Source organism: Scyliorhinus canicula, chromosome 5 (assembly GCF_902713615.1).
Source record: "Scyliorhinus canicula chromosome 5, sScyCan1.1, whole genome shotgun sequence".
NCBI lineage: Eukaryota > Metazoa > Chordata > Chondrichthyes > Carcharhiniformes > Scyliorhinidae > Scyliorhinus > Scyliorhinus canicula.
In genome coordinates, this window is record NC_052150.1 from 80613715 (window position 1) to 81190430 (window position 576716).

The following is a 576716-nucleotide window of genomic DNA, read 5'->3' on the forward strand; positions in this document are numbered from 1 at the left end:
CGCAGCACTCTACAGACGCTCCCTTCGCTGGCCAGTCAATCGCCCCACCAGCGCCATCTGGAGGTCGGGATGCCCCCTCCCCAGGTCAGGCACCCTCACCTGCGCCATCTAGGGGTGTTGAAGCCGCTACGGGGAATGGATCCATGCTCCCAGAGTCACAGACGTCTGCACCTCCACCGACGTCTCCGACGAAGCTCCGACGATCGCAAAGAACAACCAAGGCCCCCGACTGTCTGATTGTGTCGCTATGAGCTGTATATAGACCTTTTAATGTGACATGTACATGGCAAATTGTGTAATTGCAAAACTGTATTATGTCTTTGTAAGTAGTTATGGGCCAGTGGGCAGACGTAGTACGAAGGTAACGCAGTACCTCAATAGTCATACTACCAGTATGCAATTCAATCCAGGCAGATCACTAGTTATGGTTGGGCGACCAAGTCGCCACCACCCCCCGCCGGATTCTTTTTCAACAGGGGATGAATGTGGTAGTATGACTGGAGGTATTACGGTAACTAGCAATGCTGAGAGACCATTGGTGGAGAAGGCTCGCTGCTCATTGGCCCAATGGTATGTAACACTAGTCACCCATTGGTTAGAGCTGTAAGGTAGCTCCGCCCTGTAAGGCGGGGTATAAGAGTCCGTGTGTTCCCCACAGCTTCCTTTCTGTACCTGAGCTGCTGGGGAAACATCTTGTCTATTAAAGCCTTCAGTTTCGACCTACAACTTTGCTTCTGTGGTCAATTGATAGTGCATCAGATTGCTTCTGTTGGGTTAGTTTGAGAGGAGAGCCACCTGATGTGCGTCCGCTCAGCACATTGCTGCCACGGAAGCCTCTATTACTGGTTTTAAATCTGTTTGGTGCCCATCCCTTGAGCCCCAAAGATATTTTTTTAAAATCCTCTCTGTGCTCTTTAAGCCCTCCAATTTTAAATTTGTTTCTTTCTTCTCTTAGTGGCCAGCCTGACACCTATTCAGCATCTCTGTGCCGTGGGGGACTTAAACAAACAAAACTATTTATAGGTCCTGAATGCCAGTTGAAAGTAAAAAAAAGATAACAAAGGTAACTATCCCCAATGAGAGCTCCTCCGTGTGCAGCCGCCCCGCTGAACACACCGGGACCAATTTCAAATCTTTCTTTCTCCCTTCCCCCTCAATCTTCTCCCTCCCTCAAAATAAAACAGAGAAAGGGAAAAGCAGGAGCAGAGAACAACAAAGGGATCAAACTCCGATGATTTTCCTTTTCCCCCACTCCAGGGTTAAAGAGTACGGAACCAACCTCCAGCAGATTTTCTCTTTTATGAACGAAAGTCGAAGAATGTCTCCGATTTTTTTTCTTTCTTTCCCCCCAAAGAAAGAGCGAAAATCAAAATCTTCAAAGGTACCAATCGCCAATGAATTTTGGTCAAAAAAGAGGGAAAAGTGAAAATTCAAGAATGTTTTTTTAAAATAAATTTAGAGTACCGAATTCATTTTTTCGGTATGATTGGTCGGATGAAAGATTTGAGGGGGGTAAGGTGGTCACTGAGTCGGGGGAGGTAAACAAGGTATTTGAGGCCTTTTACCACAGACTGTACCGCTTGGAGCCTCCAGTATGGGATAAAGACATGAGGTGGTTTTTGGATGGGCTGGATTTCCTGGTGATCGAGGGGGGGCGGGGGGGCAGGGGTGAGGGGGTTGGAGGGGCTGAGCGCCCCAGTCGGACTGGGGGATGGAATGGAGTGCGTTGGTTCAATGCAGTCCGGGAAGAACCGGAAGGTGGGGTCCTGGCAGAATTTTATAAAAACTTTGGCACGGAATTGGGACCCCTGCTGGTGGAGATATATAATGGAGTGGTCAGTAAGGGGCAGCTCCAACCCACATTATCTCAGGTTTCAATTTTGCTTATTTTAAAAAAGGATAAGGACCCAGAGGAATGTGGATCATAACCGTCTGATAACACTGCGGATATAAAGCAGTTGGCGAAGGTGCTGGCAATTCGTATAGAGGACTGTGTGATTGTGTGATAGGCAAGGACCAAACATGGTTCATGAAAGGCAGATATCGGCAAACATTGGAAGGCTGTGATCATAATGACCCCGGGTGGCCAGGAAACGGAGGTGATAGTGTCTGTGGATGCAGAGAAAGTGTTTGACCTGGTTGAGTGAGTGTGTTTGTTTGACGTGTGGGACAGTTTGGGTTTGGGCAGGGGTTTTTAGATTGGGTTAGGTTGTTGTATAGGGCCCCCACGGCGAGTTTCCGTACGAACAATGTTAGTTAGGGGTATTTTTGTCCGCACTGGGAAATGAGGCAGGGTTGTCCGCTGTTTCTGCTGCTTTTCACTTGGAAGGGTGGAGGGGTATTGTGAGAGGAGGATGGAGCATCAGGTCTCCCTGTACATAGATGACCTCCTGTTGTATATTACAAACTGGTGGAGAGCTTTGATAGGATTATGGGATACTGGTGGAGTTTGTTCGTTCTCAGGGTATAAGCTCAATACGGGGAAGAGCGAGGTATTCCCGGTCAATGCATGGGTGCAGGGGAAGGGCTTGGAGATGTTGCCGTTTCGGCTGGTTGGAGCGAGGATCCGATCTTTGGGGATATGAATGGCACATAGTTGGGCCCAGTTGTACAAGCTGAATTGGGCGAATCTGGTGAGGGGGTGAAGGAGGATTTGCCGCTGTCGTTGACTGGGAGGGCCGAGACAGTTAAAACGACGGTGCTGCCGAAGTTTCTGTTCATCTTCCAAAATCTCCTGATTTTCGTCTCCAATCATTTTTTAGCAGAGTCAATAGGTGGATCTCAGAGTTTATATGGGCGGGTAAGGTACCCCGGATTAGGAGGGCGTTTTTGGAGACAGACGGAGAGGGGGGGGGGGGGGGGGGGGGTTAGCACTGCCGAGCCTGCTGAATTATTACTGGGCAGCAAATGTTGAGAAGGCCAGGAAGTGGGCAGTGGGGGACAGGTCTGTGTGGGGACGGATGGAGGAAGCCTCATATAGAGGGATGGGTTTGAGGGCACTGCTATTGGTACCTCTCCCATTCTCGCCAGCCAAGTACTCCACGAGCCCGGTAATGGTATCAGTGGTAAAGGTATGGAATTAATACCTGCAGCATTTTAAGATAGAAAGTAAGACACTCTGGGCACCGATCTGTGGCAACCACAGGTTTTGTCCTGCAGGCCTGGATTCCACGTTTAGGGTGTGGGCATGGTCGGGGATAGAGCGTTTCAAGGACCTGTTTGTGGGGGGAATGTGGGTGGAGTTGGGAGAACTAGAGGCAGAGTTCCAGCTACCAAGGGGAAATGGGTTTCAGAATCTGCAAGTCAGACACTTTGTTAGGAAGGAGCTGGCTACATTCCCAAAATCACCCCCCCCCCCCCCCCCCCCCCCCCCCCCCCCCCCCCCCCCGGCGTTGCATGGTAAGATTTTGTCCGAGGATGAGATAGGGGAGAGGCGGATCTCGGAAATACTTGGAGTGTTAATGGAGAGAGAGAGGTTTTCGGAGGAGGAAATAAAATGGAAATGGGAAAAGGACCCGGGCGGGGGCCTTAGGAGTCGGGCTATGAAGTGAGACCCTGCGAAGGGTAAACTCATCCTCCTCATCTGGGAGGCTGAGTCTCAACCAGTTCAAAGTGGTGCATAGGGCAAACATGGTGGTGTCAAGGATGAGTCGGTTCTTTCCAGGAGTACAGGATACATGCAGATGCTGCAGGAGGCAGGTTGGGCCATTCTGAGAAGCTGTGGAGCATGTCCCAGTCTCATTTTGGCATTGCCGTGGCACTCCAGAGCATGCACGGCAGCACGGTAGCATTGTGGATAGCACAATCGCTTCACAGCTCCAGGGTCCCAGGTTCGATTCCGGCTTGGGTCACTGTCTGTGCGGAGTCTGCACATCCTCCCAGGGTGTGCGTGGGTTTCCTCCGGGTGCTCCGGTTTCCTCCCACAGTCCAAAGATGTGCGGGTTAGGTGGATTGGCCATGATAAATTGCCCTTAGTGTCCAAAATTGCCCTTAGTGTTGGGTGGGGTTACTGAGTTATGGGGATAGGGTGGAGGTGTTGACCTTGGGTAGAGGGTAGGGTGCTCTTTCCAAGAGCCGGTGCAGACTCGATGGGCCAAATGGCCTCCTTCTGCACTGTAAATTCTACGTAAATTCTATGTTTAGCACTACGCCTCACAGCTCCAGGAACACGGGTTCAATTCCAACCTTAATTGACTATCTATGTGGAGTTTGCACGTTCTTCCTGTGTCTGCGTGGGTTTTCTCTGGGTGCTCCGGTTTCCTCCCACAGTCCAAAGATGTGCAGGTTAGGTGGATTGGCTATGCTAAATTGCCCCTTGGTTTCTGAAAAAAGTTAGGTTGGGACACGAGGATAGGGTGGAGGCGTGGGCGTAAGTAGGGTGCTCTTTCCAAGGACTGGTGGATTGGCCATGCTAAACTGCCCCTTAAGTGTCCAAAAGGTTAGTTGGGGTTATGGGGTTGCAGGGATAGGGAGGGGGTGTGGGCCTAGGTAGGGTGCTTTTTCAGCGGGTCGGTGCAGACTTGATGGGCCAAATGGCCTCCGACTGCACTGTATTTGTTACCTGCCTGTGTATTACCCAAATTTGGGTATCTGGCATCAAATCAACCAGGCCAACTAGGTATATTGTCAAATCAACATCTCTGAGCATGTGTAGGAGACACACCTGCCCAGTTGGTAGCACTCTCATGTCACTAGTTTGCAGATTCAAGCTTCACTCCAGGAGTTGAGCAAGAAGCATAAAAGCTGACACTCCAGTGCAGTGCTACACTGCCAAAGGTGTAGATGTTAAACATGGCCCATCTACCCTCACAAGCCAATATTTAACCTTCAGTTAATTCTCACAGGCCAATATTTAACCCTCAGTTAACTTCACAAAAACAGATTATCTGGTCGTGATGACATTGTTATTTCTGGGAGCTCACTGTACACAGATTGGCTGCTGCATTTCGTACATTGCAATGGTAACCCCAGCCCCCTGCCTGGAGGAGTTAAAAATTATCTAATGATTTTAGCTGAAAATATTTTGTGAGAATGTAGAGTTAGTCTGCTGGCATTCACTGTCTTGACTCAAGCGTAAGGGTCACTATGTGCATTGCTGGAGAGTGGCAGCATCTGTGAAATTCTACTCCCGAGTGTGGTATCGACTTCAGGAAAGGAAGGAAAGGAATTGAACAAATCCTGATGAGAGGCAGGCATGAATTATGTTTTTAATGAAGTGTTTTTGCTTTGAAATAGAGAGACAATAAGGGATATCAGGAGAGTTTCTGTGTCACGTAATGTTTACCCAATTAACAGTGGCTCATGTATAAAGCGTTAGAAATTCTACATTCCTTGCTCCTTTTTTCAATTATGGTCATACATTTACAGAATACCATATGATAACAAAGCATAATGATGCTAGTGACAGAAGTGTTTTTGTGCCTGCATTGCGAATTGTCACAAATCTGTAAATTATTTATAACTTCAGTATCACAGGGTATTTCCCGTGCCAGGAAACAGTAACTAGATGTTATGGAGATGTGAGTGCTGATGAAAACAAAAATGTCCAAACTTTAGGTATCGTGATTTTATTTGAAAGTATGTTTACAAGCGATTGGACTCTCAGCTACTTACTGGGAATATTTATTGCTTTATACTGCTTATTAAAACACCCTGGGTTCAAACTGCAATGTTTATGGTAACAAAAATGGGAACTATTGCTAAAAGAATAACATTAGCAGATGAATTGACCAATTAAACTTCAAAGACAATAAAAGTGATCATTACTGGTAGCAAGCTGTCTAGCTGGTGACATGAAGACCAATTGATTTCTATTAAAAAGAGATAGACAGACAGCTGAGATTGATTTCCAGGGAACAGTCTGATCATGGATTTGAGATGATGGCATAAATCATAAGAGAGTTTGAACAGTTTATGCTGTCTGAATTCCATCAGGAGATTATGACCTTGAAATTGCCTCCTCTGGAGTACTTGTTACCTTCTAATGTTTCATGGAGGAGGTATGGGCAGCAGGGTAGCACAAGTGGATAGCACTGTGACTTCACAGCGCCAGGGTCCCAGGTTCAATTCCCCGCTGGGTCACTGGCTGTGCGGAGTCTGCACGTTCTCCCCGTGTCTGCGTGGGTTTCCTCCGGGTGCTCCGGTTTCCACCCACAGTCCAAAGACGTGCGGGTTAGGTGGATTAGCTATGATAAATTGCCCATAGTGACTAAAAAGGTTAGATGGGGTTATTGGGTTACGGGGATAGGGTGGAAGTGAGGGCTTAAGTGGGTCGGTGCAGACTTGATGGACCGAATGACCTCCTTCTGCACTGTATGTTCTATGTTCTATGAGGTCTGCCCTTTCACCTGGATGTGAAAAATCCAATGTCACCTTTCAAAAAACAGCAGAGGCATTCTACCCGATGGTTTGAACAACATTTATAACTCGACCACCATCGCCACAACAGATTAATGTAGCACGCAGCTCCTTGCTGTTTGTGGCCTCTTGCTCTGCATACAATATGCACGAGCTGTCCCTACTTTACAACAGCGACTGCATTTCAAAAATATTTCATGGCTGCAAAGCACAATGGACATCCTGAGGTCATGAAAGCTGCTACCTAAATGCAGGTCCTTTCTTTTGTATATTTAGCAAATTTCCTATGGTATTCTTTGCAGGACAAGCAAAAGAGACAGAGTGGAAAAAGAATGGAAATGAATGGTTGTTAAGGCGAGAAGGAAAGCAGGGCTTCCAGACAAGTAAGTGAAGGAAGTAAAGGAAGTGAGGGGAAGGTAAGGTCAGGCAAGAGTTTGGGAGGCTTAGGAATGAAAAACAGCAAGGACAAGGAACAAGGAGCAAGAAAGGACTGAAGCAGTGCTTGTGGTGGTGACATTGAGAGCTGCTGGGAATTTCTTGGAGGTGAGTTACAATTTGCCTCTTTCTTTTCACAGATTTGCTGGGCTGACTGGGCAGCTGGAAAGGTGAAATTCCCTCGGAAATTGAAAGAAAGGTGACTTTTTTTTCTGAATTACAGAACAATCTGGCTGATTGTTTCTCACAATAAAAATACTGAACTAGCTTGAAGTCCAGATATGAGTGCACACTAAGCTAATTGGGATGTTCAAAAATAGGCCCGGATTTTTATTCTTGTGTTGGGTGTGCAGAGACGGGGGAATTCCCGGCTCCCCAAATCCCACCTTTAAAAATGGCAGCCTAGGCACTGGACTTTCAGTCCAGGGGTACAGAGGGGATTAGAAATTGGGGCAGGGGACCCCGGAACAGAGAGGGCTGCCAGGAGCGGAGGCGGCTGGGTGGAAGGCTTGCCTCAGGGGTCTGGCATTGAGTCCAAAGTTTAAAAATAAAAAACGATGAAACTTCTCTCCAGCCTTCACCACCCCCACACTCTCATGCCCCATCCATGCCAACCCATGCCTCCCCTCCAAAACCCAAAACCCCTCCATGAGAACCCGTACACCTTCACCCACCTCCCATGGCCTTCATATCCTCCATGCATCATCAGCTTCCCACCCATCGTCCCATGCCCCTCATACTCTCCATTACAATCTATGCCCATCCATCAATCCCCCTGGTCCTTTATAACCCACATGCCAACTTAGTGCCAACCCATGCCTCGCACCCACCACCCACTATCGTTGCACCTACCATGTCAACTCACCCAGTATCTACCATGGGCAGACCTCAGGATTCATGCAGAGATGAGATAAAATTAAGTTCTGTAAAATGATGTTCTATGGGATGGATATTCCCTTCCACGCACAATGTGCGATGGCAGACATGAAAAGTGATGCTTTGTGGTGGAAATCCCTGTGTTACCCCCAAGTCAATTGAGGTGGATGTGCCTATGGCCGATCTGGACCTTCCCACTACCTACCTTGAGGCCTATTGCACAGTGAAATATAGGGTAGGTTTTTAAGGATGGCGAGTGATCGGTACTCACCATTCTGAGAGTAGGTGTATAATATGCTAACGCTGACTCTCAAAATCCCACTGCCATTTAGAGCTACCTTGAACATTGATTAGCAGTGGGCAGGACTTTCATCCACTCTTGGAAGGAGATCTTGCCTTTGAGAGCTGTTGGCCAGAAATTATATTGCAGCACTCTGCCTGCAGCAAGTCCCCAAACCATTGGAAAGGTACATCCCGGGCCAGGAAAGTAGGGGACGCCCTGGGAGGGGGGTGATCACGACATTGGGAGGTAGGCCCGGAAAGGGGTGCGGGAGGGCGTGTCCCAGAGCTTCAAGCTCCTCGAGTGGAGGGAGCTCTAACTCTAGGAAGCTTTCACAATGAAGAAAACCCCATCCCCCCCTTCCAACCCAAGATGGGGAAAGGTTTTCTTGTCAGTTTCCCACCCAACCAGTAGCCGCTCCCGCCAGCCTACAAATTGAGGCTTGATGGGAAAAGGCCCTTAAATGGCCATTAAGGGCCTTAACGGGTGAAAGGATGGGTAGCACAGTGGTTGGCTCTGTTTCTTTACAGCACCAGGGTCCCGGGTTCGATTCCCAGCTTGGGTCGCTGTCTGTGTGGTGTCTGCACGTTCTCCCCGTGTCTGGGACATTCTCCCTCAGTGTACCCGAAGAGGCGCCGTAGTATGGCAACTAGGGCATTTTCACAGTAACTTCATTGTTGATGTAAGCCTACTTGGGATGCTAATAAAGATTATTATTATTATTCTCGCCCATGAGACCCTGCCTGTACAAGTGTAAAATTGCATCTGGGTTTGGGTGGGTAGGTACCCAGGGGAAATCCCATCCATTTAATTTTAAGCTCCTCCTCCGCCTCACAACCTGCATTGCGGAGTGTAAAATTCTGTCCATGGAGAATCCCCACCATCAGACCTTTGAGTGCCCCTACACAACCATACCCATCTGTAGGCTGCAGAAGCCCCACTTCTGACAGTGAGTGTGCCAACTGCGGCGCAGTATTATGCTAGAAAATCCCCAGACCAATGCACCTGATGTTATAACCATTCGCTCTTCATAACATACTGAGCATGATTAACACTGGACTGGCATGCCCTCCCCCCCACACCCTGTGCAGTTTCCATCTCCCCCAATCAAGCCCTTTCCTTGCAGCACATTACAAGCCACCTTGCCCGTGATTTCCCCCTTGAAAGTGATGTGGTGCTGCCTGCGAAGCCTGCCGGCTAGTCCGAGGTGCTGGGAGCGCGGTTCAATACATTGATGGTGGAGAAATCTCAAAGTCTGAAGTGAACTGCAGGCACCAGGTGCATGTTGCTTATATATGGCTTTGCAACATATTAGTCTATTTGGACGCTTACATGTGTTAAGTAATGGGTAAGAGACATTCCAATTCGTTGTCTCATTTATGTTAAGTATCTAATAATTGACACTGAAATGTAAAGGGGCTTCAGGTGGCCTTTGTGTCAGGTGATGTAAAGATAGAGTTTTGTGCAGAGTCTGTTAAAGTGAAATAAAGGTGTTGGTGAAAAGGAGCAGTCCCTTTGACTCTTTATACAACAGCAGCTAAACATCTAACAAATGGTAGCAGAGGATGGTTGCTGTGCAAATGTGAAGGGTTGAACAATATAACTTTTCCAGACCAAATCAAGGAGTGAGTCAGAAGAAAAAACACAAAGATATATGGGTGAACCTAGGATAAAGATGGTCGGCTATGACTGTCCCCCCCCCCCCCCTTATTTTCGGAAAGGGGATCGTACGACCAATGGAGAAGTGCAGTAGTTATGTGGACAAAGGTAACTGTCTTGGGAAAGAGAAATCAAGGTATGGCATTGGCTCTTTCTCTACCCTATGACAGTAAAATCCGGAGCCAAGTGTTTTCTGAGCTGGAATTGGAAGAGTTAGACTCAGAAGATTGATAAGAAGAATGACTTGTTAAGTGCACATGAAGCATGGTCAGATTTTGATAGGTTCTGGAAAATAAAGGATTTCTCCATTGAAGAATATATCAATGGAATTTGGCAGACTATATAAAAGGCTGCAGAAACACAACCTGGAATTTCCACAGTCTGTGTTGGCCTTTAAATTACATCTCCACCTCATTTAAATTACTTGACTGTGCTAGAGTGAGCAACATGGATAGGCTCCTGGTTTTGACAGGCATTCCGTTTGCGGATAAGGATACCTTATGCGATCAGATGACAGAAGCTTTAAAGAAGTTTCTGGGGAAGTATTCGATTCCAATGGCTCTGATGGCCCAAATAGGTCAGCCTGCAATAAAGCAGAATATGGAAGATACACTACTAACAGGATGGCAAAATTGTACGGTTACGAGCTGGTTCCATGACTATGGAAGGAGATGGAGACCCAGAAATTATGAAGACAGAAACCCAGTTAGAACCTACAATAGGAAGATGAATCTCAGAAATGCACTGGGCATGATAAATCAATGTTTCCGATGTGACTCTCAATACCATTATACTTTCAACTTTCCAACACGTTATAATAGAGTGTGTGAAGTTATACATGATACAGAAGAGGAAAAAGATAGTGACCAGAAAGAAGGCATTGTCCTATTGACAAGCAGTTTTACGCCGGTAATGAGGGTGTTTGTTGCAGAATCCTTCAATTGTGCTGTATCGGACAGTGGCTGCACATCTACTGTGTGTGGAATTGACTAGTTTAAAATGTTACCTGGACTCCTTGAATGCTGAAAATCGTAACAAGGTTAAGGAATTTAAAAGTTCCACAAGTTTCAGGGGCTGGATTCTCCGACCCCCCGCCGGGTTGGAGAATCGCCGGGGGACGGCGTGAATCCCGCCCCCGCCGGCCACCAAATTCTCCGGCACCAGATATTCGGCTGGGGCGGGAATTGCGCCGCGCCTGTAAGCGGGCCCACCCCGGCGATTCTCTGGCCCGCGATGGGCCGAAGTCCCGCTGTTGTTATGCCGGTCCCGCCGGCGCGAATTAAACAAGGTATTTACCAATGGGACCAGGCGGCGCAGGCAGGCTCTGGGGTCTGGGGGGGGGGGGGGGGCACAGGGCGATCTGGCCCTGGGGGGTGGCACCACGGTGGCCTGGCCGGGATCGGGGCCCACTGATCCGCGGGCATGCCTGTGCCGTGGGGGCACTCTTTTCATCGCGGAAGCTGATGCCGGACGCGGAGGTGACCCCCCCTCCCCCTGCGCATGCGCGGGGATGACTGCAAAGTTTAATTGGGCAACTGTATTGGTTAGGTAGACAGACTAGATCGGACGTGAGTTTAGATGTCTTAGAGCTGAGTACAAAAATTAATGATCCCAAAGTGGAAGACATAATCAGAGCAAATGAAGCATTGGTCAAACTAAAAATGTAGGAGTGTGTTTTGAGGTTCCCGGTTTTAGGTGACCTTAGGCACTTGAAACTCATAGTTTATAGTGATGCGTCCTATGCAAATTTATGTGATGGGGTTTCAAGCGCAGGAGGTTTTATAATTTTCCTTTTGGGTAACAATGGTAAATGTTGCCCTCTTATGTGGGAAACAAAGAAAATAAGGAGAGTGGTCAAAAGCACTTTGGCTGCTGAGACGTTAAGCCTTGTAGAGGCAGTGGATATGGCCTTTTTATATCTCAGATATTGACAGAAATTTGGGCATTAGGGGATTTGGGTAATATACCCATTGAATGTCACGTTGACAATAAACCCCTGTGGAAAAGTGTGCAGTCTACAAAAAGTGTCAATGAAAAAAGGTTAAGGATAGACATCGCAAGTTTGAAGCAGATGTTGGACAGAGGCGAAATAGCAAAAATTAAATGGGTCGACAGTAGGTATCAATTGTCAGACGGCTTTACAAAAAGAGGGGCTAGCTCACAGAAACTTTTGGATATTGTTCATGAAGGACACCTGTTTCTGTGACTTTTTTTCTTCCAAAAAAAATGAAAAGGGGGGAAATTGCGTGTGTGTTTTTGAGTTTCTTGTAATTTTGTTTTTACCTAATTATTTTTTTTTCTCCAAGGAAGGGGAGAGTGTTAAATAATGGGTTAAGAGACATTCCAATTAGTTGTCTCACTGATGTTAAGTATCCAATAATTGACACTGATATGTAAAGGGGCTTCAGGTGCCTTTATGTCAGGTGATGTGATGTTAGAGTTTTGTGCAGAGTCTGTTGAAGTGAAATAAAGGTTTGGTGAAAAGGAGCAGAACTTTTGACTCTTTATACAACAGCAGCTAAACGTCTAGCAACAATGCCTGTTGATCCAGTGTGAAGAGGTGATTCCAGCGAGCAGCCATTATAATGTGTAAGCATGATATCCAAATGTATTAAAATGGTGTTGTCAATGAGGTGCGGTGGGAAACATGTGCCACCATTGATGCCAGGAGCAGATGATCGTAATCTGTTTTCCTATCGATGTGAAACTGTTTTTTTTTGCTCTTGCGATGTTTTCCTCTCCAGGCTGCTATGACAACAATCACAGATGGCAATTGAAAATCGTGCCTAAGTGTTTATTGCCAGCTTTACTACATCAAAATAAATACTCTCATTCCTAAGAACCCATTTAAGATTTTTACATTCCTTCAACCGAATAAACATTATTTAACTAGTCAACTAAATAAACTAAATAAATAAACATTGCAGTCAAGTGCACAATCTCTTATAACAACAGGATTTTAAATCATTATCTCACATCAAAGGGTCTATAACCACTTGTTGCTATCAATCAAACTGTGAAATGGCAAGTACCCCACTGTGATAATAGATGGTTATGAAATCACACAGTACTAATTCAAAAATGGGAATCTTTAGGCTTATGCCAACAGGTGAATGAAAGAGCAAGAATTTCTTTTACCATTCCAGACATTCTTTTCATAATTTGAAGGGCAGGAATTTTAATTGCTTGAAAAGCTTGAAAGCTCCCTTTCACGGTATAGTTTGACACTTTTGACAACTCCCTTTGACAGATCCTCTTTACAGTTTTGACAGTTGATTTGACAGGTCTGTTGACAGTTCCAATGAGCTTGACAGTAATGAGTTTATGTACTTTCTGTGCATATTCATGCCGACCTTGACAATTCGAAAGGGCACCTTATCTCCCTAAAGAGCACCTGACCTAATCTAAAGGGAATTTACTGCCACCAAAGAACAGCTGGCGTAGCTCAGGAGATGGTTCATTCGCACACATCTGAGTTGATCGTCTCTGGTGGGTTATCCCTAGCCAGCCTGACTCCATTCTAATAGCTTTGGAATTGCTACTCAAATGTTTGACCTTCTAAGGAGCTACTGTTTGTTATTTAAAATGCAGATGCTCAGAGTTTTTAATTTTATAGTGTGTATTCGTTTTTAAAATCAGGATATTGTTTCGGTGGCACGATGTTGTAGATTAGCGTTCGTTGCCCTTAGTGATGATTGACACTTTGCGCATGTAACGTTGTATGTGTTGTCCCTGATGTTGCAGGAGTCATGCTGGCTGTTGCTAATGTTGTGTCATTTGCTGGTGATGTTGTTAATGGCGGCCCCCTGGATTTTGATATTTCCAGTGTTTCTCCTGGTCTTTTCTATTTTTCCAGCTCTAGTGTAGGTTGAATATCGACTTTGTTTCTCATCATTTGCTTACCGGTTTAGGCCTCAATTATGTATGGCCTTGTCGTCTCAGTTTCAGCAGTAACTTTAGCTGGGCTCCATATATTCTTCATTGGACCTTGTACATGTAAGGCTTCCTTTTATGTGCACCTGTTGGATATTTTTCTGACGTGGGGCACATACAATAGTGTAGGTACCCACCTTACCACTTCCCACCCACCCCCAAACTCAGCCCCATAATTCAGGCTATGGGAAGTGCCAACATTGGCAGCCTGTCCAGCATATTTAAGTAGGTAATCTAGGGCCATTCAGGCTTGTTACCAAACCAACAGACCCTGATAATACACTGCTCACGTAGTAAAATGTTTGGCATGGACAGTCACGTGGGAGTGGGCAGTCTTACCTTTCTAAAGGGAGCCTTCAAATGATGGGAATGAAGGAGGGGTTCTATCATCGAGGGCTGCCCTTTGTGAATCGGGGCAGCCCCGCTAATATCAAAACCTTTCCTACTTGCTAATATTCCCAACCTTAAACCCAATTGCCTCAGCCCCCGGATTGAACTGATTATGTACACATCACTTAGTCTCCAGTGCAGCTAGGAAATATATGGTCCCAGGAACACTTGCACATAACACATTAGTTCCTTGCTAGATATTTAAAGATAATACAACAATATATAGCAGAGATCGTCAAAATAAATCCACCACAGCTTAAGAGCAGACATACCGCAATGTGAGAAATAATCTAGCAGAAACCCAGGCATAGATGTGGTTAGAACAGAGATGAAATAACTGAGTTTGAATGTCACCATATTTTTCCTACTTTATCAAGGTTGGCATGTTCATGAGCTGACATGAGTACGACTGTGGGAAGTTGGCAATGTTAAGACTCTGGTTTGACCTGAGGTGCGGAGATAGATACATGACATATTTTCCAATTGGGCTGTTCTAAAAACAGTGAGATATTCATTGGTCTAGATGTGTATCCATTTGCTTTGCTGTGTAAAGACTATAAGAAGTTATTCCTTGAGCAGAGAGAACAGAGGTATTTGGCCAGAGGAAATTTGGGATCATTGCAGAAGAGCAGAATGGTGGAAGGACCACATGTGCACGACTGGCCAGGGTGACATGGGCATGGCCATTTTATGTTACCACATGGAGATCACCCTTCTATCCAAAGGAAGATGTCTTACAACCAGGTTAAAGTCCAACAGGTTTGTTTGGAAACACTAGCTTTCGGAGCACTGCTCCTTCCTCAGAGTCACTCACCTGATGAAGGAGCTGCATTCTGAAAGCTAGTGATTCCAAAGAAACCTGTTGGACTTTAACCTGGTGTTGTAAGACTTCTTACTGTGCCCACCGCAGTCCAATGCCGGCATTTCCACATCATGTATATCCAGAGTGTAATGATAATATCGCCTTCTTTAATGCTAGACATTAACTTCTATCAAGTCTTACTTGTACAGAATGAAATATAACCACTATTGCCAATAAGAGTTATCACTTTGAATCAATTCAGAACTTGAGAGTGAGATGTGCATTGACACGACACCCCGAATTCCAAAAACCCTTAAGTTACAGCAAATCGCAGAATTCCATGCTTGCTTTGCTTTCGCCATTTTTCTATGAACACAAGCATGTATGTATAACTTATGGGTTGCAACAGAATTGATGTAATAAAAGAATAAAAACATTTGTATTGACAGCACTTTATCACATTCACTAGAAATGCACGTGTCATAACGATACATAATATCAAACAAAAACAACCAAGGCAAAATGAAAATTCCAAAAGAGAGATAGACCAAAGAGAAAAGCAAAACACAAATAAACGAGCATCACTATAAGTATTTAGGTCTACATGGACCCCATTTGGCTGTTCTGCCATGTCTGGTGTTGGCCCCAGTGTGCATTTCTCTGTGTTTTGCTGCTCCCTCTGGTTCTCTGCTTGCCCTTGGGTCTGTCACCTGCAGGTATGTCCCTTGTGCCTCAGTCTTATTTACAGGCTTTTGTCCCCCCTTCCCGCCACCTCCCTTTCCTTCGCAATCTGTGGCTCCCCCCCCACCTTCCCCCTCCCTCTCCGCTCTATTGGTTGTTGGCTACGACCAAGTCATGGAACAAGTTGGTGAACCCTCTGCCGACCCACGTATGCCGAATTTTATCTTCTCCAGTTAGAGAAATTCCGACAGGTCAAACAATCAGTCTGAACTTTGGGTGGTGTTGCTGATCGCCAGCCGAGCAAGATTCTTCGATGAGCGATTAGGGAGGCAAAGGCCAATACTTCGCCCCCCCCCATAAAGAGTTTTGGTTGATCAGAAAACCTGAAGACAGCCAATTATGGGCATGGCTCCACCCTCACTCCCATAACCTTGGACGTTGCCTCAAAGAAGATCATCCAGAACTCAACAAGTCTGGTGCAGGCCCAGAACATGTGGGTGTGGCTGCTAGGCCACTCTAGGACCGTTCACATTTGTCTTCCACCTCCCGGACGAAGCTGCTCATTTGGGTTCTGGTTAGGTGTGCTCTGTGCACCACCTTTAACTGCATTAGGCTCAGACCTGTTCGTGTGGTGGCGGAGTTCACCCTGTGTAGTGCGTCGATCCCGAACCCCCCTTCCACCTGCCCCCCCCCCCACTTCTGTGCCCAGCTCTTCCTTCCATTTTTCCTTTGTCTCATCGAGGAGGGAACATACCTCTTCCAACTGTCGTCCATACAGATCCCTAAAGCTCCCCTTTCCAAGGTCGCCTGCGTCCAGCAGTTCCCGAACTAGCGAGTTTCCTGGTGTCTGGGAGTTCATCGTTGTTTCCCTACGGAGGAAGTTCTTGACCTGTATACCTCTTTTCATTCGCTTTAGGTAGTTGGAACCTCTCTGTAAGTTCCTCCAAGGGCACTAGTCTGCCGTCTGTTTATATGTCTCTAACCATTAGTGTCCCTTCGTCCTGTCTCCACCTTTTGAAGGTGGTGCCAACTGTGGCCGACGTGAACCTATGGTTGTTAGAGATGGGGACCAGAGTGGACATTTTGGTTAGCTGTAGTGCTGTCTCACTTGATACCACGTTCGGAGCGTGGCCACTACCACTGGGCTTCTTGAGTGTTTGGCAAGGGGGGATGTGAATGCGGTTGTGCCTCGGGCTCGGAGGGACGTCCCTGTGTGGGAACTCTCCTCCATCAGTACCCATTCCATTCCCAGTTCCTTCACCCATCCCCTCGCTCTTTCTGCTGTAGCCGCCCAGTGGTAAAGCTGTAAGTTTGGGAGGGCCAGGCCTCCCATACTTCTTTTCCTTTGTAGAACTCTTTTTTTGGATCCTCAGATTCTTCGTGCCCCCACCCCCACACAAATGCTATGATTAATTTTTCTACTGTGTTGAAGATGGTCTTGGGTTGTCGATTGGTAGGGATATGAACAGGAAGCGGAACCTGGGCAGCACATTAATTTTGATCGTCTGCGCCCTCCCTGCCAGCAAGATCCCCGGGCACTATTATCAAACCCCGAATGAAACACCTGACCCACCCGGCCCTTCCATAACCTTTCCTGATCCCTAACTCGCAATTGGGTCTCCTGCAACAACGCCACATCAGTTTTCAAAGTCTTAAGGTGCGTAAACACCCTTAATCTCTTTACTGGGCCACTTAACCCCCATACATTCCATGTAACCAGTCGGATGGGGGTCATCTACCTACCAGCCCCCTCTTACTAGAGTCAACCATTCCTGCCTCGCGAGGCAGTCGGCAACCCTCCAAGAAGGACCTACACCAAGCCCATCCAAGAGGGCCATCAGATCCCCCGATGCAACCAGACAAAGAAAAGTCCCAGCCACCATCAGGAAACTAACCCTTCCCCCTCTCCACCAGCCCCCAGCACCACACCCAAATAACTAAGTAAACCAAAACAAGATTCATAAGGGTGCCCTACCCTTCTGAGTTGGGGTGTGAGGGGCTCCAGGACCCCATTGTGGGTGAGTTGGGCTATTGAGGGAGTTTGGAGGCCACAGTCATGGGTCTCGGGATCGGGATGCCATTTGAGACTGGCACCCCCATCTCTTCCTGCACTGGTAAGCGGAGCTTGTTAGTGCAGGAAATGAGACTGAGTGCAGCCTCGGCAGGGTGCTCCTCCCCAAGGCCCTGAAATGATGCAAAGTCCTGTTCGCTAGCATGGTCTTTCTTAGTGCTGTGAGCGCCACCGGCTCGACATGGGACTCTCTTTCATTTCTGTTATGTCACGACAATCATCTGCAATCTGTTAATTTGTCCTGGGATCAAATTCGTCACGACACTAATTTTCTATCTGATGTTTAATCCCAGGAATTCAATAAATTGCAAATATTTAAAATAAATTATCATCTGGCGCAGCACGGTAGCACAGTGGGTAGCACTGTTGCTTCACAACTCCAGGGTCCTAGGTTCGATTCCCGGCTTGGGTCACTGTCTGTGTGGAGTCTGCACGTTCTCCCCGTTACTGTGCGAGTTTCCTCTGGGTGCTCCGGTTTTCCCTACAAGTCCCGAAAGACGAGCTGTTAGGTAATTTGGACATTCTGAATTCTCCCTCTGTGTACCCGAACAGGCGCCGGAATGTGGCGACCAGGAGTTTTTCACAGTAACTTAATTGCAGTGTTCATTGTAGCCTACTTGTGATAATAAAGATTATTATTATTACATAATGGCTGCATTTCACAACTGAAAAAGAATGCACAATTGCAATATATCTTTATAGAAGTTCACTCCTATTCAGTGGCGGGCTGGCCAGGGTGTCAGCTTGCCTGATCGCAAGTGGGCCCCTGATGAAGTGGGCCCCCTATATCAAATAAAAATGCAATAAAGAAACAAACACAGACAACTGTTTTAGTAATAAAAAGGAATAAGAAAAAAAAGAGAACAGGACACAAGTAAGCAGTGCATGAAAAGGAACAAAGCAGGGGAGGTATTGGAAGGATGTGGAATAGGGGGGTCCGGGTCGGGCATAATTAAGGAAATTCCATGTTTTCAGCAAGAGTGTGTGAATTTAAAGATATACAGTAGTCCCCCGTTATACCGCGCTCCGCAATACCGCGGTTCGCGATATACCGCGGGGAGGCTTATGGACCCCAACTGTCAGTTGTGTCAATTTCAGCGGCCGGCTCACTTTGATCCAGAGAGGGAAGCTGCTCTCTCACTGAAACAATCAGCCGGCCGCTGAAATTGACACTGCCGGCTGCTCTCTCCCTCCAATCCAACTTTTAAGTTTTAATGTTTCTGATTGGAGGGAGAGAGCAGCCGGCAGTGTCAATTTCAGCGGCCGGCTCACTGTGATCCGGAGAGGGAAGCTGCTCTCTCACTGAAGCAATCAGCCGGCCGCTGAAATTGACACTGCCGGCTGCTCTATCCCTCCAATCAGAAACATTAAAACTTAAAAGTTGGATTGGAGGGAGAGAGCAGCCGGCAGTGTCAATTTCAGCGGCCGGCTGATTGTTTCAGTGAGAGAGCAGCTTCCCTCTCCGGCCACTGAAATTGACACTGTTTTAATTAGATCCACGATGGGGGTTTTAAATTTATTTAAAAATCTATGCTAGCGCTTCCCATTGTGAGTCTACGGGGGTCTGACCTCTCCCCCCGCCCCCCGTAGACTCTCAATGGGAAGCGCTAGCATAGATTTTTAAATAAGTTTAAAACCCCCATCGTGGATATCCGCGGCTCGGATGCAACACGGGTGGCTGTCTTGGACCCCAACACCCGTGTTATAAAGGGGGACTACTGTAGTTACAATTCGTGATTTGAGATGGTCGGCAACTTCAAAGGATATCAAGCAGTAGTCTTGGTTCAGCCGGTACATCGGTCCGGGGCCCGGAGAGCCAAGAAGGGGCCCGTGAATCTCTGAAGGGCCCTTAAAAATTATAATTAATTAGATAAATAAATCTCCAACTTCTTTCCTGAGATCTAACTTAGTAAAATATAATTGTTTTTAAAAAGAGCAATACCAAATAAAAATGCAATAAAGAAACAAACAAATAATCACTCAGTGTATGAAGGAACAAAACAGTGTTAAACGGATGTGAAAAGGAGTTGGGGGGGGGGGGGGGGGGGCTGATTCACCCGGGTCGGACATAGTTGGAAATCCACGTTTTCAGCAAGAGTGTGTGAATTTAAAGATAAAGTTACAGTTCGTGATTTGAGATGGTCGGCAACTTGAAAGGATATCAAGCAGTACATAGGGTCGTGAGGTCACCGAAAAGGAGAAGCGGTACCTTTGACCGTGAATCATGAGGTCAAAGATATTGAAGTGATAAGCCATGATCGGTAAACTCAAAGAGTTGCGACTTGTAACACTACACTGGTATCAAACTGGACATGTTAACTTTGGCCGTGGGACCATTCTTAATGTCTTACTATAGTCGGACCAAACTTCTAAGTTTCAACAGTTGTCTCAGTTGCTTGCTGGTGTGAACACTGGACAGTGGATTGTCTCCTCTTCTGAAGCTGCATAGGCCACAGTAGTATTGACTAATGAACATAGCCTATTGAAGTGTAAGTAAGTTATTTTATATTTTTTATCAAGTAGGGGTTTATCTGGCGTTCCTTCAAGTTATTCTTGCAATCATCAATATTCATTTTTCCCAATGTGGGCTATTTTTAATTAAGTTTTTATTTCAGGAATATTACCCCTACCAGCATGGAAAAGAAAAAGCATAAATCTGGGTCACTAAAACGCAAAGAACAAAAAGAAGCAGAAAGGAAGGAATCAGCCAAGCGATGCAGGCCTATTACAGAGTTTATAATACCACAAGCACAATCCACATCAATATCCAGTTCTGCAACAAATAATCAAGAAGCAAGAAACAATGCTCATGGTGATGATGCAATGACATGCAAGTTACAAGAACAGAGAAGAGCTACTTTGAATGTAGAGACAAATACAAGTGCATCCATTACTAATCAACCCAGGCCCAATATTTCTTCTGGCTTCCTTGTTCCGGTATCTTTACTGCCTGTAGTTACAACATCTGAACACATAGCTTCAACTAGTGACAGGGAATCAGATATTCCTTCAAGCATAAATGACTTGGTTTCTGAAACACATCCTGTAAATGAACCTACGCAAGAAAATGAAAGATCAATTACTGGAATTTTCCAATATCCATCACGAGCAAAGCTAAAACAGTTTTTTGCTGAACATCCACTTCAGCCACTTGATGATCTGCCATTTGATGCTCGTTTGTAAGAGAGGAAAATTATGAATGTCTCAGTCCCAAGAAAATGGCTAACATATAACAAAGAAAATAGATGCTTATATTGTTCATACTGCTTAGCCTTTGAATTTCCCAACATTTGTAATCCATCACCCTTGTTACGTGGCTTTAGTGACTACAGGTGTATTAGCCAGAGCTTGACTTTACATGAATCGACAACAACACATGTCAGAAATGCTCATCAATATATCGGTGTGGTTAATGATGGCACCTTAGATAAATTTGTTGCAGTATCACTAATTAAAAGGAAAGAAGTATTGAAGCAGAGAAGTATTGTCATGAGGATCATAGACATCATAAAGATGTTAGGCAAGCAAGCACTTCCTTTTCGAGGTCACAGAAATGAATCGGCCTACACTCTAGATAATGAGGTTCTGAATCATGGCAATTTTTTAGCTACAGTGCAGTTGATGGCAAATATGACCCCATTATGGCAGCTCACGTTTCTGTAGTGCAAAACAAGTCTAAACAAAGAATCAAACGATTAGAGCAACAAGGACAGGCTCAAAGTAAAGGCCTTGGTGGACTTGTTACATACCTGAGTAAAACAACTATAAACATGTTAATCAAAATTATGAAGAATATGATACAAGAAAGAATTAGTCATGAAGTTTCTCAAGCAAAATATTATTCTATTAAGGTTGATTCAACACAAGATAATTCATCCATCGATCAGTTTAGCATTATTATTCGGTATGTGCTTAAAGGTATTATCTGTGAGCGACTACTTTTAGTTGTGTCACGTAATGATGGTGCAGGACAGGGACTTTTTGATCTATTGATTGAAACATTACAGCATCTTAAAATTGAGCCCCAAAAATGTTTATCTGATAGCACAGATGGCGCTGCAAGCTACCATGGCCAGTATAATGGTTTACAAAGTAAAATTGCTGATGTGGCTGATCAACATGTTCATATATGGTGCTATGCCCATGTCTTGAATTTGGTGATAACTGAAACAACAAAATGTTGTGTGCCTGTAGTTTATTTTTTCAATTTGCTCCAGAATATAGCAACTTTTGTGAAAGCATCATACAAGAGAATGGCTGTAGGATAGAAGTTGTTGGAAAACATCTAGGACAAAAAAAATGAAACGATTAAAGCTAATTGGTGAGACCAGATGGTCAGGAAAATCCAAAGCAGCAACAACTATATTTGGATGTTTTGATGATGCCGCTGCCAGTACTTTCGTAAATCTATTGACATGCTTATCAATGATACATGATTCAGAAAAGTTTGATGCAAAAACAAAACATGAAGCAAATGTTTTACTTCAAAGTCTTCTAAAGTTTGAAACCATATTGACAGAATTTACTTACTTGTATATATTTGAAACTACAGCCCCGTTATCAAGTTATCTACAGACAAGTGGTTTAGATATGTTTACTGCATGGAGTTTGGTAGATTCAGCTACAACAAAGTTGAAGGAACAGACAAGAACATTTGATAACATTCACAGCAAGGCTTTGGAATTTGTAAATAAATGTAATGACAGGATTTCACAGATGAATATGGATGAAAATCAAACATTGGAAATTGATGCGTTGGAAACAGCATTGCCAGTTAAGAGGCAGAGGAAAAAGAAAAGAATGGCAGATGAGCTTATTGATGATGAAAGAAATTCCTCAGATTCTCTAGCTGATTTTCGAGTAAATGTGTTTAACCTAATAATGGATCGCATTGTCCAGTCACTAGAATCACTCTTTGTACAACACAAACAGTTGTATAAAGATTTGTCCTGCTTGGACCCAGCAAAGTTTAAAACTATTGAAGAGAAGGGCCTTGAAGATGAAGCATGGGAAGATATTATTAAGCTGTTTCCACAAATTAGCAAAGATCAAGTAATATTGGAATTGTTCTCTTTTGCTTCAAACTTTGATGTATTAAAGCTATTGCTTAATGATGGTGAGAATATGGATTCCAGATGTAACAATTGTAAAATTTGCAGCACTTGCCCATCGTGTCTACTAAAAATTCTGGCATCCAACAGACTTCATGACAAGGCATATGATAACCTTTATGAACTTTATAAAGTCATCTGCACACTATCAGTTACTCAAGTCCAATGTGAGAGGACATTTTCAAAGCTAAAGATCATAAAGACAAGGTTGAGAAATTCGCTGTCTGAGGAGAATTTGGAATCATACATGTTGCTATCCATTGAAAAGGAATTGTTAGATGAATTGGATGCAGAAGCAATTATTGGCAGATTTGCACAATCATCTAGTGAACACAAACGATTGCTCTTAATAAAGTGGACTGCATGCAATGCTCTATTGTGCTTTTGAACTATCTGTTAATGTGGAAATTGTGCAGTAAACTATTTAAACATATCAACCAATTACTTAAAATGTAAAAAAATAAATAAATAATTCAATTATAACATTCTGTATTTACATTTGGTATCTACTGCCAGTAATATGTACAGTACATGTACACTGTAATTACTAAGAAATACACATTTTTTCCACAAAAATTTTAATTGTACCCTTTTTTCCATATGTATTTTTTGAAAATGTTATTTATTCGTTATGAAAATTAAATGATAGCATTGTAGTTGTGGGTGGGCCCCCTTTGTCTCCTGGCAATATTTTTAGACCCAGTCCGCCACTGCTCCTATTCTCTCCAAATTTGTTTTGTGCTGTAGCAACTACCATGGTTACATTTGCCAGCTATCACTTACAGTTGCATTTGTGGTTCGCTGTACCTGTTGCTGTGCCATTTAATATTTCAATCCAAAATCTACTTGCCCTCAGCATGAAACATCTTAAAGATGCTGCTTCTGCCAGCAAAAAATATTGGTGTATTTAAAATGGCTGATGCAGTCAGCTACAGAAAAAATGTATTTCATATATAACACAAGGATTATCTATTTAATCCTTTCCAGGTAACAGGTCATTTTATTCCATATTGATATTTTCTTCACAAAAGTGCACATATCAGATTTATAATCAGATGTCATACTCAAATAACTATCAGTACACTTCGGTGTCACGTGAAGCTATTAAAGTGATAAATTGAAGCTGTGTAGTCATGCTCTACAAGCTGGGTTGACTGGATAAATCATTAGTGGGAAAGTCATGAGTGACTTATGTTCCACATCACCAGCAGAAGTAAAATCGTACTTCACTGCTTGACTCGTATTTATGGCATTCATCTGGCTTTGCAAAATTTCTAGCTTGCCATTTCCAGAAAGAGAATGAATCTACTTATTTGCCTTTGAATTTGGAGCCACAACGTAAGAATTATACAGGGCTACACGCATTGCAAAGGCCATTTTATAACCCTGTACCAGTGCTGCTCCCAATGGCATCCCCAGTGTCCATGCAATGTTTTAAGATAAATGAGGTGGTGTGATAGGATTGCAGTTTTATGATCACTCCAATTAATTGTGGCTTCCAAGCAACTGTCCATGCACAGGATTCAATACGCACGGTTACTTATCTGTTGCTCAAGCACTATGGAATCTGTTTTACAATATAAACAATGTAAGTGACATGCTAATTGAGTTAGTTAAGTTTACAGTTGTAGCGTAGATATTGGTGAGGCTCACTGGCAAGCGTCTCGTAAGGAGAGGTAACACCTATTGCAGGTTCAGGTTTTATTGGAAGACTTGCATTTAATTGTAACTGATTAAATCTTCAGGACATTGCAAAATGTTTCACAACCATTAAATTACATTTGAAATGCAGATAAGGTTATTATCATGGAGGCAAATACAGCAATTAAAAAGTGCACAACGAAGTTTCACAAACAGCTAATTTTTATTTGGTGGTGGAATCGTGGACAGTTTTGTATCCACATCAACAGACAGGTAGAACCTGGGTTTAATAACAGCAGGTTGGGGGTGGATTTTAACTTTTTTGTCTTGTCAGACTGGAAGCTGAATAGCATACGGGAAACCATTAAGTCAGGGCTTCCCTGCATATTGTGGCGTTTTAACTCCACGGTATCAGTGATATGTCACTGATAGATTACCCATCCGGCAGTCTGTCTGCCTGCTTGACAGGCTCGGCTTCCAGTTGACCAGGCAATTCTGGAGAAGTAGTTGGAGGGTCAGGCAAGTCTAAGCCCGATCAATGGGCGGTGCAGGGGGGTTCTAATCCTGGGTTATGTGGGGGATGTCCTATCGCAGGAGATTTGTCAGACAGGGGGCTCATTTCAAGCATTAAGTGTCATTAAATACGGGCTGTAATCTCAACAATGTGGCCGTCGAAAAACACCCTGCCAATCACACCCAAACACTTAAAATTTTCCTGTTAAATTGCGTCTGTGATGATCGGTATTTACCTTTAATACCTTGCCCCTTTAAGAGGCTTGGAATCCTGGGGGACTCCGCCTCTGGCTACGCCCCAGGAAACAGTATATAAGATAAGACCCCATGTTGTGAGCACACTTCTCTCAAATGCAGTCCTGCTCTCTGTATATTAAAGCCTTTAATTACTGACCTCGCTCTCGCGTTGTAATTGAGAGTGCCTCAATTTAATCTACAGACACATCAAGATGGACAGCGCTCTAAAACCAGAGAAGCTCAACCTGGACGCCAGGTCGCCGGAAGCCCCGGAAATTTTTAAACGTTGGCTCCGGTGTTTCGAGGACTATCTGGACTCCTCAATGACTGATGTCGACAGCACTCGCAAGCTGCGTTTACTACATGGCTGGGTGGGTCACCGACTCTCCGCCGTGATCGAAACCACTACGACCTATGAGGCGGCAGTCGAAATATTGAAGAAACGCTTCATAAAACCTATTAACGAGGTACACGCCAGACATTTGCTCTCAACCTGCAGCCAGCGTTCCGGGGAAACGCTGGGCGAGTTCGTGGAAAGACTCACTGTGCTCGCGAGGAACTGCGACCACAAAGCAGTGACGGCAGAAGAACACAGGAACTTACATATCCGCGACGCCCTTGTGTCTGGTAACAGGTCCTCGTACATCTGGCAGCGGCTCCTAGAGGACACGGTAACGCTCGCCTCTTCTCTCGAAACGGCCCACCGTAACCTCCGTACGTACTCCGCGGATCTTGCGAACCCCTCTCGATCCACTCCAGACTCAGCCACGCTACAGGCCTGTGCCACGCGACGATCCCCTCACTCCGGGGGTTCCCCATGCTATTTCTATGGGCAAGGCCAGCACCCACGTCAGCGTTGCCCGGCCCGATCCGCGATCTGCAACGACTGCGGGAAGAAAGGGCACTTCGCGAAAGTCTGCCTGGCTGGGCCCAAAGGCCACAAACAAAACCCTCACCAGGCCCAGAAATCAAACTCCCGGTCTCACAGACCCCGCAACGCGGCCGCGCTGTGGCCGGGCACGCCCACTTCCGACGCGTTATCGACCTCGTGCGAGTCATGGGAGCGGCCATCTTGGCGGCAGCCATCTTCGAAACCTGACACTGAAGTTCGGCGGACCCCTGCCCCCAGTCACAGTATGCAGCCTGGCGACACTCAAAGTTGCGCCACCCCGCCTCTTCGCGAACCTCACTCCCGACTGTAAGCCCATCGCCACCAAGAGTCGCCGGTACAGTACCCAAGACATGACTTTTATCAAGTCAGAGGTTCAGCGGCTACTAAAAGAGGGGGTCATAGAAGCCAGCAACAGCCCTTGGAGGGCTCAAGTATTGGTAGTTTGCTCCGGGGAAAAGCAACGAATGGTAGTGGATTATAGCCAGACCATAAACCGCTTCACACAACTCGATGCTTACCCACTTCCCCGCATAACAGAAATGGTGACTCAAATCGCCCAGTATCGGGTATTCTCCACGGTTGACCTCAAATCGGCCTATCATCCCTATCCGCTCAGAGGACCGCCCCTACACGGCTTTTGAAGCAGCCGGCCGGCTGTTTCACTTCCTCAGGGTCCCCTTTGGTGTTACAAAAGGAGTCTCCGTTTTCCAGAGGGCGATGGATCAAATGGTGGACCAGTACGGCTTACAGGCGACCTTCCCGTACTTGGACAATGTCACCATCTGCGGCCATGACCAGCAGGACCATGACGCAAACCTGAGGAAGTTCCTCCAGACTGCCCGGGCCCTCAACCTCACGTACAACAAAGAGAAATGCGTGTTCCACACAACCCGGCTAGCCATCCTCGGCTATGTCATGGAAAACGGGGTCCTAGGCCCGGACCCCGACCGCATGCGTCCCCTTAAGGCACTCCCCCTCCCCCGTAGCCTCAAGGCACTCAAACGGTACTTGGGGCTTTTCTCCTATTACGCCCAGTGGGTCCCCAGATATGCGGACAAAGCCCGGCCACTTATTAAGGCCACGGTTTTTCCCCTGACGGATAAGGCCCAGTCGGCTTTCGACCGTATCAAGGCCGGCATCATCAAGGCTGCCATGCACGGGTGGACGAAGCCATTCCTTCCAAGTAGAAAGCGATGCATCAGACGTCGCCCTGGCTGCTACCCTCAACCAAGCGGGCAGACCGGTAGCGTTCTCCTCCCGAACCCTCAACGCCTCGGAAATTCGGCACTCTGCAGTCGAGAAGGAGGCACAAGCCATAGTGGAGGCTGTGCGACACTGGAGGCACTACCTAGCCGGTAGGAGGTTCACCCTCGTCACCGACCAACGGTCGGTCACCTTTATGTTCGATAACGCACAACGGGGCAAAATAAAGAACGACAAAATTCTGAGGTGGAGAATAGAGCTCTCCACCTATACGTACGATATTAAATATCGCCCGGGGTAGGATCCCTGTCTCGCGGCACGTGCGCCAACGTGCAATTGGACCGCCAGAGATCCATCCACGATGACCTCTGCCACCCGGGGGTCACCCGGCTTGCCCACTTCAACAACCTACCCTACTCCACAGGAGAGGTCAAGGCCATGACTAAGGCATGCCAGATCTGTGCGGAATGCAAACTGCAATTCTATCGACCAGACAAGGCCCGCCTGATAAAGGCCTCTGGGCCCTTTGAGCGACTAAGCGTGGACTTCAAAGGGCCCCTCCCGTCCACCAACCTCAACATCTATTTCGTCACCGTCATCGACGAATTCTCCCGCTTCCCTTTTGCTGTCCCCTGCCCCGATACGACCTCGGCCTCCGTGATCAAGGCACTGCACAGCATCTTCACACTGTTTGGTTTCCCCGCTTATATTCACAGCGACCGGGGTACATCGTTCATCGTTCATGAGCGATGAGCTGCGTCGGTACCTGCTCAGCAAGGGCATCGCCTCGAACAGGACGACGAGCTATAACCCGCGGGGAAACGGGCAAGTGGAGAGGGAGAACACGACAGTTTGGAAGGCTGTCCTCCTAGCCCTACGGTCAAGGAGTCTCCCTATCGCCCGCTGGCAGGAGGTCCTACCCGATGCCCTGCACTCCATTAGGTCGCTCCTCTGTACGGCCACGAACGAGACCCCTCACAATCGTTTGTTTGTCTTCCCCAGGAAGTCCACCTCTGGGGTCTCGCTTCCACTCTGGCTGACGACTCCGGGTCCAGTCCTACTCCGGAGGCACGTGAGGAGCCATAAAACGGATCCAATAGTCGAGAGGGTCCACCTCAATATGCCTACGTCGAGCACCCCGACGGCAGGCAGGACACTGTCTCCCTGCGAGACCTGGCATCCGCTGGCTCTCCCACCAACCCCACCGGCTCTCCCACCGACCCCGACGTTTTCCCCACCGACCCCCCCCCTCTACCGACGCTCCCCACCCCGCACCGACCGCCGACTCCGACAGCGCCTCCCCCATAGTGCCCCCTGCCCCACAGCCGGCGCCGGCACCGACCACCCTAATCACCCCTGATACCCACCCCCTCTCCAAGGTGGGCAAAGGCTCAGTCAACAGTGCTCCCGGATATACCACCATCAGAACCGACCGCATCCACGGCGCCACCACCAGAGCAGCAAAAGTCAGCACGGACGGTCAGACCACCACAAAGACTGAACTTATAATTTAAAACACTTCACCCCCGACGGACTATGTGTTTTTTTAAACAGGGGGTGAATGTGATGATCGGTATTTACCTTTAATACCTTGCCCCTTTAAGAGGCTTGGAACCCTGGGGGACTCCGCCTCTGGCTACGCCCCCAGGAAACAGTATATAGGATAAGACCCCTTGTTGTGAGCACACTTCTCTCGAATGCAGTCCTGTTCTCTGTATATTAAAGCATTTGATTACTGACCTCGCTCTCGCATCGTAATTGAGAGTGCCTCAGCATCCATAGAATCTGCGAAGATAGATGAAAGCAGCTATAGCCAAAGAAATTGAAAGATGAGGGGCGAGATTCTCCGCAAATGCGGAGAATCGTAAAGGCTGCCGTGGGACAGGCCGTGACCCGCGGCAGCCTTCACGGCCACTTCCGGGGCCGATTCTCCCCCGTGGGCGGGGTTAGGAGCGCGGCCCCGTGCGTCATGGCTGCACGTCAAGCGTCACGCCGGCTGATGTGCCGATGACGTCGAACGCGCATGCGCAGGGTGGACAATGCCAACCCGCGCATGCGCAGTTGGCGTCTTTTCCCTCAGCCGCCCCGCAAGACATGGCGGCTTTATATTGCGGGGCGGCGGAGGGAAAAGAGTGCGTCCGTTATGGACGTGGTACTGCCGTGCCAATCGGGCCCCCAGATGCCCCAAACGGGCATCTGGCGCCTGTTTCACGACGGCAGCAAGCAGGTGTGTTTGCTGCCGTGTTGAAACGGGCGTGAAGGCCCGGCCGCTCGGCACATCGGCCTCGGAGAATCGCCGATTCGTAGTGTGGGTCAGGTGGGGGGGGGGGGGTATAATAGAGGGAGGGCGTGAAAAATGTCGGGAGGCCCTCCCTCTATTCTCCCACCCAGCGTGGGGGGCGGAGAATCGCACCCGAGGAGAGGCATCTCATAGAATTATAAAATCTTACAGCACATAAAGAGGCCATTCAGCACATATTGTTTATGCAAACTCTGTAAGAATGACTGATGTAGGTCCACTCCCCACCTTTCTCCCCTTACCTTGCAAATAGCTCATTATATATGTCCAGTTGCCTTCTGAAAGTGACTGATTTTTTTCACATTTTCAGGTAGTTTATTCCAGGTTTGAGGAACCCCCTGTGTGAAGCAATTTCCAGTTTCTTTCTCGGTTGGGACTATTCATAATTTTGAATGCCTCTACTATGACCCTTAAACTTAAAACAAATGCAAAATTTGGCAGACGATGGAAATCTGAAATAAAAAAAGGAAATTATATAAATGCTCAGCATATTTGGCAGTATGCTACCAGCATTTCCAACATTTTCTGAATTTACTCTCTGCTCTAAGAAAAACAATTCCAGTTTCTCTGATTTTGCCACATAACTGAATTCCCTCATCATGGTAGCCTGGCAAACCCCCTCCGTAGCCTCTCCAGGGCCTCAGCATAATTCCTCAAGTGTGTGCTGCAATTTTACAGCCTCTACAGGGTGGGATGACAGGAGGAGGAGGCTGTGAAATTGGGCATCATGGTAGTGGCGTCATGCCTAACGCCCACCCAAGCCCTGCTGAAATTATACCAGAGGTTGGGATGTATCGGGTAATCCGTTCACCCCTGGGCTAAGTGGGGCCCCCAAGTTGCCACCACTGTGATTTTACTGCAATGGGAGGGGCTAGCCCCAATTGTCCAGCGCTTCAGATTAAGGTATGCCCACCTCCCCACCATATTTCTTCTCCTCCCACGTACCCCCCCACCCCATCCAGCCCCCCCCCCCCCCTCTGCCCAATCACCTCTGCTGTGAGAGAGAGTTGAGGGGAGCTTCTGGCGGCGGCCATGGAGTGAGTGGTCGCACATTTGGTGGCTCCTGTTCAAGGTGGATTTTCATTGTCTTTCCCCGCCCAAAGGGCAAAGTATTTGAGGCCAAAGATACAGGAGTATCTGGGGCAGGTAGTACTCCTCTGGTGTGGCTGGTGGATGGATTCTCGGACAAGGAATGGTGCAAGAAAGATTAGCGGGATCAGGAGAGTCTTTGTGGTGTGCCACAGGAAAAGATAGTGGAGGACAAGGACAGCGTGCTGCCTGCCCAGTGGCCAGTGGGGCAGTTGGTAGAGTTGCTGAATAATAAGTTTCGACAACAGAGGAAAGAGGCTCTGGAAGACCTAGCCAAGGTGGTGGAACAATTGAGATCTGAAATCGAGTGAGTGGAGCAGAGACCGGAGTCCCAGGGCCTGGCGATCCAGAAACAGTTGGCCTCGTTGGTGGCGGAGCTGGGAGTGATGCTGGAGAGCCAGAAGAGGCTGAGGGAGAAGGTGGAGGATCTGGAGAATCACTCCAGGAGGCAAAACCTCAATGCCTGAAGGCATTGAAGGTGTGGCAAGGATGCGGGAGGAATTGATTGGGGGGGGGGGGGGGGGGGCTTTGATTGGCCTCTGGAGGTGGACTGAGCACACAGGATGCTGATGAGGAGGTCGCAGGCGGGCAAGCTGGCGAGGGCGATGGTGGTCCAGTTACACTGACTTCTGGACAAGGAAATATACCTGGGAAGGGAGCGAGCTGCGGATGTACCAGGACTTAGGTGTGGAGCTGGCCAAGAAGAGGGCTGGGTTTAATCAGGGGGTGAGGTTTGGGGCATTGTATCCGGCCCGCCTGTGGGTGACTTTCCAGAAGCGAGAGCTTTATTTCAACATGCCAGAGGAGGCGATGGAATTTATGAGCGACAATGAACTGCGAGGAGTATGAGAACGTTGAACTTTTGAGGTGTTGTGTGTGTTTTTTAAAGTGTTTGGTGGAGGGATTTCCGGGGCAGGTTCTCACAAGGGAGCAATGATGGTGAGTGATTTTATTACTCTTTAGGGGTTGGCGGTTCGGTTGGTCAGCTGGAGGGGAATTGGAGGGAGGAAGGGTGGTTGGAGGCCTTGGACGGGGACTACCGTGCTAGTTGAGTGGGCTAGTTTTTTTTTTAAAATAATTTTTATTAAGATTTTTACAAAATATAAACATCACAACAATATTAACAGAAACAACTGCAAAAATAAAAATTAAAAAAACACCCAAACAACAAAAGGGAAAGAGATAACACCCGCCCCATCCCACAAACCCATGTACACAGTTCTCCCTCCCACTGAACCAAACCCCCCCCCCCGGGTTGCTGCTGCTGCCGGCCTATTTCCCTACCGTTCCGCCAGGAAGTCCAGGAAAGGCTGCCACCGCCTAAAGAACCCTTGTACTGATCCCCTCAGGGCAAATTTCACCTTCTCCAATTTAATGAACCCCGCCATATCATTGATCCAGGTCTCCACGCTTGGGGGCCTCGCATCCTTCCATTGGAGCAAGATCCTCCGCTGGGCTACTAGGGACGCAAAGGCCAGAACACCGGCCTCTTTCGCCTCCTGCACTGCCGGCTCCACTGCAACCCCAAAAATTGCGAGTCCCCAGCCTGGCTTGACCCTGGATCCCACCACCCTCGACACCGTCCTTGCTACCCCCTTCCAAAACTCCCCCAGCGCTGGACATGCCCAAAACATATGGGCGTGATTCGCTGGGCTCCCCGAGCACCTAGCACACCTGTCCTCGCCCCCGAAAAACCTACTCATCCTCGTCCCAGTCATGTGGGCCCTATGCAGCACCTTGAACTGTATGAGGCTAAGCCTCGCACAGGAAGAGGAGGAATTCACTCTCTCCAGGGCATCCGCCCACGTCCCCTCCCCAATCCCCTCACCCAGCTCCTCTTCCCATTTACCCTTCAGTTCCTCCACCGAGGCCTCGTCTACCTCCTGCATTACCCGGTATGTGTCCGAAATCCTCCCTCCTCCAACCCACACCGCAGAGAGCACCCTGTCCCACGCCCCACATGGGGGCAGCAAGGGGAACCCCGCCACCTGCCGCCCGGCAAACGCCCTCACCTGCATGTACCTAAACATGTTCCCCGCGGGGAGCCCAAACTTCCCCTCTAACTCACCCAAGCTCGCAAACCTCCCCTCCACAAACAGTCCCTCAACCTCCTAACCCCTACCCTGTGCCAGCCCAGAAATCCGCCATCAATGCTCCCTGGGACAAACCGATGGTTCCCCCGTATCGGGGCCTCCATCGAGCCCCCTACTTCTCCCCTATGCCGTCTCCATTGCCCCCACAGTTTGAGGGTAGCCGCCACCACAGGGCTCGTGGTATACCTCGTTGGAGGGAGCGGCAATGGCGCCGTTACCAGCGCCTCCAGGCTTGTGCCCACACAGGACGCCACCTCCATCCTCTTCCATGCTGCCCCTTCCTCATCCATTACCCACATACGCACCATCGCTGCATTGGCAGCCCAATAGTACCCGCAGAGGTTGGGCAACGCCAGCCCCCCCCTATCCCTGCCCCGTTCCAGGAACACTCTTCTCACACTCGGAGTCCCATGCGCCCACACAAATCCCGTAATACTCCTGTTGATCGTCCTAAAAAAGGCCTTTGGGATAAGGATGGGGAGGCACTGGAACAGGAACAAAAACCTCGGGAGCACCGTCATCTTAACGGACTGCACCCTCCCCGCCAGTGACAGCGGTAACATATCCCACCTTTTGAACTCCTCCTCCATCTGCTCCACCAATCTTGTGAGGTTGAGCTTGTGCAGGGCCCCCCAGCTCCCAGCCACCTGGACTCCTAGGTACCTGAAGCTCTTCCCTGCCTGCTTCAGTGGGAGCCTACCAATCCCCTCCTCCTGATCCCCCGGGTGCACCATGAACAACTCGTTCTTGCCCAGGTTCAGCTTATACTGGGTGGGCTAGTTAACGGGAGAGAAGAGCGGGGTTGCCAAGAGGAAGGGGAAGGATGGAGTTAGGTTTTTTTGGGGGGATGGGGCGGGTTGGAGGTGATTTGCTGGCATGGGTGTGGTTGGTGTGATGCATTTGGGAAGGGATCAATGACAGTGGACATCTGAGGGTTGGCCTGGAGGGCCGTTTGACGTGGGCCGGGGGGCTGGCTCAAAAAGGGATATGGCTGATCGGCAAGGGAAGTGGCCGACTAAATGGTCCCGTTTGTTCACGCATCTGAGGAGTCTGAAGGCGGATGTTGCATTTTTGGAGAAGCACATTTTTGGGAGGAAACGGGATCACCTGGTGGAAACCCACGCAGACACTGGGAGCATGTGCAAACCCCACACAGTCACCCAAAGCTGGAATCAAACCTGGGTTCCTGGCACTGAGGCAGCAGTGCTAATCACTATGTCACTGTACTGCTCTTCCAGACAGAACATAGAATTTACAGTGCAGGAGGCCATTAAGACAATCGAGTCTGCACCGGACCTTGGAAAGAGCACCCCATTTAAACCCCACACCTCCGCCCTATCCCCGTAACCCAGTAACCCCTCCTAACATTTTTGGACACCAAGGGTAATTTATCTTGGCCAATCCACCAAAGCTGCACGTCTTTGGACTGTGGAAGGAAACCGGATGAAACCAATGCAGACATGGGGAGAACGTGCAGACTCCGCACAGACAGTGACCCAAGCCAGGAATCGAACCTGGCACCCTGGTGCTGTGAAGCAACCATGCTAACAACTGTGCAACTGTGAAGCACAGTACTCAGCTATTGAGCAGCAGAGAGCCAATCCTACTGGCTTGATTTTTTATTTCACAATTGGCAAATGGCATGAAGGCAATTATACAATTTTGAATAATATTTTGATATTATCATTTCAATTCCACTAGTGTCATGTACTACTGCAAATTATTTACATCTAAAGTTAGAATACTAAATAGTTACATAATGCAGTACTTCCCATCTTTCACAATGGCTTGATTGGTGGTTGTCGGAATCTTACTTACTTTCCAAGCTTTTTGTTTCCTGTCAAAACATGTTTGAGTGACATAAGCGAACTTGGCCCGAGTAAGTAAATATGGTAATTTAATTAGACAGGCAGATTTCATCCTGAAAATATTACAATAGGAAAAAAGAATCTACTTTGTTCCATGGCAATACACATGAGACTGAAAACCTGAACAAAGGTTCACAGCGGGTCTGCTGAGCAGCAAAGATATGAAATAGTATTTCAATCATTTTGATATAAATATTGGCATCGCACGGGCCAATGACTTGAATCAGCTAGAACCTGGCACAATTTCTCTCAGCAGAAATTCATTCAGTGCTTTAATTGTGGAAAATATTGATTGTCAGGTATCAACAAGGATGAGGGTTATTCTTTAATGTGGAGGCAATCTCTAAGGAGCTGAAATGGTGTCTGAAGAGAGTAGAACCAAAGTATTTTCAAGAAACATTATTTGTTATATTTACCATTTTTGACTTGTCTAACTTTAAAGGGGAATTGTTGTCAAAAATGTGAGGGCTGATTAGTGCATCAGATTTTGTTTAGTGGTGCTGATATAGAAACAATATTTATAATAGAACATTGTTTGAACGGGGTGTTAAATAAGCAAAACATTTAAAACATTAATTAATGATTGTCACATGGTCTGGCAAGTGAAAACTGAAAATTATATTTCCACAGTTGTGATAACATCCCCAGGGTCAAAGAGATATTTTGGAAACCAGTTAACTTGCAATGATGAGATCATATGTCTTCAATTGATGGTTGAAAATCATTTGTATGCTCCTGCAGTAATAATAGTGGCTGCTGGGGAAAGTCATGTGGCTGTCACTGCTTGGTGCTTGCATGAATTCATAGATGCAGCCCATACAACAATCTATTACAGCTGCATCTCTTTAGTGTGAGTTAAATTGAGTTCTCATGCCGCAACTTTTTTTTGTCAGTTTAAGGTGTTTTATATGTTGTTGATGTAAGAAAGCCAATTCTACACATGGCTGGCTTTGACCCAAGCTTAAATAACATCATCGACAACAGACAGAAATGTGCCAATAATAGTAAGTATGTTGAAATAACTATGGGCACCATTTGAGGAGCTGAAATGGATCTAAATTTAATTAACGCACATAGCCTGTGATATAAAATATTGTTACAATCCCCACGGAGACCAGTCATTTTAAAAAAGAGATGAATTTTCCAACAACTGACAGAAATAACCAAAGAGACAAGTTTTTAGATTTTGAGACTTTTACTGTAACAAATTAGAATCAACATAAATCAGACATCACTTAGCAGGCAATTTATACATTGAATTGAAGAAAATATATTTTCACAGAAATCAACTGATGCAATCACAGTGTGTCTTACAATTCATTTTGCTGTACATCACAACCCTGGCAGATAGATGCAAGGTCCGGTCTCAAGAGGCTCCCAGCTTTCCAGCAGGCCCACTTCTCCATGCTGTGTCAGGCATCCTTTAACAAAAATCGTCCCATTCTGCCTGAATAAAATGACCGGCTCGGTAACTCTTAGTTCCTTCAATCTCAAAATGTCCTGTCTGTATAATTCTCTTCTTTTCGAACAGAGAAGCAGCTTTTACCAACATCCCCATAGGCTGCCAACACAAAAACAGTCTTTTCCTGCTTTTCACAGCAGCTGCATTGCCTCTGTATCCAAAAGGCACCTGCTCCTTTTCTGTGCCAAGGTGTGAAAACTTTCACTTAATTTTCAATAGATTTTGGTTTGGGTTTTCTTCTCCTATAACAACGAGATCGGATGGGCTTGTCTCTGTTTTATTCCAATCACCATACACGCTATCCAAAATATTCTATTTCACCTTACAGTAAAGGAGATATTTTGAAACACAACCATATTGTAAGGGCCTACAGTTGTAACAATATACTGCTCTAGGCATGTGTTTTCATTTTGAAGGCTGGCTTTCAGGAATTTTTTGTATTTTATAATTTTGAAGCCAAAAAGAATTACTGCGAAAATTGTGGCAGATTCATACCGTCTGTCTATAAATGCCCTCCCTTTAAATTATCCCTTGTTAATAAAACTTACAAGCAATAAATACTTGGTATATATCCCTGTTGATAATTTACGAAAGTCACTGCCTGTGCGGAGTCATCACCTTCTCCCTGTGTCTGCGTGGGCTTCCTCCTGGTTCGCTGAGTCAAACTGAAATTGCTCTACAGTAAATGTATTTTATATGTGATTTGTTTTCCTAGGAATTAATCGTGCAAGATATAGAATAGAATTTACAATGCAGAAGGAGGCCATTCGGCCCATCAAGTCGGCACCGGCCCTTGAAAAGAGCACCCTGCCCAAGCCCATACCTCCACCCAAATCCCGTAATCCAGTAACACTACCTCACCTTTTGGACACTAAGGGAAATATAGCATGGCCAATCCACCTAACCTGCACATCTTTGGCCTGTGGGAGGAAACCGGAGCACCTGGAGGAAACCCACGCAGACACGAGGAGAACGTGTAGACTCTGCATAGACAGTGACCCAAGCCAGGAATCGAACCTGGGACCCTGGAGCTGTGAAGTAACTATGCTAACCATTATGCTACCGTGCTGCCCCTATATAGTTCCTCATCATTGATTTTACCAAATATTGTAAAGAACAACGATACAGAACTATAGAATAAATATTTAAATCATGTACATGATTAGTAAGTTTTGATTTTGTTGCAAAATATAATTCAGTCTTCAATGTGTTAAGTGCATCATACTTAACATGGACCAGGTGTTGTTAAGAAAATGATGCCGAATGTGGGTCATACAGACCCATATCTCTGCTGAATGCAGACGCCAAAATACTGGCCAAAATCCTAGCCAAGAGGCTAGAAGACTGTGTACCTGAGGTGGTCACAGAGGACCAGACGGGCTTTGTCAAAGGTAGACAGCTTACCGCGAACATCAGGCGCCTGCTGAACGTGATAATGACCCCCTCCGGGGAGAGAACACAAGAGGTGATCGTCTCCCTGGACGCAGAAAAGGCCTTCGACAGAGTCGAGTGGAAATACCTCATAGAGGTACTGGAGCGGTTCGGGCTTGGAACAGGGTTCACCGCTTGGGTAAAGCTCCTGTACAACGCACCCATGGCGAGTGTACAGACCAACAATACCAACTCCCAATACTTCCAGCTGCACAGGGGCACCAGACAAGGATGCCCACTGTCCCCGCTGCTGTTCGCACTAGCAATTGAACCGCTAGCAATCGCGCTCAGGGCAGCAAAAAATTGGAGGGGGATCCGAAGGGGAGGTAGAGAGCACAGAGTCTCACTCTATGCGGATGATCTGCTCCTCTATATCTCGGACCCACAAAGCAGCATGGACGGAATCATCGCGCTCCTGAAAGAGTTTGGAGCCTTCTCGGGCTACAAACTCAACATGAGCAAAAGTGAGATCTTCCCAGTACACCCGCAAGGGGGGGGGGGGGCAGCACTAAAGGGGCTGCCGTTCAATCAAGCCCGACATAAATTCCGCTACCTGGGGATCCAAATAGCCCATGACTGGAAAGGGATCCACAAATGGAACCTCACCAGCCTGACGGAGGAAGTTAAAAAGGACCTGCAAAGATGGAACACACTCCCGCTCTCCCTCGCGGGGAGAGTTCAGACGATCAAAATGAACGTACTGCCCAGGTTCCTCTTCCTGTTTAGATCCATTCCGATCTACATCCCCAAGGCCTTTTTCAAAGCGCTGGACAAACTCATCATGGCGTTCGTATGGGGGGGTAAAAATGCTAGGATCCCAAAGAAGGTCTTACAAAAAACAAAAACCAGGGGAGGGCTAGCCCTCCCGAATCTACAATTCTACCACTGGGCAGCAACAGCCGAGCGAGTAAGGGGATGGATCCAGGAGCCAGAGGCTGAGTGGGTGCGTGCGGAGGAGGCCTCCTGCATGGGAACCTCCCTCCGGGCCCTCGCCACGGCAGCACTCCCATCCCCACCCAAAAAACACTCCAGCAGCCCAGTGGTGACAGCCACCCTCCAATCCTGGAACCAACTGCGGCAGCAATTTGGCCTGACCAAAATGTCGAACAGGGCTCCCATCTGCAACAACCATAGGTTCACACCAGCACTGACTGACGCCACCTTCAAAAGGTGGAGGCAGGACGGGGGGACACTGACAGTCAGGGACCTATACACGGACGACAGGATCGCAACACTGGACGAACTGACAGAGAAGTTTCAGCTAGCTGGGGGGAACGAGCTACGGTACCTGCAGCTCAAAAACTTCCTACGAAAGGAGACAAGGACGTACCCACAACCGCCACGACAGACACTACTGGAAGACCTACTGGACGCAAGTATCCTAGAGAAAGGGAACTGTAGTGACATGTATGACCGACTGGTAGATAGGGACGACACCGTACTGGACGCAACAAGAAGGAAATGGGAGGACGACCTGGGGATGGAGATAGGGTGGGGACTCTGGAGCGAAGCACTGCATAGGGTCAACTCCACCTCCACGTGCGCAAGGCTCAGCCTGACGCAACTAAAAGTGGTACATAGAGCCCACTTAACAAGAACCCGTATGAGTAGGTTCTTCCCGGAGGTGGAAGACAGATGTGAACGGTGCCAAAGAGGCCCGGCCAACCACGCCCACATGTTCTGGTCTTGCCCCAGACTCGTGGAGTACTGGACAGCCTTCTTCGAGGTTATGTCCAAAGTGGTGGGAGTGAGGGTGGAGCCATGCCCGATAGTGGCGGTCTTCGGGGTTTCAGAACAGCCAGATCTATTCCTGGGGAGGAGGGCGGACGCCCTTGCCTTTGCCTCCCTGATCGCCCGCCGTAGAATCCTGTTTGGCTGGCGGTCAGCAGCACCGCCCAGAGCTGCGGATTGGCTGTCCGACCTCTCGGAATCTCTCCAAATGGAGAAAATCAAATTTGCCATCCGAGGGTCGGACGACGGCTTCCACAGAACGTGGGAGCCATTCATGCAACTGTTCCGGGACCTATTTGTGGCCAATGTACAAGAGGAAGAATAGTCGGGGGAAGGTAGCGGGAGGGGCTACAGGTTCGGTACGGGGGTTCGATGGCTAGCTAAGGCCCAAAACCAAACTAAATAAACATGTTGGGGGGGGGGGGGGGGCGGGCGCAGTTACTACTACGAAGATGCTTACCTGTAAATATGTATGTTAATTTTTGCGTGTTTGTTTGTTGTTTTTTTTCTTTTTTTTTTTTTTTTTTTTGTTCTTTTTCTCTCCTAACAATTTGTAATTTGTTCAATATAAAATATGAAAACTGAATAAAAACATTTATAAAAAAAAAAAAGAAAATGATGCCAGGTTATAGGCAGGAAAGCTCTCGAGTTGCAGATCCACATACTGGCACAGATCCATGAATATGCATCTGGCAGAGGAAAAAGATTCCTTTCATTTTTCCTTGAAATTGCATGAGAAAAAAAATTCAGAGTTTGTATTGATATGATAGACATATAGTTGAAGACTGTCTCCTTTGCATTTTTATTTAATAGCTTTGGGTTGGATTTATATTACTATTTTTTTGGTAAGTTTTATTTTCCCTTGACATTCCCTTTGACTATGCTGCTCCTTTTGTTTTCGGTGATAACTGGACCTTGATGAGTTTAATGTGGTGTCCAGCACCCTATAGGTTGTACCTGAATCAGACTTATTGCCAGTGTAAATCATGGGCTCGATTGTTGTTTCACGCCTTTTTGTCAGGTTGGTTATGACTGAATGAATGTAGTGCTGTGATCAATTTTCTCGATTGAACTAGCAGCATTTTACATTTTTTGTCAAAATAAAAATAATATTTTTACATAATTCACAATAAGTTGATAAAATTATCCATTGCATTGTATTTTGCATCTTTTAATAGCTTCATTAAAGCTTTTATTTGAAAGCCTCAGTCTTGAGAACTTGGGCATGGATTTGGTAATTTTGCCAAGAGCTGTGATTCTGTTGGAAGGAGGCAGGTCCTGCAGTCCAAGTATGTGTATTATGCAACATTCCTCTGGATGTAGACCAGCAAATGTCTGAAATCTTTCTATTTAGCTTTAGCAGTTTCTGTATTGCTGCTTTTTAAGACCCTCATCTTTGTTCTGCCAAGACTCCAGAAATTCTTCTCTATTATTAAAGAGCTGGATTCCTTTATTAAAAAACTCAGGATTGCAGCCATATGCCATAAGTACCTCATCCACACTCCTTATTGAGAAATATCTGGGTCTAAATTTCCTTATAGGGCATCCTGCTGCTGGAAGTGTGCTTCTGCCCAGCTGAGGCCACACTGCTGACTACGGTAAATTGCCTTGGTCAGCTCATCAATATGTAATTTGGTGGTTTTTTGCTGGAGATCCATAGAAAATTGACATGTTCATGGCTAAAATGTTCACTGCCAATCATCTCTGTATTCAGTCATGAGGAAGATCCAGAGCTGTCAAAGGCTGGCTTACAAGCCCTCGCTTTAAATGAAGATGCTGATAACAGACACTACGAACTGTGGTATATTTAAAGGATAGGCTTGCAGACCATGAAGATACAAATAAACAAGAGCTTTATTGGAAAGGTGTTCACTCTACAGGTGCTAGGCTAGACTGCCCATTTGCCCACACAAATGGCTGATGATGTCATCAATATGTCACGTGATTGGACTCTTAAAGTGACCTTGTTCTAACTAGGAACAAACGTGAATATACAACATTTGCCTCCCCCTTTACATTAGATGTTCCTGTAATGAAACACAATATAATGATCAAAATTTTTGATATGAACAATTAATAAACACAACAGTCAATAGGTTAGATGTTTCAGAGGACATCAATTTCTATGTGGTTATTAGCAAATCTCAGGCATCTTTTTTTGATGTTGGCTGCAACCTCTGGTGTTTCTGGTTTAGTTTGGACATCAGCCATAGTTTTCTCAACCAGAGGCAACATCGTGTTCTGCGGTTGACTCGGTGTTGATGTGCCCCAACTGGGGTACTATCTTCCACAGTTGTTTCCAGTATTGTCAAGTTCTTAGGAGTGTTTCAGTCTTCATTTGGCACAGTTTGTTGTGGACTCTCAGTTGACTCTATCTTTGGCAAACTAGTCCTAGTTGTTAAAAGTTGATCAGCATGTCTCCTCCACACTACATCATTCTGAGTTTGAACGGTGGAGGAGATCAGTCCTGTCTGTGCTAAGACGATGGCAGGTATCCACTTCTCACTTGTGGTCCAGTTCCTTGCCAATAGTTCCTGACCTTTCTCAAAAACACGGCGTTTAGCCATATTTTCACATTGCACACCTGACTTTGCTGTTTCCTCAACAAGTTCTCTTGCCTTTGGTGGCTTCAGTGAATCAGATGCTGTGCGTAACTGAGGTGCTATGATGAGTAATGCATGAGAACTTTGGGTTGTTGAAAATGTTGTATTCCTGAATATCATCAGGATTTGGCTTATTCGATTAGACAATGATCCTTACTCATGAGTTACTTTCTATGAGTGCTTTATTGTCTGAACAAACCTTTTAACCAGCTAATTTGTGGCAGGATGGTAAGGAGCAGAACAGATGTGTTGGATTCCGTTCTCCTTCAGATCATTTGGGAAGTCTTGCAAAATGAACTGTGTCCCATTGTCGCAAAAAAATTGTTCAGGGTAACTGAATCTTGCAAAATTCTCACCAAGACAGTCATTCTATCATTGTCTTTGAGGGCGGAGCCTTCATAATGGCGACTTCAGGCCATTTTGAGTATGTGACTAGAACAATGAAAAGCATTTGTCCTTCGAATTGTCCAGCATAATCTGTATGAACTCTTTCTTTTGGCCCTTCCCATGGGTGTAATGGCGCTAATGGCAGCAGGTTTTGAATCTTTACACAAGCCAAAACGCATGTCCGCCTTCTGCTCGATTTTGCGGTTGAGCTCTGGCCACCAAAATAGCTTCTGGTTATCTCGTTCATCCTTACTATCTCACAATGACCTTCATGAAGTTAGTTTAGGGCACATTTCTTAAATAATGGTGAAATGGTGACCCTCATTCCCCAGAGGAGACAAACAGCCTGTAGGGATAGTTTGAGTTTTCGGCCAGCGGGCCTGTGGCGTGGGGGCACTCTTTTTCTTCCGCCTTCGCCATGGTCTTCACCATGGTGGAGGCGGAAGAGACCCCTCCCCTGCGCATTCGCCGGGATGACATCAGCAGCCGCTGATTCTCCAGCACATGCGTGAGCTTACACCGGCCGGCGAAGTCCTTTCGGCCCCGGCTGGCGTGGCGCCAAAGGCCATTCACACCAGCCGGTGGAGCGGGAACCACTCCAGCCCCTCAATGTGAGGGCTTGGCCCCTAAAGGTGCGGAGACTTCCGCACCTTTGGGGCGGCCCGACGCCGGAGTGGTTCACGCCACTCGAACACGCCGGAACCCCCCGCCCCGCCGGGTAGGAGAGAATCCCGGCCATTGTCTAAGTAGCACTGGACTCCTTGTGGTCCACATTAAATTTGATTCATGGTACGTTGGAACAATGCAGGTGTGGACATGATGCAAATGGAAGTGTTTTATATCTGAACAGCCCTTGTGTGTCATCATTGCCAAATATTGTTGTGAATCTGTATCCACATTTATGTGGAGATAAGCGCGACTAAGGTCAACTTTACTGAAATACTGGCTTCGAGCCAACACAGCAAATAAGTAAGCAATTATTAAGACAGTATAGTATTTGTTTCTTGGGGGTTGGTTTGCAGGATTGAAGGAGCTGGGAGTGAAGAATGGGTTGGAGCAGGGGGAAATATTTAGATACATGCAGCTTCGAGATTTTGCCAGGAAGGAGATAGAGCTTCCTGGTGGAGCCGGCCTGCACATTGCCGGAGGAGGTGCTGACGACAGGGGGACTGGAGAAGGGGGTAGTATCGGCAGTTTACGGGGCTATTTTGGAAGAGGAGAAGTCATCACTGGGAGAACAACAAAGAAAATTACAGCACAGGAACAGGCCCTTCGGCCCTCCCAGCCTGTGCCGATCCAGATCCTTTATCTAAACCTGTCTCCTATTTTCCAAGGTCTACTTCCCTCTGTTCCCGCCCGTTCATATACCTGTCTAGATGCCTCTTAAATGATGCTATCGTGCCCGCCTCTACCACCTCCGCTGGTAAAGCGTTCCAGGCACCCACCACCCTCTGCATAAAAAACTTTCCCCCTATCACCTTGAAATCGGAAGGGATCAAAGCAAAATTGGAGGAAGAGATGGGAGAGGGTATGGAGGAGGGGTTCTGGTGTGAGGTGCTCCGGCGAGTGAATGCCTTCACCTCATGCACGAGGTTGGGGCTGATACAGGTGAAGGTGGTATATAGAGCACACCTCACAAGGGCAAGGATGAGCTGACTATTTGAGGGGGTAGAAGATGTGTGTAAACGTTGAGGTGGAGGGGGGGAGCAAACCACGTTCATGTGTTTTGGTCCTGTCCAAAGCTGGAGGATTACTGGAAGGAGGTGATTAGGATAATCTCTAAAGTGGTGCATGTGAAACTGGAGCCGAGCCCTTGGGAGGCCATATTTGGGGTGTCAGACCAGCCGGGGTTAGAAACGGGTGTGGAGGCAGATGTTGTAGCCTTCGCCTCATTGATCACCTGAAGGTGGATCCTGCTGGAATGGAGAGCAGCCTCTCCATCCTGTGCTCTGGCGTGGCGGGAGACCTGCTGGAATTCTTGACTCTTGAGAAGGTTAAGTTTGAACTGAGGTGAAGGATGGGAGGGTTCTACAATTCATGGGTGATATTCATTATGCACTTTCAAGAATTGGATAACATTGAACATTAGTGGGGGGGGGGGGGGGGGGGGGGGGAGGGGGACTGTATGTGTTAATGTTGACTATGGGTGATTTCTGATTCCTTTTTATTATTTGTTTGTGTTAACATGCGGGCAGTTGTTTGGGGGTTGGTGGGAGGATGGAATTGTTGTTGTTGATATGGGGATTGATATTATATTCATTACTGCTTATTGTTTCTTGTTGGTGGGTATAAATTTGGGAAAAAATGTGAAAAGGGGAATAAAAATATTTTTTTAAAAAATAAGTATTCAATTAAAGGGAGAGGGTAAATAAACTCGGAACACAGTACCGGATTGATAGTGACTTTAAAATCACCGACCAAACCATCTTCCTTCGTCACAGGCACCATCAGCGTGGCCCAATCAAATACATTAATGGATTCAGGACCGTCATCTTGGCCAGTTTCTCTAATTCCGTCTTGACTTGGGCTTGATGGTGTACGGCACTGACCTAACCTTTAAGTATTTTGCTTGGTTTTTGTCCTTAATCGTTAACTTGACTGAGATCTCTTTCATGTTTCCCAGCTCTCCTTTAAAGATCATGACATGTTTATTTAAAATCTTCGGTAGATCTGCTTTGGACTCTGACATGATAGTCACGTCAGCCAAGTTTAGCTTGATTCAGTCAGGTTCTCCCCATTAGAGATGGACAGTTACCTTTCACAACATGCACGGTCAAGTCTGCGGTCTGTCCACTTAGTTACACATTTACACCTCTACGGCCCCTCAATGGAACCATATCCCCAGTATAAGTTTTTGGAGTCATCTTTGAGGGTTTTAAGGTGGTACGATGTAGCTTTGCTCAGTAAACAGTTTCTGGTACCAATGAAACTGCTGTTCCAGTGTCCGCCTCCATTTTCACCGGTTGTCCGTCCAGTAGTGACCCAGTAACTGTTTGTTGCGCCCACAATGGTCAGTACAATCAATGACAGTTCATCATTGGTCTGTGACTCTGGACCTTTTTTGCACCCTTTTTATATCACATGGATCCTCTTCCCTGTATTTCATTTTCCAATTGATGCACTGGTTTTTTGCTTTCTATAGTTCTTGTTTGGAACTTGTTATTTCGTTCCCCAACACGCATGTTCAAAATGTCCCTTTTTAACCACAATACCTGCATTTTTCTTTGCACCAGCAGTCTGCTGCTGCAGGCCATGTCTTTCCACATCTGTGGCAATTTCAAACCTGTTCCTGTATTCAAGCTGACATTACATGGATTCTTGTACTCAAACTTAATTGTTGGACTTCCTTAGCTGCTAATTCAATGGAGATTGTGACTTCTAAAACCTTCTTTAGGATTAAGTTGCTTTCTCTTAACAGCCTTTTTTGGATAGCTTCTCTTCTTATCCCACACACCAGCCTGTTTAAGGCGTATCCAAATTCACAAATTAGATTGGATTTGGGTTTATTGTCACATGTACCAAGGTACCATGAAAAGTATTGTTCTGCGTACAGTCCAGAGCCTGCCATATATGAAAAACATAGGACATATGATAGATAGATACACAGTGTAAATACATAGACAGAGACATTGGGTGAAGCATAGGGAGTGTAGTACTACTCAGTAGAGAAGATGCATGGAGAGACCAGTTCAGTCCATAAGAGGGTCATTCAGGAGTCTGGTAACAGTGGGGAAGAAGCTCTTTTTGAATCTGTTGGTGAGTGTTCTCAGACTTTTGTATCTCTTGCCTGATGGAAGAGGTTGGAAGAGAGGTTGGAGGGGGTCTTTGATTACGCTACCCGTTTACCCAAGGCAGTGGGAGGTGCAGAGTCAATGGATGGGAGGCAGGTTTGTGTGATGCACTGAGCTGTGTTCACAACTCTCTGTAGTTTCTTACAGTCATGGGCTGAGCAGTTGCCATACCAGGCTGTGATGCAGCCAGATAGAGTGGTTTCTATGGTGCATGTTTAAAAATTGGTATGGGTCAATGTGGACATTCTTAATTTCCTTAGTTTCCTGAGGACGTATAGGTGTTGTGATTTCTTGGTCATAGCGTCGGCGTGGGTGGACCAGGACAGATTGTTGGTGATGTGTACCCCGAGAAATTTGAACTTGTCAACCATTTCCACCTTGGCACCATTGATGCAGACAGGGGTGTGTACGATACTTTGCTTCCTGAAGTAAATGACCAGCTCCTTAGTTTTGCTGATGTAGAGGGAGAGACTGTTGTCGTTACACCACGCCACTAGGTTCTCTATATCCCTCCTGTACTCTGACTCATCGTTGTTCAAGATCTGACCCACTATGATCTTGTCATCAGCAAACTTGTAGATGGAGTTGGAGCCAAAATTTTCCCCGCAGTCGTTTGTGTACAGGAAGTATAGTAGGGGGCTAAGTACGCAGCCTTGTGGGGACCCAGTATTGGGAACTATTGTGGAGAAGGTGTTGTTTATCCTTACTGATTGGGGTTTATGGGTCAGGAAGTTGAGGATCCAGTTGCAACTAATTCCAGCCAATTTCTTCAAAGTAGTTACAAACTGTATGATTGATTCACCTTCTTGTTGGTTATGTTTATGGAACCTGAACCTATCGACAATGACCAACAGTTTAGGTGAGTAATGGCTCTGAATTATCTCGACAATCTCATCATAGGTTTTTGAGCCAGGTTTTTCTGGCTACACCAGAATTCACAGGGGATTGAATGTCATTGTCTGTGCGGAGTCTGCACGTTCTCCCCGTGTATGCGTGTGTTTCCTCCAGGACCTCCCATTTCCTCCCACAAATCTTGAAAGATGTGCTTGTAGGTGAATTGTATATTCTGAATTCTCCCTCTGTGTACCCGAACAGGCACCGGAGTGTGGCAACTAGGGGCTTTTCACAGTAACGTCATTGCAGTGTTAATGTAAGCCTACTTGTGGCAATAAAGATTATTATTATTATGTTTCCCCCCCCCCCATCGTACTCAGGAAAGTTGGGACTGCAATAGCTGCCACAATTTTATTCTTTTGGACAAACTAATTGAATCTTGCAGTATATGAGCTCCACCGCTTGGGTTTCTCATCAAATGGTCCCATGGCCATGTGGAAAGGGCTTGCGTAAGCACGATGTGCCATGAAACATTTATACCGCTACCTCGCTTTGTCTTTCAAACAAGGTACCCCTAAGCTCAGCCTGCTTCCTTCTGAGTTTTGGAACACCCCCAGCACTAAATTATTGTCGCAGGGTGCTTGCTACGCATAGTGTTCCCTGTACTGTTCCAGGGGCAGGATTCTCCCCTACCCGGCGGGGCGCGGGGTCCCGGCGGGATGGAGCGGCGTGAACCACTCCGGCGTCGGGCCGCCCCAAAGGTCGGACGTCTCCGCACCTTTACGGGCCAAGGCCTTGAGGGGCTAGGCCCGCGCCAGAATGGTTAGCGCCCTGCCGTCCGGCGGGAACGGCCTTTGGCGCCACGCCAGCCGGAGCCAAAGGGCCAAGCCCCCGTGGGGGCACACCCCGGGGCCATATTGGCCCATATCGCCCCATGCCCCCCCCCACAGGACCCCGGAGCCCGCTCGCGCCGCTTGGTCCCGCCGGTAAGGTAGGTAGTTTGATTCACGCCGGCGGACCGGCATGGCAGTGGCGGGACTTCGGCTCACTGTGGGCCGGAGAATCGCCGGGGGGGGGGGCGCCGACAGGCGCGGCATGATTCCCGCCCCCGCCAAATCGCTGGTGCCGGAGGTATTGGGAGGCGGCGGGGGCGGGATTCACGCCGGCCCCCGGCGATTCTCCGACCCGGCGGGGCATCGGAGAATCCCGCCCCAGATCTTTATAAGCAGAGCACGTGGCAAACGTTTGAAAAAATGCTGTTTTCTCTGAAATCTATGTTTAAATTTTGATTCATTTGATGGCTACTACCGATATTTGGCACCCCTCCATTGCCAGTTTTAGTGTAGTGAAGATTTTTGCTTCTTAATCCTTTTCCGATGTCTGCACATAATTCAATATTTTTCTATATTTTATTTACTTCGCCAGGAAACTGCCAGCGTAGTGCTGACCTCCTTGTTGCCAATTTTCTTTGTGGTATTCTTCAAGGATAAGCTTGCAGAACACAAAGGTACAAAACAAGCAAGAGCTTCATTGGAAAGTTGTTTACTCCATAGGCTGTTCGAATAGACTGCCCGTTTAAACGACAGACAATGTCATCAATGTGTCACATGATCGACTCTTAAAGTGTTCCAATTAGGAACAAACATGAATACACAACATGGACTATCTCTCAGAATGAACTATACCAACTGGTCAACTGGAAGAATTGATTGCTAATGACAATAACTTGCAACGATATCACACCTTAATGTTGTGAAAAGGTCCAAAGGTACTTTAAATTAGCATTATCAAATAAAATTTGACTTTGAACCACATAAAGAGATGGGACAGGTGATCAAAAGCTTTGTCAAAGAGGCAGGTTTTATGGAGTGTTCTAAAAGAGGAGAGAGCGATAGGTAGGGAGACAGAGGTTGTGTGAGGGAATTCTAGACAGAGAACTTTCCGATGGCATCAGCCCTCACACTGTTGGAAGAGGTACTGACGATAGGGGGAAATGGAGAAAGGGGCGACGTCGGTGATTTATGGGGTGATTCTGAGGGAAGATAATGTATCGTTGGAAGGATTAAGGCAAAGTGGGAGGAAAAGTTGGGGGAAGGTATGGAGGAGGGGTTGTAGTGTGAGGTGCTCCGGAGGGTGAATACCTCAACTTCATGCGTGAGTGTGGGGCTGATACATTTGAAGGTGGTGTATCGGGTGCACCTCACAAGGGTGAGGATGAGCCGACTCTTTGGGGGGTGGAAGATGTTTGTGAACGCAAATCACGTTCATATGTTTTAGTCTTGTCCAAAATTGGAGGGAGGTCTTCAGGGTAATCTCGAAGGTGGTGCATGTGAGACTCGAACCAGGTCCCCTAGAAGCCATATCTGGGGTGTCGGATCAGCTGGGGTTAGAAGCAGGTGCGGAGGCAGATGTCTTAGCCTTTGCCTCACTGATAGCTTGAAGGTGGGTCCTGTTGTGGTGGAGGTCAGCTTCTCCACACTGTGCCTCGGCATGGCGGGGGGACAAGCTGGAATTCTTAACATTCGAGAAAGTGAAGTTTGAGTTGAGGGGAAGGATGGAAGGGTTCTACAACTCCTGGACTTTGTTTAATCATGCATTTTCAAGAATTGGATGACATCGAACATTGGGTGGGGTTGGAAGGTATAAGTTATTGGTGATTATGTATGGGTTGATGGTGGATTTCTGATTCTTTTTCTTTGGTGTTTTGTATTTAAAAGGTTGGGGGTTGTTTGGAAGTGGGTGGGATAAAGGGATTGCTGGCCAGGGGGTTGCCATTGTCTTTGTTTTTGTTGATTATTTGTTGGTGGGTGTAAATTTAATGAAAATATGAAAAAGGAGATTTTTTAAAAAAACTTAATGAAGCAGCTGAAGATGTTTGGGACTCAGACACTACCCTGCGGAATTCCTTCAGCAAAGCCCTGAGGTGAAATGATTGGCCTCCAACAATCAAAAGCATCTTCCAGTGTGGGAAGTATGACTCCAACCAGTGGGCGTCCCAGGGGCACACGAGCAAATGGTTCCAAACATATTTACCGACCCTCCCTGTTCCTGTATCTAATCATTCACTTCTTCATCTCCGTCCAAACTACACTTTGCTGTTGATAAGAGTTTCTGTTCAAAGATGTGCAGGGTAGGTGGATTGGCCATGCTAAATTACCTCTTAGTGTCCAAAAGGTTAGGTTGGATTATTAGGTTAACGGGATAGGTTGGAGGCGTGGACTTACGTAGGGTGCTCTTTCGAAGGACCGGTATAGACTCAATGGGTCGAATGGCATCCTTCTGCACTGTAAATTCTATGATTCTATGAACTGAAGGAGCATGTAAACCATCGAGTTATAGAGTCATAGATTTTTATAGCACAGAAAAGAGGCCCTTCAATCCATCGTGCTTCACGGGCAATCAAGCATCTATCTATTCTAATCCCATTTTCCAGTACTTGATCCATAGCCTTGCATGCTATGGTGTTTCAAGTGCTCATATAAACGCTTCTGAAATGTTGTAAGGGTTCTCACCTCTACCACCATTTCAGGTAGTGTGTTCCAGATTCCCACCACTTTTGTGTGAAAGGGTTTTTCCTCAAATTCCCTCTAACTCTCTTGCCCTTTACCTTAAATCTATGGTTATTGGCCCCTCTATTAAGGGGAAAGGTTTCTTCCTATCTATCTACGTCCCTCATAATTTTGTACATCTCAATCAAGTCTCCCTCCTCAGACTTCTCCGCTCGAAAGAAAATAACCCCAGCCTAGCATGCCTCTCTTCATAGCTGAAACACTCTAGCCCAGGCAACATCCTGGTGAATCTCTTCTGCACCCTTTTTAGTGCAATCACACCCTTCCAAAGGGTGGCAACCAGAACTGCACACAAAACTCTAGCTGTGGCCTAACGAGCGTTTTATACAACTCCATCATAACCTCCCAGCTCTTATATTCTGTGCCTTGGCTAATAACGGCAAGTATCTCTTGTGCCTTCGTAACCACCTGGGACGCAATTCTCCCAAAGGGAGACAAACAGCAGACGCCGGAGTGAAACCCGGAGCGTTTCACTCCGGCGTCGGAGGCCGCTCCTCGCCCCTTATTCCCCCCCCCCCCCCCCCCCCCCCCGGGGCGGCTAGGAGCGGCGGTGCGTGAATTTCACGCGCCGGGCCTTGATGCTTGCGTCAAAGCGGTGTGCTGGGGATGACGCGGCCGGCGGCGCCTAAGTGACATCAGCTGCGCATGCGCAGGTTGGCCGGCGCCAACCCGTGCATGCGCGGTAGCTGTCTTCCCCTCCGCTGCCCCGCAAGACATGGCGGCTTGATCTTGTGGGGCGGCGGAGGGAAAAGAGTGCGTCTTTTACACCTCCTGAGCACGCCCGTGGTGCTTGATCCTCCCTCCACCCCCACAGGCCGCACACACAGCGGTTGCGCGCTGTTCACGCCGGCAGCGACTAGGTGTGGTTGGCGCCGGTGTGAACCGGTCGGGTTCGGCAGGCCGCTCGGCCCATCTGGGCCGGAGAATCGCCTGTCTGCGTTCTAAACGGCGAGCGGCGATTCTCCAAGCGGCCTGTCGCAAAACGCGACGCGCCATTTTGGGGGGGGGGGGATGGGAGAATCACGGGGGGTGCCAGGATGGCGTGGCGTGATTCGCCCGGCCCTCCCACGATTCTCCCACCGGCATGGGGGTCGGAGAATCGCGCCCCTTATCTACCTGTCCTGCTGCCTTCAGGAATCTTTGGCTATGCAACCACAGGGCCCTCTGGTCCTCTGTACTTCCTGTCGTCCTACTAGGATTGTGTAGTTCCTTGCAAGTCCTCTCAAGATGCAGCATCTCACAATTTTCTGAGTTAAGTTCCATTTGCCACTGTTCAGCCCATCTGACCAGCCCGTCAATATTCTCCAGAAATTTAAGGCTTTCCTCCTCGTTATTTACCACACAACCAATTTTCATGTCATCTGCAAACTTATTGATCATATCTCCCACATTCACATCTAAGTCATTAATGTACACTACAAACAGCAAAGGATCCAGCACCAATTCCTGCACTGCACCATGGGATCAGGCTTCCAGTCACAAAAACATCTTTCGACCATCACCCTCCGTTTCCTGCCACTAAGTTTCTCCTCACTGTGAATTCCCTTGAGAGAGTAACACTCAAGGAAAATATGTGAAGGTCAGCTCCATGTGTAATACCTCCATAGCAATGCCTGTTTGTTTTTTAAAAAAATATATTTTATTCAGGCATTTTCATAAAAACAAACCAAAGCAGAAGAAAAATCATACAACTTTATTAATAACCAGCACTCGTTGTCCCCCCCCCCCCCCCACCGTCGCTCCTCTCCACCATCGCCCCCTTCTCCATCCTGCCTTCCCTATTTCTCAAATATCACTGCTTCTGGACTCACTGCTACATTCACCCCCAGCACCTCGGACATTACTTCCGCAAACCCCTGCCAGAACCCCTTTTATCATAGATCATAGAATTTACAGTGCAGAAGAAGGCCATTCGGCCCATCGAGTCTGCACCGGCACTTGGAAAGAGCACCCTACCCAAGGTCAACATCTCCACCCTATCCCCATAACCCAGTAACCCCACCCAACACTAAGGGCAATTTTGGACACTATGGGCAATTTATCATGGCCGATCCACCTAACCTGCACATCTTTGGACTGAGGGAGGAAAACGGTGCATCCGGAGGAAACCCACGCACACACGGGGAGGATGTGCAGACTCCACACAGACAGTGACCCATAAGACCATAAGACATAGGAGCGGAAGTAAGGCCATTCGGCCCATCGAGTCCACTCCACCATTCAATCATGGTTGATTTCAACTCCATTTACCCGCTCTCTCCCCATAGCCCTTAATTCCTCGAGAAATCAAGAATTTATCAATTTCTGTCTTAAAGACACTCAATGTCCCGGCCTCCACCGCCCTCTGTGGCAATGAATTCCACAGACCTACCACTCTCTGGCTGAAGAAATTTCTCCTCATCTCTGTTCTAAAGTGACTCCCTTTTATTCTAAGGCTGTGCCCCGCGTCCTAGTTTCCCCTGCTAATGGAAACAACTTTCCTACGTCCATCCTATCCAAGCCATTCATTATCTTGTAAGTTTCTATTAGATCTCCCAAGCCGGAATCGAACCTGGGACCCTGGAGCTGTGAAGTAATTGTGCTATCCACAATGCTACCGTGCTTACCACAATGCTACCGTGCTTACCAATTTTGCTTCGGACATGTCCAAAACATGTGGATGTGATTCACGGGCCTCCCCGCACACTGCCCACACCTATCCTCTACCCAATTAAAAAACCTACTCATCTGTGCTACTGTCATATGAGCTCTATGAACTACCTTAAACTGAATGAGGCTTAACCTCGCACACGACGAGGAAGCAGTCACCCTCCGCAGGGCCTCAGCCCACATACATGGCTCCACCTCCCCTCCCAGCTCATCCTCCCACTTCTGCTTTATATCCCCCACCAGGGCCCCCTCCCAATCCATCAGCTCCTTGTAGACCTCGATTGAACACCCTCCCCTCCCCAATCTCCTCCTTCGACTGTACCTTATCCCGCAACCCCAAGGTGGTATCCCAGGAAAAGGAGCACCTCTCGCCTCAGGAAATCCTGAACCTGCAGGTACCCAAAACCATTCCTCCTGGGCAACTCATGCTCTTCCTCCAGGTCCTCCAACTTTGCGAATCTGCTGCTATAAACTGGTCGCCAAATCATTCCATCCCTGCCTGGCGCCCCCCCCCCGGAACCTCGCAAGCAGAAACCCGGTGCCTCATATCCCAAACTCACCCGGTTTGTCCGTACATTTGCGACCGGTGCCTTGTACAGCAACCGGACCTCGTTCACAAACCCCTACCTGAACCCAAACCAGCCCAGCACCTCCCATAGATATTCCTACTCCATCCAGTCAAAAGCTTTTTCCGAGTCCATCTCTACCACCAGCTCTACCTGTTGCCCCTCCGGAAACATCATAATTGCATTGTGTAACCTCCTCACATTCGCCGACAGCTGCCTCCCTTTCATGAAACCCGTTTAATCTTCGCCTATCACCCCCGGATGCAGTTCTCAATTCGCAATGCCAGCACCTTCACCAACAACGCCTTTAAGCTTGTTTACTCTACAACAAGCCACCTTCATCCGCCCCCATGCCGACCCCTCCCCCATTACATTCATTGACCTTAGCAATGTTCGCCGCCCAGCAGTAGTTCATCATATTCAACAACGTCCCCCCCCCCCCCCCCCCCCTTTCCCCTCGCTCCTGCTCCAAAAAAGCCCTCCTGACCCTGCCCACATAAACACTCAGTTTGGGCTCCTAAAGGGTCACTCAGACCTCATTACAGCCTTAGTTCAAACATGGACAAAAGAGCTGAATACCAGAGGTGAGGTGAGAGTGACTGCCCTTGTCATCAAGGCAGCATTTGACTGAGTATTGCATCAAGGAGCCTTAGCTAAACTGGAGTCAAAGGGAATCAGGGGGGAAAACTCTGCTGATTGGAGTCATACCTGGCACAAAGGAAGATGGTTGTGATGGTTGGAGGTCAATCATCTCAGCTCCAGGACATCACTGCTGAAGTTCCTCAGGGTAGTGTCCTAGACACAACCATATTCAGCTGTTTCATCAATGACCTCCCTTCCATAATAAGGTCAGAAGTGAGGATGTTTGCGGGTGACTGCACAATGTTCAGCACCATTCGCAACTCCTCAGATAATGAAGCATTCCATGTCCAAATGCAGCAAGACCTGGACAATATCCAGGCTTGGGCTGACAAGTGGAAAGTCACATTCACGCAACACAAGTGTCAGACATGACCATCTCCTAAACAGAGGATATAACCATTGCCCCTTGCCATTCAATGGCACGACCATCATGAATCCCCCACAATACATCATGGGGGTTATCATTGATCAGAAACTGAACTGGACTAGCCATATTAATACTGTGGCTACCAGGGCAGGTCAAAGGCTCGGAATCCTGTGGCAAGTAACTCACCTCCTGACCCCCCCCAAAGTCTGTCCACCATCTACAAGGCACAAGTCAGGAGTGAAGGGGGGATTCAGCGATGATACCTCTTAAAACTGAATTGGAATAGCCGATTCATTGAAGGAATAAAAGATATGTGTGAACGTTGCGCCGGGGAGGGGGGGGGGGGGGGGGGGGGGGTTGCCTTCCTGAACCGCTGCAGTCCTCGAGCTATAGGTAGGCCCACTGTGCTGTTAGAGAGGGAGTTCCAGGATCTTGCCCCAGCGACAGCGAAGGAACGGCGAAATATTTCCACGTCAGGTCCTGTCCAAAGCTAGAGGATTACTGGAAGGAGATTTTTAGGGTTATTTCTAAAGTGGTGCACATGAAACTGGAACCAGGCCCCTGGGAGGCCATATTTGGGGTGTCGGACCAGCCAGGGTTGGACACGGGTGCGGAGGCAGATCTTGTAGCCTTCGCCTCGTTTATCGCCCAAAGGCGGATCCTAATGGGTTGGAAACCAACCTCTCCACTCTATGCCCTGGCGTGGCGGGGGGACCTGTTGGAATTCTTGACACTTGAGAAGGTTAAGTTTGAACTGAGGTGAAGGATGGAGGGGTTCTACAATTCATGGGTATTATTCATTATCCACTTTCAAGAACTGGATTACATCGAACATTAGTTGGGGGGGTGGTGGGGTGGGGTGGGGTGGTCTTGGGTTTGGAAGGTGCTGTCTGAGGAACCTTGATGAGTTACTGCAGTACATCTTGTAGATGGTACACACGGTTGCCACTGTTTGTCAGTGGTAGAGGGTTTGAATGTTTATGGAAGAGGGAGTATTCAAGCAGGCTGCTTGTCCTGGATGGTGTTGAGCTCCTTGATTATTTTGAAGCTGCACTCATCCAGGCAAATGGAGAGTATTCCGATTCAGCTTTTAAAAATATTTTTTATTCTCCTTTTTCACATTTTCTCCCAAATTTACACCCAACAACAATAAACAATAATCAGTATCAAATATGTCAATCCCCATATCAATAACAACGATCCCATCCTCCCACCAAACCCCAAACATTAGCCCACATGTTCACATAAGCAAATGACAAAAAGGAATCGGGAATCACCCATAGTCACCATTAACACACACAGCCCTCCTCCCCACAACACTAATCCAAACTCCATCTGGAGCCTCTGCCTCCCCTTCAACAGCCCTGACTCCATGGTTTTTGAATGCCTTCTATGCACATTCAGGATCCCATCTATCAGCCTTGCCACCTTTGCCAGTTCCGCCTTCTCCCTATGTGCCCAAATTGAGATAAACTCCTCCCTGACCACCGCCTCGAGTGCCTCCCACAGCGTGGCAGCCGTGACCTCTCCCCCAAGATTTAGCTCCATATACCCCCAGATGGCAACCCTTACCCGCTCGCACCCCTCCTCATCCGCCAACAACCACACATCTAGCCTCCACAGCAGGCGCTTCCCCCCCTCGCAAATCCAACCAATGCGACACGTGGTTCGAGACTGCACTCGCTGAATACTCCGAATCGGCACTCCCGCCAGCAACGCCTTATTCAGCACGAAAAAGTTAATTCGGGAGTACACCCGGCGTACATGGGAGAAATATGAGAATTCCTTTGCCCTGCGCCTCCCAAACCTCTCCAGGTCCACCTCCTCCCCATATGCTCCATAAACCCCTTCAATTCCTTCACCACTGCCGACACCTTCACCGACCTTGGGCTCGACCGGTCCAAACTCGGTGCAATAACCATGTTAAAATGCAACACCACCCCCCCCCCCCTCCCCCCCCACCTGCCTCCATGATCAACAGGTGCAAGTCACTGACCTGTACCTCAGTTTTGGATGTTCCGAGTCCCTCCATGCCAATAAGATCCGTCTCCGGGCTACCAGGGAGGCAAAGGCCAACACATCAGCGTCTCTCAGCCCCTGAACTCCTGGGTCTTCCGACACATCAAAAATCGCCACCTCTGGACATGGGGCCACCCGTACCTTCAATACCGTGGATATGACATCAGCAAATCCTTGCCAGAATCCCCAAGCTTCGGACATGCCCAAATCATGTGGACATAATTTGGGGGCCCTCCCACACACCTTGTGGACCATCTTGAATTGTATCAGGATAAGCCTGGCACACGACAAGGATGCATTAACTCCATTCAGAGCATCCTCCCACAATCCCACCTTTTTTTTCTTGCTCAACTCTTCCTCCAATTTTCGCTTTGCCTCCCCCATCGGGGTTCCCTCCCATTCCATGAGATCTTTATAAATTTCTGAGGCCTTCCCCTCCCCCACTTCCGTTTTTGACACTACCTTGTCCTGCAACCCCTGTGGGCGGTAGGTGCAGAAAGGTCGAGACCTGCCTCCGCACAAAGTCCCTCACCTGCAGGTAGCGGAACCCATACCCCCGGACAGCTCAAACTCCTCCTCCAAGTCCTTCAAGCACGGAAAGCAGTCGTCAATAAATAGGTCCCCAAACCACTCGATCTCTGCTTGTTGCCACCTCCGAACCGCCCCCCCCCCCCCCCCCCCCCCCCCCCCCCCCCCCCCCCCCCCCCCCCCCCGGTGCCAACCGGTGGTTGCCACATATAGGTGTCCATACCGACACCCACTCCCATGTGCTTCAATCACTGTCCCCACACCCTCAAGGCTGCCATTACCACCGGACTTGTGGAGTATCAAGCCGGCGAGAACAGCAGAGGCACCTCCTCGCGCTCCCACACCGACACCTCCCTCCACTACCCACTTCCTGACCAGTGCTATGTTTGCCGTCCAGAAGTAGTTTGTGAAATTCGGTAGGGCCAGCCCCCACTCTCCTCGACCCCGCTCCAGCAGCACCTTCATTACCAGTGGGGTTTTACCCGCCCACAAATCCAGAAATCACCTCTTAAAGAAAGACTTTGGGATTAAAAATAGGCAGGCACTGAAATACGAACAAAAACCTCGGGGGAACCATCATCTTTTCTGTCTGCACCCTCTCTGCCAGTGACAATGGGAGCATATCCCATCTTCTAAAGACCCCCTTCATCTGCTCCACTTACTGAGCCAAATTCAACTTGTGTAGCTGCTCCCACTTCCACACCACCTGGATACCCAAATACCAAAAGCTCCCTCCTACCACCTTGAAAGGCATCTGCCCCCAGTCTATTGATTCTTTTCCAACTGCGCCACATCAACCATACCCTTGGCAGCAACCCCATCCCTCTCCCTTGCGCCTAATTCCTGACAATCCCCCACTGCTCACATTAACTAGCCCACCCAGCTAGCATAGTGGCCCCCACACAAAGCATCCAACCTCCCTAAACCCCCCCAATTTCCCCTCCCCCATCCACACTCCCCCAAAAAGCAGCAAAAGGTGAAATTAAAAATGAAATTAAAGGGTGCACTCACCCTTGATGTTCCCACATGAAAGGCCTGCCCTCCAAAAACGCCACCATTAAAACAAAAGAAACACTTCCAAGGAAAAACATTTTCAGAGAACAGACAACAGAACACTCACACAAACTCCTGCAAAATTCAATGTCCTCCCTCTTCTGCTGGTCCATTGTCCCTCACGAACTCCATCGCCTCATCTGACATGCCAAAATAGTACTCACGCTTCTGAAAAGTCACACAGAGGGAACTAGGTATAGATCCTGAACTCACCCTCTTCTTGAAGAGGGCAGCCTTGATCCGGCTAAACATGGCCCTCCTCTTTGCCAGTTCTGCACCCAAGTCCTGATACATCTGCAGCTTGTTCCCTTCACAGATGCATTTCCTTGTCTGCCTTGCCCACCAAAGGATCTTCTCCATATCCAGAAAGAGGTGTAACCGCATCATCACCATCACCCTTGGCGGCTCGCCCACTTGCGGCCTCCTGATCAGCGCCCTGTGCGCTCGGTCAATCTCCAGGGGCTGATCAAAGGCCCTCTCCCATTCAACTGCTCCATCATTTTGACGACATACCTGACGGCCTCCGCACCCTTGATGCTTTTGGGCATCTCCACAATCCTCAGATTTTGCCGTCTGGAGCGATTCTTTAGATCCTCCACCTTCTCCTTCAGCCTCTTCAGGGTCTCCCACATCGCTCCTACCTCGGTCTCCAATGAGGGCAGTTGCTCCTCGTCCTCCCCACTGCCTTCTCCACTTTCTGGATCGCCTAGCCTAGGCCTCCAGCCACTGTTTTGCATTCAGGAGCTCCACTATCTGCTCCGTTGACCACTGGGCAGGCAGAACAAGCCCTTTGCTCTTCGTCATCTTATCCTGTGGTGCACCACGGATACATTCCTGTTCCAGCAGCTCTTTTGTTCTTGTCTCACTCCTAGTTTGTGGATCCATCCACCAGCCATACCTTCTACAAGGGCTGGTTTAGCACAGTGGGCTAAACAGCTGGCTTGTAATGCAGAACAATGCCAGCAGCATGGGTTCAATTCCCATACCAGCCTCCCCGAACAGACGCCGGAATGTGGCGACTAGGGGCTTTTTGCAGTAACTTCATTGAAGCCTACTTGTGACAATAAGTGATTATTATTATTATTACATGCACTCCTGCACCTCTTGCCATCAAAAACCTCACCTTTCGGATGGGGGAAAAGACCACAAAAATACTGCCTTAAGGGGGAGCCCCCAAATATGTGATAGCTTACTCTGTGGCCACCACTGGACGTCGGCAATGCCTGTTTCTTTTTTTAAAATAAATTTAAAGCATCCAATTATTTTTTCCAATTAAGGGGCAATTTGGCGTGGCCAATTCACCTTCCCTGCACATGCTTTTTGGGTTGTGGGGGTGAGACCAACGCAGACACGGGGAGAATGTGCAAACTCCACAAGGACAGAGACTCGGAGCCGGGATCGAACCCTGGTCCTTGGCACCGTGAGGCAACAGTGAAGACCACTTCACCATTGTGCCACCCTAGCAATGCCTGTTTCTTAAGAGAAAGTAAACACAGTTGATTTGGAGGTCTTAGATGCCCATATTGAGAGAGGTTTGGCATTTCTAATTGCGATCATTCAGTCTGCCTTCTCACCAAACTGGTCCATCAGGGAATGTGACCAGCATATGTGGTCTGCCAGGAGGGTCTGCTCAAGATGTCCCATTTTCTCTTTCGTGTCTCTCAGTGACTTTAACCATAACCTGTTGCTTTGCAGAAGCATAACAAGATTTCCCCCAACATCTGGTTTGGATTTGCGATCTGCACTTGTCCTTCTCAGGATAGTGAATTCAGTGAAAATACCCACCTTAGTCTCATGAACTAATTGGGATGATACACAGTTGGCCAGCCATCTATTCTAGATATTCAGATGATACAACCAATAAATTATTCATGGTTAGTGATAAGTACTAAACATTTAGATGAACAATTGGGAAGTAGACTGATTGATTATGAATGGGCATGGAATATCATTGGACTTGGATATCTAGATAATCATGGTGGATGGCATGAAGCAAGCTGCCTTGCATAGGTTCTTTCATCACACTGAAAGTAGATGCTCATCATATGAGGAAACGATGAAATGTGACATTGCAGCCCCCCAAGTGCACTATCTCAACAAGTGTTTACATATTCAGTGCGAGTGCCCACCATGATTCCATAATGTAAAGGGGCACGGCCACTGCCAACTATTACAATACCATTTGCTGAGTGTCCCATGTTATGATCATAACGATTCCAATTAATGTATGTACTTGTGCGATTTGCTTGCTGTTCATCCTGTCAGCAACTGCTGTTCACCAAGCATGAATTCAAAACTTTGCATTCTGCCTGCCCAGTTAGTCACTCCAGTTGTTTAAGGAGTGGAAGTAAACAAGATCTATTTCATTCCAAGTTGATAATTCTGGCTATGAAAGTTCGAACCAAGTCAAATTTCTGTAGCAGTCTTGGGAATCTGATACCTCAACCAGTACTTTCTTTGAACTTCAGAATTAGTTTTGTGTACACTGGAATCTCTATTGCCATAGATTGCTTAAGTTTATTGACTTAACATTGTGCGCAGACCGCATTGACTAAACAAACGTTCTGCATGTTGATTTTTAATTTGGTTTGATCTAAATAAAAATATGATGTTGCGTTTCCTTGCCAAAGATGCCTTACCGTTGCGGAATGAGGGACAAACCCACCGTCTCAGAAGCGGAGATGGGTTAAATTGATATATATTTTTTACATGTTGAAGGAGTCACGCCGAACATTGGCTGAAGTGCACGCGGATGATATCAGGAAAGGCATGAGGCATTTAAGAAATGACTTTGCAGGGATTTACTGCACGTACAACAAATAAACTCGAGGAAAGAAAATAGCTCCAATCAGCTCCGAGCAGCTGCAAGAGCTGAGCTGGGGGATGGTGGGCAGTGACGGGAGTTGTAGTCCGCCGCTGCGCTCCCTCCCTCAGCCGCCAATCAACCGCCAGGACCAGGGGTACTACATGTCCCAGGAGGCACGGCGGGCGGGCAGAATGTCCAGCCGACTCCGCCGTCTGCAGCCTCCGGTCGGGCAGGCGACAATGTTTCTCTGCTTTGCCTTTTGCACATGGTAACGTGTGGCCACAATACTGTGCAATTGTGTTGGAAATGGCGTAGCGATCTGTTGCAACGTTCGCATTAAAAAAAACCCTCCTTATATCTGTGAGAAGTGGCTCGGCTCCCTTTGCTGTGCGCCTCCCCCCCCCGTCCTTTTTCTTTGCTAGAGTGGTTCTCATAGTCTGTGCTGGGTATGAAGCGCCTTGTCACAGTTTTTAATCAGCGTTTAAACAGGCGAACAGCTCTGACACGGTGATCACAGCACTCCCTGCTTTCCGATACCGAGCATCGAGTTGGAAACGTTGTATCTAGCGCAGCCTCTCTTCCCGGCTGGAGACGTTGTATCGCAGCGTCCGTCCACGACTTGCACAGGAGGGTCTGCCCCAAGAGGGGGAGTTTGAAGAAAAACGCGTCCAGGCAACGCACTTCGCATTTGACAGTTCAGGAAGTGGTTTGAAATGGGTAATACCGCCACAACACGCAGAATCTGGCTGCCGACCTGTCAGCATTAAATTCTATGAAAATTAAAGAGGACATCCAGGATGGCATCAAGTAACTCGAGTTTATCTGGCTCGTCGGTTTCGTCAGGTAAGGGAGCGGAGAGCAAAACGACAGGTTAAGATATGAAAAGCATGTTCAAGCAGCTGACGTGCAAATTGAATGCTTTAGAAACGCATTGGCTGTGCTGCTAGGTGAGCGTGTTGTCTGACATTTTTGTTTAAAGATCTAATCCATGGCAACATGCAATTGCCTGGAATGTTCTTCAGCTATAATGAAAAATATCTGTCATTTGAGAGAAATCTTGAGCAATATCAGCTTTTTGACCTAGTTTACTTTGTTTGGATCATATATTTTAAAAGTCACTGATAAATTGCTGCATTCTTATGTCTAATCTCCCTTTCAATAAAATATAACTACCCTTACTGTAGCTACAATTATGACTCGTAGCAATTTTATTTATATGTATTTAATAGTGCAGCAACGAGAAATGATTATTTCAAGGATCATTCCGGTGTGTACGCAGATGCCATTCTTCATTTAAATCTCTCACACTACAATCAAGTGAATATCAAATGCGTAACCAGATTTGTATTTAATAATGGGCCCATTACAATTACAACTAATTTCTATAGCATTAGACCCTTTAAGAAAAATGTTCTGACAATTGAGACATATTTTAAAAGATTCGAAATATTTTGCTTTCTTAAAGCAAAGTGTTACTTGAGTAATAGTCACATTTTTAATTGATTTATCAATGCAATGTGATTGAAATTACATCTAGGTATGGATAAATTAATAGCTTATGAAGATTGAGGTTCTTCTGGGGCTGTTTAGCACAGGGCTAAATCGCTGGCTTTGAAAGCAGACCAAGCAGGCCAGGAGCATGGTTCGATTCCCGTAACAGCCTTCCCGAACAGGCGCCGGAATGTGGCGACTAGGGACTTTTCACAGTAACTTCATTGAAGCCTACTCGTGACAATAAGCGATTTTCATTCATTTCATTTCCTTTCCTTTGCTGATAAATGCTAAGTACCACTTAAGATGCTTGGTCTCCATTTCACATCTGAGAAATGGTGTGCAAATAAAATGGAAATTTTGAAAATTTATTAGGAGTTGGAAATGTTACAAAAAAACTGTTGAAACTGTTATAATAATAAATTGCAAGACAATAAAAATCTTTTGGATATTTGAGGCTGCTGAATTTTTAAAATGTGCAAAAATAGTTGAAGCAGAGAGTAGTTGAGCTGATTTTAATTAAGATGGTGAAATTTGACTGAGGTGAATCACTATCTACTCATTCTTAAAGAGATTTATCAGAAAATAATGACGATTAATGGTAGTGGTGTCATTTATAGAGCTATTCCTGTTTTAAATAGATGTGACAGAATTGTCCTGTTTTATTTGAAAGTAATGTAAGTGGCATAGTCCAGTTGTATCCACACATAATATTGAATAACATTCTATAATAGGAAATAACTTCACAGTGGGAATTTACTAATGGCATTAATATGGCTTTAAAACCCTTCACAATTGCAATGCACTTTTTTTCATACTTATGCTCTAATGCTGCTCTATTTCTATTAATGGGCACGAGTAAATTGTCGCCCAAGAATGATTAGCTGTATAAAATATTACCTTCTTGTTTGAAAAAAGAAAAATGTCTCAATCTGATCTTGCAAATTTTGGAGAAACGTTTATATGTTTCTCAGGAAATAATTTTGTGAGATTGTGAAACCTTCTTGACTCACTCACGTATTGAGCATTTCTGAAGCTTACCTGCTTTTGTAGCTTTTAGGAAGTAAAAGTCTGGCGTCTTGCCATGGTAACACAGCATGAATTGGCAACTTGATGTGTTAAGTGTGTGTCGCTGCTGCTACCCTATATTTAGGATTCATTCTAAAAATATAAAGAAACATAGCATGGAGTTTCTTTTATGTTGACCAAGTAATTTGTATATGCTCATGCATGCCTTAAAAACATCTACACTCTGCAGTCAGGTTCACAAGATGTTTGTACTAAAATCTGAACTGTGTCTACAGTGCAGTTTTTTTTTGCATTAAGAAAATGCAATTATACTGCTATTTCTAGAAGCAGGACATTGAAAGCTTGACACTAAGCTTTGTGGGGGGTGGGGGGTGGGGTGGGGTGGGGGGGGGGGGGGGAAACCCTTTCTTCCAACTGTGACCTTTTAATAATAAATAAACAGATTGCAAAACTTTACTTTGCAGTCTGACATCACAGTGACTCAGTTGGGAGTGTATTTTGGCACATTGAAAGGAACTGTACTGTTGCTCCCATTTATATATTTAAAAAAGTTGGACTTCAGGTGACATTATGTAGGAGCAAGACGTACGAAAAGTGGCTCCTGGCTGGGTCTTTGTTTTTGATCCCTTTACTCGGCGTTTCGGGGGGTTGGGGGTTTTGATGTCCAAATGCCCGTTGTAGATTTAGGAATTGTTCCGCAACAGAGTCGTATGAAAAATGTCGACAAAGAAGCTCACCTTGAAGAAAGCTCAGGGGGATAGCCAGCCGAGGGAAGATAGCTGCTGCGCCCATTACTTTAGACATGTCGGCGGTAGTGATGGCTAGGAGCTGGAAAGGTTTGGCAAGCAAATGGATTGGCAGTTCGAGTGGAAGGGCAAGGAGATTAAATAATCCTGTAAACCCACTATTGAGGAAGCTTAGGGCCCAATTCAGGTGCAGTTGGTGAAGACTTTGAACGTGGCCAAAGCGCAGGGTGAGATGGTGAATGGGGTGGAGGAGGCCCTTTTGCAGCATGTCGATCGGCATGCCTTTTTGCAGGTGGAGTTACTGTTGGTGGTGGATAACAACAAACGTCTGAGTCTGAAGGTGGACAATCTGGAGGACAGGAGAAGGTGGTTTAACCTCAGGTTTGGGGGGCTGTTAGAGGATTTTGAGGCCTCTAAGCTGACCCAGTACTTTTTGGGGATGTTTTTTCAGTTGGTGGGGGGAGATGTGTTTCCCCATCCGGAATTGGACGGAGCCTACCGGGCAATCAGGCAAAAGCCAGGGCCAAATAAACCACCTGATTTTATAATTTCCAATGGAAGAAGAAGGTCTAGGAGTGGGCGAAGAGGATTTGGAATATCGACTGGGATGGGCACAGTGAGGATATATTAAGACACTGGGACTGAGCTGACGAAGAGGCATGCAGCCTTCAACAGGGTGAAACATCAAGGGCATGCGATTTGGGGTGGTGTACCCGGCGAGCTTGTGGGTCGCCAGGGACTTGAAAGATCACTCTTTTGATATGCAGGAGCAAGCCAAGGCCTTTGTCAGAGAGAAGAAGTTGGGGCCGCTATGAGGAGGCTTGTCTAGGACTCTGTGTATGAAGGGGGGATGTTTGTATACTGTACTATGCCTTTGTGCTTTTGGGACTTGTGTGTTTTGGCTTTGTTGGTGGGGGGAGGGGGCGCACGGCCTTTCATAAAAATATAGGGCTCATTCTCCCGTGTCTGTGTGGGTCTCAAGCCCACAACCCAAAGATGTGCATGACTGGTGAATTAGCCATGCTAAATTCCCCCTTAAATGGAAAAAAAATAATTGGTACTCTAAATTTATAAGAAAAAAATATATGGGATTGTTCTGGAGGGGGAAGAGGTTTGGATGATGGTGGGGTTTGGGCTTGTTGGTGAGGAGTAAGGGCCAGAACATTTGGGGGTGGTCGTTGATTTTGAAGGGCAGTTGGAGTAGGGCCTTGGCTGGGGGCCACTCTGCTAGCAATGAGGAGAGAGGTTAGCGAATGGGAGTGGGGGGTGGGGAGAGGCTGTAGTCTGTTAGGCCTATTTGGGTGGGCTGCAATGGGCCGAGCTGGTTGTTCATGGGATGGGGACGTTGTTGCCTTGGCAGTCATCTGTGGGCCTGGTTGGGGGGAGGGGGGATGTTTGAGGAGGGGAGTGATAAGTGTCCAGGGATTTTTCTTTGTTCCACCTTAGCCACCAGCCTCACCCCTATCTTGGGTGAGCTTGAGATCCAGGAACATTAAGTCATGGTGTTGATGGCTGATTTGAGGGGGGGTGGGAGTGCATGTGTATGAGAGACCCCCAAATGTGTTGACCACCTGGAACATGCACGGCTTGTGGAGGGAAGGGGTGAAGAGGGCAAAGCTTTTTCCTATTTGAAGGTTTGGGGGCCAATGTGGTGTTCCTGTCGGGGAGACACCTGCGGGTGCCGGACCAGATCAGGTTGCAGAAGGCTTTGATGAACCAGGTTTTTCATTCGGGGTTTGATAGTGGAGCAAGTGGAGTGGCAATTTTGGTTAGCAAGTGGGTTTGTTTTAAGGCAACTTATCAGGGGGGTCATTATGTGATGGTTACAGGTATACTGGAAGGGAAGGCAGTGGTGTTAGTAAACGTGTACGCCCTGAATTGGGATGATAAGTTGACTGCCATTCTGGAGTTGCATGTGCACCAACTGATTTTAGGAGGGGATTTTAACTGTGTTTTTGGATCCAAAGTTAGATCGCTCCAGGCCAATGTCACTGTCTCTCTTGGGGATGGCGATGGTATTGGCGACATTTATGGATGAGACAGGAAGGATGGCTCCGTGGGGGTTTGTAAACCCGGGGGATAAGAAGTTTTCCTTTTTGTTCACCAGTGCACAAGGTATACTCAAGGACTGACATCTTTGTTGTGGGTAAGATGTTGCTCCCTTTGGTAAAAAGTGCAGTACATTTGGCAGTGGTTATTTTGGTCTATGCGCCACATTGGGTGGATTTGAAGCTGGAGGTGGGTCGGGTAAAGCATGGGGTTTGGGGGTTGGATGTGGGTCTGTTGGTTGACCTTGGATTTTGTGCTAAGATTTCCAGGGCCATAAGGGATTATGTGGCATGGGATAAGAATGGGACGGTCTCCCGTTCTACGTTATGAGAGGCATTAAAGGCGGTGATCAGCGGTGAGGTCATTTCGTACAAGGCTCACCTGGATAGGGAGGCTAGGCAGGAGTGTCAGGAGTTGGTGTATGAGATTCTAGTTGTGGATAGGGAGTATGCAAGTGATCCCACGCCAGAGCTTTGGGCATGCAGGGAGAAGCTGCGGATGCAGTTTGACCTGTTGTCCACGGGCCGGACGGTGTGTCAGCTGCGGTGGATAAAGGGGGCGGTGTACGAATGTGGGGAGATAGCTGCCTTCTTGCCCATCAGTTAAGGCGGCAAGAAGGTATTAGAGATATTTGGCCGGCGCGGGAGCCGGGGGGGGGGGGGGGGGGGGAAGGGGGTGGATTGGTGTCTGCCCAAGAAAAGATCCTTCTATGAGGGGCTTGGTAAGTCAGTGCCATCAGAGAGTGAGCAGGGGATGTTAGAGCTTTTAGAAGGGTTGGAGTTTCCCCCGGTAGATCAGGGGGCGTGGACTGTTTGGAGGAGGTGCACGTGGCTTTGGAGAAGATGCAAGCTGGGAAGGTGTAGGTTGAATTCTATCAGAAGTTTGTGGATCAGTTGGCCCCAGTGGTGTTGGGGATGTTTTAATGATTTATTGGCACGGGGTTCCATTCCGGAGATCTTGGGGCGGCTTCCATTTCCCTCCTCCTATAGAAGGACAAGAACCCCACAGTGTGTGGGCTGTACTGGCTGCTCACTCTGCTTTATGTAGATGCAAAACTTCTCTCCAAGGTGTTAGTGTAAGTTTGGAGCTGTGTCTCCCAGAGATTATGGGGGAGGATCAGATGGGCTTTGTGAAAGGTAGGAAGTTCCGCCAGCATTTTAAGCTGGGGGAGGTGTCAAGGTGGTCCCCTATCTGCAGGAATCATTTGTTCCAACTGGGGAAACTTGATGTCACTTTCTGGGGGTAGAAAGGTAAGGGACAGGAGAGGGTAAATTACCTAATTTTGGAGGGTTGGTTTGCTGACTGGGAGAAGCTGAGAGAGAAAGCAGGCCTTGGCAGGGTGGATAAGTTTAGGTACTTTCAGGTGTGTGGCTGGCGAGCTTTTTCGATGTTCCCGGGGGTGCCGCCATCCACCTTGCCGGGACAGGTTATTTCCTGTGGGGTGGGGGGGGTCGGGGGAGGGGGGGGGGGGGGTGGGTGGGTGGGGGGGGGGGGGGGGGGGTCGGAGGAGGGTGGTACGTCCAGGTTATATGGTCAGCTATGTATGAGGGAAGAGCAGGTTTCAGTGGAGGAGATGAAGGCTGGGTGGGAGGAGGAGCTGGGTCCCATTTTGGAGGAGGAGGAAGTGTGGTGTGAATCTCTTTGTAGGTTGAATGCCAAGTCATCCTGCGTGATGCTAAGTGTGATACAGCTCAAGGTGGTGTTCAGGGCACATCTCACCAAGGCCAGAATGAGTCGGTATTTTTGAAGGGGTTGAGTTTGGGTGCGAATGGCGGTCGAGAGGGCCTGCAAATCACGCGCAGATGTTCTAGTCCTGCCCCAAATTGGTGGGATTTTGGGGATCTTTTTCGAACACCGCGTCATCAATTTCAAATGTGGATTTGGAGCCTTGCCCATTAGTAGCGATATTTGGGGTGTCAGACCAACTGAATTGAAGGCTGGAATGATGGTGGATGCTTGGACCGTTGCCTTATTGTTGGCTTGGCAGCGGATTCAGTTAAGCTGGAGACAGGCAACTTCTCCTAGCATGGCTGGGTGGCTTGATGGAGTTCTTGCACCTTGAGAAGGCCAAGTTCACGGTTCACGATGAGGGAAGCGATTGATGGGTTCTATCGTAGATGGTGACCGTTTATATTGCAGTACAAGAATTTGGTTGTTGGATGTTAGGCAGTGGGGGGAGGGGTTGGTTGTGTATTGTGGTGGGGGGGGGGAGAGTTATAATTGTTGGCAGGAATTTAAAAATATGTTTATTGTGTTATTGTTTGATGTATAAAATGTTGCAAATTTAATTAAAATATTTCCCCAAAATTGTAAATGCAGTATATTTAGTTTTCTTAATTCGTGAACATTATACTTATCCTGAACCATCTGCTAGAACAAAAGTAAATTGCAGCAGTGATGGAATGAAAATAGAAAATGCTGAATGTACTCAATAAGTCAGTCAGCATCTATGCAGAGAGAAACAGAACAAATATTCAGTGGTTGAGCTTTCATCTGAACTGGAAAAAGTAATAGCAAGGTACTTGATTTTAAGCATGTACAGAGGCAGGGATGATAAAGATGTGATGATCAAGTTGTTGAACTCGGGAGTCGAGTCCAGGTGGCTGTGCGATTTCCGGCTTGTGTGCTGTCACCCCTTCCCCTCCCTCCCACAAGGATTCTCTTTGTCCTCATCTTCCAACCACAAGCCTCCATAATCAATGACTGCTTCTTCAGCATTTCTGCCACGATGACACAGCCAAACACATCTTTCCCACCTCTCTCCTTTTAGCATCCTCAAAGGATTGCAGTGCAATCTGTGGAGATGTAGGATATCTTTGATAGGAACTTCTGGATTTCTCAGTTTAACCATACACATAGGGCTCCAGAGGTTTCTGTCATATTTACCACATTGTAAGAGCTCTGATAACCTTGCCACTTAGTTTCATTACCACTTAGTAGCTCCAGACCTTTCTGCTTGGACTTTTTTGGATTCTTATTTAATGGAATATGTGGCATTATTTATTCTTCTTGCCAAAATGTATGATCTCGCGAGTATCTACAATCAAGTTAATTTTCTACTTGAATGCCCATTCTACAAATTTGCCTCAGTCTTCCTCTATTAATAGAACCCCCCCATTTGGTATTGTCTGTAAATTTTGGAACTGTGCTTCTGATTCCCAAATCTAAAGTGTTCATATAAATGGTGAACAATAATTGCCTCAGTACCACACCGGGGGAAGTTGACTCTTGTTTGAAGGTCAAAGACAGCAGTGTTTCTTAGTGTCTCAGTATGAGGTATTTATTGAACTTGTAAAATGGCAGTTTCCAGAGGGAGTGCCTCATGGCAGAGGTCACATGTCTACAGCAAGCCAGATAGGACATGTAATAGTTTTGAACTTCAATGTTTAATCATCCCCCGTTTCCTAACAAACCAAAGACAAATTTGCAATCCGGATCATGTGTAACTGTGAGTTACCCACTCTACACCAATTGTTCTCTTACATCAACAACTATTTGTTCTACTCGGCGGTCTCTGCATCTGAATAGAATACATGAATCATGGAGGTCTCTTTATGATGTGTATTGGCTGTTCGTCTGGATGATGTTCTTTGTCCAGGGAATGTCGTTCCTGTAACACTTGTTGCCATTGTAACTGTCGTTCTAATGCTGTTTGTGGGAACCCATGGACTTCTGTACAGCTGGTGCGATCTCTTCTTCCTAACTGGCCGGGCTGTGACCAAACAGCTTTGCTAGTTGTTTGTATGTGCCTGCAGTTGCACTGGTACATGTGGTTGTTTACTTCCACCGTGTATGATCAAGGTGACACGCTCTCCACACATATCCCAAGTTGACACATGGACTGACTCTTGTTGAGAGCATTTGAAGGTGTGCACCCTGACTGGTTCTCCAATGCTCTGTTCTGGCAATGGTTTATGTGTCTTGTCAAAATGAAATTTGGATCTGCCATTTCACCTTGATTTTTTTCACTAATGCCTGTTACTATTTCTGTTACCAGTAGCTTTTTTTGCTGTTGGATGTGTGGATTTTGTGTGATACTCGTTACAACCACCACTCTGGCCAATGTGGTCTTTAAACTCATTGCTCATGTTTGGCTAACAGAGCACTTCTCTTGCCTTTCTCAGACTTGATTCAATTCCTTGACGGCATGTGTCAGATCTCTGCTCTCACAGTGGGTAGGACTGTTGTCTCACAGCTCCAGGGTCCCTGGTTTGATTTCTGGCTTGGGTCACTGTCTGTGTGGAGTTTTCACGTTTTCCCCTGTGTCTGAGTGGGTTTCCTCCGGGTGCTCCGGTTTTCTCCACAAATCCCGAAAGACGTGCTGTTAGGTAATTTGGACATACTGAATTCTCCCTCTGTGTACCCAAACAGGTGCCGGAATGCAGCAACTAGGGGCTTTTCACAGTAACTTTATTGCAGTGTAATGTAAGCCTACTTGTGAAAATAAAGATTTATTATTATTATTATCTCCTTAGGGATGACTACTCTAATGTTTTTGTACAAGATGTCTTCTTGGGCTGACATTTCAATATGACCAATGTGCTGTTGTGACCAGAGGTATGCCCTAGATGATGTCAGGCCATCCTTTCATCACCGCTTTTTGTAGCAGTTAAAGTAGCATTGTGTTGGGTAGTTTGCTTAATTTGAGCAAGATGCTTGTTTGTTGGATTCAGTGTCTTTGCTGGTTTGAACTCTTTCTCGATCTGAACATAGTGTCGTTCAGTTTGCGTTCATGTCCTGAATGCAAATGTGACTGGTCGTCCTTGCTGCTTTGGAGTTGCTCCAAGATTTGTCTTGCTTGAGTCATACTTCATCACTGATGTCATATTACTTCAGCACTGGCATTGCCATCACTAGTTGTTTGATTTGAGTTGCCAGTCCAAGTTTAGACTTGCTCCAGCTAATATGCGTGGCTGTTGACACAGCTCATGATGTGAAAGCATGATGTTGCATGACAGACCGTGTCTTTCTAACACTTCTTCCTTGCTTGATACTCTCCTGTGGTCATCATTGTAACAGTCACAAAACAATTTATCATCAATAGACTTGATGGAACCAGCCTGTTGTACTGTGTATAGTGCTTCATCAGACCATTCTGTGGCTATCACTCAGTGGCCATCTATATAGGCTTACATTGCTTCTTTCTAGCCAAACACTTGCATGTGAAATGATTCAGCTTTGTGCAGTTAAAGCACTGCTTTCCTCATATTGGTTAATCCTTTATTTTCTTTGTATGATGTCCACTACAGTATCTGCATCCTGTCCTTTGCGATTTTTCTGCTCTTTTGGCCTTGAATGTCTCTCAGCATAATGCATCTCCTGGTCTGCTCTGCTGTACATGTGCTTCAGCTGACATTTCATAAACTCTGCATTTTACACACATCTATTGCTTTCTTAAGTGTAGGTTTTCTCCTTGCAGTAATTCTATCTTTAATGAGATAATCTTTTAATTGCCTGTATTCATGATTCTGCATGCTTTGTTACTACAGTCACACATTGATCAATGCACCTGTTTTCATTTTGAACTCTAGTGCTGAATACATAGTGTTCATAAGTTATACTCAAAGAGTGTGTTCGAGGCTTTCAAAATCTCTGCGATTTGTGTTCTTTGTTTGTCAGTTAGATTTGGGGTGAAATAGAATTTATATCAGTCCCTGCCCAGCAGTTTTAGAAGTGTGGCTACTCCTATCGGCTCTGCCTTGTTAATTAGATTTGTTGCAATCTCGTAGTTTTTCCATTTTCGGTTTTGGTTTGAGTTTGCTTTTTTTTGGTCCTTTTTCAGCAGCTTTTAGCAGATTTTAATATTTGTGTGTATTTCTGAACTACTGCTTCTTTCAGGGTTCCAAGGTTTCAAAAGTTTATTTTTGTCCCACTTCTGATCACCATGTTTCAAGTGCAAAGACAGCAGTTTTTCTTGGTGTCTTTCTCAGTATGAGATCTTTATTGAACTCATGTAAAATGGCACCTTACAGAGTGCCTCGTGGCATGGGTCACATGCCTACAACAAGCCGGATCAGACATGTAATTCTGTTACAATTCAAAACCTAAACAGCTTCCACCTTTACCAGTCTGAGTAAGTACCCTTTAACCTTAAGCCTGTTTTCTGTTCTGCAGACAGCTACCACTATTCTACTACTTGTGCTCTGGCTCCACATGATCTGATTGCAGTTATTAATGTATTTTGCTGCGGTATTTTGTGGAAGACCTTGTGAAAAACCAAATATATTACATCTCTTACATTACTCTTATCTTTCTGTTTGCTAGATAGGTATATTTTGTAAGCTGTCCAGATGTCATTACTATTTTGGGGTTCTAAACAGTAATGATTATGAATTATTTCTTTTTGGCTCTCATGAATGAGGTTTGGGGAACATTTTACGCACATAGTGCATCCAGTATTCCTATGTCAGTTTTGTGCAGTGATTTGCGAACTAAATCTCCTACTATTTGACCATAATTTGTCTTGATACCGGTATTGAAAGATTGCCATCTCCAGCCTCGCTAACTGAAATTACTTCTTGGTGATAAATTGTGAATAGTGAATCTTTTTCACTCTGTTTGGGATATTCTCAGTGTGAATTGGGTTGGAATTGGCCAAAGTTTTATCACATAGCATCTATATGGGAAGCAAAAAGAGAGGATAATTTCTGAAAAGTTAGCCCGGCCTAGATTTGAATTGGGTCCATTATTAATAACCAAATAAGTAGCGTATGTTTTTAAGTTAATAATTGGTGATATGTGCAGTAGTTACATTTGACATGTTTTGGTTTAATAATTGTGTTTTTAAAAAGCTTTAGATAATCAATATTTAAGAATTGTTGTTAGGTGGAAAACATTTTTCAATAAATAATAATCACAAAGAATTATATCAAGATCTTTTATGTTCTGTTTTGGGTTGATTTTTTTTAATGTTAGGAAGGCAATAATGGGAAGGTTGGGGGAGTGCTTAATGCGCTGCTCATACAAGAAGCCAGTATTCACATTGGAGGCAGTGTAGTCATTAGTCCAAGAGTTAATTCAGCTCATTTTGTAAAGTCAGACTTGTTGCTACAAGGTGAGGTCAATAACTTGATTCATGCTTCAGCACTCATCTTCAAACAAAACCAGATCAGCTGTGATATTACTAATATTTGTGCAAGACTTGGCTGTTTCCCTGGGAATGTAAAATAATCTTAGTTGTGCTCCGGCCGAATTTAAAATGAAGGTGAAAAGAATACAAATAATTATTAATAACTTAAAAGGCAACAAGATAGGAAAAAATAAGACAAACATACCAAAAGGCTGTGCAAATTATTATGCATCTGCAGAAAATCGAGTTTCAGGCAATCGAGGTGCAATCGAGTCCAATTGATTTGCATGGATAAAAATCATGCCTCAGGCAGATAGGCCTCTGATGACGAACAGCAGTTTTGGAATGTGAAATACCAGGTAGAAAGTGGACATATTCCGTGATTTCAGAGATAATTATTAATTGCTTTTTAATTGCTGTAAGTACTAAATCCATGATTGAATGTAAAAACACGAGTTGGAACCACTTTAGGAAATAAAATAAACTCTATTGCTTTTCTGGTGATCTGTATTTCAGTGAGTTCTGGTGCTTCTTTGAGAATAAGAAAAATATGGTGCTTCCATATCTTCTGCTATAGATAGGATTAACGTGGTACTTTATGGATTGAATATCTGACTCACTGAGCAGAATTGTTAATTATAATGAAAGGCAACTAATTATCATGACAAAAGGGAAATACATTTAAACTTAATCCATGGAATAGAATTTCAAAAGGGCACCCTTTTTTCGGAGATTTGTTGCATAAAATGTAACCCAAATTTAAATTTGGGTAGTTTTGAACTTTATCAGATCTGTCTCTTTTTGTTAGTCTATTTGAATAATTGTCTTGGACATATAAGGTGAAAGCCATTTATGATACAAAATCAGTTAGATAGTGAGGACAGTAATGTATTTAAGACCCTAGTTTACTTGAAAATTAAAAGAAATATTCTGCCCCGGTACTTCCTAATAAAGGCCGCTGTATTTTGGCTCTATTTTCATGCCGTAACCATATATCTACGTGTCTATTTAGCTATGACTTGATCTTGAGAGTGAAAATAAAATTCTGTTTTTGGATATGCCTTGGATTTGAGGACCAACCTATCCAATCTAACTATTTTTCGTGAATATTCTGTCTTGCAGCAGAGTGATACTATTTCTGTTTTTTTTTTGTATACTTCTGAACCTTTTCACATAACCAATAGAAACCTGAAATATTCTCCCTCAAAAGCCTTGGATGCATAGAAGGAGGCCATTTGGCCCATCGGGTCTGCACCAAACCTCCAAAAGAGCACTTTACCTAGGCCGATTCCCGTAACCCTGTGCATTGATGATGGCTAATCTACCTAACACACACATCTTTGAAATGTGGGAGGAAACCGGACACCCAGAGGAAACCACACAGACTTGGGGAGAACGTGCAAACTGCACACACCCACGGTCACCCAAGGAGGGAATCGAACCTAGGTCCCTGGTGCTGTGAGGCAGCAGTGTTAACCAATGTGCTGCTGACATTTTAGCACTCCCCTAGAAAGTCAAGGAAAGGTTGCCACCGCCGGGAGAACCCCAGCAAGGACCCTCTCGAGATAAATTTTATTCGCTCCAGGCTGAGAAACCCAGCCATGTCACTAATCCAGGTCTCCACACTCAGGGGTTTCGAGTCTCTCCACATTAACAAGATCCGTCTCCAGGCTACCAGGGGGGCAAAGGCCAAAACCTCGGCCTCTTTCGCTTCCTGGTCTCCCGGATCCTCCGGCACCCCAAAGATCGCTATTATTGGACTCTGCTTCACCTGCCTGTCCAAAATCTTGGACCTAGCCCTCGCAAAGACCTGCCATAATTCTTTAAACGGCGGGCATGCCCAGAACATATGGACATGGTTTGCCGGGCTCCTTGAACACCTTGCACACCTGTCCTCCACCCCAAAGAACTTGATAATTCTAGCCGTTGCCATGTGAGCCCGGTGTACCACCGGAAACTGAATTAAGCTGAGCCTGGCACATGATGAGGAGGAATTCACCCTGCCCAGAGCATCAGCCCACAGGCCCTCATCTAGCTCCTCACCCAGCTCCTGCTCCCACTTGCCCTTCAGTTCCTCCACTGAGGCTTCCTCCGCCTCCTGCAGCTCTTGGTAGATGTCCGACACCTTCCCCTCTCCTACCCAGATGCCAGACACCACCCTGTCCTGTATCCTTCGAGGGGGTAGCAACGGAGATGCCCCCACCTGTTTTTTGAGAAAGTCGCGGAATTGGAGGTATCTGAAGGCACCTCCCGGGGGCAGGCTGAATTTCTCCTCCAGCGCCTTCAAGCTAGGGAAAGTCCCATCTATAAACTGGTCTCCCATCCTTCTAATGCCTGCCCTATGCCAGCCTTGAAACCTCCCATCTCTCTTGCCTGGAGCAAATCTATGGTTGTTCTGTATCGGGGTCCAAACTGAGGCCTCTTCCTCCTTCCTATGCCTTCTCCACTGACCCCAGACCTTCAGTCCCGCAGTCACCACCGGGCCTGTGGTGTATTGTTCCAGCAAGAACGGCTGCGGTTCCGTTACTAGTGCCCCTAGGCTGGTACCTTTGCATGACGCCACCCCCTCCATTACCCATTTCCTAATCATGGCCACATTAGCCGCCCGCCCAATAGTAGCTACAGAAGTTCGGAAGCGCCAAACCTCCACCCCTCGACTGCGCTCCAAAAACAGTCTTTTAACTCGCGGGGTCTTGTTTCCCCACAAATTCCATGATAATCCTGTTTATCCGCTTGAAGAAGGATTTGGGGATGAAGATGGGAAGGCACTGGAAAATGAACAGGAATCTGGGGAGGACTGTCATTTTCACTGTCTGCACCCTTCCTGCCAGTGAAAGCGGGAGCATGTCTCACCTTTTAAAGTCTCCCTCCATCTGCTCTACAAGCCAAAATTGATTGAGCCTGTCTAGGGCATCCCAGTTCCTAGCCACCTGTATACCTAGGTAACGAAAGCTTCTCTCCACCATCTTGAGCGAGAGCTCCTCGAGTCTCTCCTCCTGACCCCTAGCGTGGATTACAAACAGCTCACTTTTTTCCCCACGTTCACAATTGCCAGGGCAAATAGCGGGGATAGAGGGCACCCCTGCCTCGTCCCTCGGTGCAGCCTAAAATACTCCAACCTCAGCTGGTTCGTGGATACACTTGCTACGGGGGCCTGATACAGTAGCTTGACCCACCCTATGAATCCCTCACCCAATCCAAACCTACCTAACACTTCCACATTCCACCCTGTCAAAGGCTTTCTCTGCATTCATTGCAGCCACTACCTCTGCATCCCCTCCTTCTGAGGGCATCATAATAATATTCAGGAGCCTCCTCACATTTGTGTTCAGTTGCCTGCCCTTGACAAAACCCATCTGATCCTCATCAATCACTCCCGGGACGCAATCCTCTATTCTGGTAGCCAAAACTTTAGCCAGCAGTTTGGCATCCACATACAGGAGCGATATCGGCTTGTAGGACCCACAATGAAACGGATCCTCCTCCCTCTTAAAAATGAGCGAGATCAATGCCTGCAACATTGTCGGGGGGAGGGTTCCTCTCTCCTTTGCCTTATTAAAGGTTCTTCGCAGGAGTGGTCTTAGTAGCTCCGAGAATTTCTTATAAAATTCTACAGGGAAGCCGTCCGGACCCTGGGGCCTTGCCCGACTGCATACTTGCTAGTCCCCTTAACTATCTCCTCCAACTTAATCGGGGCTCCCAGTCCCTCCACCAGATCTTTATCCACCCTTGGGAACCTCAATTGATCCATAAATTGCTTCATCCCTTCCCCTCCCCTCGGGGGCTGTGACACGTACAGTTTACAATAAAACTCTTTGAAGACTTTGTTGATCTTCTCTGGGCCCAAGACCGTATTACCTTCCTTATCCCTCACTCCCCCGATCTCCCTGGCTGCCTCTCTTGCGAAGTTGGTGTGCTGGCATCCTACTTGCTTTCTCCCCATACTCGTAGACTGCCTCTTTCACCTTCCTCAGCTGTGCCTCTGCCTTCCTCGTGGTCAACAAATCAAACTCCGCCTGCAATCTCCGGTGCTCCTTTAGTAGCCCCTCCTTGGGGGGCCTCCGCGTACTTCCTGTCTACCCTAAGTATCTCTCTCAACAGCCTCTCCCTCTCCGTCCTCTCCCTCTTCTCCCTGTGAGACATAATAGAAATTAACTCCCCTCTAATAACCACCTTCATAGCCTCCCAGACCGTTGTTACTGTTACCTCCCCTGTGTCATTTGTTGTCACATAGTTTTGGATGCTCCTCCTTATCTGCCCACACACCTCCTCATCTGCTACCAGTCCCACATCCAGTCACCAGAGAGGGTGCTGCCCTCACTCCGCCCCCAGTCGTAAGTCCACCCAGTGCGGGGCATGGTCCGAGACAACAATGGCCGAATACTCGACCCCCTCCACCCTCTGGATTAATGCCCTACTCAACACAAAAAAGTAAATCCACGAGTGGACTTTGTGAACGTGGGAGAAAAAGGAGAACTCCTTCGCCCTTGGTCACGCGAATCTCCATGGGTCCACGCCCCCCATCTGATCCATGAGCTCCCACAGGGCCCTGGCCACTGCTGGTTTCTTTCCCGACCTGGACTTAGACCGGTCCAATGCCGGATCCAGGACTGTGTTCAATTCCGCACCCCCCACCCCCCCTGCCAACTAGCCATCTCCCTTTTTCGGCCCCCGCTTGATCCAGCCCTCCCACCGGAGGCCCCCCAACCCGACTCTCTGTTCGTCCCCACCAGTTGGCTCCCCTTCAGTCAGCAATGCAGCGCCCCATCGTCCCATCCCCCCAACCCAACCCCCCCCGTGCCGAGCACCCGCTTAGCACTGATTTCCCCCCATTACGCTTCCGTAAGTCAGCTGAACTTGACCAATCCCACCTCTATCTCCAATCTTATTATTGCCTCCACCTTCGGACCCCCCCCCCCCCCCCCCCCCCCCCCCCCCCGCCCCCCCCACAGGGTAAGAGGGTGAGAGCCATCCATATTCTTCCCATGCAATGAGAAACACAACCCGGGCGTCACCCCGCCCCCTGAGAGAAACAAAGAAAAAAAAAACAGAAAAAGAAAAACGAACAACTTAAATTCTACTACCAGTCTTACATCAGGCCAACACCCGGTTACACATCCCCACCAGAGCGTTTCACCCACATGCAGCTGCCCCTTAGTTCGAGACCAGCTTTTCATGCTTAATAAATGTCCACGCCTCGTCCGGCGTATCGAAGTAATGGTGCCTGTCCTGGTACGTTACCCAAAGTCTCGCCGGATGCAGGAGCCCGAACTTCACCCCTTTGCTGTGGAGGACCGCCTTAGCCCGGTTGAATCCCGCACGCCTCTTCACCAGTTCAGCTTCCAGGTCCTGGTGTATGCGCATCTCGCAGTTCTCCCACGTACTGCTCCGCTCCTTCTTTGCCCAACGCAAGACACGCTCCCTGTCTGTGAAGAGGTGGAACCTTATCACCATTCCCCGTGGTGATTCATTTGCCCTAGGCTTCCTCGCGAGGACTCTTTGCGCCCCGTCCAGTTCCAAGGGCCGCTGGAAGGCCCCCGCGCCCATCAGCGTCCCCAGCATTGTAGTCACATACGTGCTCGAGTCCGTCCCCTCCTCTACTCTGACCGCCAGGCCCAGTATCTCATCCTCATTGTCAGATACCTTCCTCTCCACCTCTTTAATTACCTTCTTCTGCACCTTCTGAGTCTCCACCATCTTTTCCATGATGGCCTTAATAGGGGCCAGCATCTCCATCTTCAGCTCTGCGAAGCAGCTTCTCAGAAACTCTCTTGCTGCTCTCTCAAACACTGGGCCTACGCTGCTTGGTCCCCGCCGGCCGCCATTTTGTCTCCCTGGACCCGCTCTGCTCGCTTCCCCGCAATCGCTCTTTTAACGGCCCCGCTCCTGGTTCCCTCCATGCAGCAAGAGGGGAACCTCTCCAGCATCCTTTGTCACGCCGGGAATCACTGCCAAAGTGCCGCTACCGCTCCGTTAAAGGGCCTGAAACTCCGATCTCGGCGGGAGCTGCCGTGTGCGCGACCTATTCGGACATGTCCGCTACCTGAAGTCCCCCATAAAAATACCTTTTGCTTTAATTTTATAGCTTGCTTGATTATTTGAAGTCATGTTAATCTCTTTGAAGTCATAAAAATAAATGCTTTCTTCATCCACCGAAGCATTATAAGCTTTTAATAGTGGCAAGCACCAATATTAAAAATAAACAAAATGCTTTCTAATATGGGAAGAACAGAAAAATCCAGTTTTGTATTGGAAATTAAAAGCCATTTTGTTCAGCTTGTGGAAAGGACCTCAGAGGGCGTGGGCTTCCAACTACTTTGCATTGATCAGCAGAAGCTGTGTTGTAGTAACCGGCGATAATCCTCTCACAATACAGCAGAGATTTGGAATTTGGTGAAGTTTCAATTGTAGCTGTGAACACGTGTTTCGTCTTTTGGGCTGACATGTATCGTTGCTTCCAACTTGCTATTTTCCCAATGATTGTTAATTTTTGAGTATCTGTTTTGTTCATTCTGCAGCACCAATACAAGGAATTTTTTTTTGGTTCACCATTAAGGACTCTTAATAAGCTGCAGTACCACTTTCTGCTCGAACGACACTCTTATTTCCAGTTCCACCACATTCATCATTGTCGCCTCATTGCCAATTCGACACTAATCAATAACAAATAAATATACCTAGAGTGCTGTGCAGTCACCATTGATAGTGGATGTGGGCTTGAGACTGCCGAAACTTACTTTATTTTTGATCTTTGCATCTTGCTGGACCAGATTTTTTTAATGTTCAGACAAGACTCAAATTAAAGTACCCTCAAGTTGCAAGGTTATAATTCTGATCCATTGCTACTTATTCTTCACTTGTCACTGAAAACAATATTGGGGGGGGGATTTTCCAGCAGTCCTTGCCAGTGGGATCTTTCGGTTCTGCTGACGGCGAACCCCCGCTGTTGGTTTTCCAGCGGAGGGGGGTGGTGTCAATGGAAAATCCCATTGACAGTGGCAGGACTAGAAGAACACCCTGCCGCCGTCCAACGGAGAGCTAATGTAAATATTGTATTTTCTTGTTTTTGAGATTCTGCATTGATTGGGAAAAGGTGGAATGCCACTTTAATGATTTTTTCTTCTTAAAAATTTAGAATACCCAATTCATTTTTTTCCGATTTAGGGGCAATTTAGCGTGGCTAATCCACCTAATGTGCACATCTTTTGGGTTGTGGGGGTGAACCCACGTAGACACAGGGAGAATGTGCAAACACAGCACAATGCGGGGTCAGGTTCGAACCTGGGATCTCGGCACCATGAGGCAGCAATGCCACTTTAATGATAGCCATTCATTCTCCTCATTCACCTGAGGAAGGAGCAGTGCTCCAAAAGCTAGTGTTTGAAACAAACATGTTGGACTTTAACCTGGTGTTGTAAGACTTCTTACTTTAATGATGAATAACTCTTTTGTGGTGGAAGATGAAAATAGCAATAATGAAAATGAAATAATCCTCATCTTATTTATTTCTTCATAACCTGTAATTATAATTGCCTAATTTCACTTGTTTGTCCAGAGCTAGTATGAGACAATTATGAAAATAATTTGTATGTATAGGTGAAATGCATTGATCTGTTGTGCAGAGTATAAGTTAAAATGGCGAGACTATAAAACCACTGCTGTTGTTTGTGTACTGCGTTTTCTTAGCAACTACATTGGTATTTATTTTCATAGAATCATACAATCTATACAATGCCGGAAGGCCATTTGGCCCATCAGGTCTGCACTGACCCTTCAAAAGACTATACAACCTCGGCCCAATCCCCCACTCTATCCCTCCACCTAGCCTTTGGAAACTTGGGGGCGATTTAGCATGGCTAATCCACTTAACCTGCACATCTTTGAACTGTGGAGGAAACCAGAGGACCCAGAGGAAACCCACGCAGACACTGGGAGAATGTGCAAATTCCACACATTGGCCTTTATGTATATTCCTGTAGTGAAAGCATTTTATTTGCTGTTTGAAGTATAGATTCTATTGTAGGTGTTGATATAATTGCAGTCATGATGTTTTATTTCTTTCAATAGAAAATAAATATGCCAATATAGCAGTTTATAGTATTGAAGCCAAAGGAAACAATGTCAACACAATACCACACTTACTGTTAAGTTACATTCAGTTACAATCCAAAGATCAAAATCTACCAAAATTTTTCTAGGAAATATGAGGGGCAATATATAATGGGCAATAATGTGTGCGTTAAATTGCCATACTTGGGTGGCTGAAATATTTAAGCACGCAAAAGCATAATAGAAATAATTGCAGGTTATTTGGCATCCAGATAACACAATATGATTGATTGCACTTGATCTGTCAGTGCCTGGAAGGGAAATGCAAATGGTCAAAAGTTACTTGTCCTTTGCTTGAATCTGTTTAAAATGTGCTTTTTTAAAAAAATTCCAAATGCAGAGGTTGAAACCTTGTACAGATTTGAAGTACCTGACTTCTGCTTTGAGGGAATATGTGCATTGAATCAAATTGTTTACTCATTGCTGATAATACTGGGCTAAATCCCCAAAACTACGACTTCTTGAATGCATATCTCATAAGATTAAACTTCCTGGGCACAAATCCAAGTCCGGTACAGTGCAAAGGGTGTATTTTGTTAGGATACTTTATCCGTGATGCTCATGAGGTTCCAGAGCACTATTTCTTTCCTTTGACAGCTCTGAACACTTTAGGTCATTTTTGTCTGTTACAAGGTGTTTATTGTTTTACTCCCCATTCCTTTCTGTGAATGTCAGGCACTATTTCTGACACTGAAGGCAACTGACCAGCGAAAACTGCTCCTCGGTCAGCTATCAGGAAGCTTTTTAAGAATGACCCTTGCAATGTTAGGTCGGCAACTATGCACCTAAAATGGTTAGAAAGGAATAGCTTAATGGTGAAAAGCTCGAAGGAAAGGAGGTCCAAAGAGATAATGATAGAAAAATACTGCAGATGCTGGAAATTCGAAATAAAAGCAGAAAATGCTGGGAATATTCAGCTGGTCTGGCAGCATGTGTGAAGAGAGAAATAGAATATTTTAGATCTGTGACCTTTCACCAGCACTGGGAAATGTTGGAATGTAAGAGATTCTGAGTGAATGAAAGGCAGGAGAGTGGGAAAATGAGCAAATTGAAAGTTGTTGACAGGGTGGAAGGAGAAATTAAACAACAAATCAAGTCAAAAAGAGTGGTAATGGGAAAAGTAAAGAAACTAAAGGCATGATTCCACACTCTGTCCACAAGATCCTTCCTTATATGTGACAAAGGTGAACTAGCTCAGCTCATCTCAACCATTCAGTGACCTACAAACGTATGTAATAGTAGCAGAAGTAAGCTATTCGTCCCCTTAAGCCTGCTTCACCATTTGATAACATCTCTTACATTATTTCAGTGACTATAACTCAAAAATATTTAATTGGCTAGAAAATAATTTGAGGCATCATGAAAAGAGCTGTGCAAAATGTAAATTTTGCCTTTCATTACACCTGCAAGCAGTAGACAGAGTGACTGTAGCAATGGTGAACTTGGAGGCCCATTGCTGATTCTCAAAGGATGATTAATCACAGAGCAATCAACTGATGTTAGGAAAGTGGCTACAAAGAAATCACTACATTTACAAAACAATTCAACTCTGTGGCTATTACAACCATACCATTCTGGCGTCTCTGGCTCAAACCCACAATATATCATAAAGGGAATCTGCCTATTTTATGCTACTAATACTATTCCAGGATTTGGAAATAGACACCTACTAGCAGCTTAAGAAAAATGTAGATTTAATTGTTGATCTGACTTTTCAGAGAAGAATGATATATGTTGCATAAATTCAGCATTCTTTAACTCGAGGATCAAATTATTTTCCCCTTCCCCCAGAAGCTGTGTTATACACTCTAAATTTATGGTCCAAAATAGAAAAATGTAATAAGTAAGAAACTCTTAACATCAATACCGGAGTGACACCCCACCCATAAGACTAAAAGCTGCACACGTTCATATTCAGGGACCTGCCCTATGCAGGGAAAAGCAACATGTTCAAGTATGAACCTTTTTTTAATTAACTAAAAACACGGGGAACAATAGTTCCCCAGTACATTACCCATGGCAATGCCTTGACCAATCGGAGTTGACCTGTCAACCAATTATCTCCCTTTTTCTCATGCGGTATAAACTGTTACTGCCGTTGAAATTTGGCATTCTTGCATCTGTCCTGATGTGTGCAAGATGAAAAGCTTTGACAGCATGTTTGTTTTCAGCAATACTGACATTCTGTACTACTAAATGACTATTTATAGCTATATTAATTACTGCCCTTCAATGCTTTAGTTTAAGATGCATTTTACTCATTTATCCCTACATTAATGAACTTGTTTTGTAATTCATTAGTTAATAAACTTGTCTGCTGTGCTTACAGCTGATATTATGGTTGAAGAGAATTTGGTTGTTAGTGTAGTCAAAGCCATGCAAAACAGTATTCAATCTAGATTCTGTACCATATTTATACAAAAAAGTTTGTTTTATATAGCAGATATAAAAGAAATTATGGCAACTAAATTGATATTGTGCTCTTGTGGAGCAATATTTGCATGATTTACAAGGTTAGTCAAGAGTGCACAACAGGAGCAAATAAATCAAAAGGACATGGGAGATTGCATTTGTGGGAGCTGATAGCATGTTGACCCAATAGACTTTTAAGAAGCTTTTGAAGAAATGCTTTGGCAAAGCAAATTGTTTTATGAGACAGCCAATGGTTCGTAAGTCCCCTTCCAGCGATTTGAACGTACAGCCTAGGCTCCTTAGATAGAAATAAAATATCCCATGGTGCGATTTGAAGAGCAAGGAAGTTGCCTTTGTGTCTTCGGCAACATTTATCCTTAAACCAGCATCACTAAAACAGATTCATTGTCAAATTAGCTCGTTGCTGTTTGTGGGACAGTGCTATGCACAAATTTGCTAATTATGTTTCCCTGCCATATGTGCGGCACGGTGGAACAGTGGTTAGCACTGCTGCCTCGTGGCAGTGAGATCCCAGATTCAATCCTGGCCCTGGGTCACTGTCCGTGTGGAGTTTGCACATTCTTCCCGTGTCTGCGTGGGTATCACCCCCACAACTCAAAAGATGTGCAGGGTAGGTGGATTGGCCACACTAAATTGTCCTTAATTGGAAAAACAAAAATATTTGGATACACTAAATTTTAAAAAAATGTTTCCCTGCCAAACAGCAACTGTACTTCAATGATATTTCATAGGACCCAAAACAGTTTAAAAGATCTTGGGGCATGAAAGTAATGATATAAATGCAAGTTCTTTTACATTTCATTCTAAGATTATGGCATTATTTCACGATCCAGTTTGTATTAAATTAAATCTCGACAATGCACCATTGTGAAGCTTGTTGATGTAGGATTCTTGCCAATCAATGTATTGTGTAATACTGCGAATTAAAGTAGATACTGAATTGGAGACACCCATGTGTTAAATTGTGTACCGTTGGTGTGCAGAGATGAAGAATGGAGGAAAATCTGCAAGGAACTGTTCAAGATAAAAATCAAGAAGGGTGTTGGATGGTTTACAAAGTGATGTGCTTAATTGGCTGAGCAAATGAGGCACCTCCATTATTGCTGTTTGACTTGCAATATTCAGGGTCTACTGGTTGCATGCCGATAGATGCATTATTTGCTCTGATTTCCAAAATTAAGAGCGGCACTGTCTGTAAATCCATTGGCTTGTATGTAGCTCTTAATGCAACATTATGTCTGAGTACAGATATCTCTAAAAGCCAAAGCAACAACTCTGAACTGTATAATCTGATTGCACATCATGGGTAGGTGAAGGTCAGTTTGAGTGCATCGTTAGCACATTGCATTCTCAATCTACAGATAATACACGAGATACCATCATACATTTTCACACGGTTGGACCATGGATGGGTATCGGGCACATTGTACATAAACTGGACTTTCTTCTCTAAGATCTGAAAGGGGTTTTGTTTGTGCTCCATAATTCTGATACTTTGTTTTTAATTTCTTTTCCTAATTAAGTGGCAATTTAGCATGGCAATCCACCCTGCACAAGTTTGTGTTGTGGGGCTGAGACTCATGCAAACATGGGGAAAATGTGCAAATCTGTGTCCTTGGCGCCGTGAGGCAGAAGTGCTAACCACTGCACCATCATCCATTTGTGACTTCTTAAACTCTAGTACACCAGTCACTGCATTGAAGATGAAACAATTTGGTTGAAAGAAAAAGCTGCGAGTAGATTTTCTTAATGGCAGAAATTGAACTGAACTAAACTATCTTCCTTAACAATATTAAACATTACATCATGAGAAATTTTAAAGTACATTGGGCTAAAAACGTTTCTTTCCATTTTTGCAGTAAACTCACAGCTGACCTCATTGAGGCAGATTGCAAGCAAACATCTTGCATTATTCTGGGCCTACTGTTTGCACACTGATGTCTGTGTAAATCTATTGGCTTGTATGAAGCTCATACTGCAACATCGTGTCTGAGTACACATAATAACTCGTTGAGTTTCACAGAAAGCCTCATCATTTGACTGATTGTAGTTTTCAGCAGAGCACGTTGTGTGCTGTCGGCTGGCTGAATCCTAAAATAGGGTTCTCAGCAGCATGCATGGTGAGCACATATTCCAGCTGGCCTGCAGCTATTAAAACCACCCTGGCCCTTTTAAATAAGAGCTGGACTGAGTAGGAGGAAGCTGCTTCTGACTGCCAATTCTGCAATTGGCTGCAAAGAGAAGTTGAATATAAAGAGAAACAGGGAAGGAATTCCCAGGTTTACAGATGGGACACTGGAAGCCTTGGTTTTGGAGTTTGACAGGAGAAGAGTGTGGTGAATGTATAACCTAGAAATCCACACTGTATATTACTGTGTCCCTGGGAGCTCCATCTGTGAGCCGTTGTGCGGCTCTGCCCACAGGGGGAGATGAGCATGTACAGGGCTCTGCCCTTGGCTGCACCCCCAGCAGGAAGTACAGTAGTCCCCTGTTATAACGCGGGTGTTGGGGTCCAAGACAGCCACACGCGTTACATCCGAGCCGCGGATCATTTTATCATTCAAAACTCATACAAACAGTCATTTGGAATTTTAAACTATATAAACTTAAACTAAACGCATATAAACGTATCATCAGCAACAACACAGGGTAGAAGTGTGGAGGCAGGAATTCTGTAATTTGAGAAACAGGATTTGGACATCACCCATTTTGAAGGAGTACTGAGAAAAAGCCTCGCAACACTGCGCCCGGAGGCGTACAGACTGTTCGAAGCGGAGCAGAGACCACAGGGCAAGTGACTGCAGATGTCAACATCCAAGCTTTAAAACTGAGCCCACTCCCCAATGCCCGCGAGTAAGGGTTCCCCTTCCTGAATGCAGCCCATCACTCTCGCTGCTGTCAGCAGGCTTGTTTGCTAAAAATAATCTGTCCCCGACTAGAAACCTGAAGTTGCCCCAGCTCCGTCCCAGTGCAAGTAAGTTGGGGTCCACAAGCCCACTCGCCGTATATCGCGAACCGCGGTATTGCGGAGCGCGGTATAACGGGGGACTACTGTATAAAGTGCTGCGGTCTTACGAGCCCACCTTCAGTTCTAAAGCCACAGTTTACTTCACTCGTGTCTTTGAATGAATTGATGGTCACATCAAAGAGAAGCCATGATTCCATGTGGGGGCCAAGAGGTGTTCAAGGAATGGCCACCGAAGGAAAGGGAAGCAGAAAGTAGAACAATTCCACAAGTGTAGTCCTGAGGGTGTAGCAGCATGTTGCAAGAAGCCCAAGACCCTCATGATCTTCCAAAAAATTCCTCTTGAAAATTCATATAGAATCATAGAATTTACAGTGCAGAAGGACATTTGCCTTTCAACTCAAGCATGGTAGCATTCAGCTGGGTGTCAACTGTGTGTGTGTGTGTGTGTGTGTGTGTGTGTGTGTGTGTGTGTGTGTGTGTGTGTGTGTGTGTGTGTGTGTGTGTGTGTGTGTGTGTGGTGTGTGTGTGTGTGTGTATGAGATGATCTTGACCAAACAGCAGTGCCGTATTCTGCTACTGAGACTGAGTGTGCAAGTGCTGAGGTTTGGGGGTGGTGGTAGCAGCACCCCACGTTGAACCAACTAGTTTGGCAATCAAGTTCATTACTGGAACACTACGTTCAATCCCACTTTCTTGGCTGCCTGTCCTGGCAAACATCATTCCTTCACATATTCACCAACTTGCAACAACCCACAAAATGGTACAAAATGTTCACAATGACCCCACCTGCCACTTCATGCTGATCCAAACAATGTATGACTGCCATCAAGAAGGCAGAACTGGAAAACCCTCCCACACAGGACTTCAACGCAAATTCCACCTGGACAAGTGAATGGGAAATATTGGACATGACAAACAAGTACCTAATCACAAACCAGCCCAACAGCCGCCTGGTTTCAACCTTCCAAGGGAAGAATGGTTCGCCCATAACAGGTTAAGGACCTGCCATGGCCCCTGCCTGGCCAACCACCACATGATGGGTTATGTGGGCCAGCTCCCTATGTGAGATAGCGAACTATGCACCACATTATAGAAGTATATCCAATCCACAGACTCAGCCGAGGCCTATCCACACCCAACATAGCAGGACAGGAAGAAACTGCTTGCCTTGGGAACTTTGCATTCACTAAATAATTATTAAATATGAAGGTGGTCAAAATCAGTGAAAGCATCTTCATAAAATATATCATATCACATCTACTGCACCATCAGCATGTTATGCTGCTTAATGCACCACAGCCCCATTCAATTACTCAGTCGCTGCCCATGACATTCTTGATTCACGCTGAACCTTTTTGATGGAGTACCTCATTCTCACAACTTGCAGGCTTCACAGCCACCTCTCAGAGCATCTACATGCCTCCAGTTATTCAATTATGGTAGGCATATCATCCAAGCATAGTGAAACAACTTACTGACATTCTTGCATCATTGAAGGATATGGCTTCATACAATTGCAGACAATCAAGCAGGAGTGGCGGAATCCGGGCATGACTGGATCATCCAGGTGCTATAAAACAGATGGAGTCTGAAGGCTGACATGGTGTTTCTGCAGGAGACGCACCTGAAGTTTGGGGATCAGGCTAGGCTGAGGAAGGAATGGGTGGGGCAGATGTTCCACTCTGGACTGGATATGAAGACGAGGGGGTGTGGTACTGTTGGTCAATAAGAGAGTGGCATTTGAGCTGGGGTGCATTGTGGCCATTCCAGGGGGTAGGTATGTGGTGTTTAGTGCGAAGCTGCAGAGAATGCCGGGGGTCCTGGTTAATGTGTATGTCCTGAATTGAGATGATGTGTATTTTATGAGGTGGGTATTGGGGAGGATTTTTGCCAGAAGCTTTTTTTGTTGCAATCATCAGGACAATTGCAAGAATACCAAGGTCAGAGGAAAGGACTGTATGAGAAGAAGGTGCTGATTTATCAGCTCTGTTCAAGACCTCCTCATGGATAATGCATCCATTGATGGTGATTGACAGTTAACTACCAAGCGTTATTTAAAATCTAAACTGAGTAGCTTGACTCTGATTGGTCAAGGCATTGTCCTATGGCATTGACCTGTGGAACGAGCCAGCAAATGGCTATCACTTACTCTGTTTAGCTGAAAAAGGTGCAAGGTGTGTATGTGTTCTTTCTGTCTGCCCTGTGTATTAATATATGTAGTTTCCAGTACATGCAAATCCGCCTTACAGCGAGTCCAAATTACAACCTTAAATTGGTTGTCAGCATAATTTTTAACTCACAGGATTATTAGCAACAGTTGTCCAATCATGAAATCTCATTTATTGTTGAGCATTGCATCCGCCCAAAGACCTGCCTCTATCTGCCCCCCCCCCCCCACCCCCCCAGCTCGTCTTTCCATTTACGCTTTAGCTCCCCTGTTTGTGTTTCCTCCAACTCCATGAGTTATTTATAAATATCCAAAACCTTCCCCTCTCCCACCCCCATTCTGGAAGCTACCCTGTCCTGTATCCCCCTGTGGCGATAGGAGCAAATAGGTCGAAATCTGCCTTTGCAAAAAATCCCGTACCTGCAGATATCTGAACCCATTCCCTGCTGGCAATTCAAATTTCTCCTCAAACCTTCAAACAGGGGAAGCTCCCATCTATAAATAGATTTCCCATCCTCTCAATCCCTGCTCTCTGCCATCTCTGAAACCCCCCCTCCCCCCTAATCCATCCAGCATTCCCAGTACAAACCTCACGGTAGCATGGTGGTTAGCATCAATGCTTCACAGCTCCTGGGTCCCAGGTTCGATTCCCGGCTGGGTCACTGTCTGTGTGGAGTCTGCACATCCTCCCCGTGTGTGCGTGGGTTTCCTCCGGGTGCTCCGGTTTCCTCCCACAGTCCAAAGATGTGCGAGTTAGGTGGATTGGCCATACTAAATTGCCCGTAGTGTAAGGTTAATGGGGGGATTGTTGGGTTACGGGTATACGGGTTACGTGGGTTTAAGTAGGGTGATCATTGCTCGGCACAACATCGAGGGCCGAAGGGCCTGTTCTGTGCTGTACTGTTCTATGTTCTATGTTCTAAACCGATGGTTATTGCCAATTGGAGCCCAGACCGATGCTTCCTCCACTCTCGTATGCTTCCTCCACTGCCCCCAGACTCTCTGGGCCGCCACTATCACTGGGCTTGTGGAGTATCGGGCCGGCGAGAACGGCAGAGGTGCAGTTACCAGTACCCCCAAACTTGTGCCCCCCCCTCACTACCCACTTCCTAATAATTACTATATTTGCCACCCAGTAATAGTTGCTAAAGTTCTGCAGCGCCAACCCACCCGTCCCCCGGCCACACTCCAGCAACACTTTCTTCACTCGCGGGTTTTGCCCGCCCACACAAAATCCGAAATCATCTTGTTTACCCATTTAAAAAAGGTCCTTGGGATAAAGATGGAGAGGCACTGAAAAACAAACAGAAACCTCGGGAGGACAGCCATTTTCATGGTCTGTACCCTCCCTGCCAGTGACAGCGGGAGCATGTCCCACCGTCAAAAGTCCTCCTTCATCTGTTCTACTAGCCGGGTCAAATTTAGTTTATGTAACAGCTCCCAGCCCTGTGCCATCTGGATTCCCAAATAACGGAAGCTTTCTCCCGCCACTCTGAACCACAACTGTCACAATCTCCTCCCCTGCCCCCTTGCCTGGATCGCAAACATCTCACTTTTCTCCATATTCAATTTGTACACCGAAAACCGGCCAAATTCCCCGAAGATCCTCATAATCTCTCCCATCCTCCCTAAGGGGTCGGAAATATACAGGAGCAGGTCGTCTGCGTATTGCGAGACCCTGTGTTTCCCCCCCCCCCCCCCCCCCCCCCCCCCCCTTCGGACGACACTGTTCCAGTGCCTTGAAGCTCTCAGCAGACATTGCCAGTGGCTCTATGGCCGAAGAGAACAGCAATGGGGAGAGCGGGCATCCCTGCTTAGTCCCCCGGTGCAATTTAAAATAGTCCAACATCGACCGATTCATTCGGACACTCCCCACCAATGCCTGGTACAACAACCAGACCCAATCAATAAAGCCCCACCCCAACCCGAACCGCCCCAACACCTCCCACAAATAGCTCCATTCCACCCGGTCGAAGGCCTTTTCTGCATCCATCACGACCACTACTTCCATCTCCCTCCCCTCTGGGGGCATCATGATCATGTTTAAGAGCCTTCTAACGTTTGCCGTTAGCCACCTGCCCTTAACAAACCCCGTCTGGTCCTCCCCATCACCTCCGGGACACAATCTTCTATCCTTGAGGCCAAGATTTTAACCAACAGTTTGGCATCAACATTGAATAGGGCGATTGACTTGTCTGGCCCGCACAGTTCAGGGTCCTTCTCCGCTTCAGGATCAGTGAGATCGAGGCCTGTGACATTGTGGGGGATGAACACCCTGCTCCCTTGCCTCATTAAATGTCCTCACCAGCAGCGGGCCCAGCATATCAGCGAACTCCTTGTAAAATTCCATTGGGTAGCCGTCCGGCCCCGGGGCCTTACCAGACTGCATGGCCTCTAGCCCCTCTGCTATTTCTTCAATCCCGTTCGGGTCAGCCAGCCCATCCACCAACCCTTCCTCCACCCTCGGAAACTCCATCCTTCCCAAAAACTGCCTCATCCCTTCCACCCCAGCTGGGGGTTCCGACTCATGTAGCCGGCTGTAAAACTCCTTAAATGCCCCGTTCACCCCTGCTGGGTCCAAGACCGTGTTCCCAGCTCTGACCTTCGCTCCACTTATCTCCCTGGCGGCCTCCCTTTTCCTTAGCTGGTGTGCAAGCATTCTGCTGGCCTTCTCTCCGTACTTGTATATCGCCCCCCGTCGCCTTCCTCAACTGCCTTCCACCGCCTTCCCCGTAGATAATAGATCAAACTCCATCTGTGGCCTCCGCCGCTACTTCAATAACCGGGCCTCCATGTATCTTCTGTCTACCTGGAGTATTTCTCCAACCAACCTATCTATCTCTGCTCTCTCCACCTTCCTCCTGTGGGCCTGTATCAATATTAGCTCCCCTCTAACCACTGCCTTCAGCGCTTCCCAAATCATTGCTGCCGAGACTTCCCCTGTGTCGTTTATTTCCAGGTCATTCTGGATGGACTCCCTCACACGCCCGCACACCCTCTCGTCCGCCAACAGTCCTACGTCCAATCTCCATTGTGGTCGCTGGCTCCCTTCCTTACATGCCTGTAAATCCAACCGATGTGGGGCATGGTCCGACACAGCAATCGCCGAATACTGGGTATCTATCACCCTCGCCAATAGAGCCCTGTTCAGGATTTAAAAATCGATCCGGGAGTATACTTTATGTACATGCAAAAAGAAAGAACACTCCTTCGCTCTTGGCCGACCAAACCTCCATGGGTCTACCCCACCTATCTGCTCCATGAACCCCTTCAGTTCCTTTGCCATTGCTGGCCCCCTCCCTGTCTTTGTGCTCGACCGGTCCAACCTTGGATCAATGACCGTATTAAAGTCCACCCCAATGATCAGCTTGTGTGAGTCCAGGTCCAGGATCTTCCTAACACCCGTCTTATAAACTCCACACTATCCCAGTTTGGTGCGTAGACATTCATGAGCAACACACGTGTCCCCTCAAACTTCCCGCTGACCATGATATACCTGACCCCCCATATCCGCAACTACTTTCCCCCGCCTCAAATTACACCCGTTTATTAATCAGGATCTCGACCCCCCTAGTCTTTGAGTCCAACCCCGAGTGAAATACATACCTGACCCACCCCTTCCTCAATCTCATCTGGTTTGTTACCCTCGGGTGTGTCTCCTGTGGCATTGCCACGTCCGCCTTCAATCCCCTCAAATGCACGAACACGCGAGCCCTCTTAACCGGCCCATTCAGCCCTCTAACATTCCATGTGATCAGCCTAACCGAGAGGCATCTCGTCCCCCCCCCCCCCCCCCCCCCCCCCCCCCCCGCCCCGCCGATCAACCATCACACTTCTTAGGCAGCCTCAAGCATATCGCCCTGCAGGCCCGCCCTTGGCACCCCCCTGTCAGCAGAACAATCCCCCCCTCCCCCCATTAACAGCACAACTTATCAGCTGCTCACCCCCCACTGCTCTTCTGTGAACTAGCCCGCACAGCTAGCCTGGTAGACCCCCGCCATGGCGCCAAACTTCCTACTCAGTATTGTCGTCGTCCACCCCCCCTGCTCGGACATACATATTCATAAAGCACAGTTCCAACCAAACACAAAGAAGATCCATCCACCCTTCCCCCACCAGCACCAGGTTAACTTACAAAACTGAGTAACAGCCCAAGAATCAATATGAAAAAACACTTCACATACAGTTCAAAAATGAGAATAACTTTACCAAAATCGATACAACATTCCCCATTCCTAGAGTTCAGTGTCCTCCGTCACCTGCGGCCCTTTACTTTTAATAAAGTCCATCGGCTCATCCGGCGACTTGAAATCGAGTTCCTGATCTTCAAAAGTGACCCATAAACTAGCTGGATATAGCAGCCCAAACTTTACATTCTTTTTGAAAAGGGCCGATTTTACGCGATTGAATCCCACTCTTCTTTTGGCCAGGCCCGCACTCAGGTGCTGGCGCAGCATGCTGTTCTCCCACTTGCAGCTCAGTGTCTGCTTGGCCCACCGCAAAATCTGTTCCTTATCCAGGAACCGGTGCATTCGTACCACCATCGCCCTCGGTGGCTCGTTCACACGGGGTCTCCTCGCAAGCGTTCTGTGGGCTCTCTCCACTTCCAAGGGTCGAGCAAACACCCCATCACCCATTAACTTCTTGGGCACATTCGCCACATAGGCCCTTGTGTCCGATACCTCGCAGCCCTCTGGGAGGCCGACGATCCTCAAGTCTGTCGACGGGACTTGTCCTCCACCTTCTCCTGAAGCCTTTCCTGCTAATCCCTCATCAGTCCTGTCATAATATATACACAAGTATATGATGGTGCACAGACAGGCATTGATTGACACACAGGATGACCAATGAAAACACAGAACACAGCAGCCAATCACCAGACAGGACACGACCACTATAAAGCCAGAGGGCATTAGTTTTCCCGCTCTTTTGGGATCCAGCCTCTGAGACAGAGTCCCTGAGCAACAACTAGAACATACACCAGGTTAGCCTCGGATCTCCAGTCAACTCAGCATAGTGTTAACCCACAGTTAAAGTATGTTTAATAGTTAAGAGTTCAATAAAATAGAGTTGCGTTTCTTCAAGTGTTGGAAGCCTGTCTCTCTCACTGCTGCAGTAAACGCAGTCCTCGCAGACCCAGCATACCCAACACATCAAGCCCCACCTGTAACTCCAACTCAGTTAGTGTTCCTCGTGCTCAACCACCTTCTCCTCAACCTTCAGGATCGCCCGACCTTGGGCTTCCAGACCCTGCTCCACCTGGTCAATTGATACCTTGACCGGGTCTAGACCTTTTGCTTGTCGAAACCCTCCTGAATAAATTTCACCAGCTGCTCCGTTGACCACTGGGCCGCTGAGCCAGTACCCTGCACCTCCACCATATTTTTCTGTGCTGTGGGTTTTACACATGCCTTCTATGCTCGATTTTTCCTTATATGACCACTTCTGGTCCACGTCTCCATATACCAGCATGGGATTCCTCCTCACTGTCCCATCCACTCCCGAAAAAAGTCGGGGAAAAAGGTCCAGAAGGTCCGTCACGAGCGGGAGCTACCAAATGTTGACCTCATACTCTATGGTTGCCACCGGAAGTCCCCCCATATCATTCTAAGCCAATGAGTACAGACCCAGGGTCCTCAACCGCCCGGCATATGAAAAACTTTTAATTCCAGGGATCATTCTTGTGAAACTCCTCTGGACCCTTTCCAAGGCCAACACATCCTTCCTTAGATACGGGGCCAAAACTGCTCACAATACTCCAAATTGAATTTTCGCACCGTAGAGCAGTGTCTGTCTTGTTCTCAAAAAGCAGCTGGCCCAGGTGTGAAAACAACGTTTCTGTTTAAGTTTCTTTCTCCATAGCAACCAGATAACTTGGGCCTGCCTACCTTCGAACAGGTGTTCAGTGTGAACATTTTCCGTAACATTCTGTTCCACTGCAAGTTAAAGGAGACATTTGAAAACATAACTGTCCGACATTTGTAAACACAGGGAAAGAAAACTATGCCACATTTCTGAAACTGGCCTCTTTGGGGATGTCTTAAAAACTCTAGTCATGCCACTAGACTGAAACTGAGGGAGGTTTCCCGATGCTTCTTAATCTTTTATAATTTTGAATGGATTAAGAATTTATTGTGAGAATTCGCCTAAACCTAACATTTGCAGCCATATATATTAGTGGTAGATTTTCTTTCTTCCCTCGATGTAGTTAATAAAGAGTGGATTGAAAATTTTCTTTACACCAAATACACTAAGGAAATCACTTAAATCCTGCACACACATTCCTCCCCAACCAAAGGAGGGACAAAAACTGTAACGTATCTGGACAGGCATACATAATGTAAATATATATATTTGCAATATTTCTAATTAAAACAATGCAAATTTTCATTTAAAATAGCCATTAAAATACTTTTAGGCTGCAGCAGATACAGTAAAGTCTCAAAGGAGATGTACATTTTTAAAACTTCTGTCCTAAGGGAATTAACAATTGCTCTGCCATGCATATCTTACTAGGTAGGAGGTCACAGGCGACAGGCATATGGCAATAGTTGACATTCTAAAATTCCAAGTGATATTTAAAAGAAAAATCAGTAAGCACAGATTCCCAGGGGATAAAATTAACAAACTCCATTGCTTTGGTTACATTCCCTGCTTAATGAAATGATGCAACTTTCTAGAATAACACAGTTCTTTTGTGTATCTATCCTGTTCATAGTTGATCTGGGCTATTCTCCAAAAATCTTGACTTGCGGTAAAAAGAAAGTGTTTCTGTGCTCAGTAACAATATACTGATATAATAGACCAGTTGGATAGAATGTCCCAGTTTCTGCGCTGTGGGCTGTTGTATAACTATCTTAAATGCATTGCATGCATTTATAGACTCTCCTAACTTGCTTTTGTGCCTTCTATTTAAATAAAAACTTTTGCACTGAGATAAACCATTATAATCCCTGTAGGGATCAGATATACAATGGACATGTGCATTGTTACATTATATCTCTCTGAATTGTATTTCAAAAAAATCTGCACATTCACACATATTTTTCTTTGTACAGTTCTGAGAGAGGGAAGCAAAGTGAGGTTTCCCCGACAGTGCTATGTGTAAATTAGTTTAGCATTTATTTTTTTTAAATTGGAGAATTTAACACTTGTAAAGCAATCCGCATATTAAGTGTTTGAATGAGATGCTTTTCAAAAGCACTGCTTATTAAAAGTGAATCAAAGCCCAATATTGATATTTCTGTTGCATTTAATTTCGTTCTATAAATGTTAATCATTGAGATTGCCACCTTTTACTTTTGGTTAGTATAGTCTATTGTTACTTTTATTTAATAAGTGCCCTATATCAATGTTCCTTTTGTACTTGCACTGCACATGCCTCCTGGTGATAAGTAGTGAGGAGGTGCCAAATACCCAAAGCCTTATCGCAGCAATTCAGCCCTCGGAATACTGACGATTCTAACTCATTCACACTTTTATTTCATATTTACCAGTTGGTAATTATTTTCTGTGTAATATAAATGTTCTGTTAGAATTGGACTCATTAATAACAGTTATTATTGGAATGAAATATTCTGGTAAGCAACTGTGTAAACGAAAGGCAGACAAAACTAATTTCTTCAATTTAAAAAAAAAAAATGTGATCACAGTTTTCATTGTGCACATTTGGAGTGTTGTAGATTGCATTAGTTATACTCCCTGTAAATGTATTCATACACTGTAGTGGGAAGTGGCAACTAAGCATAGATCTCATTAATGAAGTTTAATGTAAAGATTATAAAGAAAGGAAAATTACTGCTCGGTGGATTACATTGGAAGTATTTTTTGAATTGAGGGGAGTTGCATTGTGTTTGGATGTGTTCATAATGGAAAAATGTCTATTGATTGCTGTGTAATCTTTGAAAGCCCCACCGACACTATTTGAGTGAAATACTAGGAACTGGTAGTGTTTTCTATTTGTGATTTCCCGTGTAAATGACTGGCTTCATGGGTAGGTCAAACTTTTGGCAGTTTCTAAGCTTGATGCCTGTTACTATGCATGGGAGTTGGGGGGGGGGGGGGGGGGGACTTATACCTTTTAAATAGAATGCTGTAAATTAATGCTTCTGCAGATTATAATAGAAATGTTCTAAAACACATCTGATTAAAATGTTAATGAATAACTTCAGTAGGTCTAGTTTTTGAGGCTGCAAAGGTTTGAAAACATCTAAACAAAACTAGTAACAAGTGGAAATGCCCTTTGTTGTACAGGAAATAACGTATTTTCTTTTCATGTACTAAATGAGCTGTTTGAGCTGCACGCAGAAAAATACTTTCACTGTACCTCGGTACGCGTGACAATAAACAAATCCAATCCAATAAATACTATAATTTCCTAAGATTAAACTCTGGATGTTCTGAAATAAAAACAAAAATTGCTGAACATACTCTGGTCAGGGCTCAACTGTGGGGAAGAAACAGAATGAACCTGTCAGATCAGTGACCTTTCATCAGAACATTCTGATGCAACCACAGTGACCTGCAACGTTACTTCTGCTTCTTGCCACATTAGCTACCTGACCTGAGTATTTCCAGAAATTTGTGTTTTTATTTCAGATTTCTAGCACAAGGGTTTCTTTTGTAACATTTCATCGATACTCTGAGCTCTGTCCCAGTCAGACATGATCCAGTTTATTTTTGTCTCGGGCAGCTTGAATCAGGAGCAACTCTGGAAAGCAAAAATCAAAGATGTTACATTTTTCTGCACACAACATTTGGGGGACGAAATTGATCAGCACCAGTAGCCTCAAAAAGGTAATGGTGAATCAGCTGCCATTTCACACCGTCTAATTTTCTTTTCTGGTTAACTAAATGATTTTGAAAGTCTGTTCATTTGCACTCAGCTCTGCTTTATGACCAGCCCTGCTTTATGACACTGCATTGACCAATTTCACTCTTAGACTTAACAAAAACGAAATTGCGTCTGACAAAATTGAGCTCTTCATTTTAAATAAGTGAACAGGAACCAGTTGCCTCCCAATTGAAAGAGAAGACCTATACATTGGTCTGATTTTACTTATTTTGTTTTAAAGAATAACAATATATTTGGTATACGGAAAATACATTGCATGTTCATGTATCCTTCCAATATCCCAAACCCCCACATCCACAACACTTTGCAGGTGTGAGGCTTTAATTTAACCTTGTGAATAATGGAGCACAGTGATGGTTGAAACTTGACTGAAACAGTTGAACCTAGTGATTTTACTCGTATGTAAGTATGTTGACAAAAATTGGACACTCTCCAAAAATTAGTGCGGGGATTACAATGAGTAATTAACCCATGCACGTTGTTTCCGACACAGTTATTTTCCAAAGTTTGCACTTTGCCTACTCATTTAAATGAAAGTATTGTGCTGCCTTTGCTAAGCACGATGATGAGTGGCTGCATGCCTGAGCAAGGGTGTGCAGAATTGAGAGACTGGCACGGGTTCAAGTTAGCCTGCACTACTTAAAGCCAACTTGTGCCTCCATAAAGGGAAAATATAGTCTGGTGGGATCACATGTTGGAAGTAATTGTAAAAGTGACTTTGACCTGGGGAAAAAAATACAAGAATGGCACAACATAAGAGCCTAGGAGCAGGAGATGGAGAACAGGGCAGATACCATTTAGCCATAGGAGGCTCTTCCGAACAAACCTTTGGGAAGGCATTGCGATCAGATTGCTGATCACTGCCAGGAATCCAGCTCTGGTGCCTGGATGCAGTGTTGTAAAGTTCAATGACCTCAAAAGAATGGGCAAGGCCAGATACCATGTTCCAGCAACTGAATCACTAGCCTCAAACATAGTTCAGTGCATCACACCTGATTGATACAGATTGTTGATCAGGAAGTAATCAGGACTCTTATCCAACACTCATAGCTTCACTTCCCTCCACGAAATGAAGCAGTACCGCAGGTTTCACACCCACCCCTCAAAGCTGGCATGGCGCAAGTTAGTCAACTAAGACAACCATACCACCCAACACATTGCACCGCACTCGCTGATACTCACTTCCTTCTTGCTAGACATGCTGTGGGACAGCCATGTTTTTATGTTCTAACTCCATGGAGGCGATGGAATTACTCTTCACATTCAACTTCCCCATCGTTTGTGCCCCCCTCCATTGTGTAATTTAGAGGATAGTAGCTTAGATGTGGATTTTAGCGAGACACTGGGCACAATTTACCTGCAGTCAGGGAAGAAGGAAAGGAAAGTGTAGGTGTCCGCTTGCTGGGGTTGAGATTGTGAAGCTATGCTATGAGAAATCAGATGAGGCTGTCTCTGAGGTGCTGTACAAAAGAAGGTTTACAGGTATGGAAAATGAAATGGTTGGTCCATTGGCAGATTTGCCAAAAAGCCTGCAGCCAGTGTCAAGGTGGTGGCCAATTCCATGAGAATACTTGCGGACACATGATGCAGTATCTGACATGTCAATTTCCAGCACAGCAGAAGCCAACTCAATATTTATGTGCTTCAGTGGAGCTCAAACAGAAGCCGTGCAAACTTAGCTTGCTGTCACAAAAACTCAGCCTGCTGTCATGTACACACAGCTTGCTGCACACAGGCTTTGATTATTGCCATCATGCTATTGTTCAACAAGCCTAGCAGTGTGTGTTACAGCAGTCCAGCAATCTGCCCAACAAATAGCTGGAATTTCTGAGGGGAAGTGGCTCTGTGAATCTATTACTCTGCCTCTCAGAATACCAACATTCATGACCCCACCACTGTCACTCAGTTAGTGTCCGTCCCTTTTGCTTGCAAGCCTAGATTGCTGCCACCCATGCTGAGGTGGGGAAGCTTAAAGCCAGGACCTCAATACTCCCAACTGCTCAAACCTTGCAAGGCCATTGGCAGTCTTCCCCACTGAACATCAGCCTTTCACCTCCAATGCTGTGCCAACTGTGGTGACACCATGTAGGAGCACTTGGACATGAAAAGGCAGGTACTAAGGGAATGCACAAGGGGGATTAGTTATCATCTGTATGTGATATTTTAAAGCTTGATTTATAATCTTAGCTTGGAAGGTTTATTTTGTATTGCCTATATTTTCATTATGGCGACATGGACATTGTGATTTCGAGAGCAGAGGGAAAGGTGAACGGTGGGATTTTTATTAAATTGCAAGTATGTTTTCCTGGTATTGCAGTTGGAGGAGGCAAGCATTACTCAGCCAGGAAGTGGGGATGTTGGTTAACAGGCACCGTTCCTCCTCCTTAGCTGGTCACCATAGAGGTGTTGGCAAGGGCTGTGCCTTAATAATGGTGAGGTTGTGCAGCAGACAGCCATGAATCTTGACACATTTGCTGATGCTGCATCCCCAAAGTAGTCCGGAAAGGCAGGATGGTAGCACAATGGTTACCACTGTTGCTTTGCAGCACCAGGGACCTGGGTTCAATTCCTGGCTTAGGTCACTGTCTGTGCGGAGTCTCCACATTCTCCCCGTGTCTGCGTGGGTTTCCTCCAGGTGCTCCGGTTTCCTCCCACAAGTCCTGAAAGACGTGCTTGTTAGGTGAATTGGGCATTCTGTCAACGATAGGGTACTGGGACAGTAGCAGCAGCAACCCGAGGGTGGGGGGGGGGGGGGAGGGGGGGGGGGCGTTTATTATGTTGGCTTATTTTATTTAAATTTGATTTATTTAATTTAAATTTATGGTTAATTTCTCTTGTTGGGGGGGGGGGCGGTGATACATGTGATGTTACGGTATGGGGGGAATTGTGGGTGTTATGGGGCTGTTAGTTGCATATTACTGCTTGTTGCTATACTTGTTGTTATATTTTTATATTTTCTGTAAAAAATTCCAATAAAAATTATTTAAAAAAAAAGAATTGGGCATTCTGAATTCTCCCTCTGTGTACCCGAATGTGGCAACTAGAGGATTTTCACAGTAACTTCATTGCAGTGTTAATGTTAAGCCTACTTGTGACACTAATAAAGATTATTATTATTATTACTTTGAAATCACCCCAGTAGTTTATCACATTTGTTACAATCAGGTGAGGAAGGTTCAAATGGCTCACCTCTGTGCCCTCTCCAGGTTTTTCTGAAGCATTCTTCTTTTTCAAATGGATATACTTGCCAACTTATCATAGAATTTACAGTGCAGAAGGAGGCCATTCGGCCCATCGAGTCTGCACCGGCTCCTGGAAAGAGCACCCTACCCAAGGTCAACACCTCCACCCTATCCCCATAGCCCAGTAACCCCACCCAACACTAAGGGCAATTTTGGACACCAAGGGCAATTTATCATGGCCAATCCACCTAACCTGCACATCTTTGGACTGTGGGAGGAAACCGGAGCACCCGGAGGAAACCCACGCACACACGGGGAGGATGTGCAGACTCCGCACAGACAGTGACCCAAGCCGGAATTGAACCTGGGACCCTGGAGCTGTGAAGCAATTGTGCTATCCACAATGCTACCGTGCTGCCCTTGTAAACTTAACTGCTTACACGCTATGATCATATAAGAACTAATAAGGTAAAATAGTGTACAGTCCATATCTTGGTGACCTGACTTTGAGCGTGAAGGTTGGTTAAAACTGCAGGTAGATGAATTTGTTCTCTGGAAACAGCTGAGGAGTTGAGTTCTTTCTTTAAAATCTCTGCCTGTTGCACATGGAGAGAGACAACAATATCTGGCAGGGCCCAAAACGTGCACGTTGTGCAGAGAGAAGCAGGAAGGACCTTCCTCTGCTCAGCTGCTTGTTCAGTCCTGCAGAGAAAGTGTGGCTTAAACACACACGAGGAATAGGCTTGCCATCTGACAGCACCTGCCAACTGCCAATGATCCAAACATAATTGAATATTCCAATTGTAAGTTGATTTGCTCATGTCTGAAAAGCTATCTTACACCAGGGTCCCATTGACCAAGCAATTGGCCTTTAATGGCCCCTTTCCCAACTGTTGAATACCTCCGGTGATTTACCTTGTTAATGAGACAGAAGAAGAGAGTGCTCCACATTCCCCTGGGGTTTATTATCCACGAAAGGTTTCTGTAGACACGCCATCTTTATTTCAAACAAGGTTGGATTGTGGAATGTACAGTAATGCAAATTAGTTATCCATCATGGCTGTGGGTTCAAGGCACTTTTAGTTTGTGTTTTCTTTTTGCAAAGTCTGGTTTAAAAAAAAGTTTACTATATGTTTCCAGTCAGTGGGTTAAAAATCATTGTTTGGCATAAAGTACACCTTCATGCTGTACACATTACATGTGGCAGCATGGTTTTGTAATATGTGTTGCCTATGCATGTGTGTGTGGGTCGCACACTGGGGTCGGGCACCATGTCATCCAGGGTATTGTTATCCAGTAGCCATGCTCTTTGTCATGGTAGCTCAAATCCAGGTAACACCGTGTGTCGATTGCTGCAGAATGAAGGCATTGCAACTGCTTCCCGGATACATGACCTGCATGATAAACTGAATGTGCCTGCGCACCAGCTTGACTTTTCAGAAGCTAGCGCTTTTCCAGGAGACAAGCTAGCGCTTTTCCAGGAGAGAAGCTAGCGCTTTTCCAGGAGACACATCCGGAGTGAGACTCATCTCGAGTGGGATTGCAACTTGGTAATTTGGTGCAGTGAGGTAAATCAGGAAAGGTAAGTGGAAAATCTAATTCTGCTGTTTTTCAGTTAAAAGTGCAGTGTGTAGCTTAGTGTCTGATTGGTTGAAGCTGCCCCCACACTAATTGCTGAGAGACAGTTATCTGTCAATCACCTGAGGCCTGTTAAGGGGCACATTGTATTCTTCTCTTTGAAGTTTAGGTATTTTTTGAGTCATCGATTAGCTGAGGTCTGTATAAAAGACAGACCGAGAGCGCACTCAGTAAGTTAGCGATTTTCCAGGAGACACATCCGGAGTGAGACTCATCTAGAGTGGGATTGCAATTTGGTAATTTGGTGCAGTGAGGTAATTCGGTGCAGAGTGAGAGAAGGTGCTTTTTAACCCTGGTAAGTGACTGGTCAGTAGTTTTTCTTTTCATTCTTTTCATTGTCTATTTATTTTTATTTTGAAATTGTTGTTGTATAAGTTTACCTAAGGTTTAAGACATGGCAGGAGATCCCAGACCCGTGTCATGCTCCTCGTGTGCGATGTGGGAGCTCAGGGACACGTTCATTGTCCCTGGCTCTTTCACGTGCAAGAAGTGTGTTCAGTTGCAGCTCTTGTTAGACCGCTTGACGGCTCTGGAGCTGCGGATGGACTCACTTTGGAGCATCCGCGATGCTGAGAAGGTCGTGGATAGCACGTTTAGCGAGTTGGTCACACCGCAGGTGAAAATTAATGAGGGAGATAGAAAATGGGTGACCAAAAGAAAGAGCAAGAGTAGGAAGGCAGTGCAGGTGTCCCCTGCAGTCATCTCCCTGCAAAACAGATATACCGCTTTGGATACTGTTGAGGGAGATGGCTCACCAGGGGAAGGCAGCAGAGGCCAGGTTCATGGCACCGTGGCTGGCTCTGCTGCACAGCAGGGCAGGAAGAAAAATGGCAGGGCTATAGTGATGGGGGACTCGATCGTAAGGGGAATAGACAGGCGGTTCTGTGGACGCAATCGAGACTCCAGGGTGGTATGTTGCCTCCCTGGTGCAAGGGTCAAGGATGTCTCGGAGCGGCTGCAGGACATTATGGGGGGGGAGGGTGAACAGGGGGGGGGGGGGAAGGGTGAAGGGGGGGGGGGTGGGGAGGGTGAACAGCCAGCTGTCGTGGTGCACATAGGCACCAACGATATAGGTAAAAAACGAGATGAGGTCCTACAAGCGGAATTCAGGGAGTTAGGAGTTAAACTAAAAAGTAGGACCTCAAAGGTAGTAATCTCAGGATTGCTACCAGTGCCACGAGCTAGTCAGAGTAGGAATGTCAGGATAGATAGGATGAATGCGTGGCTCGAGAGATGGTGCAAGAGGGAGGGATTCAAATTCCTGGGGCATTGGGACTGGTTCTGGGGGAGGTGGGACCAGTACAAACCGGACGGTCTGCACCGGGGCAGGACTGGAACCGATGTCCTAGGGGGGGGTGTTTTCTAGAGCTGTTGGGGAGGGTTTAAACTAATGTGGCAGGGGGATGGGAACAAATGCAGGAAGTTGGAAGGTAGAAAAACAGGGACAGAAGCAAAAGGAAGTAAGGGGAAAAGTGCAAGGCAGAGAAGACATAGTCAAAAATCTAAAAGGGCAACAGTACAAGGTACAGTGACTGAGGGGAGCTCAGTGAATAGGCCCAGTAATAACAAAAGGAATAAAACTGGAGATGTTGAGATTCAAAACAGAGGTATAAAAACCAACATAAGTATACTTTACCTGAATGCTCATAGTATTTGGAATAAAGTAAATGAGTTGATGGCGCAAATCATCGTAAATGACTATGATTTAGTGGCCATTACTGAAACATGGTTAAAGGATGGTCACGACTGGGAGTTAAATATCCGAGGGTATCAAACTATTCGGAAGGACAGAGTGGATGGTAAGGGAGGTGGTGTTGCTCTGTTATTTAAGGATGACATCCGGGCAATAGTAAGGGATGAAATCGGTGCTATGGAGGATAAGGTTGAATCCATTTGGGTGGAAATCAGGAATAGTAAGGCGAAAAAGTCACTGATAGGAGTAGTCTATCGGCCACCAAATAGTAACGTTATGGTGGGGCAGGCAATAAACAAAGAAATAACTGATGCATGTAGAAATGGTACAGCAGTTATCATGGGGGATTTTAATCTACATGTCGATTGGTTTAACCAGGTCGGTCAAGGCAACCTTGATAAATAGAATGTATCCGCGATAGTTTTCTAGAACAGTATGTAATGGAACCTACGAGGGAACAAGCGGTCCTAGATCTTGTCCTGTGTAATAAGACAGGATTGATTCATGATCTCATAGTTAGGGATCCTCTCGGAAGGAGCGATCACAATATGGTGGAATTTAAAATACAGATGGAGGGTGAGAAAGTAAAATCAAATAGTAGTGTTTTGTGTTTAAACAAAGGAGATTACAAGGGGATGAGAGAAGAACTAGCTAAGGTAGACTGGGAGCTAAGAGTTTATGGTGGAACAGTTGAGGAACAGTGGAGAACCTTCCAAGCGATTTTTCACAGTGCTCAGCAAAGGTTTATACCAACAAAAAGGAAGGACGGTAGAAAGAGGGAAAATCGACCGTGGATATCTAAGGAAATAAGGGAGAGTATCAAATTGAAGGAAAACGCATATAAAGTGGCAAAGATTGCTGGGAGATTAGAGGACTGGGAAATCTTTAGGGGGCAACAGAAAGCTACAAAAAAGCTATAAAGAAGAGTAAGATAGAGTATGAGAGTAAACTTGCTCAGAATATAAAAACAGACAGTAAAAGTATTTACAAATATATAAAACAGAAAAGAGTGGCTAAGGTAAATATTGGTCCTTTAGAGGATGAGAAGGGAGTATTAATAATGGGAAATGAGGAAATGGCTGAGGAACTGAACAGGTTTGTTGGGTCGGTCTTCACAGTAGAAGACACAAATAACATGCCAGCGACTGATAGAAATGAGGCTATGACAGGTGAGGACCTTGAGAGCATTGTTATCACTGAGGAGGTAGTGATGGGCAAGCTAATGGGGCTAAAGGTAGACAAGTCTCCTGGCCCTGATGGAATGCATCCCAGAGTGCTAAAAGAGATGGCCAGGGAAATTGCAGATGCACTAGTGATAATTTACCGAAATTCACTAGACTCTGGGGTGGTCCCGGTGGATTGGAAATTAGCAAACGTGACACCACTGTTTAAAAAAGGAGGTAGGCAGAAAGCAGGAAATTATAGGCCAGTGAGCTTAACTTCGGTAGTAGGGAAGATGCTGGAATCTATCATCAAGGAAGAAATAGCGAGGCATCTGGATAGAAATTGTCCCATTGGGCAGACGCAGCATGGGTTCATAAAGGGCAGGTCATGCCTAACTAATTTAGTGGAATTTTTTGAGGACATTACCAGTGCAGTAGATAACGGGGAGCCGATGGATGTGGTATATCTGGATTTCCAGAAAGCCTTTGACAAGGTGCCACACAAAAGGTTGCTGCATAAGATGAAGATGCATGGCATTAAGGGTAATGTAGTAGCATGGATAGAGGATTGGTTAATTAATAGAAAGCAAAGAGTGGGGATTAATGGGTGTTTCTCTGGTTGGCAATCAGTAGCTAGTGGTGTCCCTCAGGGATCCGTGTTGGGCCCACAATTGTTCACAATTTACATAGATGATTTGGAGTTGGGGACCAAGGGCAATGTGTCCAGGTTTGCAGCTGACACTAAGATGAGTGGTAAAGCGAAAAGTGCAGGGGATACTGGAAGTCTGCAGAGGGATTTGGATAGGTTAAGTGAATGGGCTAGGGTCTGGCAGATGGAATACAATGTTGACAAATGTGAGGTTATCCATTTTGGTAGGAATAACAGCAAACGGGATTATTATTTAAACAATAAAATATGAAAGCATGCCGCTATGCAGAGAGACTTGGGTGTGCTAGTGCATGAGTCACAGAAGGTTGGTTTACAGGTGCAACAGGTGATTAAGAAGGCAAATTGAATTTTGCCCTTCATTGCTAGAGGGATGGAGTTTAAGACTAGGGAGGTTATGTTGCAATTGTATAAGGTGTTAGTGTGGCCACACCTGGAGTATTGTGTTCAGTTTTGGTCTCCTTACTTGAGAAAGGACGTACTGGCACTGGAGGGTGTGCAGAGGAGATTCACTAGGTTAATCCCAGAGCTGAAGGGGTTGGATTATGAGGAGAGGTTGAGTAGACCGGGACTGTACTCATTGCAATTTAGAAGGATGAGGGGGGATCTTATAGAAACATTTAAAATTATGAAGGGAATAGATAGGTTAGATGCGGGCAGGTTGTTTCCACTGGCGGGTGAAAGCAGAACTAGGGGACATAGCCTCAAAATAAGGGGAAGTAGATTTAGGACTGAGTTTAGGAGGAACTTCTTCACCAAAGGGTTGTGAATCTATGGAATTCCTTGCCCAGTGAAGCAGTTGAGGCTCCTTGATTACATGTTTTTAAGGTAAAGATAGATAGTTTTTTGAAGAATAAAGGGATTAAGGGTTATGGTGTTTGGGCCGGAAAGTGGAGCTGAGTCCACAAAAGATCAGCCATGATCTCATTGAATGGTGGAGCAGGCTCGAGGGGCCAGATGGCCTACTCCTGCTCCTAGTTCTTATGTTCTTATGTTGTTATGTTGATTGATTTATTTTCACATGTACTGAAGTACAGTAAAAAGTATTTTTCTGTGGTCAAGAGGACGCACACAGTAGACAAAAAGAATATCAACAAAGTACATCGACAAAATAAGTAATTGGTTACAGTGCGGAACAAGGGCTAAGCAAAGCAAAGACGACCTGAGCACGAGCAGCATAGCACACAGTGAATAGTGTCTTACAGGGAACAGGTGAGTCTGAGGGAGAGTTGTTGAGGAGTCTAGTAGTTGTGGGAAGAAGCTGTTCCTATGTCTGTATCTTCTGCTTGATGGAAGGATCTGGAACAGGGCAAAGCCTGGGCCGAGGGTTCTCTGACAATGCTGTCTGCCTTCCTGAGGCAGCGGAGATATAGACCTAATCAATGGAAGGTTGGCAAGCTTGTGTGATGCGTTGGGTTGAGTTCACCACACTGCAGTTTCCTGCGATCTAGAACCGAGCAGTAGCCATATGAAGCTGCGATGAAGCCGGATAGGATGCTCTCTATGGCACATCTGTAGAAGTTTGTGAGAGTCGATGCAGACATGCTGAATTTCTTTAGCTTCCATAGGAAATAGAGAAGTTGTTGGGCTTTCTTGACTGTTGTATCAACGTGAGTGGACCAGGACAAACTGTTGGTGATGGTGACCCCCAGGAACCTAAAGCTATCGACCATCCCCACTTCGGAGCCATTGATGTAGACTGGGGCTTGTGTCGTGCTATGCTTCCTGAAGTTGATGATCAGTTCCTTGGTTTTGCTGACATTTAGAGAGAGGTTGTTTTCGGTACACCATGCAACCAAGTGACCTATATCCTTTCTGTAGTCTGATTCGTCATTGTTTGAGATATGACTCACGAGTTGCATCATCCGCAAACTTGTAGATTGAATTGGAGTTGAATCTTGCCACACAGACATGTGTGTACAGGAGTACAGTAGACGACTGGACGCATCCTTGCAGGGCCCTGACATTGAGGGAGTAGAAAGCCTTTTAGTTGTATTGCACCTTAAGAGTTCACATACAGAGCCCACAATGTAGTGTGTCTGCAGCCAATGGCACCCTGCACCATGGGGAAGTCTGTAATCCTTGCAAAGCCACTTGCTTTCTCTGCCCGATTCTCTCTATCAAGACAGAATGAAAAAAATATTCTTGAACTATAGACCCTCCAAAACCTTCAGATCCTGCACAACAGATCATGGCCACAGTTACCTTCACAGCCATTGAAATTATATCCTCGCCATACTCTATAGCTGCAGCATGTTGCAGATTTCAATGAGGGCATCCTTAGTGAAGCAGTCACGTCTCTCACACACCTGTTTCTCATTGGCATCCAGGTAGAGGAATTGCTTTCTAAACATCTTGGATGGATGTAGTCTCTTTCTTGGAGTCTTTCTCCCTCGCCACCCTCTTCCAGCAGCTTTCTTTTCTTTGTGTATTCTCTGCCTATTCTCCTTCTCCTGCCGTACGGCAAGAAGGATGCATACTACAGAACCGATGTCTGGGAGAAAATGCAGAATCCAGTAGAAATCGGGACAAGGTCTGTCAACAAGTGCTACACCACTTCCTTTGGACATCAGCAAGATTCCCCAGCTGCTGAAACTTTGAACACAAAATAAACTTTTAACTTTTACCTACTTTGAACCTGTCAGCTGTGCACTAATGTTGACTATATTCAAAGTAACACTACTTTACGAATGGATGAAAATAGTCTTACTTTAAACATCTTGCTGAGTTTAATGTTTTCGTCTTTATAGATTTAGATTCTCCAATTTCACCTGTTCAGTTTGACCTTGGTACTTGGCTAACTAGAGTGGGTCCAGCAACAGCCAGAAGTATTAAGAACAATTCCTGCTGAGAAGCACATTTGTTGGTTCAGCTGGTACAAGTATATTTGTTGCCAGGAGCCTCCAATCTGCATGGAAATGCATTTTACCTGGGAAAAACTAGTACAATAAAACTAATCACTTGTTTTCTGATTTACAGAGGTGTGCAGTACTTCTGGTTTTGTTTCAGGATTGCTACCTCTGCATTTATCCTAAACTGGGAAAAGAAAATGCAGCAGGGACAGCAGTTGTATTAACATTCAGTATTTTGTGCACAATATGCTGTTTTTACATTTGGCATACATTCTAAAGTAGTTAGAGTTTTAGGAAAGGTAATGGAAGCAGGAAGAATGACACATCGAAGCATATCATTGATTTGAGTAATGCTGCTGGAACCGCAATATAAATTATAATTGCTAGCAGATGGATTTTCAAAGGAGCAATCCAACTGGCTGAGAAATTGAATAAACTGGAATTGTATGTCACTGGAATAATTTTAATTGCCACAGCTCCGATTTCTCATCAGAATAACATTTTATCAATGGTTAAAACAATGTATGTTATGGCGATAGTCAGCCTCGATATGAAAATATTACGTCTTGATCCCTTTCTGAAATTGAAATAAATGCTTTGCACATTAGCATCATATCCATTCAAAGGAAAAGAGCATCAAGCACTTTGGCTAAATATCACAGTAACTGTTCCGAATAATTTTAGAACTGAAAGAGAATTTGATGCCCAACAGAAACCGATTTCTTCTATAAATGTATTCTTACAAAACAGAAATAGTCTGTAGTGCCAAATTAATTGTGAAAAATGGAGTGATTTACAAAAGCAGAATAAAATGCTATTAGGACAGAAATTATGTATTTTGAATTAAAAATCACTTTCAGTGCTACAAATGCCGGGGAAGATTTCTGACATCTAGAACAGCCATTTCCCAAAATGCACTATTCATCTTTACCCGGGGGCCCAAATCTTCTGGTCTCCGGATCGTTGAAGGCAATTACTCCATTGATGTCCTGACTTGCGAACTTATGTCGGAATTGCCTCGAGTGGTTACGCTTCAGATGGCAAATTCCCCTGCTCCCCAGGATATTCCACGAAAGCCTCTTCAATAGTTTTCATTCTGTGGATATTCATTTTTTTTATAGGTGTTCGATTTTCCCTTGGGATTCAGGACCCCCATCCTGAGGACGCACTTACTTACTATTCCTAGAGGTGGCCTCCTGATTGGCTGCCTCAACATTCATCTTCCTACTAAGAGCAACGGACAGTTCCTTTGCTGTAACCTCAATCAGAGGGTTGTCAGCTCCTCTGGGAAAAGTGAGCACTGCTGGGGCAGGTTAGGGACCATTAGAGTGCCTCAATATGGAGGCGCTTGCAAAGAAGTGGATGAGAAAAATCCCTCTCCAGTTAAATTATTTGTGATGCAAATGTGGCCTCTTGCCCCTGACTGCATCAGGCTGTGTTGACCCTCAACACCCCCCCCCCCCCCCCCACCTCAGCCCACCACAGGGAGTCGACCTCTGTTCAGTTTGGAGCCACTGCATGCGGTGAAGGGCTTCTCTGCCATCAGCAAAATGTCAACGAGGCTGTGAAATTTTCTCCAATTGGGGCGTCAATGATTATTAGTTTTCCATTTTCATGGAGTGGGCAGATGATCCTAATCCCAGCCTGCACTTGGCAGGAATATTGTGGTGATCTGTTGTTTTTGATATTAAATAACTTTGTTGTAAAGCGTTGAAACATTTTTATGTAAATCACACTTTCTCATTGTTGAAATTATTGTCATTCGGTTGAAAAATTGTTTGCTATTGGGGAGATGCACCTGCTAGCAAGAATTTTAGCAGTGAATATTTTGAGGACTTTTTCTCATAACTGTTGGGTGCCTTGGTGTAAAAAAAGAACATTTACCATATTATATTTTTATTAACCATTCATAATTATGAAATACAAGACTGAGCTAGAAAACAAGTTGATTCTAAACACGCTTGCTGGTTATTATGCTCCAGTGCTATATTTCCGAGCTGACCTGTGCCCCGAGTGCCACTAGACCGTTGGAGGTTGTTCGTTTCCCGACACAGATCTGAATGTTTTGAAAGATGTTTCTTGCTTGATTTGTATCCAGGCAGCAAGACAAATTGTATATTTTTAAAGGCTTATTCATGTAATTAGACTTTGCAGAAAAATAAATCTGAAGGTTACTAATGTAGACATTTTGCAACAAAATTTGTAAAAATCACAGCTTATCAAATTACACTTTGCAACTGAGGTTATTCACTTTGGTTGTAAGTATAGAAAGGTAGAATTTAAAAAAAAAAGGGCATGCAACCTTCAGACGTTGGGTTCAGAGAGATTTAGGTATACTTGTATGTAGTAGCTGAAGGAAGAGCGTTCATGGAACAACGGTAGGCTGGATAAGAACAAGGTTTATTTACACTATACACAAACACACCCTCTCTGACCCCAGGCTGGGGTTTATATATTGTGATGTTCCTCCCAGTCAGGGGGAGGCTCTGCCCCCACAACTATCAGGGGAGTTCATATAACATGGTGTAGGAGGGGAATCGGACCCCTGAAAGGGTCATAACATTGTACAAAGTATACAGAAAGATTAGCATATAGGTACAGCAAGCAATTGGGAAGGCAAATGGCAAGCTAGTTTCTATTGCGACGGAATTGGAGTGCAGGAATAAAGAAGTCTTGCTACAGAAGGGATTTAATGACACCAGACCTGCAATTATGTGTGCAGATTTGTCTCCATATTTAAGGAAGGATATATTTGCTTTGGAGGCAGTACAAGTGAAGGTCCACTAGTTTGGATCCTGGGATGAGAGGCTAGGTAAATCGGGCCAATACTCTCAGCTGGTTATATGAATGAGAGGTGATCTCATTGAAACATCTAAGTTTCTGAAGGGGCTTGAGAGGCGAGACATCGAGGTTGTTTTCCTTGGCTGGTGAAATCTAGAATGTGGAGCCATAGTTTCAGGATAAGGTGTCAATCATTTAGGACTGAGATGAGAAATGTCTTCACTAAAAGTCTGTGACTATTTGGAATTCTCTATCCCAGGATGTTGTGGATGTTCCATCATTGAGTATATACAGGACAGAGATGGACAGGTTTTGGCCTCTCTGGGAATTGTGGGATATACAGAGCAGAGAGGATAGTGGAGTTGAGGCAGAAGATTAATCAAGATTGTATCGAATGGCAAAGCAACTGACCAACTGTCCCGAATTTTCCAGATTGTCACAAAATCTGGCTTCCCATCCCACCTGCATTTTCTGGAGTGCCGTTCATCCTGGATTCTCCCTGCAGTGAGTGAGGAAACTGTTAAGAGTGTCTGTCCAGAGCCAACACAGTGTGCACGCAGAGACCCTCTGCCACAATTGTTAGGAAAACAAAGGTAGTTTTAAGGTATTTATATTTGTGCTGGCAAACATGAGAAACAAGGTATAGTTTTAAGTGGGTTTAATTTAGTGCTTCTCTGTCTGGAACGGTAAATCTTGTAGTTAGATTCATGCTGGACATTAGGGTTTGGTTAAGTTCCAACTGTGTTTCTATTGTGCTTCAAGAGGGCTGTGGCTTGAAGCATAAATAGTAATAGCAACAGGAGACCACCTTCCTTTGTTTGTTTTAACTGGAAGCCAGAGCAGTTATAGTCAGCTCACTAAAGAATGAACAGCTTTCAACACTGCCAAGAGAAACTGGACAGGCCAAGGGACTTGCAAAGATGCGGGCTCCCTAAGGAACAAGATATAGTTTGGATAACCAGGGAATTGGGACAGAAAGACTGTTTAAGAAAGTCTGGAGTTAAGTGAACAGTGACCAAGAATTCAGGAGAATTCAAGGAAGAGTAAATAAAGTTTTCTGAGTTGGAGACCATTGCAGTAACTAGATTTAGAAGTGCGACAGCAGGCTTCAGAGGATGATGAAACGTTTGTCATTTTTTAATTTTTTTTTATCAATTTAGATTAGCCAATTATTTTTTCCAATTAAGGGGCAATTTTAGCGTGGCCAATCCACCTACTCTGCACATTTTTTGGGTTGTAGGGGCGAAACCCACGCAGACAAGGGGAGAACGTGCAAACTCCACACGGACAGTGACCCAGAGCCGGGATCGAACCTGGGACCTCAGCGCCGTGAGGCGGTTGTGCTAACCACTAGGCCACCGTGCTGCCCCCGTTTGTCATTTTAATACAGTCCGGGAATTGAAAGTTAAAGAAACGTGAGCAGTTTGCACAGCAGCCAAATCCAAGAAATCCTAAAGATGTTGGTGTGAAATCTTGGACTGGATTTGCTGGTAAAAGTGGAGTGGAATCTTTGTTTGAAAGTGTAATTTGTGAAACTAGGAAAGGAGTTCAGAATGCAAACCGTCATAGCATTATTATGAAAGAAGATTTTAAAGCGTGTTTTTGGGAGGGGAGTTTGGAATCTCTCGTGACAATCATCCAAGGGGATTCCGAGGAGAAATCCATAGACACTAACTGAGTTCAGAGTATTTGACCACAGCCATCTTTTTGTGTTAATGAGACCACTGTAGCTTAATATGTACTTTGTAATCCATGTTAACCTTTAAATCTATTTATTAAGTTAATGGGAGAGTAAAGGAGTATTATCCAATTTTTTTTCATGTTTCACCAATGTTTTTTCCTTGTTAAAATTAATTTGTGGTCCTGTGTCTTGTTCCTTCACGTTTTACAAAAATAAAATTTATTGTCTTTTGCGCCAAGGTTCCATTCTGGGATCTTCCCGTCCAGTTACAACATGTGAACGTAACTCGAGGAGAAGGAACCTTAGCACTGGTTGGCGCACTCCTCCCTGAATGTGTTCGGCTTTGGAAGTTAGGGATTGTGGAAGTCTGAGTGGAGGGGGTGGTCCAGCAGTGGTTGGGTGGCGGTGTTGGGACGAGTGCATGGTCTGGTCTGTGTTGGGTCAGGTCAGGGGAGTGACAGGCCCAACTATTTCCTACGTAAAATATAGAGTAATTTGATAAGGGCGAAGGCAAATATTTTAAGTTATAATTTCTTGCACTGCGTTACATAGAACATAGAACGATACAACGCAGTACAGGCCCTTCGGCCCACGATGTTGCACCAACATGGGAAGTCAAAAACTAAAGGCCATCTAACCTACACTATGCCATTATCATCCATATGCTTATCCAATAAACTTTTAAATGCCCTCAATGTTGGCGAGTTCACTACTGTTGCAGGTAGGGCATTCCACGGACTCACCACTCTTTGCGTAAAAAAACCTACCTCTGACCTCTGTCCTATATCTATTACCCCTCAATTTAAGGCTATGTCCCCTCGTGCTAGCCACCTCCATCCTCGGGAGAAGGCTCTCACTGTCCACCCTATCTAACCCTCTGATCATTTTGTATGCCTCTATTAAGTCACCTCTTAACCACCTTCTCTCTAACGAAAACAACCTCAAGTCCAGCAGCCTTTCCTCATAAGATTTTCCCTCCATACCAGGCAACATCCTGGTAAATCTCCTCTGCACCCGTTCCAAAGCTTCCACGTCCTTCCTATAATGAGGCGACCAGAACTGTACGCAATACTCCAAATGCGGCCGTACCAGAGTTTTGACCAGCTGCAACATGACCTCATGGCTCCGGAACTCAATCCCTCTACCAATAAAGGCCAACACACCATAGGCCTTCTTCACAACCGTATCAACCTGGATGGCAACTTTCAGGGATCTATGTACATGGACACCGAGATCCCTCTGCTCATCCACACTACCAAGAATTTTACCATTAGCCAAATATTCCGCATTCCTGTTATTCTTTCCAAAGTGAATCACCTCACACTTCTCTACATTAAACTCCATTTGCCACCTCTCAGCCAAGCTCTGCAGCTTATCTATGTCCCTCTGTAACCTGCAACATCCTTCCACACTGTCTACAACTTCACCGACTTTAGTGTCGTCTGCAAATTTACTCACCCAACCTTCTGCGCCCTCCTGTAGGTCATTTATAAAAATGACAAACAGCAACGGCCCCAGAACAGATCCTTGTGGTACGCCACTCGTAACTGAACTCCATTCTGAACATTTGCCATCAACCACCACCCTCTGTCTTCTTTCAACTAGCCAATTTCTGATCCACATCTCTAAATCACCCTCAATCCCCAGCCTCCGTATTTTCTGCAATAGCCGACCATGGGGAACCTTATCAAACGCTTTACTGAAATCCATATACACCACATCAACTGTTCTACCCTCGTCTTCCTGTTCAGTCACCTTCTCAAAGAACTTGATAAGGTTTGTGAGGCATGACCTACCCTTCACAAAACCATGCTGATTATCCCTAATCATATTATTCCTATCTAGATGATTATAAATCGTATCTCTTATAATCCTCTCCAAGACTTTACCCACAACAGATGTGAGGCTCACCGGCCTATAGTTACCGGGGTTATCTCTACTCCCCTTCTTGAACAAAGGGACCACATTTGCTATCCTCCAGTCCTCTGGCACTATTCCTGTAGCCAATGATGACATAAAAATCAAAGCCAAAGGCTCAGCAATCTCTTCCCTGGCTTCCCAGAGAATCCCAGAGAATCCCAGAGAATGGCTTTTCTGGCTACAGAAAAAAATGTAGTTCATTCTGGCCTTCTGTACAATGTTTAAACTTTCACTGAGATTCCGAGGCAACTTCGTGAAAAGTTTCTTCCAACCTTTTGGCTGAATTTAATATCAAATGTTACGCGGTGTCAGAATTGGAAGTTGCCTCGGAATCTCCGTGAAAGTTTAAACATTGTACAGAAGGCCAGAATGAACTACATTTTTTTTCTGTAGCCAGAAAAGCCAGCTTCTTCCTTGATGGAAAAAGAGGATAGTTAACACTCCACCATTACAACAGGGAATGGCCAACACAACCATGGCAGAAAATACACATCGATTATTTTTTTTAAAAATTGTTTTTATTAAAGCTTTCTTCAACCAAAATTTTTACATAACAAAGAAACTAAACAAAAAATATTTAACAGAACAAGGTGGCTGTTATCATTATACAAAACAAAAATACACATTATATGAACAGTCCCCCCCCCCCCCCCAGTTGCTGCGGCTGACATTTTACCGCTCCCCTAGAAAGTCAAGGAAAGGTTGCAACCGCCGGGAGAACCCCATCAAGGACCCTCTCAAGGCAAACTCTATTTGCTCCAGGCTGAGGAACCCAGCCATATCACTGACCCAGGTCTCCACGCTCGGGGGTTTCGAGTCCCTCCACATTAACAAGATCCATCTCCAGGCTACTAGGGAGGCAAACGCCAACACCTCGGCCTCTTGCCCTTCCTGCTCTCCCGGATCCTCCGACACCCCAGAGATCGCTATTGTTGGACTCGGCTCCACCAGCACGTCCAAAAACTTGGAAATAGCACTCGCAAAGCCCTGCCAGAAATCTTTAAGCGCTGGGCATGCCAAAACATATGGACATGGTTCGTCGGACTCCCTGCACATCTCGCGCGCCTGTCCTCTGCCCCAAAAAACTTGCTCATTCTCTTTGTCGTCATGTGAGCCCGGTGCACTACATTAAACTGAATTAAACTGAGCCTGGCACATGATGCGGACGAATTCACGCTGCCCAGGGCATCAGCCCACAGGCTCTCCTCTCGCACCTTGCCTAGCTCCTCCTCCCACTTGCCCTTCAACTCCTCCACTGAGGCGTCCTCCGCCTCCTGCAGCTCCTGATATATGTCCGACACCTTCCCCTCTCCTACCCAGGTGCCAGACACCACCCTGTCCTGTATCCTTTGAGGTGGTAGCAGCGGAAATGTCCCCACCTGTTTTTTGAGAAAGTCCCGAACCTGGAAGTATCTGAAAGCATTTCCCGGGAGCAGGCCGAACTTCTGCTCCACCGCCTGCACACTGGGGAAAGTCCCATTTATAAACGGGTTCCCCCATCCTTCTAATGCCTGCCCTATACCAGCCTTGGAACCCCCCATCTATCTTGCCCGGAGTAAATCTATGGTTGTTCAGTATCGGGATCCAAACTGAGGCCCCCTCCTCCTTCCTGTGTCTTCTCCACTGACCTCATACCTTCAGTGCCGCCGCCACCACTGGGCTTGTGGTGTATCGTGTCGGCGAGAACGGCAGCGGTGCCTTAACTAGTGCCCTGAGACTGGTGCCTTTGCATAACACCACCTCTAGCCGACCCCTCCTTCATTACCCATTTCCTAATCATGGCCACATTAGCCGCCCAATAGTAGCTACAGAAGTTCGGCAGTGCTAACCTCACACCCCCCACCCCCCACCCCCCTGGCTGCGCTCCAAGAATTGTCTTTTGACTCGCGGGGTTTTATTTGCCGACACAAACCCGTGGTAATCCTGTTCACCCGCTTGAAAAAGGATTTGGGGATGAAAATGGGGAAGCACTGAAAGACAAACCGGAATCTGGGAAGAACCGTCATCTTCACAGTCTGCACTCTTCCCACCAGGGAAAGCGGGAGCATGTCCCACCTTTTAATGTCTCCCTCCATCTGCTCTACAAGCCGAGATAAATTGAGCCGGTGTAGGGCATCCCAGTTCTTAGCCACCTGTATACCTAAATATCGAAAGCTCCTCTCCACTATCATGAGCGGGAGCTCCCCAAGTCTCTCCTCCTGGCCCCCAGTATGGATTACAAACAGCTCACTTTTCCCCACGTTCAACTTGTACCCCGAGAAGCTCCCAAAGTCTCCCATGATCCGCATGACCTCCCCCATCCCCTCTAGCGGGTCCGAAATACACAACAGGGTCGACGGAAACCGGTGCTCCCCCCCCCCCCCCCCACTCCAACCAGCCCCTTCCAGTTCCTTGCAGTCTTAAGCACTATGGCCAATGGCTCAATTGCCAGGGCAAATAATAACGGGGACATGGGGCACCCCTGCCTCGTCCCTCGGTGCAATGGCCGAATACTCAAGCCCCTCCACCCTCGGGATTAACACCCTGCTCAACACACAAGTCAATTCGCGAGTAGACTTTATGGACGTGGGAGAAAAAGGAGAACTACTTCGCCCTAGATCGCACGAATCTCCATGGGTCCACGCCCCCCCCATCTGATCCATGAACTCCCACAGAGCCCTGGTCCAACGCTGACCCCGGCCGCTCCCGCCTCTATCTCCAAACGTACTAACGTCTCCTCCTTCGGGCCCCCAACCCCCACAGGGTAAGAGGGCAAGTGCCATCCGGATCCTTCCCGTGCACCGGACAACACAACCTGGGCATTGCCCCGCCCCCTGAAACAAAAAACAGGAAAAGAAGAGCAAACCAATTTAAATTCTACAAACAATCTTACACCAGGCCAACCCCCGATTACACATCCCCGCCAGTGCATTTCACCCACGTGCAGCTGCCCCTTAGTTCAAGTCCAGCTTTTCGTGCCTAATGAATGTTGACGCCTGGTCCGGCGTATCAAAATAATAGTGCCTGTTCTTGTACGTTACCCAAAGTCTCGCCGGATGCAGGAGCCCGAACTTCACCCCTTTGCTGTGGAGGACCGCCTTTGCCCGGTTGAAACCCGCACGTCTCCTCGCCAGTTCAGCTCCCAAGTCCTGGTATATGCGAATCTCGCCGTTCTCCCACTTACTGCTCCGCTCCTTCTTTGCCCAATGCAGGACACGCTCCCTGTCTGTAAAGCGGTGGAACCTTATCACCACCGCCCTTGGTGGTTTGTTCGCCCACGGCTTCCTGGCAAGGACCCTATGCGCTCCGTCCAATTCCTGGGGGCTGGTTTAGCACACTGGGCTAAATCGCTGGCTTTTAAAGCAGGCCAGCAGCACTGTTTGATTCCCGTACCAGCCTCCCTGAACAGGCGCCGGAATGTGGTGACTAGGGGCTTTTCACAGTAACTTCATTGAAGCCTACTCGTGACAATAAGCGATTTTCATTTCATTTTCATTTCATTTCAATTTCAAGGGCCGCGGGAAGGCCCCCGCGCCCATCAGCGTCCCCAGCATTGCAGTTACATACGTGCTCGCGTCCGCCCCCTCTGCGCCTTCAGGGAGGCCCAGGATCCGCAGGTTGTGACTCTGAGACCTATATTCGAGGTCATCCAGCCTCTCCTGCCATCTCTTGTGTAGGGCCTCGTGCGCCTCCACCCTGACCGCCAGGCCCAGGATCTCGTCCTCATTCTCAGATACCTTCCACTCCACCTCCTTGATCGCCTTCTCCTGTACAATCTGAACCTCCACCATCTTTTCCATGGAGGCCTTCATAGGGGCCAGCATCTCTGTTTTTAGTTCTGCGCATCAGCTCCTCAAAAAGTCCTGTTGCTCTCTGGCCCACTGGGCCCACGCTTCTCGATCTGAGCCGGCTGCCATTTTGTCCTCCCAGACCCGCTCTACCTTCTTCCCGGCAATTACTCGTTTGAGGGCCCGGCTCCTGGTTCCCTCCATATAGCACCGGAGGGAACCTCTCCAGCGTCCGTTCCCATGCCGGTATTCGCTCTTCAAGTGCCGCCGCCGCCCCGTTTAATGGCCCGAAACCCTGATCCCGGTGGGAGCTGCCGTGTAGGCGACCTAGCTGGTCATGGCCGCTACCTGAAGTTGAATACACATCGATTATGCTGTTCCACTGGAGGGTCACATGTTCTTAGTGATTGTGGATGCACACTCTTAAATGGCTGGAAATCGCTATAAGGCAGTCGAGGATCACTGAACAGACCATTGAGAAGCTAGACAAAATATTCGCAAGGTTTGGAACACTGGAGAAGATTGTAAGTGACAATGGTACTCCATTCACTTCGAAGGAGTTTGACGACGACTTGAAGGGAATCGATGTACACCAGTCAGCTTCGTACCATCCTGGAACAAATGGATCGGTCGAACATTTTGTTCAATCTTTCAAACATTCCATCAAAACGTTGAAGGACTAGGGGATATTGGCAAGAAGAATGAGCAAATTCCGAATGTCTTACCAGAACACTGCACACGCAACAACATGTTCTCCAGCAATGCTGTTGTTCAAAAGGAAACTAAAAACATAGTTTAATTTGTTAACTCCACCTAATACTTCAGAGATTGTCAAATGACAACAACAAATGTAAATTGCTAGGAGGGAGCAAAACCCTAAAAAGTGAGTATTCAACCAGGGAGAGTGCTAGCTAGAAGCTATACCGCCAGCGAGAATGGGGCATCTGCTATGATCCTAGCAAAGACGGGTCCAATTTCCTACACTGTACAGACATGGTGAAAGAGTTTGACAACGTCCTATGATCAGCCACTAACTTCACTAAGTGAAATCGCTGAGACATTTTCAGAAGTTCTACCGTTGGAAATTTTAGAAAACAATACTTTAGAACAGTGACTAAATACAGAAACAAGTTCAGATCCTGTTGCTGAGGGCTTTCCTATACCTATACTGACAGACACTGGAGTAACTTAGCAGGAAGTACCACCTACTGAGGGAAATGAGGACACTTCCAAGGTCTCAAGCAGCCAGGTTTCAGAATGCCAAATTTAACCCAAACTGAATAGATGTCTACCCGAGGACTGTCTTATTGAACTGGATATATGTGTACAAAGATAATGCATAAGTGGATCTGTTGTATAAATGTTAAATCGTTGCCATTGCATTAATGAAGTGAAGGGGTATTATGTATCAGAGAATACATCTCTGCTGATAAAATGTTGTGTTATGTGTAGTGACATCAACAGAGTTTTGTGCAGGCTTTGCAGTTCTCCATCTTAGATTGTATGAGCAGCACCTCTTAATAAGCCTTTCATCGTGTTTGAAAGAATCCAGAGTGTGGCACCTCTGTACTTTTTCTCTTTGAGGCTAACAAACAAAGATAATAATGTGGGTACAACGCTTTTTGGGTGAAAAAGATTGAGGACATAAAAGCTGATCTGGCCTTGTTCTCAAGAACACCTAAAGGTAAACAAAGTTGATCTGTGGAAGAGAGACAGATGCAGAATGAATCACATCTGTAAATGTCTCTATCTAATCCACAAGGAATAATATGTGTTAACACTAGGAGGTCATTACAAATCCCTAGGCAGCATAAGAAGGGAGACAGCTTGCCCTGTGAGGAGCCATTCGGAAAAGTGCACAGGGAAATTGCTTTTATGGGAGACTTTGATTGGGCAAATATAAACTGGGAAAGCTCAATTATTTCGAGTCAACGTTGATGAATAATGTGTGACACTTTGATGATCTAGTGCATCAAGGAAGAGCCACAGCTTAACTAAATTTGATATTTTCACAATATTCCAAAAACGTACAGGAAATTTAGGTCATAGCATCATGAGTAACTGTGAACACTCAGGGATGAAATTCAACAAGATATGGGGAATACCAGAAATACATGAGCCCGTGAGTCAGGTTTATAACTGTAAAAAAGACTGAAAGGAAACAATTTGGCAAATACATTGAGTTTGATTGTCAATATTTCAATTAAAGAAAAGTGGAACAAGATAATATGCTGATAAGGCAATATAAACACATAAAATCAATAAGCTCAGAATAAACAAGTGTGACCCATAAATGGATTGTTGGACAAGTTAAAACTGATATAACTAGGATAAAAACTTCTCAACAAAATCTGCAGCAAAAAGGATAAAGGATGAATATAAAGAAAATGCACAAATTAGCTTAAGAAGGTGATCATCAGGTAAGGAGAAACCTAGAAAGGGGAAAATGTAACCGCAGAGGTCACATCCTATGTTTTTATCTTCTACTGCGCTTAAGAATATTATTTTCCATTTGACAATGCACTATGTTCCTGTGGTTCTCACTAGTCCATGAAAACCTCAAGTTTATTTACTGACAGACACTGTAGACCTTCTGCAGGACCATCCATGTATCGACCAGTCTGCTGAAGCAAGCCTGCTAGAGTAAACCGAACCTGGACCTCTTGATGGCCACTTTGATCAAGGTCCATGAGGACATCATTGAACATCCAGCCACATCCTGTCACTCCATGGCCAAATATTAGGAGCAGAGGACTAAAATACAATGGAAAATTGAGGAACCGCCCTTTCAAATAGTGAACGTGAACTGCAACCTCTCAAATACCATGCAACTGATTTTAAAAAGCCCTGCTAATTTCAGGCAGAATTCGGTATTTAAGCAGTTGTTTGCCTTTGGTTAAAGTGTGATTACATTAGTGATCAGATTCTTGACAGCTGCTAATAATTAGTGCAGGCAGGCACTATGTGGAGATTGGAAAACAGTTTGATAAAAGAAAGGTCTTTGACCTGAAACATGAACACTTTTCTCTCACAGTTGCTACCAGACCTGCTGTGTATTTCCAGCATTTTTGTTTTTATTTGAGTCCCAGCATTCGCTGTATTTTTCTTCGTGAAAAAAAATATTGGTTTTACCATCCACTGTGTGTAGTAAGTAAGTTGTGTAAACGCCAGTACAGTTTGAAATCACACGAGCAAAATTACATAGTTCTTATTAGCATCACAATTGCTTGAGAATTAGCACTTGGTAAAGTGGTTTTCACAGCTAAACTAAATCACATGGCACCTTGATTGATTGTTAAAAATGCATTAGTCCAGCATCCAATGAGCCGAAAGAGAGTTTGAAACATCAATTTATTGATAACTAGGGAAAATAAAGTAATATAAAGAGCATAATGCAATGCAAAATCAGAATTGATTGATTTCGGCAGTAATTTAAATGTTTAATTGTTTAACATGGGCAGTTATCATTAATAGGAATGGAATTTGTGCATAAATATCTTATTTTTTTAATTCTTGTTCACTCTTTAAATGGGATTCACTATTAAAGCAACGGTCTGGATTGTTGTCAATCAATGGGAGTTGCGAATCAGGTCGCGAATTGCTGAACTACGTTGTTTTTTGCTTAAAAATTATTTTCCACTGCTTTACCAACCCTACACCATTTTTGTGTGACCTCTTTGTTGGTCAGGAAGGCCGTTGGATGCAAAACGCACAAGTATTTCTTCCGAGTCTGGCGTTCCTGTGAAAACCACAGGAAAATTGCATTTCCTCTTGTACACAATTTTCATGTGCTGGAGTGGGTTTTGGTTGCCCTAAAAAGAAAACCCCCGACCTCCTTGAGAGTTTGTGACCACAGTGGGAGGCCTGCTGAGGAATTTGGAAAGATAAATGTCCAATGTTTTTGACAGCTCAGATGTCACTATTTGAAGCTGTACTGTAATGTAGATGTATTTTTAATATGGTGATACATCACGGGCTCTGTCCTGTAAAAGTAATTTGAATATTGCATTGACCACCATTGTTTGTGTTGTCATGCATTATAGTACTTGGAGAAAGTGCCATTACGCTTTTTTTTAAATGTAGAAATGTCCGGCCAGACTCTGCTGTTGTGTTCTGTGCTGTGATTTAAATTGACTGACAGCTTTGGCTGTTAAAAATAAGCCTTCTGAAAGTTGAAAAAAGTTGCTGCACCTGCTCCTCTACATTGATTGACACACACTCTGAAATGGAAATAGCACACCATTCTGTTTAGTCAGTTTTGGACAATGTTGCAAGAAACTTAGGTCAGCTGTAGCATTTCTGAATGCTTGGTGTGGTTTCAAGAGCTGAAATTGTTCTTGGCTCAGCATGTGGCCCATTGATCCACGAACAATTGAAATTGTTAAGATGTTATGATAGAATATGCCTTTGATGTGGCTTCTTATTTGTTTACAATCCCAATGGCAATTAAAGGATTACAATCGTGACTAACGGTGGTGGCCATGGAGTGAGAGGTCGCTTATTTGGTAGCTCTCGCTCATGGAGGACTTTTGGGATCTTTTTCCCCCGATTTATCGGGGATTTGACCAGTAAAATTGGAGACTGGTGAGGTGGAGAAGAGGAATCCCCCACCAGTTTATGGAATCGTGGACCAGAAGTGGTCTGCAAAGGAGAGATTGCTGGGCAAAGAAGAGAGTGGAGCCTGCAGCACAGGAAAATATGGCGAGGTTCAGGAGCTGGGATTGCTGGCCCGGTGGTCAACGGAGCAGCTGGTGAAATTCCAACCAGGAGAGTTTCGCCAAGCAAAGAAAGGAGTACCTGGACCCGATTAAGACAGGGATTGATCAGGTGGAGCAAATGTTGGAAGCCCAGGAACTGCGATCCAGAAGGTGGAAGAGAAGATGGCTCAGCACGAGGACCAGCTAACCGTGATGGCAGTGGAGGTGGATCTGATGAGGGACCATCAGAAAAGGCTGTGGGAGAAGGTGGAGGATCTGGAGAACAGGTCGTGCAGGCAGAATTTGAGGATCGTTGGCCTCCCGGAAGGCATTGAGGGATCGGACACAGGGGCATACGTGGCACGTATGTTTGAGAAGCTGCTTGGCGAAGATGCATTTGTTCAACCCCTGGAAATGGACAGGGCGCATAGAGCACTTGCGAGGAAGCCACGGGTGAATCAGCCGCCAAGGGAGATTGTGGTGCGAATGCACCGGTTCCTGGATAAGGAACAGATGGTGAGGTGGGCCAGGCAGATGAGGAGCTGCAAATTGGAAGACAACGAGCTGTGCATTTACCAGGACTTGGGTACGGAACCGGCCGAAAGAAGATTGAGCTTTAACAAGGTTAAATCGGCCCTCTTCAAGAAGGGGGTAAAGTTTGGCATGTTGTACCCAGCCCGTTTGTGGGTCACTTACGAGGGCTAAGAACTTTATTTCGGATCACTGGATGAGGCAATGAACTTTGTCAATGACCGGAGACTGGCAGGTGATTGAGGACATTGAACTTGGGGGCCAGTAATTCTGTGCTGCTAAATTTATTTTCTTTTTGGGCTGTGTATGTAGTGTTTTTGTACCAATGTTTTGGTCAGTTGCTCAGTTTTGTGTGCGGGTTGACTTTGTTCTTGTTTGGGGGGGGGGGGGAGGAGATGGTGGGTGGAATTTTCTTCTTTTGTGTTTGTTAGGGATTATGATGTTTTGCATATGTATGTTCGAGCGGGGGGGGGGGGAGGGAGAACATTAGGGGGTAGGTTGCTGGCGCCATGAGCGGGGGCTACCAGGCTAGTTGGGCAGGCTAGCTCTTGGAAGTGCAGTGGGGGGGGGCAAGCAGGTAACTAGTTTGATATGGGGGGTTGGGATTGTTTTGTTCTGCTGACGGGAGGGACTGGCGTTGAGAGACAAATTGGAGGTCGAGGACGGTGGGCTCCCGAGGACGGGCCTGAGGAGACGCAGGACGTGAGCTGGAAGCTGGCCTAAGAAGGGTGATGGTTGATTGGGGAGGGGGGGGGGGGGGGTGTGGTGGTGGTGGTGGTGGTGTCCCCTGACCAGGCTGTTCGCATGGAACGTGAGAGGGCTGAATGGGCTTGCATGTTCGCGCATTTGAGGAAGTTGAAGATGGACATGGCAATGTTACAAGAGGCACACCTGAGGGTAGTAGATCAGACCAGAGTGAGGAAGGGGTGGGTCGGGCAGGTATTTCACTTGGGGCTGGACTCGAAAACATAGGGGAGTTGCGATCCAGATTAATAGTGTGTTGCGATTCTGATATAGTGGCGGACTCGGGGGTTGAGCAAAGATGGGGGGGGGGTCAGCACCCGTAATGGAGATTGGATGTAGGACTGTTAGCAGATGAGGGGGTGTGCGGGCAGGTGAGGGAGGCCATCCAGAATTATTTGGAGATAAATGATATGGGGTACGTTTTGGCACCAACGGTATTGGAAGCGTTGAAGGCAGTGATTAGGGGGGGTGCTAATTTTGAAAAGGGCCCATAGGGAGAAGGTGGAGTGGGCAGAGATTGATCGGCTGGTGAGGCAAATACTCCAGGTGGATAGAAGGTATCCTGAAGCCCTAGAGACGGGTTATTGAAGGAGTGGCAGAAGCTGCAGATGGAGTTTGGTCTGCTATCCACATGAAAGGTGGTGGGACAGTTGAAGAAGGCGAGAGGGACATATATGAGTACGGTGAGAAGGCCAGTAGGATGCTAGCACACCAGCTAAGGAAGAGGGAGGCGGCCAGGGAGATAGGAAGAATGAAGGACAGAGGGGGGATCATGGTCTTGGACCCAGCAGGGGTGAATGGGATGTTTAAGGAGTTTTACAGTTGGCTGTATGAGTCGGAACCCCCAGCTGGGTTGGAGGGGATGAGGCAGTTTTTGGAAGGGTTTGAGTTTCCAAAAGTGGATGAAGGGTTCGTGGAGGGGTTGAAGCCCCGATCGGGATTGTAGAAGTTGTAGAGGGATTTGAGGCCATGCAGTCGGGCAAGGCCCCGGGACCGGACGGCTACCATGTGGAATTCTACAAGATGTATACACTAAGCACGAGTATCTGGCAGATAATACTCTGGATGATTACTTCCTAAGTGCTCGCAAAGAAAGATACAAGCAACAATATCCTCCTGAAATAAATTTAATCAATATTAAAATAATTACTTCCCTATGAATGAGATTGTAAAATCAGAATTTGACAGATTATTCTGCCTATTGTGCCAGTGCCATTCTTTGAAAGAACTATCCAATTATTGCCACTTGCCGACTTTTTCCTGCAGCTTTTTCCTTTTACAATTAATTATCCAATTTCCCTCTGGAAGTTATGACTGAATCTACTTCCACTACCTTTTTAGGCAGTGCATTCTTGCTGTGTATTTATTTTCGTTCATGAAGTCTCTGGCTCCTTTGCCATTCGCATTAAGTTTGTGTCAAACCATTCTGCAGTTTGAAATACTTCCTTCTCAGCTATTAAAGCATTTTTTGATTTTGATCACCTCTATTAAATCACTCCTTGACCTGCTCTGCTCTACGGGCAGCATGTTGACACAGTGTTTAGCACTGCTGCCTCACGGCCCCGAGGAACCCAGGTTCGATGTCGTACCTGGATCACTGTCTGTGAGGAGCTTTCACATTCTCCCCATGTCTGTATGGGTCTCACCCCCACAACCCAAAGATTTCCAGGGTAGGTGGATTGGCCACATTAAATTGCCCCATAATTGGAAAATTAAAAAAAAAACCTGCTCTGCTCCAAGCAGAACAATGCCAGTCTGTCTTATCTTTCCAGGTAACTGAAGTTTTTCACCCATCATACCATTCGAGAAATCTCTCTACATCTTTCAACGGACTTTACATCCTTCCTAAGTGTGGTTTCCAGAATTGGCCACCATACTCCAGACTGGGACTACACAGCTTGGTAGATGTTTAGGGGTGCTCCTTCCTTTTGAAGTCCAATTCTCTGTTTGTAAGACCCAAGGGCCCCTGTGTCTGTTCAACTTCTCAACTGGTTCTGTCACCTTTAAAAACCTGTTGACATTGTCCCCTTTGAATTATACTGCTCAGTTTATATTGTCTCTTATTCTTCGGACCAAAATAAATGACTTCACATTTTTAAAAAAATTTAGAGTACCCAATTCAGTTTTTCCAATTAAGGGGCAATTTAGTGTGGCCAATCCTCCTAACCTGCACATCTTTGGGTTGTGGGGGCGAAACCTATGCAACATGGGGAGAATGTGCAAGTACCACACAGACAGTGACCCAGAGCCAGGATCGAACCTGGGACCTCGGTGACATGAGGCAGCAATGCTATCCACTGCACCATCGTGCTGTCCTACATTTGGAAGTCTTAACGGGTTGAGTGAGCTCAAAACAAATATTAATTTGGGGTATATGATATTTATCCCGGAATTCTGGAGAAGACTAGAAAAAAGTACACTGCTAACTATTCTGAGGGAATTACTGAACAGTGGGGACATGCAGGTAGATAATAACGGCTTTCCCGTCTCCTCCATCTTCACCTCCTCAAAGAGTGCAAGAAACTCATGAACTTCTTTGTCAAAAAGATTGAGACCATCTGATCAACTGCCTTTGCCACGTCTTTCCCTTCCCCTGCCCCACTGGGGCAAATATCCTACATGGATTCCCCTCCCCTATAGCAGCCTGAACGTGCAGCTTTCTGCAGTCCCCTGCCCCCCCTCTCTCCGTCATGCCTTTCCCAAACTCATCAGGGGCTGGTTTAGCATAGGGCTAAAGAGCTGGCTTTTAAAGCAGACCAAGGCAGGCCAGCAGTACGGTTCAATTCCTGCACCAGCCTCCCCGAACAGGCGCCGGAATGTGGTGACTAGGGGCTTTTCACAGTAACTTAATTTGAAGCCTACTCGTGACAATAAGCAATTTTCATTTTCATTTCATGCCCATGGGATCCACATTCTGTTTCCTCAGTCTGTTCCCACTATACAGGTGATCACCCGGCTTCCAAGTTAGCTGATATTCTTAATGGTTTTATTGCCTCAAGTACTGTCCCTCACTCTTTCAAGTCTTTCGTCATCACCACTGTCCTCAACCATGGGCCTTGTAAACCATCTCCCCATCACTAACCTCCCTTTCTCCTTTTATATCGCTGAGCATGTTGTTGACTCCCAAATCTGTGCCCACTTTCCTTGGAATTCCATGTTTGAATCCTTCCAATCAGGTTTCTGTCCTGTCACAGTACCAAATTGCTCTTATCAAAAGTCATAAAAAGGACATTTAGTGTGACAGTAACAAAGGTAAACTATTCCTCCCCATCATTCTTGACCCGTCTGCAGCCTTTAATGCAGCTGAGAAAACACCATCTTCCTCTTCCCCTCCATTCTAATCCAACTGGGTAAATCTACATCACCTGGTTCCATTCTTCTTATAAATGTTCACCACCATTCGCAACTGGATGTACGTAGAACATACAGTGCTGAAGGAGGCCATTTGCCCATCGAGTCTGCACCGACCCACTTAAGCCCTCACTTCCACCCTATCTCTGTAACCCAATAACCCCTCATAACCTTTTTTGGTCATGAAGGGCAATTTATCATGGCCAATCCACCTAACCTGCATGTCTTTGGACTGTGTGAGGAAACTGGAGCACCCGAAGGAAACCCACGCAGACACGGGGAGAACGTGCAAACTCCACACAGACAGTGACCCAGCGGGGAATCGAGCCTGGGACCCTGGCGCTGTGAAGCCAAGTGCTAGCCACTTGTGCTACTGTGCTGCCCACGTAGCAGGACTACAGAGCATTGATTTTATCTGTGGGATGGTTTAGCTCGGTATGTCGCATGTTGCTTCTGCTCAGTAGCCTACATCTAATCCTGTGTTGTAGTTTCACCAGGTTGGACCCTCATTTTTAGGTATGACTGGTGCTATTCCTGTCCTGCCTTTCTATAGTCCTCTTGAACCATTTTTGATCCCCTGGCATTCTGATAAAGGTAGAGTGAGAGACATGTCAGATCATATGAAGTTGAATACATTTCTGCCCATGCTGGTGACGTCTCGTGAATATCCAGTTTTGAGCTGCTATTTCTGTTCTGAATCTAACCCATTTAGCACGGTGGTATTGCCGCACAACACTGTGTAGGGTATTCTCAGTGCAACAACAGGACTTTGTCACCGTGAGATCTGTGCAGTGATTACTCCCGTCGATATTGTCATGAAAAGATGCATCTATGATAGATAGATTGGCGAAGAGAAAGCAAGTAGATATTTCCCTTCTGTCTGTGTTCTCACCATCTGCCACGGCCACGTCTGGCAGATATATTGCTCAGGATTCAGCTGGGACAGTAGTGATGCTACCGAGAGCCCTAATGAACATTGAAGTCCCTCACCTAGAGTATATTATGTGTCCTTACTACCCTCAGTGCTTCTTTTAATGGTGCTCAACATGGAGGAGTACTAATTCCTTGTTGAGTGACAAGTTGGGTTGTGCAAGTTGAGTGAGCACCACTAATTGTGTTTGGCTTTTTGTGATGAATGTAGAAAATGTTATATTATATATTATATTTTATATCTGTTGCAGTAATGTTATTAAAAGCCAGGGTTAAGGTACATATGTTGCAGTAATATTAAAGAACCTAGTTTAAGGTATCTAGACTCTGCCTGCTAAAGTTCTAATTAAGAGGATGGTGGTGCAGTCATTAGCACTGCTGCCTCACGGCGCCAAGGTCCCAGGTTCGATCTCGGCTCTGGGTCACAGTCTGTGTGGAGTTTGCACATTCTCCCCATGTTTGCGTGGGTTTCACCCCCACAACCCAAACATATGCAGGGTAGGTGGATTGGCTACATTAAATTGCCCCTTAATTGGAACAAATGAATTGGGTACTCTAAATTTTTTTTTTATAAAGTTATAACTTAAGGTGTCATAAAATGTGATGTAATTATTGATTTTAACCACTTACTTGGTTACAGATAAAGGCTAATGGAATTGATTGCTAGAGATTCCCTGGAATGTTGACAGTTTATGAGGGAGTGGTGTATAGTCTTAGCCAAGCAGGGCACGGTAGCACAATGGGTAGCACTGTTGCTTCACAGCACCAGGGTCCCAGGTTCGATTCCCGACTTGGGTCAGTGTCTGTGTGGCGTCTGCAGCTTCTCCCCGTGTCTGCGTGGGTTTCCTCTGGGTGCTCTGGTTTCCTCCCACAAGTCCCGAAAGACGTGCTGTTAGCTAATTTGGACATTCTGAGTTCCCCTCTGTGAACCCGAACAGGCGCCGGAATGTGGCAACATGGGGCTTTTCACCGTAACTTCATTGCGGTGTTAATGTAAGCCTACTTGTGACTATAAAGATTATTATTATTATAATGGAACATAGTGGGATGCAGATGATGTAATTTATTGGAGGAGCCAGGTCTGATGTAATTTTGTAGTCTGTTACCTGCACTAGTGTAACTGGCAGTACCCCTGGGACAAGGAATCATTCAACATGCCCAATATCACTGGGATAAACTGCAAATTTAAAAAAAAACTCTATTTGGGAATCCATCCGGGCCTGGGGATTTACCTGAGTGCATTAAACCAATACGTTTCATAATCGCCTTGGGATCAGCGGGGACTCCCAACTTCTCCCACTCCACCACTGGGAAGGACAACCCCTCCAAAAACTGCATCATTGGGCGACCTCTCCTCCGGGGGGATCTGATCTATAAAGGCTTTGATTAGAGGCTTCAAAGGTAGCATTAACCTTTGGGGCGGAAACCAACGTGCCACTCGAGTCCTTTACCTGCACAATCTGCCTGGAAGCTGCCTGCTGCCTCAGCTGGTGCACTAGAAGGCGACTGGCTTTCTCATGTTCATAGAATTTTCCCCTGGAGCGCCGTAGCTGGTTCACCGCCTTCCCGTTGAGAGTCGCTCAAATTGCCATAGCCTTGTTGAACGCCGTCCGCGTTTTAGCCAGCTCCATGATTACATCGTGATAGAGCCTGATTACGTGGCCATGTATTTGTTGTTCTGATGATCCTTCACCCACTCTGGACTCGTTCCTTCTCCCGAAAGCTGTGGAAACTCATGATGATTGCCCATGGTTGTTTGCAAGAACAGGGCTTCTGCCTAAGTGACCGGTGCTTTCAATCCAGCTCGAGAGGGGATGTAAATCCATCCTCCCCCACCATTTTCCCGAACATTTCACGATCGATTCTGAGGTTCTGTCCCCTGCAGCGATTCTCCAGATCATCCACCTGGGCCCTCAGTGCTTTATTATCACTGGCCAGTAGTGCCATCTCTGCTTCCAAGGAGACAATCTGATCGCTCTGCCTTGATGGAGTCACCTCTACAATCTGTAACACTGCGCCATGCGTCTTTACAGTCTCATCAGTCTTTGCCAACGGCGATCGAATGGGAGCAAGGGCTTCTTTTGTTGATTTTGTGGATGTCCTCTGAGCTTGCCTCTGTTTATGAAATTCCGTTGCCAAAATGCTTGTAAGCCGTCAATGAAGTGGCTAGAGTCCAGGTAGCAGTCTCCGCCACCATTCTCTTTGCAGACAAGCCTTGAGAAGTCGGAGTCATTTGACTATTCTTTATTTGCTGGCTTCCTTGACCTGGACTTTCCGGGTATGTCTCTTGTGTGGGAATTGTATCCCATTGACATAGCGAAGTTGTAACCCCAACACCCCGCAAAAACTGGGCAAAAATGGTTAAAAATAAAGTACCCTGGCGGGAACCACCTCGTGGGCAACTACTCCCTTCATACCACCTTCAGAACTCCCTATTATTCTGCTCTTTTTTGTCCATGATTGGACCAATGTTGTAATGAGGTCTGGAGCTTCCTGATAGAATTCAAACGGAACTCTGTTGGTTAGAATTCAAACGGAACTATGTTGGTGAGTTAAGTGCAACTTGATATGCTGATGAAACACATTCCATTACTTTGCTGATGATTGAATGAGGACGACAAGGGGGGCATTATTAAATGGCTTAATTGAATGTCATAAAGTCATTTATGGCAGACAAGGAGGCCATTTGGTTCATTCTGCTTTATAAGATGTGATACATCTGGGCAATTTTCCATTTTGGAGGACAAATGGGTTTCGTAGTTTGGCCAGAGGTTCCTCTTCACGTAGAAAGTGATCAGCACTTAGAGTGGACTCTGGTCAAATCAATGAAGGCCAAATCTCTGGATACATTGAAGAAACAACTAAAAGCAGTAATGGAGAAACTGAAGGATACTTTGAAAGGATAACGGTCTTCCCCACCCAGAATGATTCTAAGGTCAGTTGAGGCAAAGAAAATAATTTCTTTATCAGATCTAAGATACTTTGACCTCATTTAAAGAAAAAGATGGTGCATTTTATGTTCTCAAGTTTCACATCTGCTTTACAGCTAAAATATTACTTGATAAATTAAAGCAGTTCGTTTTTTTCCAGACGAACATGGCGGCTAATTTGTGAACGATAAGATGCAGAACAACTTTGAGCTGAATGATAAGTTGATCTGTTTTGGTGGTTGAGGAATGAGTGTGAGACTGAAATCTGAGCAAACTCTTCAAACATGTACCATGGAGATTGTACATTTTCATATCATATAATTTACAGTGCAGAAGGAGGCCATTCGGCCCATCGAGTCTGCACTGGCCCTTGGAGAGAGCATCCTACTTACGGCCACACCTTGACCCAATCCCAGTAACCCCACACAACCTTTTTAGACACAAAAGGCAATTTAGCATAGCCAATCTACCTAATTTGTACATCTTTGGACTGTGGGAGGAATCCAGAGCACCCGGAGGAAACCCACGCAGACACGGGGAGAATGTGCAGACTCTGCACAAACAGTGACCCAAGCTGGGAATCAAACCTGGGACCCTGGAGCTGTGAAGCAACAGTGCTAACCACTGTGCTACCATGCTGCACTTCTTCAATGTCTTGTCTGAAAAACAATACATCTTACCAATGCAGCACTCTGCATTGTGGTGTCCACCTAGATTATTTGTGCTAGTGCTACAGATCGATTTGCGTGTTCTGACCCAGATGAAATTGCTACCAATTAATCAGACTAACTACAAGGTTCTCTTCAATGCAGTAAATCTTAAAAAAAGACTGGGATCATATCTCCTGAGAGAAGGTTTCTGACTAAAATAATTATATGCTGATCAAAAATAACTTTCAGTCATTATTTTTCTTTCGGGGATATTTTTTTCAATAAATTTAGATTACCCAATTCATTTTTCCAATTGAGGGGCAATTTAGCGTGGCCAATCCACCTACCCTGCACATCTTTGGGTTGTGGGGGCGAAACCCACGCAACCACGGAGAGAATTTGCAAACTCCACACGGATAGTGACCCAGGGCCGGGATCGAACCTGGGACCGTGGCGCCGTGAGGTCTTTTGGGGATGTTTGAATGGTTACCTTTCTCGAAAAAGGATTACTGAAAATTAGCCAAATAAATCTCCTTGAAGTTGTTTTGGAAAAAGCTAGTTAATGCACACAAAAGGCTGTAAAATAATGATGTATTGTTAAGAATAAAAACTTGACCTTGTCAATAAGAGATGCTACCTGAAGACATGCTAAGTTGAGCATAGTTGCCTTGTTTAATTACCAAGGTTGACAATAAATAAATCATATAAATGAACAAAGGCTTGAAAATGGAAAAAGAGATTGGAAACTGCAATGTTTGCCCCTATTTGAAGATAGAATAAATAGGGTTCGGCATTTTATTGTATTACATATAGATCTGAACTTTGTTGAGAGTGATAATTGCTAATGGATGACCTGATTCAAAATCGCAATATAATTATAGATGAGAATGACCGTTTAGAATTCCCTTGAAGGGGTGAATTAGCATTGCCAGCAACCCTATCCACCCACTGCCCCATTTAACATCTTTTGCCTTAACTGATGCATCCATTGAAGGTGGAAACGTTACATTTCTGCTGTCCTTCAGTGCATGTTATTTATTTTTCTGTCAGTGTCATCTCATTAGCGCTAAATAAATATTCAAAATCTAATTTTAATGGAATTAACTAGTTCCACAAATGCAGTGATCATCTTTTGTACACCACAGCAGTGGTTCGCCTAATTTGACATAAAGGAGGTGCATGGAATGGCTGCATCAGCTAATTTAGTACTTTAGCCCCTTTCCGTCTCATTGGCTTGCCAAGTAAAAATTAACAGTGATACATGTTTGAAAAATAACCGAAAATAACATCACAATGACAAAAATGAGATCTGTTCACTGTTGTAAAAAGGCAAAATAAAGATAGAAAATGAGATTGTACAAAGTTTGAAAAACATTTGGAGGTAATGAAAGATTAGCTCAATGGCAAGAACAATTCAGATGGTAATGTGTTCATGGCAGTAATGGCAGGGAATTTAATGCTTGGGTGCATGCAGTTTGCCAAGTGTTTGCATATTAAATTCAATTTGCTTGTTAACTACCTTGCTCATCCTGGAAATATTTGTGTTTCATTCTGTTATCCATCATTGTGCTTTTAATGGAGCCTCTTGTATTTTATTAAACTGACTGCTTAGACTAAATGGCATGAACCTGCCTTTAACACTTTTGAAAAGCCATATGTCAAAGCTACTATTTTATGAGCATTCGTTTAGTTTGGAGTCCAGGAAATCAGTGCCTGGAACTAGCTTACTGTTTTTATAGTTCAAGAGCTAGCACTTGACATTAGTGCAAAGGCCTGAAAGGCAAAAAAAAAATTTGAGACTATGAATCTGCTGGCGGGTAAGAGACTGGAATTTAATGGTGTGATGCAGGGACTTGTGAATTATAGTCTGCTGGTAATCCAAGCTAAATCAGCTACAATACAAAATCAGCCATGTGGTCATTTAAATCATAGACTCTTGTAGCACAGAGAGGAACCATTTGGCCCACCTGGCACTTTGAGAGTGCTACCCAAACAGTTCCACGAGTTCTGATGAGACAATATCGACCTGAAACGTTAACTCTGATTTATGCCTCCATAGCTGCTGCCTGACCATGTGCGTTTTCCTGGCATTTTCTATTTTTGTTTCATATTCCCAGCATTTGCAGTATTTTGCTTTTGCTTTAGGTCCACTGTCCAGCTCTTTCACCATTGTCTGCGATTTGTTCAGTTCTGTATACTCGGTTTCTTTTTGAAAGTTACCACTGAATCTGTTTCCACCACCCTTTCAGGCTACATATTCCACATCATAATCACTAGCCTAAGTTTTTATAAATCTCCTCCCATTTTTATTAAAGTTATTTTCTTTGCCACGGAATGTTGGTAGAGGTAATTGTTTTGCCTTTGTTAACCTGTTTGTCCGTAAACAATACATCTGAGAACAATGGGCTGGTTTCATGAAAACATGGTACACTGCTGGGATATAGCCCAAGGAAGAACTGGTTAGGTTTTGGTGAAGATCCAGATCCAGATCTGGATCCTAGAATTTTGTGACCATAAGACTTAGGAGCAGAATTAGGCCAATCCACCCATTAAGTCTGCTGTGCCATTCGATCATGGCTGTGTTCCTCATCCCATTCTCCCCATAACTCCTGACCCCCTTATTAATCAGAAAACCTCCATATTAATCAAGAACACCAGATGTGTGCTTGAGGTGTTGTTACCTACAGGGCTACAGACCAAGAGCTGAGAGGTGGAATTAGGCAGAATAGTTCTTTCTCCGAACATAAGAACTAGGAACAGGAGCAGGCAATTTAGCCTCTCAAGCCAGCTCCATCATTCAATAAGATCATGGCTGATCTCACCAGGGCCTCATCTCCACCGTCCAGCCCGTTCTCCATAACCCTTCAACCCATTAGAGGTAAAGAATCCATTAGCATTGGGAAATGGGGCAAAATGACCTTTTTCTCAATGCTATGGTGAGTTTTATTTAGAATTTTGTAGTCTGTTTTAGAATGCATGAGATTGCCCCAGTTGCTGTGGTGGAACTTGTTACAGCTGTCAAAATTTGAGCAGAGGCTTCTGTTACAGGGAAAAGTACAGCTATTCGACTTTAGTGTACTTCATTCTCCCATTCACAAGAAACCAGATGAAGACTCTTGGGAGTTATAAACTAGGCCTTTATTAAAGTGCCTTAGCATGGGCAATGGCATTCAAAGTTGGAACGCCAGAGAGCTCCAATTCAAGGATTATACAGACAGTTATACTTCAGATTCGGTATCAGATTGGCATATACCAATTATCTGTTACTACTCCAAGCATGATTATTGATTAAGTTACATCATGCATAGTATATGGAAGGACTAACCAATTATTACTGATGCATGCCTATTTAATGATATCTAATCAGTACAAAGACATGTCCATGCTGTCTCCTAATATTTATCACTGGTTCGCCATTATCTAGAATGTAGCCATCAATCACCTATCCTGTCTGAGCAGGATGTTTTTCTCAAGGTAAACATCCAACTGCAATTACAATTCTGGATGGCTATGTCTTTTCCTAAGACAAATTGACACCACTACAAAAATTGTGAAAAGATCCTATATTGTTCCTTGTAATTCTTGAGAAAGGCATCTACCGCCTATCTTGTCCCTGAGCTCCATCATCAGCAAGATGTGACCTTGGGCATGCTTCCTGTAGTTAACAACTTAAGCTAAACAGCTTGTGTGTCTAATACAGATCAATACAGAAGAGTTTTAACCCCTTCATTCATTGGATAACTGAACTTTTAAAAAATAATTTTAATATAAAGTCTAAAAACTACACCCCTTCATTTCAGAGCAGATTGTTGAAGGTGGCCTGAAGCCTCTTCAGTGAGATGTAAGTTCATAATTAAATAATATATTTTCAAGCTTGGTAGTCAACTAGATTGGAAGGGCTATGCAATTGAATTAATACAGTATGACAGTATGACATAAGTACGTTCGCTTCACTTGTTCTATGCTTCTTGCCGTCTGGTATTGCCCAATCTTCCCATGTTTGCAGTTTCTCCTATTTACTCTGAGACCCCTACATTTTGAACACCTCAGTTAAATTGGCCCTTAACCTCTCTGCTAAAGGAGAAGAATCCCAATTAGATTTTTTGTTCTCTTTTTACCACAAATAAACACCCTCGCAATCTACCTTTGATTTCCCTGGTGATTCCATTGTAACTATATTCCTCCCTGTAAATCTACGATTTTCAGATATCTTTGGGGATATTTGGGCATTTTCGCTGCAATTATCATTCCCATAAACCTTCATTTTAATTTCCAATAGGCAGTTACACATAAGAAAACTGTTCTAGAAAACATGACTTGGGATACAGCAAGAAAATAATGCACTATGAATTTGATGGAAATTAGCTGCTTTTGTATCAGGTCAAGGGTGCTCAAGGAAGTGTGTCCCAATGCATGATCTTGTACAGTTGGCAGCAACCTCAAATGATGCTTGCCAGTTATATTAAGGCCAACTGCAAAGGGAAACAGTTTTTACTGGGTCGTCTTGGTTGCTGAACACATCAGCTCGAGCATGTTTACTTTGAACTTGAGTGGAGGATAGGATTTGCACATCAGAAACTGGCAATGCTCAAACCCTACTAAGCGGGGTGTAAAATCAGCTATGGAAAAATATGCAAATTTGATGGCAGACTAATCTGTCGGGATCCATTCACTGATTTCAATTTGAAATACCTGTCATAAAGCAACCAAAGATATTCTTTTTTGTGAGGTGCACTCTGTAAAGATAAGGTATTGCTGATGAATTTAAATAACAGCAATTATCAAAAATGGAAAGAAGCTTTGATGTACAGTATACGTTGACTTCAATATCACTGTTTTATTTTATATGTGTAACTATTTGAATGAACACATTTAAAGTTGAAATGATCATTTTCCCTTGCTTTCTTTGATTTAACACATTTATGGCTGAAATGAAAGCATTTTCCAATGATCTTCAATTTTTGAAAGAAAAGCAATCCTTTGTTTCCAAAATGACCAATCCACCTACCCTGCACATTTTTGGGTTGTGGGGATAAGACACACGCAGACATGGGGAGAATGTGTAAACTCCACACGGACACTGATCCGGGGCTGGGATCGAACCTGGGTCCTCGGTGCCAGTGAGGCAGTAGAACTAACCATTGTGCTGCCCAGTAAAACAAGCCTTCAATAATTCAGCAGTTCATAGAGAGCACATGTTTTGTTAGTGTTAGCTTGATTTAATGATTGTATATTATGCTAAATGTTCCTCAATCATTCTGGACACGTAAATGCCAGCTCTGGGTATGTGAACATTTCATCTTTTGAAAGAAAAGCTTTCAGTAGATGAACAAATTGCTACTCTTTCAATGTGGGAAGCTAAGTGTCTGGGAAATTGGGCTAAAAAAGGGGAATTTGCTTTTTTGCACTATATACCAAATGATGGCTGTTTTAACCGCTTCCTTGCAGATTAGATAAGTATGCAGAATAGTTAGAAATGGTCACTTTTCATAAATATACAAAAGACGACTGCAGTAACGGAAGTTGCAGGATATATCATTTCTCTGTTGCACAATATTCCGTCATCGTTATGATCTAAGATGCAGCACTAAAATTATTGTTCCCTCGTTAATAGGAGTGTTCTTATTGTAATGCTGTATTTTCTTCTGATACCTAATTTTAATGAGGCTACTAAAAACAGCACAATAAAAAGGGTCTGCTAGTTGAAAATCTTTTCTTGTCACATTTCATTCTGTTCAAGGTGACCCTGTAAACCAGGAATGGTAAATGTTATAAGACCAATGGAACAAATGCAGCGCATGTTTTTTTTCATCATTGTACAATCTCACATGTATTTGATTTTTTAAGCTGATTAATTTACTTTATCCTGAAGATGCTGATTCTATCAGTGCACATTTTGTGGGTGCCAACAGCTCTCGAATATCTTGTATGAGAAGCTGGAGGTTATTTTACCATTGTAATACGTACGGCTTCTTCTTTCAGCCTTCAGGCAAGTAGGTGACAGAGACTTGAGAGAAAACAAAAACACATAAAATAGTTGATATATAAAACAAACAAAAAATATTTGGAAAATGGTTAACAGCCTCCTAATGTTGCCAGTGAAAATCGGTTAGCTAAAAGAGGGTTTTGTGTTGCTTTCAATGTTTTTGTTGGTAAGATGACTTGCATGCCAATGCAAGTTTCTCCCCTCCCCCTGACCCCATGGCCTCCTATAGTTCCCTTGCCAACTTAATACCAGCTCATGTTAACCTATCCTCCACCATTTTCCCGTACACCATGCCAACTCACCCAGTACCCATTATGGATATACCTCCGGAGCCATGTTGAGATAAAATAAATAAAATAAAGGTCTGAATACCGATTTCCTACAGTTAAAAACAATAATTCATGAAACATTCCCCAAAATACTTAATCTGTTATTAAAAACAAAGATTTATATTCATATTGCACATCAAAGACAGATAATTCTTTAAATAGCCTCTCGTTACCATCAATCAAACCAGGAACTTGAGATACCATACTGAAATAACTATAGGTGGAAAGCAGCAACATATTAATAATGACCTAATAGGTGGAATTTTCCTAAAAAATGGCAGTGTCAGGTTCTGACTGAAAACCAGCATGTTTCTCCCAGAAACAGCCAGGTTTTGGCTCCATATCTACTGGCACATTGTGTTTTAAAAAAAAAAAGCAGGGGGAGGGGTGTTGTGTCAAAATAAAGCAGTGTTTTGCGGTGCCACTCTGGCAGGGGCCTCAGAGCCGGGGCACCCCAATCTCAATGTGCAGCTCCCTTCTCTACAAACATCGGCACTCCCAACATAGAGGGGGAACGGTCCCCAGCCTTCGAACACAGAGGGTTAAACCCCCGCAACCACACAGGCATCGGGGTACTCCCCACCACCATGCAGGCACAGCCCAGCCCTCCACCATCACAACCCCCAGGGCCCTGCTGGCCACATCTCTCTCCATGCAGGGCTATACTCATCTCTGATGAGTATGGTCATCAGAGAGGTGACCATCAGGTATAGTCATCATGATTGGTTTCCAAGAAAGTGATTCCTGCCGGCATTACGTATAATTTAATGCTTAACTGCTGTTGTTTTAATCTGATCTTCTGAGAGGATGTAATTCAAGATTATATTTTACATATAAAGCAAATATCACAATTGTGACATTGAAGTGTAAGGTGAAATGCAGTACAAATCTAATTTAGTTTCCTCTACAGGGAGAAACGTCTTGGTCTTAAATTCTGCTTCAGAATGGCTGACATGATTACTGTGGTTCGCGTCTTTTTACATTGCAACAGTTAATATATCGTTGTATTTGCTGAAGCATAGTACTTGTTACAAGATATTGTATAACTTTCATTGACTGTCACATTATGTGAGCAGATTGAGAAGTATAATGCAAACCACTAATTGAAAGGACAGTCAGCACACATGACAGTGGCTAGGATGAGCAAGTTTTTAGGGGTAGCGGATAGGTGTGCGAGGTGCACGGGAAGCCCAGCAAATCATGTCCACATGTTTTGGGCATGCCTGAAGCTTCGAGGGTTTTGGCAGGGTTTTGCGAAGGAAATGTCCATGGTGCTAAAATGATGGGTGGTGCTGAGTCCAGAGGTAGCAATCTTTAGAGTGTCGGAAGATCCGGGAGTTCAGGGGGGGCGAAAGAGGCCGACATCCTTGCCTTTACCTCCCCAGTAGCCCGGAGACTGATCTTGTTAATGTGGAGGGACCCGAAGCCCCTGAGTGTAGAGACCTGGGTTAGTGACATGGCTGGGTTTCTCAGTCTTGAGAAAATAAAGTTTGCCTTAAGAGGGTCAATGTTCGTCGACTTTCTCGGGGAAAATTAAAAATGTCAGCAGATGCAGTATTCCGGGGGCGGGGGGGGGGGGGGGGGGGGGGGGGGGGGGGAGTTTGTTGTTGTATGGTTGAGGTGTGTGAAGATTGGGCTGGGGGGGGAAATCTTTATTTTACCATGTTGATGTCATTGTTTTTGTTACTGTTATAAAATTTTTTCAAATACCTTAATAAAATATTATTTAAAAAAAAGAAAGGACAGTCACAGAAATTATGTTGATTAAAACTTATTTTCTATACCTTTGTTACAATAAGTTGGAAAAAGGGCATGTTTTCTTGTTAGGCAGCAGGTACCATTCCAAAGCAACTGCAAGCATTTTTAGTTTGAATTCCAGTTCAGAATTTTGCAAACTTGTCCTTGGCTTTTTCCTTTCTGTTCATTTCAATAATTGACTTGAGGTCATTCTGTATCAGAGTGCAGAAATGCAGTTTGTCAGCATAGAAACATGCACAGGTTGCCAGTTTTCTTTACAGCTGTGCATTAGCTTGAAGCAAGATTGTTACAAATTGTACACTATAAATCACATTTTCTATATGTCTGTCTGCTTGCCTCAGTTGCTAGCATTTATATCAGAGTCAAAGATTAAGGGAGCGATTCTCCAATATGGAGCCTAAGTGTTCACGCCGTCGTGAACGCCGACGCGTTTCACGACGGCGCGAACTGGGCCCGGGTATGACACATTCTGGCCCCCAGCCTCCTTTCGCGTCGCCAAATGGGCGCTCCGCCAACCCGCGAAGGCGTCGTTGGGCCGCGCCAACCTGTGCATGCGCAGGACACTTCTTTAGTGCGCCGGCCCCGACTCAACATGGGGTCGGTGTTCAGCGGCCAGCTGCGCCAGAAAGTGGGCCCTTGGCGGGGGGAGAGTGAAAGAGGTCGGCCCGCCGATCGGATGGACCATCGGAGCCCCCCGCCCTCCCCCACCCCCACCCCCGACCGTTCCTGCAATGTTCCTACCGGCAGCGACCAGGGGTGAAAGGTGCCGGTGGGACTCTGTCGTATCGGCTCGGCCCATCCGGGCCGGAGAATCGTCGACCCCGCTGATTCCAGACATGCTGGTGCAAACGTGCTGGTGCAAATGGCGCCGATTCTCCGCATCCCAGAGAATCATGCGCCGGCATCGTGGCGCAGTTGCGGTGATTGTCCGGCGCGGGGCTCGGAGAATCGCCCCCTAAGGCACATTCTAGAACCCGAGTCTTGGTTGTTAGGATACTGGTCTAGACCCCAACTTTTATCCGGATACCGAAAGAGGACTGCAAACAATTCTTTTTAATTTGTAAAACTATGAGGAGTGATAACTCTGACCAATAGGTAAATTTTATGTGAAAATAACCATTAATTTAAAACAGAATTATCATCAAAAGAAATAGCTTTACAATCATCAGTTAGACAGTTCTTAAAATGAAAATCTTTGAACTCACTATCTACACCTGTTAATTCCAATTAAGCAACCCAATGTAGTTCAAATGCCACTTTAAAGTTAACAAAACTGATTACTTGCTTATCTGTGTAGATACTTTTAGAGAGAGATCCTTTCGAGACCAGATCCAGTACATATCTGTTCAACCTAACAGCATTTGGCAAAACTGCTGTTCCACTTAAATTCCTGTCACAGACTGCAAAACTACGCTCAGACCTGGCTCCTCCCATTAATTACATTATCTGTATCCCACTAAGTTCAATAACCAGCTCAGCTAACAATAAACACGTGTTCCCTCATAAATTTTCTACACTCTGTTTTGATTGCTGGAGTTTCCCCAATGACCCATGAATAACTACCTCACCTTTTACGACACGGCAGGCACACTACCCCATTGTAAACCAGGGTTTTCAATTACATAACTGCCACAAATAAGAAATAGAATATATAACAGTTCCTACATTCACCACATGGTGCAGTTGTGAAATTATACTTAGATGTCATTCCCAGGTGAAACTTTGAATCAAACTCTTGTCTCAAGTGAAGATTAAATTGTTGGCAGAAGAACATAGAATTTTTCCCATATTATAGTTAACTTTCCTCCCTCAACCATTGATCAAAAGAAAACGGATTAACTGGTCATTCACTTTAATGAACTTAAATGACTTTGCTGAGCACAGAATTGCTGCTGTGTTTAACTGCGTCAGCAATTTTACTTCACAGTAATAAATTGCTTACAAAGCCAGCTTGAGATATGTCTGAGATACTTGGCTTCTTACTTACACCAAGAGATGTTCCTAAAATCTGTTCCCACAACTCACCTGTTCATCCTGTACCTCAAATCGACCAGTAACAGGAAGCACTGAATAACATAAGCTAATTTTTTGTATAACTTAAACTGTCTGTGAAACTTGGCAGATATATTTTTCATTTGTGCATTACTGTAAATAGATGTCTACTGTGTGACACTTCAGAAGTGACAGCATAGTTTCCGAATTGGGTCCCCAACTGATCCAAAATGCGTTCATACTTCAAAGATTGAAATGATTTAATTTCATGTTTTCAAAGTTGGGCCCTCCTGCCTCAATACATTCAATATTTATTGCTGAGTGTGGTACTCGACATGGATTTGCGATTCAAACAGAGTTGCTCAGAACACTCATGGCACTCCGAGTATGACTCACAGCCAGAAGCAGCAGCAGTCAAACATTGATATTTCTTACTGAAAGTTTTACTGTGTAGTTTTGTTTCAGATTGTTGGCAGAGTATAACTACCGTCTTAATCGTTCGAGTGTTGAACAAAATTTCTATATAGTGGGAGTGAATGGCCTATGGTTTGGTGTATTTGACTTGAACATGAATTTGAATTCTGCTTTGAATAATTATGTAATTTGTCCTTAATAAATTGTGGTTAATCTTCAAATGTTCAATGAAATGAAAGTATTCAATAATTTAAATTATTATTCGTGTCTGTGCACAAACATGACTCATGAAAGTTAGGTGACTATTATACACTGCATTGTACCTGATATGGATGCGTCATATAGATGTGAAAAGTCAGATGTGACTTGTCCTGATATGTCAGTTCTTATCCGGATCATTAGACCCATCCAAGCACTGGCAGCATAACCACCTTGAAGACCTCTAGGTTGTGGCACATGTGATGCCCCTTAATGGACTATAGATTATTTTTCTCCACTCACGAACTAGCTATGAGGATCACCTTCAGTAGATTTGTTTACAACCATTGAGAAATGATAAGAGCAGATGTGAAAGTTCAGAAAAATATACATCTGAATGAAAATTGAATATAAAAAATGAGAAACTTATTGAAATGCTCTGTCAACATCTGAAAGAGAAAATTAGTTTAAAGGAAGTTATGCGATGCACATTTTCAGAAGACATTAATTAACATGCAAATCCAAACTTTGTACCTGCCTGCCTTGTCCATCGTGTACAGTAGTACACTGTACAGTAGCAGCCACTTGCATGGTATGCATAAGAATAATGATGAGTGTTCTTTCTTTGACCCCTGGGCTTGCTATGTTAACTTTGGTTATTGGACAAGTAAAGGCATGTTCAAGATTTTAGAGAACAAAGGTCACATACGAGAGTATTCTGTGACTAATAAGTGTTTGTTTGGTTGTTTTAGTACAAGATAGGGAATCAAGCCATTCAATTACCATAAGTTAGGCGATGGCTTTGAAACACAGTGTAAGTGTTCAGTGGGTGAACACTGCTTTGAAACCCTTTAGCCCTTGGAATTCAAGACTTGGGTCAATTCTAAGAGGAAAGCAATTGAGTTCTTATGGGCAGCATTTGACATGCAGCACCAGGGTCTGTCTAATGCAGACTTATATTTGTAACCATTTGCCTATCTCGGGACACATTTTGAAACTTGTACATAACGGTTTGCCAGAGACTTCTGCTGAAACACCATAAATTTAGCAAAGGACCTTCTAAACTAGTTTACCTTGGGAGTTTGTTCAGGAGAAACATTGTTAGTTCTGTCATCCAAAGAGCACCAGTAAATTCTGTACTTGTAAGCTACTGCTTTATTTAATCTATTATTTAATTACTATTTAATAAATCTGCTTTGTAGCTTCTAGCCCAAGCTAAGGACTGATAGAATGTTTGTTCTTCTGCATTAATGGAGGCAAGAAAAGCATATGGTGGCACTTGATGAATCTACTTATTGCTTAAATGTAGTAATGAAGGTTCTCTTAATCTTTGAGCTTGCTGTATTTGCCTAGTATTAGACAAGTAAAGGTATATTTCTGTTTTAGTGGGCAAAACATCACTTACAGAAGTGATGTGTCACTCTGAAGCACAGAAAAATATCTAGTGGAATCCCAAAAATATAATAGCTGGAAACATAAAATCATTCAAAGTTATGACCATGTGAGGGTGTGTTCCAGCATGAATCATTGCCATGTCTTTTACTGGCCACTCTCTCCAGCCCTCCGTGTTTTAGGTTGAAATAGTGTTTGCATTTCTATATTCCGATTATTACCTTGATTTAATTTGCTTATGAATAGTGTATTATGATCCTGGACCAGACCCCCAAATTTCTAGGATACTGGACAGAAACCCTAATATTTAATTTAATTTGTAACTGTGAGGAAAGGATACTTCGCTCCAGGAGTGATTCCATGCACAAATAGGGATACGGTAAATTAAAACAATCTTTATTACAAGCACATTATTATTAACTTTAAACTCAAAGAAAAATAGCTTGCAAATACCAGTTAACCAATGTTTAACAATAACATGAAACACTAACTCCATACTGATCTTTTTTTATCCTCACTCAAGCAAATCCCATCTCAGGTCAAAATCCACTATTAAATACAGTCAGCAGACCCTCAAATACCTGCCATGTCTTGGATACACTGTTTTGAGAAAGAGATCCTTCAGGAAACCACTTGCAAAGTCTTGCCTGTGAAAACTACTGTTTAACCTGCCAGTCTTTTCAGTAACTGCTGTTGTGTTCACAGGCAACATTTTTTTTTTTATTAAACTGATTTGAGAAACACTGCTGGTCTGTACATGGTCAAATACTTAAATAACTGTTTCTTCAGAAACTGCTAGTCTGCTCAGAGACAGGTCTAAAATGAACTCAAAAAACCAACACCTGCCTGCTTCAGCCAGAGGTTCCTCCCATTAACTAGATGATCGGACTAAAACTAAACACTGTCTCTAATTATATACCCCTCAGGGAACTACCTTCATATAAACAAAACTCTATTCGCCCAAACTTTTAGAATGCTTCAATTATTCCTTGTAGCCAAAGTATCTGTAAAAAAGATTACTGCAACAGTCATACTGACACTAACCCAAACTTTTAACCCTCATTGTACCTAATACACTTAATACAATGTATCTGAAATTCCTACATTCATCACAACTGAACTATACAACTGTACTACACGGGTATTGATTTTATTTAGCACTGATTTTAAGAACGTGGTGCATGTCATTGAAATCTATTTCAAAAGTGTATTATATTGGCCTAAAACACTTCTAATTCAAGAACAGTACTTTTGTTTCATTTTTGTCATCTTTTTCTATCCTCCCACCTAAGTGTTTCTCAAACATTTTTTCTGGGGACCCATTTTTACCAACCGGCCAACTGTCGCGACCCACGCTGCCCGACCTTCGCGACCCACGCTGCCCGACCTTCGCGACCCACGCCGCCCGACCTTCGCGACCCACGCCGCCCGACCTTCGCGACCCACGCCGCCCGACCTTCGCGACCCACGCCGCTCGACCTTCGCGGCCCACGCTGCCCGACCGTTGCGGCCCATGCTGCCCGACCTGTGTGGGTTTCCTCCGGGTGCTCCGGTTTCCTCCCACAGTCCAAAGATGCGCAGGTTAGGTGGATTGGCCATGATAAATTGCCCTTAGTGTCCAAAATTGCCCTTAGTGTTTGGTGGGGTTACTGGGTTATGGGGATAGGGTGGGGTTGTGGGCTTGGGTAGGGTGCTCTTTCCAAGAGCCGGTGCAGACCCGATGAGCCGAATGGCCTCCTTCTGCACTGTAAATTCTATGATAATCTATGATGACCTTTGCAGCCCACGCTGCCCGACCTTTGCGGTCCACGCTGCCCGACCTGCGCGATCCACCATTTTCTCTTACCTTGTTTGCTGCTGACAAAAATGGAGGAAATGGTTTTGGGTCCCTTTGGCCTCGTACACGCTCCTCCAATGGAACATGTTGGATGAAGGTGAAACCTTCCTGTGTCGGAAAGTATGGAGTCTCCATCTGTCCAAAGTTCTGAATTTTTTAACTGTAAAATTTTATCAAATAAACCCCCCCTAACTTGCAGAAAAAAAAATAAAATGAGTAAAATAAATGAATAAACCTTACCGAACTTATTTTAAAAAAAAGGCTGCGACCGTATAAAAAAATGCGGCATCACTGCACATGCGTGCCCGATCGAGAACCTATGTGCAGTGTGGCTGCATTTTATTTACATATTCACGGCCATTTTGAAGGCTTCTTGCAGCTGCCGTTTTAAAATCCCGGCTGCTGCAGCTGTTGCGTGCGGATTTGCGTGATGGGGAGCTCCGCGACGGACAGCTTCGCGATCCTCCCGACACCGGCCAGCGACCCACCCGCGGGTCACGCCCCGGACTTTGACAATGCCTGTGATAGAATATGACCTACCTTAGCTGTGATTATGGGTGACAAATGATACTTGTTTAAAAAATAAGACAACCCTGCAAATTCTCCAGTAACATTTGACATTAGTGTGCTGAGACAGTTAGCCCTCCCTAGGCAAGGAACCAGAACTGCGAGCTTTCTGACTGTTCAATTCATTGCCATCTTTAGCAATGTATTTTCCTACTGAGTCTTTGGAGGTTCATCTTTTAAGTTATAGCTTAATATTTGCCAGTCGAATCTAGGGAGGAGAGTAATGGATGCAGGCAGGCAATTCACTATTCTTTTGTGCTCTTTACAACACCAATCATAATATCACTCTTGCATAACAGTCAAGCTGTGGAAAGAAAAGCTTTCAAAATGAAATGTACACTACTATGTATTTAATCTTGGATCTTTAGTTTGTGTGGAGTGCACATACTAGTTTGCTTGTTTGTTTTTTAGTTGCTAGTGCCGTTTATGATGAAATAACAAGTGTACATGATAAATAAGAACATAAGAACTAGGAGCAGGAGTAGACCATCTGGCCCCTCGAGCCTGCTCCGCCATTCAATGAGATCATGGCTGATCTTTTGTGGACTCAGCTCCACTTTCCGGCCCGAACACCATAACCCTTAATCCCTTTTTTCTTCAAAAAACTATCTATCTTTATCTTAAAAACATTTAATGAAGGAGCCTCAACTGCCTCACTGGGCAAGGAATTCCATAGATTCACAACCCTTTGGGTGAAGAAGTTCCTCCTAAACTCAGTCCTAAATCTACTTCCCCTTATTTTGAGGCTATGCCCCCTAGTTCTGCTTTCATCCGCCAGTGGAAACAACCTGCCCGCATCTATCCTATCTATTCCCTTCATAATTTTAAATGTTTCGATAAGATCCCCTCTCATCCTTCTAAATTCCAATGAGTACAGTCCCAGTCTACTCAACCTCTCCTCATAATCCAACCCCTTCAGCTCTGGGGTTAACCTCGTGAATCTCCTCTGCACACCCTCCAGTGCCAGTACGTCCTTTCTCAAGTAAGGAGACCAAAACTGAGCACAATACTCCAGGTGTGGCCTCACTAACACCTTATACAATTGCAGCATAACCTCCCGAGTCTTAAACTCCATCCCTCTAGCAATGAAGGACAAAATTCCATTTGCCTTCTTAATCACCTGTTGCACCTGTAAACCAACTTTCTGTGATTCATGCACTAGCACCCCCAGGTCTCTCTGCACAGCAGCATGCTTTAATATTTTATTGTTTAAATAATAATCCTGTTTGCTGTTATTCCTACCAAAATGGATAACCTCACATATATCAACATTGTATTCCATTTGCCAGACCCTAGCCCATTCACTTAACCTATCCAAATCCCTCTACAGACTTCCGGTATCCTCTGCACTTTTCGCTTTACCACTCATCTTAGTGTCATCTGCAAACTTGGACACATTGCCCTTGGTCCCCAACTCCAAATCATCTATGTAAATTGTGAACAATTGTGGGCCCAACACGGATCCCTGAGGGACACCACTAGCTACTGATTGCCAACCAGAGAAACACCCATTAATCCCCACTCTTTGCTTTCTATTAATTAACCAATCCTCTATCCATGCTACTACTTTACCCTTAATGCCATGCATCTTTATCTAATGCAGCAGCCTTTTGTGTGGCACCTTGTCAAAAGCTTTCTGGAAATCCAGATATACCACATCCATTGGCTCCCCGTTATCCACTGCACTGGTAATGTCCTCAAAAAAGTCCACTAAATTAGTTAGGCACGACCTGCTCTTTATGAACCCATGCTGCGTCTGCCCAATGGGACAATTTCTATCCAGATGCCTCGCTATTTCTTCCTTGATAGATTCCAGCATCTTCCCTACTACCGACGTTAAGCTCACTGGCCTATAATTTCCTCCTCTCTGCCTACCTCCTTTTTTAAACAGTGGTGTCACGTTTGCTAATTTCCAATCCACCGGGACCATCCCAGAGTCTAGTGAATTTTGGTAAATCACCACTAGTGCATCTGCAATTTCCCTAGCCATCTCTTTTAGCACTCTGGGCTGCGTTCCATCAGGGCCAGGAGACTTGTCTACCTTTAGCCCCATTTGCTTGCCCATCACTAACTCCTTAGTGATAACAATCCTCTCAAGGTCATCACCTGTCATAACCACATTTCTATCAGTCACTGGCATGTTATTTGTGTCTTCCACAATGAAGACCGACCCAAAAAACCTGTTCAGTTCCTCAGCCATTTCCTCATCTCCCATTATTAAAACTCCCTTCTCATTCTCTAAAGGACCAATATTTACCTTAGCCACTCTTTTTTGCTTTATATATTTGTAAAAACTTTTGATGTCTACTTTTATATTCTGAGCAAGTTTACACTCATACTCTATCTTACTCTTCTTTATAGCTTTTTTAATAGCTTTCTGTTGCCCCTTAAATATTTCCCAGTCCTCTAGTCTCCCACCAATCTTTGCCACTTTGTATGCTCTTTCCTTTAATTTGATACTCTCCCTTATTTCTTTAGATATCCACGGTCGATTTTCACTCTTTCTACCGTCCTTTCTTTTTGTGGGTATAAACCTTTGCTGAGCACTGTGAAAAATCGCTTGGAAGGTTCTCCACTGTTCCTCAACTGTTCCACCATAAAGTCTTTGTTCCTAGTCTACCGTAGCTAGTTCTTCTCTCATCCCATTGTAATCTCCTTTGTTTAAACACAAAACACTAGTATTTGATTTTACCTTCTCACCCTCCATCCTGTATTTTAAATTCCACCGTATTGTGATCGCTCCTTCGGAGAGGATCCCTAACTATGAGATCATGAATCAATTCTGTCTCATTACACAGGACAAGATCTAGGACCGCTTGTTCCCTCGTAGGTTCCATTACATACTGTTCTAGGAAACTATCGCGGATACATTCTATAAACTCCTCCTCGAGGTTGCCTTGACCGACCTGGTTAAACCAATCGACATGTAGATCAAAACCCCCCATGATAACTGCTGTACCATTTTTACATGCATCAGTTATCTCTTTGTTTATTGCCTGCCCCACCATAACGTTACTATTTGGTGGCCGATAGACTACTCCTATCAGTGAATTGTTCGCCTTACTATTCCTGATTTCCACCCAAATGGATTCAACCTTATCCTCCATAGCACCGATATCATCCCTAACTATTGCCCGGATGTCATCCTTAAATAACAGAGCTACACCACCTCCCTTACCATCCACTCTGTCCTTCCGAATAGTTTGATACCCTCGGATATTTAACTCCCAGTCGTGACCATCCTTTAACCATGTTTCAGTAATGGCCACTAAATCATAGTCATTCACGATGATTTGCGCCATCAACTCATTTACTTTATTCCGAATACTATGAGCATTCAGGTAAAGTACACTTATGTTGGTTTTTTTTACCTCTGTTTTGAATCTTAACATCTCCAGTTTTACTCCTTTTAGTATTACTGGGCCTATTCACTGAGCTCCCCTCAGTCACTGTACCTTGTACTGTCGCCCTTTTTGATTTTTGACTATGTCTTCTCTGTCTTGCACTCTGTCTTGCACTTTCCCCCTTACTTCCTTTTGCTTCTGTCCCTGTTTTACTACCTTCCAACTTCCTGCATCGGTTCCCATCCCCCTGCCACATTAGTTTAAACCCTCCCCAACAGCTCTAGCAAACACGGTTCCTGTCCTGCCCAGGTGCAGACCGTCCGGTTTGTACTGGTGTCACCTCCCCCAGAACCGGTCCCAATGCCCCAGGAATTTGAATCACTCCGTCTTGCAACATCTCTCGAGCCACGCATTCATCCTATCTATCCTGACATTCCTACTCTGACTAGCTCGTGACACTGGTAGTAATCCTGAGATTACTATCTTTTGAGGTCCTACTTTTTAGTTTAACTCCTAACTCCCTGAATTCAGTTTGTAGGACCTCATCCTGTTTTTTACCATGACAGCTGGCTGTTCCCCCCCCCCAGAATGTCCTGCAGCCGCTCCGAGACATCCTTGACCCTTGCACCAGGGAGGCAACATACCACCCTGGAGTCTCGATTGCGTCCACAGAACCGCCTGTCTATTCCCCTTACGATCGAGTCCCCTATCACTATAGCCCTGCCATTTTTCTTCCTGCCCTGCTGCGCAGCAGAGCCAGCCACGGTGCCATGAACCTGGCTTCTGCTGTCTTCCCCTGGTGAGCCATCTCCCTCAACAGTATCCAAAGTGGTATATCTGTTTTGCAGGGAGATGACCGCAGGGGACACCTGCACTGCCTTCCTACTCTTGCTCTTTCTTTTGGTCACCCATTTTCTATCTCCCTCAGTAACCTTCACCTGCGGTGTGACCAACTCGCTAAACGTGCTATCCACGACCACCTCAGCATTGCGGATGCTCCAAAGTGAGTCCATCCGCAGCTCCAGAGCCGTCAAGCGGTCTAACAGGAGCTGCAACTGAACACACTTCTTGCATGTGAAAGAGCCAGGGACAGTGGACGTGTCCCTGAGCTCCCACATCGCACACGAGGAGCATGATACGGGTCTGGGATCTCCTGCCATGTCTTAAACCTTAGATAAACTTATACAACAACAATTTCAAAATAAAAATAAATAAATTAGACAATGAAAAGAAAAACTACTTTCCAGGGTTAAAAAGCACCTCCAAAAAAGCACCTTCTCTCACTCTGCACCGAATTACCTCACTGCACCAAATTCCAAGTTGCAATTCCCACTCTGAAGAGACTTTAAATAACTTATTCATTTTGATGTTATGCAGTCTATGATGCTGAGTAACATACAAGGTGATAACAGTAGTTAGAAGATCATCCTACGTAGAATGGGGGAATTAAAGTGACAGTTTTGAAAGCACAATGATTTTCCTCTGAATAAGAGGTTCCAAAGAAAACTGCATCAAATGCTACATGCTGTTCTGCATTGTAATAAATTCCTGAAAGTTGCACCAGGCAGTTGTTATACATGAATGCTCAGTGCAATAGATGTCACTACGTATTGTCAAATAAATGCTTCATGGAAAATTCAAGTCAAGGGAATCACTGGAGATAATGGCATAAGGAATGCTGATATGGCATACTTTCTGGCCTTGTACCAATTGGTGTATATTGTACTGTAAAAAGGAGACATTTTTGTCATATATTTGAATCCTGGTTAAGTAGGAACTAATTTATCAATAGTGTTATGCTGAGAAAGAAATTCTGGTTTTGATCATTACTTCTAAAATTTCTAAAGGGAGCCAATTGAAAGAGTTTGCATTCTGTTGTATCTAGTTCACAATTCATATACTTTTGAATATAACATTTTGTTTTAGGAATTGAAGTGATAAATGTAAGATAAATGAAAAATCCTGATTGAGAAATGGTAATAATGATGCAAGTGCAATTCCAACAAGCTTGGAGTTAATTATACTTAAAAGGTAATTTATATTTATCTCTAAGTTCAGGGTTAACCATAAACAATAGGGGGTATTCTATCTTGGCATTGTAGCCATCTGGGATGGCCACTTCCAGAATGCAAAATCGATGATCGCAATGATTGTAGGGAAATATGGACAATGTTAGGAAAGCAAGCAGGCACAGAGCCTGTATGCGTATTGAGAAGGCATCTCCCAGACGAGACTGAAACTGTAGGTCAATTAACATATTGATGGCCCATCTCCGGGAACAAAGGAAAGACACTCGAGCAACAGACAATCTAGCTCCAGACACCCAGGCGCTAGTTCCCCAAACCAAAAGCATAAATAAAGCAAGGCCAACGGCCACCTAGGACATGCCCAGCCATCAGGGCACCCACCCCTTTATTGGTCAAGATCAATACGAGTGATCAAGATACAGCCCAATTAATCGGGGCCAAGTTGAAGGCCTGCCCAAAAGTGCGCGAAGCCCCTTTGGGTATAAGAAGAAGCCCCCGAGAGAGAATCGCTCTCTTGGACTCGGCTCTCGAAGCGGAGAGACCCGTCCACCAGCTGCACCAAAAGCAAGTAAGTCCATGGTCAACGCTCGCTATCAGACAGATGGCCTTGGCTGTTCTCCTGTCACCTCTTCAAACCCAACAGCCTCAGATCCGAACAACGGCCATTGTTCCTCTGACTGAGTGGGCACCCGAAGTTAAGTATAGGCGTTAGCGTTAGAGATAGTTTAGTGTGTGGTATTTTGGGCATGATTAGATATTACTGTTTGTGTAAATAAATAGTATTGACTTTGAACTAAATAACTGGTGCATTGGTTCTTTGATCAGTATTCGGGTTTGAACCTTGTGGCGGTATCGAAAGAGAGCTGGCGACTCTAGAGCAAACATAATTAGGATTAAGGAAGGCGACCATATTGACCGCTGTATTTATAACCAGATAAATATAGCAACAGCATAATACAAGCAAAAGGTCTACAATGAAAGATTTAAATTATGTACATAGTTTTCAGATGGAAGGAAAGTCGTCTGGAGAAAGGGTCCTAGTACTCCATAAACAATATCAATTATTCATATGGATTACAGATTCAAAGGTTGGCATGAAAGGTAAAATAATTTGTTTATGGTTTTTGTGTGCGACCATCACAAAGCATGCCACGTTGTCATGGAGATGGCCTGTGGGGCTGGAAGTTTCTTTTGTTTAAGATATCTGGGTGTTTGCTGATGAGAGCAGGCAGTTTCAGCATTGATTTAGTATGAAATGAAATGAAAATCGCTTATTGTCACAAGTAGGCTTCAAATGAAGTTACTGTGAAAAGACCCTAGTCGCCACATTCCGGCACCTGTTCGGGGAGGCTGGTACGGGAATTGAACCGTGCTGCTGGCCTGCCTTGGTCTGCTTTAAAAGCCAGCTAATTAGCCCTGTGCTAAATTAGCCCACTGCATCTCACTGAATTGAGAGAGGCAAAAGGAGATGATAGTTGGTTAGGCCTGTACTTCAAGCAGAAAAAATACTAAATTCATCATTGACTATGTGTAATGCCCCACATCTGTTCTTTCTAAGAAGCACTTGAGAACAAAGAGATAGCTTCATTAAAAAAAACTGTGGTTAGAAAACCACGAACTACCTGAGTTAATGATATATATATAAAATATATTTATTTATTTTTATATATATATATATATATATATATATATATATATATACAATCTGAATACCCCATTGAAATTGCTTCGACCTGTCAAGCAAAACATTTTTAAGGAGCCAATGGTGCATGAAATTTAATGTAAACAATGTAGTTCAGAGCTTTTAGCCTTCTAAGCATACAAACGGGTTCCAAAGTGCAATGAAATTGACTGTGATGAAACCGATTTAAAGGTTTCCATTACATGAAAGGGTTTACTTTTAACTTAAACTCACAGATCCATAGAACCTATATACATAGAATCCCTACAATGCAGAAGGAGGCCATTCAACCCATTTAATCTGTACCGACACTTGGAAAGAGTACCCTCCGTAGACCCACTCCCCTGCTCTATCCCGGTAATCCCACCTAACCTGTACATCTTTGGACTGTGGGAGGAAACTGGAGCAGCCAGAGGAAACCCACGCAGACACGGCGAGAGCGTGCACACTCCACACAGCCAGATACCTAAGACAGTAATTGAACCCAGGTCCCTGACGCATTGGGCCTTGGTGCTAACCACTGTGGTACCATGCCACCCATTGAACTTGGCATACTGGAGTTCAGTGAATCAAGGTTTTGTTCAGAAGAATTCAAAAGGAAGAGTGAACATCGTTCTGAGAAAGACAATTTCAATAACCAGATTTAAAATGGGATAGCAGCCTTCAAAGTTAAAACAAATGTCCGATTCATTTTAGTACAGTCTTGGAATCGAGAGTTAAAGTAATTGTGAGCTGTTTGCACAGCAGAGTAAAAAAGAAGCCCTAAATGGTTTGGTGTAGAATCCTGGATTGGATTCACTGTTAAAAATGGAACAGAAGCTTTAATTAAAAGTGTCATTAGGAAAACCTGGTCTAGATTTCAGAATGCACACTGCTAAGAGAAAGCAGAATTTTGAGAGAATATTTTAGTGTGTTTTTGGGAGTGGAGTTTGGAAACTGTCATGTGATGATCACCTCAAGGGGGATTCTGATGTGACATCCGAAAACATTCATTTGAGTTTCAGAGTGGAGAATGTATTTATCCACAGCCGCCTTTGTGTGCTTGAAGAGACTTTGGAGACCACTGTAGATTAATATGTAGGGCGCAATTCTCTTGCTGCATGGCGCTCGAGAGCGCACGGGCCTCCTCGCAGCCTCCACGTCTCGCAGGATTCACCCAAGTCCCGCCAGGCATCGGAGTCAGAGCGCTGCCCAAAAGGTACGGGACCAAACTGCACTCCCGGAAGTAGGTCTTAAATCTACTTAAGATCCACTCACCCTGGATACACTGGCCTCCCTCGATTCTCCGGCTCCCTCAGGGAGGCTGCATCCGGGCACCGATCAGTGCTGCTCCACACAAACGTGGACCCGGCACACCCGGGGTGGGGGGGGGGGTCTCCTGGGCCATCAGAGACTCCTAGGTGGTCATTGGCAGTGCAAGGTGGCTTCCTGGCTCTCTCCCTGAAAAATGGGCATGTTGGCATTGCCCAACTGACACCTTGGCATTGCCATTCTGTCACTGCCAAGCTGGCTGGAGCACTACCTGGGTGCAACGATCCCTAGGTGCCAAGGTGGCATTTTCAAGGATCAGGGCCCGAGGGGGGCCATGCCCATGAAAGGAGGGTGGAAGGGGGTTTGAAGGGTGTGGGTGTGCAGGGCAGGTAAGTAGGGGCCTCCGGGAGGTTGGGGGAGGAGACAAGTGGGTGTCCTGGAAGGGAGGGGTTGCTGTAAGGGGCCTGGGGGTCCTAAAGAGGGGGACCCTCAAGGACCCCAGAACGGAGTGTCCTCACTTGGAAGGTGTGAGGTTGTGCCCATGTGTGTGGGGGGTGACATTGCCTATTAGTGGGATGTGTGAGGGACCCATAAGCTCACCTAGAGATCGAGACACACTTTCAAAATTGTGGCCCGATCTCGGAGTACAGTTCCTCAGTGCTTAAATAAAATTCTAAGTGTGGGCTAAACCGGTGAGAAACTCCCCAGGGCCTAAGAAAGTGACTAAGTGTCATTGAATAGCGGTGGGGAACTCACTGGCAGAGCCGGCTGGAAACTCCCTCAAAAACCCACTACAAATGAATTTAGAAATCTTTTGGGAGAATTTGTAATCCGTGTTCATCTTAAAACCTGTGGGTAATTGTTAAGCTAAGGTGGGGGGGTTTGTGGGGGGGGGGGGGGGGGGGGGGGGGGGGGGGGGGGGGGGGGAGGGGTGGAAGGAGAGTTGTATCCTATCATCCAATTTTTTCATGTTTAATGTTTCTTCTCCTGTTGAAACTAATTAGCGGTCCTGTGACTCTGTGCCTCCATGCTTTTAAAAATAAAAGTAAAAGTTAGGATCTTTTGAGCCAGGGTTGCATTCTGGGATATTCCTGTTTGGTTATAACATCAACTGGGATTGTAACAATTATCTTTGGTCCGTGTTACAAACTTCTTTCCCAGCTACTGACTCCATCACTCTCCCTAGAAACAGACGGAGGGTGAACCAGACTTGGTGTCCATACTGTCGTGTTAGGCACACTGAGATAACACGGGCTGCAACTGGATGCAGCTTTAGCTGAAAGAAACTCCAGACCTTGAAGTTAGTTCAATCTGATTTATTGAACCTGTCACACAAGTTAGCACAGTTCTCTGTGAGTTCGACTCTCTGCTAACCTAAGTGTGATTACTCTGACTGAACCAGACTAGCTCTTAGCCACGTGTTGGAGGTGTTATGTGATATATACACCCTGACTCACTCTGCAGATGTCCCCAGTGGAAAGAGGAGGAGTGTGAGTGCCTCGTGCCTTTTATTGTAGAAAACCACTCCCAAGTGTTCAGCCTGCTGATTGGGTATGTCCTGTTCTCTGTGTTCATTAGCTGCATGTCTGTATCTCATTATGTGCATATCTGCATATCATGACACATGCTTGACTCTGATGAATGCTTAACAATGAATATGTATATCATCACTTGAGATCTCCTGTTTTCACTGCCATAACAGTCCCTGACTTTAACCCGCCTCTGCTCCTCTGCTGTTCAAACACTCATGCATGACATTGCTACCTCCTAGACTTGACTGTTCCAACACTCCTGGATGACCGCCTATATTCTACCCTCCATAAATCGTGATGTAATCAAAAATTAAATTGTGTTTCCTTCCTCGCCCTAATTGCTGATCACCCATCACCACTGTGCTTTTAGACTTGAAGTGAGTCCTCTTTGATTTGAAAATTCTCTTCCTTTTTCCGTATCCCTCCATATCCTCACTCTTCACCATGTCTGTCACCTCCTTCAACCCTGCAAGGTATCTGTACTTGTCCAATTCTGACTCCTTAAGCATTACTACTTTTAATTGTTCCACCATCAGCTTCCTAGACCCTAAGATCTGGAACTCCGTCCCTATATCATTCCCCACTCTAGTTTTCTGTCCTTAAAACCTACCTTTTTGATCAAACGTTTGGCCATTTGCCCTGATATTGCGGTCTGTGACTTGGCATCAAATCTTATCTTTTAAAATATCTACGAGGTGCTTTGGGATGTTTTATCACATAAAAGATGCTCTATAAATACAGGTGGTTGTTGTTGTTGTTCTGATGGATCCATAGGTATTTTGCAGTTTCTTATCCAAAACTTGTGTGATTGTGAAGCAGGAAACTTCTTTGCGCGACTACTTCTGGTGATCATTACATTTTAGCTGAATTTGTTTTATTTCAATGACGTAGGATATTTTTTTTACAGTATTTATTTGAAGCAATTACATCGCTTAATGTTGTCACAAAGGAGCAAATCTTTAAAAATTGTAAGATGATTATTGGCCTTATGGAGGAATGGAGCCCATCTTTCACATATGGGTGAAAATGGATGACTCCCTTGCAAAGTATCAACATTGCTTGGCTTGGAGTGTCCCCCTTGGAAAGTACCAACATTGGAAAGTATATGAATATTGTATTTAGTACAGAAGGAAAGTTTTTCATAAGCTGTCCGCCTCTCTGGAGTTTTAGCCTAATCACTGCATTTGATTCGGAGCAATAATAATTATCTTTATTAGTGTCAGAAGTAGCCTTACAGTACACTACAAAGAAGTTACTGTGAAATTATCCTAGTCGCCACATTATGGCGCCTGTTCGGGTACACAGAGGGAGAATTCAGAATGTCCAATCCACCTAACCTGCACATCTTTGGATTGTGGGAGGAAACCGGAGCACCCGGAGGAAAACCACGCAGACACGGGGAGAATGTGCAGACCGTGACCCAAGCCGGGAATCGAACCCAGGTCCCTGATGCTATGAAGCAAGTCGCTAACCACTGTGCTACCGTGCCGCCATGCTCTAAGAATCAAGGGACAGATAAGAGGAAAGGCTCTATAGCTGGATCAACCTTTAAAATTGGTTATATATTAGACAGGTGCTCTTGGGTCAGGTGCCAGAACTGCCAGCTGTCTGTACGTAGGTCTCTTATTACTTGTAGCATCCCAAAGTAAGATCACAGTCTTTGCTTCTGACACAGATTTCTGAAAGGAACTTAAGATAGGCGTAACAATTATGTAAATGATTATATCTGCTTTTCAAAGCTCCCGGGATTTACCCGACAGCCACGCCTCACGAGATTTAACGCAATCTCTCAAGATGTCGCGGTGAAGCCCACCCATTGTGGGCAGGATCACTTTTTGGCAAATCTACCTATTCGAGCAAGACAACTAATATCACTCTAATATTCAGTTCCCTGAGGTAACCAAGGCATTGGGATCTGTCCCCTTCACTTTGGAGACCTCAGGTGAGTGCTGTTCAGTACTGGTCTCCCTGAACGGTGACCAGATGGAACAGCACTCGTGGGGGGTCTCCCAAGGGATCGGAAGTTCCCAGATGCTTGTCCACTGGTCAGGGTGGCACCCTGGCACTGATGGTGCCAGCCTGATAGTACCAGCCTGTCACCTTGGCAGTGCCACCTTATAGGAGAATTGAGACTTTGGGGGGGGTTTGGGGCTCCCGTCTGGGGTCGAGAGATTGGGGTGGCATTTAAAAATGGCGTTCCGACCTCTCCCTGCACGGAGGTGGAAATAACTGTATGATTTGAGAGGTAGAAGGAGTGACTACTATCACTGCAACTACAAAATCTATATACTAATACCCTGATTTAATTGGTTAAAGCTGAAAGCAGCTGATTACTTGGGACTGCAATGATGGCCAGTTTGTTCCCTGGCCTGTGCTGTGCTAGCCAGATAGGTGGGGCAGGTTCAACTACTGATGTGATCTTCCAAAACATTCCACCTTTCATCACCATGACCTCTATGGTACATGTGCATATGTTCAGGTGAGGGTGTCATTGGATTAAACTGTTTTTGAGTATCCTGCAGGTACTCCCCTGTGCCGGCTTATACCTTACAGAGCTGAAGGAAGCAATTCTGCCCATCATGCTTTTTGCACATTTGAAAAAGCAACTCGACTCACTCTCCTCTTTCCCATAGCCCTGCAAATATTTTTTCTCATAAGTGAAAATGGAGACTTGCCAACCAAACAGCACCCTTTTCTCCTGTAGTATAAGCTATTGTGAATGTTTGAAATCTGGCATTCTTGTATTTATCCTGTCGTTTGAAATCTGGCATTCTTGTATTTATCCTGTCTCTCTTCAACAATAATTAAGTTCTCTCCTGCCAAGCAACCTTACCTCTTGTCTCCCCCCCCCCCCCCCCCCCCCCCCCCCCACCATCCCCACTTTTCCTGTCTCTATTAATTTAAAACCGTTGCACCCAAATTGTTTACAGGTCTGACAATAGTTTTTCAACCTAAAATACTCATCTGTTGAGTGCTTCCAGTGTGTTCTGTTTTTCTTTGAGGTTTTCAGCATCTGCAGTATTTTGCTTTCGTAGCTGTCTGAACTAAAACAATAGAAATGTTACAACACTGCCTACATTTCATAAGTACTGCACCCACTGCAATATGCTTTGGGTTGTCCTGAGGATATGAAAAGCACTACATAAATGCCTGACTGCCTTTTTGTGCTAATTAGTCACAGCAAAGACACATTCCGGCGCAAGTCTTGAGAAAGATTCTAGAAGACGAATGCACCATCCATGGCTAACTAAGGCAGTTAAAGATAATATCAAATTATAAAAAGCATGCAGTTCGACAAAATTTGTGTTGGGTCAGAAGATTGGACAGAATTAAAAAAATTAAGGAGAGAGGCAGTGATGTAGTGGTAATGCCACCGGACTACTAACCCAGAGACCCGGGCTAATGCGCATGGGAACCATGGCAGCTGGTGGAACTTTAAATTGAGTTAATAAATATGGAATTAAAAAGTTAGTATTAGTAATGGTGACCATTTCCTCTCCATCATTGCCCATCTAAGACAGGCAGTGTCTTAAGTGATCAACACGGAAGGGTAGATTATTTTCTTGCCCGAACCCAATGCAACTGGACTGTCAGTGCTTTGGATCCTGTTGTGAGATACAACTATATTCTGAATCAAATGTAATTGTCTTGAAAAGAAGAATCACTGTTCAAACTATGTGCAAAGTTCACTGCAACAAACTGATTGTGTTTCGGGTGCTTGCCATCAGACTTTGCAAAGTACCTGGTCTCCTCTATTGGTTTGACATCAGTTTCGTATTATGGTGTCCATAGTATTATTACAGGCCAGCACTGCTTCTGAAGAAGGTACTTTCATAGCTGCAAATGCGTGAAATGAGCTGTATTCTAAAATACTATGCAGGGCACAGCCAAACGTAAATGCAATAGAATTTTGCCAGAGCAAGTTGTTCTCTTCTCTTCCCCCCCCCCCCCCCCCCCCCCCCGGAACACGTTGCTAGGCTGTCACCAGAGGCTTATCACTTGAGGGGGTGCCACTCCACACCACGCCAAGCGTGGCTGAGCAGGGGTGTCTCTTGCTCTTGCCGTCTGCAGTTGATGAGTTGGGGAAAGATTTTACAGGTTGATTGGCTGTGTAATCCCTCTAGCAATGAAGGTCAAAATTCCATTTGCCGCCTTAATCACCTGTTGCACTTGGAAACCAACTTTTTGCGACTCATGCACTAGGACACCCAGGTCCCTCTGCACAGCAGCATGTTTTGATATTTTATCACTTAAATAATAATCCCTTTTTCTGTTATTCCTACCAAAATGGATAACCTCACATTTATCAACATTGTATTCCATCTCCTAGCCCATTCACCTAACCTATCCAAATCCCTCTGCAGGCTTCCAGTATACTCTGCACTTTTTGCTTTACCACTCATCTTCGTGTTGTCTGCAAACTTGGACACATTGTACTTGGACCCCAACTCCAAATTATCTTGGTAAATTGTGAACAATTGTGGGCCCAACACTGATCCCTGAGGGACACTATGAGCTACTGATTGCCAACCAGAGAAACATCCATTTATTCCCCAGTACAATGAGATTAGAGAACAAGGGAACTTGCCCGGCATATTTAAGGGGGAAAGTGACTTTATTTTTAATAGTGCCTATTCCACCTGCCCCACTGTTCCCCGTTGATTTTACATGGAATAAGCCAGTTGTGCAGTATTTATCAGATTTAAAATTAACACCAATTAAATGGCTGTTATACTCCAGTTACGAATCAAGAATATGCTCCTCAAGGCATCTCAACTCTTCTTTATCAGATTGCCTAATACATTGCATACTGCAATTGTCCTTGATCTTATTAAGGAATGCTTTTGGATTTACAACCCACCATATCATTTGACTCCGTACTTTCTGAGCATTTTTGTCTATGGACAGATAGCTATTTCCCCATTTTAATGTACTCTGTGGTGCTGTTTCTATAAAATTGTAATTGTACTTTGCACAGGAGACTGGTAAATCACAGTGGGCTCTGTTTTTCAATTTTCTCTTTTTTAATAAAAAGTATGTTGCAAATTCGGGTGCAGTATTTTAGTTGCCCTTCTCTAACCCAATTGTTTATTAAATATATTGCCAGGTTTTTACCGACTTTGCCTGTCCTTTTGTTCTTCTTCTTCTTTAATGCTCCAGGCCATCGTGTAGAATAAGTGTAAAACAACAATATTTTCTCGGCTGTAGGAAAATGTAAAAGATCATAAATTGGTGGATTTATTTGTATTCCATTCTGGAATAATCATATAACAATGATTTTGTCAAATAGTGAATAAGTGCGTTCATGCCTCAGTCTATTATGAGTTTTGTCATTGCTTTGCAGTGTAGGAGTGCATGCCAAAAGTTTCTCAATTCTAGTTTACTTCTGTATCGGCCTCCTGCCTGCAAGGTATTTTCTTTGATGCACAATGGTATTCTTATTTTAGAAAACAATTACATTTTGTCCCTTTGTTACTTTCTGTTTTGTAATTTGTCTTATATAGTGCCTTTAAATATCTCGCATTCTTTTTTGTGCCTGGAGGGATTCTTTTGGTGTAGGTTTCACTTGCTTGTGTATACTTAAGAGGCTGTGGTTGGTATTTATGTGACGTGAGAGGAAAGTCCCACGGAGTAAGTTTTCAGTTGCTCTGCTTGTGGAAAGAATTGGTAAGGTGTGGATTTCGCACTCAATGCACAACTAGTTTGATAATTTGAAGGACAACACCCCAGTGGTGGTGAATGCAACCTGTAAACTGATTAAGCCAATTGTGTAATCAAGAACCAAGTCATACACTGCATAAAGCAGTGAACTCTAAAAGGGGTGTTTTCAAATTCAAACTATTAAAAAAAAAATACACCGACCAAAATTTGCTTGATACTTCAAAACAACTTCTGTGGCTCAAAGTTTACAGTATAAACACGAAGAGAAAGAAAAACATACATTTATGTAGTGCTTTTCATGGCTACCAGATGGCTTGTGTGTGTTTCAGCCAGTGAAATACTTCTGACGTATTTTTGTAATGTAGGAAATTTGGTAACCAATATATGCACAGCAAACTCTCACAATCAGCAATGTGATAATGAGTAGATAATCTGTTTCTGTGTTGTTGATTGAAGGATAAATATTGGCCAGGTCACCAGGTATAGTTCCCACCTCCTCTTCAAAATAGTGCCATGGCATTTATCAGATCACCTGCGCAGGCAGATGGTTCAGTGTCACAACCGGAAGACGGCAGCTTCAACATTCACAGAATCTCACGACCAGCATCGCAGAGAATACACTGCAGAAGAGGCCCTTCGGCCTATCGAGTCTGCACCGACACATGAAAGATACCTGACCTACCTAACTAATTCCATTTGCCAGCACTTGTCCCATAGCCTTGAATGTTATGATGTGCCACTGCTCATCAGATACTTTTTAAAGGATGTGAGGCAATCCGCCTCTACCACAATCTAGGCAATGCATTCCAGATTGTCCGCATCCTCTGGGTAAAACATTTTTCTGCAAATCCTCCCTAAATATCCTGCCACTTACTTCAAATTGTGTCTCCTCATAACTGAGCCTTCAACTAAGGGAAACAAATCCCTATCTACCCTGTCCATGCCCCTCGTCATCTTATACACCTCAATCAGTCATCACTCAATCTTCTCTGCTTCATCAAAACAACCCAAGCCTATCCAACCTCTCTTCTTAACCTAAATGTTCCATCCCAGGCAACATGCTGGTGAATCCCCTCTGTACCCCCTCCAGTTTAATCACATCTTTCCTATAATGCAGCGACCAGAATTTCACACAGTATTCCAGCTGTGGCCCCACAAAGCTTCTATATAACGGCAATATGACCTCCCTGCTTTAATAATGGATATCTCAATTGATAAAAGCAAGTGTCCTGTATGCTTTTTTTCGCACCCTATTAACCTGCTCTCCCGCCTTCAGAGATCTATGGACAATCACGCCAAGGTCCCTTTGTTCCTCGGAACTTGCCAATATCATGCCGTTCACTGAATATTTCCTTGTCAAATCACTCCTTCCAAGTGTATTACCTCACACCTTTCTAGGTTGAATTCTATATGCCATTTATCTGCCCATTTGACCGTCCCACTGATATCTTCCAGTAACCCAAGACACTCGACTCCCTGTAAACCACTGGGCAATCTGTGTCATCCACAAATCTACTGATCCTACCCCCCACATAGTCACCTATGTCATTTAATAGGGGGCCGGAGATTTGGCGGGGGTGGAAATCATGCCACGCCGGTCAGGGGCCGTCGGCAGCACCCCCCCCCCCCCCCCCCGATGTTCCAGCCCAAAATGTGAGTGGCCGCCTGTTTTCAGCCAGTCCCGCCAGCGTATGTTACGACAGGTACATACAGACGGGACCTGGCTCCGCGGATGGCCTTGGGGGAAGGGGGGGTGGTGGTGGTGCGCGCGGGGATCTGACCCCGGGAGGTGCCCCATGGTGGCCTGGCCCACGATTGGAGCCCACCGATCCGCGGGCGGCCCTGTGTCGTGGGGGCACTCTGCTGGGGCCGATGTAACGGTCTGCGATGGCCGGTGCGGAGATGAACCCCTCCCGCCCCTGCGCATGCGCTGGGATGACGCCAGCACATGCTGCCGCTCCCGTGCATGCGGCAGCTCGCGTCGGCCGGCGGAGGCCCTTCGGCACCGGTTGGCGGGGCGCCAAGCCCCTTCGATGCCGGCTGGCGTGGCACAAACCACTCCGGTGCCGGCCTAGCCCCTGAAGGTGGGGAGGATTCCCCACCTTCGGGGCGGCTCGATGCCGGAGTGGTTCACGCCACTCCTTCACGCCGGAGTTGCCTACCCTGCCGGTTTCCGAAGAATCCTGCCTAGAGAGTCAGCACAATTATCAATTCCTGCATAGACTGAACCAGCCAAATTGTTTAAAATATTTTTTTGAGATCCTTTTGAGCACCATCTAGGTGGTTCTTAATATTCCACTCCAACTGTTAAATAGATTAGTTGCATTATAGAAGATAGAAATAAGGAATAGACCATACAGCTGCTTAAGCTTGCTCTGTCATTCAATATAATCATGTATAAAGTTAAGCCTCAACTTGACTTTTCCACCCACTCTCACCATGTCTCAATAATTTCATTATTTCACAGCTACTTTCTAAACTGGCAGTGACTCACAAAACATTTGTGGTGCAAATATGATCTGTATTGCAACAGTACGTACTTAAAACCACATCCCACTTTATTCCATCCTTCCCATTTCATTCCTTGTAAGCCATACCCATCCCATTCTATTCATTCCTCTCATATAATTTCCAGCCCTTTCTCCTCTCAAGCCATCCCATCCACATCCATATATTACACACTGCCCCAGCCTCCTTCCATGCTGCTGCCTCAGTACTGACTGACACTGCCAAGCTGCATACCCCTTCCGTGCCGTCTGCTTCCCCCTCGCGTGCCGTCTGCCTCATCCTCGCGTACCTTCTAACTTTACACCCACGCCATCTTTGCCCTCTATGCTATTTTCTCCCTTTCATGCCATGCGGTGATTTCCCACTCCACTTCTGAAATTGTCTCCCCCTCCCCATCTCACGCCATCCCTCCATGCTGCTCTTTTCCTCACATGTCAACTCCCATCCCAAACCAGATGATTGTCAGAAACTAGTAACTGATACCATCGAGGGACCAAGTGCTCAGACTAGTAAGCAAGACTGGGGAGTTTTGGGGGCCAGTAACCGGAGCACTGGGCAACAATAACAGGTTCGGGGAGTGGCAAGAGCTGGATCAGTGCCTAGTAAATGAGGCCAAAGTTGCAAGCTCTCCTTCTATCAAATAAAATTGAGACTCGCTTTGGGTTTCGCTTACATAGAACATAGAACATAGAACGATACAGCGCAGTACAGGCCCTTCGGCCCTCGATGTTGCACCGACATGGAAAAAAAAACTAAAGGCCATCTAACCTACACTATGCCCTTATCATCCATATGCTTATCCAATAAATTTTTAAATGCCCTCAATGTTGGCGAGTTCACTACTGTTGCAGGTAGGGCATTCCACGGCCTCACCACTCTTTGCGTAAAAAACCCACCTCTGACCTCTGTCCTATATCTATTACCCCTCAATTTAAGGCTATGTCCCCTCGTGCTAGCCACCTCCATCCGCGGGAGAAGGCTCTCGCTGTCCACCCTATCTAACCCTCTGATCATTTTGTATGCCTCTATTAAGTCACCTCTTAACCTTCTTCTCTCTAACGAAAACAACCTCAAGTCCATTAGCCTTTCCTCATAAGATTTTCCCTCCATACCAGGCAACATCCTGGTAAATCTCCTCTGCACCCGTTCCAAAGCTTCCACGTCCTTCCTATAATGAGGCGACCAGAACTGTACGCAATACTCCAAATGCGGCCGTACCAGAGTTTGGTACAGCTGCATCATGACCTCATGGTTCCGGAACTCAATCCCTCTACCAATAAAGGCCAACACACCATAGGCCTTCTTCACAACCCTATCAACCTGGGTGGCAACTTTCAGGGATCTATGTACATGGACACCGAGATCCCTCTGCTCATCCACACTACCAAGAATTTTACCATTAGCCAAATATTCCGCATTCCTGTTATTCTTTCCAAAGTGAATCACCTCACACTTCTCCACATTAAACTCCATTTGCCACCTCTCAGCCCAGCTCTGCAGCTTATCTATGTCCCTCTGTAACCTGCAACATCCTTCCGCACTGTCTACAACTCCACCGACTTTAGTGTCGTCTGCAAATTTACTCACCCATCCTTCTGCGCCCTCCTCTAGGTCATTTATAAAAATGACAAACAGCAACGGCCCCAGAACAGATCCTTGTGGTACGCCACTCGTAACTGAACTCCATTCTGAACATTTCCCATCAACTACCACTCTCTGTCTTCTTTCAACTAGCCAATTTCTGATCCACATCTCTAAATCACCCTCAATCCCCAGCCTCCGTATTTTCTGCAATAGCCGACCGTGGGGAACCTTATCAAACGCTTTACTGAAATCCATATACACCACATCAACTGCTCTACCCTCGTCTACCTGTTCAGTCACCTTCTCAAAGAACTCGATAAGGTTTGTGAGGCATGACCTACCCTTCACAAAACCATGCTGACTATCCCTAATCATATTATTCCTATCTAGATGATTATAAATTGTATCTTTTATAATCCTCTCCAAGACTTTACCCACCACAGACGTTAGGCTCACCGGCCTATAGTTACCGGGGTTATCTCTACTCCCCTTCTTGAACAAAGGGACCACATTTGCTATCCTCCAGTCCTCTGGCACTATCCCTGTAGCCAATGATGACCTAAAAATCAAAGCCAAAGGCTCAGCAATCTCTTCCCTGGCTTCCCAGAGAATCCTAGGATAAATCCCATCCGGCCCCGGGGACTTATCTATTTTCACCTTGTCCAGAATTGCCAACACTTCTTCCCTACGCACCTCAATGCCATCTATTCTAATAGCCTGGGTCTCAGCATTCTCCTCCACAATATTATCTTTTTCTTGAGTGAATACTGACGAAAAGTATTCATTTAGTATCTCGCTTATCTCCTCAGCCTCCACACACAACTTCCCACCACTGTCCTTGACTGGCCCTACTCTTACCCTAGTCATTCTTTTATTCCTGACATACCTATAGAAAGCTTTTGGGTTTTCCTTGATCCTACCTGCCAAAGACTTCTCATGTCCCCTCCTTGCTCGTCTCAGCTCTCTCTTTAGATCCTTCCTCGCTTCCTTGTAACTATCAAGCGCCCCAACTGAAACTTCACGCCTCATCTTCACATAGGCCTCCTTCTTCCTCTTAACAAGAGATTCCACTTCTTTGGTAAACCACGGTTCCCTCGCTCGACCCCTTCCTCCCTGCCTGACTGGTACGTACTTATCAAGAACATGCAATAGCTGTTCCTTGAACAAGCTCCACATATCCAGTGTGCCCAACCCTTGCAGCCTACTTCTCCAACCAACACATCCTAAGTCATGTCTAATGGCATCATAATTGCCCTTCCCCCAGCTATAACTCTTGCTCTGCGGGGTATACTTATCCCTTTCCATAACTAACGTAAAGTAGATGTTGTCTTGTAAAGTACCTATTTCACTTCATATTATAAATGCTTCCTGAGGTTCACTCCTTCACCTTTCCTCATTGGGTATTAGCCCAGCAGCTGAATATGCACCAGGCTTTGCTCACCAAATCAAACCACCAACCAATCAGAAAATGTGGACAGACAAAACTACTATTGTTATAAATATGCAAGAAAATTGTGCTTCTTAAAAAATACTGTTTGAGTTGAGAATGGCTCCGACAATATTTTTCAATGTGCTCTCTGCCGCGGTGACTACATGCAAATTCTCAAACTCATTCTCCGTATTAGTTGCAGGCTGCAGCATACTGTCATAGCCTGTATTTAGAATAAGACTAGGCCTTGACAGTGTTTGAGAATACAGTTTGTCTGAATAGTCTTTCAATGAGAAAATATTTCTTGGGAAACCAATTCTGGAGAACATGAACAAGTGTGTTTTCTCCATTCAATTGCTTGGTTAACTTTGAAAGCAAGTTAGCAGAGATGTTGTCTTGTAAATACTGTCAGAAGCATACAGTGAGCAAGCATTTGAGAAAGAGACATCACTAATGAAAACATATTCTTAACTTTGATAACATAACTATACAATATGTAACTCCGATGGAGAGATTGTCGACAACTGTATTCATTTAGTTCATATGTCAGATGTATGAAAACTCTGCCATCAGTGATGAGTTAAGGTAAAGAGCCAATATATGAAAGGAACTATCTTTACGGGTGTATTAATTTCCTATCCTCCAACAAGTGAGTTAGATTATAGCAAATCCAGAGATGTAGTCTTGTTCCCTTCTTGCGGAAATACTCAGCTTTGTTGAAGAGGCTGGTAATCTTTCAGTTGTGGGGCCCTAGAATCACTTTCGTTCTAAAAATGAAAATGAAAGACTGAAAAGTTCATCCAATATTGCTCTTGCCCATATTCAATGCCAACTATTAAAAAAATTCTGGGAAAGCATTCATTTCCAGCTGTTTTAATGGCACAAATGTGCTCTTTAGCAGTGACACCAAAGATGGAGGATACCGTGCTCGCCGCATTTCAAGACCTTTCAAACATACCAAACGTCTGTTCAAAAGAACAACTGAAAACAAAAAGTAGAAGGACTAGAGACCCTTTTGGGAGCTATAACAGGTGGCGAGAGTTGGACACTAATGGGAAGAGGATGAGCCCCAGCAACAATGGAGGGTTGGTCAACAATGCGACTCTTAAGTATCATAGTGTTGAATTGCCCAAAACTGAAGTAAAACAGTTTTTGAGACATCACATGACATGAAAGGTACAGACGTTAAGGAGGACAACACTGACCAATGAGAAGGAATCTTATTCGCCACAAGAAGCTTCAGAACGGTAACAGATTTGTTTAGTTGTGCACTTCTAGGTAGTGGGTGTACATCCACGGTTTGTGGAGTGGACTGGCTAAAATGTTTCATGGATTCTTTAAGTAAGGAACATCGAAGTAAAGTCAAAGACTATGACAGTTCTACTTGTTTCAGGTTCAGTGATGGTAACACATGGATTTATGTAAAATAGCAAGGGTAATTCACTTTACCAGTACTAATGTGGTATTGAGAGAAATATCTTTGCTGTTAAGTGAGCCTTCAATGAAAAAGGTTCACATGAAGCTGGACATGGTGCACAATAGAACAATTGTCTTTTGGGATCTGTAGACTTGTAATTACACAGTTGGGACATCTAGACAAAATGTTACAGGTATTATTGGCTGCTGGGGTTTAGGGATTTAATAACAAAGAAGCAAATTATTACAAAGCTACATCAACAATTTGCACATTGCTCTGGCCGTAGTTTGGAGATTTTGTAAAAGGATATGAGGTACTGGATGAGGAATTCACTAGACCCGTTGAGGATATTAGTGAAAAATATGATATTTATAAAAAGTACAGGAGAACCTTATTGCGACTAGTAGTAAGTCTCCCATTGGTGTGGGACATTTAAGAACATTAAAAAAATTTTTTTATAGTTCATAATTAATTTTTTTCCAATTAAGGGGCAATTTAGAATGGCCAGTCCACCTACTCTTTGGGTTGTGGGGTGAGACCCCCGCAGATTAGGGGAGTATATGGGTGAGAAACTTTAATGAACCCCTAGTGATGGACCTCAAAGTATGGGATAAAGAAAAATCATGGGCGCAATTCTCCCATCGGGAGACTAAGTCCCGACACCCGAGTGAAAACCGGAGTGTTTCACTCTGGCGTCGGAGGCCGCTCCCAGCCCCCTATTCTCCCACCCCCGGGGGGCTAGGAGCGGCGGCGCCCGGCGTTGGGGGGGGGGGGATTCCACCCAAAGTTTTCTTTTTACATTTTGTCGATGTAACGACTAGATTTAGTCTGACAACAGTAATTTATTGTAAAGACAAAAAAGTAATTATTGATAAGGTAATTAAGGTAATGAATAGATTGATAAGAACAGGAAGCACCAGCTAAATTATTAACGGGCAATGGAGGAGAATTTGCCATTGATGAATTCAGGGGTGTGTGTGAAAATTTGAATATTGTGGCAATGCATACAGCAGCATAAAGTCCATATTAGCAATGAGATACGTGAGTGAAATCATGCTGTGGTCGACCAAAATGCCCAGCTGACTAACCGAATTGTAAATTGGCCACTGCTGTAGCGTGGACAGCACATTCAAAAACTGATGGTTGGGGGCGACAGCCCTTATCAATTAGTTTATGGTAGGACTCTGAAGATAACTTCAATGATGTGGGAGTATCCCCTATCACTAGAAGTAACTACTATTGGTTCCATTTTTGCAGAACATTTGATTGCTATGCATGTAGGGAGGAGTGCATGTATTAACCCAAGAGGTTTCAGGAAGAAATCAGGAGAGCTTTCAGGTACTGAATCAGGTTGCCAGAAATGAATTTTAAGCCTGCAGACATGGCATGTTATTAAAGAGAAGACAGAAAGAATGGAAAAGTCCAGGACCAGCTATAGTTATTGATGGCAAAACAATAATCTTGCAACAGGGTGATCAAACTACGAATGCATTCCATATGGCTTAGTGGCACTGATTATACATTAATGGAACCTTTACAGAAGTTCAAAACTGAAGCTGCACCATGCACTTTGCACATGTATATACTGGACCTGTACAAACAACAGATTGTGGCAGATATCTGGCTAACTGAAAGTAGATCAAGTGATAGTGAAGATCAGGATAGACCATTTATCACAAAGATCAATAACCCAAAGTTGGAACTAGTGTGGCATTTATTCCAGAAGAGGTTAGTGAGTCGAGGAAACCACCATAGTTGGAAGGGCACGAAAGGCCGCAGGGAAATATAACATTTGACTTAATGCATTAGGCAAGGGATAGAATACCAGATCCATGGACTGACCGAAGGAAATGAAGATGTGGAAAGCCAAGAAATGAAATGTACGTGCAGACAGTGGGCCTAACGGTAATCACAGCCCAAGGAAAAGATGAAGAACTTGTGAAATGGAAACTTGTCAAAGGAAGGACAGGCTGGGTATTCTAGTCTAGATTGGGACAGGAGATCTAGTAGGGGGCATAGTTTGACAAGAGCAAGGACCAAAGAACTGGTGACGAGTGACAGACAAAGAAGGAGCCCATATGATAGAAAAGCTCTAATGGTTGCTAACAAGTTAGATGGTACATTGGTAATGGAGGCAAAACAAAAAGAACTTGACAATTGTAGAGAGTTTGGCATATGCATGGAGGTGCCAGACAAAGGACAGCCAGTGTTGTCCCATAGATATTTATATATATATATATATATATACACACAGAGAAAGTACTTCCCGATGGAACATATAAAGCAAAGCCAGACTTGTAGCTTAGGGATTTGGGGAACAATTGGGTGACCAGGAAAGAGTAGGCTGTCCAACAGCAAGAATAGTAGGTTTGAGGATATTCCAAACGCTTTTTAGGAAATGTAAATCTGTTGATGTCAAAACAGCATTTTTTCAAGGGAAACAATTTCAAGGAGAAGTATTCTTAAAGCTGCTAAAAGAAGCTGGAGATATAGAGGGGGAATTATGCATTCTGAACAATTGTGTTTATGAGCTAAATAATGCATCCAGGGTCTGATATTTTTTAGTTAGGTCTCTCCTACTAAAAGCTGGTTGCCATCGGGTAAAAGTAGATCCAGCAATGTTTGATTGGAACTATGAAGATAAACTAGCAGGCATTTTCTTAATGCCATGCAGATGGTTTCCTGGTGGGGGAGTGGGAGGATCTGCAACATTTCAGAAATTTGTGATAGATAAGATTATAAAGGAATTCAAAATTTAAAGTTGGGCTTCAAGAGCTTTTAAGTATATACGATTGAACTAAATTGGGAATAACCGTAACTTAACAGTCCTACCTGCAGAATGTTAATAAGATCCCGATAAATCGGGCCAGAATCTCTCACAAGGAAGACTCTGCAACCAAGGAAGAAACAGATCAAGTAAGAAGCTAAATAGGGCAAACTTGCAGGTTATGTACAAGCACCAGAGGGGATGCATGCTATGATGCATCAGAATTGAGCACCTTGCTGAAATATGATACTGTTGGGGAAATACTAAAAGAAAATACAGTATTGAAGAAATTAAGTTTAGAAAACAGTGCACCTGGATTTTCAGATCTGTGTGACTTAGAAGGGATGAAGTTAGTTATTTTTGGGGACAGCTCACGCGCTAACCGTCCCGAGGGTTGTTCAAGTAAAGCACGATTCTTTATATTTTTGGTGAGATGAAACGATAAATGCTGTCTGTTAGCATGGGAGTCAAAGAAAATAGAGAATAGTGAAATGAAATGAAAATCGCTTATTGTCACGAGTAGGCTTCAATGAAGTTACTGTGAAAAGCCCCTAGTCGCCACATTCCGGCGCCTGTCCAGGGAGGCTGGTACGGGAATCGAACCGTGCTGCTGGCCTGCCTTGGTCTGCTTTAAAAGCCAGCGATTTAGCCTTGTGAGCTAAACCAGCCCCTAGTTAATAGTTAAAGCACCTTGGCTGTAGAGACACGTGCACTTGTAGAAGCGACGGATATGGCTATGTATTTATCTGGTATTCCAATGGAACCAAGGGGAAACTGAGGAAAAATGTGCCTATAGAAATCGCTGAGCACGATTTTATGGCCGCGCTAAAAGCTGATAAAAGCCGGAAGCCACCTGGCTGTCAGCCTGGCACTGCCAAGGTGCCACACTGGCATTTTCTGTGCACTGGCAATCGGGCTGTGGGTGCCTTGTGCGGTGTTGGGAGGGCTGTGGGGATGGGGATGGGCAGGGACCCTCCCATGGTTCATTGTGGCTGGGGGGGCGGAGGGGGCGGGGGAGCGACATTGTCGGTGGCCTCGGAGTCTCACATCACTGAGGAGTTCTGGCAAGTGGAGCTCCTCCGTGCACAAGGCGGGGCTGTGTGTGGCCTCGGCCGCGCCTTCTCCACTGAAGCTCCTTATCTCAGGTGAGTGACGTTTTGTAGCCATATGATTCTCGGCACTGCGAGTGCCGGCAAACATGTGGCTAGATGTGCTCGCTATGGGACTTTGTTCCCTTTTAGTAAAATCGCGCCCTTAATAGGTAACCATGTAGATAACTTTGCTCTGGGGCGATGTCCATTCGACAAAGAATATCGCAGAAAAGAGGTCAAGGATTCATTGCGCGCGTACAAATGGGATGTTGGAAAGGAAGGAGGTTTCTAAAATAAAATGGGTCGATGCAAGTCACCAGTTGTCAGATTATTCCACAAAACAAATTGCTTGTCTGAAGAAATTATTGGATATCTTTGAAACGAGACGTCTTGTGTTATGTTGGATTATTTGAAAACGTGGAAATTTTCTTGTTGTACGCGTGTTAATTTCCTTATGTTTTAAAGACGGGGTTTGGGAATATGGAGTATGTTAAAGATTAATTATGGAATAAGATCATCTGTATTGTCATTAATAAGATCACCTGTATTGTCAATTGTTATATTTTCTTATGAATAATTTTGTTTGCATATCAGCTTAATGTAAGGGAAAGAGAGGAATCTGTTTGTATCTAATAGGTCCTGTTGATGAATTTTTCAATGCCAAGTAGTTTAAGTTAATAAGGTGTGCATTGATTTGTTAATTAGACTCAGATGTGTCTATGAGGGAGAGTTAGCCAGCACTGGGGAGATTGTGTCAGAATGGAGGAGTAAACTCTGCAACAAACTGTTTTGACCAAAGCATCCTCGTCTCTGTTTTCTTCAATATTAATGTCTGTCTGGTATTTTCCTATCTTGCTTGTGAGTTACCAGCAGGTCGTGACCCCAATGGCCAGTTCACCAAAAAGAATGTCTGTTAGTATACATGGTCATCCGTCTGATGAGCATGGTTGAGCTAGGACAGACATTGTTGGTTTAGTAACGAGTGCATGTTGATGGAACTTCTGGGTTGGTGACCTCGTCCTGCCAAGAGATGCCAACGATACGTTTGAGGCAGCGAAGGTTAAATCTATTTAATCTTTTCTCATGACTAGCAAATGTTGTCCATGTGTCACTGCTATGAGGGGTGTGCTGAGGACTCGGGCTTGGTAGACTCAGCTCGGTCTTGTTAGTCAGGCTGCTATTGTTCCAGAGAGTTAAAGTTTCAGGCCAATGATTCTGTATCAGAACACCTCTTGTAGCTTCGCTAGGTTAGCACCTTGTTTCCTTTGGTGTGCTGGTGCTGCTTCTGTCATGCACTCCTACACTCATGTAAACAAAATTCATCTCCTGGCTTGATGGCATTGGAAGAGTGAGGCATATATCTGGCCATGAGGTTCTCGATAGTGGTGAAATACAATTCTCCTGCAGTTGGCCTGCAGAGCCTCCTGGATGAATCTGTTCCATTTCACAAGTTAGTACTACTATACAACATGGAGTGTGCTCAGTGTAAAGATGGGATTTTGCCTTCATAAGAATTGTGCACCCCTACAACAGATAGATTGCTGAGGACAAAATCAGGTAGGTTTTTCCCTTGTGTTTATTCACAACCTCCTGCTGGTCCAAGCTGGCTTCAGTACTCGCCAGATTAGTCAGTAGTGGTGCTATTGAACCACCCTTATTGATGGATGTTGAAGTCCCCCAGATTACATTCTGTTCTTACTACCCTCAGTGTTTCTTTCAAGTGCTTTTCAACATGGAGGAGGACTGGTTTAGCAGTTGAAAGAGATTGATAGGTGGTATTCAGCTGGATGGTTCCTTGCCAATTTTTGACCTGTTGCTATGAGACTGCCTTTGAACCCTGTGAAATGTTAAGGACTCCCAGTGCCACTTCCCTTCCAACTGTATGCTACTGTGTATCCACATCTGGTGGTTCTCTTGGTGAGACAGGTCATAGACGAGATGGTGATGGCAGAGCCTGGACATTTGGCTGAAACGTATGTCTCTGTGTATGACTATATCAGGCTGTTTGACTAGGGAATGGGAGAACTCCGAATTTTCATTCTGTTCTGCCAGTGTTTGTGAGGATGACTTTGCATGGTCCACTGGCCTGGAAGTTCCATTCAGTTTTAATTTTCTTCCTGTTTTGCATGGAGGACTGATGCAACTGAGTGGCTTGCTTAGGCCACTTTAGAGGATTTAAGAGTCAACCACACTGCTGTGGGTCTGGAGTCGCATCTAAGCAGGTAGATTTTCTTTCATAAAGATTGTTAATGAACCGGATGGGTTTTTATGACAATCTGGTAGTCTCATTGCCGCCATTACTCATAGCTATTTATTCCAGTTTGATTTCATGAATTGAATGTAAATGCCCAAACTGCCACAGTGACAATTGAACTTGTGTTACCGAATCAATAGTGCAGGCTCTGGACAGAACCACTGTGTTGCTGTACCATGTGTTGGAGGATGACTTCAATCTCTTTTTAAAAAATACATTTAGAGTACCTAATTATTTTTTCCAATTAAGGGGCAATTTAGCGTGGCCAATCCACCTATCCTACACATCTTTGGGTTGTGGGGGTGAAACCCACGCGGACATGGGGAGAATGTGCAAACTCCTCACGGACAGTGACCCAGGGCCGGGATTCGAACCCGGGCCCTCAGCGCCGTAGGCAGCAATGCTAACCACTGTGCCACCGTGCTGCCCCGACTTCAATCTCTTAGCAGCCAGTCTCTTTCTGAATTCTATTTTGAATTATAACTCTGAAAATATAGTTTGGCATGCCTTTGTTATCAACAGCTTGCATTACATTTACAAGTTTTAAACCATCATGAAATCATGTAAGCATACAGTATTTTTCAGTTTTATAGCTATCCTCATCAACTGATTTAGATGCAAATTGATCTGTATGGACACAGTCTGTGGTTCTTAGGTCTGCAACCAGCAGAAATTGCATTCATTCACAGCATTACAATACCTTATAAGGAATATACCTTGTTACTTTCACAGCAGCCCGAGCCTTGTTACTCTGCAGCAACCCACTGATAATTTAATTCTCTAGCATCTGCCATTTTCTTCTTAAATGTTTGCAGTAAATGAATCCAATGCATAAACTACTTGTCTCCATGGATACAGCATTGCCTACCCTAGTAATTGCACCGAAGCACAGAGAAATGGTTCATTGTATGACTAATCAGGGGAGCTTGCTTCTTCTTTTCTTGACCATTTTTAACTACAGTTTACAGCTACTTCTGTTTGGAAAAATTATAGATGGATGTGGCAAGGCTCCTGATGGTGACTGTAGTGTGGAATGTTGCTGCTTGCTGATGGCTGTCTCTTCGTACTCTCTCATTTTGCTATCGCTCTCCAGACTCACCCTCGCTCCTTTCTTACACCATTCTCTATCTTATAGCTATAATTAATCTCGTATTTGACTCCAAAATGTGGTTTCCATGAAATGGTTTTGGGTAACTTAGGTGATTCATTTTCAGAATAATTTTGCACGTGAGCAATACAGATGTCTGTCCTGAATCACTCAGTAGGTGTTTTGCCCATTGAAGGGTTGTTTTGTGCTGTGCACATTCAGATTAAAAAATAAATACGTTTAATAAATACCCACCAATGCCATGGTTCTTTTGCTTATCTGGCATCTGCTCCCAAGCTACTTTCCTGTCCGACAGGCAGTCAGCCAGTAGCTGCCTGTTGGGCGGGAAACGTGCTCCAAAGATTTAAACAATGCCCTGCAGTTAATTTCTGCAGGATATCTGGGAAACCCTTACTTCCGGGTTTTCTGTCTGGAAATCCTGCTCCTCCCATTTCTTTTTTCCAGGTCCTGAGTAAATCTTAAGTCCAGTATGTATAATTGCACATGAATAATCATAGAATTTACAGTGCAGCAGGAGGCCATTCGGCTGTTTGGGGTAAGGTATCCGAAGATGCCCAGCCCTCATTAACGTGAGACTAGCTGACTCGCTTTAATATACAGATTTGCTAAAAAGTGATCTCGCCCACGCAACGTCTCGTGATACAATGGTAGTCCCTGGGCTTCTATTGACCGTGCTGCACCGTGCAGTGAGCTGCTTTTCGGGCGCATGTGGCCATTAAATCGCACCCAAGTGTTATGTTTGCAGTGTCGCTAAACATTGGTAGTCAGTCATACTCAAAATTTACACTGCCTGCCTAACTCTGTTCACGTAATGCATTTGAGACAGAATGCCGGGTGGTCAATGCCACTTCCCCACAATGCCTGTATACCTGTACACTGAAGGACCTGTTGTTATCTGTAAATACATCCACAACAAAAAAAAAATGTAATCTTACACCTTTGTTAATTTACTATTCCCTCTCCCCATGTCTGCGTGGGTTTCACCCCCCACAACCCAAAGATGTGCTGGTTAGGTGGATTGGCCACCCTAAGTTGCCCCTTAATTGGAAAAGAAAAATAATTGGCTACTCTAAATTTATTTAAAAAAAATAAAAATGTATTATTCCCTGCATTATTCTTAACATTACAGATGAATGAATTGGTGGCTGGAGAAAGCATGCACAAAATATGAAGCTAAAATATAAGCAACAAAAAGTAAGGGATGTATCCGTGTATAAGCTGTCATGTACTATTTGTATATTTAGTTTAATAACCTATGATTGGACAGGAACAGAACTGACTTCAGGCTCTTTAAGTAGATATGGACAAGGAATATTTCACAATAGTTGGCTGGCACTGTTTGGTTGCCTTTGGGTGTTCAAGATATTTTCAACTGCAAAATTGACTGTGCAGCAACCACAGGAGGCAGAAATAGAAAGAGACGCTGCTTGACATTTTTTAATGTGCATATGGTAGTAGGAAATTATTATAAAACCTTTTATAAACTCCATTCAAAATCTTTGCGCAAATTGATAATGGACTTGATTGAGTGAAGAAAATTGAGTTTTTGAATTATTCTCAGTTTCTACAGAGTTGAATCTGAGATGAGACCAGAAGTTCAAATGACATGGACAGTATTTTGCACTACAGTTTCATGCATGGTGCTGAAACAATAAATAACATATTAGAAACAGACATCCTAATGCATGTTTCAGGGTCTAGACTTCATTTTGATTTTAGTCCCTGCTAAGTCCAATATTTGATCAGTAATTTGATGTGGTACTAATTGCATTATTCACCAGAATGAATGAGATTCGCATAGAATCCTGACAGGTTGAAAGAGGTTGACAAACAATCAAGGGTAGCCAAATTATACATGTAGTCACATGTTGGCTACATTGAGAAAGAGTGAACCAGTTGAGTCATGTTGAAAAGCAGAATACTGCGGATGCTGGAAACCTGAAATAAAATTAGAAAAAAAACCTGCTGAGTTTTTTCCAGCATTTTCTGCTTTTATTTCAGATGAGTCTTGACGACAGACTCGGATTTTTTTTTTGTGGTAATTTTTCTGGTGCATTACCAGATTTACTGAATTTAATTTCACAAGTGGGGTTTGAGAGCTCTAGGCTGTGTGGTGATATGCATCACTGTAAATAAACATGGGGTTAATGTAGATACACTGTAAACACTAGAGGGAGCACCAGAGACATCATGACATGCAGACATAGAGCTAATGAACACATAGAATAGGACACGACCAAGGGGCAGTCAAGACACCCAGAGGTGACACTACCACAAGGGGGCAACCCATATAATAGAACAGGGCACATATGCTCTTTCGCTTTCCACAGGCGACACAGGGGCAGATCGGAACCATCACATCCACCGCATGGCTTAGAGAAGACTGGTTAGTTAGATTGTGTTACTATAGTAAGATTATCAGGAAAGTCGAACTCAAGTAGGAGAATTGTTAACTGTTCAATAAATGTGTGAAACCTATCTCCAAGTCTGAACCTTCCTTTGTCTGATCCTTTGCTACCATCAAGGAAGCAGCTTATGCTACATGAAGAAGCATTAGACAACAGTCTGATGGTACACTAGCATAATTATCAGAAGAAGAGCACAAAAGTGTGCTGCAGATGATGAAAATCTCAAAGAAAAACAAAGATTTTTGGAAACACGGAACAGGTCAGACAGTATTTATGGAGAGAACAGAGGAATTCATATTTTTAGGTGTGAACCCTTTCTCACAAATTGATGATGATTTTTGTTGCATGACATTAATTTGCAGCACTGATGAAAACTCAAAAATTGAGTTTTTGAATTATTCTCAGTTTCTACAGAGTTGAATCTGAGATGAGACCAGAAGTTCAAATGACATGGACAGCATTTTGCACTACAGTTTCATGCATGGTGCTGCAACATATTAGAAACAGACATCCTAACGCATGTTTGAGGGTCTAGCAAACAGATAGCACACATTTTGGAATATTCCACCTTGTGTTGACCAGACAGACGGGTAGGTGGCTGTGTCGATCTTTTCTAGTAACTTGAAGTTCTGGGAGGAATTTTAGTCGTAATGGGAATCCAACAGCAGTGCTGCCTAGAATCTGTCAAGACAACAATGTTAGTTAACCTCCAACCTTTTCTCTTTGCGTGCGCTGCTTGGGTTTACCCCTGTGGCATCAAGTGACATTCCAGAGGACTATGTGCATCAATGTCTTAGCAAATGCTTTTTTCACTGACTTGTCAGCTGCTTAGAATTTTTTTTTTGCAATGTTGGAGAATTGCATAAGGAAACTTTGTGATCTACAATGAAATAATAAAGCCATGGATGAAGTCAAACAAATGGTAAATTGTTGCAGTGCTGTATATGCATGTGTATGCGCCACCATCATTATTTTACATCTGTACACAGAAATATAATTTTGTAACTACTTGCATCTAGATTTTAATGTTGTTTTGTTTAATTTTAGTTTACTTAGAAGAGTAATCTGGTCCCATCACATGTTTTTCATGAATTTGGTGAACATCTATTGAAATTAGTTGACCGCTAAATTATTTGGTCTCTGGTGTATTTACATCAACCAAGTCAAAGTTGAGATTGTACAAAGGATTACAACACAGTTCAGCTTCTGATGAAAAGTCACCGACCTGAAATGTTGCTTCTGATGAAAGAAAGGTCACCGACGTGAAATAACTCTGATGGTATCAGTAGAGTAACAGACCTGCTGAGTGTTTCTAGCATTTTCGTGTTTATTTTTCAGATTTTCAGCATCCACAGTATTTTGTTTTTGTTGTAATGTTATTTGTTGCAGTATATCAATCTTACTGGACCAAAATTACCGAAAAATTATAAGCATGTCTGGGAGGTGTCATAGAGTTTTGCAGTACAGAAAGAGGCCCTTCAACTCTTCCTGTCTCCACCAGCCATCCAGCACCCATCTATGATAATCCCATTTTCCAGCATTTAGTCCGTAGCCTTGTATGCTATGGCATTTCAAGTGCTCATCTAAATGCTCCAGATTGCCACCACCCACTGGATGACAACACTTAGGGGCTTTTCACAGTAACTTAATTGAAACCTACTTGTGACAATAGGCTATTATTATTATTATTGCTATTATTGTCCCCAAATCTCCTCTAAATCTCCTGCCCCTTGCCTTAAATCTATGCCCCCTAGTTATTGAACCCTCTACTAAGTGGAAATGTTTCTATCTACTTTTTCTGTGACCCTCAGACTTATTTGTCCTGCCAGTCTTCATCATCGCTCGTCATAATGACGCGCAGGCGCTTCTGACCATACTTCTTCGTTGGTGATGTTGCCTCTCCATGTGATGCCCAGGATTTTACAGAGGCTGTGCTGGTGAAAGATGTCCAACTTATATGACACCGTTGTTGTTCTCTTCCATGTCTGCCTGGCATAAATTGAAGTTGGTGCTACTTTGGACATGTAGAGTTGCAGCTCTATGGCAATGTTGATGGTGTTGGATGCCCAGACCATGTGGAGCCACTGGAAGATCAATTCTTGTGTGGATATCGATTTCAACATCACCCTCCCTGAAGCTGGGTAAGGGATGTGGTTAACATCTTCTGTTAAAGTCTGCACCCATTTGTGTCTTGCTGATGGTGAAATCAATAATTAAGAGGAAATGGATGGGAAGAGAATGCATCCTTGCCGTGCTCGTGTGATGATGTTGAAGGAGGCCTCGGTGCTCATGCTGGCCTTGACACAGAAGTTGAAATCACAATTTAAGGTTTTGAAGATCTTAATATACCACTGCAGGATGCTGTATTATCTTGCAATGTAACACATGACGGCTGATGAATGCTATTGAAAGCCTTCTTTAAATCAATAAAACTTTATAAGATATAGGGAGTGATTTAACTAAACTGGAATGAAGTTCCATAGCGAGCGTGTTTAGATGCCTGTTTCCTGGCACTCGCAGCGCTGAGAAACACACGTTATCAAATGACAGTCTGGTTAAATAGGAGGCCTCAGTGAGGAACATGCGGCTGAGGCTGCGCATAGCCCCGTTTTCTGTACTGCGGAACTCTGCTCGCTGGAACACCTCAGTGTAGCGAGCAATCCCTGGAGGCCCCGACACAGCCCGCGACCCCCCCAAACCCCAATACCCACGTAGGGCACCCCTGGCACAATCGTCACCGTGCAAAAAAAGCCAGCGTGGCACCTTGGCAGTGCCCCTGCCAGCTCAGTGTCACCTTGGCAGTGCCAAGCTGCCACCCAGGTGGCACTGCCATGGTGCCAGGCTGGCACTGCCATGGTGCTCAGGTGGTACCAGCAGTGCCAGGGTACCACCTTTTCCAAAGGGCATGCACTAGGGGGCCTTTGATTCCCTGGGAGACCTCTACGAGTGCTGTTCCATCTGGTCCCCGTTTGTGGAGACCAGCACTGAACAGTGCTCGCCTGAGGTCTCCGAGGTGAAGGGAATAGATCCCAACCTTGGGAAACAGCATGTTGGATTGAGGCCAAATGTTTTGCTTTGATATGCAGATTTGCCAGAAGGTCAGCCTGCCCGCAATGGGTGAGATCACGTTAGATCTCGCGAGGCGTTGCGAGCTGGGTAGATCCCGGAAGCATAGTATCCCAACTTCTATCGGCCATGTTGCATTGCAGCGCGCTGCTTTTCAGGCGCAGTGTGACCTTTCGATCGCGCCCATGGCTTATGATACTCTAGATCCTGCTCAATAATGTTCTGGAGCGTAAAGATCTGCTACCCCAGAAACCAACCTGATCTTGGTGAAGGTTACCGTCTACTTCTGCTTTCAATCTGTTAGGGTTTAAGCAGTGCTTTAAAAAATGACCTAAGGTGCTTCACACACAGGTGAAGCAAGGAAAGGAAAAGCTAGGATAGGTGAAAAAGCAAAGTGGTTCATTAGAATTCCAGAAAATAGGAGCCATGGCCGTTAAAGGTTGTGCCAGCAATATTAGAGTGAAGGGAGCACAGTGCATAAGAGGCCCGAAACAAAGGAGTAGGGTGCTCAGGAGGAAGTTGTGAAACTTGAGGAGGGGGGTGGGGGGGACATGGAGAGATTTAAAGATGAGGGCAAGATTTTAATTTGAACCACTGCGGTCTATGAGCCAACGTAGATCAACAAAAACAGAAACTGATGGACAATGTCAGCAGGTCTGACAGAGCCTGTGGGGAGAGAAGGGAGCTGATGTTTTGTCAAAGCTAGATTACCTGCCAAACTTAATTACCTACAAATGCTCGCATTCTAAGCATTGTCTGGCATCTTTGACTTTGTCTATATATATGTTTCTGGAACATACCTCTTCATTCACCTGAGGAAGGAGCAGTGCTCCGAAAGCTAGTGTTGGAAACAAACCTGTTGGACTTTAACCTGGTGTTGTAAGACTTCTTACAAAGCTAGAGAGAACTAAAATAGGATGAGATATAAACTGTTGGGGGATTGATGGTGGTGGGGGGGAACATGTGGGGCAGGATCGAGAGTCCACGATAGGTGGAGATTGACAAAGATGTCATGAACAAAAAGACAAAGGGAATGTAAATGGCGGTGATAGTGACTAAGAAGGGTGCTGATAGTGACACATTAAGGGATCGGAATGTGTTAATGGCAGAACAAAGGTGAGCAGTGTGTCAATAGACAATTTGGAACAGGAAACAGGTGGGGGGAGGGGGTACATTGGTGAGGGTAAACTGATCTATGGAAGAAATGAAACTAAATTGATAGAAATAAAAATGGGGTGAAGGTGGAGGAGAGAGTTCAAAGTCTGAAGTTGTCGAACTCAAATGTTAAGTCAGAAGGCTGTAATGTGCCGAATGGAAGATAAGGTGCTGTTCCTCCAATTTACGCTGGGCTTCACTGGAGCATTGCAGCAGACCAAGGATGGGCATGTGGACATGAGAACAACAACGAGTTAGACTACAGAAGGGAGATAATCACTTGGTTGCAAGGTGTACCGAAAACATCCTTTCTCTCAATGTAGGAAAGACCAAGGAACTGACCATGGACTTCAGGAAGCGTAGCATGACCCTCCACCCCACCCCTTCCACATCAATTGCTCCGAAGTGAAGATAGAACAAAGAACAAAGAAAATTACAGCACAAGAACAACCCTTCGGCCCTCCCAGCCTGCGCCGATCCAGACCCTTTATCTAAACCTGTTACCTGGTTGGTCGCTTTAAGTTCCTGGGAGGTCACCATCACCAACAGTCTGTCCTGGTCCACTCACGTTGATGCAACAGTCAAGAAAGCCCAACAACGTCTCTACTTCCTATGGAAACTAAAGAAATTCGGAATGTCTGTATCGACTTTCACAAACTTTTACAGATATGCCATAGAGAACATCCTGTCTGGCTGCACCACAGCTTGGTATGGCAACTGCTCGGCCCTAGATCGCAGGAAACTGCAGAGTGTGGTGAACTCAGCACAACGCATCACACAAGCTTGCCACCCTCCCACCCTTCGCTGTCTCAGGAAGGCAGACAGCATTGTCAGAGACCCCTCACACCCAGGCTTTGCCCTGTTCCAGATCCTTCCATCAGGCAGAAGATACAGAAGTCTACAGACCCCCATGTCCAGACATAGGAACAGCTTCTTCCCCACAGCTACTAGACTCCTCAAGGACTCTCCCTCGGACTGAACATCCCTGTAGGAACATTATTTACAACGCTCTATGCTGCTCTTGCTCATGTATTGCTTGTTTGGCCCTTGTTCCGCACTGTAACCAATCACTATTTGTTGATGTACCATTTGTCAATGTACTCTGGTGATGATTCTTTTGTCTAGTGTGTACGTTCCCTTGGCTGCAGAAAAGTACTGTTCACTGTACTTCGGTACATGTGACAATAAATATCAATCAATCAATGAGAGCAGATTAGTGAGTTGTAATGGCAAGTGATAGGAAGGTCTTTGCATTTTTGTGCAAGAATAACAGCTCTTGTTTCCCCAATATTGGGCTAAATCTCTGTTTTTGAAATGTCCAATTTTTAACTTTAGCTCAAGTACTCCTCAAGTATTTGACAAAGGCATGAGATATTTTGAGGTTTAAGAGAAAAGTGGTGGGTAAAGTGTGCACTGCACCAACCTGGCTGAACTTTCATTGACATTCAGCACACTTGAGTTGTTTGCAAGAAGTCTCTTTGGCAATGGCAGCGTGTAGCTCCAAAAGGTGGAACATAAATAAGGTTGGAAGAGCTTGTGGGTTTAAAGGGAGAAGGGTGAAAGCCCCTGGAAGTGAAAATAAACATGAATTTTGAACGATCGGCAAAACCATTAAAATAGCTATAGCAGAAAGAATATTAATTGTGAATTAATCTCAAAACTCACAATTGACCATCTGGCATAAAACATTGTGCCACATTTACATCCAACTTCCCCAACTTCAGCTGAGGATCCAGTAAACTGTCACTAAAAATGGCTGTCACCTAACTTCGACCAGCTTATAATAATTTAGTGGACATGGGCAGAAATATATTGGGGTTATAACCATGTTATCTGACGCTGATTAACATCACCTCTTTCAGCTAGGAGTTCCAGCCAAAATGCGTAACAATCAGGATAGATCATGCTTTAACTAGTCACATCTTTTTGTCCTGTTTTGAAGTACATAACAATTGCTGGTAGGTGGTCAAAGTACATAAAAAACCCTCTGTTGAGGCGGCAATGTTGTGTCAATATGGTTGCACAGGGATATGTTGAAAAGCATCTTGTGTTTGGTGACAGTGGTCCTTTATTATACTAGTATAACTTGTTTTTTTTACATCTTCTTAAGTCCCCAGTTATAAACCTCAAGTCTCACATACTGCTTTTTTTATGCGCGTATTTTAGACTCAGATTTTCTTTTTTATTTAGCTGGGCAGTCTTAAGTGAAGTTTTCTACGAATTGTTTATAACAGGAAGTTCCCTCCCTCAAGAGACATTTGGGTTCCCACATAAGCATGCAGTCCCATAGCAATGTAAATACATGCGGCAACGATGCATATGTGGTTTTCTCGTCTTGCAATCAACTCTGATATTGAGGTAACGAAAAAGCCTGTTCTATTAATAAGCAACCTTGCAAAGTTTTTTTTGTGTCAGCCTGAAACTACATTTGCGGTAATGAATAAGGATAAACTTTATTTGTTAGATTTGGGTCACTATCTAATGAGAAGGGGTGATAGGCATAACCTAGTAGTTGCAGAGCTAGAGAGATACATTTTGTATAATGTCAAATGTGAGCTGATTTGAATGTAACTCCTCTTGTCACTAAGCAAGGTGAATTTATAAAAGGCAGTGATGTTTTTTTTATTCCCACCAGTTTTGAGATTGTGCTGTTGTAATTGCCAAGTTACAGATAACTTTAAGAAACCCCCTTCAAAATTGATTATGCTAGTGGGGTGAAGGCACGCTATGTTTTCTGCTGTTTTACGTTTTTTGTCTCACTCATGGTGGAACTGATTTACAGATTTGATGGGAACAATTATTACAGTAAGTGATTCATTGTGCCATCTGGTCCTTGTTGATTTCACCACATTGAAGAGAGGTAAGTGTAGTGAAACCACACAATTGAGTGATTGGAATGCACTTAGTGCTTAGAAGGCACTTAGCTCTCTTTGGTCTGGCCAATGTTTACAAACATTGGTGTTTCACCACTTAGACCACTGAATGGTGGAGGGAGGTGAATGAATCAAAGCTCCACATGTTCTGTAGAAGCTGTCAATCACAGGGCTCCACTAGAAAGCTATGGCTTGCAGCTAATGGACCTGTGGGAAGCAGGCACATGTCACAGCTGCTCTCCTTCCAGGAATGGAAACGTGGAGCTGCAAGTTAAGTATTACAGCTCTCTAGGGTCTCTTCTCGGGGAGGGTTCTATTAGGGTTCCCTTTAGACTGGGGGTCCCTGTGGGGGGACCCTTTGGTCAGGGTTCCTGGGGGCCCCACATAAGCCCTGGGGTGTCTCACTATTACAGGGGACAGGGGTCCCTGTGTTGGACGGGGTCTCCCTATTACAGGGGTCCCTGGCGGGAGGAGGTCTCTCTAATACAGGGGTCCGAGGTGGGATGGGATGGTCAGGTCACTTCCCCTTTTGATGGAAGGAGGGATACCCAGGCAATACAAGGGTAGGGAGCTGATTTGCAGTTGAGGGCTGATTTGGGGGGTTTGGGGGGGGGGGGGTGTACGGGACTTCGATATCATTCCACCCACGTAAAATGGTGACCCGACAGTAGGATTTTACAGTAGAAATTTGCATCACAAGAGAAACGGAATTGCATCCTGCTTTGAGAACCCATAGGGATCATAAAACTAGTGCAATTCAGCTTGGCGAGAGAATATAGTCTCCCATATGGAGAATCCTGCTCATTGACTTTTGCTTTCACTTATGTTTTCTTTCCAATGTTCTACCTTTGTGATATTTCTATTTCCTTTATCCTTGCTCTTTGGAATTTATTTTTGCCTTATGCCTCGCAAAATGCTCTTCAGTATTATTCAGTACATGGGAATGCTGTGACAATTTTAATTGGCCTCTTCAGACACTCTGACTTATGGTCACTTTCCAGTATAACTGCATACACTCAGCTTAGAAATCAATTTGAATCTAATTTGCTTTGTGATTGCAACGCTTTCCTACGGGGGCAGGGATGGTGGGAGGAAGGAAGGAAGAGTTTGACTAATCTCAGTCAAGTTTCTCAGCAGAGCATGGAAATCAAATTCCAGCCGTTATAGCAGGTCGAAAACCTCTTGAATAAAATGTGGTCATATTTGTTGCCAATGACTAATGTCCTGGGCAATAGCACAAGTTGCCTGTGCAAAGTGGATGACTGTGCTTTGCGATTTGTAATACATTTTGTTCCAAGATATTAGTTATGTACCAAAATGTAAGGTTCTTTATCATAGACATGTGTTGCACACACAGAACATATGGAAAAACAGCAAGTTCAAAGCTCTATAAAAGGAAAAAAACATCATTTAAAATAAGTTTGCAAGTCTTGATCCAATATTCCCCTTCATTTCTCGAGTTGGGTGTGTTTCAAATTTCTGTTCAAGGAAATAATTTCATACATCCAAAGGCTACATTTCCTGAGTCAGAAGAGTGTTCAGCATAATAGGACCTCTGCCAAACAAACATTTCGTATTACAGCAATTTATGAGATTTGAGTTACGGGAAGTTACTGAGCATAAGCTGAACAAAGAGATGTCAACCTACCCATAAAACATGTTGGATGAGTCCTCAGGACAGGAGAAGGCAATTTACCCTGTTAAATTTACCTAATTACCTTGTATTGTGGTAGCCTTAACATTGTGATCACATCTCACTGCCCTTTCTCTGTATCCCTCAACTTTGGTGGCATGAGTCAGATACAGCAGAATTGCACCTAGTTGTAAAACATACAGTAAATTATTGTATAAGAATGTTGCAAGAAGATATTCTCCACCTCCCAAGTGGTTCTAATTCTGATCTTTATTACTGTCATAAGTAGGCTTACATTAACACTGCAATGAAGTTCCCCAAGGCCTTTTTCAAAGCGCTGGACAAACTCATCATGGCGTTCGTATGGGGGGGTAAAAATGCTAGGATCCCAAAGAAGGTCTTACAAAAAACAAAAACCAGGGGAGGGTTAGCCCTCCCGAATCTACAATTCTACCACTGGGCAGCAACAGCCGAGCGAGTAAGGGGATGGATCCAGGAGCCAGAAGCTGAGTGGGTGCGTGCGGAGGAGGCCTCCTGCATGGGAACCTCCCTTCGGGCCCTCGCCACGGCAGCACTCCCATCCCCACCCAAAAAACACTCCAGCAGCCCAGTGGTGACAGCCACCCTCCAATCCTGGAACCAACTGCGGCAGCAACTTGGCCTGACCAAAATGTCGAACAGGGCTCCCATCTGCAACAACCATAGGTTCAAACCAGCACTGACCGACGCCACCTTCAAAAGGTGGAGGCAGGACGGGGGGACACTGACAGTCAGGGACCTATACACGGACGACAGGATCGCAACACTGGACGAACTGACAGAGAAATTTCAGCTAGCTGGGGGGAACGAGCTACGGTACCTGCAGCTCAAAAACTTCCTACGAAAGGAGACAAGGACGTACCCACAACCGCCACGACAGACACTACTGGAAGACCTACTGGACGCAAGTATCCTAGAGAAAGGGAACTGTAGTGACATGTATGACCGACTGGTAGATAGGGACGACACCGTACTGGACGCAACAAGGAGGAAATGGGAGGACGACCTGGGGATGGAGATCGGGTGGGGACTCTGGAGCGAAGCACTGCATAGGGTCAACTCCACCTCCATGTGCGCAAGGCTCAGCCTGACGCAACTAAAAGTGGTACATAGAGCCCACTTAACAAGAACCCGTATGAGTAGGTTCTTACCGGAGGTGGAAGACAGATGTGAACGGTGCCAAAGAGGCCCGGCCAACCACGCCCACATGTTCTGGTCTTGCCCCAGACTCGTGGAGTACTGGACAGCCTTCTTCGAGGTTATGTCCAAAGTGGTGGGAGTGAGGGTGGAGCCATGCCCGATAGTGGCGGTCTTCGGGGTTTCAGAACAGCCAGATCTATTCCTGGGGAGGAGGGCAGACGCCCTTGCCTTTGCCTCCCTGATCGCCCGCCGTAGAATCCTGTTTGGCTGGCGGTCAGCAGCACCGCCCAGAGCTGCGGACTGGCTGTCCGACCTCTCGGAATCTCTCCAAATGGAGAAAATCAAATTTGCCATCCGAGGGTCGGACGACGGCTTCCACAGAACGTGGGAGCCATTCATGCAACTGTTCCGGGACCTATTTGTGGCCAATGTACAAGAGGAAGAATAGTCGGGGGAAGGTAGCGGGAGGGGGGGGGGGCTACAGGTTCGTTACGGGGGTTCGATGGCTAGCTAAGGCCCAAAACCAAACTAAATAAACATGTTGAGGGGGGGGGGGGGGGGGGGGGCGCAGTTACTACTACGAAGATGCTTACCTGTAAATATGTATGTTAATTTTTGCGTGTTTGTTTTTTTTTCTTTTTTCTTTCTCCTAACAATTTGTAATTTGTTCAATATAAAATATGAAAACTGAATAAAAACATTTATAAAAAAAAAACACTGCAATGAAGTTACTGTGAAAATCCCCTAGTTGCCAAACTCCGGCACCTGTTTGGCTACACTGAGGGAGAATTCAGAATGTCCAAATTACCTCACAAGCACGTCTTTCAAGACTTGTGGAAGGAAACTGGAGCACCTGGAGGAAACCCATGCAGACACTGGGAGAACGTGCAGACTCCGCACAGACAGTGACCCAAGCAGGAATCGAACTCGTGACCCTGGCACAGTGAAGCAACAATAGTTAACTACTATGCTACCGTGTAAGCAAATGACATGCACCATTCACGAGCTGCTTTACCAGAAAACTATTGTACCTTCTTTAAGCTTGTAGAAAAGAGAAGTAAGTTATTTCCATGTACAGTCAGAAAGGGGTGAACTTATAGATAATTGGTTTGGCGGTAACTTCCACTAGAATTCAAAGTCCTATCTGCTTCCTCAAAAATACCATTTGTATTGGCTGGGCTGTAGTTTCATGAACATTTTTAGTCCACTTCTCAGGGGTTCTTCCACGAGGATTCTTCAGACGCATTGCCACTAGGTATTACGACACCTTGTTCTGTGTGCTTGTCAACTGGGGGGGTCGGTTAGAAACTCCAGTTACTCTATCGTTGGACGAGTGGAAGAGAAATTGTCGCCACACCAATTGAATGGGCTCTACACCTGAGTGTTCACTGATCAGCAGGTGGTCAGTCCTGATATATTAATTAAATCTGTCAAGAGTGGATAGATGCAGGTGTTTACATGGTATGTCATCTCTTGCTTCAAGTGGTGCTCTGATGTGTCAAATCCTTCTTGGATATTAGCACTGAAAGCGGCATTGAGAGCTCCTCTCAGAGGTTGTTCAGTGCCATGTGCAAATCCTTCTGAGCCCAGAGATCTGAGTCGAGAGACTTTTGTGCCAGGGTCCAAATTGTTCAGAACCTTGATGCATTGGATTTAGAGGGAAAATCAACCAGAATTCTTGTGCTTATCACTGTCCAGTGATCCTTGCTGGGATTCTATGTTTGTAACTGTTAGGCGATGAATGAGATTGCATTACATTATGATCTCCCTTCAATATGAAAGCCAATACAATTGAATAGTATTTGCTAATACTTGTTAAGGCTAAGAAGAAGAATGACATAGAACGTAAAGCACAGAACCAGACCATATGGTATAGTTGGCCTGTGCCAGTGTTTATGCTGCACACAAGCCTCCTACCATCACCCTTAATTTAATCTCCAAATTTGCAGATGATACAAAGTTGGGTGGGAGGGTGAGCTGAGGAGGATGCAGAGATGATTCAGTGGGATTTGGACAGGTTGAGTCAGTGGGCACATGCATGGCAGCTGCAGTATAATGTGGATAAGTGTGAGGTTATCCGCTTCGGTAGCAAAAATAGAAAGGCAGATTAATATTTGAATGGGTGTAAATTGAGAGAGATGGATACTCAGCGTGACCTTGTGTCCTCGTGTATCAGTCGCTGAAAGTAAGCGCACGGGCAGCAGGCAGTAAAGAAAGCAAATGGTATGTTGGCCTTCATGGCGAGAGGATAAGTATAGGAATAGAGATGTTTTGCTGTCCTTATCTGAGAAAGCATGTTCATGCTATGGAGGGAATGCAGCAAATGTTTACCAGCCTGATTCCTGGGATGGCGGGATTGTCATATGAGAAGAGACTACATTGGTTAGGATTATATTCATTGAAGTTAAGAGTGAGAGGGATCTCAGAAAAACTTATAAAATTCTAACAGGATTAGACAGAGTCGAATCAGAAAGAATGTTCCTGATGGTGGGGGGGTCTAGAACTAGGGATCATGGTTTGAGGATAAGGGGTAAACCTTTTAGGACTGAGGTGAGGAGAAATTCCTTCACCTAGAGAGTGGTAAATCTGAGATATTCACTACCATAGAAAGTAGTTGAGGCCAAACCGTTTCTATGTAATCCTAGTAGCACAACCCTCTATTTCCCTCGCTTTCATGTTTGTAACGAACTCTCCTTTAAATGCATCTGCAGTTTTCCACAACTACCCTATGTGATGGGAATTTATAACCATTGCCTGGGTAAAGAAGATGCTCCTGAATTTCCTATTGGATTTATTGGTGTGTATTGTATATTTATGGACCCTAGTTTTGGATTCTCCTGCAATTGGAAATATTTTTTCTGCATCCAACTTGACAAACCTGTCGACAGTATTAAAGACTTGAAAAGGGAACATACTGCAGGGATGTTTATGGAACCTACCTTTGAAGATAGTTACTGCCTTCTGGACAAGAGGAGGGAAGAAAATTGGAGGATGAAAAGACAAAATAGTAACTTAATTTACTAACTCTGATTACATGGTGGCCTAAACAATGAACTTCCCACTTTATAGAGCTGCAGAAGCTGCCTATTAAAGGCCATTTTATGTACCTACTGGCATTTATTTAATAAGAAACACCTTGGGACATTTTCCTTTCAGTCACTAATTAATTCCCACCATATATAATTCAGGATTATGTTTGGCTCGAAGGGATAATTGAGGATCGAGGGGCTGGTTTAGCTCACTGGGCTAAATCGCTGGCTTTTAAAGCAGACCAAGCAGGTCAGCAGCACGGTTCGATTCCCGCATCAGCCTCCCCGGACAGGCGCCGGAATGTGGCGACTAGGGGCTTTTCACAGTAACTTCATTGAAGCCTACTCGTGACAATAAACGATTTTCTATTTCTATTTCTATTTCTAATCCAGTAGATGCAACAACTACTAAATTTTGACTATCTAAATTAAGTGTGTTTTAACTCTAGCTGTAATTGAATGAAAATAATATGTGCTCAATAAACGTTATAAATGAACTGCTTGTCAGTCATGCATTGATTTTTTAAAAATAACTATATCCCAAAGGGACCATGTAGCCTTGTTAAAAGATAATTAAACTTGAAGCATACTTGTAGATCAGCTGAAATGTTTTTACGGTCATTTTTTTTACTGACACTAGAACCAACCCGGATCTTTTGCGAACAGCATCGCTGATATTGAGAGGGATAGGCTGCATAAGGAGCCATGGTGGGAAGGTGGAATTTCGGACCTGTTTTCGGTGCGCTGTGAGGGTTTAACTCCAGTGTGTTATGTTTTTTCCCATGATTAGTTCCTTATCCAGAAGTCAGCTTGATTGGCAGGCTTGGCTTCTAGTTTGGTGGAATGGGCTCTGAAGCAGATCGCATTACAATAGTATCCACGCTGCTGCTTTACCGCAGTACAGGAATGGCCTGATCCTAGATTCCAAGGGAGGCAATTGTTTGATCCCCAATTCCGGGGAGACAGGTGGGGATTTTCAGCCTTGGCTTAGTCAATATCACACTTGCCTCCAAATCCAATGTTTGTGGGTTCAAGACCCACTCCAGGACATAAGACAAAGAATCAAGACTGACAGTCCAGTGCTGCACTGTCAGAGGTGCATTCTTTCAGATGAGACATACATCCACCTGAGGTGGTTTAAAGAGACTCTACAGCACCATTTCAAAGAAGAGTGGGATCTTGCTGTACCTGCTGTGTTTTCAAATTTACAACTCGGTCCATGCATCAAGTACTTCATTAGTTTTGAAGTGCTTTGGGACATCGCTGATCATGAAAGGTACTATATAAAATGCAAGTCTTTTTCTTTCTTGGGAGAGATGTCTGATAGGTGGTGGGGAGAGACACTGTGAGGAAACTCCCCTGCTCCTCATGACCCACAGGTAGTGTTGTAAAGCTGCCCTCGTTTTCCTTCAGCTGCCAGGTTTCACTAGGACAAGGAAAATTGGCTAACTGCAGTTAAACCTGCTAAACAAATTAAATCAGAGGCTGCTCACCTCATTAAAATAACTTAATTTGACTGGGAGTGGGTTGGTTCCCCATCTCATATCTTGCCTCTGTTAATCTAGAAGTGGATTTGATTGAATTTTTAAAATTCTGACTAAAATAAAATTCACTTCATTAAAGTTTTATTGATGGGAAGAGTCAACTGTGCTCGGTAACATTGCTGCGGAAGAAAGCAGATCGAAATCTTCAAAAATTTTGCATTCTTATTTTGAAAAGTATTATCATAGTTGTCTGACCATTAATTGACTGATAAAGCCAATGTATAGTGGAGCTCACTGCTCCTTTCAAAGGATTGGACCCAGTGGGCTAATGGAGAAGATAAAGCAGCCAAGGTTTCTCCAGGGATTTGACGATACTTTTCTGCTTGAAGTGCAAATAAATATCAGTGAGTTCCTGATGTGTCTGAGCTGTGGTACTTTTCTGTGGTCAGGTAGGTTGCTGACACTGTACTGTTGAATCACATTTTTGGAAATTTGATGAGGTGTTGGTGGGCAGCTGGCATAGAGAAACTCTCCATTCTGGAGACTAAATGCTCCTGCCAGCAGAGACCTGTGACCGGCCTCCATGAGGAGCAGGGCCTAGGCGCAATTCCCCCTCCTTTTCCATGCAAATATATGCATGGAGGAGAGCTTGGGGGATTCTGATGGAATCCTGGTATCGGGCTGCTATTTTTTTTTATAAACTTAGTGTACCCAATTAATTTTTTTTTCCAATTAAGGGGCAATTTAGTGCGCTCAATCCACCTACCTTGCTCATCTTTGGGTTGTGGGGGCGAAACCCACGCAAACACGGGGAGAATGTGCAAACTCCACACAGACAGTGACCCAGAGCTGGGATCAAACCTGGGACCTCAGCGCCATGAGGCAGCAGGGCTAACCCACTGTCTCGGGCTGCTATTTTGAGCAGAGTGCTCGATACCGAGGTCGGGCGGCGCCCACCCCCCTCACAATGCTAATCCTGCCCCCCCCCCTCCCCTGACACGTCGGGACATCCAACCCCCACCACAGAAATAACAGGTCACCTCCCCACAGCAAGCACACATGAGGATGACCTGAACTCCAGCTTCCCTATCAGAGACTCCAATCAGTCACTCCTCTCTGAAAACTGGAGAGCAGTCCAGGCAATGGACTGAAAAATTACTGCATTTTCACATACCCTTTCCTAACACCAGCCTTGGACAAAAGTGTTCAGAGCAGCAGCTGTTACAATTGTCAGGGGCTTACTCTAAAGCCAAGTACACTTCAAAGGGCTTCAAATCGCTTGATCAACTGTGAAATACAAATCTTCCATTCAATTTCATACAGTAATGCATTGCATTGACCAGTGATTGGCAGTTTTTTTTACTCCAGAGACTTTTCTTAGTGGATGGTTGATCTGTCTTGCCCTTCTCGCTTGAATACATCTCTATCACCGTGCTTGGACGTTAAGCACGATGTTTATGAACACACTTGCTATGGTTGACCGTTCCTAGTCACATGAAAAGCAGCTAAGTGCTTTCACTTCCTCTTTTCACAGCAGAATGCATTTAACTCGAGGGGTGGGATTCTCCGGTATCTGGCGGGCGGGCTGTACCGGCGCCGAAGAGTGGTGTGAACCACTCCGGTGTCGGGCCGCCCGGATGGTGCGGAATCATCTGCATCTTCGGGGGCTTGGCGGACACTGGAGTGATTGGCGCTGCGCCAACCAGCGCCGAAGGGCCTCCTCCGGTTGGCGCGAGTTGGCGCATGTGCAGGAGCGCCAGCATGTTCCCAGAACCACGAGCGTGATTCCTGTGCATGCGCAGTGGGTTTCTTCTCCGCGCCAGCCATGGTGGAGCTTTACAGCGTTTCTTCTCCGCTCCGGCCGCTGTAAAGCTCTGCCATGCCCGGTGCGGAGGGAAAGAGTGCCCCACGGCACAGGCCCGCCCATAGATCGGTGGGCCCCAATCGCGGGCCAGGCCACCGTGCGGGCCCCCCCCCTGGGGTCAGAACACCCCGCCCCCACCCCCCTCCCCCCGAGGACTCCGCAGGCCACTCGCAGAGCCAGGTCCGCCGGTACAAACCTCGTGTAATTTACGCCGGTGAGACAGGCCGAAAACGGGCGGCTGCTCGGCCCATGGCGGAACGGAGAATTGCCGAGGGAGCCGCTGCCAACGGCACCTGACCGCCGTGACACGATTCCCGCTCCCGCCAAAAAACCATCGGCGGAGAATTCGGCAGCCGGCACCGGGATGGCAGGGCGGGATTCACGCCGTTCCGCGGCGATTCTCCGGCACGGCGGGGGTTCGGAGAATCCCGCCCAAGATTCCACCAAGCAGTTGTCTCTGGAGTAATAAAACAGCCAACCATTGTGGGGGGCCTTTTGATGCATTTTGGGGGCCATCTCCGTTCTGCACTTGACCCCCCCCCCCCCCCCCCCCCCCCCCCCTTACTGTGGGCGGGGTCCACTGCATCAGTGTCACGCTTATAAATTCTTGCACCAATCCAGCTGAGAGAGCTGGGTGGGCGGTAGCTCACCGGCCTTCCAGCCCTTAATCAAATGCAAATAGGTGCAAATGACCGATTTGCTGCATCCTGCTGGAAGTGGAGAATCCAGCCCTATATGTTACTCCTTTCAAGAAAGGAAGCATGAATGTTAAGAGGAGAGGGCATGGCTTTGAGTATCTTCCATTTCTAGCATATTAACTAAACTTTGTGCTTTTAAACATTATACTGCTTGGGAACAAAGAACCATAGCAGCTAGAGAGCTCCTGCAGTGTAGAAGGAGGTTATTTGGCTCATCACGCCTGCGCCAACCCTCTGAAAGAGCTCTTTATCTCCGGCAGAAGGAAGCCTTTTGGCTCACTGAGGTTGAGCTGACCCTCTACCTAGGCCCCTTCCCCCACCCTATCCCCGTAGATACACGTGTTGATCATGGTCAATCCACCTAATGTGCATGTTTTGCGATTGTGGGAGAAAACCAGAGCTTCTGGAGGAAGCCCATGCAGACACTGGGAGAATATGCAAACTCCATACAGTCACCCAAGGCAAAATCGAACCCGGGTCCTTGAGGTAATTTGAGAATCGGTAATCCCATTTCAGTCTGATTGCTTTAACCTACCTCTTGGATCATAATTAAAGTGCCATTAATGTGACTTTCTGTTTGACGTCCTGACCTTTAATATATATTGTTCTGACTGAAATAGTAACCGAAGTATTGAGATTTTAATAATTTATGTAACCAAGATTTCAAAACCAAAGAAACCAACTTAATTCAATATTAATTTTAGATGCCAACCGCTTTAACCATAGTTCTCAACAGCTGACAATGTGGTTCACTCAAATTGAGCCAGATTTTGAGATTCCCTTACATTTTGGTTTCATTTAAAATTTTAATTTGTAAGATAAAAACTTACAAAGAAGGAACAAAGAGTTGCAATTATGTAAGTGCTTTCCGTGACCTCAAAATTTTCCAAAGTTCTTTACAACCATTTTATTTGGAAAATTGTATTCTGTTTTTAACATTTTATGAGACAAAAACAATAAACATAACAATAAACATAAGACAAAACAATAAACCCACCCACCCACTCCACTCCACCAACCAATAACTCAAAGATATTCATCTTTATCGCCTGTACCAGGCCTGCCAATGATAGGTGAAGGCTGTCTTATCTCAACAAATCTGCCATGACCCTCCCCACCAGGCTTGCAAAATTTAATTTACGGAGCCGGGCCCAGTCTCGAGCCACCTACACCTCCAAATACCTAAAGTGAGTAATCACCACACAAACGGCAATCCCCCCAAACTAGTTCCCGCCCCTGGTGAAGAAACCAAAAAGCACTTACTCTTTTCCAAATTCCGTTTGTATCCTGAAGAAGTCCCAAACCTCTTGAGGATCTCCGTTATATCCTCCACCATGGGACCCGGGTTAGAAATTTGCAACAAAAGGTTATCGACAAACAGTGACATCTTATGCACTCCCCACTATCCCCCTCCACTTATCCGAGCAACTCGGTGCAATGGCCAAGGGCTCTATCGCCAGTGCAAACAAGGGAAATAGGGACATGGGATACCCCTGCCTTGTTTCCCTATGTAGCTAAAAATATCCCAATTTCACCACATTTGTATGCATACACGTTTTTGGTTGCTTATAAAATAATTTGACCCACACCACAAACTTAGGCCCAATTCCAAACCCCATCAACACTGCAAACAAGTAACTCCTCTCTACCCAATAAAACACCTTCTCCGCATCCAGCGCCACCCCACCTCCAGCTCTCCCCAACCCCCCCCCCCCCCCCAATCTTCTGAGAGCACCACATTTAACAAGCGCCACACATTTGAGGACAACTGCCTACCCTTTACAAACCCTATCTGATCCTGCCCAATCTCCTGTGGAAGGAACTCCTCCAACCTAAGTACCAACACTGTGGCAAGAATCTTGGCATCCAAATTTAACAGGGATATTGGCTGATACGACCCACACTCCACCAGGTCCTTATCCTTTTTTAACAACAGCGAAATAGATGCCTGTCCCATCGTCTCCGGGAGCGTCCCCTAAGCCACTGCATCCTCAAACATCTCCAACAGCAGCAGCAGCAACCTCCCGAAACTTCTTATAGAATTACACTGGGAACCTATCTGGCCCCAGTATTTTACCCAGTTGCATCTTCCCTATCACCGTCCGAACCTCCTCAATCCCCACTGACACTTCCAGCCCTGCCCTCTCCTCCTCCTATTTTAGGACATGCCAGCCCCCCCCCCCCCCCCCCCCCCCCCCAAGAAGTCCGTCATATCCGGCCCATCATCCGGGGTCTCCTCAATTGCACTGTTCACCTGCTCTGGCGCACCACCAAGCCCCTTGCCCCACCCTGGACTTGAACAATCTCTTGCGAGGCTGTCTACCGCTGGAGCTGTCCTGCCAACAACTAGCCTTCTCCCTTTATTTGTACACTATCCCCTTCACCCGCCTCAACTGATGTACCACTTTCCAGTAAACAAAAGGTCAAACCATGCTTGCAGTTTCTTTCTACTGACCAAAAGCTCCGGAGTGGGATCCTCCGGCAAATGCGGAGCATGTTCTGAAATGACAATTGTTGAGTATTCTGCTTTCCTCACCCCCGACAGCAACGCTCTCCCTCCAATAAAGACGTTAATCCTTGAATACACATTATGAACCAGCGAAAAAAAGGAATACTGTCTATCCCCTGGATGCAAAGCTCCCCCCATCTCCTTCATAAAAGCTGCCAACACCTTAGTCTCCCCCTCCCCCCTCCCAAGGGGTCAATGATCTGCCGCCCCGAAGGGGTCAAGGAGCGCAGCTTAGATCGATCCATCTTCGGATGCAACACTGTATCTAAATCTCCACCTAAAATCAATTGATGCGTGTCCAGACTAGGTATGGCAGCCAACATCCTCTTCATCTTTACAGCCATTTTAAAGTACTTTTTGAAGTGTAGTTATTTTTGGAACACAGAAAGCATGTTAATTGGTTGATGGATAAATATTGGGCAGGACATGAGAGAGAACTCCCATTCAAACTTTCAAATGAGTGCCTTGAGATCATCTTTTTCCACCTGAGAGTAGACAAGGCCTCAGTTTAATGTTTTACTGGAGAGACGACAATGAGATAGTACAGTGTTATCTCAATATTGCACTGAAGTATCAATCTGTCATAATTCAATTAAATGCAAATTGCTGTAGATGCAGGAAATATGAAGTGTAGTCAAAGTGCTGGAAAAGGTCAACAGGTCTGGCAATTTCTGTGGGGGGAGAAACAGTTCACTTTTCAAGTTGAAAATGATTTTTCTTTACAACTAAAGGAGAAGGAGGGTAGCATTGTGATGGGATTTATGCTTTTGAAAAGGGGAGGAATTTGAAGAGAGGGGAAACTCTGGGATAGGTTAGTGGGCAGTAGAGATTAAATAACAAAGATGTCATGAAACAAAAGGCAAATGGTTTAGTAAAGAAACAAAACATTGGTTCAATGTGAGTGTTAATGGCAGGATAATGAACAACTCTGAAAACAAAAACATGAAAACAGATTGGGGTTTGGGGGGTGGGGGGAAAGGGGGACGAATGGGGGAAATGAATCAAAAGAGGACAGAGTTCATGGTCTGAAGCTGTTGAACTCCATGTTGAGCCTAGAGGCTGGAATGTACCCAATTGGAAGATGAGTGTTGTTACTCAAGCTTGTATTAAACTTCACTGGTACGGTGTAGCAGGGCAAGAATAAAAATATAAGCATGAAAGAGGGTGGTGAATGAAAAACAAAAGCAAAATGGAAGGTGGAGCCATGCTTGTTGATGAAACGGAGATGTTCCAGTCTGCATTCCAGTCTCCAGCATGGAGGAGACTGCATTATGAGCAACAAAAATTGTACATTAAATCCCCACTTAATGTTGACGTACTTAACGTTGTTCCATTTTAACATGGTTAATATATCTATTTAATGTTGCAAATTTCACTTTAACAGAAATGTCCACAGACTACTACTTCCACACATGACCCCTAGTATTCATGCCCTCAGACCCTCTTCTCCACTGGCTCTGTTCCCACTCTCCACTCATACTTTTAAAGACCCTGATGTCCATTGCCACCACTGGGGACTTCTTTAGCTGGGTCACTACTCCCTCTCCCAGCCTCCCCACTGGCCTCACTCCCATTCTCATCTGTGCCTTCCCCTCCGCCCCCTAGTTTTGTTCCTGCTCTCTTCTTTCTGCCCTCTTGTTCTCACCTTTAAAATGTCCAGTGTTGGGTGCCACCACTAGGGACATCTTCAGCTGCTCCTCTTCTGTCTCGTGTTCCTACTCTGAACTCGCACTGAAGTTTTGAGCTCCACCTGGCAGCAGAGGTTGGTCTGTGCAGGCAATAGCTGCTACCTGCTTAGACCACCTCCTGTCACTAGATGGAACCTGATCGACTTAAATCTAGGTGAGTGTAATTTTTTATTTTGTTGCTTCTAAGGAAGGTCTTAATGTATCAACTATACAGTATTTATTTTTTGTAATTTCTTATTGTAAATTATTTCAATGAGGAATGCATAATATTGTACATGTATAGTATAGTATTTCGACTTCTTTTTTCTGGACAAGTTATGTAAGAATGAACCAAACTCCATTTTTAACATGGATTCCTTTGGAAATCTATGATTCACTTAAAGTTGCTTTACCTAAAGGTGTGATTTTTAGCAATTCACCCATAACTTTAGGTGAGTAATAACTGTATACTAAATTGGAAGATGTACAAGTAAATTGCTTCTTCACCTGGAAGCAGTGTTTCAGGTCTTGTGTTTTTATAATTCTATAAATGCATCAATACTCTTGACAGATCGGCAAAACAGTTTTTGTATTCATTTATTTTGAGTATTTATACAAAGGTAAACATCTTTAAAGTATCAACAACAGAACTGTGTGTGTTGTACTCTGCTCACAGGTGAAGGTGAAATTGAGACTGGATCACATGAATCACTTCCCTTCTAGTGCTGCCATGCTGATATCCCTTAAAGGTGTATTACAATGTACCCCTTTTTAAAATATACTTTCACCCTTCCAATGAAGTATAACGAGTGACAGTTTAGTTACCATTATTTAAGTGTATAGAACTTTTGAATCTGAAGGGTAGAGATAATGTTCTGGCATAACCAGATCTTGTAATGATAACCTTGTCTGGTGGTTTATTTAATTGCTCACAGTGATCTGTGGGATTGTCATTTTTGGATGTTGTTCCTGGTTGTGTTTGCGATCTTGTCCCAAAAGGATGTACAGTGGTTGAGGATCTGGAATGGATCTGATTTGACCTTGGTTATGCCTCACAGTTGCGCCATTGTGTGTAATGACTTATAGGATCTTGGTTCCGAACAAATCCTGACCATCTCGGCTGATTGTCACGTACCTTCTGGATATGCATCTTCTGTGGGATCCTGGATGCAAACCTGTTGTCCTAACTGTAAACCTGGCAGTTCTGTACCCTTATTTTTATTGTGCACGTTGGCCATCTTCTCTTGCAGTTTTAAAAGTTGCTGTCTAGTTTCTGGGAGCGTAGATTGGATAAGAGTAAGCAAATTACTATGCATTGGTCTGCCAAACATGTGGTTATTGCCAGTGGTGGAGTAGTTGCACTTAATGGTGCAATTGGATATGGCAAAAATGGCAGAGGGTGATTCTTTGAATATGGAGGCTGGTGGGGTGGAAAGTGAGGACAGTGCTTTTCGCAGTCTGGGCGACAGGGAAGGGGTGAGAGAAGATGTACAGGAAATGGTTGGGGGCCCTGTCAACCAAAGTAGGATGGAATGCTCAGTTGAGGAAAAAGGAAGATATGTCAGAAGTCCCATTGTGGAAGGTAGAGTTGTCAGAATGGATGCAACAAAAACAAAGACTTCTTAAAAACAATAAACCATTTTAGTTAAGCAAAGTATTCCAGATGCTGGAAATCCAAAATCAAAACAGGAAACATTGGAAATATTTAAGAGGTCTAGCAGCAACTGGGAGAGAGGAATTAGTTAACATGTCAAATCAAGGTTTTTGACTCTACAGATGCAACAAGACCTGTTGTGTCTGTTCAGCATCTACTGTTTTCATGTACTATTTTCATTTTGTAGGTTTATAACCATAATTCAAACTAATAAAATCACCGAACTGAAAAGAACAGTAACCATTCTGCATGAATATCTGAAGCTCCAAATTTGCTACTGTGCTACAGAAAAATAACCATAGGTTTCTGCTGTCAGGTAAGGTAGCTAAATGTGGAATAATTCTGTGGAAGACATGGCGTTAATTGAAAGTGAATTGGTTCAAACCTTTCCTTATACCTGCTTATAATGGAGGAAAAACAACTTGACTCTGATAACCTGTTTAGAGGAGTGGTGTAGGTTTCCGAGTTGTTTTGAGCACTTATTCATCAGGAGGATTTTGACACTCATGGGGCCATCCAATACTCCCTTCAGAACAACATGAAGTTGCTAAACAGAGTCGAACTCCACTTTGGCGAAGGGAATGCCAATGGGACAGCTTCTTTCCATCATCTTAATTCTCTCACATTTCTGGCTTGTTCAAACAGATAAATGGATATGCATCTTCTGTTACTACCACCCTGCACCTGGGGATATGTTTCAGTGTTAACAATTTGTACACCTTTAATATTTTCAGTTTCACTTAGCATGTTGACTGAACTGCTTCTTTCTACCAGATTGCTTCTTTTCTTCAGAAGACAAGCTTTTAATCAATAAACTCAAAGGTTCTGAGACTTCCGTGGCTGGATGTTAACATGCCTTTGTATTTGTACTCGCCCCCAAGTCGTCAGACCTTGGAATTATAATAAATATTCAGATATTTCTCTCTGATGTTTTAATGGACTCCTTAGCTGATTTAAAACAAATGAATTAACACCTCTCCTGAAATGGCAGAGTGTACCATTTCAGATGCGCAAACTAAGTGTTCATATTCATTGTCTACTGTGTAATTTGAAGGCATGGGTTGTGTCTAAGAGGCATTCCAGTTTTTGATAGTATTTAGATGTATCCACAAGGCTAAATCTTATTTTGCGTGCACAACTAATTTATTGGCAACTTAATCTCAGTAATTTTTAGCATGCCAGATTAATTCCTTATTTTAATATGTTATTTCTGGTCTATTTGTGGCGGAACAGGATATCTGAGCCATATGGGAAACCATGTGGGTAAGGATATTTTCATTTATATAACGAGCAAAATTGTAGCAAGAGAACATTTAAGGCAGCAAACATAATCTAGATGAATGGATAGGTGATTGTATTTGAATATAGTTTGTGTGGTAGTTCGCCTCATTCTTGTTGCTGTTTCAGATGGTCCAAAATCGTGACTTTCTAAATTGCGTTTAACATTAAACCCAAGTAGAAAAGTAACATGTGGCCAGATACAACCAGCTTTCAGTGCTCAAGGATAATAAATGGTATATCAATAAGAGCAGCAAAGTTTTAAACTAAATACGCCATTGATATTCTCACTGTATCTACTTTTGTAAGTTTGCCATGTGTAAAGTTTTGCATTATGACTCTAGCCCACTCTTCAGGGTGCGCACATGTAGAGCAACTGGCTTTGGTAATTAAACCTATTCCTTCTCATTCCAGATTCCTTTTCTGGTCTTTCCCTCTGTTCACTTCTGTTTCCCACTGTTTCCCACCCTCCATGTACACTTTTGCCTTTTCTTTAGCCTTGTGTGTTTATAGGGTGGGGAAGAAAGAGTTAGCAGAAACAGATCGAACATCAATGGGAATGGAAATTGGGATGCTTCTGACGTGGGCAGAATCACCTATCCAGTAGTCTAGATCAGTGCATCTCAAACTATCTGATGTGGCGGACCGGCAGTTTTTTTTTCAATGTGCCAGGGACCGGCAAGCGAAACAAGCCAATCCAGGATTACTGTCTCTCTCTTTTCTGGACACACTCCAAGTACCGGCAGACTATGGCCGGTACGCGTACCACACTTTGAGAAGCACTGGTCTAGATTGTGGTTGATGCCTTGAAAATGTTCTCTTGCTACAATTTTACTTGTTATATAAATGGAAATATCCTCACCCACTGCTTTCCCATATGGCTCAGATATCCTGCCAATTTACCAAGCGACGAAGATGAAAATTACCTTCTTTTTTAAGTGAATGGCTGTCTGTGTGAGAGATCATTGAGTCGGCATGTAAATATGTATTTCTGTCCTGGAGGCAGAAGAAACATTAGAGAAAAAAAGCGATAAATAAAATTACAGATAAGCAGGAATAATGAATGCTGGCAAAGAATAATGTAAACAAAATAACGCAATAGAATCAAATATAAATCCACCAATTTCCTTCTGTTCCCTCTTCCCTTCCCTGACTCCTGACGGGTTATAATTCCACATGTGTCCTCTTATACCTTGCCAAAGTGGTCCTTTCTCATTTGTGAACCTTAATAATGACGATTTGGTGGTGGACGTGGGCCATCGGAATTGAGCCCAGTATCGACATGCTGACATTTACAGCTGGAATGCTGACTCATGATCAGGAGTAGATGCAATTTCTTTCCTCTTCTCTAATCTTGATGCATTAAAGTCGGTCACATTTTTAAAATTGCTACCCTGGTAGCGATCATTCACCAATAATTCTGATATTGAACCTGGGATCATCCTAATCATAATGTTATAACCTTAACCGTCAACCACCTTGGGAAACTCCATAGCTGCAGATTTATTTAGTATTGTAAAATGTAAATACTGAGCAAATTACTTTTGCACATGTGATTGTTCTATATAATGTCAATATCTCTGCAAAATTATTTCTTGCAAATATCTGCTATTCGGTTGTATCAATTTTTATTTTCATATTGCGCTTCTCCTTTAGGGGCAACTGCATCAGCTGTATTGTAATTTTTGGAAGTCTGTGAGGTTTTGAAGTATGTACAAGTTTATACTAAACCTTTAGACAGTACCTTCCAAATCCACGACCACTACCATCCAGAAGGACAAGAACAGCAGATAACTGGGAAGCCCATCTCCTGGATGCTCCCCTCCAAGTCACTCCCCTCCCTGACTTGGAAATATATAGCCATTCCTTCACTGTCGTCGGAGCAACTTCCTGAACTCCCTCCCTAACAGCGCAATCGGTGTACCTACACCTCACCAACTGCAGAGGTTCAAGAAGGCAACTCACCACCACCTTCTGAGGGCCAACTAGGGATGGGCAGTAAATGCTGGCCTAACCAGCGATGCCCACATCCCGTAAATGAATTTTTTAAAAACATTGTAAATTGAGAATAAAGGTTCCTATTTAAATTACTTAAACTATTCAGAATTTCTAATAATGAGAATTGTCACTGAAGCTGTGCGAAAGGATTGATGATAAATGGAAAATAATGCATAGTGCTGCATAGTTTCTCAGTTCATCCTTGCTGGAAGATCGCAATTGAAGTTCAGATGGCAAATTCAGACGTTATTTGCTGATCAAATATGAATGTATGATCAGCATTACTTAAAATTATTTTTCTGATACATGCACATGCAAGGCTGCATTTACTGCTTTACCAAGATATGTAGTGGGCTTCTTCTTGAATTACTACATTTCTTGTGTTATTGTCGTCGTTGGTAGGGAATTTCAGAAATTTGCCTTTGCAATGATCAGGGAACATATGTCCAAATCAGGATGGAGACAGTGGTGTTACCAAAACATGGCTGCTCTTCATCCTCTGGGTAGTGTAAGCCGCAGGGCAGAGCGATACTGTCAAGATGAAGTTTGAACGTTTGTTGGGAAATCACAGATTTGTTACAGCACATAAGGAGGTAATTTTGCCTATCGCACGCGTGTGTGTGTCACTGCTGGGGTGAGGGAAGGCAGAGGTAAACTTGGTCAGTGGATATTAGCTGTCTATCTTGTTGTTTTGGTTGCTTTGAGGTAACTGTGAAGTGTCTGAGTGGAATATATGGGGATTTTGATCTGCCCAAGAGTCAGAACCCCCTCTTGACCTTGCTGGTGGGGTCCGAAGGTGTGCAGACACGACGTGCGACATCAGTCTGGCTGCCGGAGCTGCCGGAACATGGCAAAAATGATGAATGACTGTCTTGCGGGGCTCCACTCCGGATTTTCTATTGGGGTTTAAACTTTTAGCCATAGTCCCTCCTGAGGTGCCCACATGGTCCCTGACTGATACTGTCAGCCGGAGCCAACTGAGCCCAGGCCATGCAGAGGCAGGGTCAACATTCCCTGAAATAGCTCCACTTCACAGACGCTGCCTGTTGCCAGGTTGATGCCACTGCCCACTGAAGATGAGGGTTCTCACGCAATCAAGGGCAGAAATTCCACAGGCAAAATAAAGGGTGTCTGTAGAATTCTAATTGTTATCTTGCTTGAAAGCAGCTGACTTAGAGAGTTGTCATGTGCAGTAAAGCCATATCGTATAACTTCAAACATAGACTACATTCAGTATATACTTTATGAAACTGCCTTTTCTTTTAAAAAAAAACATTAAAAGGTAGCTAAAATAGTTGCCAAGTATCGGGTGAAATTCCGCACACACTCAGAAGTATTTCCTGGAAGTTCCTAATTGGATGTCTATGGGTGGAGTGCACCCCCTTTGAGTGGACATACTACGATAAAAGCACTTGTGAAATTCACATCTTGATTATCTGTGGACTCGCCCAAAGCTCAAGTCAGTCTCCAATTCGAAACTTAACAAAGAGAGCCGAGAATCCAGTCAGATCATACATAGGTGTGAATTGCCACCATCCATACTCCATCATCTAGCAATGTCTTCTAACTTTAAATTATTCTGGGTGGAAAATAGAAGGTATTGATCATGTGATCAAATCTTCAGATAACAAGTACCAGGGCAAAAACAGATTAGTCTGGAAACTAACAGGAAAATAGCGACCATTTCTCCAGCCAGGAGAACAGAACCCTGCCTAATAAGCAGAAAGGTTAGACAGTGCGAGGGGGACCACTTTGTTGTCACATGAAAAGATTTGCCTCCACAGAACATTGTTCATGACCTAGTCTGGAAATCCAGAGACTTCCAACTTCCATTCATTTCCAAAAAACTAGCAGAGAGAACCCATCCAGGCCTGCACCATGTACACCTTAAATGACTATCTGAACGTGATTGCTTCTTGTGTTCTATCAATTAATATGAGGGTGTGAATAAATAAGTTATTTTTCTTTCGTTCTTATTTTAAAAAAAATACTTTATTCATTAAATATCTGAAAGAACATTACAAACATTTCAAAATGGTCATCACACAAAGGGCAGTAATATTCACGTTCTCTACATATATCATGTATTCTTGAGGTGCTTCAAAAAAGTCAAAGAAACTTTACAGGCATTTCAAAGTGGTCATTACAAATGTTGCAATGATATTTAAGTTGTCTACCTAGATCAAGTTGCACTGTTAGGTGCTTCAAGACAATTATGATATATGTACCACTGTATACTTTCATTGTGATTCATTCAGCTTGAGAGAATTCTGTACAATTCACAGCCACTCCGATCACTTTGGCTGAATGGCCTTAGACAGTCACTGTTCCTCAGCGACGGCTACCCCAAGCTTTAGCGCATCCCTCAAGCATGTAGTCCTGGGCTTCAGAATGTAACGGTCTGCAACACTCAATCAGGGACAACTCTTTGCGCTGGAAGACCTAACAAGTTTCGGGCAGACCAAAGAGTGTCTTTCACCGAGCTGATAATCCTCCAGCAGCAGCTGATGTTTGTCTCGGTGTGTCTCCCCTGGGAACAGCACATTGAGCAGAGTCTTGTGTCGAGGAGCTGCTTGTGATGAACCTTGACAAAAACACCTTATTCCTCTCCAAACCATTTTTTGAAAAGGCACATTCCCCAAGGAGGTGAACAACAGTTTCTTCCCCACCACAGTCACCTCAAGGGCAGCGTGCAGATGGAGGAGACTCCTGGCTTGTAGGATGAATCTGTTTGGGCGGGCCTTTCTCACCACCAGCCAAGCTAGGTCTTGGTGCTTATTGGAAAGTTCTAGTGATGAGGCATTCTGCCAAATGACCTTTACAGTCTACTCGGGCCCTCCTCTGAGAGGGTCCACCATTTCCTTTTCCAGAAGGGTCTCTAGGAGGTTATGTGACGACCACTGTGATGGACTTGTGGTTGAAGGTGGTTCCTCCCATGCATTTTTCCATGAGGCACATGGCGTCTGGCATGGGCTAACTACTAGAGTGTTCTGCAGCCACATGGCCAGATCTATTGTTTGCAACATTGGGGCAAGTAGAACCTGAGCACATAGTGACACTTGGGGCGAGATTCTCTAATCCCACGGCAGAGTGTCCACGCTTTCGTAAACACCGTCGCGTTTTATGACGACATGAACAGGCCGCTGCCAGGACTAATTCTGGCCCCTACAGGGGGCCAGCACGACGTTGGAACGGTTCGCGCCGCTCCAGCTGCCAATCCCGGCATGAACTGTGCGGCGAGGGATCCGCACATGTGCAGTGGCGCCGGCGCCATCACGCGCATGTGCAGTGGCCTCCTTCAATGTGCCGGTACCCTACGCAACATGGCGCAGGGCTTCAGGAGCCGGCACGTACGAAAGTAGGCCCCCAGCTAGAGAGGCCGGCCCGCCGATCGGTGGGCCCTGAACGCGGGCCAGGCCACAACGGAGGCCCCCCCGGGGGTTGGAGCCCCCCCCCCCCCCCCCCCCACCCCCACCCCCCACAGGCCGCCACCCGACCCTTCCATGCCGAGGTCCCGCCTGCCGGCTCAGAGCAGGTTAGAACTACACGGCAGGACTCTTCTTTTCACGGCCGCTCGGCCCATCCAGGCCAGAGAATCGCGGGAGGGGAGCGCATGGAGTAGCCTGCAACCAGCGTCGTGTCAACCATGCTGGCGCCGATTCTCCAAATCGCGGGACAGTGTGGCCCAGTCGCAGGGATTCTCCGGCCTGACCCAGGGCTGGGAGAATCCCGCCCTTGGCCTTTGCATACTGAGGATCTATGCATAGTTTGATGCAGCTGCACAGAAAGGTGGCCATGAGGATTCGGCCTGTGTTGGGCATATTTTTTCCCCCTTATCACAAGGTTTGTACAGCGCATCTCTTCAAACGTGGTTCATTTTTGACCCCCAGATGAAGCAGAAAATTGCTTGGGTAATCGCCACAGCGCAGGAGTAGGGAATGGGCCAGACCTGTGCCGTGTACAGCGACACAGGGAGTGCCTTGCATCTGATGACCAGGTCCTTATCTGTGATGGAGAGGAAGCATCGCTCCCACATACACAGTTTTTCTCTTTTCTTCTGATGTAAAGTTACTTAAAAGCCTGCTTTGCATCTCCAAAAAGTCACAACACTCCCTCTAAACACACATCTTGTTGTGGACACCTGAGAGACCAAGAAAAAGGGGAAAATTCATACCACCATCTCTCTCCTCGTCCATGACAGCCGAGAGATTAACCTAGCCTGAGGCTTTCCAGGACAGTGCGGCCTAAATGTTTTAATTTGCTATTGAGTTGTAAAAAAAGTAATTTATACTCTATTTATGCCTCATCGGGTAAAACACCCAAAATATAAAGTTTTGGTTCAAAGGTTGAAAACAGCCCTTGTCCCAGCTGTATTCTGAACATGTTGGTACATGCCTGCATTCCAGTTACACAGGCATTATAACTCTGTTATGCAATGTTCATTAAATTTGTGATGAAGTACGAGATGCTTTATGTTGTTGTTAACTCTGCAGTGTGATTGCTTTGTGACTGTTCAAGTTGTCAGATGAGCTTAAGATGAGTGCAATCTATTGGGTGTCAGATAAATTACCAATCTAACTATTGTGTTTTTTTGCTCAAGCATATTTTTAAAGGAGTGACGGTGACACAGTAGTTGGGTGCTAAACAGTTTTAAAAATCCTTTTCGCAAATATGATGGGATAGTGGTTATCACTGTACAGCGGTGGGACCAGAAGATCCCGCCATTGACCAACGGTGACCTCCCTCCCGCCGATGAGAAACAGGCCATGAGGTGGATGGGACATTCTCCCCCCCCCCCCCCCCCCCCAAAAGTTGTTCCATCTGTTCATTGTTTTGTCATGGAATTTGGTGTTTTAAAAAGTACCTGTCATGGGATTGTAGAATCCATACACTGTAGGAGACCATCCGGCCCATCGAGTCTGCACCAACTGCAGAATTCACATATCCTTATAATGTACTGTAGCACTGATTAAGGAAATAGTTGCTGGTTTTTACTCCTTATAAAAAAAAAAATTAGAGTACCTAATTAATTAAGGTAGAATTTCGTCTGGCTAATCCACTTAACTGGCACATAGCTGGGTTGGGTTGTGGGGGGGGAAACCCACGCAGACACGGGGAGAATGTGCAAGCTCCACACGGACAGTGACTCAGGGCTGCGATCAAACCTGGGTCCTCAGTGCCGCAGGCAGCAGTGCTAACCACTGTGCCACCTACCCAACTCATGTTATGGTGATGTCTGTTCAGATGTTTTTGGACAAATTTGTTTTGAAACAATTGGATAATACATACTGATTCCAATACTTTGAATGTTCACTATTTGTTTTGTGTCAGGATCTGCGCTTTTTGCAAACTCTATGCTGGTCTTCGTGGTTCTCTGCTGAGCAATGGAATACTTCTGTCACTATGGGCAAATATTGATCACTGCATAACCAAGTCTCTGTGTGTTGCAGGGAGAAGTGCAGCTATTTAACGTTACTGTACTTCACTCTCACTCTCATGGGAAACTAGCCGAAGACTCGTGGAATTGTAAACTAGGCCTTTTTTTAAAACATTGCTATAGCATGGGCTAGTGGCATTCCAAGTCAGGACACCAGAGATTTCAGGTTCAAGAATCCTACAGACAGTTATGCTTCAGATTCAGTTACAAGGAATGAGCATATATCAATCATTTGTTATTAGCTATCTATATCCAATCATGACTATCGATTTAAGCTTACATCATGCATAGTATATGAGAACAACTAACCAATTATCACTGGTGCATGCTCACAATAATTATAAGATCCAATCATTATAAAGATATGTACATTCTGTCTTCTAATATTTATCACTGGCTCCCCATTATCACGAATGTGGCTATCAGTCACCTATCTTGTCTGGGAATAGTGGTGTTCCCAAGGTAAACCACACGCTGCATTAACAATTCTGGATAGTTATGTCATCTCCTCCAACAACTTGGCACCACTGACATTGTTTCTTTTTATTGATAAAGACCATCTGCAGCTTATCTTTTTCTTGGGCCCCATCACCAGTGAGATGTGTTCTTTGGCATGCTTCCTGCAGCTACAACGTCAGCTGACCAGCTTGTGTTTGTATTACAGATCGATTATCGAAGTGTTTGACCACTTTAGCACTTATTGGATAACTAACACTTTTAAAACTAATTTCAATGTAAGATCTAAAATGACACCCTTTTACTGTGCTTCAACTTTGGTAACACACCTTTCAGTGCAACAATATTCTTCCGCCTAGCATTGTGCCCTGAGATTGTCAATCTGAGCAATTTGTGTTTTGTATGACCCTATTTCACATGACATGGGTTAGGACAGGTGAGGCTCATTTTATGTAGAGCTTTCTGTGCAACAAATGCTGAGATTTTCCATATAGTCCAAGTCAGATTTGACCTATAATCCAGAGGTGAAAGAAAAGGATTAGTATTTGCTGTGCCATCCATTTCCCTTCAGACTTCTTGTTTACAGATAAGTATTTTAGAATAAATAACACCTTCATGTTGTTTTACTTTGCATTAGAAATCCATGCAAACTGTTTGCTAATCATATCCAAATTTTAAAAGGTCATATACCTTTAAAACAACCACTAGGTGGTTCATATACAATAGTGAGAATTTTAATAGTGAAAAGCATATGGGTTTGGGTGCAGGAGGGTTGTTCAAATTGACAGAAGTATCAAGGCATCTGGAAACCAGGTTAAATGTGCGAGTTCTGGGAATGGTTTATGTGCTTTACGATGGTGTGAATAACCCTCTATTCTATTTGATCAATGTATAGCTAGCTGGTGTGCAACCGCAAGAATTGTTTCATGCAGATGTGCACCACATTCCTGTGTGCTGCAATGATGCTTTCATCTTGCAGTGGTCCACGTTCCAATATCTTTTGGACTTACAAGCAAACTTAGAGGATGGCTGCTGTGTTACAGTTTCTTGTGGAACTACAAATCCTTTACTCTTTTCCTGTTGCACCTACATGATACACTTTTTGGGACCTCAGTTGATGTAGTCTTGGGTGACAACCTTTGTCTGTTGGAACCTGCAAGGGCTTTGGAAAAGGCAGCTTCACTTGCACCTGTGCAAGAGCATACTTGGCCATTGGGAGAGGAGGCAGTATGTTGGCAGTTGGCTTTGTCGGGGGCAGGTGTTGCAATAGGTGAGAAGTGAGTGTGCTTGAATTGAGTTTCCACTTTAATATTCCCTTTCATCATCTTTCCTTTCATGGGCCACCCCAATTTTAGTCTTGCCTCTCTTATGACGAGCAGCTTGATCATCATACATAATATACACAATATACATAAATGATCTGGAAGAATGAACTGAAGGCACTGTTGCTAAGTTTGCAGATGATACAAAGATCTGTAGAGGAACAGCTAGTATTGAGGAAGCAAGGGGCTGCAGAAGGATTTGGACAAGCTGGGAGAGTGGGCAATGAAGTGGCAAATGAAATACAATGTGGAAATGTGTGAGGTTATACACTCTGGAAGGAAGAATTTAGGCATAGATTATTTTCTAAATGGGGAAATGCTTAGGAAATCAGAAGCACAAAGGGGCTTGGGACTCCTTGTTCACGATTCTCTTAACGTTAATGTGGAGGTTCAGCCGGCAGTTAATGAGGCAAATGCAATGTTAGCATTCATGTCAAGAGGGCTAGAATGCAAGACCAGGGATGTACTTCTGAGGCTGTAAAAGGATCCGGTCAGACCCCATTTGGAGTATTGTGAGCAGTTTTGGGCCCCGTGTCTAAGGAAGGATGGGCTGGCCTTGGAAAGGGTCCAGAGGAGGTTCACAAGAATGATCCCTGGAATGAAGAACTTGTCATATGAGGAACGGTTGAGGATTCTGGGTCTGTACTGGTTGGAGTTAGAAGGATGAGGGGGGATCTTAGTGAAACTTATAGGGTACTGCGAGGCCTGGATAGAGTGGATGTGGAGAGGATGTTTCCACTTGTAGGAAAAACTAGAACCAGAGGACACCATCTCAGACTAAAGGGATCGAATATTTAAAACTGAGATGAGGAGGAATTTCTTCAGCCAAAGAGTGATGAATCTGTGGAACTCTTTACCGCAAAAGGCGGTGGAGGCCAAATCATTGAGTGTCTTTAAGGCAGAGATAGATAGGTTCGTGATTCATTTCTTATAAATGTTTTTAAGATAAAGATAGATAGTTTTTTGAGGAATAAAGGGATTAAGGGTTATGGTGTTCGGGCCGGAAAGTGGAGCTGAGTCCACAAAAGATCTCATTGAATGGCGGAGCAGGCTCGAGGGGCCAGATGGCCTACTCCTGCTCCTAGTTCTTATGTTCTTATTGATGAATAAGGTGATCAGGGGTTATGGGGAGAAGGCAGGAGAATGGGGATGAGAAAATATCAGCCGTGTCTCTAGTTCTCCAGTTAAAGTTCACCTGCCCTATCTGGCTCCCTCTCTTCTGTTCTGAATCTAATAAACAAACACGCTTAACCTTCTGAACTGCCATTTTCTTTTAGGCATTCTGGTGATCTCTAATGCCAGCATTCTAGTTACCCTGCCTTCACAATAACAATCCTCCCAGAATTAAACATTGCCTCTAAAATATTAACATAAACCATGCATTACATATTAGTCACAATCTTGCAATGGTATCACCCACGCTGATACATATTGGAGAGCAATAGAGATCAAAGTAGTCTCTAACTTACCTAAAACCCCTCCTCAAGAGTGAACTTAATTTTATCCATTTGCAAGAACTCGGCCATATCATCCAAACACGCCGACACCCTTGGTGACACCGAGCCTCGCGAACCCCCCACCTGCCGTCCTCTCTGTTAAAGAAAAAAAGAAGCCTCTGAATCCTGAGAGACTTGCCTGCTCATACAAAGTCTGATATTAACGTGTCTACCCTGCGAAAGAAGGCCTTTGGAAAGGACTACTGGGGAGACAGAAAGATGAATAAAAACCTGAGATGAATGTTTATTTTTATGGCCTGCACCCTCCCTGCCATCGACAGCAGTAGGGAATCCCACCTCTTTAGATCCCTTTTTACCCCCTCTACTAAATTCCACTTGTGCATTGTGGAAATACCAGCTTGTCGAAAAAGTGGCCCATGTCTGCTTCCTGCCACTGGGGCTCGGACCTATGCAACCCCCAATCAAAAACTTTAAATAATTCATTAAGTTTCCCCAGCGCTTTCACCTACTCTCCCCCCCCCCCCCCCCCCCCCAAACCATCCCTCGCCTGCGCTATCTCCCTTGTGACTGCTTGTCACCTCAACTGATGGGCTAACAGGCAGCTGGCCTTCTGCCCATATACATAGATCACTCTCCTGAGCGATGAAGCTGACCCACTACCTTCCCTGTCATTAGATCAAGCCACCCTTGTAACTTTCTCCTTTCTGCTGACTTCTCTCTGTTCAGTGATGGGTGAGACCTCCCTGTTTTGTTTGAGATGCATAAACCTTTATCACGGAGGCCATCTTCTCGCAGAACTGAATTGAACCTCCACAAGGGTCTTTGAGCTTGGCCCATTTTGAAATTCATGTCCACATAATATGGCGCTTGATCTGAAATGACAATTGCTGCATATTCCACTCTCACAATCTCCAGAAGTATTGATTTCCCCACAACAAAAAAATCTATTCGTGAATATGAACAGCTTCTTCCCCACTGTCACCAGACTCCTAAATGACCCTCTTATTGACTGACCTCATTAACACTACACCCTGTATACTTCATCTGATGCCAATGCTTATGTAGTTACATTGTATGTCTTGTGTTGCCATATTATGTATTTTCTTGTATTTTCTTGAATTTTGTTTAATTCCCTTTTCTTCCATGTACTGAATGATCTGTTGAGCTGCTTGCAGAAAAATACATTTCACTGTATCTCGGTACACGTGACAATAAACAAATCCAATCCAATCCAACCCGATCTACGTGGGAGAAGAAGGAAAACTCCCTCCCTTCTGGATGCATAAACCTACACTGGTTCTTCCCCCCCCCCCCCTTCTGATACACGAACACCCCCAGCTCCTTTGCTTGACCTATCCATTCTGGGATCTAACACATTGTTACAACCCCCCCTCCCCCGCATTATTCAGTGGGCACCGATCGCGGGCCAGACCCCTCCTGAGCACCCCCCTGGTGCTCAATCCTTCACCCCCCCTCCACAGGCCGCACAATCAGCGTTCGCGCGCTCTTCACGCCGCAGCGACCAGGTGTGGTTGGCGCTGGCGTGAACCGGTCGGATTGGGCAGGCCGCTCGGCCCATCTGGGCCGGAGAATCGCCGCTCGACCGTTAGAACCTGTCGTAAAACTCGGCACGCCGTTTTGTGGGGGTGGGAGAATCGGGTGCCAGGGTGGCGTGGCGGGAATCGACCAGCACTCCAGTGATTCTCCCACCCGGCGTGGGGGTCGGAGAATCGCGTCCCATATCTCTCGTCACCACAAATGCCACCATTTTACGAAATAAAATCATGACCCCTCGCAACTTTGAATCAAACTCCAAGTGGAACGTCTGCCCCAACACTTATTTAACCTCGTTTGGTCCTTTACCCGCAGATGCACCTCCTGTAGAAAAACCACATCCTCCGTTAAACTTTTCACGTGTGCAAACAACCGGGATCATTTAACCGGGCTATTTAGCCTCCGCACATTCACATGTCCATACCAACCTAACACAAAACTCTCCCTACTTCCAGTCCCCTCTATTGGCCGGGACCACACAAAATGGCTGCCCCCACAATTCTCTCCCACAAACTGCCACAAAGCCACCTTTATCATCAACACATTTCCCTCCCAGCTCCCCCTCCCCTAATCCCCTCCTTCCTGTCCCCTTTGAACCTGCCCTCATTCCTCCCCTCCCCTCCCATCCAACTGCTCCCTCCCACCCTCTCTGGCTACCCACTGCAGCCTCCTGCCCCATGCTGCTTCCATTCTCCCCCCACCCACTGCGCCTGCCTCACCTCTGCCCTTCGGAAAGCCCCTATGATTAACAGCTCTTGACCACATCAAAAGCGTGAACTTAGATGCCGCCGCCAGCGTTGGACTGGAGCATCGGAAACGGATCCATTTTTTGATGACACTGGATTCTCCACCTGATCTCAGACCTCTCTGGCAGAGTCGGAAAGTGGAGAATCCAGCCCCCAATCTTCTATACATGTGAATATATTGCCCCTAATACAATGAGCCCTTATCATTGTAATAACATTTCATCTCGCACTTTGTTGAATATTTAATTGTTGTAATGGCCATTTAATGCCCTCCTCGTTTACTACTACTGTCCCATCTTGCCTATCCTATGCAAAACTGAGTGATTGTTAAATATCTCTGCCATTCCTTCATTATCGATTGCAAGATGTCCCTCTTCACCTCGAACTAGTCTTAACTCTTATGTGCTTATAAAAGCCCTTGTCTTTTGCAATACTATGTATTTCTTACAGATTATGTTCCTGTATCACAGAATCCCTACAGCGCAGAAGGAGGACATTGAGCCCATCGGGTTTGCACCGACCCTCTAAAGGGCACCCTACCTAGACCCAACCCCCCGCTCTATTCCTGTAACCCCACCTAACCTGCACATCTTTGGACTGTGGGAGAAATCGGGAGCACCCGGAGAAAACCCACAGACAGTTGGAGAACATACAGACTCCACACAGACACTCACCCAAGTCTGGAATTGAACCGGGTCCCTGGTGCTGTGAGGCAGCTGTGCTAACCACTATGCCACCTATCATTATGCCATGTGTTTTTATTATGTACCTTTTTTAACCCTCCTCCCTCTTGCTACAGTCTTCTATTTATCTGAGGATCCCCAGTCTTTAAAGCATTCCTTTTAGTCCAAGTAATATACTCCATGATTACAATATCCATCTCATTTAAATATCTTCCAAATCTGGCCTGCTGAGCTGCAACTTTTCTCAACCAACTAATCTTCATTCTACTAAAATATAAGTAGTTGCAGTTCCAGCATTTTAAATCCTGGTCTTTTATTTTTAAATGTGAATTTAATTAGATTGTTAACTATTTCCCAAGTGTTACACTGCCTTCAGCTTGCCTTGGTTTATTACTCAGAGCCGTATTCATCTTTACATACCTTAGATATGCAGCATACAGGCAGGGAAGAAAAGAAAAAGTAATGGTATAGAGAATGGGTGTAAAATTGAAAGGAGGGATGTTGAACAAGTTGAATTTATTTGTTTAGATTTAAGAAACAGGATGAAATGGTTCCTCTATTGGGAACTCATTATAGTGCTAAATAGTGGAAAGAGGCTAGAGGACTCTGAAAAATATAGATGAACTGAGTTGGCACATTTTGGTAGGAAGAATAAGGAGGCCATTACTCCTTGGAAAGTAAGAGCCTAAATAGGTTGGGGAGAAAAGGGATCCAGAACTATTGATTCACAAATCATTAAATGTTAACAAGACCATAAAAATGCAGAGTTCATATCTAGAGGAATAGAATTGAAAAGGAGAGGAGTTATTTTAAACCTATATTGAACCTTGATGCACATATTGCAAAATCAGATAGCGGCAGAAGCGATGATAGCAAAAAGATGCACAAGGGTGATGCCAGAAATTACAGCTTGTGACTTTCAGCTAAGACTTCAACTCTGTAGGGAAGATGTTTCCACTTATGGAAGCTGCATATGTATGTGTGAAAAAAGGAAATAGACTGATACACGGATTGGTTTAGATGAAGTAGGTTGCAAATGGTATGTTAGATCTTATTGCAAGAGATTTGGAATATAGGTATAAGGAAGTGAGGCCACATCTGGAAACTCTACAGATTTGGACTACTTACCTAAGGTAGGATTATACATGTCTTGGAGAGGCTGAAAAAGAAATTCCACCAACATATTCCATGGCATGAGGTTCTAAAAATTGGTTTTACATTGGTGTGACTCTACAGTGGGATCTTCCACTGGTGCCTGCCATGGAAAGCCTGCTGGAAGTCAGTGTGAAACCTATTTGCATCCTGCTGATGGGATTTAGATGAAGGCCTGACCATCCACTTCTGATTCTCATTGGCACCAGTGGGAAAAGGTGCCGGTGCGAAACTCATCTGGAACGGTGTGGCGTTCCGATGTTTGGACTAATGTGAACAATGTATGGGCCTGCCTCCGGAGTTCATGATTGAGGCCACTGGAGGCCTTGAAACACCATAGCAGTAGGTCGGTGGAGCACCTATAGGTGGACCTTCCTAATTTGGTGTCCTGAAGGGGGTGTTCCATCCTCAATGTTCCTGGTGTCCCATCTTATTTCTCAGAAGGCCCACCTTCTGGTCTCTACTGACAGATCCATCTTCATTCTCAGGAGGTCCACCTTCTTTCTTCACTAGTGGGTCAGTGATATTGGGTGCCTTTTCAATATGACACCCAGAGAGGACAATGGATTGTGTACCATCCAGGCCAGCCCCGCTGTGGAATATGATGGACAACATCTGGTTGCATATATATTTTTTTAATAAACATTTTATTGAGGTATTTATGGTTTCACAACAAGAACAAAATAAACAATGTACATGAATTTATAAACATAGTGCAAAAGCCGTCTTCCTCCCTTACATGTCCCACCTTTACTAACCCCCTACTCTAAACTAATCTAACCCCCAGCATCCCCTTCTGCTGACGGTTAATTTTCCGCAAAAAAGTCGACGAACAGCTGCCACCTCCGGACGAACTCTAACAGTGACCCTCTCAAGGCGAACTTGATTTTCTCCAGACAGAGAAAGCTAGCCATGTCCGATAGCCAGGTCTACGACTTTGGGGGCTTTGGGTCCCTCCAAGCTAATAGTATCCATCTCCGGGCTACCAGGGAAGCAAAGGCCAGAACGTCTGCCTCTTCCTCCTCTTGGATTCCCGGTCTTCCGACACTCCAAAAATCGCCACCTCTGGACTCGGTGCCACCCTTGTTTTTAACACCTTGGACATGACCTCCGTAAACCCCTGCCAGAATCCCCTGAGCTTTGGGCACGTCCAGAACATGTGGACATGGTTCACGGACCCTCCCGCACACTTTGCGCACGTATCTTCTACCCCAAAGAACCTGCTCATCTGGGCCACTGTCATGTGGGCACGGTGAACGATCTAAAATTGTATCAGACTGAGCCTGGCACATGTGGGCGCGTTGACTCTATCAAAGCGTCCGCCCAGAGACCATCCTTATCTCTCCTCCTAACACCTCTTTCCACTTGCATTTCAACTCCTCGGTCTGCGTCTCCTCTGCCCCCATGAGTTCCTTGCAAATGTCAGAAACCCTCCCTTCTCCCACCCACACTCTAGAAACTACCCTGCCCTGTATCCCCCTTGGTGGTAGGAGCGGGAATGTTGAGACCTGCCTGCGTAGGAAGTCGTGCACCTGCAGGTCCTAAATTCATTTCCCCATGCCAATCCAAATTTCTTGTCCAGCTCCCTCAGGCTAGAAAAGCTCCCCTCCATAAGCATATCCCCCATCCTCTCGATCCCTGTTCTCTGCCATCTCTAGAAATCTAAAGGTTTCTAAGTTTCTACTGGTAGTGGGAATGAGTCCAGAGGTCAATATATGGAATAAAATTATTACTTGCTTAGAAAAAACATAGTTTAAATAAAGTCAACCAGTATTGATTTATAAAAGGCACATCCCGTTTGACTAGTTTGCATTGGAAAAAAAAGAGTGTATCCATGACGAGGTTACAATGGATGTTTTGCTTTTGAATTTGGAAAAGGTGTTTGATAAAGCGTTGCTTATTGATTGGAGGCTTATTGATTAAAGTTAAGGTGCGCCATTTTAGAGGGTATGTGGCAGCAAGGATAGGAATTTAATTGGCTATAAGGGCAGAAAGCAAATAATGATGGTTATTAAATGCTTTTTCGGATTCAAAGTTATAAACCTAGGGGTCAATTAGACGAGTATTTATTTTCTCTTGTATATACATGATTTGGACTTGGGTTTAGAGTCACAATACAGTATCAAAGTGTACAAATGATATAATGGGAAATATGATGAACAATGAAGAGAACTATGGAGCATAGGAATAGGAGTTCATTGTTTTGGAGATGGTCATTGCCTGGCACTTGTGTGGAACGAATGTAACTTGCCACTTGTCAGCCCAAGCCTAAATATTGCACAGGTCCTTGCATTTGGATATTGACTGCTTCAGGACCTATGAGTTGAGAATGGTGCTGAACATTGTGCAATCATCATCCCACTTCTGACCTTATCATGGAAGGAAAGTCATTGATGAAGCACCTGAAGATGGTTGTGCCTAGGATACTCCCTGAGGAACTCCGGCAACAATGTCCTGGAGCTGAGATGACTGACCTCCAAACACAACAATCATCTTCCTTTGTGCTAGGTGACTCCAACCAGTGTAGCTTTCCACTCTGATTCCCATTGACTCCAGTTTTGCTAGAGTGCCTCGATGCCACAATTAGTCAAATGTAGCCTTGATATCAAGGGCAGGTCATCAGTGAGTAAACTGGATGATTTTAAGTATCTACCAACCTGGTTTCTCTATTGTACAATGGAGGCTTGTGGAATTTTAAAATGGTCACCAATTGGTCATTAGATCATTTCTGTGCTCACATTGTCCTGCATTGATTGTAGCGCACGTGTGGACTGAAAAGCTGTACTTTATTTCAAAACCAGCTCTTTTCAATCTAGTAACATTTTGCCTTCCATCATATAGTGAACACGTTAAGCCAAACCAAAACAATATCAGGCCCCTGTTGCAATTGTTGAATAATCTGCAGATATGTAGCCCTCAATTCTACACACTGAATTGAGTGACCATTGCTTAAAATTCGTCCTCTCTGCAAATCGATGCATCTTTCAGTACAGTAAACCTGCTTCCGAAGAATAATATTTCATCTGAAACTTTTCAATACTGGGAACATGTATGTGTGATAGTGCACAAACTAGTTATGTTAAGACCAAACCATTTAACGTACTGCTTTGAGGATAGACTTGTGTTCAAAATTATTTAGGTGGACTATTTTTCAGAATGTCTGTTGTGAAATTCTGTTTCCTATTCACTTAGCATTTTGTACATTTTCAAGAGTATATAAAACTATTTAGAACCAGTACAGATTTTTTCATATATGATTGAAAACTCTGAAAATCTTTTGTTAATAATAATTCCAAAAGTAGGCATAAACAGAGTGCAATTGTATAGGCATAGACTTTTGCCAAGTGGGAACAACTCAGAAGTCTTTTTGAAATGATGCATGGGACCTAATTTCAAGATTTCTGCCCCATTCCCGGTTATTTTTGCTGGTGTATGTTGCTTTCCTGCCTACAGCACACCTTCCTTTTTTTTTAAAGTCCTTGTGGCCGTGGGCAGTTTAATTCTCTGACCTGCAATTTCCATGGAGTCAGGTCCCTTCAGTAAGTAAACATAGTTCATAGCCTCTCGGAGGAGACAGGAACCACGGGTGAGTCCCAGTTGTTGAGGGGAACCAAAAAAAACACAGACATCTGCTCTGGGAATTATTTCATGGACAGGTTTTGAAGTACAAGTAAAGATGTTCTTTCAGTTTGAGTTGTTCGATGCTGTATAGCAAGTTAAATGCGTTTTACTGCAGCGATCAGAATCTCAGATTAATCTGAAGTAATTTAAATGTCTAGAATGCTATCAAAGGCTGGGGTCACAATTATTTACAAAATATATTTACAGACTTGGGGACGAGGGAAGTGAATGTACAAGTGTTCGGGTTTGTAGATGAGACAAAAATAGGTGGGAAGGCAAGCAGTGAGGATGTGCCTGAGTCTACAGAATGATGTAGATAGGTGAAGTGAGTGGGCAAAAACTTGGCAGATGGAATATAATGTAAGAAAATGTGAAGTTAGGCAGTTTGGTGAGAAGAATTAAGGAGCTAAATATTATCTAAATTGAGAAAGCTGCAGCTCAGAGGGATTTGGGGATTCTCATGCTTAAATCACAAAAAGCTAGCATGCAAGTTAGCAGGTAATAAGGAAGGCAAATGGATTGTTGGCCTTTGTTTCAAAGAGAATGGAGCATAACAATAGGGAAGTCTTGTTAAATAGAGGTTGAGTAGGTTGGGCCTGTACTTATTGGAATTTAGAAGAATGAGAGGCAACCTTATTGAGACGTATACGATTCTCAGGGGACTTAACAGGGCAGATGCTGAGAAGTTGGCCGAGATTCTCCGTTATCCGGCGGGGCGGGCCGTACCGACGCCGAGGAGTGGCATGAACCATTCCGGGGTCGGGCTGCCCGGAAGGTGTGGAATCCACCACACCTTCAGGGGCTAGGCCGGCGCTGGCGGGGTTGGTGCCGTGCCAACTGGCGCCGAAGGTCCTCCGCCGGCTGGCACGGGTTGGCGCATGCGCGGAAGCGCCAGAGTGTTCTGGCATGATCCCAGTGCATGCGCAGGGGGGGGTTCTTCTCCGCGCCAGCCATGGCGGACCGTTATCGCAGCCAGCGTGGAGTAAAAGAGTGCCCCCACGGCACAGGCCTGCCCGCAGATTGGTGGGCCCCAATCGCGGACCGGGCCACCGTGAGGACCCCCCCGGGGCCAGATCCCTCGCGACCCCCCCGAGGACACCGCAGGCCGCCCGCAGAATCAGGTCCCACCAGTAAGGATCTTGTTTGATTTACGCCGGCGGGACTGGCCGAAAACGAGCCGGCGCTTGGCCCATCGCGGAGCGAAGAATCGCCGGGGGGAAGGGGCCACTGCCAATGGCCCCTGAGTGGCACAACGTAATTCCCGCCCCCACTGAAAAACCGACGCCGGAGAATCTGGCAGCCGGCATCAGGGCGGCGGGACGTGATTCACGCCACCTCCCAGCGATTATTTGGCCTTGCGGGGGGTCGGAGAATCCTGCCCGTTGCTTCTGCTTGTGGGAGGGTCTAGGATCGGAGGACGTCATTTGAGAGTGAGGGGTTGCTCATGTAAGATCGAGAAGAGGAGGAATTTCTTCTTTGAGGGTAATGAATTCGTGGAATTCTTTACCGCCGCCGGCTGCAGAGGCTGGGTCATTAAGTATGTTCAAGGCTGAGATAGACATGTTTTTAAGCGGTTGGGGAATTGAGGGCTCTGGGGATAAGTTTGAAAAGTGGAGTTGAGGATTATCTTATCAGATCAATCATGATTTCATTGAATGGTGGAGCAGATTTGATGGGCCAAATGGCTACCATTTTCTCCTAAGTCTTTTGGCCTTTTGGTCTAAAATGAAAAAAAAAAACCTTCAGTAACGTAGAGAAAAAAGCGACCACTTGCTCTTGGGCTGCTTTGACTGACGGCATCTGGTGTAGATTTTTTAAAAACAGGTTTCAGTTTCAATAGACTCAATAGGATACATGCTGGGTGCATGGAAGAGATATGGTCAATAGGTTTGCTAACAAGCCTAATTGAACTTTAATTAATTACTTACATATGTCACACGAGCAACGATTTTGGCACCTGCCCACATAGCATATGGGGCCCAGCTCAGGGATAGGTGGGAAGGGGGTGGGCTGGGCCCCTGTCACTTTGATCCCCTGCCTAACTGAAAATATGATCGATGGAGGCATGTAAAAATCAGCACATTCTGTCTTGAACTGTACAATATTTTTCTGCTCAATAAAGGTATTTTTAAAAAATATTTAAGATTGTGATTCCATTAATACTTGAATTTCCATGTTTTGTTTCTTTCCTTCTCCCTACCTCGCCCTTATTATTGGAAGATTAGCTGTAATACGCAGGATATACATTGCTGTATTTGTGTCCTTGTTTAGCCTACGCTGTGGCAAATATAACGTGGCAGAACAAGTTTTCATCGATTTAGAGAGATAAATTACTTATCGTACATCACTAGAGTACTGGGACTGTGAATTTCTTTCTGAAAGGGTCTCATGCTAGCAGTGATCATTACCTTCCATATTAAGCTTACTAGTTTTGAGACATCTGGGAAAAAGGGAATATTGGCCTCAGTGAGGCCGAGCTTGTAATTACCACCTGCATTACTAATGCACGTTGAACAACTAAATTGTATTTACAAGTTGCAATATGGATGCAGGGAAATCGGGATCAGGGGAATGATTATAAAACAAAAGATTGAAGGCATTAATGTATCACATTCTGCATGATTGTGAGTTATTACTTGTCGACATAAGAAGGGAAATGATACTGTTTTAAAAAGATTTGAAGAGAAGACTTTTTAAGTAACTATTCACAGTGAACTTGTACAAATTAGTAGCTACTAATTCTTATTGAAGTGTAGCGGGTGTGACAGAGCAGTACAAGCAGATTAGGTGGAAAATTAGAATTGATCAAATCCAGAAGCACTGACATTTCTCAATTAATTATTCTGCTGGGATAGTAAAGACATAGTTAATTATTATCAGCCCATGATGAGATGGAGGTCATGCCGCCAGCAATATCAAGTAGAACATCATCAGCATATAAATGGATTTTTATCAGTGAAGATGGAAAAAGATGAATGTTGAGAGGATTTGATAAGTGCATTGGTGCTGTGTTGAGGATGGATTGAAAACAAAATGAGAGCCAGATCCTTCCTCAAATATGACACCATATATGGTACAGTGAACAGAGTTTCTTTGAGCAAATATTGCTTTGAATCAGGAATCTATGCTTTGTAACCCACATTTGTGTGATTTCACCTTTACTGTCCCTTTCTTTACAAAAAATTGATGCAGATAAATTAACTAAGAATATTATAATAAAAGATATCGACTGAAAACATGAGCTCTTGCCTCCCTCCAAAGATGCTGTCTAACCTACTGACTATTTCCTGCATTTTGTTATTATTACTGTATTAGGTAATACTTTTCTCATTTCTGGATGTAGCTTTTTTTAAATCATTTATTTCAATCTCTCAGTCTTTAAATCACAGGATTAGAATCACAGAATTATTATGGTGCAGAAGGAGACCATATTATGGCCCAATGTGTCTGCACCAGCTCTCCAAGCGAGCATCATGACTTAGTGCCATTCACCTGTCTTTGCCCTCTATCCCAGCATATTGTTTCTATTCAAATAATCATCTCATACCCCTTGAATGCCTTGATTGAACCTGCAGCCACTACACTTGCAGGCAGTGCACTCCAGACCTGAGGCACTCTTTGTGAGAAAACGTTTTTTCTCACATTACATTTCTCCTTTTGCAAATTATTTTAAATCTGTGCCCTCTCATTCTTGATCCTTTACGAGCGGGAACAGTTCTTGCAAACCTGAGACCACCAAGAGGTATTCCATAATTGACTTGTTTGAAACAAAGAAGGTGATCGTCGTAACTTCCCTTATGGATGTGTGTTAAAACAATAACCCAGGATACATAGAACATACATACAGTGCAGAAGGATGCCATTTGGCCCATCGAGTCTGCACCGACCCACTTAAGCCCTCACTTCCATCCTATCTCCGTAATCCAATAACCCCTCCTAACCTTTTTTGGTCACTAAGGGCAGTTTATCATGGCCAATCCACCTAACCTGCACGTCTTTGGACTGTGGGAGGACACTGAGCACCTGGAGAAAACCCATGCAGTCACGGGGAGAACGTGCAGACTCCGCACAGACAGTGACCCAGAAGGGAATCGAACCTGGGACCCTGGCGCTGTGAAGCCACAGTGCTAATCACTTGTGCTACCGTGCTGCCCTAATAATGTGGCTAATAAACTTGACCGCCATATTTGGAAGAGGAACTGCCACTGTGAAGAGTCATACGATAATGCAGCCATGTTTGTCCCTTTATAATATTTAAAATACTGGCTGCAGAAAGTAAGACACGGCAGCAGCAGAAAGGGCAATAACATCTATGCCCTGAAAGGTCTCCAAGCCTGCTCCTTTTCAGGTCCACCAATACAGCAAACTGACCTCTTCATAATGAGACTAGAGACTATAAACAACTAACTTTATGACCTGCAGAAAGTCCATGACTTCAAGAAAACCCTGAAATGACTTTGGCATTTAAAAAAAAAATAAAAATATTCTTTTCTTTTTTTAATGAATTTAGAGTACCCAATTGTTTTTTTTCCAATTAAGGGACAATTTAGCGTATTCAATCCACCTACCCTGCACATCTTTGGTTTGGGGAGAGCGAAATCCACACAAACACAGGGAGAATGTGCAAACTCCACACGGACAGTGACCCAGAGCCGGGATCGAACCTGGGACCTTGGCACCATGAGATTGCAGTGCTACCACTGCGCCACCATGCTGCCCACGACTTTGGCATTTGACTTTGGCTACTGAATTCACTTAAATTACCCATCAGGTGTGAAGATGTATTCTTCATCAGACCTGCAACATGTGTTTCCCAGAAGGACAATTTGTGTATTATGAATTATCCGTTTTCTCATTACTTGTAAAAGTACACTATTTCCTTCAACCATACTTTCAATGACTGTGTTTGTGTGTGCGAATGGCACAGTACTACATTTCTAGGTGAGTGCGCGCATAAACAATCATCTTTAGTTAAACCCACGAAAAGCTTGCTGATAAATTATCTATTCTGGGGTTAAAAAATATGCACATCTTCCTTTCAAAAGCTCACTGATTGCAGACACATGGGAAGGAACAGGGATTTCAGCAGTTCTCCCTTGCCCTGTCCACAGCAAGTGTTAAACAATTGCTGCCCATTTCTGGTCTCAAGTTTAGAAGTTAGTACAAACTGAAGGCAAACTGGGTTTATTTGCATCTGATGAATTATTACTTTTTCTTTCTATTTAAATTTCATGCTAATGTATACTAGTGAGTAAAGTCACCATAGCCCAGGATGACCATAGGCTGCTTTCCCCTTTGAGAGGGAGAGCTGACTGGTGTTTTGATATAACCTGAGGATCACTACACCTCAGGTGAGGGGCAAGGTTGAGAAGGCGGGGCCTTCATGAATAACCTCAGCCGATATAGGGATTGCCCTTGCTCTGCATCACAAATCAGCTGTCCAGCCAACTGAGCTAAATCAGTAATATGTCTTTGCAACACATTGGTAATGTATGCATACCTTAAGTGGCTATTGTTAGCGGAAGATATAATACAGCCTCTCAAAGTAAGACACCGCTGCTCTCATGGTACAGTAATGAGATGAGAAGTGTAATTGGTTGATATCTAACTCATGTAATTTACACATGAGTTTTTGACTGTTCTAGGCTCTTTTGGACAATTGCACTCAAACCTAAAACAACTGGGAATTCTAGACTTTCAGATGTTGAAGTCATTTCCGAGAGGTTTTTAAATAAACTAAAATGCAAGTGGGGATTATGGGAATAAAATTGGTAGTTTGTGCATGCAGAACACCTGAAAGCAAATATTAGGACAATAGATTGATCAGCACCAGCAAGCAAAACCAGGCAAATGTGTCTGGTGTAACTATTCAGGCTATTAAATATTCATTTGTTTTTTTTTTGATAATGACAAACCTGCCGGCACATTTTTTGCATTTATATTCTTACCTCTGAATTGTCAATAATGTAATCAAATGTAAATTCTGTCTGCTTTCCACTGCTACACTAGTCACATGAGACTAGGTAATATTGATGGAAGTAAACAGTCTACTTAGCAGATACTGAGGAGAAATTAAGGATTCATAGGCTGTGAATAACTCATCCGTGATCAAGTTTTTCTGCTCAGTCAACACATTTATTCTATTCTACAGTACTGAATAAAAGTCATTCACTCACTAAATTCTAGTTTAGATGGTATTTTGACTTTACTATATGGAATTCATATTTCTTAAACTTCTTCTGTTGACATTTTGCAGCAACAACAATCTTGCAATAAAAACTCTTGACTTTTTGAGCAATAACGAAGCTGGTAATTATCAATCCAAGATTGATGATTCTTTATATGGAGTATGGCACGGTAGCACAGTGGTTAGCACTGTTGCTTCACAGCGCCAGGGTCCCAGGTTCGATTGCCGGCTTGGAATATTGTCTGTGCAGAGTCTGCACGTTCTCCCTGTGTCTGCGTAGGATTCCTCCCACAAGTCCCGAAAGATGGGGCATTCTGAATTTTCCTTCTGTGTAACTGAACAGGCGATGGATTGTAGCAACTAGTGGATTTCACAGTAACTTCATTGCAGTGTTAATCTAAGCCTACTTGTGACAATAAAGATTATTATTATTATTCATAACCCCTAAAGTTTGCTTGTTTGATTGCCGGTCTGTGGGGTAGGAGAAGGAAGTAGTGGAATCACTGTTTAAAGAGCCAGGACAGATATGATGGGCCAGTTGGCCTCCTTCTACGATTCTACGTTGTACGATTCTATGATTTTTGTGGGAGTTGGATGACATGACTCTTCTGAATTACTTCTGGCTTCAATTGTCGGCCTTTTCTCCTCTCTTTTCCCCAGCCTGCATAGATTTCCCAGTCTTTGATTGACAGCAGCAGGTTGCTCATGTTGGAATTTTCAAAACTGTAGCATTACATTCCCATGAATCTCCATACAGATGTTTCATAGTCCTCAGCTAATTAGACGGTTCCAGGCTACTCCAGAAATATGGGGATGCCTTAGTCTGCGGATCCCAGCTTTCCTGTAGAGCCATTTTTTGGCTGCTGGATAACCAAGTATTTTTCTCTATTTTAAATCTGCCAAGGCTATTTGTCATGCAAGGTAGTAATCTGATGAGATGATTGTGCAAGGTGCAGACAATTTTTAGTCGAACATATGAAAGCCTTGTGTGATTTTGGCTAAAGGGGCAAGATCCTAGTTGGCACCACAGTATTTTCGTTAAACACTATTTTGCTGCATTTCAAGGTGCAATATCAGTGTAAGTTGATCTTCAGTCGTGGCATAACATAACTAAACTAATTAGGTTTGTTAGAAATTGGAAATCAGGGAACTGATTTCCACTACTGGATAACACACTGACTTCTTGGACTTCTTTTCTCAGACTTGAGACTGGCTGTACAAAAACTGATCAAGTAAAAATATTCATTTTCGGGTGGCACGGTGGTGCAGTGGTTAGCACTACTGCGTATGACGCTGAGGACCCGGGTTCGATCCTCGCCCTGGATCACTGTCTGAGTAGTGTTTGCACATTCTCCCTGTGTCTGTGTGGATTTAACCCCCCAAAACACAAAGATGTGTAGGGTAGGTGGATAGGCCACACTAAATTGCCCCTTAATTGGAAAAAAATAATTGGGTACTCTAAATTTATTTTTAAAATATTAATTTTCTGGTATATCACAAAGAGTGAAATACATTTGGAGAGCTTTAACTGCTCACAAATACTTTCATCCCGTGAAAGGATGAATCAAATCGAAACCCCAGATTGATGGTGGCGGATTTTCATCTGAAGTTTGTTGAAATAGATTGGGGAAAGTTTTTTCTGATGTACTAGGTGTTGTAAATTCATGAGCATTTTTGGAGAGATTAAATCTATGCTTTTGATATATCTATTTTTAAAAATAAATTTACAGTACTCAATTATCTTTTTCCAATAAAGTGGCATTTAGTTTGCCCGATCCACCTAACCTGCACATCTTTGGGTTGTGGAGGTGAAACCCAGGCAGACACTGGTGCAAACTCCATATGGACTGTGGTCCAGGGCCGGGACCGAGCTTCTGCTATATCTAAGGCATTGAAAAATAACTTTATCTATTGTCCAGTGTTGGAACGGTAAAGAGGAGCTGATCTCTACATTTAATCTATGATGTATGAGCATTTGGTGCTAAAGCTGCATATAAAATTAGAAAATATGTTCCATCCTTTATACCTTTGCCTTTTGATCAAAGCATACATCGGAAGAAAGTAAGTTCCTCTTCTATCTGTTGGTTACCATAAAATAGCCAGCATTTTTTCCACGCATAGTGTGGATCAATTGCATTGGTTCATTTACCTGTTTTGACTTTTGCTGCATTTTAATTTCCATCTTAAATCTGTAGGAGAGTCCCATTAGACATTCATAGAAGCCACCTGATCTGAATTTCCTACTTCATATCTCTAAACAGAGCTAAGGGGAGGGGCAAATTGCTCTACCTATGCCACTGGAATGAAAATAAAATCTCCCCAGCCGTTTATATGTTCCCTTAGTTGTTGGAAAAGTATTGCAATTTGCATACGCGACAAATAGAAAATTCTTACAAATGGAGAGTGAGAAATTCTCTTCCCTGATATAATGGACAGCTGTTGTTGGGGGCAAAAATTATTGGAAGGTAAGAATGGAGTTACATACTTTCCTACAGATACTCTCCTTCACTATTTTCTGATTCTTAAAATGTGTTTTCATAAATATTAGGATGGTTTAAACTTAGTTCAACATTTATGCCAGTATTCTGTCTTAGTAACAAAAATAAAGATCATTTTCATTTTTAGAAGAGACTATTGAATTGATAGCTGATTTCATGGTGATTTTAAGCATAGTCTGTTATGAAGGAAGCATGAATTAATGGTAAACAGGTAGTTTTGGTTAGGCTTGATAATTATGAAAGCCAGAAGCAGCTTTGTGCAGATACAGATGTAAATATAATAGTATTAAGTTAATTAATTTTAAAATTATATTTGAAGAGCCATTGCATTTAGTGCAGCAGTAGGTATGCAGATTCTGATCTGTAGTAGGAGTAAAGGAGTTAAATCATCATTGCTGAGTCCTACTTGGGTACAGTACACGAAGCACAGCAAGCAGTGATGCAGCATAAGAATTTGTCTCACAGGGTATGCATGAGTGTTAATAAGTCCATTTCATTCATATGTAAAACATAGATATCCTTTCCAATCCTTTTAGAGCTCTGCCTTACCCTATCTCAGCATCTAACCTCTGCCTCACTCCAACCTCTCCCATGTCATTTGTCCTCTTTAATTTTTGCCATCTTGTGGACCAGTCCTCTACTTGCCGTGATCTCCCGACTGTAGTGTCAGAGCTGCTTTGCCTTTAATTTCTGTTGTGTTTGGTCCCTTGTACTTTATGAAGTAACGCATCAAACACTTCGAGTCCAAACCAGGATCTTTTTATTGTGTCTTGTGAGGTAAGATGGCAATCTGATACAGAGCATGTTATAATGAAGTCTTGCTTCTCCTCTGGAACTTGAACCTAGCACTGACCAATTAAATGTATGCTTTATTACCCTCTCAATCTTCTTCTGAGGATTACCTGATGTGTCTCCCTTTATATCTGGACCCAGGTCACATGGCCTTGGTCGGGAGACTGCATGGTGTGTCTGTACTGCCACCTGCTGGTTGGAGGTCGCACACCATCCAACAATGATACAGCCCATGGGCGTATCACCACACTCTCTATTACACATTAACCCTCTTGCAATTGATTAAAAACACCTAACTTTAGAACCAAATTTCAAATCCACCTTGGGCTGGATTTAGGATCTGGAGTTGGGACCCTGTTGTTGGCCGCAGTTTTGTATTCCCGCATTGTGCAGTGTCTGAGTACCAATATGGTTTTTGACTAGCTGGCCAATTATTGGCTAGAGTATGTGCCTGGTGTCCAATTAAGGACAGTAAGTGGACTTCTGAGGCTGACCTGCCGCTGGGACGCCATTCCCATTGATTGGCCAATATTGAACCTCAGTTGGATGTCCGACTTTAGATTGGATGAATCCAGTCAGTGTCTCCAATGTGCCATTAATAGGCCCTTTATTGTCTTTAATTGTCTAACCGAAATTTGCGGACAGGTAGCCACACCCTCCTTACCTGGCCTCAAATCATCCGCTTTTGAAATGGCCAGACGCAGGAATATACCAAAAAAACAACATGCTGGTTGGTGCTGGAAAATTGCAGACCCAACCACCTCCAGTCCCCACAGCTGTTCAAAAATGTGGCTGCATATCTCAGTCCTATTATGTATTCTTCATTTCCCCTCCAATCCCGGCTAAGTGCTGTTTCATGAGATGCATTATATAAATGCTACATCTTGGTGGTGACTGTGATATTGTTGAACTCTGATATTTAAGCACTGGCAAATTATACAGATGCATCAGTTTAGTATCTGATGTGGACTTCATTCCAATGTTAAATTTTAATGCAAAATCATGTAAGTGAATTTCAATTTATTTTGGTACCACTAATGTTGCAATGTGACTAGTGCTATACAGGAGTCAGATTTGACGTTTTTGCATTTCTTCAGGCTGAATGTGATGAACAGAATGATGGTTCTGTTACGTGGTTCATTGATAGCACAGACTGCTTGCTGTATCATTGTGGGAAAGATACAATAATATTACTGTTACTATCACCAAAGTAGTAACTGGCTTCAGCCTATTATCTTGGTATGGGTTTAAGTTTTAGATATGATAAATTTAATTCTACGTTATGTATTGAATAGCTTTGTAGCTCACAGCGAGGGGGGGGGGGGGGTGGGGTGGGGGGGGGGGGGGGGGGGAGATGATTGCAATCACCTCAAGGCATGGAAATGTGGATTGGTGGTGGGGAGGGAGGGTGCGGTGCAAATGGGGTTTAAGTTGAGACATTTGTGAAAGCCAACTAACTCGCAGTCGCAGTGAACATGCCTGCTTCCATTTTAACTGTGTCGAGTTTTGGACATCTGGAGACGCGGCTCTGTAATTATATTGTGTAACTGCATTGGACTCTGACATTTCAGTAGTAATTTGAATCTGATGTCTTGTGTACGGATTTCTCAGATTTCAGGAAACTTGGATGCCAAGAGGAGGTGGCAGCAACTGGATTCAGCCTTTTAAAATACAACATCTGGGCCAAGAGCTCGGTCCTGGTCCCTCAAGCAAATCTTCTGCTGCATTGGCCTTCATCCCTCACCACCTCACCAAGGGCAGCACGGTAGCATTGTGGATAGCACAATCGCTTCACAGCTCCAGGGTCCCAGGTTCGATTCCGGCTTGGGTCACTGTCTGTGCGGAGTCTGCACATCCTCCCCGTGTGTGCGTGGGTTTCCTCCGGGTGCTCCGGTTTCCTCCCACAGTCACAAAGATGTGCAGGTTAGGTGGATTGGCCATGATAAATTGCCCTTAGTGTCCAAAATTGCCCTTAGTGTTGGGTTGGGTTATGGGGATAGGGTGGAGGTGTTGACCTTGGGTAGGGTGCTCTTTGCAAGAGCCGGTGCAGACTCGATGGGCCGAATGGCCTCCTGCACTGTAAATTCTATGATAATCTATGATAACAACCTCTCCTCATTGTAAATTTAAAAAATTTTGGTGTACCCAATTCATTTTTTCCAATTACGGGGCAATTTAGTGTGGCCAATTCACCTACATTACACATCTTTGGGTTGTGGGGGCAAAACCCACGCAAACACGGGGAGAATGTGCAAACTTCACACCGACAGTGACCCAGAGCAGGGATCGAGCCTGGGTCCTCGGCTCCGTGAGGCAACAGGGCTAACCCACTGTGCCACCGTGCTGCCCTAATTTAAAAAAGGAATGACCTGTACTTGCAGCAATCTCCCACTGACGGCGATGTGCTAATGGTCAGATAATTTGCTTTTGTGACATTCATTGAAGGATAAATAGTAATAATATTGGTCTGGGATAACTCCCCTGCTCTTCTTCAAAATAATGCCTTGGGAGTTTTGGATATCCATCTGAGGGGGCAGACAGGCTGCACTTTAACATCTCATTCTCAAAATAGTGCAGCACCCCCACAGTCTTGCACTGGAGATTCAATCTTGATTTTGCTGCTCAAGCCCTATGGGAACATTTGAACCCAGAACCTTGTGACTCAGAGGTGAGAGTGCGACCAACTGAACCATGACTGATGGGATCTCTGTTTTTAGAATTTCTGGGTTCCCCGTTCCCTCCCTTTGCAACCATGCTCTCCTACTCTCTGCTCATCTCCTTGTAAATATTGTGGCCTTTGGGGAAAGAAAGGAAGATAGCCAGAAATTACAAAATGACCAATACTAAATACTTGTATAAGCAATAAATGGTAAATTGAACTTTATGCGGACAAGAATGAAATGCTGCACTGTGAATAGTGCTGAAATAGTTCCAGATAATGTCGAAAGAGGCAGGCTGTGTACACTGACTAGGGCAGCATTTATTGCCCATTGCTCTCCAGAAGGTTGTGGTGAGCCACATTCTTGACCTGCTGCACTCCATCCAGTGACGGTACACCACAGTGATGTACGGGAGGAATTGCCAGGATTTCAAAATCGGGATAGTGGGTACAACTTGGATGGGAACTTGGGAGGTGGTTGTGCTCCCATGCACCTGCTGCCCTTTCCCTTCCAAGTGGCAAAAGTCACCGATATGAGGGACGCTGTTTTTAAAAAAAAAAAGCCTTGATGAGTTGCTGCAGTGCACCTTGTGCTTGGACACACTGCTGCCACTGCTGGCTCTGGAGGGAGTGAATGTTTTAGCTGGTGAATGGGTTGTTAATCATATGGGTTACTCTGTCCAGGATGGTGTCTAACTGCATTCCCAGGGAAGGGGTGGGTGCCGATCAGCGGGTTATCGCGATCTGGGGGGACCTATCTTGCTCCGCGCAGGCCCGTTGAATGGCCCCGCCATGTCGGCGGCGCCTGCGCCGAGGTGGGCCGCCGCGCACATGCAGTCTGGACAGCAAGGCCCCTCACCAGCCAGAGCTGCAGGACGCACGCCAGGGCCCTGCTAGCCCCCTGGAAAACGGAGAATCACCCCGGATGTTCGAGGAAAATTTCTCCCCAAAAGGGAGAATCCCGGCTAATGTCTTTGAATGTAACGGGGTGGTGGTTAGAATTTTTTCCTGTTGGCAATAGTCATTACTTGGCACTTGTGTGGCAGGAATGGTACTTGCCACATATCTGCCCAAGCTTGAAAGTTGTCTAGGTCTTGCTGCATGAGGGCACGGACTGCTTCATTATCTGAAGAGCTGCTAATAGTGAACAAGGTTCTATCATCAGCAAAAATTCCCCTTCTCATTTTATGATGGAGAGAAAAAAATCATTGGTGAAGCAGCTGAAGATGGTTGGACCTAGGATCCCTGACAAACTCTTGTAGCATTGTCCTGGGGCTGATACGTTTGGCTTCTCACAACCACAACCATCTTCTTTTTGTGCTAGTTATTTCTCCAGCCACTGGAGAGCTTCCCTCTGTTTTCAATTTTACTAGGATTCCTGAATATTAATAATCTTTATTGTCACAAGTAGGTTTACATTAACACTGCAATGAAGTTACTGTGAAAAGTCCATAGTCGCCACATTCCGGTACCTATTCTGGTGCACAGAGGGAGAATTCAGAATATCCAATTCACCTAACAAGCACGTCTTTCGGGACGTTTGGGAGGAAACCGGAGCACCCAGAGGAAACCCACGCAGACACCGAGAACGTGTTCAGTATATCCAAATAATGCAGAGCAGCAGTCTACAAAGCGAACATATTTTTAGACTATTACACACTAGAAGTTATGTTCAAATTGTGGAATGCTTTGGTCAGAATTAACCTTGAATACATCTAGATCTGGTCAGCCAGAAATAATAGATCATCAAGACCTTCAAATTGTGCACGAAAGAACCCTGAAGTTGATCCCTCGTGTCAGGTGTTAAAATTATTTTTTTTTAAAAGACAATAACTGGCATTTGTATATCACCTGTCAGGGTCTCTAGATGTTCCAAGCATTTTGCAGCCAATTAAGTATTTTTGAATTGCAATCACCTATGTAATGTTAGAAGTATAACGGTCATTAAATATGAGGCCTCGCAAATAGCAATATGCTAAGGAGCAAGTGATCTATTTTTAATCCCCATGCTCTCTCCTTTGGAATAGTGCCATGTGATCTTTTGTGCCTGCCCAAGGAGAGCAGACAGAGTCTTGATTTAATGTCTCACCCGAAAGATGGCACCTCCAAAAGTGCAGTCGTCCCTCAGCACTGCAGAGGAGGGTCAGTCTATGTTTTGCATCTCAATGTTCTGGTGTGGGAGTTCAACCCACAGCCGGCTTGTATTATGATCCCAGACGAGGCCCAACAGTGGCTCAGATACTGGACCAAAACCCCAATATTTTAGTTTATTTTGTAAGACTGCAGAAAGAATACTTTGCCCCAAGAGTGAATGCACAAAGAAATGGGGCTTTGGTATTTTAAAACAAAACTTTATTGTTAACACAATATTAAACTCTTCAACTTCACACCCCAAAATAACTTCCAATTGCGCCTTAATTACTATCTCTAATCGCAATGAGATAACAGGAAAGAAAAAACATACAGCTGTTGATTCATCCTACATCTCAATGACACACCTAACCTGCTTTCCAGAATAGATTTGGCTCTTTTTAGAACCACTGAAGACTCTGGCTTTGTGTTTTCAATAAGCTGTTTCAACAGATTTGTTTCAGCTTCCCCATGTCCTCTGCCAAGTCTACACTGCTTTAAATACTATTAATTAAAAAAAAAACTATCCTACTATGAGAGCAAAATACTAAAGGATAGCCAGTTCAGAACTCAACTCGAAAGCTTTTTCAAAATGTCTGAATACCTTAGCTCCACCCAGAAATTACATAATCTCTTCAAGCTGAAAGCTCCCCAGGAACTCCCCCTAGTCAAACAGTGCATTAGCCCAGGCTTTTTGCTCTGGTCAATCTCACCTCTGGCTCTCAAAATCTTTTTAGTCTTGCAAAACAAGAATATTTTTAAACGCATGACTGCTACAATCAAACACACACCAACCCAGGCTTTCAACCCTTAAATTGCCACATGTTTATAACCCAATATATCTAACATCCTGCATTTGTCACACTTTGAGCTCATTGTGCTATCAACTGAGCCAAGGCTGGCACGTTAAAGAATGACTCCAGTATCTTGCACTTTTCAGCTAGGAAAGGAGTTGGCTGGGAGGTGTTCCTGTCAAGATTTATAAGATAGTAGGTATGGAATGTAAAAAGATGACCCCAATATGTTTTATATTCAAAACTTGACAAAGGGGGCACAGATTTAAATGCATAGAAATTAACTTGAGTATTGATATCATGAAATTACTCCTCATGCCAAATAATCAATACATAGATTTGCCTTAACTTTAATATTGATATCAGGAAATGACGCCTCGTGCCAAATGATCAACACTTTGATTTGCCTTCTGGGCAGTATTGTGAAGGGGAAAACCTGTAATCATTTCAGAACTCAATGTTCAACAATTGGGAGAGCATAGGGTTAGCCTGGTTGGGACAAATTTCAATCCACACTTGTAAGTATCTTGTAAAATGTATTGTAGAAATAGTTGAGGGATTCACCCCAATTGATTTACAAAAAGATGAGCACAATATGAATCTTCCTAAAGTGTACCTTTTGTTAAATATCTATCTATGGGAAGTAAGTCATCATGTTACACTGGGTTGAATTAAGTAAGCATTCCCCAGGCTTGCAGGAAATGCACAGTAAGGCCCAGGTATTGAAACTTCAAAATACATACAAATATATTTTTATTGCAAAGCAAGTAGAGCTACTTTGTCTGGAAATTTATACACAAAGATAAATGTTTTTTGTTTAAAAAAAAAGTACTTTATTCATAAAATATTTCAGAATGACCATCACAGTGTAATAATATTCTGGTTTTCTGCATAGATAATGTTGCGTTCTTTGATGCTTCACTGCAATCTAAAGAACATTGCAGACATTTCAAAACGGTCATTACAGAAAATGCAAAGGTATTTATGTGGGCTACATAGATCATAATGCTTGGACCTGAAATGGACAATTACCTTTACTCTTGCAGAAGTTCAGGAAATTTTAACATCAAGTTGATCTTTTTCATCTTGTGTTTTTGTGTATCTTAAGTTTTAAGAGTACAAGAGGTATACGCAGACCTGCAAGCAAACTCTGTATTTTAAATTCTGCTGATGGTTGGTAGCTTGAACGGCGGCTGGTAGCACAGTGGTTAGCACTGTTGCTTCACAGCGCCAGGGACCTGGGTTCGATTCCCAGCTTGGGTCACTGACTGTGCGGAGTCTGCAATTTCTCCCCGTGTCTGCGAAGGTTTCCTACGGGCGCTCAGGTTTCCTCCCTCAGTCCAATAATGTTCAGCTTAGGTGGATTGGCCATTCTAAATTGCCCTTAGTGTCCAAAAGAGGTTGGGTGGGGTTATTGGGTTACGGGGATAGGGAAGAGGTGTGGACTTAAGGTGCTCTTTTCAAGGGCTGATGCGAAGTCGATGGGCTGAATGGCCTCCTACTGCACTGTAAATTCTATGATTCTATGATGCAGTCAATAGAGGGAAATATTTGTTCCGTACCAAATTTCAAATTTTATCGTTCACCTAGTAACTCGATTCATAAGGTTTGTGAATTAATTGGCTCTCCTGGCCTAGAGTGACCCAATCCTGTGCAGAGCTGCTTGTCTATTGGATAACTGGAATATTGCTGTTGATTACAGCAGAGACTTTGATTTCTGGAAAACAAACAATTATATTACAAACATTGTTATTCTAATTTCGTGAGACATTGGATTAGATCCACTGGTGGTGCAGTGGTTAGCACTGCAGTTTCACAGCGCCAGGCACCTGGGTTCAATTCTGACCTTGGGTGACTGTACATTCTCCTTTTCTGCATGAGCTTCCTCTGGATGCCCTGTCGAAAAATAAGAAGATTAGGTAGATTGGCCATGCTAAACTGCCCCTTAGTATCCAAATGTTAGGTGGCGTAATGGGGATAGGGCAGGGGAGTGGGCCTGGTTAGGCTGTTCTTTCAGAGGGTCGGTGCAGATTCAGTGGGCTGAATGGCCTCCTGCAATGTAGGCATTCTAAGATTATCTTGTAATGTGGTTGAAATCCCTTGTGGTACTCAACATAGATCATCCGTTAGATTCTGTACTGATGTAACAATTATACCTCTAGTGTTTGTGGTCATAAAGAAGTGACGACTGTTCTTGTGGCGGAACAAGCACTGAACAGTGGCTGTTCATATGTTAGGGTAAATATTGTTTCCATATTTCGCGAAAGTTTTACCATACTTCCACAAACAAATTTTGTAACCAAATTTGTAAGTGGTATATGTTCTACTAAATAATTTTTGTCTAAACTGGATTAAATAGACTAAATAGTCACAGTTAAAACTTTTCATTAAAGCATAGAAGCATCTATAAATTGCGCACTTAATCAATTTGCGTCAGCCTTGGTGAAAAATCATTTAAAATAAATGATTATTAGCCCAAAGATGTTGGGGGTATGTGGAATGGGCAGGGAGTGGGCCTTGGTCAGGTGCTCTTTCAGAGAGTCGGTGCAAACTCGATGGGCCGAATTTGCCGCCTCCTGCACTATAGGTATTCTATTCTATGATTGCTTTTATTTCACTATGATCTCCATATTTGTCTCCAAGTTTATAGTCTGTACTGATGCTTTCCCCACTCAGGTTTGTGAATCATTGGGTATATATAATCTATATTTATGGCAAAGAGATTTTTGGTATCTCAGGGAATTAAGGAACATGGGGAAGTGGTGGGAAAGTGGAATTTCAGCCGCAGATCAGTCACAATCATATTGAATGGCTGAGCAGGCTCGACATATCGTATGACTTACTCCTCCTATTTCTTGTGTTCTTCGAGTGAAGAGTAGCTGACATCCTTGGGTTACTTTTTGCCAGACTCTGGAGATTTGGTCAAGTTTCTACCTTGCTCAAGCATTTTGAGGATTCTAAATTGGGGCGAGACTTGATATTTGTACAAATTCCCCAGAGAGCTATTTTCCTCATGCAGTTTTCTTTCCACTTAATTTGCCAAACATTTGCCAATAATAATCTGCAATTGTTCCAACCGTAAGTGAATCAAAATTGAGAGTTGGAAATATCAAATGTATGTGCACTGATGTATTGCACATCTCATATCCTCTTGCAAGTGGAAAATATAATTCAGCATTCAGTTGGTAAAACTCAATGGACCTTTTTAGATGGATCTGATGGACTTCTGCCCAAGTCTATTAACATTCTGAATGCTGTAGATGAGTTAATACATCCAGGCCTCCTGGGCTGGAGGGCACATGTTCAATTGTTGGGAACCTTCATGACCGATTAGTCTTTTTACATGTCACTGAACTGCTGTCAAGTCAGTTTGCAGGGGATGGGAACGTGAGCTGGAAGACACAAGAGAAAGAAAAATGAAAGACCGAAAAGTAGAAAGCAGATGGCAGAGAAAACAAGGGCAAGGAGCAAATATTGTACAAAAAAAATGAGCAAAAGTGTTAAAAAGGCAAGTCTTCCAAAGGCTAAATGCATGGAGCATTTGCAATGATGTAGATTAATTAATAGCGCGAATTAGTAGATCCCAGTACGATTGATTGCGATTACGGAGAAGTACTGCAGAGTGACCAAAGTTAGGAACTGAATATCCAAGAGTATTTGATACATATGAAGTTGATAAAAGGGGAAATAGGTGGGGTGGTGTTGTTGGTTAAGGATTAAATCAGTACAGTAGTGAGAGAGGATATTGGCTCAAAGTCTAGGTGTAGGATCAGTCTTGGTGGAGCTAAGAAGCAGCAAGGGGCAGAAAACATTACCGGGAGTTGTCAGTAGGCTTCTATACAGTAGTGGTAAATTAAGCAGTGACATTAACCAGAAATTTGAGATGCACGTGACAAAGATGCTACAATAATCATTGGTGACTTTAATCTATGTTGACCAAATCAAATTGGCACCAATACTGTGGCAGGTGAATTCCTGGAGTGTGTACGAGGTGGTTTTTTAGATCAAGATGTTGCGGAACCACCTAGGGAACATGCTATCATAGATTTGATATTATGCAATGAGAAGGGGTTAATTAATAATCTTGTTGTGCATGATCCTTTACGGAACAGTGACCATAACATGATAGAATTCTTCATAAGGGGATGAAAGTTAAGAAATTGGATCTGTAACTAGGGTCTTAAATTGAAACAAAGGAAATTATGAAGGTATGAGGTGAATTGGCTGAGATAGATTGGGGAACTTCATTAAAAGGCATGGTGGTGGATAGACAATGACTAATATTTAAGCAACGAATATATGCATTGCAACGGTTATACGTTCCTTTCTGGAGCAAAAACAGAGCAAGAAAAGTTCTAACCATGGCTAACAAAATACATTAAGGATATTGTTCGATACAAGGGAGTAACATAAGGTTGCAAGAAAAAATAGTAAGCCTGAGGATTGAGAGAGATTCCGTATTCAGCAAAGGAGGACAATGAGATTGATTAAGAAGGGAAAAATAGAGTATGAGCGTAAACTTGTAAGTAACAACTTGCAAGCGGACTGTGAAAACCTCTATCAGTATATATTAAAAAAAAGATTAGTGAAGATAAATATGGATCCCTTACAGTCTGAAACGGGAGAATTTATAATTGAGAACCAGCAAATGGCTCTGCAGTCAAACAACTACTTCAGTTCTGTCTCCGGGAGGAAGACACAAATAACTTAACCGAAATGGGAAGGTATCAAGGGTCCAGTGAGAAGGAGGGACTGAGGTGGCCCCGAGCCCGTAGGTAGCGATATTTTGGGTATTGGATGACCCGGGAGTACAGGAGGGGAGACAGGCTGATGTTTTGACCTTTGCATCCCTGATAGCCTGGAGGAGGATTTTTCTAGGGTGGCAAGACCCGGAGCAGTCGATGGCGATGGGGTGGGTGGATAACACTTCTGATGGAGAAACTGAATGGCAGAGTAATATTTAAATGGTGATAGATTAGTAAATGTTGATGTGCAAAGGGACCTAGGTGGCCTAGTACACCAGTCACTGAAAGAAAGCATGCAGCTACAGCAAGTAGTTAGGCAGGCAAATGCTATGTGGTCTTCATTGCAGGAGGACTTCAGGAGCAAAGATGTCTTATGGCAGCTGTACAGCGCCTTGGTGAGACAAAAGAGTATTGTGTTCAGTTAAAAAAAAATTTTTTAGAGTACCCAATTATTTTTTCCAATTAAGGGGCAATTTAGCGTGGCCAATTCACCTACCCTGCACATCTTTGGGTTGTGGGGTGAAACCCACGCAGACACGGGGAGAATGTGCAAACTCCACACGGACAGTGACCCAGGGCCGGGATTCGAACCCAGGTCCTCAGCGCCGTAGGCAGCAATGCTAACCACTGTGCTACCGTGCTGCCTTGTGTTCAGTTTTGGTTGTCTCATTGAAGAGAGGATATACGTGCCTTGGAGGGAGTGCAGCGAAGGTTCACCAGACTGATTACTGAGATGGCAGGATTATCATATGATGAATGATTAGATTGACTGGGCCTGTAGTCACTGGTTTAGAAAAATAAGAGGGGATCTCACTGAAGCGGAAACATTTTGACAGGGCTGGACTGGCTGGATGCAGGGATAATTTTCCTGTGGCTGGGCGGAGTCTAGAACAAGAGGTCACAGTTTCAGGATATGGGGCAGGCCATTTAGGTGGTGAACCTGTGGAATTCTCCACAGAAGTCTGTGGAGTCCAAATCACTGAATATATTTAAGAGGATAAATTTTGCAGCAGGGATCTAACCAAATTGTAAAAGTGCCCGTGATGAGCGAGCCGGATGTTTCCAGGCGCTCGCAGCGCTGAGAAACACCACTCTATCTATTGAGAGTTTGTTACAAATCGGGGCCTGAGCGGGATTGGCCCGTCGAGGCCATACTTGGTCCCATTTCCTGCAATGAAAAGCTCTGCTCGACAGAACTCCTCAGTGCAGGAAGCAATTGGCGTCCCAATTCTTGACACACCCTACCCCCAACGGAACCCCCAAAGCCCCAACACACCTATAAGGGGGTCCTCGGGTGGGGGGGCCCGCACACCACCTCACAGGCAGGGCACCCCGGGTCCGATCTCCGACACAGGAACAATGCAAATATGGAACCCTGGCAGTGCCTCTGCCAGCCTGGCAGTTCCACCAGGGCACATTGATAGTGTCAGGCTGGCACCCAGGTGGAAGTGCCAGGGTGCCTGGATGACTGTCCTAAGGTACTTGCGTGGCACCAGCAATGCTGGGGTGACACCCTTCCAAGAGGGAAACCACTTGAGGGCCTCTGATTCACTGGAAGAACCCCCCTCCCCCAAGTGTCATTCTGTCTGATGCTCATTTGTGGGGACCTGCCCAAGGTCTCTGAGGCGAGGGGTTAGATCCCAGGGCCTCAGTAGATCAGGCGAACTGATATTAGAGCATAATATGCATATTTGCCAGATAGTGATGCTGCCCGCAATGGTCGGGATTCAAATCGCGACGTCTCACGAGATCAGCATGGCGATTCGGGTACATCTGGAAGAGGGAATCTCCCGGCATCAATCAGCCGCGGCAGCAATCGTGTGCAATCCGGCTGGTAGATCATGCTCCTGGACTCTAAAGGCCTCCAGGGATATGTGGAGGTGGATGATCAGTCATAATCATGTTGAATGGCAGAGCACCTGAAGGGCCAAATGGCCTACTCCTATTTTCTAAGCCGAGTCGATGTTCTTGGTTGGCTGAAAAATCAGCCTTTGAAGCCATCTGGGTGCCAGCCTGACACTGTCAATGTGCCCTGGTGGAACTGCCAGGCTGGCAGAGGCACGGTCAGGGTGCCATATTTGCATTGTTCCTGTGTCGGAGATTAGAGATCTTTCCAGCACTGATCATTTTCTTTTAAAGCATCTTTCTCCCAAACTTCAAAGTGCAGGGATAGAGCAGATTAATAAAATGGACGAGTTAGTGATTTGACATTTTTAAGGGAGTAGAAGTTAGAAAAGATAGATGAAGTAGAGAAGAAAAATGGAAAATAAAGTTTTTGAAATGTTTAAGATTGAACACTACAGAATGGAAAAGAAGTGAAGACAAAATTGATGACTAGAAGAGCACTGGAATAAATGTCAGTTAGAGTTGCCTTAATACTTTCCGTGATCGTTGGCAGATTTAATATTAATTTTTAGCTTCACAGTTATCTAACTGCAATATACAACTGCAGCACAGGCTGGGCAGAAATTCCTTTGCACATTCTGTCAGTCTAAAGGATAATGCAAGTTTACAATTTAAATGGGAAATTACGAGAATTACATTTTCTGTGTGGTATGTCTGGTTGGTTCAATCATTATTAAGGTTGGAAAATAAAATGGACGGGAGAATTTCAAAAATTGAACCTACATTAATCTCTGTAGATAGACTTGAGTGACTAGAAGAAACGTGTTCTCTTCTGTTTGTTAAGATACATATTTTAAATGTTTCAGATATTTCATAGTGCATTGGCTGGTTGGATTATTAGATTTTAAAATGTGCATCAAATTGAAAAGGCATTGATTTGAAAACCAGGAATTTCGGGGAGTCTTTAGATGAAGCCAGAGTAGAGGGTGGGGAATACATGTAGCACGGTGTACAAACATAGTTCCATCCCCATTTTAAGGTAGTAAGGTTTGTGCCTTTCCTCTTATTGTTTATAATTAAATAGCAAAACTTGTGACAATTTTACATGCAGTATGGACATAGGAATTGATAATGGAGAAAAATGTACAGATGCAAAATATGCAATGATTTATTTTTAAAATGCATGGGCACCAAAAGCAGAATAAAGGTGATGCACAAAATATCTTGGGCATATTGCCTACTTGCAGTGCTTCTTAACATGATACTTCTCATGTGTAGTGGCAATGAAAATTGATTCCGCGATTTATTTCACATTGAGAGAAGTGTGTGAAAATTAAAGTCTCTCCTTTCATCTGTTAGTTCTATCTCATTTTACCAGTTTTCTTTATTTGTGCTCTATTAAGTGCTGTGAAAGATTCATAGAATTTGTGTACCATCTATTTGGAACACTAAATACTGAACTCAACAACTTCACCAGAAACCTGACTCAGCCTACATCCACCATATGATTCGGGATGTGGCCATCGCTGGTTAGGCCAGCATTTATTGTCCATCCCTAGTTGCCTTTCAGAAGGTGATGGTGAGTTGCTTTCTTGAACCGCTGCAGTCATTGAGGTGTAGGCATACCCACTGTGCTGTTAGGGAGGAAATTCCAGGATGTTGCCCCAGCGACGGTGAAGAAACGGCGATATATTTCCAAGTCAGGGTGGTGAGTGACCTGGAGGGGAACCTCCAGGTGGTGGGGTTCCCAGGTATTTGCTGCACTTGTCCTTCTAGATGGTAGGGTGGTCGTGGGTTTGGAAGGTGCTGCCTAAGGAACCTTGGTGGGTTACTACTGTGCATCCTGTAGATGGTACAGATGGCTGCCACTGTTTGTCGATGCTGGAGAGTTTGAATGTTTGTGGAAGGGGGAGCATTCAAGTGGGCTGCTTTGTCCTGGAAGGTGTTGAACTTCTTGAGTATTGTTGGAGCTGCACTCATCCAGGCAAGTGGAGAGTATTCCATTACACTCTTGTGCCGTGCAGATAGTGGACAGGCTTTGCAGGGGTTAGGAGGTGATTTTCTCGGCGTAGAATTCCTAGCCTTTGACCTGTGATGGTAGCCACAGTATGAATATGACTAGTCAAGTTCAGTTTCTGATCAATGGTAACCCCCATGATGTTGATTGTGGCGGATTCAGCAATGGTAATGCCATTGAATGTCAAGGGGTGGTGGGTAGATCCTCTCTTGTAGAAGATGGTCATTGCTTGGCACTTGTGTGGCACAAATGTAACTTGCCACTTGTCAGCCCAAACCTGGATATTGTCCAGGTCCTGCTGCATTTGGACATGGACAGCTTCATTATCTGAGGAGTCACGAATAGTGCTGAACATTGTGCAGTCATCTGCAAACATCCCACTTCTGACCTTATGCTGGAAGGGAGGTTGTTGATGAAGCAGCTGAAGATGGTTGGGCCTAGGACACTACCCTGAGGAACTTCTGCAGTGATGTCCTGGAGCTCAGATGATTGACCTCCAACCACCACAATTATCTTCCTTTGTGCCACGTATGACTCCAACCAGCGGAGAGTTTTCCCCTGATTCCCATTGACTCCAGTTTAGCTAGGGCTCCTTGATGCCAAAATCAGTCAAATACTGCCTTGATGTTAAGGGCAGTCACTCTCACTTCACCTCTGGCATTCAGCTCTTTTGTCCATGTTTAAACCAAGGCTTTAATGAGGTCAGGAGCTGAGTGACACTGGCTGAACCCAAACTGAGCATCCATGAGCAGGTTATTGCTGAGTAAGATAGCACTGTTGATGACTTCTTCCATCACTTTTCTAATGATGGAGAGTAGACTGATAGGGCAGTAATTGGCTGGGTTGGATTTGTCCTGTTTCTTACAGAACACCTGGGCAATTTTCCACATTGCTGGGTAGATGCCAGTGTTGTAGCTGTACTGAACAGCTAGGCTAGGGCGGAAAGCTCTGGAACAGAAGTCTTCAGCACTATTGCCGTGATATTGTCAGGGGCCATAGCCTTTGCAGTATCCAGTGCCTTCAGCCGCTTCTTGATATCATGTGGAGTGAATCGTATTGGCTGAAGACTGATATTTGTGAACTGGGGAACTCCGGTAGAGACCAAGATGGATCATCCACTCAGCACTTCTGGCTGAAGATTCTTGCGAATGCCCCAGCCTTCTCTTTTGCATATATGTGCTGGGCTCATCCATCGTTGAGTTTGGGGATATTTGTGGAGCTTCCTCATCCAGTGAGTGTTTAATTTTCCACCACCATTCACGGATGGATGTGACAGGACTACAGAGCTTAGATTTGATTTGTTTGTTGTGCAATCTCTTCGCTCTGCCTACTACTTGCTACTTATGCTGTTTGTCACACAAGTAGTTCTGTGTTGTCGCTTCACCGGGTTGACATCCCACTTTTCGGTGTGCCTGATGTTGCTCCTGGCATGCCCTCCTGCACTCTTTATTGAATCAGGGTTAATCCCCTGGCTTGGTGGTAATGGTAGAGTGGGGGATATACCAGGACATGAGGTTGCAGATTGTGGTTGAATATAATTCTGCTGCTGCTAATGGCCCACAGCACCTCATGGATGCCCAGTCATGAAGTGCTACATGTTTGAAGTCTATCCCATTTAGCACAGTGGTAGTGCCACACAACATGATGGAGGGTATCCTCATTGTGAAGATGGGACTTTGCCTCCACAAGGACTGTGCAGTTGTCACTTCACCGTATTACAGTCGTATCGTCATGTGTAATGCTTTCAGTTTGGAGCACATTGAAGTCTTGTAATTGAGCATTAATGTCTAAACTCTGAATTGGAAATTCCTAGAGAGATTGTCTTCCTTCGTTGCACTAGTTGTCTCAAAGCGTACTTGCACCTCTGGTTCCAGCCTACTTTTACATGGTGTATTTTTTAGTTCCTTGCCTCAACTGTTGTATGATGTTTCCTGAATCATGGAAATTTTAACCAACCAATATAAAATGTCAGGGAGAGAGAGTGAAAGAGAAGAAGCGATGGAGTTTTTACAATGTATACAAAATTCCTTTCTGATCTCATTTGTAACAGGCTCAACAAGGAAATAGGGACTATTAAGCAAGGGCGGGGGGGGGGGGGGGGGGGGGGGGGGGGAGAACTGTGCAGATAGGCAAAGTAAATGTACGGATTGGTGGTCACAATATAGAACTGTTTAAGGTAATGATTGAGAGAGATTTTGATTGTATACCTTTGGTAAAAAGTTATTAATTGAAAAAAAAAACAAATTTACGCTAAGGAAGGTTAACTGGAGAAAAGTATTGACACAGGAGTCACACACCAGTGACCACTAGTAAAGGTGGTTCTGGTAAAATATTTTCACATCACTCATTGATGAAAAGGTGGGAATAAAATTGAATCTTAAAAAGTGTAAAATACATAAACAATGGAGGAATAAATGACAAAGGAGAACACAAACTTTGGAAAAAGATTAAAAAGATAACTAGGACGGCAATGAGGAAGTATCAAATGATATCCCAGGTATATGAAACGAAGGAAGGCATAGTGGTGCAGTGGTTAGCACTACTGCGTCAAGGCGCCGAAGACCCGGGTTCGGTCCTGGCAGCAGGTCACTGTCTGTGTGGGGTTTGCACATTCTACCTCTGTCTGCGTGGCGCTCACCCCTACAACCCAAAAGGATGTGCAGGGCATAGGTAGATCGGCCACCCAAATTGTCCCTTAATTGGAAAAGAAAATTGGGTTCTCAAATTTATGAAAAAAATGTATATGAAACAAATGTAAATAATTCTACAGACACAGTAACCAAAGGAGAGTTAAGTTGGCACTGTAAAGGCACAATGTTGAATAGATACAGCATCAGTTTTCACCGAAAAGGTCATCAAAGAGGAAATGACAGTAGGAGAGGTCAAGAATGATAGTACATCAGTCAATAAACAAAGGACATATTAGATAAACCATTCAAACATGAGGAGATTACCAAAAACACTGGTGTGGAGCTTGGAATTGGCACTAATATCCATATATTAAATTTCAATAGAAAAATGAATACTGCCAGAAGACTGGTGGGGAGGAAATATAATTTCTAATCCTGGAATCATCAGACCAATTATCTTGGCATCAGTGTAGTAAAGATACTAGTTTCTTTGTTGAAAGATCAGATAATAAAACATCCCAAATCAGAATTATGGAGATTTATATGCTTTAGTCTAAAATTCTACACGAGCTCTGTAAAAAAAAAACCTAGTTGCTATAGAAGCTGACAAATTCTCAAATAGATTTGTGCTACATTTATATTATTGTGAACTGAGAATATATACATTATGGGCAAGAGAAACAGATAAACAGCTTGAAGACAGCACATTCTGAGCCAGTGAAAGAATAGAAATGATTTAGATTATGATAAAATGCATATTTCACTTTTCTTCTCAACCTAAATAAAATACTCCCATATCCACAATTGCTGGAGAGGATGTGAGACAAAGGTGCAGCTTTGTACGTGCTCTTGCACATGATCCAAAATGAACTCCAATTTGGACAAACTGTGCAAACACAATATGCTTTAGGTTCCACTACAAGGAGATACTTGTTGTTCTCCCAAAAGACTGCATAAACCTTAATTATAGTTTGTTCGTTTTAACCAGAAAATGGATACTACTTGGAGCAAACTTAAAACCCTGCCATGTATTAACTTATGATTGTGTGTTTGTGTGCAAGATGAAGGAATTAATGGTTTAAGTTTTAAATACAATTTGTCAAATAGAGGGTGCAGTCAAAATGATACTTAAATTCGGTTTGCAAAAATATTGTCAATCCAAGTATGCATGCAAAGTATGTTGTTAAGAGACTTATTACTTCCAATCATGGTATAACGTACTTAGATGTGTATTATTTACAAATGTGATTTTATTACTTATAATTCTGATTTTATTTTTAGAATCATTTTGATTGTACTGTAAAATCAATAATATTTAGAAGAAATTACTAAGCCACGTGTCTGTATGTTTTCATATATTTCAGTGATTTTATGGAGGGTCTTTCTTTGTGTTGGCGTGTACATGAAATATATATAAATCTCATTTCTCAAAAATGTGCAGGTTATACATAATGAAAGAATCATTGAATGTTGAAAAAATATGGTTTAATCTTTTTGACACGTACATTTCTACTTTATTTTCTAGATGCTGAAGAGTATCAACCACCAATATGGAAATCCTACTGTAAGTTTAAAATCTGACTGTGAAATATATGGTGATGTATATGGTTTTTACACAAAAGTAAACTATAACAATGCATTCAATGTTAACATTGCATCAGCAGTATGATTATTTGCATCTCCATTTTAATGTCAAATTAGCAATATAGGCTCTAATTTTATTTTTAATTAAGTCCTTCAGGACAAGTTAGCAGATGTACTTAACAGTAAAAGAGAACATTCATTTGTCTAAAATGGTGTTTAGTAGAGTAATGTCCCATTTTCGCTGCACAACAGAAGGCCCTGCCGCTGCTGCTCTGAATTCATTTCATTTACATTAGTGGGCAACTTTAGAGCTCTGGCAACAGCATTCAAGCAATTAAAATTAGCAACTGCCTTGAATTTTATTTAATTAATCCTTTCTCTTCTCTACCCGCTCATATCACTGCAACAATTTGTGGTCTCTTTGGCCTCATGACCAAAGATGTGCAGGTTAGGTGCATGGTAAATTGTCCCTTAGTGTCCAAAAGGTTAGGTGGGGTTACAGGGCTATGGGTTGGGGTGGAGACATGGACTTAAGTGGGGTGCTCTTTCCAAGGGCTGGTGCAGTCTCGATGGGCAAAATGACCTCCTTCTGCACTGTAAATTCTATGAACTATGACAATGTTGCTGGTGAGATGGGTGAAGCAACACATTTCAACAACTGCATGTTAATTTGTCAAAATAACTTTCTGTCCCAAAGCAAGATCATATGCACAGTGTTTCAAAAATTATAATTAAGGCTTCAATTTCAGACCAGTAGAACATCTTCTATTTGTACAGGGAGCAATGTGAAAACCAGTGAAAGACTTGAATCTATCCACAGTGAGGAAAAATTGGTGGCCAATGACAGCCAATACTGTGGCTATTACGATTTACCACCAAAAGCAATTTGTCATTTGAACTCCCTTGAAAATCACCTCACGAGGTAGTTGCCACTGCCCTTGGAGACTTTGCACTAACTTGTTAAGGTTAGAATTGTGGTTTCGTGCTAAGTTCCCATGTAATTTTTCATAAAATCCACAATCTCAGATGCTTCCATATTGTTTCACCTCGTCTCTGTAGTTCCCTCCAGCTTCATGATCTAATGCGCACCATACATAGTTCTGACGCACTCCACTATTTGTGACAGAGCCATCTGCCACCGCTTGGGCTCCATCATAGCTACCTAATTCCTATCCCGTTATTCATCTACAAATTCTCTCTACTTCCTGCATGGTGCTCTCAAACCCACAGTAAATTGCTTTGGGACATTTGTTGAATTAAACTTTGTAAATGCAAGTTATTTTTATAATTCGGGTTCAAAATTCAGTGGCTATTAATCATTTGTAAAATTACAGTTTCATGGCACAGGGAACCAGGTGGAGTAGATACGTTCCTTTCATCTCTTGACCCGGTTTATTTCCAACCAACATGGTATGAAAGTCTTCTCTGTCTGCTAGCTGTAAGGGTTCCATGGAAGAGATTTTGGAAATAGTCAATTCAGTCCCTGAGGTTCAAAACCATTCCTAATTTGGTATTAATTGGAAATTTTGGTTCCATGCTGGATATTTTCCTGGGTTCAAATTATTCAGCACTCTCATAACTAAAGCTTTGCTGTTTCCTTTGACAGCCACTCTTTAGTCATGCTCTGTAATGACCCAGAGACTATGACAACAAAATGCACCAGATCCTTTCTCCCCTCAAGCATTATCTGTCTTTTGGAAAATGTACTGGACAATACGATCAAGGTGAGGCCAATTGATTTCATTTCCAATACTGGACTGAACACAATATAACTTCTATTAAAATTTAGTCTGTGTTATAATTTTTGTGACAGTGTTAGCCAAGGCCCATTTGGTAGCATTCTTGTTCCTGAGCCAGAACTTGTATTTTCAAACCCCTCTCCAGAGACTGAAGTACAGTCTGACACTCTGGTGAAGTAGTGAGGAAGTATTGCACTGCCAGAGTTGCTGTCTTTCAGATGAAATGTTAAAATGGCACCTCAACTAATCTCTGATAAAAATGTAAAAGATCCCATGACACTATTTCGAAGATGAGCAGCAATGTTTATTTGCAGCACAAATGGGTTTCCCATATTTCTGATTTGTCTCCTTGGAGGTGACATTCAACAGTTTAATTGGGATGTACACTTTGACCCTTTCTACGTTGGGTAATTCAGAGTCTCCGCAATGTGTCATTTGGTCCAGTCGTTGTCAGGCAGGCTCCAAAGTTCACGATGCTAACACTATTTTTTTCCAAAGACCAACTCATCACTCCCAGTTTAGGAGCACTCCCATTTTCAGATAGGAAGGGGTGAGGTGAGGAAGGATTTCAAAATGAGACGGGGAATTTTAAAATTGAGATGTTGCTGGACCTGGAAATAATGTAGGTCAGTGAGCAAGGGGATGATGGGTGAATGGGCCTTGCTGTGGGTTAGGATTTGGGCAACAGAGTTTTAGACAAGTTCAGATTTATTGAGGATTGAAGATGAGAGCTTGGCCATGATACCAGATAAATGTTATGTAATGCATGTTGGTCGGAACAGAGTCACACATTCTCCCCCCCCCCCCCCCCCCCCCACTTCCCCGCAGAGAGTACAACCCCTATTCCCCTCTCCATGTAACTACATCCTAATTTAACAACTTCTATATATCCTCTGCACCCGTTCTAAGGCCTTGCCATCCTTACCAAAATGTGTATGTCCTGAATTTGGAATGATTTCTTACAAGGCAAATCAGCTGTCCTTCTCTACGTGGTCATTTTTATGGGGCTGAGTCTAAATTTTGACACGCCCTCGCTAATCAATTCCTGCCCACCACCCAATCCCACCAGAGCCTCGTATGGACTGCACATTTGTGGCTACATATGTGCCTAGTCACAGGAGCCTGTGGCCTGGAACTTGGGTTGAAAGATGGAGAAAGAAGAGGCTCAGGTGATGTAAGTCTTTTTCTCTTTTGTTATGAATATAAGAAATGGTCATAATTCATAGTTTGTATTTTCACAGTAATGTTATTAAAACCTAGGTTTGAATGCTTACAAGACAATATGTCTGCCAGAGCTGTGATTAAAAGTGAGGTAATCTGTGATTTTTCCAGAGGAAGTGGTTTGCTAATAGGTTGAGAAAGCCATTTATCTGTTTGAAGATAGAGAGCTAACGTAATGTCGTGACAGTTTGAGCCTGGCTAAACACATCAAGGCACATCTTGTAACAAGTGGCACAAAATGCTGTGTGGGTTTTGAGTGCAGCTGGTGTGGCTAATAGGAGGGGCCAGGTCTGCCTTGGCGAAGGAGTTAAGGACCCTAAACTGAGCAGAAGGTTTTCAGCTTGGTACTAAAAGAAGGTTTCACTCTGCAAGGACTCTGCACCAAGATAAGCAAGTAAAATCTGATAACTTTATACATAGAAAGTAGGAGCAGGCGGAGGCCATTTGGCTCTTCAAACCTGCTCCAAACTTCATTATGATCATGGTTGATCAGCCATGGAATATATGGGTTACTTAATTGGAATGTAGAGGCAGGTTTCGGGAAGCATGGAATATATGGGTTTCTTAATTGGAATGCAGAGACAGGTTTCAGGAAGCAAGTTAAGATGTTTTGCGTGTTAACTGTAAAGCTATTGCTTTGTTGATGTATTTAATTATGTGTTCAAATTAAAGTTTGTTTTAATATAAAAGATGTCTGCTGGTCATTGTTATCACTCCTGTGGCGCAGTAACAGTTCTTCACAGTTTTACCAAATGGAAATAATTCTGTTGTAATCTGGGATCTTAACTAAATTAGGGGTACTGGTCCAGACCCATGACACTTTTAATTTCCTATTCTATACAATGGAAATGCTCATTGCTGGTGATGGGTGCTTTAAATGAAAGATGTTTCATGTTCAACACTTTAATAAGTGACAAACTTTAAAAGGAAAAAAATAATTGAGGTTTAGTCAAAAACTGATTTTGTGACAGTTTAAGATATTTCCAGTGTATGGAGAAACATAATGATTGATGCAGTTGATACCTGAAATGCCTAATTGAATTATTTTATCAGGAAATTGCTTCAATTATTAGAATGTTTCAAATGTTTTTCACTAAAAGCAATATCAATTGTGCTTAATTTTAATTCATTATTTCCATTTCACCATCACAATTTAATTACAATCTTTTCAGTCTCTTCCTGGATGGGTCTGATTAAGTACTCCTATTTTGAATTGCTATGAAATACATTCTACCCTATGCACTTTGCCTGCCTGCAGAATATTGCTAGTGCTGCATTTGTAGCATATATTTGGACCTGCTGTGAAGACTGCACTTGTCTGGCCAATTTTTCATTCTCCCCCTCGGTTGCATTATATTTGATTCAGTGATTTAACTGAGAAATAAGCAACCTGCTTCCCCTCACTGGAAAACCGAAGCATCTGTCGAAACTAGTAATTTAGCTTAAATTGCTCCTTTGAGCTGGGAATCCATTGCTGTTCATCTGCAGTAACCAAGCTATTCCTTAACAGCTGTTTCGATTATTTAATTGAAGGGGCATTTGCTAGGGCACAACAGTAGTTGATGAACCATTTTACATCCACACACTTTCTATGAACAGGGGGGGAATTCTTACTTCCAAAAATAGATGAGTATTGTTGGCTGGAATAAAATCTGTCAAAAATTCGAAACTTGACTTCAACCGACCCACTTCTGGTTTTATTAAAGGTGTAATGAAGGGAGGGTAGACAACCAAACCGCTCCCAGGAGGCAGGTTTGTCATTTAAATATTGTAATGGTGCAGTACACCTCAGAATTTACCACAATTAAAATGGCAAAATTGACAGCATGTTGGGAAGGCAGCTCCAACCCACTAACTTCCGTATTTAACTGTGATGCATTCGGCAGAGTGTGAGCAAACCTCTTGGGAGAGGTGGGATGTCAATTTCAATATATTATAAGCCTATTAAGAATGATATGACATGAGTTTTGGGATTTAACTGCGGATGCAATGGTTTTCAGGGCTTTTTGGAATTCACAAGTGAAAGCAATGCAAGAGCATAGTGGTGATTTGAAGGGGTTGAAGAAATGCTAGGCAATTATTCCAATAAATATTGAAACCTTACAGCTACTTTGTTACTTAATTGTGCGAAGGGCTTTTGCTCATTGTACTTGTACTGAGAAGTTACTTCTCTACATTGGAGGTTTGTGCATCTGATCTCTACTTTGTAGCTGCGAGCTATCACATCAGTGTGATTACATATAAACATACTTACGAGCAAGAAGCAGGAGTCAGCCATTCAGTCCCTTGTGCTTCCGCCACCATTTTCTAAGATTATGGCTGATCAGATAGTAAACTCAAATCTGCATCCTGCCTACCCCCATAATTTATCATCCCTTTGCTTGCCAAGAATCGATCCAACTCTGCCTTAAATAATCAAAGTCGCAACTTCCACCAAATTTTCAGGAAGTGTTCCAAAGACTCTCAACCCCCTTGAGTGAAAGAATTTTGCCTAATCTCTATTTCAAATGGGTGACCTCTTATTTTTAAACTGTAATCCCCTTGGATTACATTCTCCCAAAAGAGGAAGCATCCTCTCCACATCCACCTTGTCAAGACTCCTCAGGATCTTGTATGTTTTAATCAAGTCATCTCTTGCTCTTCTAAACTCCAGCGGTACAAGCCTAACCCTGTCCAATCTTTCCTAATACAACAACCCATCCATTCCACGTATTAGTCTGGGAAACTTTCTCTGAACTTCTTCCAATGCATTTACATTCTTCTGTAAATAGGGTGACCAATACTATACACTGTACTTCAAATGTGGTCTCACTAGTGCCCTGTGCATCTGAAGCATAACCTCCTCACTTGTGTATTTTGTTCCCCTCGCAATAAATTATAACATTCTATTAGCTTTCCTAATTATTTGCTGTACCTAGAACAAAGAACATTGCAGCACAGGAACAGGCCATTTGGCTACCAAGCCTGCGCCGATTCAGGTTCCTTATTTAGACCTCCTACTTATTGCCCAAATGATCTATATCCCTCCATTCCCCGCCCGTTCAGGTGTCCATCAAGATGCAGCTTCAAAACTGCTATCATGTCTGCCTCCACCACCCCCACTGGCAATACGTTCCAGGCACCAACCACCCTCTGCGTGAAAATCTTTCCCCCATACCTCCCCTAAACTTTCCCCCCTCTCACCTTAAGCCTGTGGCCCCTTGTAATTGAGTCTTCCGACTTGGGAAAAAGCTTCTGACTATTCACCCTGTCTCTACCTCTTCTACTTTTGTAGACCTCAATCAGGTCTCACCTCAACCTCCGTCTTTCCAACAAAAACAATGAAAGTTTATTCAACCTCTCCTCATAGCTAACACCCTCCAGACCAGGCAACATCCTTGTAAACCTTCTTTGCACTCTTGTCAAAGCATCCACGTCCTTCTGGTAGTGTGGTGATCAGAACTGCACGTAATATTCCAAATGTGGCCCAACTAAAGTTTTATACAACTGTAATATGACCTGCCAACTCTTGTACTCAATGCCCCGGCCGATGAAGGCAAGCATGCTGTATGCTTTCTTGACCACCATGTGCACCTGCATTACCACTTTCATTGAACTATGGACCTGAATGCCCAGATCCCACCTGTATGCCAATGCTGCTAAGGGTTCTGCCATTTATTGTATAATTCATACCTGAATTTGATCTTCCAAAATGCAACACTTCGCATTTATCCAGATTGAACTCCATCTGCGATTTCTCTGTCCAACTCTCCAATCTATATATATATTCTGCTGTATTCTCTGACAGTCCCCTTCACTCACTGCAACTCCACCTATCTTAGTGTAATCTGCAAACTTGCTAATCAGACCATCTACATTTTCCTGCAGATCATTTAATTTTTTATTACAAACAACAATGGTCCCAGCACTGATCCTGTGGAACACCACTAGTTACAGATCTCCATTCTGAAAAACTCCATTCCACTGTTACTCTGTCTTCGGTTACCAAGCCAGTTGTTTATCCATCTAGCCAGCACACCTCGAATCCCATACGACTTTACATTTTGTACCAGTCTGCCATGAGGGACCTTGTCAAATGCCTTACTAAAGTCCATGTAGATGACATCTACAGCCTTTCCCTCATCAATTAATTTTGTCACCACCTCAAAAAACTATCAAGATGGTAAGACATGACCTTCCCCACACAAAACCATGTTGCCTATTACTAATAAGTCCATTCGCTTCTAAATGTGAATAAATCCTGTCCCTCAGTATCTTCTCCAACAGCTTTCCCACCACTGACATTAGGCTCACCAGCCTATAATTAACTGGATTATTCCTCCTTCCCTTCTTAAACAAAGAGGCAACATTGACTATTCTCCAGTACTCTGGAACCTTGCCTGTGGTCAAAGATGGTGCAAAGATATCCGTTAAGGCCCCAGTTATTTCCTCTCTTGCCTGCCACAGTAACCTGGGGTATATCCCATCCAGCCCAGGGCACGTGTCTACCTTAATGCATTTTAAGATATCCAACAGTTCCTCCTTCATTATGTTGACACGTCCTAGAGTATTCACACACCCATTCCTAACCTCAACATCCGTCACACCCCTGTCCTTGGTCAATACTGATGCAAAGTACTCATTAAGGATCTCACCCACTTCCTCTGACACCACGCATAACTTCTCTCCTTTGACCTTGAGTGGGCCTACTCTTTTTCGAGCTACCCTCTTTCTCCTAATATATGTATAAAAGGCCGTGGGATTTTCCTTGGCCGTGCTTGCCAATGACATTTCATGGCCTCGTTTAACCCTCCTAACTGTCTGTTTGAGTTTGTTCTTATTTTCCCTATATTCTTCAAAATCTTTGTCTGTTTTTAATTGCCCAGAGCTCATGTATGCTTCTTTTTTCTTTTAGAATGGTCTTACAATTTCCCCTGTCATCCATGGTTCCCTAAATCCTGCCATTTCTGTCCTTCATTTCCGTAGGGACATGCCTGTTATGCGCTTTAATCAACTAGTCTTTAAAAAACTCCCGCTTATCAAATGTGGATTTACCCTCAAATAGCCACTCCCAATCTACATTCTGCAGCTCTTGCCGAATTCTGTTGTAATTAGCTTTCCCCCAATTTAGCACCCTTACACTTGTCCTCATCCATGAATATGCAAAAACTTTTGGAATTTTGAATCACTATTCCCAAAATGTACTGCCACTGAAACTTTGGTCACCTGGCCAGACTCATTCCCCAATACGTGGTCCAGTAAGGCCCCCTCCCTGGTTGGATTATCAACATGCTGTTTTAAAAAAACCCTTGGACACACCTAACAAATTGCTCTCCATCCGAACCTCTGGCACGAAGGGAGTCCCAATCAATATGGGGGAAATTAAAATCACCCACCAAAGCAACCCTGCTATTTTCACATCTTTCCAGAATCTGACCACATATCTGTTCCACTGTATCCCGCTGGCTGTTGGGAGGCCTATAGTACAACCCCAACATTGTGATTGCACCCTTCCGATTCGTGAGCTCTACCCATGATGCCTCACTGCAAGATCCCTCAAATATATCCTCCCTCATCACAGCTGTGATATGTTTCCTAACCAGCAACTCCCCCACCCTTTCTGCTACCCCCTCTGTCTCATCTAAAACATCGATATCCTGGAACATTAAGCTGCCAGTCTTGTCCCTCCTTTAACCATGTCTCTGTAATAGCAACAATATCATAATTCCCCACATTATTCCAAGTTCTAAGTTATCCATCTTACTGTTATCCTTTTTACCTTGAAGCAAACACACTCCAGACCTCCAAACCCACTGAGATCCGTGAATTCCCTCTGCCTGCTCTCCCTCTTAACTATATTTATCTTTGTCTCAAGCTCTTCCCTAGTCTGTACAATTGCTGGCCTGATTCTCTGGTTCCCAACCCCTTGCCATAGTAGTTTAACCCTCCCAAATCACATTAGCAAATCTCCTGGCTAGGATATTGGTCCCCCTCCAGTTTAGGTGCAACCCGTCTTGCTTGTATAGGTCCCACCATCCTTGGAAGACATTCCAATGATCCACATATCTGAAGCTTTCCCCCCCCCCCCCCCCCCTTCCCCTACACTAGCTCTTTAGCCACGTGTTCAACTGTAGTATCATTATGTTCCTAACCCCACTAGCATATGGCATGGGAAATAATCCTGAAATGACTACCCTAGAGGTCCTGCTTTTTAGCTTACTACCTGACTCCCTGTAATGTCTGCATGGCCTTGCTGCTCTTCCTGCCTATGTCGTTTGTACCAATGTGGACAATGACATCTGCTTGTTTGCCCTCCCGTTTTTGCATACTAACCTTTTTGTGATTCATACACCAGGTCACCCAGATCCCTCTGCGCCTCAATTCTGCAAACTCTCACCATTTTGATGATATGCTTTTTTAATCTTCCTGCCAAAATGGTCAATTTCACATTTTTCCACATTATACTCTATTTGCCAGATTTTCCTACTCACTTAACCTATCTATATCTTTTTGTAGCCTTCTTATGTCCTTTTCACAACCTACTTCACACCTCTCTTTGTCAACAGCAAGTTTGATAGCTGGAATAGGAGGTGATAGCTGGATTCAAAGGGTTACGGGCAGAGTTTGGCCTTTCTGGCCACATCAGAGTTGCAGTATCTGAGGAAGTTCAGGATCTCGGATCAGATAGTGGCAGACATTTGCAACCTGCTGCAAGGAGTCATGTTGTCAAGTGGACCAGGCGCCCAAACCTTTCCAATGCCTTCGAATTCTTTATCCTTGGCTCCTACAAGGCTCTGCTGGAGACATTTGCAGGATCTAGCAGTTGATGGCCTATAGGACAGGTGACTGAAATTATGCACACTTTGCCATTCATAATGCCAGCCAGAATAAGCAGATTTTTGCTTGCGTGCCTTTGATTGCATGTTCGACTGCATGCATGTTACCTGCAGCAATGTGCAGTTGGTGTGCAACCACTGAAAGACGTTTATGCAGGTGTGTGCATACAATTCCCAGACAACTGTTATGATGCTTTCATCCTACGGCAATTCACCATCTATGATCACTTTGCACCTTGAAGTAGACTTTCCAGCTGGTTGCTTGGAGACTGGGTATTTCCACTTAAAAGTAACAGATTACATCAGTGAGGAATTCAGCCATTGATGCCCAGGAGCAATACTTTGAAATCCATACAATAACCAAATGTGACACAGAACCAGGCGCCACAAAGGATCTGCAGGACCCTTCAATACCTAGCAGCCAAGAACCCCATGGTCCTCTGGCACCCCAAATATTGCTACCTCTGGAACTGGGGCCACCTCCACCCCCAACACCTAGGACATTACGTCCACGAACCCCTGCCAGAACCCACACAGCCCAAACATTGCCAAAACATGTAGACGTGCTTCGCGGGCCACCCCCGCGCACCGGCCACGTCCATCTCTACCCACTCAAAAAACCTATTCATCCACGCTACCATCATACGTGCCCTATCATACTACTTTAAACTGAATAAGGCTTGACCTTTCACACGACGAGGGTGCAGCCACCCTCTGCAGGGCTATAGCTCACAACCTGGCCTCCATTCTCCTCCCAGCTCTTCCTCCCACTTGTGCTTTGTCTCCCACCAGGGCCCCTCCCAGTCCATCAACTCCTTGTGGACCTCGGACACCTCCCATATCTCATCCTTCGACAGTACCTTATCCTGCAACCCCAGGGATGGCAGCCCATGAAAGGACGGCGCCCCTCTCTTTACAAAATCACGGACCTGCAAGTACTTGATACTGTTCTCCCTGGGCAACTCGTGCAGGATGTCAAATCGCTCAATCCCCAACTGCCGCCATCCCCAAAACCTTGCATCCAAATAGCTCGGTGCAAACCTATGGTTGTCGCAGATCGGTGCCCACACCAAGGCACCCTCCAGTCAGAAATGCTGCCTCCACTGCCCCCACACTCTTAAAGCCCATACCAGCACTAGGCTCACGGATTGCCTGACCGATGAGAACGGCAGATGCGCTGACAACAAAGCCCTTAAACTCGTTCCCCTACACAATGCCACCTCTATCCGACCCCACGCCGACCCCTCACCCACGACCCATTTCCTAACCATGACGATGTTCGCCACCCAGTAGTTCATTATGTTCAGCAATGCCAACCCCCCCCCCCCCCCCCTCCACTCCAGGAAAAAGCCCTCCTGACCCACGGGGTCTTCCCGGCCACACAAACCCAGAGATCAGTGCATTCACTTTTTCGAATAATGACTTCAGGACGAACATGGGAGGTTCTGAAACGTGAAGAGACAATTTGGTAGCACCGTCATTTTTATTGCCTGCACCCACTTCGCCAGCGACAGCACATCCCACTTCTTAAACCCCTTCAGCTCATTTGCCACTGCTGCCACCTTCACCGACCTTTGGCTCGACCGGTCCAAATTTGGCTCTATAACTGTATTCAAATCTCTCTTCCCCCCCCCCCCCCCCCCCCCCCCCCCCACCGCATGACCAACCGGTGAGAGACCAAGTTGGGAATCATACCCAGCACCCGCCTCATGATATCTACATCATCCCAATTTGGGGTTTACTAGGACCACCGGCAACCCCTCCAGCTTCCCACTCACTGTCAATAACCCCCCCCCCCCCAATTCTGCCACAATGCTCCCCACCTCGAACGTCACCCACTTATTCACCAACACTATCACCCTCCTCGTCTTAATATCCAGTCCCGAGTGGAACACCTGCCCCACCCATCCCTTTCTCAACCTTGCACGTGACCAGCCTGGTCAGGGGTCTCCCCGCCCACATCCTCTCTGACCAGGCATATCACTTTTTGGGCCAGCCCCCGGCCCATGTCATGCGACTCTCCAGGCCCATCCCCAGATATCCGTCATTGATCACTTTCCAATTGCGCCACATCAACCATACCCTTGTCAGCAAACCTCCCTCTACCCTTAAGCAAAACATCAGCCTCGCAGTTACCTCCTGACAACCCCCCACTTCACCCCGGTTAACTAGCTTGCCCAGCTAGCATAGTGGCCCCGCCCAAGGCCTCCAACTTCCCTTCCACCCCCTATTCCCCCCGTTCATACCCCCCCTAAAGAGCAACAAAAGGTACACTCACCCTCGATGTTCCACCATGAAAAGCCTGCCCCCCAGAAACCCCACCATCATGAACTCTTCAAGAAAAAAAAACTTCTGAAAAAAACAAACACATGCACAAACTCTTCAAGTTCAGTGCCCGCAATCCTCCCAGTCCATTGTCCCTCATTAACTCCATCGCCTCTTCTGGCATATCAAAATAGTGCTCAAGCTTCTGGAAAATCACCCTGAGGCGGGCCAGATACAGCTCTCCGAACTTCACCCCCTTTTTAAAGAGTGCAGCCTTGACCCGGTTAAACCCAGCCCTCCTCTTTCCAGTTCTGCCCCTTGGTCCTGGCTCACAGCTCATTCCCTTCCTAGTTCACTTCCCCATCTGCCTCACTCATCAGAGGATCATCTCCTTATCCAGAAAGCAGTGCAACTGCACCACCATTGCACTTGATGTCTCGCACACCTGCGGCCTCCTCATCAGCACCCTGTGTGCTCGGACGACCTCTAGGGACCAGTCAAAGGCCCCCTCATCCATCAGCTTCTCCAGCATTTTGGCCACGTACGTGCCAGCACGTTCGATGCCTTCGGGCATCCCCACCATCCTCCGGTTTTGTCTTCTGTTGCGTTTCTCCAGATTCTCCACCTTCCCCTTCAGGCCCTTTTGCGTCTCCTGCATCACCTCCACCTCGGCCAACAACGAGGCCAAATGTTCCTCATGCTCCCCCACCGCCTCCAGCTTCTGGATCACCCGGCCCTGGGACTCCAGCCTCTGCTCCACTCTCTCAATCCCCTACTTAATCGATTCCACCATCTTGGCCAAGTCTTCCAGGGCCTCCTTCCCCTGCTGACAGAACTTTGCATTTAGGAATTCTATTAGCTGCTCTGTTGGCACCTCCCTTGCCCGCCACCATCTTTTCCTGTAGCGCACCATGAAGACTCTCCTCTTCCAAGAGCTTTTTTCTTCTTGACCCACTTCTACTTTGTGGATCCATCCACCAGCAACACCAGAGGAGTAAAACCTTCCACAGGCACCCCTGCACCTCTTGCCTTCAAATACCTCACCCTTTGGGTGGGGAAAAGACCACAAAATACCATCTTGAGCGGGAGCCACCAAATGTGTGACCACTCGCTCTGTGGCCGCCACCCAAAGTCCCATTAAATCTTGTCTTAACATTCATCGCAAGTAGGAAGGACACAGGATAGGCAGCAACCAAGAATGGGCAAAATGGGAATGAGGTATGAATGGATTTTTCATGTGGCTAAAAAAATCAAACCAAAACTTATCAGTTTAATATTATGTACCGTTGTGAAGTGTAGCAATTGGCTGGAAAAGGCAGAATGAAGGTTTGCTGTGATACAAATGGCAGGATGTAGTTGAATGTGCCACTGCACTCTCCTTTTCTGCCAAACTTGGAATAGTAAACCACTTTCAGCATTAAATCCAAGAGTACAGCACTTCAATCCTGCTGCTCATCTCCAAAACATCTCCAGCCACATCTTTTTGTTTTCACTGACAGGCATCTTCATTCTGTCAGTAGGGAGCAGAATCTCCCTGTGGGCCTTTGCAGCCTAAAGCGAGGCACAGACCTGGGACTTGGTTTGAACAGATGCTTCTTTTGAGCTACCACTTCGAGAATACATCAATGATCATCTTTGCAGTCTCCCTTTAAATATCAGAATTGAAATCCATTCATGAGGATCATCTTTACACCTATTCAACCTCATTGACTGGGAAATCTGGACGTCTGATACAAATGCAAATAGCTGTGTTTAAAAAGCACTAACAAATGTTTTGAACTTACTTCCAGGTTCCCCCCCCATGCTATCAAACATGTGCCCACTAAAACAGATACAAAACATTTCCTTTAACTGCATTTTGTTCTTCGACTTGTTGACAAGCTTCATCATATACATGTTGCAATGTCCTCATGTCAATGAGGTCCCAATCTCAATCTAGAGTTTCAAGCTAGTGCAAAATATTTCCCTGAGGCTGAGATGGAACAGTCAGTGGGTTAGACAATTTATTGTTGTTACAGAGCACAATTGGCAGGCATTTGGGATGAAATTGTTCATCTGCACTTAATGCTGTAGAATTTGATTGGTGACGGTGGATGAATTGGTGGAACAAAGAGAAAACAAAATTGGAAGTATTTTATCTATTTATTTTCATCTCATTATTTTAGTGAATTGTGAACAATTTCAGTCAAATTAAACAAATATCTATTAAAACCAGTTAACTAGCTCTAATATTTTTCTAGTTGTGAATCCTCATTGGGGTCAGCTATTCAATTAAAAAAATATTGTCATTATGTCTACCCATCTCCATTCACTCATAAGATCTGACTGGAGCTTGCTGAAATCTGAGTGCTGCACAACATTCTCTCTCTTCCCACTTTTGTGTGTAGTGTTTCATTTTAAAATATCTCCAGTTAAAATATGATGTAGTTGCCAAGCTTAGCTGATTTTATCTTCATTATTTGAATAAAATTGTTCTTTATACATAACCAACGACTAGAGTGTATGGATGTTTATTTGTCAGTATTTATTTATGTGATATTTACTTGCTTCCTCTATAGAATAGAACAGTACAGCACAGAACAGGCCCTTCGGCCCTCAATGTTGTGCCGAGCCATGATCACCCTACTCAAACTCGCGTATCCACCCTATACCCGTAACCCAACAAACCCCCTTAACCTTACTTTTATTAGGACACTACGGGCAATTTAGCATGGCCAATCCACCTAACCCACACATCTTTGGACTGTGGGAGGAAACCGGAGCACCCGGAGGAAACCCACGCACACAGGGGGAGGACGTGCAGACTCCACACAGACAGTGACCCAGCCGGGAATCGAACCTGGGACCCTGGAGCTGTGAAGCATTTATGCTAACCACCATGCTACCCTGCTGCCCTCCTACTGTTTGGGGGAAAAATAGCTAGGCTTTGCTTATACGTTCATAGTGGTTGGGGATCGCCATGGTCAGTTACTTAGCGGACTTCACCTTGTAATAAGTGAACATACTGTGCAACAGTTCATCTGAAAATATTAATGTCCTTTGTTGATGATTATTTTCACCATCGAACTAAAAACTTTAATCTAGCTTTTTTCTTTCCGATGTTACTGGCCTGTTCTGCATTTTAAATGTTTTTAGTATTTAGAAACATAAGCATAGAAAATAGGAGCAGGAGGAGGACATTCGAGCCTGCTGCACCACTCATTATGATTATGGCTGATCATCCAACTCAGTAGCCTAATCCTGCTTTCCCCCTTTATCCTTTGATCCTCTTTGCACTAGGTGCTATATCTGCTTGCTTCTTGAAAATATACAACCTTTTGGCCTCAACTACTTCCTGTAATAACTAGTTCCATAGGTCGATCGCTCTCTGGGTAAAGACATTTCTCCTTATCTCTGTCCTAAATGGTCTACCCCGTATCCTCAGACTGTGACTCCTTGTTCTGGACACACCCACCATCGGGAACATCCTGCATCTACCCTGGCGAGTCCTGTTAGAATTTTATAGGTTTCTATGAGATCCCCCTCATTCTTCTGAACTCCAGCGAAGAATTTCTTTTGAATTTCCTCAATTCCAATCTTTTTGTATACAAATGTCACACTTTGCCTGCTTAGCTTGAAAGGTACATCCAAACACCTTATATAAAGCATGCAGTCATTGCTATTTGTTGGATGAAAGGATTATGAGCTACTGATTTGAAAATGTCCACTCATGTACTCAAACAGAAAAAAACTGGAGTAATAAACAAGTTTTCACTCCATTATACAATCTCAGTGATGCATACCCATTGTATTTCATGACAATGCTTTTTAATAAGTTTTTTCCCCGTCTCTGTAACCTCCTGCAACCTCACACTGGGCTAAATTGCTGGCTTTGAAAGCAGGCCAGCAGCACGGTTCGATTCCCGTAACAGCCTCCCCGAACAGGTGCCAGAATGTGGCGACTAGGAGCTTTTCGCAGTAACTTCATTTGAAGCCTACTCGTGACAATAAGCGATTTTCACGTCACTTTTTTTTTTGCACTCCTCAATTATCTGTGTTCCTCTAATTCTGGCCTCTTGTGCATTCCCAATTATAATTGTCCCACCATTGGTGGTCGTTCCTTTAGTTGCCTTGGCTCCAACTCTGAAATTCCGTCCTTGCAACACTCTGTCTCTCTACCTCACTTTCCTCCTTTAAACTAATCCTCAAAACCTACCTCTTTGACCAAGTTTTTGGTGATATTTTGTACTTTTTTTTAAAGTGTGCCTGTGACGTTGTTTCAGTATGATAAAGGCACTTTATAAATAAACATTGTTGTTGTTTAGTACTATTATTTCTTGCTGTAGCAGCTTTCATAAGAGGATATTGAACTGGATTCACTTGTGTAAGTGATCCCAGCTTAGTATAAATTTGAAAATGTAATAATCTGAATTGACTGATAACAACAGAGTGAAAGGGGGGGAGGGGGTTACTTACCACTTTTAGTCTAGGAAGGTTCAAAATGAATATGCCATATAATACCTCTTCGAACTTAACACTGTAAAGATTAAAATCTGCGTAATTACGGAATAAAAACATGTAGATCAGCAATGTGGGATTCAGGTATATAACTCTAATGATGTGTTGGATACTCTGTATCATTGATATATTTGACGTGCTAACATTACTTTGTTCTGTTTTTGGACAGTGTATCAGTTACAGCAGGAAGCCCCACGTCCGAAGAGAATTATTTGCCCTCGAGAGGTCAGTTGGAAACTAGACTGGCATAAAGTGACAACACAGTTTTGAACTTTGTTTAGCACAGAATGTTTTGATTATTACCATTTGATGGCATATTGTGTGCCCCCAACGTGTTGAAATGACAAGCCATTTCGGCAATTTGCCAAGTTCCTAACCGAAGGAATCTACAGGATCAACGCTGCAGTGAATTTGTTATTGTAAACCAATAAGTATCTGTGATTTAAGCATTTCACTGTTCATCCGTGAGGTATATAATAGTGTGAAAGAATTTCATAATTAATTTCCCCAAGAGCACATTTTACACAGTATGATTCTCATTAGCCTGACTGTCTTTTGGTTATTTTGATATTGGTAAAGACAGATACTTACAATGTAACACTTGCTGTTTTGGAATAATTTTCATCCTAAATGAAATGAGTCAGCATTTCATTAGATATTTGTGGACTCGTGCTAATAATTTAAATCACTCTTCTATTTTCTATTCTTCAGTTATTTAGTTTGTTAGCTATGCATCAGTTCAAATGTTGTGATAATTGCACTGGTTTGCATCCACATCCCTTCAAGAGTATGATTATGTCGCTGCTGTGTGCAGGAGTATTTCATTAACATTGAGTGGTTTAGTGTGAAAAGTGTAAATTGCAAAAGAACAGATTAAAATATTGAAAGATTTTCGGAGCGAATCCTCTCTGTTTTAAGACTTTTAACAAGGTCCTATCCATCTGTCTATCTTTGCCATCTAGACATTCAATTGAACCAAGTTTGACTGCATAGCTTCAGATTTACAAGCCCTTGTGGTGACAGTGCTTGAGAACGTAGATAGCTAGGTTTGTGCAGCCAATTGCAGTGTAGAGTTTTTTTTTGCCAAAGACAAGTGTGTTACGAGAATTACCAAAACTTTATAAATTGACCCCACATCTGATTTTGCGTTTTCTCAGTAGTCTTCTTGCCCCTTGATTCATACCGTACCTCAAAAATTAACTTGTGGTTATTGCACTTTGAAATAAATATTATGAATGAGTTGTTGCTACAGGCTTCCAAAAGATGACTTTCACTTGAAAAAATGTTCTAAGATTCAGTCTTTCGTGCTTGAGCGCTTTTGTTGGATTCTGCTAATTGTGTTGTTTTGTTGCGGGTTGACTTCAGCTTGCCAATAGTTCATTTGTTTGCAGCAAAGTGCTGAGGATGGAAGTTATTTTTTGAGGTTCCAATAGAAATTCCAGCAGGGTGCTCAGGTTTTCTCCCATAAATCCAGAAAGACGTGCTATTAGGTAATTTGGACATTCTGAATTCTCCCTTCGTGTACCTGAACAGGTGCCGGAATGCGGCGACTAGGGGCTTTTCACAGTAACTTGGTTGCAGCGTTAATGCGGGCCTACTTGTGACACTAAAGATTATTATTACAACCCGGTGACCTGCATTTCTGTCGTTTGCCCAACATATCCTGCCTCGTTTAGCTACATTGGGCTCCTAATCACACAAAATTTTAAACCCTCAATCTTATTTAGAAATCCCTTTGTATCTCATCCCCTAATCACATTAAATTTAGAATCCTTATTCTTGTTTATAAATCCCTTTGTAGTCTCATCCCTCAGTAGTCTTTAGCCACCTTATCTCTGCATTCTCCTCTTTTTGTTAAACTCCAGTGTCCTTTGGTACACAACTCAAGCTTCTTCAGCCATCACTTGATGTTCTGTATTATTTCTATCAATATTTTTCCATTTCTCTCTATCCCCTCCTCCAGTTCCCACTGTAAAGCTTTTTTGTGGATATTTTCTACATTAAAGGTGCCATACACATCAAGTTGCTGTGAGTAACAGCAACAAAAAGAAATGTCTTCACAATGTATCGGATTAGAAGCACATATCCTTTAGGATTGTTATTCAAATCGTGCCAAGTATAATCATTTTGATATCCAGTTTTTACTGTTACAACTATAGTTGTCTCCTCGACCATTAATAATCTGAATTCTTTTGATAGAAATTTCTGTGGCAGTTGCCATCTGCTGGATTCCCCACAACATTACACTTGGACTTTCTAATACAGTAAATTCAGAGAACACTTTACAATTGTTGTGCTAACATATAATTGCATTTCTAATTTCAATATTTGTAAGTGAAATGTGGGAGCTGAACGGGAAATATATGCTAAGATTGCTTTATTTTTGTAGGAGAGATTAACTAACAGTTTAGAAATCCATTAAACCACGGGGTAACCTTTTATTTATCCAATTTTGAATGATCTTGAATGTAAAAGTTAATTGTTTATTCGCCCAACTTTGTGAAGTTATTTAGTAATACCAACTGTCAAACCACACTAGTATCTTCTGACACATTCAAATCTCCTTTCTAGCATAATGAAAATGGCTCCTTTCTCTTCTGGATTTTTCTTCATGGGGTGTGGGTGTTGCTAGTGAGGCCAACATTTACTGCCCATCTATATTTGTCCTTGAGAAGGTGGTGATATCCTGTCTACTTGAACCACTTCAGTCCATGTGGTGCAGGTACATCCACAGTGCTGTTAGAAAGGCAATTCCAGGATTTTGGCCCAGCGACAGTGAAGGAATGGCGATATATTTCCAAGTCAGGATGGTGAACGGCTTAGAGGGGAACTTGCAGGCACTAGTGTTTCCATGCATCTGCTGCCCTTGTTGTTCTAGATGGTAGAGCTCGAGGGTTTGGAAGGTACCATCAAAGGGGCCTTGGTGAATTGTTGCAGTGCATCTTGTAGATAGTGCACACTGCTGCAACTGTGAGTCAATGGTGGAGTAAGTGAATGTTTAAGGTGATGGAAGGGGTGTCAGTCAAGTGGGCTTCTTTGCCCTGAATAGTGTAAAACCTCTTGAGTTTTGGAGCTGCACTCCTTCTGGCAAATGGAGAGTATGTGACACCTCTAGGATTACCATTGCTATTTGTTTGCCACCTTTATTTCTCCCCAAACATTGCTCTTTTTTCTGTGCTTACTACAACCACCAACTTGCTATTTGTTAGGTTTTTCTGAGCAAAAATTGTATACATTTACACACAACACTTCAAATTATTTAGCCAGGATGAACCATTTGGGACATCCTGGACAACATGTTAAAGTGCTCTATAAATGCAAATCATTTCTAATTTTTAGAGTCCAGCTATTGGAAAAAATATAGTTGGTGATAAAATTCATAATTCTGTAAGTGATGTTTGAGGTGAATGAGCACTAATTAATTTGGCAAAACATTTTTAACCCAGAGCCATTTAATAGAAATGCCATCTAGCTATGCAAGTCCAGTGCGCATGGCACAAACAACAGCTTGCAGTTATATAGTGCCTTTAATGCCCTAAACTGTCATAAGGTCCGTCACAGGGCCACAGCAAAACAAAAACTAACACCCAGCTGAAGGAGGAAATATTGGGGCATGTGACTAAAAGGTTGGTCATAGGGGTAAGTTTTGAAGAGCATCGTAAATGAGGAGAGGTGAAGCCTAAAGAAGGAATTCCAAAGGTTATGGCCGAGATCACTTTCTACATTGCAAAGATGTAAAATTTGCCATATAACGCCATATAATAATTTCTAGCATAGTTCATTATAATTATGACTCCAGGGCAGAGTATAACTATAGTGGAGTATTAAATTTAGCTTGAAGAGAAATTGTACCTCCCAGCATTTTTCTAGCACTTGACTTTTATTTCTCCCCACACCATTGCACAAGGGGCAGCACGTTAACACAGTGTTTAGCACAGTTTCTTCACAGCTCCAGGGTCCCAGGTTTGATTCCCGGCTTGGGTCACTGTCTGTGCAGAGTCTGCACGTTCTGCCCTTGTCTGCGTGGGTTTCCTCCGGGTGCTCCGGTTTCCTCCCACAGTCCAAAGATGTGCAGGTTAGGTAGATTGGCTATGCTAAATTGGTCTTCATGTCCAGAAAAAAGGTTACAGGGATAGGGTGGACGTTTAGGGAAAGGGTGGGGGCTTAGGTAGGGTGCTCTTTCCAAGGACCAGTGCAGACTCGATTGGCTGAATGGCCTCCTTCTGTAAATTCTATGAATCTATGACTTATGCTCAAAGTGTATAATGTGCAATATCTTGTATCAGAAATAAATACATGCAGCAAGGTAGTCTTAATATTAATTGAAATAAGTATTTTCAAAGTTGCTACTGCCATTTGTTATGCAGTTACAAGATGTACACAGTATTTTATTTTTGGGTGGCTTTGTTGTAAACATAGCTCATATAAAGTTCTGAGAACATTTGAATCTTCAATATTTAAAATTTTAATTTAGCAACGCATATGCTAATGTGATCACTTCGGTAGTAGTTGGACAGCTTCCTTATTTATCTTTTAGATCCATTTCTCTGCAAGCTGTTAATAGTTTTCTTTGCTTTACAGGTTGAAAACAGGCCAAAGTACTATGGAAGAGAGTACGTAAGCTATTTTCCTTTTTTGCTCATATCTTTCTCTTTGTTTTTCAAATAACTTTTAAAAAGAAGGAAATACTTTTTGGCAAGAATAGGAGCTAAACTGCAGATTGGATTGATGTTGGAAAAGTAGCTATGCAGTAGAGTGATACATTTAGATAGTTTATGCAGAATTGTGCTTTATTTTTGATGTAGTGGTGCCATGATGTGAAGTCTGCATTCTTTACTGACATTGAGTTACAAAAATTTTACACCATGCCAATCCAGAAATAATTGTCATACCGCATTGCATCAGAGCGCTTTTCTGTATCATCACGTAATAAATATTAGTTTTGCCATTGATGCCATAAACAAATTATATATTTTTTAAATGAATAAATCTGATTGTTCCACTTAAGTTACTTTACACAAATGTTAGGGGGGAGATTTTTTGGGCTCCCCACGATGTGGGATCTTCTGGTCCCACGGCTGCCAATGAGATTTCTCATTGAATCCACCCCATGTTGCTGGGAAACCCGCAGTGGTGGTACGCTGTTAGCAGCACTAGACGATCCCACTGGCGTGAACAGCTGGAAGATCTCACTACATCTCTCGGGCATCAGTTAATCGATTTAAGGAGCATTTGTAGAGCTGTTTTAAAAGTCAGCACAGAAGAATTCTCAAAAGTTTTGCATTCTGTAGAAAACCATGTTTGTCAGTTTCTTTGTATTACCAAATTACTTACAAAAACACAAAAGAAATGTTGAAGCCTTCGCTTTAATTAATGCCTTCTCCTTTTGGCTTTTCCCATTTTACTTGGAGTCACGACAATGCTGATTGATCACCCTTCTCCATCTCCTCCTGTCAGTCAACCATTCCTCTTCCAATGCTTCTCTGTTTAAGCTTCTCACTACTGCATCTTTCAATATAGTTTTAGGCCTACCTCTTCTCCTTTTCTGGCTGTCCCATCTCGCTTAACTACCTTTCCTCTCTCTCTCTTTGCAACAGATGATATACCATTTCAATCTCTTCGAGGCTATGTTTTGCAATGCTTCAACAATATTCACTAACCCCCCATGTCTTGGTTCCTGATTTTGTCCTTGTAGATTCTTCCTTTCACTTTAAGTAATACTTTTCTATCACGTGACACTTCATTACACTTCTTCCAATTACTCCAATCAGAGCAGATCCAGTGTTTAATTTCCATTTCTCTACTTCTATCTTCTGCTGACTCCAGGTATTTGAAGCTACTCCCTTTTGCCAAGTCATCAACCATAACCTTTACACCTTCACGCTGATCCTGTTTCTGAGACTCAAACTGTTAGTTAATATATTGGATTTTTGGACCACTGATCTTCATAGAAACATCGAAACATAGAAGATAGGAGCAGGAAGAGGTCATTCGACCCTTCGAGCCTGCTCTGCCATTTTCACTTCTCGTTTTGCTTGCTCAATGAGAACATCCCTGACGGGAAGAAAATTATCTCAGCGCTGATCCCTGTAACCTAGCTTTAGCTTTGAAACTCCCACTTAGCCCCACATTGCTTCTTACTTCTTGTCCTGTAATAGCCATATGTACTTCTCAGGGACTCCAAAAGTTCGAGTACATCTCCAGATATCATACTCGCATGTCCCGAACATAAGGCACTCAGTCATAAGCTTCTCCAGATCGATGAAAAGGTTCCGCATGTTGCGTTGGCTTTCCCAATATTTCTCCATCACTTTTCTCAAAGCAAAATGGCATCAGTGCCGCTTCTTTCGGGCATGAAACCAAACTGACGTACGTGGATTTAAGCTATTTTTCTTTGTCTGTGGTCGATGACTTTTTCCCATATTTTGAAGGTTGTGGTAAGCATTTAATTCCTCGGATGGTTTTGCAATCTTTTCTTTGAATATTGGTGCCAAATGCTTTGCCTCCATGGGATTTTCTCTCTCAGCATAACACAATGTGAGTAGCTTGTTCAGGAGCTAGACCCCACATTCACCTCCAAACTTCCACTGGTATCTTTTCTGGTCCTACTGCTTTGTCATTTTTTATTCCTTTAATTGTATTCTGATCTCTTCCAGATTGATGCAAGTTGTCATTCGTTGATTTGCAGCTACCTCTTCTGTATTTGGCCTCGGGTTTTCTTCACTCGTAAGGCAGTTAAAATATTTCCTCACCTCTCTTTGATTTAATCTTCTTTAACTACGGTTACTCCAACTGCATCCTTGATTGTGCATATATTTCCCACATCTTTCGTTAACCTATCTCTAGCAGCTAAAGAGAACCCTTTGGTATTCAGACTTTGATATATTTCTTCTATGGCCAATCACTTTCTTTGTATGTTTTTTGTACTGTTCTTTATGTTCTTTGATCCCTAACTGCTTCCACTTCTTTACCGGTTCCTTGGGAGATCTTGTGACACAATGGTTGTGTCCCTACCCCTGGGTCAGAAACTCTGGGTTCAAGTGCTAGTTCAGGATTTGATGATGTGGAGATGCTGGCGTTGGACTGGGGTGGGCACCGTAAGAAGTCTTCGAACACCAGGTTAAAGTCCAATGGGTTTGTTTCGAATCACTAGCTTTCGGAGCACTGCTCCTGGATTTGATGGCCATGGAAGGTGTGTTCATAACATGATCAAACAGGTTGATTATCAGCCTGTAAAGCCATCAAATATGCCTGAGGTTGGTGATAAGAGGAGGAGAGTTTCCACTATCCTGCAGAAGATAATGGCATGCTCCTGCAGCACTTTGTCAAGCATAATCATGGATCATAGAATCATAGAATTTACAATGTAGAAGAAGGCCATTTGGCCCATTGAGTGTGCACTGGACCTTGGAAAGAGCACCCTATCTAAGGTCATACCTCCACCCTATCCCCTTAACCCCACCTAACGTTTTTTTGGACATTTAAGGGCAATTTAGCAGAGCCAATCCACCCAACCTACACGTCTTTGGACTGTGGGCAGAAACCGGAGCACCCGAAGGAAACCCACGCAGACACTGGGAGGATGTGCAGACTCCACACAGACAGTGACCCAGCGGGGAATTGAACCTGGAACCCTGGAGCTGTGAAGCAACTGTCCTTACCACTTGTGCTACCTTGCTGCCCAATCCAATGGAAGTCCATGGACTCCAATACCCTATTAGGGCATGGTACTGGAAGGAGGAACAGTTTCTTTCTTTATTTTACTGCAGATTGTATTTTCATTCAAATGCTAAGTTTCTTTTCCAGCCGTTCTCCTCCCTAATGACCTTTCACATACTTCTTCACCAGATTTCTAAATCAGTACTGTGCTGTAACCGTTCTTTGACTCCGTGATTCTATATGCCTGCCACTCTCTTCCACCAGTCTTCCATGGCATCTGTCATAATTAATTCTGTTTCTCATAGTGTTCTCTCAATCTAGTCTCAGAATTCACCCTTCAAATGCACACTGTTGAGCTTCCACCACCTGTGTGTTTTATTCTCTTCACAATCACCTCCGCCATCAGCACTCCTAATGTATAACTGCTTTAATTTGACTAGATTAACATATTTAACGTACAAGTGAAGTGAATTTGTTGCCACAGCATGATGTCCAGTGGCGAATGGCGATTTATTACAGCATAACATTTAAATTGGAATGATTATTAAATTAAAATAAATCCCAGAAGAATTATGTTTGTTGTCAGTAACTGTCTATTGTAAAGACCTGTGTAAGCACCAGCTAACCAGAGTTACATAAGACCTTGCGAATTCGGAGTAGGAGGATGCTACTCAATAAGATCATGCAGAACTAGTGGGCATAGCCTCAAAATAAGGGGAAGTAGATTTAGGACTGAGTTTAGGAGGAACTTCTTCACCCAAAGGGTTGTGAATCTATGGAATTCCTTGCCCTGTGAAGCAGTAGAGGCTCCTTCATTGAATGTTTTTAAGATAAAGATATATAGTTTTTTGAAGAGTAAAGGGATTAAGGGTTATGGTGTTTGGGCCGGAAAGTGGAGCTGAGTCCACAAAAGATCAGCCATGATCTTATTGAATGATGGAGCAGGCTTGAGGGGCCAGATGGCCTACTCCTGCTCCTAGTTCTTATGTTCTTATGTCTGATCTGATTTTAACCTCAACTGCACATTCCTGCCTACCCCCCAATAGCCTTTCAAACTTCCTACCTCTCCCTTAAAAAATATTCTAGGACTCTGCTTCCACTGCCTTTTGAGGAAGGTAGTTCTAAAGACGCAGAAAAGATTTCTCCTCATCTCTGTCCTAAATTAGTGACCCCTTACTTTTAAATAGTGACCCCAGTACAAGATTTTCTAACATGAGGAAAAATCCTCTCTATGTCAACCCTGTCAAGACCCTTCAGGATCCTATATCTTTGAAAGTGAAACTTCTTTCAGATGAAGTTACAAAGACAGTTAGCTTTGCAAAGTAGGATGTAATAACCAGTATCACTGATGTGAGTTTGAGACTCCTTTTCCTTTCCTTTTCTTTTTTTAAAGTCATTCTGTTTCTATTCTTCTCATTGAAACCCTCTGTGCTTTAAGCACCCAACCTCTGTAGAGCTAGGAAGAGCCACAACTTTAGCTTTCCACGGATCAGGCACTCATTACGATATGCATATCACAGCTTTATTTTCAGCCGAGTAATAGGTTTGCATAATTTAATTTGTGTTGGTGCCACAAATTAATTGAAAGTACTGTTACTGTTCTTTTCAGTGAAACCATTTGTTTTTCTATAAATTTAGAATGAATGCTGCAACTTTGCTAACTCCACACTCGAGTGGATTTATAGGAACAAATGCGGTGTATCTGTATTTTACAAATATTCACATGGCCCACTCTGCATTGTGATTTGGAATTACACAGTGTGTACTATTATAGAACCATTGAAAGGTTACAGTGCAGAAAGTGGCCATGCAGCCCATCCTGTTTGTGCCATCCGAAAAAAAGAAAAAATAAACTACCTGCTTGTTTTAATCCCACTTTCCAGCACCTGGACTATAGATTTGTGGGTGACAGCACCTCCAATGGAGGTCCAGAGTCCTTTTAAATGAGTTGAGAATTTCAGCCTCAAACACCGACTTAGTCAGTGAATTCAAGCTGCCACCACCCTTTTGGTGAAAAAGATTTTCCTCGTGTCCCGTCTAACAATCACCTTAAATCTGTGCTGCCTGGTGTTTGGCCCTTCAGCTAAGGGAAACCAGTCTTTCCTGTCTGCAGTATCTAGGCCCCTCATAATTTTGTACACTTCAAATAGGTGACCCTTGAGCCACTTCTAGAACCTTAGTCTATCCAATCTCTCCTCATAGCTGCAATTTTCAAGTCCTGGCAACATTCTTGTAAATCTCCACTGCATTCTCTCCAGAGTAATTATGTCCTTCCTGTAATGTGGTGACCAGAACTATACACAAAATTCCAGCTGTGGCCTAACCAGCAGCGTATACAGTTACATCCTGCTTTTGTATTTAATACCTCGCCCAATAAAGGAAAGCCTACCATATGCTTTCTCGATCACTTTGTTCACCTGTCTTGCCACCTTCAAAGGCTGATGGATATGCAATCCAATATCTCATACTTCTCCCCCCCCCCCCTCAATATATTCACATTTATTGAGTAACCCGTTACTTTGTCTGCCCTTCCCAAATGCATTACCTCACTTTTGTAAATTGAATTCCATTTGTCACTACTCTGCCCACTCAACCAAACCGTTGATGTTGTTCTGGAGTTGCCAGCTATCCTTTTCACCATCAACTACATGGTCAATTTTGTGTCACCTACAAATTTCTGAATCTTATCTCTCATATTTAAGTCTCGCAGAATCACAGAAAATACATTGTATAAGAGGTCGTTCGGTCTATCGAGTGCAAGAATACATGAAAAACACCTGACCTACCTACCTACCTAATCCCATTTTCCAGCATTTGGCCCGTAGCCTTGAATGTTATGATGTGCCAAGTGCTCATCCAGGCACTTCTTAAAGGTTGTGATGCAACCTGTTTTTACCACTCTCCCAGGTAGTGAATTCCAGACCGTCACCACCCTCTCGGTAAAAATGTTTTTCCTCCCAGCCCCCCCAAGCTTCCTGCCCCTCACCTTCAACTTATGTCCCCTCACGACTGACCCTTCAACTAAGGGGAACAGCTGCTCCCTATCCACCATGTCCATGCCCCTCATAATCTTGTACACCCAATCAGGTTGCCATTTAGTCTTCTACCAACCCAACAACCCAAGCCTATCCAACCTCTCTTCATAACTTAAATATTCCATCCCAGGCATCATCCTCGTGAATCTCCTCTGCACCCCCCCCAAAGCAATCTCGTCCTTCCTATAATGTGGCGACCAGAATTGCACACAATATTCCAGCTGTAGCCTCACCAAAGTTCTATACAACTCCAACATGACATCCCTGCTTTTGTAATATATGCATCGATTGGTAAAGACAAGTGTCCCATATGCTTTTTTACCCATCCTATTAACCTGCCCTCCCACCTTCAGAGATCTATGGACAAACACACCATTGTCCCTTTGTTCCCTGGGACTTCCCAGTGTCATGCCATTCATTGAATAGTTTCTTGTCATATTCACCTTCCAATGTGCATCATCCCACATGTTTCAAGGTTAAATTCCATCTGCCACTTGTCTGCCTATTTGACCATCCCATCTATATCTTCCTGTAAACCAAGACACTCAACCTCACTGTTAACCACCCAAACAATCTTTGTGTCATCCACAAACTTTATAAGTCTCCCATGTGGAACCTTGTCAAAGGCTTTGCTAAAATCCATATAAACTACATCAACTCCACTACCCTCCACCTGGTCAGCTCAAAAAAATTCAATCAAATTTGTTAGGCATGACCTCCCCCTGACAAAGCTATGTCTTCTATCATTGGTCAAACCTTGCCTCTCAAAGTGGAGATGGATTTTCTCCTTCAGAATTTTCTCCAATAGTTTCCCTACCACTGACGTGAGACTGACTGGTCTATAGTACCTTGCTTATCTCTACAACCCTCATTAAATTGTGGAACCACATGGGCTGTTCTCAGTGCTGTGGCACCTCCCGAGAGGAATTAAATATTTATGTCAAAGTCCCTTCAATCCCTTCCCCTGCCTCCTGCACTTTTAAGCCTGCTCACTCACTCGTCACTCGCCCCCACACGTGCACCCCCCGCCACACGTGCCCCCCCGCCACACGTGCCCCCCCGCCACACGTGCCCCCCCGCCACACGTGCCCCCCCGCCACACGTGCCCCCCCCGCCACACGTGCCCCCCCCGCCACACGTGGACCCCTCCCACACGTGGACCCCTCCCACACGTGGACCCCCCCACACGTGCGACCCCCCCCACACGTGCGCCCCCCCACACGTGCACCCCCCCCACACGCGCACCCCCCACACATGCGCACCCCCCCCACACGCGCACCCCCCCCCACACGCGCACCCCCCCCACACGCGCACCCCCCCCACACGCGCACCCCCCCCACACGCGCACCCCCCCCACACGCGCACCCCCCACACGCGCACCCCCCCACACGCGCACCCCCCCACACGCGCACCCCCCCACACGCGCACCCCCCCACGCGCACCCCCACACACGCGCACCCCCACTGACTATTATCCTTTGTATTGCTGTCACTGAGCTCATTTTGGATCCAACCTGCCTCCTTCCCCTGTATCCAATGAGATCTCACTTCACTGACCAGTCTACCAAGTGGGACCTTGTCAAATACCTTGCCGAAATACATGCAGGCAACATACACTGCGCTACCCTAATCAATCCTCCATGTGACTTCCTCAAAAAATTCTATTATGTTAGTAAAACACAATATTCTCCTAACAGAACTATGTTGGCTGTCTGATCAATCTGTGCCTTTCTAAATGACAATTTTTCCTGATTCTCAGAACTGTTTCCAATAATTTGCCCACCACCAAAATCAGACTGACCGGCCTGTAGTTTTCTGGCCTATCCCTTGCACCCTTTTAAAATAATGTTAAAACATTTGCAGTCCTCAAATCCTCTGGGACCTCGCCTGTATCTACTGAGGATTGAATAATGATCCTTCAGAGCATCTGATATTTCCACCCTGGCAAATCAACCCACAACTTACAATGCATATCTCCGTGCGGTCCTTCCTTTTCCTTAGTTATTTTCTTGCTCTTAATGTATTGGTAAAACATCCTAGATTTTTCTTTGACTTTATCTGCCAATGTTTTTTCGCAGCCATTGTTTGCTTTCCTAACTTCCATTTTTACTTCATCCCTGTACTTTCTAGACTCCTTGGCTTTCTGCGGTATTGTCTTTTGTGACTGTCATAAGCTTTCTTTTTCAGCTGTTTCTTGGCCTGTTTACATCTGGATAACCAGGGCGCTTTCAGATTTGGCAGTACAACCCTTTTTCTTTGTGGGGACATATCTACATTGCGCCTGTGGACATTCACCTTTGAATGCCTCTTACTGATTTGACATAATCATTCCTTCTAATAGCTGTATCCAGCTCACGCTTGCCAGCTCATCTCTCAGCTTTGTAAAATTTGTCTTCTCCCAATTTAGAACATTTAACCCTGTTCCATCTTTGTCCTTTTCCGTAGTGATGCTAAGTCTAACAAATTATGGCCACTGTCTCCAAAATGGTCTCCCACTGCTACTTCATCTACTTGCCCAGCTTCATTTCCTAAGACTGTGATTCCAAATTCCCTAGAATTGTGCATGCTGGCTAAGAAACTTCTCTTGAATGCAATTCAAGAATTTTGCGCCGCCTTGTGTCCTTGACACTCTTCGTGTCCCAGTTGATATTAGGGTAATTGAAGTCCCAATGATTACTGCCCTAATGTTTTGCATTCAGAAATCTGCGAACGTCTTTGCTCTTCTAACTCCCTTCCACTATTTGAGGGTCTATTGTACAGGCCTAGCAGTGTGGCTACCACTTTTTATTTTTGAACTCCACCCATATGGCATAACTTGATGCTTTATTTTGTATATCATCCCTCCTCGAAGCTATAATTGATTCTTCAACCAATAATCTACACCCCCACCTTTTAAACCGCCTCCCGATCCTGCCTGAAAATGCTATACCCGGGAATATTGAGCTGCTGTATGTGCCCCTCCTTATGCCAAGTTTTCATTATGGCAATGATGTAATGCTGCTATGTGTTTATCTGTGCCCTCAGCTCATTGGCTTTATTTACTATACTCCTTGCATTAACATAAATACCGTTTAACACTGCTAAATTCCGGTACTGTACATTTTTAAACCTGCACTGTGTGTGTCTTTCAGTCACTAATTCTGTCACGTTCCTGCTCTGAATTTGCCAATCTAGTTTACCCACCCTGCCCTACAACACTCACAAATCCTCTTGAGAGGACATTCATTACAGTCTTATTCAGGTGCACACCACCAACTAATGCCTTCACTGGCATCCAAAGCAGAAAACATATTGGTAAGTGGGATTCCAGGGGACTCCTGCGCTACCTGCCTAGTTTTCTTAGGCTGCCTGGAAGTCACCTATTCCCTTTCCGCCTCCAGGCTCCTAAACTGCGGTGTGACCACCTGTCTGAATGTGCTATCCACGTAGCTCTCAGCCTTGTGGATGCAGCATAGTGTCTCTAGCCATATTTTGAGCTCCGAAACCCAGAGCTCAAAGTTCTGCAGTTGGTGACGCTTCCTGCACATGTGGTCATCTAGGACATCAGGAGGGTCCACAGCTTCCCACATATTACAAGACACACATTCCACATGACTGGGCTGTCCTGCAACAGCTTCAATTTACTTGCCTTATACTTTATTTTACTTTGCTTTACTCTTACCTGGGCTCAACTTAACTTTATTTCCCTTTTGTTTGTGCTTCTTGCTTAAATATAAGTAGCCCTTTTAAAATTGTCAGCTATTTGACGATCCTCCCTGGTAGCAGCTTTTTACCAACCAATAAACATTTTTTCTCATGTGATGTTAGGTGCTGATGGCCTGGCTTGGTGTTCACCTCTTACACTCTCCTCTAGGTGCTGCTGACTGCCTGTCCCAGAGTCCTCCGCTCACACTCTCATAGAATCATAGAATTTACAGTGCAGAAGTAGGCCATTCGGCCAATTGAGTCTGTACTGGCCCTTGGAAAGAACACCCTACTTAAGCCCATGCCTCCACCCTATCCCTTTGGACACTTGGGGGCAATTTAGCATGGCCAGTCCACCTAACCTAGACACTTGGGGGCAATTTAGCATGGCCAATCCACCTAACCTGCAAATCTTTGGACTGTGGGAGGAAATCGGAGCCCCTGAAGAAACCCACACAGACGAGGGAGAAAAGTGCAAATTCCACGCAGTCACCCGAGGCCAGAATTGAACCCGGCCCCTGGAGCTGTGAGGCAGCAGTGCTAACTACTGCCACCATGCTGCCCCTATCTATTTCGCTTTAGTATTTCACATAACCATCACTGAGGCTAGTAATTAGTTGACAATAAACCAAGTTTGAAGAATACCTTGTCGATTGTGCCTACTTACACAACAATCTTTGGTATAAATATGAGCAGTTATAGGCAGGGACTGTTGTAATTCGCTAACTATTTAAGAATTCTAAACAATTCTATATTTAGTTAATTACAGAAGAAGAGGTATCCTATCAATATGGTCCAAGATATAGATTATAGATCAATTATTTTTGTTGACAATGCTTTGCTGCGCTCTCTTTCGCCTGTTGGAAAATCAATAAAATTACAATCTGCAAAATTGATCTACATGGACTGAACAGCTACTTCCAAGTATACACAACTTTGTCATTTGTAGACGTGCTATGAAAATTTAATAAAGTTTAGTTTGTACTTATTGTAATAGTAGCCTTCGAAAAAAATCTCGAGGACAATTGTCTTCATGGAGAACTATTCAGCAATGTTCCTTCTAATTTTGCAAACATAATCACAAAGTGAATTGACTTGTATAATTACCAAGTTACCTGTGTCACCTTGACCTCATTACAAGGCAACCATTGGTTTATTGGTTTTGGTGACTTGGTTAACCCACTCAATTTGGAGATTTTATTGGCAAAGATTTTTGTGCACGCAGCATTGATCCAGCTACAAGAAACAGAATTTTGTATCAGCCTGCTTGGCTGTACCTCAACTTCTTTGCCATTTCTCTGAATTTTAAGAGTAAATTTGACATTTTTGTTTGAAGTAACCGTGATTTTATCATCAAAGTACTGTCGTTATACTGCCTGCCCGAGATCAACTTTAAATGTTGCTTGTTGTTTTTTGATTCTGATTTGAATTATATGTGCCCCTGGCCAAAAGCGCTTTTATAATAATCCTGTCACATTAAGGGGCAGGAGATAAATTGGAACTGTATATAATTTGGCTACAACACAGTCCTGCAGTCTGTAATGAAATCTTGACGGTAATCTTGCCAATAGTTTTTTTTAACTACCGTATGTGTATTCTCCTCTCAGGTTCCATGGGATGATATCTCGTGAGCAGGCTGATGACCTACTTGGTGGAGTTGAGGGAGCGTATCTCATCAGGGAGAGCCAACGTCAGCCTGGTAGCAACACATTGGCTCTGAGGTCAGCATGTGTTCCTTATGTCAATGAACTGAACAAATTATGTTGAACTTTCCTATTTTCTTAGAACAAAATTACAAATATTGTTTGTTATATTTTTGGGATTTTGTCATCTACAGTTTTAAAAAAAAACCCCAGAAAAATATTTATATGTTGGACTACTCCTCGAGGATGGGCTATAGCTCCCATAAATGCCAACTGTCTGTCTCGGTTTTGTGTGTTTTATCCCCTACCTGTCCTGTTCACATTTGCACATGTTTCGAAGGACACCTCTTGTACCACCATGACATGTGTCTTGTGGGAAAATCCAGACAGTAAATCCCATTAGAGGCACAAGATCACATGAAAATGAAAATGAAAATCGCTTATTGTCACGAGTAGGCTTCAATGAAGTTACTGTGAAAAGCCCCTAGTCGCCACATTCCGGCGCCTGTCCGGGGAGGCTGGTACGGGAATCGAACCGTGCTGCTGGCCTGCTTGGTCTGCTTTAAAAGCCAGCGATTTAGCCTTGTGAGCTAAACCAGCCCCTGTGGGGCTAAACCAACCAAACATGTGGACTGTGCACACAAAGTGTGTCATGCTTCTGCAATTTAAACTGAATTGCAGAATGCACAAACTTGTCAATCTATATCTTGATCAGTTTGAGGTCTCAAAGTCTTGTTCACCTTGTATAATTGAAGGTCGTGCAAAAACATGATAGACCTTTGACATTGACCCAATTTTGAGCAATTCCAAATCGATTAATAAGCTTAGGATTGTGCACCAAGGCTATAAAACATTCAACATGTGCTCATCTTGTGCTATTATTCCAGCTTGGATTTGTTGGCACTTGTATTCATTCCATTCACCTTGGTTATGCCAGTGTCTGACTGTTGTAACCTGCCTGCTTACCATTACCTGGGACTAATGGCAATCCCACAATCCTTTGGGAGTATGAGCTTCCCCAATGAGGGAGGCGGAGAAATCATTAGCAGATTCCCTGCACAAATAAAATTGGAACCGGCTAGAGAAGAGTGAGCAGCAAAGGAGTTGTTGCTGCTGTGTGTGTGTGTATATATATATATATATATATATATATATATATGAGATATAGACATAGATATCGATATGTTATTGTAAATAAATGTTATTCCTTTCTATGCTTCAACTCTTGCTGCATTCTTTGTGGCCCTCACAAAACTGGCGACGAGGGCTCAAGTGAATAGTTGTCTGCACTGCTGAAGCCACCTCCCTGGATTTTTGTTGGATACAGATTGGAAGTTGTTTTCTATTACACCATGCCTCTGTATGGACATTTGGATGTTTTTGACGCTGCGCTGGAAAGCTGGAACCAGTACGCACAACGGATGCGTTACTATTTCAGGGCAACCAACATCACCAAAAACGGGTTGAATGGCCTCCTTCTGCACTGTAAATTCTATGATTCCATGATAAGCCAATATCGCCCATTGCTTCTGCACGGATCCAGCGCTGGGCTTTGTTGCTCGCTGCCTACGAGTATTCTCTGGAGCACAAACCAGGAACCCAGATAGCGAATGCCGACTCACTCAATGGATCCTCTTGTGGGAACGCATGTGATTGTCCCGGAAAAATGTCAGGAGCTGATACTAAGAGACTTGTACAATGGGCATCCGGGTGTGACCAAAATTAAAATGTTGGCCTGGAGTTATGTCTGGTGGCCAGGCCTTGACACCGACATTGACAAGGTGGCCCAAAACTGTTCCATTTTCCAGGAGCATCATAAGTTTCCGCCGGCTGCGCCCCTACATCACTGGGAATGACCAGGGCGGCCTTGGGCGCGCTTGCATGCAGATTTCGCCGGCCCTTTTCAAGGATCCATGTTCCTTCTATTAATCGATGCCCAGTCTAAATGGTTAGAGGTGCATAAGATGGTAGGCACAACGTCCTGCGCAACAATCGAGAAGATGTGTTTGTCTTTCAGTACGCATGGCCTCCCCGAGGTGCTGGTCATGGACAATGGCACTCCGTTCACAAGTGGGGAGTTTGCGTGGTTCATGAAGATGAACAGCATTCGCCATATCCGCACCGCCCCATACCACCCGGCTTCAAATGGGTTGGTGGAGCGCACAGTGCAGACATTCAAACGAGGCCTAAAGAAGCAGTCTTCCAGATCGATGGACACAAGGCTGGCTCGGTTTTTTGTATTCATATCAGACCACCCCACATGCGGTGACTGGGGTAGCTTCCGCGGAACTTCGCACCCACCTTAGTATGGTTTTCCCGGACATTGGCGCAAACGTACGCCGCACACAAGAACAGCAGGGACATGGTTTTTCTCGGTATCGGCCGATTCGGCAGTTTGCGCCCGGTGACCCAGTGTTCATTTGGAATTTTGCTGGTGGTGCACAGTGGGTCCCTGGCGTTTATCGTTCACAAAACGGGCCCTATTTCTTAACAGGTGCAAGCCCAGGGTCGTCTCCAGTGCAAGCATGTAGACCACGCTCGGTCCAGAAGACTATCCCTTCCAAAGATTCCCTGCCCCCGGAGCTCACTTCTACAGCCACAGAGACTAGACACAGTGGAAAGTATTCCTCATAAACTTCCTCTGGTGCCGCACTTGAAGTCTGCGCAGGTCGTTGCAGAACCGCGTGGAGATAGAGACGCCAAGATGACGGAGGCAGCGGACTCCGACTCCGAGATGGAGACACAGGACGCCTCAGAGGGGGATTACTCGGGCCCACAGGCCGTGGATGTACAACCGTTACGCCGTTCATCACGGAAGCGCCATTCTCCGTCTCGTTACACACCGCCCGATCCAGCACCTCATACAAATGGTGTCCGGCCTGCGGCAAAACAAGTCCGACGCCCTCCTTCGCCAGGGTCTTAAGTGGATTCCTTGGACTTTGGGAGGGGGGAAGGGATGTTATAACCTGCCTGCTTACCACTGGCTGGGGACTAATGGCAATCCCACAATCCTTTGGGAGTATGAGCTTCCTCAATGAGGGTGGCGGAGAAATCATTAGAAGATTCCATGCATAAATAAAGCTGACCAGTTTGGAACCAGCTAGAGGAGAGTGAGCAGCAAAGTAGTTGTTGCTGCTGTTGTGTATATATATGTTATTGTAAATAAATGTTATTTCTTTCTATCCTTCAACTCGTGCTGGATTCTTTGTGGCCCTCACAAAACTGACATAAGGAAATAAACTAATAAATGTATTGGCCGTATTACTGGACAGGTATTGCAACATTCATATGTACAAATCGAACAATGCAAAGTTGTGAATTAAATTTGGTAAATTTGGCAGCATTTGACATCGCATCAATGATGGCGTTTTCATCAATGTTTCCATTTTATTGTAAACATCTAACTAGTTCAGTAGTATCTCTGCAGACTATTGTCCAAGCTGGGAGAGCTTTCCCATCAGACCATAAGGCGGTGCTCCTTCTTCTGGCATACAAGCAGAAACTCAAGTGGGAGAATCCAGCTAAGAAGGTCATGCAGTGCTGGTCCAAGGAAACAGAAGAGCTCTTATATCACTGCTTAGAGACAGTGGACTGATCCATATTTAAGAACTCCGCGACCAACTTAAATGAGTATGCCACCACCGTCACAGACTTGATTAGCAAATGTGTGGACGACTGCGTGACAAAGAAAGTAGTACGTACGTTCCCCAACCGGAAACCGTGGCTCAATCGCGAGATTGACTCCCTACTGAAGGACAGGTCTGAGGCGTTCAAGTCTAGACGACCCTGACCTATACAAGAAATCCAGGTACGACCTCCGCAAAACCATCCGAGATGCCAAGAGAAAATATCAAACCAAGCTAGAGTCGCAGACAGACTTTCTGCGATTGTGGCAAGGACTAAACAACATAACGGGCTACAAAGCGAAGCCGAGCAGTATATCCGGCAGCAGCGCACCCCTCCCCGATGAACCCAATGCATTCTATGCTCGGTTCGAGCAGGTAACCAACAATCCACTGTAGAGTACCCCAGCAGTCCATAACTCACCCATACCCACCATCTCAGCTTCCGAAGTCAGATCGGCCTTTCTGAAAGTGAACCCTCGGAAGGCTGCGGGCCCAGACAGGATCCCTGGTTGTGCACTCGGAGTCTGCGCAGACCAGCTGGCAGAGGTATTCGCGGACATCTTTAACCTGTCCTGACTCCGCTTCGAGGTCCCCACCTGCTTCAAGAAGACCACCATTATACGGGTGCCAAAGAAGAACCAGGCAACGTGCCTCAATGACTACTGTCCGGTGGCCCTGACTTCAGTCGTAATGAAGTGCTTCGAGAGGTTGATCATGAAGCGCATACTCCCAGAACACCTTGATCCACTGCAATTTGCATACCGTCGCAACCGGTCCACAGCAGACGCCATTTCCTGGCCCTACACTCATCCCTAGAGCATCTCGACAACTAGGACTCCGACATCAGACTCCTATTTATTGACTACAGCTCCGCCTTCAATACCATAATCCCAGTCAAGCTCATATCAAAGCTCCAAAGCCTAGGACTTGGCTCCCCATTCTGCAACTGGATCCTCGATTTTCTGATCCACAGACCACAATCAGTAAGAATGAACAACAACACCTCCTCCACAATAGTCCTCAATACCGGGGCCCTGTAAGGCTGCGTACTTAGCCCCCTACTCTACTTCCTGTACACACACGACTGCGTGGCAGAATTTGGTTCCAACTCCATCTACAAGTTTGCTGACGATACGACCACAGCGGGCCGGATCTTGAATAACAATGAGTCAGAATACAGCAGGGAGATAGAGAACCTAGTGGAGTGGTGTAACGACAACAATCACTCCCTCAATGCCAGCAAAACTAAAGAGCTGGTCATTGACTTCAGGACACAAGGTACTGTACACACCCTATCAGCATCAACGGGGGCGAGGTGGAGATGGTTAGCTGTTTCAAATTCCTAGTGGTGCACATCTCCAAAAATCTGTCCTGGTCCACCACGTCGACGCTACCATCAAGAAAGCACAACAGCGCCTATACTTCCTCAGGAAACAAAGGAAATTCGGCATGTCCACATTAACCCTTAGCAACCTTTACAGATGCACCATAGAAAGCATCCTATCTGGCTGCATCAGATGGTATGGCAACTGCTCGGCCCAGGACCGCAAGAAACTTCAGAGAGTCGTGAACACCGCCCAGTCCATCACACGAACCTGCCTCCCATCCATTGACTCCATTTACACCTCCCGCTGCCTGGGGAAAGCGGGCAGCATAATCAAAGACCCCTCCCACCCGGCTTACTCACTCTTCCAACTTCTTCCATTAGGCAGGAGATACAGAAGTCTGAGAACACGCACAAACGGACTCAAAAACAGCTTCTTCCCCGCTGTTACTAGACTCCTAAATGACCCTCTTGTGAACTGACCTCATTAACACTACACCCTGTATGCTTCATCCAATGCCGGTGTTTATATAGTTACATTGTATACCTTGTGTTGCCCTATTATGTATTTTCTTTTATTCCCTTTTCTTCCCATGTACTTATGGGATCTGTTGAGCTGCTCGCAGAAAAATACTTTTCACTGTACCTCGGTACACTTTACAATAAACAAATCCAATCCAATCCAATGACTACACCAGCAATAGTTTGACATAGTTGTATTCAAATGCCTGATTTCTCCATGACTGCTCCTTGATATGTCCTATCCAGGATGCGCTCATCAGCAGTGGAGGCACAGTGTTATATTATATAATAACCAAGACCGTGGAAATATACAGCCTTGACCTTTTGGACCCCAAGGAGCCTCCTGACTTCAAGTGAAACAAGGCCAAAGGACGCAACTGTTAATTACCAGCTACCATTCCCTGTCAACTGCAAAATCAGTACTCACCCATATTTAACACCACCTTATAATACTGGAGGAAATATTTTTTTTTCTTATATTTGTTCGTGGGATTTGGCTGTTACAGGGAAGGCCAGCGTAGATTGTGTCAGGAATCTGTATAGAGACAACAATAGACAGCATTCAAAAGGCCTCAATTGGTATGCGTCTCTCCCGATAACAAGGTTAGAACGGCAGTTTAGATAATAATCAAGTGTGAATGGTTTATGGAGGAGAAACATAAGAACTAGGAGCAGGAGTAGGCCATCTGGCCCCTCGAGCCTGCTCCACCATTCAATGAGATCATGGCTGATCTTTTGTGGACTAAGCTCCACTTTCCGGCCCGAACCCCATAACCCTTAATCCATTTATTCTTCAAAAAACTATCTATCTTTATCTTAAAAACATTCAATGAAGGAGCCTCTACTACTTCACAGGGCAAGGAATTCCATAGATTCACAACCCTTTGGGTGACGAAGTTCCTCCTAAACTCAGTCCTAAATCTACTTCCCTTATTTTGAGGCTATGCCCCCTAGTTCTGCTTTCACCTGCCAGTGGAAACAACCTGCCCGCATCTATCCTATCTATTCCCTTCATCATTTTATATGTTTCTATAAGATCCCCCCTCATCCTTCTAAATTCCAACGAGTACAGTCCCAGTCTACTCAACCTCTCCTCGTAATCCAACCCCTTCAGCTCTGGGATTAACCTAGTGAATCTCCGCTACACACCCTCCAGTGCCAGTACGTCCTTTCTCAAGTAAGGAGACCAAAACTGAACACAATACTCCAGGTGTGGCCTCACTAACACCTTATACAATTGCAGCATAACCTCCCGAGTCTTAAACTCCATCCCTCTAGCAATGAAGGACAAAATTCCATTTGCCTTCTTAATCACCTGTTGCACCTGTAAACCAACTTTCTGTGACTCATGCACTAGCACACATAGGTCTCTCTGCGCAGCAGCATGTTTTAATATTTTATCATTTAAATAGTAATCCCGTTTGCTGTTGTTCCTACCAAAATGGATAACCTCACATTTGTCAACATTGTATTCCATCTGCCGGACCTTAGCCCATTCACTTAACCTATCCAAATCCCTCTGCAGACTTCCAGTATCCTCTGCACTTTTCGCTTTACCACTCATCTTAGTGTCATCTGCAAACTTGGACACATTGCCCTTGGTCCCCAACTCCAAATCATCTATGTAGATTGTGAACAATTGTGGGCCCAACACGGATCCCTGAGGGACACCACTAGCTACTGATTGCCAACCAGAGAAACACCCATTAATCCCCACTCTTTGCTTTCTATTAATTAACCAATCCTCTATCCATGCTACTACTTTACCCTTAAGGCCATGCATCTTTATCTTATGCAGCAACCTTTTGTGTGGCACCTTGTCAAAGGCTTTCTGGAAATCCAGATATACCACATCCATTGGCTCCCCATTATCTACTGCACTGGTAATGTCCTCAAACAATTCCACTAAATTAGTTAGGCATGACCTGCCCTTTATGAACCCATGCTGCGTCTGCCCAATGGGACAATTTCTATCCAGATGCCTTGCTATTTCTTCCTTGATGATAGATTCCAGCATCTTCCCTGCTACCGAAGTTAAGCTCACACTAGGAAACTATTGCGGATACATTCTATAAACTCCTCAAGGTTGCCTTGACCGACCTGGTTAAACCAATCGACATGTAGATTATAATCCCCCATGATAACTGCTGTACCATTTCTACATGCATCAGTTATTTCTTTGTTTATTGCCTGCCCCACCATAACGTTACTATTTGGTGGCCGATAGACAACTCCTATCAGTGACTTTTTCGCCTTACTATTCCTGATTTCCAACAAATGGATTCAACCTTATCCTCCATAGCACCGATGTCATCCCTTACTATTGCCCGGATGTTATCCTTAAATAACAGAGCTACACCACCTCCCTTACCATCCACTCTGTCCTTCCGAATAGTTTGATACCCTTGGATATTTAACTCCCAGTCGTGACCATCCTTTAACCATGTTTCAGTAATAGCCACTAAATCATAGTCATTCACGATGATTTGTGCCATCAACTCGTTTACTTTATTCCGAATACTACGAGTATTCAGGTAAAGTACACTTATGTTGGGTTTTTTTTACCTCTGTTTTGAATCTTAACATCTCCAGTTTTATTCCTTTTACTGTTACTGGGCCTATTCACTGAGCTCCCCTCAGTCACTGTACCTTGTACTGTCGCCCTTTTTGATTTTTGACTATGGCTTCTCTGCCTTACACTTTCCCCTTACTTCCTTTTGCTTCTGTCCCTGTTTTACTACCTTCCAACCTTGTGCATCGGTTCCCATCCCCCTGCCACATTAGTTTAAACCCTCCCCAACAGCTCTAGCAAACACCCCACCTAGGACATCGGTTTCAGTCCTGCCCAGGTGCAGACCGTCTGGTTTGTACTGGTCCCATCTCCCCCAGAACCGGTCCCAATGCCCCAGGAATTTGAATCCCTCCCTCTTGCACCATCTCTCAAGCCACACATTCATCCTATCTATCCTGACATTCCTACTCTGACTAGCTCGTGCTACTGGTAGCAATCCTGAGATTACTACCTTTTGAGGTCCTACTTTTTAGTTTAACTCCCAACTCCCTGAATTCAGCTTGTAGGACCTCATTCCCGTGTTTTACCTATATTATTGTTGCCTATGTGCACCACGACAGCTGGCTGTTCACCCCCTCCCCCCCCCAGAATGTCCTGCAGACACTCCGAGACATCCTTGACCCTTGCACCAGGGAGGCAACATACCATCCTGGAGTCTTGATTGCGTCCACAGAACCGCCTGTCTATTCCCCTTACGATCGAGTCCCCTATCACTATAGCCCTGCCACTTTTCTTCCTACCCTGCTGTGCAGCAGAGCCAGCCACGGTGCCATGAACCTGGCTGCTGCTGCCTTCCCCTGGTGAGCCATCTCCCTCAACAGTATCCAAAGCGGTATATCTGTTTTGCAGGGAGATGACCACAGGGGACACCTGCATTGCCTTCCTACTCTTGCTCTGTCTTTTGGTCACCCATTTTCTATCTCCCTCAGTAACTTTCACCTGCGGTGTGACCAACTCGCTAAACGTGCTATCCACAATGTCCTCAGCATCGCAGATGCTCCAAAGTGAGTCCATCTGCAGCTCCAGAGCCGTCAAGCGGTCTAACATGAGCTGCAACTGAACACACTACTTGCACGTGAAAGAGCCAGGGAAAGTGGACGTGTCCCTGAGCTCCCACATCGCACACGAGGAGCATGACATGGGTCTGGGATCTCCTGCCATGTCTTGAACCTTAGGTACAACTACAATTTCAAAAAACGAAAGAAAAATAAATAATTAGACAATGAAAAGAAAAACTACCTACCAGTCACTTACCAGGGTTAGAAGCACCTCCTCCCCACTCAGCTTCGAATTCCTACCTAGCTTCAAATTCCCAAACTCACTCTTGGTTGTGCCTCACTCTGGCTGTGTCTTCTCTGGCTCACTGGGAGAATTCACCCAGGATCTCAGATGCTCCCTGGTTCTCTCCCTGCAGATTAAAAGTTACAGGCCAGAAGAAAGAGAGAGAACAAAACAGTAGAGCAAAAGCACCTTCTCCCACTCTGCACCGAATTACCTCACTGCACCAAATTACCAAGTTCCAAGTTCCCACTCTGGATGTGCGTCACTCCGACTGTGTCTTCTCGACTTGCACAAACCTTATAACAGATTATATATTATTGGGAAGGTCCATGAGATAGACATATGTTAATATATAGTCAAGGAAGTTGATGAGAGCAGACACCCGAATACACAGAAGGCATCATCAAAGAACAACAAAGGGATAATTGTCGAGACCCGCTGGGTCACTGTCTGTGTGGAGTCTGCACGTCCTCCCCGTGACTGCATGGGTTTCCTCCGGGTGCTCCGGTTTCCTCCCACAGTCCAAACACATGCAGGTTAGGTGGATTGGCCATGATAAATTGCCCTTAGTGACTAAAAAGGTTGGATGGGGTTATTGGGTTACGGGGATAGGGTGAAGGCTTAAGTGGGTCGGTGCAGACTCGATGGGCTGAATGGCCTCCTTCTGCACTGTATGTTCAATGTTCTTTGAGACTGTGAGAAGCCAGGCGAGGCAGTTACCATCTAGCAATCTCAGTGAGCGGACAGTCCAGTTTCCAGCCACCAAACCTGAAGACCAAGTTTTTAACAAACAAGCTTCTAAGTCTTAGAGCCAAGGCAGTGCAGAAAACATTCGTCACAGCAGTTTTAAAATATCTTCACTGGACTAGGAAAAGACAGTTCCCAGATTTGAGTATCATCCCTGTGTTGTGTGGTAACTATAGCTGGTTATTCAATTTGGATGCTGTTTGGGAAATTGGAAAGTCTTTAAAGATTTAGGGGGCGTAGAGATATTTTGTAACATGGGGTACGTTCTAAAGAAACGGTGTGTGTTCGGTAATTCATAACTTTTAATTGGGTGAGAGTAGAGTAGTCCTGGTTGTGTGTATTTGTCTTTCCTTTAGTTTAATAAATAGTCTTTAATAATTGTTACATGATGACTAGGCTATTTATTCTCACTGAGGTTATACTTGTCTCCACATACCAAAACAAAAATAAAACCATACATCCCCACGAACCGATGTTCCAAGTTGGGATACTCTCGCAGACAACATCAGTGTGCTTCGTGACAATTGGCTATCCCCAATTGATCTGGGGAAGGTAGCGGTGATTTGTCTTCTTGAACTGTTGCCGTCCATTGACAATGGAGATGATGAGGAACTTACAGATGATGGCGTTTCTGTGGTCCTTGTTATTCGAGGTGGTAGAGATCATGGGTTTGAAAGGTGCTTTTGAAGAAACTTTTGGGCATGTGGTTGCAGTGCATTTTGTAAATAGTGCATGTTGCTGCCACGGTGAGCTCATAGAGAAGGGAGTGAATATTTAAGATGCTGCATGGGGTGCCAGGCAAGTGGGATACTTAATTTTGGATAGTAAAAGGCGAAAGATTTATATGATCTGAAGAGAAACCAGAGTGTACTTTAATTTTGGATAGTGTTGAGCTTGTTTAGTGTTGCCTGGATGAGTACAGCTCCAACAAGTGGAGAATATTCCATAACACTCCTGACTTATGCTTTGCAGAATGGGGAAAGCTTTAGAGAGTCCGAAGGTGTGTTATTCACTGCAGAATATCCAGCTCCAAGCTTTTTCTCGTAGCCACAATATTTGAATGGCAGGTTCAGTTAAGTTTCTGGTCAATGGTGGCTCTCACAATGTTGATGATATATTCAGTGATAGTAATGCTGTTGAATGTCTAGAGGAGATGCTGAGACTCTCTACTGGAGACGGACATTACCTGGCACTTGTTTATCTCAAATGTTACTTGTCACTTATCAGTCTGGCCTGAACATTTTTGATAATTTTCTTTCTTTAAAAAAAAAATTTAGAGTAACCAATTAATTTTTTCTAACTAAGGGGAAATTTAGCGTGGCCAATTCACCTAGCCTGCACATCTTTGAGTTGCGGGGGCGAAGCCCACGCAAACAGGGGGAGAATGTGCAAACTCCACACTGACAGTGACACAGTACCGGGATTGAACCTGGGACCTCGGCGCCGTGAGGCAGCAGGGCTAACCCACTGCGCCACCGTGCTGCCCTCTCAACATTTTTGATAATTACATAACAATAAAATCGTTAAACAAATAAAAGCAACAGTACCCACAGCCCCCATAAACCCATTCCCCCTCCCTAACAGCTGACGGTGACCAGCTCTTTAAAGTACAAAATAAATAGCTGCCATCTTTTGTAGAACCCTTCAATAACTCTTCTCATGGTGTACTTGACTTTCTTGAGATGTAAACCCCCTTCTCGAGATGTAACCCCCTCCAGCGATGCTACATCCTCTGCCAGAATCCTCCCATAAATCCCCAAAGAACTCCCCTCCTCCATCCCCGCAAGTGACAACACCCTCTTCAACAATGATGATGGACACAATACCAGGAATGTGGGGAAAATCTTCCACGTGAAATTACGAACCTAAAGGTTTCTGACTGCGAAAACTCAAATTTCTCTGACAACTCCTCCAAACTTGCGAATCGCCCCTCCAAAACCAAATCACACAACCCTTCCACCGCCTTGTTCTTCCACCCTCTAAATTTGGCATCTAACCTCGCCGGCTCAAACACATAGTTCGCACAAATCAGCACCAACTTCGAGACTACCCCTAATTTCAAGTGCTGCCGAAATTGTCTTTGCCTGGTTACCTGAATACTTGCCTGGGGAGAAAGGAAGTGAGGCCGTCACCAATACCCACAGCCCTGACCCCCTACACAAACCTGATTCCATCTGCACACAAACTATCTCCTGATCCCCACACCAGGCCAACACATTCACCACCCAATAATAATCTATTAAATAGGCGGCGCCTGACTGCCGGACCCCCTGGAGAACAATTTTCCAAACCCTTGCCATCTTGCCCGCCCGGATGAAGGACGAAATCAATCTCTCTACACCCACAAAAAATGCTATTCGTAGGATAACCGGCAAACACTGGAATAGGAACAGACACCTCAGTAAAATATTCATCTTCACCGAACGAACGCGACTCGTCAAAGATAGAGGGAGGCTATCCTGCCTGTGTAAGTCGGCCTTAACCCAACTCACCTGGCTCGTAAAGTTCAACTTACGAAGCCAAACCCAATCCCGAGCTACTGGCACGCCTAAATACCAAAAATGAGCGTCCATTAAGCGAAACGGCAACACCCCCAGATTAGCTCCCTTGCCCAGCGGAGTGGTCAGAAAACACTCATTTTTCTCCAATTCAGTGTATATCCTGAAAACGCTCCAAACCGTTTCAACAGCACCTTTATGTCCCTCATTGTGGGGACCGGGTCCATGACATACAGAAGAAGACCATCAGCATACAGGCAGACCCCGTGCTCTACGCCCTCGCCCCCACCCCTGCTTCACTATCCCCCTCCACTTTTTCCGAGTTCCTCAAAGCGATGGCCAGAGGCTCAGTGGCCATTGTAAAAAGAAGGGGGACATAGGGCACTCTCTCATTCCCCTGTGTAGCTGAAAATGTCTCAAACTCGGGTTCATGTGCACACTAGCCCTAGGCGCCTTATATAGTAACTGGACCCATGCCACAAATGTGGGCCCTATCGCAAACCGTTCCAACACCGCAAACAAGTAGTCCCACTCTACCCTATCAAAAGCCTTATCTGCATCCAAAGCTACAATAACATTCTGTTCCCCCCCCCTTCCGAAGGGGATAGTGCCACATTTAGCAGCTGCCACACATTAGAGGACAAATGTCTACCTATTACGAACCCTGTCTCATCTTCCCCAACAACCTGAGGGAGACACTCCTCCAACCTCAGCACCAGTAATGAAATGAAAAAATGAAAATCGCTTATTGTCACGAGTAGGCTTCAATGAAGTTACTGTGAAAAGCCCCTAGTCGCCACATTCCGGCGCCTGTCCGGGGAGGCTGGTACGGGAATTGAACCGTGCTGCTGGCCTGCTTGGTCTGCTTTAAAAGCCAGCGATTTAGCTGAGTGAGCTAAACCAAGTACAACTTGAATAGAAGCAAAATGGATGCCTGCATCTTCGTCTCCAGAGCAGACCCCCGCGCTACTGAATCCTCAAACATTTCCACCAGCAATGGTATCAGCCGGTCAGCAAAGGTTTTATAAAATTCCAGCGGGAACCCATCCGGCCTCAGCGCCTAAACAGTCTGCATTTTTCCTATAGCTGTCTGAACCTCCTCCAGCCCTTCCTGATCCTCCTCCTCCAATGTAGGACACTCCAATCCCTCCAGAAATTCCACTGTATCCGACTCATCCTCAGGTGGCTCCAATTTATACAATTATGCCTCAAAGGCCCCAGTCACTTTGTCCAGCACAGACACTAATCCACCTCCTCTATCAGAAACATGAACGATTTCTCTGGAGGCAACTAGCTAGATCAGTTGGCCAGCCAAAAGACGATTGGCCTTCTCCCCATATTCATACATGACCCCCTTTGAGCGCCTTATCAGTGGACAACAAGTTTCTTCCTGCTGGCCATGAGCTCAGGGGAGGGATCCTCTGAATATTTGCCATCTACCCTCAAAATCCCATCCACCACGGTTGGCGTTCCAACGCACCTCCCGATGTACCTGTGCCTAATGCGAGATTATCTCTCCTCTCACCACCACCTTCAAGACCTCCCACAACCTCCCCATTCTTGTTAAACCCCACAAATTCGTCAATCACCCTAACCATCTTCACACAGGATTCCACATCCGCCAACAGCCCGACATCCAAACTCCATGCCAGCTGTTGAGCTGGCCCCTCTCCAACACCACATCCACTAAGTGTGGAGCATGATCCGAGATAACAATCGTGGAATATTCCACTTCCCTCAACAAAGACCTCCCATTATAAAGAAATCAATCCGCGAGTATAAATTATCCACCGGTGAAAAAAATTGAGAACTCCCTGCCCCCACCCCCCCGTATGTAAAAGCTGCCACAGATCTGCCATCCCCACATCCCTCATGAATACCGCCAGCATCTTTGCTTCCCCCGAAGGGATCAGCGACTTTGGCTTCGACTAATTCGAGACTTCCTCACCCAAAGATCAGTAGGTGCATGTTCGTGTCCCAAATGGCTGTCACCATCCTCTTCATGAGCATGACATCGTCCCAATTTGGAGTGTATACATTCGTTAAAACAAGTCAGCTATTTCCACCTCGAGGGATTTTAACCCCCCTCCCCCAAACTCCGGAACCCGGGGCGCACTCAAGGTGGCACCCATCCCATCCAATGGATGAGACATAGAACAACCCCAAATCACCGTCAGCAATCTATTCCTTCCCCCCCCCCATCCCAAACCCAACCACCCCCGCAACTTCCTTTTGAAACAACTCCTCTCTCCACTATCCCCATCCCCCCACCATTCAGACCATCAAACATCCCTCTCACATTCACTCCCGTTCACTAGCCAACTTTAGTTTACAAGCGAGGAAGCCCCCTCCCACAGGCGAACAACAAAGATATTACAAAACTCCCCCACACCCAAACAGTCCACATCGAGTACCAAAACGCCCCTGCCCCTCACTCCAACCCAGAAACCGCTAATCTCCCTTCCCCTCCCCGCCATCTATATATTCTCACCAACCCCTCAAAACACAATAGAAGAAGAGAAGAAAAAGAAAAAAACAAAATCCGCCAAACAACAATTTCAGTTAACAAATGTTAACATACAAAAAAAGTAAGGGGCACATGATAATTAAACAACAAAAACACAGAACCTATTACAGCAAAGTCCCCAAACAAACCCATCCCAACAAAAAAGTCCCTCTTCCACCATTCTTCGTTCACTCACAATCCTTGAGCTTTCACGAATGCCTCCACTTCCTCTGCCGCCTCGAAGAGGTGATCTCTGGAGTTATGCGTAACCCTCGGCCTCCCCCGTACACCACACCGAAACGCACTCCACTCTTGAACAACACTGACTTCGCCCTTTTGAAGGTTGCTGACCTCCTTGCCAGCTTTGCCGTGGCATCTACTATATACGAATACCACTTCCTTCTCACCTCACCCCCCCCCCCCCCCCCTCCCCCGATTCTACTTGGCCCATCTCCTTCATCTGATAGCTGTAAAAATTACTGCTCTTGGTGGCTCATTCGCCCGTGGTTTCGCCCACAGGGACCAGTGGGCCCTACCAACTCGAAGAGGGGACAATATCTTCCTCCCCCAACAACTTTGCGAACATTGTCGCAAAATACTCAGTTGGCCTCGGGCCCTCCACCCCCTCGCCCCATGATCCTGAGATTTTACCTCTCTGGCGTATTCTGCAGGTCCTCAACTTTGGCCCTCAGGCCCTTCTTACGATCCACCACCTACAGGACCTCTGCTTCTAATGAGGCCAACTGGTCACTCTGCCTGTGACAGTGCCTCCTCCACTCCCTTCAGCACTTCACCATGCTCCCGCATTGTCCGTGATGTTTTTCCAAAAGCCTCCCTTTTTTCCGGGCCAGTGCAGCCTCCACCGACTGCTTGAGGGTCTCCAGTATCTCCCTCCCTTGTCGTTGAGTTTATTGAACCGCCTTTCGAATTCAGCCACTATCACCTCCACCAGCTTATCCACCGTAATAGGCGTGGTCCACCCAACGAGCCTGCCTCTGCCCCCCCCCCCCCCGGACTCCACACCTTGTTTGACTCTGCAGGAGGACTATCGTTCACACCCTTCTTCCCAATATTCCATCTTGAGTATTTTAACATCCTTTTGCAAACAGCTCTCCACCGGGACGAGTCTGTACATAAATGATCGCCGGAAACTGTGTAAAAAGGGCCAAAAAGCGAGGACTCTAGCGGGAGCTTCCTTGTGTGCCGCCTCCTCCTATATGTCGACACCGGGAGTCCCTTCCATCACTTTGTTGTTGATTGTGAGTAGATTGATGGGGCGGTAATTGGCTGGGCTGGATTTGTCCTGCTTTTGTGGACAGGACATGCATTTCCACATTGCTGGATATGCCCGTGTTGTAGCTATGCTGGAACAACTTTTCTAAGGGCACAGCTAGTTCTGGAGCACAAGTCTTCAGTACCATTGCTGGAATAGGAGGGGTTATTGGGTTACGGGAATAGGGTGGAAGTGAGGGCTTAAATGGGTCGGTGCAGACTCGATGGGCCGAATGGCCTCCTTTTGCACTGTATGTTCTAATAGTGTCAGGGCCCACAGCTGTTGCAGTATTCAGTGCCTTCAGTATTCAGTAGTTAATTGATCTCACGTGCAGTAAATTGAGTTAGCTAGAGACTGACATGTGAGGCTGGGGACCTCAGGAGGAGATCAGGATGGATCATCCACTTGCTGAACAATGTTGCAAATGCTTCAGCCCTGATGTGCTAAGAATGGAGATATTTGTGGAGCCTCCGCCTCCAGTTGGTTGTTTAATTGTCCACGACCATTCACAACTGGATGTGCCAGGACTTGGATTTGATCCTTGGTTGTGGGATCACTTAGCCATGTCTTCCTTCTGCTATTTGACATGGGAAGTATTCCTGTGCTCTAGCTTCACCCGCTGATACCTCATTTTTAGGTATTTTTTTGGTGCTGCTCTTGGCATATCCTCCTACAATCTTCATTGAACCAGGGTTTATTCCCCTGTTTGATGGTAATGGTAGAGTGGGAGATATGCCGGGCCATGAGGTTACAGATTGTGGTTGTATGCTGCTGCTGATGGCCCACAGTGCCTCGTGGATTCTCAGTTTTGAGTTGCTCGATCTGTTTGAAATCTATCCCATTTACCACCGTGGTAGTGCCACAAAACACAATGAAGGGTATCCTCCTTGTGAAGACAATAGGTGGCAACCAGCAGGAGGTTTCCTTGCCCTCATTTTAATATGATGCCATGCAACTTCATGGGGTCCAAAGTCGCTATTTAGAACTCCCAAGGCAGCTCCCTTCCCCACTGTTTACCACTGTGCTGCCACCTCTGCTGGGTCTCACCTATCATTGAGTCAGAACATACGAGTGATGGTAGTGTCGACGATATTGGCTGTGATTCCTTCAGTGTGACTATGTCAGGCTGCTGGCTTGCCCACACTGTGGGAGAGCTCTCCTAATTTTGGCACAACTCCCCAGATGTTAGTAACGGGAATTCGTCAGGGTCGTCAAAGCTGTTTTTTCCATTGTCGTTTCTGATGCCTAGGGCGGTGCTGAGTGATCCGTCTGGTTTCATCCCTTTTTGAAGACTCCCCAGCAGTTTTATACAACTGAATGGTATGATAGATCAGATGGCATTTAAGAGTGAACCACATTGTCTCGTGTCACATGCAGGCCAGGCTAAGTAATGAGATCAGATTTCATTTCCTAAAGGATGTTTGTGAACCAAATGGGTTTTTAACGACAATCGACAATGGCTTCATGGTCACTACCGAGACTAGCTTTTTTTGAAATTCCAGATTATCAACTTAAATTTAATTCCATTAGCTGCCATGGTCGGATTCAAACCTGTGTCCCCAAAACTATAGCTTCGGCCTCTGAATTACTAATCCAGTAACATTACCACTATGCCACTGCCCTTTTTACATTATTTACAGTCTTTTGCACTCGCGTTCTGAGTTTCACCATCATTTTTTTTGAACAAACATTTTATTAAGGCATTTATGGTTTTATTTTTTTTTTTAAATTTAGATTAGCCAATTATATTTTCCAATTAAGGGGCAATTTAGCGTGGCCAGTCCACCTACTCTGCACATTTTTTGGGTTGTGGGGGCAAAACCCACGCAGACACAGGGAGAATGTGCAAACTCCACACGGACAGTGACCCAAAGCCGGGATCGAACCTGGGACCTCAGTGCCGTGAGGCGGTTGTGCTAACCACTAGGCCACCATGCTGCCCCATTTATGGTTTTATAACAACAAAAGATACAAATACAAATGCCAACATAATTCAGTACGTAACATCCCCCCAACCAACAACCGTACCCCGCCAACATAGCTTATACAAACAATTCCCCAAAGTCCCTCCATCTCCTCTCGCTTATCCCGCCTAAACTGAACTAACTCCCCCTAACCCCCCCCTTATTGTATCTGCTAACAGTTTAGTTTTCCCCGAAGAAGTCGATAAATGGCTGCCACCTCCAGACGAACCCAAGCATTGACCCTCTCAGGGCGAACTTAATTTTCTCAAGCCTGAGAAACCTGGCTATATCGCTAACCCAATCCCCCGATTCCGAGGGCTCGGAGTCCCTCCACGCTAATAAGATCAGTCTCTGGGCTACCAAGAAGGCAAAGGCCAAAAAGTCAGCCTCTCCCGCCCCCTGGACTCCTGGGTCTTCCGACACTCCAAAAATCCCGACCTCTGGGTTCGGTGCCACCCTTGTCTTTAATATCGTGGACATGACATCAGCAAATCCTTGACAAAATCCCCTAAGCTTCGGATATGCCCAGAACATGTGAACATGATTTGCGGGCCCTCCCACACATGGCCCACACCTGTCCTCTACCCCAAAAAAACCTGCTCATCAGGTGACCCACCTTGAATTGTATCAGGCTGAGCCTGGCACACGATGAGGATATGTTGACTCTGCTCAGCACATCCTCCAACAGACCAGCCTCTAACTCCTTTTCCAGCTCATCTTGTCACTTGCACTTCACCTCCGCTATCTGGGTTCCCTCCCACTCCATAAGCTCTTTATAAATTTCTGAGACTTTCCCCTCCCCCATCCCCATTTTTGAAACTGCCTTATCCTGTATCCCCTGTGGCGATAGAAGCGGAAAGGCTGAAACCTGCCTTTGCACAAAGTCCCTCACCTGCAGAGAGTGAAACCCATTCCCACCCAGCAATTCAAAATCCTCATCCAAATCCTGCAAACAAGGAAAGCTCCCATCGATAAACAGCTCCCCCGGGCTCTCAATACCTGCTTTCTGCCACCTCCAAAACCCCCATCCAACCTCCCTGGGACAAACCGATGATTGCCATAAATTGGAGCCCACACCGACGCTCCCTCCACTCCCATACGCTTCTGCCACTGCCCCCAAACTCTCAGAGCCGCCATCACCATTGGGCTTGTAAAGTACCGGGCCGGCAAGAACGGCAGAGGTGCCATTACCGTGCTCATACATTTGTGCCCCTACATGATGCCGCCTCCAACTGCTCCCATTACAGCAACATTTCCTCAACACCGATCTGAACCCCATGAAGTTTCATGGCTTCAGGTTAAACATGGGCAAGGAAACAGCCTTCAGGTTAAACATGGGCAAGGAAACAGCCTTGTAGTTGATGCTAAAACTTTGAATATATTCAAGAGGTGGCTAGATATGGCACTTGGGGAGAATGGGATCAAAGGCTATGAGGAGAAAGCAGGATTAGGCTATTGAGTTGGATGATCAGCCCAGATCGTGATGAATGGCAGAGCAGGCTTGAAGGGCCAAAAGGCCGCCTCTTGCTCCTATCTTCTATGTATCTTGCAGATTACCATGTACCGGCTGTCATCAGCTGGTGAATCAGTACTCCTCCATGTTGAACACCACTTAGAGGAAGCACTGAGGGTGGCACGGGTGCGGAATATTCTCTGGGTGGGGGACTTCAATATCTCGGTAGTACCACCACAGACCAAGCTGGCCGGGTCCAAAAGGACATAGCTGCTAGACTGGAGCTGCAGCAGGTGGTGAGGGAACAAAAAAGGGGGAAAAACAACTTGGCCTCATCCTGCTGCAGACCATCTGTCCATGACAGTATCGGTAGAAGTGACCACCGCACAGCCCTTGTGAGACAAAGTCCTGTCTCCATATTGAGGATACCCTCCATCGGGTACTCGTGCTCCAGAACTTGCTGCACCCATAGCCAAGCTGTTTCAGTACAGCTACAACATTGATATCTACCTATCAAAGTGGAAAATTACCCAGGTGTATCCTGTACACAAAAAGCAGGACAAATACAAACGAGCCAATTATCACCCTGTTTACACTCCATCATCAGTAAAGTGATGGAAGGAATCATCAACAGTGCCATCAAGCAGTAATTTCTCAGCAATAAACTGCTCACGGATGCTCAGTTTGGGTTTCGCCAGGGTCATACAGCTCCTGACCTCATTACAGCCTTGGTTCAAGCATGGACAAAAGAGCTGAATGACAGAGGTGAGGTGAGAGTGACTTGAGTATGGTATCAAGACAGCATTTGACCAAGTATGACATCAAGGAGCCCTAGCTAAACTGGAGTCTATTGTAATCAAGGGGAAATCTCTCACCTGGTTGGAGTTATACTTGGCATAAAGGAAGCTGGTTGTGGTAGTTGAAGGTCAATGAACTCAGTTCCAGGACATTACTGCAGAAGTTCCTCAACCATCTTTAGCTGCTTCATCAATGACCTCCCTTCCATCATAAGATCAGAAGTGTTGACATTTGTGATTGACTACACAATGTTCAGCACCTTCGTGACTCCTCAGATAATGAAGCAGTCCATGTCCAAATGCAGCAAGAACTGGACAATATCCAGGCTTGGGCTGAGAAGTAGCAAATTACATTTGTGCCACACAAGTAACAGGCAATGACCATCTTCTAAAAGAGAGGACCTAACCACCACCCCTTGACATTCAATGGCATTACCATTGCTGAATCCCCCACAAACAGCCCGTTTAATTGCTCCTCCTTCCACAAACATTCAAACCCTCCACCACCGACAAACAGTGGCAGCCTTGTGCACCATCTATAGGATGCACTGCAGTAATTCATCACAGTTCTTGAGACAGCACCTTCCAAACCCACGACCACTACCATCTAGAAGGACAAGAGCAGCAGATGCCTGGAAACCCCACCACTGGAGTTTTCTCTCCAAGTCACTCGCCACCTTGAATTCGGAACTATATCGTCGTTCCTTCACTGTTGCTGGGGCAAAATCCTGGAACTTCCTCCCGAACAGCATAGTGGGTGTACTTACATGTCAAAGACTGCAGCGGTTCAAGAAGGCAGCTCACCACCACCTTCTGAGGGGCAAGTAGGGATGGATAATAAATGCTGGCCTAACCAGTGCCCAAACCCCGCAAATGAATTTTTTAAAAACTTAAATGAGATCGAAAGATTTGGCTAGAGAGAGGAATCCCCAGGGTAACCAACACCATGAAAGTCAGTTTGGGGATTAGAAGTTACCCAGAAGGAAAAAGAAAACTGAAGCAAGCCATTGAAAGTTGAAACTAGTTTTGGACTGGGTCTTGGAGAGTGAAGTGACCATTTATGGGACATGTTATGGGCCAGGGTTTAAAGAACACCAAAGTATGTCATGGAATTCACCTGACCTTCAACCTTTAATAGAGTGGTTATGAGGAGCACAACGGTCCAGTTTCCAGGTGTTATGCAACAGAGATCTTAAGTATTTTTAAACAAAACAATGTTTATTCTATGAATCCAGTTAATATGTTATAAACACACAGTAAACATCTTATCAACTACCAACACCCCCCCCCCAAGATACAGTACTCTATAGGTAACCCTTAATAACTTTCCTAACAACATCCATAAGCCAAACCCCTTTTTCTACAAAACAGTAGGTTTGAATTCCCTACAGAAAACAGGTATTACTTTGAAGTTTTGAAGTGGTCTGGAGACATTCTTTAGCATGCAGAGGGAGAGACCAAAATATACCTTCCTTGTTTGAATGAAGTTACCAACTGAAAATGAAACCAAAAACTCAGAGCCACAAAGCAGCCTCCAGCTCAAAACGAAAGTAAAAGGCAGAATCACAGCTCAGTATGGGGAATTACTGATTCACCAACCTCGGTGGGGTTGGGGGGAGGGGGTCAGTAGTTGGTTTGACCTGATGCCATGAGACTTCATGGGGTCTGGAGTCAATATTGATGACTCCCAGGGCTAGTCCCACCTGTCTATATGTCAATGTGTCTGTACACCACCTGTGATGACTGTCCTGTCAGTGAGACAGGACATACCCAAGGATGATGATGTTTGGGACATTATCTGTAAGTTATTGCTCTGTGAGTGTGACTATGGCTGTTATTTGACGACTCCATGGAACAGCTCTCCCACTTTTGGCACAACCCCACAGATATTAGTATGGAGGACTTTTTGCAGAGTCGACAGGGCTGAGTGTGCCATTGTGGTATCCGGTGCCTAGGTCAATGCTGGGTCATCTATCAGGTTTAATTCCATAAGGGGCGGCACGGCACGTGGCACAGTGGTTAGCACTGGGACTGCAGCACTGAGGACTCTGGTTCGAATCCCAGCCCTGGGTCAATGTCCGTGTGGAGTTTGCACATTCTCCCCATGTCTGCGTGGGTTTCACCCCCACAACCCAAAGATGTGCAGGTTAGGTGGATTGGCCATGCTAAATTGCCCCTTAATTGGAAAAAAATAATAATTGGGTACTCTAAATTCATTTAAAAACAGGTTTCATTCCATATTGGGTTTTCTGCAGCAGTTTGATGCAACTGAGTGGGTTGCTAAGTTGTTCCGTGGGCCTGGAGAGACATGTAGGGTTTCTTTCCTTAAAGAGCAGTAATGAACCAGATGGGTTTTTACAACAGTGTTTTAGAAACAACAATAGTTTCATGATCACCATTCCCGACTGACTTTTAATTCCAGATTTATTCATTGATTTCAAAATCCTTCGTCTGCCATGGTGGGATTTGAACCCATGTCCCCAGATCATTAGCTTGAGCCTTTTGATTGCCATTCTAGTGACATTACCACTGCCTCCTCCCACTAAAATTAGTCTGTGACACACTTGATATCGATGTCAGGGACCCTGCTTATGACCTATTGTCTTTTTGTTCTTTTCTTTGTAGGTTTGGATATCAGACCTTAAACTATAGATTGTTCTATGATGGAAAGCACTTTGTTGGTGAGAAGCGTTTTGAGTCGATCCATGATCTTGTGACTGATGGCTTGATAACACTGTATATAGAAACTAAAGCATCAGAGTATATTTCAAAGATGACAACAAATCCCATCTATGAGCACATAGGATATGCCACTCTATTGAGAGAACAAACCTCAAAGAGACTGATCAAAGCAAAGCGTGACAGTAGAAAGGTGTCCTTGGTGAATGATGAAAACAGTTCAGTTGAAAAGGTAAGAATTTCCATCTACTTTTATTTCTGTTGCACCACTAATGGTTGTTCGGTGGCTGTATTTTTATGTGCAGCTGCTTCTAACATACTGTCTTGTATATGCCACATACTTGTTGTAGATTTTACAATTGCTCTGTTCTTTTTTCCATCATGTTACTTTTGTCCTGCCCAACTACAATATTAATCCAACAGTGTAATATTCTTTGGCTGTTCTCCGAACACTCCATCTGTAGTACAAAAGAGACATGTTTGCAATGCTATTTCAATTATATTTTTGTGTTACCTATGCCACACTGTTCAGCCTGCGCTATATTTTTTGTGTCTGTCACTTCGAGTGGTAAATTAGACAGTTGCTTATAATGGATAAAGGATTCACAAACTTCCGCTTTACAGTTGGCTGGCGCCAATCCATTTGTGGTTGAAAGTGACACACAACATCACATGATCCATTAAACCGCCAAAGTTCTTCATAGAGTTTCTAAATACTTGATAATTTCTTGATCAATCAAGGTAATGAAGCACTTCCATTGGAAATATTTTCAAAAGTACATGCTCCTCTGAGTGAAGACGTCTCTGCCCATCTCATTGCTAAGTAATCAAACTCTTTCCTGAAATGGTGCGCCCTGTTCTAGATCCCTTAATCAGGGAAAATAACCTCTCAATGTCTATCCTTCAGAATTTTGAGTATTTCAAATAGGGGACCTCTCATTCTTCTAAACCCTGGAGAGCGAGGCCCAATTTACTCTAAGTCTCTCATCAGAGAGTTAACCCTCTCATTCTAAGGACCAATCTGTTGCAGCTTCTCTGTGTCAGCTCCAAGCCAAGTAGGGAATGAATGATGTGGAATCTCACTGCATGCTATTACTTTTATTATCTTTCCAGTTATGGTAAGTGGTAGGTGTTTGGTATGTTGTATTGCTATATTTATCATGTTATAAATATGGCAGTCAATATGGTCGCCTTCCTTAATCCTAATTATGTTTGCTCTAGAGTCGCCAAGTATCTTTCGATACTGCCACAAGGTTCAAACCCGAATACTGATCAAAGAACCAATGCACCAGCTAATTAGCTCAAAGTCAATACTATTTATTTACACACACAGTAATATCTACTCATGCACAAAATACTACAAACTAAACTATCTCTAACGCTAATGCCTATACTTAAATTCGGGTGCCCACTCAGTCAGAGGAACAATGGCCGTTGTTCGGATCTGAGGCTGTTGGGTTTGAAGAGGTGACAGGAGAACAGCTAAGGTCGTCCGTCTGATAGCGAGTGTTGACCTTGGACTTGCTTGCTTCTGGTGCAGCTGGTGGACGGGTCTCTCCGCTTTGAGAGCCGAGTCCAAGAGAGCGATTCTCTCTCGGGGCCTTCTTCTTATACCCGAAGGGGCTTCGCGCACTTTTGGGTGGGCCTTGAACTTGGCCCCAATTAATTGGGCCTATTCTTGATCACTCGTATTGATCTTGACCAATAAAGGGGTGGGTGCCCTGATGGCTGGGCGTGTCATAGGTGGCCGTTGGCCTTGCTTTGTTTATGCTTTCGTTTTGGGGAACTGGCGCAGGGGTGTCTGGAGCTAGATCGGTTGCTTGAGTGTCTTTCCTTTGTTCCCAGAGATGGGCCATCAATATGTTAATTGACCTACAGTTTCAGTCTTATCTGGGAGTTGCCTTCTCAATACGCATACAGGCTCTGTGCCTGCTTGCTTTCTTAACATTGTCCATATTTCCCTACAGTCATTGCGATCATCCATTTTGTATTCTGGAAGTGGCCATCCCAGATGGCTACAGTTGGAAAAAAATAGCACTCAGCTAATTCATCGTTTTATTAACAGAAAATATTTTCATTATGTTTTAAATGTATGCCACATATAATTTTAATAAGTTGTGTTGCACTTCCCAAGTTACAATCAGCAGGAATTTCCTTCCACACCTCAAGCAAGTTAGTTAGGCACAATTTCCCTTAACAAATCCGTGCTGGTCTTCCTCAATTAACCTGCATTTGCCCAAGTGACTATTAATTTTGTCCTGAATCATTGCTTAGAAAACCTCCCACACCACTGAGATTAACCAGGCTGGCCTGTAGTTGTTGGGTTTATTTTTACACTTTTTGGGGGCAAGAGAGTAAAATTGCAATTTTCCAGTCCTCCCGCACCACCCCTGTATCTAAGAAGGATCGGAAAATTATAGGCAGTGCGTTTGCAGATCCTACTGGCATTTCCCTCTCTATCCTTGGATACATCTCATCCAGTCCTGATATCGTATCAAATTTTAGTATAGTCATTCTAACTAACACTGTGTTGTGGGTACGATAGTGGGTAATTAGAATCACGGTACCATGTTGTACCACACTGCGCTGCTTTGTTTAATATCCATGGAAAACCGTGCTGCCAGCCTGGGTGGATACAACTGTTCCTGTAGTTGTAACTGACTGATCTGAAATATCTGAATTTCACATAATAATCTCAATCCAAAACTTTCATACAGGCTTCAAGTTGTTTTATGAAGATTGAATCATTTTTGTTCTGACTCCTTGATTTTGGTGGATGATTGTCAGAATAGGAAAGGTTTTTAAAAAGAAGTTCATATGTGATCATAGCACATATTGTAAGATAAAATTTAATAACCAAATTTTACATATGATGTTTCGCTACAAAAGTGAGTAAATTAATTGAATTTTGCTTGCTCAATAATCTTTTCTAAAACTACAATTGTAAAACAGTTTGGTATTGTACTGTAACTTCAGTAGTTCTGAAAGGGTATTATAAATCATGCCACAAGCAGCAACCAATTGGGTCACTTCATTCAGTTAAGTATGCATCTCATTAAACGACTTGTATTCTAAATAGCTGATTCATCAATAGTCAATTCCCCGAATGCTCCAGTTGAAATTGAAATCCTTTATGCACTTGAAAATGCCTTTCAAACATCACTGACCATGAAGTTGTTTTGTCAGTAAAGTGAATTTAATGTAAATTATTTTTCGTATGTCAATATGTCCTTCACTACATTTTAGCTGAAAAAGGACATCTCTCGGGCAGAAAAAAACAGCATGGTTGATGTGTTGCATTCCTTTACAAACCAATACTCTGAACACATTTATACAGTTGAGAAATTAAATAACAAAGTAATATGCAAATGCAAATTAACTTGCAATATGAAAAGCAAATGTTACATATTATATTTAATGCAATATTTTTGCTTTTCCTGCTTCTAATGTTGATGCTAATTTTCTTTCCTATCCTCCTGTTTAGTGGATAACAACTGGGATCCATAGCTAACTGTAACCCTGTGATACCTTGTCCTTGTGGTTGTTAGTTTATGAGCCTGAACAGAAAGTGTTGGGCTGACTATTCAACCAGTAGATGATCACAGCTGACGCTTAGAATGCCCTCACTTAATGTCTAGATATTCATAATTCCAGCAGTTTGTAGTCAGTGCAGAAGTATTCAAAATGACGACTCTGCCTTGTTGCCATCATCCATCACTAAGGGGCATGGAAGGTACCCTTTATGTTACTACATTTCTCCCACCAAGACCTCTTCCTTTGGCAACAGCAGTGCAAAGTAAAAGAGGTAGTGTCGCTTCCTGTGAATGCATCAAAATCTGTCTTGAGATGCTTTATCCTAGAGGCATCAATCGGTGTCACCGTTAAGAACAGCTCTGCCAGTTGTAACTGTTGCCATGTTTAATCCTTTCTCAAAATGTGAACAGGCAAAATTTTCATCCCATTGTTACAAACATGGTTGCTGATGTGAACAATACTTCTGTAAGCCGTTTTGGAAAATCATTCGGCCAGAAAATAAACCTCAAATAATTTTTTAAAAGGTATTTGTTGTTGTTAATTCTGTGGAAATTTTCCAGTGTGTTGTAGGCCCAACCATTTTTAACTGCTTCTTCGTAAGATCAGAAGTGGGGTTGTTTGCTGATGACTACACAATGTTCACCTTTCGCAAATCATCAGATATTGGAGCAGTCCATGCCCAACCTGGACAATATCCAGGCTTGGGCTGACATGTGGCAAATGGTATTTGTGCCACACAAGTGCTTGGCAATGACCATATTCAACAAAGAGAATCTAACCCTTGCCCCTTGACTTTCAATGATGTTACAATCACTGAATCTCCCACCATCAACATCTTGGGGGTTACCATTGACCAGAAACTGAACAGGACTAGCAATATTAATATGGTGGCTGCAAGGGCACAGTGGTTAGCATTGCTGCCTACGGCGCTGAGGACCCGCGTTTGAATCCCGGCCCTGGGTCACTGTCCGTGTGGAGTTTGCACATTCTCCCAGTGTTTGCGTGGGTTTCACCCCCACAACCCAAAGATGTGCAGGATAGGTGGATTGGCCATGCTAAATTGCCCCTTAATTAGAAAAAATGAATTGGGCATTCTAAATTTATTAAAAAAATATATATATGGTGGCTACAAGAGCAGGTCAGTGGCTAGGAATCCTGTGGTGAATAACTCACCTTCTGACTCCCAAAGCATGTCCACCATCTCCAAGGCACAAGATGGGAGAGCGATGCAATGCTCTCCACTTTCCTGGCCGCTCCAAAACTCCTCAAGCTTGCCACCATCCAGGTCAAAGCAGCCCTCATGCTTGATACCCCATCCACAAACATTCATTCCCTCCACCACCAATGCACAGTGGCATTAGTGTGCACCATTTACAAGATGCACTGCTGTAATTAACCAAGGTTCCTTGGACAACACCTTCCAAACCCACGACTACTAGCATCTAGAAGGACAAGGCCATAGACACGTGGGAACACCACCATCTGGAAGTTCCCCTGTAAGCCACCCACCCTTCTGACTGGGAAATATATCGCCGTTCCTTCACTGTCGCTGGGTCAACATTCTGGAACTCCCTGCCTAACAGCAATGTAGGTGTGCTTGTATCACATGGACTGTAGCAGTTCAATATGGCAGCTAACCACCACCTTCTCAAAGGCAATTAGGGATGGATGATAAATGCTGAACTAGCCCATGACACCCACATCCTGAGAATTAATTTATTAAAATGTAAGTGAAGTGAATACACAGCAACAGGATCTCTAGGATATTACAGAAGCAGGAACCAAGCAGTCTTCCTGGGTTGTAAGACACTTACACCATACAATGTCCTGCCTCTAGGATTTGAGGAAAGAAGGACCATTAGAGAAAGGTTGTTTCTCATACAAGTTATAGTTGTTGGTATTTTCATTGGCTGTTTAATCCTCTCTTCAAGCCAATCTCTGTTATGAAAGCCTTGTCTGGATACAGTAGTTACTACCTAATCATCCATGGTTTACATGTGGGGAGTCAAGACCAAGTGCAACATACAAGCAGGAGAGAGGGCTGTAGAATAATTGGACCCAGACAGGGAAGAGATGAGATTAGGATTTGGAGGAGGAGTGAGAATGGGGAGGAGAGAATGGAAAAAATGGAAGTTGGGGAACTACCTTATTGAGGGGCTGAGGAGATCCCCTTTTCCCTGCCAGTAATTTTATCTTGGCAGGGGTGTGAAGTTTGGTGGTGGACTTTGGATCAGATGCAAGTCTTGGGGGAATGAAATATGCAGCAGTGGCTACTGAGGAGCTGAGAGCAAGCAGCTGTTCAGGTCAGGGAAGGATGTTGGCTATTGAACGGACAAGGGGCATCTGAATTGTAATTGGGAGCAGGCGACGGCAGGATGGACAGGAGAGATATGTGTGAGGTGGAGGTGATGAGGAATAGCAGCTGGTCATTCAACATTGAAAGCCTGTAACACGCAGGAGCTGTCTGGAGGAAAAAAAAGAGAAAGATGTGCATTGATATAGCACTTTTCACATCCGCCTGATATGTTATGGAGCGTTTTACAACCAACATAAGCACTTTGCAAGAGGAGTCAGTGTTGTATTTACTGTGTAACCTGTTTCTGATACTGAGCATATCATTTTTTTTTTAATTTAAAAAAAATAAGTTTAGAGTACCCAATTCATTTTTTCCAATTAAGGGGCAATTTAGAGTGGCCAATCCACCTACCATGTGCATCTTTGGGTTGTGGGGGCGAACACGGGGAGAATGTGCAAACCCCACACAGACAGTGACCCAGAGCCAGGATCGAACCTGGGACCTCGACGCTGTGAGGCTACAGGGCTAACCCACTGCGCCACTGTGCTGCCCTATACTGAGCATATCATGATATAATGCAGTAGTGATCTATTTAAGGGTAAATCTTCTCATTTCTCCACACCTCCCGGTCTTGCACTTTCCTCTTCAGTTACTTTTGAAGCCTCCCGTTTCAATTTTAAATGATCAAACCACATCATTCTCCTTCTCTCTCTAATATTTCTTTAATCACCTCCTTCATCAAGTTCCCATGTGTTAGAATATGACCAATCCAACCTTGTTATCTTTAACTTATGATGAGATGTTAATGAGCTCTTCTCATTGTTTTGGTGGGGCAGTGGGTGGCAGTTAAGCTTCAATATTCTCACTAGCATGGTTTGTTCACAAAACAGCAGGTTTTTTAATGTGGGGCCTGGAAAGTATGTTCAATTTGTTGAGTAGATCAGAGAGATGTGCTGCCAACTGGTTTGCTAACGTCAAACTCAACATGTTTCGAATGTCAAACTCAACATGTCTTCGTGAAAGAATGTAAGAGCTCAAACATATGTAGTCCCCCACCATCACTGGAGCAGACTGACAAAGGAGGGAGTCCCTCCATAGCCCTGAGCAGATTGGCAGGGCAATTGCTGCTTACAACAACTGAAAGAATAGCACTTTAAAGTTTAAAAAGTTGGTGTGGTGACTGTTAGTGCAAATTCCTTTTCACTGGTGCAGATAAACATTCCATTTAAACTTACCTGAATTTGGCCTCTTTCATAGTACCATAACTATTTTAATACAAAGCTTCTGCGTAAGAAAATCTTATCTCTTTCATATTGACACGGACATTGAACTTGGTCTGAAAGGAAGGACATTATGCATCAGTTTCTGACTCAAATTTTTCTTTCTCACGTTCCAATATAAATTAGCAACAATGTCCCTAGGATTGGGCGTCCATGCTTTCTGAGATTTTTATTGGATTAGCTCGGCAATCGAACAAGGCATCGCCCTGCCCTGGTCATGATTTTTATTTGCTCAATTGGTCAGTTGGATCCAGCATTTTGCCTGGGTAAACTGGGATGAAAATTGCTTTAAGGTTATGGGCTAAGGAAACTGCAAGGGGTGGGGCTGGAATCCGAAGCTTGAGCTTTCTCACGTGGGTCAGGAGGGCGAGGGAAGATTGGGTATGACTGTTTGAGTTAATTTGGAGGAGGCTGACATTGCAGTAAGTTATTCCATCCACTCCTGGGAATTTTAGTGGATACAGCTTGGATTTCTGCCGCTGACTGATGGGAATCTCAAATAAGGTGTGCAACAAATTGGCCAGAAAGATGAAGCTTCCATAACCCTGGTGGATTAGGTGGTGTTCATTTTTGGCAAACCTCATATTGATCCATCTCACCCTCCTGACCCCATGGAAGGGCCTGTTTGAGAACCTCTGGCACAGATACCTCTAATAGGAAGCTAAATAAATATATTAGGGAGAAAGTAATAGCAGGATATTGTAATTGGGTGATATGAAGCAGGGTGCAAGGAGGCTCATGTGGACAAGTTGAGTCTAATGGCCAGTTTCTATGCTGTGACCATACCACCACCTTGTGGCTAAGTCATGCAACTATATGCAAACTGAAAGCATTTACTGTCACTGTCCAAATAAGAGAGCGTTAGGATTTGTGTCACATTAGTTCACAAGCAAAACATTTAATTACATTGGAAGCTGCTCCCACAGCTCCACCTATAGATACTAGAGATGAATATTAACAGTATATTCCTAGAAGTTGCATAAAAACAGAAATTAAAACAGAAAATTCTGGCAATGCCCAACAGATCAAGCAACATCTGTAGAAAAAAAACCATTTTAAGTGGAGATGATCTTTCATCAGAGCATTGAAAATCCGGGGTAGGATTTTATATTCGCACACCATGGACTGCTGCCATCCAGTGCATGGGTAAAACCTGGTGAGATGACGTCAGGTCGCGAACCCAATGTCATCATGCTGGTCTGCCATAAAAATCAGCAGCCCATCACCATTTTTAAATATCTCACTGAGAAGCACTTAAGCTTGTTTACAATCCAATTGATTGAAATAAAACTCTGTCCATGACATAACACGGGTGCACAGGAAACCGGTTCGGAAGGAGTCGTGTTTTTAACAAGTGCTGCAAAGGCGGATATAATATACTGCAAGTGAGACAATGGCAGGCTTCGGGAGAGGATTCTGTTTCTCAAGCTGGGAGACCTAGCTCGTGTTGTTAATTTGATTTTTCATTACTTTTCAACCTGCCTTTGGGCATTTCCCCAGGGGAGGGGAAAAAAGGAAGTGCTTCAATTAACATTGAGCATAATAGCTTTTGTGCTGTACATCGCTGTCCCCTATGGGAATATGAAGCACAATTATTATTGAATTTCTTTTGGTATTTGAGTTTGGCCCTAGGAAAGCTTTTGATCTGGAACCTAGTACCTTCTATCCTTTTCCCACTCAATTATGTGTTGTTGAACGGTATTCGAATTTTGCTAACCTCTTTTGTCGGAGTTTGGACATTTTAACATCAACAGACTTGTGGCTTTATAGTGAGCTTCAAACTCAAGTTCAACTCTTGAGTCCTTGAGGGGATCAAATTTGACAGGCTGCTGAAGAGGCACCTTTTCTGTTCCAAGGCTTGTAATATGCAAATTGTGATTACTGCATTGGTGCATTGTTTAAAAAGCCCTTACTGCTGCCTCCACAAGCCATGAGTTTAGTAATTTTGGTTTCTGGCACACTGATAATGCTCATCTCGAGGATGACAGTGGGTGGGTGATAAACTGTTTGTTTTTGCTCCTGTGAGGTCCCTCCTGCTCTTTGCTCTTAGTGAGTTCTGCATCCAAATTGGTGGGTTCGGTTGACTTTGGATTTAGAATCTGACCACTTGATTCTTCAGTGGCCAAATCCACGCAGCTTCACTTTTATTTTCCTTGCAGTTTCCATAAATGCTGTTTTTCTTGGAGCATATTACGTTCCCTTTTTCTTTACTTTGGCGGTGGTTTTTCCCCAAAACTGTCTCATGCACTCTGGGGCATTACGACTCACATTTGGCTGTCCAGCTTCAGTTGCGTCCTCCTATGGCACATCAAATAGTTGGAGCATCTCCCTTACTTTTGGCTTGCTGTTTGGGATCTTCCTTTGTTCCTGTTTAAATCCTTAATAAGGTGTCTTCTAACCCTACCTCCTCTGGTGTATTTCCTACAATTTCTGCTGCTTTGATCTCAGCTCCTTTACATTCCACTGGCTTTGTCTTTGTCACTTAAATTCTGCTGGCCTTCCTTTCTCCTCCTTTTTCTTCTCCTGGCCCTATCGCCTCCTGTGGGATCTTTGGAACTTCCTCAACTCTTGACAGATTTGTATCCACCCTACTCTAAATTCCCCCCCCAAAAAAGAACAGACTACAAACTTACCTATAAATCTTGTTCCAAGAACTTTTCTTTCCTTAAGTCATCAGGCTCAGCCACTGAATGTTTCGAAGAAGAGCAAGGGAGCTCTCCTTGGTATCCTTGCCAATATTTGACTCTCGGGTCTCTCAACAGCATCACTAAAACAGATTATCTGACCCATGAGCTCATCACTGCTTGTGAAATTTGGCGCTGGACAAATTGACAAACCCAGACCTCGGCAGAAAGCTTGTTTTTTTTCCACCGCATCAGTTCTACATTCCAAAATGACTTCATTGGCTGTAAAGAACTCTGGGACATTCTTTGGTCATGGAAGGCACTATATAATGGCAAGATTTTTAAATGTTACTTTCACAATCACCACAGCTGCTCAGTGACCACGTTTGGAGGACAGGTGCAGTGATCATAATGCAAGAAAGTGCACCATTGAGTTGAACTTCCCCAGAGTCAGCATGCACCACCATCTCCCAGCTGATGTATGTTGGTACCCCAGACAGCAAGAATGTTAATTGATGCAGCTACATTGGACAGTCAAGAGCAATAATAATTTTAAAAGGTAAAACTATCTCCTACAAATAATGAATATCTAATGATTACAAAACCTGAGTACAGTTGCAGTAAATATTCAACCAAACCTGCACAGCAATCATAATAATGAATATAGTCAGCACACTGCAGCAATTAACTGTATTCTTGGGCATGGCTTAACGTAGCTTCCCGATAATTCCCCAATGTCCTTTCAACCCAGACCTCCACAGACATTATGCAATGGAACAAAAGAACCTACACCCAATCCCTTGTCAGAAGTCAAAACAGGCGTTTGGAGCCAAAGACATTCATGCCATGACAGAAGAAAATGAGAGAATATGAGATTGACAAATAATCAGAGAGAGACCTAGCTAAAGGGAAAGAGAATAAAAGCGATATGGAAAGCACCCGATAGTCAGAAAGAAAAGAATGTATACACATGGAATGCAGAGAGAATGGAAGTCATATAGGAATGAGAAGAAAGACACGAGCAAAAGAAATACACAAAGGGGTAGCACAAGAATAACTCATCCTAAGATGAACATAAACCATAATTGTAAGTGATGAGAGTAATAGAGAATGCAAGGGGAAGTGTGGAATTAAAGTGGTCTGGGTAGCTATATTCGTCTCAGTTGTTTCCTATTGCACCATTCTGTTGTGAATATATGTAAATATAACTCGATTAAAATTTTATCCCTTCCATATTGCACTGTAATATTGTTTTACTCGGGCTAATTATATGGTTTAATTACCATAGAAGCTAGCGGCACAGATATTTACTTACATGATGTGCCCAGAGCTTTTGCTTAAAATAGAATTAGTAATATTGTATTATATAGTATGTATTATTATCTAATAAATACTTCTCGTTATTTCCATGGTTTCTGTTAGTAATGACAGAATCGCACAGTGCAGAAGAGGCCCTTTGGCCCATCAATTCTGCGCTGACACATGAAAACACCTGACCTACCTAATCCCATTTACCAGCACTTGGCCCTTCGCCTTGAATGTTATGACGTGCCAAGGATATGAGGCAACCTGCCTCTACCACCTTCCCAGGCAGTGAATTCACTCAGTCTTCTGTGCTCCAACGAAAATAACACGAGCCTCTCCACCCTCTCTTTATAACTTAAATATTCCATCCCAAGCATCATCCTGATGAATCCCCTCTACACTCCCTCCAGTGCAATCACATCCTGCCTATAATGGGACGATCTGAATTGCACACACTACTCCAGCTGTGGCCTCACCAAAGTTCCATACAACTCCAACATAACCTTTGTGCTTTTGTAATTTATGCCTCAATTGATAAAGGCAAGTGTCCCATATGTCTTTTTCGCCATTCTTATTAACCTTCCCTTCCGCCTTCAGAGATCTGTGGACAAACAAGCCACGGTCCCTTTGTTCCTCAGAACTTCTTCGTGTCATGCCATTCATTGAATACTTCATTGTCAAATTATTCCTTCCAAAGTGTTTCACCTCACACTTTTCAGGGTTAACTTCTACATGCCACCTTTCTGCATATTTGACCATCCCATCTATATCTTCCTGTAACCCAAGGCACTCAACCTCACTGTTAACCATCCAATCAATCATTGTGTCATCCACGAACTACTGATCCTACTCCCCCATAGTCTTCAATGCTGTTTACATAAATGACGAATAATAGGGGACCCAGAACAGACACTGGCATCCAGTCACTAAAGCAGCCGGCTGTCATAATCCACTGTCTCCTACAACTAAGCCAATTTTGAATCCGCCTTCTGAAATTACCCTGTATCCTATGCGCATTTGCCTTCTTTATAAGTCTCCCATGTGAGACCTTGTCAAAGGCTTTGCTGAAATCCATATAAATTACATCAACTGCATTACCCTCATCCACACATCTGGTCACCTCAAAAACTTCAATCAAATTTGTTAGGCATGCCTTCCCTCTGACAAATCCATGCTGACTATCCCTGATCAAGCGTTGCCTCTCCAAGTGGGGATAGATCCTCTCCTTCAGAATTCTCTCCAGTAGTTTTCCTACCACTGAAGCCTGTAGTTCCCTGACTTATTTCTACAACTTTTCTTAAATAGTTAGCTGTTCTCCAGGAATAGTTTCATCCCCGTGTCCCCCATCGGGGGGTTTGGAGGTGTACAGCCCTCAGTAGAAGGTCTCAAACAGGGTTGACCTGTTTTTGCTTGGTTACCAGTCTGCCTCTGCTATTCTTCTATTCTTCACCTGAGCTATCTCTCTCATGGCTGCCTGTTCATAGAAGTTTCCCCATGTCTGGCGGAGTTGGTGCACGGCTTTCTATGTCCTTTTGTAGCTTTTTCCTCTCTGCCAGAAGTTCTGTGGTCGGGACCTCTGTTGACCTCTCTTCCCTGCCTCTAAGTGCCTTGTAGGCTATAATCTCTCCCCTAATCACAGCCTTCAGTGCCTTCCAGAACGTGGACGGTGAGACTTCCCTGTTCTGCTTATTAGCAACATACTCACCTATGGCCGGTGATGTTTTCTGGCAGAAGACCTTATCGACCAATACCTCCACGTGTGGCATTTGGAACGGTCGGCTCCAACCTCACATCCACGTAATGTGGAACATAGTCAGAGATAACTATTGCAGAGTATTCCGCCTTTACTATTCCTGAAAACATCGCTTTCCCCTCTGCAAAGACGTCTGTCCTTGAGTACACTTGTGGACCAGCGAAAAGAACGAGAATTCTTTCTCACCGGGATGTAGGAGCCACCATGGGTCCACCACCCCATCTGCTTCATGAATGTTCCCAGTTCCCTAACCCTGCCTGTCCTTTTCCCCGATCTGGGGGTCGATCATGTCGGGGATTTCTACCATGGTCATTTTTATGAAATCTGTCGTCTCAGTTTTGCACGTACATGTTTTCCAGAACTATCAGTGCCCAATCTGGGGCACCACTGACCATGACATACTGTCCCCCTTGGTCTGTAACCGTCCATGTCACGTTAAACCTCATCGTCTTGCTAAACCGTATAGCTCCTCCCCTTGCCCTTGTCCCGTAACATGGGCCGCACGGTAGCATGGTGGTTAGCATAAATGCTTCACAGCTCCAGGGTCCCAGGTTCGATTCCCGGCTGGGTCACTGTCTGTGTGGAGTCTGCACGTCCTCCCCGTGTGTGCGTGGGTTTCCTCCGGGTGCTCCGGTTTCCTCCCACAGTCCAAAGATGTGCGGGTTAGGTGGATTGGCCATGCTAAATTGCCCGTAGTCTCCTAATAGTAAGGTTAAGGGGGGGAGTTGTTGGGTTACGGGTATAGGGTGGATACGTGTGTTTGAGTAGGGTGACCATTGCTCGGCACAACATCGAGGGCCGAAGGGCCTGTTCTGTGCTGTACTGTTCTATGTTCTATGAGTGGTATGTTTGTCCCACCCAGCGCTTCCTTATCCGCAATCGGTCTTTCTCCCTCCGGTGTATCTCCTGCAGGAATACTATGTCGGCTTTCAAACTTCTTAGGTGGGCCAAGACTCTGGATGTTTTCTTTGGGCCATTAAGTCCCCTGACATTCCAGATGATAATCCTGGTGTGGGGGTTTTGTCCCCCCACTCCTGCGGGATCAATCATAATTACCTGGTGGATGCACCTCTGCTGTAAGAAGATTAATTACCTCCTTAGGGCAGCTCGGGTGAGTCATCACTTCTGTGCCCCTTGCATCAATTCAGTCCCTCACTCCTCACATCATCCCTATCCCCAACACCCCAACTACCTGCATCTCCCTCACAACCCACCCTCCATGAAATCCCAACACGTATTGCCCTCTTTAGCCAGGAGCCTTGCCCACGCATACAGTCAGCTACAGACCCCTTATAAAACTCACCTCCCAGCATCTCACTATCTCCTTTTTGTGTCCCCAAGTACAAGGTGGCCCATAATCCCCGGGGGTGCCAGAAAACATGTCCACACCCCCTCAGAGGAAAGGGCTCTGCAACTCATAGAGGAGGCCGAGGACAGGGCAGTGGCTGCAATGGAGTTCAGCATGGGCCAAACATGTGAGAGCCCTATGTAACGCAGATGTCCTTTTCAGCCCTCCATCCAGACCCTCAGCACACCCAGGAGCACCACACCAGCTAAAATACCAACGTCGCACCAGTGCTTTAACCTGCACCATCCACTGTTGTAGAGATTATCACTTCAGTGGTAATTTGAATATTCTGAATTCTCCCTCTGTGTACCCGAACAGGCGCTGGAATGTGGCGACTAGGGGCTTTTCACAGTAACTTCATCGCAGTGTTCATGGAAGCCTACTTGTGACAATAAAGATTATTATTGTTATGTCAGCAATCCGACCCCTCGGTCAGTCTCTGGTGAGCACCACACACATGCTGCAGCACATCAGGGAGAGGCAGGGCATTCGAGGGAGGGGGTGATCAGAGGGCTGCCCAATCCCTGGGAATAGCTGTTGTCCAGACAGATGTTGCACTTCTGGAAAAGATGATTCCATCACTGTTGCAGATACAGAAGCACAGGCAGAAAACATACAGGACGGGGTGGCAGCAACTTTCCAGTGCCTGCAAGTCCAGCTGGAGAAGCCCAGTCACCTTCAGATGCAGGAGATGTTGCCAGTAATGCATGGCACCCAAGCCAACACTGAAAGGGTGGCAGCTGTGGTGGCAGGCCTAGGGCAAGATGCCAGAGCCATGCGTCAGGACGTCCAAAGCCTGGGACGCACGGTGCTGTCCACAGCGCAGGACAAGAGAGCCCAGTCGCAGGCAGACACGGGCGCAGATGAACATTGATGTGGCGCTTCTGAGCTTGGCCCATTCACAAAGCGATCATGATTGGGGGCATCGAGAACATTGCCTGGGCACTGACTGACCTTGGTCAATCATAGAAGAACATGTCACAGGCACAGAGGGACTTGACTGAGACTATGAGCGCATTCACTGAGGATCATGACCCAATCTCAGACGAGTGCGAGCGTCCAGGACTGTCAGCGACAAGTGATGGTGGTACCTCCAGAGCACACTCCGACCTCCCCTCTATCCCATGGAGTAACCTGGGGGTCAGCAAGAACCCCGAGGGAGGAGGAGGCGATGGCGTCCACGCTGGTGCCTCCCAAAGGGGAAATGCTGGAACTCCTCAGCGGTTCCGAACCTCCCCCCACCACCACCACCCCACCCCAAACCTGGCACTGGTGCATTTCATGGGCAGTAAGCAGAACAGGCTGACACGGCATCGCCTATGACACCCAAAGGTAGATAGTAAGACACATGAATGTCCTCACTGGGATGTTGTATGGTCTGGGGGCAGCAGTGTGAGCCCGCCTTGCATGACAGCAGAGTGAGAGCCATTTCCTGCAAACCTCCTCCCTCCCATATTTTTGGGCCGGTGAGCAAAATCGGCATCACGCATGCACGGATAATCCGGGCGGACTGTGGCATGTTATCTTAAAGACAGGAGTCAAACTTCCTCAGACAATGAGGTGCAGCACAGTTCAACTCACAGCGAGCCATCGTCACCCTCCTCCGTTGTTCCTCCTCCGTTGATTCTGCCAACTCAGGGCCATCACCCTATGGTGACGCTGGCATGTCCCTCGGGGGAAGGGGGAACTGGGAGTGGAAATGAATGGAAGGCTGGGGAAAAAGTGGATTGATGGATAGGGAAGGGATGGAAGGACTGAGGGAGAGGGAAAAGGTGGAAGGACAGAGGCAGAGGGAAGGGGTGGAGGACTGAGGCAACGGGAAAGAGTGGAAGAATGAAGGAGAGGGAATGGTTGAGAGGCTCGGGTAGGTGGATTCTGTGTGGATTGCGTTGGGGCGCTGAAGTGGGGGGGGGGGGGGGGGGGGGGTGGAAGAGCTGTGACATTGCGGCAGAACTGTCGATGGCCAGGCCTTCTAGCTGGTAAATCAGGAGGTGATGCAGTTTTCCTTAGGTGGTGGCCCTGGGTCATATATGGGCAACCTGCCGTGCCGGTTCAGACTCCACGCCCGGATGCTCCTGGAACCATACTCATCCTCCTCATCAGATGAGGCCTACTGTTTTTCCTTCCCCTCCAGCATGCCGCCCTGCTGTTGTGCAATGTTACGAAGGACGCAGCAGGCCAGCATGATGCTTGTGACCCTCCTGGGCTATATTGAAGCACCCCACCAAAGCAGTCCACGCATCGGAAGTGCACCTTGAGCATGCCGATCCACTACACTATGCGCTCCTGGTTGCTGCATGAGCATTGTTAAAACTGTTCTCTTCCTCGGTCTGCAACTTCCAATCAGGTGTCATTAGCCGTGACCTCGGTAGCTAACCCTTATCACCCACTAGCTAACGCCTCAACCCAGGGAGCACCTCGATGGTGGAGGGAACTGATGAGTGCACTAGGATATATGTGCTATGCACGTGGCCTGGGTATCGGGTGCAGATGTGTATGCTGTGCAGTTGGTGGTCGCACACCAATTGCATTCACATGGAGTGGAAGCCCTTCTTACTGATGAAGGGGCACCCCTGTTGAACCGATGCACGGAGGGCGACATATGTGCCATCAGTTGCCCCCTGGACCTGCACCCACCCTCCACCCCCTCAGCCCTTTAAAGATTGTGCAATCCACACTGCATCCCTGTCCCCATTAGTGACTGGCTTCCAGCCTGTGATGAGGGGAGCCTCTATCCCCACCACCTGTCCTTACCAGCAGGGGTACCAGTGCCTGCCACAACCGGTGCTCGCACTAGGCTCTATGGCCCCTGTGCTGTTACTCCCAATGTGGTTTATTGTGGCTCTCCTCGCTGGGTGAGCCTTATGCTATCCTGCCAGGTGGGCGGAAACTGGTTGTGTCGTAGAGACGTTCATATTTTGCAGCCAATCATCTCCATGCACCAGAGCCTGGTGTGCAGACAGGTCCGGCAGATGGAGATGAGCGAGGGATGTGCGCATTTGCTGGCATTTTAGCTGCAGTGTTATGTGGAGCCCGGGTTTAACACACAGGTTGTGACTGGGAGCTGGCCAGGTTTACTGGTCAGGAGCGGGATGGATGGGATCAGTGGCGTGGTGGATAGGGAGGGCTTGCAGACATCTTGTGAGTCTCAGGGGTGAACTAGCTGATAGCGTAGCGAATGAGGCAATTTGTTCTGAGAGAGGCTGAGAGAGGTGGGTTTAAATGAATTTATGCAGGATTGGGTGTTTCAGGCGGGATATCCCGATCCCGAGGGGGAGACCCCGAGACCACGTGCCTGCCACCAAGTCATTCCCCGCTACTCCCTGAGGTCCAGGCATACATCCACCAGCAACCAGAAAAGTTGTAAAATTTTCTCACCTCTTTGCACCCTCTCAATCGCCTTGACGCCTGGCTCCTTCCCGTAAATACTTGCACCAATTCACGCTGAGAGGGCTGGAGCATCGGGCGTCCAGCCCGTTAATCATAATTAAATCCATGCAAATTGCGATTCTGTATGGTACCGCTGGTGTGGGGCGTTTAGCTCACTGCCGCTCTGGCAGGGCCCAGACTGTTTTTAGGCTGATACTTGATCCTCTGCTGGATCGGCAAACTCGCTGCGGGGTGGCAGAGAATCAGCCCCTTTATTCCAGAGCAGATGGTTGCAATTCTCTAACCAAAGTATGATAATTTTGATCACCAAGCAACTGTTAAATTTTAAATAGTTTTCAATTAATTCAGACACAGTAATGGCACCGGGCTAAACAGTTTTTAACCATGCAAAGATATCCAGTTTATAGCACGTTCATTTCAGCTGATCTGTGTGTGACTGCTCTGAATGATTTGTTTATTCGTATACTTTATGAATTAATGACCGCTTATCTCTGTGTTCCAAATCTAATAATTGAAAACATTAACATCCTGTGTTATATAAGGTTACAGCATTTTCAGCATTGACTCAGATAGTTTATATAATCCAGGTTATGTTACAAAGTAATTTTACTGAGAAAGGTAACTAATACAACACAATGGAACATGGTGCCGAGGAAGCACATATAAAATGACATCAAGTTTCAGGTTTCAATTCACACCAAGTGAGAAGGCTGCAGGCATTTCTGCATTTTGTGGCAGTCGGGGGGTTTGAACCTCACGGCATAAATTGAATTGCAAGGCTTGAAACAAACTTTAGTTGGAGGGATTTCCATTGTGCGCTATTCAGTAGTGAAATGGTAAAGCATGCTTCTAAAGATGGCTCACAATTTTGCTGAACCAGCACACAGAAAAAAATCTTCCCATTAATAATAATAATTATTATTATTATTATAATCTGACAATGATTAATATATGAAATGTTTAATCGCACTGAGCTATTTCTTGAAAGCAATAAAAAAGGTTATTTATTTCTGATCTGATGTACTGTTCATTAATGTGGGGAGTTTGATACCAACATAAACTTTGTACTGAATCTTAAGATTTGGCGCCTAAAGCTTCAGTAAACTTACATTCGTGACATACAGCAATTTGTTTTAAATCATAAATTAGTTAGATTGTAAAATTGTCTCAGTAACTGAAATGTCTATCAAGTTTGATCAGATCGGTCAAGATGAGTACATTAATGTAACTTGTAATCTTCTAATATATTCATGAGACAAATGTTTCTTGACTGTTTAATTAGGTACCTGCTTCTTTCACTACACCCCTCTTTTGCATCAATAAATGTGTGTCATTTCTGCTGCATGTAGTTGATCTACTTAAATATTTGTATTGTTTAGTATCTGAAAACCCAGCTGTACTATTCTACAAATGCACAAGTCCATGCTCTCTGCTGGATGAAGTTAAAAGTTTACCACTGCAACTGGCATCTTTGTTTTTGCTTTACTTATCTTTGAAATTTTCAATATAATTTATAATTCACCATGAACTTGATGTGGCTTCCAAGCCACTTCCAGGTGAAACTAGTCTGGGAAATGGACAAATGGCATGTGCAGTTACTTTTTTGCTCCTTTCCCATGGATAAGAACATATACCTTTCCTTTGATAAAATGCTCTCAGGCCACCTGCATGCTTGTTTTCAGTAGCTCATACTCAAGTTTGCCCATATGTTTGCAACATTGAAAACTGATCAAGAAAATATAATATTTTCCATACGATAAACAATATTGTTGATGTGACCTCATTACCAGTTCCACTTATAATGCGGTCGCATCAGAAACTGTACAATGTGTTGGTTAGATTACACAAACATTCGGTGTACGTTTCTGGCTGCTGAGATCTGGAGGGGGGGGGGGGGGGGAGAGAAGAGGAAGGGGGGGGAGGGAAGAGGAAGGGGGGGAAAGAGGAGGAAGGGGGGGAAAGAGGAGGGGGGGAGCAAAGAGGAGGGGGGAGGAAAGAGGAGGGGGGAGGAAAGAGGAGGGGGAGGAAAGAGGATGGGGAGAGGAAAGAGGATGGGGAGGAAAGAGGATGGGGCGGAAAGAGGAGGGGGGGAGGAAAGAGGAGGGGGGGAGAAAGAGGAGGGGGAGAAAGAGGAGGGGGGGAAGAGGAGGAGGGGGGGAAGAGGAGGAGGGGGGGAAGAGGAGGAGGGGGGGAAGAGGAGGAGGGGGGGAAGAGGAGGAGGGGGGGAAGAGGAGGAGGGGGGGAAGAGGAGGAGGGGGGAGAGGAGGAGGGGGGGGAGAAAAGGAGGGGGGAGAAAAGGAGGGGGAAAGAGGAGGAGGGGGAGAGGAGGAGGGGGAAGAGGAGGAGGAGGAGGAGGAGGAGGGGGGGGGAGAGGAGGAGGGGGGGAGAGGAGATGGGAGGGGAGAGGAGGAGGGGGGGAGGAGGAGGGGGGAGAGGAAGAGGGGGGAGAGGAGGAGGGGGGGCACATCAACTATGCTCATTCTCCGTTTTGGAGGAAAGCAGTTTTGGTGGAAAGGAATTGTGAAGAATGACTTAAGCTGTAGCTCTTCCGCTGTGACAAGTGGTAGCTCAGTGGGATCTTGTGGAGATATTCTTAATGGGATAGAGGAATTGAACTCCGAACAGTTCTTTCAGATTTGCAGCAGAACAAGGGGCCTCACGGTAGCATGGTGGTTAGCATCAATGCTTCACAGCTCCAGGGTCCCAGGTTCGATTCTCGGCTGGGTCACTGTCTGTGTGGAGTCTGCACGTCCTCCCCGTGTGTGCGTGGGTTTCCTCCGGGTGCTCCGGTTTCCTCCCACAGTCCAAAGATGTGCGGGTCAGGTGGATTGGCCATGCTAAATTGCCCGTAGTGTAAGGTTAATGGGGGGATTGTTGGGTATACGGGTTACGTGGGTTTAAGTAGGGTGATCATTGTTCGGCACAACATCGAGGGCCGAAGGGCCTGTTCTGTGCTGTACTGTTCTATGTTCTATGTTCTAAGGTGGTATGGGTTGCAAAATGAAAATTTAAGTTTATGTCAGAAAGCATTGAACATAGTATGATCATTAGTTGGGATAGGTCAACAAGCAAGAAGGCTCAGGCCATATAATTGAGGGAATTATTAAAGATATAGCTAGATCCTATGTTGGGAAGGTGGGTAGGTTGGTATTTTGGAAGGTTGAGGTCTGTACTGAAATCTATTCATTATGTGTCTCTTTCTGCCATGTAAGCTTGTGGTCTATGGAGATTGTAACATTTAAGTACACGTGTTCCAATACTTGTTACATTTGTTCCTGCTAGTTACAAAGGCAAACGCTCTTGGAGTGTTTTGATAGATCACTAAATCAGTTCAAGGCCAGTGAACAGTCAGTTTGAGTCGGTCAGTTTTAATCCAAAAAGAAGTGGAGAGGGACGAGGGTGAGGGACAAGGAGACAAGGCGAGATCCCAAAAGGAAATCTCAAATCAGGGACAAAAACAGGAGACGAAAGGGCGGCACGTGGCGCAGTGGTTAGCACTGGGACTGCGGCGCTGAGGACCCGGGTTCGAATACCGGCCCTGGGTCATTGTCCTTGTGGAGTTTGCACATTTCCCCTGTGTCTGCATGGATTTCACTCCCACAACCCTAAGATGTGCAGGTTAGGTGAATTGGCTACACTGAATTGCCCCTTAATTGAAAAATAATAATAATGGGTACTCTAAATTTAAAAAAAAAGGGGACAAAAACAAGTTCAAGTTAAGTTCAGGAAAAAAGAAAGGAGCAGAGATATGGGCTCAAAATTAAATAAAGAGCTTTGGGAAGCAGATTTTTAAATGAAGTGGTCTCAAGAGAGTCTCAGAAGGTCTGCAAAGGCAGCCAAAGGTTGCTGACTCCATACTTTAGGCCGTCTGCTGGTACAGTGTCAGAATTGTTCTTGTAGGCTGATGCTTGAGTGTACTTGGGAATCCAGGTAAACGGAATCTTGGAAAGCGTGACTGAAAATCTGTAAAGTCGGTCATCATTGAAGCCATCCAAGTTGGAGCGACTTTGGGAGTGAATTCCAAGGTGACACCTGTGTGAGTTTTTGAGAAATACATGAAATCTGTTTTGATCGCATCTGCCACCTATTGTGTGGTCGACCTTAGTTTGCGTGTTATTTCACACATACTTCATACTTACTCTGAATGTTCGAGTATAAGATGGATATTGTAATTTGTTTTTATCTTTCTGAACTTGTTTAGGTTTGTTTTTTTCAAAACCTGTGGAATCTTGTGGCTTTATTCACTTAGTATGTGCCTTGAATCTCAAACTTTGCCTACTTTAACCAAAACAGTTTGGGGTCTGGTCAAGGATCATAACAGATTAAATAGCTGAAGTGCATTCTTTATCCAAGCCTCTTTGAAGATCAAACAATATTTGAACATTATTTGCATATCTCACCTGTCCAATTCCACACGTGAAGTACTTCCAGTTTCAACATCAATTTCAAACGTCTTTATTCTCCTCCTTTCCTGTGTAGATAGCATGATTTTCTGTGCAGATATGAGTACTTTTTTTATCATTTTGTAAAACATTGACTGGATAAGACTGGAAACAGTTTTCAAAAAGACAATATTCCAGTAAAACACATCATCTAAATCCTTTAGACTTTACACCTTTGCCATTTCCAGTATATGACAATTTCCATATTAGCAAAGACTCCATAACAAATGGAAACTGACACAATGTGTGTAGGTTTTCATACAGAAATAAAATGATTAGTGCAGAATAGTGTGGGTCGTAGAATAACCTCTGAGAAGTCTGATGATCTAAACCACATTTTAAAAACTCCTGTGTATAGGAATGCCAACTCTCCAGGGCTAACTCCTTGCAGATTGCAGTGAGTAACTCAGGAGAAAAATAATCCGCCCATTCATAAAAATATGTTTGTCATTTCATTTTCTTTCAACACTTTTATTCATTCAGGCCCAACCTAAGCAAATACTGTAAATCCATTGTAGTAATTAGAACATAAAATATTGTGTATAGGGAATAGGTGAATGAGAGGTATTTTAGCTACAGTGTGAGAGGTTTATTTTACAGATTCTGCAATGTGTGATGCCAGGCTTTTGCTAACGCACATAGAACATACAGTGCAGTAGGAGGCCATTCGGCCCATCGAGTCTGCACCGACCCACTTAAGCCCTCACTTCCACCCTATCTCTGTAACCCAATAACGCCATATAACCTTTTTTGGTCATGAAGGGCAATTTATGACGGCCAATCCACCTAACCTGTATGTCTTTGGACTGTGGGAGGAAACCGGAGCACCCGGAGGAAACCCATGAAGACATGGGGAGAACGTGCAGACTCCGCACAGACAGTGACCCAGCAGGGAATCGAACCTGGGACCCTGACGCTGTGAAGCCACAGTGCTATCCACTTGTGCTGCCGTGCGCAGTAGGATATTTACTATGAGCTTTGTTGTTCTATTAGGTTTACATACACATAGCATGCCGTGTAAACAAAGCTTTGGTACTGCACTAAAAAGGAACATTAAAATATGCAAGCACACTTTATTTTCTATGTTGAAGGGTAATGGATCAGAGTTTGCTGCAAGCAGCAACTTGCACTTGTCCATAATATTTCTATGGGCTTTTACAAGGCAAGCTTCTGTCAGCTAAACATGAGAGGGCATCAAGGATCAGTGTGAACAGGGAGAGCAATTGTGGATCAACTAAATGAATCAGACAGTAGAATTGTTAATGAGCAGTGCAGAATCTGAATCAGAAGTGTCAGAATAGTGAATTCAGTGCTATATCAGATACAAAAAGTAGAACAAAGAGGGAAAGGTGGATGTAAGAAAGATATAAATTATTTAGATTTGAGGAAAAACTCATTCAATAATCAAAGCTGAAGGAATGTGGCTCCACACTTACAAACATTTAATTTAATGCCAGAGAGGTTGTTTGTAGTAATGAAAGCTTATTTACTTACACTGGAATGGATAAAGCTTGGCTTTTTCTGATGTGTTTAGCCCACATCTAAGTCAGTACAGGACTTCATGTCATTCAGTATCATGAACTAGATGGCAAAATGCTGTTTTTACGCAATTTACAGAGAAGCAACGTATTTTGGACCGCCACATCTAGATTTGCATATTTAACTGTGCATGTGTGTACGCTGGAAGTTGGTGTCTGATCTGAGCAGCAAAATCCAGACCATGCAATTTTCAAAATGTCTGTGGAAGGAATTGTTAAGTGTAAGCAGTAGTGAGGAAATCCGGCAAACCTTGTTTAACTAAGGCCTCTATTGTTATGATACAAACAGTATCAGTGGTTATAAGTAAACTGGCCAGAGATATATATTAAACTACTATAAAGCTTAACCAATTAGAAAATATTTAACTATTTGAACATGCATGGACATTTATTCCTCGAGGTGACGCGCATTATAAATACCTAGCTCATGATTCATAGTAATGTTTCATAGATAATTTTTAGTTCTGCAAATTTTAAGGTTTAATTGTAGAAAATATGGACCGTGATTTACCAGCCTCGTCACACCTGACTTGGTGATGCAACAAGGCTGAATGGGAGAGGTCTCCGAGATTTGTGATGCTTGAGACATCTCGTAAGATTCAAGTGAAACTCGTGAGATGTTGCAATGTGGATCTCGCCCTAACTTGGTGTGATCCAGGTCAGCATATTTAAATGAGCCATTAGGCTGGGTGCCATTTTGTACTGGTCTACACGAACATGGACCAGACATAACCTGGGGGGGCTCCTCAGACCATTGGAGACCCCCGGGTGGTCAGTCTCTGGGCAGGTGGTATACTGGCACCCTGGCACCACCTCCCTGGCGCTGCCAGTGTGCCTGGATGGCACTGCCAGGCTGGGAGGGTGCTGCTAGGGTGCCAGCCTGGCAGTGTCAAGGTATCCTGGTGCTTGGTTGCCCATTCCGGGTTGGGGTCCAGGGTTCTTTGTCCTTAAAAGGTAAGGTGAGGAGGAGCTCGATGACCCCAGAATAGGTAGATTGGGTGCGTTAGGACAGTGTTCTTCAAACTTTTTTTCCGGGGACCCATTTTTACCAACCGGCCAACCTTCGGGACCCAACTCGGCCGTGCTTCGCTACACACGCCGGCCGACCTTCGCGACCCACGCCGGCCGACCTGCGCGACCCACCATTTTCTCTTACCTTGATTGCTGCTGACAAAAATGGAGAAATTGGTTTTGGGTCCCTTTGGCCCGTGTACACGCTCCTCCAATGGAACCTGTTGGATGAAGGTGAAGCCTTCTGGTGTTGGAAAGTATAGAGTCTCCATCTGTCCAAAGTTCTGAATATTTTTCCTGTAAAATTTTATCAAATAAACCCCCCCCCCCCCGAACTTGTAAAAAAAAATGAATAAAACCCCCCGAACTTGTAAAAAAAATAAAATGACTAAAATAAATGAAAAAATAAAAATTAAATGAATAAAATAAATGAGTAAAAACCACTACAGAACTTGTAAAATAAAAAGCTGCAACCTTTAAAAAAACAAAATAGCGGCCGCACTGCGCATGCGCGCTGATCATCGTGCGCGTATGCGCAATGCGGCCGAATTTTCTGTGCATGCGCAATGCAGCCAAATTTTTCTTCAACATGTTCGCGGCCGCTTGCAGCCGGCGTTATGAAAAGCCAGCTGCTGCACGGGGATTTTGCGATCGGGAGCGCCATGGACAACGACTCCTCCACCCTGCCGACATCCGCCCGCGAGTCGCCCCCCCCGACTTTGAAGAACACTGCATTAAGGAGGTCCGTAGGCAGCATGGGGGTCGAAAGATAGGGGCTGCCTTTAAAAATGGCACCCCAATCCATGAGAACCTTTCCTGCACTGGCGAGCTTCGTTCATCAGTGCAGAAAATGATGTAAGATGGCATCGACGGGGCATTCCTCACCATGGCCCCAAAAATGTGCCATTGAATAGCGAGGTCTTTCTCGGTGCTGCAGCCGGCAAAAAACACCCTGCTAAACCCGCCCAAAAACGGACTTTGATATTTTTTCTCATTGAATTGTGCTCATGATCAATGCGACTAAAGTGGGTGAAGAATATTACACTTAAAAGATTGAGGCCATGTTGACGTACTGTAAGATAATGAGACAGCAGATGGGCTTATTTAGCTGGAGAATTGGAAACCAGGTGCATGCACTGCTCGGAAATAAATCCAGTCCAGAGAGTTTTTTTGTTTTGGGAGTTAGAGCAATAATTAATTTAAAAACTTTCAGTGAGTCCTGGGAAGCTATGTCATCATGGAGATGGGTGGAGTTTAAAAAAGTTCTAGGGTTTCAATTTATCTGTGTTTGCTGGGGCAGTGAATGTTCGACAGCAAGGGAAAAGGCCATACCAAAAAGGTCCGCTGTAAGCAGTCTCCAGGCAACAAAAGTGTTGCTATCAGCTGGCTCTGTGTAGTTGGGGCTCAGGAGAAGTTCAGGGGAGCTGAGATGTTGGCAGAAAGTCACTGACTCCATGTTGGAAATGGTTAGGGCTCAGAGGAAGCCCTAGGAGGAATTTATACCTTTGTGTAGGTAGGAAAATTGGAGCGGGTGCCAGCCCAGAGATGTAAGCTGGCTATAAAGAACTGCAAGTGTGCCAGTAAGTACAAGTAGAAGGCAGACTCGTAAATCCAAGCAAGCGGAGTCTTGAGAGATGAGGTTGAATCCTGGGAGGTGTCCAATCATTGAAGCAGTCTGACTTGTGGAGGCTTTTGAGGGAATTGAGGCTTGAAAGTGAAAAGGTTGGAGCCCCTTGCGAGTGAGACGAAGTTTCAATGAGATTGGTTGACTCAGTGTGTACTGACATCTGGGTGGGTTGCTGAGAAACCAATGGGATTTGCCTTAGTCACATTTGCTATTTATTGTACAGTATGGGGGGCCAACCACATTTTGCCTGTTAATTCACATGTAACTTATATTAACCCTGAATGTTTTTTTTCAGAAATATAATACAAATTTTCAAAATTTTACCATATTTTGCAATGAATCAACAAACTCCCCCCCCCCCCCCCCCCCCACTCCTTGATGGCAACCAGATCCCCAAAGTGTAAAATAAACAAACCCCATCTCTTGCGGATCCCCTCATCTGCCCCTCTCACAGCAAGTTTCATCTTCCAATGCCATCCCCAGCTCCTCCTCCCACTTGGTCTTTATTCCTTTCATGGGCACCTTGGCCGGGATTCTCTCTTCCGGGGACTAAGTCCCCACGCTGCGGGAATACCAGCGGCAACGACTCCAGCGTCAACGGGCCCCCAAGGTGAGGAATAACCCCGAAGGGGTTAGCGCCGCTCCAGCCGGCGCCAAAGGGACTGCACAAGTTCACCGTCATGATCTTGCGCATGCACGGAACTGCTGACGTGATTCTGCGCATGCGCAGACCGGCCGTTGTGTTTTGGCGCCTGCGCAGGGGGTTCTCTTCTCCGCACCAGCCATGGCGGAGCCCTACAGGGGCCGGCGTGGAAGAAAGAAGTGGCCCCACAGAACAGGTCTGCCCGCAGATTCATGGGCCCCGATTGCGGGCCAGGCCACCGTGAGGGCCCCCCCCCCCCCGGGCTCTGATCCCCCTGCGCCCCCCCCCCCCCCCCAAGGACAGCCCACGTCGACTTACCTGCCAGGTCCCACCATGTGGGACCATGCGTAACCCAAGTCAGCGGGTCTGGCCAAAAACGGATGGCCGCTTGGCCCATCCCAGGGCCTGGAAAATCGCTGGGGTGGGGACGCTGCCAACGGCCCCCAACCAGCGTGGCGCGAGTCCCACCCCCACCCAAAAAATGGCACCAGAGAATACGGCAGCGGGCGGCGGGTCGAGATTCACCCCCCCCCCCCCCCGGGTTCCCTGACCCAGGGGGTGGGTTGGAGAATCCCGTCTCTTATCTTCCTCCATAATCCAATCTTAAAATGTCAAAATGCCCCACTCTCCAGCCTCATCACCGACTGAACCTCCTCAAGTAAAGAAGAGGGCGGTGCTGCCGGAAAGTCCGGGAAGACCTTTCTTGCGAAGTTCCACACCTGCATGTAACTAAAGCCCTCCTCACGTTGGAGTCCAAACTTTACCGCAACTCCTCCAAGCTGCGAACCGCCCCTCCAAAAACAAATCCTTCATCTCCTTCACCCCTTTCTCCCATCCCTGGAACCTCGCATCCATCCTCCCTGGCTCAAACCCATTGTTCCATCTTACCGGCATCACCCTCGAACCTGCTCTCAACTTAAACTGCTGTCGGAATTGCCTGCAAATCTTCAGCATGGCTACCACCACAGGACTCCCGATTAGTTCCCTGGGGCAAACGTAGCAGCGTTGTTGCCAGTGCAGGAAACCCTGATCTCTTATAGAAACTTGCCTCCATCCATACCCATAAGGCCTCCTTCTCCCTACTCCAACCCTGCACCTTCTCCACATTCACTGCCCAGTAATAGTATAGCAAGTTCAGAAGGGCCAAACCCCTGACTGTCACCCGCTTTGGAGCACCACTTTCCTTATCCTAGCCACTCTCCCTGACCGCTAAAATGACAGGATCAGCCTATCCACCCCTTAAAACATGGCTTCGACAAAAACACCAGCAGACACTGAAACAGAAACAAAAAAGCACAACAGGATGTTCATCTTCACTGCCTGCACCCGGCCTGCCAATGACAAGAGGCGACCATCCCACCTCAACAAGCCCTCCTTCACCCTCCCAACCAAGCTTGTGAAATTGAGCTTATGAAGTCCCCCGCCACCTGCATCCCCAGAAACCTGAACTGAGTTGTCGCCACTCGGACTGGCAGCCCTCCCCACTCGCCCCTACGCCAGGAGAAGACAGCACAAAATACTCGCTTTTCCCTGAATTCAATTTGTACCCTGAAAACGCTTAACCCTGAATGTTAAAAGATAGATATTGTTAATTGTTTATCTTTTTGAACTTGTATTATTTTTGTTTGTTCAAAACCTGTAGAATCTTGAGTTTATTCTCTTAGCAAGGGCCTTAAGTCTCGAACGTCGCCTAAGCAAAATGTTATTGGTCCTTAATCAGACCTTACCAAAAACTTAAGGGCTTGGTCTAGGATCATAATACAAGGCACTTGTTAAAATGCAAGTACATACCTATTTGCTTTACTAAAGAATTTGTTGGGAAATCGTCCTGCTCCATTTAATGATACTGCAGGTTCTACGAGTAAAATTCATCACCTTGTCATGAATCAGTGATAGTTATCTGCAGTAGAGTCTGGTCACATAACAAAAGCAGCAAAATCAGGAAGTATCTATGCCAAGAATGGCTGTAAGGAGTACATTCAAGGTTGAAGTCAATATTGTATTGACTGGTTACTGTGGAGCTCAGTACTTGTTCAGCACTGACCTGGCATCGATTTCCACGTGGGGTTGGGAACAATAGGTGGGATTTCCAGATAGGGTGGACAATAAAATTCCCATGGTGACCTCCCTGCCTACACCGATCAACCCTCTTTGGGTAGCTCTTCTTGGCCACTTAAAGGCCATTTGAAATCTGGCTACAATTTTCTCAGCAGGAGTTCAGGAATGGGGTGAGGGATGTACAGAAGCCTAGCAGATAACCTTGCTTGGACCTCGGGCAGCACAGTAGCATTGTGGATAGCACAATTGCTTCACAGCTCCAGGGTCCCAGATTCGATTCCGGCTTGTGTCACTGCCTGTGCAGAGTCTGCATATCCTCCCCGTGTGTGCGTGAGTTTCCTCCGGGTGCTCCGGTTTCCTCCCACAGTCCAAAGATGTGCAGGTTCGGTGGATTGGCCATGATAAATTGCCCTTATTGTCCAAAATTGCCCTTAGTGTTGGGTGGGGTTACTGGGTTATGGGGATAGGGTGGAGGTGTTGACCTTGGGTAGGGTGCTCTATTCAAGAGTCGGTGCAGACTCGATGGGCCGAATGGCCGCCTTCTGCACTGTAAATTCTATTAAATGGACCACCACTTTCCCGATCATAAGAAATGGGAACAGGAGTAGACCATTTGGCCCATCAAGTCTTCTCTGCAATTCAATATGACCAAGGCTGAACTGATTGTGGCCATAACTCCTGTCCTGACTGACCCCCATAACATGCGACTCCTTTGTAGATCAAAAATCAGTCTGACTCAGCCTTGAATATACTCAGTGACCCAGCTTCCACTGCTGTCTGTGGAAGAGAATTGCAGAGATCTGATGAATTTCTCCTCCATCTCATATGGGAGAGGCCTAATTCTTAAACTGTGCCCCTTGCTCTAGATTTCTCCATGAGGGGAAATGTCTTTTCAGCATCAATCCTGTCAGGCTCCCTCAGGATCCTGTGTTTCAATAAGATCACCTCTAATTCTTCTAACTGCATTGAGTATAGACCCACACTGCGCAACCTTTCCGCATAAGGTAATCCTTTCATCCTAGGAATCAGCCAAGTGAACCTTGTGTTAATGACTTCTAATTCAAGTATATCCCTCCTTAAGTAAGGAGACTAAAACAACACAAACTCTAGGTACTGTCTCACCAAAACTGATTTCAAATTTTATACTTCATCCCCTCGACCTTCTAGCCCACAGACCACAATCAGTAAGAATAACAATAGTCCTCAGTACCGGTGCCCGGCAAGGCTGCGTACTTAGCCCCCTACTATACTCCCTGTACACACACAACTGCGTGGCAAAATTTGGTTCCAACTCCATCTGCAAGTTTGCTGACGATACGACCATAGTGGGCCGGATCTGGAATAACGACTAGTCAGAATACAGGAGGGAGATAGAGAACCTAGTGGAGTGGTGCAGCAACAACAATCTATCCCTTAATGCCAGCAAAACTGAAGAGCTGGTCATTGACTTCACAAAGCAAAGTACTGTACACACCCCTGTCAGCATCAATGGGGCCGAGGTGGAGATGGTTAGCAGTTTCAAATTCCTAGGGGTACACATCTCCAAACATCTGTCCTGGTCCACCCACGTCGACGCTACCACCAGGAAAGCACAGCAGTGCCTATCCTTCCTCAGGAACTAAGGAAATTCGGCATGTCCACATTAACTCTTACCAACATTTACAGATGCACCATAGAAAGCATCTTATCTGGCAGCATCACAGCCTGGTATGGCAACTACTCGGCCCAAGACTGCAAGAAACTTCAGAGAGTCGTGAACACAGCCCAGTCCATCACACAAACCTGCCTCCCACCTATTGACTCCATCTACACCTCCCGCTGCCTGGGGAAAGCGGGCAGCATAATCAAAGACCCCCTCCTACCCAGCTTACTCACTCTTCCAACTTTCCATCAAGCAGGAGATACAAAAGTCTGAAAACATGCACGAACAGACTCAAAAACGGCTTCTTCCCCGCTGTTACCAGACTCCTAAATGGCCCTCTTATGGACTGACCTCATTAACACTACGCTTCGCCCGTGCTGGTATTATGTACCTTGTGTTGCGCTATTATGTATTTTCTTTTATTTACTTTTCTTTTCAAGTACGTAATGATCTGTTGAGCTGCTCGCAGAAGAATACTTTTCACTGTACCTTGGTACATGTGACAATAAACAAAATCCAAATCCAATAAAGGCCGACATTCCATTTGCCTTCCTAAGTATCATTGTATCGGCATACTAATTCTTTGTGATTCATGTACAAAGTCAAGCATATTCTCCTGTATTACAGCATATAGCAATCTCTCTTCATTGAAATAATATTCTGCTTTTCTGGTCTCTTCCCCCTGCCCCCCCACCCCCACCACCACCACCACCAAAGTGGACAACCTCAAGTTTTCCAACATTGTATTCCATGAGCAAAACTTTGCCTACTAATTTAACCTTTCTATAGTATGACACTTTGCAGACTCTTTGAGCTGGATATTGATAGTGCAAGTCAGCGCAACACGTCTGCCTCGGACAAAAGTGCTCTGAATGGTCCGATTTTCATTCCAGGGGTGGATGGAGAATGGAGTCAGGCCCATCACAACTGGACACAGATCAGGGCGAGCATTGGGACTGCCGAGTGCATAAATGCACTATTTAAAAGGCCTGCTTTGGTTCTCCGGAACTTTGTCCCAGTTCTTTTGTAAAATAATTAGGCCCTCTGGCCTTCACCCCTCACACCTCAGCATGCCCTCACGCACTCCCTATTCCCCTTCCATGTCAGAATATGCTCCTCAACCGTCCCTCATTTCCCTTCATACCCTCCATACTGACTCATGCCCCCCAATCATTACCATGGCTCCTCATTGCCTCCATGCCACCTCAAGCTCCCACTCCCCATGTCAATTTAACAGTAACCCATACCCACTCCCTTTACCCTTGCACCCTCCATGCCATCTACCCAGTATCCACTATGGGCAGACCTCATGAGCTATGTTGAGAGAAAATAGAATTCAAATATTACACCGTTCACCATAAAAAAGCAAACTTCCATTTATAAAAGCACATTGATAAATTTAAAAGCACATGAAATACTTAATCCCATATCAAAGCAAATAGACTTTTATTCATAACCCCATAATCAAAGGCAACTAATTCATATCTTCTTTGAACTGTCAATAAACCTGTAAACATACAACCTCCACTGCCTGCTGGGATAATTGCAGGCAGTGCAATGCAGCCAATCTGGAATAATAATAGTCCTTGTGGTAATGTCAACAAACAACTATTATAACTGATAGAACAGATTTTTTTTTGTTTTCAAAATTTAAAGGGCTCAGGATTTAAATAGCTTCACAGATTGAATGTTTAAAAACTCTTACTGACACAGGCAAGCATTTTTTATATTTAGAGGGTTGGGGATTTAAATAAGATGACAATTTGCCAGTTCTATATATCTTATCTGCATTTCATGAAAATTCATGCTTCCTGCATAAAAAGTCGGTGTTCGAACTCAGCATTGAGTTCAAATGCCCCCTCTGCTGATGGCCAAAATGGGATCTGTCAGAAAGTTACGGGGAAGGCAAACCTTCCCAATATAGGTCCTGTCCACCATTTCTAAGGTACACTGAGTCTCCATGACTCTGTGAAAAAGTCTGACCCTTTTATATCCTGCTCACAATTTACTTTCCTACCTATCTTTGTATCATCACCAAATATGGCTGTAATACTGTTGATCCCTTCATACAAGTCATCAGTACAGATTGCAAATAGCTGAGGCCTCAGCACCGATCACTAGTTACAGTTTGCTGACGTGAAAATGGTCCAATTATCCCAACTCCCTGTTTCTTATTTGTTAGCCAATCTTCTCTCTATTTGTGTATATATCACCCCACAAGAACAAAAAATTTCCCAAGATGCTATCCCGTATTATAGAATCAAGCAATCTTGAAATTTCTTGTTGGTTATGCCAATAAATCAAATGTGTGTAATCTTTAAATACAGTTATTCAAAAAAAAATCAATTTATGATTCCGAGAACAGGAACTACAGAAAATATCAACAAACTTGTTTAACAGGTGGGAGACTTGATAACACTTGTGAAAAGCAAACTTCAGATAAAATATATCTGATGGACCTTGTACTCCAAAACGCAGGTGGTCATAGGTTTATGTAAAGTCTGATTATCTTAAATAAACAATGATACTTTGCCAGATATTCTGATGTAAACTGACTTATCCATTAGATTTCCCCAACCTGCGTTTACATTAAAAACTGAAGAACTATTTTAAGAAATTGTGAAAAAGGGGGAATTGTTTGAAAGAACAGCGACAGAATAAGTTTAATAACAGAGTGCCACTTTGAGTAGCTACTCATGTATTTGAGTAGCAGGACTCCTCCTATTGACAGAACACCGGGGCATAGATCACTGGGAGAGGCAGATATAGCAAAAGTTCAATGACATTGCAAGCAATGGTGATGCTTTTAACTGCTTTCTGAATCACTAGTATGGCAACAGAGGCTACATTTTAATTCTCCGGATCATAATAGATTTGCATATGTTTTAGGGAATTCTGTTCTCTGCTAATTAAAATAAGATCAGGCTTGTACTGGAATTTGTTTCATGAATTAGTTGAACATATTAACTGAGTTATGTGGGTGGCAGTGGTTAGCACTGCTGCATTACAGCGCCAGGGACCAGTTTTTGATTCTGGTCTTGGGTAACTGGTCGTGTGGAGTTTGCATATTGCCTACGTGGGAAGCGTGCATACACGTGCATGATCTTCATGTGGTGGTTGCACACGAGCTGGATGTTCAGGGAGTGGAGCCCTTTTCTGTTAACGTAGGCACTCTCGGATGGCCCGGTGAGCGCAAGGCGACATGTGTGCTCTCTATCAGCCCCTGGACCTGAGCATCTCAGCGATGGCAGAGAAACCTGCTGCCCGGGCACCTTGTTGGCATGGTCCATGTCAAAGATGATGTAGCTTTCCGCCCGAGCAAGCAAGTCATCTGTGACCTGTTCGATGCACCTGTGGACTATGGCCTGCACGATCCACATAGCACCGCGCTCGAGCCCTGGAATGATCTTGAGGCGTAAGCGTTCAGGGCTGCAGTGACCTTGATGGCAACGGTAGTGGGTGTCATCTTCGTCCACGACGACATGGCACAGATTTTACACCGTCCCCTTGTTGACGCAGAGCCTCATGTGGCCCACGCTGTCTGTCACTTGTTCAAAGGACCAGCGATGCCTGCACACCCTGGACCAGGGGTGGGCAAACTTTTCCGTGCAAGGGCCACATTCAGAAATTCACAATTCACAAAGGGCTGCATAGTATATTAAGTAAAATAATTACTTCACCCGGTTATGATTCTGGGCGCCTCATATAGAACATAGAACAGTACAGCACAGAACAGGCCCTTCGGCCCTCGACGTTGTGCCGAGCAATGATCACCCTACTCAAGTCAACGTATCCACCCTATACCAGTAAGTAACCCAAAAGCCCCCCCCCCCCCATTAACCTTAAAAAAAAATATTAAAAAAAACAACTTTTTTTTTAAAAACTTTTTTTTTTTAATGACTTGGTGGGCCGCAGAAATACCTTTGGCGGGCCGCATGCGGCCCGCGGGCCGTAGTTTGCCCACCCCTGCCCTGGACCATCATGGGCCTCCCCTCCCCCCTCTGGGTCTCTCCCTGGCCTGATGGGTGGCCGGGTCCTCGGTCTGGGACTGGTTCCAGCACATGGGCCGCTGCCATCTTCGGCGTCTATCGCCCGGGCTACCAGCAGAACCAATCAGGCCAGTTCTGCAGGATCCAAAATAACATCCATATCGTTCAGTATCTGTAAGGAATTGGGAAAGGGCGTTAGACTGACAAACAACGGTGACTCCCACTCCGGGGTCTTCCATTCCCCTATTGATCTCCCCCCTCTCCCAAATCCAGAACGCCCTTCCCATGCATTCCCGGCAGCAGGGTCCCCCCCTCTCCAACAGACCCCAGACACCGGTCATTAACGTCACCTGGATCGGGCGCTGGTCCCCCCTCGTTGCACTCACCCTCCAGCCGTGGACATGTCCCTGGAGCTGTGTCCCATCCCCTAGGTGTTTGTATCTCAGCTGCTGCGTGTGTGATGTTGCCTCCCACAGTTTCAGGCACAGTGTCCAGGCAAATTTAATTGAGAAGCAAGGTGACGATTCCCACATGGTGCATGGCCCGCCCACCCATGGGAATCCACTTGGGTTGTGTGAAGTGCTCCCTCAGCCACGATTGCCAATTTCCTATCAGCAATAGTCTTCGGCCACAAGGGCAGAGGCCTCAGCAGTCATTGGGAATTATAGGTGGGGCAGATGGGGAGGGACAAGGTTTGTCCCCGGAACGGGTATACGCGATCCAGGGGTTGGCATGGTGATGGTGCACGTGTTTGCCCATGGTGGCCCATGCTTGCAGAGGGTCCCTCGCTACCACCACCCCCCCCCCCCTCCTCCCCCCCCCCCTCCTCCCCCCCCCCCTCCTCCCCCCCCCCCCCCCCCCCCCCGCTAGGGTACCCCAGCCAAGAGTCCTCATCCCATACCCTGCAGAACAATGGGGTGGCAGCGCCCCGGCATCTTTGCCAGTGAGCAAAGATGGCTACTCACCTCCTCGGTTCCCCGCAGAAGCTCTTCCGCCAGGCTCACATTATTAAAAAGGAGTAATAATCGGCACCAGCATGACTACTTGCTGGGGAGGCCACGGGAGGCCATTGGATATGGGGTCGCTCCTGTTAACTGTATGGAAATAGAGTTTAAGTGGTGATAAATGGTTTCTCGCCAATCTACGGTGAGATCCCAATTTTGCCTTCGGGAGCGGGCAGTTTGCATCACAAATTGCCTGGCGCTTGGCTCGGTTCTCATTTTCGACCTCCCCTGCTAATCACCGGCTTCATTTCGCTTGAATGAGAACACATCGAGGCTGGAGAATCACGCCCAAAGAATACCTATAGTGCAGAAGGAGGCTATTTGGCCCATCAAGTCTGCAATGAATCTCTGAAAGTGAACCCTACCCACTTCCCATCCCTGCCCCATCCAATCTTTGGACACTAAGGGGAAATTTAGCATGGCTAATCCACCTAACTTGCACATCTTTGAACTGTGGGAGGAAACCGGAGCACCCGGAACAAATCCAAGCAGACACGGGAAGAACATGCAGACTCCACACAGACGGTCACCCAAGGTTGGAATTGTACCAGGATCCTGGCACTGTGAGAAAGCAGTGTTAACCATTGTGCCACAGGCCTGCACTAATTCAAAATTACTTGTGAAGAATCTCTCTGGACCTGGAAAATTATTTTTCTAGTGATTGTATTGGCAACTTTTTCCATTCTGTTAATTTCAAATTTGCTAAATGTATTGTTATGTAATATATCGTTTTTAAGTTTGTGATATTTCAGCTTCAACATTATAACATAGAGAAGAACCAGAGCTTACAAAATGAGATTGTTTTGTTACGTTGTGTGATTGAAGCATATGAAAACAATCTTTATTTTGCACTCAATAAAATTTCTATTAAGAAGTGCATTTTACTTCCTAGTCTGCTGTTGGTGAGAAATCTTCAATGCGATTGGTTGCTTAACGTGTCTGATAACGCCAGTGTTGCTGGATGCCTGCAGGTGCCCATGTGTTGGTACCAGATTCAAATGAGCATTGCAAATGACTGCAATATTTAGTATTAATCATTTGGGTCTTGGGAATGATATAAGATGAAACAGCGAAGAGAAATTCCAATTGCGAGTCCACAGTAACTGGAGACAAGTGATGTCTGAAGATCTGCTGTCTAAACATGGTAGTTTAGGATGAAATCTCCTCCAGAGCAATTGTTTATTAACAGTCTTGCATTTCAGTGATAGAAAGTTCAAGTGCTTGTTGTAAAGAAGAAACAGCTGGAGGTGTCAGATGTCTCCTAACAGATGCAATATAATGTATAGTAGAGGGGGAAAGTAACAGCTAACTTGTTCAGTGCATTTTAGTGAAATTTGTGCAGTGCAAAGATGTTTGATGAGATTCATTTTAGTTTGTGTATTAAAGTTTTAGTCCTCGCGCCCCAACCCCTCACAATCTGTTCTTCTTCCATGTACTGCTCATTCATGGAAAAGGAAATTAATTTAACGTGAAAATAAAACTTTCTGTTTATCCTTTTCAGCAAAGACTGTTAAATTGCATACTTCATGTGCCAGATAGCTAGAAGAGAGGGTATCAAATAAATGGCAAAGTTTGCCATTGTATTAACATTTCCAACAAACAATTGCAGTTGATGAAAATACTTCCTAAACCTACTTGTAAAATTATTTCCAAATGTTTATTTGAGGTCAGTGAAGGAATTTCCTACATTGGTTTTAGTTTGCAATAAGTGCATGCATGATACAGCAATCCCATTTGAGACTGGAAAAAGTCTTGAAAGGCATTCTGACTTGTTAAATTACAACGAACATACCTGCCATTATGTTGCTGCATATGTGCCCTAGAAATACATGGGAGCTGTTGTTGCTCTACATGGGGCTGGATTCTTCCGTCCAGCCCGTTACAAGAATGCCACGGGAGAGGCGCCGACAATGGAAAAATCCATTGACCTTGGCCGGGATTCTCCGGTCACAGGGCAACCGTGGCCGGAGAATCCCGCTCATGGTTTTAGTTAACTAATGATCTGGTATACTTGGTAAACAGATAATCCCATTAAATTATTATAGCGATGCTCTTGATATTTCTGCATGAAGAACATTCCATTCTGTCTGAATAGTCATTAAAATGCCTGTAATTTTATATTTTTGAAAATTATTTTTCAAAGATGTTGGGAGACATTCCATATGTTGTGCCGCTGGAGTTGTGAAATAGTGAAACTTTTGCCCACTGATTTCACCGTGCCCTAATTTCATCCCAAATCTGGATTTATAAGCAGTCATTTGTAAAATAGGGATGAGTACTCACACCTGAACTGATGCAATAAAGATACCCACCCTTCCTGGATCAATGTTACTCGGGGTGGAGTAGCAGAGGCCACTCTAGATAAGGATGGAAAGTTCGGCAAAGACCCAAACCATTGTGCCGCCTGAGTGTTCTTATTTAAATCAATATAAATTTGCAATAAAGTAATTTAAGAGTGTTGGAACAATAAATAAAGCTTTAAGGGGACGGTTAACTTTGATATCTGTTGAAGTTTCGTTTCTTTTATGACAGTAAAACTCAAAGAGGAGGTCTCAGAGTGGGTAGCAGGCACTGCCTCTGAGCCAGATTTGTCTATTCTGTTGAATCCTTCCTTTGGATTCTTTCACTCTTGTTTTCTTTCTAAAATCTCAGGTTTATCAGAGGACAATGTATTCATTGTAATCTTTCATTGAAGATTTTAAAATTCAGTTTCACAGAATGGCTCTTTTCACAGAATGGCTCTATCTCCCTCAGGAGCTAATTCATTGAACCGTGATGCACATGCCATTATAAAGTTGCATCATCAGGCCTCTCAAACCAAATTTTACTCTTGTTAGTGAGAAGACTTTACTTAATCTTGTAACAGGAGCTGTCAACAGATGTAGATGTTGCTGAACATACCAAGCCCAATCCCCGTTGAGACATTGTGGGCAAGCTGAAGAAGGGCCTGTCCCCATTGAATCAGAACTTTCTTTCTCTTTTGCAGTGTTGTGTATGCGTATTGGGTCTGGCTTGCAACTTAAATTTTCCCACCATTAAAATTTTCCTCTTCAGGGGACAATATTAACCAATTTGGTTTGAAATATTTTTTGTAAATAGCTGCCAGTACTGCCTGAAAAAGGTTAAGATGTCCCTTGCAATTTAATTACAGCACAATGCTAAAATATGTATCTTTTAAACTTCCTGAAAAGATGTTTTCGGGCATGATTTAACAGGAAAAAAACAGTTTTGGACATGTTTAGACCCCGCTCTTAAATCAATGTTTTTTTCTTGCCTCAGTGAAGAATGCCCCACTGAGGCCGCACTTTATTTCAGTTCCTGCACTGACGAACAGTTTTAAATGCTGCCCCTATCCCTCAACCTCACCGTGGCCTCCAAATCCTCCCCCCCCCCCCCCCCCCCCCCCCCCCCCCCGAACACCCCAACTTATTAGGAGGTCCTCAAGCCCCCCTCACCCCACCTCATAAGCGCTCGACACCCGCAGGCCTGATCACTGGCATGGGCAACCTGCCACCTCAGCACCTTGGCACTGGCACCCTGTCAGTGCCCCTTGAGGCCTGTAGTGCCAAGATGCCCATCTGGCATCAGGAGTGCCAGGGAACCACCCTGCCCAGAGCCCCATCACCCAGAGGCCTCCAAAGATTTTTGTGTGGACTAGTGCTAAACAGCGCCATGGTGAGGTTGCCCAAACCTCTAGCAAGATTTAAAAACCTCGTTGCATCCCAAGTTGGGCGGGACAAGGCAGTACGATCACGTCAATTATTTGGGAGAGAGAAATGACTGAGGTGATTTTGTTGCATTATGTCATACAGTTGATACAGTGCTGCATTTTGGTCATTCACATCATACGATGTATTTGTAAAATGAAAGGGAGTAATTTTCACCAATGACACTCCAAAATTTATCACAAGGCGCCATCTTGGTAAAAGATTTGAAGCCTATGGTAGGGATGACGACCTTCAGGCTCTTTAAGAAGCTATTTGCAATTTTCGGAACTGGGCGGAGAAGGAGATTAAGGCACAAAAAGATTTGTTTCTTCGGGGTCGGTTTGCAGGATTGAGGGAGCTGGAAGCGGAGTATGGGCTGGAGCAGGAGGAAATGTTTAGATAGATGCAGGTTCGAGATTTTGCCAGAAAGGAGATACAGAGCTTCCCGGTGGAGCCTGCCCGCACATTGCTGGAGGAGGTGCTGACGACAGGGGGACTGGAGAAGGGGGTAGTTTCCGCGGTTCATGGAGCTATTTTGGAAGAGGAGAAGGCACCACTGGAAGCAAATTGGGAGGAAGAGTTGGGAGATAATATGGAGGAGGGGTCTTCTATCTTCTATCTGCTATCTTCTGAAATCTGTGGAGATGTATGTCAAGATTGCTTTTTCCTCCTTTCCTCTACACTTTTCATATCCCACTAATATGTTTCCTTGCCTCCCTGAAATGCATTATCTTGCATATTTCTAGATTGAATTAAATTTGCTACTTTTCTGTTCACCTGATAAGTCGTTTGCTTTCTACCACTGAAATCAATTTGGGATTAAATTTGCCACTTTCCCTTTTTTTCCCATGGGCATTTACTTTTTTAATCGGTCTGCCATATGGGGACCTTGTCAAAAATCTTGATAAACCGCATGTGGATTATAGTAAATCTGCCACCCTGATCAACGTTCCTTGTTACCTCCTCAAAATATTCAGTCAATTTAGTCAAGACAAACTTCTCTTAACAAATCCATGTTGGCTGTCTTGATTAATACGATGTGGAGATGCCGGTGTTGGACTGGGATGGACATAGTAAGAAGTCTTTCGACACCAGGTTAAAGTCCAACAGGTTTGTTTCGAATCACTAGCTTTTGCAACATAGTTCCTTCATCAGGTGAATGAAGAGGTGGATTTCACGAACACATATATAGTCAAATTCATTTATGCAAGATGATACTTTGAATGTGAGTCTTTTCAGGTAATTAAGTCTTTACAGGTACAGTCATTGCAACCGGAGAGAGGGATAATCACAGGTTAAAGAGGTGTGAATTGTCTCAAGCCAGGACAGTTGGTAGGATTTTGCAAGCCCGGGCCATATGGGGGGGTCGGGGGGTGGGGTGAATGTAATGCAACATGAATCTAAGGCCCCAGTTGAGGCCGTACTCATGTACGGAACTTGCCTATCAATTTCTACTCGGCGATTCTGCGTTGTTACGCGTCCTGAAGGCCGCCTTGGAGAACGTTTACCCGAAGATCAGAGGCTGAATGCCCTTGACTGCTGAAGTGTTCCCCGACTGGAAGGGAACATTCCTGCCTGGAAATTGTTGTCCGATGTCCGTTCATCCATTGTGCATGGTCTCGCCAATGTACCATGCCTCGGATCTCATTAAAGGGTGGTGGTAGTGGCGGCGGGTGGGGGGGTCAGCAGATTTTAGTAATGTTTCCAGAACACGTAATAGAACAGAGAGTATAGAGAGCGGCAGGAACCCAAGTTCAGGCACAGCAAAAAATGGACAAGTATGAAAAGGGGGGCGTCAACGCAGGATGGAGGATGTTGTATCTAAATGAGTGCAATATACAAAACCAGGTAAATGAGCTGGTTGCGCACGTTGAAATTAGCCGGTACGATGTTGTCGGCATCACAGAGACATGGCTGCAAGGGGATCAGTGCTGGAATGTAAACATCCAAGGATATGTGTTCTAGCGAAAGGATGGGCAGAGGGGGTTGGGTAGCATTGTTAGTAAGAAATTAACTTAAATCAATAGCAAGAAGTGATATAGGGTCAGAAGACGTAGAATCTGTTTGGGTAGAGTTGAGGAATCGCAAAGGAGAAAAATTCCTGATGGGAGTTATCTACAGACCCCTATCAGTATGGAGGATGTGGGGCAGAAAATAAGTCAGGAGATAGAAAAGACATATAAAGGCAATATTACTAATCATGGGGGACTTCAGTATGCAGGTAGACTGGGAAAATCGGGTTGGTAGCCGATAGCAAGAAAATTAATTGGTGGAATGTCTACTAGATTTTTTTTTTGGAGAAACTTGTGGTAGGGAACAGGCAATTCTGGATTTGGTGATGTAAAATGAGGCAGATTTGACTGGGTAACTTGAGGTGAAGGAACCCTTGGGGGGGTGGTGACCACAATATGTTAGGCCTTGCCCTGCAGTTTGACAGGAAAAACCTGGAATCAGATGTAACAGTTTTACAATTGAATAAAGTCATGAGGGTAGTGCTGGCCAGAGTTGATTGGAAGGGGAGCCTAGCAGTGGAACAGTTGAACAACAATGGCAGGACCTTTTGGGGGTTATTCGGGAGGCACTATAGAAATTCATCCCAAGGAGAAAACATGCCGAGGGGAGGTTAAGGCAACCATGGCTGACAAGCGATGACAAGGACAGCATAAAAGCAAAAGAAAGCGCCTACAATGTGGCGTGGATTAGTGGGAAGCCAGAGGATTGGGAAGCCTTTAAAAACAAGCAGATGGCAACAAACAAAGTAATAAGGGGGGGGGATGAAATATGAGTGTAAACAGTTGGTTGGGCGGCACGGTAGCACAGTGGTTAGCATTGTTGCTTCACCGCGCCAGAGTCCCAGGTTCGATTCCCGGCTTGGGTCACTGTCTGTGCGGAGTCTGCGCATTCTCTCCGCGTCTGTGTGGGTTTCCTTCGGGTTCTCCGGTTTCCTCCCACAATTCCCGAAAAACGTTCTGTTAAGTGAATTGGACATTCTGAATTCTCCCTCTGTGAACCAGAACAGGTGCCGGAGGGCTTTTCACCGTGACTTCATTGCAGTGTTAATATAAGCCTACTTCTGACAATAAAGATTATGATTGTTAAGCTAGCTAATAATATAAATATAAAAGAAGGTTACAAGAGTTTTTTTTGATACATAAAAGTTAAGAATGACGCAAGAATACATATTGACACACTGGAAAATGTGGCTGGAGAAGTAGTAATAGGAAACAAAGAAATGGCAGAGGAAATGAATAGTTACTTTGCATCAGTCTTCACAGTGGAAGATACCAGTGGGATACCAGAACTCCAGGTGAATCAGGGGGCAGAGGTGAATGTAGTGGCCATCACTAAGGAGAAGGTTCTGGGGAAACTGATAGGTTTGAAGGTGGACAAATCACCTGGACTGGATGGACTACACCCCAGGGTTCTAAAAGAGATAGCTGAGGAGGCATTGGTTGTAATCTTTCAGGAATCACTGGAGGCAGAGTGTGTCCCAGGGGACTGGAATATGGCTAATGTAACGCCCCTGTTTTAGAAGGGAGTGAGGCAGTTAGCCTGAGTTTAGTCATTGGTAAGATTTTAGAGTCCATTATTAAAGATTAAATTGCGGAGTACTTGGAAGTGCATGGTAAAATAGGACTGAGCCAGCACAGCTTTGTCTAGGGGAGGTCATGTCTAATAAATCTGTTAGAATTCTTTGAGAAGGTAACAAGGAAGTTAGACAAAGGAGAACCAGTGGACGTGATCTATTTATATTTCCAGAAGGCATTGGACAAGGTGCCATATAGGAGGCTGTTAAAGAAGTTAAGTGCCGATAGTGTTCGGGGTAAGATACTGGCATGGATAGAGGATTGGCTGACTGGCAGAAGGCAGAGAGTGGGAATAAAGGGGTCTTTTTCAGAATGGCAGCTGGTGACCAGTGGTGTGAATCAGGAGTTGGTGTTGGGGCCACAACTTTTCACAATATACGTTAACGATCTGGAAGAAGGAACTGAGGGCATTTTTGCTTAGTTTTCAGATGATACAAAGATATACAAAGGGACTGGTAGTTTTGAGGAAAGGGGGGGGGGGGGGCTGCAAGAGGACCTGGACAGGCTAGGAAAGTGGACAAAGAATTGGCAGATTGAATACAATGTGGAAAAGTGTGAGGTAATGCACTTTGGTAGGGAGAATAGAGGCATAGACTATTTTCTAAGTGAGAAGCCTTCGGAAATCAGAAGCACAAAGGGACTTTAGAGAATCCTGTACTAGGACACCTAAAGTTAACATGCTGGTTCAGTTGGCACTTAGAATGGCAAATGCAATGTTAGCATTCATGGTGAGAGGACTAGAATACAAGAGCAGGGATGTACTATTGAGGCTGTCTAAGGCTCTGGTCAGGCCTTTGTTGGATCCCTTTACAGTGCATAAGGAGGCCCTTTGGCCCACCGAGTCTGCACCGGCTCCTGGAAAGAGCACCCTATCCAAGCCCACACCTCCACCCTATCCCCATTACCCAGGAACCCCACCCAACACTAAGAGCAATTTTGGACACTAAGGACAATTTAGCATGGCCAATCCACCTAACCCGCACATCTTTGGACTGTGGGAGGAAACCGGAGCACCCGGAGGAAACCCACGCACACACGGGGAGAACGTGCAGACTCCGCACAGTGACCCAAGCCGGGAATCCAACCTGGGACCCTGGAGCTGTGAAGCAATTGTGCTAACCACAATGCTGCCGTGCTGCCCCGTGGGAGTCAAAAGATGGTGGCAGCCTTAAAAATGGCGCCCCGATCGGCGAGTTGTTTTTTTGAACTGGCGAGCTGGCTCGTCAACACAGGAAATGACTAAAGTGCGACCTCAGCGGGGTGTTCCCTGCTGAGGCCAAAAAAAATGGGAAACTGCCGTTGGATAGCAGTGTCAAGAAACACCCGCCAAACGTGCCCGAAACGGGTCTCTGTAGAGCCTGATGCTGAATCTTTTCGCAGAAATGAAGGAAAGTATAACGCAAACACTGTGTCGGCTCGTTGTATTTTAGTGACTGTTTACCTTTCAGTCACAGGACATGATATATGTGGGATTTGTGTTTTTTGTCCTGTTGAATCGCGCCCAATGAGATTGGGACTTCTGCATCCGGGTCTTCCTGACTCCAGGAAAATTGGCCCTAAGTTTCAGAAGGCTTGCGCCAACATTTAGCAGTTCAACGGTTACTTTCTCCAGTAAGCTACTCTTGATATTTAACACTGTTATTAAATATAAACAGAAGACTGACTTTCAGATTGATACCTGGAAACTCTAGGAAGCATGTATTTCAGTTCTGTGTACTGGACTGTAAGCATTGGCCTGTGTGTGTTTGGTAACAGTAGTGGTGGAAGCAGAAGTAGCTGCTCAGGTATACATGCATGTAGGTGGCAAATGAGCGTCTAATGTCTAATAGTTACCATGGCTTGTTATTAGTAGGCAAGTGATTCTCCAAAGAGTAACCAGGAGAATATATATGTCTGCTCAAAAATTGATCTAGATTTTTGATGAGGCTGGAGTAGGTAAAAATGCACACAGTTAGCAAGGGCTTGCTTGTAAAACAAGGTAGTGATTGAACTGGGGAATATGGTACTTAATAGAAATAGATCACTTATTATGTACTGCAGAAATTGGCAATTAATTCTTTATAGCAGGTCTCTGTTTTGTGTAATTATTGACCAATGTTCATTCTTGTCTACTGGAAGAATCTTGCATGCTGCACAGTTAAACTTTAGTTCTAAGTTGTTTCAAAGTCTAACAAGTAAATGACTCAGAAGAGTACTAATAGTTTTTTCTTTCTAAATAAAACATGCTGCTCTTTACTGAAATGTTTTTATGCAACTTTTAATTCTAAAGGCTTGAAATTTCTGCCAAGAATCAAAACAAAAGAAATATCCCTTCAGAGGAAAATAAAGGGTAAAAAGAGCAATTGAACCGGATTCCCATGTGTTCTTTTATTTACAAAATATTACTCTGTTTGTACAATAAACTCTACTTCCCTTCATGTGACCTATTTATGTTTTTATCTTGTAAGGTTTCTTTTGTGTGATTCCACCGCCACCCCCCCCCCCCCCTCCCCCCATTCCCATATGCTGTGTTTCTTTCAGATTGTTTGATTGCTGCATTTTGAAATAGATGGGTGTGTTGTGATCTTATATTAAACAAACAGATTGCAGCAACCTTGTTCTACTGTATCTCTGGCATCCCTATGCTGATTAGGGTTGCTGGAGCAACGCTTATGTTTGTTGAAACATCAGAATGCTGTACACCCCACTCTAATATTCTAGATATTACCCTTACAATTCCAGTTGTATCAAGGTATTAAGAGCATAGGCTTATTAGTTTGGTATAAAGTGGGTTACTCCTTTAAAGTCTCTGTAATCATGTATTTTTGGTTTACTCACTTTTGTTTTGCTTTGTTCAATTTTTATTACCTTTACATCGTTCAGGTTTTTTTTTATCAAGCAGAGTTTTTTCCTGATATCTATATTTCTCTCTCTCTCTCTCTCACTCTATTATGTATATATAATTTTCAGGATCATTATAATAGGTCAGATTAAATTGCCGTTGTGTAGTTTCATCAAACCCAATGGCAAAAAACACTTAATTCTTGAAATTTAAATACTTCCTGCCAGTTTGGGTGACAAGATCACTGGCCTGATACTGTGGATTCCTATTTTGGACAAACCAAATAAACTGCGGGAGCATTAAATGGGCAGCCTCTTAAAGGATACTGCCTGACACAAACAATACTGTGATATTCCCAGCACATTTTAATTAAGGTTATTAATTAAAAGTCAGAAAGTGTAGATTGAACAGAAACTGTTCTCGTTCCAAATGATTAAGTGATAATCTTCTGTTGGTTTGGGACACATGAGCGTCAGTAAAGGTTTTACTATGGCTGTATGCCAGAGCCAGTGGGCCAAGACTTTTGAACAGATGTTAATGTTTATGCAATAACATACCACATAACTGGATATTTTTACTGTTGTATTATATTTACTTATGAAAGATAACTGCTGTGCAATATCACTTTCCACCAATAGATACTGCTATTCTGCCACCAAAGAGAGATGGGATTGTAGAGAAATTAAAATATTTGTTCTATAGTTTCTGAGATCAATGTTTGAAATATTGTATTGAGACTTTTTTTTAAAATTAGTTTTACTTCACATTTAGATTCCTTATTTTATTATGTGTCATTGATTATAACTTTTAAGTTTAAAAAAATATTTGTAATGACATAATACACAAGCCTTGACTTGGCACTTGAGCATTGCTCTATTTGTTGTATGTTTAATCTATCATTAATAGTTGAACAACAGAACCATGTCACTAATTCCCTCTAGTATGATTGACTTCACGTGCACAGCGTTGAATAGAAAAAAGATTCTCTTGTCTGCTTTTCTGTTTGTCACTGTTCAGTGAGACAAATTACATTACTGTGCATAATTAAATCACACGCCAAATGCCTCAATGCACTGTTTGCATAGGTTGCTGCTGGCACATGCTTTTACACTCTGCAGTGAACCAGGATATACTCTGGATTGACGGAATGGAGTAAGGAGGGCGTGGTACGGTGTAAATGACAGTGTACAATTATGTTGCAGCTGATGACCTATGGTTTCTCACTAATGCAGATTTCAGTCTTTGATCCATGATTAAATTGTTCCACGTTGCACTTTTGTGCTATAATGTTATAGGATTTAGAGGATGTCCTCATTGTGAAGCCTTTATCTTCAATAAGGACTGTGTGATGATTATCCTTACCAATGCCAGCATAGATACTTGGTTTGTGACACTTGCATTGTGAACACAAAGTCATAGGTGCCAGAATGTGGCGACTGGGGGCTTTTCACAGTAACTTCATTAAAGCCTACCTGTGACAATAAGCTATTATTATTATGTAGGTTACTCCCTCAAGTTGACTCCCTCAAAACCTGATGCAGGACCTGTTTGGCAGCTTCTGCCAGGTATGACGGTGGAAGTATTACTTTGTACAGATTGTTGATGGGTATTCAAGACCCCACCCAAAACACACCTCATCCTCTTGTTTCCTCCAGTTGTTCAACATGCATGAGTTGAGTCTGGGAAATAGTGGGTATCAGCAAACATTTTTACAACCTGGGGTTGAGACTTCATGGGACCTGGGAGTTCTGCCGTGCTCATCTGACGGTATGCTAACCAGGTAGGGAATCAAGTGTTATGAAGAAAGTGAAGTTGAGGATTATCTTCCAAGGTCAGTCATGATCTAATTGAATGGCGAGCTGACTTGACGGACCGAATGGCCTACTTCTGCTCCCACCTCTAATGTTCTTCCTGTCTTTGGTGTATTAATTCAGTTGGCAGAACAGGACATTGGCAGGATTTTCCATTTGGGAGAATATGTTCTCCCGCCAAAGCTGAATTGCACCTGATGGGGAACACAAATTTTTGCATGGCGAGGATTAAAGGTGACTTTGAAGTGGTCAGCTGTGAAACTAACAGCACTTAGCTCTGTTAACTCTGTGGACCACGGGCAGCACGGTGGCACAGTGGTTAGCATTGCTGCCTACGGCGCTGAGGACCCGGGTTCGAATCCCGGCCCTGGGTCACTGTCCGTGTGGAGTTTGCACGTTCTCCCCGTGCCTGCGTGGGTTTCACCCCCACAACCCAAAGATGTGCAGGTTAGGTGGATTGGCCACGCTGAATTGCCCCTTAATTGGAAAAAAATAATTGGATATGCTAAATTAAAAAAAAAAAAACTCTGTGGACCACTGGGCAACACGGTGGCACAGTGGTAGTACTGCAGTCTCACGGCGCTGAGGTCCCAGGTTCGATTCCGGCTCTGGGTCACTGTCCCTGTGGAGTTTGTACATTCTCCCCGTGTTTATGTGGGTTTTGCCCCAACAACCCAAAGATGTGCAGGGTAGGTGGATTGAACACGCTAAAATTGGAAAAAATTAATTGGGAAATTTAAAACAAACCCTGTGGATCACAGAGATCCACAGCATCAAATGCATATTTGTCTGGACCAGCAACAACTCGCACCCACGTGATTCCCAGCCCAGAGGACCGGAGAGTCAAGAGGGCTGGGAGAATATGGCACCAGTCCATTAATAGGATGCAAATAGTCTTCCCATTTGCAACCTCACTTTGGTGGAGAGCACAAACTTTGATCCCGATGCCAGAGGGGGGCCAGAGCATCAAATGCGGCTGATGCTGGATTCTCTGATGCATTGGAGGTGTGAGGCAGAGAATCCATCCCATTGTGTGGTATTCTCTGAAAAAAATATCGTTGAAATATAATAGGCGAGACTCTCTGTTTCTCAGACTAAGTGTTGACGCAGAATTTGAGGAGTTCCACGACAGCAAAACTGGCGCCGCAACTGGACCAAATCCGCTACTGTTAAGGGGCTAGCACCGGCGCCACATGGAACACAATCGATTCCAATGAGAAATGGTGCGAGATTCGCCGTGTTTGGTTTTTTAAAAAATAATTTTTATTGAAAAACTTTGAATTTATACAACAACAACGAACCATAATAAAATACCAAAAATAACAGTAATATTAGCAATCATAAACATTCGCCCCACCTCCATGAACAACACAGCATTTTAACAACAATGCAAATTAACACAATATTAAGTTACATAAAATAAACTACAATAAGGAACACCCCCCCCCCCTGCCCGGGTTGCTGCTGCTATTGACCAAGATACCTATCTTTGAGCCAGGAAGTCCAGAAAAGGCTGCCATCGTTTATAGAACCCTTGTATTGATCCTCTCAGGGCAAATTTGACCCTTTCCAATTTTATAAATCCCGCCATGTCACTGATCCAGGTCTCCACACTTGGGGGCCTCGCATCCTTCCACTGTAGCAGGATCCTTCGTCGGGCAACTAAGGACGCAAAGGCCAGGACACCGGCCTCTTTCGCCTCCTGCACTCCCGGCTCTACCGCAACTCCAAAAATTGCGAGTCCCCACCCTGGTTTGACCCTGGATCCAACCACCCTCGACACCGTCTCCGCCACCCCCTTCCAGAATTCTTCCAGTGCTGGGCATGCCCAGAACATATGGGCGTGGTTCGCAGGACTCCCCGAACATCTGGTGCACCTGTCCTCACCCCCAAAGAACCTACTCATCCTAGTCCCGGACATGTGGGCCCGGTGCAGCACCTTAAATTGGATGAGACTAAGCCTCGCACATGAGGAGGAAGAGTTGACTCTCTCCAAGGCATCCGCCCAGTTCCGTCCTCTATCTGCTCCCCGAGTTCCTCCTCCCATTTAGCCTTCATCTCCTCCACTGACGACGACTCCACCTCCTGCATGACCTTATAGATGTCACACACCTTCCCCATTCCAACCCACACCCCCGAAAGCACTCTGTCCGTCGTCCCCCGCGAGGGCAGCAAAGGGAATCCCTCTACCTGTCGCCTAGCAAACGCCTTTACCTGCAAGTATCTGAACATGTTCCCTTGGGGAAGCCCAAATTTATCTTCCAGTTCCCCCAGGCCCGCAAACCTTCCGCCAATAAACAGGTCCCTCAATTTACTGATGCCCACCCTTTGCCACCCCCTAAATCCCCCATCCCTGTTCCCTGGGATGAACCGATGATTGCCACCCAATGGAGCCTCCATCGAGCCCCCTGTTTCCCCCCTATGCCGTCTCCACTGTCCCCAGATTCTTAGTGTTGCAGCCACCACCGGGCTCGTGGTAAACCTCTTGGGGGAGAGCGGCAACTGCGCTGTTATCATGGCACCCAGGCTCGTACCTCTACATGACGCCATCTCTATTCTTTTCCACGCCACCCCTCCCCCCCTCCATCACCCATTTACGCACCATTGACACATTGGCCGCCCAATAGTACCCCAGAAGGTTGGGCAGCGCCAGCCCGCCTCTATCCCTCCCTCGCTCCAGGAACACCCTCTTCACTCTCTGAGTCCCATGTGCCCACACAAAGCTCAAAATACTGCTAGTCACTCTCCTAAAGAAGGCCCTGGGGATAAAGATGGGCAGGCACTGAAAGAGGAACAAGAACCTCGGAAGCACCGTAATTTTGACGGACTGCACCCTCCCCACCAACGACAATGGCAGCATGTCCCACCTCTTGAACTCTGATCTACAAGTCTGGTGAAATTATGTTTGTGAAGAGTCCCCCAGTCCCAGGCCACCTGCACCCCCAGGTACCTAAAGCTCTCTCCTGCCCGCCTAAGCGGGAGCCTACCAATTTCTTCCTCCTGGTCTCCAGGGTGCACCACAAACACCTGATTCGCTGTGTTTGTGATTGACACTCAGGTGGCTGACAAGCTGCAGCCTCATTGATACACTGATGGTGCCATATTCTCCCAGCCCTCTTGACTCTCCAGTCCTCTGGGCTGGGAATCACGTGGGTGAGAGTTGCTGCTGGTCCAGACAAATATGCATTTGATACTGTGGATCTCTGTGGTCCACAGAGTTTTTTTTAAATTTCCCAATTCATTTTTTCCAATTAAGGAGGGATACACACCATCCCAGCCAACAGGATGGCAGAAAAATGCACGGCCCACAGATTCACCGACGTGAGCTGAGACCCTCCTGGATGCAGTGGAGGAGAGGAGGATGACCCTGTATCCTGTCGGGAAAGAGGCCGTCCCCAGCCAGCGCCGCAGCCGGAGCCCCCCCACCCCCACAGCAAGTGGAGGTAGGGACACCCACTGGGCCGGACAGTTGGAGGGCAAGCCAACCCCAGGAACTAGCTGCCGTCCAGACGGGTTTCGGGCTTCTGCAACGGACAGTCCTACTGATTATGGAGATGCAGTCGCAGAGCCAGGGACTGCATGAGGGGTTGTCGGCGAGCATCCAGTTGGAGGAGTCCAATCACATGCAGCAGCAGGAGGTGGTGCCGATCTTGCGTGCCACGCAGGCCAACACCATATGGGTGGCTTCGGCAGTGGAGGCATTGGGTGCTACGGTTTGGGCTACGATTCAGCATGTCCAAGGCCTGGGGCACCTGTACGGGTACTGGCCAAGGCCCAGGACAGGGTTATCGCCTCACAGGCAACCACTAGTCAGAGCCACCTGGGACATTGCAGTGGCGCTTCTGAGCATGGCCCAGTCACGCCGGGCCATGTCTGGGAATGCAGGCGGCATGGCACTGGCCAACGTGGCGCAGACACAAATAGAGGTGGCCCAGTCCCAGAGGGAGATGGCACAGTCACTGGCTGATGTGACATAAACCTAGAAAGTGGTGGCATTGTCAGTGAGTGATGTGAAGATATCCATGACCGCGAGCGTGCGGACCCTGGCTGAAACCAAAGTGGACCTGCAGGTCTGGCAGCTGCAGGTGGCGGGGGAGCCTCGGAGGGGGGGGGAATAGCTCAGCTCACATCCCCTCCCATGGAGTAGCCCAGGGGCCATTGGGCACCCCGAGGGAGGGGGAAGTGATATTGCCCGAGCCGATTACTCCCGCATCGCTAGTGCATCGGTGGGCTGTGGGCAGAAAAGATTGGCACCACGCCACCTGGGACAACGGAGTAGCAGCCGGGCCCATCCCTGCCCGGTTGCCCAGAAGACGGCCACCAACAGGGACCCAGGTCGCACAGCGGGAATCACAGCAGGCCTCCACTCCTGTAATAATAATATTGTTACAAGTAGGCTTACATTAACACTGAAATGAAGTTACTGTGAAAATCCTCATACTGTCAGGGAATCCACTTAGATGTAGCGTTTGGGCCCGTAAGGCCAGAAATTTAGACACCAGTTAAGTTGGCACGGGTGCAGGGCACAGTTTAGTTATAGGGGCTCGGGCAAGCATATGTATGTATTTGTGCACATCGAACACCTGTTACCACTGTTACAGCCTGCCTCGGTGCTCGGTCAGATGGGTGCAAGGGCTGGGCTGGCCAGAGAAGGGATGTGGGGAGGCATTGGTCGGACGCTCTGGGTGCCACCCCAGCCGACCATCCCGATAAACATCACCCCAGGGATCCAATAGGATCGTGTGTGATGGAATGGCCAGCTCGCATGCAGGGATCACCCAGCTGGGCAGTGGAAAGTGGTACCATGTGCAGGAGTCAGACGCTGTCACACAATGCAGAGCGCCAGAGCTCATCGCAGAGCGGGTTGTCAACATCCTCCATCCCATAGACCATACCCGCTGTTACTGCCAACCCAAGGCCCACACCCCGTAGTGCAGCACGTATGTATCACTGAGGGAGTGGCCGGGGGGGGGGGGGTTGGCGGTTGGATGTGAGTGAGGGGTGTGTGGGAAGTGGTGTTTCTGCCCTGAGCCAGCCCCACAATTTTGTGAACCTGGAGGCGATCACAGCATCCCGTGTGTGTTGGCCCTGGTGCATACGTCGTACAGCCTCCTTTGCCTGCCTGGGCCCATCCTCGCTCTCCCCTGCATCGTCCTCGTCGGACGAGGACTGGCATCCCTCCGCCAGCACATCGCCTCTCTACTAAGTGGTCAGCCCTCTCGGCATCATACTGGATAGCCCCTCCACAACAGTCCAGGTACCTGAACAGCATCTTCATGAGGCTGAAGCACCGCTCGATCACGCTCCTGGTTGCTGTATGGGTGTCGTTTTAGCGTGCCTCCGTGTCGGTCTATGGCCTCCGGATCGGTGTAATCAGCCACGTCCGCAGCGGGTAACCCCTGTCACCCAGGAGCCAACTGCCCAGCCGGGGGAGTGCGTCTCGAACATGTAAGGAATCGTTGAGTGTGCCAGGATGAAGGCATCGTGCACACTGCCCAGGTGAATAAGGTGCAGCTGAAAGTTACATATCAGCTGTACGTTCATCGAGTGGAAACCCTTTCAGTTTATGTAGAGCGGCTTGTCATCTGCAATTGCTTGTATGGAGACGTGAAACCCATCGATCAGGGATGGCACGGTGGCACAGTGGTTAAATGAAACTCGTCGATCACAGCCTGGACCTGTGGCATTCCATCAATGGCGACGAATCCCGTTGCCCGGAATCCTGGTGGGTTTGGTCCACATTGAAATGGATGTATTGAGCCGCCTGGCCATATAGGGCCTCTGTGACGCTGCGGATGCACCTGTGCACACTGAGGTCTGCGAGACCCCCACCCCCTGCTGCTGACGGTCAGTTTTCCTTAAATAATTCGATGAATGGCTGCCACCTCTGGGTGAGCCCCTTAAGATGAACTTAATTTTCTCTAGCCTGAGAAACCCTGCCATGTCACTGACCCAAACACCCGACTTTGTAGGCTCCGAGTCCCTCCATCCCAACAAAATCCGTCTCTCGGCCACCAAGGAGGCAAAGGCCATAACAAGGGCCTTTCTCTCTCCACCCCCCCCGGGCTCCCAGACCTTCCGGAACTCCAATATTGCTACCCCTGGACTCACCCTCCCTTCCAGGATCTCTGACATGACATCTGAAAATCCCCTCGGCCTTGGACAAGCCCAAAACTTATGTACATGGTTCGCAGGACTTGTCCTCCACCTCTTCAAAAAAACCTACTCATCCAGGCCACAATTGTATGAGCCCTGTGGACCACCTTGAACTGGATCAAGCTACGCCTGGCACACAATGAGGATGCATTGACTCTCCTCAGGGCCTCCTCCCATAACCAGACTTCCAACTCCCTCCCAACTCTTCCTCCCACTTCCTCTTCACCTCCCTGATTGGGACTCCTTTCCACTCCATCAGTTCCTTGTATATTTCTGAGACCCTCCCCTCCCCAATCCCTGTTTTAGACATCACCTTATCCTGTAGTCCCCTTAGAGGGAGGCGAGGGAAACCAGGAACCTGCCTCCGGACAAAATCCCGCACCTGTAAGTACCTGAACCCATTCCCCCCTGGCAACTCAAACTCCTCCTCTAGCTCCTCCAGGGTCGAGAAACCCTCCTCAATGAAGAGATCCTCAAATCTCTCAATCCCTGCCCGCTGCCACCTCCTGATGCCCCCATCCTACCCCCACGGAGCAAACCGGTGATTGTCACAGATCGGTGACCACACCTACGCCCCTTCCAGTCTCATGTGCTGCCTCCATTGCCCCACATTCTCAGGGCTGCCACTACCACTGGACATGTGGAGTACCGAGCTGGCGAGAAGGGCAGAGGTGCCGTTAACAAAGCCTTCCTCAACCAGCTCCTTACTTAAAGTTTATCTTGTGCGGGATTCTCTGATCCTGAGGCTAAGTGTTGACGCCATCGGAAACGCTTTTGCGTTTCCCGACGGCGTCAACACAGCCCCAGGATCAGCAATTCTGGCCCCTACAGGGGGCCAGCAGGGCGCTGGAGCAGTTGAAAAATGAAAGTAAAAAGCTGACAGACAGCCCAGCTCCACCCACACTCTGACATCACTGATAAACACTCATTTCTTAAAGGTACATTTCTTAAACATCCATTTCTTAAAGGTACTCTCACATGACAACACTAACCCAAACTCCATCTGGAGCCTCTGCCTCTCACTTAACAGCCCTAACAGGGACTGAGTACCTCCGATCCACACTCAAAATCTCATCTACCAGCCTTGCTCTCTCTTGCTCCAGTCACTCCCTGTGCACTGAATCCAAATAAATTCCCTCCCAAACTAGCGCCTTGAGTACCTCCCACAGCATGGCAGTGGTGATCTCCCTCGTGTTGTTCAACTCCACATTGTCCCGAGTGGCAGCCCTCACCCACTCACAAAGCCCCTCATCCACCAACCGTCCCACATCTAAACTAAACTGTGGCTGTTGGGCCTCCCCGTGAACTATCCGTAAATCTGCCCAATGTGGTCCCCGCCTGATACTTCTGACTTCCCCTCCCCTCTCCAGTCCACCCCTTGGCTAAATCCTCCAAGGCCTCTTTCCTCTGCTGCTGGAATTTATTATTCAACACTGATTGGCAGCACAGCCCCCTTGCCGTCCGCCATCTTCACCTGACGCGCACCATCAAAGCTTTCCTGCTCCAGCTGGTCTCCCTTTCTCGTGGCACTCGTCTGCTGATCTATACACCATCCTCACCAGAGGAGTATATCCTTCCCTGGGCACTCCTAACTTTTGTCCTCAAATAGTACATCATTCGTGTGGGGATAGGACCGAAAGAAAACACCTTGAGTGGGAGGCACCAAATGTTTGACCACTCACTCCATGGCCACCACCCAGCGCCGGCCCTAGGGTTGCTGGCGCCCCGGGCAAGCTGAAATTCGGCGCCCTTGGGGGGGGGGGGGGGGGGCCGTGGGGCCGAGAGGGGGGGGCCGAGAGGGGGGCGGGGCCGAGGGGGGGGCGGGGCCGAGGGGGGGGCAGCGGACCCGGGGGGAGGGCGGGGGCGGGGGCGGGGCCGAGAGGGGGGCGGGGCCGAGGGGGGGGCAGCGGACCCGGGGGGAGGGCGGGGGGGGTGGACCCGGGGGGAGGGCGGGGGCGGGGCCGAGAGGGGGGCGGGGCCGAGGGGGGGGCAGCGGACCCGGGGGGAGGGCGGGGGGAGTGGACCCGAGGGGGGGGCGGACCCGAGGGCGGGGCGGGGGACCTGGGGGGAGCGGACCCGGGGGGGGGGGGCGGGTGGACCCGAGGGGGGGGCGGGTGGACCCGAGGGGGGGGCGGGTGGACCGGGGGGGGGGGGCGGGTGGACCGGGGGGGGGGGGCGGGCGGGCGCGTGGACCCGAGGGGGGGGGGGGGGGGGCGCGGGGCGGGCGGACCCGAGGGGGGGGGGGGGGGCGCGGGGCGGACCCGGGGGGAGCGGACCCGGGGGGAGGGCGGGGGAGCGGGGGACCCGGGGGGAGGGCGGGGGGAGCGGACCCGGGGGGGGGGCGGGGCGGGGCGGGCGGACCCGAGGGGTGGGGGGCGGGGGGACGGACCCGAGGCGGGGGGGGAGCGGACCGAGCGGGCGAGCGGACCGAGGGGACGGACTGGGGGGGTGGGGGGGTGGGCGGCCACCGCGCATGCGCTGGTTGGCGCCGGCCCAACTGCGCATGCGCGGGACCCGAGTCTGGCGCCCCCTAGCACATGGCGCCCCGGGCAACAGCCCGAGTTGCCGGTGCCCTGAGCCGGCCCTGCCACCACCGGAAGTCCAATATCTTTTAGTTCTCCCATCCAAGTACTAACCAGGGCCGAGTCTTAGCTTCTGAGATTGGGCACTTTAGACTAGTATGGCCGTAGGCTCGCACTTTCAATTCTGAGAAAAATCTTAACTTTTGCCTTTGCTCTTTACCCATCTAACCAGATGGTCACATTCTCCTTAGTTTCATGTGCCGAATCTTTGGAAGTTATTTGCATCTTATCGGATATTTTCAAAGTTTATAAAGAACTTATTCATTAAATTTCCTCTATCTTTCCTCTCCGATATACCTTCAAAGAATCCTAAATTTTTGGAGAAGTACAGAGTCCCTTTTAGAAATCAATTTGTGATTGACTCATGTTGTTTTACTTAGTTGGCCAGTTCATCCAATATTAAAACCTCTAGTAATTTACTGACACTAGAAGGAAGAGTTAGGAAGTAAAATTCAACTTCAGTGAGAACACAAAATGGACTGAAAGGGAAAGTAAAAACCTGAGAGGCCATCTGGAAAACATATCAACAGAAGCAAGCTGAACAGATGGTCAGCCATCTGTTTTTCCGATGGCTTGTGAATGTTTTGCTGCTTCAAGAGGGGTACTGGACTTAGCTCTGTGGACACTGCTTGCAGGGGAGTGATAGGTTTGTTTGATTGGCATCTTCATTATCTTATAATAATTTCAGAGTTCTTTGAAGAGTTATTTCAATGCTTTGTGTATATTTACAAAAGGTTAAGAGGTGTGAAGTGGCTACATTTTTTGTGATTGATACAATGAATGGTTGTGATTGATTGGCAGCTTTATGGAAGGTAAGAAGGGAGGTATATTTCAAACGGAATATTGAATGGTAGCCAATTATTTTGGTTTCCAACCTTGATTCACGACTCCAATGAGCTGCCATGAACGATGTCAACTGGCATAATGAGACTGACGCCATCAAGGCCGCCGGTGGAATGGGGGTTTTTGAAATGCCCACCACCACAAAGGAGCCAGCAAATGTTGCCCCATTACCCAATCCTTTATCCCACAACGGCAAAAATTGCCAGTAACATGAATGGGGTAGGAAGACCGAATCTGGTCCCACCCACCATTTTTAAAGGTTTCCCTCCTTGGTCTGACTCCACAAATATCCGAGCTTTTGTGTCCTCACAATTTGCTTTTTTTGTATTGGCAGCAAATTTGGCTGCAACACACTCGGTTCTTTCTTTCATGTTATTAATATGGATCATAAATATTTGAGGGCCTAGCACTGATTCCTGTGGCATTCCAGTGGTTACAGTTTGCCAACCTAATAATGACCAATTTATTCTAACTCTGTTTCTTTGAGTTAGACAATCATCTGTCCATTGTAAGAGTCCTGTCTGTTTATTTTCTTTGTTCCCATTTCTTTTATTTTATTATGTTTGTGGATCCATAATTGGGATGTATCTATAAGCAGAAGATTCAGAGTTGAAGTAGCCTACTTGCCAGGGCATTGTGCTCCCAGGTTTTGTATCTTGGACAGGAGAAGCCAGGCAGTCCAATGCCAAGTGGATCTCAGGAATCAGTTTTGGAGGAATTCTGTTCGATTGGTTAACTGGAAACCAGAGGATTGGCCAGGGGCAGTGTTCTGGCTGACAACGATCAGTGATTGGTTCCTGTGTGATGCTTTCTGAGACAACTAAGCATAAGTGTTCAGACATTGGAAGGAGAAGGAGCATTCTCTCTCTCTCTTGCTCTATTGATCTAAAACCAGTGAATGCCTGGCACATTTGTGCTGTGAACATGAAGTAGACAACCTTGCCAGAGAAAATCATCTCAAACCTAGAAGAATAATAATAATTTTTATTGTCACCAGTAGACCTACATCAATACTGCAATGAAGTTACTGTGAAAAGCTCCTAGTTGCCACATTCCAGTGCCTGATTGGGTACACAGAGGGAGAATTCAGAATGTCTAAATTACCTAATAGCTCACCTTTCAGGACTTGTGGGAGAAAACAAGCACCCGGAGGAAACCCATGCAGACATGGGGATAACGTGCAGACTCCCAACAGTGACCCAAGCCGGGAATCGAACCTGGGACCCTGGAGCTGTGAAGCCATAGTGCTAACCACTATGTTACCATGCTGCCCAGAAGGAGGAAGTACCAAAATAAAAGTCTGAATTTCAGAAAGACATTAACTGGAAGTCATCCCAGGGCATGAAAGATCTTTATTCTTTTATTTTATTAATATTTTCTTTACATTTCCACCACATTTTCCCCTCTGTTGTTTTACTGTGTGTGCGCGTGTGTAGAGAGTGGAGCGAGTTAGGAAGGGACGGGTTGGGATAGGGGTATTAGATAGTCAGTTATGTTTTCTGTCCGTTTAGTTATAATACTATACATCATAAAAGGTTACTTGTATTTTAAAGTTTTAAAAACCTGGTGGTGCAATTTATTTGGCTCAACCAAGGGCCTCGGGTATTTTGCTTCAATATAAATTTAGAGTACCAAATTCATTTTTTCCAATTAAGGGGAAATTTAGCATGGCCAATCCACCTACCTTGCACATTTTGGATTGCATGGGTGAATCCCACGCAAACATGTGGAGAATGTGCAAATTCCACACGGACAGTGACCCAGAGCTGGGATTGAACCTGGGACCTCTATGCCATGAGGCAGCAATGCCAACCACTGTGCCACCGTGCTGCCCTGGGCCTTGGGTATTTTAAATAAAATCTAATTTCACCTGTGTTGCGACTCTGGGTCAAGTGGGTCTGGAATTGACTGTGCACTAGTCTAGGGTGTCGTGCTAATATATTACCCCCAAAACTATGATTTCTTATCTAATGCAGTAACCTTTTATGTGGAACCTTGTCAGATATCTTTTGGAAATACAAATACACCACATCCACTCATTCCACTTTATCCACCCTGCTTGTTATACCCTCGAGGAGCTTTATTTTGTAGTGGACAACTCATTTATACATATGTGGATTTAACCATGATACAGCGACTGATGTCTCAGTTTTGAATGCAGCATAAGTAGAAGCCACCCAACAGTTAGGTTTTCTTGTGGAATCTGAGACCTCTGCATACAAGAACAGCAGTGCAGTCATGCATGCTCAGACTTCCATCGCCATTACTGTGAATACCGTTGCTGAAAGGGGTTCAGAGCAGTTAGTTACTCTTGCCTCTTACAGAATACGAGGAGTACTGAGATGCCACCAGGGTGGAAAGGCAATGGCTCCATGGCACTCAAACTTGCTATACCCTCTTAAGATGACGGCGTTTGTGCTCTTACCGCTGTCACTCCACCAGTGCCCTTGCTATTACCTGTCGACCAGCCAGCCCTAACTCCTGTAACTCCTGCTGAGATGGTACAGATTCCCATAACGGCTTGAGATCAGCTTGGAAGGCCATCCGCAGCCTTCCCCACTGAAAGATAGCAACTTTCCACCAGCCCGGCTGCAGCTGGTGGAGTAGGACTGTATAAGAGCAGCAGGTCAGGCAGGCACTAAGGGAATGCACAAGAATGAATAGTTCATGTTTGCAAAAGTTATGACATGGTTGATTTATATATTTGGTTTATAAAGTTTTGGGTTTTTTTTCACTTTTATTTTTGCATTATGGATCAGCGAACATTGTGTAAGTTAATGACGGATGGAAGGTCAAGAATGGGATTGTTGGTGAAATGGGGCATGGGCTTGGGTGCATTGGTTTTGTAGTCCAATAATGTTTTGGATGGACAGCCCAGTTAGAAAGGGGTTATCTAGGTTGCCCTTGTCCTTCCTCCTCCTTTTCCTCAGCTGCTTGCTCAATAGCTGTGCCCTCATGGTGGTCAGGTCTTTTTCAAAATTCACTTATTAGTCAGGTTCCATCCCGGCTTGGGTCACTGTCTGTGCGGAGTCTGCATGTTTTCCCCGTGTCTGCGTGGGTTTCTTCGGGTGCTCCGGTTACCTTCCACGAGTCCGGAAAGACGTGCTGTTAGGTAATTTGGACATTCTGAATTCTCCCTCCGTGTATCCTAACAGGCGCAGGATGTGGCGACGAGGGGCTTTTCACAGTAACTTCATTGCAGTGTTAATGTAAACCTACTTGTGACAATAAAGATTATTAAAAATTTAAATTAAGAAGCTGGCGGTGGCTGCCTACGGCGCTGAGGACCCGGGTTCGAATCCCGGCCCTGGGTCACTGTCTGTGTGGAGTTTGCACATTCTCCCCGTGCCTGCGTGGGTTTCACCCCCACAACCCAAAGATGTGCAGGTTAGGTGGATTGGTCACGCTAAATTGCCCCTTAATTGGAAAATATAATTGGGTACTCTAAATTTAAAAAAAAAACAAAAAAAAAAAAGAAGCTGGCGGTGAGCTACTTTCTTGAACTGCTGCAGTCCCTGTGGTATAGGGTACATTCATTGTTAGGGAGGGAGTTTGAATATTTTGACCCAGGTTGGATAAACTTGGTGTTTTGTGTGCTCCAAAATCCGCCATGGAATCTTTGGATCCAGGAGAAAATAATAATTTGGCTCCGAAATTTTGAGGTCAAGGATGAAGTGTAAAATGTGTATCAAAATCTAGTTTAATTCTGATATGTTTATACCTAACATTAGTGTCAACCCTTTGGATGCATTTAGATGTGTATGTTATACTGGGTTAGAAAAGGCAAATATACATACTTGACATAAAATACCATATTTCCTAGAGCCAAGAATGTTATAGCCACAATAATTTTATATGTTGCTTTTCAAAATTTGCTGTAGTTCTACTATTTGATTTTTAAGCAAGTACACAGACACTTTGTGCATGGCGACTTTTATATGGTGATCCTGATGAAATGTAACAGATTTCTGTTTTTGCACAAAGTTTAGGTTTTAGTTTTAGGATAGGATTAACATAATTTGTGTTAAAATAAATGGATTACATTGTAACACTATATGCAGAATTGCATTTTTAAACTGGAAGGTGACTCTCAAACTGTTGTAGAGTCTTATAAATGATACTGGTGTCATCTTACGTGATATAAAAAAGAGCTTGCATACTCCAAGATTGGATTTTTTTTTTCCTGCACTTTAATCTCTCAGCACCATAGAAGGTCTTGCAACTTCTGGTCTGATTTGCTGTGGAATTGAGTGCAGGATCTGACCAATGTTGTTTGAGCTAGTTTCTTTAATGTGGTACCCTGCAGAATGGATCGGTCCTTTGAAATATGCTGTGGTTTCGGGGTGCAGAGGTACTACCCCCTGCCTAAAGTTTCTCTAGCGTCTGTCTCAAAACCGTTGCCACGGTTTTTCAGGGTTTATGAATGTGAGCTTTTGTCTGCAGCACACGTCTGCCTTGAGTGCTCACACAGGCCTTTGCTAAGGCTCATTCAGATGCAGAAACCTCTTTCATCGCACAAGACAGCCCATTCAGGTCACATGCCTGAGGTCTCAGCTGAATGAAGTGCAGCTGCTGCCACTTTGGTTGCTAACATTAGAGACTGTTTGACAAAACTTGAGGACGTTATAACTTCACAACTCAGAGGACAGAGAACATATTTGGGACCCTAGCACCATGCCGTCTCAGAAATTGTGGCTTGAGAGTGAACAGACATGTCCTCCTGTTATGCACAAAACCAAAAAGGACAAGAATCATCAAGAATTGCTGGCTGTGGCATTAGGGATGAAAGTGGGTAGAAGCAATACAGTGTTATGGCGACCTCTGAAACTTTTTGCCTATTCACAGATCACCTCACTTGTCAGAAGAGCTGCCTTGAAACAAAGTGAGAACCATTTCAATTATGAAAAAGCTCACAATTTTAAGGTAAGATTGACTTTTAAATTTTTGTTATTAAAATACAAGGAATGTTGGAATTATTTGTAAGAAAGGTTACCCTTATTGCTGCTTAACGTAATTGAATGTTACTAATGTAGTGTGAAGGAAAGTTTGTAGAACTGCTATGACTTTCACTTCAGGTTAGCATATTTAAATGAAACAATGTAAGACACTCAGAAACGTGACTATTTAAATTTACTTAAACTCATTAAACATTCATAAAATTCCAGATATGCATTGTTTTATCTTTGATGATATACATCTGAATTTTTGGTCCGTTTTCTGTTTTATTGCTTGCTATTTAACTGCTCTTTAGCTGAATCTAATTAAAGATGGTTTGATAGAAAATTCTCCGATCAGCAGTGTTCAGCAACAGAAAGTTGTAAAGCAATGTAGTTATACTGGTGTTTGATTGACGTTCCTACAATTACTACATCTCTTACTAACTGTTGTACATACTATACCATCAGTACTAATTAGCTTTGTTAGATACATTAAAAATGAAAGCCACATAGTCCCATAGGACCATAGGCTGTTCTCCCCTTCGAGAGAAGGAGAGAGCTGACTGGTGATGATTTAACCCCAGGGTAACTGTACCTCAGGCGAGTTACAACGTTGAGAAGGCAGGGCTTTGGTATGGGAATTGAACCCATGATGTTCGAGTCGCTCTGCATCACGAACCAGCCATTCGGCTAACCCATCTCCCAAAACAATGGTGAACAACGTGGGGCTACATTATTCCAGTTGTGGCAACACCTAACATTTTCTTCAACAGTGTAGCAAACGTTATAGCTAATAATTAAAATGAGTATCACTTGCTAATGTTAAATTAAAAACTATGCAAGTGTTGCACTTAATTTGTTAATTCCTTCAATCATGTTTCATGTTCACCACAAGTTGCACACCAACTGGAAATGGTGAGAGTTGGGATATTGATCTCCAATTAGCCTCACTGCTGCTCTAAACTAACCATTACTAAATGGATGAGAACTACTGAGGGGTAACTCTCCTTTCCGTAGTCTATTTTTCCCTTGGGGAAAGTTGATGACCTTAGTTGACATTTGCTCATAATTATGTGACTGAAATTGAGAATTCAGTGGTGTGAGCAACTTTGGACTACACCTTATTCCTACCACACCTATGTGCTGATTTTGTCCTCCAATGCATTGTGCTATTGTACTTCCCTTTTAAAATAGAAACAAGCAACAAGATAATCATGGGTGTGCATTCGTGAGAAGCTTACCTTTTATTTAAACTGTTTGCATTTGGCAGCTCGAATTTCAACATTCTTGTATTAAGTATAATATATTATGAAGTACTCTTAAACCATGATGCAGCATAGTATCACAGCTCAAAAGTCCATTTAACCCACTGAGTCTGTGCCAGCATTTTGCTAAAGCTATCACATAGCTCCACTCCATTGCTCTAATGAAGTAAGTGTGTAATAAAGCAATTATTTAGCCAGTCATCCTTTGGACAATAAGCGAAGAAGTGCACTGTGTATTTGTTCCAACTGAGAAATTTCACCTGAACTACGGTTAACCAACTCCTCGTGTTTGAATGGTCGCATTCCTTGTAATTTAAATAGTGTATGGTCAGCATACTTCTTTTGTCTGAATCAACTCATTTTGTCAGTGCAACCGTTCTAGCCTCAAGTAAGATATTTGGGATTGTATGAGAATTGCTGACATCTGAGTGTTGATTTAGAAAATTAAATCTTGCTACATTCACTGGAAAACTTTTAGTTCTTCCATTAATTGTTTATAAAAGTAAACATCGCCAATGTAGAGTGATTTACTGGTATACATGAAATTTTAATCAATATATTTGATCTTCTGCATCATTTTGTTATTCGTATTGTGCACTCCCCAAAGGGTTCTGTAAACATTCTGGCCAAAACCAGACTTGGTGTTTTGGGAAAGGAGTCAAAAATGTTCAATTATGCAAGGTTATTTCTAGAGCATGGAAATATTGTGTCTTGCTCTATCTTTAAACGTTGCAGAGTCAATTCAATCTTGAAATAAAACAGCATTACATTTTGCTTTGTACACACTGAAAATGTCAATGAATTGTAAATGAATGTCTTCATATAATCAACCAGAAATTATTATCTGCAAATATGTCTTCATGGCAAACTTGCAGCACGTTATTCTCATGTTATTAGAGAGCTGTGAATTTAATAACTTAATGACTCAGTTCAGAATCTGCAGGAATTTCAGGTTTGTGAAGCTTTTACCTTATCATTTTATAATGCCAGCATGTCATGAATTTCTTAAGACTGCCTGATTGAATTATGTAGTGTCTGCTGAATTGAAAGTCATCCTCTGTCAGCTAAAATGATGTAAGTCACTGTTTTCAAAATATAGATGTAATTTTGCACATCATTAATATTGTGCTTATTTGAAGTAGCATGCTCCATTTCACAGTGCTAACTACACTACATCTTTAAATAGCTGCAACTAAGAATGAATGTACTATGTTACTCTGATAAGGATATGCATTGTTGGATGGCTAGTGTTTCACTCTCAGTTGTGATCATAAATGGAACTACCAAAGTAGAATAATGTGCAGCAGATTAGCTGCTCAATGAAACATCAAGCACAGTAGACCCAGAAAAAATTACCCAGTCCAGCTTTTCAAGTTTTGCTCAATATTCAAATGTTAAGCATGAACATTTTCCAAATTCTTTCTTTCACACCAAATCTTACAGGAATAGACTCTGTGCAAAGTTTCAAGTATGTCTCTTTGTTCTATTAAAACAAAAACTGAACATTCAGGAAATTCCCAGCAGATAGGTTTGTTCACATGTTTTGAATGGATAAAATATTCTGGTGATAGGTTCCACCCTAAACTTGTCTTTTGCTTTCAGATGCTAATTACTTGCTGCATATGTTCAACATTTGTATTATTGTTTCAGATTTTCAGCATGCAGTACGGTCTTTAGTCAGTCATTAAGCACTCAGTGCATTTTCTAGAAGGAAATGGCACTTTGCCAATATTAATGTTTGCAAAGACGTATTCATGAAGAATTTAACAATGACACAGCAACCGCGCCTCAGAATGTTGGACTTTTTTAATAAGAGTTGCAAATTCAAACCCAACATCAGTGCACAGTTGAACAGATTTTAACTATGATGTGGAGATGCCGGCATTGGACTGGGGTGAGCACAGTAAGAAGTCTTACAACACCAGGTTAAAGTCCAACAGGTTTGTTTCAAACACCAGCTTTCGGAGCATTGCTCCTTCTTCAGGTGAACGAAGAGGAATGTTCCAGAAACATACATATATATATATAGACAAAGTCAAAGATGTAAAACAATGCTTTGAATGCAAGCATTTGCAGGTAATTAAGTCTTTATGGATCCAGAGATGGGGGTAATCCCATGTTAAAGAGGTGTGAATTGTCTCAAGCCAGGACAGTTGGTAGGATTTCACAAGTCTAGGCCAGATGCTGGGGGATAAATGTAATGCAACATGAATCCCAGGTCCTGGTTGAGGCCGTACTCATGCGTGCGGAACTTGGCTGTAAGTTTCTGCTCAGCGATTTTGCGTTGTCGCGCGTCCTGAAGGCCGCCTTGGAGAATGATTACCCGGAGATCAGAAGCTGAATGCCCTTGACTGCTGAAGTGTTCCCCGACTGAAAGGGAATGCTCCTGCCTGGCGATTGTCACGTGATGTCCGTTCATCCATTGTCGCAGCCTCTGTATGGTCTCGCCAATGTACCACGCTGCGGGACATCCTTTCCTGCAGCGAATGAGGTAGACAGCGTCGGCCGAGTCGCACGAGTGTGTACCGCGTACCTGGTGGGTGGTGTTCTCACGTGTAATGGTGGTACCCATGTCGATGATCTGGCACGTCTTGCAGAGATTGCCATGGCAGGGTTGTGTGGTGTCGTGGTCACTGTTCTGAAAGCTGGATTGTTTGCTGCAAACAATAGTTTGTTTGAGGTTGCGTAGTTGTTTGAAGGGGGTGTAGGGATGACCTTGTCAAGATGTTCATCTTCATCGATGGCGTGTTGAAGGCTGCGAAGAAGATGTCGTAGTTTCTCCGCTCCAGGGACGTACTGGACGACGAAGGCTACTCTGTCGCTTGTGTCCTGTGTTTGTCTTCTGAGGACGTTGTTGCAGTTTTTTGCTGTGGCGCGTTGGAACTGTCGATCGATGAGTCGAGCGCCATATCTCATTTGTACGAGGGCATCTTTCAGCATCTGTAGATGTCTGTTATGCTCCTCCTCGTCTGAGATCCTGTGTATACGGAGGGCTTGTCCATAGGGGATGGCTTCTTTAATGTGTTTGGGGTGGAAGCTGGAGAAGTGGAGCATCGTGAGGTTATCCGTGGGCTTGCGGTAAAGCGAAGTGCTGAGGTGACCGTCCTTGATGGAGATGAATGTGTCCAAGAATGCAACTGATTTGGGAGAGTAGTCCATGGTGAGACTGCTGGTGGGATGGAACTCATTGATCTCATTGATTCTTGGCCGTGGGTCCAAAGGAAAAAAATGTAATCGATGTATCTGGTGTATAACGTCGGTTGAAGGTCCTGTGCGGTGAGGAGGTCTTGTTCAAACTTGTGCATGAAGATGTTGGCATATTGGGGTGCAAGTTTGGTCCCCATGGCTGTTCCATGCATCTGGATGAAGAACTTGTTGTCGAAGGTGAAGACGTTGTGATCCAGAATGAAACTTATGAATTGCGCCTGGAGATTGGCAGTTGTCGGTGTTGAGGACTGAGGCTGTTGCAGCAATCCCGTCATCATGGGGGATGCTGGTGTAGAGTGCCGAGACGTCCATTGTGACGAGGAATGTTCCTGGTTCAACTGGTCCATGGGTGCTGAGTTTCTGTAGGAAGTCCGTCGTGTCGCGACAGAAGCTGGGCGTTCCTTGTACGAAGGGTTTCAAGATGCCCTTGATGTAGCCAGAGAGGTTCTCACACAGGGTCCCATTGCCTGATACGATAAGACGGCCTGGTGTGTTTGCCTTGTGTATTTTGGGAGGCAGTAGATATCTCCAATGCGGGAAGTACGTGGGATGAGAGCACGTAGGGTGCTCTGAAGGTCTGGATCCAAGGTCTTGATCAGTCTGTTGAGTTGACGGGTGTGTTCCTTGGTTGGATCGGCGGGTAACTGTCTGTAGTGTTCCTGGTTGTTGAGTTGTCGGTACACTTCTGTGCAGTAGTCTGTAGATTTTAACTAGCCAATGAGGTTTGTAATGAAGCTACTGCATGGAACAATATAGAGGGTTTGTATTCTCCATCTCGAGGAAAGGTAGTGAACCATAGAATCTGTCTGAACCAGTCAGACTCAACAATGAAAACCATGTATCGACAAGTCACGAGTATGAATGGCAGTAATTGTGATTGTCTTCCCGGCTGAAGTACTATAGGGGTATGAGAAGAGGAAGAGGTATTACTAAAGCAGAAGAAAGGGTAGGAAGTATTGAAGACTCCCGAAACTTTTCTCAATGAAAATGGACTTTGAAGCCAAATTGAAACTAGAATACATCGATGGTGATTTTATTTCACAAAACTGTGTCATTTGGATTTTTGTGCAGGTAAATGTAAGGTCATTCATTTTGGACTAAAAATGGATAGATCAGAGGTTTTTTTTAATTGTGGAAAGGAATGGTGGCAGTCCCAGGAGGAATAGGAGTCCACATACACATATCACCAACATGTTGAAGAAAGATACAGACATTAATCAGAAAGGCTGATGAAGTGTATCCTTTATAAATTAGAGGGCTAGAATATAAAGAGGAGAAAGTTGTACTCGTGCTTTACAAACACTTGATTAAAACTGGTTAGTGTTCTGGCCAATATTTATCACTCAATCAACATCATGAAAAAACAATTATACGAATTAGGCCTTTCGAGCCTGCTCAGCCATTTAATAAGATCATGGCTGATCTGATTGTAACCTCGACCCCACATTCCTGCCCACCCCAAAAACCTTTAATCTTGTAAATCAAGAATCTACCTAGCTCTGCCTTAAAAATATTCAAGGATTCTGCTCCCACCACCTTTTCAGGAAGAGAGTTCCAAAGATTCATGACCCTCTGAAAGGCAAACGTCTCCTTATCTTTGTCTTAAATGGGCAACCCCTTATTTTTAAACAACTTCCCCTAGTTTTAGATTCTCCCACAAAAAAAAATATCCTCTCCACATTTACCCTGTCAAGACCCCTCAGGATCTTAAAGATTTCAATCAAGTCACCACTCCAGGGAATGCACACCTAACCTTTCCAACCTTTCCTCAGTAAAACAACCCAGCCATCCCAGGTATGAGTTTAATAGACCTTCTGGGAACTGCCTCTAACACATTTCCTGAAATAAAGAGATCAGTACTGTACACAGTACTCCAGATATGTTCTCACCGTTGAAGCATAAACTCATTTTTGTAATCAATTCCCCTCTCAAATTATAATATTCTATTCACTTTGCTAATTACTTACTGTACTTCCATACTAGCCTTTTATGATTCACTAGGATACCCAGATCTTTATGAATATTAGAGCTCTGTAATCTCTCACCATTTAGATAACAAGTTTATTTTTTATTCTTCCTGTCAAAACTGACCATTTCACATTTTCAACATTATATTCCATTTGCCAGATCCTTGTCCTATCCATGTTCTTTTGTTGCCTCCTTGTGTCCTTTTCACAATTTACTTTCCTACTTATCTTTGTGTCATCAAGATATTTTGCAACCGTACCTTTGTTCCCTTCATCCATGTCATTTATATAAATTGTAAAAAGTTGAGACCCCAGCACTGATCCCTGAGACGCCACTTTCACATGCTGCCAACCAGATAAAGACCCATTTATGACTACTCACTGTTTCCTGTTATATCGCCAATTTTCTATCCAAGCCAATATATTGCATAATTACCATCCCAGAATTTCCCTGGTTCTAATATTTTTGACTATGGAGCTTTGTATCTAAAACGCTCTTTCTCTCTCTCACTCTTTTTCTCACCTCAGTGTGACTACACCAGAAACCTAACTCACTATCAATAGAGTCCTTCAGTTAAGACCATAAGATATAGGTGGCGACTTAGACCATTCGCTCCATCGAGTCTGCTCCACCATTCAATCGTGACTGGTATGGTTCTCATCCCCATTCTCCTGACTTCTCCCCATAACCCATGATCCCTTTATTAATCAAGAACCTAGCTATCTCTGTTTTAAAGACACTCAGTGATTTAGCCTCCACAACCTTTTGTGGCAATAAGTTCCACAGATTCACCACCTTCTGGCTGAAGAAATTCCTCCTCGCCTCTGTTTTAAAGGATCGTCCTTCCAGTTTGAGGCTGTGGCCTCAGGTTCTAGTTTCTCCTACTAGTGGAAACATCCTCTTTACATCCTCTCTATCTAGGCCTCTCAGTAATCTGTAAGTTTCAATGAGATCCCCTTCATCCTTAAAAACTCCATTGAATACAGATCCTCATATGATCAGCCCTTCATTCTGGGGATCGTTCTCGTGAACCGTTACTGGACCCTCTCCAAGACCAGCACATCCTTCCTTGGATACGGAGCCCAAAACTGCTGACTATACTCCAAATGGGGTCTGACCAGAGCCTTAAACAGCCTTAACAGTCTATCCCTGCTTTTGTTTTCTAGCCGTCATGATATGAATGCTAATATTGCATCCTAACTGCCAACTGAACCGGTATGTTAACCTTAAGAGAATCCTGACCCCTAAGTCTCTTTGTGCTTCTGATTTCCGAAACTTTTTCCAATTTAGAAAATAGTCTGTGCCTCTATCCTACAAAAGTGCATTTCCTCACACTTTTCCACATTGTATTCCATCTGCAACTGCTGTGCTCAGTCTCCTAGACTGTCCAAGTCCTTCTGCAGCCTCCTTGCTTTCTCAACACTACCTGTCCCTCTACATATCTTAGTATCATCTGAAAGCTTAGCAACAGTGCTCTCAGCTCCTTCTTTCAGACCATTGATATGTATCGTGAATAGTTGTGGTTCCAGCACAGACCCCTGCGGAACACCACTCGTCACCGGCTGCCATCCTGAAAAGGACCCCTTTATCCCCACTCTCTTCCTTCTGCCAGTCAGCAATCCTCTATCCATGCCAGTACCTTGCTTTTAACACCATGGACTCTTACCTTATTTAGCAGCATTAAAAAGAGTTTTATCTCCTTTTGCCAACACCCAGAATTTCAATCAAAGTCTGCTCTTAAAGAGATGTTTCCTTCGCTGTAGCTTGTTGTAAATTCTCAAATAATATTTAGGAACCCACTCATCCCTATAATTAATTAATGGACCCTTTTTTATTGTTCATTTCCCAGACAATCTGTTTTAATTTAATGCAATCCAGCTTTTTTATTTACCAGTAATCTGATCCTATTTCTTAAACGGACCACCGTCCCACATAAAAAATATATATTTTCTCTCAAAAGCACATGGACCACCACAATAGTAATAGTGTAGAAGACAGAGAGGGGAAAGAGTTCATGAGCTGTCTGCAGGAGAATTTTCCAGATCAGTATATTTTTGGTGGTACGAACCAAGAGATGGTGATTTAAAATGATAGATAAAAGAAGCAACGTAGACATGAAAACATATTTACACAGCGTGTGGTTATGATCTGGAATACACTGAGTGTGGTGGAGGCAGTTTCAATCAAGGGCTTTAAAAGAGAATTCGATAATTAGCTGAAGCAAAAATATTTTCAAAGCTACGAGGAAAAGGTGGGGAGTGGAAATGGGTGAATTGCTCTTCCAGAGAATTGGCCCAATAGCCGCCTCCTGTGATGTGATGATTCTATTTGCGTTTGGGGCACTGTGCCCAGTTCTCTGGAAACCACACCATAGAAAGGAAGCACAAGCCTTGGAAGGAGTGGCGTGCAGGTTCACCAGAATGCTACCTGGGCCTAACAAAGTTTAAATTGTGAGAAGAGATTGCATAAGGTAGGCCTGTATTTCCTCAGAATATGCAAGGTTAAGTAGAGATTTTGTTATTACCCCGCACAGGGACAGAGCTGTATAGCATCTGCTTCCCCTCCTACACACCTGAGAATGAGACGCTCAGATGACGAGGGGGAAAAGCTCCCTCCTAATTGGAGGAGCCCCCCACAGAATATAAACCCCAACCTGGAAGCGGTTGAGGGAAGGAAACCCTGCGAGCAGTGGAGTGTAGAGAGGAGTGATTATCGCGACTAGTGTGGAATAAAGTGAGTTGTACCCTGTCAGCCGGGCCACTCATGGAGTCCAGGCCTCCGTCTACAACACTGGCGACAAGGATCAAGTGGAGCTGCCGTAAGAGACGAGTTCTGCAACCTTGGATTATTTTTCAACCACCTCTCGGGAGACTGCTCTCTGACCGGCAGGCATGGCATACATGTGTAAACTCGAGCCTTTTGATGCCGACTCAGACAATTGGGCCCAATACGTCGAAAAACGTCAACTTTCTTTCTGCGCAAACGCCATCACCAGTGACGAGTGACAGACTGTCACCTTGTTGACCGCCGTTGGTGGACTGACTTGTGCACTAATCAGGAATTTGACTTATCCGGACAGGCCAGACGGGTTGACATTCACCAAGCTGATCAACTGGGTGGGCTGTCGCCTAAATCCACAGCCATCGATTATGGCCCGATGGTACCGGTTCCAAACTGCATCGCAGATGCTGGTGGAGTCCACAGTGAAATACTTAATATGATTATGGGGACACACTGTCCCCTGCAAGTTCAGAGCCGCCCTGGCTGAATCGCTGTGGGTCCCCTTTGTTTGCGGTCTTCGGGACCGGGAGAAGCAGCGAAAGCTGTTAATGGAGACCCACCCCTGACCCTTGACAAGGTCGTCGACATAGCGGGCTCCAGAAATTCCATGGCCTGGGAATCCTGAACATTGGGCATTGCCAAGACCATCGGCCGATGGTTACTGGAAGCGAGGTGACGGGGACTTCCCAAGTCGGAAGGCGCCGTAGGTCCTCCAACGGCCGCTACGACTAGCCCCAGAGCAACCGTGGAGCTTTGCCGACTCGCTGTTCCCGGATAACAGATGCCAGTATTGAGTGGGAAACCAAGGCCGGGAACGAGGCTCCAGATAATCGAATGAGAGCGCCATCGCCAGGCAATAAACAAGTCGTCATTTCCACCCCCCCCCCCTCCCCCTCAAGAGGCCACACGCATTTCCTGGAGGACCTGGACACTGAGGAGCCAATCCTACCGCTGCCCTGTATGACTGGCCCCAGAACGGCACCTATCCAGGTGGCACTGCTGTTGAACGGTCACCTCACTGAGATGGAACTGGACACGGGAGCGGAAGTTTTGGTCATCAGTCTACGCATGTTTGCCACCATCCGACAGATCATCAGCCATTAGAGCTTTGCGACCCAGGGCCTGACTGGCCACGTATACTGGGGAGCCCTTAGAAATTGAGGGCACCGCCCATGTGCCCCAGGCATACAGAGACCAGTCTGTGTGCCTACTATTGGTGGTAATCGGAAACAACGGGCCTAGCCTATTGAGGCGCAGTTGGCTGCGTCACATACATTTGGATTGGCAATGCATGTGCCTGATGTACCCCGGTGGAGTGCACTCCAAGGTCCCTTCAGTTTCCGCTAAAGGCCTCGGGACCATTAAAGATGCTATGGCCACAAAAAATGTGGAGGGAAATGCCCAGCCCTGGTATTTCTGCGCCTGCCCTCACCGTACGGACTTCGTGCCAAGGTAGACCCGGAATTGGACCATTTGGAGCAGCTGGGAATTATTCGCCCTGTCCACTAGCTGATTGGGCTGCACCCGTGGCCCCCGGGTTGAAACTGGACGGGTCGGTGCGGCTCTGTGGGGGCTATAAAATGACCGTAAACCGGGTATCCCACCTTGACCGTTAACTGGTCCCTCAGATCGAAGATCTCTACGCCCGGCTCAGCGGCGGTTCATTTGCCTGGAGATGAGCCATGTGTACTTGCAGCTGGTGCTCGAGCCAGGTACCCGGGAATATGTGAAGATCAATACCCATCGGGAATTGTACGAATATTGCCGTTGGGTGGTCTTCTTGGCTTGGGCGATATTCTAGAGAGTTATGGAGAACATCTTACGAGGGTTGCCAAGGGTGGCCGTCTACCTGGACGATGTTCTCATCGCCAGGACCTCGCATCAGGAACATGTGGAGAACCTAACCGAGGTCCTTGAACGGTTGCTCGGACCGAGCCCCACCTCCAAAGGGAGAAGTGTGTTTTTCAGGTGCCGGAGGTCACATATCTCGGCTACCGTGTGGAAAGCAGAGGCCTCCATCCAGTGCAGGAAAAGTTGAGGGCAATTCGCCAGGCCCCAATCCCTCATGCCCAAACGGAACTCCACTCTTTCCTCGGCCTGGTGATCTATTGAGGAAGTTCAAACCCAGGATGGCCACACTGCACTATCCGCTGCACCAACTGCTGAAGGAGGGACAGAAGTGGAACTGGGCCCTCCCATGCCAGAAGGTGCTTCACGAGTTGGAGCAGCAGTTCTCATCAGAAAGCCCCTGATCCTTACAAGCGACCAGATGACATGGGCGGCCGGGGCGCGAACCAGCTGCCCCTCCATCACGAGGTGAACCTCGGGGCCCTATGGGCACTGAGCAGAGGGCACTGGGTGCCAACCCAAACCCGTCCATGGAGTGGGGATGGTGATCATTAGCTCCCATGAGTTACATGCCTCTGATGAGGGCACGTCTCGAAGTCAGCACTCTGGATAGGGTGGCATTGCTATCCATTTGCAGCCGACAAGTGAGTCAGGCCCCAGAGCCACAATAGGACGCCCTCTGGTAGCATCGAAGGCCACGGGACATTATAAGCAGCTGGCTGTCTCCACTTCTGGTCTGGTGCCGCCTCATCATCCGCGTCGTTCTCCTTTTCCTCCTCGGAGGTGAGCGCATGTTCCTCATCCCCAACCGCTAGCACGTCGCTGTGCCAGGTTCTGGAGGACACAGCAGACCACCACAAAGCAGGCAACCTTCCGGGCCAAGTACTGCAGTGCTTCAACAGAGTGGTTGAGGGGTGGCTTGTGGCGCAGTGGGTTGCACTGGGACTGCGGCGCTGAGGACCCAGGTTCGAATCCCAGCGCTGGATCACTATCCATGTGGAATTTGCACATTTTTCCCCTGTCTGCGTGGGTTTCACCCCCACAACCCAAAGATGTTCAGGTTAGGTGGATTGGCCACACTAAATTACTCCTTAATTGGAGAAGAAAAAAAAATTGTCTACTCTAAATTAAAAAAAAACCAGTGGTTGAGGCATTGGAACCACGTTTTGAGCAGACTGATGCAGCGTTCAATGACAGCCCGAGTAACCACATGGACCTCGTTGTACCGGGTCTTCAGTCTCCGGCCTTTGTACTGGCATCGTTAACCAGGTCCTCAGCAAATATTCCTTATCCCCCAAGAGCTAGCCAGCCATCAGGGGTGGTCCTCTAAGAGGCCGGGGATGGTCGACTGCCCCAGGATGTAGCTGTCGTGCACACACTCTGGGAAGCGTGCACACATGTGCATGATCTTCATGTGATGGTCACACACGAGCTGGATGTTGAGGGAGTGGAACCCCTTCCTGTTAACATAGGGCACTCGCAGATGGCGCTATGTGTGCAGTCTATCAGCCCCTGGACCTGCGGCATTCCGGTGATGGCAGAGAATCCTGCTGCCCGGGTGTCTTGTTGGGCTTGGTCCATGTCAAAGTTTATATAGTTCTCCGCCACGACAAACAGGGCATCCATGACCTGTCGGATGCACCTGTGGACTGTGGCCTCCGAGATGCCGCACAGGTCCTCGCTCAAGCCCTGGAATGATCCCAACATGTAAAGGTTCAGAGCTGCAGTGACCTTGACAGCCACAGAGCGTGGGTGTCCTCCTCCACCTCCATGTGTTGCCAAGTCTGTGAGGACATAAGTGCCGCACCGTTTCCTTGTTGACGCGGAAACTCCTGCGACATGCGCTGTCCGACATTTGTTCAAAGGAACAGCAATACCTGTCCAACCTGGGCCGTTGCGGGCCTCTCCATCTGGGTCTCAACCTGGTCTGTTGGTGGCTGTGCCCTCAGTGGGTCCCTGCATGTAGGCCACTGCCTCGAACCTCTGCAGACACTGCTGCCGCCGCCGTCTCCAGCATCTGGAGCGGCCTACCAGCGACCTACCAGCAGCAGCTCCACGGCATGTTCTGCAGGATTCAAAATACCGTCCATAGCATTCAATATCTGTAAGGAACTGGGAGAGGGCGTTAAACTGACAAACTGCAGTGGCTCTCGTCCCAGGATTCTCCATTCCCCCATTTCCCCCTCCCCCCAACCCGGAACACCCTGCTCACGCACTCCTGGCTGCAGCGGGACCCACCCCCTGAACGGAACCCAGACCCTGTACTCCAGACACCCGCTCATAACATTCCTGGACTGGGCGCTGTTTCCCTCCGTGTTGCACTCGCCCACCTTCCAGCCGTGGACACGTCCCCCATCCTCTAGGTATTCCGTTGCTGACTGCTGCACCCATGTTGTTCAGGCACAGTGTCCAGGCATCAAGGTCTAATTGGGGTGTTAGGCAATGACTCCCACATGCTACACGATTCGCCCACCCTGGGGAATCCACTTGGATTGTGTGAAGTGCTCATTTTTCCGCGATTGGCAATTCCCTATAGGCAATAACCTTCAGCCGCACGGCCAGAGGCCTCGGCAGTCAGTGGGGGTTATGTGTGGTTCGTGGAGCAGACAGACAGGGGCGAGGGATGACCCCTGAATGGTATACACGATCCAGGGATTGGCATTGTGATCCCCCCCCCCATGGCGGCGTACCCCTACGGAGGGTGCCCCACCCCCCTGCCGAGCACTGGGGTGACAAGCCCAGCGCCCCGAGTCTTTGCCTGTGAGCTAAGATGGCTACTAATCTCCTCGGCTCCCCGAGGAAACCTTTCCACCAGTTTTTACATTTTTCAAAAGGGGTACTAATCGGCGCCAGTGTGACCACTTGCTGGGGAAGCTGCTGAATCACCGGAGGCCATTGGATATGGCTCCCATTAATTTTATGGAAGTGGGGCTTAAGTGGTGATAATTGGTTTCTCGTCACGCTACTGCGATATCCCGACTTCGCCTTCGGGAGCAAGCCGGTTGCATCACAAACTGTTTGGCGCTCAGCGCATTTCTCGTTTTCTGCGCCTCTCGCTCTTCACCGGCTTCATTTTGCTCGAGCGAGAGCGCAACAAGGCTGGAGAATCACGGCCTTAGTCATTTTCGCTACTTTCAAGTTTACAATTTTGCCCGCATTGCTTTCCCTTCCTTTCCTCCGGCTCTACCTTCCACCTTACTGGAGAGGAGTTTTTCCTTCGCTCAGCCAGGCAGGGGACATATCTCATACCTATATATCCTCCTTTTTTTTTAAAATTTAGAGTACCCAATTCATTTTTTCCAATTAAGGGGCAATTTAGAGTGGCCAATCCACCTGGCCTGCACATCTTGGGTTGTGGGGATGAAAACCCACGCAAACATGGGGAGAATGTGCAAACTCCACACGGACAGTGACCCAGAGCCAGGATCAAACCTGGGACCTCAGCGCCGTGAGTCCGCAGTGCTAACCCACTGTGCTGCCCTTGGCAACGTCTTCTTATCCGATCCCCCTGGCATGGCCGTCACATCTGGGTTTCCATTTTTGGAGACCAGTTTTGATTTATGCCGGCATGAGGGCTGGCCAGTGCGACCGGTGACTGCCGGGAGACTGCGGCCTCTAAAGAGCGGCACGTATTTAAATGAGCCTAATGGTTCAATTCAATATTACTCCCACCAAGGGTGTGATCCAAAGCACATCAAGCGCTGCGGGTCTGCTGCATCACGCCTGGTGCAAAACCTGTTTTTGGCCTCCCCCACTATGCATCCAGTAAGAAGTCTTACAACACCAGGTTAAAGTCCAACAGGTTTGTTTCAAACACGAGCTTTCGGAGCACGGCTCCTTCTTCAGGTGAATGGAAAGGCTTGTTCCAGAAATGTTTATATAGACACAGTCAGAGATGCCCCGGAATGCGAGCACCTGCAGGCAATCAAATCATCAAAGATGCAGAGAGAGAGGTAACTCCAGGTTAAAGAGGTGTGAATTGTCCCAAGCCAGTTCAGTCGGTAGGCCTCTGCAAGTCCAGGCTTGTTGGTGGGGGCCGAATGTAATGCGACATGAATCCCAGATCCCGGTTGAGTCCGCATTCATGCGTGCGGAACTTAGCTATAAGTTTTTGCTCAGCAATTTTGCGTTGTCGCGTCTCCTGAATCTCGACCAATGTAGTCTACCTCATACGCTGCAGGAAAGGATGTCCCGAAGCGTGGTACATTGGCGAGACCATGCAGACACTGCGACAACGAATAAACGGGCATCGTGCGACTATCAACAGGCAGGACTGTTCCCTTCCAGTTGGGGAACACTTCAGCAGTCAAGGACATTCAGCCTCTGATCTCCGGGTCAGCATTCTACAAGGAGGCCTTCAGGAGACGCGACAACGCAAAATTGCTGAGCAAAAACTTATAGCTAAGTTCCGCACGCATGAATGCGGACTCAACCGGGATCTGGGATTCATGTCGCATTACATTCGGCCCCCACCAACAAGCCTGGACTTGCAGAGGCCTAGGTGCATGAACTGGCTTGGGACAATTCACACCTCTTTAACCTGGAGTTACCTCTCTCTCTGCATCTTTGATGATTTGATTGCCTGCAGGTGCTCGCATTCCGGGGCATCTCTGACTGTGTCTATATAAACATTTCTGGAACAAGCCTTTCCATTCACCTGAAGAAGGAGCCGTGCTCCGAAAGCTCGTGTTTGAAACAAACCTGTTGGACTTTAACCTGGTGTTGTAAGACTTCTTACTGTGCTCACCCCAGTCCAACGCCGGCATCTCCACATCATGACTATGCATCCAGTGTAACGGGATCAGCGTCGACTGCAATGCGGTGAAAAAATCACACCACTCATTATTGTTTTACTAATCCTTGTTATTTGACAGGTATGTTTGTAACAGATAGAAAAGCATCACATTTAATGAACTAACAAGTAAATGAACCAATGAACTAGTAAGGTCTTTATAGCACTATTCATATGATCTAAAAGTTCTTCACTTAAATTCTGGGCCTGTTAGCTGATCCCATCCAATGTAATAAATATGATGCTACAATTTGGCCTACTGGCTGAGTGGATCAGAAATTGGCTAGTTGAAAGAGAGTGGTAGTTGATGGGAAATGTTCAGAATGGAGTTCAGTTACGAGTGGCGTACCACAAGGATCTGTTCTGGGGCCGTTGCTGTTTGTAATTTTTATAAATGACCTAGAGGAGGGCGCAGAAGGATGGGTGAGTAAATTTGCAGACGACACTAAAGTCGGTGGAGTTGTAGACAGTGCGGAAGGATGTTGCAGGTTACAGAGGGACATAGATAAGCTGCAGAGCTGGGCTGAGAGGTGGCAAATGGAGTTTAATGTGGAGAAGTGTGAGGTGATTCACTTTGGAAAGAATAACAGGAATGCGGAATATTTGGCTAATGGTAAAATTCTTGGTAGTGTGGATGAGCAGAGGGATCTCGGTGTCCATGTACATAGATCCCTGAAAGTTGCCACCCAGGTTGATAGGGTTGTGAAGAAGGCCTATGGTGTGTTGGCCTTTATTGGTAGAGGGATTGAGTTCCGGAGCCATGAGGTCATGTTGCAGTTGTACAAAACTCTAGTACGGCCGCATTTGGAGTATTGCGTACAGTTCTGATCGCCTCATTATAGGAAGGACGTGGAAGCTTTGGAACGGGTGCAGAGGAGATTTACCAGGATGTTGCCTGGTATGGAGGGAAAACCTTATGAGGAAAGGCTGATGCACTTGAGGTTGTTTTCGTTAGAGAGAAGAAGGTTAAGAGGTGACTTAATAGAGGCATACAAAATGATCAGAGGGTTAGATAGGGTGGACAGCGAGAGCCTTCTCCCGCGGATGGAGGTGGCTAGCATGAGGGGACATAGCCTTAAATTGAGGGGTAATAGATATAGGACAGAGGTCAGAGGTGGGTTTTTTACGCAAAGAGTGGTGAGGCCGTGGAATGCCCTACCTGCAACAGTAGTGAACTCGCCAACATTGAGGGCATTTAAAAGTTTATTGGATAAGCATATGGATGATAAGGGCATAGTGTAGGTTAGATGGCCTTTAGTTTTTTTTCCATGTCGGTGCAACATCGAGGGCCGAAGGGCCTGTACTGCGCTGTATCGTTCTATGTTCTATGGCTTGACTTGATGTGCAGGAGTTGAAATATCTACTGCTGCGAAATCTGTAACTGTAATGCTATTTTCTTGGTCCTGTGGGTAATTTTTGGGGTGTAGACTTGCAACCAATCACTCAATTATACAACACTCTGACAGTGACCCTTGAGTAACATTTTCATTGAGATCATGGGCCTCACCAAAAGATGACTGAAAATGTTGTGCGATATAAATTCTTTTCTGTATTCTTTATCCCACGAGGATCAGTTATCCCGTATGCAATGCACGGCTAAATTTTTGTTGTGCTATATTTCACATTTATGGACAATGAAGTCACACTGATAAGCCAGAATAGCTCCTTTTAAGTACACTCCACTGTCAGTTTTATGCAGCGATATCTTCTTAACCTCTGAATCAGAGATTAAAGATTCAAGCCTCACACCAGTACTTCAGCATAAAATGTAGCTGAAGCACGAAGGTAGTACCACATGGCTGGTGGTGCCATCTTTTAGTTAAGATGTTCAACCAAGGCCATGTCTGCCTTTTTGGATGGTTGTAAGAAATCCCACGAGAGTTTCTCAATGCCATTTGTAGTCTGCTGCATTTGCCTTCACAAGTTCAAAAGAATTAATGGGCGTTAAAGCATGTTTGGATTCCCTGAGGAGGTGAAAGGCAATACATAAATGCAAGTTCATTCTTCGCAATATAAATTCATGAAACATTCTCATTTTTTGGTTTACTTTGATTAGCATGTCCGCTGTATGTCTTGTTTATGTTTTGAAAGCCCCCTAGGGTTGGAATTCACAGATTGCAATAGTATTTTGGTAAGTGCTATTTCGCAATGAAAGGCAAATTATTTTGAATTGTTAATGAACTTTTAATGAACTGCTGCATTTTGCCCCATTACTGACTTAACTCAAAAATGAAATGTGAAAATAGTAGCTTCCCTGAATCCAGACAATGATCTTCTGTGCAAATTCTTATCATAGTTAGCATTTAATGTAATTTAGTCAGTAGACCTTATTGCTGTCTTCCTGCTGAGTTTCTTGCCTCTGGCTCTGACCCATGTAGGCAATATAGTTAAATGGCTGCTGATACCAAGGCAAGACTGATAATATGTGATAAAAATTATAGAAGGAGTTGCGGGATTTGATCCAATTAGTAAAAAAAATAGAAGGAAGATTGCTTGTTAAATTCTTTTAATTTAAGCTAGACTTTCCTCTGGTGTTCAATTGTTTGTGGGAGGAAAATTTAATGGGGCTGCCTGCTACTAAATCCTTGTCCCAGAAACTCCTGTATTAACTTTTCACTTTCCCTATTGGTGATGGATAAATTCAATCACCGTGCCCTTACCATGCTATGTGCAAATATAAGCGTATGAGCGAGGATTTGGGGATTATTCCTATCAGAGCAGAAATGGTTAAGGAAAGAGCGATGCATTTTCTAAGGGCAATACCCATAAATATTTGATGCCAAAGATGATAGAGAGCTATGGAGAACCTGCATAGCAGTGGGATTAGTAAAATAAAATACTTCAAATGCTGGAAATCTGAAGCATTAACTTAAAATGCTGAAAGCACTCAGCGGGTCAAGTAACATCAGATGTAATCCTTTGTTCATTCTGATGAAAGGCTATATCTAAAGCATAAACATTTAATGTTTTCTTTGGGCTGCTTGCTGACCTGCTAAGCGTTATCAGCATTTTGTGTTCTTATTTCAGTGAGATTAGTTTAGTGATCTTTCCAACAAAGAGCTGGCACAGCCACGCTGGGACCATGACTTAATTCAGGTGCAGCAGTGAATCACCAACCTCCCCCCCCCCCCCCCCCCCCCTCCCCTCGTCCTTCCCCAACCCATCCTAACCCCATTCAAGGGGTTGAATGTCTAAAGAGGGTACTACTAGCACTGGCAGTGCACCGTGAATATTTATTGAAAGGGCATTCCAGAAAATTGGGATGATTCTTCTTGGAAATTATGTGTTTTTCTCTGGCAGTAAAGTCACCACTGAGAAAAAACTAGTACATGATGCTTTTTTTATAAATTTAAAGTACCCAATTCTTTTTTTTTTCCCAATTAAGGGGCAATTTAGCATGGCCAATTCACCTACGCTGCACATCTTTTTAGGTTGTGGGGGTGAGACCCAAGCAAATACTGGGAGAATGTGCAAACTCCACAGAGAGTGTGACCCGGGGCCGGGATCGAACCCGTGTCCTCGCTGCCGTGAGGCAGCAGTGCTAACCACTGCGCCACCGTGCCACCACTTAGTCCATAATACTTTACCAAAACAATAAATGGGAACATAATTTTTCTTTATCATTTAAATGCTGTTGAAAAAAGAGACATGTTGCGGAAGCTTTTAGAATTATGCAATTCCTACAACGCAGAAGGAGGCCATTCGGCTCATTGAGTCTGCACCGATCCTCCGAAAGAGCACCCCACCTAGGCCCACTTCATCATCCTATCCCCGCAACCCCATAAACCCACCTAACCTTTGGACACTAAGGGACAATTTGGAGAGGCCAATCCATCTAACCTGCATATCTTTGGACTGTGGGAGGAAATTGATGTCCTCAGAGGAAACTCGAGCAGACACGGGGAGAATGTGCAAACTCGACACAGTCACCATGGTTGAAATTGAACCTGGGTTCCTGCAATGCTAACCACCCATCAGGATAAATGCAGGAATGCCAAATTTCAAACGATTGCAATTTATACTATAGGGAAAAAAGGGTGCTGATTGATTGACAAATCGACTCTGATCGGCCAAGGCATTGTCATGGAGAAAAAAAATGGAAACTATAGACTCCTTGAGTTCTAGGTTAATTCAAAAAGGGGCACGTTGTGTACCAATGTATGTCGTTTTTAGTAAGCATGAATGAACCACATTATGAGCTTGACTGAGTGTCTTAAATTGGTTGTTAATGTAGCTATTAGATGAAAAGCTTTTGTAACATGCCTCTTTTGTCAGCGATTATCCTTTATAAAAAATAGTAATATCATAAATATATTCTGAAAAGAATATTTCCTAACATATGTATTTTAAAAAATGACTAAAGTTGCCTGCTGAGATTCTTTCAAAATCATATAACGTTTAAAAATCCTATTGCAGCTCTTTTGATAGCCTTTGTTGTTTTTAATTATTAGTGATGGCATGATGAAATTAAAATGATTAAATGTAGGAAAAATAAAGTACAGTATTCTGCATTTGATTTAGTAAGTAAACCATTGATGTTTTGACCAAAAATAATTTTGGATGTTTCAGATACATTTCCGAGTTTCCCTGATTTAGATTGTTTTCACTTGAATCTCCAATTAAAGCTGCACACGATCTGCATATTCCCAAATTACATATTGAGTTCCTGCTAATGTAATCTAGAAAACTGAAGAACAATGGTCTACACTGCCTTGGATAATGTTGCCACACTTTTTTTTTTAAAATAATTTTTATTGGAATTTTTGAAAAACATATATCAACAAAACAATAATAACAATAACAATAATAGTAATAAACACCCCCTGGCACCCGTAACAACGCATATAACAAACACCCCCACCCCCCCCCACCCCAATAAACAACAAAATAAATCAACAATAAGCAAGTTAACTTAAACACTATCCCCTAACCCCCCCCCCTCCGGTTGCTGCTGCTGCTGACCTAGTACCTTATCGTTGAGCCAGAAAGTCGAGGAAAGGCTGCTACCTCCTAAAGAACCCTTGTACCGACCTCCTCAGGGTGAATTTGACCCTCTCCAGCTGAATGAATCCCGCCATGTCATTAATCCAGGTCTCCACGCTCGGAGGTCTCGCATCTTTCCACTGCAGCAAGATCCTCCGCCAGGCTACTAGGGACGCAAAGGCCAAGACATCGGCCTTTGGAACATATGGGCATGGATCGCTGGACTCCCCGAAAACCTGACGCACCTGCCTTCGCCTCCAAAGAACCTACTCATCCTAGATCCGGACATGTGAACTGGATGAGACTAAGCCTCACACATGAAGAGGAGGAGTTCACCCACTCCAGGGCATCCGCCCATGTCCCCTCCTCAATCTGCTCCCCCAGCTACATCTCCCACTTAGCCTTCAGATCCTCTACCGACGCCTCCCCCACCTCCTGCATTACCTGGTAGATGTCAGACACCTTCCCATCCCCGACCCACACCCCCGAAAGCACCCTATCCCTTACCCCCCGCGGGGGCAGCAAAGGGAACCCCTCCACCTGTCGCCTAGCAAACGCCTTGACCTGAAGGTACCTGAACATATTCCCTGGGGGGAGCTCAAACTTCTCCTCCAGTTCACCAAGGCTCGCGAACCTCCCGTCGATAAACAGGTCTCCCAACTTCCTAATGCCCGCCCTCCATGTTCCCTGGGACAAACCGGTGGTTCCCCCGCAGCGGGACCTCCACCGAGCCCCCCACTTTCCCCCCTGTGTCGCCTCCACTGCCTGTTGCCACACTTTTCATAATTATATTTTTTGGACTCTTTCCTAGACTACATCATCATAATAGTACCAAATTCTTTCCACCCACAGAGAAAACAGAATCATTTCACTAATTAATTAAAAAAAAAATAGAAATTGTTACAGTCGGAATATCAGGATACAGTGGATGAATGCATGATTGAAGAGATGGTGTGAGAGGGAGGGTTTCAAATTCCTGGGGCATTGGGACTGGTTCTGGGGAGGTGGGTCCTGTACAAACTGGATGGGTTACACCTGGGCAGGACCAGAATTGATGTCCTTGGGGGTGTACTTGCTAGAGCCATTGCGGACAGTTAAACTAATATGGCAGGGACGTGGGAACCTATGTAAGGATTCAGAGCAGGGGAAATCAAGAACAAGTGAAATAGACAGCAAGGAGAATAAGATAAGTGATAGGCAGAGAAATCAAGGGCCTGTATCAGATAATGACACTGTCAAAAATAGTAGAGACGAGACAAGGAACGATAAAAGGGCGAGCCATAAGGTTTCGTACCTGAACGCTCAGAGCATTCAAAATAAAATGGATGAATTAGTTGCGCAGATAGATGAAAGGGGTATAATATAGTTGGGATTATAGAGACATGGCTCCAAGATGACCAAGGATGGGAACTAAAGATTGAGGGCTATTCAGTTTTTAGGAAGGTCAGACAGAAGGAAAAGGCGGTGTGGTTGCATTCTTGATTAAAGAAGATATTGATACAATATTGAGAAAAGATATTAGCACAGATGATGTGGAATCCGTATGGTTAATAAACACCAAGGGGCAAAAAATATTCATGTGGTGGTATACAGACCACCAAACTGCAGTGGTAATGTTGAGAAAAGCATTACACAAGAAATCAGCAATGCATGTGATAAAGGAACATATGTGATTATGGGTGACTTTAATCTGCATATAGATTGGGTGAGTCAAATTAGTCACAGTACAATAGAGGAGGAATTTCCGGAGTGGATATCAGATGTTTTCTGGACCAATAATTTGAGGAACAACAAGACAACAAGCCACCTTGGACTGGGTGTTGTGCAATGAGAAAGGATTAGTTGGCAATCTAGTTGTGAGAGAACCCTTGGGGATGAGTGACCATTATTTGATAGGCTTATTTATTAAGGTGGATAGTGAGGTAGTTGATTCTGACAGTCCTGAATCTCAATAAAGTTAACTGTGATGCTATGAGTCATGAGTTGGATCTGATGGACTGAGAAACATTACCAAAAGGAAGGACAGTAGACAAGCGGCAGGCATTCAAGGAACAAATAGGAAATAGGTAAACTCCAAAAATAATTAATTCCTTTTAGACACAAGAGTAGAAAAGGGACTGTGGCCAAGCCATGGCTTATAAGGGAAATTAGAGATAGTATTAGATTCAGCGACGAGGTAGATAAATTGGCAAGAAAAAGCAATAGACCTGCGCATTGGGAACAGTTTAAATTCAGCAAAGGCAGACCAATAGATTGATTAAGATGGGGAAAATACAATATGAAAGTAAGCCAGTGGGGAATATAAAAACTGACTGTAAAAGTTTCTAAAGGTATATAAAATGAAAAAGATTGATAAAAAACGAATGTAGGACCCTAGTCAGAAACGGGGGAATTCATAACTAGGAACAAAGAAATGGCTAAGGAACTAGATTCATACTTTGAAGATATGAATAATGTATGGCTGTTCTGAGTAACATAAGTTTTAGCGGGGAGCTGAAGGAAATTAGTATTAATAGAGAAATGGTTTTGAGGTAATTAATGGGATTGAAGGCGAATAAATCTCCATGGTTGATAGTCTTCATCCCAGAGAACCTGAGTGGCCCTAGGAATAATAGAATGGGAAATCATGCTTGACAGATCTACTGGAATTCTTTGAAGATGAAACTAGTAGATTTGACCAGGGAGAACCAGTGGATGTGGTTTATTTAGACATTCAGAAGGGTTTTAACAAAGTCTCACACAGCAGATTACTATGTAAAATTAAAGCGCATGGGATTGCGTTTAGTATCTTGATTTGGATAGAAAGCTGGTTAGCAAACAGGAAGCAAAATGTTGGAATAAATGGGCCTTTTTTCGATTGGCAGGCAGTGATTCGTGGGCTATCACCGGGATCTGTGCTAGGACCCCTATCTTTCACATTATCTATTAATGATTTGGACGAGGGAACTAAATATTTAATGTCCAAATTTGCAGATGGTACAAAGTCAGGTGGGAGGGTGAGCTGTGAGGAGGGGGCAGAGATGCTTCAGCATGATTTGGGCAGGTTGAGTGAGTGGGCATATGCATGGCAGATGCAGTATTAGAACATAGAACATAGAACAGTACAGCACAGAACAGGCCCTTCGGCCCTCGATGTTGTGCCGAGCAATGATCACCCTACTTAAACCCACGTAACCCGTATACCCGTAACCCAACAATCCCCCCATTAACCTTACACTACGAGCAATTTAGCATGGCCAATCCACCTAACCCGCACATCTTTGGACTGTGGGAGGAAACCGGAGCACCCGGAGGAAACCCACGCACACACGGGGAGGACGTGCAGACTCCACACAGACAGTGACCCAGCCGGGAATCGAACCTGGGACCCTGGAGCTGTGAAGCATTGATGCTAACCACCATGCTACCGTGAGGCCCCAAATTATGTGAATAAATGTGAGGTTATCCCCTTCAGTAGCAAAAAATAGGAAAGCAAATTACTATTTGAATGGGTGTAAATTGAGAGAAATGGATACTCAGCGAGACTTTGATGTTGTTGTGCATCAGTTGCTGAAAGTAAGTGCACAGTTACAACAGGCAGTAAAGAACGCAAATGGTATGTTGGCCTTCATAGTGAGAGGATTTGGATTAGGAATAGGAATGTTTTACTGCAATTATGTTGGTGAGGCCACACCAGGAGTATTGTGTACAGTTTTGGTGTCCTCATCTTAGGAAGGATGCTCCTGCTATGGAGGGAGTGCAGCAAAGGTTTACCAGGCTGATTCCTGGGATCGTGGGACTGTTCTATGAGGAGAGACTAAATCGTTTAGTATTATATTCATTATGAGTTTGGAGATTAGAAGTGTGAGAGGGCATCACAAAGAAACTTATAAAATTCTAACAGGATTCGACATGGTAGGTTCAGAAAAAATGTTCTCGATGGTGGTGGCGTCCAGAACTAGGGATCATAGTTTGAAGAAAAGAGGTAAACCTTTTGGGACTGAGGTGATAATGGAGAATGGAGAATCTGTGAAATTCACAACCCAGAAAGTAGTTGAGGCCCAAATGGTGTGTAATTTCGAGAAGGAATTCAGTATAGCTCTTGGGGCTAAAGGGATCAAGAGATATGGGGGGAAGGCGGGATCAGAGTATTGAACTTGCTGATCAGCCATGATAATGAATGGCGGAGCAGGCTCGAAGGGCCGAATGGCTTCCTCCTGCTTGTATTTTCATGTATGTTTCTATGTATGTTATAAAACTTGCATTTCCCACTTCACCACCGAGTATTGTTTTACTGGTCTTGTCACAATACAGAACAACCTTAGGGTATCAACTTATCAAGGCCAGTTTGAATCCAAGGCTAGTTTATCACATGCTGCCAAAGTATTCTCGCGTTGTTAGATTTAGTCAGTAAAATTGCTAATGTTATGTGCACCACATTCCCCATTTATTACCACTGCTGGTGCAAATACTGTAAGTTGTAATGACTGGTGTGGCGTTAGTGTTATAAATGCACCAGTTAGAATTCAATTCAGTATAAATTACATACTGATGAATCATTGTAGATGTAAGCAGGGACTGCAGGGTGATATTTTCACATCTTGAACCTGTGCCATTCCAGATTTAGAGTTGCTGTGCCTCTTAACTCTTATCACCAAACATCATTTCGGCCACGCCTTTGCCGCACTCCTGAATTGTTGAACATAATAACGTGGCTGGGCAGAGCTCCAGCAATGATCTGAAAACAGTTTAGAGTTGCACCATTTTGATTATTTTTACAGTTGCAGCCTGAGAGCCTTGGTGAGATGCTATAGTTATAATTCTGTGTCTAGCAGTGCACGGAAACTTTCAATGTGCTGGCCTCCAAAAAAAAAAAGTGTACTACAATGCTGCCAGAATGATTAGTCTTTCCAGTGATAATTAAGCCATTTGGCCCATCGCATTTCTCTGCCATTCAATCAGGCTGATCTGTCTGTACTTTTTTAATATAAATTTAGAGCACCCAATTATTTTTTTGCAATTTAGCATGGCCAATCCACCTAACCGGCACATTTTTGGGTTGTGGGGGTTAAACCCATGCAGACATGGGGAATCTCATGCAATCTCTATGCAGGCAGTGCCCGCAGCCGGGATCGAACCCAGATCCTCAGCGCCGTAGGCTAACCACTGCGCCACCGTGCCACCCAGTTTGTCGGTACTAATTCAATCGTGATTACCTCCTCAAGACTTTCTTGCATCAGTTTAACTCACTGTTCACAGTGCAACTTCTGCTGGAGCAAACTCTGTGGCAGATTTTCCTCAATGGCAGATTTTATGTTGGAAGTTACATAGGCGAGACTTTCAATCAATGTTTAATTATCTTCATTGGGATTCATTTGTATTCTTAGTGAACTTCAAGTGCCACATGCGCTCTTCAATGGGAATCACAGCAGAATTCAGTGCTATATTTTGTACTGTCTGCTATTCTTTACTCCAAAATTCAAAGAGTCACACAGCAGAATTTGCATGCTTTGGGAATCAGACATCCAGGTCAAATGGAGGCCACAACCCCACACAGTGTGGGGAACAGTCACCTGGCAGTGATTTTCCCTGAATCAGTTGATTCATGACTCTGACTAATGACCAAAGGACAGGCAGGCTTGCTGTTCAACCAAGGATGATGGGTGGGCTTTTGAAGCTGGAGAGGCCCATAAGGCCAACATTAGGAGAGCTGGTGCATAGACTGTGAAGCAACAGCCTGATGTTGACATGGCCACCAAATCATACTTTACAATGTCCCAGATACAACCATCACCATCCCTGGGTATGTCCTGCCCCACCAGAGAACAGACCTGCCAGATATGGCATTACAGTGGTAGACCATCGCGAGGGCATTACTTTGGGAATTCTCCACATTGACTCCAGAAACCATGAAGTCTCATGGCATCAGGTCAAACATGGCCAAGGAAGCCTATTGCTGAATGCCACTTAATTTCTCTCCATCAGCTGATTAATTAGTACTCATCCATGTTAAACACATCATTTGAAAGAAGTGCCAAGGGAAGCAAAAATATACTCTCAGTGCGGTCTTCAATGCACATAACCAAAGTGGCTCAGTAGCACCACTACTGACTGAGCTAGCTGAGTCCGGAAAAATGTATTCGCCAGACTGGGCTGGGGGAAGGTGGGAGAGGGCCAACAAGAGGGGGGAAACTAACTTTTTTTTAAAAAAATTTAGAGTACCCAATTTTTTTCCCCCCCCAATTAAGAGGCAATTTAGCGTGGCCAATCCACCTAACCTGCACATCTTTGGGTTATGGGGGCGAAACCCACACAGACATTGGGGCAATGTGAAAACTCCACATGGACAGTGACCCAGGGCCAGGATTCAAACCCGGGTCCTCAGCACCGCAGTCCCAGTGCTATCCACTGCGCTGCCCTGGGAAAAGTTACTTGACCTCACCATCACCAATCTAGTCTGTCTGTGAGACCATTATACTGCCTGTGGCAACAAAGCCCTGTTGTCACATAGGATACTCTCTCTTGTGTTGTGTGGCACTATCACTTTGATAAATGGGATAGAACAGACCTAGCAGCTCAGAATTGGACATCCATGAGGAACTGTGGACCATCGGCATCAACAGATTTATATTCAGTCATAATCTGTAACCTTAGTGGCTGTAATTTTCCCCACTCTACCATAACCATAAAGCTAGGGGATCAACCATGGTTCAATAAGGAGTGCAGGTGAGCATGCTGGGAGCAGCAACTGGCGTACCCGAGCATGAGATGCCAGACAATAGAAGGTGCAAGCATTAGACAGAACTAAGTGATCCCACACCCAACAGATCAAATAAAAGTATCCAGTCAAGAATAAGGTGATCAATTAAGCAACTAACTGGAAGGGGATGTGCCATAAATAGCTTGATCCTCGTTGCGGGGGAACCCACCACATCAGTGCAAAAGGCAAGGTTGAAGCGTAGATAACCACTTGGGGATCATGCCTCATCCTGCCATTGCTGCTTGAATACCATTCAAGCTAGCCGCCCAGCAAACCCTGTTGGGATTTTCCAGAGGCCAACAGGGATGACCCTCTTTCATGGGCATTCTGTGCCCGTCAAAAGTTATGGCATTGGGGGGGGGGCCCTCCGCTGGAATCCAACCCCCCCAGGTCCGGTTCCCCCACCACCCTTGCCAGCAACTTCCTTCCCACAACCCCAACACAACCACGCTTACCTCTCTTTAGGTTTCCAGCAGCAATCCTTACTTTAGTACTGGCAGTGGCCACTGCTCCCGCATTGACAGGACTGGAGAGTTGCAGCATTGGCCCAGTCGTTCTTGGGGCTGGGAGTCCCAATGCTGCCCAACTAAGTGCTTGATTGGAATATAATTGTGTCAGGCCTCGAAAATAAAGCGACACGGGCTTCACACTTTTTCTCCCAAGTGGTAGGTGAGATTCCCATCACCTGCATTGTTGACAAAGTAAACAAAACATTCAGGATACTTAACTTTTCAATGGTAGACAAAATGATATAGCAGGACAATAATAAAGGATGGGAAAAAACAGTGGAGAGAAAGTATCGTAGCTCAATTTGGGTGGAGCTGAGAAACAGTAGGGACTATTTTTAGGCAATAACAATAGTTTTAGGGTGTGAGTCAGAAAATTAGAAGCACATGTAGCAAGGGCAATAGAGTAATTATGGTGGCTTTAATATTCATATAGACTGTGCAAACCACATTTTCTAGATAAGCATGCTGAGAAACCAACTGGGAAACAGGCTGTTTGGATCTTGTGTTATGCAATGAGAATGGGTTCATTAATAAACATATGTGACCATATTTTATATTGAGTTTTAAACTGATTTAGTTAAGTCTGAAACTAGATTCTGAAATGAGGAACAAGTTGTCAAAGATAGATTGCGCAACTGCATTAAACAATGACTGGTGTTTAAAGAAAGGGGCATATATGCGAACATTCAAATTAGAAGCCGGAATGTGCCATTCTGCTTCTCGAGCCAGCTCCGCCATTAATAGTAATTAATACATGGCGTACAACAAATGTACATTCCTTTTGGGCAGAACTTCCCACACAAAGCGTGGTCCAACCATGGCTATCAAGGAGTTAAAAGACTGTATTGGATCAAAGGCAGAGGTTCATGATGGCCCATAACTTCCGCAGGGTGCTAATCTATGGCCGATTGCCACTCACACCAGATTTACCTGCACTGGGATTCCGAAACCCCTGCCTCGTCCAACCTTCCTACTCCCGCTGGGTGAGACAGGAGCAGCGAAACACGTCTCTGGCAGGATCGTCATGGAGTAACTGAGGGGGGGGGGGGCAGAGAGGTAAATCAATCCCCCTTCTTACAGCAGTAGCTGCCCTAAAGGGGTGGTTTAAAGGGACAATTTACAGGGAGCAGGTAAATTTTAAAGTTCAGGAAATGGGGGAGGGTTTGGACCCAGGAAAGGGGAGGGTGGTGGGGTAGGGTGGTATGGCGTGGTGTGTCCCCTGTGGGGATCGTGTTTGTGTGGGATCTCCCGCGCGAAGCTGGATCTGAGTGTTTAAATAGTTACTCTGGAGTTGGAAGTTTTTTCCCTCATCTAAATCTTTCAGAGTGACCATCGGGGTAAAGCTGGCAGAACCAGATTTAAATCGCTTCTGTCGGATGGTTCCCAATCCAGCGCAAGTATGCAGAGGGAGTTTGTTTTTCTGGGAAATTGCCGGGTAATCCCTTATGTGGGAACTTCCAAGGGGATTCCCCAGCGCATCATTTGGGTACCCCCTTAAATGCAACGCTGAGGAACCATGAATTATGGGACATAGTTGCTAAAAAGAGTAGTACCCCTGAGGAATTTAGAATTTGGCAAAGGAGAACCAAGAAATTAATAGGGAACAAGAAAATAGAATGTCTGAGCAGACTAGCAAAATTCAGAAAAAAGAAGAAACATTCTATTGAAGATTTTCACCTTGCACTCACCAGAAAGGCATGCAAGATAACTAACAGCATCTTGTGAGCTGCCTCGATGAGTGAAGACAAAAGGTTTCAATAACCTGTCTGTTTTTCAGCAAGACCCTTTGTGCTACCAAATGACTACAGAAAAACAAATTGGAAACCTTTCCATAGGTTTGTAAATAGGAAGAGATTAGTGAAAGTAAACATGGACCATTAAAGGCATGGATAGATGAAATTGTAACAAGGAATAAGGAATGGCAGAGACATTGATCAAATACTGTAGCTCGACCTTTCTGGTAATTCATATGGGCTTTCCAGCAGTGAGGGTTGAATTCAACGGGAAACCTCTTTGGCAATGATGGGACCAGAAGATCCAGCCGCTGGCCAATGACTGGCTGCTTTCGCGATGGCCTGCATGGTAAATCCCACCCTTATTATCGGTCTACTTTGAGGACACAAAATAATTTCCAGAAATAATAGCGAACAAAGGTCTACCAAGAAGGAGAAACTTAAAGAAAATAAATTAATTATACTGGAGAAACTGATGGAACTAAATGGTGACGAAACCCCTGGGCCTGAAAACCTGCATCCAAGGGCTGCAGAGATCGTGAATGCATTGATTTTGATCTGCCTGAATTCCTTAGGTCCTTGAACAATTCCCAAAGATTGGATGGTAGTAAACATAGCCTAATCTTTTAAGATCAGAGGGAAAAAGAAAATGAGGAAATATAAGCCAGTTAGCCTAACATCAATAGTAGGGAAAATTTTACCGTTTCTTACTGTGAACTGGTAACAAAACACTCAAAGTGAGAATGTGGCTAAGTATGGTCAGCGTGGATTTATGGAAGGAAAATCATGTTTGATAAATCTGTTCTAATTTTTTGAGGATGTAACTCAATAGGATGGATAATGGGAAACCAATTCATGTGGTGCATTTGGATTTCCAAATTTTCCATTTGAAAAGGTCCAACACAACAGACCATTGCATAAAATTGGGACATGGTATTGTGGATAATATATAAGCATGGATTGAGAATTGGTTAATTAACAGAAAATAAAGTTGGAATAAACAAAAAAAAATCACATTTGTAGGTTATTACTAGTGGAATATTGACAGCTATTTACAAACTATATTAGTAGCGTAGGTGAGGGGACTGTGTTTGTTGATTATGCAAAAATGTTGGGAAGGTGAGCAGGGAGGAGGATGCAAGGAGGGCACAGAAGGATACAGACATGGTAGATGGAATGCAATGTAATGAAGTATGAAGTTGTCCACTTAGCTTTGAAAACTAAAAAAGCAGAATGTATTTTGCAAGGCGAGAGGCTGGGAAATGATTGCATTCAGAGCAATCAGAGTATCGCTGTACGTGAGTAATAGAAAGTTGACATGCAGGTTCAGCAAAGAATTAGGATGGCAAATCATCTAAAAGCTTTAGATACAAAGGGATGAGAGTTTTTTTATTCTTTCATGTCTTGTGGGTGTCACTGCCAAGGCCAACATTTGTTGCCTCCCCCTAATTGAACAAAACTGAATCGCTTGCTAGGCCATTTCAAAGGTAAGTTAAGAGTCAACCACATTGCTGCAGGTCTGGAGTCTAATTTAGGCCATACCGGGTAAGGACAACTGTTTTCCTTCCCTAAAGAACATTAGTGAATCAGATGGGTTTTTACAACAATCAATGATGGCTGTCATGGTCACCAATGCTGAGACTGGTTTTATATTCAAAATCTATTATTTGAACTTACATTTCCCCAGTTGCTATGGTAAGATTTGAACTCGTCTTTCCAGAGCTTTACCCTGAGTTTCAACTCGAGTGGCATTACCACTACATGACCTTCTCCCCCATGAAGAGTCTAAGCGTAAACAAGTCTTGCTATTATACAGTGTATTGGTGAGACCACATCCCGCGTATTGTGTGGAATTTTGGTCTCCTTACATTAGGTGGGATATTAAGAGAGTGCAATAAAGGTTCACTAGATTGGTTCCTGGGACCAGGGGATGTCCTACGAGGAAGGGTTAAGTAGACACGGCCTATATTTCCAGGGGGTTAGGTACGTTTTGGCGCAGCCATTTGGGCGCGGCCGTTTTGGCGCCGGCCGTTTTGGCGCCGGACGTTTTGGCGCCAAAATAACATTTCTTTATTTGTGAATTAGCCTCAGGTGAGTTGGCTGCGGGTGCGTTGAGTTGGGTGCTGGTGCGTTCTATCACCATCTTTTAATATATTTTTTAACTAAACCAATTCGCATACCCATATGATGGCTGAGGCAGTATCAACGAAACGTGGTAAAGAAAAATTTGTTCATAACGGATTCCTTTACGTCTTTGACAAAACAAGCAAAGGTGACAGCGAAGTGAAATTTTGCCGTTGTGAGCAAAAAAACCGGTGCAAAGCACGTCTCCATACTAAAGCTGCAAACGTGGTGAGGCAGCTGAACAGCCATTCGCATGATGCTTCTGCTGCACAAGTAGAGGTTGCACTCGTGAAAACTAAAATAAAAAAGAGAGCACAGGAAACCCTTGAGGCACCGACTGTAGTTGTTAATGAATGTTTGACAGACATATCCCAAGCTAGTCTACCAGCCATTCCTAATATATCTGCTTTGAGGAGAATGATAAGCAGAAAGCGTAATTATGTATTGAACGCCCCCACCAATCCAAGTGATTTACAACAATTGATTGTGCCAGAATGCTACAGGATATATGTCCCTCAACCAGGAGTGGAAGAAAATTTTTTACTTTGTGATAGCGGACCAGGTCACGACCGGATATTAATCTTCGGAAGACAGAGCTGGCTACAGCACGTATTGACATCTGATATGTGGTTTGCAGATGGCACATTCAGTATTGCTCCCAGCCTCTTTTCTCAGATATATGTAATTATGGTAAAAAAACACGGAGGAGTTACTCCTACGGTTTATGCTCTTTTGCCCAACAAGCAACGCACCACATATGCGAGAATGTTCGCATTATTGAAAGAAATCGAACCCAACTTGAAACCCAGTTCAATCGTCTGTGATTATGAACAAGCTGCGCACAGTGCTATGAAAGACATATTCCCTGATGTTCAAATAAAAGGATGTTTTTTTCATTTAGCTCAAAATATGCAAAAACATCTAGCTAGTATGGGGTTCCGTAGTTTGTATAACACTGATCCAGATTTCGCGTTAAAAGCTAAAATGATTATTGCCATTGCCTTTGTACCTTTGAACAAAATCGATGAATATCTGGATGCTTTAGCGACCCAACTGCCGCAAGAACTTCAAGATTTACTCAACTGGTTTGAAGACACATATGTTGGTCGTCTGAACAGACGAGGAAATGGTAGACGAACACCTTTATTTCGCCCTGAGATTTGGAACCTTTATCAGAGAACATTAAACTGGGAAGACCGCACAAACAATAATGCGGAGGCAGCCCACCGTCGATTGAAATATGAACTTGGCATTCATCATCCCACCATATGGAAACTAATTGATGGCCTGCGTAAAGTACAGAAAGGTAGAGATGCATATTATGAAAGGTTACTAGCCGGCCATGAACCGCCACAAAAACTAAAAAAGTATAGAGATGCAGATAAAAGAATACATGAAACTGTTCTTAAATTTGAAAACATGGATGCTATCGAGTACTTGAGGAGCCTTGCTCATAATTACCAAATGAACTAAACTAAAGGTTTTTTAACTTTAGTTTTTAACTAAATGAACTAATTTAAGGTTTTTAACTAAATGAACTAATTTAAGGTTTTTAATTTACAATAAAGATAAAAGAAAACATGAAAGTGTTCTTAAATTTGAAAATTTGAGTACTTCAGGAGCCTTGCTCATAATCACCAAATGAACTAAACTAAATGAACTAATTTAAGGTTTTTAAATTTACTTGCAACAATTTGCAACAAGTTACTAGCCACAAAAACTAAAAGAATTTCTGTCGTCTGCGCCCAAACGGCCGCGCCAAATTGGCTGCGCCCAATTGTCCCATGGCGCCCAAACGGCTGCGTCCAAACGGCCATGCCAAAACAGCCGCGCCCAATTGTCCCATCCCCATTTCCAGGGATTTAGAAAAGAGAGGATGTAGTTGAAATATAAAGAAATCTTTAGGGCTTGATAAGATAGATGTTGAGAAAATGTTTCACCTGGTTGGGGAATCTAGAAGCACCTCCTTGACCTAAGTCATGCTCCAGTGCTCCTCACACCCAAGTGTCGCTGTGTGCACCAGGCATCACCCACCAGATAAATCCATGAACAGCTAGGCCCCTTAAATTGAGCAATCAATACAGAGTAAAAAACACAGATGGGGTAATTTCAAGAATGTGAAATTGAGATAGAAGATCTTGTTCAATGGTGGAGCTGATCAGTAGGACCAAATGGTCTACTACAGTTCCCAATTCTTATGTAGTGGTTAGGCTATTGTGCAAGAGTTATGAGTTCAGATCCCACTGTGGCAAGTTGTTGAACTGAATTGCGTAAATCTGGTTCAACAAGGTATCCATATATATATAAAATATATGTGTAAAAAATTACTAGAAAATAATCTTCTGCAGTTAACATAGAAAAGGCCTGGCTGATTCTTAAGTAACCTAACAAGTCAGTTGTTGCCACAGATGGCCTGTCAGTGCCATCTAAAAGCTATTTGTTATTGGAAATATTTGGATTTTGTTTATTGTCAAGATTACCAAGGTACAGTGAAAAGTATTTTTTGCGAGCAGCTCAACAGATCATTAAGTATATGAAAAAAAGAGGAAATAAAAGAAAATACATAATAGGGCAACACAAGGTACACAATGTAACTACATAGACACCGGCATCGGGTGAAGCATACAGGGGTGTAGTGTTAATCAGGCTCAGTCCATTAGGCGTCTGGTAACAGCAGGGAAGAAGCTATTTTTGAGTCTGTTCGTGCATGTTCTCAGACTTTTGTATCTCCTGCCCGATTGAAGAAGTTGGAACAGTGAGTAAGCCGGGTGGGAGAGGTCTTTGATTATGCTGCCCCTTTCCCCAGGCAGCGGGAGGTGTTGATGGAGTCGATGGATGGGAGGTAGGTTTGTGTGACGGACTGGGCTGTGTTCACAACTCTGAAGTTTCCTGCGGCCTTGGGCCGAGCAGTTGCCATACCAGGCTGTGATGCAGCCAGAGAGGATGCTTTCTATGGTGCATCTGTAAAGGTTGGTAAGAGTTAATATGGACATCATGCAAAATTTAGAAAAAATAACCACAACCTTGAAATGAAATGAAATGAAAATTGCTTATTGTCACGAGTAGGCTTCAATGAAGTTACTGTGAAAAGCCCCTAGTCGCCACATTCCGGCGCCTGTCCGGGGAGGCTGGTACAGGAATTGAACCGTGCTGCTGGCCTGCTTGGTCTGCTTTAAAAGCCAGCGATTTAGCCCAGTGAGCTAAACGAGCCCCTAAACGACAACCTTGCATGTGCACCAAAGCTAAAAACACCGTTGCTGAAAGTCTTGCGTAAAAAATATTAACTGCTGGAATAACATATGAGTTTTGCCATCTTTTGAAAGAAATAGATCGGTTTACAGTTCATCAAAACTGAATGTAGAGTTTGTAAAGAATGTAATTGGAACTATTTAAATTCCTACACTTGCTGGCACTTGTAAAGAAGTCACCTTTTGATGTATTGATAAACATGCTTTTGCTTTGACGATCTTGCATGAAAAATCTAAAACTAATCAGTCTGGATATGGTCAGTCACTCCTGCAAGTCGGTAAGTTAATTTTGTTGATAGTTGCAAATCTTATGTGCCGGTGATGTGGCTAAATTTAAGGTGCTGCAAGTTTGTTAAGGCAGAAGTGAATTGTTAGGCACAGAAAGTACTATTGTTTAAAATTTTAAAAAGTTCGTTCTCTTGGGGCCAGCTGTGAAAAAGTAAAGATAAAGAACACTATTCCTATAATGACGGTTTCATATGTTGATCCCTACTGTGTGCTTTGTGAGCAGTGCTTTTGTGTGTTCCATCTGTCAGACCATCTGGCTTCAGCTTTCACTTCTTTATCCACCTTTCTGTTTTTCAGGTCCATACATTCAGAGGTCCTCACTGGTGTGAATACTGTGCCAACTTTATGTGGGGCCTCATTGCTCAAGGAGTGAGATGCTCAGGTAGAGTCTGATTTTATTCTGTGCCTTGGGCTATACTCTTTAAGACCATTCAACAAAAACACTGGCCAGTCATTAAATATAGTTTTGCAATACAATTAAACTTGTGAACTCTTTTCAATTAAAACGCTTATATGAAATCTGCAGTTCGTACTTGAGGAGGAAAGGTGAATCCAGATTTGAGTGAAACATATAACGTGCTGTAAAATTGTGTTGCACAAAGGTACATTAAAAAAAGCTGAACTATTTTAATGCAAATTTCTAAATTTTTAGATGGTTGAGGTAGAGCAATATATTTTTTTTAAATTTAGAGTACCCAATTACTTTTTTCCAATTAAGGGACAATTTAACGTGGCCAATACATCTAACCTGCACATCTTTAGGTTGTGGGGGTGAGACCCACACAGACATGGGGAGAATGTGCAAACTCCCCACGGACATTGACCTGGGGCTGGTATCCGACCCGGGTCCTCAGCGCGTGAGACAGCAGTAGTGCTAGCCACCGTGCCACCATCAGAACAATATTACAAATAACTGATTTTTTGACATAGACATAAAAATCTAGAAGTTATTAAAATATTTTAGGCTTCCTGTTTCAGATTGCTATACTTGATATTAAACTGTGTGTTTAACCAAATAAGCCTAGAGCCTTTTCTATGCCTTGTTACCTTGTGTTATTTCCCCCAGAGTTGTAACGACTATAGTAACATATTTGTTATGACCTGCCCATCCTAATGCATTTTTCATTCTTTTGGGCGTAACCATTTTAATTCCAATCTTAACTGTTCTATGCTGTAAGAGTTAACCCCTTGTTGATCATTTCTGTCATTACAAGAGCAAGTAAACAGACCAAATCTTGGGTGTTATCGGTGTAACTAATTACCTAGATTGTTAGACAATTTGAGGTCCTTGGATCAATTGTGGTTGCTAGATCATTTTACTCCACTATCAGTACAATGTACTGACCTATCTCTACAAAATAAGAGATGTGTGTAAGTAGTTAAATACTCTTGATACTCCATACACTTCTACGTTACTGTACAAATAGTGCAGTGATCTCTTATTTTTCTGTTTTTTTTATATTTTATCTTTCTTTATTGAAACTAGAGATTTAATGTAAATGAATGGATCTTGTTCTACAACAATGTAGCATGAGACCATCCTTAACGAAAGACTACGCATTTTTTGTTTTAGTAGATAAATGCATCATTATCAACTCATTCTTAGCAGCATAATCTGCTTCACATAATCAGTGCTCGGTACACTGAAAGAAACAACACTGATCTAATTGATGGCTGAGTTATGCAGCACAGACAGAATTTCAGAATGTCCTGAGACTAGAACACACCAGCTTCCTCCCAGGGCTCAGTGAATTAAACCAGTGAGTAGCTTGCCATATCTGACAACATGGTTTACGGTTCATTCTCTGGCCATTACTAAGTTAGTTGATCTCAGCAAAATCAGATGTAGTCTCAATGTATCTGATCTAACAAAGGGAATATTACCAGAGTTCTTGATCCTGATTGCTATTCAACAGTCCCAATGTGTGAACATTGCTTGAAGACAGTACTCGGCTCTTGTATTGGTGCCCCTCAGTCAAATTGCTTGTCAGCACTCACTGTCGAGCTCAAAAGTGAATAACACTGGTTTAATTAGGTTGCCTCAGGGCAACAAATACTGCATCAAGGAATCGGCGCCTACAGAAGGATGGAGAAATTAATGAGCATAACAAAATGGCACACACGAAAGTAGCGCTATCAACATTTTTTAATTATAAAAATGTTGGAAGTGCATAAAGATATTGGTTTAAATCACGCTCAAGAGTTTACAAGGAAGTAACGAAGGGTTGAAATAATTGGTTTATCAACACATTCACCATTGAATGTCTTCATTGGAATGTAATTTCAGTATGCTATTGTCTGTAATTTATACAAGTATGATATTTTTAATAACCTATTTTGTACTCGGTGTATAGTTTTTCTAGTTTGTTGAGGACCAGTTGTAGTGAACAGCAACGCAAACTGTCAGTTATAATTACATAGTAAGGCCAGAAATTCTATTAAAATTTATTTTGCCGTATGGCACATGGGAATGTCATCAGCTTTATATGTTATACCCCAAGTAGATCCAAGGTCATTTGCGTTGAGAGAGCATAGTGAAACGGCAAAAAAATCTTAATAGATTGTTCTTTTAACTGTTTTTCCTAAATGTTATTTCATCAGTGATATCTTATCTTGTGAATTTGTACCAAATTCAAGGACATCACTCTTTTCCATGAAGATTTTTCCACAGTCCTACTAGCTATGAATTCCCATAATTGATCTTTTGAAATAACACCGCCGAACATAATAGTAAACCATAATAGTAAGGTCAGAGAAGACTATACTTTTGTTTCATTTTATTTGTTACGGACAGGAGGGGGTTTAATTTAAACAACCCTGATTTCTCTCCTTGCCATCCATCAGTAAACAGAAAGGTATTTTTCGATTTTTGACTTCGCCCTTTATAAGAAGGGGGGACTAGAGAAAGAAATGGATTTGCGGAGCAAAAATCACAGGATAAAGAATTATTGTTTCACTTCAGTCCAGAATCAAAGTCCAATAGTGTATTCTTTCACAGAGTTGACATGTTGAAGACTGATTCTGGATAATTCCATTTTCCAGTAGACATGACTTCCATCATGGGATTGGTACATAAAGATGAATTAGTCTTGTAGGCTCTGGCGCAGAAGTTCAGAAGGTATCATAGAATCATAGAATTTATAGTGCAGAAGGAGGCCATTCGGCCCATCGAGTCTGCACCGGCCCGTGGAAAAAGCACCCCACTTAAGCCCCACACCTCCACCCTATCCCTTTTTTTCTCTGTAACCCAGTAACACCACCTAACCTTTTTGAACACTAAGGGCAATTTAGAATGGCCAATCCACCTAACCTGCACATCTTTGGATTGTGGGAGGAAACCAGAGCACCCGGAGGAAACCCACGCAGACACGGGGAGAATTCGCCGACTCCGCACAGTGTCCCAAGCCGGGGATCGAACCTGGGACCCTGGAGCCGCGAAGCAACTGTGCTAACCGCTGTGCTACCATGCTGCCCCACCATATCATGTATTCATCATTTTGATTTACAAGTTTCTCTTTCATAATTTTGTTTCATGTAGAAATAGCATACATGAGCCAAGCAGTGAAAAATCTGGACAGCGATCTGGTTTGAGCTGTTGCTTGCTAGATGGAAGATGGCAGTCTGAGTTTTGCAGCGCCATATGGCAACATTAGTTGGGGGTTGGGGGGTGTGAGGGAGGGGGAGGTTATGTGACTTCCACCTCTCCACTTTGGCTAAGACAGAGGATGTTTATTCTTTAGTCTGGATTCTTTTTTTTTTTAATAAACAATTTTATTGAGGTAGTTTTTGGCTTTATAAACAGTTACAGACATCATCAGAAAGGAAGCAAAAAAGGCAAAAATGTGCAAACATCCACGTTCTTTCAATACTTCCACCGTAACATATTGCACAAGCCCGCTCCCCTCCCATCGGTACTACCCGCCATATTTTCCCTCCTACTCTCCTCTAACCCCCCCCCCCCCCCCCCCCCCCCCCTGCTGACGCTCACTCTCCCCGCAAAGAAGTCAATAAATGGTTGCCACCTCCGGGTGAACCCCTGCACAGAACCCCTCAAGGCGAACTTGATTTTTTCCATCCCCAGGAAACTCGACATGTCCGCTAGCCACCACTCCGTCTTCGGGGGCTTTGAGTCCCTCCACGCCAATAGTATTCGTCGCCGGGCTATCAGGGAAGCAAAGGCCAGCACATCGGCCTCTTTCTCCCCCTGGACGCCCGGGTCCTCCGAAACCCCAAAAATTGCCACCCCTGGGCTCATCACCACCCTTGTTTTTAGCACCTGGGACATGACCCCCGCAAATCCCTCCCAGTACCCCCTCAGCTCAGGGCATGCCCAAAACATGTGAACATGGTTCGCTGGTCCTCCCGCACACCTAGCGCATTTGTCCTCTATCCCGAAAAATTTGCTCATCCGAGCCACCGTCATATGGGCCCGGTGAACGACCTTAAATTGGATCAGCCCGAGCCTAGCACATGTCGCGGTCGAGTTTACCCTACTCAGGGCCTCTGCCCACAGCCCATCCTCCATTTCCCCGCCTAGCTCCTCCTCCCATTTAAGTTTCAGTTCCTCTGTCTGGGACCCTTCCTCCCTCATGAGCACCTTATAAATACCCGAGACTCTACCCTCCCCTTCATCCCTCCCGAGACTATTCTGTCTAGGATCCCCATTGGCGGGAGGCGCGGGAAAGATGGGACCTGTCTACGAACAAAGTCCCGCAACTGTAGGTATCTAAAATCATTTCCCCTTACCACCCCAAATTTCTCCTCCAAGCTCCTCAAACTCGCGAAGCTCCCTTCCAGGAACATATCACCCACCCTTCCCGCCCCTGCTCGCCGCCATACTCGGAACCCCCCATCCATACTGCCGGGGGCAAACCGATGGTTGTCGCAGATTGGCGCCCAGACAGACGCCCCCATCTCCCCCACATGCCTCCTCCACTGGCCCCATATCCGCAGGGTCGCCACCACTACCGGGCTGGTGGTGTACTTGGCCGGCGGCAGCGGTAGAGGAGCCGTGACCAGGGCTTCCAAACTGGAGCCCCTGCACGAAGCCGCCTCCACCCGCTCCCAAATAGACCCCGTACCCACCATCCACTTCCTTATCATAGCGATGTTGGCCGCCCAGTAATAATTGACCAGACTCGGCAAAGCCAGCCCTCCCTCGCTGCGGTTCCTCTCCAACATCGCCTTCTTTACCCGCGGAGACTTTCCCGCCCAGACAAAGCTCATGATCAGCCCGTTAACTCTTTTGAAGAAGGACTGTGGGATAAAGATCGGGAGGCACTGAAAAATAAACAAAAATCGAGGGAGGATTGTCATCTTTACAGTCTGCACCCTCCCTGCCAGCGACAGCGGGAGTGCATCCCATCTCCGAAACTCTCCCTTCATTTGTTCCACCACCCTGGCCAAATTTAACTTATGCAGCCTGCCCCAGTCTCGTGCCACCTGGATTCCCAAATACCGGAAATTTTCCTCAACCAGCCTAAACGGTAGCCCTCTCAATCTATTCTCCTGGCCCCTTGCCTGGACCACAAACATTTCACTCTTGACCGTATTTAATTTGTATCCTGAGAACTGGCCGAACTCCCTCAGCATTCCCAGTATAGTTCCCATCCCGGCCACTGGGTCCGACACGTACAGGAGCAGGTCGTCTGCATAAAGAGAAACCCTGTGTTCAACCCCGCCCCTCACCATCCCCTTCCAACCCTCTGCGGCTCTCAGCGCCATCGCCAGCGGCTCTATGGCCAGCGCAAACAGCAGCGGGGAGAGCGGGCAGCCCTGCCTGGTCCCTCGGTACAACCTAAAGTACTCCGACACTTCTCTGTTAGTCCTGACGCTGGCCCTCGGGGCCTGATATAATAATTTGATCCAATCCACCAATCCCTCCCCGAACCCAAACCGTCCGAGCACCTCCCATAGATAGTCCCACTCTACCCGGTCAAAGGCCTTCTCGGCGTCCATTGCCACCACTACCTCCACATCTCTACCCGCCGGGGGCATCATTATCACGTTGAGCAATCTCCTCAGATTGGCCGCCAGCTGCCGACCTTTAACGAACCCAGTTTGATCCTCCCCAATCACCTCCGGTACACAGTCCTCCATTCTCCCCGCCAGTACCTTTGCCAGGAGCTTGGCGTCTACATTAATCAGGGAGATTGGCCTGTAGGACCCGCACACCTCCGGGTCTTTACCCCGCTTCAATATCAGAGATATGGTGGCTTGTGACATTGTCGGCGGCAGGGTCCCTCTGTCCCTTGCCTCATTGAAAACCCTCGCCAAGACCGGGCCCACCAGCTCAGAGAACTTCCTATAAAACTCTACTGGGTATCCATCCGGCCCCGGGGACTTCCCCGATTGCATGGCCTTTAGGCCCCCCAGTACCTCCTCTACTCTAATCGGGGCGCCCAGCTCTTCCACTTGCCCCCCCCCAACTGTTGGGAATGTTAACCCGTCCAGAAACCTTTTCATCCCCTCCGGTTCTTCCGGCGGCTCCGAAGTATACAGCTTACGATAGAAGTCCCGGAATACCCTATTCAATTCTGCCGGATCCTCCACTTTGCGCCCCCCCTTGTCCCTCACTCTACCTATTTCCCTGGCCGCCTCCCTCCTCCTGAGTTGCTGCGCTAACAGCCTGCTAGCCTTTTCCCCATACTCGTACACCACTCCCCTCGCCTTCCTAAGCTGTTCCACGGCCCTGCTCGTGGATAGTGCCCCCAGTTCCGCCTGTAGCCTCCGCCTTTCCCTGAGTAAAACCTCCCCCGGGGACTCCGCGTGCTCTTCATCTATCCGGCCCATTTCCCTGACCAATCTATCCATCTCTGCCCGGTCTGCCTTGGCTTTGTGGGCCCCAATTGAAATCAGCTCCCCCCGAACTACTGCCTTTAGCGCCTCCCACACGGTCGCCGCTGAGACCTCCCCAGTGTCATTCACCTGCAGGTAATTTTTTATACATTTCCGAAGCCTCTCGCAGATCCCCTCCTCCGACAGCAGTCCCACATCTAGCCTCCATTGCGGGCGTTGATAACTCGCTCCCCCGAACTGCAGGTCCACCCAATGCGGGGCATGGTCTGAAATGGTAATTGCTGAGTATTCCGTGTTCTTTACCTCCCCCATACAGTCCCTGCTTATTACAAAGAAATCTATCCTGGAATATACTTTATGGACGTGCGAGTAAAACGAGTAGCCCCTTCCTGTTGGCTGTCCCTCTCTCCAGGGGTCCACTGCCCCCATTTGCCCCATAAACCCTTTCAGCTCCCTTGCCATTGCTGAGAGTCTACCCGTTCTGGGACCCGACCGATCCAAAGTCGGGTCAAGGACCATGTTAAAGTCCCCTCCCATTATTAGCTTGCGAGAATCCAAGTCCGGGATCTTCCCCAGCACTCTTTTAATAAAGTCCACGTCATCCCAGTTCGGGGCATATATATTCACCAGCACCACCCTTCTCCCCTCCAGTCTGCCCCGTACCATCAGGTATCTGCCCCCCCTGTCTGCAGATATGCCCTCTGCCTCAAATTGCACGCGCTTGTTGATCATGATTGCCACCCCTCTGGACTTCGAGTCCAAGTCCGAGTGGAAGACCTGGCTAATCCAGCCCTTCCTTAGCCTGGTCTGGTCTGACACTTTCAGATGTGTCTCCTGCAACATAATTACGTCCGCCCTCAGGGCCCGCAAGTGCGCGAACACCCGCGCCCTCTTAACCGGCCCATTCAGTCCCTTGACGTTCCAGGTGATCAGCCTGGTCGGGGGGCACATCCCACCCCCCCACCCCGCCGGTCAGCCATAGCCTTTCTCGGGCCGGCCCCTGACCCGTGCGTCGCGCCATTCCTGGCCCGCCCTTCGGCTGCCTCCACCCTCGACCTCCTTTCCAGTGCCTATTTCAAGTCCCTCTCCCGTCAGCAGAACAACCCCCCCCTCCCCTAACCCCATCCCCCGATACCCCCACCCCCGCCATCTACTGGCTGTTACTTCCCCCCCCATCTGACTTCCTTGACTAGCCAATCTGCTAGCCCGGTGACTCAACACTCCGGCGCCTTCCTGTCCCATTCCCCTTGTTTCCCCGCCCTCCTCCCCACCCACTGGGGCAAGCCGGTTCCAGTGTCTTCCACGAGCTGCACAAAAAGCCCAAACAGGAAAAAATAAAAATAAAAAAAAATAAAAAAAACCCATAAAAAGGGAAAACAACCACAGAAAAAAGAGAAAAAGCACATAAATGTCCATGAACAAAGGAAAGAGTCTCAAATGTTCCGCTTGGCCCCTTTGGCCCAGCAAACCGTTGAGCAGCGGTCCAGGCACATTCGGCGTTCCTTCCCACAGAAATCCTCGGGCCCTAACTCGCGTCCTTGGGGCCTCCTTTCGGGACCAGCCCCAGGTCCCTCACAAAATCCATCGCTTCTTCGGGCTCGGAGAAGTAGTGGTGTTGACCCTGGTGCGTGACCCATAGCCGGGCTGGGAACAGCAGACCAAACTTCACGTGCTTCTTGAACAGCACCTCCTTGACATTCTTAAAGGCTGCTCGCCGCCGAGCCACCTCCTGGCTTAGATCCTGATAAATGCGGAGAACACTGTTGTTCCACGTGCTGCTCCTGGCGCTCTTTGCCCACTGCAGCACCCGCTCCTTGTCCACGAACCTGTGGAACCTAATCACCATCGGGCGGGGGGGTCCGCCCGGCCGCCCCTGCCTTGCCTGCACTCTGTGTGCCCCCTCCAGCTCCAACGGTCGTGGAAAGGCTTCGGCTCCCATCAGCTGCTTCAGCAGGTCTGCTACAAACGCTGCAGCATCAGCTCCCTCCGCCCCCTCCGGGAGGCCGACCATCCTCAGATTGTTCCTGCGGATTCTATTCTCCAGCTCCTCCACTCTGTCCAGCAGTCTTCTCTGCCGCTCTTTCAGGCCGTCCACTTCTACCGCTGCAACCGTTTGCGCATCCGCCTGCTCCTCCACCGCCTCTCCCAGCTCCTTAACTTTCACATCCTGGGCGTCCATCCTCTGGTTCAGCTGATCCACCGCTTTCTGGATTGGGTCCAAGCTGTCCCGCTTCAGCGCTTCAAAACTGGACTTCATTACCTGGAGCATGTTATCCAGCGCCAACTGGATTGCTGAGTCCGGGGTCCGTGTGTCCGCCATCTTAGGTCCCAGGTAATTTTCTTCAGGTCCTTGTCTCTGTCCCTTTTTCTCCTTCTTCTTCTGCCTTCTGGAATCCCGCTGTTCCATATGCCGCAGCCCGCTCCTCAGCGCCTTCGCTGCCGCTTTCCTTTGCCCAGCACCTTAAATTTTTACCCCCTCCTGGGCATCTGAAGTGGGTCCAAGCTGTCCCTCCTCAGCAACTCCAAACTTTTTTTTCCCTTTGTCCTGGAGGAAGGAAGGTCCGTGGGTCCGCCATCTTACCCTGCAGGTCAGCTTCCTCCTTGCCTCCGTCTCTCTCTCTTTCTTCCTCACCTGCTGGCCTCCCACACTTTCATTTTCTGCAGCCCGCTCTCCTCTTCTGTTCCCGGCAGCCTTTCTGCCGCCTCCGTGGTCCCGCTATCGCGGGGAAACAGCTGTTCAGTCCCGCCGGAGTGAGAGCCCACCGAATGTGCGGCTCACTCGGACATCGCCGCCACCGGAAGTCTTTAGTCTGGATTCTTGAGATCGGAAATGTTTCACCTATTAAGAATTTCAGAAGAGGTTTCAGGGTTCTTTGTCCTAGTAGACTGGCCATCTCCGTTGGCCAAGCTTAGCTTAAAAATGTAAATGGTATTTGTACAATTTCTTAGAATTTGCTCTCTGCAGTCACTGGGTCCTGAGAATCACTTCAGAGATAACAAGGTGGCAGCTGTTCTGAATGCCAGGAAATTTATTTTGTTTGAGTCATAGTCAGCCATGGCTTCAGTCATTTTAAAGGCTTTGACCAGTTTTTTTAAATGTCATAAATTAACTATGATAATAAAAAATTTTATAAAAATATAGAGTGAGGTCTCAGCCCCCTGATGTATTACTGTTTGTTACTTGATTTTATTACTGTTTAAATTCAGCCATAACAAACCAAGATAGCTAAGCAATACGAAAATGACAACTAAAATTGTTTTGAGCATTGAACATACTGTTAAACCTGGACAGGTGTTCAAAACATAATTAAAGTTTGAAACAAACTGCTAAGTGATGTTATATAATCACTGAGCCCAATAACTATGCTTTTACTTGATACAGTTTTGTAGTGTGATCTGACTACATTGTAAATAGTTATGTAAACTATGTTCTGTGTTTTGTAATTCTAAAGCTGTGGCATCTTGCTGTGTGAAAAAGTAGCTTCATTAGGAGGAAACTGCCATTTTTTACTTTTAATATCTTATTAATCACAACTGCCTTTAAAAGAACTATAAACTCACATTTTTATGGATACATTTTTTCTCAATGGATAATACCAGTTAACATAAGTGAACTTTACTCGTCATTTTAAGCCTATAATTTTAAAATAATCTGTCAATGCAGATTTGACCAAATGGTTAAAAATGATTCTTTTTGCAATAATCTATTTACTGGATTAAAAGTAATTTTATGCAGTGCTACAGCATTCACTGTCAAGTGTCAAACTCAGATCAGATTTGCTTTTTATGATTGAACAGCTGATTAACCTATTCATAATTAAGTAGAATACAAATATTCAGCAAAATGCTAAAAGTACATTATAGAACATAATGGTAATGAGAAAAATCCCCAATTGGCCAATTACCCTTCAAAACTATTCATTCTGCTATGGTTTTGAATATCTGAAGGGGAATAGACCCCACAGCAAATTCTGCCTTTATTGCTTTCACTATTAATATTAGATATTACAGCAAATTGTCTTGCCACAAGAGCATTACATCTGATATTTCTTGAGAAAATGAAAGGGCTAATTGAAACAAAATAAAAGTGCTGGAAATGCACAACAGGTCAGTGTGCATCAATAAAGCGCAAACACAATATTTGGCATGTACCTTTTAGAAGTCATAATGCGCCATAATTTATGTTAAGACACAAATGACGATGCTGTCACTGCTGATCATTTACAGTAGAGGAGATCTGATCGTAATTTCTTCAATATATACATGCGCTGTTCGGTGCAGAAATTCATAAGTTGCTGTCTGTGATACCCTGCTTCACCACAGGATATACAGTTGAAATCCTCCCTACTATAATTGGTAATGAAAGAACTACAACACTACAAAGTTGGTGGACTTGCCCCTGCTACTTTCACACTAAAAATGACTAAAAGAAAATGAAGGCTGTTGTATTTTGGTGAAAGTGCTAACTATTGCTGAACAATCTTGCTGGCCCTGAAAAATTAGTTTTACAAGGGCAAAGATCTGTCAGAAAAAATCAAATTGTGTTTGGACACATAAAATTGAAATTAAAATAATTTACCTTTTCTGTCTTTCTCTTTAATCCCTCTCTTCCTTAATTCCAGCTATATTTCCCTTCAGATATTCAAAATCCTACCAGAATGAATAGTTTTGAAGGGTAATTGGCCAATAGGGGATTTTTCTCATTACCATTATGTTTGTATTTTGCTTTCTGCATATCATACCACTCTAAACAGAAACTGCAAAAGATTTTTGATGAAGTAGTGACTGAAAGTGAGAAGAAAGGGCTGGGCATAATTGGTAAGAAAACAGAACGTCTAGTAGTGTCCAAAAAGAGAATCAAACCAGAATGTTAGATCACAGCAAAGAATGCAAAGATCAAACGGGTGTAAAAATGTTGTTACCTAGAAAGTATGTTAATATCAGGTGGAAAGTGCAACAAAGAAATATGACTAACCTGGGGTGGGTTCCGCGACAGCGCGGCTATTGAGCGACGCAAATGGTCATTGACTCCAGCAGGACTAGTAACTCACGCTGGTGGCCAATGGTGAACTACCTCTGCCACTGGAATGAAAACCCACCCCACTGCAGGGAGAAGGGCGGGGGGGGGACTAAGGATTGGAATGGCTAATGATGCATTTCAAAAAGTGGAAAGAATTGTGGTCGACACAATTAGTGATGAAAACAAAGCTGAGAATTCTGGAAGGCTCCACTACACCAATTTTGACCTACAGAAGTGAGTGTTGGATGATTAATGAAGCAATGTAGTGAAGAATTGAGGCTGCAGGGTTGTGGTTTCTGATATTGAAGATATCTTGGACAAGTCACCGTTCCAATGAAGAGGTTCTGGTAAAATGAGAGACCAAGAGAACTCTGCTGACCACGATCAGGAAGAGATAGTTGGAGTTTCTCGCACATGTAATGAGAAATAGTGATTTCAAAATTCTGATGCTGATGGGAAAGATCGGCGATAAAGTGATTGATGTAGAGCGAGAACAATCTTTTTTAAAAACCTTGCAAACTGGATGAAAGTACCAACAAAGATAACGTATGCTTCTAGAGCAAGGTCGACATGCAGGTCTATGGTCACCAACACCATCTTGCGGCATGGTAACTGAACACAGAGAGAGAACACATTATTTGAATCAAATTTATCTTTCCTGTTTTTCACTTCCTGCTTGGCCTGAACACAAATTCTTCAGCCTGGTTGTTGGCGAGTCTTGCTGTCCCTTTACCTGCTCACCGTAGAGGGCACTGTGCTGGAAAAGATTCCGGATTAAAGGAAGTCACCATGGATCAGCCTGTGAGCAACTGTCATCGAGGTGTTATCCCTTGGCCGCTGAAAGTAATGTGCGGCCCATTGTGTCGTTTAACTTTACAGATGCTGACCACCATGTATTTCCAATATTTTTTAATTTCTCTTGCAGATTACTAGCCTTTACAATTATCCATTTTATTGATCTGAAGTAAATTCTAATTCTTCTTTTGAAACAAAGTTTTCAGACAAGCCTGACACAAAATATCATTTTGGATATTCTTGCCTTCAATAAATAAATGTGAGCTTTATGCAGATCAACAGCATTTACAGAACCTAATGAGAAGGAAATTCCATCCATGTCTGCCAGACTCCCAATTCCCACTAACAAGTTTCCAGACATGTAAATTTGTTGGCTGTAGTCACCTGACATGGGCATTTGAGACACAAATAATATACTCAGATTACAGGAAGCACTAATTTACATTGATGCATTCAGAAGCCATTTAAATCAGTGAACTAAACTGATATAGGTTAAAAGGCAAATTATGGAAAATAATTTCTTCGATTTGTAGATCAAAAAATGATCATTTCTATCTGAAATTATGTGGAAAGTCCATACAAACATGATGCTGACAAATTCTTCAGTTTCAATCGAGAACAGAAATTTTCATGATTATAGCAGTAAACTGTTGGTTGGTTGTTGCTTTAAGTCTAAGGTGTGCCTTGATTAAAAAATCTTGCTTCGGATTTTAATCAAAACATAAAGAGGCCTAGAAGGGCATCATGTGTAGCACTGTCTAACACAGAGCTTGAATGTTTGATTGAAACAAGCTGAACAAGTCTGTTTGTATAAAAAAAACAATTGTATAAGTAGTCTAAATATGATATCACTATCCTTTGAAACAGAGCTGACACAATTATGTAAAGAGCCAATAGCAATAATATATTCACACTGTCTCGCAACCACCCCCCACCCCTCCTAATAGAAAACAACAGAAGACATTCACTTCTTCAGTTGTGGGGTGGGTTTAGAGTTAGACAATAAATGCCTTCCTTAGTTGGGAAGGAGTTGAGCAAACTCGCTGAATACGGTGATGATAAAGGAAAATATTGCTGAAGTAGTCAAAGTGTGGAAATCTGGCTTAATTTGAGGGGAACAAAATGATATCTTGCCCATAGAGAGCGATTTTGGTGGGGAGCTGATCGGAATGACGGGAACATTGACGGGAACAAGGGGCTGGTTTAGCTCACTCAGCTAAATCGCTGGCTTTTAAAGCAGAGCAAGCAGGCCAGCAGCATGGTTCTATTCCCGTACAAGCCTCCTCGGACAGGCGCCGGAATGTGACCACTAGGGGCTTTTCACAGTAACTTCATTGAAGCCTACTCATGACAAGAAGCGATTTTCATTTTAATTCATTTCATTTAAAAAGGAGCAGCACGGCAAATCTTCACAGAACCCTGAGACGGAGCTCCTGAGGTGTGTCAGGATTCAAAAAGTGATGCGGGCAAGAGGAAGCAGCTAATTGGGCGAGTAGGGGGGATGGCTCGGACTTGGCTGGTGAGGAACTACCATAAGGGAAGACTAGTAAATTAGAAAAGTGTAATATTCGGGGATTAACTGAGAAGCATGAGGGATAAGTAAAAGTAAGAGCCAGCGTAATAAAGTGACAAATAACTATAATAAGTAATACAAGGATAAGTAAACCGAAGTAGAACTATGTTAAGGTAAGAGGAGTATCTTTTAGGACTTAAGTAATTAGAAAAGTTAGCAAGTAAGAGGAAGTACGTTTAAGTTTAAGACATAGCAGATAAGGTCAGCCTAGTGGAATGTGTAACCTGCCATATGTGGGGAGTCATGGACCCTACCTGCATCCTAGATGGCCACATGTGCAGGAGGTGTTCCCAACTGTAGAAACTTGAGTGCCGGATTTCAGAGCTCCAATGGTGGCTGGTGACACTGGTGCATCTGTGAGGCTGAAAGTTACGTGGATGACATGTTTAGAGAGGTGGTCACACCACAGCTTAAGGAACTGGAAGAAAGAAGGGTTACATCAGGAAGTCCAAGTGAAACGTTGCTGGGAGTCCCCTGGGGTCCTACTCTCAAATCGGCTTTCCATTTTGGAGACAATGAGGGCACTGGTTCTTCAAGGGAGTTGCAGTCAGAGCCAAGCTTCTGGCAACACAAGATGCGTGACTGTCAAGGAAAGGAGGAAAAAGGAACAGACGTAATAAGCTGTGTTTCTGCAGCCACAGACGTGACTCCTGGATGGTGTTATGCCTCCCTGGGCCAGGGTTGGGAATGTCAATGAACGGCTGCAGGGCATCCTAAAGGGGAAGGTTGATAAGTCAGAGGTGGTGGTACACGGTAAAATGAGAGATAAGGTGTCAACAATGACCACCCACTATCCATCCCATGACTCTCTTCTTTCACCCTACCTGATCAAACAGCCATCTGTTTGTCACTGTGCCCACTGCCTCTTAGTATCCTCACTTAAACATCTCTCTCCAATATTCGCTTTCCAGAACAACCATCCATTGCCCTACAATGGAACCAAAGTATGTGTGACATGCTTACCTTCCTAACATGACCCAGACAGTCTGGCTTCCTGCCACCCTCCCACCCTTCTCTGCTGATCCTGTCTCCCTTTTCCAGCTTCCATGAAGTTTGGGCTACCAATCTCAATCAAAAGACCAGCATTTATGAGCAGCCCAAAAAAAGGGCAAAGCAGCTGCTACTAACTCCAAAGTCCAGGAAGAGGTCTACCTCACTAGGTTCATGCCAAATATGTGCAGTATTGAATCTGAGCGCACTCGCGTAGAACTTAATTTGGAGGAGGTGCTTAACACGAACTGGCCTTTGAGCATGCATGATATGCAAATACTTTCAAAAACGTTCCTGACATTAGCTGTCAGGAAACTGATTTTATTTGCCTCCTTGCCAACTTTCCACTCCAGACAGGTTCAGAAGATTCTGATCAATGTTTCATGTTCTGATGAAAAAGCAATGACCTGAAATGGTAATTGCATGTTTTTATCTATGAATACTACTGGCTATTTCCAGCATTTTCTGTTTTATTAGTTTGACAAATTTATTTGTGCAGTTATCATTATGAATTTAGAAATAGGAATTTGTAAAGTAAAATTGATGTGAGGAAGTGCATTCAGAGATGAGATTTTACATAAATTATTGATGATAGAATAGAACCATAGAGTTCCAACAGTGCAGAAGGAGGCCATTCAGCTCATCGAGTCTGGCCGGACCCCGTGAAAGAGCACCCTACCTAGGCCCACTTCCCCCGCCCTGTACCCGTAACCCCATGTAAACATCTTTTGGACACTAAGAGACAATTTAGGGGCAATGATGTATATGTCAGATGCTCAATTTGATCAGACTGAATGCAAGTTACTTGTCTGCTCATGCTTCCAGTGTCTCTAATGGATGTACATTGCTGGATGTGTTAAGACATTTGTGCCATTACCGATTTCCACCTGTGTAATATCATCCAACTCTACCCATGCCAGAGCTCATCTGCTACTGAAACCTCTATGCCGTTATTACCTCTATATTTGACATCTCCAGTTTACACCTAGCTGGAGTCCTACTTTCCACCCTTCATAAACATAAGCTCACCCAAAACTCTGCGACCCATATCCAAATTTGCATCAAGTCTAACTCACCCATGACCCCTGCGCTTGTTGATCTATATTGGTTTTCAGTTTAGTAAGACTTGATTTTAAAATTCTAATCCTTGTTTTCAAATCCTTCCATTGCATCACCCATCCCTATCTCTCTAACCGCCTTCAGCCTCACACATCCCTGCTTCTAATCACTCTACTGTCAAACTGCCAAAGCACTAAGCTCTTAAATTTCCTCCTTAACCCTTTCTGCCTCTCTTTCTCTCTTTCCTTCTTTTAATGCATTCTTTAAAATATATTTATTTGACTAATTTTTATCATCTTCCCTAATATTTCCTACTTCCATTGTCAGATGTTGTTCGTGAAATAATTTGGAATATTTTATCACGTTAAAAGTGCAATAAAGATGTCTCCCCCTAACAGCACTATGGGTATACCTATACCACATAGAGTGCAGCAGTTCAAGAAGGCAGCTCACCACTACCTTCTCAAGGGCAATTAAGGATGGACAATAAATGCTGGCCTAGCCAGCAAAGCCCACACCACTTGAATTAATTTTTTAAAAGTCATTATTAAAACACGAGAGATGAAAAATTGGAACCGTTTGCTTTTGTTTCTTGGGTGAGTGCCCTTAGAGCTTGAACATTGCATCCAGGACGCATGCCCACACTTGAGGGGCAAATTATATCAGATGCCGTATTAGTATGTATGTTGGCGCTGCAAAGTGAACTTAATGTGGAGATACACAGAGCAGACATCACAATGTCAGTCAACGTACACAAGCACTGCCATTTTTGAGTTCAATTCTCCAGCAAAAACTGCCTGTTAACTCCTCACAGTTTAACATGGGGTATTTAGCAATGAAATGACTGGTTGATTTTGTCTAATTTCTGTTTCTATTGTAATGTGTTCAGTACTTTCTATTGATGTTTCATGTCACGCATGTCTACAGGGAGTGGTGTGGTATGTGCTGAAGAAGGTTCTGTGGACGTCAAAGCTTCTGCACAAATCAATTGCCCCTAGACATGGATGCACTAGCAGATGCTCTCCTGGAATACAGCATTTTTGTAAAATATTTTATTAAGGCATTTGTGTTATAAATTTTAACAAAATAAGCAACCACACACCAAATCAACAACAAAACCCAGCCAACATGGCTGGAATATAGTATTATTTACAGAGGGCGAGGGGTGTGCAATATAAATATGGGGAGAAGGTGAGTCACATGCTGGCCAACCAGCTGCATCCAGGGAAATCTTAAAGGTGCGAATAGAGAAGGGGGAGGTAGTGTCAGAACCAGGAAGGATAAATGAGGTGTTCAGGGAGACTACGAGAAGCTGCACAGGGCGGAACCGGGTGGAGAGGAAGGGGATATAGGACGGTTCCTGGACAGATTGGCTTTTCCAACATTGGACGAGGAGAAGAGGCAGGCATTGGAGGAACCGTTGGGGCTGAGGGAGGTGATTGACTGTATTAGGGGGATGTAGTCGGGGAAGGCTTCAGGGCCGAATGGCTTTTCAGCAGAATTTTAGAAGGTGTTTGCGATGGAGTTGGCACCACGTTTGTTGGGGATGTTCAGTGAGGCATTGGAGAAAGGGAAGTGGTCAGAGACACTGACGCAGGCGTCGATCACGCTAATCCTGAAGAAGAGGAAGGATTTGTTGGAGTGTGGGTCATATGGGCCCACTTCGCTGTTGAACACAGACATGAGAGAGCTGCCGAAGTTGGTGACGGGAGGATGGAGGAATGCATGCCAGGGATGGTCACTGAGGATAAAACTGGTTTTGTAAAGGTCAGGCAGCTCTCCAGAGGCTGGTAAATGTGTTTATGACTCTGTCAGTGGGGAAAGTGCCAGAGCTCCTTGTCTCTATGGATGCAGAGAAGACTTTTGATTGGGTGGAGTGGAGGTATTTATTTGAGATCTTGGGTAGGTTTGGGTTTGGCCCGAAGTTTGTGGCATAGATGCATTTGCTTTATGTAGCTCCGGTGGAAATGTACAAATGGGATGAGTTCACAGAGTTTTGGGCTGCATAGAGGTTCGAGCCAGGGGTGTCCACTGAAGCTATTGTCATTCGTGGTGGCCATTGAGCCCTTGATGATCACCCTTAGGCGATCTGTGGAATGGCAGGGGATATTGTGAGGAGGAACAGGGAGCACCGAGTGCTGTACGCAGATGACCTAATTAGTTTGTCACTATTTTCATTGAATGTTATTTATATTTTTCATAAGGAGTGTTCTGTCAAATAACCCATAGAACTGCTTTCCCTGCCAAGTGAAACTAATCTGAAATGAAAGTTTTTACTTTGTAAACCAGTGAAACTTGAACATTGAGGATTGCCCACAGTTATTTTTGATACCAGTCAAAAATGCTAAGATATCACAGTTTCCCAGTAGCTTGTCACACATCACTGGCTAGAAACAAAACACAATGTGAATAGCAGAATTCTTTTGCATTCTGCTCCTCTTTGTTAATTTTGAATGACTTCATTTTTTTGTCAGTGACTCATGAAGCCATTAAGAATTCTAGTGAGACTTTTGCCTTTGTTCAACACCACATCTTTCTAATATAAAAACAACAGTACAATAAAATCTAATATATAAGTTGCAACTCACCTGTACATCACAACCCCTGTTTTACAGTTCTCTTTTCAGTTTAAAATATTGTTTAAATTGTTCTGGATTACAGTTCACACAACGTGTATTACTGTTGGCGGTCCATACTCGAACAAACGCCAATACTATTGTAAAAAATGGCTTGTGTGTCGGTAGTTTTTAAGCTGTAATACTAATCCTAAACTGTAAAAAAAAATTTCTTGAACATAAATTTAAATAAGTGGGGCAGCTCAGTGACGCAGTGGTTAGCACTGCTGCCTCAAGGCGCCAAGGTCCCAGGTTCGATCCCGGCTCTGGGTCACTGTCCGTGTGGAGTTTGTACATTTTCCCGTGTTTGCGTGGGTATCACCCACATCCCCATCTCTTTCCTATCCCCCTGTCATTTTGTATAAAAATAATTTTAATTGTTTTCTAATCCAACTGTTCTAATATTTACAAATATAAAATATTTCCTGACTACTACTCCTTCCAGGAATTCACCTTTATTAAAGAATTGAGCGTAACGTACGCGTAACTTACACAGAATTGGTCTGCCTTAAGCAGACCAACACTAAAAGTATAACTTGTCAGCACGAGATCTGTAATCATCGTACAAAAACTTCTGAGCAAAAGTATACCATTCAGAGGTTGACTTACAGTAACTATTTCGGAGTCACATAAAAAAAGCACTGTTTAATTCTACCTCTATTGGTTTTTGTTCCAGACTGTGGACTGAATGTACATAAGCAGTGTTCAAAATTTGTACCTAATGACTGTCAGCCTGACCTCAAGAGAATCAAGAAGGTGTACAGCTGTGACTTGACAACCCTGGTAAAAGCGCACAATACGCAGAGACCCATGGTGGTGGACATGTGCATTCGAGAGATTGAAGCCCGAGGTTTGAGCATACTCTTCTTCATGCTGAAAAATATAATTTTGTTTGAGTGTTTACAGTCCACCCAAAGGCAGTTGGTGCATTTCAGTTATGCCTGTCTTGCAATACCAGTAAAGCAATGAGACTCTGATTTCAGCAGGTGCTAACGACACAGGTGCTCTTTTGTCTTCCCATTTCATAGTGTCGTCTCACAATCAAATTTCCTATGAATTACATCTATAAAGAAGAACAAATCTATGGGAAAACAATTAATAAAGTGATCCTGTGGTATCCATAGGTTATGCACCTTTATTTGTTGGGTTATTTATTGCAACCATTGTAGAATCACAGAATAACACAACACAGGAGGCCATTTGACCCATCTTGCCACTACTGGTACTTTGTAAGGGGCACCCAGAGGTGATGCATTATCCCTTGCCAAGCAAATATATGCATGGTGGGGATTTCGAGGGATTCCCCCCCCCCCCCCCCCCCCCCCCCCCCCGGGTCTCCCCCACCACCACTTCAGTATGAAGGTGACCCGACTCCCCACACCAGAGACATCCAGAACAGAGTCTCCCACTAGAGACCCCCCCCCCCATCAGAGACTCCCAATAACAGAGCCCCCAACCAGTAACTCCCCACATAACAGAGCTTCCCAACAGAGTCTCCTCCGTATCGGTGCCCCCCCCACCACAGAGACCCCCACCAGAGACTCGTTTCTTAAATAAAGGTGTTGCAGTTGCTAGTTTCCAATCTACTGGGACCCTTCCAGAATCTAAGGAGTTCTGGAAGATTAACCAATGAACCTGCCATCTCTGCAGTCACTTCTTTCAAGACACGAGGATGCAGGCTATCTCGTTCTGGAGACTTGTCAGTCTTTAGATCTAATAGTTTTCCCAGCACATTTTCCCGAGTGATGGTGATTGTTTTATGTTTCCCACTTCCTGTTCATTCCTTAACTTTCAAATATATTTAGGAACTTTCCTAACTCTTCTACAGTGAAGACAGACCCAAAATGCCTCTTCAATGTTTCTGCCATTTCCTTGTTTTCCCTTGTCAATTCTACAGACTCTCTTGAGAGCACCAATGCTGTTAGACTGTGCTAGATTGTGGGAGGATGTTTGTTTAGCCTGTGATTTCCAAAATGAATGAGTGAAAACGTGTATTGTGTTGCATCAATGTATGGAATTAAAATATTCCAACAAAATTGTTATTTTGATTGTTGCTGCCTCTCCGATGTAATCAATGACATCAAAATACATTTATAATATGGCATACATTTTGTGTTTTAAACAGTATAAACTGAGATGAAAATAACAGGCTCTTCTACATGTTTTATTGTCATTGGAAGGAAGAGAAAATTATGTAGACCCGTATTTTCCCCACTGAAACCAATAGTTTTATTGAGAATGGTATTTTATTGAGGATAATGATAATAGACATTTTGGACATGGGGTTGGGTTCTGGGTACTTGTCTTATTTACACCATGAAAATATTCATGGACATGTTCGGACAACTTTCACTTTAAACTTTTAAAAAATTCATTCATGGGATCTGGGCACGCCGGCTGAGCCAGCATTTGTTGCCCATCTCTAATTGCCCTTCAGGGGGCAGTTGAGAATCAACCACATTGCTGTGGGTCTGGAGTCACATGTATGCCAGATCAGGTAAGGATGGCAGATGTCCTTCCCTAAAGGACATTAATGAACCAGATGGGCTTATACGACAATCAACATTGGTTTCATGGGCATCATTAGACTTTTAATTCAGATTTTAGCAAATTCAAATTTCTCCATCTGCAGTGGCGGGATGTGAACCTAGGTCCCCAGAGCATTACTCTGGGTCTCTGGTTTACTAGTCCAGTGATAATGCTACTACGCCATTGCCTCCCTTAATTTAACTAACTATCTCACCCCCAGTGCAATTAGTAAAATAACAATTTTCCATTTGTTAAATAGGTTTGAAATCTGAGGGGCTTTACAGAGTCTCTGGATTTACTGAGCACATAGAAGATGTTAAAATGGCATTTGACCGAGGTGAGTGCAACACTATCTTCTGGTTTAAGCCTAAATGTAAAACATGCATTCTAAGCTATTAGTTTTGTAAGTTTTCCCTTTGCGGTGATTTGTTAAAGCAATAGTGCAATTATACGAAACTACTATTTTACATTTTGGGGAAGATTTACTTTTCTATTTGTAGAATAAATATGAATATAAAATATAAAAAGCACATTTATGATTTTCACTGCACATTTCAGGTCATATTTCCTTGATATTTCTGCAATTTTATAATTGTCATGAAACCATACGTACCTGCAAAGACATGTGTTTGACCATAGTTGAAGTCCGATGTCCAGTCTTGTGCATCTAATGATAGAAGGCACATAGATTATGGAAAGGTATGATTAAGGGTAGGATAAAACCAGAAATGTGATGATGTCCGTTATGATCAGAGTCCTGCAAGAGTGTAAAAGATGGAACTATTAAAAATCAACACCTATTATTGAATAACTGGAATATAAATGCTGTCTAGTTGTGGGAGTCTGTCCTCATTAAATATTCAGCTGTTCCGCCCTTTTCCATATGCAATACAGACTCAATGGAGGGATTTTCCCAGACTGGCAAGAAATAGAAAGGTTAATGCATTCACATGTCAAAGGTTTGCCACAGAGTGTGGATGTTCTGAAGACTGATGGCTCTGATAATGCTGGGACTTATGCAATGCCAGCCACAATGGTGTCACCTTGACAACATATTTATGCCATTGCAGAGACTGCCAGTTTCCACATCACCTAGCTTTACTCCATCTCTGCTTATCTTCTGTTGAAACCTACATTCTTAACCTTTGTTACCTCTGGACTTGACTATTCCATTGTATCCTGGTGTGTCTTCTACTTTCCATTCTCTGTAAACTTTAGGTCACCCAAAACTGAACTTTCCCAATTCCCCATTCACCTATCATCCATATCTTCATTGACTTACATTGGTTCCTGATCAAGTAATGTCAGCAGTAGTGCAGGGTGGCTCCCTAGCCCATACCCCTGGGACATGGGCACCTTGGTACTGCCACCAAGGGTGCCAGGGTGGCACCGCCAAGGGTCATGGCCCAAGTGGGCCATACCCATGAAAGGAGGGTGGGGGCTTGTGAAGGGTGAGGAGGTGCATGGCAGTTAAGTAGGGGTCTCTGGGAGGTTGGGGTGGTGTGTGGGGGTCCTGGAGGGAGGTGGGGGCTGAAGAGGGGGGTCCCAAGGACTCCACAGTAGGGTGTCCTCACTTTGGGGGGGGGGGGTCCATGAGTGTGGGGGGGGGGGATATTGTCCATGAATGGGGGGCGGGGGGGGGTGGATATTGTCCATGAATGGGGGGCGGAGGGGGGGGGGGGGGGCACAAGCTCAATTAGAGATCGGGGCACCCTTTCAAAATGACGGCCTGATCTCGGAGTTCAGCACCCCAGTGCTGAAAAAAGGTGTGGGCTAAACCGATGAGAAACTTCCCAGGTCCCAAAAAAGTGACTACATGTCATTGAATAGCAGCAGAAAACACGCAAAAAACCTACCACAAATGAACTTCGAAATGTTGCTATTAAATTCCATCCCAAATGTACTTATAATGACCAAAGGCAGAACTAAGGAGTCACAGACATCCCATGACTACTCGTTTAATCAGCCTTATGTTGACTCAATTCAAGGGCTGAGCGAGTTCTGCCTTGCACATTAGAATTCATAGTCGGCAAGTTGATTGAGACCATTTATTAAAGGAAATCTTAACTGAAGAGTGAATAGATGTGGTAGTGGAGCTTACTTTAAATTGGAGGTTGCAGAGAGAGAGGCATGGAATAGGAAATACTTCAGAGTCTCAACACAGCAAAGGCTAGAAGTGAGTTTACTTAAACATGTCATGGATCATTTAACTTCTTGGTAAATATGTCAGAAATCAAGATGTTGTTTAAAGCACTGCAAAAATATTTTGTGATTTAACTATTTCATTCTGGTTGACAATTTTTAATTGGCTCTCATACTGCTTGGAAGCTGTTAGTGGTACCTTTTATAAATAAACTTGTTGATTCTTTATTGATAGTTTAGCCTATTTAGCAATATTTGAGATCATGAGCATGATTGTTATATCATTTGCTTCTTTCCAAATATTATGTTTGAGTCAGGTACAAGCATAATGGTCAAGATAAATATAATTCATTGAATTGTGATAGTTATTTTCATGGGCTCTACAAATGCATTTGACATGAGAGTGAAATTAGCCTGCACCAGAGCAGGAAATGGGCTCATAGTGAATCAACAGTTGATTTTGTACTGCACCCAAGGTTTTCACTGAAGTTCACAGAATAATAGTTCAAACATTTTTGGAAACATGTTTCCCAGTCGCACTGTGGCTTCTACTTGGTTTGAAATCAAAAATCTTGCCAATATTTTCCAAGTCAATGTAAATTAAAAAATCGGCTGCCAATTTGCTGCAAGTTCTTTTCATGTTGCCGGCCAATTTCACCCTGTAAATAAATTACTTTGTGAAGACAGTTTTTAAGTTGAATTATTGCACTGTCACTCAAAGAATCATGATTTATTTAATGAAAACATCACTTTAATCTTGCACTGGTATAACATGAACATAAGACTAGCCTATTTACAGTGCTTACACTGTGCTCTTCATTGCTGCCCATTGGTGTTCTGGGTGCAGTCTGTGGAAGTATGTGGAATAGACAGATCATGACACCAGTCAGGGTGTAACCTGATTTGATTTTAGCGATTTAAATTTGATCTCCGTGCTAAACTTGCATGGCTCGATATACATTCAGAAATCAGAAGAATAACCAGTGTTATCTAAAGGAATAATCAGCCACCTTTCAGTTAGTTGCTTCTTGATTTCTGTTGGCAGCTGCTGAGTTGGTAGAAGTGTTTGAGGTTTGTACCTCCGCTTAACATTGCTGAAACCTATATGAAGTGGTGTAGCTTTTGGTTAAGGCCCTCATTCTCACTTGACTATGCTCTACCATCAAGCAAAAAGGTTGGTCGCTTAGGCTATGTTTATACTGTAGTACTCTCCAGAGCACAAAGTCACGATTTTTGTGGTCTGCTGCATTCTTCACATCCTCACCATCATAAGGGTAAACCTTTGCCACTGATTATATCTTGAGCAGCTGAGGAGAAGATGAAAGGGAGGAGACAACCAACCCTTTTGTGACCAGGCTGTCCACGATCAACTCATCTGACTGCTCTACTAATGAATGCAACCATAATTCCTGATTCAGCATCAGTCCTATGTCTTACCTTCCCCACTTACTGACCACCATGTCCTTTGACCACAATGCTGATCACTACATAACAAAAATTCCAAAGCAACTTTATCAAACAAGCATCCAATATGCCATATAAAATCTAACTAATTACCCTTGTGCATTCCCTTAGTGCCTGTGTTCCCTGTGTCTTTGACGATGCTGTTGCTCCCACACAGTGCTAACGCTGTGGCTGCAGCATAGTTGGTGGAAGGCTGGTGATGGAGTTGATCACTAATACCACCCCAGAAAAATTGAACTGCAAGCTGCATGCAAAACTTTATATATCAGTGCCGGACTCCTCCACACACCTGGATAGTGACCACAAGCATTCTGGCAGCACTGTTTCTTTAATCATCAGTCTCTTCTTCATCTTCCACACATTGCCAGGTCAGATGGCAGTTTTTTAAGCATCTGAAAGAAGAAATGCACAAGAGTATGGAGGGGAAAGCAAGAGGTGCACATACTACCTGCAGCTTGTATATCAGAATAGACTGTAGGTGAGGAGGAAGTGGGGTGTGTGAAGGAGGGTTATGTATTGTCAACTTTAGTGCTGTTAGCCCCATCACTGGCCACGACCGCAGTCATGGCCCCTGAGCACTGACTTCTCTGTTGAGGTGAGAACATACAGCTGTGCCTGTCCCACACAATTTAGCTGCTTCTTCATGCAGTTATGCACTACCTTGTCCTGCAAGAGTGGGTGTGGTGCGATTTATTGTTATGGTTGAATAGTTGGCAATGCGCAAGATGGGGATGTAAGACTTGCAACAATGATGCACATGAGAGCGCGGTGGAGCATATCAATGTCGGGTATGAATCATGATTGACAGTTCGTTGGTAGGTGAGTGATGGGAGTGTCGGCATTGAACAGAGTGTGAGGCTAGTGAAATCTGCTGGTAGCATATGACAGTTCAAAATACATTCAGTGATTTTGACATGATATAATCAGGTTTTTTTCTGGCGCTCCATCTTTTTTTGCGGGCTAGACTTCTCATTGACTGTAGTGGTTATTTCCTTCTGCTTTTACAATGCCTGCCCGGAGGGTCTGCTGGCCCCCTGTGAATAGGTGACATCCCTCTTCCTGTCCACCGCCTGCAACAGTGCTCCAACGTAGCATCAGAGTGCCATGAAGCTTGCTCCCTACCATTCTTGTGTCTTTCTGGATCAAACTCTGTCCTAAAATGACTTCCAGAAACTGCCCCAGTCAAAAGGCACCGACCTTTTTAAGGGGTAGAACTGACTTTAAATGTGGAATCTCAAGATTCCCCTGCCCCCCACCCCCAATCCCACAGTTCTTCAAATTCAAATTATTGGTACAAAATATTGTTAGAAAATATGTGTATTATACATATTCTAAAATATATATGTATATTTATCTTTACAGAAACAAATTTGTTTATGAATTTTTAAAATCATTCTCAAAAATGCAGTGTTAAAACTTAGTTCTTGCAAATTGACAGTCATCCAGATTCAAAAAGTTAGCTCCCTTTTCTCTCCACAGCTGCTGTCAGAGCTGCTGAAATTGTCCAGTATTTTCTGTTTTTGTTTGTGTAAAAAAATAAAGACTTGAGATTATATTGTGCATTTCACAATCACTAGACACCCCAATGTGCTTTACTGCCAATTAATTGCTTTGACGGGTAGTCACTGTTGTAACATACGAAGTGCAGCAGCCAATTTGCACAGAGTAAGTTCCCTCAAACAGTGATAATGACCAAATCATATGTTTTTGTAATGTTTACTGAGGGATAGATGTTGGCCTGGGTGTCAGGCATGAATCTTCCCTGCTCGTCTTGGGAAGATGAGGCCTCAGCTTCATTTCTGATCCGTAAAACAATATCTACCGTGCAGCACTTTCTCCGTACTGCACAGGAGTTGATTTTAATGCTAAAGGTCTGGAGTGGTGGAATAGTTGTTCCTCTTCAAGTTTAGTGAAATAAATCATTGGCGAGTTCAAATATGATAATCCTACCATTAATAATAATTATTGTATGGTAACAAATCCATTGTGCATTGCTGTGACTGAAGATCTGCAGGAGTGGTTACCTCTGGCAACTAGCTCATACACTCTGTAAGCCAACTTGTGTAGCATTCTTTATTGCAATTAATATTTTTCATCTTTCCAGATGGTGACAAAGCTGACATCTCTGCCGTCACGTATGCAGACATCAACATCATTGCTGGTGCACTTAAGCTGTATTTTAGGGATTTGCCTATTCCAGTTATCACCTATGATTCATATCAAAAGTTCATTGAAGCAGCCAGTAAGTATCATCTGAATTGTGAGGCTCGCACCTGAAATTGGTGAATAATGGACAAGCCAATGAGAATAAGAATGATCTGTTATGCTAATTCAGTTATTGAATGCATATTTCATTTTGAAAAATATTTTCCAGTAACAATAACCATGGACAAAGATAATCGGTGCGATCTGGGTGCACCGGATAAATAGCAGAAAAGGCCAAAATAGAGATTCGCGCCGGGCGCAAATTAGTTTGCAATTTAACCAACCTGCTTCCGTTAGATCACACCCAAATATGGCGAGCATATCATTAACCCTCATCTGCATTCATTTCCATCTCATTCTGATTAGCGAGATTGGAGTAGAATGCAGTGGCCTGGTGGGGAATTAACTGGCTCCCCAGCGGGAAGTCACACGTGCGTGGTTTTGTATTCCCTTTTTACAAATGTGAAGCTGACAAAATGGCAACTGAGGAGGTGAGTAGCTTTTTCCATTTTCTGGCATGCAGCTCATGGGCACCGGAGCTGCTACCCCAGTGCTCGGAGGCGGGGTGGGTGGGGCGGCGCTTCTCGGGGCGGTTGGGCTTGGTCAGGAGGCTGAAGTGTTATAAGTTGGGGTCTCCCCTGGGTCGGGGTGGGGGTGGTGAGGGACATTTGTGTCTGTGAGGCCTTCAAACCATCTTTAATTATTGTGGAGACCCATAACAGGGGCAACCACAGGTGCAGGCTCTCTGTTGTACCAAACACGTCCAGGACAGAGCCCTTAACTTCCTTTGACTGTGACAAGCCTCTAGCTACAAAGCTAAATGCGAGCAAATGAGGAATTGGTCTTGTTGGTTCTGAGAGCACTCCGCAGCCCTCAATTCTGTAGTGGCTTCTTGTGAGTACACATTTCCATGTCTCAGAGGATGATTAGTGAATTGCATTTCAATCAAACTTTGAAGTCTGAACACAGTGGCTGAACTCTAGGAGCATCAGCACCGTAGAGGCAGCAGCCAACGATCAAACGCTCAAGAGCTGCACTTGAGCACTGGGGATATCCTAGCGACCAAAGGGTGTGTATCAGGGGAGGGCACCTGAGCATGACCTGCCTAATGTTCCCGGTAGAGGTCTAGGGTTTTGGGGGCTGGTGATGTGGCCGGGGATGAGTTTGCAGAGCGAGGTTTTCCAGCACAACTGGCTCAGTAGATGGCATTCTGAGAGAAGGCGGGACATGTAAGGGTGGGAGAGCTTGGGGGATTGGAGGATCCTGGGATGGAAGCCCTAACTGATTGTCGGTCTTCTCTCCTTCTCCAATTGCTTACAGAAACCAAGATGGCTGGTGTAGTCGGTCCAGGAGAGGCTGCCCTTGCATTACTGGTGGTAGTCCAGCTGGCCAGATGCTGGAGAAGGTAGCAGTGTCAACGCAGGCTAGAGGCAGGGGGCCGCACACACCTGGAAGACCCATCCGCCCATCAGGTCGAAGAGGAAACCAGAGGGGGACGCCGGCAACGGCCCGAGGTGTACAGGCGTTGTTGGTCTTTTGAGGAGATGACAGACAGCATGTGCTGCAGGAGACACTGTCTCAACAAAGGCGGCACCTGTGCCATGTCCTCACAGACTTGGCATCCCGTGGAGGAAGGTGACACCCCCTCCCAGCGACCATGAACCTTTTTGCGACCAGATAATTCCAGGGTTTGAGCGGGAACATGTGCAGCATTTCACAAGCTGCAGTCCACAAGTGCATCTGTGAGGTCACGGATGCCCTGTATGCCCGGGCATCCAACTACATCACCTTCAACCTGGACCAAGCCCACCAAGATGCCCAGTGTGCGGGGTTCTCCACCATCGTTGGAATGCCGCAGGTCCAGGGAGTAATTGATGGCACGCATGTCGCCTTACACTCACTGGGGTATCAGAGAGTGCTCTTTACTAACAGGAAGGGTTCTACTCGCTGAATGTTCAGATTGCATGTTACCACCGCTTAAGGATTATGCATGTGTGTGCATGCTTCCGAGGGAGCGTGCATGGCAGCTACATCCTGGGGCACTCGGAGATCCCCAGCGTCTTCGAGCACTAGACAGGATGACGGATTGGCTCTTGGGTCAAGTGGGTACCCACTGAGGTCTTGGCTGATGACACCATTGCGGAAGCGGAGACCAAAGTGGAGACCCGATATAATGAGACCCATGTTGCCACCTGTGCTGTCATTAACCGGTGCATCAAACTGCTCAAAATGCAGTTCCGATGACTGGGCTGCTCTGGTGTCTACTGCAGTACATCCCAAGAGGGTTTCCCACCTTGTGCTGATCTGTGCCCTCCACAACATGGCGCATCAGAGTGGCGGCATGCTGAAGGATGAGGAGGGACACGCACCTTGTCTGAAGAGGAGGAGGAGGCAGACCAGGAATGGATGGAGGCGGAGCCTGGGGAGGTACCACAGGAGGAGCCGGAAGATTGGGGACAGAAGTAGTGAGGGTCCAACACGCCCGGAGGACCAGGGAGGCTCTCATCCTCACCAGATTCTAATAAGATGAGGCTTTGCCCATCTGCTCACCACCCCGTCCCAATCTCAATTCCCTCCTCCTGCCCCCCCATTTCCGTCCCCCCCCCCCCCATTTCCCTCCTTCCTCCCAGTCCTTCCTTCCCATTTCCCTCTACCTTTCTTCCAGAGGTGGGGGTGCGGAGGTGGTGTTGGGGCGAGAGACCAACAGGGGTTGCAGACAGGCTCGCTGCAAGGATTACAGTGACAGAGGCTTCACATGTATCAGCTATAACATGTTTTAATAGTGAACATTTGACACTTCCATTCTCCCTAGCTGCAATAGTGAACCCCATGCCCACTCAGTGGTCCTCAATCTTCTTGGGTTTCTGCGGTCCAATGCGCTACATCCAGGCGTGTCCTCAGGATGCACATTAGAGTTGGAGGCAGCCTGCCGCTTTCCATGCCCTGTGGCCTGTGATGCCCTTAACATAAGAACATAAGAACTAGGAGCAGGAGTAGGCCATCTGGCCCCTCGAGCCTGCTCCGCCATTCAATTAGATCATGGCTGATCTTTTGTGGACTCAGCTCCACTTTCCGGCCCGAACACCATAACCCTTAATCCCTTTATTCTTCAAAAAACTATCTATCTTTACCTTAAAAACATGTAATGAAGGAGCCTCAACTGCTTCACTGGGCAAGGAATTCCATAGATTCACAACCCTTTGGGTGAAGAAGTTCCTCCTAAACTCAGTCCTAAATCTACTTCCCCTTATTTTGAGGCTATGTCCCCTAGTTCTGCTGTCACCCGCCAGTGGAAACAACCTGCCCGCATCTATACTATCTATTCCCTTCATAATTTTAAATGTTTCTATAAGATCCCCCTTGGTGGACGTCCTTTTGCACGCTTGGAACCGGAAGATCCAGGCCAATTTACTGGTGCCACAGGCGTCGCCATGCCACCCTGTTCTCCCCCACTGCCCTGGAGATGTGCAACTGTCAGGAGGGGGTGGGGGTTCGGAAGTACTGGACACCGCTCTTATCTTCTTGGTGGCAGACCCCGGATTAGCCTCCAGTGCTTTCTCCTACTTAACAGTGTGCGGAAAGGGCCCTGGCCCCCTTCTTGGGACTGAGGAGCAACTGGAGTCAGCTCCAGAGGCCTTTGAGTCATCTGGCATTGCAACTCCTGGCAGCCCCCATTGTCTGCACCATGGTGTTAATGTGTCGCGCCCACAGCAATGGTCCTCTGTGACTGGACCATGCTCTCCACTGCCTCCCATCCATTGATTCCATCTACACTTCCTGCTGCCTGGGGAAAGTGGGCAGCTTAATCAAAGACCCCTCCAACCTGGCTTACTCACTCTTCCAACCTCTTCCATCAGGCAGGAGATACACAAGTCTGAGAACATGCATGAACAGACTCAAAAGCAGCTTCTTCCCCTCTGTAAGCAGACTCCTAAATTACCCTCTTATGGACTGACCTCATTAACATTAAATCCTGTATGCTTCATCCGGTGCCGATGCTTATGTAGTTACATTGTATATTACATAGAATTTACAGTGCAGAAAGAGGCCATTTGGCCCATCGAGTCTGCACCGGCTCTTGGAAAGAGCACCCTACCCAAGGTCAACACCTCTACCCTATCCCCATAACCCAGTAACCCCACCTAACACTAAGGGCAATTTTGGACACTAAGGGCAATTTATCATGGCCAATGCACCTAACCTGCACATCTTCGGACTGTGGGAGGAAACCGGAGCACCTGGAGGAAACCCACGAACACACGGGGAGGATGTGCAGACTCTGCACAGACAGTGACCCAAGCCGGAATCGAACCTGGGACCCTGGATCTGTGAAGCAATTATGCTATCCACAATGCTAACGTGCTGCCCTTTATCTTGTGTTGCCCTGCTATGTATTTTCTTTTATTTCCTTTTCTTTTCATGTACTTAATGATCTGTTGAGCTGCTTGCAGAAAAATACTTTTCACTGTATCACGGTACACATGACAATAAACTAATCCAATCCAATCCAATCTTCAGTACCTGAGCACCTCAGCAATGTGCACCTGCATCTGGGACATGTTCCTCAGCGACTGGTTCATGATGTTGAGGCCCTCAGTCATGGTCGTCACAGACTGCGCCATGCTTAGGGCACCACCATTCAAGATGTGGATGTTGTGCTCCAGACTTTCCACTGTGGCTGCCACCCTAGCAGTGCTGACCTCAGTGCCATGTTTTGTCGGCATCTCCTCCGCCCGTAGCCTTTGGGATTCTTCCATTCGGCTATGCACTCATTGGAGTGTCGCTTACATCCCCTCCTGAATCTCACGGTTGTGTCCTAGCTTCTGCATCAGCTCTGGGATAACCTTGTCCAGAGGTTCAGCATCTGAGACTGGGACCCAGCTGAGTCCTATCTCTGAGACGGTCCCTGAGACTGCAGTGTGCCATGGATCTTCCAACCTCCCACCTGATGTGCATCAGTAACTGCGTGTGCTGACCAGATGGTGCCCCAAAAGTCTATCCGCTAATGTTGCCCACCAAGGTGTGTATCTCAGCGCTGGTGGAAGGTGGGAATGGTAGCTGTGACACCTCGCTGGTGGTCTCCTCGGAGCTCTCCTGGCAGGGTGAGGGGGAAACACTCAGGATTGCCTGGCCCCATCAGATGGCCATCCTGCGAGACAATGGACATCTGATCAGTGAGAGGGAAGAATAATTTTGTCTGACATAAATAACTCACTTGGGACAGGTCATCTGGGTGAAGGGGCAGTGGATCCCACCTCTGTGGCATAAGCCAACCTCGCTGCCGGTAACTGCTCTCTCCTCGGTCAACCCCACAATTTATAGGGCCTGTTCCTCACAGGGGGTGAGGACTCAAATCTTTGTACTGCTCCCCCCCCCCCCCCCCCCCCCCCCCCCCCCCTCCTGACTTGGCCCTTTCACACTTATTATGGGCTATCTTCCCCTGTGGGCATTGTGAGCCACACGCTTGATGGGGCGGGGGTTTTTATAGCAGGTGGCATGTATGGGCAACACACTTGGAGGCGCTCTGCTGGTGGCCACCGGGGGTGCTGAGGAACAAGCATGAAGATTGGTGTGAGGATGTTGCGTGGTGTCACGCAAACGTATCCCAAGAGAGAGAGGTGATAACTTACCCTTGCAGCTCAGTGAAGGTCATTGGTCTTCTGACATTGGACAGTGGTCCTTCTGGTCATGCTGCCTGCACCAACAGCCGCTGCCACTGCCTCCCAGGCGGTAATGTTGACCCTGCTGCTGATCCTCCAACCCCCTTGGGGGAACAGGATGTCCCATTTCTCAGCCACAGCATCGAGAAGCCTGGCCTGGTTGGCATTCCCAAAGCGGGGAGCAGGTATGTGTGCTGCCATGCTTGTGTGTTGACTGGGAGTGAGTGGTGAGGGAGTGTTTAAAATCAGCTCTGCCTTGTGAGCAGCGACACTGAGGCACAAGTCCGGCAAATCAGACGGCAAGATAGCCAGTAATGGTGAGAAGCACGTGGGCGCTCATTTTCAGCACTAATCTCGCCACAATCTTGCAAACATGGCCATTGAGAAACACCCCGTCAATTACCCCCAAAATTATACTCCGATATGTTTCTGTTAAATCGCGCCCAATGAGTGTGACTTCTCTAAGCAATTTTGTCAGCTCACCTGCACAATAACCTTTGAGTCCTTGTTGGTCTATGAAACTGCAGTTAACTGATGCTCTTTGGTATCTCAGAAACCCCACCTCCATACCCGAGCCTAAACGGTGAGATTTGGCATGCAGTTCATTTGTGGAGGGGCATGGCAGCTTTGTCAGATCCTCTCCTTACTGGAACAGCAGGAGATCTGGTCATTATTTTTCCATTTCTAATTCAGGGAAACAGGTTAGCTTTGAAATTGCCTGTCTTACCTCAAGCTGTCAAATAATCTAACAATGGAGTCATTTTTTAAAAACGAATTCAGAGTACCCAATTAATTTTTTCCAATTAAGGGGTAATTCAGCATAGCCAATCCACCTACCCTGCACATCTTTGGGTTGTGGGGGGTAAAACCCATGCAGACATGGAGCGAATGTGCAAACTCCACACGGACAACAATGGAGTCAATACTGCTGCCTGAATACTGGCTCTTGAAGTGAGGTATCTGAGGGCTCCAACACCCTTGCAACTATAATTGTCATATCTTCTGGAGGCTGCATAAATTCTGTAAAGGTGGAGATAAAGCAAAAATGCAGAGAAATTTGAGCAGGAAAGAAATGTTGGTGATATGTTAGTAATTCATTAGAAAACCAATATTTAAGAACTTGATTCGAAGGAAGAAAAACCAATGTGTGTGCGAATTAATATCTATTTTATGACTGATTTGTATTTGCTTTTAATTAGAAATTACCAATCCAGATGACAGGCTGGAGGCCATCAACGAATCCTTAATGTTACTCCCTCCTGCACATTATGAGACACTGAGGCACTTGATGACCCATCTGAAAAGGTAAACTGCTTTTATACTTGAATAGATGATTTGTACATTCAGCAGAAAAGTATGAATCATTTAATATTGCACAGACATTGTTAGCTTACCCAAATTATGATAATTCTCTGGATAAAAATTACAAATTTTTGAACGCGCAGTTCTTCAGAATTTATCTGACTGAGCCGCAAAGGTTGTACATTAAATTTGTGATACATTAGTCCTGCCCACTTGATGACTCATCCATTGGCCATAAACCAAATAGCAAGGCAGCCCCAGTTTTTCTTTCGTCTTTAAATTTGCCTCTTAGAATCCATAAAATCCTTACAATGCAGATTGAGACCATTTGGCCCATCGAGTCTGCGCCGACCTTCTGAAAGGTCATCCTACCCAAAATCTCCACTCAAATAAGGTAAATCTAAGTCTGATGAAAAATCAAGTTTTTTAAGTCTGCCCCTTGTCATATTTAAGCTTTAACACAAATGATTAGAGGAAACATGAGAGAATGGGTACTGTGTAGAGCTCCCCCTGCTGTGACATGAATTCCCATGGCAACATGACTGAGGACTGCTGCTTATAACCTGTAATGACAATTTGCATTGATGCAGCACCTTGAAAGCAAATAAATAAATAACCTTCACAAGCAGGTGCAAGGATTCAGTCCACCAATAGTTCCCAGCTATTATTGCTTCTATATAAAAAGTCCAATACATAATGTTCATGCCTCCAACCAGCCATATTAAAGCAATATTACAAGACTGAATGAAAAACCTAGATCAATATTTTAATATTTATATTCTTAAATGGCCTGTTTACTCGTCACCTCTGTGCTTGGCAGCCTACATTGACACCTCAACAATATTTTCAGTTCAAAATTTACATCCTTGTGTTCAAATTACTTTATGGTCTCATCCTTCCCTATCATTGTAACGTCCTACCACCCTGCAACCTTTTGAGAGCTTTGCATTCCACCAATACTGGCATGTTGTGGAACCCTAGTCTTCCCATTGGCAGCTATGGCTTCAGCTGTCTGGACTCTAAGCCCTGGAATTCACTCCCTAACCCTCTTCAACTCTCTCTTCACTTCAAGGTGTTCCTTAGAACTGATATTTTTGACAAAGCTTTTGGTTATCTGACCTAACCCTCCTCATGTGGTTCAGTTTCAAATTTTGTCTGACAACGAAGTGCCTTGGGACATTTTACCACATGAAAGGGACTATGTAAATGCAAGGTGGTGCTGTAATTATGGCAATTATTACTGTAACCTTCAATGGATTGCAATTCTTTTTCACTTTGGAAATCAAGTCACATCCATAGCTAATTTGGAGTATGGTAATTACTATGGAAGAAAAATGTTGATAGTTATTTGTTAGAATTGATTAATGTTCCATTTAATGGAGTAACAACCCACAAAACAGAAACTGATATGAGGCTTTTCTTAGCATTACAATGTAATATGGAAGTTAACTAGCTACGGTGTAATAAATTTGCTGGAACCAGTTTAACAATAGCCATCTGTTCTTTCTTTCCTTTATACTCCTACGCTACATTAGCTTGTCTTTCTTTCAAAATCGCTCCTGTGGGGCTTATGTTTCAACAGAATAAAATGCTTTCCAATTTAGGATAATCATTACGTTATTTTTATAAAATGGTCCTGCTAACATTCAGTGACACAATTTTAAGAAAATGTGAATTTTAAAACATTTGTTTAAAGCCCTTATTTTATTACGTATTTATGAAGGAGCCAGTAAATGTATTTCTGGGAAGCGGGTAGCAAAGTTTGTCATGACTATATTCATAGCTGCCATGAGTATTACTCTAGGGTAGCCAACCAGACCTGTAAACCTATTGCTTTATATTTTTATTCCCAGCGGGAGAAAAGTGGGAATAGACACAAATGTATTCCTGACTCTCTCAAAATGTTGGTCAAAATTTAACACCGAGGCAGTGACCTTTCCTACCAGTTGCCAGGTTCGGGGCTAAGCTTGCCTCTGACAACGCTGAAAGCCACAACCAGATTTTGCGGTTGTCAGGCTATTAGCTGCCTAAGGCAGCAAAACAGGTCAAGCAACGTCTAAGGAGAGAAATGGAATTAATGTCGCAGTCGATGATGACCCTTCATCAGAACCAATGCTGAGTATTTCCAGAATTTTACTTTTTATTTCAGATTTCCAGAATCTGCAGTATTTTACTTTTGTGTTGTAGTTGCCTGAGACCTTGACTTCTGCTCACCTGAGGCAGGATATTCCACCTGCAAGAGAAGCTGGCCTAACAGAGAGCTGGCGTTTCTTGAGCCCCATCAACACAATCAGGAGCATTGCCACTGTTGACATTGTAGTCAATCCGTGACTAGAAGCAGCACTAAAGGCTGGAGCATTAAGTAAGTTGGATGGCTAAGCTGAGGCCAGCCAGGAAGGCCCCTATGGGAGTCCGGGTGAGGTATTGGAGAGGTCAGGGCTTTAAGCAAGCATGGGCAGCCCTTTCCACTGGAAGGCACTCTATGGGGTACAGGGTTCCCCAACAGGAAGAAAGCCTGCCTGCCAAATGCATAGACAGGCCAACTGGGTATACCTGGTGATCTCGCCAGATGACATGGGCTTTCCCCTCCCCAGTACTATTAATTGTCTACTTAAGGACTTCAGTTGGCCTAAAGGCAGGCAGGCTGTCTGATACCTCTCCCGCTGCTAGTAACATTTCAACTGAAGCAGGCAGGTGATGGACACATCACCCACCCGCCATCATACCCAGTTTTACAATCACCTTCTCCCCCCCACCAGCCTGTCAGCCTGCTCCTGAAGAGGTTGTAAAATTTCAGCCAGTGTCAGTGATTGGATTCTCAGGAGTCCAACCTACAACTATCTGATTAAAATATTAAATTTAGGGTATCTGTGAAATTAACAGCAGTTAACGCATTCATCTGATAAATTGTTGTACCACAGAATGCCTTCTATGACTGTATGAATCAATTATTCTTAGCACTGTAAGACAGTTTGATGGTTCATATTGCCAAGCATTCAGGAGCAAAATAAGGCAAGGCATCAGTGAAATATTTATGGCGTTCTTCTATTTTGTCTTCAGAGTCATGGCTATTTGTTTATGACCTGTTTTCTTACAACATTTAGTGGATATCATTATTTTTTATAAATTTAGAGAACCCAATTCATTTTTTTCCAATTAAGGGGTAATTTAGCGTGGCCAATCCACCTACCCTTCACATCTTTGGGTTGTGGGAGAGAAACCCATGCAAACACTGGGAGAATGTGCAAACTACACACGGACAGTGACCCAGAGCCGGGATTGAACCTGGGACCTCGGTGCCGTGAGGCAGCAGTGCTAACCACTGTGCCACCGTGCTGCCTTATTTAGTGGATATCATGGGCGCGATTCTCCGCACCCGCGAAAAATCGCGAAACTGTCGTTAAAAACGGGCGCGTTTTACGACGGTCGTGAAGGGTCCATTTCCCGACGTATTCACTTCAGGGAAATGGGCTAGTAACACGGCCGCGTCAATCACGTGCGCGATGACGACGGAACGCGGCGACGACACGATCACGCCCACGTGACGCCGCCTGACGCCGTAAAAAGGCGCGGGCGAGCACAGAATCTGTCGGCCATGATGTCGGAGCCCAGGAGAGCTGTACCTCGTTTTGTGGAGGCCGATGTCGAGACTCTGCTCGATGCTGTCGAGCAGAGGAGGGGCATCATCCGCCCGCGGAGAGGGCATCGCCAACATGCCAGCGCGGTACGCCAGGCCTGGCGTGAGGTGGCCGCTGCCGTCAGTGCTGTGGGGCAGACCCCTCGCTCTGCAGAGCAGTGCCGGAAAAAAGCTTCACGACCTCACCAGGGCTGCCAGGGTAAGTGCCAAGAAGGTGCCCCCTGGTCACAACCATCCCTCCCTCCCCCCACTTTACTTAATCACCCACCTCCCCCCCCGGCACGGGGGGAGGGGGGGGGGGGGGTGGCGGGGGATTGGGGCAGAGTTATTTGAGGATGGTTCACAAAGTTGTCACAGACCCAGCGCTCTGGCCCCGTGGAGAGATGCAATCGTCTTATGACAACTTGACCCCCAAACTGTGCCAGTATCTGAACGGACTGCTGATACCTGCCGTATTGTAATGATCTACCTATGTACCCTCCCCCAACAGGCCAAGTCCGCTCACAACAACCGTGAGCGGCACAAGACTGGAGGGGGTTCGCCCAACCTGCACCCCCTCACCACCTTTGAGCAGAGGGCACTGGACCTTGTTGGGGGGTCTGCCACCCGGGATGTCGCGCTATGCGAGGTTGGCGGATCTGCAGCAAGTGAGACAACCCTCCTTGACAAACACCCACCCCTCCCCCATCCTCTGTCCCTTCACACACCCTGCCCACTGGGATACCTCCCCCATCCTCTGTCCCTTCACACACCCTGCCCACTGGGATACCTCCCCCATCCTCTGTCCCTTCACACGCTGCCCACTGGGACCGTCCAGCGGCCTGCCTGCAAATCTAAATAACCCGTCTCATTCTCTTCCCTAGGACGTGATGCCGAACGACCAGGGCCGTCTGGCTGCAGACGGACACAGGCATCCGCTGCCACCTCACCCGGGGCCGCACGACAGAGGGTGCCCAATCAGCGGGGAGCCCCATCCTCCCCAACCCAATCTGCGGATCAGGACGCCCAGAGGGTGGCGAGAACACAACCCCCGGAAATGGCTAGGGATAACCCTCCGGACTCTGAGCGGCCCCACACCATTGAGGAGGGGCTAAATTGCGAAAACATCGGGCTTGCGGCACTGCTATCTCCCACAACATCCATCATCCCAGAGACACTCACCCCGGCGGGCCTATTTAGTGATGAGTCTCTTGGGTCACAGTCTGGTTTGCACATCACAGCTGAGCAAGTACAGCAGGTGGAGGTCGGAGCAACCGAGGGCCCGGACGCGCGGAGGCCAGACCAGGCCCAGGATGCAGCTGGCTCCCAGACGTTTTCGGAGTTCCTGGAGTTTCTCAACCCACCCGCACAGCCGATGCCTCAAGAAACCCAGGGAAACAACGACGGGATGAGGGCTTCCTTCCAGACTCTGTTAGAGGAGTCGAACCGCGTCCACGAGCAGGGAGTGGTGCCGCTCATGGCAGAGACCCAGTCCGACACCGCACGGGTGGCATCCGCGGTGGAGGCAATGGGTCAGGTGATGCAAGGCATTGGGGTTAATATGCACGCGTCATCCTCGGCCCTGGACAGGGTTTCCCTCTCACAGGCAGCAATGTGCCAGAGGCAAAACGACATTGCCGGCGCCCTGCAGGCCTTGGCCCAGTCTCACCAGGTCATTGGCCAGTCGCAGCAGTCAGTCGCCGAGAGCATCAACCGCCTGACACATGTGCTGGATGGCGTCGTGCATACACGGGTTGAGATTGCACAGTCCCTGGCGGGAATGTCTAGCTCCCTGGACTCCGTCTCTGCAAACCTTCGGATCCTGGTGGATACCGTTGCAGGCCTCCAGGACTGGCAGCGCCAGGTGTCGGTGGTGCGACGGGGCACCTCCCCGCTTGCACCTCTGTCCCAAAGTGAGGCCCGGGGGCCACCGGGCTCCCCGAGGGAGGAGGAGGTTTCCGGGCCCGTCCCATTAAGTCCATCACGGGACGTCCCGGAATTCTCGGCCTCCTCCCGTCCCATCCCTGGTGCATCGGGTGGGCAGCAGGCAGAGCAGGGTGGCACAATGTCACCCGAGACGCCCGCAGAGCAGCCTGGCCCATCAAGGCCGGGTCGCCCCAGGAAACGCTTGGCCAAGGAGAAACGAGTCGAAGGGGCGATTCGCAGCAATCCTCCTCCACTCCTGCTGTATCATCTGGGGAGTCACTTAGACGTAGTGGTAGGGCCCGTAAGGCAACTAAGATAGACACTGAGTAAGTTGGCACGGGTGAAGGGCACAGTTTAGTTGTAGGAGCTAGGGCACCTGTAAATAATTGTTAAAATTAAATGCACTGTTCCACCTTACTTGTAATACCGTGTGATTGTTCCACAGCCACAGGATTTGTGATGGTGACCGAGTGTCGCTGGGGTTGACGAGTGGTGAAACTTCGGTGCCGGGTGTGCAGTCCCTGCCCCTCCCTCCACCCCCTCCCACAGCTAGCCCACGCGGGCATGTGATGGAGTGTCAGTGACGATCTCAGCGGCCACCAAGGTGGATGGTTCAGCTATTGCCATGGGTCAGACTCTCTCTAACGATTCTGAGCTCACAGCTCATCGCAGAGCGGGCTGTCATCATTCCACATGGCACTGATCACACCCGCTGACACAGCCATCAATGTTGTGCCATACCGTCTGAACCCAGTGGTAAGGGTGATGTCGAAGTGGAGCAGTGTACACTGAGGGGGGGGGGGGGGGGGGGGGGGGTTGTGGTGGTGGTGGTGGAAGTTGTGTGTTGACCCTCTGCACGACTAGCGATGCAGGTGGTGGTTTGGTGTTCAGCGGGGACGTCACATGCGATGCGTGAACCGTGCTGCCACCAAGGCGTCGCGTGCCCGCCGTCCTCACCGGGTCTGTCGTGCCGCCTCCTGGACATCACCAGCACCTGGGTCGTGTCTGCGTTCTGCGCCCGCCACTCTACCAGCCTCCTCCTCCTCCCTCTACTCCTCCTCCTCCTCCTCTGTGCTGGCACCGCTGCCACTGGCTTCTCCCTCCGCCTCCTGCAGCAGGTCATCTCCCCTCTGCATTGCGATGTTGTGCAGCGCACAGCAGACCACAACAATGCGAGCGACCCTTTCGGCCTGGTACTGCAGGGCCCCTCCGGAGCAGTCCAGGCACCTGAATCTCATCTTCAGGAGGCCAAGGCAGTGCTCCACCACACCCCTGGTTGCTGCATGGGCCTCGTTGTATCGTGTTTCTGCATTGGTCTGAGGCCTCCGTATAGGCGTCATCAGCCAAGACCTCAGCGGATAACCCCTGTCGCCTAGCAACCAGCCCCTCAGCCGGGGGGGACGTCCCTCAAACATCGCAGGGATGAACGACTGCGCCAGTATGTAGGAGTCATGCACACTCCCTGGGAACCTTGCAGAGACATTCATGATCCTCATGTGGTGGTCGCATACCACCTGGATATTCATGGGGTATGTCCCCCTTCTGTTTGTGAACACGTCCCTGTCTCCTGCAGGCGGGCGCATGGGGACGTGAACACAATCGATTGCCCCCTGCACCCTCGGTATCCAAGCCACACTGGCAAATCCACGAGCTCGTGAGTCTTGACTTGCTTGGTCCTCGGGAAAGGTGATGTAGCGGTCCGCGATGGCATAGAGGGCGTCGGTCACATCCCGGATGCACCTGTGCACCGATGACTGGGAGATCCCGGAGACGTCCCCGCTCGGAGACTGGAAGGAGCCGGTCGCATAGAAGTTCAGAGCGACCGTCACCTTGATGGCTACCGGGATCGCGTGTCCTCCCCCCGTTCCACGTGGGGCGAGGTGCGACAGGAGTTGGCAGATATATATCACCGTCTGCCTACTCAGCCGGAGTCTCCTCTTGCAGGTGATGTCCGTCATTGTTAGGAAAGAGACCCGGACACGGTACACCCTCGGCTTTGGTCGTCGCCTCTGGTGCCGTGGCTGCACCCTCACTCTCTCCTCCTCCTCCTCCTCCCCCCCATGCTGCTCGACGACTGGCAACTCCTCGGCCCTTCCCTCTGCTGCTGCAGCTGGCCCTGCATCCACTGCGGGTTGTGGGTGTGGATGCTGCTGCATCTCCAAATGCAGTACAGCGGCCCCAACCACTGCGCAGAACATAGCCGTTCTGTTCACAGACATTGTGCTAACCTACAGAAGGGTGGTGGGGGCAGAGAAACGGGACATGTTAGACGGAGGTTAGTCGACACCTCGGCATCTGCCTGCCACGGGATACCTGTGTGTCCCGGTGGCCTGGTCGCGCTGCTGACACGCGGGCAGCCTAACCCCTGGTCACTTTCTGCATCCAACGGCCAGTAAACTATGTCCTCCTCACGGGTGCGTCAGTGGCCTGTGGCCGTAAGCCGCAGGGCAACCAGCGGCCGTGTCCTCGTGACCGGCACGCCATGGCATTGTGGCAGACATTTTGTTACGGGGTTGGACGGCTCACTCTCTACCTAAAACCCCCCCCCCGTTTCCCCCACTGCCCCCCCCCATCTCCCCCACTGCCCCCTCCGTCTCCCCCACTGCCCCCTCCGTCTCCCCCACTGCCCCCTCCGTCTCCCCCACTCCCCCCCTTCTCCTCCACTGCCCCCACCGTCTCCCCCACTGCCCCCCGTCTTCCCCACTGCCCCCCCGTCTCCCCCACTGCCCCCTCCGTCTCCCCCACTGCCCCCCCCGTCTCTCCCACTGCCCCCCCCCATCTCCCCCACTGCCCCCTCCGTCTCCCCCACAGTCCCCTCCGTCTCCCCCACTCCCCCCGCTCTGGACCCCCCCTCCCGTTCTCAGGGATGCCTTCCCCGTTGTGGCCAGACTCGAGCGGTGCGCTGAGCGGTGCGCTAACCTACTCCAAGCTGTCGTCAGCCAGCACGACTGGTTGACAAACTTAAAAAGCAGGTGTGTCTCGTGTCGGGGGCGTGAGGGAGGCTTTTGTCGGGAATGGCGACTCCGAGATTTTACGGGGTTCGGAGAATAGCGGGAGGGCGTCGGAACAGCGTCGCCGTAAAAATTTTCGACGCCCGCTATTCTCCGACCCGTCGTGAGTGCGGAGAATCGCGCCCCATATATTCATGCTTAGAAACTGCACTACTGACTTGCATCTTTTGTGTCCTGTATTAACTGAAAACTAAGCCAATTGATGGTCTGCTTGTCGAGTGCAAATAATTTGGATAGTACATACATAGAACATACAGTGCAGAAGGAGGCCATTCGGCCCATCAAGTCTGCACCAACCCACTTAAGCCCTCACTTCCACCCTATCCCCGTAACCCAATAACCCGCCCTAACCTTATTTTCATAGAATTTACAGTACAGAAGGAGGCCATTCGGCCCATCGAGTCTGCACCGGCTCCTGGAAAGAGCACCCTACCCAAGGTCAACACCTCCACCCTATCCCCATAACCCAGTAACCCCACCCAACACTAAGGGCAATTTTGGACACTAAGGGCAATTTATCATGGCCAATCCACCTAACCTGCACATCTTTGGACTGTGGGAGGAAACCGGAGTACCCGGAGGAAACCCACGCACACACAGGGAGGATGTGCAGACTCCGCACAGACAGTGACCCAAGCCGGAATCGAACCTGGGACCCTGGAGCTGTGAAGCGATTGTGCTATCCACAATGCTACCGTGCTGCCCCTTATTTGGACACTAAGGGCAATTTAGCATAGCCAATCCACCTAACCTGCATATCTTTGGACTGTGGGAGGAAACCGGAGTACCCGGAGGAAACCCACGCAGACACGGGGAGAACGTGCAGACTCCGCACAGACAGTGACCCAGCGGGTAATCGAACCTGGGACCCTGGTGCTGTGAAGCCACAGTGCTATCCACTTGTGCTACCGTGCTGTCCAGGATCGTACCGTAGTTGTCCAGGATCCTTCCTATCTAGCATTTATTTAATAGCATGAACTTTAAAACAAAAAGCTGCAACAGATGTGTTATGTTATGATTTGCTTCCAGTACATTTTATTGTACTGGACTTTACAGAAAAGCAGGTGCTGAGTATTTCATCATAGTTGTGACAATAAACACCACTAGTCAGTGTCTTACCTGGTTGTCATGACTGGACAAATCATTAGAAATGTTCTTTGAATTGTATTTAATGGCATGTAATTGTGTGGAAAATTGCCCAATTTAATAAAATTCCAATTACTTCAGTAACTAAAAGCAAACATTCTTGGCCCTCGAGCATTATAGGACTTGCCCATTAAATATGTTTAAATCGAGCTGTCATAAAATCAAGTTGATATGTATGCCGTTAGCTGTTTTGGTTCTAATCCTATAGGATTAATTTATTAGTAATCACACACCTCTTTAATGTGTTAAGAGAGGCCTGAACTAGAAACTGTTGTATAATTCTATGATTGACTGCTGTAACTCTGATTAACAGGGAGGTCATTTTCAAAATTCCTGAAATAAGATTTTTTTTAATGTTCTGTAACAAATTATAAATTCTTTAGGGTGTTCATTTTATTTTATGTTGATTGATATATAGTCATCTGCGACTGTTGTTAAAGCATCTGGTTAGAGACAACATGAGAGCTTTGGTTTAGGGTTATGATTGCCCATGTCCACCCTACTTGAAACAATGCGAATGTAGATCAAAAGATCAAAAATTGAAAGTACTGGAGTGTTGCACCAGTCACAAAATATATTCTAACATATTGATCCAATTCTTTGTAGGGTCACTATGTTTGGAAAGGACAATTTGATGAATGCTGAAAACCTTGGAATTGTGTTTGGACCTACATTAATGCGGCCTCCTGAACAGAATACACTGGCAACCTTGAATGACATGCGATACCAGAGGCTGATTGTCCAGCTCTTGATTGAAAATGAAGATGTCTTGTTCTGACAGAGGGAAACAATATGAAGTAAAACCAGCATTGTAGTTACTATTTGTGACTGAGCTGCAAAAGGCACTGGTGCTAGTATCTCCTTGCAAGATTGGAAATGTAGACTTAAGAAGTCTGTGATGCTGCAGATGAATTGCCTGTAGCCTGCTTGTTAGGCAGTTTATGTTTAATTAATAGAATCGAAGTTGGGACTGTTTATCCTATTATAATACTTGCTTTCCAACAACAATAGGACAATGTTATGTTATACAGGAAAAAAAATCAGCAAAAATGGTATGTACCTACCACAAGCTACAGAGTTGGTATCTTGCTTTTAAAATCTAAGACATATATATGCTCCTTCAGTCAAACCAATAATCAGATTTCCACTCCAATGTTAGCTTGGTGCAGAGTGCGTGTATTTTTATTTGTAATAATAGTATTTACCTGTTTTGTATGTGAATTACATCACAGAATTTTGCACTAAGTCTCTCAATAAATTGGTATATCAACTAATTTATACCAATACATTTTCCAAGAATTATTATTCATTTACTTGAATAGAAACTTGTGCTACATTTAACAAATTATAAATATACTACAAATGATCAATTTTGTAATAATTGTGGGAAATAATATACCATCCACATGCAACAGTAAAGGATGGTATTCCAATAGGTAATATTCTTGATTTTAATTATATTGTACACGTTTTCACTTCTGCTTAAAGTTCCCCCCACTGTATTTACACTCGGTCTACAATGCGAACTGGATTAATTGTCACATTACTGTATTTATGACTGGCACCTAGTGATTCACGGAAGGCATTTAACTTGTATATATGTATAAAGCTGTGTTTAGTTATCACTTTGCGAAAGATAAGTCACCGAAGTGAAGAGTGTAGAAGGAAGGATCTTGCATAGTTCTTCCATTTTATATCTTTTTGTGAACATTAGCTATATTCCTAGTCATGATGTCCAGCTGCATTTCAAAACTGTCAAACATCATACTTTCACAGCAATTCCTTTCATACATCACTTTAGTTTTTTAAAAATCTTATCAAACCATTTATGTTTTACATTGGCATATTTATAGTCTCCTGTGGTCCCCTGGTAGGTGTTGTCATTCATCTTTTCAAAAACAAATATATTTAAACTAGATGAAAAGATGTTTGTTTTATGAAGTGTTCTGTGGATATGATTTTGATAGTTTTCAAATGCAAATATATGTTTTAACTAAAGCAAATGCTGCAGATGTTTAAAAGACCACTTTTTAAATTCTTTTGAGATGTAAATTTTCATTTGTTTAGTGAACTGAGCATAAGTCACTGGTACCTGCGTCTGAAATATTTTGCTTTGAAAGCTTTTGGCTATTTCGTTTCCCATCTATTAATGTGTAAAATGATACCAGATTTACTTTGTAAATTAAATAATGTACTGTGAAAATTTTATTAAATGTATCATTAAATTTGAATCCTGCAAGTTACTGATTTTTGTCTATAAATGGTTGAGGGAGAATTTTTCTCATTACTTCAAGATGAGAATGTCTGTATTGTAGAGGAAGTTTCAACAATAGAATGTCAATACTTGAACGATGTCATCCTTCAACGGAGATGAGCTGATACATTTTGCACATCATCCAAAGTACAGCTGTATGTCTTGTTACCCACTATGGTGACCTGAGCACATTGTTGTTATTGCCACCTTTTAGATTAGCCGAGTTTATCTGCATATCTCAAAAAAGGCCAATGCACTATTCAAAAACAAAAGCAAGCGAGTTCTCCCAGTGTTGTTGCTAATATTCATCATTCAACCAAAAGCAATTTACCTGATTATTTATCTAATTTATGCTGGTGTGTCTATGCTTTGTACAACTTATCTGCCATGTTTTCTAACAGTGACTTAAGCACTCATGACTACAAAGTGCTTTGCAGCATCTTTTTTTTAATAAACATTTTATTGAGGTACTTATGGTTTCACAACAACAAAATAAACAATGTACATGAATTTTATAAACATAGTGCAAAAGCCGTCTTCCTCCCTTACAGGCTCCTCCTTTACTAACCCCCTACTCTGAACTAAGCTAACCCCCCCCCGCCCTTAATCTGACACCTCCGGACGAACCCTAACAGTGACCCTCTCAAGGCGAACTTGATTTTATCCAAGCAGATAAAGCTAGTCATGTCCGATAGCCAGGTCTCCGACTTCGGGGGCTTTGAGTCCCTCCAAGCAAATAATATCCGTCTCCGGGCTACCAGGGAAGCAAAGGCCAGAACGTCTGCCTCTTCCTCCTCCTGGATTCCCGGATCTTCCGACACTCCAGAAATTGGCACCTCTGGACTCATTGTCACCCTTGTTTTTAACACTGTGGACATGACATCTGCAAATCCCTGCCAGAATCCCCTAAGTTTTGGGCATGTCCAGAACATGTGGACATGGTTCGCTGGCCCTCCCGCACACCTTGCACATCTATCTTCTACCCCAAAGAACCTGCTCATTCGAGCCACTGTCATGTGAACCCAGTGAATGACCTTAAATTATGCCTGTGGACGCGTTAATTCTACTCAACACGTCCACCCAGAGACCATCTTCTATTTCTCCTCCCAACTCCTCTTCTCACTTGCACTTCAGCTCCTCCGTCTGCGTCCCCTCTGTCCCCATGAGTTCCTTGTAAATGTCAGAAACCCTCCCTTCTCCCACCCACATTCTGGAAACTACCCAGTCCTGTATCCCCCTTGGTGGTAGGAGCAGGAAGATTGAAACATGCCTACATAAGAAGTCCCACATCTGTAGGTACCTAAATTTGTTTCCCCTTGCCGATCCAAATTTCTCCTCCAGCTCCCTCAGGCTAGAATAGCTCCCCTACATTAACATATCCCCCATCCTCTGAATCCCTGCTCTCTGCCATCTCCGAAACCCTCCATCTATCCTTCCCGGGCAAACCAGTGATTATTACAGATTGGAGACCACATCGATGCTCCCTCCGCTGCCACATGCCCCCTCCATTGCCCTCAGGGCTGCCACCACCACGGGGCTGGTGGAGTACCGTGCCAGCGGGAATGGCAGAGGCGCTGTTATCAACGCCCCCAAGCTGGTACCCTTACATGAAGCCACCTCTACTCGCTCCCATGCTGACCCCTCCCCCACCACCCACTTCCTGATCATGGCTATATTCGCCGCCCAATAGTAATTACTGAAGTTCGGCAGCACCGGCGAGCCCTCCCCCCGCTCTGCTCCAGCATTCCCTTTTTTACTCGCAGGGTCTTACCTGCCCATACAAAGCCAGTGATGACCTTATTGACCTGTTTAAAAAAGGACCGCGGAATAAAGATGGAGACACACTGAAACACAAACAGGAATCTCGGGAGGACTGTCATTTTCAATGTCTGCATCATCCCAGCTAGTAACAATGGCAGCACGCCCCACCTTTGAAAATCGTCTTTCCTTTGGTCTACTAGTCAGGCCAGATTTAGCTTGTGCAACTGTTCCCATTTCCTTGCCACCTGGATGCCTAGGTACCGAAAGCTACCCCCTACCACTCTAAACGGCAGCTCCCCCAATTGCCTCACCTGTCCCCTTGCTTGGACCGCAAACATGTCACTTTTCCCCATATTTAGTTTATACCCTGAAAAACGGCCAAATTCCCCCAGAATCCTCAATTTCTTCCATCCCGTAATGAAAAGTGAAAATGAAAATCATTTATTGCCACGAGTAGGCTTCAATGTAGTTACTGTGAAAAGCCCCTGGTCGCCACATTCCAGCGCCTGTTCGGGGAGGCTGTTACAGGAATTGAACCGTGCTGCTGGCCTGCCTTGGTCTGCTTTAAAAGCCAGCGATTTAGCCCAGTGTGAATGGGTCCGATACATACAGGAGCAGGTCGTTTGCTTAAAGCGAGACTGTGTGTTCAACTCCCCCCACCCCCGGACCAGCCCCTTATAGCCTCTTGAGGCTCTCAGCGCAATTACCAACGGCTGCTCTACGGCTAACGCAAACAACAGTGAGGAGAGAGGGCATCCCTGTCTCATCCCCGATGCAGCCTAAAATAGTCCGACTTTGTCCTATTCGTCCGTATGCTCGCCACAGGAGCCTGAAAAACAACCTGACCCAGTCAATAATGCCCCGCCCAAATCCGAACCGTCCCAGTACCTCCCAACAGATATTCCCATTCTACTCGATCAAAAGCCTTCTCTGCGTCCATTACGACCACTATCTCCACCTCCCTACCTTCCGGGGGGCATCATGGTCACATTTAACAACCTTCTGACATTGCCCACCAACTGCCTTCCCTTAACAAACCATGTCTGTTCCTCCAAAACGCCCGGAACACAATCCTCAATCCTAGAGGACAAGATTGTGGCCAGCAGTTTGGCGTCCACATTCAATAGGGATACCGGCCTGTCGGACCCACACAGCTCCGGGGCCTTGTCCCGCTTCAGGATCAAAGAAATCGTGGCCTATGACATAGTCGGGGGAAGCACCCCTCTCTCCCTTGCCTCATTGAACGTCCTCATCAACAGCGCCCCAATATCCTTCAACAATACCTTCCAAGCACACATCTTCTACCACCTAGAAAAACATAGGCAACAGTTACATGGAACACCACCACCTGCAAACTCCCCTGAAATTCATACACCTACCCAACCTGGAGATAGATTGCTGCTCCCTCATTATCACTGAGCTACAATCCTGGAATCTCCTCCTTAACAGCACTGTAGGCGTATCTACATCACATGGACTGCAGTTGTTCAAGAATGTAGCTCACCACCACCTTCTCAAGATGACCTTGCTGGCGATGTTCAAATGCCATGAATCAATAGAAAACAAAACCTTTTATGAGAGTGAACAGTGTGCCGGTGCCCATGAAGCAAAGGGGACAGTGCCTATTTTTTCATAGACATAGCATTTTCATAGAATTTACAATGCAGAAGGAGACCATTCGGCCCATCAAGTCTACACCAGCCCTTGGAAAGAGCACCCGACTAAGCCCACACCTCCACCCTAACCCAGTAATCTCACCTAATCTTTTTTTTGACACTAAGGGCAATTTAGCATAGCCAATACACCTAATCTGCACATTTTTGGACTGTGGGTGGAAACCGGTGCACCCGGAGGAGACCCACGTAGGTACAGTAACAACGTGCAGACTCCACACAGACAGTGACTCAAACTGGAATCAAACCTGGGACCCTGGAGCTATGAAGCAACTGGCCGTGCCGCCCACTGTGTTAACTTGTCAGGCCCGCTGAGGTATTCTTTTTTCAGTATTGCTCTGCAGTCTTGGCTGAGCAAGGGCACACTTAGGGTGTCTGTGTACCAATTATATTTCTGTGGTTTTGCACCCACACCCAGAACACTGTGTTTCCTACATTTGATTTCCTCAAGGAGTGGTTAGCAGTATGAATCAGTGAAGTTTGACATTCTTCTCTGGCTTGATGCCAGACCCTCCTGCACTTTGGGTCTAGATGTTGTTTTCACACCCATAATTCAGGCAAAGTGAAAGAGCACGTTCCTCTATTTCCTGTTTACCTCTCATCTGCTACTTAAGGTTGTGGGCTCAACTGTGTTTAAAAGGCTACACAGAAGTTCGTAGGTAATTCAGTTATTTACACCCATTTTGCCCCGTGCTGTGCCCTAGGATGCAAATGACCAGAGCCAGGAAACTCATGTATAACTCCCTCTACAGGCCATTGGCAGGTGCAAATATTTTTCTATGGGGTCCAGAAGTGGAGCAACTAATTTTGATGAAATTCTAGTCCAATGTTCTTAGAGTATTGGTAGCTTGTTAATGTGAATTGAGAGTTCAGTTGCAAAATGAAAGTCATATTGAGTAATTTCTGTGAACTGTGGGGAGCTAAAAGAATCAAAACAGCTGGACTGAAAATAGAGTCAGTGATTTTTATTGATTAGAATTTAACAGGCTCAGTAAGGTGATGTGAGTATAAATATAACAGCTTCATGCATTAACTGTACCATATAATTTAAAACCACAAATGCATAATCATGTTAGGGCAGCAGGGTAGCATGGTGGTTAGCATAAATGCTTCACAGCTCCAGGGTCCCAGGTTCGATTCCCGGCTGGGTCACTGTCTGTGTGGAGTCTGCACGTCCTCCCCGTGTGTGCGTGGGTTTCCTCCGGGTGCTCCGGTTTCCTCCCACAGTCCAAAGATGTGCGGGTTAGGTGGATTGGCCATGCTAAATTGCCCGTAGTGTCCTAATAAAAGTAAGGTTAAGGGGAGGGGTTGTTGGGTTACGGGTATAGGGTGGGTTTGAGTAGGGTGATCATGGCTCGGCACAACATTGAGGGCCGAAGGGCCTGTTCTGTGCTGTACTGTTCTATGTTCTATGTTAGGCAACAGCACTTTCTTGGTGGTTGAAGTTAGTTCACTTGATATGGTGGAAAGCAATTTGTGAGCTTATAATTATCATTAAAAATAAATCTATATAATAGATATTAGAAATAATTTGTCACCAAAGATAAAGGAACCATATTTGCCGATACCTTGTATGAAATAATTCAGAAAAGAACATTTCTATACAAATTACCATTAATACCCACTTCTATGCAGCAAACTGTCTGACACACCAGAAAATTCGGAATTCTCCCTCTGTGTACCCGAACAGGCGCTGAAATGTGGTGACTAGGGGCTTTTCACAGTAACTTCATTGCAGTGTTAATGTAAGCCTACTTGTGACAAATAAAGATTATTATTATTATAAGTAAACATCAATGTTATTGAGCCTTTAAACCTAAAAATAGAAGAGAATAATATGTGTTGACTTCCTGAATCTGTTATTGAATGACACAGAACCATGTAGTTGGAAAGTGAGAATTATACTAGTTGGACCTGTTGTATCATTGCAGTATTGTCCATGTATTGCTTTGCTGTTCAGTTATTTGCATATCCCTTTGTTAACTAAAGAATCATTTTGGTGAGATTTCTTCAACTTATTGCGTAATTACATCTAATGTCACTGTTTGATGTAACCACGCTCAAGTGAGAATGAGACAACATTCTATTGCCTTTGATCCAATTGTGTCAGTAATTATAGCTTGCAAAACTGTGACAAGCGAACTCCGAATGACATGTCGATCGACTAGTTTGTTTGTTTTCTGAGTTTACATGCATATTATAAACTTGAAGTGCAAATTGTGAATCATTTACATTATGAGCTTTAAAGTTTGTAATTTGAGTTTAGGTTCAAGAAAAATAATGAGCCTTGTGTTCAAACGATAACACAGAGGTAATCAAGCACCAAGACTTGTCCACTGGAGTACAATTCTGGTGTGCTCCCCAAGCTTTATCATCCATTAAAATGAGCGGACAGAAAATGATGTGAACCTTAATTTCCAGTTTGCTGAATGTCTTAGGGGAGCAGTATTGGGTTCCCTGTGTACAGTGCATAGAGTGCCCTGCATATTTAATCACTCGACACTCAGGAAAATGGGTCAGACTAGGATCAGGCAAACGATCCATTTATTCCCACTTCTGTCAGCATATACCAACCCTATGCATGAGCGAAGGAAAGAGAGGAAAACTGCTCCATCCACTGGCACTGTCTCACTAAAGGCTGCAATAACATGCTGCCTCTCGAGCAGGGGTGTTCAGGGTTGCGACCCCGAAGGTGGCAGGGTTTGGGAGAGTTGTGGCAGTCAGTCGCGGGAGGAACGCCCGATTGCCGTGACTGGCCTTTACAAATGCCGGCAGCGACGGACATTGAGATTGCCGGCCATCCCGTGTATGTGTGCCGGATGAAGCAGTATGCAGGCCCGGAGCCCAGTGAGGTGGACAGCCTCCTCCTGTGTCTGTGCGCTGTCCAGGGCCAGTTTTTTTCAGCAAATGAACGAGCTCTCCCACTGAGAGCGGCGGCAGAGAGCATGTCACGCTGACGTCACATGTTCAGGCCACGAGAGAGATTCCTCCATTTAGCAGTTGCCAGCAGTGCTGATGTGAACTCCAGGGCCTCTGGTGGTCAATCCATGAAGAAGAAGCTGAAATAGGAACAAAGCAGCATAACAATGATTACTTGAGGTGTGGGTTATTAATTGTTCCAATGCAAATCAGGATGCAAAGTTCAGGTGTGTTATATGCAGGGAAGTACTTGCAAATCAAAGAATACCTCAAAGATATTTGAAGACTAAACATGGTGAGTTTGAGGACAAACCTCTTTATTTTATTCAACGGATGCAGTGAGATCTTAAATCATCAGCGGAAGTCATTATCGGAAATGTACCATTGGATTGGATTGGATTTCTTTAACGTGTACTGAGGTACAGTGAAAAGTATTTTTCTGCGAGCAACTCAACAGATCATTAAGTGCATGAAAAGAAAAGGAAATAAAAGAAAATACATAATAGGGCAACACAAGGTACACAATATAAAGATTAGAGCGATTGTAAGATAAGTAAAAAGTGGATCTGTTAGGGACAGCTCGCAGAGAGTCACCACGCTCCGGCGCCACTTGATTACAAATATAGAATATTGAATAACAAAGCAAGTGATATCATGAGGACCTTGTGCACTTGTCACATTAAAGGTAAGTGAAAATGGAGGGTCGCAAACGTCAGCTGGTTTGGGTCCCGAAGAATGGTGGGTGGCAAAAATTGTTCCTGGGCAAAAGGGTTTGAAAAACACTAATGTAGAGGCATGAGATTGCCAACACTGACTGGACATTTTTTGGGAGATGTTGGCGGAAATTACATCAAAGAAAGCCGGTGGCATGTGGGTTCTCAGGGAATCTGAGAGAGGAAAGCAAAGCAATATTGATTAGGCAGACAGGACAAATTTTCAGTGGTAGTAACAATTAAACTTTAGAGTCAAAAAAAACTTTACTCACTTTTAAGGGGCTCAATGCAAGGTCTGTCACCATAGTTTAAAGTCCTGAAAGTCGTGCTATTAGGTAATTTGGACATTCTGAATTCTCCCTCCCGAACAGGTGCTGGAATGTGGCGACTAGTGGTTTTCACAATAACTTCATTGCAATGTTAATGTAAGCTGACTTGTGACAATAAAGATTATTATTATTAAATCTGGGATATTAAAAACTGAGGCGAGAATGGCCAGGATTTCCGCCAAGTCAGGATGCCCCTTTGAATCATAGAACATCTACAGTGCAGAAGGCGGCCCTTCAGCCCATTGAGTCTGCACCGACCCTCCGAAAGAGCACATTCCTCAGGCCCACTCCCCCGCCATATCCCTGTAACCACACCTAACCATTGGACACCAAGAAGGGGAAAATTAGCACGGCCAGTCCACCTAACCTGCACATCTTTGGACTATGGGAGGAAATCCATGCAGGCGCAGGGAGAACATGCAAACTCCACACAGTCACCCGAGGTCGGAATTTAATCCGAATCCCTGGCATGTGAAACAGCAGTGCAAACCACTGTGCCAGCATGGAGAATTTGTTGTGGAAGAAGGACCATTTGGACTCAAAACGGAAACTCTTTCTCTCCACAAATGCAACCGACCTGCTGGGTTTATCCAAAATTTTATTCCAGATTTCCAGCATCTGCAGTATTTTGCTTTTGTTCTATGAGCGTGCATTATTTGTCCCATTTGCTGTGCTTTGTTTGTTGCCAAGCCAGAATGTGCCAAAGGAGAACATCAATGGGAAGCCAGGCATCAAGTGCACCTCCAATCAATGACTAGTACCTGGAGGCCCTGGTGCAGGTCTGAAAAATCGGATGATCTCCTACAGGACTGCTTAGAGTCACTGGACTGGTCAGTATTTAAAACCTCTGCAACCAGCCTGAATGAGTACGCCACTACAGTAACTGACTTCATTAGTAAGTGTGTAGAAGACTGTGTGCCAAAGAAGCAAATCCGCGTGTTTCCCAACCGGAAAGCCTGGATGAACAGGGATATCCACTGCTTGCTGAAGTCTTGGTCTGAGGCATTCAAGTCAGGTGACCCTGACCTATACAAGAAAGCCAGATATGATCTAGAGAAATCCATCAAAGATGCCAAAAGACAGTAACGGACCAAGCTCGAGTCCCAGACTAGCCACACGGATCCCCGCCATCTATGGAAAGGTCTGAAAGACATAACGGGCTATAAGATGAAGGCATGTAAAATCATCAGCTCCAACGCACCCCTCTCTGATGAGCTCAATGCATTCTATGCCCGCTTTGAGCAAGAGGTCAGCGAGAGCAAACCCTCCACCCCAGAAGCCGTGGATGAACTTGTAACTGAGATCACCATTGCAGCGTCAGAGCAGCCTTCTCTAAGGTCAACCCACAGAAAGCCACTGGCCCGGATGGGGTACCCAAATGAGCACTCGGGTCTTGCGCGGATCAGCTGGCTGGGGTATTCGCAGACATCATCAACCTCTCTTTACAACAATCTGAGGTCCCTATCTGCTTCAAAAAGACGACCATCATCCCTGTATCAAAAAAGTCAAACAGCGTGACTTAATGACTGTCGTCCAGTGGCTCTGACATCCATCATCATGAAGTGCTTTGAAAGGTTAGTCATGGCATGAATCAACTCCAGCCTCCTGGATTGCCTGGATCCACTACAGTTCACCTACCGCTGCAACAGGTCCACATCAGACGTCATCTCCATGGCCCTGCACTCAACACTGGAACACCTAGATAACAAAGACACCTATGTCAGACTCCTATTTAGGAGCACGGTAGCATAGTGGTTAGCACAATTGCTTCACAGCTCCAGGGTCCCAGGTTCGATTCCCGCCTTGGGTCACTGTCTGTGCGGAGTCTGCATGTTCTCCCCGTGTCTGCGGGGTTTCCTCCGGGTGCTCCGGTTTCCTCCCACAGTCCAAAGATGTGCAGGTTAGGTGGATTGGCTGTGATAAATTGTCCTTGGGTCCAAAACTTCCCTTAGTGTTGGGTGGGGTTACTGGGTTATGGGGATAGGGTGGTGTGGGCTTGGGTAGGGTGCTCTTTCTAAGAGCTGGTGCAGACCCCATGGGCCGAATGGCCTCCTTCTGCACTGTAAATTCTATAAATTCTATGACTGCAGCTCAGCCTTCAACACCATCATTCCTACGAAGCTCATCTCCATACTCCGTGGCCTTGGCCTCGGCTCCTCCCTCTGCGACTGGATCCTGAACTTTCTAACCCACAGGCCACAATCAGGAAAGTTAGGCAACAACACGATCACCCTCAACACCGGTGCCCCACAACGCTGTGTCCTCAGCCCCCTACTGTACTTATTCACCTATGACTGTGTGGCCAAATTCACCTCCAACCCGATTTTCAAATTTGCTGATGACACCACCGTAGTGGGTCGGATTTCAAACAATGACGAGACAGAGTACAGGAACAAGATAGAGAATCTATTGAACTGGTGCGACAACAATAATCTCTCCCTCAATATCAACAAAAGGAGATTGTCATCAACTTCAGGAAGAGTGGTGGAGAACATGCCCCTGTCTACATCAATGGGAACGAAGTAGAAAGGGTCGAGAGCTTTATGTTTTTAGGTGTACAAATCACCAACAACCTGTCTCGGTCTCCCCATGCCGACACTATAGTTAAGAAAGCCCGCCAACAACTCTACTTTCTCAGAAAACTAAAGAAATTTGGCATGTAAGCTACGACCCTCACCAACTTCTACAGACGCACCATAAAAAGTATTCTTTCTGGTTGTATCACAGCTTGGTATGGAGTCTGCTCTGCCCAAGACCGCAAGAAACTACAAAAGGTCGTGAATGTAGCCCAGTCCATCACGCAAACCAGCCTCTCATCCACTGACTCTATCTATAATTCCCGCTGCCTCGGAAAGGCAGCCAGCATAATTAAGGACCCCATGCACCCCGGACATACTCTCTTCCACCTTCTTCCGTCAGGAAAAAGATACCGAAGTTTGAGGTCGCGTACCAACTGACTCAAGAACAGCTTCAGACTTTTGAATGGACCTACCTCGTATTAAGTTGATCTTTTCTCTACACCTTGCTATAACTGTAACATTATATTCTGCAGTCTCTCCTTCCTTCCCTATGTACGGTATGCATTGTTTGTACAGCATGCAAGAAACATGGTTCCTCTTGCTAGTCATTGATTGGAGGTGCACTTGATGCCTGGCTTCCCATTGATGTTCTCCTTTGGCACATTCTGGCTTGGCAACAAACAAAACACAGCATATGGGACAAATAATGCATGCTCACCTTGAGTGAAAAGTCACAATCCATGGGTGTGATTGGATCTAATAAGTGGGGTGCTGACGAGTGGTCCTGAGCTGTGGGCCAGATGGGTGTCATCGTCATGGCAGCCTGTACACCAGCAAGGCAAGAGCAGCCATGACCCAGGAGTCCATTGGACCATGAAATGCGCATGAGCATAACAAAGGTGTAAGTTACCAGGTGACTTGATGGGCCAAGATTGGCAGATTTACTTTATGCTTTCAGCATAAAATGATGACCATGGTTCAGGGCCGCAGCATCATGTCTCAGTCGATGAAGGACATGTCGCCGATGCAAGTCGAACATTGCCAAGCACTCCAGGGCATAGCCCAGTCACTGAGGACCACTGCTGAGGGCGCCAACACCATGGTGCAGACAATGCGGAGTCACCAAGACTGGCAGAACTAGATGACTCAGAGGCCACTGGAGTGCAGCACAGTTGCACAGTAGTTAGCACTGCTGCCTCACAGCACCAGAGACCCGGGTACAATTCCAGCCTTGGGTCACTGACTGCATGGAATTTGTATTTTCACCCTGTATCTATGTGGGTTTCCACCTGTTTACTCCCACAGTCTAAAGATGTGCAGGTTAGGTCGATTGGCCGTGCTAAATTGCCGCTTCGTGTCCAAAAGGTTAGGTAGGGTTACTGGGTTATTGGGGTAGTGTGAGGACATGGGGACCCTTCCAGTGGGTCGGTGCAGACTCAATGGGCTGAATCGCCTGGCTCTGCACTGTAGTTATTCTATGAGCTGTTCCTCCATACTATGGTGATCTCCAGGGCCCTATGGCCACTGTCAGGGAGGAGGAAGCACTGGTGGTGAACCTGGGGCCTGCCACCAAGAAAAGACGGCGATCTCCGGTTCTTCCGAATCCCCCCCCCCTTCCTGACACCGGCGCATCTCAAGAGCAGCGGGCAGAACAGGGTGTCATGGAGGAACCAGTGACACCAGTGAGTCAGCCGGGGCCCTCTGGCTTCAGGCCCGCCAGAGGACATCCACCAAGGGCATCGGAGGTCACATGGTGTGGAAAACAGCAGGCTGCCTCCACCTCCGATGTGCATCCTGGGGATATGCCTAGACATAGCAGTAGACTACGTATGATTAAGAAGAGAGAGGATCACTGATTGGACAATTGGGGGGGGGGGGGGGGGTGGGGGGTCACTATCTGTAGCTCGGGCGAATGGAAATGTCACATTTTCACAATCAAAACATGTTACACCTGATACATGTGAAGCCTCTGTCATGTTAATCGTCACAGCGAGCCTGCCTTCTGCCTGCTCGCCCCACCCCTCGGGCACAATGGTCCAAGATCAAACACCCCTGATGCAGAGCCCGCCCAGAGGATGGGTGTGAGCGCCCTGTCAGCAGAAAGACAGGAGTCAGACTTTAGCATAAACTGAGGAACACCAGAGCTTACCTCACAGTGAGTGACCATCACTCTCCTGCCTTGTATAGTGATGTGGTAAACCACTGTAGTGTATAATATGTGTATTGTGGTAAATGGCCACTGTATTATATGTAATGTGGTAAACCACTGCCCGATGGCTCCCTCTCCCCTCGGGCCCGGTATAAAAGTGGCTGGTCTCCGCCTCTGATCCAGTTCGGGATCAGAAGCCAAGAGGCTTTCCGTTTAGTTTATTAAAGCCTCAGTTACATTCACTACTCACCATTGATGGCATATCAATTTAATAAACTAAACTTCTAAGATGAATTCATCACTCAAGCCTGATCGCCGGGAGCTGGACCCACAGACAGCCAACGCCACTGCAACATTTGAGCACTGGCTAAGCTGCTTCGAAGCGTACCTCGGACCCTTCACCGAAGACTTCACCGACCTCCAAAAGAAGCAGATCCTCCATGCAAGGGTGAGCCCGCAAGTCTTTCTTCTCATCGGGGATGCCCCTTCGTATACGGAGGCGATAATGCTGCTGAAGGGACAATATGTAAAGTCTGTAAAGAAGGTGTATGCTAGGCACCTTCTTGCCACGAGACGAGAATGCCCTGGGGAATCACTAGCAGAATTCCTGCGTGCCTTGCGGGTACTCTGCCGGAACTGTGACTGCCAGGCATTATCGGCTACCCAACATGCGGAGCTGTTGATCAGGGACGCTTATGTTGCAGGCATGAAATAACTAGATCCGCCAGTGGTTGCTAGAAGGGGGGACACTCGGCCTTCCAGAGACAGAGCAGCTCTCAAACTGACTGGAGGTGGCTTTCCAGAACATGGAGGTCTACATCTCCGACCGCGTGGCACCCTCGTGGACCTTGTGGGCGCCACCATCATCCGACCCGGGTGCGGCACAAGCCTGTGCCGTACAGCAGCCCGCCAACGCCGAAGCCCAAAGTGCTACTTTTGCGGCCAGGGTAATCATCCCAGACACCGCAGTCCTGCACGGAACGCAACTTGCAACGGGTGTGGGAGGGAGGGCCACTTTGCGAAAGCCTGCCAGGCCCAATCTCGCCCTAAAACCTCTAGGCCCAGCAGTGCTGCCTGCTGCCTGTCGGGGCCGCCCCCAGCTGCCGCGTCACCCGCCATGTGCGACCCCTGGGCGCTCCCACCTTTGCCACCATCTGCTCTTTCGGCCGCCACATGCGACCCCTGGGGGCTGCCATCTTTAACACCATCTTGTATTCCACCTGCCACGTGCGACCCATGGTGGCTGCCATCTTGGGACCACTCCACAGCCTCCCGGGGGCCCTGCTCACCCGATCATACACAGGCCGCCGCTACCTCCGACCAGCCTACCCATCACCTTCTGAAGCTCGCCTCCACCACGCTCGGCCAATCTCGGCCTCATCACAAAATCTAAGATGGCCGTCCGGATCAACGGGCACGAGACGGCCTGCCTTTTCGACTCCGGGAGCACAGACAGCTTCATACACCCTGATGTAAGGCGCTGCTCCCTCCCAATTTTACCCGCGAAAATCTCCCTGGCTTCCGGATCCCGTGCAGTAGAAATCCGGGGGTACTGTGTCGCGACCCTAACTGTACAAGGCGTAGAGTACGCTAACTTCAAACTCTACGTCCCTCCCCATCTCTGCGCTGCCCTATTACTGGTGGCTCGACTTCCAGTGCCACCTCCAAAGCCTTACTTTAAAGTTCGGTAGACCCCTGCCCCCCCTCACTGTCTGTAGCCCACACTCGCTCTTCACTAACCTCACCCTGGACTATAAGCCCGTCGCTACTCGGAGCATGCAATACAATGCCCGGCACAGGGCCTTTATCAGGTTGAAGGTCCAGCGACTCCTACGAGAGGGGATCATTGAGGCTAGTACCAGCCCCTGGAGAGCCCAAGTGGTGGTCGTCAAGACTGGGGAGAAGCACCGGATGGTCATCGATTACAGTCAGACCATCAACCGGTACACGCAGCTCGATGCGTAACCCCTCCCCCGCATATCTGACATGCTCAACCAGATTGCACAGTATCGAGTCTTCTCCACAATTGACTTGAAGTCCGCGTACCACCAGCTCCCTATCCGCCCGGAGGACCGCCAATACACTGCCTTCGAGGCAGATGGCTGCCTCTACCACTTCCTCTGGGTTCCCTTCGGCATCACCAATGGGGTCTCGGTCTTCCAACGAGAAATGGACCGAATGGTTGACTGAAGAGATGCCTGGGGTTCTTCTCTTACTATGCCCAGTGGGTCCCCAATTATGCGGACAAGGCCCGTCCACTTATTAAATCCACCATTTTTCCCCTGATGGCTGAGGCCTGCCTGGCCTTGAACCGCATCAAGGCAGATATTGCCAAAGCCACAATGTACGCTGTGGACGAGTCCATTCCGTTCCAGGTGGAGAGATGTGTCAGACTTTGCTCTGGCCGCTACCCTCAACCAGCCGAGCAGGCCCTTGGCTTTCTTCTCCCATACCCTCCATGCCTCTGAAATTGACACTCCTCCATTGAAAAGGAAGCCCAAGCCATTGTGGAAGCTGTGTGGCATCGGAGGCAATACCTGGCCGGCAGGAGATTCACTTTCCTCACTGACCAACGGTCGGCTGCCTTCATGTTTGACAATACACAGCGGGGCAAGGTCTAGAGCAACAAGATTCTGAGGTGGAGGATCGAGCTCTCCACCTACAACTATGATATCTTGTATTGACCTGGGAAGTTCAATGAGCCCCCAGGTGCCCTATCCCGCGGTACATGTGCCAGTGCATAAGTAGTCCGACCAGGCCCTCCACAATGACATCTGTCACCTGGGGGTCTCCTGTTTTTTTCCACTTTATCAAGGCTCACAACCTGCCTTACTCCATCGAGGAGGTCAGGACCATGACCAGGGACTGCCAGGTCTGCGTGGAGTGCACTTTTATCAGCCAGACAGAGCACACCTGGTAAAGGCCTCTTGCCCCTTTGAGCGCCTCAGCATCGACTTCAAAGGGCCGTGACCATCAATTCACTCGGAACACGATTGGAAGTAAACTGTGGTTTTAATAATCTTACAACTGAGCCTGCCTGCGACTAGAAGCACTGAGGGCAGGCTCACAAGGCTGCAGTACTTTATACTTCTGGTGGTGGGAGGGGCCATGTGCAGAGCCATGGGTGGAGCCGAGGGTGGAGCCCTGTACAAGCTCCTCATCTCCCCCTATGGGCAGAGCTGTGCAACGGCTCACAGACAGAGCCAAACAAGGATACAATACAATAGTGTGAATTACATTCACCCCCTGTAAAAAAAATCAAGTAAGAAAATCAAAAATCAAAAAAATCTGAGGCGTCGCTCTCCACCTGAAAGTGGACTGATTCATCCACCGCCCGCATGGTGACTTTGGCGATGTCCTCCTTGATGCAGTTGGCGGGCCTCAGCTGACAGTGGGAAGAGTGTGGTCTTAAATAGTGGGCGGGCTTTGTCCGCATACTGGGGAACCCACTGGGCATAATAAGAGAAGAATCCCAGGCGCCTATTGAGGGCCCTGGGACAATGAGGGAGAGGGAGTTGTAAGAGGGAGTGCATACGGTCGGGGCCCAGGACTCCGTTTTCCACAACATAGCCGAGGATGGCAAGTCTGGTAGTGCGGAAAACGCATTTTTCCTTGTTGAAGGTGAGATTGAGTTTCTGGGCGGTTTGGAGAAATCGGTGGAGGTTGGCGTCGTGGTCCTGCTGGTCATGGCCGCAGATGGTGACATTGTCCAAGTACGGAAACGTGGCCCGCAGCCCGTACTGGTCCACCATTCGGTCCATTGCTCGTTGGAATACCAAGACCCCATTTGTGGCGCTAAAGGGGACCCGGAGGAAATGGAAGAGGCGGCCATCTGCTTCGAACGCCGTGTAGTGGCGGCCCTCCGGGCGGATTGGGAGCTGGTGGTATGCAGACTTCAGATCCACCGTGGAGAATATGCGGTACTGGGCGATCTGGTTGACCATGTCTACAATTCTGGGGAGGGGGTATGCATCGAGGTGCATGAACCGGTTAATGGTTTGGCTATAATCAACCACCATCCGGAACTTTTCCCTGGTCTTGATGACCACCACCTGAGCTCTCCAGGGGCTGTTACTGGCCTCACGTAGGAGCCGCTGGACTTCGGCTCTGATGAATACTCTATCCTGCAGGCTGGACCGCCTGCTGCGGGTGGCTACTGGTTTACAGTTAGCCGTTAGTTTAGCGAAGAGTGGAGGGGGGTCGATTTTTAGAGTCGCTAAGCTTCATATAGTGAGTGGAAGTAGGGGTCCACCGAAGCTGAGTATGAGGCTCTTAAGGTTGCATTGGAAATCGAGCCCGAGTAAGAGTGGGGCGCAGAGGTCGGGGAGTACGTACAGCTGGAAATTAGAGTAGCCGGCGCCCTGAATCATTAGGGTCGCAACGATGCGCCCTTGTATTTGGACCGAGTGCGAGCCCGAGGCGAGGGAGATAGTTTGCCGTGCAGGGAAGATAGGGAGCGAATAGCGTCTTACCAGGTCAGGATGTACGAAGCTCTCGGTGCTCCCGGAGTCGAAGAGGCACAGTGTCTTATATCCGTTGAGTTGAACGGGCATCATCGAGCTCTGAAGGTGCTTTGGACGCGACTGGTCCAACGTGACTGCATTGAGTTGCGGGTAGTCGGTGGCTCGATCAGCAGTGCTGGAGTGGCCACGTGATGACTGTCTGCGGAGGACGTAGTCGTCGGGGTGAACATCGGGTGATGGCCAAGATGGCCGCCCCCATGAGTCGCACATGTCGGGCGGAGGCAGAGTCAGCAGACACGCTGCAACGTTGCGGGGCCTGCGGGCCTGCGAGTTGGGGGAGCGATTGTTCTGGACTGCGAAGGAGTTAGAGGGTTTCGATTTCGCCAGGCATACTTTGGCATAATGTCCTTTTCGACCGCAGCTGCTGCAGGTCGCGTTGCGGGCCGGGCAGTGCTGTTGTGGGTGTTGGGGCTGGCCACAAAAATGGCACGCTGGCGCTCCATAGTGAGTGGGTGGCCACGCGGCACAGGCCTGGGGCAGTTCTGGTTGGGGGTCCACGATGGGGTTGCTTGGTCCGCGGGAATGAGTTTAGACTTCAGAACGCGACCTCCATAGTAGTTGCTAGCTCTACCGTGTGCTCCAAGTTCTGGGCCCCTTTCTCGAGTAGTTGCTGGTGCACATAGTTAGACCGGAGCCCCGCAACGTACTCATCACGGACAGCGAGTTCCATATGCTGGGAGGCCGTTACAGCCTGAAAGTTGCAGTCCCGAGCAAGGACTTTTAAGTCGCGCAGGAAGTCCTCTAGCGACTCTGCGGGGCGCTGGCAGCGGGTAGTGAAAATGTGCCACGCGTAGACCTCGTTTACCGGCTGCACGTACAATCGATCAAGCATAGCAAGGGCCTCAGTATAGGAGTCGGTACAATTGAGTTGCGTAGAGATGCGATGGCTCACCCGTGCGTGCAGTAGGCTGAGTTTCTGCTCCTCTGTATCTCGGAGATGATCAATTCAGCCAAGTAGGCCTTGAAACACCAAAGCCAGTGTAGGAAAATTTCCTTCACGTCTGCAGCCTGCGGGTCGAGTTCTAGTCGATCAGGTTTGAGGGCTGATTTCATAGTAGTTTTTTTCAAGTTTTCTAAGACTAATAAATTGATGTGACCATCAATTCACTCGGAACACGATTGGAAATAAACTGTGGTTTTAATAGTCGTTTTAATAGTCTTACAACTGAGCCTGCCTGCGACCAGAAGAACTGAGGGCAGGCTCACACGGCTGCAGCCCTTTATACTTCTGGTAGTGGGAGGGGCCATGAGAGGAGCCATGGGCGGAGTCAAGGGTGGAGCCCTGTACAAGCTCCTCATGTCCCCCTATGGGTAGAGCTGTGCAACAGCTCACAGACAGAGCCCACAAGGACACAATACCATACAATACAATACAGTGTGAATTACATTCACCACAGGCCCCTCCCCTCCACTGACCGTAACGTGTACTTCCTCAACGTTGTTGATGAATACTCAAGATTCCTCTTTGCCATCCCATGCCCTGACGTGACCTCTGCCACCGTCATCAAGGCCCTGCACAATCTTTTCACCTTGTTCGGGTTCCCACCTACATCCATAGCAATGGGGGTTCCTCCTTCATGAGCGACGAGTTGCGTCAGTTCCTGCTCAGCAAAGGCATCGCCTCGAGCAGGACGACCAGCTACAACCCCCGGGGCAACGGACTGGTGGAGAGGGAAAACGCGCCTGTCTGGAAGGCCGTCCTCCTGGCCTTACGGTCCAGAAGTCTCCAGTCTTCCGCTGGCAGGACGTCCTCTCCGATGCGCTCCATTCCATCCAGTCGCTCCTGTGCACTGCCACCAACCACTGTAGTCTATAATATGTGTATTGTGCTAAATGGCCATTGTAGTATATGTAATGTGGTAAACCACTGCCCGACGGCCCCGCCTCCCCTCAGGCTCGGTATAAAGTTGGCTGGTCTCCACCTCTGATCCAGTTTGGGGTCAGAAGCCAAGAGGCTTTCTGTTTAGTTTATTAAAGCCTCAGTGGGGTTGGGGTGGCGGGGAGGTTGTGGGAGAGGCACACATTGAACATTCAGGGAGAACTGCTTTCTGATAATGAAAGGCGCTCCCTGATGCCCAGGTGCGCGCAAGGCAATATGCCTGCCATCAATTACCCCCTGGATCTGGGTCTGTTCTTGGTGCTTCAGTGTGCACACTATATCAATGGCCGTCACCATTTTGCGCTTGGCATGTTCAGTGTAGGCCTCCAAGTCCCTGATAATATTTTACAGAAAAACCTTCAAGCCCCCCCCCCAGACCGCCTTGTAGATCAGCCCAGAGATGATTTTACAGCTCCTCGGCGAGTCAGGCAGTGAATGGCCAGCTATGTGATACCCTGGATGTTATCATGGAGCACTTTGCAGTGCTGCTTGTCTCCGCCTTTGCCCAGCCCCTTACTATCTTTCCCTCTCCCCGATATGAGGCAAAGGCGGCATGGTGGCACAGTGGTTATCACTGCTGCTTCACAGCGCCAGGGACCCGGGTTCGATTCCACCATTGGGTGACTATCTGTGTGGAGTTTGCTCATTCTCCCTGCGTGCATGGTTTTCCTCCGGGTGCTCCTGTTTCCTCCCACAAAGTCCAAAGATGTGCAGGTTATGTAGATTGGCCATGTTAAAGTGCCCCTTAGTGTCCAAAGGTTGCGTGGGGTTACGGAGATAGGACAGGTGATTGGGCCAGGTAGGGTGCTCTAGCAAAGGGTCGGTGCAGACTGGATGGGTTGAATGGCATCCTTCTGCACGGTAGGGATTCTATGCTTCTATTATCAGGCTTCAAAGTTTGATTGAAATGCGACGCAATAATCATTGTTTGAGACATGACACGTGTACCAAAGAGAAGCCACTTGAGAAAATGTTGTTTATTACATAGTCAACAGTAACAAAGATTTGAAAGTCAACTACGAATATACAACTAACCATTAAACAACAAGAAAATGTCATTGTTACATATAAAGCTATTTCAGCTCATGTTCACAAAACAACAAACACACGGTACCGCCCCTCGTAGGTTCCTCAACAGAAATGAAGGATAAGCCTGAAAATGTGCTTTCATTTCCCGAACTCTGTCATAGAAATGCTCTGTCCATCAATGTGTAACTTATTCCACGTATCGGTGTCATTCTCCATCCAGCAGCTCCAGCTGTGCAGGCCCTCCCAGATGGCCCAATCTCACCGGATCCAAATCCCAGCATCCACATTTTCCACTGCTGCTCAAGGTGTAGTTGAACATCCTTGACTTCCAGCGTACTTAACCCACAGTGACGTGCCAGTTAAATGCAGCACTCACCGCACCAGAAGCAGAAATCAGCAATCTGCGAAAGCATTTCTTCAATGGCATCATCAGGTGGTCCTTTTGGATCAATGTCGCGCATCAGGTCTCACAGTATCTTCTTGCTTCAAATAGGAGTGCCTTCTGAACTCATACATCCCCCTGAGCCCAGTGTTCCAGGACCCAGGTATCTGAGAAAAAACTGTCCTTCTTTCTGGCTACAGAAAAGGAAGGAAACAGCAGTCGTAGCCTCCAGGCATAGCAGCCACCAGCAGGAGCAAGTAACAAACACAATCTGCACCAGGGAAGTGCTCTCACAACTAACAAGGCCAATTCCTTATTAGCGATAGCCTGCAGATGTGAAGCTTGAGGCTGCTCACAGTAAAAGGGAGTCAAAGTGACCGTCAGCATAAAACCAAGAACAGGGTTCTGTCTTGGAAGTGTTTTGCAGGACAGACAGGCAGCAGCTGCAGTTGCCCTGTTTTCCCGTTATGGGAATCTACAAATTTTAAAGATGGCTTGAAGGCCTCACAGATAAAAGCTCCTCCTCACATCCCCCCACCACCCAGCCGGCATAGGGCCTACCCCCAATCTGGAACCCTTTAGCCACCAAGCCTGAACCTACTGAGGGGTCCCCAACCTCCCCTGCACCCCCCCCCCCCCCCCCCACCACTGGGCAGCAGCTGCAGTACCTTTGAGCTGCATGCCTAAAAGTGGAAATGGCTGCTTACCTCCTCAGTTCCCCTCAGCAGCCCTTTCACCAGCCTCACATTTTTAAAAAGGAGTACTAAACGATGCCTCGGTGATTTCTCACTGGAGAGCCCGCTAATTCCCAGGAGGCCATTAAATTCAATGTCAATCTTGGGAATGATATTGAAATTAACGCATATTCGCCATATTTGGGCGAGATCCGGAAATTGCCATCAGGGGCGGGCCAATTAGATGTTCAACTGAATAGTGCCTGGTGCGAATCTCGATTTTGACCTTTCTCTCTATTTAATTTGTGCAACCAAATCCCCACCAGGCGCAACGCGGTGGTTAACTCGCGCCCAAATTTCTAACAGGTGCAATTTAACGCCAAAAAAGTGTTGCGTTTTGGCCTATTACCCCACCTCAAAGGGTAGGGCACCCTTGGTCTGATCCCTGGCACGGGCAACCTGCCATCTTTTCACTGCCATTCTGGCACCCTGGCAGGGCCCTGCCAGCCTGGTAGTGCCACCCAGGCACCCTGGCATTGCCCGTCAATGTGTGAGGATGGCAGTGCCAAGGTTCCCACATGGCAGCATGATTGCCAGGGTACCCTCCCCCACCCAGAGCCCGACCATGCTCTGGGAAAGCCCCCCAGATGACGCTGTGCCTGGAATGGCATCATGGCGAGGTCTTCCAGGTGCAAACATATTTCAGTGAGCCTAATTGCTCACTTAAATATGAAAATCTGGATTCCACCCAGCTAAGGCAAGCCCAGATTGGCGATGTCTCGTGAGATCTCATTAGATCTCGCGAGGTGTTCCGAGTGACGCAAATATTGTGAGAGGCCTCTCGTGAGATTTAACGGTATTGGCTCATCACAGAGTCAGGCGTGACGTCGCTGTTCGTTCTCATCCAATGTTTCTATTTCTGGCTAGATTTTTAAAAATAAACTGAAACCATCTAAAGACATTGGAGACAGCCGAGGCTACAATGACCGGCTTGCATTCCACCAAGTGGAATGGACACTTAACCCCCTCGCGGATTAGATTTACACTATCCAGTTGACTCCTCTATCTCCTGTTGATCCTGCAGGATCCTGAAAGTTTTCACATGTTTTTGAGATGAGAAATAAAAATGAAATTACCTGTTCTAAAATTATGACTGCAGCAGGCGTGGACTAATAAAATTTCTCTGGAATATACAGCCATCAGGGTGCGTTAAGAGGCTGCATTCCCAGGAAGGGAAAGATCAGAATGCAATGTATTGAAACAGGCCAAAGTCCGTTGCCCTCTTTGTCTCTTTCTCCTGGATGTATTGTGCCTGGATTTGCAAAGCAACCATCCTGAGAATCATAGTGGAATCCCTACAGAGCAGAAGAAGGCCATTTGGCCCATCGAGTTTGTACCAACCCTTTGAAAGACCACCCTACCTAGGCCAAATTCCACCCCCCCCCCCCTGTCCCTGTAATCCTATCAAGTCTTTGGATATTTAGGGCAATTTAGTATGGCCAATCCACCTACCCTGAACATCTTTGGTCTGTGGGAAGTAATTGGAGCGGGCCTCCGGAGGAAACCCACGCAGACACGGGGGAGACAGTGCAAATTCGACATAGACAGTCACCCTAGGTCAGAATTGAACCCAGGTCCCTGGCACTGTGAGGCAACAGTGCTAACCACTGTGCCACCATGCCACCTTGAAGAGAAGAGAAACCTACTGCAATCTGAGATCCTTCTAAAATACAACTACACCCAGGAAGACAAAATAGCCTGAATGTGGAATCACCGCATTGAGACCAACCAAAACAAATAATTAATCATATGCTCCTTTGTTTTAGCTTCTTCACGAACTGCAAAAAATCCCTTTAAGCTATCCTGTTATTCTGCCATTGATACTAATATGTGTGCGGACCCGGGAAAATGTGTGTGACACATGAATGGTGGCTGTGATTTCCCTAGCTGTTTTTCAACTTGGGAAATAAACTTATCTTGCTTTTAGTTTGTCCCAGGAAAACCCATCTAATTCTTTACAATCTGAAAATGTAAATAGTGGAACGCCTGCAGTATCGCCAAAGCACATCCTCTCTAAATTCACAAATGTTAGTCAGGTCCAGAGTGGTAGAATAGGGTAGTTATTTCACCCCTCCTCAAATGTTCTGAATACCTTTATGTTGGCACCAGCAGAAACACCCATGAATCCCAACAGGTCAGATAGTAACTGTGGAGAGAAACAGAGTCAGCATTTCAGGTCGAGATGACCTTTCCTCAGTCACCTCGACCTAAAACGTTAACTCAAACGGTGGGATTTTCCGCTCCGCCACGCCACATTTCTTCCCCGGCCGGCCAGCGGGATTCTCCGTTACGCCAGCCGGTCAATGGGGTTTCCCATTGTGGGGCAGCCACGGGAAATCCACGGGCACCGGCAAAATGGAGAAACCCACCGTCAGACAATCCCGTCCCCTTTCCCTCCACAGATGCTGCCTGACTTGCTGAGTTTTTACAAAATGTTTTGTTTCAGGTTTCCAGCATCTGCAGTATTTTGCTTTTGTACCTGTTGATCCCTTTGTGTATTGAATCTCCTTGGATCACTGCGGGGATCACAAACAGGGAATCCGTGGTCATTTTATGCCTGTTTTCCAGCCGTTCCCATGCCGGCATGGGGACATAGTCTCGAAATCGGAGAATCAAGCCTCATAAGACGATGCACAGATATCTAACTGAATAAGGAGCTGCACAGATATCTAACTGAATAAGGAGCTGCACAGATATCTAACTGAATAAGGAGCTGCACAGATATCTAACTGAATAAGGGACAGCACAGATATCTAACTGAATAAGGGACAGCACAGATATCTAACTGAATAAGGAGCTGCACAGATATATAACTGAATAAGGGACAGCACAGATATCTAACTGAATAAGGAGCTGCACAGATATATAACTGAATAAGGGACAGCACAGATATCTAACTAACTAAGGAACTCCATAGATATCTAACTGAATAAGGTGCTCCACAGATATCTAACTGAATAAGGAACGGCACAGATATCTAACTGAATAAGGAGCTGCACAGATATCTAACTGAATAAGGAGCTGCACAGATATCTAACTGAATAAGGTGCTCCACAGATATCTAACTGAATAAGGAGCTGCACAGATATCTAACTGAATAAGGAGTTGCACAGATATCTAACTGAATAAGGGACAGTACAGATATCTAACTGAATAAGGAGCTGCCCAGATATAGAACATAGAACATAGAACAGTACTATCTAACTGAATAAGGAGCTGCACACATATCTAACTGAATAAGGAGTTGCACAGATATCTAACTGAATAAGGGTCAGCACAGATATCTAACTGAATAAGCAGCTGCACAGATATCTAACTGAATAAGGGACTGCACAGATATCTAATGAATAAGCAGCTGCACACATATCTAACTGAATAAGCAGCTGCACAGATATCTAACTGAATAAGGAGCTGCACAGATATCGAACTGAATAAGGAGCTGCACAGATATCTAACTGAATAAGCGGCTGCACAGATATCTAACTGAATAAGGAACAGCACAGATATCTAACTGAATAAGGAGCTGCACAGATATCTAACTGAATAAGCGGCTGCACAGATATCTAACTGAATAAGGAGCTGCACAGATATCTAACTGAATATGGAGCTGCACAGATATCTAACTGAATAAGGAGCTGCACAGATATCGAACTGAATAAGGAGCTGCACAGATATCTAACTGAATAAGGAACTGCACAGATATCTAACTGAATAAGGAGCTGCACAGATAACTAACTGAATAAGGAACAGCACAGATATCTAACTGAATAAGGAACTGCACAGATATCTAACTGAATAAGGAACAGCACAGATATCTAACTGAATATGGAGCTGCACAGATATCTAACTGAATACGTAGCTGCACAGATATCGAACTGAATAAGGAGCTGCACAGATATCTAACTGAGTAAAAATGAAATGAAATGAAAATGAAATGAAAATCGCTTATTGTCATCAGTAGGCTTCCATGAAGTTACTGTGAAAAGCCCCTAGTCGCCACATTCCTGCGCCTGTCCAGGGAGGCTGGTACGGGAATCGAACCGTGCTGCTGGCCTGCTTGGTCTGCTTTAAAAGCCAGCGATTTAGCCCAGTGAGCTAAACCAGCCCCTGGCTGTGTTACGGAGCTGCACAGATATCTAACTGAATAAGGAGCTGCACAGATATCTAACTGAATAGGGAACTGCACAGATATCTAACTGAATAAGGAACGGCACAGATATCTAACTGAATAAGGAGCTGCACAGATATCGAACTGAATAAGGAGCTGCACAGATATCTAACTGAATATGGAGATGCACAGATATCTAACTGAATAAGGAACGGCACAGATATCTAACTGAATAAGGAGCTGCACAGATATCTAACTGAATAAGGAGCTGCACAGATATCTAACTGAATAAGGAGCTGCACAGATATCTAACTGAATAAGGAGCTGCACAGATATCTAACTGAATAAGGAACTGCACAGATATCTAACTGAATAAGGAGCTGCACAGATATCTAACTGAATAAGGAACGGCACAGATATCTAACTGAATAAGGAGCTGCACAGATATCTAACTGAATAAGGAACTGCACAGATATCTAACTGAATAAGGAGCTGCACAGATATCTAACTGAATAAGGAACTGCACAGATATCTAACTGAATAAGGAGCTGCACAGATATCTAACTGAATATGGGAAAGCACAGATATCTAACTGAATAAGGGACAGTACAGATATCTAACTGAATAAGGAGCTGCCCAGAGAAAGAACATAGAACATAGAACAGTACTATCTAACTGAATAAGGAGCTGCACACATATCTAACTGAATAAGGAGTTGCACAGATATCTAACTGAATAAGGGACAGCACAGATATCTAACTGAATAAGCAGCTGCACAGATATCTAACTGAATAAGGGACTGCACAGATATCTAGTGAATAAGCAGCTGCACACATATCTAACTGAATAAGCAGCTGCACAGATATCTAACTGAATAAGGAGCTGCACAGATATCGAACTGAATAAGGAGCTGCACAGATATCTAACTGAATAAGCGGCTGCACAGATATCTAACTGAATAAGGAGCAGCACAGATATCTAACTGAATAAGGAGCTGCACAGATATCTAACTGAATAAGGAGCTGCACAGATATCTAACTGAATAAGCGGCTGCACAGATATCTAACTGAATAAGGAGCTGCACAGATATCTAACTGAATATGGAGCTGCACAGATATCTAACTGAATAAGGAGCTGCACAGATATCGAACTGAATAAGGAGCTGCACAGATATCTAACTGAATAAGGAACTGCACAGATATCTAACTGAATAAGGAGCTGCACAGATAACTAACTGAATAAGGAACAGCACAGATATCTAACTGAATAAGGAGCTGCACAGATATCTAACTGAATATGGAGCTGCACAAATATCTAACTGAATAAGGAGCTGCACAGATATATAACTGAATAAGGAACTGCACAGATATCTAACTGAATAAGGAGCTGCACAGATATCGAACTGAATAAGGAATGGCACAGATATCTAACTGAATAAGTAGCTGCACAGATATCTAACTGAATAAGGAGCTGCACAGATATCTAACTGAGTAAAAATGAAATGAAATGAAAATGAAATGAAAATCGCTTATTGTCATGAGTAGGCTTCCATGAAGTTACTGTGAAAAGCCCCTAGTCGCCACATTCCTGCGCCTGTCCAGGGAGGCTGGTACGGGAATCGAACCGTGCTCCTGGCCTGCTTGGTCTGCTTTAAAAGCCAGCGATTTAGCCCAGTGAGCTTAACCAGCCCCTGGCTGGGATACGGAGCTGCACAGATATCTAACTGAATAAGGAGCTGCACAGATATCTAACTGAATAGGGAACTGCACAGATATCTAACTGAATAAGGAACGGCAAAGATATCTAACTGAATAAGGAGCTGCACAGATATCGAACTGAATAAGGAGCTGCACAGATATCTAACTGAATATGGAGATGCACAGATATCTAACTGAATAAGGAACGGCACAGATATGTAACTGAATAAGGAGCTGCACAGATATCTAACTGAATAAGGAGCTGCACAGATATCTAACTGAATAAGGAGCTGCACAGATACCTAACTGAATAAGGAGCTGCACAGATATCTAACTGAATAAGGAACTGCACAGATATCTAACTGAATAAGGAGCTTCACAGATTTCTAACTGAATAAGGAACTGCACAGATATCTAACTGAATAAGGAGCTGCACAGATATCGAACTGAATAAGGAGCTGCACAGATATCTAACTGAATAAGGAACTGCACAGATATCTAACTGAATAAGGAGCTGCACAGATATCTAACTGAATAAGGAGCTGCACAGATACCTAACTGAATATGGAGCTGCACAGATATCTAACTGAATAAGGAGCTGCACAGATATCTAACTGAATAAGGAGCTGCACAGATATCTAACTGAATAAGGAGCTGCACAGATATCTAACTGAATAAGGAGCTGCACAGATATCTAACTGAATAAGGAGCTGCACAGACATCGAAAAGAATAAGGAACTGCACAGATATCGAACTGAATAAGGAGCTGCACAGATATCTAACTGAATAAGGAACTGCACAGATGTCTCACTGAATAAGGAACTCCATAGATATCAAACTGAATAAGGTGCTCCACAGATATCTACCTGAATAAGTAACTGCACAGATATCTAACTGAATAAGGAGCTGCACAGATATCTAACTGAATATGGAGCTGCACAGATATCTAACTGAATAAGGAGCTGCACAGATATCTAACTGAATATGGAGCTGCACAGATATCTAACTGAATGAGGTGCTCCACAGATATCTAACTGAATGAGGAGCTGCACAGATATCTAACTGAATAAGGAGCTCCACAGATATCTAACTGAATATGGAGCTGCACAGATATCTAACTGAATGAGGTGCTCCACAGATATCTAACTGAATAAGGTGCTCCACAGATATCTAACTGAATGAGGAGCGGCACAGATATCTAACCGAATAAGAAGCTGCACAGATATCTAACTGAATAAGGGACAGCACAGATATCTAACTGAATAAGGAACTGCACAGATATCTAACTGAATAAGGAGCTGCACAGATATCTAACTGAATAAGAGACAGTACAGATATCTAACTGAGTATGGAGCTGCACAAATATCTAACTGAATATGGAGCTGCACAGATATCAAACTGAATAAGGAACAGCACAGATATCTAACTGAATATGGAGCTGCACAGATATCTAACTCATTAAGGGACTGCACAGATATCTAACTGAATAAGGAACAGCACAGATATCTAACTGAATAAGGAGCTGCACAGATATCTAACTGAATAAGGAGCTGCACAGATATCTAACTGAATAAGGAGTTGCACAGATATCTAACTGAATAAGGAACTGCACAGATATCTAACTGAATAAGGGACTGCACAGATATCTAACTGAATAAGGAGCTGCACAGATATCTAACTGAATAAGGAGCTGCACAGATATCTAACTGAATAAGGAGTTGCACAGATATCTAACTGAATAAGGAACTGCACAGATATCTAACTGAATAAGGGACTGCACAGATATCTAACTGAATAAGGAGCTGCACAGATCTCTAACTGAATAAGGAGTTGCACAGATATCTAACTGAATAAGGAGTTGCACAGATATCTAACTGAATAAGGAACTGCACAGATATCTAACTGAATAAGGAACGGCACAGATATATAACTGAATAAGCAGCTGCACAGATATCTAACTGAATAAGGGACAGCACAGATATCTAACTGAATAAGCAGCTGCACAGATATCTAACTGAATAAGGAGCTGCACAGATATCTAACTGAATAAGGAGCTGCACAGATATCTAACTGAATGTGGAGCTGCACAGATATCTAACTGAATATGGAGCTGCACAGATATCTAACTGAATAAGGAGCTGCACAGATATCTAACTGAATAAGCGGCTGCACAGATATCTAACTGAATGTGGAGCTGCACAGATATCTAACTGAATGTGGAGCTGCACAGATATCTAACTGAATATGGAGCTGCACAGATATCTAACTGAATAAGCGGCTGCACAGATATCTAACTGAATAAGCAGCTGCACAGATATCTAACTGAATGTGGAGCTGCACAGATATCTAACTGAATAAGCGGCTGCACAGATATCTAACTGAATAAGCAGCTGCACAGATATCTAACTGAATAAGGAGCTGCACAGATATCTAACTGAATAAGGAGCTGCACAGATATCTAACTGAATAAGGAGCTGCACAGATATCTAACTGAATAAGGGACAGCACAGATATCTAACTGAATAAGGAGCTGCACAGATATCTAACTGAATAAGGAGCTGCACAGATATCTAACTGAATAAGGATCTCAACAGATATCTTACTGAATAAGGAGCTGCACAGATATCTAACTGAATAAGGAGCTGCACAGATATCTAACTGAATAAGGAGCTGTACAGATATCTAACTGAATATGGAGCTGCACAGATATCTAACTGAATAAGCGGCTGCACAGATATCTAACTGAATGTGGAGCTGCACAGATATCTAACTGAATATGGAGCTGCACAGATATCTAACTGAATAAGCGGCTGCACAGATATCTAACTGAATAAGCAGCTGCACAGATTTCTAACTGAATGTGGAGCTGCACAGATATCTAACTGAATAAGCGGCTGCACAGATATCTAACTGAATAAGCAGCTGCACAGATATCTAACTGAATAAGGAGCTGCACAGATATCTAACTGAATAAGGAGCTGCACAGATATCTAACTGAATAAGGAGCTGCACAGATATCTAACTGAATAAGGAGCTGCACAGATATCTAACTGAATAAGGATCTCAACAGATATCTTACTGAATAAGGAGCTGCACAGATATCTAACTGAATAAGGAGCTGCACAGATATCTAACTGAATAAGGAATGGCACAGATATCTAACTGAATAAGCAGCTGCACAGATATCTAACTGAATAATGAGCTGCACAGATATCGAACTGAATAAGGAACAGCACAGATATCTAACTGAATAAGGAGCTGCACAGATATCTAACTGAATAAGCGGCTGCACAGATATCTAACCGAATAAGCAGCTGCACAGATATCGAACTGAATAAGGAACAGCACAGATATCTAACTGAATAAGGAGCTGCACAGATATCTAACTGAATAAGCGGCTGCACAGATATCTAACTGAATAAGCAGCTGCACAGATATCTAACTGAATAAGGAGCTGCACAGATATCTAACTGAATAAGGAGCTGCACAGATATCTAACTGAATAAGGAGCTGCACAGATATCTAACTGAATAAGGGGCTGCACAGATGTCAAACTGAATAAGGATCTGCACAGATATCTTACTGAATAAAGAGCTGCACAGATATCTAACTGAATAAGGAGCTGCACAGATATCTAACTGAATAAGGAATGGCACAGATATCTAACTGAATAAGCAGCTGCACAGATATCTAACTGAATAATGAGCTGTACAGATATCGAACTGAATAAGGAAAAGCACAGATATCTAACTGAATAAGGAGCTGCACAGATATCTAACTGAATAAGGAGCTGCACAGATATCTAACTGAATAAGGAATGGCACAGATATCTAACTGAATAAGGATCTGCACAGATATCTAACTGAATAAGGAGCTGCACAGATATCTAACTGAATAAGGAACTGCACAGATATCTAACTGAAGAAGGAGCTGCACAGATATCTAACTGAGTAAAAATGAAATGAAATGAAAATGAAATGAAAATCGCTTATTGTCACCAGTAGGCTTCCATGAAGTTACTGTGAAAAGCCCCTAGTCGCCACATTCCTGCGCCTGTCCGGGGAGGCTGGTACGGGAATGGAACCGTGCTGCTGGCCTGCTTGGTCTGCTTTAAAAGCCAGCGATTTAGCCTTGTGAGCTAAACCAGCCCCTAAGAAAGACACGTAATCAGCAGGATTAGCAGCACAGATATCTAACTGAATAAGGAGCTGCACAGATATCTAACTGAATAAGGAGCTGCACAGATATCTAACTGAATATGGAGCTGCACAGATATCTAACTGAATAAGGAGCTGCACAGATATCTAACTGAATAAGGACTGCACAGATATCTAACTGAATAAGGAATGGCACAGATATCTAACTGAATAAGGAACTGCACAGATATCTAACTGAATCAGGAGTTGCACAGATATCTAACTGAATAAGGAGCTGCACAGATATCTAACTGAATAAGGAACGGCACAGATTTCTAACTGAATAAGGAATGGCACAGATATCTAACTGAATAAGGAACTGCACAGATATCTAACTGAATCAGGAGCTGCACAGATATCTAACTGAATATGGAACTGCACAGATATCTAACTGAATAAGGAGCTGCACAGATATCTAACTGAATAAGGGACAGTACAGATATCTAACTGAATAAGGAGCTGCACAGATATCTAACTGAATGAGGAGCTGCACAGATATCTAACTGAATAAGGAGCTGCACAGATATCTAACTGAATAAGGAGCTGCACAGATATCTAACTGAATAAGGAGCTGCACAGATATCTAACTGAATAAGGAGCTGCACAGATAACTAACTGAATAAGGAACAGCACAGATATCTAACTGAATAAGGAGCTGCACAGATATCTAACTGAATATGGAGCTGCACAAATATCTAACTGAATAAGGAGCTGCACAGATATATAACTGAATAAGGAACTGCACAGATATCTAACTGAATAAGGAGCTGCACAGATATCGAACTGAATAAGGAATGGCACAGATATCTAACTGAATAAGTAGCTGCACAGATATCTAACTGAATAAGGAGCTGCACAGATATCTAACTGAGTAAAAATGAAATGAAATGAAAATGAAATGAAAATCGCTTATTGTCACGAGTAGGCTTCCATGAAGTTACTGTGAAAAGCCCCTAGTCGCCACATTCCTGCGCCTGTCCGGGGAGGCTGGTACGGGAATCGAGCCGTGCTCCTGGCCTCCTTGGTCTGCTTTAAAAGCCAGCGATTTAGCCCAGTGAGCTAAACCAGCCCCTGGCTGGGTTACGGAGCTGCACAGATATCTAACTGAATAAGGAGCTGCACAGATATCTAACTGAATAGGGAACTGCACAGATATCTAACTGAATAAGGAACGGCAAAGATATCTAACTGAATAAGGAGCTGCACAGATATCGAACTGAATAAGGAGCTGCACAGATATCTAACTGAATATGGAGATGCACAGATATCTAACTGAATAAGGAACGGCACAGATATGTAACTGAATAAGGAGCTGCACAGATATCTAACTGAATAAGGAGCTGCACAGATATCTAACTGAATAAGGAGCTGCACAGATACCTAACTGAATAAGGAGCTGCACAGATATCTAACTGAATAAGGAACTGCACAGATATCTAACTGAATAAGGAGCTTCACAGATTTCTAACTGAATAAGGAACTGCACAGATATCTAACTGAATAAGGAGCTGCACAGATATCGAACTGAATAAGGAGCTGCACAGATATCTAACTGAATAAGGAACTGCACAGATATCTAACTGAATAAGGAGCTGCACAGATATCTAACTGAATAAGAGCTGCACAGATACCTAACTGAATATGGAGCTGCACAGATATCTAACTGAATAAGGAGCTGCACAGATATCTAACTGAATAAGGAGCTGCACAGATATCTAACTGAATAAGGAGCTGCACAGATATCTAACTGAATAAGGAGCTGCACAGATATCTAACTGAATAAGGAGCTGCACAGACATCGAAAAGAATAAGGAACTGCACAGATATCGAACTGAATAAGGAGCTGCACAGATATCTAACTGAATAAGGAACTGCACAGATGTCTCACTGAATAAGGAACTCCATAGATATCAAACTGAATAAGGTGCTCCACAGATATCTACCTGAATAAGTAACTGCACAGATATCTAACTGAATAAGGAGCTGCACAGATATCTAACTGAATATGGAGCTGCACAGATATCTAACTGAATAAGGAGCTGCACAGATATCTAACTGAATATGGAGCTGCACAGATATCTAACTGAATGAGGTGCTCCACAGGTATCTAACTGAATGAGGAGCTGCACAGATATCTAACTGAATAAGGAGCTCCACAGATATCTAACTGAATATGGAGCTGCACAGATATCTAACTGAATGAGGTGCTCCACAGATATCTAACTGAATAAGGTGCTCCACAGATATCTAACTGAATGAGGAGCGGCACAGATATCTAACCGAATAAGAAGCTGCACAGATATCTAACTGAATAAGGGACAGCACAGATATCTAACTGAATAAGGAACTGCACAGATATCTAACTGAATAAGGAGCTGCACAGATATCTAACTGAATAAGAGACAGTACAGATATCTAACTGAGTATGGAGCTGCACAAATATCTAACTGAATATGGAGCTGCACAGATATCAAACTGAATAAGGAACAGCACAGATATCTAACTGAATATGGAGCTGCACAGATATCTAACTCATTAAGGGACTGCACAGATATCTAACTGAATAAGGAACAGCACAGATATCTAACTGAATAAGGAGCTGCACAGATATCTAACTGAATAAGGAGCTGCACAGATATCTAACTGAATAAGGAGTTGCACAGATATCTAACTGAATAAGGAACTGCACAGATATCTAACTGAATAAGGGACTGCACAGATATCTAACTGAATAAGGAGCTGCACAGATATCTAACTGAATAAGGAGCTGCACAGATATCTAACTGAATAAGGAGTTGCACAGATATCTAACTGAATAAGGAACTGCACAGATATCTAACTGAATAAGGGACTGCACAGATATCTAACTGAATAAGGAGCTGCACAGATCTCTAACTGAATAAGGAGTTGCACAGATATCTAACTGAATAAGGAGTTGCACAGATATCTAACTGAATAAGGAACTGCACAAATATCTAACTGAATAAGGAACGGCACAGATATATAACTGAATAAGCAGCTGCACAGATATCTAACTGAATAAGGGACAGCACAGATATCTAACTGAATAAGCAGCTGCACAGATATCTAACTGAATAAGGAGCTGCACAGATATCGAACTGAATAAGGAGCTGCACAGATATCTAACTGAATGTGGAGCTGCACAGATATCTAACTGAATATGGAGCTGCACAGATATCTAACTGAATAAGGAGCTGCACAGATATCTAACTGAATAAGCGGCTGCACAGATATCTAACTGAATGTGGAGCTGCACAGATATCTAACTGAATGTGGAGCTGCACAGATATCTAACTGAATATGGAGCTGCACAGATATCTAACTGAATAAGCGGCTGCACAGATATCTAACTGAATAAGCAGCTGCACAGATATCTAACTGAATGTGGAGCTGCACAGATATCTAACTGAATAAGCGGCTGCACAGATATCTAACTGAATAAGCAGCTGCACAGATATCTAACTGAATAAGGAGCTGCACAGATATCTAACTGAATAAGGAGCTGCACAGATATCTAACTGAATAAGGAGCTGCACAGATATCTAACTGAATAAGGGACAGCACAGATATCTAACTGAATAAGGAGCTGCACAGATATCTAACTGAATAAGGAGCTGCACAGATATCTAACTGAATAAGGATCTCAACAGATATCTTACTGAATAAGGAGCTGCACAGATATCTAACTGAATAAGGAGCTGCACAGATATCTAACTGAATAAGGAGCTGTACAGATATCTAACTGAATATGGAGCTGCACAGATATCTAACTGAATAAGCGGCTGCACAGATATCTAACTGAATGTGGAGCTGCACAGATATCTAACTGAATATGGAGCTGCACAGATATCTAACTGAATAAGCGGCTGCACAGATATCTAACTGAATAAGCAGCTGCACAGATTTCTAACTGAATGTGGAGCTGCACAGGTATCTAACTGAATAAGCGGCTGCACAGATATCTAACTGAATAAGCAGCTGCACAGATATCTAACTGAATAAGGAGCTGCACAGATATCTAACTGAATAAGAAGCTGCACAGATATCTAACTGAATAAGGAGCTGCACAGATATCTAACTGAATAAGGAGCTGCACAGATATCTAACTGAATAAGGATCTCAACAGATATCTTACTGAATAAGGAGCTGCACAGATATCTAACTGAATAAGGAGCTGCACAGATATCTAACTGAATAAGGAATGGCACAGATATCTAACTGAATAAGCAGCTGCACAGATATCTAACTGAATAATGAGCTGCACAGATATCGAACTGAATAAGGAACAGCACAGATATCTAACTGAATAAGGAGCTGCACAGATATCTAACTGAATAAGCGGCTGCACAGATATCTAACCGAATAAGCAGCTGCACAGATATCGAACTGAATAAGGAACAGCACAGATATCTAACTGAATAAGGAGCTGCACAGATATCTAACTGAATAAGCGGCTGCACAGATATCTAACTGAATAAGCAGCTGCACAGATATCTAACTGAATAAGGAGCTGCACAGATATCTAACTGAATAAGGAGCTGCACAGATATCTAACTGAATAAGGAGCTGCACAGATATCTAACTGAATAAGGGGCTGCACAGATGTCAAACTGAATAAGGATCTGCACAGATATCTTACTGAATAAAGAGCTGCACAGATATCTAACTGAATAAGGAGCTGCACAGATATCTAACTGAATAAGGAATGGCACAGATATCTAACTGAATAAGCAGCTGCACAGATATCTAACTGAATAATGAGCTGTACAGATATCGAACTGAATAAGGAAAAGCACAGATATCTAACTGAATAAGGAGCTGCACAGATATCTAACTGAATAAGGAGCTGCACAGATATCTAACTGAATAAGGAATGGCACAGATATCTAACTGAATAAGGATCTGCACAGATATCTAACTGAATAAGGAGCTGCACAGATATCTAACTGAATAAGGAACTGCACAGATATCTAACTGAAGAAGGAGCTGCACAGATATCTAACTGAGTAAAAATGAAATGAAATGAAAATGAAATGAAAATCGCTTATTGTCACGAGTAGGCTTCCATGAAGTTACTGTGAAAAGCCCCTAGTCGCCACATTCCTGCGCCTGTCCGGGGAGGCTGGTACGGGAATGGAACCGTGCTGCTGGCCTGCTTGGTCTGCTTTAAAAGCCAGCGATTTAGCCTTGTGAGCTAAACCAGCCCCTAAGAACGACACGTAATCAGCAGGATTAGCAGCACAGATATCTAACTGAATAAGGAGCTGCACAGATATCTAACTGAATAAGGAGCTGCACAGATATCTAACTGAATATGGAGCTGCACAGATATCTAACTGAATAAGGAGCTGCACAGATATCTAACTGAATAAGGACTGCACAGATATCTAACTGAATAAGGAATGGCACAGATATCTAACTGAATAAGGAACTGCACAGATATCTAACTGAATAATGAACTGCACAGATATCTAACTGAATAAGGAGCTGCACAGATATCTAACTGAATAAGGAACGGCACAGATTTCTAACTGAATAAGGAATGGCACAGATATCTAACTGAATAAGGAACTGCACAGATATCTAACTGAATAAGGAGCTGCACAGATATCTAACTGAATATGGAACTGCACAGATATCTAACTGAATAAGGAGCTGCACAGATATCTAACTGAATAAGGGACAGTACAGATATCTAACTGAATAAGGAGCTGCACAGATATCTAACTGAATGAGGAGCTGCACAGATATCTAACTGAATAAGGAGCTGCACAGATATCTAACTGAATAAGGAGCTGCACAGATATCTAACTGAATAAGGAGCTGCACAGATATCTAACTGAATAAGGAGCTGCACAGATATCTAACTGAATAAGGGACAGCACAGATATCTAACTGAATAAGCAGCTGCACAGATATCTAACTGAATAAGGAGCTGCACAGATATCTAACTGAATAAGGAGCTGCACAGATATCTAACTGGATAAGCAGCTGCACAGATATCTAACTGAATAAGGAGCTGCACAGATATCTAACTGAATGTGGAACTGCACAGATATCTAACTGAATAAGGAGCTGCACAGATATCTAACTGAATAAGGAGCTGCACAGATATCTAACTGAATGAGGAGCTGCACAGATATCTAACTGAATAAGGGACAGTACAGATATCTAACTGAATAAGGAGCTTCACAGATATCTAACTGAATAGGGAGCTGCATAGATATGCAACTGAATAAGGATCTGCACAGATATCTAACTGAATAAGGAACTGCATGATGCACGATCAATTGCACGATGGACTCAGATTGGTACAACTGTGGCTTTATTACTGTCAGATGCGTGGCCTCCTACTGCAGCTGGCAAAATGGCTGATCAGAAGGAGGACATGCATATTTATGCAGCTCCTTGTGGGCATAGCTAGCCGGCAGAACCTGTAGTGCAGGTCCTACCTTACAACCCCTAATACAGGTGCACAGTGGTTCACCACATTCACCCCTTGTGGTGGTATGATTAGCATAGCTGCCTGCCATTGGTGCAGAACACCGGCTTACCATTGGCCCTGGTCGGTCATGTGCCTCTCGACCGGTTGGTTGAGACCAGTCATGTGACGACTCCCCGATTGGTCGAGAGGCTGAGTTAACCCCGCCTCCAGGGCGGGGTATAAATACTCAGTACTCCCGGCGGTCGTCGTTCTACTGTAATTGACCGCAGGGCAAACATCTAGTAGATTAAAGCCATACTTTTGTTCAGCAACTCGTCTCGTGTTCAATTGATGGTACATCACCCCTGTTAAAAATGAATCCAGCGGGGTTGGTGTGGAACCATATACAGATTTACAAATAATCTACAGTGGGGAGGTGAAAAAAAATGACCATTTTGGTATTCCGGTGCCCGTCAGAGGTTAAGTCGGTCCGGTGGTTTGACGGTTTGCTGGGAGCGACGTAACGATGGCGGCGATGTCGGTGCTGGCAGTGCTGGCGTCGTCGACGTCGGTGCTGGCGGTGTTGGTGCTGGCCAGTAGTCGGATGACTCCGGGAGCGTGCCGAAATCTTCCTCGTCCTCTAGCGTGGGCAGGGGAAGGAGGGATGGACCTGGTGGGGCTAATGTTTGGAGCGCCGGGGGAGGGAAGGGTGGCGCATGGGTGGGGAAGTGTGTGGGAGTGGAACCTGAGGGAGCCAGGTCCCTGAGTGAGACCGTATCCTGGCAGCCGTCGGGGAACTCCACATAGGAATACTGGAGGTTGGCATGGAGCAAGTGTACCCTGTCCATCACGGTGTCCGCCTTGTGGAGTCGGACATGCCTACGTAGAAGGACCGGTCCTGGAGCTGCAAGCCAAGTCGGGAGCGACACCCCGGATGTGGACTTCCTGGGGAAGGTAAAAACACGTTCATGGGGTGTGTTACTTGTGGCGGTGCACAGTAGAGACCGTATGGAGTGTAGTGCATCAGGGAGGGCCTCCTGCCAGCGAGAGGCTGGGAGGTTTCTGGACCGTAGGGCCAGCTGGTTGGCCCTCCAAACCGTCCCGTTCTCTCTCTCTACCTGCCCGTTTCCCCGAGGGCTGTCGCTGGTCGTCCTGCTGGAGGCGATACCCCTGCTGAGCAGGAACTGACGCAGCTCATCACTCATGAATGAGGATCCCCTGTCACTGTGGATGTAGTCGGAGAAACCGAACGGAGCGAAGATGGTGTTGAGGGCCTTGATGACGGTGGCAGACGTCATATCGGGGCATGGGATGGCGAAGGGGAACCTGCAGAATTCATCGACCACACTAAGGATATATGTGTTGCGGTCAGCGGAGGGGAGGGCCCTTTGAAATCCACACTGAGGCGTTCAAAGGGGCGACGCTTTCACCAGGCGCGCGCGATCTGGCCGGTAGAAGTGTGGCTTGCACTCCGCACAGACCTGGCAGTCTCTGGTGACTTTCCGTACGTCCTCGACAGAGTAGGGCAGATTGCGGGCTTTGACGAAGGTGGTACAATCAAGTGACCCCCGGGTGACAAAGGCTGTCGTGCAGGGCCCGGAGTTGGTCTACTTATGCGCTGGCATATGTACCTCGGGAGAAGGCATCTGGGGGCTCGTTGAGCTTGCCGGGGCGATACAAAATCTCATAATTATAGGTGGAGAGCTCGATTCTTCACCGCCAGATTTTATCATTTTTGATCTTGCCCCGCTGCGTGTTGACGAACATGAAAGCTCCCGACTGTTTGGTCAGTGAGGAGAGTGAATCTCCTGCCCGTCAGGTAATGCCTCCAATGCCGCACAGCTTCAACGATAGCCTGGGCCTCTTTTTCAACGGATGAGTGCCGAATTTCAGAGGCATGAAGGGTGAGGGAAAAGAATGCCACAGGTCTGCCTGCCTGGTTTAGAGAGGCGGCGAGGGCGACATCTGAAGCGTCGCTTTCTACTTGAAAGGGCAGTGTCTCGTCTGCGTGCATCCCGGCCTTAGCTATGTCTGCTCTAATACGGGCGAATGCGTGTTGTGCCTCGGCCGTGAGGGGAAATTGGGTGGATTGCATGAGTGGGCGGGCCTTGTCCGCGTAGTTTGGGACCCACTGGGCGTAGTAGGAGAGGAACGCAAGGCAGCGTTTGAGGGCCTTGAGGCAGTGGGGGAGGGGGAGCTCCATGAGGGGGCGCATGCGGTCGGGATCGGGCCCCAGGAGTCCGTTTTGGACTACATAGCCGAGGATGGCTAGACGGGTCGTGCGGAACACACACTTCTCCTTGTTGTATGTAAGATTTAGGAGAGTGGCGGTGCGGAGAAATTTAGAGAGGTCCGCCTCGAAGGCAGTATATGGACGGTCCAATTTACGGATGGGGAGCTGGTGACAGGCGGATTTCAGGTCAATTGTTGAGAAGACCCGGTACTGTGCAATCTGATTGACCACATCAGATATGCATGGGAGTGGGTACACGTCGAGCTGCGTGTACCTATTGATGGTCTGGCTGTAGTCCATGACCATTCTATGCTTCTCCCCAGTTTTAACCACTACCACTTGGGCTCTCCAGGGGCTATTGCTAGCCTCGGTCTTACCCTCCCGAAGCAGCCACTGGACCTGGGTCCTGATGAAGGCCTTGTCCTGGGCGCTGTACCATCTGCTCCTGGTGGCGACGGGCTTGCAATCCGCAGTTAGATTGGCAAAGAGGGAGGTGGGGTCAACCTTGAGGGTCGTGAGGCCGCCAACGGTGAGTGCAGGTAGCGGCCTGCCGAATTTGAGGGTGAGGCTCTGGAGATTACACTGAAAATCCAGACCCAGCAATAGTGCTGCGCAGAGGTTGGGGAGGACATAGAGGTGGAAACCGCTGAAGTCTACACCCTGGACAGTGAGATTGACCACACAGAATGCTCGGATCGAGACAGAATGGGATCGGGAGGCCAGGGAGATCCGTTGGTTAGCGGGGTGGACCGCGAGGGAGCAGCGCCTTACCGTGTCTGGGTGAATGAAGCTTACGGTGCTCCTGGAGTCCAGCAGGCAAGAGGTCGCGTGGCCGTTGATTCTCACTGTCGTCGAGCGGTGGCCAGGTTGTGAGGACGGGACTGGTCCAGTATCATCGAGACGAGCTGCGTGTGGTTATCCGAGGATTCAGATGGGGAGCGTCGGCGACCCGGATCCAGTGTTTCAGTCCCGTGGGGGAGACAAAATGGTGGCGTCCAGAGGACCTGTTGGGAACATGATGGCGGCGTCCATAGAGCGCACGTTGTGGGGGCGGGGCAAGATGGCGGACCCATGGTGCGCACGTTGTGGGGGCGGGGAAAAATGGTGGCGCCCACGGGCTGCACGTGGATCTGGGGGGAGAAGATGGCGGCGCCCATTGTGCATTCCGCTGGGGGGAGGGGGCAATTGCGGGCGCGATAGCAGCGACTGCGTGGGCCTGGCACACAGCTGCGAAGTGGCCCTTTTTACTGTAGGATTTGCAAGTGGCGGTGCAGGCTGGGCAGCTTGGCGGGGGTGCTTCTGCTGGCCACAGAAGTAGCAGCGGGGACACCCAGGGTGCATGGCGTGGTGGGCGGCACAGGTGTATTGATTAGGAGGGGCCCCAGCCAGGAGAGGTCGTTTGCAGGGTCCATGAGGGGCAGGAGGGGTGGGCCGCGTGGCGAGCGGGGTAGGCTTGGACATTTCGAGATGCGACCGTCATGGAGAGCGCTAAAGTTTTTGTCTCCGTTAGGTCGAGCATGGCCCCTTCCAGCAGTCGTTGTCGGATGGGGTCCGACGCAATCCCCGTTACAAATGTGTCACGCATGAGGAGATTGGAATGTTCAGTGGCCGTGACGGCCTGACAGTCACAGTCCCGTACGAGTGGGATAAGAGCCCGCCAGAAGTCTTCGAACGACTCAACAGGTAGTTGTACGCGAGTGGCGAGTACATGCCTTGCGAAGAGTGAGTTTGTCTTCTGAGCGTAGTTCTCTTTTAGGAGTTTCATTGCTTCCGCGTAACTTGGGGCATCCTGGATCAACGGGAACATGCTGGAGCTCAACCTGGAGTATAGAACTTGGATCTTCTGAGCTTCCATCGGCGTGGGGAGTCGCAGCGTTGATGTAGGCCTCAAAACAAGCCTGGCGTCTGGCGAGTGCGGATCCAGCTGCAGGCGATCTGGTTTGATCCTGATGTCCATAATGTAGAAAAATCTGTCTGTAATAAATTGATGCACGATCAATTGCACAGAAGACTCAGATTGGTACAACTGTGGCTTTATTACAGTCAGATGCGTGGCCTCCTACTGCAGCTGGCGAAATGGCTGATCAGGAGGAGGTCACGCATATTTATATGGCTCCTTGTGGGCGGAGCTAGCCGGCAGGGGCTACCGGCGAACCTGTAGTGCAGGTCCTACCGTACATCCCCTAATACAGGTGCACAGTGGTTCATCACATTGCACAGATACCTAACTGAATATGGAGCTGCATAGATATCTAACTGAATAAGCAGCTGGACAGATATCTAACTGAATATGGAGCTGCACAGATATCTAACTGAATAAGCAGCTGGACAGATATCTAACTGAATAAGGAGCTGCACAGGTGCTCAGTGTGGCGGCCGTGGCATGTGGTATGGCAGAGGGTGCACTTGAGGGGGACAGCTGGGGTGCAGGGGTGGTGGGGTGGGGGCATCCTTAAGGCCGGTGTCACTCTGCAGAACCAAGGGCCAAGTTGGGTGGTCAGTGGGGTGCACAGCAAGATGGCTGTCTTGCAGCTCGCGGCACACAACCCATTCCCTCATCATCAACCCCATCACCAACCCCACCCCCGGCCATGGCAGAGCCCCTGTCCCACCATGGCTAGCCTGGCCAGTGTTTAGCACGGCAGCCCATGGTCAGGCCTCTTCGTGCCCTACCTCCTCTCTCTTCTTCATCAGCCACAACACCAGTTTCACAATATTGAAAAGCAAAAGTCAACCTCGCCATCAGGAATTTAGCCCATTGAATCACGGAGGCCGCGGACAATAGCGGGTCGGGTTTGCTAATCATATGACAACAGTGTTTACTGTATGTGCGTTCTGGCACGCATTGACACAGATGTCAAGGCATCAGAGAATTGTGGGGCGGGGTTCTCTGACCCCCCTTCCACTGGAGATTCGGCTCACAGCGGCCCCCCTGGCGATTCTCCGGCCTGCGATGGGCCGAAGTCCCGCTGGTTCTTTGCCAGTCCCACCGGCGTAGATTAGACTAGGTCCCTTACTGGCGGGACCTGGCGGCACGGGCGGACTCCGGGGTCCTGGGGGTGGGGCGCGGGCCGATCTGGCCCAGAGGGGGTGCCCCCACGGTGGCCTGGCCTGCGATCGGGGCCCACCGATCCGCGGGCAAGCCTGTGCCATGGAGGCACTCTTTTCCTATGCGTTGGCTGTATCAGCCTCCGCGATAGCCGACGCGTAGGTGAACCCCCCACTGCACATGCGCGGGGATGATGTCAGCAGTCGCTGACGCTCCCGCGCCGGCTGGCAGAGTCCCTTCCGCCCCGGCTGACGTGGCACCAAAGGCCTTCCACGCCGGCGGGGCGCAAACCACTCCGGCACCAGCCTAGCCCCTGAAGGTGCGGAGGATTCTGCACCTTTGGGGCAGGCCGTCGCCCAAGTGGTTCATGCCACTCCGTCCCGCCAGGACCCCCCCCCCCCCCCCCCCCCCGCCCCGCCGGGTACGGGAGAATCCCACCCATGATTTGGTGTGAAATTGGCACCTGCCATGATTTCGGCGTCAAAACCGATTCTCCGCCCAATCGCGTTTCCCGATTCCGACGTCAGCCGACGGAGAATCCGGCCCCGTACCTTTAAGATATGCATATGCATGGCGGCATGGTCATCTTAAAAGGACATTCAGTGCAACAAATGAGTCATATCTTCCAGAGAGAAATTGAAGAGAGCATTTGATTAGTGGGAATATTTTGCCTGAGTGCTTTCCAATTCTTTGCCTGAACTGTAAACAATGCCCAACATGCTAAACCAAAGTAATATTTGTGATTTAATCCAAAGTATGGACTTTGAATCTGATGGGCGCGGCAATGCTTACTTTTCCTCCTCCAGTTGTGACTCATCTTCTCAGGCCCTGGCAGCACTCCAGCATCTCACTCAAGTGGCCGTTTGTCATGAGCCTAAACAATTGCCACTAGATTTACAAATAAATATCACCTGAATTAATGGTACCACGGATATCAAAGAGGTTCTGAAAGATACTTACTTCTTTTTATCCCAGAACCAATAGCTTAGACGTCAGAAGAATCAACTCTCCCTGATATTTATGGGATGTGTAGGTTGCTGGCTGGGCCAGTGTTTATTGGCTATTCCAAGTTCCCCTTCAGAAGGTGGTGGTGAGTTGCCTTCTTGAACTGCTGCAGTCCCTGAAGTATAGGTACATCCACAGTGCTGTTAGGGATGATGTTCCAGGATTTTGACCCAGTGACAATGAAGGAACAACAATGGGCGCGATTCTCCGCGCCCCCCCCCCCCCCCCCATGCCGGGTGGGAGAATAGCGGGAGGGCCTCCTGACATTTTTCACTCCCTACCGCTATTCTCCCCCTCCCACGCCCGACCCACGCCACGAATCGCCGCTCGCTGTTTGTTACGGCGAGAGGCGATTCTCCGAGGCCGATGGGCCGAGCGGCCGGGCCTTCACGCCCGGTTCAACACGGCAGCAAACACACCTGCTTGCTGCCATCGTGAAACGGGCGGCAGATGCCCGTTTGGGGCATCTGGGGGCCTGATTGGCACGGCAGTACCACGGTCGTGCCAAGGGGGGCATAGGCCCACTCTTTTCCCTCCGCCGCCCCGCAAGATCAAGCCGCCACGTCTTGCGGGGTGGCTAAGGGAAAAGACGGCAACTGCGCATGCCAACGTCATCGGCCGCGTCAGCCAGCGTGATGCGTCCGCCGGCTGGCGTCGGAGCTGGCCGAAAGGCCTTTGCCGGTTTGCGCATGCGCCGGTGCGTCAGCGGCCGCTGACGTCACCACCAGCGCATGCGTGGTAGGGGGGGTCTCTTCCGCCTCCACCATGGTGGAGGCCGTGGCAGCGGCGGAAGTAAAAGAGTGCCCCCACGGCACTGGCCCGCCCACCGATCAGTGGGCCCCGATCGCGGGCCAGGCCACAGTGGGGGCACCCCCCGGGGTCTGATCGCCCTGCGTCACCCCAGGACCCCGGGTGCCCACTCGCACCGCCAATCCTGCCGGCACCAGAGGTGCTCCAATTCCCGCCGGTGGGAGAGGCCTGTCAGCAGCGGCACTTCGGCCCATCGCGGGCCGGAGAATCACCACGGGGGGCACGCCGATCGGCGCGGCGTGATTCCCGCTCCCGCCGAATCTCGGGTGGTGGAGAATTCCGGCCACAGCGGGGGCAGGATTTACGCCGGCCCCAGGTGATTTCCTGACCCTGCGGGGGTCGGAGAATTCCGCCCCTGGTTCCCAGGTATCTGCTGCTCTTGTCCTTCTTGATGTTAGTGGTCATGGGTTTGGAAGGTGCTGTCTAAGGAGCCTTAGTGAGGTCCTGCAGTGCATCTTGTAGATGGCACACATGGCTGCCACTGTTTATCGGTGGTGGAGGGAATAAATGTTTGTGGAATGGGAAGCAATCAAGTAAGCTGGATGGTTTTGAACTTCTTGAGTCTGCTGGAGCTTCACTCATCCAGGTAAGTGGAGAATGTTCCATCTCACTCCTGACTTGTGCCTTGTAGATGGTGGGCAGGCTTTGGGGAGTCAGGCGGTGAGTTACTCACCACAGGATTCCTAGCCTCTGACCGGTCTGGTGGCTACAGTATTTATATGGCTAACCCAGTTCAGTTTCTGATCACTGATAACCACAGGATGTTGATAGTGGGGGAATTCAGCAATGGGGTGCCTTTGAATGCCCAGGGTGATGTTTACATTCTCTCTTGTTCGAGATGGTCATTGCCTGGCACTTGTGTGCTGCAAATGCTGCTTGCCACTTGTCAGCCTGGCTATTGTCCAGATCTTTGCACATGGACTGCATCACTGCGCAGTCATCAGCGAACATCCCCACTTCAAACCTTATGATGTAAGGAAGGTCATTAATGAAACAGCAGAAGATGGTTGGGCCCAGGACACTACCTTGAGGGGACTCCTGCAGTGATGTCCTGGAACAGAGATGAACAACCTCCAACAATCACAACTCTCTTCCTTCATGCCAGGAGAGGGTGTTGCGTTTTGAAGATGTGATACTAAGGAGCGCGGAGGTTTAAAATAACGGAGCTTTATTTACAGTGTGTTATCTCTTAAATGGCCGTGCTTCTTTCTGTTTCCTTTGCTAGGACTTATGACGTCACTTCCAGTGAATACAATAAGGCAACAGAGCTTTACTAGAGTTAAAAAGAATTAATGCAAATATATAACATCTCCTCCTCCCTTAAATTGAACAACCCCAACAAGTTCAAAACAAGTTCAATATAAACAATAGTCAATAAGTCAGACAGTCTGGAGATCATCGCTCTAGGAACAGTTGACGGCGAACCTCTGGTGTTGTCTTCTTCAAACTGGTGGTAACCTCTGGTATTTTCATCTGAGTCATTGGTGTTTGGTTTAACTGGCATTGACATAGGAACTTGAGGTTGTCCCTGTGTCTGATCAGAAGATAAGCAGTTGCTTTCCTCAACAGTGTCTGTTAATGTCAGAGTTGTAGGAAAGGTCAAGTCATGACTTTGTGGAGGTGAACCTGGATTTTCTAAAGGCTCCGATTCCATTCTTCCAGTCAGCAATTGTCTGCATGTCTCCTTCAATCATCTCTGGTCTGTATGGTATAAGAAACAGGTCCAGTCAGTGCAAGGATTGTGGCATAACAGAGGACTTTTGGGTGGCACGGTGGCACAGTGGTTAGCATTGCTGCCTCATGGCTCTGAGGACCTGGGTTCGATCCCGGTCCTGTGTCACTGTCCGTGTGGAGTTTGTACATTATCCACGTGTCTGCACGGCTCTCACCACTAAACCAAAAATGATGTGCAGGATAGGTGGATTGGCCACTCTAATTGCCCCTTAATTGGAAAAAATAGAATTGGGTACTCTAAAAAACAAATTTTAAATAAAGAAGGGTTTCCCCCTGATTCCCAACAACTCCAATTTTGCTTGGCCTCTTTGATGGCACACTTAGTCAAATGGTTTTCTTGGTGTCAAGGACAGTCGCTCTCACCTCACCTCTGGAGTTCATCTCTTTTGTTTGAATGCTGTAATGAGGTCAGGAGCTGAGTGACCCTGGCAGAACCCAAACAGAGCATCCGTGAGCAGATTATTGCAGAGTAAATTCTCTTGATATCACTGTTGATGACCCCTTCCATCATTTTACTGATCGTCTAGAGTAGACTGATGGATGGTATTGGCTGTAGCGATATGCATCACTGTAAATACACAAGGGGTTAATGTAGATATCCTAGGATGCTGTAAATACACAAGGGGTTAATGTGAACACTCTACACCTAGCTAGATACTAGAGGGAGCACCAGAGACATCATAACACACAGACAGTCAACCAATAGGGCAGTAAGATAGGGCATGACCAATGGGCATTCACGATACACACAGAGGTGATAGTACCACATGGGGGCATTACACCAACCCATATATAAGGACACAGCAAACATGATCTTCCTCTTTCCAGTGGAGACACTTAGTGAGTGCACAGGGTTGATTGAAACACATCACACCCACCACGTGGATTGTAGCAGACTGGTTAGATAGTCTGAGTAGCTATAGCAGGATTAACAGGAGAGTCAAATCCAAGTAGGAGAATCGTTAACAGTTTAATAAATGTGTTAAAACTATCTCCAAGTCTGAACCTTCCTTTGACAGAGTGCACATCAAGGAAGCAGCTTATGCTATGTCAAGAGCATAACAAAATATTGGCCTGGTTGGATTTGTCCTATTTCTTGGGTGAAAGACATAACTACAATGTTCCACATGGCAGTGTTGAAGTTGTACTGGAACAGCTTAGCTAGGGTGCAGTTCCGGAACAGAATTCATCAGTATATTGTCAGGGCCCATTGCCTTTGCATTTATCAGTGCCTTCAACCATTTCTTGATATCACATGGAGTGAATCAAATTGGCTGAAGACTGAAAGCTGTGATGCTGAGGCCTCTGGAGGAGACCGAGATGGATCATCCACTCGGCTCTTCTGACTGAAGATTGTTACAATTGCTTCAACTTTATCTTTTGCACCGATGTGATGGGCTCCTCCACCATTGAGGATATGGATCCTCCTCCTTTTGTTTGTTGTTTAATTGTCCACCATCATTCACAACTGGGTGTGGTAGGACTGCAGAGATCTGGGGTAGAATGCTCCGTTAGCTGACGCCAAAATTGGGAAAGGCGATTGGGCAGCGAATTGATTCTGACGCCGAAATCATGGCAGGTGCTGATTTGACGTCAAATCGCAATGCTGCAGTACCTCGACAGCAGTGTCAATGCATTCGGGAATGCAAGTATAGTAGACACCATTTGCATATCATTAGTGGGCCAGACCCAGTATTCTCCGTGGCCTTCGCGATTCTCCGCCTCCGCTGGGCCGAGTTCCTGAAGGCGTGGTTCACTTGTGCTTTTAAAAATGGAGAAACCGACATGGCGGCTGCTGAGGAAGAGAGAGGGGGTGTGGAAGGTATCCAGCATCGCCATAGTTTGCTGAGAGTCACACCGCTGGCCGGGGAGCTTCTGCCAAGGCTGGAGGGAGTAGTGGGGGGTGGCGAGGAGGTGGGCTGTGGGGTCGGGTGGACGGGAAAGGGACACCATTGCCGCAACCGGCAAGGCAGCCATGCAACTGCGCACACCGCTAACAGCCCACTTTGAACCTGGTGCCACGGGCTGTAGAGGTGACCCCTGACCCCTTTGGGTGCCCTCTGGTCCCAGCACAACCAGTGCCATCTTATTGGCTGGGATGAATGTGTGTGAGGATTGTAATGTGTGCATGTGGCTGCAGCTTTTCAGCCTCCCGAATGTCAATCACGGAACCGGCGAATCCCACATTGTTGTTCATTGGAATCGATTGTGTTCCACGCGGCACTGGTGCTAGCCCTGCTAGCCCCTTAATAGTAGAGGAATCGGCCCCAGGTGCAGCGCCGGTTTTTCTGTCGTAAAATTCCATGGATTCTGCGTTGGCGTCAACACTGGCTGGGCACGTCATAATCGGCGATCGGGCAGAGAATCCCTTTTGATGCCGCAATTGTGGGCGGCACCTGTTTGACGCAGGTATTTCCTCCCCCTCCAAATCAGCGGCATCATGCTGCGCGTAGCACGCCATTGGGACAGCCTCAGCGCGTCACCTGTAGGTCCTCCCCCGATGCTCCACCTCCGATGGCCCAAGTTCCCTTCAGTGCGGTTCACTTGTTGTCTCAGCCGTGCAGCTGAGGACTGTGTCCAGCGCCGCCACAATCAGGCAGGAACCATGCTGCTGGCCGGGATGTGCTTCCAGGAGTGCTGGGGGACTGGTGGGGGGTGGCCAGGGGGTACCAATGGGGTGCCCAGGGGGGCACTATCTGGCCGCTTGGCTCCGTTTCATGGTGCAACCGCTGCAGGTCGCCGGTGTGCGCATGCGCGGCCATGGACCCGGCCATTTATTTTGTGGAGGCCGGCCGTTTTACGTGGCACGGCTGCTAGCGCTCACCGGTTGCAGCATCGGTGAGGGGGTGCCGCCAATTGTTTCCACGTAAAACACCACAGATCCTCTGCACTCAGTCTCAGAAACAGAGAATCCCGCCCCTGATCTATTGGTTGTGGAATCGCTTAGCTCTGTCTATTATTTGCTGCTTATGATGTTTGGCACACAAGTAGTCCTGTGCTGTAGCTTCACCAGGTTAAAAGCTCATTTTTCGGTTTGCCTGGTGCTGCTCCTGGCATGCCCTCCTGCACTCTCCATTGAACCAGGGTTGATCCCCTGATTTGGTGGTAATGATAGAGTGACGGATATGTCAAGCCATGAGGTTATAAATTGTGGTTGAATGGCATTCTGCTGCTGATGATGATCAACAGTGCTTTGTGGATGCTTAAGTCTCTAGATCTGTTCAAAGTCTATCCCATTTAGCACAGTGGTACTGTCATACAATACAATGGAGGGTATCTGTAATGTGAAGACAGGACTTTATCTCCACAAAGACTGTGCCATGATCACTCCTACAAATACTATCATGGACAGATACACCTGCAACATTCAGGTTGATGAGGTTCTTCCCTTTTTGGTTACCTCACCACTTGCTGCAGACCCAGTCTACCAACTATGTCCTTTAGTACTTGGCCAGTTTTGGTGCTACCGAACCACTCTTGGTGATTGGCATTAAAATCCCCTACCCAGAGTAACCTTGGCACCCTCAGATCTTGTTTAACATAATAATAATCTATATTATTATTGTCACAAGTAGGCTTCCATTAACACTGCAATGAGGTTACTGTGAAAATCCCTTAATCGTTACACTCTGGCGCCTGTTCGGGTACACTGATGGAAAATTCAGAATGTCCAATTCACCTAACAGCACATCTTTCGGGACTTGTGGGAGGAAACTGGAGCACCCGAAGGAAACCCACGCAGACACTGGGAGAACTTGCAGACTCCACACAGACAGTGTTTCAAGCTGGGACTCAAACCTGGGACCCTGGTGCTGTGAAGCAACAGTGCTAACCACTGTGCTACCATACTGCCCGGTATGGAGCTGAGGGGGGATGGTAGGTGGTAATGAACATAAGGTTTCCTTGCCTACATTTGGCTGGGTCCCCTGAGACTTAATGGAGTCCAAAGCTGATGTTGAGGGCACCCAAGGCAACTCTCTCCCAGCTGTGCCACCACCGCTGCTGGGTATGTCCTGCTGATAGGACAGGACATACCCAGGAATGGTGATGATGGTTTCTGGGATAATATCTGTAAGGTATGATTCCTTACGCTGATTTTCTACCCCTGTTTTCGGTGGCCGTGAATGATGGTGGGGGCGGAGAATTAAGGTTGAGTCTCAAACCGGTTTTCATGCTGGCAGGATTTTCACACCGGATTGTCCCTGCCCACTGCCAGTCAGGTAACAGGGTTCCTGCCATGCAATGATGGGAACCCCATTTGAATTCATTTAAATATAATTAGCAAGCCTCCCTACTTGAAAATCTCCCACATATGTAAGTCCTTCACTAGTGGCTCGATGTCAGGTCACCAGGGTTTCGGATAGATTTTACAAATGGGGAGCTGGCGAACCGAACCCATCAGGACGCACATGTAAATGCAGCCTCCAGGGAGAAAAGGGTCATGCCCGGGCAGTACCCCCAGCGCTACCAGAAGGCAGTGCCATTGCCTTCTAGAGGAGGGTCAGCGTGGGGGGGGGGGGGGGGGGGGGGGGCGGTTACTTGAGGGGTGGGGTCCCATTTCTGTGGAAGCTATTCCCTAAGTTCCTTTGATGATGGATGCTCTTCTGTCCTTGGCCAAGGTGGGGGTGTTCCCTCCCCAGGAGGAGAGGGGGGTTGGGGAGGGGGGGCGTGGAGAGTGCTTTGTCCACCAGGGAGGGTCCTTTTTTATTTTTACTTTTTTAAAGATCGGAACACCATTAAAAAAGGCGCCGCGGTCTGTAAGGAGCTGACATTGCTGGTGGAGGGGACCCAGATGTTGTGGGACCAGCTTCCCTGATTTTATTTTAACTTAATGTCATAAACTATGGTGGGCAAAGCCAGCAGTGGAGCCAGAGAGCTACAGCCTACTTCCCCCCCCCCCCCCCCCAATGAGTTGACGCTCAATCAAAAATGAGAACGTTCTGCGTTCATGAGTATGATTATATCAGGCTGCTGCATGACTCGTCTAATCTAAAGAAGCTGACCTCTGTGACAACATTCCAAGTATCCATGATAGAAATAGAATATTCTTCGGACCTCCAACACAGAACCCTGTGAACAAATTGGCCTGGAAGCAGTTCAGTATGCATTGCAAGGAAACCATCCAACAAGATTCTGCAAGTGCAATTAGTAGATTCATTCAATTAATGTATTGGAGGTTAACTGCCCAGTGGAGACTAACCCGGTGTTGGCATATGCATTCCTTGCACTGTAATCCTTTGAACAGTAAGAAGCATGACATCTGAGTTTCTAGACTTTAAACTAAGGAGATCTTCTTACTTTCCTTGGCTTGATAAGCTTCTTAACATTTTTATAGTGCTGAGGTGACACTCACTGTCCTGGCTGTATCGCTTTACTGGATCTGGCTATCTCCTTTTGGGCTTTTGCTTGATCTCAGCCTTAATCACCTCCTTTCCCCTATCTCAGCAATGTGTTAGATCTGCCTTTGACAAAGAGTCATCCAGACTAGAAATGTTAGCTCCCTGTTGTCTCCATAAATGCTGTCGGACCTGCTGAGACTGTCCAGTATTTTCTGTTTTGTTTCAGGTTCCGGCATCCGTATCAATTTGTTTTTATGTTAGATCTGTGTCCTTAGGCAGGCAGCTTTTAGGTACAATTATTCAGGTTCGATTCCGAAGTCAGATTTCAATGTGCCAGGCCTTTTACACTCCTGACAGTGTTTAAGACCTTAATGAAAGTTATTCACAATGCCTGGAGTTTGCCCTGCATTTTAAAATTAAGATGACCCCAGAAGAACAAGTGGATTCAGCACTACTGCAGGTAGACAGATATCCTGCCTTTCACACCTCTGGGGATACTAAGGGCAGGATATTCCCTGTGGGATTCAGGATCCTGTCATCAAGCTCAAATAGGACTCAGATGCCAAAATTGTGGGAGGAACAATTGTCACGACACTCTGGGCAATGCACAGTCAATTCCAGCCCCATTTGACCTGGAGTTGTAACACAATTGAAATTAACTTTTATTTTAAAATACCCAAGGTCTTCAGCTGCCCAATTACAGTCACCAGGTTTGTAAATTTAAATACAATTAATTTTTTATAATTTACAGTAAGTATAATGAAATAGGCAACAATACAACTGGTTAGCCACTCTCTAATGGGCAGCACAGTAGCACAGTGGTTATCACAGTTGCTTCATAGCTCCAGGGTCCCAGGTTGGATTCCCGGCTTGGATCACTGTCTGTGTGGAGTCTGCACGTTCTCCCGGTGTCTGCATGGTATTCGGCCAGGTGCTCCGGTTTCCTCCCACAGTTCAAAGATGTGCAGGTTAGGTGGATTGGCCATGCTAAATTGCCCTTAGTGTCCAAAAAGGTTAGGTGGGTTTACTAGGTTACGAGGATAAGGTGGAGGCGTGGGCTTCAGTAGGGTGCTCTTTCCAAGGGCCAGTGCAGACTCAATGGGCCGAATGGCCTCCTTCTGCACTGTAAAATCTATGATTCTATAATCTCTAACACCCCGCTCCCTTTGAACTCACCTCACCCTCGACACACACACAGACAGACAAATACCAGAGCGGAAAGAGGGATGTAAACTAATTATGAAAGTAAAATGATAAGAGTCTTTATTTCAGGTGGACATCTTCCAGTTAGTTTCTCCTTCAGTCTAGACTTTCAGGTGGATGGTATATTTTCTTTCAGGTTGCAATGGTTGTCACTGTAGTGTCATGTGAGTGCCCCTTTAAGAAAGGTTTAGTCTCTTATCGTGTGACTTGTAGCTCATTGGGCTGTGACTGTGAGGTGAGAGGGAGTTTCAGTTTCACTTTGACTGCATAAAGAGAAATGAAGTATTTTCTCTGTCTTCATTTTAAAAGGCTATTCCAGTAGAGACACATTGGTGTGGCTGAATGCCTTGTTAACTTTAAAGATGCAGTTGTTTTCCAGAAGGAGTTTGAATCTGTTGTTTGGAACTGGATCAGAATTCGGTGATAAGGACCAGTCCCATTCAAGTGAGAATACAGTGTGCTGGGCCACACCCTTAAAAAGGTTTTTTTTGGTTTACTGCATTTTGTTATTGAATTGGAACAGTTAAGGGGAGATTAATTAACCATTATACATAGATTACTTTAGTTGTGTGGTGTCTTTATGTTTGTAATTGATAAAAATTCTTGCTGCCTTTATATATATGTATATATATATATATATATATTAACTGCATTCTTCGAATAAACGTTGTTATGGTTAAAGTGTATAGAAAGTCTGATGAATCACACCTGCAGCGAAAGGCTTTTGTGCTCATCCTAGCCAAATTCAACATTAAAGTTGTAGGTCAGGAGAACTTCATAATACACTTTGGAGTTTCTAAACCCTGGCCTATAACAGTAGATTCACAGAAATAGCAGGCAGCCAGCATTAGAGAGAGAGAGACAGCTTCTTCTTTCAGGATCTAGAGGCCTCCACCTTCAGACAGTAAGTAACAGAACAGAGACAGGGAGAGAGAGAGAGCTGCTTCCACCTTGAGGGTCCAGTGACTTCTCCTGGGTTCTCTCTGAAAACCCCCACCTGACAGGAACCAATCACTGTCGGTTGTCAGGCAGAATATAGTCCCTGCCCAATCCATTGGCAACCAGCCAACCAATCAAAATGAACCTCTCCAATCTCTTGGGTATCATAAAGTCTGGGTTCCTCTGTTCAAAATACAAAACTTTATAACAGTGTACTATTTTGACACTTTGAGTTCCCTACTTCCTCCACTCACCTTGAGAGTGGTTAGGGTGTGGAATGGACTGCCTGCTGTGACAGTGGAGTCGGACACTTTAGAGACTTTCAAGTGGTTATTGGATAGGCACATGGAGCACACCAGAATGACAGGGAGTGGGATAGCTTGATCTTGGTTTCGGACAATGCTCGGCACAACATCGAGGGCCGAAGGGCCTGTTCTGTGCTGTACTGTTCTATGTTCAACTGAAAGGTATGTCTTCATTAACGATTCATGGACCAAAAACGAAAAAAGACAAAATAAAAGAAATATGAACTAAGGGAATGAACAGGAAGGGCCCTTACACAATCACTCAACTGCAACTTTCCTTGAATTGGCAAATTAGCCAGACAGTGTGATTCCTATCCAATTAAGGACAGTGGATGGGCTGGTCAAGCTGGAGAGCCAATAGGTGGACTGGCAGCTTGGAGGCAGTAGCAGGATGTTCTTACAGACAGTGAAGGAAAGGCACCCCAAGATGGAGATGCCCTTTCTCTGACATTTAAATAAAGAAAGGCCCTCATTTTGGAGAGGGAACTCTTCTGCAGGTTAGCCTGTCAGCAGCTGAAGCTAGAATGGCAGGAAAGAAGGACTTCCAAGCATGCAATGTGCTTGGCACAACCACCCTCCCCACCACCCTCCCAGGTTTGCCACCAGTCGGCTTCCTCAAAACAGCAGTCTTGTTCCCCAGGCCTGCAGAGACCTACAGGCTAACAGTAAAATGGCAGTCATACAATGGACTTTAAATGGCCATTAATTAGCTGAATTGGTTACCTGCCGTTTGCAAGTGGGTAACCCTGCCTCTACCCCACCTCCAAACAATCCCACTCTGGGATCCTGATCTGGGGTGGGGGTAGCGTGGAGCTGGGGAACTCGCACACTGCCCAGCGGCATTGATCTCCCAACACATCAGCAACCGTGCCTGCCTCCATTGTGGGCTTTAAAATTCAACCACCAGTGAGAAAACTTAGCCGTTATTATCTGTAGGTTATTTAACCTGAATTCCATTAAAGTCAACCCCAGTCCCGTCCCTAAGTACTGTGTTTATATGTACATTTCTAGGAGAGTACACTGGAAGACAATCACTAGAAAATGCAGCAGTTTCTTAATTTTTTAGCTAGAGTAGGGAGGTAAATTGTATCCCCACTGATTTTTACTGCTTTTGGTTTGTTTTATTTAAATAAGGTCCTGCTTTCAAAAATTGTTTTGCAACTACTTTATTCTAAGTTAAACATTGCTGTAATAAATAATTAGGTGTGCCACTGTATTCTCATTTTCAGTACTGGAAAGATTTATTAAAAGGCTGAGGGTCACACCCTGTTCTATAGTTTACATTACCTGAACTGTTTGTATCCACTTCAGTGTTATGGGGTAGCCATAGAAGCAACAACCGTTCATGGATGGGAACTTGACTGTTAGTATAGATATACAAAACGTTTCTCAAACAAGGAATATAAAAGCAAAATGAGACCGGATACTCCACTGCAGTTTACGAGCAACAATAATTCGATTCTTATTAAAGGCCAGACTAATTCAACAAAGTAAGGAAGTCACCTTACTGCCACAAATAAATTTACCAAAGGACGCACTCATAAGCACAACTGCTCAGCTCTGAACCTCTGAAAGGGAAACTGAGGGCTGAATGTTCGGCTCCCCCAAGGCGGGATCTGTGGAGAGTGAGGGTAAAATTGAATGGTCGGGATTCCTCCTCTCCCCACCCCCGGAACCCAAATCCAGATGCAATTTCATTCTTGGTCGGGCAGGGCCTTGGGCAAGAAGGGGGGAGTCCAGTGGAAGTGACTGCAGGTAGAATGGGTAAGAATCTACAGTTGTGAACACCGCCCAGTCCATCACACGAACCTGCCTCCCATCCATTGACTCTGTCTACACCTCCCGCTGCCTGGGGAAAGCGGGCAGCATAATCAAAGACCCCTACCACCCGGCTTATTCACTCTTCCAACTTCTTCCATCGGGCAGGAGATACAAAAATCTGAGAACATGCACGAACAGACTCAAAAATAGCTTCTTCCCCACTGTTACCAGACTCCTAAACGACCCTCTTAAGGACTGACCTGATCTCTTCACACATCTTCTCTACTGAGTAGTACTACACTCCTATACACTTCACCCACTGCCTGTGTCTATATATTTACTTTGTTTGCCCTATGTATTTTCTTTTCATGTATGGAATGATCTGTCTGAACTGTAGTCAGAACAATACTTTTCACTGTACCTCGGTACATGTGACAATAAACAAATCCAGAATCCAGAAAGTCACATTACACTTTTCCCCATCTTGGGTGAGGGGGGGGGGGGGGGGGGGGCGGGGGATGAGGCTCGTTACTTTGAAGGTCCCCTCAGAGTTGAGGCACTTTCCCCCTCAGGACATGGAACCATAGATTCCCTACAATGCAGAATTGGCCATTAGGCCTATCGAGTCAGCACAGCCACTCCGAAAGAGAACCTGACCTCGGCCCATTCCCCAATCCTATCACTGTATCCCTGGACATTGGATTTCTGGGATCCCCTCTCCCATGGCCTACCCTCTAATGCTGCAATTGTCCTCACCTGACATCCATAGGTGTCACACACCCTGCTACCCTTTGACCCTGGGATGACTAGAAAGTCACTCAGGCATGAAGGGAGATTAATTAAACAATGAAGACAGCTGGGTGTGTGTGGAAGTTGTCAATCACAGCCTAGTTAAAGCAATTTCACAGGGATACGAATGAAAGACTTGCAGCGCAAATATCTGGCGGGATTCAGATCAGCTGACTGGTTTCCTCTTTCCAGGGATTTACAGATGCTGCTTGCTCTGCCTGAGTCAACAGGTGTATTGCACAGATGAGTTTTAAGCAGTGATTTTTTTCCGCTGCCTCTGTCAGGACTGCACTTTAGCTTCCAGGCAGGGGTCTCTCTTATGAGGGAGGGGGGACTTTGGTGTGGGCCAGTACTTGGGGGGGGGGGGGTCTGGTGAGTGTAAATGGGGGGGTATCTGCTGGGGGCCAGTGGGAGGGGTCTAGTGGGGGTAGTGCTGGCAGGATTTGCATTGTGTGGGTTAGGGTGGCCCTCCAATGAACCTTGGGGGCAATTCCTTTGATAGGTTACCCGTTTGGCCCACCGCAAAGTCAACCGCATCAGGGCCATGTATGTAAACACCGGCACCAATTCTTGACCACGTAAATCCTGGCCCAGAGATCATAGAATCACGCAGGCTTGGAGAATATGATGCTCAGCCCGTTAATAGGAAGACAATGTGTCTCCAAACCTCCCTCCCCCTTCAGCACTCCCTCCACCCACCCCTTCAACCCTCCCCCCACCCCAACACTCCCTTCACACCCACCCCCACAACTATGACCCTCGCGTGTGGCTAATGATGCCCTCTCTGTATCCTCTCAGGAAAACTCTCCCATAATCGGCAGGAGAGTGCCCAAACTGCTGGTTGGTTCTCGGACTTGAGAATCCTGACTTCCTTCAAGGAGCGGGCCCCGCAGGTGACCGGAGTGGCTGAGGACAGGGTGGTCACCCGTGCCGAGGCTGGTGGATGTCGCAGTGAGGGACCACCAGGCTCCACCCAGAGGACCTATCAAATGTGAGTTGCTATTGCCTTACTGACTGACCCATCCCTCCCACTGACCACATGTCCTTTCTCCCACAGGTCCTCCAGCTGACGGTGCTGGCCTATCCCCGGTGGCCCCCTCTCCCGCCTCCTGGGAGAACACCTCGGAGGAGAGCTCCGAGAATGCAACTGTAGTCGCGGCACGCCTGTCATTTCCACCCTCCACCAGGGCAGATACACACACCTCGGTGGGCTCAGGCTTCTGGGGCACAATCTGGTCAGCACCACACTGCTGCTGATGTACATCTGGTGGAGGCAGGAACCCCCAGGTGAAACAGCAGTTTGAGTTACCCGGGGCTGTTGGGGACGATAGGGACCAATGTGGATGTTCGGAGGGAGATGTCACTGTTACTCCAGCAGATCCATATCCGGTTGGAGGAGTCCCAGAGGCTACGGGCACAGGAGATGGCGCCGGCAATGAGTGGCACCGAGGTCAACACTGCAAGGGTGGTGACTGCAGTGGAGAGACTGGTGCACAATTCCAGTACTATGAGTGAAGGTGTCCAAGGCGTCGCGCAGTCATTGATGGACATGGCTGAGGGTCTAGGAAGAATGTCTTCCTCACTGAGGGGTGTCACCCAGTACCAGGCCGACCTTGAGGGGGTTCTGTTGGCATGTCCGGCTCTCAGATGGGAATGACTGAGGCCCTTTGGTTCTTGTCCCAGTCACAGGTGTGTGCATGGCTGAGGCACTGCAGAGCATGGCCCGGTCACTGGGAGATGTGTCCCAGTCACTGAGGAGCATTGCTGAGGGTGTAGTCACAATGGTGTGGACAATGCGGAACCACCAGGGCTGGCAGAGGTAGATGATGTGTGGGCAGCCGGGGCTTGAACCAGCTGCCCCTCCGTCCCAAGGTGAATCCCAGAGCCCTTTGGACACCGATCAGGAGGAGGGGGCACTGAGTGCCAGAGTCAGGAGAGGGGGCCGCTCGGGACAGCCATCAGCTGGAGGACCTGCGGTCAGCACACGTGACAGGGCAGCACAGTTGTGCACAGAAGATCATGCCCTATGTCATTGTATTGGGCCTTGGGGAGTTTTTCCCCCGGCCAAGCCCACACTTAAAAATTTCTCAGCAGTGGGGAACTGAACACGCCGGCAAGGCCAATTCTTCAGAGATTGGGGCACTAATTTGAAAGGGTGTCCTGAGCTCCAAGTGAGCTTCAGGCTCCCTCACAGCTCTCACTCATGTAAAATGCCACCCCCCCCCCCCCCCCCCCCCCCCCTGCCCAGACATGGACATTACCAACCCCCCTACCAAGTGAGCACACCTCATTATGAGGTGGCTGAAGATCCCCCTGCCTTTCATCCCCCCCCCCCTTAATTGGGTACTCTAATTTTATTTTTAAAAGAAAAAGAAATTCACTTGTGTTGGGTCTCCAGGGTCTGTGGGGCTGGAATTGACCATGTACCAGCCCAGCATCTAGTAACACTATCCATAACTTCCTTAAATAACTTTGACATAAAATTGGAACCCTGATCTGACTGGATTTCTTTTGGTGGTCCATATCTGGTAAAATATTTCATTAACTCCTGTACAATCCTGTTAGCTGTAATATTCCGGTATTGAATGGCCTACAGAAATCTAGTAGACACATCCATTATGGTCAACAAATACTGATTCCCACTTTTCAGCTGAGGAAGGGCCCCACAAAACCTCCTTTCCGTAACCCACCATTGATACAATTTGATGGACCTCTACCCATTTCTCACCTACCTGGATATGTAAGGGTCTCCACTTCCTCATTAATACATTATTTCTAATTAATTCTACTAATTTTCCTGAAGTAAAGATATCAGTTTCATCCTCCACCTACTTTTGTTCTTTGTCAACCATCTAGTCAAAGATTGTTTGTGATAACTGAACTTCAGCTTTCCTATATTTACTCTTTGATTTCTCCTCCCCTGTCTCAACCTTTGGATTTGTGATCTTCTTTTTTTTTTAAATAATTTTTATTAAGGTTTTCACAAAATATAAACAACAAAACAATATTAACAAAACAACCATAGTAAAAACCCAAGAACAACAACCATGGATTTGTGATCTTCTGACCACACAATCGGGAAACACCCTAGGATCTGCTTCTTGTGACACCTCGGTTATCTGACTTTCCACCAGGGTTTTAACCACAGTAGGCATCACTCCCACCTGTGATCCAGCTATATCATTACCCAGGATAAGCTGTACTCCTACCACCAATTGACCACTTTTCACCAAACTCTCTAACCCAATGTTTTTCAAAGCTTTTACCCAGGACCCACTTTTGGGAACATGGCAACTTTTGGATCCATGCTGGCCAATCTTCACATCATACGGCGATCGAACATCACAACACCCGCTGACTGAACTTTGCGACACAAGCCATGTTCACTTTTCTTTTAATATGAAAGATCCTCCCGATATCACTTGAATGGGGTTCAAAGGAGCAGAGGGCAATATGCATATCAGGTGCAGACTTCAGCCAGTTCCTTGGTGCTATCTTCATCTTTATGAAAATGGAAAATCCGACCTCACACATGTGGGTCGTCGTGAAGGGCAATAATAACAAAATGCTCGCTTTACTCAGCACTGGATGCTCCTGGGAGATACTACTCCAGAATGCTGACAGCTTTGTGGACTTTTGGCATAATTTTAAAGGGGTATTACAGGTCAGCTGCAGCAGCATAGTCTTTTAATTTCTAGTTAGCTGGAAGTTAATAACTGACTCTGGGGTCTCAACTTGTAAAGGAATTTTTCACACACCACTTCTCTTTCAAATTTTTTAACTTCTCTCATTTGCCATTACTTCCTTGCATATAACATACTTGGGGTGTGATTCTCCATCCCAGCAGCCGGCCAATGGGGTTACCCATTGTGGACACCCCAAGCCGTCGGGAAATCCGCAGCCATGAGTGTGCTGCCGGTGAAGCAGAGGATCCCTCCAACAGAGTATCCGGCCCATGGGCTTTGCCTCCTTATTTGCATTGCCACAACTGACAAAACCAGATCTCAAGAAATCAACGTTATATTCCTTTGATTCTTGTTAAGTTTATTTCTTCATGGCCGTTAACCAGAGGCCCTGGAGCTCTAACACTACCACTGCTCCATACAACCTCGGATTTTTCCTGAGCAGCCCTCTCCAGCAGATTATTTTGTGAGATCCTGTACAATAGGCAAACTGCCTATTTGAGTCTCTGACCGTTTATTACTTTAAAAAAATTGATCTTCACAATTCACTTGACTTGCTTTCCAGCAGCTGCAAAATCAGAGCAACTCTGCATCCTGCTTTGGCGGCAAAAGCACGTCCCTGTTCAACACTTCACATCAATTCACGTGACCTACTTGTCATGATATGCAGACCTGCAGATAATGATATACAGACAGGCACAGACAGGCAGCTAATGAACACAGAGAACAGGACTTGACCAATGAGCAGGCAGGTCACTCAGGGGTGGTATCTCACTATAAAAGGCACGAGGCACTCACATTCCACCTCTTTCCACTGATGAACATCTACAGAGTAAGTCGGGGTGTATGTACAGTATCACACCTCCAGCACGTGGCTAAGAGCTAGTCTGGTTCAGGCAGACAGAGTAACCACACTTAGGTTAGCAGAGAGTTGAACTCATAGAGAACTGTGCTAACTGTGCTCCTGGTTCAATAAATCAGATTGAACTAACTTCAAGGTCTGGAGTATCTTTTGGTTAAACTGCATCCAGTTGTAGCCTGTGTTATCCCAGAGTACATAACACAACAATACTCTCTGCTGCCGTTTCTGACCGGAAGACTCCACAAGCAGCCTCATCTGTATCTCCATTTAAAAGGTGGCAGCAGCTGCAATTCTCCATGTAAAAGCCGATAGCAACTTTTTTGCGCTTTTCCCGCGATCAGGACCGCCGGGGGAAAAACGGGACTGATTGCTCCACGACCATCCCAATGCCCGCCCCTGATTCCCCCACGGGTTGCGATCCTGAGTTTGAAAAACCCTGCCATACATAATTGAATACTACCCACTTCACCAGTAATCCCACATATTCCCACCTTTTCTGGCAATACTCCTTCTGAACTCCAATATCTCCTTATCCTCACCATTATAGATTGACTTGCTCCTGTATTCCTTAAGATCTTAACCTACTTACCTACTCCACCTTGTACACATGAGTAAACCTTACCAACACAAATAAAATCTTTCAAAAGATCTGACACGTTCTTATAAACTAACCTCTGAACAGGCTGTGCACTCTTGCACCCCTTCAGCAGCAACCATGGTTCCTTTTGCCACTTTAATAAACCCCACTGGCTTACCCTGTTTGAAATAATCTGTCATCCCAATATTTTTCTTGAGCAACAACACTGCAACTTTGTGTGTCCAACCTCATCACAATGAAAATATTTAAGTTTTCTTATCTCTCTTCCACGATCATAAGTTTCCTCTTTAAACTGAGTCAAACCCTCTTTAATATCTCCAACTCAATCTTCTTTGCCTTGGCCTTCTGTGGATTTCTCATTTCCCCAGATCCTATCCATCACAAAACTGACAGAAACTGATGTTGAAAACCAAACCTTGATTTATGAACTAATTCAAAATCATCTGCCATTTCTGCTGCTTGTCCAGCAGTCTTAATCCTTTGCTCCTCTACATGAGTTCTCACGACTTCTGGAAGTGAATCTTTAAATTTCTTCAATATAACTGTTTCCCCAGGGGTTTCCTATGTTTGGTCTATTTTTAATGTTCTTCTCCACCTATCAAAATTATTTTGTTTGATGCTTTCAAATTCTATGTGCATCTGACCAGGGGCGCAATTCTCCCAACGGGAGACTAAGTGCCGAAGCCGGAGTAAAAACCGGAGTGTTTCACTCCGGCATCGGAGGCCGCTCCTCGCCCCCTATTCTCCCACCCCCAGGGGGCTAGGAGCAGCGCCGCGTCAATTTCGCACGCCGGGCCTTGGTGCCCGCGTCAAAGCGCCGCCGCATAAATGACGCGGCCGGCAGCACTTAAATGACGTCACCCACGCATGCGCAGGTTGGCCGGCGCCAACCCACGCATGCGCGGTTGCCGTCCTCCCCGCGGGCGTCCCGCAAGACATGGAGGATTGATCTTGCGGGGCGGCGGAGGAAAAAGAGTGCGTCCTTTAGAGACGCCGGCCCGACGATCGGTGGGCATCGATCGTGGGCCAGACCCCTCCTGAGTACCCCCCTGGTGCTCAATCCTCCCTCCCCCCCCCCCCACAGGCCGCACACACATCGTTCGCGCGCTGTTCACGCCGGCAGCGACCAGGTGTGGTTGGCGCCGGCATGAATCGTTCGGATTGGGCAGGCCGCTCGGCCCATTCGGGCCGGAGAATCGCCGCTCAACCGTTACAAACGGTGAGCGGTGATGATTCTCCGAGCGGCCTGTCGTAAAACTCGGCACGCCGTTTTGGGTTTTTGGGGGGGGGGGAGAATCGCGTGCGGGTGCCAGGGCGGCGTGGTGGGAATCGCTCAGCACTCCCGCGATTCTCCCACCCGGCGTGGGGGTCGGAGAATCGCGCCCCTGGTTCTTTCCTGGAGGTGTGATACTGCCCTGTGGGCAGCAGGGTAGCATGGTGGTTAGCATAAATGCTTCACAGCTCCAGGGTCCCAGGTTCGATTCCCGGCTGGGTCACTGTCTGTGTGGAGTCTGCACGTCCTCCCCCTGTGTGCGTGGGTTTCCTCCGGGTGCTCCGGTTTCCTCCCACAGTCCAAAGATGTGCGGGTTAGGTGGATTGGCCATGCTAAATTGCCCGTAGTGGCCTAATAAAAGTAAGGTTAAGGGGGGGATTGTTGGGTTACGGGTATAGGGTGGATACGTGGGTTTGAGTGGGGTGATCATGACTCGGCACAACATTGAGGGCCGAAGGGCCTGTTCTGTGCTGTACTGTTCTATGTTCTATGTTCTATGTCTAAACATCTGTCTCTAAGCTTCTAGCACTAGTTCAAAGGCGCTTAAGCTGGTTTTCTCATCTTGTCATAATCCAGAGATACCTCCTCAGATAGTGATGCAAACTCTTCACTAACTCTACCTACTAACTTTGATTGAACCAACAATACCCACATGGCTTTTGGCCACTTCAATATTTTTAGCTACTTTCACAAATGAGTTTTTTTTTAAACTTCCACATCTTTCTCATCAAAGAGATGATACTCAGACACAGCCTGAGCACTAAGTGTATTCTAATCACTCAAGTGTATGATTTGCACTGCAATTACCTCTTTTTGAGGTGGTCAATGTTTACAAACATTGGGCTTTCACCACTGAGGCCACTGAACCGTGAAGAGATATATGAATCAAAGCTGTAGATGGTTTGTAGAAGCTGTCAATCACAGACCACTACTAGAAAGCTATGAATGGCTTACAGCTAATAGATCTGTGGGAACCAGACTCAGGTCACAGCTTCTCTCCTTCCAGGAATAGACATGTGGAGCTTCAAGATGAGTGCCACAGCTGTGATTCTACTCACTACCCCAGTCTAGACTGCTCTCAGGCTTCCAGGCAGGGGTCTATTTTTTTTGGGGGGGGGGGGGGGGGGGGGGGGAGGGGGGGCGGGGGGGAGGGGGGGGGGAATCTGTGATCTGTGTGGGGGGGTTCCCTTTAGGCAATAGTCCCAACTCAGCATCCACAAACTGGGATGCCGCTCTTTGTTGGCTGTGATGCGTGAATTTGGGGAGTGGAGTGCTAATATGTGGATGCAGCTTGTCAACCCGCTCTGGAGAATCAAACATTGTTGTTCATTGGACTTGATCGTGTTCCACATGGCATTGGTGCTAACCCATTAATGGATTCTGAATTGCTCTGGGACCAGCCCCAATTTAATTGTCATTGATGTCCACCGATTCAGTCCCAGCATCAACACTGGAGTTTCTGCCAGTAAGTCTTCCAACCAGGATGAAGAATTGGGTGGCTTCCAGGTTAATATAATCCATCTGTGGGCTATTAGTGAAGGAAATGCATTGACGTCTGCCTCAATCTTAGTGAAACTGACCAGAGCAGATGAGACTCCAAATACGGTTATTAAAAGGCAAGCTGTAGGTCAATATCTAGAACTTTGGAAAGAGTGTCAAAGAAGGATAATCAAAAACCAGCCAGTTTGGGCATGACCAGAACATGTGGATATGGTCTACAGGGACGAGTGAGCACCTGCCGCATTTGTTGCTTGTGTTGGAGAAAAACTTCCGAATTCTGGCCTTGGAAAAGTGAATTCTGTGCAGACTTTAAACTGAATTAAACTTAACCGAATACAGGAGGATGTGAAGTTGATCCTAAAAAGGGTCTTCTCCCACCAATCATCGATAAGGTCGAGCTCAAGTGCCGTTTCCCAATCATTTCTTACCTTATGGAGAAGGGAGAGCCTAGAGGATCTAACGAGATTGTACACCATTAAAATAGAACCACTGCTGATTTGAGGCAATGACAAAACCCCTTCCAACAATGTACTTGTCAGTAGTTGAGGAAAGGATGGACAGTATGAGCGAACTAAACCACAGGCTTGAAAATGGCGGTAAAGACTGGGGGCAGCTTCGCTGGAAATGCACTCGAATTTGCCGACGGCGTGGGGGCGGTCACAATGGGAAACCCCATTGGCCGACTGTTGGGAGAGAGAATCCCGCTGCCAGCAGAGCCATGCGCAACAGAAACCTGGTCTGGTGGGACAGAGAATTCCGCCCTAGTTTCAGGTAAATTAAATTTGGCTGCCAGCTCACTAAAGTTGGCAAAGTTCCCATCCACAAACCGGTCACTAAAACGTTTGAGTCCTTTCTTCCTAATAGGACCTAATAGTGAAGGAGTGGAAAGCTTAAAATGCTGACCAAATTGTTTCCATATTTTTAATTTAGAAATCACAATGGGGTTTGACGTGTATTTAGAGGAAGAAAAGGGTAGCAGGGCACAAATTAAGACAGGAAGAGAGGATGAGCAGCAGGAGTGCGCTTCCGTAAGAAACCAGGGGCTGGATTCTCTGCACCCCGACGCCAAAATCGCATTCCGCGACAGGGTGAGAATCCGTTTTGGCGCACAAAATCGGGAGCAGTGCCAGTTTCTCAATTCTCCGCTCCCCGAAAAGCGACGTACTCGTGGAGTACGCTGCACCAGGTATCCACGGATATGATGCAAAGTGGTTAGGTCCCAGACCCTGACGGCTTCCTTATTGACTTTTATAAAAGGTTCTCCACCAACTTGTGCCTTTATTGCTAAATATGTTTAATGACTCACTGTCTCATGGTTCTCTGCCCCTGCATTGACTCAAGCTTCCATTTCGCTTATACTCAAAAAGACAGAGACCCTGAAGAACGTAGCTCATATCTGCCTATCTCTCTTTAAACACAGACGTAAAGCTGGTAGATAAGGTACTGTCCTGCTGCTTGAAGCCATGTCTCCCTGATATATCTGTTGACTAAACTGGCTTTGTAAAGAGACGCCAATTATCCTCAAATGTACTTTGTCTTCTTGACAGTAAACTTTCCCCAACTGCCTCAACTGTCCCTGAAGTTGTTGTCTCTCTGGGTCTGAAGAAAGCTTTTGACTGGCTGGAGTGGGATTATCAGTTTGCAATTTTGGGTAAATTTGGGTTTGATCCAAAATTTACATCATGGATTTGCCTTTTTTACACCTCCCCTACCGCGAGTGCGCACACTAACTTTCTACACTCAGAGTACTTCCCCTTATCCAGGGGAACACGGCAAGGGTGTCCTCTGTCCTCACTGCTGTTTGTCCTGGTGATAGAACCCAGGTGACTCTCCTTAAAGTCGGTCCACACTGCTAAAGGGTATCCTTGGAGTTGGTATGGAGCACCGTGTGTCCTTATATGCTGATAACCTTTTATTATATATTACGAACCCGTGTTGATGGTATAATGAATATTTTCAGCGCCTTTGGCTCGTTCTCTATCTATAAACTGAAATTTAACAAAAGTGAGTTTTTCCCAATTAATTCTAACGCCAAACAAATCCTCCCAAGAGCTTTACCGTTTGTATATCTGGTGCTGATTTTTGCTATTTAGGTGTGAACGTTATTAAACCCACCAATTCTTGTTTTAATTTTCTTTGTTTGATAATAGGTGCATGGTAAGAAATTACATTTCCCTTAAGGGTCTCTCATAATACTGATGGGGTGGTTGAATCAGATTCGTTTGTTTTATATTGGTGGATATAAATTTACAAAAATCCTTGTCAGATTGTGTCAAATCTCCATGGAGGCCGACCATAGCTCTGGTCGCAAGAGTCAGGTCAAGGGAGTAGGGCTGGAACTAAGGTAAAATATTCGGCAGTTTTAACTCTGGGGAGAGGAAGTATGTCCAAAAATAATAGTTGATGTGTGAGTAAGCATAATGGACATGAGAGAAGTAAGAAACGTCCCTGGTCAAATGTCCACACAACCCATTTGAGTCATAAAGGTGGAAAAAGCCTGGGAAAGGCCGGAGAGGGTTAAAGTCTTTGGACTTGAACGATCCAGCTTTGGATCTATAACACAGATTAGATCCCCTCCGAAAATAAGATGGTGGGTGCCTACATTAGGAACGGAAGATAGAAGCAATGTAATAAATTTCATATCGTGCCAGTTACAGGCATAGATGTTCACCAAAACTTCAAGGGTTTTGAAAAGGTGTGCCTTTTGTAACTGCCCATTGTATAATGTCCACCAGGATCTGAGATGACATTTGTGTTGTTCCTCGTGTCTTAATAAAGCTCGTAGTCTCAAAGGTGGAGAAGATGCTTTATTGTGAATTTGTTCTCTCTTCAGAGCTTAACTTACGGCTACCTCAAATGCTGCCTGCTTGTGTCTGTGGCCTGCTCCCAGTTCTGCCTTCCGTGAAGTGTCCTCACTTCCTGTCCCTGTGTATTTATAGCACTCCCGTGCTCCCTCTAGTGTTTGCTCAGTTGTATTGCATCTACTCAGATCTACAATCACCATATCCCCCCTTTTTCTTTACATATTTTCTGTACATCGTTAAAGAAAATTGTACAAAACAGTTACTTATGATATGTGTATCTATACAAGGTTTGGTGCTATTGCATATTTTACAAAGCCAATTTATATTTATGAGTCCAATCTTAATAAAAACATTTATGAGTCCAAACTTGATGAATTTGTTCACTGAGTTTTTTCTTTTGTTGTTGTTGACGTGGTGAATGTTGTTGGTGTTCTTGTTATTTTAAGTAACCAATGCGTCATCCCGAGGTGTTTGCATGGTCGAACCACTGATGTTGACTGACATGGACTTTTTTCTGTGCTTGTGGTATCGATTTAGTATGTTATCTGCCTTGAAAGCTGGTGTGCTTGCTTGTTCTGGAGCAGATGTAAGTTTGTGCGATTCGTTGTCATCCCATGGCATGTTAGTAGTCTTGTCATTGTTTTGCAGTGTGCTGTGGCATTGTCCTTCGTGTGCAGAGTTGTACCATTTTGTACAAGTCGTTGTTTCATTGCTGTTGTTTCTGTCGTTCCTGTCTTTGTTGTTTTCGTTGCCGTTCTTGTTGCTGTTTTTGTCGTTTCTGTCTTTGTTGTTGTCGCTATCTTTGTTATGCTTCTTGTTGGTTTTGTTGTTCTTCTTGTAGTTTTTGTCATTGTGCTTGTAGTTTTTGTTGGTGCTGTTCTTGTTTCTGCAGTGCTTCTTGCGATTTTTGTTGTTCTTATCGCGCGCTTCATGTTGCTTTTGTTCTTGCTGTTGTTGTTCTCGTTTCTGCTGTGCTTCTTGAGATTTTTGTTGTTCTTATTGCGCTTCATGTTTCTTTTGTTCTTGCTGTTGTTGTTCTCGTTTCTGCTGTGATTCTTGTGGCTTTTGTTTTTCTTGTTATGCTCAATGAGTGTCCCGTGTGGATAATTTGAGTCATTGTCACAGTTATTGGTGCGAGAGTCCTTTGTGGAATCTGTTGCATTGAACGTTTCGTCTCGAGAATGGTGAGACTGATCTGATGTTGCATTGATGCTGGTGACATCAGTCATTTGTGGTGGATTTGATTCCTCATCTTTGCTTCCTTTGTGCTCCTCTTCTGGAGTCAAATTCTTCACGATTTCATTTGACGCGGTCTCCCTGGACTCTTGGCGCTCCTCTTCTGGAGTCAAAATCTTCATGGTTTCTGTTGATGTGGTCTCACTGGACTCGGTGCTCCTCTTCTGGAGTCAAAATCTGCATGGCTTCTATTGGCGTGGTCTCACTGGACTCTTGGTGCCATGGCAGATCGTCGATACATTGGATGACAGCAATACCCAAGACGAAGACGACGCCGCACAGAAAGACTCCACGGAGAGAGCGATGACAGGCTCCACAGTGAGAGTGATGAAAGACTCCAAAAGGGAAGCAAGCAAACACTCCCTGGCAAACAGCATGCATGAACAAGAGCATGAAGGTCAACCCGCCGTATCTGAGCAACTGCAAGCAGATTATGAAAGTCTACCAAGCTCACATAATCAAGAAGAAGACAATGTAAATCTACCCACTGCATGCAAAAACAGTGACAAGGTGATCACACTCGACATACAGGGGGTACAGGATCACAGCGAGACTGACAGTTCTCAGCTTGTCTGTACAGAAGCACAGAGTAGGGCCACCCAAGAGTCCAGAGAGACCACGCCAATAGAAACCATGAAGATTTTGACTCCGGAAGAGGAGCACCAAGAGTCCAGTGAGACTACGACAATAGAAACCATGCAGATTTTGACTCCAGAAGAGGAGCACCATGGAGTTGGATTCATCTACCACGAGTAGATTTGTGTTGAGCTTTGTGACTGTGTCGCTGATGCTGTGATCAGCATATCCGAATAACTCAGCCATGTCTGAGTAGTATTCTTCGAAAACCAAATCATCTTGATTGGATTCATCTACCACGAGTAGATTTGTGTTGAGCTTTGCGACTGTGTCGCTGATGCTGTGATCAGCATATCCGAATAACTCAGCCATGCCTGAGTAGTAATCTTTGAAAACCAAATCATCTTTTTTTGTTTCGGATTTCTTTTTGTTCTCTTCACTTTGGGTGTTGCAGACTGCTTTTTCCAGGGTGTTGTGAGAGTTATTTTCAACTGCTGGTTTAAGTTTTACAGCTTTAAGTATCTTGTTTTCACTTTTCGGGCATTTTCCTTTTAAATAGGCGTGGTCCGGATGCTCAGACGTCATGAAAGCTCGTGACGTCATGCGTAGGAATCAATTGCGCATGCGCAAATCGGCCTTCCTTTACTGTGCGGTTTTGTGTCCACTGCGCATGCGAGGCTTGCACATGCGCATAAGGATCCGCGACCAAAACGTTTTGAGACTGCGCATGCGCAGCTTGCGCATGCGCATAACGATCAACAACACAAACTTTTTTAAACTGCGCATGCGCAGAACGATAAATGGGTGATTGTAACTGCGCATGCGCGGCTTCTGTTTCCTGCGCATGCGCAGACGCAGATTTTAGTTCTTTGTCTGCCAGGGACTGTAAAATGTGCTCCGATGCCATTTTATCGCGGATTTCAGCGTTTTTTTTCTTTCTGAAAGTTGTAAGTTACCTTTTCCTTTCGATTTGTACTGGATTTCAGCGTTTTGGCTTTGTGAAAAATTCAAGGTTTCTCTTCTTTTTGGTCTGTACTTTTCACTCGCGATTTCTTGTTCTTTTAGTGATTGTTTGAGTTTTGCATCACTCAGTCTCTGTGCAGTTTGGCCTCTGAGCATACCGTGCTGTTCAAATTCCTTACAGTACTCTTCAAATTTGTTCAGTATTATTTGTAAGTTGTTGCTGTCTTCATATTTTGAGTATTTAAATCCATTATATACTTTCCTAGCTTCATGTCCTGCGATGAGCATTGCTATTTCAATTTTGTCTGAGGCTGCTGCTACATCATTAGCTATGATATAAAAATCGAACATTTGTTTAAATATTTTCCAGACATTTCTTACATTGCCGGTCGTGTCCAGCTGAGGTGGGGTTCCAAGCCACATCCTCGAATAAGCGATGTCTTCCCAAGTCGAATGTCCAGTAGGAGATTTCCATGCCATTTTGTTCTTTCTGTGTCGGCAGCTGAGTTGTCCTGTAGTAAGTGCCTGAAGCCACTGCTGGTACCATGTGTTGTTCCTCGTGTCTTAATAAAGCTCATAGTCTCAAAGGTGGAGAAGATGCTTTATTGTGAATTCGTTCTCTCTTCAGAGCTTAACTTACGGCTACCTCAAATGCTGCCTGCTTGTGTCTGTGTCCTGCTCCCAGTTCTGCCTTCCGTGAAGTGTCCTCACTTCCTGTCCCTGTGTATTTATAGCTCTTCCGTGCTCCCTCTAGTGCTTGCTCAGTTGTATTGCATCTACTCAGATCTACAATCACCACAACATTTAGGGGGAGAACAGTATTCTTTTGTTGCCGTTCCCCTAGCTCTGCCATTAAAGCTGGAATGAAACTCCAGGCCAGCCAATGCTTTACATAATCTGGTGTGATCTCTAACACGAAGATGCATTTCTTGATGGAATGCAGCATCAGTGTTTAGGCTCTTGAGATGTGTAAACCCTTTGGAATATTTTACTGGGTCATTTAACCCTCTAACATTCCATGTGACTAAACTGATCAAGAGCCTCGTACCACCCCTGACCACCTGAGCTTGTCAGTAGCATAGGAAATCTTTATAAAAGGGTCAGTAAATTGAATGGAAAGAAAGCAAAGCAGGAGGATCCATTACATAATGAAAATGGTCAAATACAAAAAGATCTTTGATTACGTCAATGCAGGAAATCTGTCCCACCCCACTCCATCCCCAAAACAATCATTCCACTCCCAAACCACTAAAACAAGGCCAGTGTGGTAATAAACCTTTAACTAAATAAAACCATGAATCACATCCTAAGCTCACCACTATAAACAAAACCACAGACTTGGTAAGCCTATCAGGAATTAAGTATGTGCTGCTGAAGGAAAGAGTCTGACTCGTCTGGTGCACCAAAGAAGTGAACTTCTCTGTTAATTGTGATGCAGAGGCGGGCAGGGTGAATTGGCCTGAAGCAAATTCCTTTCTTGTACAGCATGGACTTTATGTTGTTGAATGTTGCACGTCTCCTTTCCAGGGCTTGGTAGATCCTGATTGAGTGGGCTGATAAGTAACATTGTGGTGCTCCTTTGCCCACCAAAACACAAGCTCTTTATCTTTGTCGCAATGGAATGGGACTACAATGGCTCACGGGAATCACCAGGGCAAGATTTTGGCTGAAGGACACCTGGACTCAATCTAGCTCCAGGGCTTTAGAGACTGTATCTTCACCCACACCTTTTTAAATAATTCCGACATAAACTATGTTGGAGCTCGGACTTCAGTCATTTCTGGTATTTCAACAATGCGTAGGTTTTGTCGTCTTAACTGAATTTCCAAGTCATTGACTTTGCCCCGCAATGACATGCTCTTGTTAATCACTGCTGTTAGCCTGGACTCCAGTTGATCCTGTTGCTGTGGTCCAATAGGGTTGTCTCGATGTCGCTAAGTGTGCTGGCATGAGAGTCGACAGCTAAATGAATGGTGTCAAGAGAGGACCGAATAGGACCAGTGATTCTTCCAATTAACCTTTCAACTCCAGAGTCAAACTTCAGGCGGGATTTGTCGAGCTCAGTGACCAGGAGCGGAATCGCCCGGGGCCGGCGTCAATCCCGCCCCCGTCGTGTTCTGAATTCTCTGCCCCCCGGGATTCGGCGGGGGCGGGAATTGCACCACGCCGGTCGGCGGGCCCCCCGCGGCGATTCTCCGGCCCGCAATGGGCCGAAGTCCCGCCGCTGACAGGCCTTTCCCGCCGGCGTGGTTTAAACCACCTCTGGTACCGGCAGGATTGACGCCGCGGGCGGGCTCCGGGGTCCTGGGGGGGGCGCAGGCGATCTGACCCCGGGGGTGCCCCCACGGTGGTCTAGACCGCGATCGGGGCCCACCGATCGGCGGGCGGGTCTGTGCCATGGGGCACTCTTTTACTTCCGCCCCCGCCATGGCCTTCACCATGGCGGGGGCGGAAGAGACCCCCTCCCCTGCGCATGCGCCGGTATGACGTCAGCAGCCACTGACGCTCAGGCGCATGCGCGAACTTACACCGACTGCCGAAGTCCTTTCGGCCCCAGCTGGCGTGGCGCCAAAGGCCGTTCACACCAGCCAGCGGAGTGGAAACCTTTGGGGCGGCCCGACGCCGGAGTGGTTCACGCCACTCCGACACGCCGGGACCCCCCGTCCCGCCGGGTAGGGGACAATCCCGGCCCTGAATTCCACTCAGAGTTTCAGTTATTAGAAGTGTGGGGGAGCCAGCCACTATCTTATCTGTAGCCATCTCGGCAGGCGCATCTTTATTACAGGGTATGCCCAGTAGCAGGATTCCCTGGGCATCCCTTGTATTCCACGCCCTGCCATGGAACACTGATACCCTACTTTACGACCGCATGGGGGATCATAAAACAGGTGCAATCCAGCTCTGGCTGGAGAACATGGGGTGGGATTCTCCATTTCCGAGGCATTGGGTGGGATTCACCATTGCCCGATGCCAAAATTGTGTTCAGTGATCGGGCGGAGAATCCCTGTTTGCGACCAAATCGGGTTCAACGCCATTTTATGGATGCTCTGCCCCCTCCAAATCGGCCTCATTGAGGCGCATGCCGCACGCCATTGCAACGGTGTCAGCGCGTCACTTTGAGGCCCTCCCCCGATGGGCCAAGTACCTGACCGCGCGGGTTTCGTAAACACGGCGTGGTGGCATCGGACTGTGTCCAGCGCCGCCACAGTTGGGCGGGAGCCATGCTGCTGGCAGGAGCGGCTTTGGTGAGGGTTAGGGGGGCTGGTGGGAGGTGTCCTAGGAATGGCGAGGGGGTGTCTAGGGGGACACAATTTGGCTGGCCAGATCCGTGCGTGGCTGCCGCCATGTTGTATGGTGCAACAACTGCAGGTCATCACCGTGCTCATGCGCGGCCACGGACCGGCAATTCTCTGACTGTTTATGTCGGGAACACCGGGAATTTTATGTGGCACGGCTGCTAGCCCCCCCACTGTGGGCGGAGCATTGTTGTGGGGACGGCGTCAACATTTTCATTGTAAAACTAGACACTTCCTCTGGACATGGCGCTGGATTCTCCGCACCCCGACGCTGAAATCGCGTCCGGCACCGTGGAGGAGAATCCATTTCCTCGCATGGAATTGGTACTGGCGCTGGGGGGGGGGGGGGGGGGGGGGGGGGGGGTACTCAGAGAATACACTGTGCCATGTATCCCCTACCTGCGGCCATTGCCAGAGGCCCGCCCCGCCATTCTCCGCCCCTGACCGCCCGAAGACCTGACGGCGTGGATCTAACATGTTCCTGCCAGTCAGGATACTCGCGTGGCGGTTGCAGACTCAGTCCGCGGCTGCCATGGTCAGGGACTGGCCGATTGGAGGGCAGGGGGTGCTTTATACGGGACCGGGCTAATTCTGGGCGAGCGGTCCGGGTCGCATGCGCGGCCGAACGGGGCACTATTTAGGAGGCCCAGCTCATGGTCTGAGTCCACCATGGAGCACGGCGCGGCCGTTGGAGGCTGCCGATCTGCGAAAGGGGCTGCCTCTGACCCAAAAGTGTCTGTGCCCGTATCTACAGCTAAAGCTGCAAGATTCTCAACGGGTTCCTGCGAGCAAGAACATCTTTCCTCAGATCAGAAGACCAAAACTGCACACTATATTCCAGGTGTAGTCTCACCAAGGCCCTGGATAATTGCAGCAAAATAATTGGAGTCAGAGGACGGATCCATATTCAAGAACTCAGCGGCCAACCTAAGCGCCTATGCCACCACAGTTACAGACTTCAGCAAGTGTTCAGAAGATTGCGTGCCAAAGAAGGTAGTACGTACATTCCCCAACCATGGTTTAATTGGGGGATTCACTCCCTACTGAAGGCCAGGTCTGAGGCGTTCAGGACAGATGACCCTGATCTATTGAAGAAATCCAGGTACAAACTCCACAGAACCATAAGGGATTCCAAGAAACAATACCAGACTAAGCTAGAGTCACAGAATAATGACACAGACTCTTGTGGGTTGTGGCCAGGCTTAAACAACCTAACGACTACAAAGCAATGCCGAGTAGAATCTCCAGCAGCAGCACACCCGTCCCCAGTGAACTCAATGCATTCTATGCTCAGTTTGAGCAGGAAACCATCAAACCACTGTCAACTACCCCAGCAGCCTCAGACACACCCATACCTACCGTCACAGCTTCCAAAGTGAAACAGGCTGATCATGCACTCAGGTCCTGGGCGGACCAACTGCCGGATTTATTCGCAGACACCTTCAAACTCTCCCTACTCCATTTCAAAGTTTCTACCTGCTCCAAGAAGACCACCATCACACCAGTGCCAAAGATGGACTAGGCAACATGCCTCAATAATTACCGTCCGGTGGCCTTAACATCGATCATTACAAAGTGCTTTGAGAGGTTGGTCATGAGACACATCGGGGGCGATTCTCCGATATTGAGGCGCCATAGGGGACCAGCATGGCGCTGGAGCAGTTCACGCCGCTCCAGCCGCCCATTTAGCCCCGCACATGCGCAGTTGGGCCGCGCCAACCTGCGACTTCTTTTAGCGTGTCGGCCCCGACTAACATGGCACCGGTGTTCAGGGGCCGGCTGCAGCAGAAAGAAGGCTCGCGGGGGGAGAGGCCGGTCCACCAATCGGTGGGCCCCGATCGCGGGCCAGACCCCCATCGGAGGCCCCCCCAGGTGAAGAAGCCCCCCTCCTCCCCCCACAGGCCGCTCCCCCTGACCGTTCATGAAGAGTTCCCGCCGGCAGCATCCAGGGGTGAACGGCACCGGCGGGACTCTGTCGTATCGGCGTGGCTGCTCGGCCCATCCGGGCCAGAGAATCGGTGGCCCCACCGATTTCAGTGGCCCATGGCCAGCGCCGCGCCGATTGCGCCTGCGCAAATGGCGCCTATTCTCCGCAACTTGGAGAATCGCACGCCGGCATCGGGGCGTCATGGCGCAGTTGCGGCGATTCTCCAGCCCGGCGCGGGGCTCAGAGAAACGCCCCCATCAACTTCATATTCCCAGAATGCCTTGATCCACTACAATTCGGATACTGCCACAACCGGTCCATCTCCCTGTCCCTGGAGCATCTCGACAACAAGGACTCTTACGTCAGATTCCTATTCATTAACTACAGCTCCACTTTCAACACCATAACCCCAGCCAAGCTCATATCAAAATTCCAAATCTGTGGCAAAGTTCGGTTCCAACTTCATCTAGAAGTTTGCTGATGACACGGCCGTAGTGGGTCGGATCTCGAACAATGACAACAGTCTCTCCCTCAATGTCAGCAAAACTAAAGAGCTGGACATCAAAGTATCATACACGCCTCTGTCTGCATCAATGGTGCTGAGCTGGAGATGGTTGACACCTTCAAATTCCTAGGTGTGCACATCACCAACAATCTGTCCTGGTCCACTCACGTTGACGCTACGACCAAGAAAGCACAACAGCACCTATACTTCCTCAAGAAACTAAGGAAATTCAGCATGTCAACATTGGCTCTTAACAATTTTTACAGATGCACCATAGAAAGCATCCTATCTGACTGCATTACAGCCTAGTATGGCAACTGCTCAGCCCAAGACCATAAGAAACTACAGAGTCATGTACACAGCCCTGTACATCATTGCCTCCCATCCATTGACTGTCTACACCTCCTGCTGCCTTGGGAAAGCGGGCAGCATAATCAAAGACCACTCCCACCTGGGTTAGTCTCTCTTCCAGCCTATTCCATCGGGCAGGAGATACAAAAGTCTGAGAAAATGCACTTACAGGTTCAAAATTAACTTCTTCCCTACTGTTAACAGACTGCCGAATGAGCCTCTTATGGACTTAACTGATCTCTTCACACATCTTCTCTACTGAGTAGTACTACATTCCGTATGCTCATCCAATATCTGTGCCTATATATTTATATTGTGTATTCATGCAGGTCCTATGGTTTTTTAATGTATGGAACGATCCGTCTGGACTGTACGCAGAATGATACTTTTCACTGTACCTCGGTCCACCTGACAATAAATCAAATTCAATTGAATTCAAACTCAATTCAATTCAATCTGTGCAATGATCTGCTTTTTCTTAAAGTTCGATATTGTCTTTAACCTTTTTAGTTAACCATGGATAGTGGGTTCTCTCCTTGCAATATTTCCTTTCCTTTGGAATGTATCTTTCTTGTGTATTCTGAAATATCCCTTTTAATTCCCGCCACTGCATCTCTATTGATCTATCCCTTAACTTCATTTGCCAGTTCACTTTAGCTAGCTCTTCTTTTATGCCCTCACAATTACCCCTATTTAAATTTAAAATACTAGTCTTCGACTCACTCTTCTCTCAAACTGATTCTGAAATTCAATCATATGATGATTGTTGCTCCCATGGTGTGCCTTCACTGTGAGGTATCAATTAGTTCTGTCTTGTTGCACGATAAAAGGTCTAGTGTAGCCTGCTATCTGGTTGGCTCCATTATGTAAGAAACTATCCTGAAAATATTCTACAATCTCCTCATCTGGCTACATTTGCCCATCTGATTTTTCCAGACTATATGTATATTATCACCATACCTTTCTGAAAAGCTCCCTTTATCTCTCTTTTTATACTCTCCTACCGTGGAGTTACAATTCGGGGGCCTGTACACCACTCCCACAAATTATTTCTTGCCTTTTTCATTTCTCATCTCAACCCAAATCGCTTCTACATCTTGGTTTCCTGTATCTAGTTCATCCTTCGTTAATGTGCCAACACCATTATTAAGTAACAGAGTGACCCTGTCCTTCCTGGGTGTCATATAACCTTCAATATTCAGGCCCTAATCTATGTCATCCTGCAGCCATGTCTCTGTAATGGCTACTAGATCATACTGATTTATTTCTTTTTGGACTACCAGATCATTTGTTTTGTTTCAAATGCTTCATACATTCAGATGCAGAGCCTTTAGTTTTTAAAAATTATTTTTGTAACCTCCAGTGTTGACTGCTGTTTTATTCTTAGATTTCTCCTCTCCATCTCTTCCTGTGATGTTCTGTTTATCATTTCCCATGTTTATACCTTTCTCTCTTGCCTTGTCCCTACTCTTTGGTTTACCACATCTACCAAATGTGATCTCTTGCCCCCACAATTTAGTTTTAAATCCTCTCTACTTACCTAATTATGCAGCTTGCAAGGACACTGGTCCAAAAACAGATCCAAACCCGGACCTTCTCCTATGGTTCCGGTGCCTCATGAACCAGAACCTACTTTATAGAATCCCTACAGTGCAGAATGAGGCCATTCAGCCCGTCAGGTCTGCACCAACCCTCTGAATGAGTGCCCCAGCTAGGCCTATTCCTCTGCCCAATCCCCATAGTCCCACCTAACTGGCACATCCCTGGACAATAAGGGTCAATTTCAGCATGGCCAATCCACCTAATCTGCACATCTTTGGACTGTGGGAGGAACCCAGAGGAACTGGAGGAAATCCACAGAGACATGGGAAGAAATGCAAACTCCACACAGCCATCCAAGACCGGAATTGAGCCCTGGTCCCTGGTGCTATGAGGCAGCAGTGCTAACTGTTGTGTCACTGTGCCGTCCATTTCTACCACACCAGTCTTTAAGCCATATATTAATTCATCTAATTGTATTTGTCTTGTGCCAATTCATATTTGGTTCAGGGTATAATCCAGAGATTATTACTTTTGAGGTTCTTCTTAATTTGGTGCCTAACCCCTCATACTGACTATGCGTAATCCCTTTCCTTGTCCTGCCTATGTTATTGGTACCGATATGGATCCTCACCCACCAACCGCAATTCCCTTTCCAGCCCGGAGCAAATTTACTGAACCCTGGCAGGCAACACAGTCATTTGGACTCCTACTCTTTGCTGCAAAGAAAAGTGTCAATCCCCCTCACTATACTGTCCCCTACTTCACTACATTCCTTTTTGCTCCCCCCCCCTCACTTTACTGGCTTCCTGTACCTCAGTATCATGGTCGCTCAGCTCATCCACCCTGCAGCACCCCAATGCCCCATCCAAACAAGCTGAGGGAACCACAAATCTGTTGGAAAATTGCAGCGACTAACACTCCTGCTGTCTGGGCCCTCTTACCTGCCCCAGTTGCAGTCACACCCTCCTGTGTCCTGATCACTTTCCAAACTAGAAGACCCCATCCTTCGGGGCGCGACTGCCGCCTGGTACTTTCTCCCTCCCTGATATGTTGGAGTGTCTGCAGTTGGGCCTCCAGCTCAATGATTCTGTGCCAGAAATCCTCAAGCAGCAGACACTAACTGCAAATGTGTTTGCCCTAGATCACATTGTTATCCATGAGCTCCCACATGCTGCAGCTATGACACATGATCTGTCTCCACACTTCTGTGTTTTAATTAATAATTAATTATTTTATTCAATTATTTATTTTCTTTTACTTATTTTATCAATCTTATCATAAATTCCTGCACTACGAGAAACCTTAGGAATGGAATAGACCTTAACCACTTATCAGATGCTAACCAGATCCTCACCAAACAGCTAATTTCCTCCCCTGTAGCAGAGCATAAACCAATTCCTACAAACTAAAAAGGTTAGAAAAAGCAAAGGAGCGCCTCACTCCCTTCCTCACCTAACTCCCTCAACTCACCAATCTTCCAGCACTCCATTGAGGCTCACTCCACTTAGAAGAGCAAGGATTGTGAAGCTTTATCACGCAAATTCGCTAGTTAATACAGGCCCCAAAAATACCTGTGTCGCACTTGGACATACACCAATCAGTCTACTACATTAAAAAAAACAATTCTTCACCATCCTTACAGGACTTTGAGCTCACCTGCAACATTCCAATTATTGCCGCGAGAGTGACCTTGGAGAATCTCCTTTACAATGCATGGAAGGGAGGGCTAGCTGAGGCTGCAAGTTCAGCATGTCCTGCAAACTGGTGGATTCAAAACGGACACCAACATGAACATAGACATAGAACATACAGTGCAGAAGGAGGCCATTTGGCCCATCAAGTCTGCACCGACCCACTTAAGCCCTGACTTCCACCCTATCCCCCTAACCTGATAGCCCCTCCTAACCTTTTTGGACACTAAGGGCAATTTAGCATGGCCAATCCACCTAACCTGCACTTCTTTGGACTGTGGGAGGAAACCGGAGTACCTGGAGGAAACCCACGCAGACACGGGGAGAACGTGCAGACTCTGCACAGACAGTGACCCAGCAGGGAATCAAACCTGGGACCCTGGTGCTGTGAAGCCACAGTGCTAACCACTATGCTACCATGCTGCCCTTAACATTCAATAAAGAGTGAATGCAAACACACCACATTGTTTCTTCCACAATAAAGAAAATGTTCCTAGCTTTCCTGTAACTATCAATGCGTGCCAACCATGAGGTGTGCCAGTACATTTAGTTCTGGCTAAGCTAGCCCCAACAAATGATGACGATGCACACATGAGCAAAATAAAACCAAGGTAATGTGCAATATTTACATGTGATATTTAAATGCGAAAAACTCCTGTGCCACCTTTGTGTTCTCAGTAAGTCTTAGATTAATGGTAGTAGAGTTGGCCAATAAAATTATGGCCATGATGTAGAGATACTCTGGTTATGCAGGAAATTCTTTTATAACCCACCTTTGCTAGTTGATGGCAGGTTTTACCAATGAATAGCTTCCCATGCCACACGATCACACAAGTCTCCAATGCCCACTGCCACATTCAATTTGAGTTAGAATCGAGTGGGAGCCGGCTCCTGTTCCACCTTTGGGACCACCACAGATAAAATACCACCCATTGATTCTGATGTGATAGTTATTCCACTGGGTACCAGTAAACCTTTGGTAGCTCACCTACATATCCATTTGCTCTCTGTGAGCATGGACAGTGAATGCCAGCATTCTATACGAATGTGCTAAGGCATTAAACTGAACACCCCGCCAGGCTGATAATTCTCCGACTCAAACAGAAAGTGGTGTGGAGTGGAGTGGGCGTCACTGAACATAGAGCAGGAGGAAGAATTCTGGATGATTTCCCCCAATCTCCTCTCTCTGGCATGGCATTGAGTCCAATTGTAGTAGCTCTATTGAAATCAGCTATTTCAACATAGATCCAGAATGGAACTTGGGCTCTTCTGTTTCATAATCTCTGGGCTGTAATTTCCTTATCAAACCACTGTTTTTGATCAGTTATGCTTGGAAAGCATGGATTCCTCATCTGTCTCACTGCTGCCTTGTATTTTAGGTTCATATGCTTAACATTGCGAATCGCATTTTTTGTATAACATGCAATATTTTCTGCATCAAATGAAAATAGATTTAAATGAATTTGTAGATACAAGTCAAACTTGCCCATTGATGCTTTTTCTTAAGGAATATGTTTTCCTGAGAAGTGATAGTCCGCTCGGAAAATTTAGATGCTGATAAAAAAAGTTAATATTTTAATTCTTTCCTTGTATTTCAATTTCAGTTTGACTTAATTTTTATCCTATTGCCACAGGAACAAAAGGTTGTGAGTTCAAGCCCGTTTTAAGACTGCAGAACTGAATTCCAACCAATACTTTAGTGCATAAATGAAAGACTGCTGCGATTGTTAAAGCCTTCTTTCAGATGAAATATTAAACCAAGACAGTGTCACGGGTGGATATGAAATATTTCATGGCATTATTCAGACGAAACTAAGAAAGTCTCCCAGTTGTGCATTTTGGTTTGCGGCATCTTGCTATGCACAAAATAAAGGCCACATTCACTTACACAACACTCACCAAGTTTAATTTCGACATTGCTGATAGTGTAAACCAGCGCTATTGATTCAACCACTTATTATATTATAGATATCTGTTTCATATTGGGGATATGTTGTAGGAGTGTACCGGCAGGAAGGAAGGTGGTTTAAAGTGCGTCTGCTTCAATGCCAGGAGCATCCAGAATAAGGTGGGTGAGCTTGCGGCATGGGTTAGTACCTGGGACTTCGATGTTGTGGCCATTTCGGAGACATAGATAGAGCAGGGCGAGGAATGGTTGTTGCAGCTGCCGGGGTTTAGATATTTCAGTAAGCTCAGGGAAGGTGGTAAGAGAGGGGGAGGGGTGACATTGTTAGTCAAGGACAGTATTACGGTGGCTGAGAGGACATTTGATGAGGACTCGAATACTGAAGTAGTATGGGCTGAGTTAAGAAACAGGAAAGGAGAGGTCACCCTGTTAGGGCTTTTCTATAGGCCACCGAAAAGTTCCAGAGATGTAGAGGAAAGAATTGCAAAGATGATTCTGAATAGGAGCGAAAGTAACAGGGTAGTTGTTGTGGGGGACTTTAACTTTCCAAATATTGACTGGAAACACTATAGTTCGAGTACTTTAGATGGGTCCATTTTTGTCCAATGTGTGCAGGAGGGTTTCCTGATGCAGTATGTAGATAGGCCAATGAGAGGCGAGGCCGTATTGGATTTGGTACTGGGCAATGAACCAGGACAGGTGTTAGATTTGGAGGTAGGTGAGCACTTTGGTGATAGTGACCACAATTCGATTACGTTTACTTTAGCGATGGAAAGGGATAGGGATACACCGCAGGGCAAGAGTTATTGCTGGGGGAAAGGCAATTATGATGCGATGAGGCAAGACTTAGGATGCATCGGCTGGAGAGGAAAACTGCAGGGGATGGGCTCAATGGAAATGTGGAGCATGTTCAAGGAACAGCTACTGCATGTCCTTGATAAGTATTTACCTGTTAGGCAGGGAGTAAGTGGTCGAGCGAGGGAACCATGGGTTACTAAAGCAGTTGAAACACTTGTCAAGAGGAAGAAGGAGGTTTATGTAAAGATGAGACATGATGGTTCAGTTAGGGCGCTTGAGAGTTACAAGTTAGCTAGGAAGGCTCTAAAGAGAGAGCTAAGAAGAGCCAGGCAAGGACATGAGAAGTCTTTGGCAGGTAGGATCAAGGATAACCCTAAAGCTTTCTATAGATATGTCAGGAATAAAAGAATAACTAAGGTAAGAGTAGGGCCAGTCAAGGACAGTAGTGGGAAGTTGTGCGTGGAGTCCGAGGAGATAGGAGAGGTGCTAAATGAGTATTTTTCGGCTGTATTCACACAGGAAAAATACAAAGTTGTTGAGGAGAATACTGAGATACAGGCTACTAGGCTAGAAGGGCTTGAGGTTCATAAGGAGGAGGTGTTAGCGATTCTGGAAAGTGTGAAAATAGATAAGTCCCCTGGGCCGGATGGGATTTATCCTAGGATTCTCTGGGAAGCGAGGGAGAAGATTGCTGAGCCTTTGGCTTTGATTGTTATGTCATCTTTGCCTACAGGAATAGTGCCAGAAGACTGGAGGATAGCAAATGTTGTCCCCTTGTTCAAGAAGGGGAGTAGAGATAACCCCGGTAACTATAGACCAGTGAGCCTTACTTCTGTTGTGGGAAAAGTCTTGGAAAGGTTTATAAGAGATAGGATGTATAATCACCTGGAAAGGAATAATTTGATTAGAGATAGTCAACATGGTTTTGTGAAGGGTAGGTCGTGCCTCACAAACCTCATTGAAGGTGACCAAACAGGCGGATGAGGGTAAAGCAGTTGATGTGGTGTATATGGATTTCAGTAAAGCGTTTGATAAGGTTCCCCATGGTAGGCTATTGCAGAAAATACAGAGGCATGGGATTCAGGGTGATTTAGCAGTTTGGATCAGAAATTGGCTAGCTGATAGAAGACAAAGGATGGTGGTTGATGGGAAATGTTTTGACTGGTGTCCAGTTACTAGTGGTGTACCACAAGGATCTGTTTTGGGGCTGCTGCTGTTTGTCATTTTTATAAATGGCCTGGAGGAGGGCGTAGAAGGATGGGTGAGTAAATTTGCAGATGACACTAAAGTCGGTGGAGTTGTGGACAGTGCAGAAGGATGTTCCAAGTTACAGAGGGACATAGATAAGCTGCAGAGCTGGACTGACAGGTGGCAAATGGATTTTAATGCAGAAAAGTGTGAGGTGATTCATTTTGGAAGGAATACAGGAAGACAGAGTACTGGGCTAATGGTAAGATTCTTGGTAGTGTGGACGGGCAGAGAGATCGCGGTGTCCATGTCCATAGATCCCTGAAAGTTGCCACCCAGGTTGAGAGGGTTGTTAAGAAGGCGCACGGTGTGTTAGCTTTTATTGGTAGAGGAATTGAGTTTCGGAGCCATGAGGTCATGTTGCAGTTGTTCAAAACTCTGGTGCGGCTGCATTTGGAGTATTGCGTGCAGTTCTGGTCGCCGCATTATAGGAAGGATGTGGAAGCATTGGAAAGGGTACAGAGGAGATTTACTAGGATGTTGCTTGGTATGGAGGGAAAATCTTATGAGGAAAGGCTGAAGGACTTGAGGCTCTTTTCGTTAGAGAGAAGAAATTTAAGAGGTGACTTAATTGAGGCATACAAGATGATCAGAGGATTAGAGAGGGTGGACATTGAGAGCCTTTTTCCTCGGATGGTGATGTCCAGCACGAGGGGACATAGCTTTAAATTGAGGGGAGATAGATATAGGACAGATGTCAGAGGTAGGTTCTTTACTCAGAGAGTAGTAAGGGCGTGGAATGCCCTGCCTGCAACAGTGGTGGACTCGCCAACATTAAGGGCATTCAATTGGTCATTGGATAGGCATATGGACGATAAGGGAATAATGTAGAGGGACTTTAGAGGGGTTTCACAGGACGGCGCAACATCGAGGGCCGAAGGGCCTGTACTTCGCTGTAATGTTCTATGTTCTATGATATGTATAAATGGTGCGGGATTCTCCATTGCCCGATGCCAAAATAAATTGGGAATGGCGATTGGGCGGAGAATAGCTCCCCATGCCGAAATCGTGGCAGGCGGCAGTTTGGCACTGAATTGCGATGCCCCGCACCCTCCAAATTGGCTTGCGGCCATGGTAGAGAACCCCTAGCAGATTTCTCAACTAATACATCAACGAAAGTTAATTTGATGGCTCCATTTTAAAGATGAATTTGTGCACAGTGTAGAATCCATTAAGACATATAAGGACATGTCTACATACAGCAGCAGATTTAGATACAGTATCCACACATTGGAACTATGCAAGGGATTGGTGGTTAGGTGTCATTCCATTGAAGACATGTTTCTCTTGGAACCAACAAAGATGTTTGTAAAAGCTGGGCCTGGAGGGAATCCCATTGCAACACCGTCTGTTTGGGCACACCAGGTGTCACTAAAACTGAACTTAACTGCGTGATTGTCAAGTTTATAAGCTCAATGAATACTGATTCATACAATGGTGGTGGGTCTAGATCGCTATGATATAGTGATATAATTTCCTTGCATGTCTTAATGGGCTCTATCCTGTGCTCAAATTTGCTTATTTTAGCTAAACAAAATAAGTGAGAGCCATTCCATGGTTCATTCCTCAGCGAGATGCCTTGACCAATCAGAATCAAGCTGTCTGGTTTAAATTTCAAACAATGCTTGGCAGTTAATTTCAGCCACCATCAGCAGGTGCATTCTACATGGGAACACCTCTAACAATCAGATTCCACATGTCAACCAGTCAGCATTCTCTTATATTTGTTGTTTCCCCCAGACGTTAATACTTTTGCAAATTGTCATGATGAGTGCAGGACAAAAAGCTTCTCCAAAATAGTCTTTTTTTTCAGCAGTTACTCTGCTGCTATCTTTGTCCAGGCTACCTTGGTCAGGGGGGAGGTTTTCCACGTGTCACCACTGGGGAAAAGTACTTGCCACTTCTCTTGGACAGCCAGGAAGAGAACGTGCAGGGAGATATCGCTGAACTATGCAGCCCTGTATTTCCCCTGAGACTTCTCTCAGTATTTCTAGCTGCTGGCAGCAGTTTCAGAGGTCTAATGGAGGGAAAGTAATGAGAGGGAGGCAGCAGTTTGAGGTCGCCCAAAGTTGCACATTCTTCAAAAAGAATGCTGCTGGCTTATAGGGAGTAGATGCCTGTCTGGGTGCAGTTTATGACTCGTGCTCAAACTTTCAACTCCAAGAGCCACTGGCAGGGTCATTGACTTCCCCCCAACCTCACTGCAAAAGTGGCCAGGCAGGCCCCATGCCTCTGCATATCTAACTGGCTGGCTGTCACACGATGCATGTGGCTAACCTTTCCCCGAGCAAGCGGAAGTCCTGCACACTTCTGAAACCACCATCGGGGACCATGCTGCTGGTGCAAAATTCCGCCCTTAGATTTGCGTTTCAGTTGCGTGATTCCTCATCAATTGTAAACCTGCAGGGTGACGTGGAATGTTGTCGTATCTCATTGCACCTGCAGACTAAAATGGTCCCTTTTAATGGTGCAGCATTTTATGTTCAGATCTATCCAAGTGCCTTATTGTCCTTTATCAGTTAATATAGGTATTTCTCATATTGTTTATGTATCAGGCCTGTACCAGAGTATTCAATCACTCCAATAGACTCTATCCAGTGTCCTGCCAAGGCTGGTTTCCATTCTTTGTTTTCAAGTGAAGTGCCAATACCATTGATACATCTTCAACCCTCTCTTTATCTCAGGGTTCCAAATATGCCTCTCCCATCTGGCAAATCATAGTAGTTTAAATCTGTGGGTCTTTTGACCCATTTTCTCAATTGTTTTTCATGAATAAACAAAGGGATGTGATTACCTTTTCCTTGGTCCAGTCCTTTCTGTACCATTTTCATCAAAAATGCTACATACAAACTATACATGATACCTCTAGTAGTCTTGATTCTGATTAGCTTGTTTGCCTGTATCAACTCATTTTTTTACCTTTGACCTTCCCCAGCTCTCACGCCAAATCTTCTCTAAACAATAATGTATTCTGATGCACCATTATCTCATTGTGTTCCCACATATTTTCGATATTTATTCTGTTTACTTCTTCTAATCCTGCCCTGGATCCTATTCTTCACCATTATATCAATTCTTACTTCCTTCCCAGTTTAAATTGCTTATGTTCCCCATTTTTCTACTCTTTTCTATTAACTCATTTACTAAATCTCCTATCATTTTGCTTATTGATTGCGGCACGGGAGCACAGTGTTACCACTGTTTCTTCACAGTGCCAGGGTCCCAGGTTTGATTCCCGGCTTGCGTCACTGTCTGTGCAGAGTCTGAACATTCTCCCCGTGTCTGCGTGGGTTTCCTCCAGGTGCTCCAGTTTCCTCCCACAGTCCAAAGATGTGCAGGTTAGGTGGATTAACCAGGCTAATTTGCCCATAGTGTCCAAATGTTAGGTGGGATTGCAAGGTTACGGGGATAGGATGCTGGCGTAGGCTTAGGTAGGGTGCTCTTTCAGGGGCTGGTGTAGACTCAATGGGCCAAATGTCCTCCTTCTGCACTGTAAATTCTATATTATCTACCCCGCTGCATAATCCAGCTCACAAATTCTAATCTTTAACACAGCTGGCACAATTTTGAAACTATATGATGCATTTCCTGATCGAATGCTTCCAGTCTATTGACATTTGGATTTTTTCACTAGATCAGATAGTTCTTTCTTTTAAGTAGCTTGGCATTTGTTGGTTTCACAATTTGTGTTATTTTTTGCAGGAAAGATTCCTCCTCTGTCATCACAGTGCATGCCATCTCTTCTCCTTTCCACATGTCACTGTCATATCTATGGCCAAGTTAATATTTAGGGCATGTATGTCCCATCCCACTTGGGGGAGTCTGCCCGGTCCCCCATGTATGGTAAACCAATGACAAACTGCAGTCCTGGCACATGCAGTGAGGAATGGTGGTGAATAATTAAACTGAGAACAGGAGGAGTGTTCATGAACATCCCCACCCTCGATGTTGATGGAGCCCAGCACATCATTAAAAAAGGCAAAGTTGAAGTTTTTTCAACCATCTTCAGAAAGACGTGCCAAGTGGTTAATCCAGTATAGCTGCAACTTTTGAACCTACCTGACAACTGGAAAATTGTCCAAGCATGTCCTCTCCACAAAAAGCATGGAAATCCAAACCAGCCAATTAACATTCCATCACCCTCGTCTCAATAAGCCAAAGACATGGGAGCAGAAGTAGGCCATACGGCCCATTAAGTCTCCTCTGTCAATTAGATCATGATCCTCAACCCCACTTTCCCACCTTATTCTCATAACCATTGATTCTCTCACTGTTTAAAAATCTGCCCACCTCAGCCTTGAATATATTTAACCATCAGAAAAGTAATGGAAAGTGCCGCCAGCAGCTCTATCAAGCGGCACTTACTCACCATTGATATGCTCACAGGTGTCCAGTTTGGATTCCACAAGAACCACACAGCTTCAGATTTCATTTTGGCTTTGGTTAAAACATGGACAAAAAAACTGAATTCTGGAGGTAAGGTGATAGTGATTTCTTTAATACCAGGCCCGCATTTGACGGAACACCAGCAAAATTGATGTCAATGGGAATCAGCTAGAAAACTGTCCACTGGCAGAAAGGAAGGTGGTTGTGATCGTTGGAGACCATCAATGCAGTAGTTTCTCAGGATAGTATCTAGGTCCAATCATCTGCATCTGCTTTATCAATGACCTTCCAACCATCATAAAGTCAGATGTTGTGATGTTTGCTTATGATTGAACTCTGTTCAGTTGCATTTGCAGCTCCTAAAACGATGAGGCACACCATGCCTCCATGCATGGGCATCATTCAAGCTTGGGCCAATGTAACTGTTGCACCACAGCGGTGGTAGGAAATGATCGTTATCAACAAAGAGATCTCAACATTGCTCTTTGATATTCGACGGAAATGCCATTACTGAATGCCCTAACACCAACATCCTGGAGATTACTATTGGCCAGAAACTTAACTGGACCAGCCATATAAATACTAAGGTGATTAGAGAACGTCAGCGGGTGGGAATTCTGCAACAAATAACTATCTCCCCAGCATCTACAAGGCACCAGTCAGGAAATACTTGCCTGGATGAGTGCAGCTCCAACACTCCAGAATCTCAACATCATCTAGGTCAATGAAGCTATTGAATTAACACTCCCCCCAACACTGGCATATCTATGATGATGCACTGGAACAACTCACCAAGGCTTTTTTGACAGCACCTTCCAAACCCCAACTTCTGCCACCTAGACATTGTGCCCGGGACACCATCTCCATTGCTAGGCAATTTCCGCGAGCAGTTAAGGGTCAACCAAATTGCTGTGGGTCTGGCGTCAGCAGATTCGCTTTTACAACACAGTCACTTAATTCGAGATTTTTATTGAATTCAAATTTTACCTTCTGCCGTGATAGCATTCAAATCCAGGTCCCCAGAGCAGTACCCTGGGCCCCTAGATTATGAGTATCAGTGACAATATCATTATACAGCTTCTCCTACAAGCTTTCACAGATGTTGGAACACACTTTCTTTGTCCCACTGCATTACAAAAATAATTAATTATATACGAAGTTGAGATGATTTGAGAGATGGGATATGATGATCCATAATTGTGTGTCTTTCTACATTAGATCAATAGATTTCTGTTCAAAAACCATATTTATAATAAAAATATAAAGCATTAAATGTCACTTTGAATTTCACCCATCCTATCTCATGGTGTAGTTTTGCTTTTGACATGTCCAACCATATTTTGAACAACGTTTCTGTCTCTTCTGCTGGCAAACCACACAACATTTAACATAATATGTTATACTTGTCTTGAATTTACTTTTTGATCTGTTCCCTTAATGGCTCTGTAATCCTGCTTTCCTGTCTGAATTTGAAATGATAAATTGGGCCGTGTTGATATATTGTACATACCTAAATTTTCCTGCCTCACTTTTCTACATCAATTATACATTTATTTGTATTAGTTTACAATCGGTTTTATTGCGCGAAACTACAGAGTATTTAATATCCAAAGTTTTGAACCATGTATTTAGTCGACTCTGTGTAAAGTTTAACGTACAACATTAAGAATACATTCTGGAAAAAAATACAAAGCACGAAGGTAAGTTTGATAGACATTGCGCGCATTCAACATGTCGAAGTTTTGAATGTCACCTTCCTTAACCCAGGGAGTTCGCTTCGAGACGGACGGAAATCCATTCGCCGCAATACAACAGCGATGTCTCTGTCCTCAGTGAAGCCACCTTTTTTCAGGCTTTCACTGGATTGACTTTCCTCGTTCTAAAGATCAGTGAATGTAATCGGAAATGTAATTTACTCCTGGGGTGGTGCATGACCAGCAAAGGCGAAGTTGAATGTGTTGCGTGGAGTTTGGACGCCTCGCGGCGGCGCGCGGTCCAGGTACAGCCTCTGCTGCCAAGCCGGAGCCGGGACTTGGAGCGCACCTGAGAGGCACGTGGCCGGTCTGATTGACAGGGAGAGTGTTCCCACTCCCCTCCCTCGCGGTAAAGCACCAATGGGGAGGCGACGCGGGCCGCGCGCTGCTCTCTTTACCTGGGGCAGGTTTGCAGCCTGAGGAAGGGAAGCAGCGCCCCCCGGGTGGGAGAGGGAGGGAACAGGTCACATCCCACATCCCTGAGAGACAGGCGCATTTCACATCGACAGGCTGCGGGCGCCGCGCAGGGCGAAACAACAAGTTTTACCTTATCAAGAATCGGCACTCGGATCATAAACCACTGGGGCAAAATGCGTGGACACACAGCAGACATGGACTAACAGCCGCGCGGAGTTAACCACAAACAAAAAAGGCGATTTGATCATTTGAATTCGTGGGGAGAAAAAAACAATTCTACTGCAGATCAAGTCAAAGCTTGGGAGAGGCGAACAGGTGAGCCAGCGAACAGGAATGGTGATGTGGAACTCTTCATCAAAAAGTTGGAGGTGGCATTGTTTTCTTTTATGTTTTGTGCTGTTTAATGTTTCCTGCCACGAGATTTTTTTAAAAATTAAAAAAGTGAAATTATTGGTCCCGTCAGTGCAGGCAGCAATCTTTCGTCCTCCAAATGATACTCTCCGTGTTTTAAAGCAGGTCAAGGGTGTGAAGAAGTGGCCGGGAAATGGCTGACGGTGGGAAGACCAGTTGGTGGAAGTCGATGACCATGAAGAAGAAGCCGAAGGAACTGACGGACAAGGGAGCAGGGCTGGAGAATGTGCAGTCGTCCACGGACAAAACGGCCGCTCAGGAAAACAAACATCCCAATTTCATGGACGATAAAGATTACGTGGACCCCAAATTAGAAAAAGGCTTCAACGAGAAAAGCACACGCAGGAACCTGAAAATCTCGCGCTCCGGACGTTTCAAGGAGAAGCGCAGAGTCAGGGCCACTTTACCGGAGAGCACCAAGTTTTTTGAAGGCAACGCGAATGGAAATACAAACGATGAAAACTAATGCAAAAATATAATTTCTAAAGACGCCGGCCATGCGACGAATTTAAAGACTGGTGAATGAACTCTAATGGGAGACCTTACAGCCCTTAATTTGCTAGTGATAAAAGCTGAAATTAAAGTGTCAATTTATATTACCTTGAATATTTCATGAATTATATGTTAAATATTTATTTGTTGTAATGCGGACACCTACTGGTGTAGATTGATTATACGATTCCGAAATTCTTCCCCTGTCAGGTGCAGAGACGGGCAGTGAAATTCTCTGCGGGTGAGAATTATTAAGAAACGCTTGTTCTGTTTCAGAACCTTTTTTTGAGGGGGGGGGGGGGGGGTAAATGATTCAAGTTATTAGTTAATATCGAGAACGCTACCTTTAGCAAATATATTTTTTCAATAGCTGTTATTAAGCTCGAAGACCGTCAGCTCCCAACCAAAGCAATTGTTTATATTTGAGATTTAAAGGGATTAATTTTTTAAATAAAATATTTTCAAGACGATTCAGAGCTGTACTGTTTCATACTTGCTGGAAACAATTGTTTTTCTCCCTCCTGAAAGGTTCACAGAAAGGTGCTTTTCTCCCTTCTCTTGGGCCATTGTAAAAGTTAATCATTTGCTAAAATATAGCCACAGATCGAAACGCAACACGCCCAATAATCCAACACGTTGAACCTTTTCTTTAGAAGATGGTGCTTCTGGAGTTTTGCCACAAAATTAGTAAGCATTTTCTTGGATCAATCGCGACCACTATTTTCTTGGGGAAATCATTCTACTCCCAGTGGATAAAGCCAGCAATTGGGGATCATTATTCGTACGTTGCTGGTTTGAACGAGGTGCTGTAGTTCTTTTACTATAAATATACTTTTCACCGATGTTGGCGGCTGGTAGGAAAGTCTGATGAAAGCTGGCCTGTCTCTATCGCTCAGTGCACCTGACACAGGTTCACAGTTCAAGTGAGCTCGGGAAGTTTAGTGAATGTACCTCCGACTGCTATTAGACACGGAGAACTTTTTCAACGTACATGCACATTGGTACATTATAACAATATGCATCTTGTAAATTAATTTATTGTGAACAAGCCAGAAGATTAATCAGTACAAACACAAAGCAACAAAAATACTTCAGAAGCTGGAATGTGATCTTTTGTCTCCTCGGGTGTAATCAGTTTGAAAAGTTGAGATGCTTTGCCGTTAACTCTGAGAACTTCCCCTAGCCATGAAGATATGATTGAAATAATTTATCGCCTAAAGGCGATTATATCTACTTGGAATCTTGTTTGTTCATATTTCTGGATAAGTAAAATTACATTTGACTCCCTCTGTTTCAAGGAGTATGATATAGACATGACTTGATTCTGGTTACGATGGATATAATTTTTACTCATCCTCTTTTACAGTAAACAGGATTTTGTGATATATTTATCGCAAAGTTGAGCTAGTCTGCAACTTTTAACACTGCTTGAAAATTTGCAAGGGTTTTTTTTTTAATTGTACCTAAACTGACAGATTATTGAGTGAGTGGAGTACAATGCCGAAAGAGCACCTTTACAAGTTTGGAATAAGGTAAAAAGAATAATATTTTAAGTATCTGTTTCTTTAATATTCCTCAACTGAATCAAAAAATAATTTTATCTGAATAGAATGTGGAAAATGTGTTAAATGTCAATTTATAAAAGAGCAATTGATATCACTTGTCTCAATCACATTTATACTATGTTGTACATGATTTGCTCTGGCATTGTGGCCCTGCTACCAATGTTGACATCCTATTCATTATGATATTGAGAGAGCACTTAGCAAAACATATGAGAGTTTGAGCTTTATAAAAGTCATGATGAACATTTATGAAGCTCTAGTTGGGTCACAACTAAAGTGTTATGCCCAGTTCTCGCCACTACACAGAATCGTAGAATCCCTGAAGTGCAGAAGAAGGCCACCTGGCCCATCGAGTCTGCACCAACACCTCAAATGACCACATACATAGGCCCAATCCCCCATCCTACTCCTGAAACCCAACCCTAACCTGCACATCTTTGTGGGAGGCAACTTGAGCACCCGGAGGAAACCCACGCAGACACTGGGAGAAAGTGCAAATTCCATACAGACAGTTTCCTGAGGTCGGAATCAAACTATGGGTCCCTGGCGCTGTGGGGCAACAGGGCTAACCACCGTGCCGCCCACACTTTGGGAAAGAGGCAAGGACCTTTGTGAGGATGTAGAGGAGATTTACTAGAACTGGATTTACACGATTTTAACCGCAAGGTAAGGTTGGAGAAGCTGAGGTTGTTGTCCTTGAAACAACGGAGATTAATAAGTATGATAGAAGATTATAACAGGAAAAGCTGTTCTCATTACGTAATAGTACAAAGTGTATTGGACACTGATTTAAGGTTTTGGACAAGAGATGCGAGGGTGATGTAAGGAAGAACATTTTGTATGCCTGGCATACAAGTAGTAATGGCCTGGCAGTCACTGTCCACAAGGGTGGTGGAAGTGGAGATGATCAATAATTTCAAGAAATTGGATGTGCACTTGGGGAAATAAACTTGTAAAGTTATTGGTGTTGAGCAGGGAAATGGAACTGACTGGATTGCTCTACAGAGAGCTAACGTGGATTAGATCGACTGACTGGGTTCCTGTGCCATAATGACTTTGTGATATTACAAAATGACTTGCAGAAGAGATGAAAATTGGATACATTTCTTACACAATGATGTAATATAATTCCAGAATTCGAACTCTGGTCTCCCATGTGCAATTAAGATAAATATTTTATAACATACAATATATAACTTATGTATATTTGCACCTATTTTGTGCAAGTTGAATTATATTTTATAACATACAATATGTAATATATGTATATTTGCACCTATTTTGTGCAAATTGAATTAAATATTGAAGACGAAATAACAACTCTCCATTCAGGGCATCCGACTATTGTATGTTTTATTTCTATAATATTTTAATTTTGTTTCCAAATGTTATGACAACCATTAATTAACATGTTCTAATAGTCTAACATTCTTTGTGTAATATACAATATCACTTTTATAATTAACTGAAAGTGAGCAGTTTCTCTGATTAGAAATTGACCTGTATATATATAACCTCACTAAATCAACATATTCCAACCAAATTACTAGAATAGAAGCTCAGAACGATGCAAAAAAGCATGGAATAGTATTGATCTGATTTTTGAATCATCCAATTTAGAGAGATGAATTTGAAAAGCCTTTCAATTAAAATACTATCGTATCCAAGCCAAGTATTCTTACTAGAAGAATTTTTTACATAAACTGGCAACAGAGAAGATGTTACTGAAACATTGAGGTAATTATACAGGTATTGTAGTTCACTTCATTGCATTTCATCATGTCTGTATCATTGCTTATTTCATTAAACAGAAGAGCGCTAACTAAAATGAAGGCTAACATTCACCTCAGGAAGGAGCAGTGCTCCGAAAGCTAGTGATTCAAAACAAACCTGTTGGACTTTAACCTGGTGTTGTGAAACTTCTTACTGTAAAAGTTAGGAGTTTCTCTGGGCAGATCACTATTCTGATGTTCTGATCAGTGTACCATTTGAGAAAGTGATTCCTATATCTTGTAATAAATATAATTTCTTTCATTTAAAATCTGAATATTAGAAGCCTTTCAGTACTTTTGCTATCAGTCAAGCACATTCAGATGTGAAATAGTGAACAACGTATATCAATAACAACTGCTTATATCTAAAGGTGGATTTTCACAATGATAATGCAAAAAATTGTGTTTAATTGAGACAAAACGGAGTTTATCTTCTTACTGCAAATAAAACGATAGTTGTGATATCTTGTTTGAATGGACTTAGATGAAAATGATGAATATGCTGATTTTGCTTCAAATACATCAGTTCGGAGGAAAATGTAGAAGAAAATCTTGCCTTTATAGCGCTATTGAACAATCTGATTGGCCAGCACCTCACCAGTCCCTGCAGGGACATGTACTACCATGGATAGAAGAGTAGTACATGAGGATTGAAGCATAGAAAATAGGAACGGGCATAGGCTATCTGGCCCTTTGAACCTGCTCCACCACTCAATATCATCATGGCAGATCCTCTATCTTAATGTTATACTCCCATGCTCTCCACGTACCCCTTGATGCCCTTTGAGTCTAGAAACCTATTTATTTCCTTGTTTAATACTTTCAGTGACTTGGCCTCCACAGTCTTCTGTGGTAGAGAATTCTGCAAGTTCACCAACCTATGAGTGAAGACGTTTTTCCTCAACTTAGTCCTATATGGCCTGCTGTGACTTCTTGGCCTTGACACCCAAGCCAGAGAAAACAATATTCCCTCGTCCAGTCCTGTCAAAATGTATAGGTTTCAATCAGATCCCCACTTTCTACACATTCCAGTGACTACAGCCCCAGTTGACCCAATCTCTCCTCATACGATCCCAGGGATCTGCCTGGTGAACCTTTGCTGCACACCTTCAATGGCAAGTATATCTTTTCTTATATAAGCAGCCCAAAATTGCACACAATACTTCAGGTATGGTGTCATCAAGGCCTTCTACAGATACAGTACGGTATCCTTGCTCCTGTACTCAAGATGCTTGTAACTACACCAAGCTACCGGAGCCAAGTTAAGTTGAAGAAGTCCCTAGGTGGGGAGGGTAGGGAAGGCTTGGGAGGTCAAGAAGAGGGTGAGTGGGGAGAGGACATGACTGGACCTTAATGGGAGATGCACTGACCTGAGATCTCCGTCTATTTATTTTTAGGATTCCCCCACGCAAAGTCAATCCTCCTGCCAGCCTAAAATTGAGGCTGTGGGAAATACCCTCAGGCGACCAATAATTGGCCACTTAGCCTCAATTTGGGCAAGGGCAGGCTTCCCGTCCAAGATCTTGCCCACCCCAGCATTAAGTTGCTGTGAGATCAGGGCTGGTAGGCACCTGGTGGAAATCCTGTTCCTTCAATTTCATGCTCCTCCCTAAAAACCTGCCAGCGGGGGAGTATGAAACTGTGGCTATGGACTCATGGGTTTATTTGAAATTAACATTTTACTTTATAAAAAATGAAAAGTGGACACTCTGCTTTTGATAGGTCATGTGACCTTTTAAAAATTTTCTGTCAATATACATGGAACTACACAAGGCCCTGGAAGCTAGCCTGCATTTCTGGACACGATATTAAAATAAAAATGACCTATCGGGACATTTAATTGAGAAGATATTTAAATATCACAAACCTTTCCCATGGATTAATGGCTACCATTATCCAAGTAACAACAGAAACATGTTCACAATGGACTTGCTTGGATTCAGAGTGGTATTTCAAACAATTGGTGTGAGAAGAATCTCATTCTAGACTTATATGGTTGAAACCCGAACACTATTATGTGTCAATTGCCAAACTGTCGATTATCATTAGTGAGGACAATGGAAAACCGATCCTATGGTCACATGACAGATACCAGGTTTCTGATGAAGGGTATTTAACAAGACACATTTTTGGAGCCACAGGTCGACAGAAAGAAGAAGAGTACCAGACCAGCAAAGGAATATGACCTTGCCTAAAATTCGTCAGGAGGCAGAGAAGTCAGCCAGGTCTTTACCTATTTGAGGAATCAAACCAGGTTTTTGGTGCAGGCATTTGACTGCCCCTCAACGGGAATGAAGACAGGAAACCTGCTACTGAAGGCAGTCAGTCGCTGCAAATGCAACCTTCAGTCGACCAAAAGGGAACTCACAGACCTGCGATCTTTCAAGACTTCAGCTCAAAGAAAGCAAGTGTGACAGTAAATGTGTGTTTGTGTGTGCGACAACCCTATGAGAAAATCTGTCAGTTGTCTGTTTTTGAGAATTAAAGCACTCTAGGAATAAAACACTTTGGTTTTAAAACACGTCTACTTTCAGTCAATCAAGAGGTGAAAGAGAGGGAGCAATCGTATCATCTCTACCCCCTCTGTAACAGCCTGAGTTCGTTGGCTTATTTGGGTGCAGCACACATATCTTGCATACTTGATTTTTCATCCATTTAGATGAATGCATGGGAATTTAAGTGAGCTCTCCTAGAGGAGTATGATCCTTGTTTGATTTTTCTTCATACAATGTACCAGGAACAGGAAAACATTCCCACATGTTTTTCCATCTTAACATGATGCTGTTTCTCTGCAAATTCCATAGTTAATCACATGTTAATTACAGTAAATACAATTGTTTCTGAATCCTGGTATAATTCTTTAGCAACTTCAAATTTACTGGTGTAAATGTCACATGTCTGTTGTTATTATTGAATGGTTAATGCTATTCGCATACTTGAGCTGACATTGAAAAGGTTACCTCAGGAGATAGATTTAACAGTAAAATTAAATAGTTCAAGAATATAAAAAATTAAATTACATCGGATTGAACCATATCGCTACTGTATTTTAATGTGCAATATTACTTTATTACTTGAGCTGTTCTCTGGCTTCAGGTTCCTCGACAATTGAGAAACACTGAAAACATAATTTTGAGAACAGAACTGAAGGTGTATGACCTTCTGTTGTGAACCTATCTAATGGATATTTTGTTATTACAGTAATGGTCCAAAATTTGCTCTCAAAGTAACAAAGATTGTTATTTATGCCCAAATGCTATACAGACTGTGTAAGGGCAGATGAATGAAATTAGCACGATTTTGTTGTTTTGCTGTTAGCTTCGCAAAAACGGTGGGTGAAGTTCTCTGCTTGGGAGACTTCAGTGTTGATGCTGGGACTGAAATGCATGCAGTTTGCATTCCTGTTGGGGACGCTATTTTGGGAAAAATTTAGGACATGCTAATGGACAGCACTCTGGCATGAATTCCGGGCAATTCCCGCCCCAGCGGGTGTTCTAACTGCTGGGGCCAGAGTTAGTGCCAAAGAGCCTGGCAGCTGGAGCTGTTTTTAAAAGCTCCACTTACCACACACTCACTGTCGCCACCATGATGGCTCAGGGAAGACCTGACCCCTGAGGTGGACCCAGAGCACCATGCTAGTGAGGAGCGAAGGGATACCCTCATCCTCAGCATGGGCCGTAGACTCAAGCATGCCCTCCTGAACACTGCCTGGGAGGTTGTGGCGGAGGCATCAGTGCTGCCAGTCTCAACCGGAGGAGACAACTGGTGATCCAGAGGGGTGTAAGTCATTGGTGAATCCTCTGCCCTGAGAAGGGCAGAGAACCATGGAGGGTTCCAAAAAGCTGCTGTGCAAGTGTCCTCTGGTTGTGGTGAGCTCTGCTGATCCCTGCTTCCTCTACACTGGGGCAGCACTTCTCAGGACTGCCAACATCTGGTGGGCTCCTAATTGAGCTTGGCTCTTGATGATACAGGTGGGGAATGAGGGTGTCCAGACAGTGGCCTCGTTGAGCTCCCAGATGACCAAAGTCTTCTGAGCATTTAAAGGACACAGGCAGCACTCAGCAGTGTGAGCAGCCAGGAGGCTGTAAGTAACACCAAATGGGTAGGTTTAAAAGACAGACTGCAGCAATGGCGGTCGGAGCCAGGCCACCCTGATTCTATGGGGACATCTCAAGTCCACGGACATGGCACTGAGTCACTACCCGCTACTGCTCCTGGCTCGGGCAGCTACCCCTCAGCAAGCCCAACAGTTTTCAAGGTTTTTAAGTGTTGGTTTTTTTTAAAGTCTCCTGCTCGCCCTCCACAACCATGGCGGCCAGTCCACATTTCTCAATAATTGTAGTAATTTACTCTGGCGAGACCTTTGCCTGAGAAGAGCGGATCATTGTGGAAGGGCGGAGCATAGGGTGTACAACCCACTAGCTAATCACATTTTAATGTATGCAAATGCTGGTATTGCATGCTGCTGCAGGCACGGGCATAAACCCCGTTACTACCACCAGCGAGTGACCGGAGGATGGCGCCCGAATTGGCACCAGGCATGGATCTCTATCTTGGCTGGACGCCAGATTCTCTGCCTGATCACGGTTCGCATTTGCGGCGTCGTGAGGAGGAGAATTCTGGCCAGTATCTTGTTGGCTGATTCCCATTCAAACACATTGAGCAGCATGAAGCTCTTGTGGTTTTATGATAGATATAAAGTAAACTCACCACAGAAAGTCAAGTTATGCCCAGTTTAAGAACCCTTTAATGGAGCGATAGTACTAATTATTACCATTCAACCTCTTTGGCACTATTATAACTCTTGGGCCACATTTCTCCATGTTGTAAATTGTGAGAATTTTAAAATGTATTTTTTTTACACGTTTTCTTTGTCTCTTCTCTTTCCCACTTAATCAATTTGTTCTATCCGGTCTTTATTTCTCTCTCTGCAACTGATTTGACACTGATGTCATCATTCTCATTTAAACTTCCTTCTCAGTATTTGCTGTTAAATTTAGGATTTTATGATCTGATTAATTCTAGATATGTCACTGGCTTACAGTAGGTGCATGGCTGACCAGGTGCCCTTCAAATATGGTGCCTAGACCTTAAACCCCTGAGCTGAGGGTGGCAAGGCGACTTCCTGCCACAAGATTCACTGTGCTCCTCGTGCATGCCTATCTATTAATAATAATCTTTACTAGTGTCACAAGTAGTCTTACATTAACTCTGCAATGAAGTTACTGTGAAAAGCCCTCCGGCGCCTGTTCTGATACACTGAGGGAGAATTCAGAATGTTCAATTCACCTAACAAGCACGTCTTTCGGGACTTGCGTGAGAAAACCGGAGCACCCGGAGGAAAGCCATGCAGACACGGGGAGAATGTGCAGACTTCACACAGACAGTGACCCAAGCCGGGAATCGAACCCGGGTCCTTGGTGCTGTGAAGCAACAGTACTAACCACTGAACTCACTGCTACCGTGCCATCCATGAGCTGACCAGCTCTTCCTGCCTCAAGTGGAAATCACTCTCATTTCTGCTCCGGCCTCCCAACTTATACTCCAGAAAGGAAGATTCTACCCTATGTTGTAATCGTATTACGGATCCTTATAAATACATTTAGTGCCCTCCTAGTTTAGGGATCTCGATATGCATCTTCTACATCTATTTATGTTAATTGAATTGTGTTTATTTAGGTGTCAGCTTTTTTCAATTGTTCAGCATTATTGTCTTTTGAGTCAGGCATTCAAGCTTCAGGACTGGGCAACCATTCTGGTATTGCCCTGAAGTCAGACAGTATTGTTAGAGGTAACACCCATCAATTCAGGTGGACATTACAAATTCCACAGCACCCATCAATTCACGTGGGCATTAAAAGTTCCATAGCAATGTTCTCTAGAGGTACCTCACATTCCTCCACAACCATCACCAAAAGCAGATGAATTGGTAATTTGTCTCATGAGGAGCATACAATTAACAAATTGGTTGCTGTACTTGCCGACAATATAACAGTATTTACATTGCAAATTCATTAGATGGAAAATACTTTGTACCATCTTGAGACTGTGATAAGGAATTATTCAACAAAGTTCTTTGATTTCTTAATGTTTCAGCTTCATCATCTAATAATCAAAAACACAAGTATGTTTTTAATGTATTGCCATCTGTCAAAATAATTTCATAAGATTAATACATGGAAAAATATTAATAATTTATAGTAGAATGTTATCTCAGTTTAATTTTCCTACAAAGTATGATACTACTTGAGCTGTGACTTGGAACAAAACTACACCTCCACAGGTTACCGATGGCCAGCAGAGAGTCACCTTTTGCAAAGGACTATTGGGCGTGGATTTTCCTTTTCTTGACTGCACAGGCTTATGTCAGGATTTCCGACCATTGCCCGAACCCTGGCTTATTTACCTGGGTCAGTTTATTATTTTCATCATGCATTAACTAGATATCTGACAAATTCTGGACAGCAACTCGCAGCTTTGCTGAAAACTTGAATTACATTTCTATTTCCTCTCCAGCATCATTCTTTTTTTTAAAATGTTTTTTTCCATCCTTAAAGTTATAAAGCCAATGCGCAGAGCAGACAGGGCAAACTGTAATCCATCTCATATGCTCCAAAAACCAATAAAAATTCAAATTGAACCCAATTAATGGTCTTCACAAGGGAGACATACGAGATCCAAGCTGACAAGGAAAGGCATTGCACCTCATTTTGGGCTTGATCTGAATCTTCATCTTAGCCAAAAGATCGAGAAGTGATTCCAACATCATTCTGCAAGGGGTCTTAAAAAATTATTATTTCATATGATATAAGCGTCGTTGGCTGGGAAACTATTTGTTGCTCACTCCTAGTTGCCCCGGGGATGGCGATGATGAACTAATTTCTCATGATTGGTCCTTAACAGGTCATCATAGCAATATTTCTGCCAAGTTCAATAAACATGAAGATAGGAGCAAGATTCTGAATAACAGTCAAAACGAGGAACATCCTGTTTCCTCTTTTTTTTATCAGTCTACCTTCTCTGTTTACTCACATCACCTTTTTTGTGTGAAGTAATATATAGTGAAACATAGTCCATAAGGTAAATTTCAGTGCTGCAAGCAGGGAACCTTTCTTGAAGGAAATGTGACTTGGAGAATAAGAGTTATGATAATGTAGCTCTAACTTTTACCTATTCTCCTCTTCAAGTTTAGTTCAATTCTACAGGAATTTACATTTAACTTGATATTTCAAATATGTTTTTGTGTTCTGAAGGTTACCAGGTTAGTGCATTTTTATTGAACATGAAACGGAACTAAATAAATGTGCATAACAAACAGTCTGGTAAGCCAGAAAAGTCCAGTCTATACCAGTTTCTAGTAATTTAAAACCATAAGCCGGACACGTGACATCAGTGTTCAGATCAAGTTGAAAAGTAATTTTAAATGAAAAATCTAAAGAAACAATAATAAAGCCAAAATCTTTACAGCTATCTGGAATAACATTTTACTCCATAATTATTAAATGTTTCAAGTTTTACTGTAAATAATCTACAGGGTAAGTATGTCTACATTATAAAGAACTGCAGCTTTGTTTCAAATAATATACTTCTGTTTAGTGTTTAGCTTTCGGACGAGAAGTGTTGCCCTCATAATTTCTATGGAATATATTTGCTGTTAAATTTATAATGTCACAGATAATTTAAACTTGGATTTTACCATTACGACCCGCTACTAATGTCTAGCGACATATTGTAGCCAGATTTTTGTAGAGGGTTATTGAAATTAATTTGTGTCTGTGTTCCTGCAGGGTCAGACTTGAGGTTATTATTCTGCCACTGTTTTGTCAATGGAATGCAATTGCAGGTGTTCTTGTCTAATATCAGTTGAAAGGAATTGCAGATTTGGAATGTGAATTTTTATAAAGTTTGGTAATGTTACTGTTAGAGATTTTTGAAAAATGTTACAGTATTATAAATCAGTCAGTAATACATTGGGCGTGATCTTCTGGCCTTGTTGCGCTCTCGCTGTAGTGAAACAAGGCCGGTGAATAGCAGAAGAGGCCAAAAATGAGAACAGCGCCAGGCAGCAACACGAGGACCGTGTTGGCAACGCACTGGCTGATGCCAGGCTAATAGACTGCCTCCCGAGCACTGCTTCGGCATTTCTCGACCCCAAGGTGACCCTCATGGAGTTGGCCGAGCACCATAGCTCGCATGCTCTGAGGAATCACGATCCTGTCGAGCTTCATGAGGATGCCGTCTACCACCGTCAGGTCGTCCTTGACGTTGTAGAACTGGGGACATTGTCCCTTCTGCCAGCCATTTGTAAGGTGCTGCATCACACACTGTAGCAGAGGATCCTTGGCTGTTTCCTCACGAATTTGGATCACCCGCTCGTCAGAGGCCGGAAGGTTGGTGGCAGACAATTGCACTTGCGCTTCTATGTGGCAGATGAAGTCAGTCTGTTCACACGGTGTGGTAATGGACCTGGAAGGGGCATCTACAACAATGAGCTCTTTGCCTGGCGTGTAGACAAGTTCAAAGTCATAGCGGCGTAGCTTAAGAAGGATTTGCGGTAACCGAGGCGTCATGTCATTTAAATCCTTCTGGATTATGTGGACTAGTGGCCTATGGTCTATCTCTACCGTGAATTTTGGCAGGCCATAGACATAGTTGTGAAACTTGTCGATTCCCGTTAGGAGGCCCAGACATTCCTTCTCAATCTGACCGTACCGTTGCTCAGTGGGCATCATGGCTCTGGAGGCATACGCCACTGGAGCCCAGGACGAGGAGTCATCTCGTTGGAGGAGCACCACCCTAATGCCGTCCTGGCTTGCGTCAGCGGATATCTTGGTCTCCTTGGTTGGGTCGAAGAACGCCAGAACCGGGGCTGTGGTGAGCTTCGCCCTCAGCTCACGCCTTTCCTTTTCATGCGCGGGCAGCCACTGGAATTCCGTCGACTTTTATGACGAGATGACAGAGGGCTGTGGTGTGGGATGCCATATTGGGAATGAATTTCCCGAGGAAGTTGACCATCCCAAGAAAGCAGAGGACCACCTTCTTGTCCTCCGGGGTCTTCATCGCGTTGATCGCCGAACCCTTGTCAGCACCTGGCCGCGTGCCTTGCTGCGAGATGTGGTCACCAGGAATTTGTGTCGGGATCCTCCCCTACCCGGTGGGGCGGGGTGTCCCGGTGTACTGGAGTGGCGAGAACCACCCCGGCATCGGGCCTCCCCAAAGGTGCGGAATTATCCGCACCTTTAGGGGCTAGGCCCGCGCCGGAGTGGCTCCCGCTCTACCGACCGGCGCCAACGGCCTTTGGCGCCCCGCCGACCAGCGTCGCGGCTGGCCGAAAGGCCTTCGCCGGTTAGCGTGAGTCCACGCATGCGCCAGAGCGTCAGCGGCCGCTGACGTCACCACCAGCGCATGCGCAGGCGAGGGGGTCTCTTCCATCTCCGCCATGGTGGAGGCCGTGGCGGCGGCGGAAGAAAAAGAGTGCCCCCACGGCACAGGCCCGCCTGCCGATTGGTGGGCCCCGATCACGGGCCAGGCGACCGTGGGGGCACTCCTCGGGGTCCGATCGCCGCGCCCCCCCTCCCCCCCCCCCCCCCCCCCCCAGGCCCCTGGGGCCCGCTCGCACCACCTGCTTTCGCCGGCACCAGAGGTGGTTTAAACCATGTCAGCGGGACTTCGGCCCATCGCAGGCTGGAGAATCGCCACGGGGGCCTGCTGACCGGCGCGGGGGGCCTGCCGATTCCCAGGTGGCGGAGAATTCCGGCCACTGTGGGGGTGGGATTTACGAAGGCCCCGGGCAATTCCCCGACCCTGCGGGGGGTCGGAGAATTCCGCCCATGATGTCTGATTGACCGAACAAGCACTTGGCCCTGTTGAGCTGGAGACCATGCTCATGGATTCTCTGGAATACCTGCTTGAGGCGAGCGATGTGTTCTTGGGGAGTTGTGGACCAGATGATGACATCGTCAACATACACTCGCACCCCCTCGATACCTTCCATCATCTGTTCCATGATGCAGTGAAATACCTCTGAGGCAGAGATGATGCCAAAGGGCATCCGGTTGTAGCAGTAGCGACCGAATGGGGTATTGAATGTGCACAGCTTGCGACTGGATGCGTCCAGCTGTATTTGCCAGAATCCCTGCTTTGTAAAGAATTTGGCACGAGCCATCTCTTTGGTCAACTTTTCACGTTTTGGTATCGGGTGATGCTCCCGCATGATGTTGCGGTTTAGATCCTTCGGGTCAATGCAAATGCGAAGCTCCCCTAATGGCTTCTTTACGCAGACCATGGAGCTGACCCAGTCTGTGTGCTCCGTGACCTTTGATGTGATGCCCTGGTCCTGGAGGTCCTGTAATTGCTGCTTGAGGCGAACCTTGGGGGGTGCCTACACCCGACGTGGTGCATGAATTACAGGGGTGGCGTTTGGTTTGAATAGGATTTTGTATTGGTATGGGAGCGTGCCCATTCCGTCGAACACGCTGTGGTACTGCGTGATGATGTCATCTATATCAGCTTGGAAGTTTTCATCAGGTGAGGCCGTCGCCGGTGACGATGACATGGTGTGGGCTTGCTAAACCAGGTTCAGGAGCTTGCAGGCCCATGCACCGAGCAGGGATTCTCTGTCAGGTCCGACGATCTCAAACCGCAGCGTCGCTTTAATCGACTTATTGGATACTCCGAGTTGGCATGAGCCACTGGCAGCTATGGCACTGCCATTGTAGTCAAGGAGCTGGCAGGCCAGTGGAAGAATACGGATGGTGTCGAGATCGGATGAGGTTCGCCGGTGCGCCGGTGTCCAGTTTGAACCGGATGCGAGCCTTGTTAACTGTGAGGACAGCACACCACTCATTGTTGGGATCCATGCTGAGGATCGAGAGGTGCTTCACTCTCTTGAAGAAAGGCAGCGCATTCTTCGTAATGATGCCCTCTGCATCAGGATCTGTTGGGCTGTCGGGATCAGAATCTGGCATGCCTTGCTGTATTGAACGGACACTTCTGCGCCGTGGCTGGGATCGCTGGCTGCTGGGCAGTGGAGCAGATCTGCAAAGGGCTGCGTAGTGGCCAAGCTTGCCACACTGTAGGCATCGTCGTGCTTTTGCCGGACTGTTTTATATTTTGTCTTGTCTTCGGCTTCAGTGAATGTGAGAGAGTTGTAGATGTGGATGGTGTGGTCCCCCGCTGTGGAGAAGAATAGTGCGATCTTCCTGGCGTCCGATGCGGCCTCGAGGTTGGTGGCTTCGATGTATAGGAGGAACTTTTGTTTGAAAATCTTCCAATTTGCACCGAGGTTGCCGGCGATGCGGAGCTGCGGAGGAGGGTGGACGTTTTCCATGTCACCGGATGGCTGTTTGCTGGTCAACGCTGATTCATTCAAGGTAGGTCCGTCAAATTGCAGTATTACTCACTGGTACCATGATGCGTTAGGCAGGTTGGGTCGACGTGGACTGCACTTGATGCAGTGTGGCGAGAGACAGACCTCTAACACTGGATAAGATCCAACACAATTTTATTTAACGTCTTAGCTAATATACATGTTCAACTGTGGGTTGACACTATACTGAATTGATTTGAGACCTAGTACTAGCCTGACCAGACTTACCAGCTACCCATGGTGTTTGCACTGGCTAGCTCACGAACTCTGACTGTCTCAGTGGCTGGGTCTAGACAGAGCGGGAAATCTAGTGCCCTCTGGCTTTATAGTGATCGTGTCCTGTCTGGTGATTGGCTGCTCTGTTCTGTGTGATTACTGGTCATCCTGTGTGTCAATCACTGCCTGTCTGCACTCCATTATATACATAATGTATATTATGACAGAGGTGGGGACCCTCCGCAGGGGTGGGCGAACATAGGAGGATGGTGGGGGGCTGGGGGTGGCAACTGGTGGGCATCCGCTCACGGCACCACCATGCCAACTCCTGGGTCATGTGACCATCCGGGGGCAACCCTTGTCCTCTGCCCCAAAGACCACCCATAACCCTCACCGACTGCCGAGGCCTCTGACCATGTGGCTGAAGGCTATTGCTAATAGGGAATTGGCAATCATGATTAAGTGAGCATTTCAAACATCCCAGTGGATTCCCGTGGGTGGGCGGGCCACATAGCATGTGGGAGTCATTGTCTAGAATCCCAATCAAACCGTGATGTCTGGACACTACGGGAGGCAGACCACAGATGCAGCAGCCAACGTCCAAACACCCAGAAGCTGGTACACAACTCCAGGGAAATGTCCACGGCCGGAGGGTGGGTGAGTACCAAGGGGAGATGCCTGGAGTGATGGGAAAAGGGATCTGTGGTCAGCCCACATTGCGGAAGAGACGGAGTCATCATAAAGGTTGTGCAAAAAGGTGTTTAATGTGTTTTACAATCCCCCACTCTCCCGATAGTGCCGCCCCTTCCCCCCTCCCTCACCTAGTGACCCTCAATGTCCTTGTCCCTCCTAGCTCTACCACTAGGTCTCGGTGTTTCCTCAAGAAATGAGGTGGAGGCACCATCGTATCGACGCCCTAGGCCAGTGGTTCTCAACCGGGGCCAACATGGACCCTGGGGGTCCATGTAACATTACTGGGGGTCCACACAAAAAAAATACCGAATTGGGGGTCCACGGTGATATTTTAGTGGTCCATAGAGCAATTCTACTTCAGAACAATTGTTATTACTGAGAATAAAATTTTTACAGTAATCTACGCCATATTAAAATACTAAAAGTAGAAATATTCATGTAGCTATGAATTTTTTATGGCAATCAAGTAGAAGGAAAAAACTTTACATTTGACAGTGTCGTAAATTTAAAGTTGCCTAGAACAAACGGAGGTGAAAATCACCCATCTTTTCTCAGGTAGCAGGCAGCGACCTTAGATGTTTGTTTTCATGATGAATATTCACCTTTCTCTCTCTCTCTCTCTCTCTCTCTCTCTCTCGCACTGACAAAGGTCAAAGAGAGATTATAATCTATCTAATTTACCTTGAGGGCTGAAGGGGCTCAGAACCAAAAAGGTGCATTTGCTGTGGCCCTAATTGTCCCACTAATCTCCCTTGGGATTCATAAACTTATGGGTAAAGAGAATATGCCTTGCTTTGCCTGGAACGCAGTTTTCATATGTTTAATAAAGTTCATAGTTCAATTCAAACTATTTTTCTTTCAGATTTTTCATCCTAACTCAAGTTATGAATAACAGTTATTTACAGGAGACCCTCATTGAATTACAAAGTGATGAAATATTGCACGCAAAATTCAAAGATGGGAAGCATAATATATGGAAAACAAATGCTAAAAAGTACCCACTACTCTGGGATAAAGCACAGCTCTACGTTATAGCTTTTCCATAATCTTACCTTGTTGAATCAGGATTTAGTCGTGTTTTTCACTTATTATCAAAAGCTCGTAATAGACTCGACATTGTGAAAAAGGGTGATCTTCGACTATCATTGACCTCGATGGAGCCGAATATAAAAAAACTCACTGAGCAGCATCAACCACAGGGATCTCATTGAATAAATCTGCATTTTTTTCCTAATTACTCACTATGGGGGTCCACAAAAACAATTAAGAGGAAAAGGGGTCCATGGGTTAAAAAAGGTTGAGAACCACTGCCCTAGGCAATGCTCCTCAGTGACTGGGACATGCTCTGCAGTGCATCGGCAATGCCCACCTGTGACTGTGACAAGCTCCACAGATTTTCGGCCATGCCCATCTGAGAGCGGGACATGTCCTACAGAACCTCATCAAGGTAGGCCTGGTACTGGGTGACATCCCCAGCGAGTCAGGCATTCTGCTGAGACCCTCAACCATGGCTACCACCGACTTCACCACGCCTTGGGCCCCTTTCACGAAAGGTGCTGACGTCACGCGCCAGGTTCTGCACTGCGGTCGCCACCCAAGCAGTGTTGGCCTTAGTGCCATGCATTGCTGGCGCCATCTCCTTTCCCCCGTAGTCTCTTGGACTCCTCCAAGCAGCTATGGATCTGCTGGAGTGACACTGACATCTCGCTCTGAACGTCCAGGTTGGTCTCTATCATCTCAATCACCGCAGAGTAACTGTCCCAGAGGGTCAGCATCAGGCTGGGATCCAGCTGGGTCCTGGGATCCAGCAGCCCTCCGACTGCTGGCTTGCCTGGGGCTCCCTGCCTCCACCTGATGTGCAACATCAGCAATGTGGTGCTCACTAGATTGTGTCCCCGAAGTCTATACACTAACATGTCCCACCGAGATGTGTGTATCTGCGCTGGTGGAGGGTGGGGATGACAGCTGTGTCGTGACCATAACGGTTGCATCCTTGGAGCTCTCCTCCAAGGTGTTCTCCTCAAAGTCATGAGAATGGGCTGCCGACGTTGGCTGGAGGACCTGCGGGAGAATGGACATGTGGGCAGTGGTAGGGATGGGTCAGTCAGTAGGGCAATAACAACTCCTGTTTGACAGGTCTTCCAGGTGGAGCCCAATGGTTCCTCAACTCTGTATCATCCGCCAGCCTCCGCGTGGGTGATCGATCTGTCCTCAGCCACCGCAGGCACCTCCAGGGCATGCTCAGGTAGCAGATTCCTAGAGAGCAAGATTGCATGTGTGTTAAGTTGCAGAGGACCGGGACTTCTGGTGACGGGGATGTGCTGAGAAGTCACACATCAGGTGGCTCTCCTCCCGCAAACCTGAAAAATAGGCATTTTTTGCTTGAAAAATGCCCACAAACGATATAAACCATCCCCACACCAAACAAAAAGAAGAAGGAAGGAAAGATGCTGAACAACAGCCAGTCCAGAGGATGAGTGGCGACCAGGAGTGGGAAATGCCGGGACAAACAACAATCGTCTGAACCGACTAGCGGACTTCGCCAGAGCGAGAGGAACCGACCCACCGCATGAAAGGTTCCCCCCTCACCAGGGGATGGATGGAGGATGTTCCTCTCAAGAGTTGAAGGAACATCGAGAGGAAACAAAATTGGACATACAAGCTGTGGTGAAGTGTACAGTGGCCGAAGCTCTGGTGACCATGCAAGTGGCCCTGGACTAAGCCGAAAAATGACTGGAGGCCCAGAAGGCAACAATTTAAGATCTGGAGAGGGCTGCAATGGGCCACTGGATCATCATCCTGGAAAAGGAGGTGGCAAGGCTGGTCACGACACAAGGCAACATGAGAGGAAAGGTTGAGGATCAGGAGAACTGGTCGAGGTGGCAGAACCCATGAATTATGGGCCCACTGGAGGGGACCGAAGGTAGGTCCCCACAGACTATGTCACCCAAATGCTGGGTAACCTGGTAGGGAGGGACAGCTTCCCCAACTCACCAGAAATCTATAGAGTGCACCGGTCGCTCCGACCAAAGCCCAAAACCAGTGAACAGCCGAGGGCGATAATTGCAAACATGCTCCAGGACCAGGAAAGAAGCACTGGGCCAGGCAGTCCCAAAACTGGAGCTGGGATGGTCACAAGATCCGGATCCATCAGGACATTGGGGCTGACCTGGCCAAGCGCAGGCCGAATTCAACACAGTGAATGCTGCGCTGCATAGAACGGTGTGCGATTCGGAATGCAGTACCCAGCCAAGCTCTGGGTCACGTATCAAGGCAGGGAACACTTTCTCACGGTCCCTGTTGACACGTTCGTCGCTCAGAATGGACCGGAGAAGCGGCAGCAGGGCAGTGATGAAGAGCCTGCTGAATGAGACACTTATAATGCAATGTTTTAACAAGAAAAGTTCTCTTAATACGAACATAAGAACTAGGAGCAGGAGTAGGCCATCTGGCCCCTCGAGCCTGCTCCACCATTCAATGAGATCATGGCTGATCTTTTGTGGACTCAGCTCCACTTTCCGGCCCGAACACCATAACCCTTAATCCCTTTATTCTTCAAACAACTGTCTATCTTTATCTTAAAAACATTTAATGAAGGAGCCTCAACTGCTTCACTGGGCAGGGAATTCCATAGATTCACAGCCCTTTGGGTGAAGAAGTTCCTCTTAAACACAGTCCTAAATCTACTTCTCCTTATTTTGAGGCTATTCCCTCTAGCTCTGCTTTCACCCGCCAGTGGAAACAACCTGCCCGCATCTATCCTATCTATTCCCTTCATAATTTTATATGTTTCTAGAAGATCCCCCCTCATCGTTCTAAATTCCAATGAGTACAGTCCCAGTCTACTAAACCTCTCGTAATCCAACCCCTTCAGCTCTGGGATTAACCTAGTGAATCTCCTCTGCACACTCTCCAGTGCCAGTACGTCCTTTCTCAGGTAAGGAGACCAAAACGCAACACAATACTCCAGAAAGCAGTTATTTCTTTTCAAGTTATAACATAATCTGGAAACAGTTTTTAAAATGCAGAGAGAGAGTGTCCAAGATACTTGTCTGTCTGAATACAGTAGCCAAATGTGAAAACGAAAGTAAAAAACTCAGAGCCAGAAAACAGCCCCAAGCCAAAGCAAAAGTTAAACTTGGAGCCACAGCTCAGCTCCACCCACACAATGACATCACTGAAGCCATGTGTTAAGACAAAACATTTCTTAAAGGGACCACCCCATGACACCCCCAACCGTGCCCCAGCCGCTGCTAAAGCCCCCCTGCCCGTGGATTGGCTCTCCCCCGGCTGTGGCAGTGCTGGACTGAGGCCGCAGCCACCACACAGAGTTCCTGACAAATAATAGCATGAGATCCCACGCCGTTGGCCAACCCGCCCAGACTGCTGCTACACATGCCTTGATAGAGTGTCAGTCTTCTAGGGTCATAGGGCAGCACGGTAGCATGGTGGTTAGCATAAATGCTTCACAGCTCCAGGGTCCGAGGTTCGATTCCCGGCTGGGTCACTGTCTGTGCGGAGTCTGCACGCCCTCCCCGTGTGTGCGTGGGTTTCCTCCGGGTGCTCCGGTTTCCTCCCACAGTCTAAAGATGTGCGGGTTAGGTGGATTGGCCATGCTAAATTGCCCGTAGTGTCCTAAAAAAAGTAAGGTTAAGGGGGGGGTTATTGGGTTATGGGTATAGGGTGGATACGTGGGTTTGAGTAGGGTGATCATGGCTCGGCACAACATCGAGGGCCGAAGGGCCTGTTCTGTGCTGTACTGTTCTATGTTCTATGTTCTATAGTTGCTGAGGGCATCCTGCAAGGCCATTTTCAATCTTCCATAGTAAAAGCTTCCACCAACATGCTGCCACTGCTGTCGAATTGTGTAAGAGCATGAGAGGCAATGAAAGAATGAGTAGCGATTGTTAGTTGACTCTTGTATGGAATTTGGATGGTTTGTTTGGTTATTTGGTTTGGAATGATTGGTTTTCATTTTGTAGCTTTTAGTTCAGCATTGTGTTCAAAAGTGGTAGCCAGTTAAGACAGCAAAGTAAGTTTTGGGACTATTCCTGAATGGAGATTTGGTTTTGTGTTCTCTGGTATCATTGTCAGATACATTGATCATGGATAACCTGGCCGGAAAGGGGATATGTTGATTGCCATTTTTCCACTCCCCCACCTGTTCATCTTCCTCCTCCTCCACTTCAGCTGCTAGCTGTATCCCTGGCAGCAAGGGCTGTGCCTTCATGGTGGTGAGGTTGTGCAAGATGCAACATTCTGCAGACTGTAGGACTTCCGCAGTGTGAACTAAGCAGCAGAACTGTTGGTACAACAGCCCAATATTCTGGTCAATGATATCTTGTGTGGAAGCATTACTTTTGTTATATACATACTGCGCAGGTGACTTTGGGTTGCACACCAGTCAGGAACAAGCGGTCAGTGGATGGTTCCTGCCACCCATTAGCCACTCTCTGGTTTGGTGTGATGGCTTAAATATGGATGGTACAGCAGATCAATGAAGAATAAAGGCTGCATGGCTGCTGCCAGAATACCAGGCGTTCACTGCATGATATGCTCAGTATGTTGCACTCTTAACTGCAAGAGTCTGGGACCCTCTGAGGTTGCATTGTATCTCTACATTTGGATGCAGTGCCCACAAAGTTCCACATATGCAGTCCACACTGCACTATGAGGAAGTCTCCTACCATGGCAAAGCCACAAGCCTGTCCTGCCTGTTTGCCTCTGGTTAGAGAAAACACAATGGGCTGGATTCTCCACACCCCGATGCCGAAATCACGGCCGCCGGCGGTTCCGCGATTCTGCGGGCCCCGAAAAGCGGTGTATTCGGAGAGAGCCGTGCCACATAGCACCTACCTGAGGCCATTGCTGGAGGCTAGCTGTGGCCCCGACTGGCCGACGTCCCCACGGTGTGGATCTAATGTGGTCCTGCCGATCGGGAAACTAACGTGGCAGATGCAGACTCAGTCCACGTCCACCCTGGTCGGGGGCGCGCCGACCGGAGGGCGGGGGGGGGGGGGCCTTATACGCGACCGAGCAATGTTTGGGCAGGCGGCCAGGGTCGGGTGCGCGGCTGATCTGGGGGTCTGTCTGAGTCCGTAATGGAGCGTGCCGCAGCCGCTGGAGGCCATCACTGTGCACATGCGTGCCCTCCAACCAGGATGTGCAGGGGCCCGCATCTGCAGCAAAAGCTGCTGGTTTTACGCCGGGTCCCTGCTAGCCCCCTGCAGGGCTGGGAATATGTGGTTCTTTCACGCCTGTTTTTCTATTGTGAAAGGTCACAGTTTTCACGATGTGAAAATCGCATGGGGACATGGTCGCAATAACGGAGAATCCAGCCCAATATACTTTCCTCTCCTGTCATACAGAGCATCAGTCACCTCCCTTAAACAGCAATGGACGGTAGACTGGTAGATATATTTGAGATATCGCCCGTACTAGTCTGGAAATATCTCAACATGAAGAAGTTCATGGGTATGATTACTTTTACAACATAGTGGTGACATCCTCACTCTGCTGCCCGGAGGCCACACATTTGCTTGAAAGAGGTGACTAATTTCAGTGCAACTCCTTTGTTGTATGCACAGTTCCTTGCTGATTTCAGAAAATTGCATTCTGAAGACCTTGTATGATCAAGACGTCCTCTGTTGTCCTTCTCCCCCTCCTCTGTCTCCTTTTCATCCTCCTCTCTCTGTGAGCAGTTTTCCCTCTTCTGTCTGGCCTCTGCTAAATCTCCTGACATTTTGCGTATCAAGGGGGATGGTAACTGTTGTAAGTGGTTGTGTGTAGTTTGATTTGGTTAAAGAGGTTATGAGTTTTTTTATAGTTTCATAGTAAGTACTTATTAACTACTAGTAACTATATATATATATGTATAAAGTATAAGACCTAAGCTCAGAGTTGTCTCTATGCTTGCCTCTACACACATCTCTGTCCAGTAGAAGACTCCCTTTAGTCTTGGGTCATGAGTTCCTTTACATCATTCTGTGGGTGGCACTGTACCCAGCCTGACATCAACATTTTCTATGCCAAACCCTTAGACGACACCTCCACCCTTCAGGTCTCTGGAGACTTTATAATTCTTCCAGATCTTGGGCTGGATTTTCCACCCCGCCACGCCACATTTTAGCCTCAACCCACCAGCGGGATTCTCCGTTACGCCGGCTGGTCAATGGGGCTTCCCATTGTGGGGTAGCCCCATGCCGTCAGGAAACCTCCGCCCCTTATCTTTACACTATTAGAGGAGTGGTACACTCTGTTGTACTGGGTAAACTATGATGAATAGAAGATGCTATGGATGTGGTTATTCTGCCTTTTGCTTGGTTGATCTTAATTCTCCTTCTTGTTCTTTGGTGTTGAACAGCTTCTGCTAAACTCCCCATCTGGCATTATTGATGGTCACTAGTTTATCCCCTTCCTTACACAAAAAATAAACTCATAGCTCGCCATAGCGCTGATTCTCTTTTTCTTCCTACGTGCAATTCACAGTGATGCACATTGGATGGAAGATGTCTCTTCCTATTGTAATGGTGTGACTCATCAATGGGCTCACCTTGCAGTTTAGCTTTCTGTACAACATGTTCTGAAATTGGCCTGCTTCCATGTCTTATTGTGGTCTGCTGCAGTCAGTTAATGGCTTTTCTGTTCCAGCATCTAGCTCTGAATTGTCATGGACAGAGGTTGTAGCATCTGTGTTGCATTGTTTGGTATCTTATGTCATGTGAGAGTACCTTTAAGAAATGGGTGTTTATAAATGGTTGTGTATAAAAAATATCTGTAGTGAGAGTACCTTTAAGAAATGGGTGTTTATTACTGCAGTGATGTCAGAGAGTGGGTGGAGCTGGGCTGTCTGTCAGCTTTTTACTTTTGTTTTAGGCTGTTTGCTGCAGGGTGTGTTTTAGTTTCATTTTCAGAGCTGGATAGCTGCAGTCACAGCCAGAAGGGGTATTAGTCACTCTCTATGTAATCTAAAAACTGTAAATCGATCCTTTGGTGATTTAAAACTAATAACTGCTCTCAGTAGTGACATAAACCTGATGTGCTTCTGTTATGTTTTTATGTTTATGGGTGTTAAAAGGAAAGCTTAAAGGATTACTTAGTGTTGTATTCTTTGGGGGTTGTATTTGAATTAATGATTGCTAAGATGTTTACTGTATGTTTTAAAAAGCTTAACTTGAGTTCACAGACTAAACATTGTTTTGCTTTAAAAAATACTTTTCGATTTCTGCTGTACGACACCTGTAGAGTAAGTTGTGTGCCCCCCATACCACAATCTGTTAAAAGTTGTGGGTCAGGTGAACTCCATGATACACTTTGGGGTTCTCGAAACCCTGGCCCATAACACTTACCAACAGATGTTGGAGCTGGACCTTGAGGCTCTTCTTGCTGCTGGTCCATCTCTAAACTGTCTTCCACTTAAGGCATTGTGGTAACCAACTGAATGGTTGACTGGACTGACCAACGAAGAACTTGTAGCACCTGCAAAGAAAATAAGAAAACTGGCTCTGCAAAGAGTGAAGATAATTCAGAGCTTAAGCCTCAATTGAGGGTATATTTTCAGTTGAGGTTCTTGGAAATGTGCAGTTCTGTGTAATTGGCAAGAGGTTGTTTTGACATCTTCTTCTGCCCTATCCCTGTAACCTCACATACGCTGTGGAGACGAAGGAGCAATTTAGCCTGGCCAATCCATCTCACCTGCATATCTTTGGACTGTGGGAGAAAACCGGAGCACCCGAAGGAAACCCACGCAGACACTAGGAGATTGTACAAACTCCGCACAGACACAGATAGTCACCTAAGGTTGGAATCGAATCGCACCCGCTCCCTGATGCTCTGAGACAGCAGTGCTAACCACGGTTCCACCCCAACCTTCCTGGTTTAAAATTTCTTCTCCAGCTTCTGTGAGATTCTGGGTTTCTCTGATAGCTGCCACCATGTTGTAACATCTTGTGTGTAGTGTGGTAGGTCTCATGGAGATGTTCCAAGTCTTGTTTGGTATCACAGTAAGTGTTTATTAACTACTTGTAACTATATACATATATAGTATAAAAGTTAAGCTACGAGCTGTCTCCATGTTTGCCTCTACACACACCTTTGTCCAGTAAAGGACTGCCCATTGGACTCACATCATGTGTTCCTTTACATCACATTATGGGTAGCACTGGACCCAGTCCAATCTTAACCCTTTTCTATGCCAAACCCTTATATTTCAGTAACTATGGCACCTTGACTGTGAGAAGTGGTTAAAGCAGAAGTCTTGAAGTAGAGTCAAGGTCTTCACCATACAACTCCACTTACTGTGGATTTCACCAACTTTAGGTAGCAGTGCAAAACTGACAGTGCTTCTACAAACTCAGCAAAAGCTAGTAGATATTAATAAACAACTAATCTGAAAGTAGCTTATGAGCCCTTTAAATGGTACTGTTCAGCATGGGGGCGTGCCTGCTTGCTGTTGAACGCATGTCTGGCTGCCCATTTTTAAAAAAATAATCTATTTAGAGTACCCAATTCATTTTTTCCAATTAAGGAGCAATTTAGCGTGACCAATCCACCTAGCCTGCACATCTTTGGGTTATGGGGGTGAAACCCACACAGACACGGGGAGAATGTGCAAACTCCACACGGACAGTGACCCAGAGCCGGGATCCAACCTGGGACCTTGGCGGCGTGAGGCAGCAGGGCTAACCCACTATGCCACCGTGCTGCCCTGGGCTGCCCATTTTTAAGGACTATTCACTGGTGCATTGAGTTTGAAAATTGCACCTTTAACGTCAAATTTGACTTCTTCATCTGCACACTCTGGCACTTGAATAGGCTCGGTGATTCATTCTGGTGACTCATCACATGCCACAGCAAGTGTGTGTGTGCACAGCACAGGTTGGATGTCATTTTGCACCCAAAACAGCACACTTAGCACTGGAAATACTTGTTCTACGGAACTGAATTTTGTGGTAAAAATGTCTTAAGTGGACCAATGACTGCAATGCAATTTATAAATGTTCCTCACCTGAACAATGTTTCTTGCTCTGAGTGTTAATTGGCATTTAGTTTTCTACAATGAAGTTTCAATGGGGCTCAGAGTGACACTTGGATAAAACAGAAGTATTAATCAATTAGATAATTAATTAATGGCTGGGGTTTTACCAGCAGAGCCGAAGCAGGAGGTCAGCAGCAATGGGGCCATCAGGAGAAACTGGCTGACAGTTCCACAAGTGTGTGAAGGACCTTATTCATTCCACCAATGTAAGTACCCAAACGTCAGTTTGCTTCAGAGTTAACAAATGGATATGTGTGAGGGGGTAGATTTTAAGGAGGGAGAACCCATCCAATCAGCAGCAATGCAGTCATGTTTCAACAGCTCCTATTAAATAAATGGATGCAACTCAGTGAAGAGTGTGGATTCAACACCACAACATATAGGAGCAGGAATAGACCACATGACCTTTCAAGCCTGCTCTGCCAGTCAATATGATCACAGCTGATTTTGGGCTTCAACTCCATTTGCCACCTACTCCCCTTATCTCTTTATTCCTTGAGAGACCACAAATCTGTCTATCCCAGTCTTAAATGTGGTCAGCACTGTAGAACATAGATCATACAGTGCAGAAGGAAGCCATTCAGCCCTTCAAATCTGCACCGACCCACTTAAGCCCTCACTGCCTCAATAGCCTCACCCAATAACCCCTCCTAACCTTTTTGGACACCAAGGGCAATTTAGCATGGCCAAACCACCTAACCTGCATGTCTTTGGACTGTGGGAGGAAACCGGAACACCCTGAGGAAACCCACACAGACACGGGTAGAACGTGCAGACTCCGCACAGACAGTGTCCCAGCGGGGAATTGAACCTGGGACCCTGGTGCTGTGAAGCCACAGTGCTGAGAGAATTCCAAAGATTCACAGGCATCAGTGCTAAACAGTTGGTTTGACCCCTTATCCTGATACTGTGCCCCTTAGCAAGATTGCTTCAGAATGACTGAATACTGGACACATCAAGTGCCTCCATAATGAACAGGTAGGACACCATTCAACTAGGTTATTGCCTGGTATTGTGACATTGTTATTTTATATTCTGAGGAGAAGAAAGCCCACAATGCTAAAGGCCCTAGACTGGTGTCATTTCCTACTATCGTCATGCCCATAGAAGAGGAGGCTCTTTACTGGCATTGCAGCATGGTGGCTGCTCCGTCCTGGACAGTGAGGAAGGAGTGCAGAGTCAAGAGTGCAAATAGCCTCATAATGGGGCACGAGTGAGCCTCAGGTGAACATGAGGGATGGTGTTTTCCACTGTACATACATTGAACTGAACAGCAGCCAATTCTGGAGGGGGGTAACACTTTGATCTTTCTATTCTGACAGATCATCCATAAAACCAGAGATTTGCCATTATCAAAAGGGGAAACCCATCCACCTCTCAAGAGATGGTTACAGAGGGTGAAGCATCACATTATTCTTCTGTATCCTCCAACGGGCAGATCCTTTAACACAAGTGGATATGCATTGAATAAGGAGGCACGACTTGGTAAGAGCACCTGCCCGAGCACAGCTATTGGAGACTGTAACTCCAAAATCCACTGACAAACAAGAGAACCTGGGAGGCCAGGCTCATGGTGAGCCTGATGAGAGGCCATTGGAGTCACAGTAAGATGGTAGATGCTGTAAGTACAGCATGAAGTGTGTGAAAATCTGATGGATGCTCCAGTTGATATTCGCATCCTGCATGTTGGTATCTGGTTTTCTTGTCTTGTTAGGCCATCAGGCACAACATATTTTTGTAGATGCATTTCCATATCATGTTGTGTCCCAAAAGTTGATATTTGGAAATTAGACAGTAACAATAACCAACTGCACAAGGCATGCTTAGGTCAAATATGCCAAAGTCCGCCTAATTGAAGACATTTTTTAAAATGTAGGACATATTTCCATTACCAGAATCTGTGTTAGAATTCATAAACTCCTGTGTCTATGTTGTGGGTCACCTGGTCTCCTAATGTTGCTGACATAATTTCTTAAAAAAGGAGAAGTGGGGTCAGCAATTAAGTACCTTTGTTTGACACCAACCCCAAAATTCAGTAGAAATGTTTTGCCTTCCTTCCCATAAGCTTACCAGGTTCAACCCAGATCCCTGTTCAGACCAAACACTACCATCTAAATTGTAAGATTAAGGGGTTTCAAGGTGTAAAACCCTTTTTAAATATAGGCCACAGTTCTGAATGTTTAAGATATACCTGCGGGTCTCTCAGTTGTGCTTGATCTAACAAGTTGCGAACAACTATGTAAAGTATACATAAGGAGAAGCAGAAAAGACTGCTCGAAAATACTTTATCCTACAAAGGCTTAGGATTCCTTAAATGCTAACCGCACAACTGAAGTCCATTTTCTTCTGCTTCAGAACTCATGATGAAATATGTCTCAGAACAAGTATACCACTGAAATGATGGTAAAACTGTTCCAACAAAGATACTGAGTGCAATCGTCCCAAAATGTGTCAGTCTCAGTTTCTGACTGAAAGTTGCTGTGTAGCTCTCCAGCGACATAGCTGTGTTTTCTCTTCAGATTCTCTGCCACTCAGTGCACCGAGAATTTGGGGACGTAGTTTGCACCGTCATTCTGGTAGAGTGGGGCCTAATCTAGCCGGCAAGGTTGCCTCCACCGATATCAGGACACCATCTTTAAAGAGTGTCCCAATCCGCACAAAAAATAAACGCCATCCCGCCCATGGACATGGAGGATCCCCCACAAGCATCGTGCAAGCCCCCCCACCCCAAGGACATCACCCACCCATCACAAGCATTGGGCCAACCACTCCCCTACAAGCATCACCACCCCCCCTCCCCAACAGACATCGCCAGCAGCCCCTCCCCAAACACCACAGGTATTGGGGCATACCCCCCCCCCCCTCCCCACCACACATAAGGGGAATGACCACCCCCAGTGGGCCCGCCACTGGCACTGCCAGGTTGGCATTCCCATAGTTCCCGGCCATGTCCCTTGCCACCCGGGGCTCTACTTTCCTGTGCAGCCCCGGTGTGGTCATCGCGACTGATTTATAAATATCAGTAGTGATTCATTCTGGCATGATGTCACGCTGGTTGGTTGGGAAGTTATATTGATGGTGAGAGTGGCAGGGTTAAACCCACTAATTATATCATCAAAGCTAATCAGGCTTGCGCTCTTTCTGGGCATCATTGGAGGGGGCGGGGAAGATCCTAAAGTGAAATCTGTCATAATATACACACAAGTATATGAGGGTGCACAGACAGACATTGATTGACACACAGGATGACCAATGAACACACAGAACACAGCAGCCAATCACCAGACAGGACACGGCCACTATAAAGCCAGAGGGCACTAGTTTTCCCGCTCTCTTGGGATTCAGCCTCTGAGACAGTCAGAGCCTGTGACCAACAAGTAGATCATCCACCATGTGGTAGTAAGATAGTCTGGTCAGGTTAGCCTCAAGTCTCCAGTCAACTCAGCATAGTGTCAACCCACAGTTAAAGTATGTTTAATAGTTAAGAGTTCAATAAAACAGAGTTGTATTTATTCAAGTGTTGGAAGCCTGTCTCTCTCACTGTTTCAGTAAACGCAGTCCTCACAGACCCAGCATACCCAACACATCATGGTACCAGTGAGACCTGACAACTGAACCATATTCTAAGCAACATAGTCATGATCTGACCCATATGTGACTGCTGTCCAACAACAATGTGGTTGATTCCGCCTGGCTCAATTGACTGCAAATAGTGGTCTAGCAAGTGACATCCATATTCATGCCCTCCACTGCAATTTTAACACAACTCAGTATTGTGCCTCTCAAAATGGACAGCAGCAATTTACTACACGTCTATGCCAGATTAGCCACATGTCGGGGTGGACAACACTGGTCTAGACCCTTCATACTTTTGAATACCTCTATGAAATCTCTTCTCAACCTTCCCTTCTCGAGGGGAACAAACCCAGTTTCTCCAATCTATCCATGAAACTTACAGATATCTATCCATGGAGCCGATCTTTTAGATCTTTTTTCCACCCTCCGTAAAGCCTTCACACCATCCCTGAAGTTCAATGACCAGAATTAGACACAATACTTCAGTTGAAGCTTTATAAAGGATCACCATGACTTCCTTACTTTTGTACTCTTATGTCTCTATTTATGAAGCTCAGGATTTCCCATGTCATTTTAACAATTTTTTCAACTTGCCTTTCAACCTTCTTTGATGTATGCATATATGTTCTCTGGTCTCTTTGTTCCTGCACTCCCTTTAGAATTGTGCCATGTTGCTTATATTCCTCTCCTTATTCCTCCTAACAATGTATCACAGTTTTCTGTGATAAACTGCATTTGCCACATATCTGTTCATTTAAATATCTGTCTATGTTCTTTTTATGTTAATTGCTGCAATCATCACTATTTACTAACCTTTCAGATTTTCCTGTCTTGTCATTTGAAAACTTTTAAATTATGCCATGAATACGCAGGTCCAGGTGTGACCAATGCAGGATTTTAGATGTTTGGATTATAAACATTTGTCAATTTAAGTATCAACAGCCTGGGTTAGAGTGTGTTTGACTGCAGTAGTCATGTTTTTAGGAAGCAGAGATTAAATTGAGCAGAGTAAAAACCGTTTGGTTAATGCAATGTTTTATCAGGGGTGTCCCTGAGGAGTTAATGGGCGCGATTCTCCGGAAAGATTTCGAAGTGTGGTAGCGAGCTCCACGGCGCTCGGCTATTCAAAGTTAATTGGTCCATTTAATGAGGCCACACAGGCTTCCCGTCGCAAATGAAGGCTCGCTAGTTGACTTTGCCGAGACCGTGCTCGCTAGCTCTTCGCTAACGAAGGCGAGCAGCACTTAAGCAGCACTTGCTCAGCCAACCCCAGTCAGCACGCAACAATGGCACAGTGCAAACCGGCCCCAAGATTTGAGGATGCAGTGCTGGGGAGGCTCCTAGATGCAGTGGAAGCCAGGAGAGATGTCCTGTTCCTCCGAGGATCCCAGAGCCACAAGACAGCCAGTGCTGCCTAGGACGAGGTGGTGGTGACCGTATGCTCCGGAAGTGCGACAGGAAAAAAGGTCAACGACCTACATGAGTGAGTAGACACCAAGGCCCCCTCCCCCTGAGACCTTTCTGTCCTCCCTTCACATCCTCCCCCTCACACCACTATGAAGCACGCATGTGGCTAATAATGCTCTCTCTGTGTCTCCTCAGGAAAATCACTCTCGCAACCGTTGGGGGAGGGTCCAGACTGGCTGAGGCGTGTCGGACATCAAAACCCTCACCTCCCTCAAGGATGGGTCCTGGAGGTGACCTAGGTGGCCGAGGACAGAGCGGTCACCCACATGGAGGTTTGCGGAAGCTGCAGAGGTGAGGAACCACCAGGCCCCACCCGGAGGACCTGTCAAACGTGAGTTGTTATTGCCTTACTGACTGACCCATCCCTCCCACTGACAACATGTCCATTCTCCTGTAGGTCCTCCAGCTGACGACGCCGTCCCATCCCAGGTGGCCCCTTCTCCAGCTTCCCAGGAGACCACCTCGGAGGGGAGGTCTGAGGAAGGCACGATCGAGGCATCACAGCTGTCAACCCCACCCTCCACCAGCACAGATACACACCTCGGAGGGGAATGTTAATGGTCAGACCTTTAGGGCACAATCTGGTGAGCACCACACAGTTGTTGATGCACATCAGGTAGAGGCAGGAACCCCCAGGCAAGACAGCAGTCGGAGGTCTGCTGAATCCCAGGACCCAGAATCTGCCTGTCTCATGAGAAATTCTGATTGGCTATTCTCCTGGACAGAAGTTGGTATGTCTGAATTTTGTTTGATGTTTCTCCCCTCTGTCGCACATCAAGCCTTTTTAAGCCAAGAGTGTCCACCAAGCGCTGAGGAAATATGATGCCCTCTTTTTTTCCATGCACTTTAGCTACTTTGGTTGATATTATCAATACTATTGGCACCATCAATTCAGATGTTGACGAAGGCTGATCAGGGTCGGGATTCTCCATTTTGGAGATTGTGGGCTGGATTTTCTGATTTTGAGACTAAGTGCTGACACCGGCGTGGAAACTGTGGCTTTTTACGACAGAAAACACGGCGCAACAGCTGCATCAATTCAGCTACTTTAAATGGGCTAGCACCTTTCACCACGTGGAATACAATCAATTCTATGCAAAACGGTGCCGGATTCGCTGGAAACTCCACAACCTCCTCAGGATGGCCAGGGTGAGTAGACAGTGCTGTGCCCCTGGCATTAGCCGCCCCACCCCCTGCCCCGGGACGGTTGAACCCCCACCCTGCCCCACATGCCAGCAGCCATGCCAGCCACCATGGCTGGGTGCAATGGCCACTGAGGCCATCATCTACCCAACCTCTAGGCTGAATGCGTTGACCATCTAACGGTGTTGTTTTATGTGCTTCCCCCCCCAACCAGGAGAACGCCGCGCACAACTGCCGGGAGCGAGAGGGACCACCAGAACTGCGGCCCCTCACCATGCCCGAGCAGAGGGCACCAGACGTGGTCGGCGGCCTGGAGGAAAGGAAGGTCGCCGAGGTGGAGTTCGGCAGCGGGCAAGCAAGTGAGACCCTGCTTAGTTGCAGATCCCCGTGACACGTGTGGCACTGCCCCTCACCCCCCCACGCCCCCCAACCTGCTGCCTAATCATTACATGTCATCTTGTGTCTTGCAGGACCTGCCGGAGATGGGGACGGTCCATCCAGAGTCCCCCGCCCTCAGCCATTCTCGGAGCCAGTGCCCCCCAGACGGCCGAGCACTGAACTGGGAGAGCAGCCCGAACACCAGCCTCAGCCCAAGACTCAGGACACCCCGGAGCTCGGGTCGGAGGATGACACTTACTTTCTGTCACAGCTGTCTCTAACACCCTTCACCATCCAAGAGACTATCACCTTGGTTGGGCTCTTTAGTGAAGAGGCTCCTGGGACACTATCTGGTGCGCACCATACATTGCATCCAGTACAGCAGGTGGGAGGTAGGGGCAGCCAAGGGGCCGGACGCTCAGCTGGTAGGCTGGCCCCAGGAACCAGTTGCCATCCAAACGGGTCCCAGGCTTCTGGAACATCCACAGTGCAGATGCAGTCAGAGAGCCAGGGACTGCTAGAGGGGTTGACGTCGGGCATCTAGCACCTGTGGGCGCAGGTGGACAAGTCCATCCGTGTGCAGGAGCAAGGGGTGGTGCCGGTCATGTGTGCCACTCAGGCTGACACCGCACTGGTGGCGTCTGCGGTGGAGGCATTGGGGGCGAGGGTTTCGGCTATGGATCAACGTGTCCAAGGCCTGAGACATTCTGTGCAGGTGGTGGCTGAGGCCCAGGACAGGGCTGCCCTGGGCCAGTGGTTTAGCCCTGCTGCCTCACGGCACCAAGGACCCGGGTTCGAATCCGGCTCTGGGTCACTGTCCGTGTGGAGTTTGTACATTCTCCCTGTGTTTGCGTGGATTTCACCCCCACAACCCAAAGATGTGCAAGCTGGGTGGATTGGCCACGCTAAATTGCCCCTTAATTGGAAAAAATTAATTGGATACTCTAAATTTATTTTAAAAAAGGACAGGGCTGCCCTTTGACAGGCAGCCATGTGCCAGAGCCACCTGGACTTTGCAGCGGCGCAACATAGCATGGCCCAGTCACAGCAGACCATGGCTGAGAACGTCGGTGACATTGCCCAGGTGCTGGCCAGCGTGGCGCAGACACTGGCGGGGTGGCCCAGTCCCAGAGGGAGGTGGCCCAGATCCAGAGGGAAGTGGCCCAGACCCAGAGGGAGGTGGCCCAGTCACTGGCTGATGTGGCACAGACCCACAGGGTGGTGGCACAATCGCAGCGTGATTTGGTGCAGTCCCAGACGGAGATGGGTCACTCCCTGTGCTCCATGGCCGTGAATGTTCAGACCCTGGTCAAGACCAGAGAGGGCTTCCAAGACTGGCATCGCCAGTGGTCAGTGGGGCCTCAGGGGATGGCTCCGCTTGCACCCCCATCCAATGGAATAGCCTGGGGGCCATTGTGCATCCCGAGGGAGGAGATGGTGTTGGGGCCCATGCTGGTGACTCCCGCAGGGGAGGTGCCGGATAACTGCAACACCTCAGACTACCCCACCCTTCCTGATCCTGGAGCATCTGGTGGGCAGAACAGGGTGGCACTACTCCACCCGGGACACCCGAACAGCGGCTGGGCCCATTCAGACAGGGTCGCCCCAGGAAAAACGTGCCAACAGGGACCCTTGTCTCAGGAGTCACAGCGGTCCGCCTCCACACCTGCTGTACCATCTGGGGAACTACCTAGGCATAGTGTTAGGATCCGTAAGGCCAGAAAGTTAGACACCAGTTAAGTTGGCACGGTGCAGGGCACAGGTGAGTTATAGGGGCTAGGGCACAGACTGTATATATTTCTGCACAATAAACAGCCGTTAACATGGTTAAATCCTGCCTCAGTGTTCTGTCTGATGGGTGTGGGTGTGGGCTGGTCCAGCTGGCCGACGGGGTGGGGTGGGGGGAACCTGTGCAGGCCCTGTGGGAGGACCGTCCCCAGCACCCCCACCCCAGGGATCCGACGGGACCATGTGATGTACTGGCCAGCTCGCATGCAGACATCATCCAGGTGGAAGGTGCTACTGTGGGCTTGAGTCAGACGTTGTCAAATGATGTGGAGCACCAGAGTTCATCGCAGAGCAGGTTGTCATCATCCTCTAGCCATGGACCAGACCCACTGTTACTGCCAACCCAGGCCAGCTCGTAGCGCTGCAAGTATGTATAACGGAGGGGTGTGCAAGCGGCCGTTTGGTGGTGTGGGAGGTGAGGGGGCGTGGGTCTGGGATGTGGCGTCCGTGCCCCTGGCCAGCATCCCTCCCCCACTCTCTCCACCTGCTCCCTCTAATCGGTGAATCTGGAGGCGATCAGAGCATTCCGTGCGTGTTGGCGCTGGCGATGACGTCATGCGGCCTCCCGTGCCTGCCCGGGCCCCATGTTCTGCTCATCGTCCCCCTCCCCCTGCATCCTCCTTCGGAAGAGGCCTGCCCTTCCTCCTTATCCTCTTCCTCCGGCACATCGCCTCTCTGCTGCATGATGTTCTGGATCAATATATTAAGGAGCCAACTAGAGAACAGGCCATCCTAGACTGGGTACTGTGTAATGAGAACGGAATCAATGGCAATCTAGTTGTGCGAACATAATGATGAGCGAACATAGTATGATAGAATTTTTCATCAAGATGGAGAGTGAAGTAGTTGATTCTGAGACTATTGTCCTGAATCTTAACAAAAGAAACTACGATAAAAAGAGGTGTGAGTTGGCTATGATCGATTGGGGAATGTTAATTAAAGGGATGAGAGTGGATAGGCAATGGCACATTGAGGAACTGCAACAATTGTTTATTCCTGTCTGGCATAAAAGTTAAACGGGAAAGGTGACCAATCCTTGGCTTACAAGGAAAATTAGGGATAGTATTCAATCTAAGGAAGTAGCAATTGGCCAAGAGAAACAACAGGTATGAGAATTGGGAGTTGTTTAGAATTCAGCAAAGAAGCACCAAGGGATTGATTAAGAGGAGGAAAATAGAGTACGAATATAGGGCGCGATTCTCCCAAAACGGGAGAAATCGTAAAGCTGGCGTAAAACCCGGGCGGGTTTTACGGCAGCGCGCCCCTTCCCGACCGGGGACCGATTCTGGTCCCCGGTCGGGGCTAGCAGCCCGACGCCGTAGGCTCCGGCAAGACGGGCTTAACTAAAATCGTTAAGCCCGCTTGCCGGAGTTAGCGCCGGCTGACGCGTCATATGACGTCAGCCGCGCATGCGCAGTTTGGAAGACTCCAACCCGCGCATGCGCGGGTGACGTCATCGCGTTTTTGCGCGAAACCCGCGCATGCGCGGGCCGGGTTGCCCCTCAGCCGCCCCGCGAATGGATACTGCGGGGCGGCGGAAGGACAAGTAGTGCGCGGGCATCGGGCCCGCTGCCCGCGATCGGTGCCCACCGATCGCGGGCCCATGGCACCCTTGGCACGGCCGTGGTACGGCCGTGCCAATCGGTGCCATGGTTATTAATAGCGAGTTAGTCACGCCGTTTTTACGAACGGCAAGACCAGGTGTGTTTGCCGTTCGTAAAAACGGCGTAAAGGGCTGGGACTTCGGCCCATCTAACAGCTGAGAATCGCTGCCGGCCGTAAAAATACGGCCGGCAGCGATTCGGGTCGGGACTTCGGCGGGGGGGGGGGGGGGAGAATAGCGGGAGGGCGGCAAAAATGTCGGGAAGGCCCTCCCGCTATTCTCCCACCCGTCGTGGGGGGCGGAGAATTTCGCCCATAAGCTTTCAGGGAACATACAAACTGACTCTAAACGTTTCTCTCGGTATTTGAAGAGAAAAAAAAATGGTGAAACCAAATGTAGGTCCCTTACAGTCAGAAACAGGGGAATGTATAATAGGGGGCAAAGAAATGACTGAGCAACTAAATACATACTTTAATTCTGTCTTCACAAATGAGGACACAAATAAGGTAACAGAAATGTTGGGGAAGGCAGGGTTTAGTGAGAGAGAGGAACTGAAGGTGATCAATAACAGTAGAGAAATGATATTGGGGAAATTGATGGGATTGAAGGCTGATAAATCCCCAGGGCCTGATAATCTGTAGCCCAGAGTATTGAGGAGGTGGCTCTAGAAATAGTGGATGCATTGGTGGTCATCTTACAGGATTCTATAGATTGCAGAATAGCTCCTGCAGTTTGGAGGGTGGCTCATGTAACTCCACTATTTAAAAAGGGAGGTAGAGAGAAAACAGGGAATTATAGACCAGTAAGCCTGACATCAGTAGTGGGGAAAATTATAGAATCCATTATCAAGGACTTTATAGCAGAGCACTTATAAAACAGTGGCAGGATTGGACTGAGTCAGCATGGATTTTTGAAGGAGAAATCATGCTTGATAAATCTGAAATTCTTCTAGGATGTAACTAGCAGAATTCATGAAGGGATTCAGTGGATGTGGTGTATTTGGACTTTCAGAAGACTTTTGACGAAGTCCAGCATTAAAGATTAGCATGTAAAATTAAAGCACATGGGATTGGGGGTAGTGTATTGAGATGGATAGAAAACTGGTTGGCAAACAGGAATCTAAGAGTAGGAGTTAATAGGTCTTTTTGAAATTGGCAGGCAGTGACTAGTGGGCTACTGCAAGGATCTGTGCTAGGACCGCAGCTATTTACAATATATATTAATGATTTAGATGAGGGAACAAAATGTCATATCTCCAAATTTGCAGATGACATCAAGTTGGGTGGGAGGGTGAGCTGTGAGGAGGATGCAGAGATCATTCAGTGTGATTTGGGCAAGTTGAGTGAATGGGCAAATGAATGGCAGATGCAGTATAATTTGGATAAATGCGAGGTTATCCACTTTGAAAGAAAAAACAAGGCGGCAGACTATTATCTGAATGGCCATCAATTAGGAGGGGAA

The 576716-nt window shown here is 45.5% G+C and overlaps 2 protein-coding genes and 1 non-coding gene across 6 annotated transcripts; all 3 read left to right on the forward strand.

The window, feature by feature from the left end:
- Window positions 1-61024: 61024 nt before the first annotated feature.
- chn2 (chimerin 2) lies at window positions 61025-449197 on the forward strand. The gene is made up of 13 exons (XM_038797279.1): window positions 61025-61711; window positions 249833-249871; window positions 266598-266653; window positions 271010-271041; window positions 282413-282526; window positions 305637-305922; window positions 367527-367604; window positions 403401-403485; window positions 422630-422803; window positions 424742-424819; window positions 430193-430330; window positions 437153-437258; window positions 447561-449197. The coding sequence occupies exons 1-13, from the start codon at window positions 61666-61668 to the stop codon at window positions 447730-447732; spliced, it is 1404 nt and encodes a 467-aa protein (XP_038653207.1). The 5' UTR covers window positions 61025-61665; the 3' UTR covers window positions 447733-449197.
- Window positions 160773-160891, forward strand: LOC119966688. The gene has a single exon (XR_005460811.1). It is a non-coding gene; the product is annotated as a small nucleolar RNA SNORA26 (small nucleolar RNA).
- An 89546-nt stretch (window positions 449198-538743) lies between the features above and the next one.
- LOC119966087 (proline-rich protein 15-like) lies at window positions 538744-540120 on the forward strand. 4 transcript variants are annotated; one of them, XM_038797284.1, is made up of 2 exons: window positions 538744-539115; window positions 539261-540120. In XM_038797284.1, exon 2 carries the CDS (start codon window positions 539292-539294, stop codon window positions 539622-539624), a length of 333 nt encoding a protein of 110 aa, XP_038653212.1. In that variant the 5' UTR covers window positions 538744-539115; window positions 539261-539291; the 3' UTR covers window positions 539625-540120. The 4 variants fall into 4 exon arrangements, with proteins under 4 accessions (XP_038653212.1, XP_038653211.1, XP_038653209.1 ...); XM_038797283.1 differs by having other exon boundaries at window positions 538745-539115; window positions 539264-540120; XM_038797281.1 differs by having other exon boundaries at window positions 538748-539062.
- Window positions 540121-576716: the final 36596 nt, after the last annotated feature.

What these genes read in the sequence shown, in the direction of transcription:
- LOC119966087 (XM_038797284.1), top strand. Translation starts at nt 539,292, where the DNA reads ATGGCTGACGGTGGGAAGACCAGTTGGTGGAAGTCGATGACCATGAAG.
- chn2 (XM_038797279.1), top strand. Translation starts at nt 61,666, where the DNA reads ATGGCATCAAGTAACTCGAGTTTATCTGGCTCGTCGGTTTCGTCAG. An exon ending in AGCAACACATTGGCTCTGAG is followed by an intron (nt 282,527 to 305,636) that starts GTCAGCATGTGT and finishes TTTTCTTTGTAG; the next exon opens with GTTTGGATATCAGACCTTAA. An exon ending in AAAAAGCTCACAATTTTAAG is followed by an intron (nt 367,605 to 403,400) that starts GTAAGATTGACT and finishes TCTGTTTTTCAG; the next exon opens with GTCCATACATTCAGAGGTCC.